Consider the following 576716-nt stretch of genomic DNA (forward strand, 5'->3'; position numbering starts at 1 on the left):
TTGTTGACATGAATTGAGTAAAAACCCAGCCTTCCCCCTTCACTTCCAACCCTGGATGGCCTCACTGACTTTAAGCTGGAGCATACAAGGGGAAGAAGTTACTAGAAGAAATGTCTTTACTTTTGTAAGACAGACTAGTTAAAGCATTTTTTTTCTTTTCCTTTTTTTTTTTTTTTTTAGCTGAAACAAATTTATTGTATTAACCTCTCTAACATTTTATGTATTTATAATCCTGATTAAAGTCCAGGTCATATGAATTTTACAACATATGCAGAAGATATTTTATTTAGAACCTGAAAAATAAAATAATGATCAGAAGAGGGTGCTCTCAGCTCATGCTGTTTTGCTATTGTTTTGAGCATTTTTTGGAAGTCTGCAGAATTTTTGTCTCTCTCTGTTGAGATTAATAAACTTTTTTTTTTTTCATAATATTTTTATGTGTTTTTTTACTAAAAATTTTGTCCTTTGTATTGTACCATGTGTAAAATATAGGTTCAAGTCTTCAATTCTAGAGTTTTTATATCTTTTGAATGTTTTCTGTAATATGAACTTGCTCCATTTGGGCCTAAGCTATTTTAAAGTTATGTTCATATTCTCATGCAGCCACTCTGGTGACCTTAATATTTTCAGGAACTGAATTTCTAACACCCACAACAGTGCTGTGGAAAACTTAAAATTGCAAGAGGAACAACTAATTACAATAACGCTTGCATTTTTCTCCAGGCATGAAAAAAGGAACAATAACATATAACCAAAGTGATCAGTTTCCAATTATTAAAATATCCAGAATATTGATGTATTCACAAACATGTGATTACTTAATCTATAAAGAAGAATTTAATGAAAATTAAGTGCTGCCAATAACGAGTTTTTAAATCCTGATTCAGTAAAGCTTTTAAGCACAGAGTTCTCTTCAGGGAATATGTTACATCAGAAAATACTGGGTATTTGATAAATTTTATTAAAAGTGTTGATAAAAATCACAGATAAAAATAAGCTTTATAAAAGTTCATTGATAAAAAGACTGCAGCCAGTCTTTTGAGGTAATGAAACTTTACTATACGTTCAACACTAGAACACAGGAGTAAGTCACAGCTCTAATACTCAACATTTGCAGACTCAGCTTGCTTGTAGCAGAGGGCCAGTTCAGGTAGGAGGAAGGCACCCTCTGTTAGCTGGTACAGTGGAGCACTTAGCCCTGGAGTAGTCTGCTTATAGAAGAGACCTCTCTCACTCTGATTCCTCACTATTTCTGTTTTTCTAACAATACTTGCACTTATAAAGTACTGTGTAGTCATTTTTTTTTACAGGCACATACAAAAACTGCCTGGAGGTGGAGGCTCACATTTCTTGTATTTAACAGCAGTGATTGAAGTGACTTGTAAAAGGACTCTTGCTCTGAGTCTGTGTGCATATGTATATCTATATATGTCTATACATATGTACAAATGTTTCCTGGAAAAGCATGTTTTTATGGCTTGGTTCCTTTTGCACTTAAGAGACTGTATTTCAATAATGAGCATCATCAACTGTCAGATCAAAAACCAAAATAAGCAATAAGCAGGGCTCCTGCAGGTCCACATGCAAAGAGGAGCTGCTCCCCAGAGCAGCCTTTTGGGAAAGAATTAAGAAAACAAGCAGAAGAGAAAATAGGCTCCCTGCTTCACTGAGTCTGTTTAAATTGGTGGGAAAATGGCTGATATTTGCCAGGACTCTGAATAAGGAAAACCTCTCTTCCACCATTTTAGATGTAGGTTTATGATGTTTGCTGTTTCTCAGAAAAAAAAAGGGAAGAAATGAAAGTGACACAGCAGCAAGCATAAAAACGAGCAGTTTTCTTATGAAATGTTTATCTGAAAACACCATATGACAAAAGAGGTAACCTGTCACTTCTCTTCTAATGATTTCTATTGAAGTGCCTGCTGTTCATGCACTCTTCAACATGACAGGTTAAAAATGAAGGAACCACATAGCTGGGCAGCACTGTCCCTGCTGCTGGGAGAGAAGATTATTTCTGCGCTCACATGGATTACTGTAAAATGGGATTCAAAGGCATGTCAGAGAAAAAAACACACATGAAATATTGGATATCCACCACATACTGAAGAAGGAAGACCAAAGACTGTAGGTCACTCCTGTAGCTACTTAGGATGAGAGAGTGTCTGGAGGGCCAGAGTAGAGGGTGCATTAGAAAGTCATAGGAAAAAGCAGAAACTGAGCCATCAGGTCAGCAGTAACTAGTACAAGAAGAAAGGCAGTACATACCCTCTAATCACACTGATTGTGAAGGAGACACTAGCATGAAGAGAGCAATTGCAGAGGGATGTTCACAAAATCATATCTGACCGCTCTGAGACTTGGACAGGGAGAACAGATATTAGCGATCTGCACTGCAGCTAAAACACTGCAATGCAGGCAGAAGAATTGTTTTACCCTTAAGATCCAGCAAGTATTACAAATACAAATGTGTGTATAGTGTGACCTGAGAGATGGTAACACACTGGTTCCATTGCTGCTTAAAAATTCAGATTTGTCTAGGGGACTATTCAGGTGTTAACATCAATCACTCAGTTTCTAAATGCCTGGAGGAAAACTATTAGAGGTGTGATGAGAGCCCCACAAGATGACACTTTGGAAAACATGAATCTATTTCACCAAATTCCAAGGCAACTTTCCACCCCAAATTGGATCACTGTAATAAAGAAGGAGAAGATCATCCCAGAACACTACCATTTCCCTCTCTGAATGCTTTTGCAGTTGATGAGATGTAAACTGAACAAAAGAAGAACCTGAAGTTTTGATTTTCATCAGATTTTACTTGACAAACCAGCATAAGGAGCCCTGTAGCCTAATAGATTGAGATTTTGGTTACTTCTGTGCTAGTCCTCCTGATAACTCTGTTAGTGTGCTTTAATTTTTAGCTGGAAGTTCTTCACCTTCCACGTGAAAGTCCTTTGTCTGATAATGCAAGCTGTTATCAGCAGCTATATGTTACTGTTTGAATAAGAGAATAGATTTGTCTAGTAGGACTTCAGAGACTCTAGTCTTCTGCATTTGGGAAAAGGATCTGGCCCCATCTTCAGGCCCCATTTCTTTGACTCTGTGGTGGTCTTTGTTATCAGGGCAAGTGAAGGCACAAAGAAATGTGTTTGTAAAAAGTTATATAGTGATGAAATATTTGCTTTTTATTAACACCATTATCTATTCAGAAATATTTCAAATCCAGAGAGACTCCGTGTATCATTACAAGCTCTGAATCACAGCTTTTTGGATGTGGAAGGCCAACAAATGTGAATATATTATGTAAAGCAATTAGCTGCAAACTGTTCTGTGTTAAAAAAACTTTCTTGTATTTAAAGCAAATTTAAATCAACTGTCTCAGATAAATCCACATAGTTTTTATAGTTCAGTGGAAAAAGATAATTGCTTTTCACAGGGAGTCATCCTAATATTTTTTCTGTTTGATACCTCAGTCTGCAAAGAACCAGCTGACTTATTCTATTTCTGAAAATATCTAAGGACAATGGGCTGTTTTTTATAGGTCACAACAAAGAATTTATATTCAATATTTCTGCTTTGGTTTGTCTCTACCTCCACCAGCACTTTCAGAGCCAGCAAATGAACTGTAAACAGCTGCTCCTCTGGCCCCAATATCTGAAGGAGCAGCAAGCTGTAAATTGTCATGGCTGCACGTATTCTTAGACATTCACATTTGTTGCTTGCATTGTTATTTGGCCTGCCCCTGAAAACCTGACCTGATTATATGTACAAGAGTAGATCTCTGTTTATTGCCTATTGCTATTCAGCTAATGATTTAACCACACATAATTTTTGTTTAGCTTTATTGTTCACTAATAAATATTTTATTGTTCATAAAAATCCATGGTCTGAAAGCTGTTACTAAGCCTGACTTACCTGCATTGATTAGCAATGATTTTACATAAAAATAAAAATAAAAATAAAAAAAAAAAAAGGAAGAAGAAAAGAAAAGATCACCAGTGTATTTGTTGCATGGATATTTAAGGATATTCTGATTATAGATACACAATTAATTGTAATTGTTACATAGCTGCTTAAATTGGTTATTCTGTCAGGCTACTATAAAGGTCTACGTTTACTTCTCAACTTTTAGATCAATCCTTAATCAGTCATTTTTGAGTGACCAGCCCTTTTCTGCAAGTGGGGTACCATAGAACAGCTAGAAAGTATCCTGCTCATTTGAATAGCCTGCATCAGTGCTTCTCAGGGGGAATCTGGAACTCTAATGAAAATATAAGCAAGAAAATTGGAGAAACCCTACAAAGACTTTGGAATATAATGCATTTAAAAAATCAGCATGGATTTCTGCAGCAAAACTAAACCCAAGAATATATGACTGATCCTGCACCTTTTACCCCTTGTTGCTGAAGTCGGGGGATTCATCTCAGATATTTTAAATAGAAAAAAAAGAAACTGTAAAAACAACAGCAATTTGGTTTTTGATTTAAAACAGGCATTTTTACATGCTGTTTTTCTTTTCTCCAACAACAACAACAACAACAAAATGAATATTTTATAGTTAAAATGCATTTATGTGTAAAGAACCACAAAGTTATTTCCTCATTGCAATGACTATAATTGTATTGCTTCAGATAACCCACAGACATCTCTATAGGACAGAGAACTATTCAGTACCATGTGAATTCAATCCTTTTCAGAATAATCACAGCTGGTGGATAGGGAATAAATGACTGAATGAAGGTTTGCAAAACCCTGCCCTATACTGACACAGCAATTTTAGCTATTCATGGGGTTAGTTCTGGGAGTCTCTTTATCAAGTAAGATATTTGATCTGGAAAGACTTTTCAACAATCTTGTTTTTAAGAGTGTAAGTGTACTTCTTGTTTCACTTTTGAGATATATTTAAAGTCTATGTCTTTAATGCTGACTTTATGAAGACCGAGTATCTGTATGTGATGAACTTCAGGATTGAAGGTTGATCCCTACAATTACACATTTTGCTCAAATAGGTGGATTTAAAATATACTTGCTGTTCACATGCAAGTAGTTCTCTAGAAATCTTCCCTGTGAGAGAACTGTATGTTTGAGTCTATTGCCATATGGGATGAGTAAAAAGGAAACTTGTTATTTTAGTTTATTAGTAAAAGCAGTATCTAATACTGATAATGCCTGTGTAGACTGGAGAATTAAAAGGACTAAAGTCAAGAGTTTTAGCTGTTCCCATTCCTCAGGTTCTACATAATGAATATGTCCTTACTTCTGCCCTGATATGTTATTTTTACATGAGTTGAATGCCTCTGAAAATGAGCCATCAAAATAAAACATAACATTTTGTATTTTATTTTATATTACCTTTAATTACTGGGAATGCTATACCTGGCTGTAATCAGGTGTGAAACAGGTCCTGAAACCTTATGGCTAATATCTAAGAAAAGGCCTATGGAAAAATATTGAAGGACAACTTGATTCCTCAGCAGCTATCATCTACAGGCATTGTATTTTGAACCCAACTCTGTGGGTGTGCCAAGAACAAATCAATTTCCAGAGCTCCAATGTGCTATCCTACCTATGGCTGAGCTGGATTTTCTGCTGTATCTCCCCCTCTGCTGCACTGGATGGGCTTTGGGAGGGAAATGGCGAAGGTGTGAACAACAGTGTTGTGCAACCGAGTGGTGGACCCAGCCATAAGTGTCTCCCAGAGGCTTTGTCTAGCTGCCTCTGTAGAAGAGGCAGAGGGAGAACATGGAAGGAGGGGAAAAAAAAAGTTAAGAAATGTTGAACCAAGGTATATGTGAACAATACTTTAGGAATAATGCTTAAAAAAGCAAAAATATACTGTAGATGCTATAAGTGTATTTCATTTATTTGTGTTGTAGCATTTTATGCTACTTCTCTGGCAGACATCCAGTAATTCTGTGAGTTTTAGAGAAAGGCTGACAAAAAGGTGATGCAGTGGGGATTTCAATCTTACTGATTTATAGTCTTGGTTATACTGCTTGGTTAGTGGATCATTATTTCTTACAAATGACAAGTTGCAGAAGCAGGTAATATTTTTGTCTGATTTTCAACCTTGATTTAGAATGCATGCTCACTTAGTATTTTGTGGCTGTTAATGTTTTAATTGTCAGTACTTTAAAAATAAACAATAACAACAATGGAGAAATAGAACAACAAAGCAAAAAAAAGAAAAGCAGGGGTCGTGTGTGATGGATCCCATTTAGTAGGTACTAGCCTGGGGAGACACCCAGACTGCAGCACTTGTCAGTCAGGGAAAGTGCTGCCCTTGCCACCTAGCCCAGACAGCAAGAACAAAGGCTCCCAACAATGTTGCCCCTCCTGGGCTAGAGTCCAGACTGCAAACAGCCCTAATACGCAAAAAGTGGTGTACTGTCATTAGTTATGCATAGACAGATGTGAATTTAGTTTAGGGGTTTCTTGCACTCAAAAGAGGAACTTAGATTTTGCTTTTCTCAGGAAATAAAGTAGTATTGTTTTGCAAGTAGACCCATAAACTGCTTTCTTAGCTTCCTTCTCTGGATATTTCTTGCTTCTGCAGTTGGCATTGTAGGCTTAGCTGTCCCTTTCAGCTGAGGTCAGGTTGGTGCTTCAGTGTGGGTAAGGGATGTTTGGACTGACACTTCTCGGTGGCAGCAAAGGAGCAGTGTAGCAGAGCTTTGTCGGACTAAATCTCAGATTTGCTTTCCTCTTCCTCATGTGCAAAATCAGGCACAGGACATGCTTCTTGCAATGCTTCATGAATGCAGTTTCCAAATGCCAATTAGTTACTACAGAGAAGAATTTAATGCTCTTTTGTTCAGTCACTGGGTGGAGGAATCATCTCTTTTTCAGATGGGGAGAAATGAGATGATATCCAGTAGGTTACACAGGGAGCCAAGGCTCTGAGAAGGGGTGGATTTGCAGGAAGGCCTGCCTAAGGAAGGGTTTGGACCATTGATACATGTCATTGTTCTTATTCACTTGTATAAACATATTTGATGCACACTGACTTAAAGACTTGGATTTCTCTTTGCAGCCTATCTTAGTGTTAATGAGAAAATAATTCTTACAGGGTGTTTACTGTATCCTATTTAAATAATCTTCTAATGCACATAACTCAGTGCATTTACTGAGCCAATACATATCATCCTCTTTATTGAAAACCACTGAGTTTAATAACATCACAAAAAATGCCAAGAATTTTGCTTATTACATCCCAAACTTTTCAAATATTATTTCTCATACCAGTCATTCAAAAGTTAGCCTTAGTCACAGGAAATGTGGTAAATAGTAATATAAGGAAAAATATGACTGATTATGTCTCGCTCCGTGTTATTTGCAGGCTAAGTGCCTGATTGAATTTCTAACAGAGCTAACGGAAATCTTTGTTTGACTTCAATTAAAGTTTCATCAAGCTCTCAAGCCACCAAGCAAATTAAAATATGTGGAAGGAGTATGTTAATGTGAATGGGCAATCCCTTGCTTAAACTTCTGAAGTTTAAAGCCTGAAAACAGACAGAGGTTATTAAATCATTCTGATAGACAGAAGCCAAAATAAGCTGTCAGAATTTATTGTTTTTCCAGATAACTAATAGTGATAAATATAAGATAAGTTTGAACTGGTCTTGGTAGAAAAAAAAAAATCTATAAAAATCTATCTCCTTATTTTTCAAATTACAAATTATGATAACCTGTTAGCATAAAAGCTCTATGTACATTATTGCAGTAATTCACAGAATATCTGCAGTCATAGAGTAAATTTCTTATCAAAACTGATATTAAGGATCTACTGTTTTTATAGCAAAATTGTCACTATGGGTCTTTTTGGTCTGAATATTCTGTGTATTTTTATATACATGTACATATTGCAATATATAAGCTATTATGAGATGGCTGGAAAAAAAAACACACATTATGAGCTTGAAACCATTTAGCCCTCAGAAAGTAAACACTATACTAACCTTTTCAATTAACATATTTTTTTTCTATCACAAACTGAATGTATCACTTCATTTTTAAGTAGAAGAGAATCTAAAGACTTTTCTCCAAATCTGAAACATAAAGGGGCAATACCAAGGACAAGACTCTTGATTGTGCACAACCTTATGGATTTATGAGAATACTTTTATGTATTTTTCAGTTAAAAACACGGGGAGGAAAAAGGCCTAGTCAGAATTTTTGTGCAAGTATTTGCAAAACTATATCTCCATCTGGCATTTTTGATCTGGATTTTTTTTTTTTTTTTATAACTTCTACATTTGGGAGAATAATTAATTTATTTTGACAGCAGAATATTCTCCCTAATCTACCAGATTTCCAAATTATACCAGACATATGGCTTCTGTGTCATCAGCTCTTGATGCTTGTTCTTGGTTACTTGAGCTGGAATGGGGTCTCAGCAAGCATCTTCTTCTAATCTTTCCAGAAGGTACAGCTTTGGGACCCATGCCAGTACCTGGCAGCACAGTGCTGATTAGATAAGATGAACTCTATACTGAAACTAACAAAACCAAGACACCAGTGAAGAGGATGAAGCAGTTAGTCACCTTCTGTAGTCCAGTTTCCACCTGCTCCTGCCTTGGCTTTTCTGTTCCAATTCCATAGAGATGAAGACTTACTGACAGCTGCAGAATGCTTACTTTCTATATTAGAAAAGATTTTGATAATAGCTATGTTTGTAAGACTGGACTAGGCAAGTGAGGAACACTAACTAATTCCCTCTGAAGACAAATGAGGAAGCTTTTGGCACAGTAAGATTTTTCTTCCATAGGTAGGCTTAGCACTCTTTTCACTTGTGCAGAGACAGAAATGAGGAGAGCCTTACTGTAAAGGATTCTGTGTGACCCAAAGACTTGCATGTATGGCTTAGTTTGAATTAATTTCCCAAATGCACTCTTCTTATCGCGAAGTGTTCTCAATGGAAACCTTCATAAGCCTTGTCTTAGCACTTCTTGATTCCTGTGTGCACAAATGCATTGACAAAATGAGTCAGTGCCATGTGTCTCACTTGTTCTGAAACTCTTCTCTTTTATCTGTCTTATACCCAATCATATTAATAGTGGTGGAGATGCTACTTAACGTGTTTATGTACTCAAATGCTATGTAACTTTTTGCCTCTGTACTAAAGTGAATAATTGGCCTTTTTTTTTTTTTTTTTTTTTTTAAATCCATGATGCCCAATAATATGTTCCATTGTTAAATGTCTGTGTTAGTCTCCAAAAGCTAATTAACCCACTAGTGAACTCTTTGAGGAAATTAAGGCTGCAAGGCATTTCTTCAACCTTGACAGAATGCTGAGAAGTAGCATTTGGGTAACCATTCATGTATAACTGATGCAAAAGTTATATACTTGAGTATCTAGAGGAGGCACATGTGCCTGCCTATTTCAGCTTGAAACACATGAAATGATTTCATTTCTTGGATCCGCTCAGGCTGGCAACATTTCACATTAACTCATTAAATTTAGTCTTTGGAATTTCCAAAGGATGAACAATAATGCAGTGACATTTACTGGAGGACTGGGAAATCCAGGTATCCTGCATCAAGAGGTGAAAAGATATTAAAGGAAAGTTAGACTTTCTTCAGAGTTCTACATGTTCATATGTTTAAGTCACCTTCTCTTTTGTAATTAAGTGTGAATGCCTAATTATAGCATGTTTCAGAGGTGTGTGACCTTCATGAAATAATTTAGAGACTCTCAATTTTTCAATAGTATCTTGTCATTTTCAGAAATAACAATTCATTAAAGTTCAATAGAATCATCTAATCTATCATTTTGCAAAATGATGACTATTTTGATAGTTTGGGCATTAATTGTGTTTGTGATGTCTTTTCATTTACCAGTAACAAGAAATTATCCCATTAGTCTGTGGGCTTTTCACATGGAGTCACCATGCAACTTCTACTAGAACAAGTGCACAATGGGTGCTCTGTGAACAATATGTGATTACTGTTTAGAGTGCTAGAAGGAATCTAGCTCAAAGATCAGTCTTCAAGCAATTAATTGTTGTGTGTATGCAAGAAGGACTTGAGGAGTTACGTCACTTTTTTCATCTGAAATAGTCTAACAGGAAAACAAGCTGCAGATTGAAAATTTTATTGACAATAGAAATCTGTTTAAATATTAGTTATGCAGGTACGTACAGCATCCAAGGGCATGTGAGGCTAGTTCACTGTGAAATGTGTGACTTCAGTTCATAATGTTCATGACTACTTAATTTCAGAATAACTGCAAATGTGTTGTGTTTCCTCTCTGCCTCCTCCAATTAATCAATCCTTAGCACGTTTGTTGTGGAACTTTATTGGGAAAATATCAGAATCTCCTCTAGGTTTTCCCACATTCAGAGAAGTCAGTGGTAGCATATCACGGGATGTCTTTGGGCTTCAGTGATTAAATTTAGAATTCTTGAAGTAATTGTTTTCATTTCTGCTTTAAAGGCCAGAGTAAAAATAAGCAATGAAATCTCTCTTCTATTTACATAAACAAAAAGATGATCAGGCATAGGAGTACTCTTGACAGTACAGCCCTAATGAATTTACAAAACCAGTGTTTTTGAAGTATTCCACTGAGTAATTTTAAAGATAAAGTAAACTTCAAGGATTTAGGTAAACTTGTTTTAATGCTGATCTGTGACCTTTTAAGATCTGGAACAAACTTACCCAGCGCTTGGTAATCATAGTTTTCAACAAATAATCTTACATAGGAACCTAGCAAATGTAGGTGAAAATAAGACCTCTCACGGCATGAAACCTATTCAGGAAGGTTAAACTATCTTAAATTGTCCTGTTTTTATTATTTTCTAGGGACGTATACCTGGGCAGTCATAGCAGAACTGCTGAAGTTTCTGTACCCTGAAGAACATGGAAAATGTACAATAAAGCTAAGAATAAAACAGTGTTTCTCTGTGTTCAGTCCACCCTCCTGTTGCGTTCACTGGATAGCTATTATTACAGACTGTTGTGGATAAACAGATGTTTTTCTTCTTGGATTCAGTTTCCTTAAGAGAAATAGAGAAATTAATAAACCTGATAAATCCCCTGCTTCCCTATCCGCCCCCCCCCCCCCCCCCAAAAAAAAAAAGGGGGGGGGGGTGGGAGTGAGGTGGGGACAGGACCCAGCAAACCAACCTAAACTCAAATAACACACACCCCTGTCCCTGTGTGTTAATGCTATTTAAGGGTTGGCTGTCCATATACCTAAAGTTCAAACCACAGATACTCAGTTCAATTTCTGGGAAACCACAGCAAACTTTGTACAGTGAATTTCTTGTATGGCATTAGGGCTTCATGCTATTTCTGTTATTTGGCAGGATTAGTTCTATGGGATTGCTGCTTCCTTCATATTGTATTTTCACATTCTTGCTGACTATACACATAGATGTCTGTTCTCTCTCTCTCATAAAAATAGAAAATGTCCTCCATGAGTTTTAAAATAAATAATACTTTAAAACAAGTTAGAGTTGTCAAAATATACGGAACTTGCTTCAGCTGACACAAACTGTGGTTTAACTTATAAACAGTGAGGCAACTGAGTTGCCATATCTTTATCTAATCTGAAATATGCTTATTAAGCATGGGAGAGGAGATAGTTGTTGCTGTGGGGTCAGAAGGTATTCAGGAGAGAAAGGGGCAGCAGAGCTGTCAGTGAAAAGAAGAATGGCTCCAGTCTTTTGTGTTTGGGTAAACTCTTTTCCATGATATATGTACTCTAGCAATGGAAACAAGGGTATCCAAATCTGCCCATTATGGTTAGCAAATGCATAGCTTGTTTGCGATTTTTTTAAAATCACTAGATGGAGGTATTATAAATGAAACAATTTGGTATAAATACTAGTTTCTTATTAAACTTACCTCCTCTTTCTGGTAGCAAAATATATTATAGTTACAATGAAAATGTAAGTTTCTACTATTTTTTAATTGATAAATTATATAGATTGTGTTACTGTATATGAAACCTTTACCTTCCATATGGATTTCATAGCCAATGACAATTAATACAATGGCACGTATATGAGAAGCTAATGTAATTCTGATGAAGTTTCTTAAAATTAAGAAAAATGTTAATTATATTTGTATTTAATTGTAACAGCCATGCAAATACCAAGTTCTGATATAACAGCAACCTAGCATTTTCGAGCAGTAGGAATTGTGTATAAAACATAATCAGAGGCATAAAGGTGACATATTATGTATTGGAACAGAATCTTTTTACTTGACACTGCTAGTTGGTTCAAATGGGTACACAAACCTCCAGGAAGGACACCACTGGTGATTCACTGCAGCAGTGGAGAATGGTGATCCCCTGCTGAGGGGTACCTGGCAGTTGAATTGCTTTAATAAGTGCAGTGTGTGTGTGGTGGTGGTGTTGCTGCTGTTTGTTTTATAAATCACAGCAAATCTCATGGAATTTTCTGTTTGTCTTGTGAAAATGGTGAACCCAGGTATCAATGAACTTTTTGGTCCTTGGCATCCTGCAATCAGTGCATATCACAGAAGCAATCCCTGTTGAGAAAATGACTAATGCTACTTAGTTTTGCCTCACACTTTAATATGTTTTAGTCACCCCTTCCAATTATTTTATTTATTTTTATATATATATATATTTTTTTTTTTCCTGAGAATTCTTTTTCACACTTTTATAGCCCAAAGGCATGCTAGTTGCCTTGCTTTACATGGAGAGAGGCAAGCAGTAAAATCCTATGGAGCAAAACTACCTTTATACTCAGCATAACTAGGAGTTTCATGCAAATTTCTATCTGTAAAGAGCATACATGTTAATTTTGGGCAGAGTGCAGCAACAGAGAAAGTTTCTGTAGGCAAAAACAAAGTTAAAAGATATCAGAGTGGTTTAATTTAGACATTTTTCATGTGCTGATATCCTTTACAAAAAATCTTGCAAAACAAATCTTTAGCAAATCTTCTCCCCCCTGATGAAGAAACAGATCTTGAGGGGACAGAGTAAAAGGGCAGAGGCCTGGCCCAGTTCCAGTTGTACTGCATAGATTGAAGGCTAGAGAGAAAAATAAGGCCCTTGCTGGATTACATTTCCAATGGCTAACATTTTTACATCTGGAGCCAGATTATCAAGTCAGATCTCAGTCCTGGGAGAGTTTTTGCCCACAAAGCCCACCCACTCACAAGAACGGCTTCGAATGTAAAAGCCAACTGAAATCTCAAGCTGTCAGTGGTATACAAAGCAACCTGTAGGTCTTCCCTTCATCTGCGATTCTAATCTGCAATGTAAAATTGACCCTTCAGCTACACTCATGCACTTAGAATGTTGTTTTATCTGACACTCTGTGCTATAGCATGAACAGAAGTTAAATAAACCTACGGGTTATTTTACTACTTTATCCATATAGAAATCGCAAACCATTACTTTTTTTTTACTGTTTACAGAAACAGTACCCTGGCTTTCTATTCATATTTGCAATAAAATCAGAAATACTTTTCTGTTAAACATTTGAAAAGATATTAATTTTAAGAGATTATAGGACAGCTCTGGTATTCTTCAAAAGGAGACAGAACAGTAAACAGACATAACTCCCCTTTCACAAATGCACTCACTGACTATCATTTTTAAACTCTGTTGATGGAGCAATTCCTATTCTATTTCCAGCATCCCAAAGAGCAATGACATACAGCACTCACTACAGTGCTCCTCACATCAGGAATAAAAGGAATAAGAGCAAATAAAATTGAGCATGGATAGACTTTCCATTACTCCCATTTTCTAAAGAAAATCATTTTTCTCTCTTATGATCTGCCCCTGCACACAGCTGATAGATGAATGCTTCCCCACACTTTAGCTGAACCATCTGTGTTAGCAAGGTTTGCAAGAGAGACCTGTTCAGCCTCTAAGTAATAGTGCTGGCCAAAAAAATACACTTGGCTTTCATGAACTATTTTTTATCTAACTTCTCTATTTCCATTACCTCTTGGAGTATCACATTTTGTACTCTGTAAGCTGTATAAACTGTTTCAGCTCTATCGGCTCTAGGAGTTATTGAAGATAAGTGGTCAAAGACCTGACTTTGAATAAGGAATTAGATTTTCAACATTTCTGAATTTTCTGTACTCTGCAGGATTTTAGAAGAATTACATAATTGTATTGTAAAACTCTAAACATTCCATTTTGGACAACACTTGAGTATTTTATGTTACGTGTTTTCAGTGTATCCAAATTATTTGCTATGTTTTTAATGCTATGTTGTTTTTTTCAAAAGAACTTAAAATTTGAACATTAAGCTGATAATTAGAATGTTCCTTTCAGAGCACTAAACACATTTTTGTCTGGCATGCTTTACAGTGAGTCCACTGTATATGACATTGTCTCAGTACAAGGCTCACCCTGTCTTGTCTTCCTGATTAATTAGAAACAGATTGTAGCCAGAGTTTTGACTGGTGGAAAGTGATTGTTACACAGCCAGGGACAAATGATTTTCCCACAGAGTCATTCCAGCATTCTAAAGCCAAGTTTAAAAATATCACAGCATTTTAATATTTACATTCATCATTGAAAAAAAATGAACACATGGAAGAGTCTGTAAGATATGGTATAACAACAGCCATTGTTCACTTTATGGCACTGTACAGAAGCTGATCTAATTCTTCAGTTGTTACAGCTGGCAAACAACCAGTCTCAGGGCCAAACTCTTGCAGCATCTGTGTATAACCATCCAGTACAAAATTGGCAGTGCAATGCAGTTATACAGGCAGGAAACTGTTTATGCCCTGTTATTTTCTATATGGTTTCCTATATAATGTTTGCGATCATAATTTTAGAAGCTCCTCTCAGAACCACACTGAGGGGGGAAAAAAAAAAAACACAACAGCCTCCCCACATCTGTCTTTTTGTTGTTTATACATTCAGTCCCTCCCCATGAGAAGAAAAAGTTGTAAGAGTGTTTCATTTTGGTATTACTTCCTCTTGTTTTTATTTCTCTGTTTGTGTTTATATTTATTTATACAGAGGCAGAAGAAATTTTCTTAGCTTTCTTCAGTGCTAGAAGAAATCTTTCCATCCTGAAAGCAGTTATCCTGCATCCAAGAGGAGCTTCACATCTACTTTTTCCTCCTAAAAGGAGACTGGCCTGATCTTTATGGTGAGTTGCGTGGAGACAGAGTAAAGGTTTTGATTAGATAATTCTTTTCTTCCTAGATTTGCAAGGAAAACTTCTAGATTTTCTGGCTATAGATCCAGAAGCCCTAGAGATAAAGAAAAAACTTGTATTAAACATCCCAGGTTACTTATGTGACCATCATCAGGTCTGTAGGCTTCATCTAAACTCCAGAGCAGATGTGCCCCATGAGTCCTGGTGCATTGGTTCCTGGGCTGCCTGTTAATGAGGGTACAGAACTGCATCTTAATCCCTTTCCTTGCCGTTTCTGGGAAGCCAGGGCATGCAGAGAACAAAGCTTGTTCTGGGGGTATAGTTAAAACCAAGAGATAAACCAACATCTGGAGACAGGTACTCTGGGATCTCACAGGTTACACACATCCATAGGAGCCCTTGTTTATTTTTCCTTCATAAGAGAAAAATACAAATTTCCCAGAAGTGTCTCAAAGTAAACTCAGATATATGTTCTGGCTGCTGGACACCAAGTGGACTAGGCCTGTAATATAAATGTTCAGCTGCAGGGAATATTTCTCCTTGGTTGTTTATACCAGATCAAATGACCTATATCACTAGGTACCATAATTGCTAGGGTATGTTTATTAAAAATGTAATTGATATGCCTATTATGAGTGGAATTCAGGATGCGAATAATCTCATAATCCGTTCCATTTTCACTGCAGCTTCTTATGTTAATTTTTTTTGACCATTGCTACATTTTCAGGACAAAAACTCATCACCAGGATTATATGTTTCATAAGAAATAATATAAATCTGAACAGTTCTATGAAAGGACAATTTATTAGATGATTTTATAATTTCCTCCTTCTTAACCCCATTGCCTAACATTTATTTAAAAGATAGTTGATGTTATTTTTAAAAAGCTTTGAAAAGAGCAGACACTTTCTTAGTTTGTGGCATCTGAAATTCATGGACATTTGCGTCTCAGTATGATAGCTATATATTGTAGTGGATCAGTCACAAATGGGGGTATATAATAAAAACAGAATGCTCACATGTTGTAGAACATAAAATAAAGACCTTTACTTCTGAAATTCCTCACACGTATCTAAAATATCAAGTGCGGTATTTCTGGGACTGCGTATCTTTGGTGTTTATTTGAACTAAAATTTTCCAGTGGAACTGAGAAATCTTTTACTGCATATAAAAATAATTAAAAATATATGTATGTGGCACTTAACAGAGGTGTATTTTGTTCTTTTTGTTTTAAAAACACTTTGTTTAAACATGTTACAGTACTTTGGAGTAGATGCTTGTCAGTTAAATTAAAAGCATTTTGTAGCTGGCACTTGTGTTATGCTGACAAGCATCTACAAAGAATAATACATTTGCACAGCAATAGCTGAAATTATTTGAGAAAGACTGCACCTTTCTCCATCAGGTAACAGAAATGTCAACTTCATTAAAAACAAAAACAAAAACACATCAAGAAAGGAAGTTTATAAAGATATGTTTCTATGTCTGATCCTTTCATCAGGTTATCAGGTTTTGGACCAAGTCCCTCAGCTGTACTCCTGGTGACAAAATTACATCCTGTTCTGTGACTTTCAAATCTCAAATGCAGATGTGCCATTCCTTAGAAACATCACAGGAGTTATTTGCTCAGAGAGAAGCAAATTTGTGTGAATTCATTAAGTCAAACAGGACCATAAGTATGCATGATGAACCATATGTTTGCCTAAAGAAGTGCTGAATCAAGTGAACGAATGTTTTCACAAGTAAATAAATGTGTACACAAATGACATATCATACACATCATTAACAGAGATATTACGAGTCCCTTCTAAAATCTAATCCCATTTTCTATCCATAAACTGGAGAACCAACTTAATTAAACTGTAGTAAGTTACTTACCACTGAAAATCAGTTATGAATACAACCTCCTGCCACAGCCACAAGTTTCAAAAAAATGAGCCCTGAACTGTCACATAAGCCTTCGATTAGGAAAAGTAAATACACATACACACTAAAACTAAAACCGACTTAGCTTTTTTTATAAGCTTTTATAGTCTCATCAAAAATACAGAAGCAACAGCTGGGAGTTTTAACATATGTCCTACTTACAGTGCACAGCTTCCATTCAACTGTAGAACAGATATAATTATGTTCATTAGGTTTTGTGAGATTTAATTAATATTTGTATAACTCTTTGATATACCTAGTTATAAATCAGGATTAAGGTCAGAAGTTTTAATTACTTCATCTTCTCTCATGGGTATCTTTCCATCTTATTAAGATACTTTCCTTCTATTCTGATGAGTATTTGAAATCTAAAAGATTAGGGGCTCCAGCACCTGTCTGCAGGATACCCTCTCTAGTTTCAGCTGATATCACAAATATCACACTCATTAAGCTAAAAATGTGCCCAGTTTTACTTCAAAAGAGCAGATGTTTTAGAATTGGGACTTTCCAAGCTCCATGTGGCATTAGCCCAACAGTAAATTCTTTATCTACAACTGTGAAAGCATCATGTTCCTGGGAGAAGTTAGAGGACAAGGGAAGTCTGTGGAATGAAGTCTGAGATGGAAAGATGTAAAAAATGATCATACATCTGTAAGTAAGTATATTTGCAAACTGGAAGGAAACACATGTATAACCACCACTTAGTCCCACAACTCATTTGTGTGTTAGCTTTTATCTGCTTCTAGGATTTGCTGTTGTATTTTATACAAGTATATGCATTTTGGAGACTGGTTGTGTTCACATTCAGGTTGTTGTTAAGTATAGGAAAATGACAGCAGCTGCATTAGGTAAAGTCAAAGATCCGTAGCATTTCGCACTGTCTCACACTGCCTAGAGAAAGCAGATGTCCAGAAAATAATGCAAGACAGGGCAAGCATATTGCATACTTCTCTCTGAGAGCCTCTAGCCACTTGCAATGCCGAGCCAGACATAATTTCTGTGTGTTTAGTAATCCTTGATGGACATTTTCTTCTTTACCTTCAATGTGTCTGGTCAATTTCAAACAATGCAAAATTTCCCCGAACATTGGAGGCTGCAAAGATTGAACTACTGTTCCACTCTAACAAGTGAGAATCCTGTTTTACTTCAGTGGTAGAAGTAGAGTGGTTTAGGCTTTAAATTACTCTAAGAAAGCAATTATCTGCTTCTATATCAAAGGCCATAAAATAATTATTTCTATTCAAAATTTACTGCACACAGAGAATCTCCAAATAGATTAACAGTATTTTTTTTCATACTTGGAATAGATATGTTATTTTGATTAGGAAGCATCTGCTATCTATATGGTATAGTGGATGCACTGTAACTTGATAATGTATTGCTGTAATAGCAATAGGTATCATCAGTGATGTATACATACTATATGAAGGAAGAAAATTGGCATGGCTCTAAAGGTTGATGCGTCAATTATGCGTCATCCCTGTGGATGGAAATTCTATTCCTATGTAATAAAATATAATAACAGTGCAATGTGACCAGGGTGGGGATGGTGACCAGGAACAGAACCACAGAATCACAGAATTTCTAGGTTGGAAGAGACCTCAAGATCATCGAGTCCAACCTCTGACCTAACACTAACAGTCCTCCACTAAACCATATCCCTAAGCTCTACATCTAAACGTCTTTTAAAGACTTCCAGGGATGGTGACTCCACCACTTCCCTGAGCAGCCTGTTCCAATGTCTAACAACCCTTTCAGTAAAGAAGTTCTTCCTAACATCCAACCTAAAACTCCCCTGGCGCAACTTTAGCCCATTCCCCCTTGTCCTGTCACCAGGCACGTGGGAGAACAGACCAACCCCCACCTCGCTACAGCCTCCTTTAAGGTATCTGTAGAGAGCAATAAGGTCGCCCCTGAGCCTCCTTTTCTCCAGGCTGAACAAGCCCAGCTTCCTCAGCCGCTCCTCGCAGAACTTGTTCTCCAGACCCCTCACCAGCTTCGTCGCCCTTCTCTGGACCCGCTCAAGCACCTCGATGTCCTTCTTGTAGCGAGGGGCCCAAAACTGAACACAGTACTCGAGGTGCGGCCTCACCAGAGCTGAGTACAGGGGGACAATCACTTCCCTAGCCCTGCTGGCCACACTGCTTCTTATACAAGCCAGGATGCTGTTGGCCTTCTTGGCCACCTGAGCACACTGCTGGCTCATATTCAGCCAACCATCAACCAATACTCCCAGGTCCTTCTCCGCCAGGCAGCTTTCCAACTGTTCCTCTCCCAGCCTGTAGCTCTGCTTGGGGTTATTGCGCCCCAGGTGCAGGACCCGGCACTTAGCCTTGTTTAACTTCATGCAGTTGACCTCAGCCCATTGGTTCAGCCTATCCAGATCCTCCTGCAGAGCATTCCTACCCTCAAGCAGATCGACACATGCACCTACCTTGGTGTCATCTGCGAACTTACTGAGGGTGCACTCAATGCGCTCGTCCAGATCATCGATGAAGATATTAAAGAGGTCCAGCCCCAGCACCGAGCCCTGGGGAACACCACTAGTGACTGGCCTCCAACTGGATTTGACTCCATTCACCGCGACTCTTTGGGCCCGGCTATCCAGCCAGTTTCTAACCCAATGAAGCCTGAGCCAGTCCAAGCCAAGAGCAGCCAGTTTCTTGAGGAGAATGCTGTGGGAAACGGTGTCAAAAGCCTTGATGAAGTCAAGGTGTGGTGGTTTTACTGTGCTGGGCAGCTAAACCCCACAACCGCTCTCTCACTCCCCCTCCTTTAGATGAGGAGGGGGAGAAGTAAAGCAAAGAACAACTCACGGGTTGAGATAAGGATAATTTAATTAAAGGGAAATAATTATAATAATTAAATAAAGACTACCATGAACTAAACAATTTAACTAAGGGGAAATAAAAAGGGAAAGGGGAAAAGGGAGGGGAAAAAGAAAAATAAAAAGAAGGGAGGAAAACAAACAAAATAAATGAAGGCTATATGGAAGTGCAGAGGAAAGAAATTACTCTCTACTTCCCACAAATGAGCGATGATTGACCACGTCCTTGAAGCAAGGCCTCAACGCACGCAGCCGGTGTTCGAGAGGAGGACCGACGTTTCCCAACAAGAGCCTACCCGTCCCCTCTTCTTCCTGTTTCCACCTTTTATTGCTGAGTGTGACATCACATGGTATGGAATATCCTTTTGATTGGTTTAGGTCAGCTGCCCTAGTGATGTTTCTCTCCTCACTTTTTGCCCACCCCCTAGGAGGGTTAGAGAAAGGCCCAATGCTGTGCCACTGCTGCTCAGTAGTAGACACAACACTGGTGTGGTAACACTGCTGTTCCAGCTACAAGTACAGAGTACGGCACTGTATGGGCTGCTGCCGGGAAAGTTAACATTCCAGCCAGACCCAGTACACAAGGTAGACCACATCCACAGCCTTTCCCTCATCCACCCAGCGCATCACTTTGTCATAGAAGGAGATCAGGTTTGTCAAGCAGGACCTGCCTTTCATAAACCCATGCTGACTGGGCCTGATCACCTGATTGCCCTGTAAGTGCTGCGTGATGACACTCAAAATAATCTGCTCCATGAGTTTCCCTGGCACTGAGGTCAAACTGACAGGCCTATAGTTCCCCGGGTCTGCCCTCCGGCCCTTCTTGTAGATGGGCATCACGTTTGCTAGCCGCCAGTCAACTGGGACCTCCCCCGATAGCCAGGACTGCTGATAAATGATGGATAGTGGCTTGGCCAGCTCCTCTGCCAGTTCTCTCAGTACCCTCGGGTGGATCCCATCCGGCCCCATCAACTTGCGCACATCCAAGTGCCGTAGCAGGTCACCAACCATTTCTTAGTGGATAGTGAGGGCGACAGTCTGCTCCCCATCCCCTTCTGCCAGCTCAGGGTACTGGGTATCCAGAGAACAACCGGTATTGCCGCTAAAGACTGAGGCAAAGAAGGCATTAAGCACCTTAAACAAGGCATTTAGCAACCTTAGAGGACAAAGTAGCATACATGTTGAAGGCCTGAAAAGTCAGGCCAGGATTGCAAGATGTAAAGAACATCAAGAAGGAGAACAGAAAAAAACACATGTGAAAGCAAAAGAGCCAAATGAATTAAATTAATCTTTTGCACTGGTGTCTATGAAAAAAGGAAAAATGAGCTTGAGGAAGGGGACCAGAAGGGGATAAATTTGAGGAGTTTTCAGCTTACAGTGTCTATAGAACTTATTTAAGAACAAAATAGCAAAAGGAGTAGTAATATATTCTGACAATTAGGGAGGCCAAATAAAGTTGTCTGGCATGAGGCCCAAAATAGACAAAAGGAACACTGTTTCTCAGAATATATAACGTAACTTTGGAACTCACTGTTGCCCCACTTAGTAAATGCAAAGTTATTAATGGGTTTACAAGGTAATTATTACAGCGATAAAAGATACCCACTGAAGGCTATTAAGCAAAGTTGTACTGATGTAATCTCAAACTCAAGAAGTGTCTAAACCATAAATAGATGAACGTTGGCAGTATGTACCACAAGAATCATCACTCTACACTTGCACCATTTCCTAATCATCTACTCACGACCATCACTGAAGACAAGATGGTGTGTGAGGTGTGTCACTGGTCTGATACAGTTCAGCTGCTCTTGTGTTCCAGGTACTCCAGCAAGAGGTAGATGGTGCCATCATTTTTGCAATTATATTCTTTGTAACAAATTTGGTTTATTATAAAGAAAAGAGGCCTTTTATATTTTTATCTCTAAGATTAATCTGTGCAAGAAACTTCACATAATTAATAATAGAAGATACAGATTTCCACTCTGATGGGCTCTGAGTGTCATCATTTCTTTTAAAAATAAAGAATGTATTGTACATAGAGGAAGAAGAAGGCAATTAAGAGAGTGATTACTTCTGTTTGTACAGTAGTTAAAAATTGCCATACAAATATTATTTGTGATCTTCATTCATACTGTGCTGGAAAGATACAGCTGTTACAACAAAGCAGATAAGTATGGAATGAAATAGGCAACAGATTTTCTGGGAAAAAAGTCAAAATCTATATTATGTAAACTGAATTCACTGATGAGACGAGCTTCTTCTTCCTCAGCCAGCCCTGTTCCATTTTACAGGTTTTTTTCAGTATCTGTAGTCAAACGATGACTTTTTGTTTTATGCAAACAGTATGTATTCTAGTATGCAAGATCCACAAATATTGGGCTGGTGTATATGAATATAGGAGACATTTGTGTGTTTTGTGTTAATGTGCAAAGTACTGAAATGTTTCTACTGAGACTTTGAAGACAGATTTCAATTGGCGGCAGAGGTTTTTCATCTGTAGTCTATTAAAGAAAACACTGAGTTGATTTCAACTCCTAAACAAACAAACAATTATGATTAAATTTTAAATTGACTTTTTGTTTGGCAACAGTAAACAAGTAATAGGACAGGAAGCTTGTGGTTTGCTAGATTCTCCTTCTTGCCCTTCTAGAGCATGAGAGTGGCATCTCTCTTTACCTAGTCACCAGGGATCTCCCTGACTGCCACAACCTGTCAAAGGTGATAGAAAGTCACTCTGTGATGGTGGCAGACAGTTCTCTCAGCATCCTTGGATGGATCCTATGCAGACTTGTAGATTTGTGTTTTGTTCAGTTTGCCTAAGGGATCTACAACTCAATTTTCACTTACTGTGGGTAGTAATTCATCCTCTGGACTTTGCCTCAGGCTTCTTAGAGCTGGAAGGTCTGAGGGAAAGCCTTGTCAATAAGGACTGAGACAATGAAGGTAATGAGCAATTCAGCCTTTCTGTAACCTTTTCATTAGGTCCCCTGCTCTGTTCAGTAGCCTTATTTTCCTTCACCTTCCTCTTGCTGCAGTACCACTGTAGCAGTTTTCCTTGCTGTCCTTCAAATTCCTCACCAATTTCACCATCCTCCCACAGAACTTTGGCACCTTCTGTGCCTCCCTATTTTAGTTCTAGCTTTGCATGCTCAGAGTACTCTTCTGTAGTCCTTCTGGGTATCTTGTCCCCAGCTTTTACCCTCTGCATGCTTCCTATTGCATTTAAATCCAGTCATGAGTCCCTTGTATCTCCTGTCAGCCTCCTGTGCATCAGGACAGTCTATTCTTCTGCTCTGACCAGGCTGTCTGTAAAGAATGACCAGATCTCCTGGGTCTCTCTGCTCTTCAGGGCAGCCTCCCCTGTTTGGTCAGTTCCCTGACCAAAGCAAAATCCTCTTTCCTGAAGTCCAGGGCCGCTTTGGAGCTATTTGCCTCCCCCCTTTTCCTCTGGATTTTGAATTCTACCATCTCATGGTCACCGCAGCAAGTCTGCTGTCATCTAAGATGCTGATGACTGATTCTTCTTTACTTGTGGTGTCCAGCAGAGCACCTCATCTGCTTGCATTGGCTGACATCTGTGTCAAAAATCCTCCTCAAGGCACTCCAGAAATCTGGACTGCATCCCAAGTCATTGCTCTTTCAGGAGAAGCTTGGGGCATTTACAGGCTCCCAGAAGAACCAAAATTATGCATGCAGTTATGAAGATCCATGAAATCTTCTTGGTTTGGCAATGTAAATGAGACATCTACTGTATCCCCTTTAATGGCCTCCCCTCTGATCCTGATCTGGAAGCTCTGAACAGAACCATCACTTTTTTTCACAGAAAGTTGCATGTACTTGAGCACAGTATTCATATAGCGAGTTATCACCCCACCTCCCCTGGTCTCACCAGACTGCCCTTCCTAAAGAGCTTGTGTCTTTTCATTACACAGCTGTATTCCTCTGATGCCAGTAGTAACAGTCCTTGAGACCGTGCACAGTCTTGTAACTCACATTTGTTTCCCATGCTGTGTATTGGCACTTGAAATTGGTCCCCAACCATGATTCCTTCTCAGTGGACGAATGACAGTTTCTCATATTAGGTTGTCCTCCAGGATACCTTTTCTTTTCCCCTGATTTTCTTTGGACTTGGGTCTCCATTCGCCCTCAGAAGTGGTTTAAGCCCTTCAGTTAGTTGGGAAAAAATGGTCTTGCACCTCTTGGTCAGATAGGTCACATCTAGCATACTTTCTAGCTTCAAGGTCAATAATTAAAACATGCAGAAAAACATCTGATCTTTACCTTCAACCTCTCCTTTGAACTCTTGCCCTCTCTGTTTTATTCTTGATCCCATGCATCTAGGCTCTCTATTAAAAATACTTTAACAAAATGACATCTGTATGCAAATCTGTTCTATATGTTTGCTCTTTCTTTTTCTGTATCTCTGTAGTTTTATTGGTCAAAGAGCAAGCAATATATATTTTCTTTAACTTTTAGATCTGTCTCCTACCTACACAGTCTCCACCTTATATGGCCTGCTTCAACCCATTTAATTTTCTGCATCTTTTCTTCTGTTTTTATTTTCATTTTAAAATATTAAATATCTTGTCTTAAATATTATAGTTTGATGTTCAAATTGTACCTCATTATTGATGATGGAAACTGGTTTTTATATTTCCTGTTGAGGAGCATATAACTATATGGTATTAGTACCATTCTAGTGCAGGGTTTGTAGTTAAAAATGTCTTCCTATTGTTCCTGATAGAATTTATTTTCATGACAGGTTGTATATTTAAATATGGATGAGGAAAAAAATCTCTCTCAAAATAACCATAACCTTTTTGTTTATTGTCAGAAACTGTCATTTACCATGAGGTTATCACTTTTTCCAAGCTCCTGGGCATACAGTATGGTACAAGTAAATTGCTGCAGCCCATTGATTCTAAACGGCTGAATTACTGGTGTCTAGCACAGTATTCAAATGGGTTTGCTTTCAGAGAAACTTTTTTTTTTTTTTTTCCTTGCTGAGCCCTCCGAAGTAAATGTAGATTAATAATTTACGTTTCAAACACTCCCAGCGTATTCAGTGGAAAAGCTCTCATTGCTTTAGGGACAGCAGGATCCTGCATCCTACCCAGGGTTTGGGGAGATTGTGGTGTGGGTATGGCTGAGTGAATTAAAAGTTTCCTTCAATATACCAATCCATGTGTGACAGCATTGTGAAGAAAGCACTCTTTTATTCACTAACTGACAGTAACCAGACTTATTCAGTTGAGAACATTTAACGAGAATGCAATTGGACAGATCTTTCGTCATTCTGACCAAGGCTAAATTTAAGCAGAAGCTCCAGAAAATATAGGTCACTGATTAATGCACTGAGATACTGCATTCTTGCTCTGGAATAATCACTTAATGACAAGTTACAGCAAATGCTTCAATGTGATAATTAATTCCAGTTACACATTATTAAGGTCAGAGGAACTAACAGGTTCACTAATGATTTCTATTTTAGAACATGGGGCATTTCAATCAAGAATATATAAAATAGTAAATATAAGGGAATTTATCAATATTGGCTTAGTACATGATTAAACAGAGACTCTTGCTCACCATATAGAGGTATTAAGTGCTACCATTCTATCAGGTGGGAGATCATATTATTCCTGAAATAAGCACTTCCAAAACTTTTATTCAGTTTAGTTATAGTTTAACAAAACCCAAACTGTACATAGTTAATATAGTAACAGACAAAATACTGTTTCCTGACTTCACTGATATTGGAATAACCTACCTATGTAAAGACAAAACTGTTGCTTCTCCAGACAAGATGCTAAAGCAGGGGAAAAAGTCTAACCTTTATAGTTTTCTGCCATCTGGTGCCTGCTGGAGCCTGGCAACACGTGAAGGTTCACTCACTTAGAAAAGCCCTCTTCTCAACTTCTCATGCATCCCAGAGCTGTTTGGCAATCTAAGTGGAAGGGACTATAATGTCAAGGTTACCTCAGGTAGCCACCATACAGGAAGGCGTCAGAGAAACCTGTATGCAGAGATCCAGACCACTGGGAACCAGCAAAGCTTCATGCATAAATAACTATTATTTCTTCCCAAGGATTTCTAGCAAACTTATTTTCTTCTTTCCTGCTCTTGCTCTTCTTCTTAAAACTTTGCAGATATCCTAGTGAAAGATTTTCATAGATTTAAGAGTAACAAGAGCATGCACTTGAACTTCTTGCACATTAACTGCTGGGATATCCCTTCCCCAAAGATTTAGGCACTCTCAATGAGTAGGAGAAATCATAGAATCATAGAATCATAGAATATCCTGAGTTGGAAGGGACCCTTAAGGATCATCAAGTCCAACTCTTTGACACCGCACAGGACTACCCAAAAGTTCAGACCATGTGACTAAGTGCACAGTCCAATCTCTTCTTAAATTCAGACAGGCTCGGTGCAGTGACCACTTCCCTGGGGAGCCTGTTCCAGTGTGCAACCACCCTCTCTGTGAAGAACCCCCTCCTGACGTCCAGCCTAAATTTCCCCTGCCTCAGCTTAACCCCATTCCCGCGGGTCCTGTCACTAGTGTTAATGGAGAAAAGGTCTCCTGCCTCTCGACAACCCCTTACGAGGAAGTAGTAGACTGTGATGAGGTCTCCCCTCAGCCTCCTCTTCTCCAGGCTGAACAGGCCCAGTGACCTCAGCCGTTCCTCGTACGTCTTCCCCTCCAGGCCTTTCACCATCTTCGTAGCCCTCCTCTGGACACTTTCCAACAGTTTCATGTCCTTTTTATACTGTGGTGCCCAGAACTGCACACAGTACTCGAGGTGAGGCCGCACCAGCGCAGAGTAGAGCGGGACAATCACCTCCCTTGACCTACTAGCGATGCCGTGCTTGATGCACCCCAGGACACGATTGGCCCTCCTGGCTGCCAGGGCACACTGCTGGCTCATATTCAACTTGCTGTCTACCACGACCCCCAGATCCCTCTCTTCTAGGCTGCTCTCCAGCGTCTCATCGCCCAGTCTGTACATGCAGCCAGGGTTTCCCCGTCCCAGGTGCAGGACCCAGCACTTGCTCTTATTGAACTTCATGCGGTTGGTGATCGCCCAGCTCTCCAACCTGTCCAGATCCCTCTGCAAGGCCTTTACGCCCTCATTTGAGTCCACAACTCCTCCAAGTTTGGTGTCATCAGCAAACTTGCTCAAAATACCCTCTATTCCTACATCCAGATCGTTTATAAAAATATTGAAAAGTACCGGCCCTAAAATGGAGCCTTGAGGGACCCCACTGGTGACCGCCCGCCAGCCTGACGCAGCTCCATTTACCATAACCCTTTGGGCCCTGCCCGTTAGCCAATTGCTCACCCATCGTATGATGTTTTTATTTAGCTGTATGGTGGACATTTTGTCCAGTAGGATCCTATGGGAAACCGTGTCAAAAGCCTTGCTGAAGTCCAAAAAAATCACATCAGCTGGTTTCCCTTGGTCCACCATACGGGTGATCTTATCATAAAAGGAAATCAGGTTAGTTAGGCAGGACCTACCCTTCACAAACCCATGCTGGCTGGGACCAATGACTGCTTTGTCCCCCAGGTGCGCCTCAATAAGTCCGAGAACCAACTTCTCCATGATTTTTCCAGGCACTGACGTGAGACTGACAGGCCTGTAATTGCTAGGGTCTTCTTTCTGACCCTTCTTGAAAATTGGCACAACATTTGCCAGCTTCCAGTCTACCGGGACCTCTCCAAATTCCCAGGATCATTGAAAAATAATTGATAGAGGTTCCACGATGACATCCGCCAGCTCTTTCAGCACCCGGGGATGAATCCCATCCGGACCCATGGACTTGTAGGGATCCAGGTGGAGTAGCAAATCCCGCACACGTTCAGGGTCAGTTGGGAGTTTGTCATCCCCACCGTCCCGGTCCTCCAGCTCAGGGCACCCTGGGTCCCGAAGCCCATCATCGGCATTGAAGACAGAGGCAAAGAAGGCGTTAAGCGTCTCTGCTTTGCCTACGTCATCGTCTGTGAGGAGACCTTCCCTATCAAGGAGCGGCCCTATGTATTCTTTAGCTCTCCTTTTTCCATTTACATATCTAAAAAAACCCTTTTTATTTTCTCTCACAGACACAGCCAGCTTCAACTCTAGCTGTGCTTTGGCCACTTGAACTTTCTCCCTACAAACACGAACAGCATCCCTGTATTCTTTCCATGACGCCTGGCCCTCCTTCCAGTAGCGAAACACTCTCTGTTTCCACCTAATCTCCATTAGAACATTCCTGGTCAGCCACGCCGGCCTCCTGCCCCGCCTGCCTGACTTGCGATATTTTGGAATTGCCTTAAAGGAAACTTTACAGTTTACAGGAGAAAGGAAACTTACATTTCTTGGTAGTCTGTTTCTTACTTGAAATATCCACTGAAATTACTGGAAGTTTTTCTAAACCAAAATCTCAGATGGCAATCCTGAAAAATCACCATTTACTATGAATGTGTTATTAACACTACTACTCCAGTAAGTTGTCTACCTAATTAATCATAACATGGACTGAAAACTAGCATCAGCCCCATCAACATTGGTCATATTTAGCTCTAAAAGGCAGTGTGAAATATTTATTAATCTCATTGAACTGCTTATTCTTCTCATTGACAACACTTCCAAATCACATGTGATTATTTATCCATCTGGTTCCAGTGAGCAGAGCTCTCTCAGTTTTAACATGCAAGCTGGAGATGAGAGTACTCCCATCTTACTGTTCCCTAGTAAACAGCTGCAGCACAAATTGATACTTATGGAGACAGGAGTCAAGGAAAGTGCTGAGAGCTAGAATACTTGCAGAGAAATTGTGGATATTGCAGATAGTGATTCCATAGCAAAAATGGGAAGGCAAGCTGGAATTGTTGGGAAGGTCAGGAAGTGCAAGACTGTGGGACAGAAGACCCTAAGGAAGATGGGTTTCATTAAGTCCACTGTTTACACAACAGCTTGGTAAGCTCAAGATACTTGTGTAGATGCACACAATCCTTTACCTCTTTCTTATTTCTTATTCGTTATTTAAATTTCTGGACTGTTTCCTGGTATTTGCATGTTATAAAGACCAAACTATTTATGCTACTCTTAGCTAAATGTTCAAAAGGACTTAAATCATTTAAGCAACATAATTCAGATAAATTAGGGTAGTTTGGACAATAGAAAACAGTCCAAAGTTTTTGTTACTGTCTGGCAGGAAAGTTCATTAAAGTTCTTCATACATAAGGTCTGTCTGTGGCTTTCATGATTTTATATTAGCCAAAAGTTTTAGTATCCTATAGTGTTACCCTATTCTCCATTTGCAGCATGGGTGGATTTGAATTAATAAAAACCTAAACAAATTGGCTGGTGTATCATTTATTTTGATGCTTAATCAGAAATTTAGTTCAGGCTTGTGTCATCAATTAACTTTAAATGGCAATAGAGAAAATTATTATTTAAAGAAATATTTGGAAGTGTCAGATGTAATAGCATAGTGATCTAGCCTTTGCAGGTATTTTAGAAATATCTGTTTTTTATTGTCAAATTCCACACAATATAAAGTTGAAGTAGAAGATTAAACCTCATGTTTTTCTACATCCTCCCTTCTGACATTTAGTAACAAAATTACTTGTACAATGACCTATGCACGGCCTGCTTTTAAAACTCAGAAAATATGTTAATGGGATCCCTTTTTTTCATAGCATATTTTTATTGGCATATATTTTTATTGCTACAGAATCTCCTTCATTATCACACCTCATGCAAAAATCTACTTTTCTTTGCATCTATGGCTTTTTCTCCATTCACCTTGTACTCTTTGTTATTTCTCTGATTCAAATTACCCATCTGTTTAAAAGGGTTACCACAGGTTGTAAGAAAAGAATTTAAATCATCCCTTCTGACTACAGAATAACTACAACTAATTAACCAGTGAAGAAGACACACAATGGGCAACCATACTCATAAATGCCAGATTTTTTGTTTTGTTTCTAGTGGTGTTGCAAAAACGAAATGAAATAAAATAAAATGTGCTCATACTATTAAAATCATCTTGTTATACAGACGTGTACATTCTATAGCAATTTTGGCTATATTTGGCTGCTGAAAGTTTTCCTTTGCATCATCATACAAAACATACTATCCTTTAAAAACATATTTACTAAATAGACCTGATAATAAAATTCAGTTTGACTGTACTTATGCTGCATTCACAGTGAGGGTTTTTTTCCTGAACAAGAGTTGATAGCCAAAATAATAAAGTTATCTCTAAATGAACATCTTAAATCTCTTAATGCAAACAAACATATATATTACACTTTAAAATGCATTCCGTACTCTTAATTTACAACATCTAGTCAAATGAGCATTTAGAAATGAAATGTTCATGCAATTCAACAGTGTCTGGAGAAAGTTGTAGGAGTGTGAAAGCTTTTCTCCTTAGCTCTGCTCTGCCTCTCCAAATCAATGTGTTTATAAAACAAAGCCATGGCTTTGACATCATTCAATTACTCTTGTGACCTATGATTCTTCTAATGTACTTGTGTTAAAAGATTTGTTTCTCCATGCATGTGTTCATGGACACGCAGAATAAGCCTAAACTGGTATTCCACTTACAATAAATGGACAGAAGGTTATTTGAACCTGTTTTCCCTCAGTTTGTTGCAACTCAATCTAGTCATAAATATTTACCGTCGGAGGCATTTGCTGTCTCATATAATAAACTTCAATCTCTGCCATTCTCATTTAATGATTCATAAAATACTGTAATTTCTTTTGAGTGCATTACTCACGCTGTCTTTTGCTGCTAAGACATTGAATTCAAAAGAAAAAAAAATCTGAGAAAAGGAGACATCAACTAAAGTCTCATTGGGGAAATGGTGGCATCTTGGATACACAGGCAGAAAACTGCATTTCTACCATAACCACAAAATTAACCTTGTAACTTATTGTTAGGTGAAAAAAGGAACTTCAAAGTTTCCCAGTGAGGGATAAGTGCGAGGGATAAGTGCTAGAGATAGCATCTTGCCTGACAATTTACTTTTTGTCAGTTCTTTCTTTGAGGAAGGGGCACTTTTGTATCACCATAGATGTCTTGTAGTTCCCATAAAAAATGAAAAGGGGGATGTTTAAGATGTAAAAGCAAGTTTCTTATATTACCCAGCAAGACCTTCAGAACAGAGTAGATATTCTCTGAGATTTATTACATCTTATTCCAGGGAAAAAAGTCAAATCTGTGTTGATTCATGTAAAAACTGTGTGTGTGTATATATGTGTGTATATATATATATATATATGTATATATATATACATATTATTTTTTTTCCCTAATGAAATTGAAGATTATGATAGGCAGAAAACCATTTCTTACAGCTCTGTATCAGCTCTTCTGCCTTTGATTCATTCAATCTTTTTGGATCTAAAATAATTGTAATAAGTCAAACTCATGAGTTTAAGGTTACGATACTGTGACATGTGTTTCAACATTTTGTCCTATGATCTCAGTAATTAACTCAGTCTTGTCTCAGTACTTTCAGAGTCCACAATTTCAAACTCCACTCTGGTCAGACCAGGACAAGGCATTGCTGTTCAAATGAGGACTGAGACTCACGTATTCACAGGACACCAGAGACCAAGCTCTCAAACAAAATTACATACAATGACACCACAGTTAAACCACAACTTGCAACTATTGCAATAAAAATCTTCATTGTATGTCTACCTCAGCTTTCTCCTATGTATAGGCCACTTTTTAGATCTATTTTCATGTGCAGAAGGGACATCCACATCCTCTGTCACTTGGAAGCCAGTTTCCTTAGTCAGTACAAAATGACTCTTTTGCTCTTTGTGACACGTAGCCATTTATAATGGCACTATGTAAGTACGGGACTGAAAGAGTCTTGATATTTTGCAAATCAGTGATGATGGCATTGTTCAACTGCTTTTTCCTTAGAATTTTATCCATTGGTTTATTTAATTGTGTTGTTGATTTATGAAGATTGATCTACAGGCTTGCCATGAAATATGATAAAAGCCAGTCAGAAATGAAAACTAAGGAATTCTTCTGGCATAGTTTATTTGTCTGCAAGGTGGTGATATAATTTTTCTCTTAAAAAGTGAGACAGTCATAAATAATTCAAGCAAGTTCCTGCATGGAAAAATTGCATAAAGAAGGAAACTTTACAATGTCCAAACACTAAAGTTAGTTATCAAGGATCTGGGTAAATAAGGAAAACTCAGATGAATCCAATTGGATCTCCAAGTTATCAGGGAAAAGGTAAGGTTTAAGGAACACTTTGCTTCCATGCTCAGTGCTGTCCTTGGACTTCCTGACAGTAAATAACACCCACATTCATTTTCTAGCAGGCACTTTGTTAATGAAAAAATAATAAAAAAAAGTGGATCAATTATTTTAGAAAACTAGTCGGTGAATTCTTCACTCTGTTAAGTGCTCTACCTATTTCTTTCTTGAGAACTTTTTTTTTTTCCCTTTCCCTTTCCCTTTCCCTTTCCCTTTCCCTTTCCCTTTCCCTTTCCCTTTCCCTTTCCCTTTCCCTTTCCCTTTCCCTTTCCCTTTCCCTTTCCCTTTCCCTTTCCCTTTCCCTTTCCCAGTAGACCAGTGTTAGCTCTCAAAATTTCTTCTCTCTGTTGTTACGTTTCACTGTAGACATTATTGCAGACATTTTTGGAATGATTCCAGGAGCTGGTTGCAGGTTGTTTATTGGGGTGAACCCCTGATGTGAAGGCCCTAAGTGGCCTAACCTAAAATTAAAAACCAAGGATTGCTTGCATCTCCCTCCCTCCCTCCCTCCCTCCCTCCCTTCCTTCCTTCCTCCCTCCCTTCCTTCCTTCCTCCCTTCCTTCCTTCCCATTCTTTGTAGTGTATTGCACATACATGTATATCATGCAAGAAGTCTATTAATCATATGCTGAAGCCTCTGTTTTGCGTTCAGCTCATACACAACCTATTGCTCAGTGTGGTGTGAGCCATGCACTCTCAAACAAAATTCCCTTTTCTGAACTTCAGTTTGAAAAGTACACATCTAAATGAAAAAGCGATTGACAAAAATCTTAGCTGAAATAAAATCTGTCAAGAAAAGGCATCTGTAAGAGAGCTATCCCAAAGATACATTTTTCAATGTCTAATTTAAAGGATAGCTTCTGGACTTAATGAATGTTTTCAGTCATAACTGACAACAGAATAGACCCAAAACATGTCAAAAATATCTAACAAGCTAAGGCTAAGAGGGGGAAAACAGTACTAAGTAAACATTTATAACGTTTTTGTGGACACCCCAGATACCTAAAACACAACCTTTTTATTAGTTGAATCAATCTGGTGAAATGCATGGAGAAATTTCAGACGAATAAACAGTAAAATCAGGAAAAATAGGTAATCATAAGAGACAGCTAGGTTTATCAACTTGAAAATCCACTCAGAGAGCTCTTGTAACACATGAGACTGGGGGATAAGCTGTCAACTCTGATGCCGTTTGGGTCATTGTGATTATGTGGAGTTGAGAGTTCACCATCAAAACATGCCTTTTGAATGCTGTAGTATCATAAATGTCAAACTAATGAAACCATTTAAGTCTGTGACTGATGTAGATAGCCACCTCGATTGCAGAAATGAACATTAACCAGCAAACAACACCAATGAATCATCTGAACTTTTCTTCAAAATATTCACTTCCACTGCGTGTAGGTTTTTCCCCGTATTCTTTTTCTTCTAGAGTCACAAGAAAAACTACTAGTTGCTTCAGTATAAATAAGCAATGGTTCTTGATTAGTGAAACATCTAAAGTAGACATTTACTGTCTGAGTTTCCTGTATTTGGGCATAAATACAGGATAGTCTTAAAACACACACACACACACAAATCCAAACCATAAGAACCGCCTGAATGCAAATAATTTAGTTTGATTTCAATATTTTCTCATAGTTAAATAAATAAATAAATAAATCTAATTAATAAATATACTGATGGAATAATTATAGATTTTAGTGAAAACCAAGTTTCAAGTGATTAGAAGGTAATAGATTGTCTCTGCACTGCTCTCCTGCTGGAAACTTTTTTTTTTTTTTTGTTAGATGGTACTGTTTTTCATATAATCAGAAAGAAACATTAAGCAGATCAAAAAGCTCAAAAAGTCAATTTATGTATCTGGATTTATTTTATTTTATTTTATTTATTTATTATTTTTTTTAAGAATTTCTTATAAAATAACTTTCTCTTGGTTAAGGTATATAGTGTGCTTCCTGAAATTCACTCTTATTCCTGGTGTATAGACTCCCAGAAATTTAGGAGCAAGTGCAAAACTTGGAAAGTTTTCTTCTATGGGAAAGACAGCATGCAAATAAACGGACTAAAAGATAAACATTACAGTTTGAAGGGCATGGGTAAATATTTATTCTTTAATTATTAAAGCATTCTACCAAGCTGAAAAGTTGACTCTCACTACTTCATAAATTTTTCAAGGTGGCTATAAAACTATTAGCTGTAATGAAGCATGAGTAAAATGATTGATTTTGCCAATCACTGGAAATGTACCAGACCTTGTGTTATGTAACATGCATCACAGGTCATCTGTAGATTTCATTAATCATATACAACCCATTCATTCACAGGGAAATATGATGAATTACTGTCTGTGGAAGCCTAACATTAACCTCACTAACCCCATGGAACTGCAGGATATGTTGTAAGCTTTATTTATTTATTTATTTATTTCCTTTTAAACATGTCAGAAACTGTAATCTGTAATCCTGCATGACACTTTAATCCATGTAAGCAGATATTTACACCCCATGGAGCCCCACTGATTTGAGTGGCGGATGCCTAACCTTGTCCAATTACAGTATAGTTTTCCTGCTGTTGATATGATGATACAATTCTGTATATATAAATAACTGAGTAGGGAATTCATTTCACCCAATTTCAGCCTACTAAATTTTGGGCCAGTAATCAAACCACAGAAGGTGCAGAGAATGCATTTCTGCTTGGGTTATTAAATATAGGTAACCGTCCTGCTATAGCAGTCATGTTATATAAAATGGATCAAAAGCAATGCTAAAAATAGCTAGTTTGGGCTTCAACTAATCTTCTTTTGGCGAGCTGTTCAGAATTTCTCTTCAATCGTGGCTAGAGACTGCCCATTGACACTGCAACTATTTATTCCTGTACTAATAGTGTCCGATACTGTAAAATCCTCCCCTCTTCTAGTGTTTACCCATGACTATTGTAGCATGATTATTGTTGTATTTATAGACAGCAATGTTATCTCTGCATTTTATTAGGCAAAACAGACAAAGAGCAAACCTTCTAATCCTTTCTCATGAAACAGGATCTTAGTTTCCTTGACTATCTTCAGGATAACCTTAAACACTGATTACAAGAACCTTTGACTTTTTCTAGAGGATGTCTCATGAGAGGCATATTGTGTCACTGTAGATGGCAAATCATTTACTGCTTGTCCTAAAAAAAAAAAAAAAAAAAAAAAAAAAAAAAGTTGTGCTGGTGATGTCCTTAAACCACTACTTTATAATGCTGTTTTGTCTTGTCATCCTTGCACTTTATGTCTTTCTGCTTTACTGCCTTTAACTTTTTTGTTTGTCTCTTTTCTTTTGTTTAAGACTTCTGCAATTTGGGTAAAGATTTTTTGTTTGTTTTTGCAAAGTCCTGAGTACAGTATAGGTATTCCCATTCAGCCCTAAGGTGATAGTTATGGTAATAATATCAGCAACCTGAACATATGCAATTTCATACTCTTAATATATCCCATAAAATTGTCAACTTTTTTTTTTTTTTTTTTTTTTTTTTTTTTTCCCCCTCCATCTAATGGCTCTGTGTAGTTACCACAAGCAATAGTTGTGAGTCATTACAATTACATGCCGTCTGAACCTCTCTAGTACTTAACTCACACTTTAATGGACATTTCATTTTCCACAGACTTTAGATAACTAATCCATTCCAATTTCTGTCTGCAGTCAGAATGTACTACAAAAAAGAAAAAAAAAATTCTACAGGTCTACAGTCTGAAAGATATGTACCTCCTTTTCTACTGTATTGATAAACAAAAGTGATTTCACTGGCATGTGTTGTAGGGCCATTTCTTAATGTGAACAAACCCAGTCTCATTGCAAGGACTGGAAAAGGACCTCCTTTGCACTCAGACTTGCTTTTCTGATATATCTGCATACTCTGAGACCATTTGTTTGCACATGTAAATAAAAGGAGGCTCCAGACCGACATGTGTAAGTATTAGTGTTATCTTATCACCACAACCATTTTTAGATTGTTGGTGAAAGACATTGCCTCCGGTAATCACTCATGCAGTAGAATGCACATTATATTGCCAACTGACATTTAACAGCATCTAATATGCATTCAGTCACTACTGGAAAAATTTTATGTAACACTTTTTAGATTTTGATTTAATGTACAGATTACAGAAGAGATATGCAGTGTACTGAACAGCAATCGCCACAGCAATTGCATTCACTTTAGGAAGAAAATGGTGATATTTGCTTACATTCTTGAGCAGAAGAAATGATTGCAACTAGGATAACAGCTGAACCTACAATGCTATCTTTTAACCTTGTCTATATGCAGATTTAGTAACCGTTGCAGAAAATCACAGTTCCTATTCAAACTCATTTCAGGTTTAATGTTATAGGAACTTTTGACTAATTCACTCACACAAACCCATCCACCCACTAGTACCACAACTAAAGTGAGAAGGAATCCCAGGTCAAGAAATTTGAGAAAGTATTTATTTGTAATAAGCCAAATATGCCATTCTTAAACAAGCAGACCAATGTAATTAATGGATTCACCTGAGATTATCTGAATCCAATCCAGCTTGCTTGGATTTTGAGCCGAGACTATTCAAAGCACTCCTGGGGCTTTACATGGATATTGGTTATTGAAATTAAATCCCTTGGACTACTTTGAAAACTCTCAGCTTTGAATTCCTGCAGCCCACATGGGAAGCAGACTGCTTTCAATTACAAGCAGGCATATGTGTCAGGCAATGCAGGTGACAGGAAGACTGCAGACACCAAATAATCATTTATGATACTAATGAGTTATGAGCTACTGGGCCAATGGACCGTATGATAAAATTGGACAATTAGAAAGTGAAGATGTAACTGGAAATATGATGTCTGATCCTCTTTTCAATGAAAAATCTCTCATGGGACTTATTAGTTATGTATATTTTGCTGCCTCCTTAAGGGATTTTCTTAAGAAATATCTTGAAATTCTGAAGTTTTATCTATTTAAATGTAATACATACTCTTTCTACTATTTTTCCCCATTGTGCTTAACAATATACAAGCCATAATTCTCTGTATTTACTTTATTTTTTTTTAATGGAATTATTGATTCAGAAATATTTCAGTATCAAAATGTACAAGGTCTAATGTGGTAATTTTAATTTTGTTTTCTTTTAAACTAACTAAAAATTAGTACCCCATTCAGTTAGATGCAGTTTGACTGTATAACTTTACAATTATTTTTTTTATAGCTTTGATAGGAAGTAGAGCCTTCTTATAGTTCTTTAAATGAAGGGCAGGTTTATCTTCAAAAAAAATGGAAACCTCTGCAGGTGGATAAGGAGCATACATGCATAAGGCTCCTATTAAAAAGTTCAAAACCACACGTGATCATAAGTTAACACACAACCATAATACTGCACCCTTGTAATAAAAATAAGTTTTTAAATAATTATCTCCCTATATTCTGCAAACCCAATATTTCTCTGCTGTTAACCATGATAGCTTGATTTAACCTCATTCATACATTATTGCATGAGCTTGCTACAGTTGTGTGCAGGACATGTCCTGTGCCATACAGGACAGCTTAAAGGAATTCATCATTTTAGGAAATTAATCTCAGGTGCATTAGGCTGAAGTCTGATTCGGGGGGCAGGGAAAGGAGCTTTTATTAGGAAAGCTAGAGGAAGCTCTTAGGACATTGATGTTATATTGTGTAATGGGGAGTTACACTACTGAAGTGGTGAGTTTGCTTCCTGTATTTCTGCTATTGTCAGTTTTATCCATTCCATTATCTGTGTTTATTTATTTATTTAATTTTATTAATTCCATTAGTAGCTGAAAAATGAATGACTTAAAAATCTTTCAATATACCTTTATGAGGGGTTGATGGAATAACATTTCTTAATAGTCTTTGAGGAAAACGGTTAAACAGCATACAGGAAATAGTGCCAAACTAAAATGTTTTCATGAGTAAAACACTTCCTCTGATGTTTTAGTATCATTTTGTTTCCTACTGTTTTAGCTAGGCATTATTAACTTTCTATTGTTCTTAATGCAGAATTTTATTCTAAACTTGAAAAAAATGCATAGAAGTAGAAATGTCATTTACTCCTGTACCTACAGTCTGAGAGTATAAACTCTGAGGCTTGAATGTCTGACACTTGTATTTTCTGGTGCAGGATATAAGTTGCATATAGATTTTAATATAATGGCAAATTAAACACTGTATTTGCTTCCTTGTTTATAGGAGAAAGTTTTAAAGAAATTTTGGGGGTAGGGGATGTCCTGTGTGAAGGAAATATTTTATAACTATCCATAAAATGGTAAATAAAATAATTCCTACTTTATTGGGTTTGGAAGTAGCTTATTTTGTTGTTGTTGTTGTTGTTGTTTTTTTTGTTTGTTTTTGTTTTTTTGTTTTTTGTTTTTTTCCTTCCATAATTAGGGAAATTTGGGCTCCTCTAGAAATCTTTTTCAGAAATATTTGAGTTAGAAATTTGGAGTAAAGGGGATGCAAAAACATCAAAGACAAAAACATAGGTTTGGAACTTAGATGATGAATGTGGTGATGCTCACTTAAACCCACTCCAAATTCAAACCTTGATGATTTTTTCCTCAATGAGGGAGCAGGGCCAGGAAAAGCAAACAAGAACTGCCCCTTACATTAACTGTGGCATTTCTGAAGCATTTTAGAAATGCTGTCATTATTATAAAGGTTTCTGAGGAGAGGTCTACAAAAAAGATGGTGAGAAGGGCTGATACAGAAAACTCAGATGCAGAGTAGTTAGGACCAGCCTTTCCTCAGAACTACAGTTTCAGAGATAAATTGGTATGGCTACCTTCCCTCCAGTGGCCTGTAGTTTAAGCAGTAGAAGAGGGTTGTATTGTTTTTCACTTACTAATTTACTTACTAGAATAAAACTCCAGTTCATATAACTAGTGACAATGACAATCATATTATGGCTTTTCTTTGACATCCTGTCAAAAGGCTGGTTTATTGGAAGATCATGACCAGCTGAGAAACAGGGAGAGGTATGTCTATTGCAGAGCCAACTCGGCAACCTAAATGATCATCAGTGGTGTTCCTCACTTCAATAAGACCTTCTTTCCCTCAGGGAAAGTGGGTTGCTTTCCCATCTGACTTTATCTTCCATCTTTTCCTTCTTCAAGTAATCTAACCAGATGTTTATATCACAAGTCTGACCTATTCTGTCCTGTTTTAATTCCTACAATGAAATGTGCAAAATCTCCCAGTACAGTGATGTATGTTACTACTGTGTGAGGGCCCAGAACCAGCTGAACCAACACAGAGCCTTGTCAAAGAGTAACAATTTTATCTCTGAAGTATTTATAAAAATGACAGACCCCATTTCTTTGTCCCTATTGCTTCTTGCAGACCTTTCTAGTTCTTTCCCTGGGGATTTCTCTGATTCCACTACAGACCTGTTGGGGTCTTACAGCTGAGATCCTTCCAGGAACAGAGAACAGGCTGACTGGGATTCTCAGATGCAGTAGTAGAAAGAGAGAAGCATTAGGTTGCTATAATCTACAGATTTTCTAGAAACTAATTGACTATTTCTTGACTAAATACTGATAAGACTAAAATCTGTCTTCTTGACTTCTTCCCTTTCCTCTCCAAAGAAAAAGTAACATTAAATATAGCTCAGTTAGGCATCCTCACTTTTATGACACACCAAATGCAAAAATCACTGGAATAGTTTTACATTGGCAATAGCACAAACTTTTGGTCTCCATCTTCAAACTGACTAGTTTATTTCATAATTTCTCATTCTCATTACCTTTGGGAGTCTATGCTTGCTTAGCCTATAGTTAAGTGAATTCATCTATTAGTATCTCTTGAGATATTAGTATTTCTTTATTCAGAATGAGTTAACTATCTTTGTGGCCTGCAGCTTGTCTGAATTTACTTCCTGTCTTTGGTATCTCATAAATGGTTTTAGAGTGATTGAGTAAAACCTTCAAAGTAAAAGAGTAAGTGGCTATTCACCATTTTTTTTCCTGAATAAAAGGTACTATGAACAAAAATAATATTGGTATTGCACACTGCAACTGCTCCAGTTCACATCAGCTGCTTCTCAGCTTAGTCTTGTTTTCAAAACTAAATCTGATTTCCTTCCTCTCCCCCACCCACCCATTCACATTCCTTTCTACTTCAGTTCTGGAATGTGTGGTCTGTGGCCAGCTGACAACTTTTTTTTTTTTTTTTTTTTTTTAAATAAATTTGAGGATATTTAAACAAGGCATTTTAAAGATATATGGGTCATGAGCAGGGAGATCTGGAACAGTCAGTAGCAGAATGTTTGAATGGTTTCTCTTCCCCACCCTGTATTTCCCATCTATGTTTTAGTAATGAAACTGGCTGTTGTTGACATTTCAAAGTGCTTTAACAACTTCAGCTAATCAGTGGTGCTAGAGATAAATACCAGAAGATATATATATACATATATATATATATATGGTGCATTGGAGCAGACAATTGGAGCTCTAATAATGTTTGCTTAATATTAGTCCAAGTATATTAGTTTTTCAGATATCTTACACCTGCATCTACAAGTTTTATTCTACTACTGCTTGACTTAATATCAGGTGAAATCATTTATAAATTTGCTTTATTTCTTGGAAAGCTGAAGTTTTTGTGACTGAGGGTCAAAAGGGACTAACTGCCATATGACAGAAGGAAACTGGTAGCTCCCAGGAAGACATCCTTTGCAAATGATCTAGAATATAATGTTGTGGTGGTTTTACTCAGGTGGGCAGTCGAGCTCCACCACAATCACTCTCTCATTCCCCCTCTCCTCAAAGAGAGCACACAACACAAATGCAAATACAGGATCAAAGTTATGTAATGACATTTTTTCCACTACAGGACAAGTAGTGGAAATGTGTCATGTCTTCCCCCCCCCCCTTCCCCCAAATTATTAACCTCAATCTTACAACTTGTATAGGAAGACCTGAAGACCTATTGACAAATAATAATCTGGAAATGGATAGCTCAGTGTCAAAAAAATCCTAAACTTCCAAAAATTGCTACCAGAAATCTTAATCCTACTTCTGCTGAGATCAAGGAGAAATTTTACACACAAACAGGAGGGATTAGTCTTAAAATCACTAGGTATGTAGTATGAATAATGACTCATTCATATCTTTTTGTGAGTAAATTGCAAAGCACTTCATAAAAACAGACATCTGTAGGTGAACTAAATCATAGATATGGAAGGCTATGTGGCAAGATTTCCTATTAAGCCAGGAACAGAGTCCTGCAGTGGTTCTGAAGTCCTGCAGTGGTTCTCAATGCATTCAACTGTAAAATATGTGAATGTGTTCCCCTTGAATTTTTTTTTGCAAAGAATTAACAAAGTAAAGCAATTCTCTTTCATCCTACATTTCTTCAACAGGTATTTTAACCTATTTGAAGAAAGGTTAATGCGGAAGTTCACATATCTAAATTGGCCAATTATTTCTAAAAAAAATTAAAGCAGAATATCACATGTTTGAAGCTATGGTGTTTACAGAGTATTATAGTTCCTATGCTTATTATATCTGATGTGTTAATGTGTTAGTGTTAATAGTCCAGTTTGGAACATTGACACTGGTCTGATACAACTTTATATGCATTTTGTAGGTGATACAGAAACTAGGGGAAAAGTTGGAGAAGTCATCCTATCCAGAACATTTCAGGTTTCTCCATTATTCTGCGTGTTCATTAACTGCAGATGATCAGCAGTCCTAAACTTCTTTTGGAATAGAATTTATTTATCTTACGCTAAGAGTTAAACAACTTTTGGGTGGAACGACAAAGCTTTTCCTCATGACCTCCAGCACAAATTCAAGGAAGCATAATGCTAGTAGATATAATAGGGAAGAGTAATGTGAACTGAAATTACAATGGTGAGATTTTGATCTTGCAACTGTTTGGCGGAATCTTGATTTGTGTTTCTCTAACAGGTTACTCTACTAAATATATATACACGCACATACTTGTGTACAAGAAAAAAATTAGATCTTCTAAAATAACTGTTCTGAATGTAGTTTACTGCTAAGATGATCTGTGTGTGACTAGGGGACCTGTTGGTGTACCTTTAATAAGAAGGTACTTACCAGTACAGTAAAAACAGAGGAAAGACATCTAAACGAGTGAGGGACATCAGGAATCTGGTTTATCTGACCTGACATAGTACTGATGAAGTCACTGTGGATGTCACTATGGGAGAAAACATGTCAGAGTTCCATCACCTTTGTGATTTTGATATTTAAGTCTTTAGTGAGACTGTTTTATTATCAACAGCTTGTGTATTATAAATATCTTATTTCTTCAGACAAATTTAGGTGTTCAGAAATCATTCATTTTGGTGAGAATGAGCAAGTGAGCAAAAAGGACTTCTTGCTCACTTCTAGACTCATTCCTTGTTGTAAATGGAGTGTTTATTTTAATTCTCATTGTGGGCTATGTGAGCACTCACTTCCATTTGCTTCTCTGTATGTCATGGCATGGGCTTTTTTCCTCTATTCCATCAAAGAAATTTCTGGCAACCAGCGGAATGCCAGGCTGCCTTGGGACATCAGACAGATAGAATCTTAATGTTGATGAGTAGATTTTAGAAACTCTGAGGCTGAGAGTTAACTCCTTGGTAATCTTGTACAGAAATTCCTAAAAATGAGCATCAGATGTCTTCAGCTTCCACAGCATGCCTGTAGAATTTTCATACTCAAAACCAAAGCTTCTATTATATTGATGATTTTTTGCAAGTATTTGTTACACATTTTTAATACAAGACCATTATTTTGAAATAACACAAAACCAAATTTTATTCAAATCATGTGAGACAAGATAAAAATTCATCATGTTATGCAGAACAAGGGGAAAAACTTTCATTTTTGTTTTTCCATGGATGTTTTGTTCTTGATTTTGTATCTTCTATGATCATTTAGAAGTAACCCTTATTCATCATCCTTGCTGTGTTTATTCTTGTTATTATAGTTGTACTTCAGGAGCACTCAAGAAATATGTGCAAGTTTTAAAATGTATACCTCTTATTTTATTTCACTGATGTCCAAGTTGAGTGCTGCAGTACTGTGCACTTTAATCCATTCCAAAGTGGCACAAGGAAACATACCCTTGACCTTCTATAAAACTGTGATAATTTTTGAGCTTCCTTTTGTAGACATAGAAAAAGTTCTTAGATGTGCTAGGTGTTTTGATTCATGATGGCAAACAGGCTGAAAAGGAGCCAAGAGGACAACTGTATGGTGCTGTTATACTGTCTGCATGCCAGTGCAACTCTGCTGAAGCACCAGGCATTCCACTATGGTTGAACTGCCTTTGCCAGCACAGACCTTTCCTTTCAACCTATCACTCCCTGAAGACATCTCCATGTTCTAGAATTCCATATCAGGCTCTTGGTATATCAGCAAAAGCACCGCTGTCTTGATGGTTAAATGAAAAAAAAGAAAAGTGGTTGGTTGAGAAAGGAAAGTAGCACTGTTGTGTTTTTTTTTTTTTTACTTTCAGAAAGGATTGATTGACTCATATGTCCCGCGGAAAGATGTGACAGACTTTTACGCACCTTTTGTAAAGATTTTAAGATTGTTCAATTGATGTTGTGTATTACCATGAAATGTCGGAGCATATTGCAGGAAGGATAGAGGGATGGATGAAACTGGTAATGATGGAACTATACAGACACAAGTTATAATCTGGGGGACAGAATTTTGATAAGACTTCCATTTCATTGCTAGAAATGCTCATTGTCCAAGAGGGAGAAATAATACTTCAAAGTTTTACCCTTCAAAAACAAGTCTACTCTTTTTCCAATATAAAAATAGTCAAGAAAACTGGCTTCAAAACACATTCCTAATGCTTAAACCATTCTCTATAATATGCAAGTACTTAGACTGATGGGGGAAAGTGGAGATTAGAGGAAGAGATAATTAATAAGCATTATTTTAAGTTCAGCTGTTATTTTAACACAGCTCAGCTGTACAGCAATCTAAAAGTTTTACAACCTATGACAATGTTTGAACATCTTCATGGTCAGTGTTCACAGCTGGCCATTAGTTCATCATAGGCATCCAATAGTTTTAAATGGCAAACAAATCTGTTCTTTATCTAGCATGGACCGATAAGAAAAGATTGTCTTTGTTCAAAGCAGCTTGGATCATTTGGCTTATTTTAGAGCACATTATTGCACCTTACTGAAAGCCAGGAGAAGCAACACTCTGAATGAACTAGTGATGGTAGCAGCATTCCTTCAAACACCTGTTTAAGATATGAAAGGTTGCACCTTCCCAGAGAAGGAGCTGAACACTGCAGCAAAGCTACAAGATTGCAGCTGACCCTCTCTACAGTGGCTCAAATTGAGATTGAGTTTATCTGATGCTTTTGCAGTGGCAGCGTCCTTGTCTTTAAAACTGAAAATACAAGAAAGCTGTCATGTGACTTTCATGCTTCTGTATAATGTCTTTTTCAAATCTTCTCTGAAGCATCAAGATTAGGTCTCAACTAAGCAGCTTTTTTTTTTTTTCTTCTTTTTTTTTTCTTTTTTTTTTTCTGGCACTTCCTACAGAAAAAGATATTTTTTTTTTTTTTGGAAAGCCACTTACTACAGGTTCACACAACTCATCATAAGACATCATCAGGCCTTGTATTTCTACCTTGTATTTGTTAAATGTACTTGTGCTCAGAGTTATTTATACCGTGGACCTTTTGGAATGACATCATGAAATGGTTTCTGAAAACCTTACTTCCAGGGCCTGAAGAAATAGCAACTGGATGATGCTGCTAATGAGCCTTAATAGAACTGAGCATTTTTAACAAAAGATAGCTAGGAGGTTTCTTTTCTATAATGAAAGAAAACATTGAACACTACTATTTTATTTAAAGTGAAATACAGGATTAAATCAATTTGGCAGCCATGCTAAGAATTTACTGTGTTGTGGTAACAACTTACAAAAAAATAAATTCAGGCTGTGAAATATCATTAAAATTGGGATTAATCAGGATTAACACACTTTGGGGGGTGGGGAATGCATTATTAATACTCCCTGTTGCCTTTGCAGATTTCAGGTCTGAGTTTCACATGAAAATAAATACCTCCTGAATTCCTGTAAATTTCAATAAATATATATACTTTATTGATCTGATATAGATATCCTCTTTACAACAGCAGTATTTAAAACAAGTTTGTTTACCAAATTAGTACATCCTTGTGTTATTTTGGGTTTGTTTTTAATTTGCTTGTCCCCTGACCCTCTTCCTTGTTTCCTCTGTCAATAGCTATTCCTAGCCCACAAACATGCTCTGAACACAGAGGAACTCTGCAGTTAGCCCTGATTTAAATCTATGTATCTATTATCTTAGATGTAAATCTAAGATAATAAGTCTCCTAAAGTTAAGAAAGACTAGAAGTTAAGCTTTTTTTTTTTTTTTTTTTTTTTTTTTTTTTTTTTTTTACTCTCCTGGTGGCCAGTAGTAATAGTGGTTTGATATAATATATACAAATAAGAGGAATATTTTTCTGGTATATATACTTTTTTGCTTTTCCTGTTTCCTTGTTACACAGTTGGAAGCAGGAAGCTCTTTCTGAGTTTTGAGCTGTGGTAGGCCAAAGGATATCCTTGTCTCTCTCCACCTCTATAAATAAAATTAGACAAGTTTTACCCTGCCTCTAAAAATCAGTTTGTGTGACTTCTAGGTAGTTTACAAGAAGACAGTGATGCTTGTAAGTATTTGATACATTTGCAACAAAATGGAATTGAAATATTTTCCAATCATATTTTGTGGGGTCTCAGACAAATATTAGACCCCCCCCCCGAAACACATGTGCATGCCCACACACACTGAGTCTGGATGTCTGATTATTTACTTCAGTTATATAACTTAACCTGCAAGGGAAATATAATAAAGATTTTGGTTAAAAAGTGTAAACTTGCTTTTATTTCATAGATGGACAATTCTAAGTCCTCTTTCTTTTCTCTTCCACTTGGAAAAATTTCCATTGCATATATCTTAATATAATCCATTATGTGTATGGGTAGGATGATCTGAAATAACATTTGCCTACCTCATTCAGTAAAGCACAGTGAAGTTCCTTTACAGTAGTCTAATTTTGGTTTAAGCTTCCTTTTTTTTTTTTTTTTTTTTTTTTTTTTTTTTTTAAATGGAATTTCTTTCTAGAACATCTGCTTAATCACTCAGACCAGTTTGCTACAAGTCTGCACCAAAGTGAGCGGAAATGTGTGGTTTCAAGGAGGAGTGGTATCAGCTCGGGTGTAACTGCTTGAACACCAGGTTCCCAATTCCTACAGGAAAATGTTGGAGTGGTCAGATAGGAGTCACAAGAATGGGGAGAGGATGTCAGGCTTGAATATAAGACTCAAGAGGTTCAAACCATTTACTCGTTTATGCATAGGTTGAAGGTACTTTTTTCAATCCCAAAGAAATAGTCTTGACAATGGATACCTCTCAATTGATTAATTACAAGTAGAATAAAATTTCATGTGCTGATTCTCTAGAAATTAAAATTAACTTTTACAATGACTTACATAATATGCTAGTAGGTTTTTCCATTACTGGATATGCAAAAATCAAAGTTGAACATATTTTTTTTCCAAAGTCATTTGTATTTTACTGCTATTTAAAACATAATTCAGGAAACTCCTATTGTTTTTCTTATGCAGGAGATCAGGCTGTCAGAGCATTAGTGGAATCCCTGATTACTAATAAACGTTATGCTATTTGAGCAAGATTTAGCGGGTGAAAGCCTGGCTATGCTGAGTTCAGTGGAAATACTGTCACTAATTTAAATTATATCACAATTTAGCAATATTTTATTTGTCTGGGTGATCTAAGTACCCAGCTGTAATTCTGGATTATGAATTAGGATTATGAGTTGATTTGAAATATTAGTGGAGTCATGAGATGAAAGCAAGTTTTTACTCCTCTGCAAACAGGGAAGCTGGAGGCTGTGTTCATCCATGCTGCTGGCCATGGTTCACAAGCTGCACCGTGATCCAGAACATCCATTTGGGGCTTTTGACACAGGAAGCATGAAAGGCAGCATCAGCAGATGGAGGTATCTGATTTTTGCAGCGTCTCTGGAAATTCAAAGCTTGTGTATTACCTCAACAGAGTAGTAGTTCCCAAGCACAATGGTACTGAGGGTGCCATGGGCTGGAAATTTCTGCAGTAAAATTTTCCAGCATTCTTCCTGTTAAAGAGTGATGTTACCTTTCCCGTCAGCATAGACAAGGCTGTGTGAATCAACACTGCAAAGTGTGGTCACCTGCTGGGATAAGATTGAAGAAGGAATCTCCAAATCAAAGATCACTAATTTAGGCCTTGGACTTTGACTTTCCTTCCTGCAGTAAAGGTTGATTTTGCTTATCTTCCCTGGTCAAGAAGTAGCTACAAAAGTAGAGATGAGTTCAGAAATTCCATTTGCAATCTCTTTTACAAAGTGGTAGACATGTTCATAGGGAAAAGGAGCAAGGAAAGGAAATGAATATATTCAGAAGAAATATGTGTTCACAGATGGGCTAGTAATCATTCAAACAAAACAGCTGTCCTTAACTCTTCACGCCCTCTATTTTCAACCTGCCACCCAGAAACGTCAGGAGGAATGCAAAAACTTCCATTGCCCCCTTATTTGGACAACCTCACTGTCCCAGGCAGATGCACTCACTCACTTGCTCTTAATTTTTATGAGAGTCTCAGAATATTCTCCCTTTTTGGGGAAAAAAGGGAGTAATAATTCCAGAGTGAAACAGCCTCAATCCTGTGATCATCCTTTTTCTATTAGATCTATACTGCTCCACCATCTGCAAGGCTCTCCCTAAATAGGGCATCAGTTTTTCCTTCACTTTTCTTCCCTTTACCAGGGAGATTTTACCTTGCCATGCAGTTACAAGGGAGGAGAAGGAAGAGCTGGGAAACCTTACCAGGATGAAGAATACACATAACCTGCATCCTTTGTTGTGTTGTGTTGTTGTCATCTTTCCCCATTCCACCCCCCAATCCCTATCTCCCCTGCAAACCCCACCCCCACCCCCCCCCAAAAAAAAAAAAAAAAAAAGGGGGATTTGTGGACCTTCACTGTCAGCTTCAGAGCATGTAAAGCGATTCTGCTCCAACATGGCTTTGGGGGGAAAAAGAATAAACTGCTACTGAAAGGCACCAGCTTTATTTGGTGTTCCTTGTGTCAGGCATCGTAAAAACACATTCTAAGAATGGTTTTCCCTAAAGAATTTTAAGGCAAACAGAAGAAAATTGGAAGAATGCAGAACTGAGACATGTGGTGCCATCCACCCTCATTCACATTGGGAAACTGATTTAGCTTAGTGGCTCTTCTACTTTTTGATTTTTTTTTTCTATTTTTTATATATTTTTCTGATAGGTGCACCAAGAATTTTAATCAACAACAGGTTATTGGGAGATTTAAGAGTACCTTTAATGTATTTCTATCCTGTTCACCAGCATATTGTCTAAAAGGTTTAAGCTCTACAATGCTGTTAGGGTGGCTAACTTCACACAGTAAAATCTGTAACACCTGTGAGGCATCTTAGCTCCCTGAGCATGACTGTGTACCCCAGAATCAGTTTTTTGTTGTTGTTTTTTTTTTTTTTTGAAAAAACTAATCTGCGTGATGAACCACAAAAGCCAGATGATCAGAAAAACTAGAAAATAAGATGTTTTAGCTTTTCTTTGGTGTTTTGTACCCATTTTGTCTAGGTTTGGTATCAGAATCTTATAGAGGAAAAAAGGGGGTTGTATATCTACAAATAAAAAATACAAACTGATAAATAGAGATGGAAAGGGATACGACAGAGTTGTGACATTTTCAGCATTTATTCTAGTAGTTAAAGCAACTCATTTTGGATGCAGAAGGCTTTTTCTCTGCCTGAGGAAACAAAAACCCACCTTACGCTGAATGGTTTGTTTATATAGGAAATGAAGACTGCCTCTCCTGTTAAGGTTGTGCTGCTGGGGCTAAAAAAAAAAAAAAAAAAAAAAAAAAAAAAAAAACTCACTTTGGCTGGGCTTAAAGGCAGAGGAACAGTGTGTTTTTCTGCCCTCTCAGCTGCAGATAGATCCTGGGAATGGGGAGACCTATATTAAAGGGGGCTGGGAGCTGGTAGTTGCTTTGTTTCCAGACTGTTGGATATGAAACTATTCTGATAATACGCATACAACTTCCTTCTTATTCCTCTTTCTTCTTGCAGCAGAAGTAGCTATATCCCAAGCAAAAACAATGTTTCATCCTGTCAGGCTTGGGTGGAAAGGGGAGGAGAGGATAAAACATGAAAACAATTAAAAATGTTTATTTTTAATAGTGTCTGGCAGTAGTCAGAGTTTTTAAAACTATAAATAAACAAAGGTCATAGTCAACGATGAGAAACATATGCCATACACATGTTTTTGAAAATGCAGATACGGAAAACAGATAAAAAATAGTATTATGTAGACAGCTCTTTCCACAAGACTCATCAAAACTTCCATTACAGTTTTCAGTAGCTCCAGAAAGCAGTTGTGTCCCTTGGCCCAGTGAAGAATGTAAAACTGAGGTGCCTGTGTCTTTTTCATTGCACTACCACTGTCCTGATGGCTTTCATCTCCTCTTCCTCTCTTTAACAGTCTGGGGACAGGGATCATTGTGTGTGGAGAAGGCATGCATGGCATGACAGGGCTCAGATATTTGTACCAGCCTGCAGCTGCTTCTGTGACAAGTGCAGCATCTATGAAGCCTACTCATGTGTGGAAAGCATAAAGTTACTAGCCAGTGCTAAAGGTCTGGCAGGGAGGACAGTAATTAACCTTCTGATGTTTGAGAGGAGGGCAAGTTAAAGACTACCAGCAGCCTAGAAGAGAAAGTTAATGTAAAGCATGGTCAGCAACCCCTCTCTCCATTGCTGTGGATGGTTGCAGGGATACGGCTCCAATTATCTGACCTATTTATGTGCACTTGCTTTTGGCAATCTTGCTTTGGAATGCTGTTTGTAAAAGGTTTCATACTTTTCTATTAAGCTTCTTGAAGGGCCATTATGCATTCACAAAAATCCATATCCATCTGGTAAAGAATGTTTCCTGACTCAGTTAACACTCCATGCATACCAATTGCTACCATTCTGGAGTGTGATTCATTATTCCCAATGCACTTGCATATTAAAAGAGCACGTTAGGAAACAGAGTGGGGAAACAGTACATTTTACAAGAAAATAAAGAGTTTAGTGATTGTCGGGAGTTAGAAGTCTTCATTTAAAAACCAGCCCTCACCAGGTTGTTTTGTAATAGGTGCAGTGTCTGATAGTAGTTAATATCTGTATGACAGACTTTCACAAAAACTGAATTATTTCGGTGATCTTTTCCAGTTGTTATATTTTCCTGAATATTATTCCTATTCCGTAGTATACTTACGGTGTTTTTTTTTTTTTTTTTTAATTCACAGATGATTAAACAGTTTAAAATTGTTTTTGCAGTGGGCTTTTTGGATATTAGATTCTCAGAATTGCAATGCAACAACTACATTCTCAGCATCCAGTCCTGATATCTTGTGATAATGAGATTCATGCATAGGCGGGATCCTTTAAAAGTGGTAATATTTTGCAAATCATCTACGCTACGCTTAACAACAATTAAGATTTGTAAATACATATGCTTTTTATTTTCCATGCCTGTAATTTTACTTAAGTGTTTTTTTCCCTTGCAGACATTTGCTGTTGTTTCTGTACATAGTACTGTAGTTACACAACACTTTGATTTAATGCCAAAGGTTTTCCTTTCTAAAAGTACCAAGATGAATGATATAAAAGAACATAATAGCCCTTAAACAGGGGAGTGAACTACTGTGGAGGTGATAGTTTATTCCCAGTGTTTTTGCAGGAGGAGAGCAAGGCAATACTCCAGTTCTCCAAGAATGAACAAAGTATAAAAACAAACTCAAGAATTACTGAGAAACCTAAAAGATATTACAAATAGAGGGAGGATGACATCCACCTGATAAAAGAGAAGGTAAGTTTCAAAACCACCTTTGCACTGAGGAAGAGAGCTGTTTTGAGGAGAATGTAAGCTCTCCAAAGGACTCAAATATGATGGTATGTAATAGCGACTGATGCAATTTCAAGTGGCATGAAGTGAGAAATAATATAAAAATGAGACTATGCAGACAGAAAATAATAGATATGGCTTTCTGCATGTAAAGCAACAGGGACATAAATTTATTTTGACAAAAGGAATTTAGAGAAAGATGGAAAAGTGTTAAACTTTAGTTAGACTGAGGGATTATTGATATTAGTACAATCTTCTGCAGCTGTTTGTGGTAATTGGATTTGTTGGCTTTTCGTGTTAGGGCTTCATCAATGGACTTTCAGTTTGGCCACAAAATATGAATCTATTTAAACTCTCTAAAAAATTAGTTCAAGACATGGTATAGCGTATTTCTTAAAACTGCTCGTGTGTAAAAGAATTCTCATTTAATCTGTCATTTTTTCCCTATATCTTCAGATTTTTGGCCATTTAGAAACAAATAAGTTGTTAGCAACAGTGGAAAATCTCTACAAAACTACTTTTGGAGTTCAGATGGGATACCATATAACTGAGTGACAAGGCATGTAACAGGCAACAGAATATTTGATTATCTATTTTAAACATTTATTGCATAATGAAATTCTAATTTTAACCATTGCATCTCAGTTTATAAATTATTATTTTCCTATGCATGCCCCTTTTCCGTTATGAGCAAATAAAACACCACACAGTGAAATAAATAAAGGTTATGCTAATAATGCAATTTCACTTCACTGGATGCATTATGGCAAGTAACTCAGAAATGTTCTGAATAGCCTTGCCATTAAGTTGATTAGGAAGGGAAGTAAGAGAGTAATAACTGCTTTTATTTTGCACCATTGACACATTGTTACAAGACGGTACAGTCATACAAGAAACACTTTAATTCATCTGAGGGTCAGTGAGATTGCTGGGGAGCTGTGGTGTCCACAGGGAATGGAAGAGAGCAGGAGGCTCTTGTTGCTGTCTTCAATTGTCTGATGGGTAAATAAAGAGAGCATGGCAGAAACTTTTTTTTTTTTTTTTTTTTCCTAGACATGCACAGCAAAAGAAAAAGAGGCAATTGATACAATCTGCAGCAAGGGGAATTATTTTAAGAGCTAAAGAAAAGAAAATATTTGTAGCATGGGTAGCCAGATACTGTGGTGGGGCCCAGAGGCTGTGAAATCCCCTTCTATGGAGCGATTCACAGTCTCACTGGACAAACCCTGAGCATCCAAACGTACTTTTGAAGCTGGCGCTCTTTTGCCTGGGGACTTGACCCAGATGATGTCCAGAGCTCCCTCTGATATAAATCACATCAAATACTATAAAGCATATTTAAAGTCCATTAATGAGGCTACACAGATAATCATTTCTTTAGTTATTTATGTATATGATTTTTGTTATCTTCCTGACCTCAGAATATTCATTTACCATTTTATGCCTCTACTGTAATGAAGGAACCACCTGAGTGGTTATCTCTAGGAGGACAAGGGAAAGGTATCAGGAGATCTTTGCAACTCAGGAAGGTGTAGAAAGAGCTCATTTGACTTTCTGTATGCAGGGAGATGACAGAGAAATCTCTGAAATTTCTCTGAGAAATCAGAGAATTTTTATTCTTCTGTTATACAGAAAAATAAAACTTGAGATAGATCTCTAGCTGGAAAAGACTGAGTTTTCAGTCTTATCTGTGTTTTTATTTATTTATTTATTTATTTTCCCCCTGTGATTTTTCTCTCCCTTTTCTCCTGATACAAAGTCTGCTGGTAAGTCAGCCAGAATTCTCCTGTGTGTTTAGGAATGAACAACCCTGCAAAGCACTAGCATGTGTACATCAACATCCAAAAATACACCCTGACAGCGCATCTTAAAACTGTGTGTGAGAGAAGGAGGATGGCTCTCCCAAAACCTTGTGTTCTGCAGGACCAAATGTGTGGGCCTGTGGCAGTGCTGCTCTGTCTAACTGCGCTGCTCTGTGCCTAACCCCATGCAAAGCCTCTGAAGGTACGATGTTAAAATCCCTATTCTCCTCTGGCTGACTGTGCATGAGTTGTTATATATATTTTTCTTATATGTTGTTTAGGTCAGAGGTTGGACTCAATGATCTTGAGGACTCTTCCAACCTAGACAATTCTGTGATTTTGTGATTCTGTTATTCTGCTATTGTGCAAATAAATAAAGTGGCATTAAGAGATGAAGGGTAGAATGCTCAAAAACATGTACCTTTAGTGTCATTTTGGAACAATTTCAGTCTGTTCTCTGTGGTGGCTGAGGGATTTGGTAACAGTTGGAGTTGCATTGGGTGATCACTAGAAATTTACACTGATATAAATTCCCATTCCAGATATGATTTCTATTTTTACTTTATATACATGTATATATATTGTTTGGCAATAATTCTGGAGTATTCCTTGCAAAATTCTTGTCTCAGCTTTGAGAAACAGCCTACACTGTAGGGTGGTGGTTTAATTTTCTTCCAAATAGTTATTTATTTCACTGTTAGTTTTGTGATAATTATTCCACTCTCCACAGGTAGTTCATCATTATTTGTGCATAACTACACAGCTACGTTCTCAGTTTCTAACAGAATTGTTCATTGGGCTCTACTCTGCTTCATAAAAACCATATATATTTATTATTATTTTTTTTTTTTTTCCAGGAAGTCTCTACACTACTTATTTCAACGAAAATTTTAATACATTTTTTTTTCTGAAAGCTGCCACCCTGCAAAGACTGAAGTTTTGGAAAACATTTTGCTTCCAGATATGATATAACTGGAATATTTATAACTAATATGATACAAAATATGAATGGAGGGAAAACAATGCAATTATACTTGAGGGTTTCTTATACTATCATTTCTTCATGTTAAATTAATAGAGAGGTGTTTCTGATTGTGTTAATGCAGAATAGCAGAGATGGAAATCCTGTTCTGTCAATTCTTTCTAATAGAACATTGTTCCCTATGGCACATTATTCACTGCTCTGATTACTGCAGCTCTGAATGACTCAGTTTCCGCATTTCCTTAAAAGATTATTCAATCTGTTAAATAGGTTCAGGACCGAGAGTCGGTTTCCTCACTCAGTTTTATCCAATTAATTCTAACGATTGGCAACAATTCTGGACAAATTTGCTTGTATTGTTTTATTATCTTTGTTTTGAGACTGCCAATGTCCTACGACAGAACCTCATGGAAAAAGACAATCCCACCTTTAACACTGACATTTTAATTCACCTTGTGTGAAGCAAAAAAAAAATAAAAAAATCATTGGGTTCTTCGATGTGAATGCTGTACTGTGTGCTTTTATTCATTAGGATTTTTTCCTCTATCACCTTTAAAATAATGTCTTTTCACAGAATTCCAAGTGTCCCAGTGGAAACATGCTCTGGATAATTTTTATCCCAGTTACTTTACCTATCCTTTTTCTAGGCCAAATCTCTTCCAGTGTTTTTTTTTGTTTGTTTGTTTGTTTGTTTGTTTGTTTTAAATAAATAATTTCATTGTAAAGGCTTACAGACTTAAAGGCTTACATGGTGCCATGTAGATGTGGTGTAGCATGAGATAGTTGTTCCTGGATTAATGGTGGTAGAATACTGGGGTGCAGGAGGAAATGGGGTGAGTGAGTCCTTGTTTCACTGCTGTCAATAAAGGGTTGATGTTCAAGGAATTAAACGGTTGATAGAGTGCCAACTTCTGGATAAGAAATAAAACAAAAGCCCTGACGGTTTGTGGCTATTAAAGTTTCCATGGCTCTCTTCCAACACTAACATACTATTTTGAAATCCTGACAAAATTCAAATTGACTTATTTACATTCTGCTTCCCCATATTTCCTATTATTGTATAACACATTCTTGTTACTTAATTGCTGTGTAATGTCCTGTGATGCTAAGCAGGTGCTGCTGCTGCTTTGTGCTTGAGAACATGATCTAAATGTAATGTAAACCTGAAGTTCAATGCATCTCCCATATCTCTAACCTCTGATTCCTTTTTATATCATTTATCTTAATTCAGGCTAATACCATTTTAGGATTATCTTCCTAAATTTATTTACATTCCTTCCAACATTTACACATTCAGCCATGGGATAAAATTCCTCTCTCAAGTACTGCTGCAAGGATGTAGTGTATGCACACAATAACACACCTACTGAAACTCCTCAATACTTTTGATGTGCGTGCACACACACACACACAAAAAAAAGTAATTTTCTTTCTTTCCCGGTCCAAGAAAATTTATCCTTCAGTTCCATTATGGAATCAAACAACAAAAGCAAGAGTTTAACTGTAAAGAAATTATTAAAATTATGAAATGCCATGTTTCAAGAAAATGTCCAGCCATGTTTTTGTCTTCCAGGAAGTTATCTGAGCAGGACTTGGCCTTCTTCTACTCCAACCATTTCACAAATTTTCTTGGTTGTGTGAGCAGAAGGAGACCAGCACATACCACATTCTGGTTGTACCCATGTGTGATAATCTTGGGATAGATCTAAAAATATTTCAGAGAAATTGAGAGGCACAAAGACAATTGCAATCTGCAGTTCTTATTTAACTGCAGATATTTAACTCAGTTCTTATTTAACTGCACAGACATCTGACTTCTTCAAGTGTCTTTGACTTTAATATACGTTATAAACTCAGAATTCTGATTTTGCACATACCAAAATCCATCTAAAGAGCTCACACAGTATGCTATCTACTGTGTGAGCCACCACAGGCACCCAAGCTGTAGGCAAAATCTATTTGTCTAAAATTTGCAGTTTTGGAACCCAAAAAGAGCAATGTTGGCTGCTTTTAAAACTGTGGTGCCACAGCCCTTTTTCTTCCCCTCTAACAAGGGAACTTGGGATTATCCTACTTTTCCAAGAAACTGAAAATTCAGTTGTTTGCATATCATGAGAGAGCTGAAATTTCATCTTCCAAAGTCTGACAGACTGGCTCAATGCTACCAACACTGAAAGTTCTGCTGTGCTGGCTGGTGCCAACTGAAGCAGTAGTGAGCTGTTTAGGTACCCAGGACTCTTTTTTTTCAACCAGACCTCTGTTTAAACTGTGAGGTCTCAGGGCAGGAACATAATCTGTGTTTGTAAATCATACAAAAGTTACTTTTTCATATTTAAAAACAACAATGAAGGAAGGGGTCGATAGCTGTTTCTTTATTTGTAGTAAATCAAGAAAGAAAGGAAATGTGAGATGAATGGGGAAGTGAAGAGTAAATTCTCCCTTAATTTTCATTTCTAATGTTGGGAATAATAGCTCCTTTTCCATTTTTGCTGTACGATTTGATAGATGGCTTCCACAACTCTTCTTGTGCTTTAATAAAACAATATTCTTTAAGAACTTTCAGGATCAGTGATCTAGAAAAAATGTTAAAACTCTGCTAGTATGTGTTTAGGACTGAGTTTGACTGCAAATTTCCACTCCTTAGTAAGGTTAACACCAAATGAAATTCATGCTATGTTTCCATAAATAGGTATTCTCCACTTGTGCTTTCACAAGTGGAGAGAATAGGTGAGAGAATATTTGAAAGCTGAAAAAAGTATTTGCAAATTGAAATGCTATATAGGTTTTCTTTATCATAAGGAAGAACAGCATGTAACTGTTACAATGCTGAGTGGTCTCACATAACACCATCCATTTTGCAGTCTGTCAGTAAGCCTTACACAACTTTGCTTTTAAAAATAAAAGAGCAGAAGTTGTAATATTAATGATTTTTTAAATCAACAACTGTACAGAAAAGAAGATTGTTCCTGAGAATGTTCCTGGAATTTCACAAGAGCACTAATCCTTCTATCACTTATTAATAAACTTAGCGCCTAAAGGCTCCAATTAGGTATTAAAACACAGCAATAAGAGGCATTGTAAATGGGCAAGACAAATCTCCCCTTAGGGACTATAGTATAATATTGTTTTAAAAACTAGTAACTTCTTAAAACAGCTTTACAGCCGTGGTGGACTTTGGCCTAGATCCTGCAATGAAAATGTGCATTGTGAGTCCCCCTTGAGCAAGACAAGGCAGGGAACATGCTCCTGCTGTAAAAGCCCATTAAAAATGGAAGTGCTTGCTACAAATTGGATTTTTTGTTCACTTTCAGAAACAAACAACCAAAAAACAGGGTAGCTACCAGTTGATAGTAAACATCCACACTAAGAATTACTGTCTGTATGATGTAAAATACCATCAGAATCTCCAAAGCCATGGAGTACCAGAAACCCACAAATCCAAGCAGAAAATCAAGCTGCTCATTGACCTGGATGGCAGATCAACTCTTGACCACCAATCACACTGCTGCTGTAGGTGGTGCCCACAGCGTTATCCGAGATGTTTGACCTGGGATAACTGCGTGGAGCCACCTCGATGGAGGTGGCTGGAGCCCTGTGATGCCTCTTGGTCTGTGCTGACCTTTGTCCACAGCCTGACATTCCTTTCCCACCAATATAGGTATGAGCCCCGCTTTGCGCACACGATGCTAAAGGGCCGTGCAGGCAAAACCGGGTATTTCCAACACCAGCATCCCAACCCCTCCCCGTAATTTCTTCACCTCCCGACGTCCCAACTGGTGCCTGCCCTGGGTGTAGCCCGCACCCGGAGCATCTGCCCCCTTCCTTGGGGTTCTTGCCGGTCACCCGCTGCGGGGCGCGGGGGCGGCTCCGGCCGCCGGGGGGGAGTCCGCGGGGTCCGCCCAGCGCCGCGGCTACACGGGCTGCGGCAGGAAAGGAACGGCGGCTCCTCGGAGGAGGAGGAAGGGGGGGTCCCTCGGAGCGGAGAGGCGCGGCGAGGCGGGGCGGGGTGGGCGCAGGAGGCGTGGAGGGGAGCGTGGCTGGAGCGCGGAGCGGCGCGGAGGGGAGCGTGCCATGCGCGGCGCGGCTGCTGGCGGTTCGCTCGCTGGCTCAGCATGCGGGGGCTCTGCCGCCGCCTCTGCCTCTGCCTGCTGGCCGCCGTGCTGGGGGGGCTCTGCGGGGGCAGCAGGAACTGCCCCGACCTCATCGTGGACCGCTGCCTCTGCGCTGCCGAGAGAGCCAAGGGGCCCGGCCGCCCGGCGCTCCGCATCAAAGTGGTCTGCAGCGGAGGCGACTTGGTGGAAACTTTGCAGCCCGCCGTGCTGCCCAACCGCACCGTGTCCCTGTGAGTACGGCCCCCAGTACCCCCCGCGGGAGCGCCCCGGAGGAAGGGGCGCGGGGCTCTGGGGAGCCGGCGCGCATCCTTGGGGATCGGGGGGGACCCCGTGGCGCGGCCGTGCCCAAGCGCTGCCGCAGGAGCCGGGAAAGCCGCTCCCAGCGGATTATAATATAACCCTGGGCCGGCTTTTAAAAAGTACGTGAGCTTTTTTTTTTTTTTCTTTTTTTTTTTTTTTCTTCTTCTTCCTCAGTTTGGAAACTCTTGCTGGCCTTTTGGTCGAGCTGGGAAAGCTGGGCTTACCCTGATGTAAATTGCATGCTGCTCTGTGTGGTGGTTTGGAAAAATTCAGTGCTAGCTGAACTGATGGAGCTCACTGGTGCACCTTTCTGCTGGCTACGGGATGGGCGCAAACTGAATGGTAGCAAACTGAATGGGGCAATGAATGGTAGCGATAATGACGAACTGCCTGCTGGAGTTGTGTGTCATTAACTGGTATTCCCCCTTCTCTCCTCTAAATAAAGTTTGGAATTTGACGTCTCCTTTTTTAATAAGAGTTTTTGTCCAACTATTTGAAAAGAATAAATCTCCAATACTGTTCTGACTTTGCTAAAAATGACTAGCGCTTTGGAGTTTGAATTCTCTCTTTTTTTTTTTTTTTCTTTTTCTTTTTTTTTTTTTTTTTTTTCTCTCCATGTGTTTTGGAAATAGGTTAAGATGTTTTGTTGCCTGTTGCACATAGGTAAACTTGAATAAATGATATATATGTTTAGTCAACTAGTAGAATTTGTATCACCAGTCATAGGTGAAAGTAATGTCCCTATAATGGACCCAAGCAGTAATAGCTCTGTGACATTTACCCTTTAGATCATGCACATATTCAACAGATCTTTTACTGCTGAATTTAGTTCTGTTGACAATTCCTGCTGTGAACATCTCTACTGTTCACTGCATTTTCTTTAAGTCAACACTTTTAGGAGACAACTGGTAAAGATAGTAATTTATAACATCTGTGGAGCTCGTGCTTGTAAATGTACAGATGTGCTGTGTATGCTTCAGTTCAGTTTCAGCTATAACAGTTGAGTGACTTGATGCTGATTAGCTGTATGCTGATTATTCATCTGGGAAGGTCTTACTTGTTAATATACAAGATATAATAACTACACTTCCTGATAAATTTTAATAGACTGTTTTAGAATGATTTTATTACATTAGTATAACTCTTAACCTAGGTGGTAAATTTGCTGGTACTTTTGTAATTTATATAACTGGCTATATAGTTTTTGCCTCCCAAAAGGGTATAAAATGTCAACTTCTTGGACAGACACAAACTATTTTTTTTTTTCCATTTGTTAAAGTTCTGTAGGAACTCTTAAACTCAGCATATCTTCAAAGGCTATTGTTCTTAAACATTGATTTACAGAGTTTTATTCAGATTTTTTTTTTTAAGAAACTTTTCCTTTGACTAGGTAAGTACTAGTAGATAAATTCTGCTGACCGTAAGATCAACAGAAGTATATATTCACTATGTTGAAAATAAATACAAATACAGTACCATGTATCACCTAAACTGATCCATTTTCTCTTACTGTGTTTTTTTGTTTGTTTGTTTGTTTGTTTTTTTCTTTCCTTCCTTCCCATAAGGTAAATTTATTGCTAAATCTTGAAGGTAAAAAGGAAAAATGTTAAAATCTGAGTTAGGGATGTAATAACTTTCAGTAGTTGGAACATACAGATGACAAGTTGATTGAATGTGTCAAAAATTTTCCAGGAGAAACTGTTTTTGATGAATTAAATTACACTTGTGAGATTTGGCCAGCTGCAGAAAATAATGATAAAAAGCTCAAACACTAGTGCTAGTACATTTGTTTTTGTAGCTGCATGAAGAATTAGACAAAAGTGAATATTGCAGTAGACACTGCCTGTTTTCATTCAGTTTTATGGGCCCACAGAGAGAAAGAGAGTTTTAACATACGGAGCATAACCTTTTGGCTTGCTTTAAAAATTAAGAAATATAGAGGTGAATAAAGGAACGCATGTTCAGATGCAGTTACAATTTGATGAAACAATGTAACGAACAGTTTTGGGGATTTTTTTTGTCAGATTAAATCATATTCATATTTCTCATGTAGGGATGCTGTTTCTCACGTGCAATTTCCTTTCAGAAGGAAAGATTGAAGCCCAACTTAATTGCTCTGCAAAGATGACAGAGGGGGTACCTTTGCATCTCTTGAGCCATTAAGAGATGAAGTTCTAGGTCTGTAACTTTTCATTTACTTGCTAGGTAATGTTGCTTACCAGCAAATTTTAAGAAGTTACAATTTGTTAGTTTAATGATTTTTTTTTTTTCCAACTAACTGACCATGGACCTTGGCTGAGTTTGACGATTCAGGCTCTATGGCACGTATGCACTAAAAGTATTGCTACTGAAAGTACTTCTGGAATTTGGTAGGCAATGATTTGACTTAACATAAGCTAGTGTGAAGTCACAGAAGAAATGCTTATTCTTGACAGGTTTGGACCAATTATTTCCAGTGTATGATGTTATAGTTTCTTTGAAGTCAGATGAATACTGCAGCCATTCAGTACTGTCCAAATGCTCCCAATACTATGTATGACACTAGAAATAAAATCAAAATATAAGCTGATATATGAACTCTTCCATCCCCTTTATTTTATATTAAAAGAAAGAAAAACAAACAAACAAAACAACAAAAAGCAACCACAACGTGAAGAACCTAGTTTTGTAGTTACTGTTTTACTGTCTTTATTCAGTATTTTACTTTGGAGATGGGATTCAAGTGTTCGATCTGGATCAAAAAAACAAACAAACAAAAAAGCAACAGTAGCTCCACAAAGTATTTGCATGTATTTTGTTGAAAGCAATTCTAGCCGTTATTGATTTGCAACATAAATTTCTGTGCCTTTTTTATCATGGTGGGGGAGAAGGAAGGGATTTTTTTTTTTTCCCATTGAGAGTACCGCTATTGAATCATGAAATTATGCAAGCAGCACTCCCCACATCACTCTCAGTAAGCATGGACATGTAGACATGACAAGGAAGAATCATACCCCTTCATGATAATACAGCTTTCTCAGTCTAAATTTTATGGCTGAATACATGGGAATTCTTATATTGAATCAATACTTTACAAATTATTATTTTAAATTGTGTGATTGGATTGTTGAAGTGTAACAACAGAGAAAAAAATAACTTGCAAGTTTTTTCTCTTCTGCATTAATGGAAATTTCAGTTGTTAAACTTTTGACTGACTTGCTGAAATTTGGGTTATACAGAATAAGACAGTAAAAATGGATTAGCCACTTTTTACAAAGAAGAAGTCCTACAATTTGAAATTTCAGGAATTAGTAATTAGGTTCTGTTCTGAATTATTCCACATAAACTGGACAGTATGTCTGTAGGTTAATTACTATCTGTACTTTTTTTAATATTTTTTTTTCTCTTAAGTGGTGTCAAGAAGTTTATCATTCCAGTTCTTAGAAATTCACAGATCATTACATCTCTGGACAGAATATACTTAGATATAAATGTTGTCAGATTATAATAGCAGCATTATTTTTTTGTCCTCCCTCTTAATTCTAAAGGAAGGTTAACATATGTGAAGGTGTTATTTTTACAAATTTTGCCTATGCATGCACCTGGGTAAGTTGTTTTAAACATCATTGTAGAAACGAAGAACACTTAAAGCAGTGTATGGTCATAGCAACTCATCATATATGAATTTTCCTATTTTTATGTCAATGCACTTATTTTGATTGTGAATCAAAAGTGGTCTCAAAGTCCTCAGATTATCAATTTGAGACTGAGGCTACATGACTCCAGTGGAAATCCATAGTCATAAAATGTACGTAGAGGTTTTCATCTTGAAAGCCCTTCACAAATATTACCCAGTCTTCTGAAAGCAGCATTCTCCCTGCTTTCCTCTGCCCCCAAATTACTTTTATGTCACATTCATTTATGTCATATCTACTGGCATTTATTCTAATTTATTATATTACTGTATATTTTTCATGTCCAGTCTTGCCTTTTACAGTTCAATATTAGTTCAGTTTAGCATATATCAATATGATTTATAAGCATATAATTTTATATTTTTTATATTTATATAAGCATGTAACTGTAAAAAATATGCCTTTTTTTTTTTTTTTTTTTTAATGTCCCAAAGAGTTTAGACAACGAGCTAGCCAAAACAAACAAAGCAAGAATTGAGGTAAGGATGAACAAAAAAATATTATTCAGTAGCTTTATCTCCACATCTTAAATCTCACTTTTTTTTTTTTTTTTTTTTCTTTATTAGTATGAGGTTTCATGTAGTGTTCCTGATTTCTAAGTATTTGGGTTCTTAAAAACTGTAGGATATTTCTCATTGTAAAGATTTTCACAGACATTTTCACCTTAGTTAGCTTCCTGTGTTCACTCAAAGTGGCAGGAAAAAAAAAAAAAAAGGAATAAAAACCAGGTTTCCTGCTCCATTATTGATGTATGTATACATATTTATACATGCTTTCTCCAAAAGCTCTTAAAAAAAATAAAAATAAAAATAAAAAAAGCAGTTTGCAGTTTGTGAAAGACATCCCTGTCATAAAGCAAACTGACACAGAAGACTTGGAAGAGCTGAGAGAAATGGTAGGGGAAGGCAAAACAAAGAGAAGTGAAAAACAGTAGAGAAAAGTTTTTAGACAGAAGTCTGAATTCCCTTGATATTTCAAGGTATTTGGCTAGGGTGGCCAGAAAATACCATAACCGAAGATATTTTTCTTCATGTTATTTCTGATAAGAGGGTGGGTACACCTGAATTCTCTTGTTTGTGTGTCAATACTGTGCAGTACTCTGACCAAATTATGATTTCCTGTTGATGAAACTGATCCATTGGCATTAATGGAAATTTTAACATGAGAGGAGCACGAAAAGATTCTTTTAATAAAACTTTACAAATAATCTCCAAAATACCATAAAAACTTATTTAACAGTTATTACATTAACTTTTTAAAGTTATATTAATCATGCTAAAGTTTCTTTCCCTATTTATTAATCTGCAAATGTCATAAATTAAAAAAAAAAAGCCATGTGTCCTTGTGTTTTTAAGTTCTCAAGGTAATTTTCTCTGATGAAAGCAGTTTGTGGAAGAGAGTGAGGTGAGAATTTTTGGAAACAGGTAAAGTTGTTTCACTGTATCAAATGTTTCATTAATTTCATAGAAACCAAGTCCTTCCTGCATACTAGGGAATTTGCAGTATCTTACACTGAGTTTAATTCCAGAGATAAAAGTAAACCAATGAGATAAACAGGAAGATAGTAATACACGTGGAAAGAAATTTTATCATATATGTATATCTGATACCTATTAAGAAGTCCTAAATGAAGTTGGGGTTTTATGATATCATAGAATTTGTCAGTTGGTTATCTACTGAGCTTGTTGAGCTTGTTTGCCATAAGCAGGAAGAGCTTTAGTATAAGATACTGCCTTTTTTTTTTTTTTTTTTTTTTTTTTAGGTAATCCTGATAGTCATTAAATAACTATTTAGTTTTAATGATTAGAAGATATACGTGCAACAGAAATTTGTTTCTGAACCATAGGTATTATCATCTTGCAGTGGCCAGGGAGAAGATGATATGAGTATGTGGAATTTCCCACTATACAAAGTTGTGCAAGCTGCTGCCCTTTGAGACCAAGGGTCAGCCCTTAAAATGGACTGTTCTTTAAATTTGAGAATGTAGCAATTTTTGTTATTTTTATTTTAAGGAAGACATACTGAAATATTTCCTTAAAATATATTTTTCTTTCCTTGTCCACTACCAAATACCCTGGCAGCATCATAAGAGGTTAGGTGAGGTGAAGCAAAGATGTGGGAGGGATGTGGTAGGGAGAGAGGTGAAGAAGGCGAAAAAGCTCTTAAAACAGCTCTTTATAGCCAGAAGGAAAGGGTCTGAAAAATGTTATTAAAATGAAGCTTACAATGTTTCATATTTATATACATTCTCCTTTTTCTGCATCTTTCAGAGGTTTAAAATCACTTTTTTTTTTTTTTTTTTTTTTTTTTTTTGACTGTTTGATGCTATACAACAAAAGGGTCTGGTTAACACACCTGTGACTCTAGAAGTCCATTTTTTTCTTTGCCTTCAATACAGACCCAGCAGCTTTCTGGGCAGAAGTAGCCAGAGTAACATAGGCCCCTTACTTGGGGCCTTCTGTCATAACAAATTTTGCAGCTGTTGTATTCAGCCATACTCCACGTAATCCACTCCTGCTTTCCTTGCTACTGTCTTTTGTCCTGTTTTTATAATAGAGAGCTGATATCATCTGGAAGTTAAAGAGCAGAGTGTCTTCAATGAGACAGGAATTTGGCTGTAATATCCAGTAGGAAACATATACCTGTGTCTATGTGTGCATGCATACACACACACATGAAGCTTACACACTTCCTTCATGTACATGAAAGTCAGAAGTTTCAGTCAGCTTGAATTTCTCTACTTTAATAACATCTGTGCGTGTTTTCAGAAATCTCTATTTGTGCTTTTCTGATTTTGAGGAAAAACTGCCTATTGATTTCTAAGCTTCCTCCTTTTCCATCTTCCTGATAGGATGTAGAAAACCATCACAGCTTCAAATGTGTACAAAAGGAGGAAAAGGTTGGGTGTGTGTTTCTCTAATCAGCGGTGATTAATGCTGATCAATCACAAATTTATTGTCTGATTCTAGACTTCCCAAATCTCAATTGGCAAAAAATATTACATTTAAAATAATATATTTTCCATTTACTTTGTAAATTGTGTAACACAGAAAAAGTTCAGGCTTGGTTTATTTTTGTGGCAACATGCCATTCTTCACCCTTCTTTTAAAATCATTTCCAACTGTGTTTTCATGTCTGGGACTGATTTGAGAGTACTCTGAAGGTATATTTAGTCATTACAAAAACTCTGCTTTTGCATTTTTTATTATAGTCTTACAGCCTTGTTGATAGTTTCTTTTCTGTTTTTAGTTGGATATAATCTTATCTCAACAGCACTATGTCAAATGTATAAACTGTTCTGCCAATAAAGTAAATACACAGTGGTTTATGGCTATTTACATTCATAGACCTATAAATCTGTGCAAAAAACTGAGATTTATTCCTAGATCATATAGAATTCAAATTTGCTGATAGCTATGCATAAGTAAGCAAATTCTTCTACACTTGTATTTTAAGGTTTAGGTCCTTTTGTAAATGGCTGTCTTTTGAAACGACTATTCATCAAAACTTATGAAGGTATAAAGGCACTGGCATACGTTTTCAGTGTGTATACTGTAGACTTTGTAGAACACAAAATTAAGGTTAAACAATTTTCTGTGTTATTAAGGTATCATTATGGTTTTGAGTAACCTGATCAGTCAAGGCCTTCAAATTCCAAATTATGTACAATTTTGATTTTCCTAGTTTATTGAAGAATTACTGTGATTTCTTCCTTCTAATAACAATCAAGATGATGTCTCCTCATAAAGTCCTTCTTTTTATGTTATGGCATAGATTATCCCAGAGAGTGCATTAGTGCATGTTTTATAGATAAAAGTATACACTGGGACAGTAAAGGTTTAAGTGTACTGTAATTTGAGAAAAGAAAGAACTAAATCTTAGAATGGAAAATAAAGTTAAAAGTAGTAGTAATCAGATCAGGCCCGGAAAATTTGGAGAAAAACATTAATTTAAGAAAAGAATTGAACACTTTACTTTGCAATATATTATTAGTTCCCTGGCAACTGTTACTTGGATATCTGCATTTCAAATTATCATGCGTGGTATCAATTTCTGTGAGAGTGGAGGGGTGGAAGAAAAGCATAATCTGTTTGTTCAGAACTTTCTCAGTACAGTGACTAACAGATATTTAAGAGGATGCATATTGAAATGTTAGGAAAGCTTCCTCTAAAGGAATGTGCTAACAACCTGGCACAACAGGAAACTTACTAACATTTAAACAAACAAACAAAAAAAAAAACAAACACAACAGACATTACCAATTTTGAGGAATCAAATTTACCAGCACTCCTAAGTATCAGTGTATTTCCTTGTTAACATGTATTCTATCAGGGTAGTATGGCATGCTAAGGAAAATGCTTAATTCTCTTTGTCTTCCATGGGTCATCCTCTGTGTGTGGAGCCATCTGCTACTAGTTTCAGAGCCTTGTAATTCTGCACTTTACTTTTATTATTACTGCTCTTATGTTGATATTTCTCCCCATTTTCTTTCTTACCTGTATCTTATTTTTGTTCAAGCCTCACGTGTACCACAAACTTTCTCTTGCTACAAATGCATCTCAAAAATTAAATGATAATAAAAAAAAAATCTGCCTCCTTCTTGGTCAGCTCTGGTCTTGGTCCTCTGACGTGCTTCGTTCTTACTTTCCCATGTGTATCCATTTCTCTGCCAGCTTCTGCACTTTCACTGGTGTGTGCTGCTGCTTCCAGCTCACAGTCTCAGACACTTCTCTAGTCTTTCATGACTTTCCAGTTTCTTCTAAACTCCTCCATTACATCTTCCCTCATCATCTTTGGCCCTCGACTCATTTTATTCTTTTCTTCTGAACTTGCTGAGTGAAACTGAAATGAGTGAGGATATTGGTCCTCAGAGGGATCTGACTTAAGTCCTGGAGTTCAGCAGTGCCTGGAATTGGTGCCAGGCAGATGGAGTTGATCCTATTACACAACTTTCAAAAAAGAAAAATGTTTAGTTCTGCCTCCTTAAAGAGTTTATCATCAGAACTGCAGCGAGCAGCATAGAGAAGTCTGAATGTTCTTGTGTCAAGCAGTGATTTTACACTGATCCACTACTGATGGTAGGAACGAAAAGTCATGATGGCCAGGTTTGTTTTACATCCCCAGGATTGTGTAATGTTCATGAGGGAAGAGGAAAAGTGTAATTTCTAGTTTTCTCTACCCTTTCTGACAACATTCAAACAATATTGCAACCATCCTTCCAAAACTGTGAAATGTATATAACACAAGTAATTGCAGTGATAAAGATGAATTTTTGACATGTGCTATTAGTCTTGTTGCAGTTCTTGAGCCAAAAAACTAAACTTTTCAATGTCTAGGCAAATCTAAGCTTAAGGGACAGCATTCCTTTCTCCTGTGATATGCCTAGTATTATTCACAATGTAAGTTTATTATATAGCTCCATCTTAAATTAGATCAAGTTAATGAACTGTTCTCAACAATAGCTGACAAATCTATACTAATTTTGCAAAAGCTGTGATTTCCCATCCACGTTACAAATGGGATGTGGGAAAGGTAACATGGTCAAAAAGAACAAGCTTTCATTGCTCAGTAACATGTGGTTGTTCCTGCAAGTTACATTGCTGGTCCTGGTCTCTGACTAGCATTGCTCTGTTAAGTAAGTCATACAAAAGAAACATGCTTTCCATTGCAATAAAACAGTACATGCTATTCTATCAGCAACGAGTGTCATCATTATAAGACTTATTTTCATGTTATGCACACATTTTGTGAATTGTATGTACCAACCTCTCATCATTAGATTTATTTATTACAAGAGACCCTGATGAGATATATTCCCTCATCTATAGCAAGGTAATTATATGTAGATGGGAAGGGGTAGAGTTTTGTCATATTATGCTTTGAGTAATTCTTCAAAATATGATACAGTGATTGCTAACAGAATTGGATTACATAGTGCTTAGAAAATAAAGTCAATCTGTGGGCGTTACAACACCACATATTCAGGTACCTGTTAAACTACTGGTGCATGCAAGAATAATTTCTGCAGTTTTCCCCTCTGTATTCTACATTTCTATATATTTATATATATTTCTCTGTATTCTGTATAACAATAAGCTCTTGGAAAGTTAATCTGCACTTTCCATTGGTTATATCATACAGGAATCTTCCAGAGGGAAGTTCCGTACATTTATTAATTTATTGATTTAATGGTGCGTTTAACTTTGGGTAAGAACCTAAGTCTATCCAGTGCAGCTTGTAAGCCATGTGTAAGGGTTATTTATCTATCTATTTATTTATTTATTCATTCATTCATTCATGTGGTCATGATTTACTTTGTTTTCTTCTGATTTCTTTAGTTACAGACGTTAATAGTGTCACATTAAGTTTTTAGGATTTGAGGACCTGTTTTGGTATATCTGAGGAAGAGTGGAGGACTACAACATTTCAGGTTGGAAATTAGGAGAATTTTTTTCTCAGAAAAAGTAGATAACATTGAAACAGGTTGCCCAGGGAAGTGTTGGAGTCACTGTTCCTGGCAGTGTTTAAGGAAAGGTTGGATGGGGTACTTAGGGACATGGTTTAGTGGGTGATATTGGTGGCAGGGAGACAGTTGGACCAGATGATCTTGGAGGTCTTTTCCAACCTTAATGATTCTATGATTTGAGATATAAATATCAGGAAATGGTGTGACCTTAGTCATAGATGTTTGGTATTTATTTTATTTATTAGTATGATTTAAAGTATGTATTAAATGAATGCCAATTGCTGCTTGTGTAAAATAAACACTTACATGCCACATTTATCCTTGCCAATCCTCATGAAGCTATAGCAGATATTCTAGAGATAATGCCTTTAGTTTAATCAGAAAAATAAAAAATGAGATTTGCAGAAAAGAGAAAAGGATGAATATTGGAATTTCTCACATTAAATTGTGAGGGGAAAAAAAAACACACAATCGTTTATTGTACAATTCAAAATTCTCTTCACTTTCTGCAATATTACTTGCTTTTGCATTTTATTTAACAATGTTAAGAGTCAACAATGTAAATTCTCAAACCAAAAAAATCTATAAAAGCTAAATTAATGTAATAAATTTCAATCTTCTGAATTTACAGCAAATCAAGTTACTGCTTCATGTTTATTGATTATAAATCTGTTTAACTATTAACTATTCTTCCTAAAACAATTCTTATTAATTAATTTGTTTTTAAATTTAATAAATAGCCTATTAGTGAATTAGTCCATAAGGTGATTTTCATAACAATTTTACACATTTAAAGATTAAATTGAAAAAAAAAAAATAAAGCATTTACTTTAGCTGATGTAGAACAGTTATTTTAAACAAATAAAATCCCTCAAGTAATCGTTTATTAAATAGCACTAGTTGTGTTTGTTTTTTCTTTTGTAAAACTGGCTGTCAAAATGGTGGTATTGAATTATATGTTGAGTATGTGGTTCCATATGAATAGGTAGTGTATAAGCCTTTTCAGCTGGTTGGTGTTTTGTTTTTGAAATTGGCATAGCTAATAAAGCTTCTTGTAGGCTGAAGAACTGGAGTAGTAGGGCTTTCCATCTTTTCTTACTAGCTGCTCTGCTGTTTTACCTAATTTTTCAGTTTTGGAATCTATAAAAACATCATATGTGAACATAAAAAATATTTATGATTCCAAGCTTTTAATTTACAGTCTGAATCTTTGATAAAAATAAGCAAGTGGCTGTCCTGGATGAGACCATACGGCCATGTAGACCAACAGCCTGTATCCAATAGCATTTAGAATCAGGAGTCTGTGGTAGAGTAGCAGATATTTCTCACAAGGATATTCCAGTCTCCAGCCCATCTAAGAGTTGTAGTTCCTGTGTATTTAATTTACCAAAGTGGATTGCTCTTCTACAGCCCTGTCCATCCCGCCCCAAAACCCTTTCCAGTTCTGCATCCTGTGGCGAGAGGTACTGCAGCCTAACTGTGTGTCGATAAGGAATAGTCTCCTTCTGTTTATGTCTGAGTTTCAAGAGTTCAAAACTCTTTCTTAGTAATTTGTTTCAGCCAGAGCTGATTCAAATTTCAAATTCAGGAAATTTCAAATTCAGGAAATTGGGCTGTATTTTGTGCTTAAGAGGAGAGTTCGTCTTGGTGTTTTTCTAGTTGTCCTTTTACCTTTCTCTTATTATCATTAATCACTGTTAGGCAAGGAAGCTGAAAGGCAAGAAGTGATGGAATTTCAAAAACTAAATTTTATGCTATTAATATTATTCTTTCATGTATGTAAATAGAATTTGTTTAACTTTGTGAAAAGAGAGCAATGATAAAACTTCTTAAAAATTATCTTATTTTATTTATTTATTTTCAAGCAAAGGCATTGCATTTAGTGCAATTCATGAGGAAGTACTTTGGTCTTCTAGAAAGAAAAAGGGAGCTCTCTCCCTACTTATTAATGAAAAATGAACAAAATCTTAAAGTTAGCTTTCTCATTGGCTGGCCTAGTTTTCTCTTGGCAGGTTGATAGATTTTCCTGCTTCCCTCTGTATTCCTGAATAATAAATGTATCTTCACTTTTACGTGTACATTAAGGCCAATATTTTGTGGTTTGTTTAGTTATTGGTGCTATGGAAAGGAAAGGGGGTAGAAAGTATGATTGAGAGAATAACTATTGCCATAACAGCATGCCTGTGGGGGGAAAAAAAAAGGCTTTGGATCAGGTAGATGACTTTAAAAGTCACAGAGCACTGTTTGATTGGTCTCTCTCTCTCTCTCTCTCGCTCTTTTTTATTTTTTTTAATCATTTTTCTCCTCTGCTAAAATCTTTTTTTTAATGCTATTGATGTTAGCAATTTTCTTGTGCAGAAAGGTTGCAGCATATTGGTTCTTGCTGGTTGCTACTTCGCTTGTGTTAAATCTTCATTTTCTTTTTCTATGTATGATTCAGATCACAGCTCTAAGCCATGATGATAATGATTTAGTAGATTTGTTACTTAGAGATTGAGTTATCAGTGTATGCATGGAAGGGAATGGTTAAAAGAAAACAGAAGTGGAAAAATTAAAAGTTTAGTGGCTCAGCTTTTGGACTAGGTGGGGTGGGGTAAGAAAACATGTAAAAATATTGATAATCTGATTTTAATAATAATTATTAATTATTATTAATAATAATTCTTAGCAGATCTAGATGAAGTATTTTTGGATGCCTGCTTTCTTGAGATAGTTTTTCTATTTATCTCTCTGTCTGGGGACATGCCTGAAACTAATACTCTCAACGGGAGCTGAAGTCGATGATCCTTGTGGGTCCCTGGACTGAATGATTCTTGTGTAGGTCCCTTCCAACTCAGGATATTTTATGATTCTATAGTCTGTTGTTTTGTGTAGGTTAGCCACTAAACCTGTTTTTCATCCATGTTTCTGGACCTAAAGCTATGCTTTGTCCTTTTAGTTGTTACTTCATTCTGCACCATTTTCCTGATTTCCTGCCATACGGAGGACTACTTCATTTATGTTTTTGTTGTTTGTTTAAACTTGTAAATTATGGGAAACATTTTTCAGGAACTGGCTGTCAGGGAATTCCTGTTCCTGGGCCTTGCTAGGAGAGTCTTTGCCTCTGTTGATCATTCAGAGGGCCTAGTGTTTGCCAGACTCCCCACAAAAGGGGAGATAATTAGACTAAGACAATAATATACCTATAATTCTTCAGCTGGATTGACGCTTCTTGTGGAAGAGTGAAATACATAAAAACTCTAATCACTTCTTCCCTGTATTGATCTGTGTGAATGGTTTGAAGATTTACAGGTCTCATGGAGAACATCCTGCCCAATCATCACAGATGGATCTGCTCCGCCCACCAATTTCTGCCTCTCTGGACAAAAGTGTGCATTGCTGACAGAGTTGAAGATGAGTCAGAGTTGAAGGCTATCCTGAAGTCACAGAGGATGCTATAGGACTTGCCCTCACTTCAAGGTTTCCCCAGCCCAAAGTGACTCACTTTGAGCCTGAAAATCTTCAATTATTATTATTATATTATTTTATTTTATTTTGGGGAGGCGAGGGGGTATTTTTGCACTGTAATAGAGATTTTTCTGCAGAAAAAGATGTATTGATCACTAAACAAATGATTTATTAAGGTTAGTTTGCCTGTACTTAACAGAGTAATAAATGAGGCTGGAGGGGAGGATGAGAATATGAATGGATGTCTGGAGCATGTGAATACTACATTAGCTATCTACTCTTTTTCTTCTATTCTTCAGTGAGTTTCTGTGATTGAGAAGATGCCTGATAAAATTGAGAAAAATGTCAGTATTAATAAATGCTAAGTAAAAAAGGGCACGTAGAACATTTTAACTTTACTCATGCATTGGTTGACTTTAAACTAGATGCTTGTTTTCTGACAGCTCAGCAGTAGTCAACACAAGTAACAAAACAAAACATCTTGTTCCCACTGTGTCAGTGCACGGTGATGCATCTGCATCTTGGATGCTGTGTACAGTTCTGGTTCTTCTATGTCAAAAAAGGTATAGCATTACAAGACAAGGTACAGAAAAGGGGCCATAAATGTGCAGAACCATGGAACAGCTTGTGTATGAGGAATGATGAATAGCTACGGGAGTTTTAGAGTTTTTTCCTGAAACACACTTAAAAGTGAATAGGGAAGGTTATTTTTTTTAGGTTTTACATGGTATAGGATTGAGGAGGCAACAAATTATTAGTTTGGAGTTTCGAAGAGGTAAAAAGTAATTCTTCATGCCTCACACACATTAACTGCAGGGCTTTTTGCTGTAGCTTTTATATCTACAAATCTTTTCTTGATTGCTATCAAAGACAGGACAGTGATATAAACAGACTTCTATCTGACCTGTTCCTGGTGACTTGATGCTGTTCAGTGTATTTATTCATGATCCAGATGGAAAATGTGAAGTTCTCAGAAGACAGGGTCTGGAGGAATGATTATAGCCTGGGGCAGTTCTGTGGAGTAATCAGGATCACTTGGCAAGCAGGACTTGATAGATCTACATTCATTTTAACATGGCCAAGAACATTGTCAGATATCCAGAACAAAGAAAGTATCTTGCACATGTACATTCCAGAAAGCAGTTCCAGCACTGTGTCACTGAAAAGCAGTTAATTATAATGGTGCATAATCGGTTAAACATCTGTTCTTGGTGTGATATTACTAAAAGTGCACTGATAATATCATCTTGGATCTAAAGCAGGGAATGAAAAGCAGAATCAAGGAGTTGGTATTACTTTTGTTTGCTGCTACTGGAAAAGGAGCCTACTAGAAAAATTTGGTATATTTTGACATTTCAAGGATGATTTAAAGACTAGAAAATGTATGCTGCATACTTAAGTCTTCTCATAAATCTCTTGTTTGAGATTAAAAGGTTATTTGATCATGTCCCATATTTGTTTACAAAGAAGATAGATGTTTGATATCAAAAATAATTTAATTTGGAAAAGAAATGATAGAGTCATTGAGAGCTCAAACCAAATGCATGCGGGTATAAGAATGAAAGCTGAAATTCAAGTGACAATGATAACTGTTTGGAAGACAAAAAAACTGTGGTGGATACTTCCTTCCTTAAATTAAGACTGGGTATTGTAAAAGCTCAACAAGAAATTGGGCTTGTATCGGGAGAGGTTCTTGATCTGATGTGCTCACATTGGTCTCTCCTGGGTGTTAATATAAATAAAATAGTGAAAATCTACTTCTAGATACCGACAGCTACTTACATGAATGCTACTAAAATGTGATGTAAGTGTTTTAGGGTAAGGGCATAGAGTTACCAAGACAATCTACTTTTTCTGCATGGGAGAAGCTCCCATTCTATTCGTATACTAGTAAATGTGTGACTCTTTTTGTTGTTTAATGCAGAAGTAGAATTGCTGTAGTATCAAAATAATTGTTTGTTGACTGTACAGTACTACACTGTGTATTTGGAAATACTCAGCACTGGAAATTTTCCAGGTGTCATTTGGCTTGACACTGGCAAACATGTTCACCAGGTGGACTTCATCTGTGAATACTACTTCTGCTTTGAATTCTGCCAAATACTCTGACTCTAATTTAACTCTTGAGATGTCAAACAGTGATTTTAATGGTGTTTGTTATCGTTATCCAATTATTCTATTTCCCCATCAATTTTAACCCTTGCCACTTTACCTACAATGTATTGAAAACAAAAAAGGTGTTCAATAAATATATTAGCTTAAGAAGCTGAAATTTAAAAATAATCATACCATGTCTTCATATTTCTGTAATGAACGCTATTTCTGTTTTCCCTGTCACTGCCAGTGGGATTTTTATTGGGTAGTGGGTGTTGGTAAAAGGGATGCTGCTAAAAACAGTACCACTCTAAGTCACTTCACAGCAGCTTTATTGCAGAGATGAAAGTCATGAAGAATTTTTTAATTTGAATATTACTATGCTTTGATCTTTAAGTTTCTCATTAAGTTTAATGATTCAGTAGTTCCCCAGTACCTTGCATTTTAAGTTTAAAGAAAAAAATTGAAAGAAAAAAGAAAATGTGATTTTGGTAACTTGGCACTGTTCCTTTTCCTGTGCTAGGAAATGTGTCATATTAAAGAATTTCCTCTGTTTTTCATAAGATTTTTTAGAATTTGTAAAACAACTACAGTAATATTTTTTATGCATATATATATATATAATTTTTTTTAAAGAGTAAACAAATTTGATCTCTGCTCTTTTCATATCACTTTCAATCAAGTTTACAGCAAGTTGGAAAACCTACAGCTATGGCTTGTCTGTGTAAAATTCATATGATTTAGTTACTGAATGAAATTATAGCTATTTGAAAGAACATATTAATCACCCTGAAGATGCACTGGTAAAGTCGTATGTAATCTAGGATTATTTATGTAATATTGATAGATAATCTCTTGTGTAACAGGTATAAGCATATAGATTATATTACACCAAAACTGTGACCCAAACGAGTAATCCAAGGTATTAGAGGAAAGGAGGAATATTCATGCTGACAATTCTTTAATCACAAATGCTTTCTAGACATTTAAGTTACTGTTTCGTCAATTTGTAAAGTAAAGATATTTGGAGGGGGGTTTATAACACAGCTTTCAACTTTCTGCTGTGTGGAACATCCCCACTCATTTGGGGATCATCCTCACTCCCCAGATCATTTGGAATTGAATGACAATACAATGCATAGCTTTTTGGGAGCAGGGTTTATGCTTTAAAAACAACAGCAACAACAAAAGATACTTAAATCATATAAAACCAGCAAGCTTTTTTTCTCTTCTTAAAACTGGCTGACTATAACCCTCTTTTCCTAGACAATGTGCAAACTATTATAAAAGTATTCAACACCAAACTCCTTTGCCAGAATTCAGTAGCAGGATCTTGAAGCATTTTTATGGCATTCATGCTGCAGGCATTAAGGGAAGTTGCTTGTTCAGGTCTCTTCACTTCATTTGAAGTGTCTCCTGAGTGAGATGGGATCTGGGAATGCTTGTTGCCCATTTCTGGACATAGGTAGTGTTTTCACAGAAAAAGCCTTTCTGGGTCACATTAGTTTAATGGCACTGTTAATGAAGTCTGTATGTGACAGTTTTATGATACCATGTGTATGATCAAAGATTGTTGGTCTTACTTAATCCAGTACATATTTATACAGGATTCTTATGAAGTATATTGCCAAATGCCACTGTCAATAAACCTTAACAGCAGCCAAACTGAGAAAATATAAACTGACCATAGCAGGCTTGTGTGCAAGTAGCAAAATTTTTACTTTGAGGATTTTTTTTTTTCCTGAATTGAATTATTTCCAGGACACAATGGTACAATATTTTATTTAGGTGTATAAGTTATGGGCCTGGTGCGAGTGATAGCTTCAGATTATCATGGGACTTATGACAAGAACACAGTGCAGAACATGTTCTGTGTCCTTTCAAGGTGAATAAAATCTCATTTTACTTTTATGAATATGGAAAGGGGAAACTTTTTCACATTACTCTGATAGAAATACTTCAATAGATCCTTTTGTGCAAGATGATAGTCTGGTACTAGGTTTATTTTAATCATGCAAGTGAGAGAGATGAATTCCTATTTTATATAGTGAGAAATCAGCGCTGTGTAATTGGTTGAGTATTCAAAATCAAAATCCATATATTTTTAATAATGTCCATTGCTTTACTCTTTTTTGAAAGTACTCAAAATACAAATCTTAAGTTACCTAGAAGGACATTTTGTATAGTCTGACAAAAATGCAATACTACAGTATTTGTTTTCTGATTAAAGTACCTTGGCTGACTTAATTTTAGTATTTACCAGAATTTATATTATTGGTTTAGAGCTAAATTTATGTCAACGTTATCTGTGGTATTTGTTGTTCTGGGTGTGTAGTCCAAAACAAGTGAAAATTTTGTATTCATAATAAAATGATTTTTGGAATAAGAGTCCATGTTTTATTTTGACAGCTTAATTTATCATCCTCATGATAAGACGCATGTTGAAGTTTTTCAGAAGTGACATTTACTATTTAGGAATATTAAAACAAACAAAGAAAACCTCCAAACACTCTAAGTCAAATATTACCTCTCTAAATTCTTTCATTTTGAAAAGTATGAATTTAGGTTGCAGCACTATTATTTTTGAGAGGACAAAGAAAAAAAGAAAGAAAAACGAGAAGGAGCAATGGTGATGCAGAGCCTGCAGGAAAGCTATATACTGCTAAACATCATACAGATTCTGATGAATATTGTCATTGTAGTGGAATATCATTCTTCAAGTAAGTAACGGATAGTTCTTTAGCTGCAGAGGGAAGGCTTAATGATTCATCTTTCAGTCCTATTGCATGGTCACATCTATCTACTACATTATTACCTTTTTTTTTTTTTTTCTTTTTTTTTTCATTACAATAGTACAAAGAAGAACCATTAGGCTGGATTTCCTGAATGTGTTGTAAAGGACATGGCAAAGAATTTATTGTCTTTATGCCTAAGAAGTCATAGATAACATGTTAAAATGGCAATGGTGCCTGATGTGCTTAATCTGTAGGGCTGGCAGCAGAGGTAGGAAAGAGAGGACTTTAAGGGTGGTCAGTTGCACAGTTTTTTGGTGTTTCCAAGAAGTTCTGTCAAGCACAGAAGCTGAGTAATATGCAAGTAGATTAACCGAGCATCTGCTGTGCGGATGCACAGCAAATGAAAGTCCCTGGACTTTCATTTGATATCCTCTGGAACACAGAAGGATGGGGGTGTTGGCATCCAAAATGAAGTAATTCCTTGCCCTCACCACTATGTAAAATATATAAGCTACTGTGATGAAGCTTGAGGGCAAGAAGGTACAGTGCAGTCAGTCTGTCTGGAAAGTCTGTCTGGAAAGTCTGTACTGTACCAAGAAGGTACAGTACAGGTCAGTCTGTCTGGAAATTTGGTATGAGGAAGAGAGAAAACTGTCTGCTTGGGATTACCAGATCCCAAACAGCCCAGCAGCAGGAGTGGCTGTGAGCAGGTGTGGGGCATTTTTGCAGGCCTCCTGTGCAGGCAGCACTGTGGCTGTGTGGAGTGAGATAGTTGGTGCTGAGGACTGGATATCTGTCCCATGGAGGTTTGGTTATCACTTTGGAGCAGTAAGTGCTGCTGTAGATCTCCTTTACATGTATTTTGGGTGCAAGTGGGAGTGTTTGTGTTTAATTTCAGACTAACGCTAGTCTGGTCATGCAGGCCAAATGCTCCTTGCCTTCTGAAAGGCATTAGGTGCATTCCTGGATCTAAGCCTGAACTTGATTTCATAAGCAAGAAATCCCATCAGTGTGCTCTCAGGCTGGTTTGTGCTGTAAACCAAAGCACAGAAGTGCTTTGAGCAGGAGGAAGAGGAGATTCCCTTCAAAGTGTGCTCATATCCTGAACTCAAACACCAGTGTGGGCAAACCAGGGGTGGAAAGAAAAGACTCCTGAAAGGCCAGAAGGGGTAGTGCAGATTTTGGTGCAAGTCAAACTCACTGAATTTCCAAAAACCCAATTCTCAAAAAGAAAACACGCACACAAAACAAAACAAAAACACACACACACAAAGCAAAAGAAAAACAAAACAAAACAAAAAAACCCACCACCAACAAAAGCGAACCTACACACCCAAATCCTCACTGACTGTGTGGAAAGAGTGACCAAATGGTCATTGACTTCTGGACCACCCAACGACCGTTAGATTTAACTCCCGTTTATTTCTGTTCTGTCATAGCTAGCAGACTGAGCTTTTCTGTTGAAAGACTAAGGAGATCTTCACAGCTCTGGGCAACTCACAGAACTGTTGCACATACTTGAAAATTACTTGCTGTAGTTTTATCTAATACTTCAGAAATTCAGATATTCCACTCTATTTCTGCACACAAAATTGCTCAGACTTCTTGACAGGCTGTGTAGTACTTTTGTGCATCTCTGGTCATGTCTGTTTTTTGACATGACTGAGCTTGTGAAGTGAAGTAACCATATGCCTTGCAAGTGCCTGGGATAAACTGATTTTGGATATTTGCTAGGATCAGTTCTGAAATGTTTACTGAAACCTTTAGAAAGCATAATATGAAGTAATGGCAGTGAGTGTTTAAAATCAGCTGATTTGTTTTTGTTTTTCATATGGACAGAGCATTTTTAAATGATCAAGTTATTTGAAAAGGGAAGGAACTAGCTCTATTTTCAAAATGCTTTCTTTCTTGTAATATTACTGTTTCCTGTTACTCTTCAGCTGATAACCAAGACACTTAATAAATTAAAATGTAAAGGCCAGAGTATGGAAGAGCAAGACAAGAAACTGGCTAAGCACAGCTTTTACGCAGGCCATCTGACTAATTCTGACTGAGAATTAGTGCATTCTCAGGACAGATTGATTTGTTTTACCTCGATTTAACACAGTGAGTTTTAATTGTAACGTCATGTTATATCAGATACAAGATATGTGGAGTATTTGAACAGACACATATAGGTTAAACATCCTTCTGTTGAAGAAATTATTGTAACCAGCATTATACCATCAGATAATTCAAGACTTGTGCTGCTGCAGGTCATAATTCAGGATTTTAGTATTGTCCTGGCACTTAGGGACATAGTTTAGTAGGGTGATATTGATAGTAGGGTAATGGTTGGACCAGATGATCTTGGAGGTCTCTTCCAACCTTAATGACTCTGATTCTATGTTTGAACCATTGGCAGTAACTCAGAGCTTTCAAAAGTCACTGCTGCCTCTCAGGTGTTGCCTGCAGGGCACCACTGAGGTAGGCCATTTTCCTTTAGGGCTGCATGTTCCAAATGGATAATCTTTAAATAAATACATTCATTCTCAAGTTGGTGTAAGATGCTTTTCTTGTGAAATTTCATTATCTGGGAAGGGGAGCTGATGTATTTCTGCTTCTAAAGGAATCTGAAATTCAGAGGAGATGGAAGGAAAGTACTTCCCCCCTCCTTCTCCTTTTCCACTGGAGTGCTTTCAGATGAAACTTTGTGCACTTCCAGATGGTCTTTAGCTATAGCTGGCACCAGCCCGTGTAAGCCTGGCTTACTTCCTACAACAGTCAGTCAAAGTGTTAAACTGCCTGCTACAGGTAACTAGACGTTACAATCTGTGTTGTTACCACTGTGCTGATTTTAATGTAAACTAGGCCTTTACAGATACATTAGAAACTAAACTGAGTTTCACATATGGAGAGTGGTTGTTATGTTCTGGTGGTGTTTGGATCGCAGGCCTTCCCTAAGTCTGTTTAAAAACTGTCCAGCACCGACAGCCCTGTTGCTGATAAACCTCCCAGCTGTCATGCCAAAGTTGCTCAGCTTAGTCAACAACCTGTTTTCCTTTCTCTTTTTTTCTGTTTCCTGAGGATTTTCTCAAGACCTAGCCTAAAAGTAGCAACTGTGGCAGTGTAATGGCTGCTGTGCCCTGAGAGTTTTTTCTCCCAGGAATGTCATATGCATGCTAGACAATCATTCTTATCTTATGCTCAGTCACTGAGGAAAAAAGGAGCTTTGGTAGAGCTTTGGGTCCTCCTTGGTTGGTTTGAGAAGTCCATTACTGACTGGATCCAAACTGGAATCCAAACTGGAAACAGCAGCCTTCTTCAGGGTGGCCACTCTCTGTATCCATGTTTTGATCTGGAGACAGAGGTTTTTGTGAGAAAATAAGAATGTGACAGCAATGTCTTTGGATGATCAGCTATGTATTAAAAATAACAGGTGTAGTCCTCAATGCGTTAAGACTAAGAATGTGATGGCTGTAAACAAATGCTGTACCAGTATGCTATGATGATTGGCCTGTTTCTGCATGAAAATCCCCTGCCATCATTTATTGGTAAAATACCCTGAAGATGTATTGGATTTCATAAATAATCTGAGAAGTAGGAGGGCTGGCTTTTGTGGGTAGGTGGGTTTATATTTGATGACTGCTGGATTGCCATATTGGCTCAACATGGCTCTGACATTGCCTGTTGGCCTGTCATTTTATCCCCTGAATGAGTTGCTTGGTACAGGGTATTTGGTAGACTTTGAAGGTAATGCAGGAGAATTAAGTCATCAAATACATGTGAATTGGTGTAATAACATTTTGCAAATCTGGAGACCAGAAAAAAATGATTCCCCAGAAGGAAGATGACAATTCCAATGTATTAACCCTCAAAGAAAAGTTTCAAGCTGAAGCGTAAAAGTATAAGAAACCTCATGGATGCTGGCATAATCAAAATTATCTTGAAATTTATTCCTATGCAGTTGTAATAAGAGGGATTTGGACTGTTTATGTTAGGAGCGAGGAGAATGAAATGAAGGATATGTTTTAAAATACTTTAGTGACAGGGCTGTTTCTTAACACATATGAGACATTATCATAAATCATATTATTTTTGATACTTTTATTATATGTTTGTCCATTGAACCCAGAAAAAGTGCTTAATTGCTTTTTTTTTTTTTTTCTTTTTTTCTTTTTTTTTTCCTCCTTAGGATAGGATAGGGACAAATACCAGTAGCTTACTGGGAGGGGAATATTATCCTTGGCAGGCATCAGGATTGCAGGATTTGGTCTACACTTGGTATTCTTAAACTCTGCTCACATTTTGCACAAATGACTGCTAATGAGAAATCACTACTGGCTGTTAGGCACTCTTGAATTTTAAAACAAACTGAAACAACATTTTATTATATGCAAATTTTGAAATATGACAATTTTTCTCTTTTTTAAAAAAATAACATCTCCATTAAAATATTTTTACTTAAGGAACTAGAAAATACAAGCTTCCATTTCTCTTTTTCTACGCTGCAGTAATGTTTTGGAGTTCTGAACAACAACAAAAAACATTGTAAAGGAAGTGAAATTAAGCAAGTAAAATTTAAGTATAGCACAAATATCACCTATGAAAGTAATATTATTTAGACAAAGTTTACCACTGCAATATATCTTAAAGAAAAACAACAACAACAACAACAGAACAATCTTAGACAAAGTTCTTTCATTAAAATAGAAATACCTAAATGAAGCAGAAGCAGTAAAGTTAGTTAATCTGAAAGACAATTTAAAAATTGCTAAAACCAACTAATACTAATATAATCTGTATTTGAATGCAGGGACAGAAATTGTCAATGAAAGTAATATAATGCTTTAAAAGGAAATTTGGAAAAGGAACTGTAGATTGAGAAAATCTGTTTACAATAATTCCTACCCTTTTTTTTTTTTTTTTTTTTTTTGGTGCTGTTTATTGCTGAAAGCAATCAGAAATGTGTTTTAAATGTGAGCAAAATGCAGGAAAACCTTCATGAATGCTGATAAAAATAGTTAGTTTAATCTGCTACAGTTGTTTTGATAATTTGATAAATGTTGACATATTAAACAAAGTTCATACCCTTTTCATTTATTGGTGCATGTCAGCTTCTGTTTTAATGTAGTGTAGGCTCAGGACAATATATGCAAGGTAATATTTATTTTTATTTTTGGCAGGTTCAGGTTGGCTGCATGTTTTGTTATTTTACTTTTTCCTTCCATCCACTTCCCTTAAGTCAGGAACCATAGCTTCCTGTAATGTGGTTTTCAGATATTCTCTAAGGAAATTGAATTTCTATATTCAAAAGCTGCCCATCTCAAGTTCAAGAGCTCTTCTTTCTTCTTGAAAACATATTTATGAAACTATATAGCTTAAGAAAATTTTAATCAGTCTTATGAAAGTTCTTTCTCTTTAAACATAGTAGGAAAGCTAAAGGAGTTTAAAGATAAAGGCACATTGTTGAAGGTTAGAAAACTGTCTTGAAGGTTCATAATAACACCATAGGATTTAGGAATTGAAATTCCTTTTATTATAGAATCAAAACCACCCCTAAGCATATAAAATACTTTGCCTTGTTTGCAGACTTAACATTCCAAAGCAGTATGGCCAAGAGCTCTGCTTTTATTTTGAGCTTATGGAACTATTAGGAGCTCAGTAGCCTTCTCTGGGGAGTAGAGTGAATGTTGTAAAGTACCAAATCCAGTTGGAAACCAAGCTTAGTGTACTTTTTAAAGTTATGCCGCATGTTAGAAAGTAAGATATTGGAATTTTCAGTTGTTTAGGTGATAATTCATTTGGGAATGAATGAGGCTAGTGGTGGTTTGCAGTTGATTTTTGCTGCTCATTCTCCTTGAAACTGTGCAGCTACAAAATAATGCAATATAAACTATTCAGCAAGAAATTGTACTAATCTTATGAGTGTTATATGCCTTGGGCTAATGCAGCTTATAAAATCTTGTAGCAAGCTTAAGGAAATATAAATGAAATAATAGTGCGTGCACTGGGCAAGCTTCTTGTTACAGACTCGGTCATTTAAGTCATATTCGAGCTAAATAAGAAATCTGTTAATCTTATTCTTGCATACCTCTCAAAGCCCACAATCGTTTTGTATATATTTTTAAAAAATTATGTAATAAATTACTACCTAAAATGTGTAACTGCTGACTAGTCAGTGGTTAGCTGATGATTTACAGATGGGAGTGAGATGATCCAGATTGTAGGCCAAGGAGCTTTTTATAGTTCTGGTATATCATTTATATAAAATTACAACCATGATGCTTTAGAAGAAGGGAGATCAAGTAGTTAAAGTGGGTTACCTCTTGTTAGGATACTTAGCCAAAATCTGTTCCTTATTCGAGTATGGTGAACACCGTGAAACTTGCTGGGGGATTCATTGCAACCTCTCTTTGTCAGACATTTCTGAAATCTAAAAAGCATGAGGGAGTGTAAAAAAATGAAATCACTTTTATAAATTCAATCTGATCCAGTTAAGTATTTGCCTCAGTCAGTTGCCTGTTGCACAAGGATGTTGTGCAGTTTGTTGCCTTTGTCTTGGATCTTCTCCTCGTTCCTTCTTCTGTCTCTCTCTGTAGACCAGGATCTCTTCCACACTGTACTTCAGGTGGTGATAGATTTTTTTCAGTTGCTGAAACAAGGGAAGGCAAGAGATTATTCTGATAACAGTTTCTAAGGCACATACATTGATACTTTGTATTGGTAAAACAGGTACTCTCTGAGAGTGGTCTAGGTCTTTACAAAGAGTTAATTTTGGTGAACACCTGCTTAGAAATGTGAAAAAGCCTTCTAGATTTCAGTGCGACTTTCATTGCTTCTCAGCTTCTTAAAACAGGTAAGAGTGATGGACTCAAGTATTCAATCAGTGTAATTCAACATGAATGGAAGTGGCAGGAAGTATGGATTCCTTTCTCTTGTAGATGTTAAACATCTATTAAAATTACTGTTTTGATTCTCTGAAAGTACAAAAGCAGAAATAATACCTAAAATAAAAGAGATATCTTTAAAGTGACAAATAGCAAAGTATGGACTATCCCTACCATTGTTGATTTATATTCGCAAGCAAGGAAAAGTGCAACTTAAGTTGTTTGCTATTTAATAATTTTACTAGCTTTATAAATATGCAATATAGAAATAACTTGAAGAAAAGAGTTCTTGCTCCAAGTTTGGCATTTTGAAAAGCACTAGTCCATTATAGAAGGGGAATAGGTGTTTGTGATGAAATCTATAAAGCCTTGAAGGTATGTGTATTGCTCTGTCAGGCAGTGTCAACAGCACTTTGAATGTTTTTTTTAATGTTTTGTTGACATTCTCCAAATGAGATTGATATTTGACTACTTTACTCATATCAACTCTAGAGTATTTCAGGAAGTTGTTATGCATTAATTTTGTGCTTTGATTTTTGGGGGAGGGGGATTGGGGGAAGTCTTACTGAAAGTTGAACTAGAACAGATGCTATGGTTTTCAAGGTATCTGATTTCAGGCTTAAGTGCTAGCACTAGGTCCTTAAAATTCTGAAATCATCTTTAGAAAATAGTCTTTGAAAGGTTTACAAGAGTAACCATCTTATTTTGGAGTACAAGCCATAACTGCAAATGTAATTTCATCTACATTTAAGATAAATATGCGGTCACACAAACCATAGTAATGGTGATTTATCACAGCTGTAAAAGGTCGGTACAAGCTCAAAGCCTTATCCAATGCTGAATGTTTTCATAAGACTTATTGCCAAGGTAGCTATAGAGAGGCTTTTTGTTTATAGTATCACAAATGATTTAGTTGATCAGAGTGAGAGCAAGGTGGCAATTTATAATTGACAAATTGAGCAACAGTTTTTCAATCAGACAGTATTAGGTGTGGATGAAAGGTCAATGAATGCCACCACAGTTTTTCATAGCTTTTGGTAGCCAAGCATCTACATTAAAGTTACTGTTAGGATTTCACCGAGATAAAACTTTTTTAACCCTTCCTGGGCCAATTCCAGATGCAACTACTACAGTGAGCTTTTGTGAGTGGTGAATGAAAGTACTTATCATTAGCTGGGGTCACTTGTCATCTTAATCTTCGGAATGGCTGTAAATTTTCTACCTTGCGCCCTTCAAATATGTGGAGAGATTATCTGTGAAGAGATGTTGACAGTCAAAATCTTCCTTTCAAACTAAAGTGCTTGAAGAATTCTGCAAAAATGCCACTGAGTCCAGCAATATTTTTTATTTATTTCCTACAATGAAAAGGGAGCTGAAAGTACAGCAGGCATCTGACACCTTGATGGAGTTCTTTAGCTGCATTCTCAGGCAGGATTTGTTTGCTGCTGCCTTTAAGTTTATGATGAACTGTGTGGATCAGCAAGCAGATCTTCTTGTACTGATTTTTAGGTCTTTGAGTACGTGGCATGTGCTAAGTGGAAGAGATTTCAGGCTTTACAGTTTGACTTTGCAAAGTCAATACTTGGGTTGTGTTCCAATTCTTTTTAATTTTGTCTGCTCAAATTATGCTAAGCTATCTCAGAATTTCTGTCAAATCATACTGGTTACAATTAGAGAATGCTGCTTTAAAGCTCAGTTAGATATTCCTTAGTGTTTGGCAGGATAGAGCAGATACTGGTTTTCCAAAGAGGCCTGAAAAACACTTGTTCTCTGACTTTAACAGCAATATGATCTGGCTTGATATCTATGAAGATAACTGCACTCAGTGTAACAGTTTTTAAGGCATTGATGTGGCCTGTATGTAACTTAATGCTGACAAAACTGGCAATGGCCATTACCCTCTCTAGGATTGCTGATGCTTGCTGAAATGATGTTCCCAGTTTTTATTGTGGCATATTCTCTGCAGTGTATTACCTAAGCATATCTCTAGGTTTATCTCTTACGAAGGTAGTTAATTTTTGTGTCAGATGGTGGAGTACTGACAGAATGAAATCAGTCTTCGCTCTGAGATTTTCTGTCTCCTAAGGATGCTGTTCAGAAGAGCCCTTTGCCATCCAGCACTGGGGCATCAGATCTCCCTGGAAGGAATCTCCACTCCCACTGCCTTTCTCTTTAGACATGGCATTGCTGACATAATGTTTCAGTTGCATTTCACACTAAAAAAAGAAAAACATCATGAAAGCTTTCACAGAGAGATTAGCCGGGTCTTCACTGAAACAGAACTGGTTTAATTGGAATTTGTAAAATGAACATGTGAATACATTTTGGTTTCTGTATGCAGTGATTTAATAAGAAGCTCAGTCTTAGGGGTGAAATTAGCTTTGCCCTAAACAAGTGCAGCTGAACTTGTCTTAAGCTTTCCTGTGTTGGCTCATACATCTCAACCAATTCTTGCTCACAATTTTGCTCTTGTGGTAATTCTCAGCTATATAATTCTCATTCAACCTAATGCTCAGGTTGAAATCAGTGAAGTGGGAAGGAGAGTCACTTGCTCTGAGCTCCAGTCTGAAACACCGGAAATTTGATTCTGTTGCCAACTCAGCCACAAGTCCAAAACCACACAAATAATTCTCTTTCTAGTAGTTTAATTCACTGTCTGTGAAATAATAATACTTACAGAAATGGCTGTTATTTTAAGGGCAAAGCATACTCAGATGAGCTTTAAAAGACAATGCACAATATATCCAGTGCTAGGATCTTGATGAAGACCATCTCTCTTTTTTTTTGCTTCTTTGACACCATTCTGGCTTTTGTCTTTGATCATAAAGACTGTGTGAATGTTTATATATTTTTGTTTCCATTATTCTTATAATTGCATTTTAACTGTGCTTGATGGCTGTTATTTTGCACTGGGAGCTTGAAATCTTGTGTTTATTCATGTCCTGTGTGCTTATCCAGATAGATTATTGCAAAATAAAAGCAGTATCAGTTCCATTCTGCTAGTGAGAGAAGGCTTAGCAATGAATAATGACCTTTGACGTTCAACATCTTTTACTTTGCCATTTTAAATATCTTAAAATCTATTTCCTTAAAGAATGCTAAGAAAATACTATTGGACAAGTAAAATACCTTCCAGAGTAAGTAATGATATGTTTATATATCCTCTAGTTTGCATTATAAAAGAGAACACAAGAAAGTACTGCCTTTCACTTTTCTGCAATTCCCCTTTGGCTCTGATGGTATGAAACCAGTTTAGTTTAGCACATACAAAGAACATTCTTCTACGTATAGTATGATAACTGTCTTCTGATGCACATATATATCACAACTGATAGCTGTTATGCTGTTCATTGCTGTAGATGCAAGAAACATCAAAAACAATTTTAAACTCCAGCAATCTTGGCTCTGCTGAATCCCCAAATAATGTCTGAACACCTCCACAGTAGTGTCTGAAATGTAAAACTTCCTCTCCCAGAGTGATTGGTCTGTCAAAGGAACGTTTCTGAGCTGAGTGTTTCCAGCATGTGTCAATGAAAAGAAGTAAATTTACAAATGGGGTCTTTGTAGTTAGAAGTTTCAACTGTAAAAATACCATCTAGGAAATCTATTTCCTATTTATGTAATATAGGCTTTTAAAGTTCTGGCTGTACAGAGTATCTGATCATACAGCCTTTAGTTAAGGTGTGCTTCAGAGTTAACACCCCAAATATTTTGCTGTGAGAATTGCCCTTTGGGCACTCAAAACTCAGTTGCTTGATGAGATCCTCAGATCCTTACTCTGATTCTGACTTCTGCTACCTTGAGAAAACTCCAAGTGAGTGTGAAAGTTCTGTTGGTGTGGACTCAGCCATCAGCAGCTCCTTGGTGCTTTTCCAATCCCGTATGCATGGGGGCTTTGTCCAGTTCACTTTCTGCTGCTTGCCTGCTCTCCCAGCCCTGACTTCCTTCCCTTTGCAAAGACTTTGCAAGATTTTTGGTGAGGTCCAGAGGAAATGAATGGAGGGGACTGCAGAGGTCACTGCCTGCTCCCTCCTGCAGCAGGGAGTTACGTACGTCCCTTGATATTTCAGGCAACTGTTTTTATTTCAAGGTTCCAAGGTCTTTTTTTTCAGTATGCATTTACAATGTTAGAGTTTGAAGGGCGAAGAAGACATTACTGCCAAATTTTTGTATTCCAGTCATGAATCAGGATTTAAAAAACAAAAATAACTACAAACCTTTTATTCTAAGGATTTTTCTATTTAACTAGCCAGTTATGAACTATGTGGTGCACTTAGGTCAGCTTTTTAAGCTTTTATTTTTGCATCTGCAATAGCTGGAAACTTTCTTATTTAAAGACTGCTAAAACAGACAATCAGAATTCTCAGATGGAGATGGAGATTAAAAAGTGCCAAGTTCCTCCAAAACTTCATTTCCAGAGTTGTCATCTTGAAATGTCATCTTGAAATGATGTAACTTCCATATCTTCTGCTACACCCTAAGTGTCTGTTACCCTAACAGTGTCTTGAACACAAAATGAATACCTGAGATATTTATTTGAGGAGTTATCTAAGGACCTTCTCATTTTTTGTCATTCTACTTGACTTCAAACAGGTCACACTGCTTTCCTAAAGTAGAAGAACTGCTTTTACTAAAGAAGTGTTCTTTATTAAAAAAAAAAAAAAAAAAAAAAAAAAAAAAGTGTTCTTTATTTAGAACAGTTCTGGAGCAGTTTAATAAATAGTGGATTAATTGTATGTGTGTAATTGTATGGTGTGGACCAGCCTTTTCTTTAGACATTTTTCTTTTTTAGTACTCATATATCTATATCTGCCCTACCTCTTCTATTTTATTTTCTGCTTTTTATTTTTTTTGTTCTTCCTGTGGACATTCTCTGTTTTTATGGAAATGAATAAATGCTACTGGTCTCACTCTTATATAAATATATAAGAGAGAGCAATTTCTCTTCATGTCATTTCAGGCACCCCTAAAAGGTGTAATTACTTTCATTATTTATTCAAGGTTCTAAAGACACTTCAAAAACATGTTTTTTTTGTTTTTTTTTGTTTTTTTTTTTTTTTAAGGGAAACTTAAAAAAAACAAAACTAAAATAAAAGAATAGGCAAACCATTAGCAATAATGGAGCTTCGTATAACAGCTGTGATAGCTTCAGGACACGATTCCCTACAAAGGCTTTGGAATTCCTTGTGGATATTGCTGCCAGACTTTATTATTGTAAAAGTGATGCAGTCAGCTACAGATACTGTAGAACTAAATGTATTGGGGCCATTTGTCAGAAATGTACTCTGGGAGGTAATGCTGAATACTTGCAATCAAGTATCAAAAAAAGGTGGTTGAATGAACTGAACTCTGACTAATATAAAGAAACAAAGCAAGGTAGGAAAAAGTTATTTTGTGATGGAAGTCAGATAAATTTTTAGGTTTTTGTTTGTTTGTTTGTTTGTATTATTTATACCAGTGTTTTGAACAGTTGTGTTGAAAGCTTTATTTCTAAGATTGCAGTTATAACTAAAATGGAAAGAACATCAAATATTGAATGACACAGCCTTGGGAAGAAAATTTTAAGTACCTGAGCTGATAGATAGCATTTGAGGCTAGGATTAAAAAAAAAAAAAAAAAAAAAAAAGAGAGAGAGAGAGAGACAGATCATAAGCAAGACTGTCACTGGCCATTTTAGCTTAGAAGCTGAGAGGTAGGGGCACTTGGAGATGATTGCTGTTGTGTTACATTTGTTACACTGGGTGAGAACTGCTTTCCAAAACTGCTTATGGGAATCTTAGGTTTTAGCCCATTTTCTTAAGATAACTACGTTGTTCTTCACCAGTGCAAAATCCACTTGCAGAGGTAAGAAACAAGAGCCTGGCACAGGCTCAAAATCAGTACTGCTAGTGAAGCAAACCGAGTCTTTTACCTGTAATAGTTCATTATTAATTCAGCGTACTTATTTGGCACACCTTAATAAGTTTTTCAATTTGGAAATTAAAAGCTGAAAGCCTAACGTGAAATATTTTTTTTTCTGAATATCTAGTCCATAATATATTAATATATTAATATGGAGACATTTTTAATCATTTTAAACATTTTTAACATTTTTAAAGTAATCTCTTAAAGTTAGTGCCAGAAACAATAGAAACTCTATAAAGATTAAGAGTAAGGAGGACTTAATAATTTAAATATACTTTCTTTTGGACTCATTACTGCTGAAATGGGCACTGAATATCATATTTTTTTCCCCTTTGTTAAGCCTAAAGCTGCAAGTGCTAGGTTCCCATCATAGGAAGACTGTGAACCTACTGGATAGCTGGGCACATCTCTCTCTCTGTGGAGATGCTCAAAACCCAAGTGGACACATCTGTGAACAGCATTATCTAACTGGACCTGCTTTGGGCAAGAGGTGGTCCCTCATTGGAGGTCAATCATTGGATGTCCCTTCCAATCGAGGTGATTCAGAGACAGCGAATTAGCTGTAATTAGACATGTAGCCCTGCATTTACTACCTCAACTGGATGCTCTTCTGAATCTCAAATTTTAAAATTGTTTTCAAGCCATTTTCAGTATCATTAAAAGAACTGTAAGCTGATCTGATAGCATGTATGTGTTATGGAGGGATTGCTGGTTCTCTGAATTAAATATGAATAATCACCAACTGTTTCACATCCCATTCTGCAAGTGCATATACCAGTAGCTGTCTGCAGTACTTTAGAAAAACTTCTTTGTCGCTCCCTTTTATACTTAAAATGTTGCTCCTATTTATACTTAAATCTCTGCTCCTGTCAGTCTTCTTTGAAACCAAATGAAGCACTAAGAAGAGTGTTTTGATGTGCAGTCCTACTGGTTGAGGCAATATAGAGCAAACAACTTACATTTAATAATCTAGCTCTTTAAAATGTCTCCTTACAAGAAAAGGGTTTCTCTTAAAATTCATCTAGGAATAATTTTCTGTTGTCAGATGTGCCTTTTTTTTTCAGGTTTTCAGTTTTCAGATATATTACCCAAAGGATACAGAATGAGTTTTGTATTTTTATTGAATTACCTGTTGATATATATCATCATTTAAGAAAATACTACTGCAGATATTGCTTTTGCAAAACACAACTACAGTCCCAGCAGAACCTATGAGCTAAGATATAACCGTTATAAAAATAAACCAGTTTTGGAGGAAATCAAAATAAGTTACTACAGTGAGAAAATTTTACTGATCTTTTGGATTTATATTCCACAGGTTTACTGTTTATCTGTTGCAGTAACTGAGACATACATCTTTTTGAGACAATTCTCATCATGTTTTACATAAACTATATCATCTATTTCATCATAATGTCATGTCAGAAATAATATGTAAAATCCAGAATGCAGTTTTAAAAAATACAAAAATAGCAAAACTAGGAAAAGCTGGTCAGGTGTTTCAGGCTTTAAAAGAAGGGAGCTGCCCTGAGTAAGAGTAACAATGTGGAAAGAAGCTAAAAGGATCTATGAGGGAAATAAGTAAAAGATAATAGAAAAAGTGTATTAAACAAGGAATGGTGACTCAGGAACTGTTAATCCTTTTTCAAAGTGACTTATAAAGGTGTAGTAAGATCCAAAACAGAAAAGATGAAGTATTTCTAATAAAAAATTAGACTAAAGAAATTACTGAAATTTAATTAAAATTTTTTTGAACTTAAACAAAGATTCAGAACTTATTCTGAAAATAAAAAGCTACTCCAATTCATTGTAGCCAATGTGAAGCAACAGGTTTTGCTTACCTGAAAGAGGTGCAAGGAAGATTGGGATACTGATGGTTATTTGAATAAGCTGTATGTTTAATCAGTTCTTACAATGAATCACCCTGGCTAATTACTTGTAGTAACCTTCACACCGTTTTGAAATGGGGATCCTAAATGATGTCCTTGGCCCACTGAAATGTGTAGAATTTCCTGTCCTAGAGGTAGGCTTCTTAGTCTCTTATTTATCTAGATGGTGCTGAGCATACTGAAATTCTCAAATCTGCACATTGTTCTTGTGTGTTGTTCACTCAGCTGTTCTGCTCCTCCTAACGTTGTTTTCACTCTAGTTATCAGTGAACTGTATAAAAATATGAATGACTAAAAAATAAGAATGTCTTTTCACCATAATGTAAACTGCGTTGAATGAAAAGCTAATTCTCCTATAAATAAAGACTACATAAAAATCATTTACATATTATACCAGCTTATTTAGTGAAGAACTTAGATTTATTTTCTATTAGTCTTATTTTTGCCATTAAAAATGCATTTTAAGTATTTATATACGTGTATGTTTGCATACACGTGTATATATAAATATATATATATTTATATATATTTTTATATATATGTGTATATATATCTATATATATTTATATAGATATAAATATATAGAGAGATATATAGAGAGAGATATAAAAGTCTCTGTGAGGGGTCAAAGGCAAACCATGGCATGCAGGCCCATGCTGTCATATCTACCTATGCTTTCAGAAATTGTGTTACTGAAAATTCAGATGTAATAATTCCCTTCTCACTGTAGAGATAGTTTTGAATAATTCCTCTCTTTCTCCAAAGAAAATGTTGAGAGTAGAATATTTGATCTTCAGAAACTAAGGCACGTAAATTTAATTCATATGAGCAATTCTGCTAGACTCAGTAGGACTCATCACTGAAAGTTAAACATACATAAGTATCTCTTGACTAAATATTGTGCATGTGATAAGTGTAACAGCATAGTCCAAAAGTTCACCATTTTTCAAAAGATATAATGGAAATGCTGTCTTATCAAAAGATCTTTTTTCTTTTTTGTTTTTTCAAATCACATTTGAAAGTTTTCTGCACTGAGATAAAAACTTAAAGCAAGATTTATATAGAGCATTTAATAATGTTATAATATGCTGTAGTAAAATAGTAATGATTCATAATGTTTTTTATATCCTCAGAAATTCAGTATTTCCATGATTTCAGTGAAATAGGACTGCACACTTTTATTCTGTGTACTGTTTATTTTGTCAAACCTGTTTCTACAGTTACCCACTAAAGAAATAAATTTTTATGTGTTGAATTCCTTGAATACAGTTAATTGAACTTTAACTGTAGAATAATTTCAGTTTTCACTGACCTATAGATATGATCTTTTCATATGAGTTTTTATGGAAAAAATGCTTTACTTAAGAGGATCATTTAGTTCAGAAATTGCCAGTGCTTGACAACAAACAAACAAACAAACAAAAACATAAAATAGACAATCCTACTTCTTGTCTGAAGTACTTACTGTCCTACTAGTAATGCTTTGATTCCCACCGCTTCTTTTCCCATTCAGTTAATGAATATCACCTTTTAGTGAAGGGAGCTTGTTTCAAAAGCTGGGAGCTCTTTAGCTCCCCCACTGTTACAAATCATATTAAGATTTCTCGTCAAGGATGACCTTCCTGCTTTCTTTTCCTTAATACATTAATCCCACTGAACCAGGGAGAGCATAAATTGTGTATCCTGTTAGTGATGATGATAATTTGTTTTACTGTTTGGATTATGATGTTTTTTACACAAAAATGCTCTTGAATATGTTTTTAGTCAATTAAATCAGTTACTCTGATGATTTATGCAAGAACTTTGGCTTTGTTATTTTGAGTGTGATCTGGCAACCTCTTATCTCACCCAAGAGGAGTATTGATGAAAAGCCACCAGTAAGAACAGAAGAAACAAAAACAAGTATTTCACCTCTTATTTTGTTTTAGTAAATGTGAGGATATTGAACAGTGATTTTCTGCAAAAGCAATATTCTGTTTCCATAATATAAGTGGTCATATTATGAGTGCTACAGCTTCTCTTACTGCATTCTATCAAATGTATGATGGACGATTAGTATTTCTTTGCACTTTGAACTTTCATTCACATAAATAATTACTGAGAAGTAAATTTCTCAGTGCTTATAGTTCTATCACTTCTTTTGATATCATCATATAGTGTCAGGATCTGGAAATATCTTTCAACTGACACTGTTCTAATTAGATGGATAATTAGTACATTGTTACTGCTTTGGCTATAGCTGTTCATTATTTATTTTTTTTTTTTTTCACCACTGATAGCACATTTCTTATCTACACTTGAAGGTCATTTTGAAAATTTTCTTATTTCTCCAGTGGTTGGGACTGGTTATGCTGCAAGTAAATTAAAGCTGATTGCTTGACAGCTGGAATACGCTGGAATAAAACCAACTGGAATTAGTGTGTTAAATGACTACTTTGTATTATGTGCTATAACATTTTTGTACGACCCCTTTTAGAAATGTTGAAAACAGATTTAGTTGGGGTTTTTTTGTTTGTTTGTTTGTTTTATTTTTGAAAATCAATATGATAGACCACAGTCACCTTAGGGATGAATACGTTTCTTGAGACTATTATACACATCTGTAGTATACTTATAACTTCTCTTGATGCTTCTTAAAATTTGGGTATTCTCAAATGCAGGCACTGTGGATTACTGTCTTAAGTTTTAAGTATACAGATAGTGACTGATAATGAATGGATAAATACCTTTCGCATTTTAGAAGTTTTTCCTCCTTTCTGTCATTAGAATGTGCAGGTGTCTGCCCAACCCCATTCATCTGGTAAGCAGTCAGCACTGTTCATCAGGCACTTTTCTCTCTTCAGATATTCAATCTGTTTTGTTATTATTCTACAACTTTCCTCCCAATATATCTTTATTATTATGAACTTACTGAAGTCTTTGGTAGTACCTTAGGTGTGGTCTTCAGTTTGGAGAAAAAAAAAGTGCAATTACTAATGGTATTTTATGATAACTCTGTACGTCTCTACATATGCGGTATAAAAAGACAAAAAGCATTTATTTATTTTTTAATTCTTACCATTTTTCTCTTCCCAATTTGTTTTTATGGTGCAACTCTCAATGAATTATGCATGCTGTTGGAATAAACAATATTCTGGTTTACCGAGGAGGATTTCAAAACCTTAAAAATAATTTATCATTTTACACTATGGTGTTTCAATATAAACAATTCCAGTCTTATTATGATACCACAAAGAAACGAAGTACATTCTCACATTTTTAGGGGATGTTTACACACACTCCTTTTGTATCTGATCATATAATGACTGTAAAGAGAAGAAACAGCTTAGACTGTTACATTTCAACTGTTATCAGTTTCATCTAAAGGAGTTATTATTAGTGCTTGTATATATTTATATAAAAGTTGTTCTATTCTGCTTGAACTGAAGATAGTACGTAAGAGAGGCTGTAAAATTTAAAAAACAATTTCTTCACGCAACCCCAACACAGAGGTCCCAGATGTACAGTCTTAATGGACTGAACTTTCTATCTTTTGTCAAATTATCTTGGATATCCATCTAGCACACCTTTTTATCTAAGAAGTTGGGGGGAGAAAAAAACACAACAGAAATGAAAAGGAAATGCACAGCAGGGGCAGGGGTGGTTGCTCTTTCCTGTGTTACTTTGGTGTACCTTCAGCTGGTGTTGGAATGGACCTTAAAGAAAGGAGTTCAGAGCAGGTCATGAGCTGAATACTGGTTGTTCAGCTCATCCATCAGCTAGAAGCAGAACTGGGTCAAGTCTGGTCTTCCTGTCTGAACTAGTTCCTGGGCTGCCCAGCAGAAAATCCAATGTAATTTACTTTTTTTTTTTTTTTTTTTTTTCCCCAAGTGAAATTTTTATTTATTTTTTTTTTATTCTCTGGGAAAATTATCAGAGGAAATGCATATTTTAAGTAACTCTTCCTTCTCTGTTCAGTATGCATTTGGGAACTGCAGGCTCCATCTAAATATTTTGTCTTTCTTGGGTCTGGTTATCAGAGATGTGCTTTTTCTGTGTGGGATTCACTACTGCATGAGTTCATGCTCTTTGGGATGTGGCATTGTCTCACTGAAAAGGCTTCAGCTGTGGAATTTGTTTATTATATTGAGTGAACCCAAGTCCATTGACTTCGGGGGCATGATATAAAGATTATTTCTCTTTGCTTGAGGGGTTGCATTTGAAGTTTGTTTGCATTATGACTGAGAACTTTTTGTTTGACAAATCTTGATGTACTACAGTAGATTACCTAATTGTAGGCGTGTTTTATACCTGAATAAAACTTTGTTGCTGAGGACTACATCTTTGCACTTTTCATAGTTTCATGAAAGCAAAAGTCATGGAAACCATTTAAGGAAACTGTGATATGATTTTTGTTTGATTAACTCTAAAGGAAGGACTAGAAAGGAGTTCGGAGAAATGGGTTGTAGCCCATTAGAACAATTAATCCTTTTAGGTATGTTGGCACTAATAAAGAATAACATAAAGTGGAAGCAATGACTCTTTGATTGTCTTTGCTTCTCAGTTGTTAACATGCTTTTTGGCATGATTTTGGTCCTTGTTAGGGAGCACTATCCTGGAAAATGTTCATGCCAATGTTCTACCCAAAAAGGGAAAGTTTGAGACTCTGTCCCACACAATTCTCCAGTCCTGTTCCAGCAGGCTTCCATTGGCAAATCATCTTCTGTTCTCAGGAAGCCACACACCTCCACACCAAAAATCATGCTTCAGAAACATTGTTCTGATTCTCTGTGGCATTCCCTCCATGCTCTTTCAGATACTGTGAACAAACTGATACTTATTTTAGGATGATCTGAACACCAGAAGGGGCCAAGAAGAGATCTAAGGCCAGGAGCCACGTAGTTGGTGCCACTTAGCCTCAGGGAATGATATCTGGCCCTTTTTACATAGTAATGCTCATGTAGTCATATAATGCACAAGCTGAAAATACCACAACTGTTCTGTGGCTGCTGCTGCAATAGTTTGGGGGTATTGGTCATGAGAGCAGGGCACCATTTGGTCTCTCTAGGCATTCAGAAAACATCGGACCAGCACCATTATCATAATAACCCTTATGATAACCCCACGTTTTTTTTTTTGTTGTTTTTTTTTTGTTTGTTTGTTTGTTTGTTTTTCCTGAGGGAGTTCTACTTGCGCTCTGTTGGTTGCTCTGTGATGTTGCCTAGCAAATTCCTAAAGGCAGCAAGTATATGCAGTTAGATATGTGCTTGCAAATACATTCATATTTGCCTTGAATATCAAGAACTTATATATTTGTTTCACCATAGTCATCCCCTCCAAAGAAGAGGGGAAAGAAAAAAAGCTGCCATTTAAATATGAACCTGCCTTGCAACCTTTATATAGGTGAAAAGGACAAATGGAAAATTGCCTAATATTCACACTTCTTTGGGCTAGTTATCTCATAGCAGATACTTGTGGTTTTGGATCTCTATCTCCACTGGCCCTCATGTCTCCCTGATAAGCAGCACTGCTGTGTATGTGAGGCTGGTTGTTTTCCAGTGTGGTATGAATGAAATAGCCCACAGCCTGTGTTGCAGCCCACCAGAGAAGTGTGTTTGTGTGATGTATGGATTACATGCTCTAGGGTATAGCCTGAGCTATATGTCATGAGAGTGTTTGAAGGCTTCAGAGCCTGTGGGAACAGCTCCACAGGGTGGGAAAGGACAAACCTGGTGTAGAGTTACTGTCTTCTGGATGTGGTCCCTGGGACAAACAGTCCCCCAGAGCATCTTGGGAGAAGGAGACCTAAGTTGCAAAGGGATTAATGAAGTGAGATGGGAATTCAGTAATGTGTCTGGTCAGGGGAGTGGTGCTCCCCAGTAGTATCTTAGATGGATTTCATGAGATCTAGGACTGAGTACCATCATCTGATTTATTTGGTTTGCATCTTAGGTCCGTTACTTGGGGTTTAGATCTTTATATATATTGCAAGGACAGTCTGAAAACTGAACTCTAAAATAAATACCTTCTCAAAAGGTTTCTCCAGGAATCAATTTATTTATTTATTTATTTATTAAAAAGAAAAGTAAAACATTGAATGGAATTTGGTTTAGGAAAATAACTTCACTGGAATAAAGAGTGTTCATTTTCTTAGTGTTTATTTCTTCATAATAAAACATTTAAAATGTGAAATTCTTAACACATGGCTGGAAACTGGTAATTATTTAAACCAGCTGCCTAGCTGCAATGTATAGCAATATTTATTTTATCACTATGATTCAATAGCACAGGAGAAAAAATAAGGCAATTGAAAATGCTGTGAATGAATAAAATGTGAGAAATACTTAATAATGTGTGCACAGCAGTGATTTGTTCTAAAAATCAAAATTATATTTAATCTTTTATTAAAATAAATGATTAATTTTCTGATGTGGTTAAAAGTACTTTTACATCTTGAAGTTGTAATTACAGTATAAGTTATCTAAAATCAAATGCATGACTAGCACCCTTTTCCACGTGTTTATCCAACAAACCTTTGTGCCTGTAAGTATGTGAAAAGGATGCTCTTCATGTCTTTTTTTTTTTTCCTTCAAGATTTCTGCAGGTCTCTAATTGCAAGCATCTTCCTGTATGCAGGTGACTAACTGTGTTTAAGGTAAAAGAGATGCCTAACTTGTTATGTTATAATTCATATTTTTCATTCAGTTTTTTTTTCTAAAGAAGTAATATACAAAATTATTCAGTGTAATTTCAGCATCAAGAGTAAGAGCTACAATTTGACCAGGTACTGATTACTTGAAAGGGTTTCTTTTCATCATCTGTAGTTAAGCATCATTTCTGTGTTTGTATACTGAACAGTGTAACAAATATTTTCCTTTATCTTCTAGCTCCTTCCCACAGCATGTTCTCAGAAGGGAAGAATGTTATGAATTGCATGAAAAGTTTGATTTAATTCATAACTGTAAAAAAGTAATGTTATTTAAGTTTTCCAGTGAAGTTGTTCATTGTATTCACAGAACTGTTTTTTAGTGCAAATCAAATCCATTCTGATAACAGCCCATTGCAAGGTTTTGGACTTCACTGCAGCTAATTAAAAGCAGGTGGATAATTCCCATGTAACAAACCATCTCAATGAAATGTAGATAACATATTAATTGTTAAAGAAGAATATATAATTTCTTCCCCACAGACCTTATAGGAATGCTAGGATTCTCTAAAGCCATGATCCTTTCATATTTTGAACAGAAAAACAATTGTATTTTAACTATGATGCTCATACTACTGTGTTTATTAAACCTGCATTTTAGTTGGCAGTGTAGAGAAGAGAAGGCCCTGAAGGAAACCTAAGTTTCGAAACCTGATCTCTGTGTGAAAGTCTCTGTGAAAGTATGGTATAAAGACCTGAAAGAATTAGTTCAGAAATGCAAATTTATGTAGTTAAATTCTATATTTTTTAATTTTGTGCTGTCTGTTATATTTTTCAAGAATTTCTTCTTCAGAGAAACAAAATTGTGACTAAATGAGATGGCAGTATTATAGAGCATGAGCTGTGTTTACTGACTGTTCTGTTTATAAACCAAGTGTTCTGTTTAATCTTGTAATTTATTTAGATAGTTCTCTGTAACTTCTAGGAGTTTGTTTTATGTGGATAAAAGATGCTGCTTTCAGTCTACTTACCGGGGCCACAGGGCAGGAGACCCAGAAGTGGAGTAGGAGACTAGTGTGCTGCTCAGTTGTGGGATTTTCATGGACTTGCCAGCCATGTTCAGACTGCCCTCTTTTTCTAGGCATAATGAACAGAAGACCCGAAAAACAAATTGGCACCGTGAACATCTTTCAAAGACAGAAATAGTTGTATTTAAGCCAGATGAGAGTTCTGAAGTGCACGTATCTTTGTGAATCAGGCTTTTCAGAACAGTCCAAATATAATATTTATATCTAATGTCATTGTAATAGGCCTCAGAGATGGTCTCTCTGTAACACAGTATATAACTAAATGACCCAGTATGAAGTGGAATTTGAGACGTTAGTCTTTCCAAGCCTAGCCAATTTAAATGTGGGGACTTTATTTTTTCTTGACTGATCCAAGTTCTGTGCAGTCTCAGAAGATTAGATCAAGAAAATAACAGAATAAAATAATAGAAAATTTAATGTAGTTACATTTTCCAGTTTAGATATTTATAATTTTAAAACAATTACCAAATTTAGTCACAGTATGGGTATCTAAAAAATTCAGAAAATCTGACAAATAAGACAAATTGAATCCATTTTTGATCTTTCATTATGTCATTGTTAAAATACATTGCTAAGACTTTCCTAAAGAGTTGATTAGAGAAATACTTAATGCTGTACATATGATATTTTTTTTAATCTGAAAAGTAGGAGGCAGATCTTACGAGATGTGGAGTTTCTTAGATCACGACAGTATACTGCGTGTATATTGGAGCATAGCCATTTTTATGTTGTAAACACAGGAATCTGCATGCTTTCAGATACCTGGGTTTAATTGTTCATGATTGATCCCAAATTGCCACGTGTATGTTATAGTGCCTGGTTCTGGGTAAGGAGTAATGTTGCTGCATAAGCTCATTCAGTCACACCAGGGTGTAATAACACACACATTAGCTCCTAGCTCAGAGCTGAATTGCTCTGTTCTTCATATCCTTTGGCAGTGGGCCATCAAAATACCTCAAATTATATGCATATGTTTATTGGTAAATTTTACAAATAACTTGAAAAAATCTCCAAATCTTACTAACATTACAATATTTTTCTACATCAATTATACTTTGTTTCAGTATCAGTATTAACGTGTTTTCATTTGCATCTAGACATAAGAAAATATGTGATATGCATATGCTTGGAAAAGTGCTTACTGTTTATTTGTAATAAGAAATACTAAGAGCCAGACAAGATAAGATAGTCTTGTGCGACACATAATTTTAAAACTTTAGAAAAAAAGCAAAATGTTGGTTCACAAGGTCTCAAGCTCGCTAGTTATGAGCATATGATTTCTTCTGACATTTGGTTTCTATCCTTATGGTAAGCAATGTCTCTTATTTTGAAATGGACTTTGAGCTCTTCTATAACTTATTCTAAATGTTACATGAAAATATTCCTTTTTTACAGCATACAACAAGTGGAATAAGATTTGTTAAGAGACAGAAATTTCTTCTGCACATTGAATAACCATTCTTTTAAAAAAAAAGAAAAAAGATTTCTTGAGCTTCCAAAACAAATTGCACTTCTTTTGTATATTGTATATTTTAATAGGTAACATCTTCAGAATGACTGCATATTTGTATTGTATTGCTTCTGAAATAGACAGGAAAATATTGCAGTGCAAAATCACTAAATTAGGGCCTCTTGTGACACCAACAGAGGAAAAATAGACAACTTCTTCAATAGCTTGTATGTAGGGTCAGTTTGCATGTATACTTGATGGTTGTGAATAGTACAAACTTTGCTGCATTACTGAATTTCTACTGTATAGAGGTTGAAAGAGGAAAACATTTTTGACTAAGCCTCTTTTTTGTGGTAAAAGTCTTTTTTTTTCTTTTTTCTTTTTTTTTTTTTTTTTTTTTTTTTTTCTTTTCCCCTCTTTTCTCTCTTCTATAGAAGGTGAAAAGGAAATATTTTCTGTTTTCTGTCTCAGTTTTTAACATTCCCCTAGCTTCATCAGCCTTTTTGTTGACTGGGAAGTCCAGCAAATATCTTTGCCAGTAGTAATTTTGAATCTACTAGTGTTGTGGGGACACATCGATATTATACTTTCCAAGTTGTAGCCAAAGTTCATTTGTTGACATATTTCTTGAATGTGCTTTTATTTAATAAATAAGAAACTGAAGGAAATGGTAATCTTTATGTACTGCTATGATGGGAAAATGCAAATGAGGCACAGAATTTTGTGATTAGTATTTTACAGAGCAGTCATTTACTATAATTACATGTTTTTAATCAGTGGAATTATCATGTTCTATTAACCAAATTCTTTTCTGACTTATTCTAGGATTCTGAGTAACAACAAGATCTTATGGTTGAAGAATGGCTCTTTCTTTGGACTGAGATCCCTGGAGAGACTGTGAGTAACTGATCAACCTCTTTCCACCTTCAATTAAAAAGTCTTCATATTTTAAGTGTAAAAACAAACCTCAAAAACAAAGTTAAAGTGTTCTGAACTGTGCTGCATAGTACGGTTTCTAAGCAGTTGTCAAGTTAAGAAACAGAATAGAAATGAGTGAATGGGGATGGACACTGAAAATACAGGAAGGCACTACCATCAATTTGGAACTAAAATAAACATCCAGTCAAAGACTTGTACTACGCTGTGTACACTATCATAGTGAAGACTGGTATATGTAATGGTAACACTAACGTACCTGACATATAGTTTGGATTGTTTAACTCACTGGTCTCCAATACTTCTATTTTTAATTATATTCTAGACAAAGAAATTGGACAGCATTTATCACTGGAGCAGACAGTGACATTGATGTAGCTCCATGTTTGTATGTTTGCAGTCAGCATTTAGAGGGGGTAGAGAATGAGGTTTCCATCTAATATGCTCAGAAACAACTGATGAAATAGGGAGGAAAACATTTGGAAACTTCAATGAAATAAATGCACTGTGCAACTCTGTTGTAGAAACACTGTTTTCTGTATATATAGGTCACTCGTTTGAAAATAATCACGTCAGCAAGTCTAAAAGTCTTTATAGTCTCTTTTTTCTTTTTTTTTTTTTTTAACTTCTCAACTTACTTTGCCAGTACATCTAAATGAGTAATTATATTATGCCTTATCTTAAAATATCTTCTGCAGCTTAAGCTAAATTATTTTTATGTTCATTCCTAAGAACACCTTCATTATATAGAGCTGTGGATATAAAGTAGTTGTTACATTTGTGTATTCATTAATATATTCATGTATTCTATGACAAGTGAAAGTTACCATATAGTAAAAAAAAAAAAAAAAATAGGAAAAAATGTATTTAATTCAACACTAACTAATATTTTACTATGTATGTGTGTGATGTGCCTGCTGTTTATGGCTGTGTATTAAGCCAGGTAATTAAGTATGTGATACTGAGATATATGACTAGTCTAAATGTAAGTTAAAAATAAACAATATATTTCAATGGAATAATCCCTTAAGCACCTTCAAGGATTAGGATTGACTAACTGTCTATGTAAGTGAATATTATTTTTTTTCTGCATACAGTTATAGATGTAACAAATTCTTCATTTAATATTAGCATATATTAAGGAGTGGAATATTAATGGAATGGAGTAGTTCTGATGTGTGTTATTTATTGACTAGCTAATTCTCAGTTGTAACAATGATGATTTGTAAAGATGTTTGCAAACATTTTAGAGAAAATGTAGAATAAAATATAGAATTACAAATTTATTGAAAGAAAATAAATCAGTAAATAAAATCCTAATGTATTACAAATAAAGCATTGTTGTTTAGAAATAGAGGAAACCATTTCCTCTTTTTTTTTATTTCCTTTTTTTTATGTTTAATTTGCATTTTTATACATCTGACAAGGAAACTTAAAACAAATATGCATATGGATTCATAATGAATTAGATTTGAATAAACTGGCAATTGCATTAAGGATGTACTTTTAAAAAACCTTGTTAGTTATCTAGTTAGAGAAATACTTTAACCTGAAGAGACATTGCAAATGGTATTGAAAACAGTCAGAAAACAACAACAACAAAATACCTTAGTTGTGTAGCCTCAACTGTCATCACCATCTAAACCTTATTAATTTTATAGTATTGATTTTCACAACATTACAGATGAAATGGGTGTCATCTCTGTGTATGGTAAGTGCTCTTTGGCCACACTGCTAATACAAAATCAATAAGTCATTCTTGCAGCAAAGGCTAGGAGTCAGGTGGTGACATTCTCATCAGATTCAAATGCCCTGCTGCTTGTTCTGTCCCTGCACACTTCTCATCAATATTTACAAAGATCCAGTTTCAGCAGGGAAGTTGGAAATGGCTTGGATAATCTACTTAAGAGGTGGAAGCAGTGGGTGTGGTCTGGATGAGTACTCTTAACCTTTAGACAAGGTTTCCCAACTATGCCTCACATTATACATAAACCACTTTAGAGTTACTACAGACACTTAAAATGGAGCACCAATCCAACTGAAGTAAGGTTCAGTTTACAAGATGATATGATTAGAATGTAAGCATGCTGAAGTTAAGGCTTACTCATTTAATTTAGCTTTGCACTCCTTGTGGTCTTAAAACGAACAAACAGTTAGTGAAGAGAATGCCACGGAGACAAGAATTGTGTGTCAGTAATTCTTTTGTGGTTATGGTGAACCACAAGAGCATTAGCTCATGTGGACTATAAAATCATTTAATGTCAAACTTGAAAAATTTAGAGGGGAAGTAAAATATCAGGTGGAACAGAGTGACTTGTATATTCCGGCTTTTTCCCAGAGTGCTCAAAACCACTTTTTGAGCAGAGAGTTGTTTCAAGCCATAGTACAGTAAACTAGAGACAACTTTCACCTTATTATTTTGCTTTCTAAGACATGTCACAACAGGAATTGGATTACAGAAGTGTTAGTCCTCCCAAGTCCTGGTGATTTCTCAACAGTGTATTACACAAGTGAGAGGTCTCACTGAGTTTTAAACCAGAACTCCCCATTTTATGCAACTTTAATCAAGTAAACTGAGAAACTTCAGACTGCTCATCAACAGTCCGTTCTACTAGTAAGGGAGTACCTATTTATTTAAATCTTAAGACTATGGAAGACTGTCTCACATAGTGCATGAAATGCATTACTTTTCATTGTTTTGTTCTAATCTTAGTTGGATCTGACTTTGTATTGTTTCTGCAGGCTTCTCAGAATTTTTCTTTTTCTTTTTCTTTTTTTCTTTTTTTTTTTTTTTTTCAAACATAGAATGAGTATTTTAACTTTTCTATTTTGAATTGTCTTAAACTGTCTTATTGCTGTAAAGGGAAATCTGATGTTAACTTTTCAGATGATGCAACCACCCGGAGGGGAAAAAAAAGAGGATACAGTTATTTCCTTTGTAGATAATAAAGAAAGAAAGACAATAAAGAAAGATAATAATCTTTACTAATAAGTATTAATATTGAATATACAATAAATGTTTGTATTAAAAACAAAACATTTAATAGTATCTGTATTAAAACATGTATAATTAATAATGATCAGAATATATTTAAGAAATGTTAACATTTTTACTCAACAGTTTATAAAAATGCTTTGAAAAAACACCATCCAACAAAAGGTGCCTTTTTTGTATTCTGTGTGTGTGAACTGTGAGTCACAAGAGTGCTCTGTAGAAGTGGCACACACTCTCAGTACTTAGCTTGAGTTTTCTGAAACCCTTGTGGTGTTTTGGAAAGGTTGACTCACAAATGTGTTTTAGCATCTGGATCATGATGCACCTCTGTGCCTCTGGGCTTACTTTGTAGTCTAACTAAAAAGAGGTATTAAGAAGTAAATAGTATTACTTAAAAAACCATGTGGGAATAGAACTTTTCTGTAAACTTAGGATTTGGACTGTCCTTAGTTATATAGACCTTGACTACTCCCTTTGTTTTGGATGCAAATCAGAAGTATGGGTAGAAAAATAAACGTATTTGAAACAACTGTGGTAAACAAACTGTTACGACCTTGAACCCATTTTTGTGGTACACACTGTGGAGATGGCTTTGTATTCAGGAAGGCTGAGAGTTCAGTATGGCTTTGAATCTTGTGGCAAAGACTTGACAGCTTGTAATTATTTGGGGTCCGGTGCCTACCCTGTTGGTATTTGGTGTCTTACATTCTAGTGAGATACATTGATCTGCATGAAGTAATCATAAAGTAAGTTTTTCATATGCTCTAGGGACCATATAAGAAAGACAAAGTGGGTTTTCCAAGCCATGAGACAGTGAGGTGGTCCTGTTGAGTAAGTCTCAGCTATCCAGAAGCTCTCATTTAGTTAGTGATTTGGAGGATGTGAATAACTGATAGAGTATGAACCTATGTAGTTTGGTGGTAAAAAATATTGCATAAATTGAAACAATACATTAAATAGAAAATCTGTTCTATTGTAGTTTGATTTTATATATATATATATATATATATATATGCATAAACTTATGAGCAGTAGGGATAATCATTGTTATCACTTGAGGCTAGTGCAGACTGCCAAGTTACTAGTGGGTGCTCTATCATGGCAGTAGATGGCATGTAGTCTCTGAGCTACAGTCTCTGAGCAGTGTGCCACAAATATTAGTAGCAGTAGTGGAAAATATCTTTTTTCTTGACAATACTCTACCTCTAGAAGTATCGCTTCTGGAGAGTACCCTACTCCACGTAATGCTTCTGAGTACAAGAACTGAGGCTGTTGGACCAGGTGCTCCAGCTGCGCTGGACCCAAAGTCCAGATCTCAACTAGGAAATTAGATGTTTTTCCCTCATCCTGATGTCAGCTGGCAAAAAACCAGTATGCATCTGAGCTATTAACAACACAAAATTTTCTTATGCTCCACAACAGCCACTGCATCAAAATTGTGTGGATAGCTCCCCAAGCACCTTCTACATGGGGCAATCTGTTGTGGCTTCTACTCCCCTGTGGGTTTCCTGGTACTCTAGTTGATCTAGTACTTGTGCATTTTCTGAAGTGGTTTTATGAAAGCTTTCTCTCTCTTTCATAACTGAATGTATGTTTTCATGAAATGTATAGAAGCATAATTACCTTTGAGGCTGCTGCTACTTTTTCCCCTGTGGCTGAAACTCTTTAACAGGTTCAGAAGTTATTTAGAGGGAAGCAACAAATAAAAATAAAGAAACATAATCAAACAGACCATCATTGCATAAGCAGTGTTTCCTTGGGAAATCAGGATGAAAGATCACTGTGCAATATTACACAGATTGTTTCACAGTTCACCAAGAACCAGGCATTAACAGTCACTTTAAAAGTGACTGTTTTACAGAAACTTGCTATTGCATTTCCTAGTGTTTCTAGACAATGAAAATACCACTGAAGTATCTTTAGGAATTTAGGGGTTAATTTACTTTTTGTTTTAGTTTTCTTCATTTTGTCTATTTATTTATTTGTTTTAACTATATGGACCGGACTTATTAGACTAGGTCTCACATTGTATATTACCTTTATTAAATGTTGTGTTATTGTAAGGTTACCAGCTATGCGGGCACATGTTGTCCTCATTAATTATTAGATAAGAATGCACAAAAACATGTTTTTGTTAGATTGCAGCATAATGACTTTCTGCAACAATATATTGTGCTGCGCAACTGAAATAATAACACATTAACTTGGAATGAAAGGGCAGGAAAGACAAGCACAACAAATAAGACTATAGAAAAAATTATGTTGTTAAACAGCTGGTATAAAAATATGGTATTTAGGTGGTCTTTGGCAAAGCTCAAGTGATGAAATGTTAAAATATAAAGGTTTTGCATTTTTATATACTGAAGTGTTTCTTATAACATACAATTTACATTGTTTAAATTACTGGCCACTTAACTTTTCCTGCCTATACATTTGAAATGTATGTGTACGCAAGCAGAAACAGAAATATACTTATTTGGCAGTGTGAAGGATTGGGAATATGCTTAAAGAAATGCTGAAACAATTTAAATTAATATATATATATATATATATATATAAAACATATTTAAAGTTAGAAAATTCATAAGTTAAATTTCAAAATATTTGTTCTTGTACAGACTTGTTTAAAACTATATAAATACTAGTTGTTATAAGATAAAGTTTTGTGATCCATCCAGGATTCAATTGCAGATTTTTTTTTTATTTTTATTTTGTAGATGCTACATTTAAGGCATTGCATTTGATTAATAAAAGCAGATTTTTAGCCACTGTGCCTTTTACTTAAGGTTAATTACACCTTCTTAGTCATAAGTTGTATTCACAGAGAATTTTATGCATTCTATAGCAAATACATAATAGGACATAGTACTTGTATATTGATGTAAAAGAATTCTTTGAAAGAAGAGAATAAATAAAAAAACATTTATTTGAGGCAAATGACTGAAAATCAAAGATGTATTTTTTGAGGGGGTTTTCCATAAATTGTCATTAAATCTTTGTCACATCTCTTTCTAACTTAATTTTTCATCCACAAAATAATATTGTTTGGTTAGTATCTCCAAATTTAGTAATACTGGAGATCTCAGAGTGAAAAGATTATATGAAAAACTATGATGATAATTACGTAATGCCAATTATTTTATGTGGCAACCTTATATAGATTGAATAATCTATTTTTTTATGATGCACTCCTTACAGCCTGGATGAGAAGCAGTCTGAAGCAGCATGAATACACAGGTGCAGAAAGGGTATTGATGTTTAGTTGATATATTTTGTGCAGTTCCATGCATCACCAAAATTAAGTTATTAGCTAAGTTTAGTAGTAGATTTAAACTTCAGTTTTTGGTAAGCAAAGAAAAGTCTGTTTTTGTAGCAGAAAATTGTCCCATACCAGAAAAATCTTTAGCTTGGAAGTAACTTTCTCTAAATCCCATGGAGACCATCTGAGTGTGGTCCTGGCTGAATTGCACAGTGCATGTACAGGTGTTGGACAGGGCTAGAGATGATCTTCAGTCTATAATCTCTTGTGACCCAGGATCTCTTAGTGACAAGACTAAGGTTAGTGCCAGCACATCTCTGTACCTGAGAGAACTATGACAAATGCTAGCAGGGTTACAGTGAAGTGTTGCTGTGGTCATCCTCTTGCTGCCTTCTTGACATGCTTTTCAGTGTCAGCATTAGTCCAGACATACACGTATATTACTGGAAGAATTTAATCCGGTGTAATCAAATATCACAGGGAAAAATTCAAACAAGATGGATCATATATAAAGCATTCATACTGCTATTAAAAATAGCTAGAATCCTGTTAGCAAGAAGGTCTTCATGTAAAGATTTGGACATATTCTGTTGCTTTTTATTTTTTTAATGAATAAAAATCACCTGTAGCTTTCCTATTGAATGTATTTCCCCCCCCCCTCCGTGGACAGTACATGAAATCAGAAATATGCCAAGTAAGAATAATGTAATGAAAAAAAAAGAAAAAAAAAAAAAGCCTACCAGCACTTACCCCAAGCTAGGCTTTTGAGTTTGCAGAATTGATACTCCCATTCTCTGTTAGTATTTACTGGGTTAAGTGTTCTAACCGCAAAATGAGAGAGATGCATGGATGCCCTTACTACTGTAGCTTGATGAAAATGCCTGCTTGCTTACATAAGCAGCAAAACCTAAAGATTCCTTAAAAAAATATCATGGAACAGAAAACTGGACTTGGAAAAAGCTCTGTTGGTCCTCATGTAGAAGTCAGGGAGTACAGGTAAAACGTATTTCAAAGTAAATGCTGTTTTTGTTGTAGGTAGTATTTTAAGGAATTCCACAGAAGAAGGGTGTATTAATTTTCAATTGTTGCATAGAAATTTTGAGAAAACAGAGAAGGAGAAACAGAGGCAAGATTAATGTCACAAATGAAACTGGTGTTAACTTAATTCTGTGGTCCTTTATGGATCTCTTAGTTAAATCTTGTGAATAACAATGAGTTACTCATTTAGTGTTTAGTAACACATAAGCTAAGTAGGAGCTTTTTTTTTTTTTTTTTTTGGAGGGGGGGAGGAGAAGAAAAGCAACAACAAAACCCAACAACAACAATAAGTTACGACCTCCAAATTTTCCAAACTCCAGATATTACTGTGCCTTAGTATCAAAGAGAAACTTAGCATTTTATCAGGAATTATTAATCTATTGTTATCTTTCGTATGACTGTCAGAAACAGAAGAGTTAGAAATAAAAAGGAAAATTACATTACCCTCTTTCTAATAGGCATAGGTACTGTAAGTCTTGCAAGCATGAAGTGACTGTCAAGGCACTTGTAATGTAATCTGACAGAAAGATAATGTATTTTTTTTTCTTCTAGGCAGTTGTTTTTATCCAGTACAAAATCACAATATTGGATATCACATACTTCACATTTTTGGGAATGAGGCAACAGGAAAATACCCTGTAAATATACTCGTGCAGAGCTTCTATATCATGACACTTTAAAAAAGCAATAATTCTCTAAAGAAAATATATTTCCTTTGGGGTATTACAGTGCCATTTAAAAGCAGCAGCAATTAACTCTGAAAGAACAGATTAGTGAAGTCAATCCCATAGTTTTAGTGCAAAGGATCCAGAACCAAGTGTGATTTTCAACTTTTCTTTCTACCTCAAGTCTGTTGTTTATCTTCTAAACATTCATTTCTCTGGGTCTCGTGTTATTTTTCCCTCTGATATTTTTACTCTCTGACAGAAACAACATGGACAAAAAGACCATGTCTGTGCTCTTAATTCTGTTCTTCATAATGAGACATAAGACTTGCCAGGGCTGCATTCACTTGCAGGCTACTGCTCATTGCCTGATGGGAATGTATGCTGAATATGCTGCTGGGATTACATTCCTCCAGTTCGGGCAAGAAGCTATGGTTTCAGCTTGGGCATGAAGTTGCCAGATGCTGGTATATATGTAGTAATAGTATTTAGAACATCAGTGGTTTGCCAGGCTCCATTTCTACACTTGTAGCCATTTGCCCCTCCCCCCCCCCCCCCCCCTTTTTTTTTTTTTTTACTTGACAAAACAGATTTCTGTTGGAAATGCTGCTGTGACAGAATAAAAATGTTTTCCGGGAATGCAGCACTTTAAAGAACACCATTGTCAAAGATGTCAGTATTTCGTTTCAAGTCTATACTGTTTTGTATTCATATAGCAGAACCTTCTGTCAGTGATCAAGCTGAACCATACTACTAAGTAGTGAAGCAATCTGTATACCTTTCCTATAAAGAAATGGCTTACTGGTTGGTGAAGAAGGGAAAAACAAGGTGTTTAAGGGCAGTTTGTATAAAGTCATACCAGCAACATGGTGGGAAGACAAGCTGATAAAAATTAGTGCTAGTTGATCAATAACTGAGCTAATCTAATGAATGAACTGCAAGATAAATTGCTAGCAGACTCCCTGTGTTCAGTATTCTGAGGTTGTGATTCCTCAGCTGTAAGCTATTTTTTATGCAGATGGAATAATATTTTCAAACTTCAAAAAGTATTATAATTATCCTTGAATTCATATGTGACGTGGTCTGTAGCATTTTTAATGTTAAAAAGGCCAAAGGTAGTTACCTCATCTTGTAGTACATGGGCATAAAACGCGAGGGACCTCAAGTCTTGAACAGGAACATCTCTCCCGCATAAGGGTGTGCCCAGTCCAAAGTCCATCCTTCCTTCCCAGAGCTTTCTAGGCTTTACTGGTCCTTTTCAGTTTAGCTTTTTCTTTCTCTCTCTTTCTCTCTCTCTCGCTCTTTCTCTTTCTCTCTCTCTCTCTCCTCTCTCTCTCTTTTTCCTCTTTCCCTCTCTCTTTCTCTGACTTGATTTCAATTGACAGACATTTCTCATTAGCTTATTTATAGAAAAAAAGTAGTATATAAAATTTATTCTATCCCAAAAGCTTAGGTCTACAGACCTGTGAGGTCTCTGATGAACACCTATTACTCACTCATGTAAAGGTAGTGCAGAAATGTGCCAATGGCAACCAGTGACCCTTGGAGCTTGTTGCCCTCAAAACTTATTGGAGTGCTTGCAGAAAGTATAGTTGATTTTCTGACTTTTGTACTTCACCAAAAATCTCTGAGAAGATTAAAAAAAAAAAAAAAAAAAAAAAAAAAGGAAAAGAAAAAGAAAAAAGAAAGAAAAATAAGAATGCACTTGAAATAGAAGTAAAGACTATGTTTTATGCCAATTTAATTTAAAAAAAAAATACAAACCCAAAATAAGTTGTCTGAAGTAGTTAGGAAAGCTGATGTAATATAACAGCTGTGGGCAGTTTTTCTCCCCACTTCTTAATATAGACAGAATTGATTAGTTGGGTGTAGTATAGTGCTGCGTGTGTCAAGTAGGTACAAAATGGTTGTTCTCACGAGAAAATTGCATGCAGACTTAGCACATGATAAGCTGTCTTGTGTTAACACAAATTGCCTCGTTCTTGAAATGGAAAGTGACTGGGAGAGCTATAGAGGATGTTTGTGTAGTCTGAGCTATGCACATATTCTGTGGAAAAAAAAAAAAAAAAAGAATTAAAAAAAAATCCTCTGTGGTCTACTCTAGAAAGTGTTTTGCTGAGGAGAATACAGAGAGAAATATTGTGCTGGAATAAAAATGTGTATTTTTATTAACTTGTGTACTTGAATGAATAAACTGAAATTATTATATGTAATGATAGTGAGCTTCATCTTATAGAAATAAGCAGTTTTAGTTAAAAATAAGCCACTTGAGTTAGCATAATGGGAAAAAAAAAAAACTTGTTGAAGCATAAATAAAATGTTTTTTCATGCTTTTATAAATCAAAAAACTGCCAAAAGGGCAGCTTGAAACTCTTCAAATCCATTCATTTCTATCTATGAAAAAATCTGAAAGATGTTAAATCAGGAAAAATGATTGTAGTTATAGGTATCTGAAAATATATATATATATTAAAAAGCATACCCTCTCAACCATAGCTGTAATACTTTTGCTATGATGTGGTAATTACTGGCCAATGAAAGAAACTTTTACAGTTAACGTACATTCCCCAGACACATGGTGCATATGTTATTTTCGGCAAGTGTTCTATTTTTCATTATATTTTATTTTTTGTGTTCAATATTCACATTTGTTTCAATGCAAAGTAAGTTAATACTTTTAAAAAAGACCTTAAAGACATGCCTTTCAGCTGAAACGGGAGTTTAAAGTACATTGTGTTCAGAACAAAGCAGTGTTTTCTGTAATGTGTCAGCAGCTAAGTTGAGCATTTGATAGCTTTTTTCCCCTTTGTACCATTAATTGCTTTTAGGTTTTTCTGGGAAGTGCTTGTGCCTCACAAGGGACAATTCTCCCAGTTGAGTGAAGTTTAAGTACTGTATTAGGCTTTTCTACTGTATAGTTATGTGAACTTACAAAAATATTTAGGAATGTGTGACCAGAATGGATTGCAGCCAGACTATTTCCAGGGATAAAAAGAAAATTTGTTCAATGCTCCCCCTCATCATATACACCATAAACCAGCCACAGCATTAATTGCTTTCCAGCACTCCATTAAGAACACTGAAACTTCAGTTCAAAATAATGTCCCTTAAAAATATAATGTGTGAGAGGAGATGAAATTGTAATGTGACACTTTTATTTTTTTTTTTAATTTAATTTTATTTTCATAATTTTCTTTTTATGTTTCTTTGACACTGGAACAAATAAATCCTTATCAGTTCAAATCTGATGGTTTCTTTAACCATGAGTGTGCTAGCAAGGTACACTAACACAGGCACCTGACATGTTTTCAGTGCCTAACCAGTTCAGGTTGTCAGCACATACTATGCTCCCTCTCTTGGTACTTTTTAGCATCTTAATTAAAAGGGAGGAGGAGCAGGGGTGGAACCTCCAGAAGCCGCATCCTGCATCAAACAAGAAGTAATAAATAAATAAATAAATGCTGGTCCTTGCATGACAGCCTTGAGAGGCTTCAGCTCTGGAGATGCAAAGATTCATGTCACAAACTGCAATTTTTAATTCTAGTAAATGCCATCCAGACATAAACCCCCTTCCATAGCAGTTTCAAACAGCATTTTGACCAAACAAAATGGTGAAGGCTGCTCCAAATCCTTTTTTTTTTTTTTTCTTTTGCAATAGCTAAACATCTTTGTATTCTTTTTACTTTTTCTAATATGTGGTCTAAATGTACTAATAACCTATTATTTATCCAGTATACTACTGTTATCCTTTAATTTAAATTAAACTATTTCTCATTAGTTCACCACTAATAAACAATGCTGTAATATTTACTTTTCTGGGCTCAGCAAGCCAAAAATAGGGTAATCTCAGTGACATCATGAAAATAACCTTTAAATGTTTATTTATGGGCACAAAATTTCAAATGTATCTAAAAGTAAGATCATTATCTGCAAAGATTTAGTCTGTATCCAATGACAATATATTCTTTTATTAATAGTCTAAAATATATTTGCATCCAGTTTATTGAATGTTCAGACAAGTAATTTTTCCGCCTAGATTAACATCCAAAAATTATGTTCATGCTGTAAACCTCTCATACAGGTCAATACACGGAAGACCCCTCTGGAGAACCTACATGCAGTAAATACCCTCTGGAAATTCACTAGGATGTTAGGGCTTAGGAGGTCTGCTTTATCTGGTCTTGTGTAATCAGCCAGTGCTGACCAAATTGTCATTTAAACACAGTGAAAATTGAAAGCTTCCTGCTGGTGACATTGAACTGATTCCTACTTTTCTCTTTATTTTTATTTCTATTCTCCCTATTTTCAGGTTGAATCATGATATTACTGAGTATGGGTGGGGAAAGTTTTTTTCTTTTTGCTGTCTCTAGAACTGACAACTCAGTAAATTAATCATCTGGGGTTTTTATTTATTTGTTTGTATTTGAACTGTCATCTGCGAAGAGAAAGAGGATAAAACACAAACCTTTTGCTAAAGGCCTTCTCTCCTGAGTTCCTTGTGTTCAGGTGTGTGGGCAGAGGTCTGTGGGCAGAGGTCTGTGATAATCACTTTGCAGATTGTGTAAATCAAATGAAATGCTTTTTCTTCAGAAGCAAACTAGACATCTCACTTATTTTTCTTCTTTGCTATAACTTTGTTATTTGACAGCAGCTTCTCCCTGGTTTCATACAACTATCTGCTCGTGTATTTTATCTTACTGTCAGATGAAAAAATTCATCGTAGCTAATAGCTCTGACATAATTTCTCCTTCATTCTGCCATTTCCTACTTCTCTATTTGCCTTGTCTTGATTTACGTTAAGCAGTGGCAATGAAAGGAAAAACATCTAGCAAAAGTAGAAAAATAATATGATAAAATTATAAATATTATTAGAAGAGTGGAGGATGCACATGGAATGTCAGAAGGCACCTGTCTGTTTGGAAGGAGTTAGCAACAGCATATCATTTATGCATGATCTTTATGCATGTTTTCTTCTTTCATTCATATTGACATAATGAAATTACTGGTCTTTCCACCTTTGTGTTAGGTCACTGTGCTAACAGATGTAAGTCATATGTTCTTGTGTTCTCATTTCAGGTTTCCCCCCTTTTGATTTTTTTTTTTTTAAGTGAAATAGTCATTTCCTAGACATGTGATTCCTATAGGCTTATATATATATATATATATATATATATATATATATATACATATATATTTATATATATATTTATATATGTATATATAAAAATATTTGTCACTGTATTTGTGTTCCCATATCATTCTGTCTACTTACATTGTGTGGAAATTACAAACCAAGACAGACACGTCCCTCTTGCATGAAGTATTAAATATCTGTATAATTAGTTAAACAGTTCAATAAGTGTGCATGAAGTCCTGTATTTTTATACCATTGTCTCGTTTTTCCAGACATCCATTAAAACATTTTAGTATGAAAATTCCTCAATTAAAAGAATAAAATTCTAATTCTCATGTAAGTGAGTTAAGCCAAGTTTCTTATCTACAGCCTGCCTAATGCCTCTCAGTAGCCCTTGTCTTTCCACACCTCCGTGCTATGGAGATGCAGTTCCTTCATGCTCCACCTCTTTCACAGGAACAGCCCATGTTGCTTCAGAAAACATAACTGGCATGCTGCAGAGCAGACATTTCATTAGCAAACATTTTTAGGAAGAAAGGTAGTTTCAGACAGAGAACTGAAACAGTGTCTCTGATTGAGGTCCACAAAGAATATGATTAGTAATTTACCAAGTAAGTATACTGGTAACATGTGAAGTTAAACACACACCAGCAATCAGAACATGAACTCTTCAGGACTCTGGCCAATGTATGCAAAAGCCTGTACAGGGATGTTATTGTTGTAGTTGTTACTTCAACTTGTGCAACTTGCTTGCACATGGTCTGACACGTTTTCTTTTGCCGAGCAAACCTAGCAAATACCTTTCTTCAAATATTTGGAGTGTCTTAGTAGGGCTAGGCTTCAACAGAATAAATCTCTAGTGTTTCTAATGAACTATAGAGAATTAGTTGTGTGTTTTAGCTATTTATTTATTTTAATTCTTGCATTCAGAGGCTGTAAATCTGTTGCTCTAGTGTATGCTAGTGAAGTTACTGGTGGTAGACTATGAAGTCCCAGTTTTTCTTTTAAGTTAATCTAAAAGCAGATGTGGATACTGTTTTCATTAACTGAATTTACAGGAAACTTAAAATGTATAAGATATCTGGGAAGGGTGAACAGAATGCATGCTTCCTTGTGGTCCACAGTCAGACTTTCATGAAGAAAATTTTCTGAAGCCAAAGCTTTTCTGATGACCTATTTAAGTCATTGTACAGTTACACAACATTTAAAAAATGATATATATGATATATGAAAAACAAAATCTAATGAGGTGTGGTGAGCCAGCCAAAAGCAGAAAGGATCAAGCAATGTATTTTCAGTCTTGCAGAATGAGTGAAAGAACCTTTTACACTGGCTTACAAATTTTGCTGTCATACTTTAGCAATGTGCTAATGTAAAAAGAGCAATCTATCTGCATGCTCAACTAAAACTTTAAATGGCCCCTTTTCTTGTTTCAATATTGAGGCAGTAGCATATCTGGCCACTTGTACTGATCTTAACTTTCAGAACAATCTTTTTAAATGCAATATTATTTTGGTAATATTACCTGTAACTTCATTGCTTGTAAGATGGTGTTCTGACATTAAGAATAGCACAAATTATCATGAATTTCTACCTTACAGCTACACGAGTGCACTGTTTGCATCACTTGCTCAGATAAATTCAGGTTAGCTAAGTAAGAGCTGATGGATCGCAATAATACTGCCAGTTTGGCAATATTTATTCTAGATACAATTACCTTTCATTTCCCATTGAAGTTTCAAGCTCCCTTGTGAGACAAAATGAATGTGGATTCAAAGAAAATAAAAAAGAGAATACATGTGCACATATGTATAATATCAGTGCCAATCTGCCAGCAGTGAGCCTGAAGGAAGTCAGCCTGCCTGCTCCACCACTCTCCCAGAAAGTTAGTAGAACAGTCACTCAGCCAATTACCCAGCAAGCTATCTACATCCCAGAATGCTAAAAGTCAAAGCATTTTTTTGTCGTTGTTCTTAACTGGCATTTCTCCATTTGCATGCCAGCTATTCTGGGAGTTTTCCATATGTTAGATTTGGGGATATGTCAGCTTTGTTTTCTGGCTTATTGACTTGAATTTTCCTAATCATATTTTATTTCATCTTATTTCATCATCATTGCTGAAATCAAGGGATTTCTAAGTGTTATTTTTACTAGCATATTTGCCTAGGCATTCCCATTTAATTTTATCCCACCTGACTCTGGAATTAAATCAAAGGTGGCTGTTTTACTGCTTGTTTGCATCATTCCTAGCAATGTCAAAGAAAAGACTTAAAGAAACAATTCAAGAAGGGGCTGTTAGAAACACAAAGTGCAGCATTGCCAGAGGTCGCTGTCCTCTGCCCCCTTTGTTGCTTCCTCCTCCTCTTCTCTCAGAGACCGAGGCAATGGAAGTGGTTAGAGCATACCACACCTTGCAGGGGAAGGTAGTATTTCAGGCAATGAAGATACATGTATTAATATGTATTAAGCCTTGATGGCTTGTCCTTCCTGTTTCTGGTTTCTTTGCCAATTATTGGTGGGTAAACTTTGTTAGAAGATGTTTTTAAAGATAATCAGTAATCGTCGTCATAAATTAATTGACTGTTACCAGAGCCAAAAAAAAAATAAAATTTATCTTAACATAATTAAGTCTATGTCTGAAGTGGTGCTGGAGATGAATCTGTTCTTGAAATAACGGTTTCCATCAGCAACAAGTACATCAGCCATCATTTGATCTGACTGTGTTTTGCTTAAAATATACTCAACAGTTTATATACATCTCACATACTTTTGGAATGTGTTGTGTTTGTTTTTTGTATACTAGGAACAGTCATAAGTTTGGATACCTATTCTTGGTTTGCTTGGTTGCATAATGAATATGGATTGTAAATTCCTTTTTCAGGGAAAACAAAACAAAACTAATTTACTGCACCAGAGAACTCTTTCTAAATATGTTTTTTGCACTGTTTTTATAGCTGTTTAATAGAATTGTATACTGTATTTTCCTGGAATATAATAGATACTCATTAAAACTAGTGTTGCCAACCTTTAGGCAAATGTAATTTTGAAATACGTGTTTTTATTTTGTTCTAGAACTTAAATTACATAGCATAGTCGTATAATACTTTCTTTAAAAACCTTCCAAAATGCAGACTTAGTTTTCCAATTAAATATTTAAAAAGTTAAAACTTTAATTTTGAGATCTTTCTTTTTCCCTATAAAAAACTCTATTCCAAAAGCTTAGTACAGATTTGTTCTAATTCTGTATTTTTAATCTCTAGTGCTAATAATTTCATCAGATCTTTGGTTGCTGTTTGATTTACTTTGGGATAAGCCAGGGGTTAACTTCTTACAGAGATTCATTAAAAAGAAACTGAGTTCTTTCAGAGGACAAATGGAAAAGAAGTTTTGGACAGGATTTAAAGAAATTATGCAAAATTGTGATTTTTATCCACTTGTCTCTCTTCTCTCAACATTTTATGCTCAGACTTGAAATATTCAGACTACAAATCTGGCAGAGATTTGTCCCTGAATTTCAGATGTGGTCATCCACAGTTCAGTAATATAATCTGTTTTCATTTGGCTGAGTTGCAAAGTTTTAAACAATATCCCTCACATTTGTGAAAGATTTATATTAAACAATGAAATCAATGATCTAACAACATTCACTTTGTACATTATATGTGTATGTATCATATATAAACACAGTGGAAATTCCCAGTAAAAGTCATTCTTGCAGTAACTTGCTGGATTTGAGTGCATAAAAAAATAAAATATGAGAAAAATGAGTTCAAAAATGCATACAGAGCTCTGGACAATAACTAACTATAGTGTATGTGATTGAAATGCATTGAATGGAAAAATTACAGCCTCATTAATTGGGGAATAGACTGAAAATTCTGATTGCCTAGTTGTGGTATATGATGGAATTATAATATCAGTGGTTTAGTATGCCTGTAAATGAATATCTACATGTTGTGCAATTAAACTAAATACAAAACATTCAATATGTATGTATATATATATAAATCACCTGAAAATTTAATGTAATTTGGTTACTTAAAATAAGAATTTTTGCAAATGCAGTATTCATTTTCTTTTTATTATTATTATTGTATTATAAGCAAGCTAGAATGGATGATGACAGGAGTGCCTGGATCTTAGAAGAATGAATTAAGAAATCATAAGCTTAGGAGTCTAGAAAATTAAAATTTAACCATCTATCTGTCTTTTTATCTTGATTTTACTTGTTAAAATATTTTTGACAAATAATGTTCTAAGGGTTGCTATGGTTCTAAGGCATGTCATCTTAAGGAACCTTGAAATTTTCCTCGTATCTATCAAATATCTGATATTGAAAAGTATCCAATATCTTTTTTTTTTTTTTTTTTTTTTTTTTCCTGTGAAATCTTTGTGAAGATTGTGAAGAGCCAAGATTGAATCCTGTGAATTGCTGTTTAGAGTATCCTTAGAGTATCCTTTGTTACAGTGGTCAACTTGATTGTCTTTGCCCATACTAGATGGAAGCATAAACATACAAATACATTTGTCATAATACTATGGAATCCCTGGTAGTACTATAATGACAAGAACACCTAGCAAACTAAGCTTATACTGCAATAACGTTTGAGAAGAAAAAACTTACACTGATCAAAATTACGTTTTGCCTGTCTTCATAGAAGTCTGTTGCTGCTACCAGCTAAGTTGTGTGCTTTTGTGACTAACATTTATTACAAGTATATAGTCTTAATCTAGCTGTGAGATAAACATGAGCATGGAAATTTGTAGGTAGAATGCTAGTACTCATTATTAATCACTAACTAAGCCTGACACAGTAGAGATGTGGTCATTCACTACAAAAATATTCTGACTTTGTGAAGCCAATAGTGAGACAATTATCTTGGGATATAAAGAATTTTATTGCTAAATAATTCTGGGGAATGAAAGTCAAACTGAAAGCACTAAACATTTTACTGATAGAGGGAAAACAGCATTGGACTTATCATAATGAGAAGCTATATGGAATTAGAAATCAGTGTGTAGGAAGGCTGCCTATTTTATCAGGCATTTACATGTTCTGTATGCAGTGCAGAGCAATATGCTTTGAGCTTCTTGTCCATGCTGGAGTGTCACAGCACCGAGCCAAACAGCACATTGACCAATATCAGGAAACCACGTGTTCAACTGAACAGGAGATGAAGGTGATCACTGTAGATGGTAATATTGTTATTAAGGCATAAAGCACTATGACAAAGGCCTCTGCTGTTAAAAAGGATACTGGAAAGGTTAAAAAGAAGATAAAATATGAAATAAGAAGATAAGAAGATAAAATATAAAATGGAGTATTAGATTAAATAATAATCAAGATGGAAAGAACAAAGATGTAGAACTTAGGCTGGTAGGATAGTAGAGGTAGTTTGGGAAGACATAAATACAGGACACGTGACTGAGTGACAGGATGCTGACGTGGAGAAGGGAGGGTACCAAAGAGCTGCTGAAAAAGGAAAAAAAAAAATAATAATAATAAAAAACATTTCTCTGAATCTGTTTAAACCACTTGCATAGTGTGTAGTGTGTCCACTTGAGTGGGTATTGCTTAAAAATAATATGCATCAGGTCTGCTTTGCAGGGCACTGAAGGGAGGATCTGGCAAAAAAAGTGGATGGTCTGCATTTGCACTGGAAAAAATGATTTATGAGTGTCCAAAAAAAAAAAAAAGTTAAAAGCACGAATCCTTCTGGTGGGTAATCCTTACACAGTTATTTGTTCCACTGCAAAACTTCCTTTGTAAAACTATGCCAGAGGTCTGCTGACATGAAACTAAATCCTCCTGAAGTCCCTGATACCATACTGGGTGTTTGTTGATGCCTGCCTGATTTCTGTCTAGTTGGTGATTTTCACCAAGTGCTGATAGCTTTCTGGGGAAAAAAAAAAAAAAAAAAGGAAAAAAAAGAAAAGGGGGGGGGGGGGGGGGGGGGGGAAGGGAGGCAGGGAGAAAAATAAAGGAATCCCTGAAAACTCAAACAAATAATTTGGACAACAGAAGAAAATGACAAGGATAAGAGGAGTAGAAGTATTTCACCTTTCCAGTAAAAATAAAGTAACAGGATGGAAGATTGGCAACACTACCAGAGCCTGTGAGGCACAAGTACTATGACTACTCAACAGACTGTAGGAGAAATGGAGTATAACCTGCATCAGAAAAAAAAAAAAAAAAAAAAATCTTAAAAAACCCTGCGTTCTTAAACAGCAGTAATTGTGGGCAGATTCTGCCCTAGGTTGACCTACAGAAATCCAGGGCTGACCTTTCTGTGCAAATTTTCAACTTGATGTGTGTGTGTATTCTTTCCCTTTTTCCTTCCGTAATCCTTTTCTGCTTGTGTACCTTATTATCTTTTGCTGCTTAGGAGCCATTCAAGGCACTCCTCACAGCCAGGTAGGTGATTGTAGAAAAGGGTTGTGACTGCAGGTCATGGTTTCATTCTTTGTTGGGACAAGAAAATGCAGAAATTCAGAGGCAGGAAATGGACAGTAGTTGTGAATAGGCATTACTACAGACACTGATTTATTTTTCGTCTGTTCAGGTCTTTCTTAAAATGACAGGCTTTTGCAGCAGTTGTGCTTTGGTGTGTAAAAAAGCAGGTTTCTATCCCTTCTGAAAAGGCAGTCAATTAAAAAAACAGCAAAGTATCTCCTCTCATCTCTTTTCCTTTTCTTTTTAAGAGTGCTGGCTATTGAACTGTAACACTGGCCACATGTGCATTAAAACTATAAAGTCCTTATGAATGTTTAATGAGGAAATGTTCATGTGCGTACAAAGTAGATGGTTTTAACAGAGGCACCTCAGTTACTTTTAATTTTGTTTCCCTCACCATCCCCCAAATACCTCAAGGGCTCCGTTCTGCATTCCTTGCACATTTTGCTTGCTTGGGAAAGACTCTCACTCAAGTTGATTGAAAGACATCATCCCCTTCCTCCCCAAAAGAGTCCCCACACAACAAAACCAAAACACCATTTAAAACTCATTTTGACTCAGAAAAGCATATAAAGAGTTTGTTTCTCAATTTTTTCTCTGAGCTTTTGATATGGGTTAAGTAACAGCTCAAAGAATGACTGTAACTGCAAAAAAGGTAACCTTTTAGAAGTGGTCAGGCTCTGTGTTGTGATGGAGTTTGTTAATAATGTTGTAAGGTTTCATTATTGTTGCTGCTGTAATTAGGGAGGGGAAGAACACAGACTCAATGTCAGAGTGGGCAAAAGCAGGGAGTCCAGCCCCATCTCAAACAGGTCAGTGAAATGCTGGAAACAGGCTTGCTTCCTCTTGGCTCTGCATGGAGCCACAGGTCTTGTTTAGGTTCAGTATTGGAACTAATAAATGTCGATACCTTTAAAAATAGCATGGGAGGAGAAAGCTAATCCTGCAGAAAAATCTCAGAACTTCTCAGAAATCTCTTATGCAAGTAAATGTAGCATAAAAGTGAGCTAGTATAATATTAATGAAAGGATTATTTTTCTTGTTTCAGAGCTGTGTGGTGAATGCAATCAATAACAATATGACTATATAAAATCCCATTATTTCATTAAGTTGCTTTGCTCAGGAAGGTTGTCCTTGCTTCATTGTCTGCATTTCAAAAAGTTATTCATCTTAAAATATAGAGCTTCTATTTTTAAGGAAAGGAAACTGGATAGTGAAGAGAAAAAAGTGTTACACTTGAAAATCCATGACATTTTTTGCATTTTATTTTTCTAAGTAAGGCTTTACAGTAATTAACACAATAGAGCTTGTGAAGATGCATATGCAATATAGTTAAATGCAAATTACAACAAACAAACAAACCACCCTAAACTCTTCTTTTGCCTTTGGAGAGTTGGTTTTGAGTTTATTTCTCAAATAACAAGTTGTTTGTCAAAATACCACTATGAAGTATTCTCAGTGTCTCAAAGCGAGCCATGACAATGGAATTGTTCTTTTACTGTTCTTAAAATCAGAGTCAGAAATCTGTTTGAAGTCATGGCTGTATGCAGTTTCAAACTCAGTTTGTTAGCAATAATATAATATTCAGAGCTATACACTGTATGAGCACATTGTTTTAAAGTTCTCCCATTTCTGCTGGAGCAGATATCTGTTAAATGATTAACAAGAGAGAAACAGACAGTGCTTGTTAGTGTCATCTGATTTTGTGGGGCTCAGATTGCAGTAATAAAGTGCAACCTGTCTCACTGAACCTTCCACAAAAAATAGAAAAAAGAGGCTTTCTCTCAGGCAAGTAAATCATGGATGGGCAGTAGTTACTGCTTCTGAAAAAAACACTTGCCTGAGAATTTTGTTTTTTGGTTTGGAAATTGGAACTGTTTAACAGTTGATAACCAAGGTGGTAAAGGACCTTCCCAGTAGGTATGGATAACAGCTGATCTGCTGGGAGAGCAGTGCAGTTACTGTGGCTGCAGAACAGTTAGTTTTTGTTAATGCCAAAGATGTCCATGTGCTTTAGCTCTTTCTCTGGCACCCTGCTGCTGTACATGCAGCCGTGCTTCAAGTGAGGTTGTCTGTCTCTGCATCTCCAGATGAGTGTTTTGAGCTGTGAGGCAGGCTGGTGATTTTCAGATATATTGGGCTTAGCATGCATATGAGCAGGTAACTCACTGTTTGTGACTGAGATGAGTACCTGCAGCCTGTGCCCTGTGCTGGTAACCACCTTCAGAAAACAGGACACCAGGTGTACCAGGTGCATATCACTTGTGCCTCTGGACAGTAAGTTGGGCAACTTTGTTTTAAAAGGGTGGATGTTAGCAAAATAACAACCTATGTTGCTTTACGAATAGATTTTTTTCTCATATTCTGCAAGCGCTTCTTTGAATCCCCTTTGGGATGGGATTATGCTTCTTTGTGGAATCAAGATTAGGTGCTGTCCAAAAATAGCTTGCAGGACTCTACCCTGAATTTGTACTAATCTTCCCCAGGCTGTTTCAGCCCTCACAGCAATCTGAAAGCCAGGCAATATAAAGATATGAAACTTTATTTGCCTCCAGCCTGAATTTAGCTGTGTCTTCAGACTATCTTCTTCCCAGTCTTGTCATCTATAGTACCACAGTGTTCAGAGATGAATTTCATTTGTTTAGAAGTATATTTTGATTAAATTTATATAAAACTAGAACCAATAAGGCTTGGATTGGCTATGACTTAAAGAAATCAGTGCTTTGCATGTAGCTTCAGGATTTAAGCTTTATCTATGAAAAGAGGATAAACACATGGAGCTCAGCATGTCACAACACTGACCATAGCTAAACAGCATGACACCACATAGTAATGTATTATGCCAGCTGGAACTGCTGGCAGACAACTTAATTCAGCCATCAGATTGTAACGGAGGTTAATAGTGGCAACAACACCAGGCCACGCAGCTGCTGCTGTCCATGGAAATTTGTCATATGTCAGCAGGTTGCCTTTTAAATGTTTTGAAACGGTAAGGAGTTTGGAGTGTGATAAACCCTCTCGGGGGTGTGTTGTGCCAGGTTGTATGCAGAGTGTTTTACAAGGTATGGAAATATAACCCAGATTTTCAGGGAAGGCTTAATATTCTTAGTCAAACACAAAGGAATGAGGTCTCTCTCTCTCTCTCTCTCTCTCTTTTTTTTTTTTTTTTTTTTTCCCCAAAACTTCTTCATTTTCCTTTGCCTAGTGCATTTTTGGCCACCCAGGAGATAAAGCAGATACCAATAGCAGTAGCCTCACTTATAGGTTTGAGGCTTTTTCAATGAAATATTTATTTTTGTTGCTATGCTAGATGGAAGGTTTTCACACAGACAGTGTGTTCTGTTTTTCTCACATCATCAAATGTTTAATGAACGAGTTGTCTGCAATAAGGACGTAAAGCTTGTGAAATCCTTCATTATAGTGTGCTACATTTGTAATTCTAAACATTTTCAGCTCAGTGGGTGGCTTTAAACCTGATTTAAATTTTTGTTAGTTATGAACCATGCAGCTATGGTAGTATTAATTCATTTGATATTGAGCACTTTTATTGTTGTATTTGCAAAATGGTGTTTGTACAGTTAGCTGACCTAAATAGTTTCCTATCTGTGTATATGCTTTTATTATAATGGATTTTTTTGAGGTGGAAATTTAAAATAAGATCCAGCCTTAAAAACTAGTTAGCTCTGGATTATTATTTTTTATTTTTTTTTTGGTATGTTTGTTTTTAAAGTGTAGCTGTAGTGCTCTGAATCCAATGGAATAAAATCAGGACTTTTTGAATTAAAATGCACATGCGAGCAGAAACTTGCATGTTTTTCTGTTCAAACAGCTGTTTAACTGTTCAAAGCATCATAAGCAAATATGTTTTTAAAGTTTATTACATAAATTCTGATTATACGAATGTTAAGAGCATCTGGGTAAAACTTTCAGTTACCCATACTACAATAATATATGTTATATATGATTAATGTAATGGTATATATTTTATATATATATATATTAATATAATAATGTCTGTAAATAACCTATTAGACCATGTTTGTCTACCTGTATACCAATTCTATTTCTCTGGTTTCCCAATAGAAACAAGATTTACATTGACAAAGACTACTTCATTTTTTTTATTTGTACTTTTCAATTTGCAAATAAAGTTTCTGAAATGCATACAGTCAAAATTTTATAACTGTAGAGCTAACTTTTATTTTCTTGTAAAGCATTTTATCACAAGGAAACTCACCAGATATAGAAGTGCACATGTGAAATAGAACTTCCTTTATTGCAAACATAAGCTAGTTTATAGTAGACACTAGGGAAGATGCTCACTTGTGAGCAAAACCAACCTCCTGTGAAATATTCTAAATGTCTGAAGCAGCTGTGCACCATTCGGGCAAGAATGCATTGTCTAAGTGAGGAATTTTAAATTAGTCGTAGCCAGCTCTATATGTAGACTTGCAAAAGAATGCAGTTGAGGAAGCACATGGGAACAGAGAGCATGGAGAAGCATGTGCGTATGTTCCTTGTGCTCCCAGCCACCCTCTTTGTTACCCCTTGCTATTGAACCCACCTTGTTATTGACGGCCCAGGAGAGAAGCACCCAATTATAGAAATGAAGGGTTTACTGCTGGAAAATGAGGAAAATCTTCTAGTATTACTTCACATGTTGTTAAAGTTAGCTATTTGGATAGATTTTGCACTTCAGGATCTTTCACCCAGTATTCTGTTATTTTACTACTCAAGTTCAATCTGAAAATAATGGGAAACAGAATCTTTCCTAAATCAGGAAAGGAAAAGAGGAAAAAAATCTCTAGACAGAGCTTCAGACCTGAACAAGTGTGTAGCTGTTTCTCTATAGTTACTTAACAGGCTGATTCGGTTTCAGTTAAAGTTACTGAAAGATTCTTCTATGCCAGCCATATTCAAACCACAGGAAAGCATTATTCACTGAAGCACTGCATATTGTCCGTTCTCCTCCTGATTATGTTCTCACTATAACCAATTTTTCTATAATCATGTATTCAAAACCAGCATTATAGTTGCCATATTGACAAAAGTAAATACATAAATTAAAAAAAAAAAAAAAAAAAAAAAAAATCCCTCACCTTTCTTCTGCAAGACCTTTAAAGAAAAATGGAACAACTCTTACTATTAATAAGGACTGCTGACATGCCAGCTTTTTTTGTAACCATTTTCTTTTATATTGCTGCTAAATATAGGTATTGTTTAATAATTCCCTTGGGGGTTATTCTTCTGTTGATGCACTAAAGAACATAGTGGAATTCCTATTAATTTTCATTGGTATTAATGATGTCAATCTCAAAGAATACTTCAAACATGTAATTGGAAAGTTTATTGAGATAGTTTTGGTTATACAAGTTAATATATCACTAATGGCATTTTATATGGGAAAACAGATTGAATTCTATGCTCATTTCCTCACTTACAAAATCTGTCATGTTACCTTGGTACTGGGAGGGGAAAAACCAACAACTTTCTGTTCCCTAAAGAAATAATTCCTTTCCTATTTTGATGTACTTCCATCCCCTGAGAAAACTGTCTCTACTTGGAAAAAGAAATCAGTTTAGAGTATTTAGAAGCCTACATAAGGGAAAACAAAAAAGGCACCAAGTATTGCTCTAAGATATGTTCCCCACCACTATAATGAAAACATGTAATAATGTAGCCATCAACCTGCTTACTGGACTGGGGTCTTGGGTATAATGGAAAGTGTTGCTTTTAACGTGAAAGATATATTCTGCTTTCTGGATTTTTGGAAAGTACTACTACAAATTAATACTATGAACATTGAAGTAGATGAAAAGGAGTTGTTTCTGTTTTTTAGCCTTCACAACTGTTTTCATGGAATTTTTGTCAATAAATCTCTCTCCTCCCCCCCCCCCCACCCCCCCCCCCTTTTTTTTATCCTTACTGGGGATGCCTGTAGAAAGTTTTGCTGATTTTTGAAAATGATCCCCTTAAATACGAACAGTTTTTGTTTACCCATGAGTAGATAATCTGAGTTCTAGTTTACTTCTGAAAGTTGTTTGTTCAGCCAGAGTCGTGTACATGTGTCTATTATATGTTTGATGACTCTGAGCTCAGTAGCAGTGTAACTTTTTTTTTTGTGGGGCAAAGCTTGAGCTCAAAATTTGTGCTGGATCTCTGCTGAAACTGGGAGCATTCAGAAGTGTGTTACAGAAGTAATAAATGTTCAGATGAGTGATAGCAAAGTAAATACACATAGGGATGAGTACAGTACTGCATGTAGGCTCTTCAGTCTTTATGAAAACCAGAGTCCAGGGAAGGACAATGCAAAGGCGTATGAGTAGATATGACTTATAACTCAATGGAATTGTGTTTCTCTATATTAGCATACGCTGTGTCTCACTTATTTTCCAGACTTTCATTTGACATAAATTCTGCAGCTCCCTTTTTCCTGGATTAGAGAGGCTATACCAAATTTGATGACATGTTTGTCAGATAGCTATTTACAGGACAGTAAATGAGATGCAGAAACCTGTTAAAACTAATCTTTTCTTAGAGATGGTGTTGCTTGATATCAAGTTTTTCATTTCTCATAAATGTTTGGCTAGGAAACCTCTGACTGAGACTAATCATCAAATTTTTATTTATTTATTTATACTTTACACATGGGATGGAATTTCTTATATTTTCAAAAAATTTCTATGCAGTTTTGCGGATTTTCCTGCCTGTGAGCTAACACAGAGTTCAAGACTGAAAGTTTTTTAAAAAAAACAGCTTCCTATATTTTTTCCTTAATTATTTCAGCTGATTAGTGCAAGGTCATTTTTAGTCTTGAATACTCATGTAGGTTTGACTATATTTTTTTCTCAGTTAACCGAAAGCTGAGAAGAGCAAGTAGGTTACTGATTAAGGAACAGGGTTGTGGGTGGTTTTCTATCTGTTGTGTTGCTAAACACAATGTGCATTGCTAAAAGAGTAGAGATGCGTAGTTAACTATCCCTTAAAAATCTTGGGCTGGCACATGCTATTGAGACTAGTTAGCAGAACTGGTTTAAAAAAAAAAAAATTAATTACGTTTATATAAAATTAGTCTTTTAAAACTGTAAAAGATGAAGTAGGAATGGTTCATTTATATATCCTATTTTATTGTCGTTATTGTTTTTACAAATTAAATCAATGTAAAAAAGAACCTCAGAAGTGATTTGTGCCTTTTTTTTTTTTTTTTCAACATTTGAAATTCAGTCAGTATTTTATTTTGATTTATAGTATACTTTTACTATATTTTGCATGGTTATTTTCATTGTTATGTCAAATACCATTACCACAGATGTCAGACTTGGGAGTTGGATAGCTGTATGGGAAGCTTTAGAACTGACAGAAGTCTCAGGGAGAATTGGAAAGATGCACTACTATAGCCATATTGCCTGGCTCTGTATTTTTTTCTGAAAAACCTCAGACAAAACTATGTTATGGATCCATGAACTGTAGCACATGCCCATCCAGGGAGCATGTGCTTTTGGTCTGGGTATATGAAATAAATCCAATGAGTCAAGTTTCTGGGCAGATGCTGACCTTGGCACAAGCCAAACACTGCTGGATTCAGTGTGTCCCTGAAGTGTCAGGTCTGCTATGTGCGGTCTCAGATATCAAGTACTTTGAAAAAAAGAATATTCTATATAGTGCCACTTTCAGGCTAAAACAACTGATGATGTTTTTCCTTTGGCTTCTGTTCTCCTCTTCTCTATATTTTTTTATGCGTATTTTAACAATGATTTCTGTATCCTGAGTCAGTGAGAAATGTATTTTATGGAAAAAGATCTCAGATGCTTGGAGGGCAGATATTGCACCTGTAACAGACTTCTATTATTTATTTATTTATTTCTCTGCAGCTCTACACTATTTACAATAACTTGAAGACTTTGAAGCACTTTTTGAGGTGTTGTTGATGCCACATACTCCATTATTGGGCAAAACTTTAGATTTTGGGGCAGAAAATTGTGTATACATAGAATGTTAAAGTAAAGAAGAAAAACTGTGTGGGAAATAATTCTTGGTGGTATGTAGTACAGAAAATATGACAAATGGGCTGCTAGACTGATTTGCGTTTCCTGATCTTTATCACCTGATGTCAACTTTGTATCCTAGTTCCCTGGTAGTGACAAATATAAATTCATGATGCTGTATGACAATATAGAACATTTCAGGCTATAGAATCATCATCTTCTGACTGTGGTTCAGACTTCTGTCATCTCACTGATTTAACTCATGAATAGCCGGCAACTGGATACCATCTGGGTAATGCTTATTTACCTTCTCCTTCAAAACCTTTTGCTACATTGAAAACTCATCCTTCACTTCCAGACAACTGCTGTTTTTGAAATTTGTCTCTCGTGCCTTTCAGTTTTCATAATGGTTTTACACCTACAAATTTTCAGATGAAATGAATGGCAGTGGCTCTTTTGCCTGTATGTAGCCTTCCAGATGAGATTGCTATGTTTGCTGCATCTTGACTTTGACTGTGAACATTCAGCACTTTTGGTTTCAGGTGATATGAAGATATAAACTCTTACGCAGTTTATGCATCATACTTTGTATTTAGTGCCTTTTAAAACTAAAATACTGAAAAACTAGAAAATTAAAAACTAGTTTTTCCACCACCATAGATTTTCATCCACACCACATGTATTAGAGTTGTGATTTAAAACTTGCCTGTAATTTTATAAACCAAATAATTAGTTGCATTTGAAATGTTTTCCTTCTGTTAATACAAAGGAGATAAAAAGGTCAAGATGAAGGGCCATGTTGTTTCCTGCACTGAATACCACAGATGTCTTAACTTTGTCTAAGTCATGTTCAGCTGCAGTTAAGAGGAGTTAATGCAGAAACCTTTACTAGTGTCTTATTTTGATTAATAGTTATAGTAGAATACTAAATATGTCAGTTAACTCTACACTGTGTCAGTATTAAGAGGACTGAGGAAATATTATTTTTCTAGTGTCTAAAAATGATACAGACAAAGAATTGCCTTATGTAATCATTCCACTGTTAGAATACACACAAATAGAGAAGATTTTTATGGCCATGTAAAAGCAAAGAAACAGCATGGAGTTATAAAGTAGTAACAATGTTTGTAAATTTCTGTAATAGGGTACAACAATTTTGTGTCACAATATCTGTAACAATACTAGACAATATATTAGATGTGTCACTATTGCCTATTGAAAGTTTTATACTGAACTTTGTGTTGATCTAAATGTATTCATAAAAATATTTAGCATCAGCACTTCATATTTTATTTCAGTAAAATATATATGATACATATGATTGGATTCTGAAAAAAAAAAAAAGAAAAGAAAAACCAAGTAACTGATGTCTGAGAGTAAAAGTAGTGTCTATAGGTAACAATTCATTTGAATCTCAGATAATGTGATTAAGGCATAAAAATACATTCTCTTAAATTATCTTTGATAAGGCAAAGAAAGAATGGCCTGATTAAATGGAAAGAAGTAAGAACATCTGTGAAAATTTCAGAGGTCTGCAGGGTGTAACCATCTCTTTTATGCAAGACTACAAAAATGCCTGGAACCACAATACTTTTAATACTTTGGGTACTTTTTGGTAGTTTAACTGTGAAAACATCTGCTAAGTATTCAATAGGCATTATAGGCGTATGTCAAACTGGCTACGTAATTTTTGAGTTTTAAGTTGTAGAATAGCTTGGTAAGTTCTTTACAATTGAGAAAATTAGTTCTTTAAAAATGACAAGTAGTATGCCATGAATAGCTGTGTTTATACAAAGCTCTTCTATTAATTCCATAGTGTAGACTTTTGTTTCAGGCAGTTGGTTCTTGGAAGTTCAGCTCAGGGTGTTCAGCTCGGTTTGGCTGTTACTCATATAAGATGACTCAGATATATTGCACTATCATGTAATATTCTAGAAAATAAGTCCAAGCCTTAAATTGTGCTTCCCTAGGCAGAGCCACTAAAGGGAGCAGCTGAGTAAACCACATTCTAGTCCTGATACATTCCATTCTGTCGCTTGCTAAGATTTCAGGCACAGTAGATTTACTGTTTAAAACTGACTGACTTAAGATTGCTGAGCTCATACAGCTGAGAAGTTGTCAATAAAAACATTCTGATGAATCTCTTGTCAATCAATATGTAACGTTTAGTTCTCCTAACAAGCTGAAGCTGGAAATCTGTTGTGATGTTATTGGTGTATTTGATCACTCTCATTATTTAGACCAAAGTTTGAGGTATATGAACAATTTTACTTATCTGCAAAATGCTGATGGTGGTGAGGTCGGAGTGAATGGTGCAGAGGAAAGGTATACAGTTCAACATGGTACTCTTTTTTGGTCTCCAGGTGAGTAAAACTGCAGAATGGTTCTTCAGAGAGCAGTGTCAGTGAAGGACTACAGTGGATGCCATTTAAAGAGCTTATTGATTAAAAGAGAAATAGATTGAGTCTGCTTTCCTTTCCTGCATGGCTGATTGGAAAGAAACAATGAAAGTTGCCTTTTGTGCCAGTAGGTTTATTTTAATAGGATTAATTTAATCAATGTGAAATTGGATTCAGTTAATGATGATGGTCTTTCACTCTCAGAAGAGAGCCCATAATTGACTATGAAAGACAGCCATACACAATTTTGAATGTTTCTAGTAGCTCTATGATGATAAAGCATGTGCAATTGATCATCTTTTCTATATAGCTGTATATAGTAGGATTATTAGCTGGAAAATAAAAGGTCATGTTGTCCCTTCATAGCTGTTTGATTTACTGGCCTCTAGCAGTTTGGTTCCTAGATGTTGCTGCTGCATGATGGAGGCACTGAAGCCTATTTCCAATAAAACATGTGAATTAAACAAAGTTCATTTACTGCCCTTTACTTCTCTTTCTAGGTCACAGCAGTAACCGTTACAGGGCTGCTATTTAAATATACCATATTTACACATTTTGAAATAGATACACAAGTCTCTGCAAAAATAATGAACAATGGGTTTGGGAAGAAACAGAAAAGTTATGTGTGAGTAAAATCCTGAAGAGAGTGTTGCTCTGGTCACCCCTGCTTGCTCATCATGCATTGTGTTAAGTAAGGATAAGTGGCCAGAGCATCAAAAAAAAAAAAAAAAAAAAAAGAAAAAAAAAAAGAAAAAGAAAAAAAAAAAGACATTAATTCAAAGAGATTTCTATTCTAACTTTTAGTCTGTCTTTTGCAAGTGAGATACAATAGCTTTTTGATTTTGTGAGATTCGTTTGAACAGATGAATCTGAACACTTTGAGACAAAACAAATGGGATCAAAAACCATATTTTAAGAGTTATATGGTTATATAGTTATAGTTATATATTGCCAGTGATCACCATTGCCAGAGAGCATCACTATTCCTGTCTTTCCTTTGAGAAAAGCTGCATGTTACAGGCTGTGAATGGAGAAAGTACCTTCCCCACAGTCTAGCGTGGGGGAAGTTTATGCAATGGAATGAGTGGTATCATTTCTGTTTAACCAAAGTATTTGCACTGTGTGGGAGCAGAGTTGGGAAGAATGTCACACAGACTGGGAGAGCCAGCTGTGAATTCTAGGTTTTCCTTGCCTTTCGCTATGATTGTAATCCACAAGTCGTCACCCAAATAGCTGTCAACACAACACCCGCTGTTTGACTTGTTAGCCAGGTCCAAACTCATGTCATTGGTTTTGGTAGCCCATATCATCAGATTGCAAAAAATGCCTTCTTCAAAATTAGCACCACCCCTCTTTTGTAGGAACCTGGTGCTCAAGAGCTCAAGGGAAGTTTTTTCCAGAGATTTTCTTTTTTTTTTTTTTTTTTTTTTTTAACATTAGGTCTGATGTGCTGGTGACCATTTCAGTGGGACAATGTTGCTCTCACCTACTGTGCTTGCTGTCATGCTTCAGACTCCCAGTAAGTGTGGGAAAAGTCATAGCAACCTCCCATTGCATCCACCTCTGCTTACTCTTCTTCATCATGTCAGCATGCTTTCTGTGTAATCTTGGTATCAGGGCATGCTGCTGTCACCTCTGGATGACTAACTGATGATGAAATAGATGTGGTGCATCCAGCTCAGAACTGGGAGAGTACACAAGGGAGGCATCCCTAGGTATCTGTTCCTTGTAAGCATGCACTATGTCCACTGCTGGCCACAATTGGATGCAGGACTAGGCTGGATGGACTTTTATTTTCATTCTGTCTAATAGTTCTTGTTGTACTCCAATTGCCCAGGAGCCCAAAGAGCTTCACTTGAGGCTCTGAGCACAGCCAGGCATTTAAAGCCTCAGCATTTGCCTTCGTAGATAAAACCCACAGAGTCCTGAAAAAGCAGCAAGACGCTCACTGACAAATCTAATAATATCTTTCAGAAAACGGTGGCCAATGTGCCAAGTGCTATAAATGCGCTGTAAATATGAGGTTCCAACTACTCTGTCCTCTTCTTTTGGTTTTGTAAATGTCACTGTTGCTCATGAAGAGAATGAAAATGAATGAAAATACAATGAAACAAATTGCAGTTCTAGAGGAGCACATTCATCTGGGACCAGCAGGATTGAATTTTCAAAATAGAAATACAAACAAATGATCTCTAATGAAAAACTAAATAAAAATATCATCATTTTAAACATCTTCTGTTTTCTGTGTAGGGATTTTTATTTTTTATTTTTTATTTTTTATTTTTTAATTAACACTGAAATAAGCAATTATCAGGTTTGATTCAGTGTTTTAAATATAGTTGACAGTTCATTCCTGGCCCAGTTCATAGAAAACTCATGCATCATTAATATGGGATTTTCATGGACTTGGAAGAATGCATTATACACTTTTCCAGCAGAAAGCTGCCTCTTTAGCATGTACAATATGTTCATTAAATACCTTTCCTTGTTTATACAAGTGCACACATCTCCATTATTCATTCAAGCAGAAACTAATACAAAATGTGGTACATCTGCTGTAGCACATAAAAGTAACTAGATGAGGGGAGGAGGGGAACACCAAACCTTAAGAGGAGGTCATTCTGCTCACTTAAGAGAGGAATTATGATGCTTTTTTTTTCCCCCCAATATTTGGATTGTCATCTAATTTTTGATTGATATCAGGTGACATTTGAGTCTATGTCTTTTCAAACCTCTGGGGGAAGGTATTTTCTCATCCAAAACTGACTTTTAAAATATATATATATATATATATTTATTTTTATCATTCATTATTTATATTTTTTATATAATTTAAATTTTATAATTTAAAATTTATTTATTTATTTATTATAATACATTGATGGCACTTGCAGTGGGAGGGACAAAGGTTTGAAAGGGAAGGGGTGGCTGGAATGGCAGGGGATTGCTGGGACTCCCTGCTGTAAGTGAGGTAAGATGATGGTTTCTGTTGAACCAGAAAGCATTTAGTTATACATACAAAGAAGAACAATTCTGACAATCAAAACCAACAAGGTATTTGTCTAAAATCAAAGCAAGTGCCAAACTCAAGTGTTTGCCCTGCATTGGAAGCAGTGGCCCTTTTCTGTCATAAGGGATGTCCTGCATGCTGGCCTCTTAGCTCTTCCCCTCTCCTGTTTTCTTAAAAAAAAAAAAAAAATATTAAAAAAATTGCAAGAGTGATTTTTCTAGTTTTGAATGAACTTAGCACTGCCCTGAAACCTTTCTCTTATACAGGATCTACCCAGGTATGCTTTTTGTTACAATAGCAACAACTGGTTTTGTGCTCCCAGAAACACTGAAACATATTTTTTCAGATATTCTTTCGAGATTTGAGGATTAGGGCATTAGTCTTTCTGCATGGTTGAGGAAGAGACATCATTGAGAATGTTTTTCCATCCTATTTTCAGGAGGTAGCGTTCTGGTCTCTGTATGAAGACTGTGTGCTGGAGAGAACTGAAATGACATGAGTGATTTGGAAATTGGCCCTGATAGAGGCGAGTGTTGTTGCTCTTAGGGAGCCAGTCTGGGAGAGTCTTGCATACCAACGGATGCAGGGATCATGGGCAGCTAGGTGTGCAGACAGCCTCTCACCAGAAGGCTCCTACTCTCCCTGTTAAAGCATACATTCTGCAAGTAGAAGGCGATGTAAAATTCTTCTCAATCTCTGAGATACAGTTCTGTGCAGTAACTCAGGCTACAGCAATTGCTATAGGCATTTAGATAAACCATTAAAGTCTTGCAATATCTTTGAGCACTGATTTATTTTTTTTTTCTTTTTAGGGGATATAATCAGGTAAATTGAGAAACTCATTTTGTAAATGCAGCTTTAGAATAACACTCCATTTCACCATGCCATTATGTATATCTGCTGTCAACAGTTTATTTTTTTTAATTTGAGTTTCTTAAGTTTGGAAGTTTTTTAAATCCTGATGCTTTAATGGAGGCTGTAGATGAAATATAATCCTCATCTATTCATAACCAGTCAAAAATAAACAATTTTTTTAAGCCATTAGAGCATACAAAGGAAAAGTTCATGAACCAATCATTCGGGACTTTTGGCAGACCATACGGAACTTTTCTAACAACTATTTATAAGGTCTTAATGTGTTTATTTTCACAATAAATCTGACTTATTGCTGGATGTGTTGGTTTCATAGTAAAATAAACATGGAAGATTACAAACATAACCTTTTCTAAAGTCTTCTGAAAGCCCAAGACCTAATTTAATAAATGTGATTTTCTCTATATTGCCTGGGAAATGCATTCCAACTCTGAGAAAAAAAAAAATAAAATAAACCCAGGCCCTTGGTTTAAATTACAAAATCAATTATCACCAACTTTACATTGTATCTGAGCCATTTGGCATGCTAACAAATATATTAAAAATTAATAGATCAATAATATAAACATTAATAAGGGATTAATGATAGAAGCGGTGTACCTTAGTGCTGATAGTGAAGGGCTAGGTGGGAAGAAATGCTGTATCTTAATAAATACACAAACAACTTCATGTAGAGATTACAGAAGTAGGCTAAGCAAATTTAAACAATTTACTAACAGAGTTACATATAGTTAAGCAGTTTTAAATTGCTCTGAATGCATTTACATTATGGCTTTTACTGGTTTAATTAGAAGAATTCAAGTCATCATGCCCTAAATCAGAATTTTAATGTAATTTTTCCAGTATTTTGTCCCTTGCCAATGCCAGGGATGAGCATCCTGTTTCACTAAAGTTGGTGGCTCCATTACCCATATTGTTGAGTCAGGATTTGGGCTCAGATGTATCCTAAAATTAATTTCCTTTCTGGAAGATTTGATAAAGAATAACTATTCCATAAAAGAAACTTCCTTGTTTTATACTGTGTCCTGAGAAAACCTGTCTGATGTGTATGTGAATGTCCTCATTAGGCATGTAATTCCTAATTCTTTTTTGTGAATCCTTCTAAGCTCTTGACCTCAATGATATGTTTCAGTAATGAGACTGTAGAGGTTAATTACATATTGTGTTAAAATACTTCCTTTGACAGCTTTAAATGCATTGCTTTTGAACTTCATTAGATACTCCCTTATTCTTGTAGTATTAAAATGTATCACTACCAACTATCAAATAGACTTTTATGTTGGATTCATTATTTTATTTGTCAATTACTAAACAGGCTTCATTTTTTTCTTCTTCATAGCCAAGTCTCTTCATAATTCCATCAAATGCTTTAGCTTTCACATAATGAAAAAGTTACTTTATGTAAATTTTATTGCATGTCTTGTATGTCCAAACATATGGGTGGGAAATGAACTTGGATATGATTTGCTGTAATGCTGAACATCCAATGTCAGATAGACTGCTTTATATAACATAGCATTGTTTCAATATATAATTTATTTTCAAAAGGACTTGAATCATGGCCATAGAATGTGCTTTATGTGCACGCTTTGTTCTCAGATAGAAGCCTGCAGGATCTCAAACAATTAAAAAGAAGTTGTCATTCCAGTTGCTGAAACGCTGGTGCTTTGGGGATAGTTTGGGAATGGTTCCAAGGGACATGCCTGGGAGGGTGGACCTGGACAGCAGATTGTTTTTAAGAAAACATCCTTCTTCTGAGTGATTTTATGTAAAAGAAGAAAGAGACCATTGAAATCCATTAAAAATGCTTTGTATTTTTGGAAATGGGTTTCAGAGTTTAGAAAAAATGGACCAGATGGACTAAGAATCTTAATACATTATACAGTAGATATCTGTTTTCTGGGTGACACTGCAGACATTTATAAATGCCAGAAATGTTGGTCTATGCCGGGGTGGTGTCGTCCCTGTTCCATCCCCCTTCCCCCTCCCCCCCCCCAAAAAAAAAAAAAAAAAAAAACAAAAAACGGGACAGGCTTCTGAAAATTTCTGATACTTCCTCCAATAATTACTGTCTTGTAGAGCTTTTATGAATATTTTGTCTTCCCAGTGAATCATTTAAGCCATGTTTGATTAGTTCAAAGGAAATAAGGTTATAACAATAAACATGATCATCACATTCCTCATTTTCTCTGAAAGTAATTAAGACTTTGCTGGCAAGAGTTCATGCTGTGATAGCCTATAAATCTTGTACAGATCCTTAAGTACTGGTGTCATAAATACATTACCTAAGAAAGTAGAAGCAGATTGGTTGGGAAGGAATTTTTTTTGTAGAGTCAGTATCATGAAGAGTCTGTGCCCAGTCAAATGCTCAGTGTTTACAGAATTAGCTTAAAATGAACACTCCTTCTTCAAGAGCAATCTGAGTAGTTTTTGATTATTTAAATCTTGTTCTATTTAAGTTTTCTTTCAGTTGCTACTTTGTATTTCTGGTGTATTTCAAGTAGTTATATGACAACAATTTCTTTGACTGCATTGTGGTCTCTCAGAGGTCAGTGAGCTGATCCTGCAAATGATTATATATGGGTGAGCTTATATCCAGTCACTTTTTATATATATCCTTATGTATATATGAGTGTACATACATATATGTTCAGAACAGAAAAAAAAAAAAAAAAGGTGTTTGCAAAGCACAAAAAATCTCCTGCCCTGACTGGGACCTTCTGGAAACTTCTGTGAGATAAATATAAAATATTTTTGTTGTTCTTGTACCTGGAAACTAGTCCTTGAGCCAAAAGAACACAAAGTACAAGAATACTTCCAGTTTAAATCTTATCAATACAAATGCTGAAGTTGTTCTGGATATCATCTTCTGTATTTTATTTATATGTAAAGGGACAGATTTATCAATATAATAGAATGTTTTCATTACTCATGTCTAGCCCTGTGATTTTGGATGGTTAACTTGTAAAAGACTAGTACTACCCCAACTGGTTAGCAAATCAAGAGTAACAACTTAATCTAAATGTTGACGAAATGTTCCAGTTCTAGATGAATTGCAGTATTCTTCTGAAAAGAACTCACACATTGAAGATGCAATTGAATCACAAAAGTGGAAAATAAATCAAAGATCAAAATAAATTGTTTTTAATATCTTGCCAAGAGACAGAGTTTAAATCCTCTACTGAAATTCACGCCCTGTTCAGAATCTACTGGTTTATGGAAATTATCTTTCTTGAATTACATAACTTTGCATGCTACATGTGTAGGTAATGCTACATGTCAGGGAATTGTTTTAAATGTATGGCTCCTATATGATGTTGTTTTGGATCAGTCACCCATACATTATACAGACTCAAAGTTAGTATGTTTATTTATATGTACTTTTACTCAAAATGAGAGTAAAACCTTCATTTAGAAAAACAGACAGAACAAACAATCCCACCTCACCTGTCAACATTTTTGACACTTTTTTTAATAGCAGCATTTTTTTTTATAAACAAGTGTGTTGTGAAAAAATACATATACAGTTGCAAGTAAAATATAAATTTGATGATGATGAGTGTTGCTGGATTTTAACTTTTAAATTTTGACAGGTATTTTTGAAGACTGTGTAAGAACATTGCCATTATAGCTTTTTTAAAAACAAAACAAAACTATTTTGCTTACTATGGTAGTTTCATTTCTCTTAAATTTAAAATGGTTGGAATAACGTCTGATGTTCATTTCAGTTTATATACTGCTTGTCAGGAAGGTCTTTCTTCACTTACTTTCATCAAATCAGGATCAACCTCTTAGTTTTCGGTCCTCATGGATATATGTGCTTAAAAAAAAAAAAAAAAAAGAGGAAAAGAATTGAAAAAAGTCAGGCCTGAATGATTGCCTACATACAGTTCTATTCAAATGAAGTGTCTGTTGAACAAACTCCACTACAATTTTGTTTTCTTTTTAGGACAGTTCTCCAGTTAATGAGTCTAACTTGCAAGCAATAACAAACTTTTCTTATATTTAATTGTGTTTATAATTCATTTTTTTAGGTAAACGTGTATTTACTAAAGTGTTGTCTTTGATTTGGACATAGTTCTTCATAATTGCATTTTAGAAGGAAATGATCCTTGTTTTCTTTATGTGAAAAATATATATTGATGGATGAGCATGTAATCTCTGTGAAAAATGTTTTGTTAAATCATTAACACTAGGTTGTTTGTCTCTTGAATCAACGACCTTTTGATGGTAACAGAGATTTCACTGTGACAGTTTTTAATATTCTTCTTTTCCCATTAGGACAAGGAGCAACAGTTTTAAAGCAGCCTCTGTTTCACTTTGATATGAATAGATAAATTGTCAAAGCTGCCAACAAGAAAGCTTCCGTATTATGCAGTATGTTGTAAGCAACACTGCATACAGTGTTCTTGCTGGTAAACACAAACTGTGCACATTTAGTTGTGCAGCTCAGTTCTCATCCTTCAGCTGAATTTAATGAGCTACAACACTGTGATGAGATTTTGGAGAATTGGGTTAGTGTGTGCTGAGTGGGAGACAGATAGAGGATGACATATTTTCTGAGTTGCCCTTTCCCACCACTCATCTGCAGAAGGGAAGGGATAAGGATGGAATATATGCATAGTGCTTATTGTTCCACAGGAAGACACTGTTCTCCAGAATTAATTCTTTTTAAAATACTTTAACTGGGAAAGAAAATACAAAATCATATTTAGCTTTATGCCACGTCTTTTTTGAAAGTTAGAAGAATGATTTGTTTTCAAAGTCTTGCCTGCAACATTTCTTAGGGATATTTCACTGTGCCATTATTTCCTAGACATTTGAGCTGCAGTCCCAAGCACATACCTTAGCTCTGTGAGCATGTGTCACATTAATTATGCTCTCAGCTCTGGTTTGCTACCACTGTCTTGTTTGGTTTTTGCTTACTGGTTTGAAGAGGAAGTTGGTTCTGGTCCTGGCCTATTTTGAAGCCATCTGAAAACAGTTAAAAACAAGCTAAATCACAGCCAAATGGGTAGTAAATAATACATACAACCCTTAAACAGGAAATTTAGCAGCTTGGTAGCTGAGGAAGTCACTAAGGCTCCCATCAGCAGCAAGATATAGTGGAGTTAACGGCTCTCAGCACTATCGTGCATAGAGCGCCAATATCTAGCTTTTGAAGTGTAATTCTCATCTATTCTTTGGAGACCTAAGCTCTTTGTGCAGCGAATGGGGAGAATTAGGTGTCTAAAAATGAGGATCCATCTTGCCATCATGCAAAGGGCCTAAAAAGGCACTCAGTAGCTTACAAAAATACTGAGGCCTGACATTATTTTTTTCCTGAGTAACCCTAATAACTCAGGCTTCTAGTGAAGCCTTTGTGGGACTGGGATTTGCAGCTGAATACTTCTGAAGTTGCTCCTTTTTATAAGCATAACTAACTCAATGTTTTCTTTTGAAACCTGGTCATAAGAGAAAGTAAAGGGCACTTGTGCTCTTTACCAGCCTGCTGGCTAGAGTAGCTGCTTGGGAAGAGAAAGCCTCATGTTCAGCTGAGAGCAGCATGCATTTGCTACCTCTGAGAGAAAGGCTTTAACTAGGATGTGGGTCTGTCTGCAGTGAAGTTGTGCCAATATGTAGTCGAGTGTTTAAAATTTATGGGACCAAGAAGAAGAGAACAGAAGCAGTCAAGTGCCAAGGGTATTTCATCAACAAGGAGAAAATGGGTTATGCTATAAACATTAATTTGATAATACACAGAAATACTGTTCTGGGGAACAGAGGCTTTTCTCTGCTTCTTCATCTCCTGTGCATCTTAAATGTAGCTATGCCTCCCTTTTGGGCAAGGACTGCACTGAAACAATGTCTTCCATTTCCCGAGCTCTAATCGCTAGGTTATTGTAGAAAAGACAGATAGCAACACTACCTCATCCTTTTGTAGTGCTCTGGGATGCTGTGCTGTGTTTTGTGTCTGTGGCCATGCTGACTACATCCCATTAACCTAGCTAGCCCTTAGGAGATCTTTAGTGTGGGCATATCCCAACTGCAAATCCTAAAAAAGCTTTTCTATGAGACCAACTCCATCTCTGCACATGGAGAAGTTGAAAAGTGAAGTCTAAGGTATCTGTAACAGCCATGCAGACACGTGGGAAGTGAAAAGGGGGTTGTGAGCTGCTCTCTGGGACTTAGTACCTATATTCCACTGCAGTTTGGCTTCAGATGGCCTAAGTGCTTTTTTGGAGCTGGGCCAGTACTTTTACCATCATGCTTTTGGTGGCCAGTGTACATTACTCTTTCTGAGTTTGATATGCTTTGAGTATTTTAAAGTGTTCAGCATGATTTCAGCCGTTCAAGACAATTGATGGAAGATAGAATTATCAGGTTCTGCTTCTTATTTTAGTAATGTTTGCACTGCAGTTTGTGAGTGTTTTACATGATTTGACTGGCTGTGTCCCTGAATTCTTTACTAATACTTCTGGTAAAAATGTAACAGATTTATGTCTCAGTATTGGCTAAGTGAAAATAACCTACAAAAGGAAGAATCAAGCCTCCAAAGAGTGATATGTGCAATATTTATTGAGTTCTCTGGCAGCTGTTGCTAATCTGTTGAGGTGAGTTATTTTAGGCCTTTATAAAGTTAGAGTTCTTAGGAAAAAAAAAGATGAATTGGAAATTTGGTATCAAACTTTGGGAACACAAATAATGATTTGTTAACAATTAATAGTTAATTATTACAAAAGTTATTATTACAATTATTATAAAAAGTTAAATATTAATAATAGTTAACAATTACATAAAATTACTTCATCATCATGAATGACAGAGTTGTTGGTAAGGTTCCAGCTGAGAAGATATGAGGTAGCTTGGAAAAATGGCAAGTTAAGAAAGGAAATGGTATGTTGAAACGGCATTGTTTTTCCTTTAATAAATTTTTCCTAAAGCAAGAAATATTGTAATGTTTTTCAACATGGAGAGAGACACAGCGGGGTCAGGTTTTGTTTTTTGATAAGAGAATTAGTCACTGAGGAGAGGTGCTTTTGCAGAAGTCCAGTACAGAAGTGCAAATTGTGTACTAAACTGTAAATATTTTTTCAATAAAGGATATAATTTTGTAATTAAAACAACATAAAATAATAATCGTCACAGTGCTTTCTAAGTTATCCACAGATTAATATTTTTCTGTTGGTTACACTATTTGTGACTTTGTAGTCCAAATTAGGAAAGCCTTATCTGTGAAAGCTTCTCTTCATGAAGAGATGCAGGAGATACTTTGAATATATGGTTTAAAATCAGTACTTAAATAATCATTGAAAATTGTATGTAGTATGTAATTGACATACTTGGCAGAGTTCACCATACCAATATAGTTTACTGGTGCAACTGTTATCTTCATGCTCCTTATGTCTCATATAAATGACTATATAAAGGCAAAAATGTCTTGTTTATATTACATTAATTATCCTTGTATCTAAACAGCTCATAGCAGGACTACAGAAAAGATCATGATTATTCTGTTTCTGTTTAATTAGAATGATATTTGCAAGTGATGTTCATAATCCACAATTCAATCATTTATTCTACTTCATAAAAATATTATGAAACTTTTTAAATTTTTGATTAAAAATCATTTAGGTCATAGTCTAGTCCTGTGATTTCTTTTGTGAATCAGTACTGGACCCAGTACTTTTTAAAAAGGCTAAACATATTTCCTAAAATAAATTTAAGAAAATCACCACTGATTAAAAGGGAGTGAATTGTTGAGGAAGGGTGAGCGTTGTGTTAGACAACCGTAGATATGAGAAAAAGGTCATCATTTTCACATAACTTCTGATGTCAAGAATGAAAAGAATCCTTCCCAGGTGGTAAGTCTGTGCTAGGCACCTATACAATTAAATACCATTCTAGTTCAGTTGTAACTCTATTAGACAATAATATTACAATAATATTGCTACTATTCTAGGCTAGCAATTATTTAGATATGTTTCTTAGATGGAACAGTTATTATTATGAAAAACTCTTTTTATGTACCTCTGAAAATGTGGGAGTATACAAACACCAGATTTTTGGGGGAGTTTTGCCTGGGCAATTGCTCTTATGTCATCATTTCAATACTGTGTAAATAATAATTTTTGCTTGTAGAGTCGAATAAACTATATTTGTATACAATTTTGTATTGTCTACTAAGGTGATATGTGCTACAGCACAGTTGTGAATAGATTTATAAGGGCATTGGACAACAGAAAAATTACATGACATGATCTATATAAAATTCAGTGTTGGTAGTCAGAAATGACAGGAATATAAAGTAAACCAACTTACTAAGTTAGTTCATAGAGCAGTTTAAATTATGGATCATATGTTCGCTGTGGTGTTTTTTATTTTTGTTTGGTTTTAGTTTATGTAACAACTAAAGTTTAGATGTATTTCAGGAGTTCACTTAATTGAATTTATGAGTATCTAGGCTCCTGTTTCCCATTAGGACCACAAATAGTCCAGTTAGCCTGATGTGCAGTCAGCCATCTCAGCTGTATGATATACTCATCTGATGTTTTATATAGTGTTGTCATTAAGTTAACACATGATTTGTGTCAGATGCTGTCATCCTTAAAGAAGATGTCTCAAGCACAGATTTATAGATACATGTGTTAAAATAGCCACCATAAAGCTCCTTTGCTGCCACCGAAGTTTCTTCCTGAAAACTTACAGCACTAGCAGCACTGAAACACATTAATTGTGTTTGTTTCTTTGTAGGGAAATAGTTGTAGGATTTATCACATAAAGGCATGATTCTGGGCTTTAAAGTGTCTGCTGTTGATTAAGAAACATGTTTCTGTTCTCAGTATAGTACATGTGCTATATTTTGAAATGCAATCCTTAATCCACTCCCACAACTAACTGAAAACAAAATAACCTGTTAGGAAACCAGCATGGCACAGTTGGCTAGGGAGGGAGCAGAGAAATCTGACTGTGGCTTCCCAGAGCACCTGTCAGGTTTTCTGCCCCCTTCATGCCTGGACTAGGTTTGAACAAATAAAATTAACTATTTGTGGGACAGAATAGTAGGGCCCCTGACCCGGTGCAGGAAGACTGTGGAAACAAAGCATTGTCTCTGAGGGGCTGGGAAAGAGGTGATGAGAAGCATGCAGAAGAGATGCCACGGAGGATTGTATGGAATAGCATGCTAGGAAAAGAAGTTTTATTATTGTATCCATTGAGAAGGATGGCAAAAAGGAATTGACATCTAGCTGAGCAAGCATATATCATTGTTCAACAGTAATTATCACCAACAATATTCTATTTATCCCTATTTATTTTTCTTGCTTCCTTTCCAGTGTCCTCCTTTTTTCTTCAGAGTAGTTGAACAGGATAATCATTAACCCTTATTTCTGTAGGAGAAGACATGCCTTCATGCCTTCTTAATGGAACACATAGTTGTTTTTTTACTTTAAATTTCTCTTAGTTTTTACCAAAGCTGCAGTTTATGGCTTTTATAACAACAGAGATTTCTGGAGAGGGATTCCTAGACTAGTCTTTCACCAAGATTTAATTCCTCAGAGCTAAACTGCTTGTAGAGAGTTCTCCTATATTACATATATGCCTTAAACTGTCTTATTTTACTATTGAACAGTTGTAAATTTTCAAGATTTCTGTGCAAGTCATGTTCCTTCTAACAATAGCTGAATTGGTCATTTTGTTTGAATGTTTTTCTTTGTTTGTCTGTTTGCTTGCCTTTTCTGGAAAAGGCTTCCTGACCTAGGTGGGATATGTCTGGGCATTGCCCCAATAGGGATTTCCCCAGTAAATAGGAATAAGTGTTTTGAGCACACTCATTCCTGAAGGTGCCCATTGCAGAGTTCTACCAGCTCCCCCAAGATTGTATACATAAACAGTGACTATGTTCTCTGTGATACTTTCATTTAAATTCTTATTCTACTAATGCAATACATTAATAGTAAACAGGCGGAAAGATGGCGTCTCTTCTTGACGTTTTATAATTGAATCACCTTATTTTCTGAAGTTTTCTATTTTTGTGTTATGAGGTCATTACAATAAAAAAGCATTGTAGGAAAGATGCTTTTTATTTTATTGATTTACATGAGTAGTGACCTACCTTATTTTTGGCTCAATACTACTCTAAGCTGATATACATGTCATCTGCAGGTACTTGTATTTCCTTTACTTATTTTAAGCCGTGGAAGAAAATATGTTTCTGAAGTTCAAATTGAAATTCAGTGAAGAATTGCTTATGTTCTTTCAAGTCTATATTGATTCAGGAACAGAAAGAGAGAATCAAACGTTTCCTTTAAAAACAAAACAAAACCAAAATTCCTCCATGATAAAATAGTTCGTATATTTTATTACTCCCTTAGCTTCCAAAACACATTTTCATTATACTAAATTATCAGAGTAAAAATGCACATCTTCCTATATATAACGAATTCAGATGCACTTCTGAAAATACTGAATAATTTCCCAATATTTAATTTTAAAAATACAATCGTGCTGTTAAGCAGTGAGTCCACAGTTTGGGAGAAATTGAGAAATTCAACACTTCTCAATTCTACATTGAGAAATACACATTGCCGGAAATTTACAAATAAATGCAGCCTTAGAATGTGAAATAAAAATTCCTCCACTGGAGTTTAAACCTGTCCCAGCAGAAAGTACTTTTTACCTTTTCATTTGCTTTCTCAGTATCTGTTTTACATTGCATTTGGTCTATGCAGTTCATATAAAAAAAGAAAAAAAGGAAAAACTGTTGAGAATACATTTCTTCCCCACTTACTCGCATTCTTAGCAAACACTTTTCTCTGCCAATAGTTACTTTTATTTTATTTATTTATTTATTTATTTATTTATTGGTAAGGGAGTGGAGCACATGTCAAGAAACCTAGCCGACACTGAACTGCCTTCTAGGCATGAACATGCAGAGGAGTCCCAGTGGGTGTGGAAATTAAGGAAGCCTCTGTCTCTTTTCAGCCACCAAAGGTTTCTGTGCTCTTCACATCTCCACAGAGCTGGCTGAGCCATGCAGCCTCCTGGGCTTCTCCTGCACTGACTCTGGCAAGCAGATATGGGAGGGGACAGTGTGGTGGAGAGCTGGAGAAGCCTGCTAAAAGCAGTGCTACACCAGATGCTGACAAAGCTTTTAAAAATTGTACCAGGGATGTAGCTATGAACAGGCACAAGCTTTGCTATCGTAATCAATGTCATGCCAAATCTCTCATTGCATGACAGGGTATAATTGTCAGTACTCACACAGGGATTTTCTGCTGGCCCCACAGAGCTGCCTGCAACACAGTGGAGACCAAACTCACTTTTTGTGCCTACTTCCCTTGGCATCTGTTGCCTCTGACCTTCCAGTCTGGCTTTAGTCCCATGGAACTGGTCCACAGTCCACATATCTCTGGTTCTTGTGGTGTTTTCCAGGAGAAGGAAAAATATATATGAACAGTTGTATGTGTTGGGAATTTGAATATTGAGCTGAATTTGCTCTGCTTGAAAACAGATGGGGGAAAAAAACTGGAAAAACTTAAATAATTTTTCTTTGTTAGAAACTGCATTTCATTTTGAATTATCAGTAACGAAATACTAAACTAAGGGTACTTGACAAAATTCTTTGCATCCTCATCCCATATTCTGATATATTTAGAATGAAACTAGGGATTTAAGAGGTAGTTTTCAAATATCTACATATAGAAAAATATATAAAAAAAAAATTTACACTGACAATCTATCCTGCTTTACTATACCTTTTACTTACTTTTCCATCTTTGACATACTGCTCCCTTGGTTTGTATGCTCTCAGCTTTATATTCTTGCTCTATGGTTATTAAAATGAAATACATAATAACATTCTGTGGGCCGCTTTGAGCAAGCAAACTGCTGTAGAGTTTATATCTCTGCTTTGTTTCAGCTGCCATTATTGACATTTTGTTTAACATTTTTAGGCTTGTTCCTAAATAAAGAGTAAATGCCAAATTACCACAGCACATTTGATGTGAATGAGTCATCATCCTTAAATTAAAAAAAAGAAAAGTGATGACTGTTCAGTTGCTTTATAGATCATTGTTGCCATCCCAAGTGACTGGTTTGAAATTTCCAGTAATTCACTAGTACCTTGAGCAGCCAGCAGTGGCTTTTTGTTTGTTTGTTTGTTTTGTTTATTTGTTTGTGGTGTTTTTGTTTTCTTTTGTTTTGTTTTTTTTTTTTTTTGTCCAGTCCTTAGGGAGTATTGTTTTAGGAAATCCAACCATTGTAGCCTCTGTGTCTGCAAAGGCACAACTATTCTTCATATTCCTGTGCATGTTTATTTTCATTATCTTGTAGAAATAATATTAAATATATATATATATATCATTATATCTTGAAACTTAGCTGCAACACAAGCATATTTTTTTCAGATTCTGGAAAGTAGATTAAAATCCACTGTCTTCATAAAAAAAAACTGTAAACAAAGCAAGAGCTCTGGACTTTTGTAGGAGCACTGTGTGCTTTAGTTTTTGATGGTGATACCTGCCTGTTTCTTGGTCTACAGTGTAATGCCAGCAATGCAGTTGCCAACAATGGAGATGAAAATAATTTTTGATGATATCCAGGCTGTCAGAGTGTCACTACTGTGACTGGAGGATATGTGCTAAATGCGGTCTTTCGTCATTGGCTGTGCCTCTTTCCCACCACCATGACGTTTTAAAAGAGAATCTCTTTTAACTGTCCCGAGTCTGCATTCACTTCTTGGGCAAAAGTATCATTTAGTTTAGCTGGAGTATTTAGCATGAGAAAGAAGTGGAAGATGTGACCTTATATTTTTTGCTGTTGTTGTTGTTTCATAGTAGTATGCAAAATGTGGAAAGTCAGTCATATTTCATTGGTATTTGGCATCTGCTCAACAACTGATTGCTCTTCTCAGAGCTTTTTTGGAAAGTTTGCAGCACCATAATGACAGCTTTCTAAACACAGATGTCCTCTTGGTACAACCTATAATTTTTTATGAAAGATGTATCGATGTCAGGAATTTGAACGAAGTACTGGAATTAGTCGAACATTCTTGTTATGAATATGTATTGAAAATATCTACAGTATATATATATTGTAAGTTGGGGGAAGAGCTTGCAGTGTCTGAAGGCATAGACTAAGATACAAAATAGCTAGGCTTTCAGGATTTGATATATGAAAAAAAAAAATGTTTCTTTTGTAAATGCACTGAATATGTTTTAATATTTTTCCCACTACCTTTTATGTTGTACAAGTGCGTACAACTTGATGGATCAAGAATCTCAAAGACACATTTAATCAGGGATTTGGCTACAGAAGATGTCTAATAGCTGAGAGGCCAGGAGTAGCTATGAAATGTTCTTGTAAAGCCCCATCAGTAGCCTCTTCCTCGTTTCATCTACATCTCAGCTAAGCCATCAGGAACTGAGTATTCAAACACAGATTTCCCCTCCTTAACTCAGTTGCTTTTGTTGAGGTAACTCCTCTTAAATGTAATTAGTAATTACAAGTCCATTCAAAGATTAATGTGTAAGATGATAAACTCACAGCAACTTGTGATAGTAGTAGTAAAAGACATTATATTTTTAGTAAAAGAATTCTCAGTACTTACCTGTGGGGGCATTATTTACATATACATACAAATTATCTACATACATGTAGACAAGGCCTAATGGTTAGTATAATACTTGTAAGTTCAGACTTGAAGAAAAAAGGAAACTCTCCTTTATTAACTTACTATAACCATTGAGATTTTTAATAATGATAACAAGGTCCATTCTGTGTTCTTTTTCTAGTCAAGCTTAGGTGATATCAGGGTACCATACAGCAAATACCTCTAGCAACTAAGAAAATTAGGGGGAATATACTTCAATATTGTAGTATTTTACTTTTTTTTTTTTTTTTTTTTTTCTGCAGCTGTGCAGCCTTGATATAAATATTGCAGTTGTTTTGACTATAGCTAACTTTATGTAGCTATCTGTAATTGTAAAAGGCTTTGATTTATTTTCAGGTCATGCCACTAGATTTTGGGTCATGCCACACCACTAATAGCACGTCATTCAGATTCAGAATAGATACTTTTAAGTTAGAATGCTCCATCAGAAATGATGCAAAACCATAACTGTTAGTTATAAATGCTTTCTTTTTAGGCTTTAACTGGGTCATACTATGATGATTCAATGTTATAATACTTTTTTTTTTTCTCTTTTCTTTTACTTTTGGTTGACAATAAAATCACTTGCATGGTATACATGCATGTGTGCCTGTGTGTGGCCCAAGCTGAGCTGCTGCTTGGCATGCCTTGGATCATGACCTTTTGCCAAACCTCAGCAGTAGCTCTTGGGGAAAAAATGTAAACATACAACCAAATTCACCCTGGTTGCTTTATTTAGCTTAGTGAAAGTTGATACTCATTGTTTCAATGCAACAAACTCTTTCCTAAATTAGAAAATAGGAGATGGTAATTATAATATTTCAATAAAATTAAATATGTAAAAAATACAAGTGGGAGGAAAGATAAAAGGTTCTTCTAATGTAGAAATAAATACAGCAAGTAACAGTTGTGATCGTTTTATTTATATATTTTAGTCACATTTTAGTCCTCCAAGGATGACAAGGAAGGAAACACCTATTTTGTTAGGCCAGAAGTATATGGAAACATTATAGAATAATGCTAATTACTAAGAAAGTGCCAAGATTGTGGGTACTACAATTGTAATCATCTACAATTTTCTGAGAATATCCTTAGAGATATCTTAGAATATCCTCTTTTTAGAACGACCTAGGTAATTTAAGTGTAATTTCCAAAATATGAAGGCCAGATGTCTTTGTTTGGGACAGTGCAACTGATGAACACTTTTCCTTGAAATAGTCTTGCTTCTACTAACATTAAATGAGACATTTTTATTCCTGTAGAAGATAGTTTAAGATTAGGCTGTTTTTTCCTATGTGGTTACAAGTTATGGAGAAACAGAGCAGAGTTTCCATAAACTGGAACATAGAACATTTCAGTAAATGGGAGACCTTTTGTCTACGTGGTTGTTTTGACTGGCATTAAAATTTACCTGCCAACAGTCTGCCACTCATTGATTTCTTTATGTTTGTTGTGTGTTGTTGACAGTGTTGGTTATAAGAGATCTAATTCACTCCATCTAATTACAACTTGCAGAGCATTTAGATGAGCTGGTGGTTAACAGACAATGTGTGTAATTGGTGTAAAGATTAAAATTGTCAGTTTCCCCTGCCTGAAATGTGGATATTTGCTCTGAACTATGCCTCTAAGTAATTTTTCAGATGGATCCCTGTGTGAAGCATGAAATAAAGTAGCACAAATCCAAAAGGTCTATGTTATCAGGCTGTTTGTTATTGTCATTTTTTTGTTTTGTTTTATTTTGGTTTGTTTGTCTTTTAAGTTCCAATAATACAGAAGTTCAGATAATGAGAACAGTGTCCTTTCCTTCTTTTCTATGTGACTTTTCTACAAACCAAAGAAATATCTTTGACTTCTCTGACCTCCTTTAGCATACTGCATAAGGGAAAGGGTCTGCATTTCATTCTTGAGGATATTGTCGGTAGCACTGCCTAGAGAAGCAAAAAAAAAAAAAAAAAAAAAAAAGGTTTTGAGAGGTTTTGGCTCATGTAGTGAATAATTTCCTAAACTATCAAAGGAAAACACACTGACATATACTCACATACACTCATATCAATAAACTCTTGTCTTTGCAAGCTTATTGGACTCTGGAGAAGAGACTGCAAAAGCTTTGTACAAGTCGTTTGTTTAGGAAAAGGTATGGAAAATTCTGAGTTAGATGTTTGAAGGAATGATCACAATTTGTAGACCATATAAAAGCAGAAGAAAGATAACCTAGTAGCTGCTGGTGGTACCAGGGAGCCAAGATGAAAATGAGCACAACATTAAAACAACAACAACAAAACCCAACGTTTCTTCAATGTCTATTGTTTTTGTGATATCATGAAACGATATCATCATATCATGATGATGAAATATCATCAACTGTATTTCACGTCTGATTAGATCAGCAACTGTCGCTTTCATCCAAATCCAGCAGGAGGAGACAAAGCAAGCAAGAAAACTGCTTTGCCTGGATTAGGGAGTAGGGCAGAGTACCCACAGGAGGATGGCTGTGGTCCCTCTTTCCTCGTTGTTGTCTGTGGAGTTGTTGTGTTCTTTGTCAGACTGTCCATAAGAATCAGTGCAAGCACTAGGTTTGTCATCTGTGCTGTTGCCTTTGTGGTACTTACTGATTTCCAGGAGAAAGAAAAGAGTTTGGACCTATGTGTAAAGTTGTCATAGAGTGTGCATCTCACCATCAAGGTCCTTCCCAAGCTTTTGCTCCTTTCTGGCACATTTATCTGGGCTCTGAACAGCTGCTTTCCTTTTACTTTCCCCTCTCAAGTGCCATCTTTTCTGTTGCTGCCTCTGGCTCATAGCGTTCTTTGCTTGCCACTCTGGGAAATTTTATGGGCTTTTTCCAAGACCCAGTAGTAACAGGGAAAAGGGAACACTTCTGGGTTTTATGCTTTCTACTGGCTTAGCATCCAGTGTTGTTATGGCTCATGTAAATAATGCTTACCTATGCAATGTAATGCATATATTTAAAATATGTATACATCTGTAGATATATATGTATATATGCACATGTTCATGCATCACTTTTTAAAAGTTACACCAGTACTTGAAAAGTGTGATATTGCATTTTTAATATTTTCTTAAAACATCCATTGTACTTGTGTTGTACTCAGATTAGCATATTTTATTGGGATTGCATAATTAATGAATAATGATTTATTAATAAAAACAGCAACAGAAATAAAAGGAACTTTGGAATATCAAACAAGCTAAGATAATCAAAACATCAAACAAGCTAAGGTAAAAACAGTAAGAAACAACCACTGTTTTTTTGGAGAGGCTATAAAGTTTTCTAAATTGTTTCATAGCTTTATGAATCCTTTTTACTTAATTTTAAGTACTTAATCACAAACACTGTAAACAAGTAAACATGTATGGTCTGCAGTAGTTACGTGTATGTTTTAGAAAGACTCAAAGCACAACTTATTGTTCCATTTAAGTTTTAAATATTTAGCTCCCTTCCTACCTTTCTCCTTTTTTTTTTTTTTTTTTTTTTTCAGTAATGTCACAAGATCAGGTGCAGCATATACTCGGTTTCTGTCAGCTGTGCTTTTGATAGCCCTGCATTTCTTATAGGCAAGACAGAACTTATACATAAGTAATCTGAATGTCTTTTCACCTTCTTAAGGGGTTTGAGTGTTACATGATTCAAGCTGAAAGCTGAACTTGACCTTTAATAATCTGAGATCTCTGCTAGGGACATATCACTCATCAGCATCACCACTAAAACAAAATGGATCTGATGCAGAAGTTTTTGAACTGTATTCAAAATTGCAAAAATGATAAACAAAATAAATATATATATATATATATTATTAGGAACTATTTGGACTTTCACATTAAAATTTATCTTAATGTAAGCTAAATATTTGTGATAAAATCTTGCCCTATTGAGTGTAATCACACCTAGTGGAACTAAAATTTCACCCAGTGTGCATTTTATTTGCAATAAAGTAAATAGTCATAAATAAGGTGACTCACACAGCTTCTGATACATCCATCCTTTGGCAGTCAAGCAGTTGCTGGTATGTGCTGTAATATGCTGGAAGTGGCCAGTCAGAGAAACAATACTGATATTATTGCACACCAGTCATTCCCTATGAATTGTAAATTGTCAGAAAATGAACACTGACTCTACAAGAATTTACAGCGTTCATCTCCTAGGCCTGCTTATCTAATTGCACTGAAGGCATTTCTTCAGAGTTCACATCATGAAGAGTCTTGAGACAATTCAGTAGTAAATCTCTGCGGGGACTGAATTGAGAGCAATGTCATGGCCCCAAGCACTGTGCCAAGAGCAGATGAGATTGCTAATGCCAGTGAAATATTCTTTATCTGCACAACAACTGATCCTCTGGATTGTCACCAAGTACAAAATGAAGCACCTATCTGCCAAATATGAAAATTTGCTTATATTTCAGGACAGAAACTTGACCTATCTGTTTATGTCTCATGTGCCAGCTGCTTTGCCTACATTAGGTGAAAATGAGAAATTTATTAAGTGTTAAGTGCATAGCACAATGAATAAGCAAACTAAAAGTCCCTTGTTTTGCCGACTATGTTATTCACTCATTGATTAAAACATTTTTTCCTTGGGCAAGAGTGGCTGGTAAGCTTGTTTTGAAAATTACAAATAGGAGAACAATTAAAAACATTTTGTTTAGCACCTAATCTTCACTTTCTTAGTTAGAAAAATATGTTTTCATAAACTGCAAATGATGTAATGCTTTTGGTATTATTATTTACAATTTATTTTTTTTTAATTTTTTTAAATGACAGACAACGGTTAGAACTGCATTACATTTCTCACTCGGTATGTACAGCAGTAATATGGTAGGTAAAGTGATAATTAATTGCACCTCCTATTTTGTCTTTCTAGAGATCTGAAGAATAATTTGATTAGCACAATTGAGCCAGGGGCCTTCAATGGACTTTCAGAGCTGAAGCGCCTGTAAGTATTAATTCCATTTGAATTATTCTGAAAATTGCATTTGTATCAACATTTCTATCCTTGGGCAACTCAAATATGCCAACAAGCATATTAATAACATAAGGACACTGGCTGTAGAATAGAAAATTACACCCTATACTTTTTACATTTACCATGATTTTTTTTCTTTCCCTTCTTCCCCCCCCCCCCTTTTTCTCCATTTAAATGTTTGCTCTTCAATAAATATCCTAAAGAGTACATCTACAAACAAACCTAATTAGAAGAATTAAAACAAACCTTGATTTAGCAGACAAGATGTCACTTTAGACATTCATTGGAACTAAAACTAAGTGGTGTAAGTAAGCATAAACATTGCTCTTTTTTTTTTTTTTTTTTTTTTTTTTTTTTTTTTTTCCAAAATGTAAGATTTACTTATTTTTATCACAGGCCAGTTCTGTAAAATCAGTTCCTAGAAAGGAAACTTTATATGTTTCAGAATCTGTCTACAATCTTCTTCTCTCTCACATTGACTTTGCTTGATTTTTTTTTTTATTAGTAGTATTTATTCATTTATTTATTCATTATTTTTTTAATTATTATTTTTAAGGAAAGAGACTAATGTAATTTATCTCCTGTCCATCATTCTTGCATTCCTCTCTCTGAAAATCTTATCAAAGTGCTTTCAGAAGTACTGCTTGATTACTAAGCAATATTTGTAAGAACTTATCAAAGTTACTACATGTCATTGAGGTGGGGCTTTTCCCTTTAAATTAACAAGGCCTAAAGACCCTCTGTAATTTTTCTCACCTTGAAGAAGAGGTGAGAAGAACCAAGAACCCTCTTTATAATTTTCCAAGTCACTGCATCCCAGTGGCCATGTACTTGCTAAGAAGACTGACAGAGGTCTGCCTAGCCATCATGTATGGTGTCTCATGTGTGAAGAGACCTGTGAGAAAACATTATTTTAGAGAAATGCTAAGATTTAAATGAGGAGTAATGCAAATCTACAGAAAAACAAATTTACAGATCATTCTGCTTTTTTGCTCTGAGGTTAAATTCTCTAATTGCATGCTGTAAATAAAAGATTTCCAGCTCTGATTGCACACCTAGCAGTGAGTTTTAGTGTTTGATCACAAAGACATGATACGTATGAAGTCAGAGCAGAATATGCTTTTTTTTTTTTTTTTTTTTTAAATGCCATCAAAAAAATGAAGTTGAAACTTTCTTGCTCACTCTGTATATATGGATAACAACAAAATGAAGTGATCAAAATGAGCTCTAATTATTGCTTTGGCCGTATAGTCTAATAACACAACCCTGACCTCTGGTGGGAAAATCATGAAACCTGTACAAGTCCTGGGTTGCACATTTGAAGACTGCACAGGTGAAGCCTTAGGTCAGCTACCAAAGTCCAAGAAGGTGAAGTCATTAGCCTTTGGAAAAAGTGAGATTAAATTTCTCTTCTGCAAACAAGGAAAGGCTATGTTGCAATGTCTCATGCTAAATCTAAAAAGAAAAAGCAAAACAACAACAACAACAAAACATATTTTTTTCTGGTATGAGCAAGTAACACTGGGAACAACTGAGAGACAATGAGTTGATTAATTACAAGATTTTCAAATTTCATACAAATCACTATAGTTTCATGGTAAAAAAAAAAAATCTGCACTCCGTTGTGCAGAGTAACAGACAATTGAGCAAAAGCAATAAATAGTGTAAACTCTTGTTGAATGCTGAATACAATCATTACTTTATGACTGTACTTTACACTCATATCCTCTTATTTCACATATAAAATATAAATGATTCCGTGAAAAGTAGAATTTGGTGTAAATGGGCAATTGCAGGAGATACAACTATGGCAAGTCAGGCAGATAAACTGCAGGCTGTCAACATCAAAATGTTCTCTGTGAATAATTCGGAGAACTCTTATAATTTGTATTTGAATGAAAAACTGAATTATTTCAAGTGTTTACGCAAAAAGGTACACACAAAATTGATGAAAATTGAAAATTTATGAAGCACTAGAATTACTGCACTTGGTTATTCAACAGGGGAGAGTCTTGGTTTCTCTAGCATCAATTTTACAAGTCAACATTATTAAACTGAATGTCTTTCTCCTGAAAAGGAACACCAGTTTTGTACATTATGAATTGAATTATACCTAATATAATATGCATTATTCTGGAAGAACACGCAAGAAGCCGTCTTTTCTTTTTGCTTTAAAAAGCAGGTTTTACAATATAGGGACTTCAGCCAAGTACATGTTACTGTGAAAATAACACTGAAAAAGGCTTTGAGAAGAGGATATGTACATAGCCTTTTGCTTTGTTAAAAATACTATTTTGCTGTGTCACGTGTTGAGAAATACATACTTATTTTGATTAGTGTAGGTGAAATTTACTCTTCCTACCCAAATTATGCTCCACACTGTGATGCATTTCTTCTGTATGTGTTCAAACTTTGCTTAGGCCAAAAGAAAGTCACCCAACTGAGAATTCTGGGTGGGTTCTTGTTTACTGTTTACCTGTTCTAAAAGAAAGATAAATATATGTGTTTGCCTTAAGTTTGCATGTTTAGGTCTTCTATGTAGCTTTTATTAGGAAAATTTAAAGAATGACTGCTAATATGCAATTAATGCATTATATTGTTATCCAGATTATTTTCTTCAGCTGTTGTCTACTTAATGTCCCTGATTAGCATTTAAGAAATATTTCCATTCTAATGCAATGTTTCATCGTTTAATTGCACAACAGTATATTCTTTGTCTGATGGTAGAAGCCTTAGTGAATTCTGAAGAAATTGCCTTATCATTCTAGCTGATTGGATATGTCTCCATGAAAGCACCAACTAGATTTATCTTTATTCTCTGTTTTGATTTTTGTGTTCTCATATAGCAATAGAAAAATAGGGAATCCGCACAGTGCAACAAATGACTTAGAAGACTACCTCTGGTTCTTTAACAAAAATAAATTCATAATGTTCAGATAAATTTTAACATTTTTAAAGATATATAATCATTTAAAATCCTTACATAACTGAAATTATATATATATATATATATAAAACTTGGTAAGAAGGAATACTATAGTCAAAGTTGAAAATCAAACATTTGAAAATTAAATGTTATTTCAGAATACTCCAAGGGCAGTATTTCCATTGTTATCATTGTTTATACCTATTTTTATCTCCTTTCTAGAAGGATTTTATGCATTTTGTTGTATGTATGAGTTGTACAGAAAACATTCACTCACCTTTCTGTAGACAGGAGGTACAGAACATAATGCTTTGTACCATTTGTAGTCTGAGACAGACACAGTATTTGTCTTAGAAGAGTTTGTCAAGTACTTAGCAAGACTGACCTTACTAGCTAAAACTTTAATTGCCCCCTGGCTTATGTGATTTCTTCAGCAAGAAATGATGTCTATGAGTTGAGGCATTAGTAAACAGTAAAAGTGTCAATCTTGGTTAAATGTTGCATACAATAAAATGCAGAACATAACATTTTTCATTGGTAAACAAACAGGTGCAAGTAAATTTGATATGGAAAATTATTTTAAAGATAATTTATTTATTTGTTACATAAAATTTATTTATTTATTTATTTGTTACATTAAAACACATTTTAATGCAATTAGTTTAAATTGGAGTGCATTATGTTTAATTGTGGAATATTGCTTAATAAAATTGTGAAAGCTGTTTAATTCAATTTAAAAATTCTAATTCCTCTAATTTCTTAGGCATTAAAATTAGAGACTCTATGTAGTTATGTGGATGTGTACACAAATAACACAGAACTAATGTTTCACCATTATTATTATTTTTTAATTTCAGGGACCTCTCAAATAACAGAATTGGTTGCCTAACACCAGAAATGTTTGTTGGACTTAACAGTCTTCACAAATTGTGAGTATAATACCATTCTTGTTTTAAACAGGAGAAATCCATACTGTTACATGGCCTACCTGAATATAGTTGGCAATAAACTTACATTACATCAAAATTAATTTAATATAGTCTTCCTATAAAAACAAAGAGTCTCTGCTGAGCCCACGATTGTAATTACTTGACATTTTGAGGTTTCTATTTCTATTTGTAAATGTAAAATCTATCAGAACTCCAAAGAATTAAATTGAACATATTTCATTTTCACATTGTAAAGAGACTGAATGTGACATTTGTGTTTGTATGTTTTGGAAACAAATAAAGGTCAAGCAAAAAAATGATGATTCACAAAGTTGAGACTTACACTGGTTAGAAAATGGATATATTGCTCCTTCTATCCATTAGAGATCAATTAGAATTTTATATATATTTTTTGTTCCTAAAAAGTATTACAGAAGAATGTAAGTAAACAGAAGAAAAAATATGTAAAGTATCAATTAATTCTGGAATATCAGGATAGTTCTGACTGCTTCAGAAATATCAAATTTAGACTGTCCATTTAAGGTATTGTATTGTGTGTATTTTTTGTCATGGTACTTTTCTAAGTCACATACAACTGCCCTAGAACATGCAATCAATTTGCATACCCATAAGCATGTCAGAGAGCATGTGTTATCAATAGATTTTCAGGTTATTATAGAAGGAGCCATCAGAAAAAAAATAAGATTATGATAGTATACCCAGGATGTTCAGTTTTAGAGAGAATCAGATGACTTGGAGGAAGGGATAAAATGTGCAATGGCCAAGTTTGCTAAGGATATAAAGATATAAGTTAATCAGAGCATTAGGTTGATTTTTGAATTAATCAGGGTAAAGGTTGATTTTGAGACACGACAGAAGTAATGGACAGGACTCCATGACTTCACAGTAAAAAGGGAGATGAAAAAGGGAGATGAAATTTAGGTAAACATTAAGTGATATGAGGGAGGAAAAAAGACCAACAGTATGTTCTGGACTAACCATTAAAACTCATGAAAGATGTTTAGAGATTATAGTGGACAATGCCATGTAAACATCTGCTCAGTATCTCTTAAAAAAAAAAATAATAATAATTAGGCCATATTATTAAAGGATGTGAGAACAAATAAGAGAACATGCATTCTACTACACAAAAGCCAAGAACCCACATTTTGAATAACGTGGGCAATTCCAGTCTGCTCAGCTCAAAAAGATGAATAAAACTAGAAAAGGTTCATGGGAAAGAAAAAAAAAAAAAAAAGGTGAATGCTGTGGCACAGTATAGGGAAGTACTAGGAATAAATAAGCTGGTTGCAAATTTCCTGGATGGGAAAGAGACAACTGAAAGGAAAGGAGGTATTATACAAGACTGTAAAATTATGAATAACATACAGAGACAAACAGCAACCAATTTTTTATCATCTCTCACAGTACAGAAAAAACTGTGAGGTAAATGCGGGGCAGCAGGGGGGATTTGTTTTGATTTTATTTTAACAAAAGACTAAGCTGTGGAACATGGAACATTTTGCCACAGGATGCTGTTAAAATTTTTACATGAAGTCAAGGGACTACGGATGTTATAAAATAAAAATCCCTGCAAGGTTACTGAATTTATAGAAGCCCTATCTTGTTCAGGAAAATAGTAGGTCTCAAGTATTTGGAGGCTGAAAAAATAAATGGAGGAAACAATATTTTGCTATACACTTGTCTCAACAGGATACATTGACAGGATCCTGGTTTAAAAAGCCAGACCCAGGAGGGCTTTGTATTTTTATCCACATCTACCTTCATTCAGGAATGGGACATCAGTCCTGTTCTGTGTCATAGTATGGTACAAATGTCATACTTTATTCTTCCTCCCCAGTCAGTTATGGCATTTCTTCAGAAAAACAGGGAAATCTCTTTCTAGAAAGATCTGCCACGAGGTCAAGATGACACTGTGTAAAAAGCCAAAATCTGGCACACCTTGCTGATCGCATTAATGAGAGTAACTATGCCAAATCTTCTCTGATGTAAACAAATGAGAACAGATTATAGGAAAAACTTTGATAGCAAAGTTGATGAATGGGTGGAGACCACCTCTCTTTTACTCAGACATGTTTCCAAAACTTGACAAGCCTGACTCACCCTTGTGGTTTGCTGGTTTTCCTTTTGTGGTGCACACTGAATGTGACTGTGACTATGAAATCAGACTATCATAGGAGATATGTTTAATTCAAACTGCTGAAGCCACCTTATTAAATGGAAGGTGCTTCTAGACACTAGGAGTAACCTCATTAGAAACTGTTCAAATCTCTACTGTCAAGAAAACATCTAAAAATTCTATTCAGTAATCTTCCAAACTGCATCTTAAAAAACAATTAGAAGTTAAATACAGACTTTTAATCTTGTGATGATAAGGAACAGAAAATGACTCACGGTGAGTGTACAGCATATGTTCTGTGACTGTGTTTGGCTGTATTATTACTTTCCTCTGAATATCAGGAATGAGTATGGCAGTCTATATCCATATCCTTTGCTTATAGTGGAGATGTCAGAAAAGGGCATGTATGCCCACTAAAAGCCTGGTAGATTCCAGGCTGAACAAACTTCAGCACATTGCAGTTTCCTTTTGTAAAGATTTATGTATCCCTGCTCATTCTAGTATCCTAACTCAGTCCCTGTCCCAGTGTTTGCAGATTTTTTTTGAGTGTGCAGATCCAGAGTTTCATTAGTTCCCTATATGTTATCACTAACACTGTGTTTTCTTGCATCTAGTCTTTTTGTGCATCCTAGGTAAATATTTATGTTCTCCTCAATATGAGGCTAGTTTTCATTTCCTAGCAGGTATAGGCTCAGGGCATTCTTTATTGTTTTCCTCTGTGGCTCTGGTTTATAGCTGAAATTTGAATTATACCCTTCTTAATTGTAATTCTCAGGTGGCATTCTTGTTACACATTTCACTTTGAATAATATTATTTAATGAAATTACTAGACTTCTCATCATCAAGAGCATTCACCTCTTGTACAAAATGACTTCTTGGACAGGAGGAAACAGTCAAGTTGTACCAGGGGAAGTTTATATAGGACATTAGGAAGAGTTTTTTCACAGAGGGGTTGATCAAGCATTGGAAAATGCTTGGAATCCCAGGGAGAAGGGATGGAGTCCCCATCCCTGAAGGTATTTAAAAGGTGCAGATGTGGCACTAAGGGATATAGATAGTTTAAGGATGGGACTTGGTGGGTCAGGTTGATGGTTGAACTTAATGATCTTGAAGGTCTTTGCCAACCGAGATGGTTCTATGATTCTGTAGTTCTCTTAATATTGACCAGTTCTTGGTTTTGTTATTACCAGATTTTATTTTCATATGCTTACATTTCTGAGCCAGGAGCACTAGTGAAAGCACTGAATAGTCACAGGATGATTACTGCAGAACACCAGTAACATCTCACTCCCCTCCCTTCTGTCCTTCCCATTATTCGCTTGCAGTGTCTTAGAATAAATGCAGTTAGCCTCAGGGTCTTCATTTCTTTCTGCATCCTTCTTTACGGATGTTATGTGCATATGTAAGTGGAAAAAATGATGATTCTGGTAGACCTGTTAGCCTTACCTCACTTGTTTTGACGCAGTTACTAAGTGAGTTTTAAAAGAAAGAAAAATAGAAAAAATGTTGGGAAATTGAAAATGGAGGAAAAAATCAAAATTGAAATTGAAGATTTATCATGTAAGCCTATAAAAAGATCATGGATTTTCTAGTCAAGGAAAATTATTTATTGATTTTAGTATACATCTAACATGATACTACATAAACAGGAAAAAAATAAATATACTATTTATTTATTTATTGACTGGGACTAGCCTAGAAGGTCTCTAACTGCCCAGCTATTTTATGGATTTTAACTACTTCTGCAGTTTACGAGCCATCCTGTAGGTGGTTTTAGGAAGAAAGATCATTTCTGGAAGCTAATGTATGCTTTTCCCATAAATGCATGTAATCCAAAAGACCACCAACAGATAGAAATAGTAGTAATGAGATATATTTAGGATATGTATGATCTACTTTCTTCACTACTTATTTGTAAAAAGAATTGTTTAATATACTAAAAACCCTTGTTTAGCAGAATTTGCAAAGAGTAAGTTAATTTTTGGTAATCATAATCCCTTTCTGGATTGTTGCTATCCTTTTCTGGTTATTATAGGATATCTTCTTTGCTCTTTATAAAAATTGAATTCTTATTCATGATTCAAGATTTGGCTATTTATTCACTTTACCTGTCTCTCAATTTTCTTATTTGGGTTTTAAATTGCCTTTATACAATTGATTATACTATTGAGGTTATCCCATATTCCAGTACATCTACTTTAATACTTCCTCTCCAGTTACTTTATTATTTTTTATTATTTTTTCAAAAGTCTGTCCTTTGGAAGTGAGAGGCCTAATCATAGATCAGTCTAAACTTCCCTTTCATCTCAGATAAATCAGTTTATGATTGCTGTATCAAAAGTTATGACTTTCTCTTTTATATGTACTGTCCTCCTTACCAAACCAGAGTCAAAAGTAGCATTACTCTTGTTGGGTCAGCGATTATATTGTGAAGAATTACAGCTATCATCTCAGTCAAGAGGAACTGATCCTTGCCATTCATAATGCTAGTTGCTCCTCACTCTCAGAAATCTGATTAATGACATAATGTTGATGATAATTATTTGAGTTGGTAATCTCAGTTTGTAATCTCTGATGTAAGAACTAGCGATTTTTTGGTGACTTCAGGTTGATGCCACCTTTCTAATGCTTTCTAGCTTTTTCCCCACCTTGGAATTTTGTACAAAAAAACATGAATCAAATTATTATAATGTGTAAAATAGAGTAAGTTACCTTTCTGTTGCTACTGATATCTCTGAATTATGTTTACTTATAATTTCAGGAGTATGCTCTCTGAAAATGGTATGGAGCAGCATTTACTTAATGTAACATCAGTGTATAGAATTATACTAAGGAAAAGAAGACAATTTCTTTAAGAAAAAGCTGGTTTCATAGCCACCAAGTATGGTTTAGATTACTAAAGGAGCACTATAAAGATATATACATATACACTAATTTATGCAGTTGTTGACTGTGGTAATTAGAGCTCTCCTGTGTTAATTTAGCAGAGATGAAGTACAGAAGGATCTTTGCAGGCTGTTATCAAAACCAGCAGGGAGAGCCGTGAGTCCACCGGAAAGAGCAAAGGATGTAAATCTTTATGCACCTTCTGTGAACTACAGAGATGAGGCTTTCTTGTACTCTTTACAAACACAAAATCAGGTGGAACAAAATGCAGTATGCTTGGCCTTGTGAAATCTAAGTCTGATTCAGCTGGAAAATAAAAAATAGTACAAGGTCAGCTCTAGGCCTGAACTGACACATTTTTAATCAAGTAATGTGATGAATATATTTAAACTCAGTAGGGTAAAGGTATGCTTAAACTCTTCACTAAAATGAAAGATGAAACTTGCCTGAACATTGGAGAATAATGTAAGGAGTTTTCAAAAGGCTTAGTGATTTTGTGCAGTGTATTTTGTTCAAGACAGCTGGCTTCTTAAATTTATGTTTTGTATAAAAAAAAATAAAAAAATAAAAACAAAAACAAAAACAGTATTGTTTTGAAAAGATGCACACATACAAAATCCAAAGAAAATCTAAGCTTCTTGATAATGTATGTAGAAAAAGTCTTTTAGTCAGATTGTATTCAGGATGTATATTTTAGTGAATAGGACTTGAATTTCAAGTTACTAATGAAATTTAAAATTTCACACAGCTCCGCTCCTGAAATTACTGCAGCCAGTGAGTTGTGATTATGTTCCCTGGGAGTGATCTAATTTTCACACCTTCTTGGATCTGATGATTTGTACTTGGAAAATGATTCCAAAATGCTTTCACATCATATGACAGTTGGATTTAACAGTGCATCAGACAGCATAAGGGAAGATTTGTTGTCTTCAAAGATATTAGCTTAACTTTCTTGGCTTATATATTACCATTTGGCTGTGTTTATGCTGTGATGAGGTGCACATACTCTAACTAGGAGTGACATAATTGAATGCAACAAATCTTCTAAATCTCCTTTGGCCCCTCAGTGGCCATGTTTCAGTGCTTTGTTCCAGAATGATGTATGCAAATATATTTCTGGTAGGTAACAGAACTGCCATCCTCATTAATTCTGTTTATACCTAATCTAAATATCAAGAGCTGCAGAGTACTGAGGTGGTGCCACTGTACCGATATACCAGATTTCATTTTATTAGTCAATCATGTTAGCCCTTCAGGTTCAGAAATGTTGCAGCCTGAAACCTATTTTGATAGCTACTACTGTATCTTTTGGAAGTTCAAAACAAGCCTTCCTCTTTACTTCCAATTGTTTGATTACAGCACATCTGATTTATTTGTCATCCTGTCTTTGAATCAGCAGCAGCAGCAAACTTTATGATATTATTACACCATAAATTCTCATGTGACTTTGTAGCGGTGATTAGAGCAAATAACCCCTTTGTATGGTGCCAGAGATAACGTACAAAACCAGTAACACGGTGAATTGTATGGACCCCATCTCAGTAACACAGTGAAAGCAAGCACGAGAACATTTCTATTTCTGCTGTAGATTTTTAGCCCTTGTATCCCAGTCTTTTTGCACAGAAAATGAATCTATCACCCTTGCATTGAGCCTCTGCTTTTTAATACTGCTCATAAAAGCAAAGCATGCTTCGTATTCATATATGCCTGCTTCCACCTGTATTTTGCCTGAAAACAGTCCTTCGAGATACATTTGACTGTTTTATGGTTATGTGTTATTTATATTAAAGCTTCTGGCAAAAGTGTTTTATTAATTTCTGTAAAAACACTAGAGGTTTTGGTATATGAAAAAATAACTGCAGGACCTTGTGCATAAAACTAAAATGGTTTACTTCTGATAGAGAGCACGTGTTTCTGTTAATGGAATAAGTTAATGGCATTGTAAGTGTTATCAGCTTTGGAGTGCATTAATTTGTTATGTTTGAAATGTTTGAAAACTAGGTGATAGAGATGTTTTTAGAAAAAATGTCCTTTTAAATCAAGCTAGAGTGGGGTTTTAATGTATCTGAAATAGTGGAATTTCACAGAACTGTGGATATGGAGATATTTTAATATAGAATATAAACAGCATGTGAACCAACAGAACTAAGAATCTGCAGCATGCTGCAGATATCTAGCTCAAAAGTGCTCAGTTATTGGGATGATTTAATACATCTGAAGATTTAGAGAAGAAGCTATTCCCACTGCTGGAGATCTAGTCTTCTGTATTGTAATTAGGTGTTTCTTGGGCATATTAGTGTATTTCTTTCTGACTTACACAGCACCGTAAAAGCACTGAAAATGCATCCTGATTTGCGAATTAGCAATAGTAATATGGAAACTTCAAACCAAGTCATTGGCAGAAGAATATGAAAGAATCTGAAAACTCGTTTGCTGGCTTTGTGCCAACTTTAACTCAATTATTCCAGCACTTGGTAAAAGCACTGAAGAAAAGGGTTACATATTTCTCTGTCATGATAAAAAGAAACAACAAATCTGTTAGTAGAACATACATTTTTAGGTTAACAAAAGTCAGTTCTGGCTAGGTATCTCTGTGTGTTTGGTAGGTCCTATGGAAAGTACATAGATTCAGTAGATGTAGGATGGGCATCATTGGCAGGTGCATAGCTACATCTGCTATATATACATATACATATACATCTGCTCAACCCTGATGGAAATGATCCCCAGTTTTATCTTGTTTTCTGAAATATTGACCAGACATAAAACTTCGGTCCAACGAGAATTACCAAATTTTGGAGTTGATGTTCTTTTTATTTTTCTATATGAAGTCCGGTGAGCTATTTAAGGGAAAAAAGGGGATTTGCATAAAATTGGAAGTGTTGTCATATTGTAGTGGGGTATGGGAGAAAGAAGAAACCCGTGTTTCTCCCACCTGACTGCCATCCATGCAAGGCTAGGCAGATTGCTTTCACTGTCCTTCAGTTCAACGTGATTGTCCTCTGCCAGTAACTGTATACTACTGTAACAGATTTCATATTAGTGGAGCTTCCTCTGATCTACTTCAACGTAAATGTTACCAGTTTCTGACTTAGCCGTTTTGAGGTCCTGGTTCACTGAGCTGCTTCAGCATATACCTAGTCAGGGCTTATGTCCAATAAGAATCAGTTTAATACGAAGTAAAGAGGCCACCCACACTTCAAGATATATTTGAAAGCCCTACCATTTCCAAGAGCTTTGCACCACAACTGTATTAAAGGTGCACGGTTAGATAAAATACTAGCAATGACCTCAATTATAGCAACAACTTATTGTCACTCAGTATAATGAGAAATAATTTAACTTAACTTATCTGAGCCAATTATTTTTTCTGCAATAGTAGAGTTTTGCTTTAGGCTACCATGACAATTTCAAGTGTTCAAAGTTCATTTTCATTTTCTTTCTTTCTTTCTTTTCTTTTTTTCCTTTTTCTTCTTTTTTGATTAAAAAAAAATGCATTTCAATAATTGTCTAGAATATGAAAATAGGATTAATTATTGTTTCAAGAAGGCTCCATAGCTTTATTGACATAATTTGCAACTTTGCAATGTATTCTCTTCTTTTGTTTATGAACTTATTTATTTGTGTATCTGTAAATGTTTCTGTAGAGAGCATGCTTCATATTTCTGTTTTTCTCTGCTTTATGAAGTTGGTTCACATCTTTTACCTCTTGTTGGAATATTTGTCCTGATCTGAGTTTGAATATTCAGTTTAATGTATGTTCTTTACATTATAGTCATAAGTGTAGTAAAATCAGTGATTATAAAAACAAAATTTTCAATGAAAAAGTAATGAATCAATTCTCTTTGGCAGAATAAATTATTTTCTATATGTAACAACAAGTCTCCAGTGAAGAAATATGGAATTTCACCAACAGTTGAAATTTTGTAGCCATCCTTGGATTCAGATATGTAGCTTCAGGCATTGGATAGAAAGGAACATATTATCAGTGTTTCAAAAAAAAGTAGTTCATGCTTTATGAAATGTTAAGCTTGTATTGCACTGATTTTTGGTTTACTGATATAGAAAAAGGCAGTTTTTTTACTTGATTAGCATTTATAGTTTTTGTTTGTTTGTTTTTATTGTTAGGACACTGGCACAACATATATAAATATAAATACTACTAAACTAGGCAATATTAAATTACATTTGTATGCAAGTATTCAGCTTAAACTATTCAAACATCAAGACCAAAAATATAATGAAATAGTAGTTAAGACGCAAATGTCCATAAGAATTTAAGGATGGGAAAATCTGTTTGTTTAAAATCCTTCACAATAAAACTGTTTAGTTACTTTGAAAACTCATTATTATTCCCATAAATTCGTTGAGGTCTTCTGTGTTATTAAATTAATATGTTTTTATTTCTTTACCTTGCAGTGGCATTCTACATGTACAGTAAAATTACAACATAGTTCTCCCTGACTAATCATTGTATGAATAATTCCATTTAAATTCTAGAATATATTACTTCTATTAAATATGTACTGGTATTCCTGTTTATTAGACAGAGTGAATTGTATGTACACCTGCTGTGAATATAAAAGGAGTAAAATTTCATGATTTGACTTGATTGTTGTTATTTATGAAAATAACAAATTTAAATATGCTTTTATTGTTGTCAAGAAAGCAGATTTTTAATTAGCATTTGGAAAATTATACTATATAACAATTTTGTTTTCTTGTACTTGTTGTAACTGACTGTAAATATCTTTTTTTCTAGGAATTTGTCAGGTAATATTTTTTCAAGCCTCATGAATGGACTTTTTTCTGAGCTGCTAGCTCTGAAAGCACTGTAAGTGTGATTCTCTACATTCTGAAATAGTCAGGAAAAACATTGCAATAAATATATCAATGTTGAATATGAATTCAAAGAGGATTGTTGCCATGAATGCATTAGAAATATAAAATATGTTTTGTTATCAGTGTCTATTGATATGTCAGCACATATAGACAATATGTCTATTGTCTATGTCAGCACTATCAGTTAGTGCTGACAACTTGACCCTGTTCCTGACAAGCCCAGATTGGCCATCCTGACTGGCATTCCTGTTTGTTTCTCTTTTCTTTTTTCTTTATCATTCCTTTCCATGTTTGCCTTCACTACATTGTCTAATAATTCTGAATGCAAAAAAAAAAACAAACACACTCATGTTAAATACTTTTCTAGAATTATAATGGTTCCCAGTTATTTATATTAAATGCACCTCTCTGAGATTTAAAATGTATATTGGGTGTTTCCATGGTTAAGTTTCTACTTAAAGGAGTTGTTTTTTTTAGTAAGGAAATGTATGTTAAAGTATGACCTTCCACCATCTCCTCAAATTTAATTCAGGAATCAGTAATACTGATTACTGTTCTCTAACCAAAACCATTTTTTTCCATAATGTCTTGGAAGCCATTAAAATGGGGACAATGTCTATTAATCAATCTGGATATCTTTGTAATTACTTATATGTCTATGTATATCTGTCTTTAGAGTTAGATAATTTTAATCTAACAAGTGTTTAAGCATGTTTCTGAGAAGTGTACGTACACCAGTTGATATGTTTCTTTGCCTTTCTAGGCATTTCAACACTGATTCACTCATTTGTGACTGTAATCTAAAATGGGTCTTACAATGGGCCAGAAATGCTTCAGTCCGAATCGCAGAGGAAACAGTTTGTGCTTACCCTAGTGCTTTACAAGGACTGTCATTTCGTAACCTGAAGGAAAACCAGCTGATATGTGGTGAGCTGTACTCTCACTTAGTATTACAAATTGAAATGGAATAGAGAAAAGTGTGTGGTTTTGTTGTTGTTGTTTTGTTTGTTTATTTGTTTGTTTTTTAGTGATGCAAAAAGTTAGTAACTCTGGTTTTCTTGTAGGGACAATAAATTCAGATATACTGCATAGGAAATGCAACTAATATTTAAAGAGAATGGAAAAATTACAGTTTTCTTATTTCATCCAGAACAATACATATATTTAGAGAAGACCTTTGTCCAGATTTAAGTCCTAAATTCACGTTGCTTAATATATAAACATGAATATATAATGGTAGCTCTAAGCTCAGGTTTATTGCATGAACCTGAGGATTCCTACAGGGATTTAGAGAATGTTCCTTTCAGTTCCTTTCAGTTATATCTCTGACATAAGTGTCAGATATCATTTTTGTATCTTTCATTTTTATAAACCTGTAGTATACACTTTATTCATCCCCAGGACATGGTATGATTTTTACAGTGAGCTTTAGTTAGGCAAATTCTTTATGCGAATCACTTTCTAAGAAAGGTTTTCCACCATAGCAAACACGACGGATACAGTATGAGGTAACAAACAAACAAGAAAATGTATGAATGAGTAAAGAAAATTAATCTGCCAAACACTGTAGAGCAAAGGACAGACCAAAAAAAAAAAAAAAAACCACAAAAAAAAAAAAAAAAAAAAAAACACCAGAGATTTTAAAAGTAACATATAGTTCAGAGAAAATATCCTTGCCTGAGATTATGCCGGTGGATTCCATGATCAGAAATATGATTTGATGAATAAATATTAATCACAGAATCTTGACTTTCTTGAATGACAGAAAATTGCTGGGAAATATATGACTTTGCTAATGCCATACAGAAACTAAAGGGATGACGCACTTTTATTCTGATAACCACAAAAGGAATTCTGTATGTTGCTAACACATTTCTAGCAGAAGGCAGATCAGGGTTGACTAGAGTCATAACAAAAAATTTGGTTTTAACAACAACCAATGCAGACCTTTACAAGTTGGGAGAGATGTTATAGGCTGTAGACCACAAATGGTCCAGCGGCTGAATTGTTAAGGAAGTGCAGATACCTGCCTGAATCTTAAGGAATGTGCTCTTGTGAGGGAAAGGGAGAAAAGTTTCCAGTAGTCTGCATTAATGAACATTTCAAAATCTGCAATCCCTCTCAAACTCTTTTGAGAGGTAAAGTGAGTGAGCTCTTACTTTACAGAGACCCAGCATGGGTATCTTAATAGAGATCCATTTCCCAGCAGGAAAAGTCCTCCTCCTGAAAATGGTGGAATGATCAGAAGAATCAATTAAGGACTGTTAATTGGTATTTCCAGGTTGCCAGTGAATGTGCCTTCAAATTTTACAGATGAAATGAAACTGAGAGCAGTTTCTCAGGATGTCATACCTGAAATCCAAATAGGACTCCCTTCCACACTTGATACAGAATTTGTAATACCCTTCTAGTTCTTACTGCTATTTATAATGTCCAGAACACTTGACAGGGTTTGTAATGACTGCCAATAACTTGACACTGCTTTTAATATCTGCAGAGAGCTTCCTGTTGATTATATACGCTGAGCATTCCACTTGCTCTCTAGGGCCTGCCACATACTTCATGGTGTTCATATCTGTTGGGCAAATCATGGTGCCTGCAACATTTAGCAATTTTATTTTCAGTAACTTAATTTGAACTTAGGTGTAATTGAAGGCTGTCTGGCACTGAAATAATAACAACTATTGAGAATGTTTTTAGAGTAGTATGCGCTGAAATATTGTCGTGGTTCCGCTTGAGTGGGCAGCCGAGCTCCACCACAGCCGCTCTCTCACTCCCCCTCCTCAAAGAGGAACGGGGAGAAAATATGTGAAAAGGGGCTCAAGGGTTGAGATAAGGACGAGAAAATCATGCAATAATTATTGTAACGGGCAAAACAGACTCGGCATAAGGAGATAGTAAGATTTATTGCCTATTACTAACAAGCGAGAGAAGTGAGAAAACAAAGGAAAAAGCAAACCAAAAGCACCTTCCCCCCCATCCACCCTCTTCCACCTCCTCCCCCCAAGCGGCGCAGGGGAACGGGGGAATGGGGGTTATGGTCAGTCTACAGCACTTCTTCTCTGCTGCTCCTTCTCCGTCACTCTCGTCCCCTGTGCTGTAGGGTCCCACCCACGGGATGCAGTTCTTGATGAACTGATCCGGCGTGGGCTTCCCACAGGCAGCAGCTCTTCCAGAACTGCTCCAGATATGGGTCCGTACCACAGGGTCCATCCCTCAGGAGAAAACTGCTCCAACCTGGATCCCCTACGAGCAGCAGCTCCTGCTGGGTCACCTGCTCCTGCGTGGGCTCCTCTCCACGGGCTACAGGTCCGGCCCGGAATCTGCTCCGGCAGGGGTCTTCCACAGGAGGCAGCCTCCGTCGGTGCAGGGCCACCTGCTCCACCGTGGTCTCCTCCACGGGCTGCAGCATGGAACCCTGCTCCACAGTGGTACTCCATGGGCTGCAGGGGGACATCCTGCTTTACCATGGTCCTCACCACAGGCCGCAGGGGACTTCTGCTCCAGCGCCTGGAGCACCTCTCCCCCTCCCTCTACACTGACCTTGGCACCTGCAAGGCTGTTCTCTCACTGCCGGCTGCTGTGTGGCGCAGCGTTTTTTCCCTGTCTTAAATATACTCTCACAGAGGCGCAAAACAACATCGCTTATTGGCTCAGATCTGGAAAACAATGGGGCCCTTCCCAAACATGGGGCAGCTTCTAGATCTTTCTCACAGAAACCACCCCTATGGCTCCCTGCTACCAAAACCTTGCCACGTAAACCCACTACAAATATGCATAGAGCTAATCAAATGAAGCATATCTTAAAGAAAATATTAAGAAGTAGTTTAAAAATTGAAGACTTCTGCCTGTGAACATCTTCCATACTGTCAGACATTTGTATTTAGAGTTACTGTTCTTCCTTCTACATGCTAGTTGAGGTCATGAGGTATCATTGTCACAAGATGAGAAAAGAATAGGAGAATGGAAGAGAGAAAAAAATAGAAGGGAAATGGCAAAGATCTTCACAGGGTAGATAGGGAATGAACCAAAAAGTCGAAGTATGTGAAAGGGAATGGAGAGGAACCTAAACAGTAAAAGAAATCCTTTTACCTACAATATAGCATGCAGCTTGCCATGAGCTTTTTACATGTATTTCACATTTTGATGGGACATGAAATCATCTTTCAAATTCCTTCCTGGCAAATCTTTCTCATGCATCTGATAACTTAAGGTAGCCAAAGAAGTGACCCATTCAGCAGTTAGAAAAGTGCTTTGGGATTTTTATAAAAGTTAATCTAAGTAATGGCATAGTTTGGAATTCATAAGACTCTGCTTCCATATTTCATTAACAGCTTATAAGAGCTATTTAAATCTTCTTTAACAAAAATCTCCAGCTCTTAGAAATGTGGTTATAAAGCAATTTTGACAGTGTTGGAAATAAGGCTGAAAAGTAGTTTGATGATAAAAGATAGTTTTGCATTCTTGTACTTAAATACGAGGGACTGCAGTGAATTCAAAACAGTATAGACAGAGTATCTTTCTAAAAAACGATCGTGAAATTGGCTTCATGCAGTGCCTTGTTACTGTTTCTCCATGACTCCAAATAAAACTTACTCAATTTACAGGAGGAAAATTACATTTTCCTGAATACCTGAACACAGTGCTGTAAATTCCACCTGAGGTCTGATATGTCTGCGATTTTCCCTTGTGGTCTTTATCACCAGAGGTTGATTCTGTAGGCTACATTCTTCACTGAGTGAAGACTTGTATGAGTTTTTGTCTTAATAGGATTACAAAAGATAGCTCTTAACAAGGGTTTTTAATTATTTACATCAATGAATGAAATACTAGAGTTTAGTTTCTCAGTCTCAGAGCTATATTGATGCTATTGAGCTTCAAGCAGTAAAAGTTCATTTGTTCTGCAAATTACAATTGGCAAGTAATTCTGATGCAGCCTTTTTCTGTTAGAAAACATTGACTCATCAGAACACAGATGTTTGGAAAAGTGCTGACTTCCTGTCTCCCCCAATTAGATTTTATGTAAAGTTTAGAAAATAGATGGCAAAATATTGGTAATCTTTAAATAAATGATTTGGCAGAAAATATTGTAAATATTTACTAAATTATACAAAAAAAATGGTGTGAAGGTCAAAGTATAAAACTCAGTGTTTTTCTGACATTTTTGTTGTGCTTTAAGACATTGGTATTATTTACTTTCCACCAAAATTTATATATATATTTTAATTCTCCACAGAGAAATAAATATTTCTCATGTGGGTCTCCCATAAAAAACAAAAGTTCCTCCCCAGCTTTTCTGTAGGCCCTCTGTAAGTACTTTAAAAACTATACGGTCTCCCTAGAGCCTTCTCTTTTCCAGGCTGAACAACCCCAATTCCCTCAACCTGTCTTCACAGGAGAGGTGCTTCAGCACTCTGATCATCTTCATGGCCCTCCTCTAGACTTACTCTAACAGGTCCACATCTTTAGTCTGGGGTCACATCAGGCCCCAGAGCTGAATGCGGCACTCCGGGTATGGTCTCACGGAGCGGAGATGAGGGATAGAATCATCCCCCTCAATCAGTGCATGTTCTTCATGTATCCTCCTCAGTCAAGACATTTCCAGAGTAAAGAAACAAATATAATTTCAATTGTTAAATAAATTCATTTTGCAATACACTCTCGGGGAAAAATATGGTGGAGACAGAACTTGCAAAGCACAGAGTAATGGCTAACATATTGCAGCTAAGTCATTTTCCTTTCTTTTATTAACGTGAGTGGGACAGTGTATTGGTTTTATGTGGCAAAGGTGGAGGGGAGTACAGGGTTGGCCTCTCTGAGCAGAGACCAGCCCCATGTCAGATCAGAGCCAGCTCCAGCTGGCTCCAAAAGGGACCTGCTGCTGGCCCAAACTGAGCCAGTGTGTTGGGTCTATGAGGTTGGGCCACAGAGGTTGGGCCTCTGCGAGAGCAGATTTAAGAAAAGATAAAAAAAAAAAAAAAAAAAAAAAAAAAAAAAAAAAACAACTCTGGTGCAACAGCAGCTGGGAGAGAAGAGTGAAAAACAGCCCTGCAGACACCAAAGTCAGTGAATAAGGACGGCTGGAGCTGCTCCAGGTGCGGGAGCAGCTCCTGTGGAGAGGCCTGTGGAGAGGCCGCTGGTGGAGCAGGCTGCCCCCCTGCAGCCCAGGGGTCCCACACGGAGCAGATCTCCACACTGCAGCTCATGGAGGAGCCTCTGGTGGAGCAGGTGGATGTGGCCTGGAGGAAGCTGCGGCCCATGGAGAGCCACCACAAGGGGCAGGACCCGGGCCAGAGCTGCAGCCCATGGAGAGGAGCCCACGCAGGAGCAGGGGATCTGAGGGGAGCTGCTGCCCATGGGGGGACCCATGTTGGAGCAGTTTGCCTCTGATAGATGGACCCCAAGGTCCATCATGCATATTAAAGCAATTCTCGAAGAGCTGCTGCCTGTGGGAAGCCCATGCAGGATCAGTTTGGGAAGGATGGCATCCCGTGGGAAGGACCCCACATTGGAGCAGGGGCAAAGAGTGACTGTGAAAGAGTGGCAGAGACTCTCTTCCAGAGACTTCAGGGACTTTAGGGACTGACCCATTCCCCATTCCCCTGCAACACTCAGGTGGAAAAGGTAAAAGAAAGTGTATGGCAAGGGGGTGGGGGAAGGTGTTTTAAGTTTACTTTTAGTTTTGCACTGTTCTAATCTGTTAGTGGTAGACAATAAATCTCCCTCTGGTGGGTCTGTATGCTGTTTTGCCCGTGATTATGATTGGTGAGTGATCTCCCTGTCCTTATCTCGACCCTTGAGCCCTTTCCACAGTATGTGCATATTAAAAAAAAGAAAGACAGAGAGACAGCACATATATATTCTTTATGTACTTTTTCTACTTGTGTTCTTGCAGATTTATTGCCTTTTTTAAGACTTGATTTCTTACAAAGAAATTTCAAGTATCTAATTTGTGTCTCTCACAATTAAATATCAGCAGATCATTAAGGTGTATTTGTCTCGGACCTTATGCAGCTCCCTAGTATATTTTCATAAGTATTTTTATTTGTTTGTTTTTGTTTGCAATCTTGTCTACAATATCACACAAAAAATCAGATTTGGGATATTTTAAATCAGTTGCAGCAATGCAATTGGGTGAAAAGAAACCCTTTAGATACTTATGCAGTAGTTTATACAGTACTTCCATTTTTGAAGTCTTTTTTTGTTTGTTTTCTTGATGTATTTTCATAAAATACAGTGTGGCTTTAACTGCTTTCTCAGCAGCAGTGAGAAACAGTGAAATACCAATGTCTTGTATCCTATGAATGTGGAAATGTCCTTAGAATTTTTTATCTGATGTGCTTGCACATCATTTCCACTTCTCTAGCAAAGTGTGCTTCCACTGTTTAATAGGAAGAACTTTGAAAGAGATGCGTATACTTTTAAAATGCCAAAAATAGAAACTGGGAAATTTTATCTTTGAATGAGTACTTTTTCAGCATTTGAATTTGAGCCTGAAATCAAGAGAATGCATTTAGCTACATTCTGCATCAGCTTTTAAGAACAGCATCTAATATTTTGCACCAGGGATATTGAGTGAAAAATGAGATTCAAAGTTGCCTTTTTCAGATGGTGGCAAAAAATGAATTATCTGTATTGCCACTGGAGTCTTAAACTAACTGTATGCTTCTGCATGTAGATTATTTTTAAGTTTTCTTTCCTATGTGAAACATATTGCAATAATAAATAATGGCTCAGAGTTAACGTGGTACATTTTTTCTTCATTTATTTCTCACAATGTTATCTGTTATTTACTTAAACTTAGGACTTTTAGGACTTTTAAACTTAGGATTTAGAACTTTTAAACTTAGGACTGTTATTTACTTAAACTTCAACCACTTCTTTCTTTGTTTACAAGTCATTCATAGTATATTAACATAATGTAAATATTGAACTGTGGTGGTTTTTTTTTTGGTTTTTTTTTTTTTTTTCCCAATATGTAGTAACTGACTCAATTCAAAATCTCAAGTACAATGAATGATGGATTAATTATCCAGATTTAGATTCCAATCCTGCAGTTTCTTGGCAGCCTACAGATAGCCTACTGCATTCGTGCAGAGCATTGTTGTTTTCAAGAATATGCAGGATGAAGACTTCAGCTCCAATTCTGCAGGGAGTGCCTAATCATATGAACGGGTCTAATGATATTTAAATAGAAGTATGTGTATTAGTAATTAGTTTTGCAAGATATAGATAGTGATACAGTTAGCTGTAGTTAAAGCCTCTTACAATTCTTTCTATTTTACAGGGTTAGCAATCCAGGATTTATTTAATCACAAAATATGGATAGTAACAGATTCTCTATATATCAAATAATATGACTAAGTTTTGGATCTTTCAAAGACTGATGTGGTAATTTTTCTGTCTGAACTAAGCAGACCATTTTAGATATCAAAGTTTTCAATGTATACCGTTTGGTAGCATGAAACCAATAATACTCTAACCTTTTGGATCCAAATTGTAGATTTTTCATCTAAATGTGATCATTCTCAAATTGGAAAAAAAAAAAAAAAAGAAAAGAAAAAAAAAAAAAGGAGCATAGTACTCTACATTTAATATCAAACATTATCTATTTTCTTTAGTGATAATTTATTACACTGCTGCAAGGTTGGGTGCACAAAATTAATAATATATTATTATTTAAAAATACTAAATGTGAAATAATAGGAGTATTGAAATAGTCATTTACATACATTTAAAGGATGAGATTTTACTACTACATGTTTTCTTGCATCTGGACTCACACATGAAGATGTAGTTGCATAGGATTCTCCACCCCTGAAATCTTACTGATTTAAATGCTGGAAGTGTACCAAATTTGTTTTTCTTCCCATAGCTTACTCTTAAAGTATTTCAGTGTTTTTTATTGTACAGTAGTGTCAGGTTTTCTACCTTTTCTTTGTCTGCTTTTTCCCAGACGCTTGCAAAAAGCTTTTTACTGAAAGGAAAATTTAGCTAACAGGTATTAAGTAAAATATTTGTGAAACAAAGCTTCACTAATCTTCAAAACTTATAGACGTAGAGACTTGACTGGCCATCTCCAAAACCTAGTTTCTCCTGAGCAAAGACAGACAGCTAGCCTTGGAGTACCCTAGAAGATATATTTATAATCTTAATGTTGCCACATTAAGATTATAAATATCTTAATGTGGCAACATTAAGATTATAAATATCTTTATAATTAATCCATCATTCGTTGTACTTGAGATTTTGAATTGAGTCATATTATAAATATCTTATTAATACATCTGTATTAAAAATATAGGTTTAAACTTTACACTAGTAATTGATAGATAAAAATATGTAAGCTTCTTTGCCAAACCTATGTTGATATTGTCAGCACTTATTACATTTTGTTGTAATTAATCTTATTTGTTCTCATGAGAAAGTTCTGTTAAAGCCTCCGTCCTTGTATCCTATTATATAATGATTTTTCACATTTTTATAGCACTTTTCAATAATCACTTTCTCTAATATATGTATAAAAATGCCTATAGAGAGCTGCAGTTACTGGCACTGTCAGCTGAGATGAGAGGGATTTGGAAAGGAAAACCTCTGTAGAGTGACTGGGGCAAATTCTTACTTCAAAAGAACTGTCACCTGTTCTGCATCTTTTATGTTTCTTATATTTCCATGTTTAACATTCTTGTAACACAGAGGGTTACTCATGCAGTCTAATGGACTCTGGGCAATTAGGGGCAAGCACTGCCAGTCTTGGGACTTTGTGTGTACTAATGATGAGAAAATAAAGAGAAAGTGGCTAGTGGTGCTTAAGGTTTGAAAAGATGAGTGCTACCCCTGCACTTCCCAGATAGATAATCAATATATTATGTAGAGCTAGGTGCTTTAGTGTTGCCACCACTCAGCCATTTTTTACTAACTGCAAGTTGTAACAAGTGTTCATAGCCATGAGCCTGCCAACTTGCCTGCCATAAGGACAATTTGAGTAATCAAAGTTAGCTTTCTAGTAATGGCTTCTGACTCTTGCCAGTGAAGGAATTTGTCTTGATGAATCTTCTAATACCATAGCTGTCAATATGTCATGGTCTTCAAGTTTTGGGATGTGGCAAACACTCAAATATTTCTGCTTCTCCCCAGCTACTTAAGTAGTCTTCTGGGACAAATTGAACAGAAGAAATTTAAAAGTGACAGCAGATGTATTTGATAAGGAAGACACTAGTTATGAAAATACTCTTTGCCCATTCTTTTAAAGCCTACTAGGTAGGACAATAGAAGATTTGGATTTCATTTTGCATGCATGCAGATATTTTTGATTAATTAGACTGTAAAATTGAATTTTCTATTGTGGAAAGTTTTCAAGTAGCTGTTGCCATTTTACAAATTAATGTTATATTAGGCATTTTTATTAAATGCTAATGGAACCTGCTACCAGACAAAAGACATGGACCTGTTGGAGTAAGTCCAGAGGAGGGCCATGAAGATGATCAGAGTGCTGAAGTACATCTCCTGTGAAGACAAGCTGAGGGAGTTGGTGTTGTTCAGCCTGGAGAAGAGAAGGCTGTAGTGGTCTTCCAGTACTTACAGGGAGCCTACAGGAAAGCTGGGGAGGGACTTTTTACAAGGGCATGTAGTGATAGGACAAGGGGTAATGGCTTTAAAATGAAATATAAAGATTTAGAATTGTAGATTTAAAGATTGTAGAATTGTAGATTTAGAATAAATATAAGGAAGAAATTCTTCACTATCTGGGTGGCAAGGTTACAGGTTTCCCAGAGGAGCTCTGGATGCCCCATCCCTGGTTGGGAGGCCAAGTTGGATGAGGCTTTGGGCAGCCTGGTCTAGTGGAAGTTTGTCCCTGCCTATGGCAGAGGGGCTTGGTACTGGATGATTTTAAAGGCCCCTTCCAACCCAAACTATTCTATGATAACTGCACTGATTTTTAATCTTCTGTTCTGCGGGTATGAAGTATATTTATGAGGTGAACCGACACAGATAATTGAAAGACCTGTACCAGTGGACTGTGACAGTCTGGAATCATTGTACATAACTGAGGATGAATCCAGGGACTGCTACTTCTGTTCAGCTCCATGCAGCAGCATCTACGTTTATATCAGTGCCCCAATCCACTGCCTCTGCTATGTGTGCTCAAGAGATATGCACCCTTTCTCTCTCTTTTTCTTTTTCTGTTTTTTTTTTTTTTTTTTTTTTTTTTCCAGTTGACAGGTCTTCACAGGAGTCAGAAATCTATAACTGAAAGTAAAGCAGTATAATGTGCCTGAAGTTTTTCTCTTATATTACTATCTACCTTTTTTTTCTTAATTATATTGTAACATTTCAGTGTAGCACTTAGCATTACAAATTAAACTTAAAGCTATGGTTTAATTATGAGATACTGAAAAAAAAACAAACACGTCTATTTATGCTCCTGCCTGAAAAACATGTGATGGTGGAAGGGACTGATAAAATGGTGTGAAACACAAATAGAAGATTATTTTTTTTTTCTGCAGTAAATGAATATGGTCCAAAACCTTCTTGTCCCAAGTCCAAAAGACTATCTCATATAGATGTGTTTAATACATCTTGGCATCTGTATTTTCTTAATATTATGTTAAAACTGGAGCCAGGCAAAGCTTTTATTAAAACTGAAGCTTGGCTCCAGTTTTCTATTTGTTCTTGACTTAGCGCATAGGATGGTCTATGACCTTCCACACCAAACCTTTTGTTATTCTCAGAAAATTCTGCAATACGGAAATTGGCATTGATGTATTGGCACCTCCCCTTCTTGGCAGAACTGTCCCTCACAGCAATTCAGATCACTCTGTTTTCTTCAGGTCTGTTCAATAAGTATCAACAGATGTAATTTGCTTCATCAGCAATTCAATTTTTTAACTAATATTTTTCAATTTATTTTTCCTCATTTTCATCTGTCCTTTTATTGGACCTGTTCCTTTACTTTGTCCTCACTTCTAGCTTCTCCCCACTGTGCTTTCCATGCACATTTCTTTCCCACTGAGATTGTATACAAATATTAGAGCTCTAACTCACACTTTTGTCAGCAGGATGTGCCGCACTCTGTAGGCACGCTCAATTCAAATACAAAGCCCATTGGCAATACAATAAATCAAGTGATTAACAAGAAGCAAAATGCCAACTTCTGTTATTTTTTGTTGTTATTACCGTTGTTTGTTTGTTTTTCTGTCTAAAGCTTGTGGTGCACTGTAGCAAACTGATTTTTTTACTGAGATGCACAGGAGTCAATGGTATATCCTTAGATGTTCACACTGTAATACTGCACAGATGCAGGGGCAACCTGGAGGGACCTGTGGATTTTCCTGTTTCTGAATGTATAAAAGCTGCCAGTATGGACAAAACTAGTTAATGAGGGTTAGAAGCTACTTAGCTATATGGAGCTGCCCATGCTACTGTATAAGCAGGAGAAAATGCAACAAACTAGGTAGGATGTGGCTTCATTTTCTGTGCTCATGTCTCCAGCATCTTGTATTTGTCATGCTGGACAATGACTAGCCAACTTTCTGCAGTGCTGATGGAAATTTGTTGCATAAGTCAGCTTTTCTGCATATTCATCCAGGAAACAGTAATGTCCATTCCTTATAAGTGCATACACTTTAAATGTAATCATATAGTATTTAAAATGTAACTAAAATATGGATTAGAGATGCATTGTACATCTTTAATGTATTTGTACAACATAGGTACAAACATTTATCTTCCATGTATCTTCAGATAGCAGTATTTCTTTCACATTCTTCTCTTTTCCATTTTTTAAAACAATGAATAGAAAAGGTCAACATTAGAATGAAAATCAAACCCTTTTTTAAAATATCAAGAAATGAAATGAATGGAAAAAAAGCAGAAAATCTGAAATACGCATCATAAATTGTTTTGTAAAGTTACTTAAGGCACAAACAGCAGAACATGTCCTCAAAGCTTCAGTGTACCTTGCTGTTAATCTGTTTTAGCTAATGGTTATTAAAAAAAAATCTATTTTATTTTTCAGCTTCATATACATATTGGGACACTGCATGCATTAAAATGTGCAGATACACTCTCTGTGAGAAATGATACTCTGATTCAGTGGTATTTGTGCAACCTGATTCCTCCTCCATATGCCCTCAGTATTCTAGTCTAGAACTAATCTGAAATGCAAGATTCAATAGCAAAAAAACCAGGACCTTCAGTCAATAAAACCCTTTTCTGCTGAGAAATGAGAGATAAAGAAAAAGATGTAATTACTGTAATGACAAGTTAGACCTTTAGATTCATGTTGCAATCAGTGATTCCTGTGGTGCTCTGCTGCAATCATGGTTCAGAGCTGACTAGAGAGAAGACAGGTAAGGACTGTAAAACCCTTCAGCAGCCCTTGATCTAAGTGCCTATAGGAGATTCACACCCCTTATTTGCAGATGGTGTTTTTTACTCCAGACCTGAGGGCAGCGATGTGGATTGTCTTGGAAGGAGAATCTTGGAAGGAAGGAAGAAAGGAAGACCCTTTAAGTTAGTCCCTTCCCTCCCAATAAAACCACAGTAATCTGTAAATTATTTTTAATTTTATGAGACAGTTGTATTTGCCTTCATTATATATATATATATATATATATATATATACATATATATATATATATATATGAGCCTCAGAGTTTATATGTATTTATTTGGTCTTCAGTAATCACCTAATCAAAGAGAAAATTTCTCTTGCACAGGGATATGCTTGCCAGAGCTGTTATATTTCACATGCTGTCAAATCAATGCCAAAATCATTCCAAATACTCTTAGAATCTCTGCCTTTCGTACTTCTTTACCCTCAAAGTCAAGCTTGAAAACTTATCTGCAGCATTGTTAAATACTTTGCATTGGTAAATACTTTTATTTTTATTATGAATCTGAAGGATTGTTGAATTATGGACTAAAATATATATTTTCAGTACCGATGCTGATGGAACTATACAATCTTTTCATTTGGGATAAAGGGTATTGGCCCTAATCCTGAAGCTCTTATTTATGCAATTAATCCTTGTCTCTGTGAACTGTCACGGAAGTTAACTGGAACTTTTGCATGAGTAATAGTTGCAGAATCAGCCCCAGTCATTTTTTTTATAGACATCACAGATTAAATGCAGATGTTTTGTAGATGTACTTAAATGCACCTTCCATGCTCTGCAAATTTCATAATCCATAGAAATTTTGGTAGTTTTATTTTAAAAATTAGTTTGCAGCATTATTTGTCAATTTAGCCAAACCAAATATGTGCATTCTGAAAGGATTCAGCTGGACAGAAGTATATTCAATCCAATTGGTAAGCCAAAAGTATGTTTCATTCACTTTGCATTTTTGTTGGCACTTGGACTTGCAAAGAAAAAGAAAATGAATAGGTTGTTAATATGATTGATGTCAATAAAAGGATAATTTTCTTCTTTCTGATATACTATATTAAAAAAAAAAAAAAAAAAGTTTCATTTATTTCTGTTCATTAAGTGTGAAAGTCTGCTCAGAACACTTCATTCATACTCCATTTTTGAGTTTGGTCTGATTCCCAAGGCCAAGCAATAGAAGCAATAACAGGAGAGCCTTGAAGATCAACTATAAAGGCAGAGATAAAGTCAAAGAGTTAGTGTTATACCTATAGCACCCACATGTCAGGCAAGTTATTTAGTTTGACTTAAAAAATATTGATACTATAGTTTGTGTTTTTACTACTACCTCATAACTACATGGTACACCGTGTCATTCACTGCCTGAGCAAAAACTTACATTTATCCTCAGTTAAAAATGAGAAATGTTTTCATGAGAAGTATTTTATTTCTGCAAGTTTTGTATATTGCTGTTATAGCTGTGACAGTGTGTTTAATTTTTTGGACTCTGTTTTCATTATCTTTGATTGGGGGATTTGAATGTAGCCAGAAAAACAGAACATTCAGTCAATTTACAGCTAAATTTCACAACATAACTTTTGCTTATACTCCATAATTGACTTCATGATGCAATATAAAGATTGCAGCCTTTTGGAGAAAGAGATTGACATCTCAGTCTTCAGGTAAAAACCTTTAATACAAATGACCAAGCCTGTAGCTATTATGAATGTGGTAGTAATCTGGTCTACCTTCTCTTTCCCTTAGAAGTCAAAGAAGGTATAAAAATACTTGGTATATTTCACAAAATTTTTATTAATGCATCCATGTCCACCAACAGGCACAATCAGAGGATAAACCACAGGATGTATATGCAAATAAGGAGTGATATCTGAAGCCTGACCTTTTTAGTAACAGCAGACTTGCAACATTTCAGTAGATAGCAGTTAGTCCCTTAATCCTCTGTATGCTAATGCCAGGTAGCAATATCACATATTCACTCATGCACAAATCCTGTGTATTATGCTGGCCAGCATTCTTACTCTATAAAAAAAGTAGAAGTGATCCCTCTCACTGTTTATTCAAAGTAGGTGATGAACATACTATTTAACATTTAAATTCCCCAATAGTATTGAGAGCCAAAAGCTAGATTTAGAAATGCAGTTTCTCACAGTTTAACTGATCCAAAGACAACATCTGAACAGTGTAAAGAGTGGTAGAGTGGGATACTGAGTAAGGGGAGCAACAAACACTATCAGTTATACACAAACATTAGCAGTTCTAAAACAGGTGATTATGGCTTGCAATCTGGTTAGGCATGGGTAAGGTCCTCTGTGCATATGTTATGGGAAATAGAGGATTTTGAAGAAAAAGTTTAAGATAAGATAAGATTGTAGGCAGTGAAATGGAAAAAAAAAAAAAAAAAGTTCAAGTACTTGTCAGGAAAATAGGTGGTTGAGATAGTCACTATTGGTGCAAATGTGGAAGAATGACCTTTCAACTGACAGCTCTGTTGGCTGGATAGATAATAATTATGACCAGTCTTTAAATTGAAGCAGAAGGAAAATAAGGGAGAAGACACAGCTTTATAAGTTCTTTTTTCTCACCAAGTTAGAAGGATTTCTAAGGTGCAGGGCAGTAGGTATTGTGTCTAAGATGAGATTGCAGTAATAAAGTTTAAAAGTGACCCAGGCTCAGTCAATTATTTTGGCATTGTATGCTGAAGTGAAAAGGTTGTATTTTAGGAATTATCATGCAGGATCACCATGGTAGTGTCTTCCTCAATCACATATGTGAGTCCTTAGTATTTTTATTGCCATTAGAATTTTTATGTGATGATAACAGTGTCAAAGGTAGTAATTTTCTTCTCCTACTTAAGGAGACTGTATCAGAAGAAAGAAAATAAGGTATTCCTTTATTCCTTATTATCCCATAAAAGACGACCTTCTATTCTTCTTTTAGATGCAGATCATCTGTTTCAATACCTTCCCTAGAATGCTTATTTTCAATCTTCTGCTATCGATTTAAAGAAATCACATTAATCTCACAATGTATAGAAAATATTTTACAGGAATTGCATTTAGGTTGTTTCAGGGTCTAGAAATAATAAAAAAGGAAGGAAAGAAATACCATGTAGAGATTCAGTCTTAAGGGATGCAAAATTCAATTACTGCCAAATCTGTGAAATTAATAGACTTTCAGCAGTCCCAAAAAGGCATATGCCTTCCAAAAGTACAATGCTATTTATTTTTTAATTGTCCTTACAAATTTGGGTATGTGCTGATAGCAGCTGGTTTTTTTGTAAGACTCTGCTTAGAACAAGAATATTCAATATTCTTCTTATTAGGGTATTTCTTGGGGAAAGACAAGAGAGAAAAAATTCATGAAGATAATGATATGTGCTGTGCTAGAAAAAGTAGGAAGAGATTCTTAGATAAATATTTAATCTTGAGTAAACATCTAGAGAGTGAAGATGACTTGTAGAAGATGCAAAAGGAAGCAGGGACAGTTAAATAAGAAATCATAATGGCAGTTGAACTTGAGGGGAAAGTTTAACTTTCATTATTAGTCATATCAGTATCTAAATCCCAGGCATGAGAGATAGTTTAGGATCTCTACAGTGATTAATTTTTTTCAGTGGGAATTTCAGCCTCTGACACTGATATGATCTTGTAAATGTTAATCGTATTTATACTAATATGTTGTGTTTTTTTTTTTTGTTTGTTTGTTTTTTCCCTTTAATTGGAAGAATGATTTTTGTCTGTATTAAAGCATCCTGCTTTTGATCAGAAAGCAGCATCAGGCACTCTCAAGAGATCCTTTTTAACCCCAGCCATGCTGTGAACTATTCTGTGAAATCCATCTTCTGTAGATATTCTAGTAATCTGATCTCACACTAATGAAAGAAATATGATCTCTATAACTAACATCATCAGACTCAAGTGGGTAGTTTGTGGGTATATATTTTATATTAGTGCTTTCCTATTAAGATCTATGAAGCTAGAATTGTATACTTTACAATATTCATATTGTACATCTTACAATATTCATTGGAGAGGAAATCATTGTGAGAGTTTTTTTCTATTTATTTTTGTTTGCTTTCCTTGCAGCTGGGCCTCTGGAACTTCCTCTTTTTGAGCTGATCCCATCACAAAGACAAGTTGTTTTTCATGGAGATCGCTTGCCATTTCAGTGTACTGCAACTTACGTTGACAATACTACCCAAGTACATTGGTACCATGCTGGTCGTCTTATTGAAACAGATGAAGAGAGTGGCATATTTGTGGAAGACAGCATCATTCATGACTGCTGCTTAATTACACGGTAAAGTATACACATCCCTTGTACTATTCAGACTTGTAGACAAGGTGAACAGATGCTGATGTGAAAAATGCAGAACAGGCTTCCGTAAAAAGAAGCAACAATTAATATAAATGATATTTGGTAATGAAAGTATTTTTCTAGTTTTGCATCAGTTTTCCCTTTAAAATCTGATTTAATACATTATTATAAATTCATTTATTTATCTTTATTTTTGGTTTTCATGATAGTCTAGGTTTGTATCTAAAAGCTGCTAAACTGTTGCACACATCCTTTTGTCCTCTGCCAATTTTCATCACTGATCAAAAAAAGTCTTATTCTGTGTAGAAGACGGAGTGAAAATAGCTATGCTAATTAGCTCTGGTTCATCATTAACTTCTTTTCACTCAATCACTTTCTATTAATATAATTGACCTGAAATGCTTCTTGAACCATCAAATGAAAATTATGAAGGGAGTCAAATTAATTCATCTCCACTGGGGTCTTTCAGTATTATTGATTTTAACTTAATCTGCTCACTGGTTATTTTGACCCCTTTTGGAGTCCTGTAGATCTAGAGGTGTGGATCTGGCCTAACAGCTGCTGGCTTTTTTATAATACCAATGTGTAGGGCTGTGGTGGATAATGAAAAAGACTAATTAGTATGGTAATGTCAAGTGCATAAGCTATTACATAACTGCCAGGTCACTTAAATTAAAGCATGTTCTTCTCATTTCCACAATATCAAAATTAAAAATCATGCTGTTAATCACCTGTTGTTTTTCTACTGAATTATATGTTGTAGTAGGTAAGCAATTCATAGCATAGTAATATACTGAAATAAATTCTCAAATTAAAATTATTTTTTTAATTGCTGTCCTCTTTAAAATGCTATAGTACAGAAGTATGTAGAAGTATAGAAGCTTGCCTGAATTTTCCTTTATACTGCTATATTTTTGTCAGACCTTGAAATAAAAAACCTTGTCCACCATAAGATTTTAATAAGAATTAAAGATCTGCTACCTACCTCATTTAGTGTGCTATTAAACCAGCAAAGTCGATGCTTACATTGTAGTACGCAACAGGACCAGGCATTCAGAAACAGTGTTCTCTAAATACCTTGCAGCATTTGCTATTATATAATGGAAAAAAAATTACTTGACCTGTCCAAACTGTGATACGCACTGACAAAATAAGAAAAAAAACCCTTCAGATTAAACTCAGAATCTCTAAACAATTACTTAAAAGCTTAAACCATTTTCACTGTCCTTTTATTTGAGCTGTATGTTTTACTTCACAATACAGGAGGGGCATCAATGCTTCATTTATTGTACAACATGGTTCTCGTCCAGAAAAAACTGACAGTACTTAAGCAAACATGGCTCTGCCTTTATCGAGGGGCTGATCAGAATTAACTCAATGAAGGCATGGGGGCCCTGTGCTTTTGAAAGTAGCAAAAAACATAATATTTTGAAATCAATGATTTTATTTATATACATTATAGATATGCATTGTATCTTCATATTGAAAATGAGAAAACATTTGTCAAGTTATGATTGTAAAAACTCCTGAGCATTTCTTAATTTTAATCTCATCTTCAAGACCATGCTACAACTCTGTTAATATCACATTTTTACACTTTAAAATAATAGTTTGCTTATCACATGTTAGAATAGTATACATTAATATGCTTGTTACATGCTATTATACACTGTTTAGTGGAACACTGTGAAACATCAGAAAGACTATGCCCTCCCGAGGTTATCATATGCTGTACATAAGATTTGGATTTAAAAAAAAGGTTATTTAAAATCAGTTCGTACAGTGTCATATTTTCCCTTCCTATACCTACTCTTTACAGCAATTGTCTGCTCTCTGGCTTTATGTGATTGCACTAAAAGATAGGTTTTGGTTTGTGCTGGTAAGCAATTTAAAGATTTCTGAAGCTAGTTTCAAACAAAGAGGTGTAGTGCAGTTCCAAAAGCTGCTTATTCAAACATTTTTAAGTGGTTATTTTATTGGGTAGTTCCAGATATTTCTGGACATGTATTTACAACACAAACGTCATACTAAACCCTTCTGTTTTATAAACTCTCACAGGAGAAGGATGAAATAACCGTGTGTATTATTTTTCTCCTATGATAAAGGAGAATAAACTAAAATAAATGTTTTTGTTACAATAATTAAGCTAAAGTTTTGAACTGTATTCTGGCCTGTGACATTTTTCTTGGCAAAGAATATTCACTTGCAGGAGATCTTGAGTAGGTGTTTTCAATTCTGCTGCTAGCTCACATTTACCATTTCTTGCCAATGATAATAATATTTGATTCTGTTCATGTTGAACTTCTGTCATTATTCCTGTGTATAAATGTCATAGACATACATGAAAATGTGAAAGTGATATGGAACTAATTTCCTATCATCTGAGAATGGGTCAAGCTGAAATTGTGACTTTTGTTTATATGAAGATGGCTTAATTTCTTAAGTCTGTAATATTAGATTAAGAACTTGATGAAATGAAGAACTAAGAAATTAAGAACTAAGAAATTAAGAACTAAGCTGAAATGAAACAGTCCATATCCCTGAAACCACATAGATAGAGGGATTATGTACGGTTCCAAGCAGCACAGCATCTTTCCCTACTTGCCACTGTTCCCTTTCTGCATCTGGGGCAGCTGGCAGGACAGTTATTAATATATTAAACTAAAGAAAAATATATTATATTTTAATTTTATGAACCAAGCAACTCCATAGTAGTGTGAGATTTTAATTTTCAGGAGTTGCTTATTTACCCCATACACCATAATGACTATTTTAGTGTCTTTTTAGTTCTATTCTATAAATACTTGTGCTGAGTGTTTAATAGCAGTTATGTCTGACAGCTGTAATGGCTGCTCTGGGAACATTACAGTTCACACTGGCTGTTTCTAAAAACATTAAACTGTACAGAAAGTTAAGAACCCATAGAAAATTATGTTACAACTGGAGAAACTAACATGCTTTTAACTAAACCTAGGACAGCAGGTATTAGTGTAAAATAAGTTCTTCACAAGTCATTTTTCATAGTGGTGTGTAGATTTGCCATTGGAAATTGAGACTTAGGTCTCAGTTGTGACACTCACCCTCCCTCCCCCCCCTCAAAAAAAAAAAAACACAACACATCCACCAACAACAAACACACACACACACACACACATATATATATTAATCAATACCTCTGTGCAAACTATTTCAGTCTTCTAAATATGGTTGCCAACTGCAGTCTTTTTAAAAATGATAATAATTAATAATAATGATGATGAAAAAGAACTAAGCTTGAATATATTTACTTATTTATTAAAGCATATAGTACTTCCTTACATTTTGACAGCAGTCAGCTGCCACTATGGGATGTTAAAAAGTATATAATGAAAGAAATAGAAATGTTCGGGAGGCAACAGTATGGAACTACAACCAATTACTTTAGGTGTAATATTGATAAGGACATCAATAATGTAATATTGATAAGGACATCAAAGTAGCTTTCTGAAATGTGTATACACATTTAAATATTTATTCATAAAATGTGTATACACATTTCAGAAAGCTACTTTGAGAAGTATATGGTTATTTGAAAATAGCCAAAACCTTCCCCTGCAAAAGAAATGTCTGATAGCAAAGAAGAGCACCAGATTACGATCCACTTGTAATAATGAAGAATCAGGGAGACAAATTAAAAGCAATACAATATTGTGGTTCAAAAACTATGATAATATTTTTTGTAATCTAAATGTTCTTCTAAATCAGAGTAAGGATTTGGAATTTGACTGAAACAGTTTCACTAAAAGAATAAGGGTAATTCAAGATGTGGTTAGTGAAAGAAATTGAATATGAACATGTCGGTGCCAAAGTATACAGGTAGTATCATGACAAGTTGGTGATGCACACAAGCAAACTGTATAAGAAAGAAGAAAACAGAGAAATTCAGGGAGAAAGGAAGAAATTCTTTGTCTATTTTTTGTGGAAAGAATCCAAATGACCCCTGGACTCTCTTAACAGTTTATGGCAAGAATACATCTGGAAGAGCTGCAAAGCAAGCAGAAATGGCTCAGACAAATATTAGGTTAACAAGCAGTCTGAAAATGGTATGTCAGTGATGAACACATTGGTTGCACAACTGAAAGTTCAGACATATTCCAAATCATGGCAAAATATTGCAGGTTCACTCCATGTGAGATTAAAAAAATAAGTGAGAGAACAGATCCAAGGAATCTGATTGTGGTCTGTGTTCTGTGTTCTGCTGTCATAAGCATTTGGAGATTGATGAGCAGCTGCAGGTCATACTGAGAGGCTAGGGGAGTGCAGCAGAAATTGTTTAGTACTGATATTTTGTTAGTGCACCTAATTGACTCTATTTGACCCTTAGCTGTCAAGCAGTTAGGAAAGAAATGAAGCAAAATAACCATTTAAATTGTAAATCAATGTTTCTATGTTGTTTTGTGATTACTTCAAATGCTGCAGTCAACAGTCTGTGGCTTACTTCAGGCACTGCTGGAAGTAAAGGACCAGTGACAGATGTACCTTTACCAGAAAAGTTCTTGTGCTTCAGACAGGAAGATAATATTGAAAATTATTATGAAAAGCATATGCTAAGGATTTGATTATCAGGGATTAAGAGAATCTTCATGCTAATTAATTAAGCTTAGGCTTTTTCTTTACCATGCTTTTAATTATCTGAATAAAACCGAATGAAAGCTTTACTACAAGTCAGTTTGGGGAATAATATAAAATATAACCTGTGGAAAAATTGGCCAATAACATGAAAAGCAAAACCAGCAACTCTCTGTGATTAAAGGAATGGACATCTGAGTATTATGCTGTGCCATAAAAAACATAGGCTTCTTTTGGGGAACTGTTTAGCAAAATATGGTTGAAAAACAGAATATTTTAACAGAAAAAAATATGAGTTAGAATTTCTGCCAGATACAATGAAATAAATAGAAAAGCAGTAAGTCAAAACTATAAAGTAAATAAATAACTAAAAACATCATAGAGTCTGTCTAGAATGCTTTAAAATTATTTTTTTTTTTTGAGACCATGCTAAGTTGCCTTGCACACTCTGTACAATAAATGCAGTGTTGATTTTGTCCTCTTATTTCCATTTCTGCCTATTTCCTAAAATTATGGGCCCATCCATCCGTATCACTGAAATGAACTTTTAAGGTCAGCTTAAAATGCAACTGTGTAACTGAGGAGATACTGCAGTACAGCAGTGCTTTGGACTGAACATTCCAGGACAGTATTTTTTGAAATTATTTTTCCTGTGAGCTCTGACATAAGGTGTAATTATACACTTTCTCTCAGTCCAGGCAGTAGTTTGTAAGCCTCTGAACCAGCTGTGATTATCAGAGCAATCCACCATACAAATAAAATAATGTAATTTTTAATTGTTTATGATATTTTGATTAGCTGACTCTTGGCCATCACAAAATAACATTTATGCTTCTGGAGTAAGAATAGAGATAGTTCCTGAAGTTCTTCTATAGGAATCTGCTCTGTCTTGCCTCTTTTATTTGTTCTTCCCAAATTTCTTACAGCTCGGCCAATAAAATAATCAGTATTATAGCCCCACTACTCAAGGGTTTAATCCATTAAGTAAGTATTCATTAAAAAAAAAAATCTGTATTTGTAACATCACCATTAACAGGTAATTGACAATGGAGGGTGGGAAGTTCTGGCAAAGTCGTGGTATTTTTTTATTACTTTTTATTTTTTGGGGGGCGGGAGGAGGAAATGGGGAGGGAGGAAAGGAAGGGGCACTTGCTCCCAGTGGCATGTAATCAAATAATCAAGACTTGTCATAAGTAGGTTAACACTTACAAATCATCTGCCAAATATTTTCCCTAAAAGGCTTTTTATGCAATTTTGACTATTGGACTGATTGTCATAGTGTTATTTTTGTCTAAGAACCTCTGCTACTGTACAGATCATAAGAGTTATGCTAATGAAATAAAGCTTTCTCTGGATATAATATTGCAGACTACTTAAGGGCAAATGAAATGCATACAGCAGGTGTAGCTGTATTTCCTGAGAAGGCTGCAGTTGTATGCATCCTGTAGTCAAGCAGTTTGCTGTTAGAATAAAATTAATAGCAATAAACATAAATTTTAGCATCCCAAACCTTTCACTGAGTGACGAGGCAGTTCAGTGATAGACATGTGATTCATGAAGTATTTAAATAAGCCCTGGTTCAGGAATACACTCTTCATGTAGCTGTATAGCACTGTGCCATAACAGACCTGCCAGTTGCCTGAAGGTTTCTTCAGCAAGAGAAAGCTTTGGGTGCTCTACAGCTTTTGATAACTTTTTTTTCCTTCTCTACTTTAAGTTCTCTGCTAGCTGGACTGGCATATATTGACTCTAGAGTTGTGGGAGTATGAAGATAAATGCACCTTCATGCACACTGAGCAATGCAGCAGACAGGTTGTCTCTACCTGGCAAGATAGAAAAGAATCATAAAACATACCAAGTCAATTGTATCTGTTAGAGCGATTTAGAACATAGCAGACTGTTTCTGAAAATGGTATGGTATAGTTACTGTAGTATTAGCATTAATTGTTTTCAGAATTTTAAGAGACAAATTGATGGCACATAAATGGGGGTCACAGGTTCATTGACATCCACTTACAGAAAATGCATCTTACCACTGGGCAAATGTTTATATAAAAAATCGATAATATTTTGAACATTTACATTTCAGTCGATGTAATTTGAGCAACACAAAGGAAAATACAGTAATTTGGTTTACTAACTAACACAAAGGTCTTTTCTTCCATTTTGAAAGTAGATATTTCTTTGTTTTTCCTGTCAATATTTTGTCAAGAAAATCAGCTCTTTTCCATTGGCACCTCTGAAGTGAAATCCAAGTAAAATACTAACATGAACATTTAAATTATGTTTAAAGTAAGTTATAGCATGCTAAGCTTATTGCATAGCTTCTGATGGCATTAAATGATAAGTTTTGCTTTGGTTTTGTATTAAATCAGAAGAAACAGAAAATTGTGTATTTCCTGTGTGTATGACAAATTGATTTGTTAAAGAGTACCAGTTTTAATCTTTAATCTATCTTTTTTACTGCTGTTGGCCAGATAGAAAGTTTTGTTAAAGGCCATCAGCTTTCTGAAGCTGTTTTTTCAGGGGTAAATAAGTAATTTTGTCAGAGAGATCAAACTAGCAATTGAGGTTCAGTTAAAGTGCCTAGATTTACACATTCTCCCTTAATTTTCTGTGTTTTAACCTTATATCCCTTGTGAAAGGCTGTATTCCAAGCAGCAGTGTACTCTGGAGACTCATTTTTAAAGTTTTGTGTTAGTATTAATAATTAAAGGTGGTATGTGTTGGATGCAGGTTATGCAGGCCTTCTGCCAGAACTATAGAAAAGCATTCTCTTACCTATCTGAAGAAGAGTGTTAACTGTGTTTTTGTATTTAATTTTTATTTTTTTCTCAAGAAGAGTGGTTGGTTAAGACTCATCCGGTCTTAAAGGAAATCAAGCCAGACTTTAAAACCTTTCCCATGGAAAGCCAATCAAAATGTGGTGTTGAAGTCTCATCTTTATTTGTTACTGTTTCCTAGCATGCAAATGAGTGCTGGGACCTACAGTAAATGTCACTAAGGTATTACTTTAGGACATGGTTGAGTAATTTTGCATAATGAGACCTACTTCTGATTGTCTAATTAGTTATGCATAGCTGTAGCAATGCAAAACTATGCCTCAAATAGAAATCTTTTGTCTTAGGTTACTTTATTACGTGTGTATTGCTTCTGTCTGTATTAAGGTTCCTCTCTTTGTCCAATGCCACAGGCTTCTATTGAATATTATAACTTTTTCATGCAGTTGTATCAGCTCTACGTATTAATTAATTTGTCAATATGTCAGTTATTACAATTGACAAAGGAACCCTAATATGCATGAAATTTCACAGTGCAAAGAAGAAATATGTATCTTCTCTTTCTTATTTTCAGTGTTCTTTGGTTTACTGAGAAGGCCACTATGATTTCCAAAGAAAACATAAGAAAGGCTTGCTAGCCATCCTTTTGTTCCCATCAGGCAGCAGTCTTCATGTTCAGTTTGCCTTGACTCCACCTCATGAATGTCTGACTTTGTTTGCCGGTTGCTACGTCATAAATTTCCACAAAAGTAGCAGCTATCACTCCTCTGAGAAGTACTCATGAGTCTGATTGCTAGCGTGGAGTGAGCAGAAACTCTTTCTGATGCATAATCCATCTGTAGGAAAGCTGCATAGTAAATGCAAAATCATTTCGTTTGTGGCCTGACAGTTATTAGTTTTTGTGAGATAGGATAATCAAGTAAACTACAGTCAATGGTGCTCTTCTTTCCTAATGCTAATATGCTCTTATCAAGCTCCTAGAACACAGAGTTTTAGGAGTCCTCCAATGTTCTCAAGTAACAGGAGGGTTCCTGCCTTTTGTCAAGACTTGTTGACCAAGAAAGATCAAGAATGCCTTTCTACTGGCAGTACGAAAAACACTGGAAATTCTGGGGATGCTAATGTAATAGTGTCAAAACTTAAAATATGTATCCAACCTAACAAGGATTTAATGAAGAGGTTTAAAATTCTATGCAGGCCCACCTTTTGGTCTGCCAGGACTGTGGAATTGCCAAAATTATAGGCAAAGAAAGTGTTAAATAGATTAAGTTGACCTCTTTTTAAGAATTAAAACACTTTTTTTTTTTTTTTTTTTTTTTTTATGTAGTCCCTTAAATTCTCCAGGGTAATAATCATTTGTTTCAATAACAATATTATAAAACAACTTGTTTCAATAACAGTTTCAATATTAGTCTTACTATCCAAATTGTTCTAGAGGAATATAAGTGCTTCATTTATAGTGGCCAGGTGGCTATTCAGGAAGTGATTCCATGTTTTGGTCATTACACAGCTTCTTCTATATTGTGTAAACTTATTTTGGTTTAACAAACATTCTAGTTCTGAAGAGCCACAGAAAATTAATTGTGACTTTGAGGATTTCCTTATCATTTTAGAGAGCTTGGACCAGAGTTCAAGTATTGTGTTTCTAGAAGAAGCAAAAATGATGTATCAGTAAATATTTGTCTGTGAAACTGGGAAACATCATCTAATTAATTGACAGGAAATCTGTCTAGTGACAGATAAATTTGCATCAGAACACACTTCAACAATTTAAATGAATAGAAAATGTACTCATTTTCTTCATATTTATTTATCTTCATATTGTTTACCTGTAAAACTGATATCTTCAAGTTTTCCTTTACTTTCTGTCTCCATCATTTACCTAAAATCACCATGGTTCCCAGTTTTATCAAATTTGCAGTACGATTACAGTTATTATAATATTATATTTTTATAATTATAATATTTGTATTTTTTAATAATTTATATATAATATTATATTATAATGATTACAGCTATTTTATGTGGAAATCAAAAGATGAGCACGTTTCTCATACATTCTATGGACTTGGGATGTCTCTGGGACTTGCTGCCAGAGGTGAATTTTTATGCTGCTTATTGTTCCAGTGAAAAAGGTGCTTTCATAGATAGTTGTTTTTGTAAGCTCTAGGAACATATTCTTTCTCAGCTGTCTATAAAGATGATGCAAGATGGTTGGAACGTATGAAACAGAAAACTTAATTTGAAAATTTTTATCAACTGGTTAATTTCACTGAACTTTTACAGCCTGAATGTGGAAAGATAGAGATAAGCTAGGAAGAGGTAGCTAGGAGGTTGCTGTTATTGGTCTTCCTCATCTGGTACTTCTTAAGAGATTAGTTGCTGCTGTTGATATGAAAGAAATCAGTTACTTTGAGCAGAGTTGGATAGTGAAGTTTTTTCTATTTTCTCTGCAATAAAAAACGTTAGAATTCATTGTAACAATGAAACTGGGGGATCCAGGCTACTTGGTGCTCAAATCCATGCTAAATAGGTGTTAGATTTTTAAAGGTAGTTTAATCATAAATTGGACAGAATTACCAGAGAATTACAGAAGAAATCTGGAGCAATTTAACTTAAAAGAAAAGCTATTTACCACAGGTTGGTTGTTTTCTGGAGAGCAAGATAACGGTCTTCTAGTAAGTATTTGAGAAAATCATCCTTCATTATATGCATCTTTCAAAGGGAAAATTATGTAAACAGCTGTCTAATTACTTCCTACCTTGATTGTGGTGTACTTATTTATATATAAGAAGAAGTTTATATAAAAGAATATTTGGTCCTTTCTTGTAGCAACATTGATAAAAGTGGATATATAATATACAAAGATTTGAACTGAAAAAAATGGCATTTTAGAGAAGTTTAAATGAGAAAAAAAAAAAACTATATATAATTTTTCTGTGTATATATTTCAAAATATCAGGCTCCTTATGAAAGTACCAAAGGCCACAAGAACAGTTTTTTAAGATTTTGTTTTATATACAGGTTTGAAATCAACTTAATAACTTTTGAATTCCGTGCTTCTGCTTTTTAAATGTATCTTCCTCTTTTGGACTGTACTCCATTTCTTCCCACAGAATTTCTAATTGTCTAAATCACAAAGAACATTCAGAAACCAGTCATTTGTGCAAAGCAAAATAAATACTTCAGATAACTACTACCTTTTCCTTCTTGCAGCTACTTTCAGAAGCTGTACTTTCTTTAAAACTACAGTAAAATTTATTTCTAAGCCAATGACAGATTTAAGATCTAATATATTACTTTCTTAAAATGTAGTAGTTAGCATTATTTTTGTCTGTGAGATCTATAGAATTACAGTAATTGGATAACATTCTTTCCCTGCTGAAGTTATTTGAAGAACTAAACTTTAACTGACTTCATTTGGGCCTGGGTTTCATCCATTAAAAGAATAAAATCTTCTAATTTATTTCAAAATATGCAGAAAATCCTAACAAAAATAGTTATAGGCAATTTTAAATGTTATTGAAATTATTTCCTCTGATTATGCATAGAATATTTAGCTTAGACAGCTAAACATTGGCACGGTGCAGTAATGTGCAATGTGCACATATTGTGCATATTTTAAGTGAAGCCACAAAGTGTCTCTATATTTAACATGTCTATCACTTTGATTATAAAGGGTTTATTCAAACTTAATTTATTGATATTAATAACTACATTTCACATTTGATGGGGGACAGTATGAAAGAAGTTCGTGAGTAGCACACTGCTAAAAGAAATATCAGCATCTGCCTCATCTCATTTTGCATTCATCAGGAAAATTATATATGGCTTCCAATGTCAGCGGCTATTCTAGAAAACTTGTCACGTGATGCCACAGGACAGCAGATTCTGGTTTTAAAATGCCATAGGAGCTCCAATCACAGCTGAAGGGAAACAGTCTCTGAGGACTGGTTGTGTTATCAACTCGAAATGTATTTCTGACTAGTGCTTGGTTATGCAACAAAAGCAGTATTTTATAATAATAGGGAAAGGGAGAATGGGGACTGATGCATAACTGTTCTTTTGTGATGACTTACAATCTCTGTTATAGCCTCTCATGACCTGAGATGTCAGTCCAAACTGGTGTTAAAATTTTAATACAAAACAATCACATACTGTCTGTCTATATAATAATAATATAAAGCAAAACCCATTTTTATGTTTTCACAGAAAACTTCTGAAGAGAAGTTAATGTCAGGAAACTACCAACAATCTTTACAAAACTAAGTATATTCAGTAATTAATCTTTTCTTTTTATAGTGAACTTATCCTATCTAGCATTGATATTGATGCAAGTGGAGATTGGGAGTGTCTAGTCAATAATTCCTATGGAAATAGCACTAAACAAGTAGAAATTGTGGTACTGGAAACGGCTGCACCTTACTGCCCTGCAGAAAGAGTTATTAACAACAAGGGAGATTTCAGGTATGAATTCCTGGTTTGGGAGTGATTTTCACATATGGACAATATCCATGTTTGCTGATACTACAGTGTCGAGTATGAATGTGTCACTTATTTTACTTGTCATTGTCAGGTAATAGAGTAAGAAGAAGGAGTACTGTGTGATTATTATGGGAAATAGCAGCTAGTGTTTCAAGAAAAGCAATGGTTTGTCTGAGGATCCTTCAAATTCCTCAGTGTGAGATTATGGAAAATTTAAAAAGGTATTGGCACTTCATAGCTAAATGCAAGAAGGTTAATAATTGTTCTTGGTCTTTTTGAAATTATGTAATATAATGACACTACAATAAAGCATTAGATGATTAAATCTTCAGTACTTGCCTAATCTATTCCAGTTCTGACTAGTTTTATTCAGCTGAGATTAAAAGTAACAAATACAAAACTGTTACTAAAATACTTTGCCGAAAAGAATCAAACTAGTGAGTAAAAGTATTTAGTAAAAGATCGTTTGAGGTATTATATAACATGATTAGAAAACACATCCATCTTTCTGTCTGAATCTTATAGTCTCTGCACAATATTGTTGATACGTAATTTTTGTTTCATCTTTACTTTTATTGCTATATGTCATTTTTTTGTTTGTTTGTTTTTAATTTTAAAACCCCTAAACTGAAAAAAAAAATAATAATCAAGGATTCTTTAAATTTGGCATTGTTTTAGATTGGCTCTAAAAACACTTCAATGATATGCATAAAGCTCTTAAAAATAAAATATCATTACCTGCTTGACAATAACACTGATGTATGATGGCATTCCCATTGAGAAATCAGGAAGGTAATTTGTTACCAGGCGAATTAGAATAAGAATTCAGCTTGAATAGTTAATTAAAAGGAAAGTAGCTGAGAGAGGAAGCTTTTCTTAAACACCAGAACTTTCTGTACATACTTTTGACTTTAAAACTTCTAATTGGGTCTTTTAAAGATATATACACCTTCATAGGATATATATCCTATGAAAGGTGTATATATCCTATATATATCCTTCATAGGATATATATCCTATGAAATAACAAATAATGTCATAAAAAAATCTTTTTGATAACAACTTAATGCACATGTGTGTTTTGTTTTGTTTTGTTTTCCATAAAATTACATCTTTTTATTAATAAATATATATATATAAATTCTACAGACCGTGCTAACACCAGGGGCATTTTTGTCATTTTATATAAACCAAAAGAACGAGAGTGTGCTTTTCTCTCCCTATTGATCACCTTTCCAGAAGTCTATATAAATTTATTTTTAAAATGTATATTAAAAGGATGCTGAGTCCATAGATTCCTTTAGCATTTCAAGGGAATGAATTTAGAATTATAGGGAATTTATCAGGGTCAAACTTAGCATTAACACTTGAAACTATTTCAAAGGTTTACCCTCAGAGATACAGATATCTCACCAGTAATTTTTCTTAGAAAGGTCTTTGAAGTTTTGATAATGCAGCAAGTAGAAAGGGTTCCAACACAAAAGCAAAGCTAGAAAGAACAGTTCTTTTATTGGGAAAAAAAAAAAAAAAGGAAAAAGAGAAAGGCATCGGCTGTTAGGTTCCTTTAGTTCATCAGCCTAGGTGGTATTTATAATTGTATAACTGCAGTAAGAATTAGGCACTCTGAGTCACAATGACCTGGCCTTATGTACCAAGAGTTTTTCTCTATGATGGCCATCTTTTGCTCATATTTTGTTTTTCAGCTCAGTAGAAGAACATTCTGAAATGCAAACAGTAATGTTGCATTGCCCTATTATTCCTAGTCAAAAAGGCCAGATTCTGCAATCTGTGCTACGACTTGATGTGCCTTACTTTTAGAATAGCCTGTTTTAGTTTTACTTTTGAGGTATGGTGTTACTCAGTGTGGCCCAATTGAATTAATACTATTTTTTTTACTGAAATAATATTTCATCTCAATTGAGTCAGAGTCAAAAGGAGAATATAATAATATTGTACATATTTCATTTTTGTGACAATCCTTTCATGTTTCATTTTGCATCAACTTTTCATATCACATGAATTATTCTAGTGACAGTTAGCTATGACATAAAAATACTTTTCTTCTTACCTTTCCTTTTTTGAAACTAGGAAAACATGTAAACTTAGCCCCAAACCTGTCTGTGTATTATGTAACAATGTCCAAATGGATTTGCCTCTTATAACTAACAGGGATTTATATGTATGTTTGAGCAAACCTTGACTGTCAAGGTGTGTGCCAGTGTGAGGCTGAATTTTATTTTATTTTTTCTGATTGGTTGCTTTCAGTCATTACATCAGTGCAATTAAAAACAAAACCACATCCTTTCCAGACATGCTGACTGGAAGATGATATTCTTCTGTTTTTGTTTGATTTCTTTTAATTACCTAATCCTGCTACGTCCATACTAGCCTGAAAATGGCAATGGATAATGGATTTTCTTTTTCTTTAGACAAACGATCCCAGATGTGCAGTTCAAGAGAATGCAGCAGATATAAAAATAGTAGTATTGCACAGTAGACACAAGAAATAAATAGAACAATTCTGGCTCCTCTTGAATTATTGTTTCTTTTCAAAGACTGTCTGTTTTGGCACCACAGTAGATAAATCATGTATACCTAATACTTAATTTTTGAGGGCTAACTCCTTCATAAGACATAATCTATACTCAAATTATGTTTATTGGTTTCTGATACATTCAGAATTTTTTGCTTCTCAGGGCTTTGCAGCAAAAAGGGCCTTGTGATATTGGGTCAAAATGCAAAGTAAGATTGTCATCTACATTTTGAGCCTTGACCTTTTTCAACATTTAGCAATAGTTGTTCTATGCTTAGTGGACTTTCTGCTCTGCTTTGTGCAATCTGCAAAGGTGAATGTAAGGAAAACACATCCTTTTCTTTTTCCTTTCCTTTCCTTTCCTTTCCTTTCCTTTCCTTTCCTTTCCTTTCCTTTCCTTTCCTTTCCTTTCCTTTCCTTTCCTTTCCTTTCCTTTCCTTTCCTTTCCTTTCCTTTCCTTTCCTTTCCTTTCCTTTCCTTTCCTTTCCTTCCCTTCCCTTCCCTTCCCTTCCCTTCCCTTCCCTTCCCTTCCCTTCCCTTCCCTTCCCTTCCCTTCCCTTCCCTTCCCTTCCCTTCCCTTCCCTTCCCTTCCCTTCCCTTCCCTTCCCTTCCCTTCCCTTCCCTTCCCTTCCCTTCCCTTCCCTTCCCTTCCCTTCCCTTCCCTTCCCTTCCCTTCCCCTTCCCCTTCCCCTTCCCCTTCCCCTTCCCCTTCCCCTTCCCCTTCCCCTTCCCCTTCCCCTTCCCCTTCCCCTTCCCCTTCCCCTTCCCCTTCCCCTTCCCCTTCCCCTTCCCCTTCCCCTTCCCCTTCCCCTTCCCCTTCCCCTTCCCCTTCCCCTTCCCCTTCCCCTTCCCCTTCCCCTTCCCCTTCCCCTTCCCCTTCCCCTTCCCCTTCCCCTTCCCCTTCCCCTTCCCCTTCCCCTTCCCCTTCCCCTTCCCCTTCCCCTTCCCCTTCCCCTTCCCCTTCCCCTTCCCCTTCCCCTTCCCCTTCCCCTTCCCCTTCCCCTTTTTTCCTGAACACCAAATACTTTCTTACAATTAATTCAGAATTAATGTGTGACCAGCCAGACTTCAGCCTGTATAAGTTTGACATTTTCCAAGGAAACAAAGGAATTCATTGTAGAACATAAGGAGGTGAAATTTAAAATAGCCTTTTTTTTTTTTCTTCCCTTAAATATTATGCATATTATTGCTCTATTGTAAAATGCCTTTGAAAAGAAGATTTACACTGTGGGTTTTTTGTTGTTGTTGTTGTTGTTGCTGTTGTTGTTTTTTAAATTATTATTATTATTTTTATTATCATAGATGGCCCAAAACTTTGGCTGGGATAACTGCTTACCATCCCTGTCTTCAGTATTCATTTAACTCCATTGCCTTTCACAACGGTGCAGAAGAGTCTAAGGCATGGCGTAAATGTAATCGAACTGGACACTGGGATGAAGAAAACTATTCTGAATGTCCTTATTCACAAGAAGTAACTCAAGTTCTTCATGCTTTCAGTCAGGTAATGTTATGAAATGCACAGTTTCCTTTCTGTAGTACTGGTTTTACTGAATAGCTCGCAATAGCTTGCAAGGAAATGTCTGTTCAGCCACAAGCTTGTGGTAGCTGGTAGCTGGCCTTTTTTTTTTTTTTTTGAATCACGATGCTTTTTGGTAACTGATGTTGCAGTAGGAACAAGTGCACAGCACACAGCATTTATTGCTTTTATTTTGATGTCTTTTTTTTTTTCTCTGTGTGCCTGGAGACTAGATGACCATTAGTAATGTTGGCAGGGTCATCAGTGTTTCATTTCAGTTCTTTATTTGTCTACCCTTCCTGCATTTTTACTAGAAATACATCAATTTCTCTTGAAGTCCTATATCAGAGTTCTGTTGACTGGAATTTTGTTTTCCCACTGCTGTTGTCCCATAATATATTTAAACGAGCTGTGGAAATGAAGGCTACTTCAGAATGCCATTTTGATATCGTCCAAGGGAAGAAAAAAAAAAAAAAAAACATGAAAAATAAGAGCAGTAGTGTGTGATGGTTAAGAGAGGATGAGGTAAAAATGCAAATTGATGAAAATGCATGAGGATAAAAGAGCACAACAGTGAATAGCATGGAGGATGGCATAGACCTATAACTTTTACCACTTCCAATTTCCTTTGTAGTTTTTTCCTAACTAGTAGTGCTAGATACCACAGGAAGTTTGTTTTCAAGTGTATTCCTATTTAAATAGGAATAATTACTGTATTAAGAGATCCCATAGAATTATAGGATAAGAAAACAATTCTGTTTGGTTTCTGCACTCCAGTAAATCCTCCTGCTCAAAGCAAGGTAAGCTATACGGTTAGGTCAGGTTTCTCAGGGCTTTAACTGCTTATATTTTCAAAACCTCTGACGATGGAGGCTGCACAACCTCCAGGGGAAACCTATTCTAATGCCTGACTATATCCTTACTGTAGAAAACATTTTCCTCATATCCAGTCTGAACTTATCTTCTTTTGGCGTAGTAAAAACTATGCACCACTATGCACCACTGAACCCTCACTGATACCACTGTTGTTGTCATTAATGATCTAATTATGTAGGCAAGGCAAGATTGTAGGCTGGTATAATACTTTGAGGCCAGTTTGTTCCAGTCCAGAGAAAGCAGACATGCAAAAATTTTCAATATTTGTTGACATGTGGTGGTGTCTGGAGATGACAACAATGAAATCTGAGATGTAATGCTGAAAATACAATATTTCACTGAAATTTATGTTTATGGTACTAGTGATGCATATAATTCCATGTGAATTTATAGAAAGCATTATACAAATGGATGGGATCTCCAGTTTTTAGAGAACAAAGGTAGCTGATTTATTACACCTAGCAATTCTCATGTATTTTCAGATGCACATCAATTTGACGACTGTGCTTGAATTTTCCCGCCAGCTGACAGCCTACACGAGAGGTGCTTCCCACTTTGCGGATAAAATGGATGTAATATATTTGGCTTATATAATGGAAAAGTTAATTGTCTTCGTGGATGAAGTTGAAGATGTAAGATATCTTCTGTACGCTGAAAAAAAATTAGAAGTGAAGTCTTCACAGATGGTCCTAATCTTAATGTATGCAGGCACACACTGGAGCTTCTAAAATTGCTTGCTGGTATTCTGGTTGCAAACATTCTGCATATACTGCTGTGTCTTTCTTTATGTGAGACAACTGAGCCATCTCATCTGATTGACAGAGGCGTTACTGCTAAGGAATAGAATTCAGTTTTCAATAAGCCATGGCTTTAGTTTTCTTTTTCGTTTTAATTTCCACCATGACTAACATATTAGAATGAACTCAAGGTGCTTTTCAAGCTGGCCACTTCTTTACCTTTATCTAGGAGTTACTCATGCTTCTCTTGTTTTCTTAACTGAGTTTTGAAAGCATGTAGAACTTCATGTAAAGAGAAGAAAATGTGTCTTGAAGTACAGATTTCCACAGACAATTTTAGCAAAATTTATGGCATTTTTACAGGGAAGTCTAATCAGAGTATGCAAACCCCTATGGGAAAAATAAGTTTTTATAGAGAACAGTAATATTCATCATAGTTTTTACTGTTAATTGTCAGAGTAACTGCTTGCATTAGATTTCATAACCTGTATTTTTTGTACATATGATAGCTATAGTTAAAGCATTTATTTTCTTTTGATTTGGCAATGTTCATTCCATTCTGGCTTTGGGGATTGTAATAGTTAACATTTTAGTGACAATTTGAAAAAGCCTCCAACTTAAATTTCATCATTAAAGAGACCTAAAATGTTTTACTAAGTGCTCTCCAAGAATTGTTTCAAAGCTACAACTCTATTTCAACCTCCTAGTTCAAAATCCTGATAAGATCTTACTGCTTTCTGAATAAAAATAAAAATAATTTCCCACCCAAAAAGAAATATTTGGATTTATCCATAGAGTCTCTTTATTTTTCACATACTAGCAGCTGGTGCATTCCATTATGCATTAAAACTGAGCATCATCTCTAATTTCTTAGTTGATTTTCAAATAGGATTCATTTTCTGGTTTTCTGTACTAAAACAGCTCTATCACCACCACTTACCTCTACATTTCTAATTTCATAATCCCGTATTGTTTTTGTAATTTAGAACATTCTCCTCATTTGTCTCTGTTGTCCTCTTCTATTTTGAACTTTATACCTGTCTCTCAAGTTCACTAAACAGGTTCTTTGTTCACTGAGCACTTTACTAACACTCATTTCTTAACTCTCAATCATAGGGTACAAACATACATGTAAAGTTCAAGTGTCAGTAACTTCACCCATGACATTTGAGTTATGGGATCAAAATTAATTTAATGTAGGGGAACATATGGACAAAGATAGGTTAATTTGGAACCAACAGCTCAATAAATGGGATCAAAATAGGATGAAAATGGGATCAAAATTAATTTAAAGTAGGGGAACATATGAACAAAGGTAGGTTAATTTGGAATGAACTAACAGCTCAAACAACAATTACCTAAATCATTAGAAATTAATGTAAATACATACAGGGAGGTTTTCTGTGATTTATCAAAATAGTTTTAAAACAAATTTAGATAAACTAGTACGGCTTTCTTATGTGTTTTCTGGGAAGTGCCATTCCTAGCCAGCCCTGGATTACACATTTTTAGAAGACCTAGCTGTACTTTGTCCCATCTGGTGGTTAACTTCTAAAGCAAGAAAGCTTCAACTGCTTTGGGGACATATTTGCAGTATACTGCAATTACCAGGAAGATATACATGTATTAGTCAAAAATTTTGTATTTTTTCATGTCATACCTTATACTCCAATAACACATTTAATTATAGTATAAATTACTTTCTCTTTATTTCTCATCTTTTGTATATTTATAGTCTATTGTTCTGCCCTCAGTTAATTATTGCTTAGCTGATTAGTCTATGCTTTAATCTTTTCTTATAAATCATTTCAGCCTCTTAATGTGTTTTATAATTATTCATTGTATCAATAACTCTATTTGTCACATTGTCAAATCCATCTAGAATTACCTGGTAATTACATTCTCAAAAATACATTAAATATTTCAGGAATAGTCACATAAAATTTCACACAGTCTCATTACTTCTCTTTTCTTTGAAATGCATGTGAAATGTATGTATTTTTTATTGCAAATGCAGAACTGACTTCATAAACTGTCATTCCTTAAACCTTTTTCATTATTGCTGAGTTTCTTTTTTTTTTTTTTCCTCACTGAATTATCTGTGCATTTGTCTTATTTTTATGTTTCTATTAGTTTGACTTTTTAACCTCTTGAGCTTTTTTTAAGCTGTATTTCTCTTGGTCGTTTTTTTTTCTGTTATATAACTTTGTATTCAGGTTTGTGTATCTTTGTGTATCTTTGGCATATCTTTGTTTCTTAAGTAACCATAAACCTTCAAAAATAATGGCAATGTTAATTTTGAAATCTTTCTCAAAATAACTTTTAAAATTTTAAAAAGTAAATATTTTAACTTCAGTGTGAAAACATCACCAAAAATATTCACAGTGGTATTTATTCTTTCTAAATGTGATATACTAACATTTTGAAACACAGGCATACTTATTGAAAACTGCAAGGTATGACCAGGCACAGACAAGGATTTATCCCTGCCTAAAAATAGTTAGTCACTTCTAAGAGGAGTTATTGCAAGAGTGAATCAAAACTCACAAAGCTACAAGCCCATACTTTCTGTTTAGCCAATTTCACACAGGTTCCTCGTTACCAGGAAGACATACATGTATTAGCCCGAAATTTTGTATTTTTTCATGTCATGCATTTATTCTCCTATAATACATTTAATTATAATATAAACTTCCTCTTCTTATTTTTCACCTTTTGTTTATTTATGTTATTCTGCTGTCAGTTAATTACAGATGTATCAGCACCTGAATTAAATCTCAAATATATCTACAAACTATATCTATATGTCTATAACATTTTTTTTTCCCAAATATATTCCCTTTCCCAGCCCCAAAGGTTCTTTTATTAACCATGAAACAATTCTTTAGAGAGGTTTGGCCAGTTTTGCTTAGTTTAAGAAAGAGGTTAATAATTCTGGGATTGCATTTTTCACCCAATGAGAGACATTGGTTTTTGTGGTGCATCTTGACGTTAAGCTTTAAAATTGTGAACCAAAAAGCTTTTCTTTGAAGGCAGTAACATTTTTCTTTCATTGCCATCAATTTTGCAGTCCATTTACTTTTCTTAACAGAATCAAAAGTATCTTTGAATGATGGCTACGAAGAATACTATGCCTACTTTTAGTTGTACTCCTGTGCACTTATATTCTATTTTTATGTCTTGCAGAAAATACTGTGTTTTGTTTTTTTCTTTGTTTGTTTTATCATTCAGATTGGGGATGCTCTCATTGAAATTGCTAGCAATATAATGTTGGTTGACGATCATGTGTTGTGGATGGCTCAAAAAGAAGACAAAGCCTGCACCAGAATTGTACGATGTGTGGAACATATTGCAAATCAAGTACTGACCAGCAACATTCAAGTTATATCAAAGGTATTTCATAAAATTACAAAGATTTTTTGTAAAAATATATTTTTAGATGTTATTTTTCTTCACAATTTTTACTACTGACTTGTATGCAGAGAAGGGGGGCAAGACTGTATATAAACTAGGTACACAGAATAGCCCATTTATGTAGATACACTTGGATTGTTTTTTTTTGTTTGTTTGTTGTTTTTTTTTTTTTTCTGAATATCACTAATTGTATTAAAAATTCTTTTTCCTGAATTTGATTTAATGCATCCATACAATGTTCACAACTTCATATTTCTAGTGTTCTTAGTATTCACTCAGTTTCTATTTTTCTTGTCACTGTAGTATCTGGGTTTATTTTGAAAGGGATAAATTGAGTGAAATTTTTTTAATAAGAGCAAAGACGACATGCTCCCTTGTCACCTAAAGTTTTTAATATGCCTTTCAGAGAGGAGTTTAGAGAACACATGCTTAAAGAATTGACAAAATGTTCAAAAAAAGGTGTTAATTATCATAAAGATAATTAATTTGCAGATATTTTTAGTTATTTAGAAGCAACCTGTAGCAGAATGAAGTAACTGTTTTTTTTTCCTTGGTCTTGACTTACATGATGAATTTGACATTTGGATACTGAAGGGTATATTTGATACTGAGAAACTGTCTGTTTCAATGTCTAAAGCTTAGAAATGCATCTAAATCAAAAGCTTGAAAGTTATCTTTATCAGAGTTTTAGTTAAATATTTCGAAGTGTTATTGCTCCATGGGTTCATTTGCCTGCTTCCTTGATTTTAAACAACCTTTATTATTTTCTCACTGTCCAACGCAGTTGAGAAATGCAGGTGAAGCTACTAGAGGTGAATTCAGTTTTAGTTTCAGATATGCAATAAAGTATATAAAAAAAAAAAAAACAAAAAAAAATGAACTTAACAGCATAATGGCCTTAGTCCCCTCTCTGTATAATTTTAGAAAATCAATCTTTCCACTTGCAGAATAAAGTCATAAAACACATTGGATAGGTTTTTTTTGTTTGCTTGTTTTGGTTTGGTTTGTTTTTTGTTTTGTTTTGTTTTTGTTTGTTTGTTTTGTTTTGTTTTAAGAATAATAAAATAATATGATTATTAAAATAATTTAAAAAGAAAATATCTACATAAAATAATCAAGTTTGCTACAAATATTTATATCAATGAATGATGCCTTTATGATTTGCCTTTTAGAAGTCTTTTGCAATGTTTTCTGCAATGTCTTTTGCAAATTTCCTAGGGGTTCTCTATTGCTTCATACAGAATGGTTGGGTGCAATTTGTAAATAAACAAGGCTATGAAGGTTTTTTTGGTGTTATCTCCTCAAATATCAAACACTTCTGTTCCTCCTGGAGATTAGCCAGCAAACTGCATGCAGACATTGCATCTGCTTTCTTTATTTTAGAAATCGTCATATAAAACCCCCAAATCTTAAGTAGCTACTACTTCATAATAAGGTTCCTGAAAAAATGGACCTCAATAAGCAATTATGATATACAATTGTATATCATATGGACGACTGTGTTCCCTGTATGTTGAAAAGCCACCTGGGAGTAACTTCTGCTGTTACTCCTTTATCATTTGTGAAAGACAAAAATGGTTTTCGAGTTCCATAAAGTTTTGGAATGACTAATTTCAAGGTCAGAAAAATGCCATGATTGACACCCTCATTTAGACCTTCTTAAATCTCATTTGATAGATACATTCTAGAGGTATATATTGTACATACATACTTAAAGCTACTAAAATTATACTTTATTATTACTAAATTATACTTTATTCTATTAAAATTATACTTTAATAATCATGTAACAGTTAAAAATAAAACAAAACAAAATATTATTTTTCAGTACGGTATTTAAAATTTTAAAGAAGTCCTGTGGAAAAGAAGTTTATGTCAGAGTGGCCTGAGGGCCTGGGTCTCCCCTGCGGGTGGCAGGGCTAGGCCTTGCCAGCCGGGGCCTTTTCCACTGCCCCCAGACAGGGAGCAGGGCAGGGCAGGGTTGCCCCAGCCCAGGCACATGTGTTCAGTGGTGGTGATGAGCCCAAGCAGGGAGCATAACGCTGCTAGTCCCTGTGAGGCCTGGTGATGGCAACTGGGTCAGGTCGCAGCCCTGCGATTGCCAGGCTGGGCTGTGGCAAGGCCCTGGTCAGTGGCAGGCCTGGGGCAACATGGCTGGCTGGTGGCCAGGCTGTGACACAGTCACCACACTGCTCAGGCAGGCATCAGTATTGTTCTGAGGTGCTTCTTCACTCCAGCATATATTTCTGTGTGTACCTGTCAGATGTGCAATATGAGAAGGAAGCCTTCCCATGGATGACAAAACTTAACTCTGTAGTCCTGTCAGGAGTGTGTAGCTGCCTTCAAACCAGCCTCTGAAGGGTTTTAATTTTACTCTCTGCCTGATGAAACTTTTAGAATATTGTAGGCTAATTGCAAAGTTTTTGACTGTTTGGTTGGTTGTTTTTGTGCTTTCACTTTGCTCTCTTCAGTGCTGTTCTCAGCTTACCCCTGTAAGGAAACCCTTTGGCCATTCTGCAGTGTGATGCTCTTATGTGAAACTTAGGAAATGGGCTCCACATTAGCATTTTTTATATCTGCAACACTTATATAAAATTAACTTGTGTTGTTTCCTAACACGTACCTTTCTGACTGTTGCTTGTTTCCATGGATATTTTTTCTCTGTGTTCATCTGTATCAATTTAAAGCTCGTTTTAGAGTGCTATGTAAGGAACACTGTTTTGCGTTCTGTTTTATGCATTTCTGTATGCTGAGAATGGTGTGTTCATAATATTTGAATGTTGTCAGGCCTTTATAGGATTATTTGTGGAGTGAAAAGATTTATGTTTAAAGAATTTCCTACTCTTTAAAAAAAACAAAAACAAAAACATGGATTTTATATGTGAAATCACCTGAATCCTCTATACAACATTATCTAGCTAACATTTGCTTATTAACCTTCATCTCACAAATGTGTAGTAGGAAACCAGTGCTATTTCCATTCTACAGCAGAAATTTGAATTTCTGAATACTTAAATGGCTATTGCCAAGGTTCAAGAACATGTGTTTCCACACAGAAGTTTTAACTGAGGCAAGTGGCTTGATTCTGGTGATGTGTATCACCAAGCTGAGTGGTGCAGTTGATACAACAGAAGGAAAGGATGCCATCCAAAGGGGCCTGGACAAGCTTGAGAAGTGGGCCCATGTGAACCTAGTGAGGTTCAACAAATCTAAGAGCAAGGTGCTGCACCTCCATCAGGGCAGTCCTGGCAATGAGTAGAGACTGTGAGAAGAACTCATTGAGAGCAGCCCTGCAGAGGAGGACTTTGGGGTTCTGGTGGATGAAAAGCTCAACATGAGTCAGCAGTGCATGCTTGCAGCCCATAATGCCAACTGCATCCTGGGCAGCATCTACAGAGGGGTGGCCAGCAGGAGAGGAAGGTGATTTTCCCCCTCTGCTCTGCCCATGTGAGTTCCCAGTTGGACTACTGTGTCCAGGTCTGGGGCCCCAAGTACAAGAAGGTTGTTGATCTGTTAGAACGGGTACAGGGGAGGGCCACAAAGATGACCAGAAGGCTGGAGCACCACTCCTATGAAGAAAGGATGAGAGAGCTGGGGCTGTTTGGCCTACAGGGTAGACTCCGGGGTGACCTTATTGCAGCCTATGAATACTTAAAGGGGGCTTATAAAAAAAGATAGGAAGTGACTTTTTGTTCAATCAGATGTGGTGGTTTTACCGTGCTGAGCAGCTAAACCCCACAACCGCTCTCTCACTCCCCCTCCTTTAGATGAGGAGGGGGAGAAGTAAAGCAAAGAACAACTCACGGGTTGAGATAAGGATAATTTAATTAAAGGGAAATAATTATAATAATTAAATAAAGACTACCATGAACTAAACAATTTAACTAAGGGGAAATAAAAGGGAAAGGGGAAAAAGGGAGGGGAAAAAGGGAAAAATAAAAAGAAGGGAGGAAAACAAACAAACAAAATAAATGAAAGCTATATGGAAGTGCAGAGGAAAGAAATTACTCTCTACTTCCCACAAATGAGCGATGATTGACCACGTCCTTGAAGCAAGGCCTCAACGCACGCAGCCGGTGTTTGAGAGGAGGACCGACGTCTTCTCAATGACAGCCCACCCCTCCCCTCTTCTTCCTGTTTCCACCTTTTATTGCTGAGTGTGACACCACATGGTATGGAATATCCCTTTGATTGGTTTAGGTCAGCTGCCCTAGTGATGTTTCTCTCCTCACTTTTTGCCCACCCCCTAGGAGGGTTAGAGAAAGGCCCAATGCTGTGCCACTGCTGCTTAGCAGTAGACACAACACTAGTGTGATAACACTGCTGTTCCAGCTACAAGTACAGAGTACGGCACTGTATGGGCTGCTGCTGGGAAAGTTAACATTCCAGCCAGACCCAGTACATCAGATAATGACAGGACAAGGGGGAATGGTTTTAAACTAAAAGAAGGGAGATTTAGATTAGAGGTTAGGAAGAAATTCTTCACATAAAGGGTGGTGAGGCACTGAAACAGGTTGTCCAGAGAGCTTGTGGATGGGGTGTTCAAGACCAGGTTGGATGAGTCCCTGACCAACCTGATCTAGTGGGTGGCATCCCTGCCCATGGTGGTGTGTGTGTGTGAAACTAGATGATCTTCTATGTCCCTTCCAACTCTAGCCATTCTATGATTCTATGTTAACAGTATTCTGCAAACATGATAATGGAACATGATCTGCAAAAATAAAAAAAAAATATATAAAAAAATCAGAAATCAATCAGTCCACACAACAAATAGCTAAGCATGTTTCTGTTTCACTTCTGAGGCAGACAGCACATCCTTGCCCGTTTTTTAAATAATTCCTACTACTGCAGTTACTAATTCACTTAATATGTATATGCTTTAAATTGGGATTCAGTCTGTTGAAGCTGATAATGATACAGTCGCAAAACTGATACAAATTGAGAGACAAATTAAGTCCTTTTGTATATTTACTTGCTATCCTGTCATCTGTTTTTACTTATCCCTAAGGAATTTTCAAGCAAACCCTCTGTACTGTTGTAGAATTCTAGATCTTTTTTTTATTTTTTAAATAAATTCAGTTTTCTTTCTTTCACATATGCATGTGTATGGAAAGCAATTGTACGTGTACATGTACATGCACAATCCTTTATAACATACGTATAGTAAATACAAAATGCATGTATAATGTAATAACGCTTAATGAGTTAGCAACATACCTGCATCTTTCTTGACAGGTATCTCATAATATTGCTCTGGAGGCCTTTATGATCAAGCCATCAAGTTTCATAGGAATGACCTGCACTGCTTTCCAGAAAATATCTGCAAATTCTGACAAGTTGGTGCATGATTTGGGAAGCTGGGAAGCAGATTCCCATTCTGATCAACATTTAAATTTCAAGTGCAACACTGGCAATCTGAATAGTTCCTTGGTGAATTCTTCTACCAGGGTAAGTCAGTACAGTTGTGAATATAACTTAAGTATTTTAATGTGTTTTGAGTAGAACCTTTAAGCAGAGTACTGATTTGGCAAATGTATTTTATGGGTTGTTGGTGTTGTAAACTGGTTTATAATTTCAACATTTAAGTATCCATAAACTAGGGTATTGGGTGCATAATATTTTGTTGTGCTAACAGATATCCACAAATATAATCAGGAAGAATGAAGGAATGCAGGATGTGAATAGAAGTGAGTAAATGTCTTGTGCATTCTGTGTCTGGGTCAGTTCTGCAAACAGTTCTGACCCAGAACAGTTCTGCAAACTTTTCAGTGTATAAGCAACATATTTGAAGTAATTCAGGAATATTTGTTTTAGTGAGGTGCTCTCTGGATTTCAGATTTCAGAAATTTGTTAGTCTAGGGAAATTATCTTTACTTCCGCTAAATAATATTATATTCTCTATTTTCTGAACTATATACAGAGGGAGAGTGTTACATAGCAGTTTTTGAGTAGTAGCCCAAGAAATAAAATAACAAATAAGCCTTTTAATAGAATGTACTGTTATTATCAAATAATGAAGTGGAACAATTAAATTCTGATCTAGCAGGAAATGGAATTTTACATTTGACTGAGCATGTTATTAAATTTAAGTATTGCAGAGTTTAATTTTTGTTATCCATCAGCTGAATCTCAGTTTAATAGGCTTATTTCTTTAAATACTTAGTATGACAAAATGATACTTTTCTGGATAATACTACCAGTGTATTGAACTTTGAAAGTATTTTGGTTAAAGTTATTTTCTCTCTGTTGCATTTTAATCTTATATAAAGATGAGGCAGTGATGTAGTAGTTTGTGCTTTCAGGGTCTTCTAGTAAAAAAGAGCCATTCTTAATAATGGAAGAATTTGTTAAAATTTGTTACCTGCAATGTAATTCATTTCCTCTGTGGACAGTGTTAACATCTCTGTCTATAAGATAACATAGACAGTTTTCTCTTAAAAGAGACATACAGAAGATGAAAACCAAGTATCAGAGATCTAAAAGAAGATTTCTGCAAGAAGCAACCCTGAAATGCTCTGCAATGTATGGGATATGTTTTGTCAGTACAGAAATATACGTGGAATTACGTAATTTGGAAAGTTTTCTTTATCATCTGTACCAATATTGTTCTTTCAGAAACTGAGTAACAGCATTTCTAGTAAATGCATTTCTTGAAAGTTTGATGTTCAAGCACTGGTGTCTCTCTCCTCTTAAAACGAATTGTATCATAAATACAAGTTTCCCATCTCTCATATCAGCATTCATATACCAAATACACAGAGCAAGGCAGAATACATGTTTGAAACCCTTTCTAAAGTGTTAGCAGAATGTTACCCTATAAACAGCTCAGTAAAATCTTTCCTAATGTATTTTGAACCTACCTGAGTTTATACAACGTACAGAAGGAAGACTACTATGTACCCAGAGGAAGAAGTTAGAATGTAGAAAGTAAACTTACTTCCATGCAAAGAAATTTTAAACTAATTTATATTTATTCTGGCAGAAGTCACGTTATTAGATAGATCACTTGTTATCACATGTGTGAATTTGTAAATTTTGTAACAGCGCATTACAGGAGATTCAACTAAATGTTAGTTTCATGGCTTTAGGTTTTAGCACTAAATGTGCTCAGGTTTTAAATGAAATATGTGAATAAATAAAATATATTCCTTTAACCAAATCCTGAAAAACAAGGGGTTTCTATTCATTTTTGTTCTCTGAAACTTTTTGGCTAAGAATTCCTTTAATTTATTCTCAAATGAGTTGCATTCCTTATGTTATTTTCTTCACTGTTTAATAGAACAATCTGTAGAAATGTATATGCTAACAGAAAATAGGATTCTTTATCATCATCCACAAGCAAAATTATTTCTGTATATTCTCACAGACAAACAGTAAACCTACCTGATTGTGCTATGCAAAATTCAGGAAAATAGAGAATTTGTGACGGAGGTGGGAGTTCCTAGTTTCCAATGTTTAGTCACTGTATTTTAAAGCACTCATTACTCTGACTATTTAGAATGTCATTTTAGATGATGAACTTATTCTTAGAATCTTCCTCTATTTAGCACAGGATTAATCATAAAGAAGAAAAAAAATCTAGTGAAAATCACCGAGTACAAATGGTGATTACAACTTTAATTTACTTCTAATAAAAGCATAAAAAGTTGTCCTTAAAAAAGCTTATTAAATGAGAATGTTTACATTGTTTTGTGGTAAAATTCATAGCCCTCTTCAAATGTACAATATTGTAAATCATCTGCTTACTAAGCATAAACAATTTTTTATGCCGTCTGTCTTTTGATAGCCAATTGTACTAATAAATTTTTAAAAGTTCATAAAGCAATTAGTGGACAGGTGATGGGAGAGAACTGAAACAGATGATCACAAACTCTCCTAATAACACAATCAATGCTTTTATAGTTTGCCCATAGTGATATTTTCAGGCACTTGTACAAATGGATATAAATTTAGTCAGTAGCTGTCTGTTCATTTTTTAGAGTTTAGACGCAGATCTAAAATCCCATTTCTGCCATCAGTAGTTGCAGCTTTCACTGCCCAACTGGACTCCTGGATGAAAAAAAAAAAAAAAAGGCTCAGTATCACAGAATCACAGAATTTCTAGGTTGGAAGAGACCTCAAGATAATATAGCTTCCTGTTTTATGATACAGTGGCTTGTATTTTGATACTGTGGTCATTTCCATCTCTGATTAAATTGGCTTAATGGCATCTTCCCAGCCCAAGACTCCAGTTTAAGATCATGTTACAAAGTGCTTCCAAAACACTGTCCCATGACCTGACTGTGCTGTATGGATATCACAACAATGGCACACAAATAGGTCTGCTGTAACATTTGAACTCAGACAATGTGAGAACAGTTTATGAAATTTTATTACCACTGAATATGATTCCATCGTCTGGTTTCCATCAGACCAGTAGTATGGACCTAATCCCTGTTCTAGTCTGATCCTGGAAATTATCTCCATTGTGTAAAGAGATCACTTATACAGTTAATCCTTCCTCTACCTCACTAAAATGTCAACATAAAGTGAATTTTTAAGCCTCCTGTCTATCACAGACAAACATGTAGTTTATAGGGGACTGTAGACTCAGTATTCACACTTGGACTTTGAGGAAATAATTTTATTAATGTAATTTACAGTTTCAGCTTCATTGCTTGTTTAAAAAAACTTGTTAAATAAAAAGTTTACTTGTTCATCTGACACAGGACTGAATTCAAAGGAGCAAACATAGCCTGTATGTATATAATCCCTAATTTCTGAAATTCAAGTTCCACATAATATGTTCCATGCATTCCGTTTAACTTTTCAATTCTGTTTACTTCTTTTATTTTTTCTGAGCCAGAGTGGCCTTTTGATTTGTCAGATTGCATTACAGGTGATGTCCATATGCTAAAATGTTAAAGGTTAAATTGGTACTATGTTTGGTAGTAGATATGCTAATCGTGAAGAAAAATTCTGAAGTTCTTTGGGAAAATCCTATGATCACTTGCTTATACCACTTTCAGACATTATACAATTTTAGAAATATTTTCGTTACTGAAAAATATACGATCAGTATGTAAATATATATATATATTATTGCATAAAATCAATATGAATGTCAGATCATACAGAAAATCTATAAAATTATAGTACGTTCATATGTAAAAGTTAATAGGATTGCCAAAAATAACTTAATGCAAGGATTTCCACTGCCAGCCACTACTTCGGGCTAGCACAGAAAGTCCCAAAGAGGAACTGTGAAGGGAAAAGTCTTAAGCTGTATAGGACCTATTTCCTAATAGGTTTTATAATGAAAGTGCCTTTCACTGCAATTCAGTGTATGTAAAATTCTCAGAATCTTTATAGATAATTAATTGTATCCATTTAGAAGCTGCCTAGTAGACTGTGCAATAATTAACTTTCTCATTAATGCAGAAACTAAGTCTTATATAAATAATAATTATGATTTATACTAGAAAAGTCAAAGCCAGACTGTTAGATGTGCAGTTAGGTCACTGGGCCTGTTCAGCCTGGAGAAGAGGAGGCTGAGGGGAGACCTCATCACAGTCTACAACTTCCTCGTAAGGGGGTGTCGAGAGGCAGGAGACCTTTTCTCCATTAACACCAGTGACAGGACCCGCGGAAATGGGGTTAAGCTGAGGCAGGGGAAATTTAGGCTTGACATCAGGAGGGGGTTCTTCACAGAGAGGGTGGTTGCACACTGGAACAGGCTCCCCAGGGAAGTGGTCACTGCACCGAGCCTGTCTGAATTTAAGAAGAGATTGGACTGTGCACTTAGTCACATGGTCTGAACTTTTGGGTAGACCTGTGCGGTGTCAAGAGTTGGACTTGATGATCCTTAAGGGTCCCTTCTAACTCAGGATATTCTATGATTCTATGATTCTATGATAATTTTGGTGATTACCAGTGGATTCCAAAATGATTTGAGGTCTCTTCCAACCTAGAAATTCTGTGATTCTGTGATTTCCTATGGTATTTCTACAAAAACAAGTAGTTTTGACTCTAAGATTTGAACAGTACCTGCAGTGACAGCATTTAAAAACTTATCTTCCAGATTGTTAGATTATATATTTTCATGAACAGACATGTATATATATTTTAATTACCTGTGAACCTGTTTAAGGAAAGTATTTTCATTCAAGCATATTCTTAGTGTTACTAACTTCATTGAGTTGCTTATACATTAAAGATACTTTTTTTTTTTTTCCATGCTGAGAATGCATGCGTACAGAATTTTTCAGGGCAATAAGATCAGCTAAGGAAATCTAACACTTTAAGTAATGTGTAGAATTTGTGAACTCAATTAAAATGTAAATGAAAATACTTTCAACAACTTTCACAGGAATTATCTGCTTTTAACTAGTTTTTCTGGTCCAGTCTGGACATGTTCTCCCAGTCTGGATATCTCTTCATTCACTTCTACACTAAAAAGATTACAAGAGACTGAAACACATTTGTGCAGAGAAGATTCACATAGCAATTTTGCATAACCACATACATCTTTTTTACAAAATACAACCTGAAATACCCAACAAAATACTGCTATACTACCTACAATATATCAGTTGGATCATGCTACACTATATCATTAGGATCATTCTGTACTTCTTCTTCTAGGGTGTCATACATGTAGCATGAATTATGTTATCAACATTTCCAACATGATTTTCTCTCATTTCCCAGCATACATCACTTTTTAGAGAGTATCATGGCACTTCTGTCATCAAATATGATGAACTTTGAGTATGTCTGTGTAAATCTTGTAACAGATTACTACAAGATTATCCTTTTTTTTTTTTTTTCTTTCTTAATCTCTACCTTTTATGACTGCAGAAATAAATAAAAAACTGCCTAGTGGAGCAGGACACCATGAAAAAAAAAAAAAAGCTATTTTCTCAGTTTACATGTATGGCATATTACCATGGCTTTGGCTCAATTCTGATGGACATCAGAATTTCATCATAGTTTATTTGGGTTTCAAAGTATCATTTCTCCAAGTATTGCAAAAAAAAACATGATTGTATATCCATACCAAGACACTTCATTTTACACACTAGAGTTTGTCCCGTTCATTTTGCTTTGGGAATTGTCTACTTTTGCCCATTTTCCTTTTTACCTGCCCTTTTCTTTGTGTGCTATGGCACACAAAGCATTTTGCTTTTCTTATATTGGATATTGATATTGGTTTGGGAATTTGCTCTGGGAACTTATTCCCATAAGTTTGCTTGGATGTAAATTCTTTATATTGATTTTAGAGATTCTAGGTCTGTTTCTTCTTACTCTGTGGATAGTTTGTTTGTAACGTCACAAAGGTATATCTTTATGTAATAATGAGATTTTAAAGTTTATTCTATTTAACCTGCTTCCATTCCTGAACATTTATTCTATATACTTTTTGTTTTGAAAAATTAGTTTTAAGTATTATCCTATAGTGACTTTTATTGTGACTTAGAATCTACCTTGACATATAGTGTCTATTTATTCAATATTCTGAATGACCATATTCATTATAATTACTTTTTAAAATACTGTTTTTAGATTATTCTTCAGTCTTATACATGAAATCTGGGAGATACAGAAAAGTCCAGAAAAGTCACTGCTGGTAGCTCTCTTATTAAAGCCATTGTTTCGTTGTTTTAAAATAAAATCTGTATCAACTGGAAACACTTAGTACTAAGAAAAGATCAGGGAAGAATTTCCACTTATTTTGAATTACAGCCATGTAACATAGGAACTAGTATTTTCTGTGCAGGTATGAATTTGCTTGAAGGTGAGCAGTGATTGTACACTGAGTACTAGCTATAGAAAAAAATAAAGCGTCTGTCATTCAATTGGTTGGGTGGGTTTAACTTCAAAATCAAACCCAAACAAGACAAACTGTCCCTATCTTTCTTCTTACAAAATCCTCAAATCAGACATTTGCATATCTGTACTTTTTACTACTGTTCCTTCTCAAAAAATGTCTTTATTTATGTCTTTCATGACATCTTCAGTATACATATAGTTTGATGTTCTGCATTCAGTATGCTTTCTTTACTCTGCACATACTGCCAATGTGTTTTATGATGTGAAAGGCTATGCTGCTATTTCTAAACATGCAGAAAATGAAATAGCTTCAAAATACTATCTATGCATGTGCAACAATGTCAAATATAGTACGCACACAGAAGGGTTTCTACAATTCTTACATTTGTTTAACATATACTAATGCAATGAATGCACATTAGGTTCTTTTAAAGTAGGAAAAATGTATCATTTTTTTTCCTGTTTTATATGTGGTTTCTGCATAAAACAAACTTTAAAATGTTTCATTACAAGTTCATGTCCATCTTCACTTATCATGCCCTGTCTTCAGCAGATGAAGACTTACTCTGCAAATCACATCAGTCACCTGGATGTGTTTTCTGTATTTCACTGTTTATGGTATTGATGTTTCTGATACATATATTATATTTAAAACTTATATATTTTAACTGATATTAAGTTCTCCATTAATGCTATGTACAGTTTAGATTTTTAATTTGTGTACCTATGAAGAAGAACAAAAGGACTTGGAAAGTTACCAATTTGTGATATAAAAAACTGTTATTTCAACTCACATTTGCTTTCCTATGAAACAATCTTCTGTTTCTGGACAGGCACTAGTCGTATTGATTTTATGTATGCATTCAATATATATCTAAGAAAGATGCTCTCACTTTCTCATCCACCAGTTTTTCTTCCGATTTTCTGCACCATCCTTGTTATGGAAAAGTTCTCTTTGGGACTTCTCAAAGGGCATTATAAGATTAGTTCCTTTGTTAGAAACAAAGGAAGCAAAATTACCAGACTTCCTCATATGCATTACACTGTTTAATAATAGTTTGTATACTAATTAAGATAAATCTTGTAACAGAAACACATTGACACTGTAACAAATAATGCAGTAAATTAATTGTTAGATTATATTTTAAGTTGATTTAGTGGCTTGAAGATAATAATAAGTATAATACTGAGAGTACTAGCAAAATTCCTGGTTGTGCATTCACTTTTGAGAAATTATACTTGAACTCTAATTTTGCTATTATACTAATAAACTGTTCTATTTTTATAGCTCTGTAAAATACAAAGTCCAATACTTTCAGCTACTGTTTTCTAAAATCTTTTTTTAAATGCTTACTTAACTTTCACTGAGAAATTCTGAAACCTTCGGAGAGAACATACCTCAGCATCCAATAAATAGTTATAATTCATTACTCAAAACATTTTTCACCACATGTTTAACTGAGCATTACCTGTTTTTGCTGTTAGAGAAGACATTTTCGGTTTCTAAACAGATAATTTTAGTAACTATAGAAATATATATAACTTTTTTTTTTTTTCTGGGTTGGTTTAATTCCTCTTGGCTTATTTTGTTGGTTATAGATTGATTATAGTTGATTATTTGTTGGTTATAGTTTGATTTAATAAAAAAAAATGATTACAATAAAGAGTTCAGTAAAATAGATTACTTTGAAAATTAGCAGGTGATATGGCAAGAAATGTTTTCTGAGTGTGGGTTTTCCTTCTAGAAATGTAATTGTTTCGTGACTTTCCAATGTCCAGCTGTATGTGATAACTGGGGGAAGGAGCCAATGGCACAAGTGTGAGAGATGTTTGTGTTGGAGGATTCAAACCCTGCATGTGATATTAAGGTGCTCACTGAGAAATAATTCAAAATTTCACTTTTTAATAGTGAAAGCAGTGGCTTGAACTTCAATTAACAATCTGGTGATTCATTAAAGGCAAGTAAAACAGTTTCTGAGGTCACATATCAAATATTTTCAGTTTGTTTCTTTTTTCCCTAATTTTGTGGTAGAGTCTATGAGTTGTTTTATATATATATTCTACATAGAAAAACAATCTTCTTTATGTTGTGGGGGATTTTCCAAAGATTTTATCACAGAATCACAGAATTGTAGGGGTTGGAACGGACCTCAAGAGATCGCTGGGTCCAACCCCCCTGCCAAAGTCAGTTTCCTAGAGCAGGTTGCCTAAGTAGGCATCCAGATGGGCCTTGGATATCTCCAGAGAAGGAGATTCCACAACCTCCCTGGGCAGCCTGTTCTGGTGCTCCATCTCTCTCACCATGAAGAATATATATATATATATAGAGAGAGAGAGAGAGAGAGAGAAAGAATATATATATATACACACACATTATATCTCTATAGGTATTTATATACATGTATATATATAGATAGAATGTATAGCAGAAGTCAGCAATGGAATGCATATTTCCAGTTTGGGTAGTGAGTATGTTATCTCTACTTTTTAAGCGGAATGTAGACCAAGGGTTATGATTTATGTAGAATACCTCTTTTGAAGTAACTTATGAAGAGACTATATAAATGAGTTGATTCATGAAATTACTGGTATGCTGTTGAGCTATCTTTAGCTTCAGAAGTGTATCCATGATATAGGAAGTGAAATTTGATTTAAAATATTACTGAAAATGTGACCTTATTATTTGTTGTCTATGAAGAAATTATTTAATTGGCAGAGTGTTGGTTGTGAGTGTTTTGGTCATCTTCAGTTTTGCTGGCTGAATGAATTTACCAAAAATATACTAGTGGAAATTTGTCAAGATTTTCTCTTTGGGGGGTGGGGGGTAGGGAGGTGGGTAAGGGTTTCAATATTTCCTTATTCCATTGACTGTTATTATTCTGTGGAACTTGAGAAATGTTTTGTTCTGTGGTGAATCCAGAAACACATAGCATGTTCTTATTCTTTTTGTTAGTTGATTTCAGTCTTAATATAAAAATAAAAAAAGAAAAAAAAAAAAGAAAAAGATACAAAATTCTGTGAAGTAAAACATTGTCTTGCAATAGTTGTTGATGCAATACAGTGGTAGTCACTAAAAACACCTATACAAAATAATGACGTGAGAATGTATTTTTCTCTTATTTTTTAAAATTGAAGTAAACTTCCACAGTTCTCTCCTGCACGAAATTTTTTCTATGTCCTGGAGCACACGTGCATGTACACCTACATGAAATTATATAGAAAAAATAAATTATGGATTTTTTTTCTAAGGAAGTCTCATGATTTTGGAGACTGGAGTTTTGGTCTCTCTGTGAATGGAGTTAGCAATGATTATTCTGGAAGGAATAGTGTAAACACTAGTGAACACACAAATGAGATATTATGTATTTATGGTGACTGTAAGCACTCCTATAGCTAGTTAACTCATCCATTATCTGAACTTTTGAAATCTTTTTTTTTTAATTGGGGAATGAAGTAGGAAAGAGTGAGAGAAGGAGAGTGGAAAACTAGCTAAACTGACAATCAGTTTGTTGAGATTACAGTTCTCACAAGATCATTCTCTGCTCTATTAAAATGTATGTTGTCAGAGGGTGTGGGAAGAGCAAGACATTTGGTGATGGGAGAGAAGGAGTTGTCTTTTCTGTTGTTTTCTTTAAAAAAAAAAAAAAAAACACTTTATGACAAGAAGACTTGTGATATCAGAAGTCTATTTTTTATTCTTGTCTGCCATATTAGACTGTCATGTGTTACTTACTGGGACAGTAGTCATGCACTCTTACATCATATTTTAAAAGTGTATCTCAAAGACAGGTTGTCTCTTGAGTCCATCTCAGTCAGAAATGGATTTTTAAGTAAACGAATGTTGATTCTTGTTCATACTGGGAAATCTTCCTCTGTATAGTTGGCCTATATTAAGAAGAGGTTGTACAGTAGTCAAACTGTTGTTCAACATATCTGTACTTTTCAGGTCTGCATTTATTATGATCATGGAATAACTACCTGACTGTAAGTTATAAAAATCACATCTTTAAAATTCTGTATTCCTACATAGAATTAACTCATTAGTCTAAATTATTTTTTTCTCCCAAACTGTCAATGAAAGAACTTGCAGGTGTTAATTGAGTTTCCAAATCATCATTGAAGGAATTTACTGGTTTTAATGCTGTATTAGTTTTTTTGTTTGTTTGTTTGTTTTTTGAAGCACTTATACTCTGTTTTAAAGAGAAAGGAATTCTAAATAGATATTCATTATATGCCTAGACACAGACAGTCATTCTAAGTAAAGTTAATTTGCTTCACTATCTCTTCTAAGGAATGAAACTCATCCTCAGCTTTGCTTTGATTCTGAGGGAACTTCATGACAGAATACAGACAATTAGATTTCTTTAATCAACTTGAAGTTAAATTCCCCCTCGAAGAGTTATATCAATTAATTAGATACGTATTTAGCACATTTTTGTTCTGTGCTGGTTCAAAATTTATTCCTTTGACATCTCAGAGTTAGTTAATTTGTAATTATTTGCAGCTTACAGATGGGATGACTCTGGTAGCTGATTTTGTAATTCGGTCATCTTGGTTTATCTTTAGCCAGCTTGGTCGTATGCGTGCCTGACAAGTGTACTAAATACAATTTAGAACATGGAATAAACTGATGATATTTAAGTTTTAGGCCATTGAAATGATACAGCTTTTAGTGGCATTTTCATTTCTCTATTCTGAATATTGAAATTAAAATGTCTTTGAGTACATGTGTTACCAGATCCACTGAAGCTCAACAATTTGTGTGTTTAAAGAAATTTTTCTTCTTTACTTTTGGAAAGTGAGTTAAATGTTTGGGCTTGAAGTATTCAATATTGATAAGACTAAAATATAACTATTTATTGAATACATCTGCTGCTGCATTGGTTTCATAATACATTATTTGGAAAGAGAGAATGTGTTGTTCTGATTGGTTGTGCTGACATAAAGCAAAATAGTAACCATATTTCTCAGCATTTTACTATCCCACTGAAAATTAATTCCCTCTTTTAAATACATATTCCAAATATTAAGGTAACCTAAAAATGTTCCTTTATAAAAGTATGCACATAGAGTTCAAATCTAGTTCTGACTAACACTCTGTTAGTATCTTGCCTTAGGGATCTATTTGCCATTGCTTTTTCTTTGGTTTACAGCCAAGGGAGCCACCATACAGCAACCATTTATTTCCCCCATGATCCTCTATTCAGCAGACTTCGTTCAACAGGACTCCCATTCTTTCTTCTCTCTTGCTACAGCCTGCTTGAAGAGAAAAGGAAAGAAAAGAATTCCTAGAAGAATGGGATTTCTTGTTCCTGTTGAGATTCAAAATAATGACTTGGGTTCAATTCCAAATTAAGAAGAACATAGTTTTAAAAAACTCTTAGTCCAGATTTTATATTACTTACTTCCATTGGTGTCACAAAGAGTTATTCAAAAGCAATTAAAAGAATAATAATCACAAGTTACTTGTGATAACCAAAACAATACAGTATTCCAGAAAGAAACTTGAAGGTAATGTTCTTTCAAATGTTAGCGTAAAGTGTTGAATTAAGGGTATAAGAGCCATAAAGGGTCAGGCAAAAGCCCAGTCTGGCCTGGTTTCCTGCCTCTAGTAGGAGTCTAGTGGCGTTGATGCTTAGGGGAAAAGACATAAAGCAGGGGAATCATATGGTTGTAGTTCTCTTTGTATATTTGCGATTGTATGGCTTATGGGCTTCCTAAAGAGACTGTATCCAGAAGATCATCAATAGAGGAAGCTGGTTCCTTCTTTGCAGAAAAAATGCTCTGAAGTTTTGAGACATCTTAATGGATTTGGTCTTACTGTACCACACGGTTTTGATGTATTCACTAAATTGTATTATTTGTGTTCTAAGATGTTGATACGGTAATCTTTCTTAGTGCAGAATAAAAGCTTTAGCACAGGAATGATGATGGTTGTTTAAAAAGCCAGCATCTGTTAACATTATCTTTTTGTGTGTGAAAATATATATTCATAGAGTGTCAAACTGCACTCCTAGAGGTTTTCTGTTATTAATCCTTGTATTGGATTTTTCATATATTCTGTGGTTTGTTTTTGTTTTTTAAGGAACAATTGTTTTAGATCAAAACAGGCTGGAGGCTATGAATTATGGATAGACAAGATAACACTGAATTGTATTCCTTTGCTAAATTTAGATTAAAGCCCCTCAGACCACAAATCTGATGAACCAGAATTGAAAAGCACAATGGCTAATTCAGTATTTACAGGTCATACAGTAGATGTAACAGCTGTGTAGTTTATGCTTCACTGACCAGCATATGCTCTAAAAGAAAAAGTGATCTTAGGACTTGACACTTTAAAAAACAAAACAAAACAAAATTTCTGTGACATTATATTACAGAAAACCTCCTGTATGTCATAAGCTCACTTTGATCAGTACTGTGTAAAGTGTCTTACCAGATTTGAAACTCTTGCTAAATATAGTCTATCAAAGTTGCATATGCAAAGTTGCATATAATTATCAGAATCATTGAAATGAAATTATTTACAGCTACATTGTATTTTTTCAGCCTTTATCATTGCACTTGATAGTCATCTACAGAAATGTCGTAGAACATCAATATTCTATTTGAGTGGTATTGATCACTTAAATGTGTATATTATTAATTTCCACATAAAATAGGGTTCCACATGCATTTCAGACTATTTTATTAACAGCTCCTGTTCCCTAGAACAATGGTTTTCAGTCTCTGTGGACTTTCAATGTACTTGATTGATTTGGCATCTATATCTTACGCCTTCCTGTTCAGAAATTTCATGTCTTTTTTAAGTCTTCATATCTGTAGTAAGTAAATGTGTAATGGGAGTATATGTCAGCATGTATGTACTTAATCTGAAATAAAGTGCATCTTACCCTTAGAGTTTAGCTTAATTCTATCAAATAACGAATCAAATCAAATGTCAGAGTCGATCTGCAGCATTAAGTTTTTCTCTACATTGCAATTCTTAGAGTTTCTGTAAGGGAGAAACTTTCAAACAAGATCAGAATCACTTAGTACCTTTTGCTATGGTGACTCTTGTGTTTTTTTTTGTTTTGCTGCTTGTGGTTTTTAGTTTATTTGTTTGTTTTGTTTTTAATATCTAGAATATTAGTGTGGACAGAAAACGAAATGGGAATGTTAAAAGCTTTTGGTATCTCCAGTAAATACTTAGAAAACCTACAACTTGGGCCTGATTTACCATTGTATAATCCTAATGGAATCACCACACCAAAAAAAAAAAAAAAAAAAAAAAAAAAAGAGTATGTATTAAGCTTGGTTAATGAGCTATGAATTTCTCAAAATACCTTATCCAGTGAGTTAGTATTAGAAATAAACTGATACTATTTTATTTCTTCATCTTTAAGTCTGAAAGATGATTTTCTTAGTATTAGGCTCAAGTTTCCTTTAGTTTATGTCAAACCCAAATCAACATTTTAAAATGAATGTAAGATACGCAGTAAGTATTGGGATGCTATAAGAATGAGCTGGCAACTGGTTGCTACTGACGATTATCTGGACATCCTTCATAGATGGTACTGTTTTTATTCAGGTTTATTTTTGGATTGCTCTGTGGTAGACATCCCCAACAATCCTCCTTCTCATAATACACCATTGCCACTAGGAAAAAGTAAGTTATCAATATGTGACGATTTGTTTTCCAATGTCTTCCAGTTTCAGGAATATGTATTCACTTGGTATACACTACCATATATTTGCTGACTTGTCAGTATCCCTGAACGTGGTAAAATAGGCTGCCCTCATAGTTCAGTCCAAATACTTAAATATTTTAGTGATTAATAGCAACTGAGAATAAACCTCCTCTGAAATGAAAGGCATCTTCTGCAAGAGGGCTATGAAAATCAAAAATGAAATATACCTTGTGTAGGCAAAATGTGCAAATGTGTCATGTGTTGTTATATAACCTGAAGAGTCAGGGAGAAGATGTTTATTCAGCTCACTGAACAACTATTGGAGTGAGGTTCACAACTTTAGGACAGTACATTAAACATCAGTGCAAGGAGGGAACAGACTACAGATTTCACATACAGCCATGATGATGAAAACGAAGAACAAGAAAACATTTCTAGCAGTGTAAGGTATCATTCTAAGAACTCTTTTTCTCATGTTGTTTAATTAATTTTGCTACTATGTTCTCCCATGAAAGCATAACGCACTGATTTGCAAAGAACTACTAGAGTTGAATTAGTGGGAGAAAACCTATGCCTATTTCTTCCTCCCTGAGTTTCAGTGCATGCATGTGTGTGTTTATATACACACATTTTAAATGCATTGAAAACGATGAAGTTCTGTGTTGCTGAATAGGATATTTCAGAAATAAGTTTGTAGAGGCACTTCACGCATCATTTCTGCATTTCCCATTGTGCTCAGTTTAAGGGTTTTGTCTCCATGCAGACACTGGGAAAAAATAATCTAAATGAATTTTGAAAGTGTTTAAGTGAAACTCTATGCAGGCACCCTTATCCACAATCAAAGTGGCTTTAATTCAGTTAAGTATAACTGAATTAATTTCAAAATTAATTCATCTAAATTGAACTAAGGCCACTTCATCTGAAAATGAAAGTAACAAATGGGTAAATAGAGTTTATTAATTCACTTGAAATTGAGACTTTTGCTCAAATTGTTCTAACTTTTCATGATATTCCCTTGCACACATTCTTAAAAAATGCACTCTCTCCATATTTTGCCACAGTTTTTCCTGTGTGGCATAAAAGGCACATCCTATACTAATTTTGCCACGGAGAATGACCTTGTCTTTGTTTAATCTTGAAACAGATATTTTTGTTCTATCTTTTTCTCTGTTTCATCTTTCTATTGCACTCTGGCTGGGTATTTATTTTTTCTTACACAATGCAGCAAGACTGACTGACTGACCTCTCATCCCAATAAGAAATAAAGTACATAATTTTATCTGTGGAACTGCATACTGAAAAATGCTGTACTCTTTTAATTACTTGTCATTAGTAAAGCTCCAAAAGCTATACTATAGCTGAAATGGATTTTTGCAAAATACAATATTCAGAAATCACTGGGAAGGTTTCAGGTCTAAAAACATGCTCAAGCTGATTTGCTTGATAACGTCTTTGAGATTTCTTTATCAAGTTTCATACTGTTATATAACAGTACATTTTTAATAATTATTTTACAATAATTAAACAAAAAAATAAAATGAACAAATAGAATTATTACTTTTTGTTTACAGTCTTTTTTTTAAGGTTTTAAAGTAAATAAGCAGCTAATGAAGGAAAAATGCAGAGCTGAATGAAGGAAAACTTATCTGTGAGTAGTTTTGGGTAATCAAATTTTCATAAAACTGTTAACAGCGTATATTAAGATACACAACTGCTTTACTCATATCTGTTTATATTTTCTGATAGCATTGGGTCATAAGTATTTCTTTAGTAGAACAAACACGTTATAAACCGTTAGCAACAAGATAGATGTTCAGAGCTGATATAGTTAGACTCCTGTTGGTTTGGATAAATCCTGCTCCCTCCTACTTATTCACAGAAGGCTTTGCTGGCCATGTTTTATAAAGAGGCATAAATCTCATACAGTTTAAGAAGTGTATACATTTTCAGGTTTATTATATCTAACTATATTCAGACAAATTTGTTTGGAATTTGTTACATTCCCACAGGTTTTGAGACTTGTAGAGTAGGAAGAGAGAGCAGTGAATCCACCAGACAGTCCTGGTAAGAGCTGAATTCTACACTATGAAAGTGGAAATGAATATTAAAAAAAAAAAAAAAAAAAAAAAAAAAAAAAAAAGTTGATTTACAACCATAAAAAGACAGACTGTGATCTGTTCAGATACTCTGGCGTTATGTAGTTCTGCCTTATGCAGAGAAGTAATTGAAAAGTCTGTGTTTTTTCCTAATTTTTTTTTTTTTTTTTTTTTTTTTTTGAAATACAAAAATGGAGTCTGGAAGGAGCTATATTTTTCGTAATAACAGCAAAAGATTGTTTTAACTGCCCAAGGTTGAAATTATTATGAATGTGGCATTTTTACTTAAAATGTGAAATATTCTAGTGAGAATTTTAGGCATTGAAAAATGTAAAAATTTTTGTTGATTTGTTTCAATAAATTTTGTTGATTTGAATATTATTATTTTTAGTCTGAGCAAAATAAAATGCAAATGTAATACTATATAAAATCGTAGGCAGACTGTATATCATCATGATACTTGGCAAATTAAAATGATGTCTGGACGGAAGAAAAAAAGCAGTTTGGCTTTTTTCTTTGTATTAGGTACTTGCTTAGCTTCAAAGAAAATAAAACACCATGCTGTCTGGTGCTTCTGATCTTGATTTTCAAAAAACAAACACAACCAAATAAACAAAAGGAAAAAAAAAAAAGGAATTCAGGAAGCCTACATAATACTTAGTATCAATACTGTTTTTTTCTTTGTTTTAATACAATATAAAACATAATTTATATTGTTATGAACAAAAAAATCTTGTCATAAGTTCCATTTCACAGGTTACCCAACTGACAAAGGTCAATATAAGATTACTGACAAAACTTTTAAAATGTTGACAATATATAAATTGGGTGTTACAAGGAGTGAAGTGTGAGAGGAAGAATCAAATTAGTTCTGAACGCAGCAATATCTTTATTAGCATTCTACTAAGCAATGTATGTCTGCTTTTAAAATTGTACACGCACTTGCTAATGCATGTAAGATATATGAAGGTGTAAGTTTTAACTGGTTTTGTCAAGAGCTTTGAAAGCAGATTGCTGAGATAAAAACTACTGCTACTTAGAGGACACAAGGGAAATTTCCTGCTTCAAGAGGATGAGTCCATTTTACCTCTGGTAAATATATGGTAAACTTGGAGTAATGGAGATACTACCTAATTTTTCTTGACAAGTAACATACATCATTTTTGGGGTGGGAGGAGGAGGATTTTATTAGTTGTCTATGTTATAAGATAATGCTTTGTCAAAAAATTAAGCATTGTTTTACAAGACTTCTGAAAATAGTTTCAGGTTAAAACCTGGCTTTTAATGAATAGCAAAGATTCCCGGTATTTTCAGGGGAATAGGATGTTTTTTCATCCTGTTTTTTCAAGCCCAGAGGATTAAATAATTCTTTGAGAAAAGCATATTATAATCTCCATCTAACAAAATAGTTGGAGGTTTTTACTGATACTGCTGCAGCAAATTTACATAAAGGGTGACCTGTGGTCTCAGTATTGAGACCACAGGTAGTATTATGAGTTAAAATATGAATTCATGGTTTTGTATACGATACAGCTAACCTGAATTTCACAGGAAGGACTCTACTAGGTAGAAAGCAAGCATCATGAATTTTGACAGACCTCAAAATTCTAACGATCAAAGAAAACTATTGTGAACTTTATCCTTAATATCTTTCGTCAGTTCTCATTTCGGGAAGCTCTATTCCTTCTTTCCATGATCTTTCAACAGCACTACCAAGAAAGTAATAACATAAGATTTTGACATGGCACAGCTATAGTAAATTCTTCAAATTTTATTGAAATCTTTGCAGCAAATTTGGAAAGACAGTCAAAATATTACCCTTACATATTAAAGGGTATATATATTTAAATATTAAAAAGCAGCCATCAATTCCCCAAACCTAGAATGATTTGGGTTGGAGAGGACCTCAAAGACCAGTTCCAACCTGTTCCAACACCTTCCACTAGACCAGCCTGCACAAAGCCCTGTCCAACCTGGCCCTATCACTTCTATGCACCCACAACTTCTCAAATTATTGGATTTGCTCTAGAATCTTTTTACTTAGTAAATTTTTATTTTTTTTTTAGAATTTAATCAAGTGCAATATAAAGCATGCAAAAATAGCTCAGCAAATATTCTATTAACTTTTCATAAATGCCCAAGTTACAAAAACTATTACTACTATTACTACTAAAATAATAGAAGATGGATGAAACTTTACTCATTATATATGTTTTTTAATAGCAACATACTTCAGTCTTAAATATTTAAATCAATCAAAATGAATGCATAATTTTAGTAAAGTGGGACAAAAATGCATTCATAGTGCATTTACTCTGCAATGAATTTACTAGAAAATTATTGTAGAAGCCCTCCAAACTTGCTAACAAGAATTGACCAATGTGTACAAGGATTCACAGTGTAGTTGTGGTAAATAATTTTAATCAGTATTTGCTTATCTTTCTGCTTTTCTGTGACAAAGGTTAGTTCATATCAGACTAATAACTTTCAATTGCCAGATGTTCATGTGAGTCAGACAAAGATAAATATTAAACCTTTTATTTTCCTGATTAGTGCTAATGTGCGGGGGAAAATGACTCACTACCAACACTGTAAATCACAAATCCTCTTCCTGGAAGGACTGAGATTAAGGAAGGTGTGCCCACTACTGCTTGCTATTGGTTTGTTTACATTGTTGACATTAGCATAGGGAGCAAACAATAACTCTATGCTGGTGCTTTCTGCTTCACTTATCACTGCAGGATGTAGAAAATAGAGCTCTGTTGCATCATTCATCTTTTTAGAACTACTGGCCTGACTTTTTCTTCTTTTTCTGAAACATTCAATAGACAAAATTTAGGTGAAGAAGCTAGAATAATTATTTACTTGGTGTGCTGGTGCATTTTGTGCTGACATTATCAGGATCAAAGAGATTTAATATCAGTAAGACCAAGTGATGGGCAAAATCATGTTACATAGTAAGATATAACCTCTCAAAGTCTTAATATTCTTAATTATTATCAGAAAAAAAAAAATCTAAGCCTTAGATATCCAGTTTTATAAGCAGTGTGAGATTTATCACTGCCTTTTGTTTCTAGAAGTATCTGCTTTCCTGTACTGAAAATCCATCGGACTCAGGTGTGAGCAGGCATTATTATGAAATCATATACATCTAAGATGGTTTCATCTTGACTAATGTCAGATAGCTGCTTTCAAGACTTACAAGAAAATTAGCCTGTACTAACAGAAAATAGGAGCAGAAAGTGTTAAAATATGCTTGTAGTTGTTAGCCTATAAATGATACATTAGAAGTGCTAGTTTCAAAAGTGGTGAATAATGGCTGTGCAAGTGAAATTGAAGTCTGTTCCCAGGGGGAGAAAAGAAAAGAAAAAAAAACCTATATTGATATAAATATCTCCCTTTCTGTTGCAGTTAGCATAGTTTTGATGAGAAATGTTTGCCCAAAAAAAATTATAGTAAGCCCTACCTACTTTGAGGGCGAGCAGCTTGCAGTCTCAGAGAACAGGAACTTTTACTGCTGCGCTTTCTTCCACAATTTAAGATTACATCCTTGTCTTTTGGAAAGCTCAAAACACACTTTACCTTTTTTAATGCTTCATGGTTTATCATACTAAATCAAAAAGTCATTAGAAACATACCTGGACAAGGAAAGGATGAACCAGCAATTACTTGCCTTATCTGCTTGAAGATATACAATTTTCAACTTCTGCCTTAAGAATCATTGGGAAAAAAATAAATAAGTAGTCTCTTTTATCAAAATACATTGGATGGACTGAAAGTACCATAAAGTGACATAACTTTGGGGGACTTTTTTTTTTTTTTTAATGTTTAAGTTCAGATGCAATTTTTTTCTTAGCATCTCATGGCAGAATCTATGTGCTTGTCAAAATGAGAGGTTTAGTCTCCGTCCACAAGAAACAGATTTGTAGATGTTACTAGTGAAAATGAGGGATGCATGGACTGAAAATGGCGTAAAGTCTGCCTACAGGTATATTGCAGGGGAAAGCAGTGAAAACAATCTACATTTGTAGTATGATTTAGATTTTTTATTACAGAACATATGTACATATATATGTGTGCAAAAGAGAGATTCTTGGAGAAAAGCCTATTCCTAAACCTTATTAGTTTTGTGCCCTGTGGTTCTAATACTGAACTCCAGTGACCTCACTAGTCACATTGCATTCCTTTTCAGTATAGAAGACCTTATTTTAGGAAGGAGCAAGAAGTGCTGAAGTACTCTAGATCTTCTGGATCATCTGCTTTTGGTCAATGGAATAAATTGTAGAATAAAAGTTTACCCTAATTTCATTTATCCGAACTTCATCAAAGCTTCATTCTAGTCTTTTAAAATATAATCAGCCTTTTTGACTGGGCCTAGGTTGTGGATGGTGGTTTGGTGTATTTTCTGTTGTTTGGTTAGTTTGTTTTGTCATGGACACTCTATCATCAGTTTCAGTCTGTTCTCTTCCTTTCATGGTTGAATTTCAGTATTATCTATCCTACTTGTTAACAGGTCAGATTTTTCACCAGTTTTGAAATAAACAATTGGATACTTTCATTTTGATGTTTAATGTCTTCCAGAACGGTGTAGATAATCTTTCTTGATGGTGAACCCATTTGGGCTCGTGTGCCACCTTTGTAACACTTCTAAGGCCATCACTGGGGTGAGTCTTCCAATGCTTTAATTTTGTTTTCTGACTGATTCTTCTTGCTGCTCTCAAAGCCACATTACAGAATAGCTTCCTTCAAAAGGCAACTTCTTTCCACACTTCTTTAGCTCTATAGAAGTAGCAGAGATTCTTACTCTTCCACTGTTTCTTGGTTTGTTTGTGGTGTTAGCCCAAAGTTTTATGGAGGGACTGATGAATCTCCTCTGACTCCCTCTTTCTTACCCTGCATTCCTCTGACCAGAAGTCATCTTCCTTGCTTATGAAATTTTGTGAATTTCAAGGTGTTGCACAGCATTTTGGGGAGGAGAGGGGAGGAGTAGAAGAGTCCAGACAATATGATTGTATATATAGCAGGTAGCAGAATTTGTTATCCTAATCTCTTCCTGGTAAAACTGAGTGACAGTCTTTAATAGTAACTGACTTTTCTTCCACCATTCTATTTCACAAACCAAAGTTTTAATATGCAGGTTGTTTGCTTGCCTTTCAGTAGAGAAATTTAAAGAGAATTTATTATTAGAAATTTAAAGAGAATTTATTTCAGTCTCTATCATTTAGAAGCAAAACTGGGTAAATGTTGTTGATTTTTATTAATGAAAATGATGTCATCAGAGTATTGCGATGAGTCTATATTTTCTAAAAAGGGCTGATTTTTGATGAGTCACTCATGCATTTTCTGTCATTAGTGACCTGTCAGAAACCTCTGAACTGAATTGCTCTCTACTTTTAATCATCAAACTGTAGTTGAATTTTTCCAGTCTCCCATAATTTCCTCAGGTTAGAATGATTTGAAAGGAATTCTGTTTGCCTGTAATTGTAGCCTGTGCTACTATTTGAAAGAAATTGAAGTTTTATGTTGTTACATTTCAACTGCAGAAATGTTTGTCACAAAGTAATAGAAATTGAAATCATTTGTATATGTAAAGAACAACTGACAGAGCCTATGGGCAAGCTCCTCGATATTATTCATTTCCCACCATTGTCACTAAAATTCTTGAATTCTGACCTAAAGACTGAAATGGTGTTTTATTTTTTTTTTCAAATCCTTTTAATCCTTGTTTTTTGTTTTTGTTTTCTGACAAGAATGGTGGTATGGTTGCCAGATCTAATTTGGGTAATGTTTTAGTTCTGTGTGGACAAATAAACAGTAAGAATTATATAAATACATGCAAGGAAAACATGTAAGTGATTTTATGTGGAACATAGGTTGAACAGGCTAGGTGATTAAGATGCTTGGTTTCTGCTACTATCTAGATTCAGTCTGATATTAAAAATATGAAAATTACTGAATTTTCTTGATGGTGCATTCTGGCAGACATTTCTGGCAGACAGAAAGAGACAAATTCTTTCCTGAACTTCTGCTCCCCTGTTAAGGCAGTGATTTGCAAGAATAGCTGCTTACACTCTGAAAGCCCCATTTTTAATTGTAGTTATGGTCTCTAGAAATAGTGTTTTAAAGGTCAAAGTGCACTGGTTTACAAAACTTAAATTAATGCCAAATTTATATATTTTCAGATTACCAGCTTTGATATTTTTATTTAATATCTGAAATTACTGTCAGCTACATTGAATTTTTTTTTTTCATATGACATAGCAGTGACTGTCTTTTTTTCCAAACAACTTATATTTTTGTTACATTAAGCTTGTTTCCATAATATTATACAACTTGAAGAATTTCAGTAGAATATAGCTCACTTTTGTGGTGAGAACATAACCACTAAGAAATAATCCTTCACACAGGCTTGCTTTTTATTAAAAATCTAACTGGCAGGTAAAACAGGAAGGTAATGTACAAATTCCTCTTATAAGGCTAAGCAGGCTAAGTATTAAGGCTAAATATTCCTGTGGTTGTCCTCCACTGTAGCTACTGAACTTAATGAAATAATATACTGCAATTAATTTAAGTCTTTAATGTTTGTCGTCTTACTTGATGCTCTGGTCATTAATTGTTTTGAATTATTTATCAAGAAAATCTGGCCAAAGAGGGAGAATACTTTCTTCTTTCTTTGGCACTTGTAAATCTTGATGCCTCTTATGAAAATAACTATCTTCGGGGATCTGATCTTGGTTACAGAGATAAAAATCTAAACCTTTTTAATGTATGTGATGAAAAAGCTCTTAGAAAAATACTATTCAGGAATGCTGTTTTTTGTTTGTATTTTTCTCTAGAGAAATGATCTTCTCAAGACTTTAATCAGAAATCAGACCTCTCAAAACACCAGAATTTCTTTTGTTTCTGACTTTTGACTCCTGTTTACCAATTTATTTGTCTGTAGTTAATTCCCTAGAGGTTGAGACCATCTGGTCTTTAAGTTTATTTAACTTTTTCTCAGTTTTTGTGAGCCTTCAATTAAAACTGTCAGGCTCAAAGTTTATAACCGTGATGATTTCTCAGACATCATTAATTTTAATGTTTCAAGAATCTGTCCCATTTTTGCTTTTACTCTTATCTCCCACAGGAGTAAGAGTTTGCTTTCTTGTAGAATGTGCTTTAAAAGTGAATTAAAATTAAATCAGATAATTGAGGGGAAAAGTCATTGAGTCACAATCTAAATCTTTATAATTTATTTTAAATTCTCATCTATCAAATAGCTGTTTATGCATTTTTCTTGCTTTCATTTAACCTTCCATTAAACATAGGAATCATTGAATTTTGCCAATGGGCAAACTGCCTGTAATGTTCATGGTGATTATACATAGTGAGTGAACATGCAATGGTACGTAAATTATTAAAACACTATGCAAGGGTTAACCAGATAGCCTCCCAAAGTTATTTAGAGACAAATGTGTTATTTATCACTCAATACCCCCCCTCCCCCTTTTTTTAATTTATTTCTTTAAATTGAGAAGATGAAGTCTGTTTGATCTGAAGAGGATGGACTTAAGAATTCAAGCGGTTCAAGTGTTTTGCAGTCAAGATTAAAGGAGATGATCAAGCAGAGAGAACATTATTCTTCCCTCCACCCCTCTGGTACTAAAGCTAAGACAAGGCTGTGTCGAGGCTGTGTTTTTTTTTTGTTTGTTTGTTTGTTTTTTGTTGTTGTTTTTTTTTGTTCGTTTGTTTTGTGTTTTGTTTTGTTTTGTTTGTTGTTTGTTTGGTTGTTTTTTTGTTTGTTTGTTTGTTTTGTTTTTTTTCCAGAACTCCTACTTCAGAAATTTGAAAGAATGATGAGAATGATCATATGTTTCCAAAAGACAGGAGATGTAATGTATAAGCATCTTAAAAGTAATTTATATAGTCATTATAGTCCTTACAAATCCCTTTCTCTGTGTACAGACACTGACTTAAGAACACTGATGTTTTCTTTCACCTCTTTCTATAGGATTTGAATTTTCAGTGTACATTCAATTAAACTTGCACATCTTTTGCTCTGCTGGCAGGACTAGTAAACGTTTACTTTTCTGGTGAGAGAGTGGAATCTTGAATATGGTTTTATGGATCATTTATGACATATACATAACTGCTGTTATTGGTTTAAAAAATAATAGTACTTTACTAAAAATAATACTTTGGAGATCATGGTCAGTGCATAAAAACTGAAGTTTGACATATACATTAATCTTTCATTACCATATCTGTATGGATCATGACTTCATAGTGATTATTTTAAATGCCCAGAACCAAGAACTAACATAGATGAAAATGAAGTGTGTAGGTATCTGTGGTGGTTTGCTTGTATTTTTGTTTTAGGATTGTATTTTTGTTTAAAGGAAGCTTTAAACAATATCCTTTTAGAACATGGTATTGTACCACATGCTAAGTTATTGAGACTACCACATAATGTGAACCTTGGCTCACGTCATCTATTCCTCAAGTCCTTTTGCTGTCATCCCCGCTCCTTTGATTTCCATTGCTGTGGCCTGTGTCACAAGTTATCCACAAAATGAACAAGATTCCAAATGAATAAGGGATCTTTATTAAAGATCTTTGTACTTTTTCATATGGTAGACTTGCAGTTCTGTCTGTAGGCTTTTCACTTCTGGGTGTCTCAGGAACCTTGAAGAAAGGTATATTGCTTTATTATTCTTATTTTAAAACTCAAAAACTCATCTGAAGTAGGAAAAGTATATTTTACTTTTAGAAATGGAACTACGTGCTGAAATATCAACTCAAAAGTATTTCACGTTACTATTAATGATTTTAGAAATGGAGGAGGGTATCAGACTCACAATTTCAAGTATGTTAATCTGTATATAGAATTATAAAAAGGAGTAGAATTCTAAAGAATATTCAGTTCTTCTTTTAAAACACTCTTTTTATGAGAAGTAGAAGTGGTGTCAGAAACTTAGTAATCCACATTATGGACCTATTGGTGCTGTTGTAATAGCCAGTCTTATTCCTTAAGAAATAAATCAAGGAGGTACTCCCCTTCTTTAGCTAAGATAAAGGTGATCTGCTCATTCAGAGGGTAGAAATGTATACCCATGGTGTCAGAGTTGGAGGGGACAGGGCTTGTCTTTTGCAAGAAAAGCAAATTCTTTGCCCTTTCTCTCTGTTTTTAGTTCTTGCTAAACAGGGAGAACTAATAAAGTAGAACCACAAAAAGCAGCTTTGTTTCTATTCCAAGTACTGCTCAGCTTTTATTACAAAGATGTAGTTATTTGTTCAGTATCAATGCTTAGATACCAAGATACATTTTTTATTTTAAATTTTTTTTTTTAACCTTACATCATTACCAATATGCGAATGCTGTTAATAGGATGTAAATTAGAAGTTGCTTTTTGGTTTTACAACAGTCTGGCTATTTTACTGTCCATGAAAATGACCAGAACAGGAAGGAGCTTAAAAGTAAGAAGAAGCCTGTCTTCAAACTGTGTTTGTATGACAGGTGGATAGTTACTGCATTTCTGTTGCTCAGACCAGAAGACTCTCTTGTCCTGCAGATTCTTATTTTTGCTTCTTTATTTTTATGCTCAGTACAGTCAATTTCTATTACAATTGGACTAGAAAAAGGAAACCTTCTAAAAGGGGACCAAGTCATTTAAGTCTGCTACCCTGTCTTTAGGAAAAGAAAATCAAAATTCTCTGCAACGGCCATGAGACTTAGAGCAAGAGTAATCTGTTACCATAAAGTGAAGCAGGTGAAAATAGGAAGGATTATCAAGTAATTCCAGTTGCATAATGTAGCCGTGTTAATATCTCTGGTGTCTCTTCTGCCTTATGATGAGGAGAGTCAATCCAAGCTATACAAAAACAGCCATATTCGTCAAGCCTGTTTTACGTTTTCTTAAAACCCATGGTCAGATAAGTTAATTCATCATTTTATCTTTGGCAGGAGATTTAGTAGCAAAGTAGGCCTCTTCTATTTCTGTCTGATGTATGCTGCTCATTGCTTTTGTATGTAGTATATTCAGATTGGAATAATTATAAACTGCTATTTATACATAGCATAAAGCTTTCTTCTGTGCATAAAATAAAATTGTAGTTAAAGCCATTTAAAGAAGACCAAGTTGCATCTTCTTTAATGAAATATTTTACTTCCTCAAGCTGAATCAGTTTGGTACATCTGTGCTTATATTTTTGTTTTTATTACTTCTTTTAATCTAAAAGCCCAAGATATTCTTGATGCTACTAGCTGAGTGTTTCTTGTTTAGCAACATTAACAGTTTTCAAGAAATCTATTTTTCTTCTGTCTGTATTGTTGGTTTGCTCTGTCATAACAATCACTTTTTAGTTCCTTATAAAGCCCTCTGTATGACCTTTCTACAAGCACCTGTTGACTTTGTTGTGCTGTCTAAGCATAATTAATGACACTGCTAGTGGCAAGGGCTGAGTGTTAATTTGTCATGGAAAGCCTGATAGAAGAGCTTTGCAATCCTTGTACTGTAACTTGAGTGCCACTGCAGCAGTACTTTTATGTTTAAAAAATTATTTCATGTTAAACGTCAGCTAAATAACATCCCTAATAATTAAGACAGCATGGAATCCTGCCTTGTCAATTAGAAGTTACTGAAGTAATAATATTTAACATTAATACTATTGCAGACACATAAAAAAAAAATAAAATATGAAAACCAAGTTCACTTGCCCTAGGGATTTTAAATTAAAACATTTTCTGTAATGAGATCGATAGAGTATGTAGAATTCCCTGTATAAGATCTTGTTTCATTGTAGATTTTGAGAATCTTTAACTAAAATTTTAGATCTTTATCTGATGTATATTTTCAGTGATGTTTATCAGTTTACACCTGTGGAAGTTCCATTTTTAAAGGCTGAAATGACAATCACTACGTTTATTCTGTATATTAAATTGTGTTTTATTCTGGGTTTGATTCCTAATTTAAACTGTTCACATTTCAATTTCAAAGAACTTTAGCCATAACCTACAACACAGTCTATACCAACTTTGAAACTTTGGGCAGGCATATATGTCAGAGACTAGTACTGTGGTCCAGCTCACCTCTAGTATGTATTTTAATCACATTTCAGTCTGCATCTAACTCTGTTAGTTGGCTCAGCTGTTTCTTGAGCTTTGGGGTAGGAAGAAAAAATAAATAAATGCAGGAATTCTCCCAGGCCTTCCCAGAAAGGAAGAAATTGTGTTCTGTACAATTCCAACTTCCAGATTCTGTGCTCCAGCCAGAGACCAGGAAGATGGAGGAGGACTACATAACCACATGCATGGGCAGGTGTATGATGAACGACCCTCAAAACAGGGTCACTGTTATAATGTTCCTTTAGTTAGGATTTTTCCTTACTTTTCTACCATGAACGTTTACCCTTGGGCAAAACTTAGATCTCAGGGTTTACTAGTATTCCTTTGCCACTTCATGCATTGTTGAATGATTGTTCTGGTGCTAAAATCAAAATCTCAGTAGAGTTTTAAATTAAGGATTAGAACATAGCTGTAAATTAACAGGAATGTAATTATCTACAGCTATACAAAGACAGAGAAAATTAACCCTGACTGCTAGGAATGACTATATAGATAGTTCCCTGTTTACTTACAGTTAGTAACTAGATGTTGCTTGGAGAGTATTTCGCTGGCTTTCTGTTTTACAGGTGATAAATTATTTGTAGAATTTTAAATAAGCATTAGCTTTTTCAGTACTAAAATATATTTATTGCAATGCCATTGAATGTAATTTAAGGATATTTTACCACAAAAAGAATGCAGTTTCTGGTCCCAGGAATTTGCCTTGTTATGATTAGAAAAAGGCAACTGAATGTGCATATACAAATCCTGGGCTGTTGGAGTATTTAGATGACAAAATGCATTACTACAAAAAAAGATTGACAGAGTTGACTTGATTCTCCCATGTAGCGCCTTATTAAGCACTGTATCTCAATATTACAGACTTAATTAGCTGGAATTGTAGTTACATCACCTTCAATGGTGGGGATAATTGATGTGAGCTGAAGTGAGCCTAATAGGCTTGACCTTCAGTCAGTTATGTGAACAGTTTAGAACTTAAATGCATACTATATTTACCATCTTACTGAAGGTTCAAACTGATCAAGCCTCCCAAAGAAAGAGCTGCAGAAGTCAGACAGAAAAAGTTAAGTACAGGCATATGCATGCTTGACATGTAGCTACTACAAATTGAACTTTCTCCTGAACTTTAAAAACCTATGTCAAATATTATTGACTGGGGCACGTTTCCCTATATCTTTAGAAGAAAAAAGTAGTAACAGGTTGTCAGTAAAGAGCTAAGTAAGACACATTTATCTTTACTGTCATATTTTGAATATACCACCATTAATTATCTTCACAAAATTAAAGCTACCTGTTAGTTACTTTGTGGTTTCTGCATATAGCTTCCATATCTGCATTTCCCTTGGAAATGACTTGATGGGTATAGTGCTTACATCTACATTCTTTCCTGAATACAGTCCACAACACTGTAAACTATAGACATGCCTGAGTGCAACAGCTGTGGTCTGGGCATGTTTTTCTGCACTGGAACTTGATGTGAATCTCTTTCACAACAGAATATTTTCTCCTGTTCCACTGCAGGTTTTTAGAAGTCATGAGCTATACACATACTATGGGAGGAGGTAGGTCTTCTATGTGGCCTTTGCTCATTTCCTCATGTAGGATACAACCCCTGAATTTCAAAGGCCCCTCTGTAAAGGTATGATATTTGGTTTGTATAAATATCATCCTTACCTAAACCAATTCTGAACGTAGGATACTTTGGTAAAGAATAAAGAACATGCAAATAGCCCATACTAAAGATTAATCAATTCTTTATTTAGTCTTTGGCAGTAGCTACCAGTAAATGCTTAGGGAAGAGTGTCAGAAGAGGACTAGACTGAAGAAATTGTGTCCCAGAACACTTTTCCAGATTCCGTCATTTTGCAACTCTGGGATTTCCTGTGCGATCTTGACTAGGGGAATATCTTATAATGAATTATTATTAGGGACTCTCTTATTGGAGAATGAGACAGAATTGTGACTTAGGATAAACTGTTTTAAACATCAGGTTAATCATGGGTTTGGTGTTTAACTGTCAGAAATGTTTTTATACTTTTTCGTACTGGTGACAACTCAGCTAGAAGACTGTAGAGCGCTGTACTTTGAGGGCATTCAAAGGCTAAATCTGTCTTCATGTTTGTGTTGTGGTAAATTACATATGAGGAACTTTTTCAGAATAGAAAATGAAGAGATTTCTGAAAGTCTTACTGTTACTAATGAAAATTACAGCACTTTCAGTATTGCATAGTGCATATTCTGCCAAAACGGTGTACTTAAGATCCCAGCAGGTATTCAGCATCTTGTGTGATCTGATGCACTTCGCTGAAAGACCTGTCTGTAAATAGTCATGACAGAACTGTGTCAAAGAAGCTTCCTCTTATGGTGTTACTTTTTCTTCTTTTAGGACTTAAAGAAAGCTTATAATGTTTCTGTATTGAGAAATTAATTTAATTATTAATAATATAAATGAAATATTAATTGGAAATAATTGTGCAATTCTAGTAGGCCACTGGAAATGATGACTTAATATGAGTAGCTAAAAATAGTGTTTAAAATACTGCAAAATAGCTGCAGTGGCTTTGAAGTTACTAAGCTTACGCTACACTTATAAAGGCAAGGTAAAATTTCAGTCATACTGTTTCCTGAGTCCTGCAAAAGTTGTCATGCTTTTGTGTAACTCTCATAGATAATTTTATCTTAAGGCTTAAATATATATATACATATTTATAAAAGTATGATATTAGCAAAAGTGTTAATGCTTAATTTTGACCTTTCACAAATAGGTGCTTTAGTAGCTTTTCACTGTAAGAAATACAGCTTTCATGATCTGTCATAGGTGAAAACTGTCATTTGCTCCATTGATATTTCATTTTGATTTGCTGACAGCTATGATGACTTACTCATTCTGATTATATGACTGTTTTTTTGGGGGTATCTTTTCAGAGAAACTATAAGATCATGCTAGAGCTCACTCTCAGTAGAACAGGAAATGGAAAATATAGGCCCAGATATCAACATGATTATCTGATCTCATGAGAAATTAATTCAGATGCTGTGTGGAAGCATCACATACACAATTCTATGTGATCCTTCAGGTTCAAGTACCCAACCAGTGATTTTCAATCCTTTTGGTTCCTGGAACATTAGTATATTTTCACTGATGCTATAGGCCATCTTAAAACTATGTGGTATTCAGTATCAATTAATTTATTTTTCTTAGCACTTTCTTTATAAACCTCTTAGAATTACTCCACAAATTCACAGATACCCATGTTTTGTGTTTTGAAATCTGTTGACTAAATAGTCATAATATAATTCATCAGCTAACTATGTAATGAAACTTAGATTATTGGCTTTTTGTCTGTGAAGAAGGCTCAGAAAAGAGGCAAAATTAGCTCTCTGTATTTTATTTCATTTGGACTAGCAGGTCCAATATCTTTTCTTTTTTTAACATGTCAGCAATTATATGCTCGCCATACTTTTAGGTAGAGTGCTTTTATTTCTCTAGCTTGCCTCTTAAAAAAGTGAAATATTTTGTATCTAATAGATGGTTGCTTCAACATATCATAAAACATGATTGCTTTTCTATAAAAATGGGAGAAACTCTTCTTTATATCTTTTGACAAATTCATTTTACAAGCAACTACAGACTACAGTGTTTCACTCTGGTAGGCCATAAGTTGTGTATATTAAGTCACAATGCCCTGACAGTGGTCTTCCATATCCAGGAAGAGAAAGTGTCCTAGCGACCAATATATAAAACTCTTCCCCACAGATTTTTACTAGAAATTGTACTTCTTGTAACAGTAGAGCCTCTTCAGCAGTAGAGTCTTCTCTGTCATCTTCTGTCATCTTCTGAATCTTCTAAAGAGTATTTAAAAGGGAAACAAAAACAAGAAAATACAAATAGTTCTCTAGAATATAAAGACTGCAAATCTTTACTGCAAATCCCTGGAAGTATTCGGGGACAGGTTAGATGAGGCTTTGAGGAATCTGATTTAGTGGGAGGTATCCCTGTTCATGGCAGGGGAGTTGGAACTAGATGATTTTTAAGGTCCTTTCCAACCCAAATAATTTTATGATTTATCAAAAAAATATAATTATTTACATAATTTATTATGTAAATTGCATTTATACATTAAAAAAGAGAAATGTTTCTCAGTGTTAGCCCCCCCATAAATAAATAAATAAATAAATAAATAAAGACTTCCCCCCTCTTGTGGCCTCCCATATTATTAGTGTTCATGCAACAACTTTGTTCCATTCAGTTTTTCCCACAGAATCAAATATTTCTTCTGGCACTGATACGATTATGCTATCACTGTTCTGTGATGACTTTTTTTTTTCCTGTATTGTTAAATCCACATTGTTGTTGTGTTGTTGTTGTTGTGCTTGTTTGTTTGTTTTCAATTCCAAGAGCTCTTATTGAGAGAGAATTTCATTTGTCCCACTGCGTCTTTGATTTGCTGCCTGGGGATGCAATGGTAAATACTGGAGTTTCATTCTTCCTGTGTGCCTCATATTTTCAGGGTAAGAACAGAGAGGAGAGAAGGCTGATGAACTCTGAGAAATTTTGGCATGTTTATAAATTGATTTAAGTTAATATGTATAATCTTTTCTAAGGCAGTTGCTTTGAAAGTTCTTTGACATCTGTTCGCACTGCTGATGAATTTCCAGCTATGAGATCCTTATGGTATGATGAGAATGTATTTTGAGTTGAAGAGTTGTTAAAATGTATCCTAACTGCCAAATCCTGTTGCTGTTGTAGTGTCTTCTCAATTATCGTTTGCTTGTGTGTTATCTCAAGTTAAGTAACTTACTTCTGTAATCCATTGCCTTTTTTGGTAGTATGTGAATTGCCATCTCTACAGTGGAATTCTCCTTAATCACAGACTTGCTTGTTAACTAACACAGAGTGATTATGTCTTAGTAATATCTAGGTTTTCTGCTGCATTATTCATTGTATCATTGTAGATACTTATCTACACCTTCAGAAGAATTTTGTGCTTCTCAATACATTTTTTCTTAAGTTTGCATATACATACACACGTGCACACAAACATGCAGTTTGGATTTACTGCCTCTCCATAAAGAAACATGGAATGAAATTTGCACTAAAGCTAATTATTATCTTACAAGAACCCAGAGGAAAAATACTGTTTTGTTTTGTTTTATTTTGTTTTGTTTTTGGTTTTGATGATGATGATGATTATGATGATGATGATTATTATTATTATTTGTTTGTTTTTCAGCTGAACTAAACAAACAAAATTCTGTAATTCCAGATAAGTATAGCATGGAGATACCTTAGGACAACTCAGAAGGCTTAAAAGATGACCCCTGTCTGGAACATTATCAAACCCACCCTTCTAATCAAAGAACCAGGCAACAGTTTTTAGAGGTTAAGGACTGAAAATGTAGATAGTGTACAGCTAATCCTGCCAAGATATTTCCAGGAATAAACAAAGATCTTTTCTCAGAGCACAGCATGTTAAAAATGCTCCTTACATGACTAATAATAATAATAAACTAATGGAATAAAAAGCCATCCTATAAAAAGCTAGTATTTTAGCTTTTAGTAAATGTGCTTTGCAATGAAGGAACTGTAAAGTTTCTAAAATAAAATGTATTTACTTGATGTGCAGAAGAAGCTGATTAGAGCATTTATAACATTGTAACAATAATAATATGGTTTAATTCCCTGTTATCTCTTCCTTGAGTAACATGTAGTCAGAAAGAGAGGTCTAAACTAATTTGTGTTAAGTGAGACACAGCTGCAAGACTGTAAAATGTAGCTAGGATATTTTACAGGTAAGACACAAAGCTGATACTAATAAAAGTGTCTTAATTAGAAATGTCTGAAGTTCTATTGAAAATGCTCAAGTTTTTGCAAAGAAGTAACTAAATGCAATAAATTATTTTCCCATGACCAGGCAAGAAAATGATATGGAACATGTCTCTTAAAAGATTAAGATACCCTAAAGAGCCATAAAAGATGTATTGAAGTATCAAAACAAAATCCATAAGATATAATCTTTTGCTTCTCATTGTTAGTTTTTCTGTCCTGGTACACAGGCATAGACATAATTGCAGGTGAGAAGGATTCCATTTGTTTTTGGACAGGATGGAGACTTTATGGAGAGAGTACCAGTAGTTTCACTGGTAAAGGAGACTGGTAAACCTTGTCATGGCACAGAGTTTATTCGAGCAGTAGAGGGATGGCTATAGAATGAAAAGCCTGATTTTGTTCCAAGTTGTAGTTTCTACTGTGTTTTATCATTTGGCTAACTTTCAGAAAGTAACTTAATGCTTTTCATGTAAATCTGAGTGCTTCAGATGAAAATGGGGAGAGCTCTTGAAATAATCATCATATTACCTAATACACCTAAATACAATCAAAGGTTTTTTAATGTCTGAACTTGACAGATTCCCTTTCACATTCTCTTAAAGGATATCTTCAACAAATTTTAACAAAATCTGGCAAATGAGTTGCATTTAAATTCCAGACATATGGTTTATTTAGGCTTTAAAGATGAAAACCATTGGGTTTTCTTTTTTTATTTTTATTTTTTATGAATCTTTGTCTTGACAAATTTGTCAATATAAATTCTCTAATCTCCACATTTCTACCGTTAAATACACAATCAATTAAGTCTCTTGTTTTTATTTGTTAATTTTTAATAAGTATGTTTAATTTGAATACATACTTATTAAATACAACACAAGGTGGGCTATTTTAATAGAGTTTTGTACTCCATCACCTAAGAATGCTTTAGATAGACAGCTGTAGACTGATCTGGCCAGTAGGTAAGTGGCAAGGTACTGTGTATCTCTCTGAAGTGGATTGTACCTTTTTATACTTCCAATTTGCAACAATACTCCAGTTTGGGGAGTTTCATGGCAATACAAAAGAGTGACTTGCTCAACCAGGCCTTTTTGAATGCAGGGGGAAATGTTTTCTGTTATAATCTCATGTCAAAACCTGCTTTTTGCAGTCCTTATTTCCAATCTGTGCATGCTTCTTTCAGCACTGGACAGTAGAGTATAGACTATATACTATATACTAGACATTGCTGAGTTAAGATACATCATGAATATTTATTTGTTTCTTATCCACTAGATTCATTACTCTGACCAAAAAAAAAAAAAGTTTGGTTTAATATGATTTGTTCTTGACTGTTTATTATCTTAGTATTCTCCTATTCTCACGTGCTTATAAATAGATTTTTGAATTATTTGTTCTAGAAAATTTTCAGATAGCCCAATTTAATCAACTAGTCTGTAAATTCCCAGATACTTTCTCCTGTTCCTTTATACGTAAGTATTGGTTTTGCTGCCCCTCTTCCATATGTTGTCAGTTTTAACAACTGAAGGTTCTTTTTCAATTGGTAATTTAAGAGAAGTGTCATCAGATTCCTGCTGAATTAGAAATCTACATATTTTACTCTTTCCTTTTTTTCTTGTCTTCTGTGCAGTCCCTTTTCTTAAAATTATGTCAACTGCTTGGTTACAACTAGTTGTTTACACAAGACAAAAATAAGTGTACAAACTGCTTTAGCTTTCTCTTTTATCAGGGAATTTATCTTTCTCTATTGATTGACAACTTCAATAATGAACAAAAAAAATGAGGAACTTTTTGCTTCCTTTACTTGTTATTTTAATAGTATCTTCTTGGTTTGTTTGTGTTTCATTTGGTTTTTCAATGCACCTTACATGTTTTTAGTTACCACCATAATCTACCACAGGCCACCAAGATAATTTTGCTATGCTTTTATATATACTATTATAGACACTGTTGGCATTATTTATTTATTTATTTTGCTTTTGAATATCAGTCATTCAAGAAATATTGATTTAGACTCTTAAGTCTCTTCTTGTACTTCCTTTTTATCTTCCTGTTTGGGATACAATGTTTTTCTGCTTCCAAAACTAGTTCTATCAATAGCTTCCTGTTCTGAACATAACAACCCACCACCACTACTATTGCCCACCCACCCCTACCCCAAAAAGACAATAATTCATAATTAAAAAACAAAAAAAAACAAAAAACAAAAAAAAACCCACTTTGAATGTCTGCCCAAGAGATTCTATCTTTTGTTTCCTTAGTTTGTTAAAGTGCTGTTTTGGAATGCCATTGTTCTTACTTTGCTGTGGCAATTCCTTCCTTCCTGAGTATTTGAGAATTCTTATTGTTTTCTGGTAACTTTCACTAGAATGGTTTCCTTATACTCTTTGCCAGATTCCCTATATAAATAAGAATTGAAACAGTAGTCTCTAGCTGCTTACTTGTCCGGCTTTCTGAATCTATTTACAGCAAATACTGAGAACTCGTTAGACAACTTGTATTTTCTAGCATTGCTTATGTATCAGAGTTAGGGTACTCAGCTATCCTGTTAATTGCTTTGGAGAAAGTCATTTGCCCTCCATCTAGATTTGATACATCTCTGACCCATATCATGAGACTGGTTGAGTCTTCCTTCCCTTTCATTCTCATCCAGTGGTCTTAGGCTTTTGAACAGCAGAGAAAGCATATTCATTACAGATATATGGTGCCTCACTGCTTTCTTTTTTTTTTTTTTTTCTTCTGCACGTCCTTTCTTAATGATTTATAGCTTTTGGAGACACTGTATCAGTACAGTAGTGATAGAATGCTAGTAAGTTTTATTTTTAAAAAAAATCTGAGTTCATAAACTGAAATCTGGTGAGTTCAGTGAACTGTACTAAATGACTGGGAAGTGTGTCATGATCAATGTATTGAGTACAGCATGTGTGACGGGGAATTAAAGAGAGACCTCTTTTAAAGAGAGAAGAGAACATCATTAGTCTTCTAAGGGCATGTCCAATATTGAGAAAAAGGTGGAAACTGGAAACACACCAAGATACTGCCTGCAAATTGCAAGATCAACTAGAGAGCTTCTGACAACTAGAGAGATTCTGAACGTGGGGCATTAAATTATTGGAGACTATTGTAATGAATAATTAAAAAACAGAATTGAAATCTGAATGAGAATTGCTTTGTTGACAGAAATGTTAAGTAGAATTGGGAATTAAATGCATGTGCAGATTAGCAATAAGTATTGGCTAATTATTCAATTTATTCAGCAGATTAGAGGGCACATTTCAAATAATATCCAGAATATAGTGAAAAATGTGTGTACACTTCAGAAACCAATTATGCATACAGAGAAAAATAAAGGAAAAATGAAGATGATGTAAAAGAAATACACTGTTTAGAAGACAAATTTCCACTGTGGCACATAACACAGATGGCACTATGTACGTAAAGTTTTGCTAAGGGGGAAAGCCATTCAAAGCATACAAGGACTTCTGCGTTCCTTGTTCACACCAGGAAAATCTGTCCCCCTGTCCTTGCCCTCCATCCCCCCCCATAACAGTGAGGAGGAGTTAATGAGTTGGGTGGAGGCTGGGGGGAAGAGAAGGAAAGATGACCATTAAGGCTGTGATTACACAAATCTACTGCCCCAAATGCTTGTTTAGGGTAATGTATAACAGCTGTGGCTGCTGCTGCCTATGGACTACAGTAACGACTACAGAACAGCTGCTTTAGTGCTGTGAACCCTATGGGAGGAATTTGCTCTCCTTAACTCTGCAGTATGTAGAGCTAATTTACTTGGATTGCAAGGCTATCTAGAGTTTGCTTCTACATACTAGCTTGAAAATAAAATTTCTCTTATGAACAGAAAATTATGTATATACTGTACTGGATCCAGCATATTATATATGTTACTATTAGACATCCAAAATTAATTACTTGATTATATCATCTTTTTTTCCACAAATATTCTTTGAAGTGTAAACATCTATTTTATAAGGTCATAAAAGGACTCTTTTATAATTTATATATGGTTTTATTTAAGCTCCCAAAAACTGATACAAATGTTATAACTATGGTGAAGAGACTGATTTTTTTATTACCTTCATTAACTTTTTTCTGAAGTGTTTTCTAGGAATTGTGGATCTCTTAACAATAAGAGTTAGGGGCTTAACATATACTGATATGTATACTAATTCATATTGTTACTCAGTCCATGAAAATCTCAGTACAGAAAACAGATATTAAAGAAAATCATATATGCTGCATCACATAATAAATATGTAGTGCACCTCATCAGATGAGAAGCCATCTAGATTTTTGTGTTACTGTTCTTTTTTGGATAGTAAAAAATAAGGGACATGCTTAGATACTTTTTTTTTTTTTCTTAAGACACTTTGAGAATCCTCACTGCTACCATTCTCCATTTCTTTGCCTTTTTTAAAAAATACATATTTACAGGAGTTTATTAAAAATATTTTTCAATTCTGGAGAATTCTACGTTATATCCTTTGCACTAAAGGCCATCTAGATTTGCATTATAAATTCAAACCACCCAGCGTCTTCAATTGGACTGTTCCTAGCTATTTCTGTATTTGCATAGATAATTTTTCAGTCAGAGCATAGAAACATGAAAATAGAAACATTACATAGAAACGTTCACGACTGGAGTCTCAGGTATATGTTGCTTTTATAAGTCACTTTTTGCTTTTTTACGTCACTAACGATACTGCAGCCTGCCTGTGTCCTATGAGCCACTCAGCGCTAGTAAGACTAGTTGGAGTGTGTGAGCCAATACGTCTTGGTTCTCCAATAAAAGGATGTGAACATACAGGGTTCAGCAAGGGCCCCAGAAGCAAATAGGAGACTGGAAAAGAAAAAGGTAGAAGCAGTACTGAAGATACCTATAAAATCTTTCTGAGTAGGTTTTTACTACAGTATCTGTTCAATTTAACACAAGGCCAAAGATAAATACAATTGTGGCCTTTTGTGTATGGTTCCAGACTACAGTGCTGAATATCTGGGTTGGATTTTTGCCTGCACCCCATTTTCTGGATGATCATGCTTAAATCACCTGTACTTTCTGAGACCCAATTATACAACCTGAGCAATTAAGGGATAATTACTATCTTGTAGAATTATGTAAAGTGTTAATGAATCACTTTCAAATGTTTGAACAGATTACGATAAAGGAACGAAAAGTGGTTCTCATTAGCAATAGATTTTTGTTTTCACAGAATCACAGAATTTTCTAGGTTGGAAGAGACCTCAAGGTCATCGAGTCCAACCTCCAACCTAACGCTAACAGCCCTCCACTAAACCATATCCCTAAGCTCTACATCTAAGCGTCTTTTGAAGACTTCCAAGGATGGTGACTCCACCACTTCCCTGGGCAGCCTGTTCCAATGCCTCACAACCCTTTCAGTGAAGAAGTTCTTCCTAACATCTAACCTAAAACTCCCCTGGCTCAACTTAAGCCCATTCCCCCTCGTCCTGTCACCAGGCACGTGGGAGAACAGGCCAACCCCCACCTCGCTACAGCCTCCCTTGAGGTACCTAAAAAGAGCGATAAGGTCGCCCCTGAGCCTCCTCTTCTCCAGGCTGAACAAGCCCAGCTCCCTCAGCCGCTCCTCGTAGGACTTGTTCTCCAGGCCCCTCACCAGCTTTGTTGCCCTTCTCTGCACCCGCTCAAGCACCTCGATGTCCTTCTTGTAGCGAGGGGCCCAAAACTGAACACAGTACTCGAGGTGCGGCCTCACCAGAGCTGAGTACAGGGGGACGATCACCTCCCTAGCCCTGCTGGTCACGCTGTTCCTGATACAAGCCAGGATGCCGTTGGCCTTCTTGGCCACCTGAGCACACTGCTGGCTCATATTCAGCTGACTATCCACCATCACTCCCAGGTCCTTCTCTGCCTGGCAGAAAGGAAGTTTTTTGAGGAAGTTTACCCCAATGTTCAGTTCTCTTTGCATTTGAATGTAAATTAATTTATCATGAATCTGGATAAATCAGTTCATGGTAGTTATTAAGTGTTTAAATAATGTGATTTACAAGGTCAGGCTTGCCAATCATGCAACTTTTTGTAACACTACTTAAATTGTTTTACTTCAGAATTTGGAATACAGTGTAAACTTTCTTATGTTTACTCTATGAATGTCTATGGTTATTCAAATAATGAGATAAAATTGTTTTAACTGGCAAGTGTAAGTTTTCAACAGAAATGATTAGTTATGTAAAAGTTCTATAATAGAAATTTTTCATTTCTATTCAAATGAATTCTTGTAAGTCGAGGAAAGCTTTTCTATCTATATTTGAACTATGCTTGTTTAAATTTAGTTAGTACTGGGCTGAATTTCACTCTCTTTTAATATGTGTGTTTGTTTGTTAGTTTTTCTGTTTCTTTTTTATAAACACTGTTTTTTGCAGTGAGGGTTATTTTCAGATAGCAAGATATAGGTGTGTGAATTACTTTAGTTAATTATGAGACCATGAGTTGTAAATTCTTTCCAATATGAAGTGTGAATTGAAGGAGAAAACAAACAAACAAACAAACAAACAAAAAACATTCAGCAGGATGCTATTATGGGTTTTAGTCTGAATCCTGGAATCCTGTGCAGAGCTTGTGGACTTCTTTAGGGTCATTTTCTTATTATTCTAAATCCGTGGTTTTGTGTCTTAAATAACAAGACATCATATTTGGGAGACATTACTTCTGCTTTGAAGGGTCAACGGATTTTCGGTATTAAGTGCAGATTTCTTTATATTGTGTTTTGTAAAAACAAGGTTATTCTAGCTATGTCTAGTATTGCACAATGTAGTATCTAGTATTGCACAATGCCAGAAACATTGTCTTTGTGACATCAGTCTCATGATATCAGCAAATAACAGATGAAATATGTTGAGGCTGGTAGACCAGACAAATGTAGCTTCATGGCTATGAAATCCAGCCAAAGGTGCCTTTTAAATTGCCTACCCAAATGCCCAGGAGTATGACTGAGTCTTCCTACAATGCTTGCTCCAAGCATTCTCTAATGAAAAAATGGTATAGAAAAAGTATGAATCCATTTTCAAAACTAGCCTTGTGGCTACTTTTGTGCAGCAGTGTAGGTCTGAAATCTTGAAGGCAAATTTAGGTTACCTTTACCATATTTCTTGTAAATGGCTCTGAAATTGTATTAAATTCTCCTAGAAAATAAAAGAATAAAATCTCATTCTCATATTAAAATGTGTTAATATATATGATACTAGTAGTTGTCCCCGCCCCCCCCCAAAAAAAAAAAAAAAAAACACTAAACCACTGTCATCTTTAGAACCAAATGTGTGTCTTTAATTGGCATTCTTTATAAATACAGTTTATTTTTCTTATTAAATATGGTTATGCTGTGAATTTTATGTGAATTCAGTGTGATTTGTCAACATTCTAATTTGTGCTAGCAAGTTCTACCTTGCAGCTGGATTTTGTTTTGCTATGTTTATTTTATTTTCATTGTTACTAAGAGATTAGTCCTTTTGCTCTGATTTTCCTGCCTCTGGAGAAGGTTGGTCACTTTGTTCTATTAGAGTCATGAAAACATTAGATACAGTAACCTGATGATGTAAACTCTAAAGTTTGGGTTCTGTCTTCTGTTTTCAGAATTGTTTGGGAGACTTCATCATGAAGTACTCCACATATTTCCTAAAGAGCTGCTCAGTGAGAACACAATTATGTATGATCAAAATTACTGTTATAAAGATCTATATCATGATTGGTTTTCTGGGTCTTCACAAATATATCATCTTCCATTTTGTATTTGAAATGTACATTTGTTTTCACCTGAGTGACAATTTCATCAGTGCTTTTTCTTCACCTTCTCTTGAATTTTTACCTTCTTCGTGCCATTCTTGTTTTTTTTTTTTTAGGCCAGGGTTCAGTTTCATTGATCCTTAAGGAAGGAAGAAAATATGACCCTCACAACAGAGAATTAAAAGAATTATAAAATACCCAAACTTTCCAGAAGTAACCTTCCAAGATTTAACTAACTTCCTATTAGTGAAGGAAGCACAGCAAAATTCCCAGCTTAAAATTTATGTTCTGATCTGTGATGTTCACTTTGTTAAAAGACAAAGTTAAGAATTTCTGGCTAAGCAAATCACTTAGTTTCACTTGTCATGCCTGTTCTCTATTCACATTTTTTTAAAGAGCATATTCCAACGATCATAGCATCTGTAGTATATGAATATAGCTGCTTCTAATAAGATGGATTTCTGTGCTTGTTCTTATTGCTACTCTGGGAGTAATTGGGTGTACCAGCCTAACCATTCAAAAATTCACCATTAAATGCAAACATGTTAGCAAAACCGTATTCTTTGCTGGAGATCAAGTGCGTACAGAACATACTGGTTTAACGTATTCCCAAAGTGTGCTGTTGTCCTTGCATCTTCAGGACTCCTTTTCCAAAAGTAGTCTGTGATTCTTGAAAGAGTCAAGAAGGAATTCCTCTTTCCATATCCCTGTATTTATAGAATTCTTTTTGCCTTTTACTGAGTTTTAGTGGATTACTAGGTTTCACTGCATTGCTGGGTAAAATCTGTTACAACTAATTTTAAATTGAGGTCATTTTCTTTCATATATGTCATGTATTGTTCAAAATTATATCATTCGTAAGTCTAAGTTGATAAATCTAAAGCCTTTTTCTCAATTCAAAGTATTGTTCAAGTCTAGAATACGTCCAAAAACACATCTAACGTGTTCTCAGTACATCTTACCTATATATATATATATGTACCTATAGATATATATTTTTACCTTGGCTACACATAGTGGTTCAAACTGGTTATATAGTTTATTTGTATTTTATTCTTGGTAGCATGCTTCAGTCAAATCTTTGGTGGTTGTGTTTTGTCTTGTTTTTTTTGTATGTCTTATGGCATCCCATACCAATGATATGGGATCCATTGGGAGCCATTATTCACAATGACGCTCAACAAAGTAATGCTTTCACCAAACAAAATCTGATAGAATACTTCTCACGTCATGAACAAATTCTGTAAAAATAATCATTAAAGTAAAGAAAAAAAAAGTAAGGCTTATTTTTAAGTAGCAGAAGAACATTTAGAATGTACATCATTTAGATTTTCTCATAAATAATGTATACAACTGCAGCTTTATCTAAAATTTCCCAGCTAAAATGTGAGAAATTGAGCATTTCCAAATACCCATTCTAAATGTACTTCAAGATAATTTAGAATTTTATATACCAAGTATTGGTTGGGTATGTGTAGTACAAAATATCTCTTTTCCGTAGCTTTCTACTTTTAACTTCATGCCATCCATTCTGATTTTTCTTAAGAAATGCCATATTTATTTTATGGGATAATCATCAGGATTAATGGAACATTTGAATACAATTTTTCATCCTGCACTGTTTTCATGATTTTGGATGTTGTGTTTATCACTAGTTTTATAACTGTTTTTTATTCTTTTTGAATTGGTAGAAAAAGAACACTGTAAACTGTTAATTTAGAAACAGAGTTGGACTTGATGATCCTTAAGGGTCCCTTCCAACTCAGGATATTCTATGATTCTATGATTCTATAATTTTCAGTTAGACAAGCATGATAATTTTCCCCAGGGCACAGTCAACATACCTAAAACCCATAGTTATTCTGTATAAAGTAGTGCAAGAGATTCAAACAGTGTTGTGGTGGAGATACCTGAGACTCTGAAGACAGGTAAATTTGAGCTAAGACAGAGAAATTCAGATATCTGTAGGGAAATTTGTTTAGTTTCACATACCAATGAATAATCTATCAATACCTTCATTGAACCCATGTTGGAAGAAAACAAACTATGTAATTATCAAACCTTGAAAAACAAATGAAAAACGAGCAAAATACTGGTCTCACTGAAGCTGAAATAAAAGTTGTGTGCTTCAGCATAGCCAAGATTTCTCCTCCTCTGCTTTTTTTAGTAAAAACTATTATAGAAAGTTGTTAGACCCTATACACACAAATACAATACAAGGAAGAGAAACAGTTGTAATGTTCTTTTTGCCACAATAGTATTACCCCTAAGCTACAGAATAATAATAATAATAATAATAATAATAATAATAATAATAATAATAATAATAATAATAATAATAATAATGTAGTTAAATTTTACAGTAAAGTTTAGTCCTCCTACATCTTGGATTTGAGATTTAAGATATTTATGCACACCGTAATCACCATCTTTGCTGTCAGGTATAAAATAAGTGTGTGGTGTATTAGTTATAGAACGTATTATTGGGTGCAGGAGACAGATGGAGGTGATAGGGGCACAAAAGAAAAAATAATTCAGTGAAGGAATCTAATTGAATATACTTTGTCTATTTCTAGCTCTCATTTTGTTGTTTAACTTGCTTAGTCCAGCTTCTGTCTTGTATGTGTCTTTTTTCATGTTCTGTTGTTTTCACTCATCCCTATTTTCAGATATGCTAGCTATTCTTTATAAAAGTGAGGATCAGTTAATGTGCTCTTGCAGCATTTTGAAGCTGTACCAAACTTTCTCTTCGCTCTAAACTAAGCCAGTTGTGAAGTAGCTTAAAGAATGAGTTTGTGTTTTTAAATCAGAAACTGTAATTTCTTAATAGAACAGTTTAGGCCATTATTGCTAATGCTGACTTAAATTATTTTTTTGTAGTTGCTACTGTACCAGTCTGGTGATGCACAAGGAAAAGCAGAAGCCAGTTTGCTCTGTCTCTTGCTGTGTTATATCTGGACTGATGACAATACAAAATCAGAAATAATGTCTTGGCACTGAAGTAAGAAATTACATCCTAAATAAACATCATTAGAGTCAAGCCGTTGATTAAAACAATGCCATTTTAGAATAGTCTTCTTTTTTATTATTATTTTTTATTTTTTTTTTAGTGGAATTTCATTTAAAATACTTGTTATTGTGATGTAAAGCTGAAGTTAGCTGGTCATTACTAAAACTGCACTAAATTCATAAAGTTTTCATCTGACAAAAATTATGCTATGACAGCTTACATCTTATTTTTGAAACATAGCATATAATGAAAGTGACATCAGGGAATTTATGTGCCATACAGCCAAAGAACAATTAAAAGTTTAATCACCTCTGTGGTGGTTATGGCTGGTAAAATTTCCTAGGCAATTTGTGTGAGACATTTTATAGTTCCATTTTGGTTCTGTAGGCGCTAGTTTCAAATCATTACGTTACTGAACTGCCTCGTAACATTTGGATAGCTCATTTTTGAGCTATCCATTAATGCTGAAGTAGACCATAGTGTTTCCATAGAGATGCTCTCTCTTTTATCTCATTGTAGAATCCTCCATGCAATTCATTAAATACTGTGCCAGAGCAGTGGGCAAATTCTTCTGACCTCCATCCCATGATTTTGAGCTCTGATATTGTGTATCTATATGTGAACAGTGATCCTTTGATCTATGTCTTTAGAAAATCAGAATATTGTGAAACAATATATGAACATGGTAGCAGTTTTCCCTTTTAACTGGCCCATTTTTAAATAGCTAGAAAACTGGTACTGGTTTGTTGTCACAAATTCTAGGAAAGGACTTTAAAATAGTGTGTTAGAACTTTTCATTTAAGTTAAGAGTTTATTTTTTTTTTTTTTGTTTTAGCATGTGGGAGCTGAAGGATGGGGACAGCTTAGGAAAGGGGCTGAACGTCTGTAACACTGGAGATATGTTGGTGTGATCTGCAATGAATTAATGGCATTAGTATTGAATAGTATAAAGGCTAGCAGAGCAAATATGTATAACAAATGTGATAGAAAATATCTACATAAAACCGGCAACCTTTTGATATTTGTGGAAAAACAATTTCAAATGCAAATTTATTTCAGTTCAGAGACATTTTGTTCAGAGACCCTGTTGCAGTATGAGACAAAGCCTGCGGTCCTGACATGTTTCAACTGCTCACGGTGTGACTCTGACACATGGTTACTATGAGGAGTAAGCAAACATCTGCAAAAAAAAAACGTGACTTTCTGGATGTCTGCCTCACCTTGCAGTGTATGTGAGGTTATTTACTTCAGAATAGAGACAAGAAAATCAATTGGTCATTTACCATATGAGCAAAGAGGAGATTCTTTTGGATTGAATTATACAATAAATCTGTTCTCGAGCCTGTTATAACCCATGCATCCATCCTCTTCATCACTGTTTTGCCAAAGTAAAGAGATTTGGTTTTCAGCAATAAGTGATTTTATGTTACAAAAACTTTGGCCTTCGTTCAGTGCTTCTGCCTGTCTTGATGCCAGTGAAGTTACTCATTGATTAAGCAGGAAAAGATCTTCACTGCTTGGATAAGCAGTCCTACTGGCTGCTGAAAATTACAGCGTGTGAAAATAGTCTTATTTTGAATCATGCTATATTTTTGCAATCTTCTATGTGTTTGATGAGAACAGAAAGGTGACTACAGCAAATGCTTAACTGCTGTAAATTAGCATAGCTGTGTAGATAACAGTGGCTGATGATCTGTCTCACTTCTGAACTGTCAATATATATTAGCTGCCATTTATCAGTATTTCCTAAATGAACACTATGTGTTCTCTATTTAAAACAATAGATAGATATTAATTTACATGTATTCTGTTCATTCTGTTAGATAATTTTGTTTCCATATGGTATATACAGGCAAGTGCACAGTGTGAAATTGCTAACACTCCTTTACATCCAGCAGAAAGGATGTGTGCTGTACAGCAAACTGCAAAATGAAAGTTCTTTGTGAATCAGACACTGCCAGAGTAACATCTAGCTGAAGCTTTTGCTTGGTGCAAATCCAGCTATATTATTTGACTAGAGCTTATGCTACATTTTCTGCAGAGTATCTAGTTTCTGGAAAATGTGTATTGCACTTGCCTTGTATATACAGGATTTTCCCCTGTATTTCTTCTTTAAAGTAAGCATATGTATGCTGTTTAGCTCTTCTAAAATTATTTTATGATAACAGATAGGATTCTTTTCACCTTTTCTGTTAACTTTCAATTTTATATTTAGTATGCCATTTTATACAAATGTTTGCTTGTATGCATTCTAAAGAAATGAATTAGAGCTATATCTGTAACATTTTATTCAAATTTCAGGTGAAAAAGTCTATTGTTAAATAAAGCTGTGTTAGCTTCATAACCAATTGTTTAATTCATTAAATTATTTCCAAGGAAGCAATACTGTCTGAAAGGAAATAGTAGTTATTATATTATTATATTAATATAGTATATTTAAATTATACCTATACACTTATCAAGTAGGATTATGGAAATTGATCTAAGTAAAAATATAATCATATTACTCACATATATTTAAGTGGAAAGATGAATATTTTTTCAAGAAAAATAAATAACAAGATATAATAATTACATTAATGAAAAACATTCTGATTTGTCAGTTCTTTAGGCCTGTATACAATGATACAGTCCTAAAAGTTTAGAATGTTAATTTGTCAGGTAGAAAGAAATTTGACATGAAAAGGGTCATTGCAAAAGTGCAGGGGTGGGTGTTTGCCAAATTGGTTAATCAGACCATAGAAGTTTTCACTGGTTTGAGTCTCTCTCTCTCTTTCTTTCATAAAAAGTAAAGGACTCCGTTAAAATTAAAACCTGAGTACACAGATAGTATTGCAGCTGTGGCTAACATTATTTCAGGAGAAAATATATTTGAAAAACATGAGTCTCAGTTTGCATATAAATAATTTTATACACATCCCAGGAAACTGTTATTTTGCCTACTTATTTGGGGAGAATGTAATCAAATTTATGCCTCTTGCTTTGAAGCTTTTTTTGACTTTTTTTTTTTTTCTTAATCCATGAGTACATTTAATTCCAGCTCAGAGAGTTGTCCTTGAATGAGACAATAGATGAGGTTGCCAGTTATTAGTCATAATGATGAGTCTACAGAAGTTCTAGTTGAACCTAAAGACTGAAATGATTGTAAGGATTGCAGAGCTATTCACAGTTTTAGAAAGAGGAAGAGGACAGGTTATGTTGTAGGGAAGAGCAGCAAGGACTCCATTTTAGCTGGCTTTAAGGCTTAGGAGAGGACAGACTTCATTTACTTCCAAAGGTCAGGGAAGAGAACCAGGAGAGACCAGAGACACAGAGGGGAAAAAGAAATTTGTTTAAAAAAAAAAAAAAAAAAAGGCATGATTTTAAAAATACCTTAGAAAGTAGTGCAGTGCAATATGTGCGAATCTGTGGAGCAAAACAGATGGTATTGAGAGTCTGTCATTAACCTCAAATGTATTTGAGGAATTTGCTCCAGTTTAGCTCTGCTCTGGTCCTGTGTAACTCACCAGTTATATTTTGTGATTGTTTTATCCAAATGGAATCCACATTGAGCATCATGAGACTACCGTGTCAAAGCATGGCAACAGACAGAGGAAAATTGTCTGAAAATTGGTGTTCAGATTTGAAAGCAATATGATGAAATTAATATCTGAAATCAGGCCAGTGTTCCTAATCTAAACTAAAATACTAATACTTACAAACCCAGAAGTCTACAGAACTAAAGGAACGTGGATTTGGCAAGCTTGTTCAAATATATTCTTTTAGAAAAATGCAGTGGTGAAATGCTCTATTTTTTTCCTTTGTTTAAATAGCTATGTGTTCAAAAAAAATAAATGGTGCTCTATCTTTTTGAAATGTAACAAGAAAACATCCATTAATTGTTAGCAATGCTACTTTAGCCCTACTAAGGCATCCTTGACACAAGGGTATAGACTCAGCCTCAGGGTAAAATGATACACATCCGCATAGATTGTAATCTTGATTTACTTTTAATTTTTATTTTATTTTATTTTATTTTATGGTATTGCATTGCAGCTCAATCTAGGAGTTAATGGATTGTTACAGATCTGTTAAATTCCAGTAACAATCATATTTGTTTTCCCACTGACACTTATTTTTGATTGTGTACAGTCTTTTTGCTGACAAAAAAAAAAAAAAAAAAAAAAAATGTTCCTGTCTGGGTTTGTGGATTTGATGCCTCAGGTTATATTTTACTCTGTTTCTTGTTTTCGGTCTCTTTTCTGCCTTGAATTCCTCTGTTTTTACATTTAAGCATTATGCACTCCCATTGTTGAAGATTGAAGTGCTATATAGAAATCCATTTCTTTTTCTTTCTTGTGTGTAGTGTTCCTGTCAGTTCAGTTTAGTGTAACCTTAAAGATGGGTTTGATTTCAATTTGTGCCTGATTTCACATTGCCTGTCACTGATAACAAATGTGTCCATGGTGATACAGGACTAAATGCATTTCTGTGCTACTTCCTTCCTCAATCTTTTAGATCACACTTATTTTTCTATCTGACCAGCACTCCCACATAAATTAAATCATTTCAAACTGAAAGCATTATTTTCAAACTCAAAATTTTCATTATTATGTATTGTCCTGAGAGCTAGGATTCAATGACTCTTAATCACAGATTAAAATTCTACTCATAAGAGGTCTCACATTCCTAATAGCCTCTGAATTTCTTAACTCTAAACACTTTGCACTGATTTGTCCTGTTTTCTTTTCTGACATGTTTTTAAGTTCTGTGATGCAACAAGTGTTATACCATGTACCAAATGGTAATCTACAGTAACACTTCATTTTGACACTTGCTTCCAGAAAAATGAGTGAGTTGAGGATGTATCATTAATACATATGAACTTCAGTATGTAACATTAGCAGTTTTTTTAGTAATTATGGACTCTGTTTAAGTTCTCTTTGATTTTTTTAATAGTTTCTTCCATGAAGGATAGCCTTATTACTTGTAGTTTGACCATACATTGCATTTTTAATAGTTTAACTACCCTTATTTCAGTGTTTACTTTTTCTTCTCTCCCCACACTTAACATACACATGCACAATTGTAATTGTATGTTTTCTGTGTTGTTCTGCAGGTTTGTATTTTCCTTCTCCTTGTAATACATCCTATTGTTCTGCCAGCAAAACTGGCCATCATTGCCATTACGTACTTGCAATGACTGTCAGACAGAAATCATGCTTGGAAGTCAAAAGAACCCAAAAAATGTTGCTTTGAACTTGTGAAGCAGCAGGTGGCTGTTTCATACAGATGACCAGACATGCAAATGTATGATATTTCATCGTTGTAAATATCGTTGTAAATACGATATACAAGTTTGATATACCCTCTCTTCTTTACAGCTTAGCTGTTTCAAGACTGACTGAGCCTTCTCTTTGCATGTAAACTGGTCTGGAAAACATACAAACAAAAAAAAGAAAGCCATTAAGTTTACAGGAAAGGGAACTTATTTTGGAATTCCCCAGCTCAGAAATTATATTTCATGTTTTAGATTATTTTTCCAAATGATAATGGAGAATTGTTGGCTGATACTTTTGGAGGAACAAGAATTACACCATATTTTCTAGTAAGAATCTCTACAGTAAGCATACGCTAATGATCTTAGTGATACTACACAAGGTAATCAACACCATCATTCAAATGTAAATTTAGAGAATGATTAAATAAATATTCTAATACATTTTCCACACAAGCTTTCCTACAAATGTTATGCCTCCACTTCTCCATCTGCAATGGGCAACACCTTACCAGCATAGTATAGAGAAGGCCTTAAAATCAAAATGAAAAACTAAAATCTGTCTAAATGAGTACAGGGCTTTTATTCCATCATATGCTACATTGAGTCAGTTTTACAAAGGTGATGGACTAGAAATTTTTTAATATTGCTTAATAAAACATGGTATTGAATATTACAGCTTGCATGTTTATTGGGTTAAGAATTTCAGTTGTTCCCAACTATATATTGACAAGAAGATTACCATTCACCATTAATTTCTGACAAAAGTCAGCTCTCCGAAGAACTCCTAAGTCATACTTGGTATTAATGTATCAAGCTAAGTAATATTATGAAACTGAAAGTATTTGTTTGTTCTTAAACCATATTTTTACCTTAGGGTAATACTGAATTTGTTGACTTAAATCATTGTTAGAAATGGTCTGCACAAATTCAAACTGATGCTGTATGTGGGAGACAGCTGGTTGTCATGGTAACTGTAGTGCAGTTTTTAATTCCACTTGGTGAATAATGCTAACACAATGATGCTGAATAGACCATGTCTTAGCAAGTACAAGTATCTGGCTTTCTCCATGTCAAGGTTACAATGCAAGAAAACGCTGCCGTTCAGACATGCAGACTGTATCATTTTTGATTTATTGCTTCTGAGTAGAGACATTAAAAGAAATGTAAAAAGCTAGAGGATATCAAAACTATCCAGAAAATATTTTTGGTAAGTTCCTCAGAGAGCCCCTACAAGGTGATAAAATGAAGAGATGGACTGAAAGATATTTATAACTAGTGAATACAGTTTTGTTTTCATATAAATGTATTGTTCACTGTATTTTTTTATGTAGATCTGCTGGAGAAATATGGAAATATGAGAACTTAGAATGGCAGATGAAAAGAAACTGGCCAATCAGTTTTTATTTTTTTGTTTGTCCGGAAGAAAGTAGGACATCAATTGAAGTTATTTCGTTTGTTAATGTTCAGACATTTACTTAATGGTGTTTTCAGAAGATTACGAAAGAAAGAAAACACAGTAAGTGTAGTTGGGGAAATAGGACCAAAATCTATTGTTTTATTTTCTAAGTTAGCCTTTTCTAGTTTTATCTATACCCAGTTTGTTAGTCAAATATTTCTTCCTTATGTTAGCCAATAGAGAAGAATGGGAATCCAGTTGCTAGTGGAGTCTGTGCCCTTGGCAGCAGTGTTTTCATGTTATTGTCAATGTGCAGAGCTGCCAGGACCCAGAATTCCTGATAAGAAAACTTAAGACTTTCCTGTTACTGAGATAGACAATCTGGGACTCTGCCAGATTTTCTCAGATACACTGTCTTTCAGCTAATAATGTTAGTTATTAATTTTGTACATGGTGTTAGACCTTCAGTTGGCATGAGAGACTCAATTTTTTTTCTGTATTGATTTTTCTCTCACTTTCTCTTCTTGAGCATGTTTCTTTCTGATCCTCGCTCTTAAATAATTAATTTATATGCTCAGGTACTCATATCAGCATCTGCTGTTAGAAGTAGTAAGAGTTCAGAAATGCATGTGCAGGATTCAACAAAGTACTCCCATCCTATTTAATGCAGAATGTAAAACTGCGGAGTTAGAAGAAAAAGATAGTGAAATGGTGAAAATATTAAGTTTTTATGTTAAAAAAATGAATATTGCTGATGTGTAAAGTAAAGGCATATCAGTTTAACAGGAGACTGGAAGTGATTCAGTGAGAATGATAACACACTTGGGGGGGGGGAGAGGGAGGGGAGAATCAGTCAAATTTGGCAGTGGAAGCCCTTGAGAAAGTTTGAATTATACACACCATTGATGTGTCTGACTGATAAAATGAAGCCCTTAAGAATACAGGTCCTTGGTACAAATCTGTGAACACATTAAATATACTGATACCAGAAGAACTGACCTTTACTGAAAGAGATCAGAAAATTCATATAGCAAGAAAGGAAGACCAAAATATTCAAACTATTGAAAATGATTACATATAACAATGTAAAACAATTCATTTTCTACTGATTAAATTGCAAATTTGCGACTTATATAACCAATTTACAGGATTTAAAAATGAACACTTCACGGCATAGAGGCTGCTGTTTTTAATGAACATGTTGCTGTTGCTTTTTCAGGATACAGGCCCTGAAGCACTAATACTTGGAAACTTATATTAATTCATAAGCCACAAGCAAGACACTGTGCTTTCCCATCCACTCCAGTCATATATTGCATGCTAAAAACAGTTTTTCATTTGGATCTAGGAAGGTTATTTTCATTCCCTTTTGTTTGATCTAAGAAATGAGGAGAGAAGACTGGTGCAGTTCTTAGTTCTCAGTCTTCGTTTATTACTATTCTATTCATCCTGTTTAACTTTAGCTAGGTTAGCATTAGCACCTAGCTGAGCATTTAAGGGAATCTATTACATTAGGAATCAATTATATTATGGTAGGTATCTTGATTCTCAGCTGTCAATGAAAGGGATTGAGGGGTGCTCCTCCAGTGGTTAGTTCATATCTCAGTTGGGTCCATGCAGGATACAAGAAGCCTCAAGTAACCTTCATTGGGACCTCAACTCAAAGGCACACCCTTGAGTAAGAGGAATACAGTGCATACTGCCTCAGAAATATAAAAGCATCTTCACCCAATATAAATTATGAGTTTTCATGTAGTGATTACTGATGACAAAAAAAATGATAATGTATGTTAATATTTTCAACTCTGAATCTGGAGAACATCATCACTGCTTTGTCATCAATTGCTACAAATCTTGATTTGAGTACAGGATTAAGATTTTAGTTCAGTCAGCTTTTAGAAATGAAGTATCTAACACTGACTATATCAAGTGACTATTTTTGCAGTAATAAAGCAAAATTCACATATGCCAAGGTGCTTTCTCAGCGTCCATGAAATTTTAATATATAAGAGTTAGGTTTCTTCCAGCCTTCTTCAAGTCATACCACCATATGAAATGATGGTTGGCGGAGATGTGATCTGAAAGAAGGACCAGACAGCCCTCACTTCCATCATGGTTATTATTGGATTTTGCTGTAGATAATGCAAGAAAATATTTTTGGTGTTTTCATAATTCTGTAACAAATCCCTTAGAAAAACTTACTAGGAAAAAAAAAAAAAAAAAAGAAAAGACTGTCCATAAGTGCTTGCTACAGCTGAGTTTTGGGCTAAGGAATCTGTCCTGGTCAACATTTACATTAAAGACAGTGAGTGTGTATGTGATTCAGATGAGGGTAAAAGTGTTCTGGTTGGCTCTGAATGCTTTCTGACAGAACCAAAGGAATGACACAACAGATTTTCACATGAAGTATACACACAATGTGCTTATGTATCCATCTCAAAGTTTTATTTTCAAAACTGCCTCATGACATCTGCCTCTAGTTTACATTGTTGGTGAAAATCTATCTTCAAATATATTACTTGCAAGAACAACTTACATTGTTTCTTTCTCTAAAAAGGGAGTAGGGGAATATATCATTCCTTAGATGGCATCAGTTTGCTCTATATAACCGCAAAATACAATGGCTTGGAAAAAGCTATTCCTCTTATGAATTGACACCTTTCTTGCTGGATGGACTCTACTCCTCCATTGCTTTTCTGTCCAGTTTTAAAGAAAAGCAGAAATAAGTCTCACATCATGCCTGTGGCATTGGAATCATTAGTGATGATAACTGGGTTGTGTAAATGTTGCCTTGGATAAATTCCTTTAATATCTACGGTATTTCATTTTATGCTCAAACATATGCAGTGAATCTCTTTGGTTTTGCTCTCTCTAGGTTTTCAGCAGGGCACTTGGCCAGAACTGATCTTTAAAGGTGAAATTCTGACATGACTATGCCATTGTCATACTGAGCTCAATATCTTATCTTTTGTGTTCACACAGTGCATCTGAATCCCAAAGATCCATGTGAGACTTAAGACACAGGGTTTGTATGAGAGTTTTGGAGAGCAGCGACTACTAACAAGTACTGGCATTAGCAAGTGTGGAGTATCTGCCCTTCATATTTAACAACTATAATTGTCTAAAATGTCATTGATGTTCATCCACTTTACCACCATGCAACTCAATGGTCTGGAGGCCTTGGGTACTTTCATCCAAATGTGAAGTCACTTTTGTGACTCAGAACCTTTCTCTTAGCAGTGTGACTATACTCACCGTTTTGCACTTCTGTATTGTGGAAGGTAGTAAATCATCTCAGTGGCTGAAATCAAGGAGACAGATTACTGTTGTGGCAAACTGGAGACTATAATATATAGATTTTTTAAAGTGGAAAGCTGAGTAGGGGTAGGGAAGAAATTATATTTGCTCCTCTTGAGGAGGCATATTTTCTTGACAGTTGTGAGGATAGCAAAATTGTATTTTGTAATAGACTGAAGGAAAGTGTGAGTGTGCATAGGCTAAAGCAAAGACAACTTTACCTCTTTTTCACTGCTTAGTGGTCTCTATACAGCAAAGCAAGGGAGTGTAGGGGACCGACATTATTCTCTAGAAACATGTCTTACCTATATTATAGTTTGCAGGAGCTTTGCTAGGTCTTCGCTGTTTAATGGCTATAGCCAATAGAGATCATTCCTGAGGATAATACCTAAACCATTCAAAAATCTGCAGAATACTGAATTGTTGCATGGTTATGGAACTTTTAAATTCACTTATTCCTTGAAGTCTCTAATTGCTAAAACTGCTAAAATTTTCAGCAGTTTCAGATTTCCTCTGTTATCAGAGTCAATGTTTCAGTAGTCATCAAGCTACAGTGTCAGCATCTTATTGCAGTCACCTTTATAAAAAGTCAGCACCAGAAGAACACTTAATACTTGGACTTCTGCAAATTACATGCAATATAGCAACTCACTTTGCCTCAGGAAAATTAAATCAAAATAGTGTTTTGAAAAATTCAGAATTAATGTTTTTTATTACATTCCAAGTTATTTTACCAAGTGAACCTTATATTTATCTGGCTTAACTAAGTGTGAATACTATATCAGTGAAATTAGAAATCCTATCATGTAGTATACTTAAGTAGTTGCAATATCCGGTCATTTTGAACTACCCTATTACCTACTAGCTGCATCTGTGTGTACTCATATTCAATGAATGGATATATCCAAATTATCTAAGACTTTGGAAAAATCATAAAATCCATAATTGTATGCATTGCACTGTACTAAAATGTATATGAATTTTGTTTACTACAGTGTCTTTTGATGCATATAATATCCACCTAATATCTCTTCTTATTTTAATCTAATCATGTTTCTCAAACTTCAGAAAAATCTTTATGAATACTTTGGGTGCTGGGAAATATTAAGTTATCTATTCCCATTTCTAATAGTTTCTTTAGTATGCTAATCACTAAGCTATGGACCACACAGAAAGTAAAACTGTTACAAGGCCTACATTAACATAATTCACCTAGTTCAAAAGAGAAATTAAAAATGGGCATGTGGGAAAAAAAAAAAAAAAAAAAAAAAAAAAAAAAAAAAAACACATGCTGGTATACTGAAGCTAGAATTCATTTTTCTTCAAAAACAGTAATATCTACTGGCTTTTAAACTCAGTAGTCAGTAAACTGCAAAAGGTATTTGGTTAGTTAGGTATTCTGTATGATTATGATGTACTTTCTAAGATCCAAGGTGATAAGTTTGTCATTATGCAGCTGAATGTTCCATTTAGCTCACCAGATTTATTTTTACTTCATATTTTAAAATTTTAACAATTTACATATGCCCATCCCCTCTGAAGGCACCTGTAACAATCAGAGTCACTCATTAGTATAATTTAAAAAACAAAACAAAACAAACAAACCAACAACCTAATATGCTAATCTAATCTCTCTAGAAAGATCTCACATATTTTATGCCTGAAGATGAACTGAGCCCCTAAATAAAAAGGAAAAATACTCATTCATCTCAGGCAGCTTGGAGGAAAATGTAGTATTTCTAGGAGCACATACATGCCTGAAGGGCCCAGTGAGCCAAATTCCTAAGAGGGCAAATCTTCCTGTAGAATGCACTGCCAGAAGCCATCCTTTATAAAAATGTAGCTGCAGCAAGCCTCTGTAGGTTCATAGGAAAACAATGAGAAGATACAGCATGAATTCTGGGATATGCCTGAAATCAATACTTCAAGGATCTGCATCTCCACCTTCCTCACCTCTCATCTCCTCCCAAAAAACTTTACATTCCAGCTGAAAACTCATAAACCACCCTTAAGAATTCATATTCCCAAGAAGACCAATTTTATGCATCCCCTAGCATAGCTTTCTGCATTATGGCAAACCTAACGCAGATTCGGCTTGACTTGAAATAAGGAACCCTGAACTGAAGCAATCCTATAACACTGTTTGAAAATCTAAATAGTTTCTTAAAATTGCCTTTAAATAATAACAATGATAATGATGATAATGATGATGATGATGATGATAATAATAATAATAATAGTAATAATAGAAATTATAACAAAATTGTGATGTATTTGTTATATAAAATCCAATTTATATAATGTTGACAAATTTTGTGCTTTACAGTGTTTTGTATTTTCTGTTGTTTTTTTTTTTTTTTTTTTTTTTTTATTGTCACATATGGAGAAAAGTATATTTCTAGAAAAGGTGAAAATAAGTAAAACTTGGAAATTTTAAAATAAAATTGTTGACATGGAATTTTGGAATACACAAAAATATACTAAATTATCAGTAGTAAATAACTGAAAAATGTGGATTTTAATACTGATTCTTACATTGTATCTACTGGAGCTATATGTCTGGGGCTTTCTGCAGATTTGTTGTGGTTTTGCGCCTCTTGTAGAATCATCTGTTTTAATTTACACTCAGGTTGCTTTGAAGGCTTTCTTTGCAGTCACCACAATATTATAGTCAAAGATGTTTCTATCTATAGGTGTATGGGAGATTGCTAGCAGATCCAACAATGTAAACAAAGGATTTTGACTTTTATTCAAAGCCACAAGGTTAACCGATAATGGTACCACTGCAGCTAGCAGAAATTAGGGATATATTCAACATCTCAGGTAGAGTAAATCTGGAATTTTTATTAAAGAATAATAGTGCAGTGATTAGGGTGATACCATTTTTAGGTAATTGTATACTAGGAATGTTCATCTGAGCATGTGTCAGTAGTTAGCTGTCATCTGTGTCAGATATTGCTGCTGGACCATCAAACAGTATAGGACACTGAGCTCTTGTTACTTAAATGCTAAAGATCTCATCAATTTTAAGGACAATTTGTAGGAAGATAAGTAATAGAAAAATGTATAGGCCTTCATTTCTTTAATGTTCCAAGTCAGATCTGTATTTAATTGTTCTATTTTTACATGTTTATATTAAGATTTCTAAAATAGCTGTCTGCATTAAATGTGGCTTAATTTTCAAGTTTGCCAACTGTCTGCAGCTGTTGTGTGTGCAGAATTTTTCCTTTTTTTTTTTTTTCAATGATATCACTTCCATGTTCAATGTTCTTTTATTGCAGATGTAAGTCACTTGACACTGCCATGACTGAATAGTTTTACAAAATCTTTCTTTTTCCTGAGAACTGTATTGTGTAATTCTATCATAAAATATTCAAACGCTCTGTCAAAAGTAGGTGAATTTTTGTGTGTGCATGTCCATTCTCCTTGGAGACCATCATGTCCTTTCTGTAATAAAGGCTAGGAAGTATTTTCATACTTCACATCAGAATTTTTGCTCTTGACCAACGTCCTGCTTGTCCTTGTGTTCATGCTCACATGACTCTTCTTCCTCTCTAGATGCTATTCCTCTGGTGTTTCTAAAGGCAGCAGACACAGCCTTTTCTCCTTTCATTCTGCTAGGCTGACAATGCAGAACTCTCTTCCTCTGCACTTGTAAAACAAATTATTCTTGAAAATCACAGTATTTCCCTGTCTAATGGAAATGCTTCGTTTGAAGTGTTCCAGACTGTATTTGTATTTTTTTTATTGTTAAATTGCAGTGGCTCAGATTCATCCATGTGATAAAACAGTGCATTCAAGTCCTTGTCTGTTTTTCAAAGTGGTTTGTTTCACCAGTTTATAACAGAAATTCTCATTATAAATATGTAAAGCATATGATTTTGAGCCTTGTCTTAGGTGATGTTCCTCTTCTTTGTTTAAAGGTCATCAGATGAAAACTGTAAGTCCTCAAACTAATTTTCATAAAATCTTCTGGTACATTCACTCCAGCCTGTTTCCTTTCAAATTCATTTTATTATGAATTTTAGCTAGATTCTTATTCACCTGACCCTATTTCTAGTGACTTAGACACTAATTCTCAGTGTCTCAATTCAGCTTTCCATATAGTATCCAGTATTTTATTGAGGGCAAAAGAAATTAGGTGACCTGTGTGTCCTTGTCTAGAAAAGTTATCAAGGACTATTACATGAGTCTGGCGTTATTTATCTGTGGTAAACCTATCCTGTCTCCCTTAGTGTTTTTCCTTTGATTTTTTTTTTTTTTTTTTAACCCTTTCTCTTTTCCCCTCATAATATCAGATTACAAAGTCAGCTTTTGCTTGAATTCTACACATCTTACCTTCCTCAGGAGAAAAAAAAAAAAAAAAAAAAAATTATGTATTCTGAGTGTATTTTTACAGATGCATTAATAATGAAGTCTTAGATGCAATGAGCTGACCTATGTTTTGGAGGAATTATGCATGAATGCATAAGCAACTTCAGTGCATCACACTGGAAGTTACAAGCAATGACACAGCCGTCCATATAGGCATACCTTAAGGACACCACATTTTTATGCAATTTACCAAACAACTCTTTCAGACTTGTAAAAGCAGCCTGTCTCTTGACATGGAAGCGGACAAATATGGGGATGTGGCAGCAGCAGCTGTAAATGATGCAAACTGTGCAATAAAGTCAATCATGCATAGGTCTATACTGTTTTAATTACATGCCACACTTTATTCACATTAACTGTAGATCGTTTTAGAGAGAAGTCATCAGTGCTCTATGACTGACTTGGTATAATCCTTTAAAAAAAAAAAAAAAAAAAACATAGTTGTCCTCTGATTTCATGTGTCAGTTGCATCAAAGATTTGCATGACATTATTCAGCCCATGTTGAATTTTATTTTAACATTTGTGGTAATTCTTATATTATTTTTCTTATAACGTTTTTCTTATTGATCCTAACTGTCTCCATGCAAACATCAACACCTTCAATGATTTTTTTCTAGTTTGTTTTATCTCTACCTGTTTCTCTCTACATAGCAACTCTATTTCTTTCCTTGTCCATTTTTTAAATATAGGTCTGAAGAACTTAGTACTGTATGTAAATGTTTTGGCAGTTATCCCTGTATTTATCCATTTCTTGACACTTAAAACTACTTTTTTGTTGATCGATGGGTTTGGGTTTTTTATTTTTCTTTTCATAGTCTTTCTGATTATATTCAATATCTCTTTTGAGTTGCTTTTCCATGCTGGATCTTGTTAATCCAGGTAACTTTTATTAACAAATTTTCAGAGTTTGCAAAGTTTTAAAATTTGAAATACAAAATCCTAAATTGGAGACTGCTTTTATTTTTTACATATATTAGAAGAGGGATTAGTGATTATCAGGCTTTCAAAGATTATTTTATATTACCTGCTTTTCTAAAATGTCCATGTTGCTTGCTGAAACTAACATTTATGTAGCATGAATTCTAGAAAGCCATTCTTATTAGATATACCTTTAAATACACTTTAAGATGGTTTTGTACCTTTACGTATAATTGCCTATATTTATTGTTACGTTTTCACTATGCATTAAAACGACATTTATGTCTGGCTACAACAAAGGTATTTTGGTGTATATACTTTGGTTTCCAGCTATTAAGATGGATGTGGGCTTCAGCATTACAATATAACGACTTTATTACATAATAATCCTAACATGAATAGCAATTTCATCCCTATAGCCAGGTGATTTAATGTCGTGTTTTTGGAGATATCTTTTCATTTCTGTCTGGGAATCTGTATCAGTTTTTCTTTTTTCTTGCTAGTCATTCCTGAGCCTTTCCAGACTTTTGTTATTCAGCAGCCTCATGGACTACAAGTAAACTAATAAATCTGGAACAATGTATACAAACTAATATTTCTGGGAATCTCCTTACACTCTCCTTGTTTTGTGGCCTCCTATTTAAAAAACAAACATCAATCCTATCTTTTTTTGTCAGGACCTGTCAAATTGCTTTGCCATTGAGTCTTATATAACCATATTTCTTCAAAGTGCCACTGTTTCCCTTCCTTTTACAGAACACTTATTTGACGTTCTCCCAGACATTCTAAATTTTTGTTTTGTTTTCTTGATGCTTTCCATGCAAGAGAGAAGTACATACATACAGCTTGACAGTGCTGGGACAAATGCCTCTCTGTATCTCTTATCTCACGTGCTGAAATAATTCCAAAGGAGTATGATTTAAATAGCAGGAGAGACAGATGAAAAAGCATTTTCACACTATTTTATTACGTTAGCCACTAAACCTTTAACATAAATTCTAAATCGATCTCTTCATTTGCTTCTGAGGAGCTACTGTCTTGTTTGAGGGCCTAACTAGCATCTATTGTATTTATATACACAATGTATTCACTTGATTTTATGATGACGACCACACTGTTAACTCAGTCAATACTTATTTAGTAATATAGGTTATTACCAGTAGAGCTTAGTTGCTACATTTTTACTGCTAATGTAATTTTATATAGGTTGTGCACACTTTAGCAACACCCTTGGATCATTAATAATCTATGACATCTTGTATTTGAATCTGTAAAACACATAATCAGTTTCTTTAAAATCTGGAGACAGTGAAGTTGCTTTTTCTAGTTGTCTGCTTGGTGTTCAGGTGATTTCATTTACTCTTTGTCCCCTTCCCCACATTTTTTTCTGATTTCTTGTAAAAGTACAGTTTTTAAAGTCGAGGATAGTGACAACTAGAAAAAAATACACCTTTCAGCTGTTCTGAGCAATCAAAATTAAATGCTTTCCTATGAAATATATTTTATCTCAAACATAAATACCATGCTCGAACTCAAAATCATTCTAGTATCAAGGCAGGAAGAACTGAAAATAATTTGATTTATACCATTCCACAGTGTTACCAAGTATCCCCCTTGTTAAGAACTGTCTGATAACAGGTATGTTCTCTCAAATCATGCTAAATTTTAGCCAAGTTGAACAAGATAATCAGGAAGCAATATAGCAAATGGGAGCAGCTCTTTTTAAAGGATCATGAAACTAGCAGGGCCAATGTATTGCAAAGGTACCTAAGGTGAGATGGGCTGTCTTTCCTAAATGCTTAAAAACTCCTTGTAAATGCTAGCATTGATTATAAGGAATGAACTGCAGACCAGAATAAAATTGCCTGGGGAAAATCTTCACTTTAAATCTTTAATTTTTCCTTTAAAATGTTTTTAATAAGGGTCACGCATGCATGGGCTGCAAGAAATGTCAGAAGTCTGTAGCTCTCAATATTCTGGGAACCATTTTCTCTTTGGACTGAGGTTTTCCATTCAAATTTTAAACTTTCGGGATCTGTGTTTCTGTTCTTCTGCTAGTTTGAAAAAATCTACAAATAAACAAACTTAGCATGGAAATGGAAACAAGAAATGAAACTTCAGAAATTTTTACTAATTTACTTTCCAATTATGAATTGTAGTGTTCAAAAGAACCTTTTCTTTAGCTTTTAGGAAATTTTCCCAGGTTACAAGTTTTCAGAGCTGGCAGCCTCCTGGAAAACACATTTTACTGCTTTACTGGTTTACTGCTTTGCCCTTGTTCCCTGGTGCAGATCACACAGCAGATTTGGGAATATCTGGACAGATATTACATGGGAGGTTTTGAAATTTGAATAATTTCTAACATATTTTTGTAGAAATGGATGGATCTCCGTGGCTAGCTTTCATTTTAAAACACTGTCATTTTCCAGCAGAAGAATGTTCCTTAGAAAAATCTATAGTGCTCAGAATTTGCTTTTTAATGATTGCCAGTCCAATCCAGTTAATAGGACTAAAAGTGAAATGGAGTCATGAGGGGATTATTGACATTCAGTTTTGAAAATGATCACAGAATGTCTAAATCCTAACTGGTAAATTGCTGACACATACTGTAAGCTTTTCCAGGGAAAATATAAGTTGCCAGTGCTGACCTGTGTCATTGCAAAGCTGCAGATCCCATGCAGTACATTTGGTGGTGGTTCTTTCTCTAGATCTGTTTCTCCCTTAGAGGTAGAGTGGCTTCTCAAGACACTGCCTCTAGTGCACCATTGAATGTCAATTCTTGTGTGATGTGGCAATATGGTGTCCAAATAAAATTTTAAAACAGGAGATTATTTATATGGAGTTTGAAACATCTAAAGCACAGTCATTCACTCAAAATGTAATGTTACTGTTGGTATTAGTAATAATATGTTCACATATTGTGTTTCATCTCTAGGTTTTGGAGGAAAAGAAATAGTATTATTTTTATTTCACCACATGAGGGGGAAATTGAGGCAAGAGTGGTGAACTGATTTTTCATCACAACACATAGAATTGAAGACTGAGCCTCCAGTCAAGCGCCATCCATTCTCATCTGCAATAATAGGGTTTGCTTGAGTGCTCATATTCTTTTCCTGTGAATATGACTAATGCTATTAAAATAAAGATTCTCAAATATCTTACATGTAAAAATTGTTCACAAATATTCATATTTTTAAACAGCATTGCAAATGTGTGGGCGTTCTCAGTGTGTGCATTTTTCATGAATATCCTAGCACAGGAGTTTGTTGGCAGACATGTTGCTGTAGGAAACAGTTTGATTTTAATGTTTAATTTTAAGGAACTTCTACATAAATTAAATATTTGGTATGCACTGAGTTTTGACTTTACCTATACATTGTCACAATTTGTTCCTTTGCTCTGCCTGCACTCAAAATAAATTGGTTGAAATATCAGGTATACACAGGGGTATACACAGGGTAGTATACACAGGGTAGTGTTCAAAATTACACCATATCCCAGAAATTGCCTGTAGGCATTATTTTCCAAAGATTATTAAATAGTTAATGTTATAGATATTCATGGTTTTTGTACCTTCTGTTTGGAGAAATAGGGAAAAACCCTCTTCTGAATCCTGAAGAGGAAATAATTTTCTGTAAATGTGTCTTTTTTGCCACATGGTTAGTTAAATATTGCATTGCTGCACGTGTGACATTTGCTCCATCAGTCCAAGGACTGCATACAGTCTGTGCTGAATCCATGTGTTGGCAGTGCACAGCTCTTCTTCACTGCATTAGTCTTTGCCCCTTGGATTTAAAGCTAGTCTATGGGTCTCTGTGATCAGGTTCCTTTACACTGTGTAGTTAAGGGACTCTCTAGGGGCAGAGACTGGGAAGTAAAGGAGGTGAGGAGGTAGCCATCACCTTGATCATTCGCAACTGTGCAACTGGCCAGTTGCTGCAAACAAGCCAGCTCTCTGTGCTTTGGATGTGTGCAGCCGCTGCTCTCCCCTCCCCGGTCTCAAAGTCAAGCTCTGTTTACCACACTGTATCACTGCTTTTCTCATCGGTATCAGTAAGTCAAAATAGAGAAGAAATTTGAGAGCCTCAATGAATTACACAATTTTGCCTCAGCAAAAGTGCTATAAACCAGTTGTGTTCCTCTGCCTTCTGTAGGACAGCTTTTGTCAAGTCATGGCACATTGTTGCTTATCCCAATGCCTTTAGCTGTTGGTTTCATTATCATAAGCTTATTCAGATGCTTCTAGCTTTCTCTTTTTGTGCATAATAAGTAATTAGTGTAATTTAATATGTCATTGTTGTTGCTTTTTCCAGCATAGAATAATAATGAAAATCCTATATAAATTTAATCACACTACAATTTCTCTTACGCTTTTGTAGATCTCCAGGTAAGTCAGGAGAGATTTGGGTTTTGACAAATGACACTACTAAAAATTTCTGTATGTACTTATTAATAACAAATTTATGGCTAAAATGGAATCATCAGAGATTCAGCTTACAGTGATACTTTGGGATATCATAGAGTGAAATATGTCTTTTTCAGAAGCATGAGACAAAGCCAATTATGACAGCTTTAGAATCAGTGAATTAGGCAGTGGAAACAATCTAAGGATAAGTACTTGATGTTTAGTTCAGTTAATTCCAATTAAAGTCTTCACAGTTATTTTAAAATCTAATGTAAAAATGCGCTGTTGCTATTTTCTGTATTTTTCCTGAATATTTTTAACATAATTAATTTTATGAATATATTTGTGACATCATCTAAATTAAATATTTTTTTTAAAAAGCATTTTTTTGAGTTTTTGTTGTTAGAATCACAAAACTTTTCCGAAATATGCTTGGTGATTAAAAAAAAAAAATAAAAATGATACAAGCCTTTTATCTGTTTACATAAGCATCTCAGTGACATCACAGACTACTCATGATTTCCCCCCCTATTTACCGTGAGGTCACTATGTGCTTCTAATGTTTTAGTTTGCTGATCTCTGTTGTGCCTTTTATCTCTCATGTGTATTTCTCCTAGCATATGGACATATATTAACATCGTTTGTTTACATGGTTGTGAAGATTATTGTTTTTACTTCTGAAAGAGGTAGTGCACATGTACTATGAGTAAACTGTGTGATAATCTATGTAAATTATGTGCACAGAAGCTATACTTTGCCCTTGGGGGAAATGCAAATTAGAACATTTTGTAGTTTGTTTGTTTTTAAATACATACACTTTTCACTTCAAGGCTCAGGACAGACTCCCTGTTTATTTTCCCATTGCTCATCATTTGTTTTTTCTTGTAAATATCTCAGCCTTTAATGATTAGCTTTCTATTTGGTCAGAGGAAAAAAAATGCTTGATGGGTGAAGTCCTCTGAACATAATGTTTGGTGTGCTTTATAAATATGCTGTAAGCGAATTATCTGCTTGTAAAAGGGTGTATAACACAATCACAACGCAAAGCCATTATAGTGATCTGACAGTCTTCATTCATTTTCTCTTAGTGCTATCTTGTTTTCTGTTATGTTAGTGCTTGTAATATTTTTATCCTGGATTGCTAAAAACGTGGAGTTAACTGATTTTCCATATATGAAGCAAGAAAAATATATTTATAAAAAGTGTTATATAGCACATTTGCAGTTCTTTACTGTCTTATTTAATAATATTTTTATTTATAAAATTATTTTAATACTCTTCAAATACCCTTTCAGAGAAATGTTTCAATGTTAGTTGTCTGATTCTGTTTTAAGTGAAGGAGAAAACCTGGTAGAGGTTGTCTCTTTAAATCAGATCTGCAGTGTTGATGGACCCTCTAGCAGGCACGGTAAGAACCATTCTCACCTCTGCAGCAGGGAGCTTGACCATATAGACTCACACATTCAATCAAAACGTTTTCCCTTTTAATATGCACTGTACCAATCCTATTCCCATGGTTACAGCTCGTGCTTCTTTGGTTGCTTCCAGTCTGTTGGAAAAGGAAAGCAGCATACATTTCTTGTACAGGAGTTTAAAACATCATGAAAGCAACCCTGTTGTGATTTGCATTTTAAATGTTTCTTTTTTTTTCTCGTTGTACAGAATGCTGTAGCAGTAGCTTCAGTTCATTTGCCACAGTCTGTCTTCTCTCAGTCTTCAGCCTGGCAATCTGTTGATAACTCCACTTGCAAGCTACAGTTTATTGTCTTTCGGAATGGAAAACTCTTTCCCAGCACAGGAAACTCATCAAATCTTGCAGATGATGGGAAACGTAGGACGGTTGCCACACCAGCTGTTTTTGCTAAAATAGGTGAGGAGTTGTTATGCATTATTTCCTTTAATCTGAAAGCTAAGGTATACTTGATTATGTAGAGAATAGAGTATACCGTATGCTGAGAGGCTGGGAATGGTCTGTTTCTTTAGCAGCAATGTTTGAATTTATTCCTATTTGCATCATTTTATTCTAACTCTTCTGCAAATAAAGAAATGCAACTGCTGTATGACTAGAATGCAGATTTGTGGTTACTATGTTTTTTGACTGTGTTGTTACGGAGGTTTGTTTCTTAAAACAAAGAGCTATAGGAAAAAACCTTGTTTTACTCTTTTCTTTACAATGAAAATTGCAATGCTAACACCGTAGACATTGAGAAAAATAAGACTGTCAGGGAGGGAGCAGTGCCCTGTTGCATGTATCACTACTCTCCAGTATACTTTCTGATATAATGGACATAAAACAGGTGTTAAATGTTTTTGTCTAAATGTGACATATCTTATATGCTACTGAATCATTATTTTGATTAATTATTCACCCAGGCAATTTTAATAATTTTATTTGATTCTGAGCAGTGCTCTCGTTTTATTAACATTTTTGAAATGCTTAAATGTGACTTTCAAAGTGCAGAATTTTCTCAGCTATTAATCATATGATGAAACTGCCATTTTTGCAGTTACATGGGCAATAGTGTAACACTGGCTGTAACTGAAGAATCTTAGACCAAAAAAAAACAGCTTTGTGAAGGTTGATTAGAACATTTGGACACATTATGAGACAGAAATGTTCATTCAGATTTATTTAAACTATTGCAAACTTTTCTGAATGTGAACATTACCCTTGATTTTGACTATTAAGAGTATATGTCTATTGCATTTATTTTATTTTTTTCCATAGTTTAGTGTATCTGATCTCTTTACACAACATTCATCAATAAAGGGTTTTCCACTCCATCTCTCTGATTCAGTTTGTTGCTTTTGCAGATGGGTGCAGTTTTGGAAACCTCACCAGCCCTCTTACTATAGGGTTGAGGCACTTTGCACGGGGTATAGACCCCATTGCAGCCTTCTGGGATTTTGACCTTCTAGATGGACATGGAGGCTGGTGGGGAGAAGGGTGCCACATAATTAGTTCTGCAGGCAATATTACCACCATTCAGAGTACACACTTCAATAACTTTGCAGTGCTAATGGTAAGTATATGACTTAGCAAATATACTTATTGCTCTCTCTTTCACCGTACTTATATGTTCTTTTTACATGCGCTTGTATCATTCTTACTTGTCAGTAACTGACCTTCTGTTTTCTATAATGTTTAGTATAAGACAGCCTTAAAGAAAGTAAGTTACTGCTAGTAAGTGAATAAACCTGCTGGTCAATTTTAATATCCAGAGACAGGCCTAATCAGAAATGACATTTAATTCAGTCTTACAAATGAAAGTTCCATCAAGGAATGATTAGTATGTTATGGTTATAAATTATGAGACAGGGTTTAAAAATGTATACTCCTGTGTGCTTTTACATCAGCACATCTCAGAGGCTGGACTGCTTTTGTTCCTGCCCTGCACTGTGTTGATCATACTAATTAGTTGCAGGCATACCGCAATGTTGAATCATTTAATAAATGGAAAGGAATAACATCTTCTGCTCTTTTAAGTAAGGGGACTGGTGTCTGTGTTGATCTTGGAGGAGTTTTAGTTTGTATACTGATTCTGATAGCCTTCTTGGTAAATTGCTGCTCGTGAAGAAAAATATTTCTGTGCAGTGCTAAGACATCAGCCTGCTTGAGTCTGTTCTCAGTCACACTCACAGTTCCCATTGCAGTTATTTAACTATCCTGTTTAACAGAAAGTTACCATAATGAAAGCAAAAAAAAATTATGCATGTAATAATGGCTTGTGGGAATAAAGGGAAATAAGGAAAGCAAATACAAAAATGATAAGGTTTCTAACATATAGAGGTGAAAAAATATTTGCACCATGAAATATTTTATTATAAATCAGTTGTAAGAAAAGATTAAACAGATATGTATTATTAATACCAAATTGATCCTAAATGCTGGTGCATAACTGTGCTGTGGATGCTGCTTGTGTACATTACAGAAATGTTTATAGTTGAGTAAATACTGTATTGTGTATATGTGTAAGGGACAGCAAACAGGCGACAGGAATTGCGAGGACGTGTGCAGAGAATACCAATCTGCTGCTGTCAGATGGAGCCCAGATGGCAGCCAATCATAGCACAAGGCTGTGGCACCCACAAGTTAAATGCAGATATTATCGTCCACTTCATAAGAACCGATTACTCTCAGAGTTACTTGAACATTTTTTCACCCATTCCAGAATTGTTCAGAATTTAAGAGCTATTCCTAAGATTTCATGACATTAAATATCCCTCATTTTCTACAGCTCTTGTGAGTTCCCTTTTTTCCCCAAGCCACTTGTTACCCTGAAAGTGAAACATAATTCTTCTTTCAGGATGCTTTTATAAATTTATTAAAGAAAGCACCTGTTGACTTTGCAGGTGCCACACCCAAAATGGCTTCCTCCTCCTTCAATGGTTGGGTTTAGCCTCTTCTTCTTAAACTTTGAGTAGTTATTAAATGCCTACTAATTGCCTGCAACCAATTCCATGTTTTTGCTGTGTTTGTGTAACTATACGGACATAAGGGTCACAATTTTCAGTTTATAAAGCCGAATGCAAATTTATATCAGATAAAAAGTAGCAGTTTGGGTTTTCCGCAACCGCAAAGACAGCTGAGGTACCTTTTAATGCTGATTTTGTACCTGGTATGTAATTCTGTTTTAGGTCTTCTGACTTTTGTTATTTTGTTACGGTAATTCAAGTTTGCTTTTCTTCCTGTGTGCATCTTTCATTTTTATCTGTGCAAGACAAGTAAATAAAATGTGAGGCTCAGTCTTTCTTTGCAATTGATAACGGTAGCGAATAATTTGTTCCCTATCTTGTATTTCACAGTCACTTTTAAGAAAAAAGATGTCTGATTTTAAATCATTTATATATTTGTATATATAATATATATATATATATATATATATATACACAAGTATGTGTTCCATCAGCTTTCTGAACAGCTATTAGAACACTTCTGTAACTTCATTTTGTTCAACCATTTTCATTCAAGTATTTTAATCTATATTTTGTGGCATAAAGTCAAAGTTTGTTCTCTTTAATATAGATTACACTTTTCTGGGCAGTTGAGTTCTCATACCAGAAAACGTATTTCATTGTTCTGCTTAGCTATGATTTTATAACATGAACAATATAAAGTGTCTATATGTTTCTTCTGAATTCACACCCACCTGTCTAATACATTTTAAAATACTAACAAATGGACAGCAAGTTCAAAATAGGTAGTATACAGTATGTAGCTGACGAAGTTTGCTAGAATAACATGATACTTTTTTTTATTCTTAATTCTCAGATCTATTAAGCTATAAAAATTCATAATTGATTATTATGTTTTGGGGTAATATCAGCAAACTAAAGAGCAGCAATATGTGTAAATTGAAGAGAAGCAATAAAGTAATAGTGAACTTGAAGGTTTACAGTGCTATCAGAATAATGTATCCTTCTGTGGAACAAGATGAAATAGAAGACTCATTTAATCTAGCTGTCCATTTTATGGCTAGTACATAACATATTCTGATTCATCATTTTTGGTCCTCATCATTTTAAATAGAAAGACAAAGTTCACTGAACTGTTATAAAAGTTGCTTCTGCTTAGATACCATAAAAGGGTTAAAATAAAGGTTTTGTAGAGTCCTTTTTTAGAAAGATGGTAATCAAGGATTTATCAACTATGATTGATAATTAATAAGCATGAGCATGCTTCAAGTGAGAGGATTCATGTAGAGCTATTTCATTTCTCTGTATGACAGTTGTTCAAGTGATGTCAATGAGAGAGAGTACAGTTTGGCATTTGAGTTGGAAAGAAGGATATATCATAGAATCATAGAATCATAGAATCATAGAATATCCTGAGTTGGAAGGGACCCTTAAGGATCATCAAGTCCAACTCTTGACACCGCACAGGTCTACCCAAAAGGTCTACCCAAAAGTTCAGACCATGTGCCTAAGTTCACAGTCCAATCTCTTCTTAAATTCAGACAGGCTCGGTGCAGTGACCACTTCCCTGGGGAGCCTGTTCCAGTGAATATATATGAGCTCCTTCCTCACATTGCTTTCACACTTTCACAGTGCTCTGAGTTGGGCCAGTGGATGGAAATGAAACACTAGTTCCAGACGTAATACAGCACTATCTTTTTTTGTGATCAGCTTTTGAATGGTATGACCTAGTGGTGAGAGTAAATACTGTGAAATAAAACTCCTGGGTTTATTCCTGCCTTTCCCTTCATATACTGTGTGTTTAGGCTAGTCCCCTACTTTGTCTTTTCTTCTGGTATCTGCAGGTTGGAAGAGAGACCGTCTCACTCTAGTTTCTTTTGGGAGGTGGCCAAAACGTTCTGAGGTATCAAACTATAAACCTCTGCAATTTGATTTTCTGATTTAGAGTAACATTATGAATTGATATGTTCTGAAGCTTAGAAATATAATTTACTAAATATTGAAGATTTAATATATCTAATTATAAATATTTGTTGCATAAATACTATGTATTTGTGCTCTTTTGTGATCAGAGCTGTATATCAATATTTTAATTTTTCAAGATAATTTATGTATGTTATAATCAATCTAGTGCCCTGTAGCCGAAGTACATGTGAGTAAAAACTCTTCAGAAGATAACAAAAATGTCCAACAGTAACATTGAACTTCAAAATTTGCTAAATATGTTTTGACATACTTTGTCCTTTGTTCTTCCCTTCATTTTTCTTAGAACAGAATGGCAATTCAATAGTGATGGATATTACTGTAATTGTGTACAGCATATCCTTTTCCCCTGACAAGACTGCTTTGTCAATAGTAATTTTCTCAAATCTGACAAATAATCACTAGCAAAATTCTTAAGTCTATGTATGTTTCTTCTCAATTAAGATAAAATGGATTAATAAATATTGTTAGCATTTTTTATTTTAATCTTGGAGATAGGTTGAACAAACATAAAATTGAAAAATCACAGAATCACAGAATTTTCTAGGTTGGAAGAGACCTCAAGATCATCGAGTCCAACCTCTGACCTAACGCTAACAGTCCCCACTAAACCATTTCCCTAAGCTCTACATCTAAATGTCTTTTGAAGACTTCCAGGGATGGTGACTCCACCACCTCCCTGGGCAGCCTGTTCCAGTGCCTCACAACCCTTTCAGTGAAGAAGTTCTTCCTAACATCTAACCTAAAACCTCCCCTGGCGCAACTTAAGCCCATTCCCCCTCGTCCTGTCACCAGGCACGTGGGAGAACAGGCCAACCCCCACCTCACTACAGCCTCCCTTGAGGTACCCATAGAGAGCGATAAGGTCGCCCCTGAGCCTCCTCTTCTCCAGGCTGAACAAGCCCAGCTCCCTCAGCCGCTCCTCGTAGGACTTGTTCTCCAGGCCCCTCACCAGCTTTGTCGCCCTTCTCTGCACCCGCTCAAGCACCTCGATGTCCTTCTTGTAGCGAGGGGCCCAAAACTGAACACAGTACTCGAGGTGCGGCCTCACCAAAGCTGAGTACAGGGGGATGATCACCTCCCTAGCCCTGCTGGCCACACTGTTCCTGATACAAGCCAGGATGCCGTTGGCCTTCTTGGCCACCTGAGCACACTGCTGGCTCATATTCAGCCGACTATCCACCATCACTCCCAGGTCCTTCTCTGCCTGGCAGCTCTCCAACCATTCCTCTCCCAGCCTGTAGCTCTGCTTGGGGTTATTGCGCCCCAGGTGCAGGACCCGGCACTTGGCCTTGTTGAACTTCATGCAGTTGACCTCAGCCCATCGGTGCAGCCTATCCAGATCCTCCTGCAGAGCTTTCCTACCCTCAAGCAGATCGACACACGCACCTAACTTGGTGTCATCTGCAACTGAAACAACTCCTTTCCTTTATTGTCATCATATATCTACTACTTCCAAATAACATAGGTGTGTTTCTTTTTTGTTTGTTCTTTTGTTGTTTGTTGAGTTGTTTTTTATTGCAACTGAAAGGAGTCATTCACTGGAAAAGTGGATGGCTATTGGCGATAATTACGGCTGAGGAGACGAAGCTGACAAAAATGGAGCAAATTTTGAAACCACTCTGGAAGCAAACCTTGTGTGAAGGTTTTCCTTGTGGAAAAATTGTGTGAAGGAGAAATTGTGGAGAGGCAATGTACTAGTAAGGGATCATGCCAAAGGAGTTAAAGGATTTTTCCCTTGTTTTATGAGCATTTCCTGAAAGACTGAAGCCTTTCCAAGCTGGGAGGATCACAGCACCACAAATACTACCTTTTCAGTATTTTCAATGTGACTGGAGAAAATTGCAGGATTTCTTTTACCTATTCATGAAGTCCACTCCTGAAAATAGTCTTCTAAATGTCCATGTTTCAGGGTTTCTCCAAGTTAAACAGCCTGTTAAACCGTTCAAGAAATTAATTCATGAGTCAGGGAAGTATTACAGAGATGTTATTTAGAAGCTTGATATAATTATGGTATTTGACATTTTCCCTATAGGAAACACAGGGTTTTCCCATAACAGACTGTTGAAAAGCCATTCAATCCTTTGATAAATCAGGCTGCTTTTAAAGAGGGAGTTTTAAGAATAAGCTTTTTGTAATTTTTGTTGATAAGCAACTATAGATGCTTCCTGTAGTGTAGAGCTAAGTTTCCAAGCTCTGTTGTCAGTCAGTGGCCTAGCAAAGATCTGCACACTCTTCACCTGAGTTTTGAGCTGGGATGTACTGTTCACATAGCAAACAGTGCTTAGGCCTAGTGCACTGTATTGAAATCAACTTCCCAGAAGGTTTCTGTTTTTTTTCCAGAATATTTTGAACGTTCTAATCTTTTGTACAAGCCTTAAAGTGAGTATAATCATAAGAGCAAGATCTCTTTAATTCTTTTCTCCTTGGATTTTATCTACTTTTCATTAAATTATACTGCATAGTATGTATTTTTTTGTGTGCTGTAAAATGCATAAGGTAGCTTGGCACTGGGAACAAAAATACAGGTTCATGTCCTTCAAAATGCCCTAACTTTATAACAAAGCAGGCCTCTGGCTCAAGCTCTTTATATCTATTTGCTCTTGCTTTCTGTTGCTTTAAGGGATCTTCCATTCTCAGTGGTACAGCTTCCACAACGGTGTAAAGGGATCCAGACTGTAAAGGAGCTCAGTAAAATGGCCCAACTCTTGGGTGATAGAGATGTAAGTTTAAGCCCTAGGATCTAGGTCTTCAGCCACCTTATTGTTTTGGTTGCTTCTAATGGACTTCCATTTTTTCAACATCTTCATTGTGCTGAAGCATTCCAAAGCAGACACGCTACTTGAGATTTGGTCTCGAAATGCTGAATAGAAGAGAATAATCACTTCCTTCAACCTGCTGTCTGTGGTTTTCTAATACAGCCCAATGGGTGGCTAATGGTACATGACACAGGGGCTCACCACAGATTTGCTTATTGTCTTATTGTCCAGCAATACCCCTTGATCCTTTTCTGTAAAGCTGGCTTCCAGTCACTTGTCTTGCAAACTGTACGGCTGTCAGGGTTCCTCTATCCCAGAGATGGAAAACTTTTATTTCTCCTTAATGAACTTCATGAGGTTCCCGTCAGCCCATGCCTCCAGCCTCTTGAGATTCCACCAAACGGCTACTCTGCCTTCTAGCATATCAGCTGCTCCACTCAGTGTGCATTGCAGTGTTTTCAGCTCCTTGTAGTGACCCAGTTCTTCACTTAATTTCCTTATTGTGGTGCTGCTAAGCATCTTAACAGACTTTGGCACCTAAGTGATTTTTGGTTTGCTTAAGTATGAGGAATCTAACTCTCACTGTAACTGATTGTTCAAATGCACTTCTCTTTTTAAGTCTCTGGGGCATGTGGATATGAATTCCTTGGGGAAAACAATTTCAAGTATCGTGCTTTAAACACAAAAAACAATTAGATTATACTTTCTTAGTTATATTGTTATAAGAAATATATCAAAAATAAACATATAATCTAATATCAGTATATGGATTTTTAAAAAGTTACAACACAAACTAGATTTCTAGTTTTTTAACATATATGATTTCGTGGAAGTACCAGGTATTTAATACTAGCTCACCATATCTTCCCTTCACCTTTCTCAGCATCTGTTGTTAGATATCTCAGGGATGCCCGTGGCATGTAATTCGTCTGTACCTTTTTATGCTTCCATATTTAATTTTAAGTGATCAGGAGAGATGTGTCTATTTTAGTTGATTTTTGCATTTGAAGACTCAAGTGAAACAGTCCCACTTGCACTCTGATATTTTTGTAATTCCCATCGATGGACAAAATAGCTGATAAAATATCTTTTGTCATTAATTTCCATCACTAATTTCTATCATGCCTTGTGAGCTACCGTGGTATTTACACCACATAATGTTATGAGGGTGAATGAATGATGATGTCTCATTAGACAGTATTTTACTGGTCTTGGAGTTGTACATAGCATTTCCTTTGTAAAGGTAACAGTTTTGTGTGTATTCATTTTCCTGTAGATAATTCCCATTTTTTTTCAGTACTGTCACCATTTCGGTCACTTCCAGAAAATAAACTAAACCTGCCTTATTTAAATCTAACATGCAATTATGCTGCTTTGCATACAGCATCAAAACAAAACAAAATAAAACTGTGTTTTCTGCATGCTCTCTTCCTCGGAGGATTACTCAGGGGAAGCTGACAAATCAATAAGATTTATTTGTCATTAAAAAGCAGACAAGATGAATCTATTGCATATCTGTAATGAAATCAGTACAAAAATCTTTAAAAATATATTCTACATTGGTAATACATGTAACACATTATAATACTCAAAAGTTTTACCACTTAATTGCTGTACAAGATTAGAAAAGAGATAAAAATGAAGATTTAAAAATGGAATTAGATTTAAGTTGCCAGTTGTTCTTGGTTCTTCTGCATGCAAAACGTCTGTATTCCTGTAAAACATATGGCATTTTCTTTTATATAAGTATTAAAACATAGTGATTGGCTGATACTTGCATTTAAACTATATAAAAGATAATTCTTTAGTACACTGACTGATGCCACATGATGCAAAGTAATTTTCATTTGTTGCTAGATAAATGTGTACCTTCAGTGTGTTTCATTCTTCATGATTTTCGTAATTTTTCAGACTCTTCCAGAAGTGTCCAAGATATATATTGACTTAAATAACTTCACTATTGCAATGGTGTTATAGTGTGGTTTCTTAATACAGAGTGAAGCAAGTATATATCTAAAATTTCAACAAACTATGCTATTAGTATACCAAAACACGATTATATTAGTATACCAAAACATGATTATATTAGTAAGAGTAAACACTTTCAGCAGAGTATTTCTTGTTAAATTGTCCAATATAACAATTGTTAATTGTTAATTAATGGTTAATTAATTGTCAAAAAAAAATGTGGTGAAGAGTTGCAAAAATATTAGGAGACAGTATAAGATTACCTCTGTGACAAGTGACTCTATCACTGACTTTGAGTCCTGGCATACTCAGCAGGGCTCGGAGAGTACTTGTGTATGGGACAAATGACTGAACAAATTTAACTGAGTTCAAACTGAGGGACACACACTAGCTGAGGAAATACTTGAAGAGTACTGTGGTACTCTGTGATAGAAGGCTGTGATGATGATTTGCTATCTAGTTCATGCTATTTGTTCATTTTGATATTCTTGTTTATATATGTTATAAGCTGCTCTGGTTATGTCTGAAATTAATACACATCTGGTGAAACTGCTACAATCACTCTTTGGAAGTTTAAAGCTGTTACAAAGAAAAATAATGACTACTACAGCATATATTACTTGGGAGGTAAACCAAACTGTGCCTTGTTCCCTAATTTAATAATTGCATGTACTCATGAATGTTAGCTGCTTGTACATGGACAAATTCATATACACAAACGGTGCTGGAAAGCAGCTCTCTGCATGCAAATGTAATTGAAGAGAAAAAAAAAAAAAAAAAAAAAAAAGAAAAGTACTAGCATTAATGTCCCAGTATCCAAGAAGAAATTTCACCTCAAGAAAATTATATTTTCTTCCAAGTGTGATGGTTTTGCCCTACTGGGCAGCTAAACTCTACCACAACCTAAAATTGAAATTTCAATTTTGAATTTTTTTTTTCAAAAAAATTAAAATTAAAAAAAAATCAAATTCAATAAGATTAAAAACCAAACAAATAAATAAAACAGTTTGTCATTATTTTCAGTGTTAGTATTTCCTGGATTGTATTTTAGTAGCTTTTTTGAATATTGCATTTTTCTGTGCTAGGATGTGTGTGTGTTCCTGTGTGCACAGTTCACAGTTAATGGTGTTGCCCATGGAAATTGGCATACAGATAATACTTTGTTTGCACTTGTGTGATAAGTTATGTATATATATATATTTTTTTTTCCAGAAATGTAGTGCCACAAACAGATGTGGCTTAGTGTATTACAGTGGAAATCTAATGTTTTGTTTAATTCAGACAGTGTGAAGACACTGTTTTCTGTAACAGTCTCCTGCTTTCCATCCATTTCACCTGCAGACATAGCTCTCTTATTATTTCTTCATTGTGAGATCCAGTACTTTAGAATGGGAAATTAATATGGTTAATTTTACAAAGATATTAATGTTTTTCTTGATTTTTTTTATGAAGAATTTTGTTAGTAGACACTAGCAGGTCCAAAAGAAATACGCAGATCTTTACTTTTCTGTTAATATAGCTGTCAAACTACTTTTGAATTTGTATAGGTAGTAGAGTATTTGCTTCTAAGCATGAAGGTCACTGGGTCAGAAGGGGTGCATCAACTGGGGATGGTATTTGAATATAGGAGCTGCTAAGTCAATATTTTGGATGTAATCTTAGGGCTTTCATTCCTTTGAGTGGTTCTTCTGAAGTTGTCTGTATGCCATTTAGAGACCTTTATGGTAATTTGATATTTTGTATTTAATATCCTGGTAAAATACATGCATAAAGTTCATGTTATCTGAAGGAACAGATATTACTAAAGCCTGCAAGATATAATATTCTGTATACTTTTTCAGTTTTTTTTTTTTGTTTGTTTGTTTGTTTGTTTTTGTTTTTTTTTTTTTTTTAATTAGGATATGTCTGCTTATACAAAAAGGCTAATTTCTCTTGCAAAGTGTATGCAGATGAGGAAGGAGCAGTCTGATGTCAATGTAAATTCATGAACTGTATCTACATAAAAAGTTCATCATCTTATTTTCCTGCTCTAGAGAGGAAACAGCTAGAAATGACAGGTCATATTGAAATGAAGTCTGAGTTTCACACATGCCTAACAGTGTTAAATCATTTTGCTTTCTCCATAGGATTTTAAGACAGTGCTGTCTTTCCCCCAGTACCCAGGGGAGTTTCTGCACCCTGTGGTATATGCATGTACTGCAGTTATGTTGTTGTGCCTGTTTGCTTCCATTATCACCTACATTGTCCATCACAGGTAAGAATCCAGTTTTAAAGGACTTATGTTAGAGTGATCGGAGTTACATTGAGATACTGCAATTTTTCTAACCCTTACTGAGAAGATAAATGTTGTGAATTGCTGCTGGATGGCAACATTGTCAACATGATTTAGACCAGAGAAGACACCCCCCCATCCCTACCTCCCCCCACCCCCCCCCAAAAAAAAAAAAAAAAGTTATATTAACCTTTACCAAACTTTATCTTTCCTGAGATGTATTTCTAAATGGTCTGTGTATAGTTCTTAAGACTTCTAACTTGACAATTTAATATAAAACCACAGGCACTATCAAAGTTTTGTCTGGCAAATTCTGTTGAAATAGCAAAACAGCAGCACCTAGGACAGCTACACGGGTATTGGTTTGGTTGAAAGATTTGGCTACTGTCATTGGGTAAAAGAAACTTTCTTCAACTTTTAAGTCTTCTTGGTTTTAGAAAACTTGTGTTTTCTTTTATATAAAAGATTTATATAAATGTCATTTTAACTGCATACTTCTGTTAAAGACCATTAGCAATTTAAAAGAGTATTGTACTGTAGAAGCTGCTAAATATTAATTAAGTGAACTTAATGCAATGACTTCTGATCTTCAGCTTCCATTTAATTCTTTAGAGATGTCTTGTTAAACCTGCATATCTGAAGTTATGCAATAAGCCTTTTGCTTTTCTCACTCTTCTTTAGATGTTTGATTTGATGGAGGAACTTTAAATTAGTAGACCCTTTTTACGTCCCCTATTTTTGACTTCAGTGCTGTATAAATTAGACTGTGTTCTATAAGCATATTGCTGTGTAGGTATTCAGGAATCAGTGAATTTAATGATATCATGTTAAGCATTTTTCCAAAGTATAATTTGCATAGTCGGTATGCTTTTTTTCATTTTTAAATGTTTTTTTTTTCAACAGTACAATCCGAATAAGCAGAAAAGGATGGCACATGCTTCTCAACTTTTGTTTCCATACTGCTCTTACCTTTGCTGTTTTTGCTGGTGGAATCAATCGCATTAAATACCCAATTATATGTCAAGCTGTAAGTATGTGCCTTAATATACTTAATATAATAAGTAATTCTTATTAGATAATTAAAACTTGAAATTGTATCTTTTAACATAATATTGTTAGTTCTTTTTCTTTTCATACTTTGTCTGTGGATTTTAAGTTCTTTAGAATAAGTCTTTTCTAACCTTAATGATAAGTCATTATTATGCCATTTATCTGAGGATGGTGCTGGCATCCCTAAGTGTCTGCTTGGGTAGACTAATATTTATAGCATGATTATGTCTTTTAATTACAGCTCACAGTAAGGAGACGAAGCACAGTACACTTAAGATTTATGGACTATTTCATATCTTTCATAGTTCCATTCTTTCCAGGGGTATAGCATAAAGAGATGCACAGAGCAGGTATGGCTTGTGCTACTGTAAGCATAGGGGCCATTTGGTTTGTTAAACTAAAACAAGTTATTTCTTGGCTCGCAACAATGTCCACACTTTGAATTAAAAAAAAAAAAAAAAAAAAAAAACTTTGTAAAATTTCTATTATTAGAAAAAATCATAGCACTACTCATCTAAGCACTCCTGCTAATTCTCAGCAAGCATACTGAAAACAGTAGCACATAATTAATTGACTTTCTGTATTTGTGTGTAAAAAATCATCTTACAATTTTTACCTGAACACTTTCTGAGATATACAGTTCAAACTGAATAGTTACAAGGAATAATAAACAGCAAGCTACATATCTTACTCAGAATAATTCCTGTCTAAGAAAAACAAGAAAATAACATAACTAGGAAACTTTTCAGTATAAATTGTTGTGTTATATATTTATGAAATTATAAAGCAATGAATGGTTGTTTCACTATTATTGCTTGATGCAAATATAGACAATACACCTATACTTGTTGCAGTGTAATCTTCAGGCTTTTGTGAAATCATAAATATGATTTATTTTAAAAGTCGATAGAATATTTTGAATCTTCATAATAAGTGAATGAAGAATTTTAAGGCTATTTGTGAAATAATATTTTGTACTTGTGTTATCCTGTCATTTTAAAATTTTAGAAGGTTTTAGATAAATTTGCTTCAGAATGCTGGTCTGAGTTATTACTACAATACTTACTGCATAAGAAGGTAACCTATTTATATGGGGAAGTTAGAGGAAAATGAGATACAAAAGACTAAAGGAAGGAAGTATATTGACTCCAACTTCTGTGCACTATGAAACATAAAATTAATTTTTAAAAATAGATTATATGTTCCCGTGAGTTCCCGTGATAGGCAGCATACAACTTTCAGTTTAAGAGTTATTACTCTAGTTTTCAGTGAGATGCTCTGGAAAGTTTTTGTGTATACTTGTGCATGACCATCTGTAAACAGCACCAGTAGATCTGTAAGCACTTATAATGTTCTGTTTATAAAGTCTACATATGTACATTACATCATTTTTCATTTAACTGACACAGCTGTCCATGAAATTATTCTGAGATACTTATCTCACAATATCTAGTGAATTGCATTGTAATTAATCTGGGAGTTCTATCAAATTGAAATATCATTTACCATTGTCTTTATCCGCAGTTTGCAAGTGAGGGTAGAAGATGAGTTTGTAGGGCAGCCATGGCCATGTAATTACACGATCACAAATGACCATCTGTTGTTAGAATCATTGTCTGGTTATTTACTTTGCAGATTGCATGGTAACAATGCAGTGTTAGCAGTAATAATGAAAAATTGATTAAGATAAATGAGTTATTAATAATGTGTTGAGTAATACATAAACTACAGGAGTATCTTCATAAAATGCATTATCAGTGACAACTGTATAGTGCTATGGTACAGGGGCAGCCCTGAGATGCTGAGAAACGTGCATACTTAGGGAAACTGAATGGATCCACATATGCTTTCTAATCAGTTTCATTAAGTTATTTATTGATGTGACATCATGCCACTTAGACATTGTCAGAAGATAAGGTACAGCAAAGATACAGGACACACAAGACACACACCATTCTCTGGTTCCTGGTAGAAATTGATGGAATACGGTAGGGCTGACTGATGCAACAGTCCAAGTAATCTAAGACAAGACTCCTGTAGCTGGCAACACAGGCTGAACAAATGTTTACTACCAGAACATTGTACCCCACCATGGACCTTTTCTTGCCTAATGACATTGACTGTCTTCAAACTTCTGTGAGTACCAGTGCCTGTTTCATCCTGTGGTAACCCTGAGAGGATTACCCTGTGGTTTATCCTTCAGGGTGCCAAAGCTAAGAGAGATCAGATTTCCTAATGGTTTCCTGAGAAACTCACATATTTGAATGCTTCCCATAGTTTGCCTAAGCAGGGGTGGGATGCAAAGTGCTCCTTTTCTTCTGCCCATTGAATATAGAATTTTTTTGAATCACTCAGACCAATGAAAGGTACATCTGTGCAGCTGCTATGAGGTCATGTGTCAGGTCTGAGTTTGTGGAAAAAAGCTGGTATTAGAGTTTAAGAATATATTTATAAAAATATTATTGTTTCAAGCAGCACTAAAATGTTAGTTATATCATGCATGTGACCTCATCAGTGTTGCTCTAGTACAGGTATCTTTCCACCTGTTTAAATTCAAAACACAGCTTCTCCTTGCAGTAATGTAATTTGCACTTTAGGTTTCCTGAGTGCATAAGGGAATCTTCCAAGTGCAAGCATTTTCTGACATAACAGCTGACATGTGGTGCCAAAGCCACTGAACCTCTACCTTTCTAATTGTAATTATTGCTAAAATTTTCACAAAAATTTCACTGCAACATTTTTACCCAAGTGAAGTAGTAGACTGGGTTATTTTTTTTCTTCATAATTAACCAAAAAGGATGGTTTTAAAATTACTTCATTTGGATCACCTTCTCCCTCTATATGATGTGGCCCAGGCTAATTTTAAGTGGCAGGAATTAATACTATAGAAATGGACCAATTTTCTCTGATAGATAGCTGGAAGAATCTTCATATCTCCTTGAAGGCAAAGTAATTGAATTAAAAAATGTATTTTCAGAGATAGTAAGATATTTATCTTTATCTGGAATCTAAAAATCTAAAAACTTACTTTTAAATCTGCATACCAATTTCAGAGAGGATTTTGTATAGACAGTCTCACTCACATATTTGCTATGCAGTCTTTACTTGTGATTTATAAAGAAAACTGATGTTAGAATGCTGGTCTGGAAGAGCTAATTGCTTCACAGATTTCCTGTGTGAATTAGGTTATATCTACAGACTGAGATTACCCACAAATCTGACTCTGAGTGTCACTGAATGCTGGCTGTTCACGTAGAATCCAGAGCTTTGAGTTTATGCCAAAATCATTCATTTGCAAGGCAAAGATTGTGTTAGGAACAGCATAATGAGATGATTCAGAGACACTACACTAGACAGAAAGGTGCTTGAGCCAACTGGTGGAGAATGCAGCCAATCCCTTCTATCTCCCTTGCTTAGGCCCTCAGATTACTATCCTTCAAAGGGCAGGGAAGAAGGCTTATTCCTTTCCTGTAAGGAATGAGATGGAGGCAGACACAACTGTAGCTGGATCACTCTCCACAGTGTGGGAGGCATTGGTTCTGTACCCTCAGTCTGAAAGAGTGAGGGCACCCCCTATTTTCCTGTAAAGCATCATAGCCCTGAGGCTATGGCCATGAGGGGATGAAATGGTTAGTCCCACTACACATGTTGAAGCATGAAGAATAAGTAGGGTTAGGGGCACAAGACTCAGGAGACAGAAAGGTTATTTTAAGGGACAGAATTTTTGATTTTTTTTAATCCTAGTAGACTAGGTAGCATGATCACTTCGTGGCCTACTGATTTAAGAAGTTAAGAGCCACAACTTCGATGGGAGCTCTGGATACATGGATAAAAAAAATATTATAGAAAGAGGAGAAAAGAGTATTTCTGAGTATGCCATTTAGGGCATCTCAAGAGATATAGAAGTATACTCTATATACAGGATTTTGAGAGGTCTTTAATGCTGCACTGCTTAGCTCTCCCAAAAGAGGAACAGAGCTAATCATATGTTCTAGCAAGAGTATCAGTGGCTAGAAACTTTGCTTGCAGCGACCAGTGACACTGAAAGAGTTTTCATGTTGTGGAGTTAGATGTGCATGATGAAGATTGTACTTCCTGGTCCCTTCCTGGTGAGACCCATCTCATTTTTGGGTCTCAACTTCTTGCTATCAATTTTCTAACCATGAAGTGAGAACGGGTTTGTTCTAAGGCTAAATGCTTTAAGATCACGACATATTTCCACTGGTGTTAGAAACCACAAGGAATTTTTGAAATCCTTCCATTTCACTGAAAAGATTTTATTTTCTTTCTGTGAAGGATTAATTGTTTAATCAGAATGTTAGTGAATATCCATGCCTTCCCTTAAATAGAACTGGCTGAGACAGCCTTGTTTATCTGAAATATTAAAAATAAAATAAAATAAAATAAAATAAAAAATAAGGGGAAAAAATTATGTGTAGGTTAGAGCTGCGTAAGGCAGTGTTTTTGTTTGTTTTTGTTTTGTGCCAGGATGTTTTGCATAAATTTGTATTCTGGTCATTCCCATGGCAATTGCATCGTGTGGAACTTCTAACCTCTGGGGTGCTGAAATTTGCTGAAGGAGCACATAAAGACAGCATCTTCTTACTGCAGAAAACTGCAAACTTTTATTCAGTAGGCTGGTGCTTATCCCCAGTTCTAGGAATACAGTCCAGGGAAATGAGAAAATTTTCCCCATAATAACTGCTGTTATTAAGCAGATTTAGGTGCAATGCTGGCTTCAATGCATATGTCTTGATAGTTCTTTCTGTATCATTTGGCTTGTGAGTGGAAAGCCTTCTTACAAATAAGCATCATACCTTTAACATATTCAGTCATAACCCCTGTTCTGTAAGCAAAACATAGCCCTTCCCACACAATTTTAGTGAAACTTACATTGCAGTGAAGGTAAGCCCCGCTTATAGCAAAGGTAGGATCATAGAATCATGAGATGGAATGGACCCACACGTCCAGCTCCTGGTTCCATGCAGCACCACCCAAAAAATGAAACCATGTCTAAGAAGCATTGTCTAAACGCTTCTCAAACTCCTCCAGGTTCAGTGCTGTGACCACTTCCCTGGGGAACCTGTGCCAGTGCCTGACCAACCTCTCAGCGAAGAACCTTTCCCTAACACCCAGCCTGTACCAGCTCCATATTGTTCCCTCAGGTCCTGTCGCTGTCCCCAGACAGCAGAGCTCAGCGCTTGCCCCTCCACTCCCCTCGTGAGGAAGCTGCAGCCATCGTGAGGCCTCCCCTAGGCCTCCTCTGCTCTGGGCTGAACAAAACAAGTGCCCTCAGCCGCTCCTCATATGTCTCACCCTCTAGACCATTCACCATATTTGTTGCCCTCTTTGGATGCAAACAGTTTTATGTCCTTATATTGTGGCACCCAAAACCAAACACAGTGCTCAAGGTGATGCCACACCAGAGCAGAGCAGGACAATCACTTTCCTCAGCTGGCTAGCAATGCTGTGCCTGATCCACCTGATCCATAATATGGCTGGCCCATTTAGCTGCCAGGGCACACTCCTGACTCTCATTCAATTTTCATTGACCAGAACCTCCACTTCCCTTTTACAGTTTTAAGTTTATCGTTAGATAGTTTTAAGTGAACATTTTGATATTTCATTTGTATCAATTTGTTGGCCTCCTAAGCTTTACAGAGAGAGGCACAAATCCAGTAACAAGTTATACACGGATAAACTCATACCCTGGATCTTTAGTGCAATAAACCTAAGTTTTATGTTTGCTAATGGATCTAAGTGAGAATTTACTGAACAGAAATAACTTTGTCCTGTTCCTTTTCTGTTAACCTTGTTTTGGATGTCATGAACTGTTACCTCGTATTCATAGCATAGGGCTCAGATGTCTACCTAGCTTAAGACAGCTAGAAAGAGGTGGTCCCACTGAGGGGGGCAAGAGAGCATAAAGCCACAACCTGTAAGTGCAACAGTGCGGGAAATACATCTCCATGTCATGAATGCTGTCAGTGTGGAAATAGGGGGAAAGAAGAGTCAGAGGGCTGAGCCCACCACTTTGAAACCGAATTACTGAATTTTCAAGATGATGTGAGACAAGCATTCCTTTTCTAATGATTATTAGTTAATGAGTAAGAACAAAAATTCTAGTCCAGAAAAAATTATTTCCACAAGGAGAAAAGAGTACCCTTTCCTTTGGATTTTAGTATAAAAGCTTGGTGCACACTTCCAAATTCCACGTTTTGTTAAGTGTCCTATATGTTTTATCTCCATATTGTCACTATTGTCCTTCATATTCATCAGTCATCAGGAGGTCCTGTAACATCAGGATATATCCTCTTTTGCCTTAAGCAAAAAATGCAAGTGGAGAACTTTATTTTGAAAGAAAAAGAGACATACTGCTGAAAAGATATTACAGAAGCTGAACACATTTCTATTTTTTTGTGTTTGCTTGAGTTGTCTATCAGAAGCAACTAAGTTGCTGAATATTTCATAGTGTGGAGAAAGGTAGTGTGACTAAGGTGTGGCATAGCAATATTGTCCATTCAGTTCAGTTGTCTCCTGCAAAGTTCAATAAAATTATTTGATTATGCTATTTTAGGAATTTAATTCTCTCAAGAGGCTCACGTTTTCTGAATATATGGCTATATACACTGAATTTCACATGTTGGTGTCTGCTCACACAGAATTCATCCTTGCTGTTCATCTTATCAAGCCTTTGGCATACTTGTATGGAATAATTACAGAATTTATAATAACAGTGCTGTGCTGAAATGAGGAAGAGGTGATGAACCAATTATCTTTTTTTTTTTTTTCTAGTTTCTTTCTTCTGGTTTCTGCCACCTTCTTTTCACTTTCTCCTCCCCCTTTTCTCCTTCCTGTCTTACTCCTTTGCTCCCCTCAGTTCATAGGGAATATATATTCACTGTGTCCCTACAGAAATGCTGCAAGCTGCACATGAACTAAGTCCAGACAGCACTAGCCACTGAACTGGCAATGTCTGCCAGCTGATGGTACAAAGTTGTCTCGTTCTCTTATTTCCGCTTCTTTTACCTCAAGCGACAACAGCTATGAAGGCTTTATGCTCTCTTGTCTAATGTGGCAGACAAGTCCCAGAGAAAATTACAAAGGGTATTCTGTTGATGATATTTGCTGCAGTGTTCAAGTTTTGTGATATGTTACTAAATATAAACAAAAGTCATGGATTTCTTTTTTCCTTTATCCGTCAGTTATTCTAAGTTGAGCAAAAATGAACACTGGTTCAAATAAATCATTATAATAGATTTGTGTTAGCTTTATTTAGCCAATTCTCTGTATTCCTTAACATTTATGTGGTCTCCAATTATACCAATATTTTACTTGTCACTGCAAAATGTCAGGTTATTGCTTCAAAGGTAACCTCATTTTATATAATCAGATGGAGACTTAGCTGATGTAATAAAGCACTGTAGATTGGATAAAATTCCAATTACTGTTTCCATAGTAATGAATAACAATTACTAACATAACAAAGATGGTAGTATTTTAAAGGTGTCTGTATTTTATTTTACTTTCAATGATAAACACACCAGTTTCTTGGAGACATCGTGATAATAACACTATTGAGAGTTTGCATTTCCTTTTGAGGGATGACACCAAGATCTCTGATTTAGTTTTAAAAATTGTCTGGCCAAGTTTATAAGTTCCTCAAAATATGCCTGCAAGTAATCTGCTTTTTAGGCAACTATCACTGATCCCAGACAAATAATTAGTCAATACAAGAAGTCAACCTTGGCTGTGACACACATAGCTGAGACAGAACTACAACAAGATATCACAATGTATATTGATGAAAAAATTAAAGAAAATATTATAATAGCAAGCAAAAATGCTGTCATTATTTTTTAAATTGCATTGTCACAATAAGCTAACAAAGTTTGCAAAACAAACCACATTTTGCATCACTTTAAATCCAGGTATAAAAAATTGTAATTAATCATGTTCTTTATAAATGTCTTTACAGTCTTGATTTCATAACATACCATTTGGTTTTACAGATATCTATCTATGATAGATTAATTAACAGTTTCTGCCTGCTTTTTTTTAAAGTGTTTTCCTTCTCTGGTTAGAAATACTTATTAACTTGCTTAACTATCTGCTCTTGTTTTAGGTTGGCATAGTACTGCATTATTCTACTCTATCTACTATGCTATGGATTGGAGTAACTGCAAGGAATATTTATAAGCAAGTCACAAAGAAACCTCAGTCATGCCAAAACAGTGACCAACCTTCTTATCCAAAGCAACCACTACTCAGGTATAGAATATTACATATAATATTTTTCTAAGTAGTCCTTAAGCATGTAAATTTTTAACACTTTTATTTCTGTATACTCTATTTTTATAGACTATAAATATAATCCATAAAGAACTGAGTCGTTTAGAGTACATAAAAATCTGAATATTTATCGTGTGCTAGTAGTTAACTATACCCAGGAGATATGCAGAACTGGTATTGGCTATGTTTAGATACCTCTGTCTCAACAGGAACAATTCAAGTGTTCTTGTTTAGTTTCCTATGGATAGGGGAAAAAATAATAATAAAAGGCTTGCGTCTGGGTTAAGGCATTATTTAATCATCAAAACTACTCTATAACAATGTTCTCTTTACCCTTATCCTTTGTTATAAATCTTGCCCACACTTGTATTGATTGCCTAGTAACCTGATAGCAACCTTCCTCATTCCACACCAGAGATCTAATGCTATTACTGGAGAGACTGGAAGTCTGGACTCCTTGTCAGCCTTCTAGATAGAACACACTAAGATGTCTCTGACAGTGTAGCAATTGTAACGCAGCATCTTGAATGTAAGACTAACTGCTCCCATCATGCAGCAAGAATGTTAACTGGGTGCCTAGCTTCAAGCCAAAATTGTACAGGGGGGGCGCGGCGGAACACTAAGATTTTCTACCACAGGTGTGAGAAGAGGGATTTGCCTTTTTTGACTTCAGCTATCAAAAAGTCAGGTGTTGTGTTGGTAAAAGTTATATATAGTGTCCCTGTATAGATTTTAGAGGGAGACTAAGAGGAACTTCCAGAGAGCAATTCCTTGCAACTGTCTTGTATGTTTGTGCGAAGACAGGATGAGTTATCATACAGAAGTATCTCTCTTTCCCCTTAGGTCACGGAAAAAACAGACAATTTAGTCTAAAGACATCATTTTTATATACTGACAAACAAGAAGTATTCATTCTACTCTTTATGGCTTTGCTGAAAAATCCAGATTAGTGTATTCTTTTAAACACAGTCTAGCTATTTTATTTTGAACACAAAATTTTTATTAAGCAGTCCTTATAATGGCTGTGTGAAGTTGTCACAACTTGTTAAAAGGCTATGGGAATATGAATGAGCTTTTCTGTTCAGACTCTACTGAGTGAAATCTGTATTAATACGATTAGTTCCCTGATTTTTAAATATATTCTTTCAGGGAGAAGAAATTACATAAAGTTCACATTTTTTTTTTATAGTCAAGAGAAGAGCTATATTGAATATTAGATATGTTAGGTACAAGCTAAAGGAAATACTTTCACAGAGAGTGCCCGACTTTGCTAATCCATGATTTACTATGCCATTCTTCACAGATGAGAACTTCACTCTTCCAGCCCATGGTAAAATGAATAATTGCCAATTTTCAAATGCTGCCATGTGGCTATTAAGGTAGAAAATTGTTTCAGGTTACATATATACAACATAGTGTATGTTCTTCAAATTCAAATCTTGTTCAAGCTGGAAAACAACAGGCATTCAAGTTCCAGAAAATATTATTCTAATTAGAATCCTTATATCAGTCATGTTGAGGTTCTCAGCCAGTGAAAATAAATAATAGATATTTTTAGTTTAGTAACAGAAGTGATAAACCTACTTTTAGCTGTAGAAGAACATGAATATAATTGTTTAATAACTAAGTAAAATGATTCCAGAGTTATTTTCACACTCTGGGCACCATATGTCCTAGAGACACAGCCACTGGAATGTATAATATGATTTTTTAATGGTTAGTACTAGCTTCAAAGTAGTGAGGATCAATTTTATTTCATGTAGAAAATGGGCATTGTATATGGAAAATTATAAATTGCTTTAAGCAAGAAAATGCCAAACTAAATAATTAGTAATTATTGTTCTTTTAGACCTATAATGATTATTTTTTATGGCCATTTCAACTTTACTGGTTTTAATAAAATTTAAATCAGAATTATTCTGTATCATAATATTTCCATAAAATCCATTTAAGATACTTACATTTCAGTGTAGTCATTTATAGGAAATATTTTAACCAGACTGTTCTTGTATCTATAAGCTGATGCCAGCTTTCTACCTATTGTGTCTTGGGTACATAAGAGATAACATCACAGTTTGTCTGGGTATGGGGTGTGTGTGGTAATTTCTGTCTCCATCATCACCAGTAAATAGCTAAGCAATATCAAGTTTATTCAAATGAAGAATGAGTTAGGCTCTTTTGCGTATCAGGACCTGCTAGAAAGAATATAATGCAGTCTGCAAGTAACTTTAAAGGAAGAGGTGGTTTGTCAGTAATCTGTGTCTACAGAACTAGTTTGGCTTGTATTCAGTTTTTGTTGAACATTTAAAAAAAAGTGTTCAGCAGGTTTTGCTGAACACATATGAATGTGTTTGGCAAGAACTGCGCACTTTGCTGTTCTCCTTCAGTCCCTTCTGGTAATGAATATATATGATAGACGGGGTTTCCAGTTCATGTATGATTATTTTTTTTTATTCTTTGTGTATGCACTTGCTATATGAAACATAAGGATATTTTTTTGTGAGTCAGTAAATTGAAACTACTGCCAAAAATCAACACATAAATCTATGATATGGAATTTACCAAGAAATCGTAAAAATGCTCACACCACATTTTTTTCAAGGAGCTTGATCCACTCTAAAATGTAGCTGAAATACTGAAAATAAATACCAAAATATCTAAAGCGGATATTTGTACCTTTTAGTAGAAAACAATTTGCTTGTAGCAATTGATTCTGTTTCCCTGCCATGTTATTATTATATTATATATATTGTTATATATATGTTATATATTATATTAATTTACTGAAGTATGATAAATGATGTAGACTTGATCTTTTCCAGCTAGTTTTTCTTGAAAAGAAAATATGTATCCTGTTATGTAAAATACTGGTTCCCTATTATTTTTCTCTGTTTTGAGATCCAGTAATTAAACTGGAAGTCCTTTTACAGCATAGTTTTACTGAAACTTGTTATCCATGACAATATAATTTTGAATATTGCCTCTTTTTATACATTAATCATATAATATATGATATATCATATATGTTACACATCATACATTATATATCATGTCATGTATAATATATAAAAATATATATTATATATTAATTATAGAGATAAAACTGTCAGGACATACCACTTTGACTGAAAACAACTGTAACAATTCTGACATTTTTCACTAAATGTGTCTGGACGCTAATGAGATGGATCAAATTAATGCATCATTGAATTTTGTGTATTTAAATACTGAACCCTGGCACTTCAGCAGATAATGAAATCACTTCTTGTAAAATATACTCTTCAGTATTCTTAATAGAAATAAGTAATTCTGTCTGTTCATCCTCTGTGGACGTTTGTGAAACCTGGCGTTGTTTCGGCTTCTGACTAATCTGAAGTCATATTTTGCTAGCAAAGGGGCATGCAAGATTCAGCTTTTTGTATACCTGTGGTGTACAAAACTACTTGTCAACCCAAGCTGAGGTACAGGTAGCATTATTTTTTATACCTGATATTCATTCATTTTTCATGTGATAACTTAAGTGCATACAGCTTAGAATTACAGACCAGGTAGAAAATGTTTCTTTAAGGTATTCTATTAAAATCATTCCTTTCCAGAAAGAGAACAAAATTAGACTACTATCATTGTAAATACTGAGCACAATTGCACTATAAACATTTAAGAAGCTGCAGATGGGCCAGATATTGGTGTTAAGGAGACAGATAATTAAGTTACCTTTAATTTCATATTTGTGTATAAATATATCTCCTAATTTCCTCCATCTTCTTTTATTCAGTGAACATCCTGCAAGGTTACTAATAGAGCAAACCTCAGATTATAGAGAATCCTATATCTGTCATGAAAAGAAAACCATCCAATATACATAAATAAGTCTACTGAATCGTAAAATGGATAACAAGTTATGTTACTGTCTCTGCTGAACTTCATCTTGTTTATTGTGTAATGTATCTTGATACACTTTTTGAAAGGTTTTTACTATCGCTGTTGGGCTTAGGGGGAAAATATCTTTTTCAGGGCCTTAGAAAAATTGTATATATACCATTAGTAACAATTTATGAATGGATTGTGTGTTCTTCCTTTTGTATTCAGATTTGCTAGTCCTAGTACTATGGCTCTTAAAAAATAACATAAAGAATTTTTAGGATATCATAACTCAAGCAATTTACATCAGTTTTCACAAGCACACTCAGAGCACCTACAGTCAGTATCACTGGCTTCAATTTGATTTTCTTCATTGATTTTAACTATATTTTTTTAAGTTAAGAATAATTTTTTAGAATAATAATTAAAAAAGCTGTTTGCGTATTTCATATCTTTTGAAATGTCTTAATGGTATTATAGAAACTGTCTTTTAACTTGCACAAACAGTAGACCTAGTCTACAATGTCACCTAGAAGGTAACAACTGAAATGGTCAGCTGAACTCATATCTGCTAACGGATGCATATGTACATACATGTGTATGTTTCTGGTGTTCTTTATGAGCTTGTGTATGTACAATTACTGAGTGATGTCTTGGAAGAAGCAACAGGGGTCTTCCTTGTGGGTTATGTGTAGCAATGACAAACAGCGTACGACCTGATCACATGCATGTGCAAGCGTGATAATGCTCTATTTACATCCTCCTCCTCTCTCCTACAAATGTAGCAACAGCTCTTCAGAGTCATTCCCTGGTTCGTTATCTCAGCTACCCAAGCATTTATCAGTAGTATCCAGCTAAACAGTAGCTAAGTATATTTGTCTGTGACATTGACTTCTGTTAAATTCTTTCACAGCAAAAAGTGGAAAACATTCTGAACTTTCACATCCAGAAAAAATTATCTCCTTTGATTTCTGTTAACAAATCCAGTGATGAGCCTCTTGTCTCTGGCAGTGGGAAGGTTTTACAGACTTTTGCATGGCACCACAATGGTTATGGCATCTGCTGAGTGTTTTTCTTATAACAACCCTGCTTGTCTTAGGATGAACACTTAGGTGCTTGGTCTGGATTCTGACAAGGTAGAAACCAACTCATGGGCCTACTAAATGGATCTACTAGAGCTTGGCTGGAAGTGGTGTGACTTTCATCACAATTTGATGATATGGCAATTTTTACTGAATAAGTTACCAATAGAGTAGGCTTTTTCCTGAACTTGAGTTGCATACTACAATACTAATTACGTCACTGAAAATTGGTGTGTGGTGTTTTGGCACTGTAACAGAGGTACTAACAGTACTCCAGTAATGAAGACCAAAGACATATTCACTCTTTTAAGAGTGATTATATCCTTTACCAAATAAAACCCCTATGATAAAAATAAGTGATGATTTCTAATATTCCCAAGGTTACAAGTGTCTTCAACAGGTAATACTCTCTGAGGGTCTAGGAAATTTCCCTTATCAGTTATAACCAGTTGGCTATAATTTATTGCAGCATAATCACATCAGTGTAACAGGGAATCAAAATTTGACCATGATAACAAATTCTCTGTTGAATGTCAAGTTTTCCAAATATATCATGTCATCTTCTTGGCCATGTTCTTTTCTAGATCTTGAGTGTGAATCATAAGTGACTAAATTTACATTCTGACAGACACAGACATTACTTGTACCCTTGACACCAATAGCTCTGAAATGCAGTTAAGTTCTAGTGCATTTTTCATTAGCACTGGCTCTCGTGAATTCATGTCTTCTGGTGTCAAATAATGATTGAGGATGAGAGAGAGGGGTCAGATGAAAAGCATCCACTACAATCTATTGTGTTCTTCTATATGTTGTGCCCTTAAATATTAGTTCCTCTACTCTTCATCCATGGATGTTGATTCTTCCTTCCTGCAGTGAACATACCAAGCCTCCTCCATAAAGTTTAAACTTAAGCTTGATTATCCCAATGATTATGAGCCTTTTTCTTAACAACTCTCTGTAGTTTGTAAATGCTGAAACAAATGGAAGATGACAGAGGACAGAATTCTCAGAGCCCGAGATCTCTGTACTATTTGCTGTTAAAATAGCCACAGTTCTGTCATTGAAGGGTATGTGAAAGTGATGCCCCTCACTCACACACACACACCGTGAATAGAGTTTTCACTGTTTGGGTGAATCATTGTACAGCAAGCTAGCAGTCACTAAAATATCTGCTGTGCCATGCTCATGGAAATTGGCTGTACTTTAAATACCTTATTGAATTCCTTGCTTAGAGGAAAGAATATTTTGTGGGCTGAGTCAGTCATTAGGAAGTGTAACATCTCTGATGTTATCATCAGTGCCTTTTATTTTAATTATTGGAAGTTAATACTAGAAAGTTGATTTTTTTTCCAATGTATATTTTTAGGTCACTCTCAAATTGTGCTGTAATTAGTTTGATTCATTCCTGAACAATGGAAGTTTTTTCTATCCTCATGAGTTTGGAAGGCTGCTTATAGCCTCAACACCACAAGCTCTTAAAAATAACAAATCTGTGGTCCTTTCTTTCTTGTTTCAGTATTTATCATATTTTGCAGGACAGAGAAAGGTCATACTGCTGAAATACTTTTTTTTTATTTTTTTTTTCACTTGATGAAAATGGCCACTTGCCGAGGTGATCAGCTCCGGGGCAGAAGCGTTCTGCAGCAGAGCAGGGGAAAGGACAGACAGGGCTAATTTTTCCAGCACTGAGCCCACTTGAGGGAGCCGCCAGGACCCAGCAGCCCTCGCGAGGGAGGTGAACGAGGCGAGAACGAGGTGGAGGTGGAGGCAGCAGCTCGGCAGAACGGCCTCCTCGGCCGTTCAAAAGCTGCCCCTAGGGAGTGTGAGTGACCAGGATGGGCAAACAGGGCATGGCACGTCAGAAGGGAGTGGTGCGGCAGTTAGCGCAGGCAGGGCAGAGCATTCCCCCCTGCCCATACGAACACCTCCTCTAATGGAGGTCTACCACTATCTCAGCTGCAGTGGTGTACACCAGGCACAGCACACTCTCCAGGAAGTCTGTACACACCCAGACCAACTGCCTGCTCTAAACTGCAGCAGTTCAGGTCTCCAGATGCAGGGAGTGCCTGAGCCTGTTACTACCACCTGCGGGGGACAAAGAGACTGTGTGCGTGATGTGCAAGCAGGTGGATGACCTGGTCCACCTCGTGGCAGAACTCAAGGAGGAGGTCGAGAGGTTGAGGGATGTCAGGGAGTGTGAGCGGGAGATAGACTTGTGGAACAACTCCCTGCACGGCCTGAAGGGTAGGTATGGGGGTGAGACCCCCCAAATGGGGGTGGACCCCCTGCGCTGTTGCTGTTGGGCAGAGGCAGGGGACCTAGGAGTTGAGGAGGAATGGAAACAGGTCCCTGCTTGACATCACAGGTGATGCCCCCCCCACAGGCCCCACCTTCCCAGGTGACCTTACGCAACAGGTTTGAGGCCCTGGAGCTTGAGAGACTGGTAGCTGAGGATGAGGTAGTAAGTCTACCCAGGAGGATGCCTAGGGCAAGGAAGTCGACTCCACGCCTCAGGACTGCTTCCACCAGGACAGAAGGAAGGGTGATTGTTGTGGGTGACTCCCTTCTCAGGGGAACAGAGGGCCCTATTTGTCGGCCTGACCCTACCCGTAGGGAAGTCTGCTGCCTCCCTGGGGCCAGGGTCAGGGACATTGCCAGAAAGCTTCCCAACCTGGTTCGCCCCTCTGACTATTATCCTCTTTTAATAGTCCAGGCTGGCAGTGATGACACTGAAGAGAGAAGCCTGAAGACCATCAAACGAGACTTTAGGGGACTGGGACAGTTAGTGGATGGAGCGGTAGTAGAGGTGGTGTTTTCTTCCATCCCTACGGTGGCAGGGAGGGGTACAGAGAGGACACGGAGAGCCCACCTGATAAACACGTGGCTCAGAGGCTGGTGCCAACATAGAAATTTTGGTTTTTTTGACCATGGGGCACTTTACTCGGCACCCAGCCTGATGGCCGCAGACGGGTCCCTATCTCTAAGGGGAAAATGGATCTTGGGCCAGGAGCTAGTGGGGCTTATTGAGAGGGCTTTAAACTAGAGAGGGCTTTAAACTAGGTGAGAAGGGGGACAGGGCTGAAACAAGGCTTGTTAGAGCTGTGCCAGGGGTAACAATGGCAAGGCTGGGAGAGAAGGCAATGGCCCAGCTGAAGTGCATCTACACTAATGCACGCAGCATGGGTAACAAACAGGAGGAGCTGGAAGCCATCGTGCGGCAGGCAGGCTATGACTTGGTTGCCATCATGGAAGCGTGGTGGGACCACTCATGACTGGAATGCTGCAATGTCTGTCTATAGGCTCTTCAGAAGGGACAGGCAGCATGGAAGGGGTGGTGGTGTGGCTCTCTGTATCAGAGAGAGTTTTGATGTCGTGGAACTTGAGGCTGGGAATGATAAGGTTGAGTTCCTATGGGTTAGGATCAGCGGGAAGGCCAACAAGGCAAGCATCCTGGTGGGGGTCTGTTATAGACCACTGAACCAGGATGAGGAGACTGATGAGGAGTTCTACAGGCAGCTGACAAAAGTTGTGAAATCGTCAGCACTTGTTCTCATGGGGGACTTCAACTTCCCAGGTATATCCTGGAGGCACAACATAGCCCAGAGAAAGCAGTCTAGGAAGTTTCTGGAGAGCGTGGAAGATAGCTTCCTGACGCAGCTGGTTAGTGAGCATACCAGGGGAGGTGCCCTGCTAGACCTTCTCTTCACACACAGAGAAGGACTGGTGGAAGATGTGGTGGTTGGAAACTGTCTTGGGCAGAATGAGTCTGCCCAAGTGGTAGAGTTCTCCATTCTCGGAGAAGCCAGAATGGGGACCAGTAAAACCACTGTATTGGACTTCCAGAGGGCCGACTTTGAACTGTTCAGGACAGAAGAAGACCGGCCTGGCTGAACAGAGAATTGTGGCTTGAGCTTAGGAGGATAAAGAGGGTTTACAATCTTTGGAAAAGAGGGCGGGCCACTCGGCATGATTATAAGGATGTTGTGAGGCAGCGCAGGGACAAAATTAGAAAGGCCGAAGCTCATCTGGAGCTCAATCTGTCAACTGCCATCAAAGACAACAAAAAGTGTTTTTACAAATACATTAACGCAAAACGGAAGACTACGGAGAATCTCCAGCTTTTACTGGATGCAGGGGGGAACTTAGTTACAAAAGATGAGGAAAAGGCAGAGGTGCTTAATGCCTTCTTTGCCTCAGTCTTTAGCGGCAAAACCAGTTGCTTTCTGGATACCCAGTACACTGAGCTGGTGGAAGGGGATGGGGAGCAGAATGTGGCTGTCACTATCCATGAGGAAATGATTGGTGGCCTGCTATGGCACTTGGATATATGCAAGTCGATGGGGACAGATGGGATCCACCCAAGGATACTGAGAGAACTGGCGGAGGAGCTGGCCAAGCTGCTTTCCATCATTTATCAACAGTCCTGGCTACTGGGGGAGGTCCCAGTTGACTGGCGGCTAGCAAACATGATGCCCATCTACAAGAAGGGCTGGAGGGCAAACCCAGGAAACTATAGGCCTGTCAGTTTGACCTCAGTGCCAGGGAAACTCATGGAGCAGATTATTTTGAGTGTCATCACGCAGCACTTACAGGGCAACCAGGTGATCAGGCCCAGTCAGCATGGGTTTATGAAAGGCGGGTCCTGCTTGACGAACCTGATTTCCTTCTATGACAAAGTGATGCGCTTGGTGGATGAGGGAAAGGCTGTGGATGTGGTCTACCTTGACTTCAGCAAGGCTTTTGACACCGTCTCCCACAGCATTCTCCTCAAGAAACTGTCTACTCGTGGCTTGGACTGGCGTACGCTTTGTTGGGTTAAAAACTGGCTAGATAGCTGGGCCCAAAGAGTCGTGGTGAATGGAGCCAAATCCCGTTGGAGGCCAGTCACTAGTGGCGTCCCCCAGGGCTCGGTACTGGGGCCGGTCCTCTTTAATATCTTTATTGATGATCTGGATGAGGGGATCGAGTGCACCCTCAGTAAGTTCACAGATGACACCAAGTTAGGTGCGTGCATCGATCTGCTCGAGGGTAGGAATGCTCTGCAGGAGGATCTGGATAGGCTGAACCAATGGGCTGAGGTCAACTGCATGAAGTTCAACAAGGCCAAGTGCCGGGTCCTGCACCTGGGGCACAATAACGCCAAGCAGAGCTACAGGCTGGGAGAGGAGTGGTTGGAAAGGTGCCAGGCAGAGAAAGGCCTGCTGGCTGAATATGAGCCAGCAGTGTTCTCAGGTGGCCAAGAAGGCCAACGGCATCCTGGCTTGCATAAGAAGCAGTGTGGCCAGCAGGTCTAGGGAAGTGATTGTTCCCCTGTACTCAGCTCTGGTGAGGCCGCACCTTGAGTACCATGTCCAGTTTTGGGCCCCTCGCTACAAGAAGGACATCGAGGTACTCAAAAGAGTCCAGAGAAGGGCAACGAAGCTAGTGAAGGGTCTGGAGAACAAGTCCTACGAGGAGCAGCTGAGGGAGCTGGGTTTGTTCATCCTGGAGAAAAGGAGGCTAAGGGGTGACCTTATCGTTCTTTATAAGTACATTGAAGGAGGCTGTAGAGAGATGGGGGTTGGTCTATTCTGCCACGTGCCTAGTGACAGGATGAGGGGGAACAGGCTAAAGTTGTGCCAGGGGTGTTTTAGGTTGGATATTAGGGAGAACTTTACTGAGAGTGTTGTGAGGCATTGGAATGGGCTGCCCAGGATAGTGGTGGAGTCACCATCCCTGGAGGTCTTTAAAAGACGTTTAGATGTTGAACTTAGCGATATGGTTTAGTGGAGGACTTGTTGGTGTTAGGTCAGAGGTTGGACTCGATGATCTTGAGGTCTCTTCCAACCTAGACAATTCTGTGATTTTGTGAAATCGAATGTAAGAGAAGCCATATTTTCCTTCAAGCTATTGGTTTAATTTTATTCATCAAAATATTCCTTATATTCAAAGTCAAAATAATTTAGTGTATTAGTATATTGGATATTGAAATAATCTAAGGAGCCATTTCAGTTTTGATTAGGTTTAATTATAAAGCTAATCTTTTGAACAATGTTATTTTTCTGAAGACAATTTTAGTGACTGACATTAAAATATGATACAGCTAGTGATAGAATGGTACAACCAAAAATGCTGTTCTGTAAAACTGTAGTGTGAGGAGAAAAAAAAGAAAAACAATGCTGGTACCCTAGCCAGAATGAACAGAAAGATTCTGCCACCTGAGGAATAAAACCTAGAAAGAGCAAAAAAGCAAAACCTAAGAATACAAAACAGACTTTGGAAGTCTGTTCGTCATGAACGAGGTGGAGAGTATTCTAGAACCTAAAGGTGCTTTGAAGCTGGTTTGATACATTAGGGACATGTTGGTATTACATGTTCACTCTTGAAAGGCTGATACATAGTCAAATGGAGTCATGGATTATAGCCAGAGCCATTTTATTGCTAGGCAGCAATGAAAATGAAATATCTGTATTGGAAAAGAGTATAAAATTGTGACAAAGGAAACATTTTCCTGAATTCTTCATGTTCAATTTCAGCTTGAAGCTAAATGCATTTCCGTCGAATGGAGAAAAATTACCTTAGGTCAGAGAAAATATTTAATTCAGCTTTGAACTAATTGTTTCATGCTAGCCCACTTTCATTAGAAGCAAAGTACTAAAATATGAAGCAGTTTCACAGTAGCAATATATTGTTAGTGGTACCCTAAGAAAGATGTTGCGCTTTGCATAGGACATGTAAATACTTGTTTAGACAGCATTGAATTGCCAGTAGAGGAGGCATTTTCCTGCCTGAGTCAAATGAGAAGTGATTAGAACTTTTCTTCACCTTCAAGTTGACTGAACACATCTTAAGTGAATGATGCTTGGAAAAGAGTTTCCTCATTGATTGATAACCTTATTTCAAGAGTTTGTTACAGTCCAAGTAGAAAAAGGATTTTGTTACTGCCATAAGTAAGATGCAGGTGGCATACACATGATGTTGATGCATTCCAGAGTATAAATTTAATAAAACCAAATCTTTATGAGATGTTGATGTAGAGGGCAAAATTTTTCCTCTTTGTTTAAAGAACAGTGTCTGAATTATTCCCCATAGATAAAAAGGAATAGTGTTTATTGCAAATGAAAAATATATTAACTTATTACTTATTGAACTTGCAAGTCATATATCAAGATCAAGACCCCTTGACCTGGAAGTGTCCCTGGTTCTAGTTATTCACAAATGTATCCCGCCGCCCCCCAAAAAAGGCATCTTAACAACATAATCGATGGTGTTTTAATGGTGTTTTAATGACCTGGCCATTTAATGAGGGAATGATGACTTAAAAATTAACAATATGAGTTATGGCATTTGTAAACTTACGAAGAAATGAGCTTCAGAAAGAATCGTAATGATATATGTGATATTTTCAGGTTTGAAATGCTGTAATTACAAAATACTGATCTTCAGAACTGTATTAGGTTGAATTTTCAGCTGCTTTTATCATGAGTTCACATCTAGGTGTTCTCTGTAAATCCAGAATTCTTGTCACACTACTCCTTGTCTCAACACTTTCTAGAATTCAAGCTAGTCATATACATAATTGTACAGGACAAGTTAGAGGGTAGGGTAAGCTTGATAAAATGTTCCATGCTTTGATATGCTGCTCCAGGCAAAATGTAAAACCGTGATTGGAAATTTTGCAAATTCTAAAAATCCTTGAAGATAATATATTCAAACTCCAACGGGGGCTTTGTAGAAAACTTTATCAGATTTGGAAGAGCTAAATATTTTCTTATATAATTCTCTAATGTCCTGTAGATTAAACTTGATTATGCAAAAAATCTGTAAAGAGAAATGCATAAGATAATTTCAACTCTGTCTATTGCCGTGGTATGGACAAAGAACTAAGTATTTCCATCTAGATAAAATAATATTCACAACAGTTACAGAAAACACTTTCTAGCTTTTAATTGTGGATTATTTAAGTTACTGAAAAATTTAAAAGTGAATCATTTTTTTCATTTAAATAAAGTTGGACTCCTGTAAGACACAAGTCCTTCTTATGAAAATTACATTAGAAAGATGCAACTAAAAGTTTGGCACAGTTCACCTTTGCTTTAAGTAACTATACATACACATCCAGCTTAACTGTAATGAGAACAGTGATGTTGCAAGAAAAAAATAAGATGTGAAGAATTGTGATGTTCTACAGACTTATGAACTGCAATGTCACAGAAACCTAGAACACTGCAGGCAACCAACTAGTATATTTTAGAATTGTTCAATATTCTATAGTAACTGCAGTACAGTACGAGCACTATGCATTTAAATATTAGTGTGGCATAGATCTTTTATGTTATTGAATTTGCCAATACATTGACACTATTCCATTAACTAATTTTGGCTTAAAGATATTATAAGATACCAAGAGCAACTGTTAAACAATAAATAGTATATGGATTTTCTTAAAATAAATTAGGAACAGAAAACAAATATTTAAACAATGTTTTTATGCAATTATGGTTTTAAATGTATGATTTTAACATTTCAGTTTTTTTGTTTATTAAGGGTTGGAAAAGTTCATGGGAAGAAAAATATATTCCTTGGACAAATATGACTGGTGAAATCTACAGATACACAAATTAAATTTAGTATACTGCAGCATATTTTACTCTAAGTACCATAAATGCAGCTTCAGACCTGACTCATTCTATGCATATGTCCTGCCAAATGCATTTGATAATCTCTGTTTGGTTTATGCATGTTTGGAAGGAGGGTTTAGAAGTCTCAGGAGGAAAAGTTGCATTAGAATAATTCACTTGTTTTTGAGTTTGGCTACCACAGTAAAGTACGCATATACACAGCTGATCACCTTGAGCTTTTGTATCCTAAATAATTGAAACCCATTAGTGGAAACACAGATGTTTCTTTTCTTTTCATCTTGGTCTTAAAAACTCCAAATGAGAAGAATTTAATGAGAAAATCAGTTTTAAAGCAAAAATGTTTAAAGTTAGCATCCTCCTGCGAAATGGAGTATTTGTTTTTCAAAATACTTTAAAGGTAGAGTATTTTAGAACTTTGTGCAGGCTTCAGATCAATTTTAGTTGTCCTTCAGCTGCTAGGGCTGTAAGGACTGAAATAATCTTCAAGAGCAAGGTGTAGGTAGAAGGGCAGCTCACTGTTCAAAGCTACATTTCATACATCAATGCCTCAGAGTTTTGCCATTTACTTTTATCAGCACTTTTCCTTTTAGCATAAACAGGAAAATGAATCAGAGATGTTGAGGTTACTGCAGAGTGGGAAATGAAAGTGCTTCTATGTAACATAATTTTAGTATTCTGAATAAAGTGTGTACTAAAAAGTACACAGAGCGAATGAAGCCCTCATGGTAGGTTATATTCACTAATGATGAATAGGTTATGTTGACTGTAGGTGTTAAAGAGGAACATTTTTTGGATTAATTCAAAATTGCCTGCTGGGAGCTTCCTTACAGTAGTTCATATGTCTTAGGGGAAAGGCAGGTCTTATCTGTAGGTCTAGTAGGTCTGCAGTTCTTGTATATATGTAATATTTTCTCTGCTGTTTTAACTGAACATTTTAAACTACATATTTTTACATTTAACATTTTTACATTTTACATTAAAAAAAATAAATTTCAAGTACAGCTGCAACATATTCAAAATGGGCATTCTGTTTCCTGTGTATTGATCTGATTTTTCAACGTCTGTCTTGCATTAGTTCAGTATGCTATTATAAATTGCTGTGAGTATATGTTGTGTTTACAGAGGCAGTTGGACAATTGCCTGTGCAGAACAGCATGCATTGTAAATGAAACTCAGTGAAATAGTTGAAAGTACAGAAAATGGGAGATAAAGGCATTGAAGAGAGGCATCAGAAAAGGAAATTTTGACCTACCTGTTAGTGAGACACATCTCTTGAGAGGTTCTACATTTGAAAGGGCAGGAAAGGAAAAAGAGAATATCTGTGAGTACGATTAGAAAACTCACAATATTTCATGTTGTGCTTAGAGTTTGATTTCTGGAGTCATGTGATTTTGTTTGAACCCCTCAGCCTGGATTTGTAAAGCAAGTTTCTAACTCCTTATTTGCAATGACAGCTGTAAAATTGAAAGAAGGAATACGTGAACTGAAATTACTTAAAAATTGTGAACTCTCATGGCTATTTATGTGTTAATAACAATGTTAGGACGATGTCTAGAATATATTAATGACAAAATTCTCTGAAAGTACTGAAGACTAAATAATAAGCTTAATTTGCAGTAGGGGGTAAATAGTTTGATATTAGGAAAATACTTTAAACTACAAGAATAGTTGTAAATTAAAACACTTCACTTGGGAAGCTGTGGAAATACTGTCATTAGCAATTTGTTAACATAGATTAGATAAACCTAAGCCGTTCTTGATCAGTGTTTAATGTGACCCTGCCTCAGAATTTTTAAGTGGTCTAGATGACCTCTTGAGGTTCATTCCTGTCCTACAATTTGATTATTCTTAAAACAAGCATTTTTCTTAAGTGTTCTAATTTTTCAGACCTTTATTTACTGCTGAATTCCTACAGTCTTGTGGAGCTCTAGAAGAATCTCTAGTGTTTTATTATGCAAGCAAATTTTGACAGAAGAGACTTTGAAACTAATGTGTTCCAAATATGCCTTTAGTGCTTGGAAATGTTATGAGTCTACTAGAAACTGGCTGCAGATCCTCCAGGTATTTTTGTTCAGGTACCACATTACTGTATAAAACATAACAAAAAATTAGGCCAACTTCTGCTCTGAGACATCCACACCCACAAAGTGTTTTCAGTGAATCAGAGGGATTTAAACACACATAACCACAGAAAAAAAAAATAAAAAATGTTCTTAGATGAAAATTATTGCTTATTGCTAGTTAAAATTATGTAAATTTCCTGCAATTTTAAAGATAGGGATTAAAATAGTTTAAATGTATAATAGTTTAAATGTATAATATTTAACATACCTTAGCAGAACAGAATGTCCAGATGAAACTTTATGCCTATATTAATTGAGTACTCAATAAATAATAAAGGGCTAGTGCCATTATTATTGGACCACACTTGGTCCGTAGGGAATCATTCAAGATTTTATCAGTTTATCTGAAAGTGAAAGCTAGCCTAAATTATTTGTGAAAGAAAATCTGACCTTCAGAGAAAACTATTATTTATCTATTGATTATGAGAAATACCTCATTACTACTTTAGCTATTAATTAAGAGATAATAGAACTATGGTTACTGAAGATAATTAGCATTTGGCTTTCAATATTTATGAGCAGTGGATACGTTAGTAATGTTGTGGAGATTTATCTTCAAATATTCTATATGATTTTTGTGGAAAATACATGAAATGTAAGATGTTTCCTATTCTAAAATGCTTTGACTGGTAGCTATGCTTATTACAAATAATCACTTCAGTAGAAATAGATAATTCACTAAGAACGTAATCCACAAACTTATGCCTGTAAATATCTAAGTAGATGACAGTTTCTTCAGATATATCTATTACTTTTTTTCTTTTTACTTTTGCAATCCTTGATTTTATAACTTCAATGTGGAGTGTCTTAATCTGTGGTATTTGTTATCTATATGAATGGTCAGTCATAGGATCCTGCTTTTCAAATAAATAAACAAAAACCTATATATACATATAAATATAGTCAGGGTTCATTTCACATAAATATTTATGTATACCACTTTGGAATTTGATTTCTGGGGTTATTGATGTCAGTCTCATGAGTCAAAGAGATAAGGAGCAGGAATCATGGGCAAAGAACTACTACCACTGTTATTTTCAGAATAGCCACCCCCCTGATGTCTATAATTCATACATAAGGCATTTTGGACTATTTAACATCATGTCATACTCTTGTTATTTTCTCATATAACAAGGATATTAAAATTTTGTGCTTATGCAGAATCTTAGTCTTCCATTAGTAATATCGAAGAAGCAACCAGTAAGCTATACTCCCTCCTCATGCATTTGAGTGTTTTCCAACTAGAGAGAACATTTTACTTCTTTCTGATGTTCTGACATTGCCAAATCCTATAGCAATTATTATAACTAGCAAAACTAGGCAGACTTTGACCTGGAAAGTTGAGCAATGAGATGCTCGTTGCTAATGAAATTTAGAGTTTTGTGATGCTAGCAGTGACTGCTGTTCACTGATTTTCAGATCTCTATTCTCTGCATTGTTAATGCAGTAACATAACATTCTGGAAATGGTTTGTCATTTCTAGCTTTTAATTACTATTTCTCTATTATTATTTATTTATAAAGATAAATCTCTTCCTCTGCTTGCCCTTTTCTTTCGAAGTTTCATGATCTTTTCTGGCTGAGTGTCCCAAGAAACCCTGTAAATTTTTTAAATCTTACCCTTTGACCTTTTAATATGATGGAAAAGCTTTGTTTTTGCTCCTGGTTAAAATCTGGGATAGGAATTGCCAAAATTTGATTACTGTGTATGTCAGTTTTTAAACAGAAAAAAGCAAACATTTGTACAATCATCATATATATAGTATTTACTATAGCTCAACTTAGACTAAAACCGACAACAGAAAAAAAATTCAATGTTAAAACTAAAAATTGGGGTTGACACTCATGAACTCATGCCAATTTACCTTTGTTTCTTACTTTTCAATAGGGTGAATTAAGGACTAGATGTCAACCTAAATTTTTACCATTAACTTTAAATCTCCGTGCTTTTGTGGATTCAAGTTATTACTAGAACACAGCTTGTCTGTGATTTAATACTGGTTAATTCATAATCATTCATTCATGTATGGTACTAAAAGAGAATGCTTTTTGCTGCTTCTAGTTTAACTGGTTAAATTATGTAATATGGAATAGGAAGGAGAAAGTGTTCCAGTACGAAGCCAGAAGTCCAAAATCATGAGGGGAAGTTATTGCCATTATGTTTTAACTCTTCACTGCTATTTGTTATAACCAGTAACACCTGCTTGGTAACATTTTAAGTTAGCTACTTGGATATCTGTCAAGGTAAATTGTGAGTTTTAGAAGTAGATCACGCTGTAAAAATCCTAGTATAATTTTTCGCCATGGGAGAAAAAGAAAAACTAAGCTTCTTCTTTTGCAAACTGTAGGAATGAAACTTTGCTAAGATTCTTTAATGGCAGATTAGTTTCTGTAGAAGAATGCAGTTGTGTAGTACAAAATCATGCAAGTTTGTATCTCACTCATATGGGACTTTACCAAAGTTAATAGGAACACTTACCTAAGCAATGAATGCACAACTGATCTGATACAATAATAGAGAGGTTTTATATATATCATATATATTTTTCTTTTGATGCAACTGTTCTACATTCCAGTCTCAGCTGTAGACATTGTTGGTGGAATGTTAAGTGGGGTCTCTTTCTGACCTCAGTCCTCTCCTCAATTACATCTTAATAATGCACTGTGCTCTGCTAAGGAATTCTCTCTGGCTAATACATAGTCTTCTAACTGTATGAATTTTCAAACTATGCTCACTCACCTCTGAGTCAGTCTTCTGTAGGTAGTACATATATTTCAATTAACAGAGTGATTTAAACTAGAAGTAAGTCTAAAGAGCCCTTCTCTCAGCATTGACAACTGAAGAGATGGGTGGACCCTCACAAGATTTAAAAGATAATCAATAATAAGTTAATCATTGAAACATAAAAATAATGTTTGGAAGGAATATCTCTAAGTCATCTAGTTTAACTCTTCCATTTTGAAAATCTCCAAGGACCTAATTTCTTCCTCTCATCTTCATCTTGTTTCCTTTTACCTTTCATCTTAAATGGACCACAAACATGAAATGAACAGGCTGTAAACTAGTAAGAATTAAAGCACACAAAAATTCACTCTCAATCCCATAAACTAACTCCAATGAATTTAACAGAACATCATTAAAATTCATAGTTCATATTATATAAAGATAAAATTCATAGCTGCATAATGTAAAATATATATTATGTCTATGAACACAAGAAATTACCATAAAATTACACATAGTATATCTAAGCTATTGCTGAGAGAATATAAGGTAGCAAAAGAAACTCATCATGTGGTATCCACCTCATTCTGCTTCAGCCTTTGAGGACTCTGCTTGTTATCTCCCTGGTCTTTCAGCCTTTCCAGAAGTTTAACAAACTTCTAAAAAACTGCAGGAAAAAATAAATAGGAGGAATGATTTTTCGCCCTCACAAATTGAAAATATCCCCGCCTTGTAAGGAAATTAGCACCACTTGTGAATTCAAAACATCTTTTGAAAAAAGAAAAGGGGTGAAAATTTCGATATCTACTGTTGTCAGCATTCATACGTGATATGACTGACCATTATTTTTTTTTTATTTTAAGCTGAGACTGGGTCTTCCCCATCACAGAAGAGTCCAGGCATCTGACTATTGCACAAGTGGTTATCAGTGAGAGGAGCAGGTTCACTTTGTATAATAATTCACTGTACCAAATAAACATTCATAGCAATCTTCCTCTATTATTTACTCCCCAGCTATGAGATCTTCCCAAAAAAATAATTAATCAAAGACTGCATTTCTCTAAATTCTTCCCAAACAAACAGAAATGGAGAAAACATTTTCTGAAAATAATACATTTGTACATCAAGAAGTTGGGTGTTGTCAAAAATGTTTTTCAAATAAGTTAACTGACAAATAGCAGTATGCTTTAAATTGTTTCCTGCCTCAGGACATGTTATGCATAATAGCTCTTTGCTCACCTTGGTCAGTGTACTCTGACCAGCCTGTCTGTGTAAGAACGAGGGGAACTTGGTTATGCCATAACAAAAATGTGATGTATTCATTTATGTGAAGGAATGATATGTGGTTCAGGCTATTGTTATTATTTTAGAAAAATATTAAATACATTAATCATTGTTACATGGGTTGAAAATGACTTGGTCCAGCTAATAAATAAGTCCTGAAAAGAAGGAAATTTAACTTAATATACTTAGTATACCACAATATTGAAATACATGGAAGTGAAGCTGTCATTACTAAGCATTCCTAAGTGACAAATAAGAGGAAGTAATAAAATGTGTCTTCAAAAATTTGGAATCCCATCCAATTAACAAGACAAGGGGAGCAGTTATACACAGTTAATCAAATTAATAGGTTTCGGATTTCTAATGCTTTCTTTCTATGTAAGTCCTTTGAGGTTATAAGTAGTAGTATATATATATGCACTCCAAATGTGGGCAGTTGTAAAACTGATCTGTTATTCATAAGAAATTTCAACATTTTTATATGTTTTCTTATTCTGAAAAGAACATTAAAGTAAATAATTAGAAGTGATTGTGTAATAGATATTCAGAAGAATTTCTAGTTGAAAAAAATTGAGATGTTTCACCTTGATTGTTTTTTCTGAGCTACATTTGCAGGTTCCTATTTAAAATTTCTAGTGCATAAATTTTCAATAACTCCAGTCTTTGTGGACTGCAAGTTAATTCTTAAGGCAGGTACATTATTCTGTTCAATTGCTCCATATAAGTACTCAGATTTATTTATTTATTTCACCAAGAGAGCAAGGAAAAGCTAAGGGTAAAAATACAAAGAAAGAAAAAGCCCTATGTTTAACTCATACAGACACATTGCACACAATAGTTTTTTATTATTGTTAATTTTTTTATTATTATTATTATTTTCCATTGTACAATCTTGGTAAACAAATTAAAAAATACTGCACTGCCTTAAGAATTGATATGCAAAATCATCTTGGATGACATATCTTAGGATGTTAACATCTGTCTGTATGGTTTTCTGTGTGATTGAAAGCAGTATTTTGTATCATTGAAAATCAAGTCTTTGATGATTTGATGATTTAAGTACTGTTTTGTTGTGGTTTGGTTGGTTGGTTTTGGTTTTAGCTTTTAGGAATTTTTCCTCTGTTTAACTCATGACCTTTGGCAAACCCTAAAAATATTAGAATAATTCGAAGAAATTAAGAGGGGTTTTGTTTTGTTTTTAATGGGAACCAAAACAAAGTACAGAGTCTCTTCCTTTACTGAATATGGACATTAGAGGAATTCAAGACCAGGTTGTATGCTTTTCACATCAGAAAAAAATCTTTTCAGGAAACCATTTCATGTGTTCTCTAAAAATGTGTTTCTGATATATTGGTGACAAAAGCTTGGTAGCTTAAAAGAATCAGCAGAAATAGTTCTGTGGTTTCCATGGATCTTCTGTGTAAATGCATCTCTATTTAAATAGCCCTCTGGGTTTGTGAGTGAATACTTCTTGTAGACCAAGAAGATTTAATAATCAAAATGATATTATTTTTATTTAGTGTGTGGTTGCTTCATGTCTTAAACAAGACTGTTTGTTCTCTCACTTTGCCTGAGGATACATCTTGCTCTAGCTGTGTGATTAGATTTTAGATACATGCAGTTGAAAATAAACCCAATTACCTAAATAGATGGAAGGTAGAAGTAAATTGTGATTAGCACATAATTGTAAACCCAGAAATGCAGAAGCCTGAAACACGAACTCTGTTTAATTTTGATGATGCAGCACCTAATACTTAACAGTATTTTAAAGATGTGGCTTTTATTACCTTATCAGTAATAACCTCAGACACAGTAAGAATTCTGTAATAATTTGGAGTTTTAATATTTAAAAGCCAGTAAAGCTACCTCCATATATATCTATACATAGACAGTAAAAATATCTTGAACATTGTGGGTGGATGTTTTAAAATATGCATAGGATACACTGAAGAAATCTAGATAAAGAGATGTAATTTACCATTTTTCTGAACACTTCACAAGAAAGCAATTTATATGGAGATACTGATATATGGTACTAAATATTAAAACTATGCATGTTACACAGTGGGCAGGACATCTATAATTTTAAAGTATTTCTGAGAGTACACTGTATAATAGTAACCACCCAATCACTTTTATGCTACAAAAACCAGCTGATGCATTCAGCAGTTTTACATGCACTTATCTGTGAAGCTGTAATTTTCATTTTCATTAAAGAAAGCCCATTTTTTATGGCAGAAATAGCAGATTTCATGGGACAACGTTAAATTTCCTAAACACATTATTTTAATGACCTGTATCAATCAAATGGGCTTTATAAGATGCTTGAAATGTTTCAGGGCCAGCAGAGAAGATAAAAATGCTTTTCAGCTTGTGGTAGCTGTGCTTTCTTGCTACCATTTCCTCTCTGTAAGTACTACAGCCAACATTCACTGTTCAAGAGTAAAGAAAACCAGAGTAAAAATGGTATTAGTGTAAAAAAGACAAAATCTTTTGAAAACAGTGAATTTAAAGATTCCTATTTCTATGCTAGTTTTTGAGCCTTTGAAGTTCACATTTTTCACATGTTGTTTATAATTGTAATGGAAATTTACTTTCACTTATATCATGGTCTCTTTAAAGACTTCCTTAAAGGTTTATTAGATCATGCAATTTGTTTATATATGTGACTGTCTTTGAGACCTTCCCACTCTATTAACTGGCTAGGTAATCTAAGATGGATAGAAGTCATTAAGTTCCTGTAAGTTTCACATGGCTAGAGGGGCAGGTGAGTGTCAAAGATAAATATCTCAGAATAAGGGAAGACTGAAATGACAGAGAGAGACTAAGTGTCGTAACTATGGGAAAGATCTCAAGAGGATCTTGCACATTTTTAGACATCAAAGGAAATCATAAGACAAAATTTGTTGGAAATCACAGTTCAGTTGTTTCCATGCCCACCTAAAAGTTCAGTAGAGAAAGCTGAAATTCTTTATCACCTGCCCTCTGGAACAGGATTTAATATTACACAATATGATAGAAGACTTGCAAGAAATTGTGCAAATAACTATGTACTTTTTGTGGATATTCATATTTCTGAAGCATTTCTTGTATTTTTCCCTTTCTGATGAACAATTTTAATCACTCTGGAACTGTGGATAAAGGTCTTGCCCTTCATATAATATCATTTATTTATATATGAAAAAAAAAAGGAGAAGTCTATGTGAATTTAGGAGCAGAGAACTAATATGTCCTCCTTGGAGATATTTCCAAGGAGTTCTTGTGTTCTCTTTTCATAGTCTGTTTCCACACATCTGTCTTGAATGTTCAGCTGTTATTAGCAAAGCTAATAACAAGCCACCTGGGTCTACCAATAAAGTCCCTATCTTCATGACATCGATTGCTGGGTCGTGAATATCTTCTGAATCATTCTGTGCATGTACAGCAAAAAAAGTTAACAGAAAATATAACTAAGACCATTGTTCTCTAGAAAATGGACAGTTTCACATATTACTCGTGAAACTCATGCAGGCAAAACGATTCAACTCTAATGATGTAATTTAGCTTGTAATAAAAAATAAGATCTCAGAGTATCTCTTTTAATGCAACAAATAGATTTTGGTGCTGTTTTCTGATTCCTAAGACCAAATTTATGCCAAGCAGTGAATAAAGAACCCATAAATGTTCTCACCAAAGTTTTTGCTCCTCTGAAAGTAGAGAACAGTAGATTTTCAGATAATATATAAATTAGAAATCAAGGAGTTGACTACAGAACAAGTAAGTGTCAAACTCTACATCACATGAAACTCAGGAAGTTGTATTAATGAATTCCATAATTAAATATCAGATTGATATAAATCCCTTTTAAAAAATGTGATTTCAAAATTGAGTCATAGGGGATCAAAGATCAGAAACCCTTTAAGTGGCTTTCATAGCTGATCCAAATTTAAATATATTTCCTCTTGCTAGTGGTGTCATTTGGTCCCTTTTGCAGGCTTAATGAAATATGGCATCAAGTAAAAGCAAAGAAATCCATATTATCTATTTAAAATTCAAGGTGATTCTACTGACATGCATAAAATAGTGTTAATATAAAACAAATCAGATATTAAATAGATAGCAATATAAGGGTATAGCACTTACTGTCTTTGCATGTTTTACTTTTCATTTCACTTTCATATTATATAAAATGTCATTGTCATATATAGGCTGTTATCAGAATTTCTTGCCTTGATGAGGGTTGATAGGTTAATGGTTCTTTTATCCCCTTTGAAAAGCAGAAGGACATCTTGATGGTAATTGACTTTCTAAAGGTGTACGGCAATGCTCAGTGAAGCAGTTGCATTTGATTCAGTAGGCTGGAACTGCAAAATAATTTCAGCTAACAGCTCTACACCAGAGTAGTCAAATGGCTGGAAAAATAAGGTAGCAATGTATTGCTCAGAACAAGAGTATCAGCCATTTCTCTTCTATAAATTAACTGTGGAAACAATTGAAAAACCTGTTGTGCTTCCTAGGGATAAAGTGATTGTGCAAATAGAAAATACTCAAAGCATGAATTATTGGAAGGGTGAGGCTTTCTGCTATTATTTTTATCCAAGTATTGCCATAGAGTTTTCTCTGTGATCCCTATTCTCTTTTTAAACGTTTTAAAAAATATACATAGATAGATACATATTCTTCAAGAAATAGTGATACATTTATATTCTTTCTCATCAACACATTATATAATATTTTACTTACTACTTCAGAATTAAATTCAGCATGAGTACCTCCATATCTTGACTGAAGTTATTTATTCGTTAAGCCTGAGCAGTAGAAATCAACAGAGCTAAATTGAAGTAGGAGTCAGTTCTTTCTGATTTCCAACAATCTCCAAAGCATTCTCCAGAAAGATAAAGAACTAGATAAGAAAATAGCAAGGTCTCCCTTGCTTGTTAAATGAAATAACTTTTCAGGTTGGTGTAGCTACACAAGAGTCAATAGTTATCTTTTCTTCTGAATTTTCTCTTTCTTTTTTCCAAGTTTTTGGTGGTATTTTTTCTTTTGTTTGTTTTGCTGGTTGTTTTTGGTATATGCATTTTTGTTTTTCTTTTCTCTCTTCTGACTCAGGCTGGCCTACAGGGTAACCCTTTACCCTTTCTGCCAGGCAGAAAAAGAAGCTCACTCTATCTACTGCAGTGGGCTAACATGAAAGAGGCAAGTGTTTCTGAAGATGTTTGATAGATGAGGCTTCATGTTTTCTATGACTAACATTCTCCCTCTTTATTACCTAGATTTCCATATTAAGGCCAGATCCAACAAAGTATTTAAATTCCAGTGTCACAGCCAATTTTACTTAAAATTAGAGCCCAGTTTTGTTGAATGAGGGTCTAGACGTCTTAAGTTGAGCAACAAATCTGCAGAGAATTTTCTTAATGGCTTTGTCATTCATCTCTCTGCACTTTAGTTTCTGCCTCTAAACGGAAAAGATTATACATATTCTCACAGGGACATTCTGAAGATTAATTAATGTTTGTGAAGCTCTTAATTTGCAATTAGATCTAGAAAGAAGGGATACATATATATTTATTTATATATATGCAAATAAAATAATATCTACCTATACAGTGAGCTTTGCCCCATCAGTGCTGAATGAGTGAAAGTTCTTGTGGAAAATAAAAAGGAATGTAAACAGGTAGTTAAAATGAATAATAATATTTACACATTTAGGTGCTAGATGCAGTTTCCACACAATTCTTTGTTTTGTATTATCTACCTTCAAGAGTTTGACTTTGCTAATAACACTAAAATAAACTTTAATATTGCATACTGTGATCTGTTCTCTCTCCCCCCTCCCCTTTTTTTTGGTGTCACCTCCGTGTTTATATTACACTTGCAGACAGGGAGGCAACACAAGCAATAAATATGAACCTCTGGGGGGCAGGGGAATAAGCAATAAGGTTTTGTGGGTTACACCCAAAAAGCCAAGGTCTCATCCTTTTTGGAGCACAGGAAGAATTCCAGTCAAGGGTCTTAATCTGGAATCAAGTTAGGGCTAGAGAAAAGCCAGACACTCAAGCAAGAAATTCATCACTGGGTAGAACTCTCCTTTCACTCAGTGACTTACTGAGTAATATTTATGGAAATAAACTTAGAAGAATATACTGTATGTTAAGTTAGCAGAATTGATGCTGCCTGCAGGCTATTGCAGTCATTCTTGCTGACATTATCCTGTTTCTATCAGATTGGCTATGTAGCTCCCAGTATTTTGTTGTAGAATTCGCTTTACAAGAGGAGTTTTTGCTGAAAGGAAGCTGGAATATAGTAAGATGTGATGTCAACACAGGGACATCACCTCAAGCAGTGTCTGCTTCTGTGCTGGGGATTTTTTGTGTTTATGTTGCTGCTTGTAATAAAATATATGGTACTCACTGGTCTCAGGCAGCTGCAGCAGGAACTTAGGGGTGCCCTCTCATGTTCAATGAGTATGATTCCTCACCTCACAAATTACTGCACATCATTTGAGTGCATCTGCATAGTCTGACTTTCAGGCCTCAGGTGGTGCCTGCACTGCAGCTAGAAGGTGCAAATGCAGTGTGCAGAAGCCTACCATGCTAGCTTTAATCTAATTAGATTGGGTAACAACATTATTGAAGATGTGATAGAATGAGCTTCACTAAATAAATGTATGCTGATGTGAGAGCCTGCTAGGAATCCTCAGGATATCCCTGCGTGGCCTAAAACAACAATATACAAATCTTAAATCTCTTCGCAAAGGCTATTGAAGCAACAGGTTGGCAGTTGCTTCAAAGTCCAAAATCACCCCACAGGTTTTATGCTCTTCCCTGTAAAACAATTTAAAAATATTATATAAATTAACTATTTGTCAAGATCAATTTTTAGATGAAAAAAGCTTTAATTTTCTCCCTGTGGTTTCCCAGTCTTTAAAGATCCGTGTGCATGGCTATGTCAACTACAAGTCCTCTGTGTTAGCTGGCTCCTTCAAAAGAGTCAGATCTGTCAAAGCAGGGATCTCCAAATAGCCCATCTTCTTTCTGCTTCCTACAGCATTTCATTACTGGTAACCTGAGTATCACCCTTCACTTCCTTGAATGGTAGAAGTGTAACACAAGTTGATGAAATTGGCTCTGAGACCTGAGTTACTGCTTGTTTTTTTCGTAGAGAAGAGGAGACAACCCACTGGTATAGTGAGAAAACAATCTCCTAAATCCCACAGTTCCAGTCTCACTAAGTCATTGGTGTAGAGCCAGGGCTTGTATATATTTCATACGAAATATCTTTTATCATGTTTACAAAAATCAGAGAAAGTAATTGAAAGATGAAAGCTGGTTACTAAGCCAAAGGCTGTAGACCTTTCAAGCTTTAAAACCAAGACCGTCATGAGAGGAAGTAGTAAATGTAAGCTAGGCAAACAGTGTCAGAGAAATATATATACATATATATATATATATAATTTTTTTTTAATTTTTTTTTTTTTTGAGGGGAAAAAGAGAAGGTGGAGAAGTATCTCTCCAGTTACAGCCCTTAACTCAGACCACTTGAACAGATCTGGAAGCTCCATGTATGTGCTCAGCAACCCTGTATGAAATACCAGTAGATGTTAGTGCTAGTGTTGCACAGGGAATAATCATAGAATCATAAAATATCCCGAGTTGGAAGGTACTCATAAGGATCATCAGGTCCAACTCCTGGCACTACACAGGTCTACCCAAAAGTTTAGACCATGTGACTAAGTCCAATCACTTCATAAATTCAGACAGGCTTGTTGCAGTGACTATTTCACTGGGGAGCCTGTTCCAGTGTGCGACCACCCTCTCGGTGAAGAACGTCTTCCTGATGTCCAGCCTAAACTTCCCCTGCCTCAGCTTAACACTGTTCCTATGGATCCTATCATTGGTGTAATAATAAAATAATGCACAAAAGGCTCGTCCTCCACGAGCCAAGCTTTGTAGGGAGTAACAGGGAAGCACCCTACCCAGGGAATCCATCAGCAAGGAGCTTTCTTCTTGCTCCTGCTTGAACCCCTGGAGAGGCAAACCCTGTTTCTTGGGCTTGGAGACATATACCTAGATAGTATGATATGCCCAGGCTCTTCATTTAGAGTACTAGGTGCTGTGTGTTTAAACATATGATAGGATTTAAGGAGTCTCATTCTGAAACAGGTTTTCTGCATAACCTTGAACACCTAATCTCTTCTTGTTTGTTTTCTCATCTATACAGCAGGGAAAATAGTGTTTGTTGGTCACACAGGGGGTTGCAAGGCTAAATTAATTCTTGTTATAAAGCACTTTAATTCTCTTAGATAAAAGGTTCTCTACAAGTACAAATCCTAGCTATTTAGTATCAATGTTTTCTTCACATTTTCATTCATTCATTTCATCCATTTAATTTAATTTTTTTTTTTTTTACACTAATCATCTCATCTGAGTGTTAAAGAAGAAATTGATAAAAACTTTTTTTTTTTTTTTTCCATTTAGATTGTATTTATACTGGTCTAAATTATTTATTTATTAAGTGTAAAATTAACTTCCTCACAACTAACATCTATGTGGATTTTCATGAACAATACTTCTCCTTTTGGTGATGTATCCAGGAGCTCACACAAATGAGACAGGACAGGAATTTGGCTAGATTTTGCCATGCTTCTGAAGCACCGAATAGCTAAGTGCTTGCAGAACATCTGATGCTACCGTTGTCTTGTACAGCAGCTTGCTGAAAGTGTGAGATATGATGTAGGTTATCTAACACCCAAATACAGGCTTGTATGAGACTTTAAATAATGATATGATTTAAATGTATGTATCTGATTTGTAAAAAGTGGCTGCTCTGCAAAAAATGAAATTATAGATTGCATTGTAGGTAAATTCTATGGTGTAATCACTTCAGATGAATTTGAAGTGCAGTTTCCTATACTTCCTTCTATACTGTTTTTCTGCTTTTTACTATTTCTTAGACAAATTGGGATTAAATTTTCTATGCCTCATTGCTTACCCTAGTCATTTCCTGAAGTTTCAAAAAATGTCATTGAACATCTTTGTTAAAAATAATAATAAGCTATTAAGCTAGCTTATTCAATATGCTCAAGTCAAAAGATACTCACAATCATTAAAATGCAGTGAATGAGTGGATTTTGTAAGGATGCAGCTTGTTCATTGGAATTTGTTGAGCTTTACAGAATAAGCCAAGTTTGAAGAAAATGTATATATTCAATGACTTTGAAGTTATAAAAGCTGAAAGGGTTTTTGATGAATGTCGAGGATGATTTTCTCTGCTCTGTTTACAGCTTAGATCATTAGGACAAAGACTGACTGTAAATGTTAACGTGAAATTTTCTGAGGCCTGGCTTCTAATTCTGCTTCCCAAGGACATGGGGGAAACAAGTGAAGAAATTTTTAACACTAATTCAGGGTTGGACTTAAATGGTCAAAGTTACTATGTCTCTGTTTCTGTAAAAATCCTGCCTTGCAATGGCTGAAAAAAAAATTCTAATTTATGTATCATGTTTTAGAAAACTAGTGGCCTGATTCTGCACAGAATGTGTTCTTTATATTATCAGGCTCTTCTTAGTCCTTTTGGACGATGTAATATCAATGATTGGAAAGTGTTTGCATCCCTGCCTAATGTTTCCCACGGCAAAGGAATGTGTTGTAAATAAACTTTTTTTTTTTTCTACTGAGAGAAGAGCACAGGTTGAAATAGAAAATCAGTTGGGATGTTCAGAGAACTAGCTGAGCTTCTAAGTTCAGTGAAACATTTGCTCTGTTGTCGCTAAGCAGCGTTCCTGCCAGCTGTAGCCTTTCATGTGCCAGGCACTGGTGCTCTCCACCTCAGAGGCCACAGCAGTTGAAGTGCTGTGCTCCACGTGTAATTTCGTGCTTTGCTTATGTAAATGGAAATGTGAGGACAAAATATTTTGCTGCATTTGGACATAGGAATGCAGGATGCCAACTTCAGTGAGGCATCCCCTAGGACTTTAATTTAAGCCTAATGATGATACATTGGGATGACTGCTGTTTCCAAGTAGCTCAGTGGCATTTAACCAGTTAAAGGGGTAAGAAACTTTGTGCTTTCTGTCTTCAAATACAAGTCTCTAAAGAAAGATTAACATGGAGATTAACACTCTTCTTAGATATTTATGAGATCTTGCTGAAGTTTTAGAGGCCCTCACATTTTAATGCATTTGCAAGGCTGGATATTTAAAGGTATTTAATGAACAAAAGTATGGTACATGCAAAGTGATATTTAATACTCCTGATTGCTCCAGATTACTCCTCTGTTCAGAAAAAAAATATATATATATATATATATTTATTTTGAAAAGTTGGTTGCTTCTTCCTTCTTTGCCTAACTCAACTCCATTTCATCTGTCATCCAGGAACTAGGAAACAGTTTCTGTGAATTTACTGAATTTCACTGAGAAAATTTTCAGGTTAAAATGAAAACAGTTGTCTGTTGTCTGTATTATATAGTTTTAATAGATATTTTTAATATATAATACACATTTAATAATTACTAAATACAAATACATAGGTAAGTGAAACGAGTATTTTTATTTGAAATGTAGGTTCTTTCATTAGAAAAGGTTTTGTTCTCCATATGACTGCAATAGTAACTACATTTACTAAGATTACTGATAGTAACTATTACTAAGGATTTAGTAGTAACTCTAGAGTAACTCTTCAAGACACTGAAAAGAGGATCCATTTAAATATCAAATATTAAGCTCTGTTTGCTTTATAAACTGCAGTGTTTATTGTGATAATACTTTGGTTTTGCTTTCTGATTTTTAAGGACATTTTTAATGTTTTGGGCAATATTGTATAGTCAAGAAACTTCATGAAATAACAACAGTTTACAAAGAACTATTCAGCTACAAGTCAGGCAAATTAAAATATCAGTTGTTATCTCTCAACAGATTTTATCTGATTAGTGGTGGAGTTCCTTTTATTATATGTGGGATTACAGCAGCAACCAATATCAATAATTATGGGATTGAAGGCAATGCACCATAGTAAGTATTACAATAAATACTGTTACAATAGAAATTTTAAGAAAACATTTTTATTATTATGCTTATAAATATAAATGACTTTGTAAAGGGTACAGACATGCTATTTGGGATGCCATTTAATATGAAATTTTATGAATTGATAGGTATGAAAGAGTGATTTGTTAATCTGAGGCCTGCTGCTTCACATCTGCCAGTTTGACTCCATTATGGTCAATAGAGACACTTCTCATTTATAAAATCACCTCTCATTTACACCTGAGTAACTGAAAGAATATTATAAAATGGAAGGCATGTTTAATGGGACCTTTAAGTAAATACTTTTAATTCATTAAGTTATCTGCCTTGAATTGATATTCTCCAGGATAACTTATTTAAAGTAAGTTACAAATCATTAAGTGAAGAAAAGGACAAGAAAAAATCCCCATTCCTCCTACCCCCCAAAAAAGATAAAATTTTGGATTTTCACCATATGGAAATTTTTCAGTCAACATGTCTTGCAGTCATGACATAACTCTCTTGTGTACTAGCATATTAGTCTTCAGTGTATCTCTGCAAGGTGTCCAGGCATCATAATGTTGTTAATTCTTGGCTCGAAACATGAGAGATCAACAAAGAACAGTAAGCCTCTCCATAAAAGCATGGCAGAAAGTGAATTAGACTGTAAAGTTAAATAGATTCTATGTAAATGACCAATATGGTAATGACTGACACACTAATGGATAAATGAATCTATTAGTGCTCTGCCAGCACCTTGTTGCTTGTACTTTGGAGGATGTTACTCTTAGTTACTGCTTTGAGCATCTATTATAATGCATTTGAAGCTAGCTATGTTCTGTGTAAGAAGAGTGGAAATTGAAGCAGAATGGTTTGTAAGTGAACATTTGGCTCCTTAAAAGCATTTTTATAGGTAATTGAAATTTAAATTCTGGTAATAAATTAGTGCATACAGTGGCTAACTGTTTGCTTTGCCTAGGGCCCAACTCATATTCATATATTTATTCAAACTTATCCAATTAGACAATCACTTATAATCAACAGTATATTAAAAGGCTCAATTATTTATGTTCATAAATGTGTGAGACATTTTAGGTTTTGGCACATTTACAGAGGTTATACTTCTTTAATGATGTTAATCATAGCCAATCAGTACATGGTATCACAATCTCTATTGAAAACAAGGCACAGGTGAGGGATGGTTTTAAAAATGAATAAAAATCATCTAATTCAACAACAGCATAGTGGGTTATATGCCTTATTCATTTTTAATAGTATTAGCACAGAAAAATGTAGATGCACAAACTTGAACTTTTTTTTACGGAACTGATTTTTGAAGTGATCCACAATGAGATTCCACTTGAAATAAGAGCATCCCAAGAGACTGTTCCACTGGGGAACATTCCATTTTCCACTTTGCATCAAATATGCAGCATTCAAATTCAAATGTACTTCAAGTATTTATGTAGCTTAGTGCTGCATGTTTATCCAATTAAATATAGGTAGTAACTTACCTATCTTTTCACAGATATTTTTCATGGAATCTTTTCATGTGCATGTCTGACAGCAAAATATATACCCCTTGGATGATTTCTAAGTTCATTAATAAATGGAATGGGTGTATGTTTTTGTTTAAGGTTCAGATTTAAAAAAAAAAAAAAAAAAGGTATTTATGCTGCAGTTTGTCATGTTGAATACCCAGTGGGACCTCATCGTTTTCAGCTGAGACGTTCTCAGCTTGGAAGATAAATTTGTTCTGTCCTTTTTATAGTAAGTGGTGGATGATTCCTGGCTTGACAAGAATGGGATATCAGAAGGTTCCTCACTGTAATGGAGGGACTGCGACCAATCACGTATGCCTAAATGGGTACAAAGTGTCACACAGGGTTGCTTTTAGAGCTGGAACAGATCATGACAGATCGCCTCGTCTGTCCTTCTGACCCAGTGGGAAATTAGCTATATTCAAACTATTGCTGACAGTTATTTATCTGAGGTGTTTTAAATGCTCAAATAATGGATACACCACGCTTTATTCCAATGACTTATTACCATAATTAACCTAACAGCTAGAAAACTTTTTGAAAATTTAATTTAAACCTTTTTTTCTTTTTTTTTTTTCTGAAGTTTGAGATACTTACTTTTTGTTACAGTCCAACAAACAAGGAAATTAACTTCTCTTTCCAGTAATCCATGCAACATTTAGAAATAAAGAACCTAATAACAGCTGTGCTAGCTTAGACCACCAGCTCAGTATCCTGTCTGTAACAATGGGTAAAAGTAGATTGTAAAGAAGAGTAAAAACTGGGCAAATATTAATTCTTGCCCCACCCCCAACCCAAATTCTCCTAAAGTCCATCTAGGATTTCAATAGCCTGAAGTGTTTTCTTCTCTGATGTTTATCGGCTCATTCATCCTCAGGACAGTCCTGTTAGACTGCTGCTAAATTATGCAGCTGACTGAGGTTTATTCATCTCATACTGGCCAAGAACTATTTTAAGCTTCTTTGAAATAGTCATAGTTACAGTATTTAAAGCTCAGCAAATAATAATGCTACAGTAATATTATGCTACCAGTGTATTACAAAGAGGCTGTCAATTACCTTAGTTTTTCTGATAGCATTCAATAACTATATAAATAATTCATATAAATTAACTGCCAGGACTTTCAGAAAGTGTTGAGAACCCAGAAATGCCATGTAACTTTTGGGTCTGCTCACTGTGGAAATTGGTGACACTGTTCAACTGAAACACATTTTTCAGTCTCCTCTTATTACTCAGCCAGTTCTCCCCTTTGGCAAAAAGAATATTGCCTGAGAACAATCTTCAAACTTAAGAAGATGTCCCATTGAAATCTGTACATTTCTATTGCTCACACATATTGTATAAGCTATGCCTCATTTGCTTTTTTATCAATGTATTAGAGCTGACATTTTTAATACTGGAGGTTGACATAAATAGACTTCAGTGGAATTCTAAACTGACCTAGATTTCTTTGAAATTTTCATCCCTAATATGCTCTAAATTATACTAGACATTCTATTCTGATTAAAAAAAAAAAAAAAAAAAAGGAAAGCAGTATTGCAGCTTCGTTGATGTTAAAGACACAGTCCTGTTCTCACAATAAACCTATCCAAGCTTCTGAGAAACTGTTGGGACATACAAATTAGTAAGAAAGCCCAGTTTCACTTCAGTCTGTCATGCATCACATCTAAAGTGACCTATAATATGTTCCTGACTCTCTCTTTTTGTTGTTTCCAGTTGCTGGATGGCATGGGAGCCTAGTCTTGGTGCTTTTTATGGGCCAGTAGCTTTCATCGTGCTAGTTACCTGTGTTTACTTTCTCTGCACATATGTTCAACTGAAGCGCCATCCTGAACGCAAGTATGAGTTAAAGGAAAGGACAGAAGATCCGCAGAGAATACCAAGTACTGAGGTGGGCCATGGTCATATTACAGACTCTGTGTCTGTTCCCCAGGCAGCCTGCTCCATGCTTTCTTCTTCCTTATTGGAAAATGAGCATTCATTTAAGGCTCAGCTTCGAGCTGCAGCATTCACTTTGTTCCTGTTTACTGCCACGTGGACCTTTGGAGCACTTGCAGTATCTCAAGGTCATTTCTTGGATATGATATTTAGCTGTCTTTATGGAGCCTTCTGTGTGACCTTGGGGCTTTTCATCCTGATCCATCACTGTGCAAAGCGAGATGATGTGTGGCATTGTTGGTGGTCCTGTTGCCCATCTAGAAGAAATACCTATTCCGTCCAAGTTAACGTGCGCCCAAAGGTTAACATCAATGGGGACACTCAAATTCATGCACCTTGTCTTCAGGAATCACCATGTCCCAGCAAGTCAGCTGTGTTTAATCATCCAGCTGCTAGCCACTGCAAACTCACTAACCTACAAGCAGTTCAAAATCACGTTAACTGCCTTTCTCCTGTGACACCATGTTGTGCAAAAATGCATTGTGATCAGCTGCTTGATGATGAAGCTCATATTCATGTCCATAATGAGGGAAGCTTCAGACCTAATATGCACATTCATAGATGTCTGAAAAGCAGAACTAAGCCACGTTATTTCAGCCGGCATAGATCTGCAGGTGAGAGAGAATATGCCTATCACATTCCTTCAAGTATTGATGGCAGCATCCACAGTTCACATACAGACAGTCCCCACAGTACACATGATAGCCAGTCAGGTCACAGACGGGCCTGCTGCTCAAAAAGTGATCCATATCCCACTGTCAACCAGCCCGAAAGTAGCGACGCAAGTACTGTAATATATAGTTGTGCTAAAATGCCAGAAAGTGACTCTGTGCACCATCCAGCTCATTTTGAAATGCACCCACGGACACAGTCACTGCCGTTTAATACGACAAATCACAATGGAATTCTCAAGGGAAATGTGCATGAAGCCATGATATACAGCTCAGATAGTACAGGAAATATCAAAACTGGCCCTTGGAAAAATGAAACTACTGTGTAGTTCATGGGCCATCATAATGTCCTTTTTCCACCTAAACCATCGTTATCTTTGCTTTTATTCTAAACTAAATAAGATGGCTTATTTGTGTCGTTCATCAGCAAATTGTACAGCTTTTCCATCTTTATTTCCATTTTCTTAATAAGAGTCTAAAAGAAAGAGATAGTGAGTTTTAAAAGTAATTTTTAAAAGTTATAAAATTATTCTGAAAGGTAATTAGAAAATGAAGTCTAGACAACTGAATACGAGAGGCAATATCCTTTTGTTACACAGCACATTTATTTAGAAATACATCACTTGCATTCATTATTTTCATTTCTGTTCTGTAGTAACTTCAGACACTTTTTATAAGCATATCAGCATCTTAAACTTTTACTTATTTATTTTTGTAGCAAAATATTATTACTGTGCCATGGATTTTAATCAGAAGTGACTACAGTAGAAATGATAAACAGGATTTTATAAAATTACAGCTTTTTAGATCTACAAAAGTGATACTGCCTCTAAAGAACTTCTGTAGCATATGGCCTGTAAAGTCGTGTAATGTACAGTCTCTGCTATGTCCTCTTTCTTGTTGGAAAAAAGTGCTAGGTAATGTCTCTGTTACATCTATGGTGCTGTATTGGTTGTATTTTGCATGACATATGTCAGGATATACCATTTGCTGTTTTATAGTGTTACATGTGTTTAAAAAAAAAAATAGAAGAAAAAAAAAGGTGTTGTACAAGGCTGTGAAAAACCCTATTGATATTAATCTAGAGCATTATAAATCTACAGAAAAAAAAAAACACTCTGCACTAGTTTAAGTGGCACAATCCTTTGTATAAGGTTATATGATAGCTTTGATAAGGGTCCACTCTAATGTCTTTACAGAGCATGCACTACTCATTGTATGTGACACTGTACAGTGTAATAACAATCGTCTCAACAAGTTTTACACTTCTTTGTAAAGTATGCCTTTTGAACAAATCTTTAAGCTATTTCACAATTACCTTTCCACATCTGTTAAAGTAGAGCGGTTTTATCATTAACTCTTTGAGGACTACAGTTATTTTCTTAAAAATAGCTTACTCTAGTTCAGAGATGCTGTATATACGATTCTGTCTATTTAGTTACATGATCAATGTAGTCCAGAGTTGTCAGGAAAGAGAAAGCTCAGTCATTTTCCAAAAACATACCTTCTTAGAGCCTATTTCTTAATTTCACCTCTTGCTTTCTGAAAATCCATTTCCTCTCCCAGCAAATTTCACAGTCTTCATTCTTTAATGCAAATTTGACCTTCAGAGAAATTCTTTATGTTCATGATTTCTGCTGAATTGTAGGGCATCCCAGGGTCAGTAACATTCTCTATTAACAAGGCTTAACAAGACTTGCTATGGCAAGAAATTTTTTCATGTTTCCATGAACATCTGGACACAAAGCATCAACTCACAGTACAGAACTGCATCACAATTATCCTTACATGAAATAAAGCCCCTTTTTTTTCAGACAGCAATGGTGCAGAATAATAATGGATTGCATTCAAGCAAATAGGAGCATAGAGCTGAGAGAGAAATGTCTACAGTGAAAAGTGAACAGAGCATCCATAAATAAGAGAAAAAGCACAATTCTGTATGGCCACATGAGAAAGTTTGCTGTCATGTCCTAACATGGACTTACATAATTGTTACTTTGCTGCAGAAAGGAAATAGAAAAACCCCTAGAGAAATCATCAGTCTGTGATTCTGTGTATATTTTGCAGAAATCTTCACATACTTCAACCCATTATTTTTATATTAGTACTTTATTAGTCTCTACCTTTTTTTTTTTAATATGTAGGAATGCATTTCCTAATAGTGTACATAAAGATGACAATTATAATTGTTAGAATGTTATAAAAACATGCAAGTCAGATGAATGTGTTCTGCAGTGTTGCAGGTGGGAATTAGTACTCAAAGGGTTAATGCTCAGTATCTGAGTGCAAGAAATCTTGTTTTTCTGTATTTTTGTAAATTTGAAATATATATTGTAAACTCCAGCAGTGCAATGTATCCATCTCAGATTGTGTATTTTTAAAAGGTTAGCAAGAAGAATGCACTAGGTGGTTGTCGAGTTTTAAGCCAACATACAAGTTTCATGACTGCTTCTTTAGCAAAGAAAGAAAGAAAGAAAGACAAATGTCTGAGCTTTATTATGTATATGCTGTATATGCTTGAACTCTCTAAACTAAAATACAGTATTTTTCTTTGTTTGCATAATGGAATATTTTCTGTTTAATAATTATTTTCTTTTCATATTATTTTTACTCATTCCACGTAGACAGTGAGCCCTAAATAAGCATAGACATAATGTGAAATACCACTTCTCTGTGTCTCAGCACTATGTATATGTATTTTCTGTACTAGCAAAATCCTAGGAGGTCTGTAGACCATTATGCAAAATGTTCCACATACACAGCCAAGTGAAATACTCACTCTGTAAGAACCCACTCAGCGAGCTTCTTTATTCAGCTTGTGTTTTAATCACCGCTGTTATTTCGTCTAAAAGGCTTGTTCGATCTTCATAATGGCTTACAAAGAAGTAAATAGGTGCTGCTTTCCACAGAATATCTTACGTGATAAAACTCTCTGGAATTTAAACGTAAAATATTAGAACACTTTTCTTATGTGTTAAAATAATAATTTAGTGAATATTTCTGGGCTAATTTGGAAGAAATGTGTTATGCAATAATCTGTTTGCATATTATTTTTTCAGAAAATAAGTATAACTACAGAGTAGAAGAACATGATATTAAATAAATATAAAAATGTTTTGTAACATCAAATTTGACCAAAATGCTTTTTGTGCTTTTGACTTTTTTTTTTTTCCTTATGATAAATGAAATAATTTCAGTGGTTTGGAAGTCTGGCTTTGTTTTATTGTGGGTTTTTGGTCAATTATAGTCAGTGAACCATTACTACTCTTTCTTTCTTTGAAAATAAAGTCAATGAAATAACTGGAGTTTAAGAGATACATTGTCCTAGTAAATTCCTTATGGATAAATACATTTAACGTGATTCAATGTCAGTACTAGTTTTGGTGATTCATTGATGATATAAAAATGATTGAACAAATTTTTACTGTTCCTTTCTGTTTGAGATCAAGCAAGAGAAATTTCATCCAAAAAAAAGATAATTTTTGGAGAGCAATGCAATCAACAGAAATCTGAAGGGTCGTTATTACTGTACTGCCAGGATAAAAATATGCTCTGATGCTTTATGCAGTGTTCTTCTCTGCATATAGGAATTCCAGCTCTCATGACCAAATTTCAGATCATCCAGGTGACTCCATTTTAAGTCTGTTTACAGGAAGAATTTGTACCCAGCCCCATATAGAGAATTTTGGTGTAAAAATAAAGCATACATTTTTTCACATTATGCTGATCATATGTGTCATTCCCAAGAAGTCTGTTGGTTGTCTGCAATAATAGGTCTGAGCGGTCTCTGACAGTGATCACAAATACAATAAAATCCAGAAAAAAATTAGTCAGCGTACCTAAAAAGCTCAGTTAATTGAAATAAGAGTAAAACAACACAATAGATTTTATGATCAGAAAAGCCTGAGTTGAAGGAAACATTTTTGGATGCTTTGTATACTTTAGGTTCATCATGTGTGGGGACATGAGCCAAACCATCCTGGATGCCCCAGAGATCTGAATTTGCTCTTGGACAGACATTATTAAGGCTTACAAAGCTGACTAGATTCTGGAAAAGATTTTATTTATTTATTTATTTACTTAATTTAATACAATGAAGAGACTGCCTAACATGGGAGGCTTGTCCACTTGACTAATTTGAAAGCTAAACTGTCATCAGGAGGATCAGGCCAGTAACCTTTTTAACATAGAATCTTCTTTACATGGAAATACAAGGAAGGAAGGTGGACATGGTCCTCCCTGCAAAGGATACCACCTGTAATCTTCCTGAGCCTTTGCTGCGTGTAACTAGAAAGGTCAGGCCTATGAAGGCATGAGCAGCTCAGCAGCTTCCTTCCCAGACAATAACCTCAAGTTTCTGTACAAGTGTCCTCCAGTTCACAGAGAAGCTGTAGAAGGCAGCTGGATCAATCAGGATTCATCAGTTGAGTTTAAAGGCTGACTGGCTTCAGCCAAGCAATTTCAGTGGTAATCTGGTGCTCTAGATAAGCTCTTGGTTAAATCTACAGAGAAGGGAGCTTTTGGTCTGGTTTTACTTTTGCTTTGCTGAAAGTTTGAAGCCCAGCTGGCTATTTTTCAATTAGCATTTGAATTGCTAAGAAGAAAACCTATTCTACAGATCACCATGACTATATAAATTGTGCCTTTTTATTCCCTGTTACTAAGTTTGCCAAGGTGCAAATGAATCCCTATTTACTCATCCTACCAGTATATTATCTGGGTTTTCAGGAGCCAAACAAGCATTAGTGAAGTCAGGATAGTATTACAGGGTTCACTTCTCAGCAAGGAGTGTTGAAATGTGGTTTGCAACCTCTAGAGCTGTTCAACCTCAGACAAATATCTTGCCTTAGGGTTGTGCAGCTGGTCAAGCCTGAGAGGTATGGTTTATTTGTAAACATGGTGTCTATATACCCCATAGGTACTTCTGTCTCTTTGCATTTTGATCTGTTTAAGCTCTGTGATGCCTTGCAGTCTGAACCACAAAATGACTGACTGTTCCCATCAGCCTGTCACTTGGCTCCAGCTGTTCCCTTAAGCTGCAATGCACTGTTAAGTGAAATTGTCCGGCATGGTCAGTGTTTTCATTTATTCCTTTATTCATTTCCCAGGTACTCAGCAATACCTGAGGAAGGCAACAAGGGAAGTTTATTTTGGGGTTAGAGGGAAATTTTGGGAGAGGAAGTGGTAGGATGTTATTGGGTTTACCCGTTACTCATATTCTTGTCATAGGAATCCCTTTTGTTAGCCCATTTGTTACTGAGTTCTATGCAGTTACAATCATTTATTCCCTGATTCTTTCCATTGTAAGACTTTGTTCTCTACTAATTAGAACATAACTGGAAGTTAACCATGTAGCTTGATATATACTCTCAGCAGTTATACTGCCCTCAGAGTATTTGAAGGAGTTCAGCCAAAATAGCTGCAGTGTTTTCAACAAAGAACTTTGAGGAAAATACGTTTGTCCACAGTAACACCTTTGGGTGACTTTTGAACAGTTTTGTCTGCAGGGCCCAGTATTTCAAAACTTCATGAAGGACTACTATCATAAGGAGTGATAAGGGCTCTTTTTTGCTCTTTCTAGAAAGTAAGCACTTCAGTGTAGATAATTTTAGCTGCTAAAAATATCTAAATATACTACTGTGAATAGTATCCCCTCTTCTTAGGATGCATATGCCTTTACTGTGACTACACTCACTGATCACATACTGCTACAAGCTAAAGGAACTCTGAAGGACACACCCTATGAAATGATAGACTTCAGGTGCACTCAGACAGGCTTAGGATGAAAAGCAGGAGCTTTGATTCTTTTTCTCTGCCAAATTCTCCAACTTGCCTCCCCCTCATAGACACCAAGATAGAGGTCTTGGAGGAGGGAAGGCTAGAGGGAACTGAAAAGAAGAGAGTGAGTTTCTAGGTTTCTAGCAGTGGATAAAGTTGGATGGAACAAGCTTACCAGGACAAGAAGGAGGAAGGCTAGCATGAGCAGGAAGCTGCAGCAAGATGGCTTGGGACCTGTTTCAAAGCTGGAAGGGAAAAAAGGCTCACAACATTGAAAAGAGAAACTGAGAGGTAAGGTAGAAACTGTGATGAAATTGGTAATGGGAAAGGGGGAGTGGGATGTAAAAATGATGTCCCTCAGTGTTTCAACTGGGTATGTAAATCAAGCTTTGTTATTCCTCTGCTGGCAGCAAACATCTGAAAACCCACTAGCAAATTACCTATTCCCTTACAACGTTAGTCCTCGTAGAAAATGACAGCATATTAGTGCTGTCAGCTATTCCATTAACATAAGTGTCAGAAATCTGTGTAATGGATCACAGATGCTCAAAGCTGTTGACTAACCAGATAGCTGTTTGCGTGCCACATGATAGAATTTCTGTATTTTAATGTGCTCTTTCAAAATCCAGGAACTATCACCAAAAAAAAAAAAAAAGACAACTGATTTCAAATAGTACTAGTGAAGCTCAAAGTCAAACACACTAAATCAAGGAAATGTTAGAATTAAGGCTGTCTTTATAACAACCATTCGTAGCTTTGTTCTGTCTTTTGATGTTGTTTTAACTATTTGAGTGCATGCTATGCATGCACACCTTGGCTTTGATGCTGCACATTTGGTATTCTTTAAATGTGTTTTGTGTACATCTAGAATTAAGACAGTCGTTTTACTATAAGCCTTTTTTGTCTTTTTTTTCACACTTTTTTTTTCCACCTTTCCTGGAACATCTGAAGAAATCCCTCTCAGAAGTTTTGAGGCTGAAACCCTAAAAGCTTCTAATAACACAGACCCTACTTTTCCACCATTCCCTGGGCTAAATGCTAGAAAACAAGTAGTTTATATGACTTTTCTTTGAGTTCATCCTGTTTTGGGGCTCTTTTCAAAAGCATTTGAGTAGTTGTAGGTCTGCAATACATGTAATACTGCTGTAAATCCCATCTTCCCCTGCAGTTGAAACTTTTCTGCAAAACCTCTTACAGGGGAAGGTACCGGGGGCTGCTGAGAAGGGCACCACATACCCAGTCCTTCCATACTGCAAGCTGTGTCAGCTTTGGCTAATGAGGGATGGACATGCTTTGCACAGTGGTCTCCTGAAGCCAGCAGCTGGCTAATTTCACCCGCAGGGAAGGAGTTTAGGTACAAAAAGTGGGCTTTATTCCCTGTTTATTAAACAAAGGTCATTCTGCAATCAGCTCCAGGAAGGTCCCCTCCCTTCAAACACTGTGACTTCATTGCTAACCCTGAGGCCACTGCCCAAGCCAGAGGCTGGTAGGCCCAAGGTGCCTTGACAGGATAGCATGAGGATGCCTTGTCAGCATGAAGGACTTGTTCCTCTGTGTATCTTAAGCGAAACCTATTGAAGCTTTCCCTACGCTTATATGTGGGGAAGAAAAAAAGCAGGAAGGATAGAGTTAAATGACCAGATATTTCTTCTGGGATAGAAAGGGGAATGTTTTAAGTGCTGCAAGAACTAAACAAACCCCCAGCCATTCTCAGTACAGAAGCCTTAATTCTAGCATTATAACAATGTTGTATTCCACCTGACAGCACAGTGCAAGCAACGTGACATATAGTCAAGGACTATAGTACATTGAAAGTAACTATGCTTCCCCCACAATGCTTTTCCCCTCGGTAAAAATAAGCTTGTACTTTGGAAAGTTGTACTGTGGAAATATTTTCTGCATCCTCTGGTACACTAGCAAACTGTTTTAGACTACTGATCCATTTAGTGTGGAAATGCAATTAAAAGATTTTTGTAGTATTCAAGAGAAACTTTTTTTTTTTTTTTCCCTGTGGCATGAAAAGCTGATCAGCAGTATTACACTGAGATGTTATTTCTCTTCAGCATGTGGTTAATACAGAGCCAGATAACTGTGTAAGAGAGCACTGCAACAACAGCAAAAAGTAACCATGGAAAATGGAAAAAATCCTCTTGCTGTCTGTGGTTCAGAGCTTTACCTGCAAGGGAGCAATTCCAGATTGTGCAATCTGCTTCATTAGCCCATTCAGCTTCTCAGTGTGTTATTAAGGTTCAACTTGCTTAATAAAACTGGGGAGATCAGAATATTCCATTCTAATGGAGAATGGCTTGAACAGTCTCTGGTATAAGTGGCTTACGTAGTTCATTGTAGATTGATGCAGGGAAACTGCTGATAGAGACAAAACATACAGGATATTATTTCAAAGGCCCTGGAGCTGTAGGATGAGAATTCTTTAGCAAAGTCCTTTTACTTAGACAAAGTAAAAATAAAATATCTTATGTATAATATAAGGAGGCTTGAATTTAAATCAGTGAAATGATGAAAGAGACCAGCAAAGCAGCATTTTGAACAGCTCAGCACAGGCTTTCGTTCCTTGTGCAACCACTAGATCCTAGGGAATGTTTAATTTATGCAGTCTTTAGTCAAACTGTTTTCACTTTAGAGTAGTTATCTGTAGACTTGAAATCACAGGCAGGAACCTTTCCATCAGTTTCCATGGTCCCTACATTGAATGCACAGTGAACAGAAAGGCACACCACGTTGTTCAAAACCTAATTTGAAAACTGACAATCTGTAAAGCTCATTAAATGCAGGCTCTCTGTTGTAGCATGGGGTCACATGTCCTGGCACAAATCCACGCTGGCAAGAACATGGAGGAAAAGTGGGTGGGAGTGAAGGAGAAATCGGGCACAAAAGGGAGGAGGGTGTTGTGTTGAAATAAGCACAAGTGCCAGCTGAAATGATGTGACCACAAGCCCTGGATGTGTACAGCCGTGCCTTGAGCTGGATTAAGAGGGCTAGGAATCATAGAATCATTTAGGTTGGAAAAGATCTCTAAGATTATCTAGTCCAGCCTGGAAAGGTAAGCCTGTTCTTATTACAATGATCATCCAGAAAGAATGCCAAAGATTGAACTAGGTTTGGATGGTAGCTTTGAGGGTGAGCTGAAAACTAGAAACATGTCAAACTAAAGGCATGTAATATGTTCAAGTTATGGTAAGAAAAAGTTAAGTGATTTGATCGTTGTCCATGGGTACCTATATGGGCAGAAACTACCAGATAGAAGATTATTTAATGGAGCAGCAAAACAGTAATAAAAAGATCCAGTGATAAGAAGCTACAGACTGAAAGTAGGACTTGCATTTAATCTGTAAAAGTAATTAACTCTTCAAGGTACCGTGTAAATAGGGAATTGTTACAATTTTTAATGTGAGAGGGTATCTTTCAGAAATATGCTTCAGTTCAACCACAAGTTTTTGACCTTTTTGCTGTAAGAACTGCAGAGTAAAGTTTTCTGGCTAGTATACTTTATATTTAATGTTCAGAAGACTTAGTCTCAGAAAAATCCTACTTTCAGATAGGTATTGTAGAGATGATGTAGAATAGTAAGAACAATGCCTATGTAGACCCTAGGAATCTGTGTCTCACTCAAACTCCCTCGACTTTGGCCTTCATAGTACTGTTCAGTCTAACTGCCATTCTAATGTTTATGATCCCAGATTGTTTGTAAACTACATATTATAGAATATAAAGTTTCTCCTTCAAATATAAGAAAGTTCTTCATTGCTGCTTTAAATGAAAAACTCAAATAACCTCTGTCCAGAAACACAATGGTGCTTGCTTAATGAAGATTTTATCAGTATGCCCTGTAAGTCCATGTTAAATCAAATTCCTTCTCATTTCCTCCTTATGAGTACCTAATGGCCAAACTTTGAACTGCATTAAGAATTTCATGTTTCTAATTGAATCTCTTCCTTGCTAACTTCCCAGGGTATCGTCTATACTGGAGCTATCCCCTATTTTTCTGTCTTTCTGGCAAAATACAAAATAATTCCTTAATTCACATTTCCAATAGTAGAAAAATTGAGGCTCTAAAGTTCCCCAAAACTGAATTCCAGCTTCTGAGTCTAGATTTTCATCTTCCTTGCTTGGTATGTTTACTTCATCTTGATGTAAAATGACTGGACCATTAGTCTTTTAGGAATAAAGGTAACACAAGGATATGTTAGGACACTAACATACTGCACAGACATAAAGTACTATTTTCTGGGTAGAGGTAGCCCTGATTTTGCACCTACTGTTTGTATATTGCCCCAGCACTAGTAACCATGTACCTGTATACACCTCAAACAGCAATAAATAGGACGAAACTGTTCCTGGGATGTGTTGGGAGGTCTTTCTGTTTTTCTCTCCAACCTCATGCCCAGTGTTTCTCATATCCTCCTATTTTTCACTATCTGACTTTGGTTTGTGCACTCAGTCACATTGCTGTTATTCTACTTTTTTGTGTCCTTCTGGAAAGGCAGCACAGGTTCAGTACTGACCTTAGCTTACCTGACAGCCCCAGGTCTTTTGCTCTCAGCGTGGTGTCACAGCTGTGATCTGAAATGTTCTTTGTTGTCTTTTTCTCTTTTCTCCTAGATGTGGATTTATCTAAGGAGATAATTAAGCTGAAGGCCCCACACCTTCTGCATTTCTCCTGCCTGATGTAGCATGCTGGGTGCTGTGATATGATTACCACTGTCCTTCCCCAGGCATGTTGTGTAACTCCAGTTCTAGGCACCCATCCACAGCATCCTCTTTGTTATTCTTCCTTTCTGACAGTGCTTCTGCTGCACAGCATGTAGCTCTCCTTGGTTTTATACACAATTTGCTGTGAAACATCCATATATGGGAAGGGTTGTTCTGAACACAGACCTGTGGCAAAGTGATTGGAATGATTTCTGCTCTTTCTCACAATAATTATCTTATTTTTCTAGTAACTGATTGTTTATGAGTACTGAAACATGAGCACCACAACTGACTTAAGAATGTCCTCTGCTGACATTCCCCAAAACACCAGTGGTGTGCAAATCAACCAGAAAGTGTTATATTTTATATATGTATTTTTTTATTTATTTTTTTTACTGGCCTGAATTTTCCTTTTCCACTTCTGTGTTGCCCCTAAAGCTTCTTGCTATTTCTTGGTTTTTATTTTCTCTCTCACGCTTTCTTCTGTGCAGCTCTGAGACAGCATCCAGATGGTCTGCTCCTGAAGTGAGTCCTTTCTGGAAAGAGCCTCGCTCTTGTCACTCACAGGAGGGTGAAGCTGGCCTGAAAAACGGCTGCAAAGCAGAGAGGTTTTTCCTTTCACTGGCACTTAGGGCTTGTATAGATCTAAACTCTCTCTCTCTGTGCACATATAAGTATATAGATACATAATTTGTGTTTGTGTAGAGATACATACAAACATACAAATGAACTGTGGAGAGTATTAGAGATCAACTTAGTGTTTATAGCTTCCCCTCTGTTTTGAGCAAGTAGCCTATGTTTTCAGAATACATCTTTTAATCTGAAGCATTACTGGTCTTTGCAGTATTTCCTATTGTTTTTAAATGGAACCTACAACTTTCTGATTGTGACAGATATTCAAACTCTGCATCAAAAGGAACGAGCCAAGTATAACTGCCTCAGAAACTTTTTCAGTGGCTAGGCAGGTGGCTCTAATTGTTCTTTCACTTACACCATAAGTACCTTCCCAGAGGTGTGGGAAGTTGCCCCTCATAAAGTTTGTCTGAGAGAAGCACAAGATTCCTAATGGTCATATTTCAACCCCAATTTTGCACAGGCTGGACAAGATTAGACCTAGTTTTTAATATACTGCTGATATGCATTAGGGATTTTAAATTCCTTTTAGCAAATTTATTTTCCATGGAGATTTCTCGGTTTATAAGCAAAAGCTATTACTATGCAATATTTCTGAGAATTGAAACCATATGGTTCAAATTTAAATTATTTCAGATGCATGTAGTCTACAAATGGAAATTTCCTCGTACAACATAAGATGCTGATGAGTTTCTCTAGTGAAGAGTTAAATAAGTCAGACCACAGTCTATCTAGTCATAACAATTAGAGGCAGAAATCATTAATACTTTAATTTAATTATAACCTCTCTTTTGACTGTGACTGGTGTAGAAAATTGCAAATATGAAATGCTCACATAATTATTATTCTGAAGATCATTCAGGACAAATAAGACTAAAAAAGATGTTAAATCTCTTAAAGGACTTAATTATTTTAAAGTCATACATTAATTAAGGTGTTTATTTATTAATCCTTGGAAATTGAATTCTGTACTCAGAATAAGTGCTGTAATTTTCTTGAGTAAGTGCAGTGTTTCTCATACATGAGAGAGGTTGAATTGCTCAAACTTAACTTTAGAATCGTCTATAATAACTTGAGGGATGCTGACAATTAACTCACTCGACAACTTCTCTGTGCCTCCAGCAAGTATTGTGGCTCTAACATCTCCCTGTTTAAAAATCTTGTTGTTGGCCTAGTTTATTTGGGTCATTTACCAGTCATTGTCTGCTGCTTCATTTCTTGCTGACCCTGATTTATCCATCTGGAATTAAAGCAGGATGAAGACAGAATTGTTTCTGTGGCTGTGGGTACGTGCCAGCTATCACAACAATTTGAAGTTGAAGCACTTTGGTATGTGTCATGTGGCTCCTCTGCAAGATCCCCTGCTCACATAAATAAGGGGTTGTAGGGCCTGCTACTCCTACAGCTTTCTGTCCCTCCTCATACTGGCCCTCTGAGTGTAGGAGGTAAACTTCACAGATGTTCTTATACAATCATAGCTCTCCCTGGTATATCTTTGTGAGTCAGGGTTTTGGCTACCATCCTAGTTATATGCTTATTATTAAATACATATATAAAGCATAAAAATCAGGCTGAAGGTTTGTGATTTTGTTATTTACCTCCTGTGTACATCATACTCCCTTTCTTCATATTCTGCTTTCTTGAGACACCCATACAAAACAGTGTGAACACTTCATCCTCAAGCAGAGAATAAGCCCTAGTGGTTATTTAAAAAGAAGTGATTTGGGTCAAAGTTGTGTGTGTTTGTGTGTGTGTGTGTGTGTGTGTGTAAAACAGAGTTAACTGCACTGTAAGGTTTTGATGTATATGGAGCACTATAAACAGATTAGAAAAGAAGTGAAATAAATTGTCTTTTAGATTAAGACAACGTATAGTGCAGGAGAAACCCCAGGCTTTTCAATCCTTGCAGATCCCTTCCAGCCAAAAACTGTACCTTACCTTCTGTGCTGCAGTGCCCAGGGAAAAATGAGAATCCTGCCTCTTCAGCAAAAATGCTGCAAATCTTACTGCAGATGACAAAATACAAAGCCACAGTACTGCAACAGCAAGCTACAGAGCTTCCTGGAAGGGCACAATCTCAGGAAATCAAGAGGTGCCTTCCACATTTAGTTATAAGTTTGTTTTGCTTTGCTTTCCTGCCTTCCCCCACCCCCCTTCTCAGTGGCCACACAGACTGTGAGAACTGTTACTGCACCAGATGGAGCAGATTTAAATTTCATATGAGAAGTAAAATATTGGGTAAGAGAATGTGAATCATCTTAATGTTGTATAAGGGTTATCATTTGCGCTCTGTCACCCTGTTCTGTGTTACAGATGAGACCCTCCACTGTAGTTGTAACTAATGAACAGTATCAGCAAATGAAGCCATTCTAAATGACGGCCCCTAAATGGCTGGTACCTTCTCCCACACCATGCTATCTATGGGTTATCTGAAGGTTCTCCACAGAGTGCTTTAACAGTTCAGTAGGATGTCTCTGGCCCCAATATGTTGCCTGTTTTCTGAAGGCAGGTGTCCTTGGGGTTACAAATGCAACAGCAGAGACTGATGGGTGTTCCCCAGCTGCTGCAAAAACTGGTGGATGGGCCCAATGTAGCCACCAATGTGCTGGTGGCACATAAGGTCTGGGTAGAAGTTAGCTGTGAAAAATAGTTGCCTCCATTTAATTGACTTTCCCTTAAGGGAGGGGGGGAAAAAAAAAAAAAAAGACATAAGCACTGAAGTCTGTTGAAGCCATTGGAAATTTCCTAAACATATAGGTGTCATTGATTTAAAGTTAGCAGATCCATTGTCTATAGCACCTTCTCAGACTGCTTCTCAGAAGGAGAAATCCTGTATTTGTGAAATTCAGGTGCCAAACAAAAGATCGAAGTTTCAGTCTTGATTGGGGCTGTTAGAGCCCCTCCCAAATGCAGTAAGTCATTGGCCTAAAGTAATTTACCTTTTCTGATGGCTGGAAGTAAGGTACATAAAATTCTTATGAATGCCCATCTGAAATAGCTCTTTTTAGCTACCAAGTGCGTTTGTTGCACCTGCAATTATTGGAGTAATTGACAAGGTCTATTTTTCCCACATTAGACTAAAAATGAAACATTTATTTTGACACATTGGGCTACTGCCATCTGTGCCCTAGCATCAAAACATTTTTTTAATGTTCTATTTCAGCTGCTCCAGTTGGCCTCCAAAGAGCTTAAAATCTGGCAAAAATAGCACCAATGTTTAACTGTGCACAGAAGGTATTATTTATATGTCAGTAGCACATTGTTGGCTTTCTAGGTCTTTAACAGCTGTATATAATGACATGATCCCTTACACATGTTAGTTTTCATGGAACATGTCACATGGCTATTAAGTACAAAGCTGAGGGTCAGCAAATCATTTTGTATTTTTCTCATGTATAAAGATGATACACAGTCATTGCATGGAATCTCACTGTAAGACAGATGCTATATTATTTCATCAAATGTAATGATGCACTTTGCTTGCATTTGCAGGAAAAAAATATTTCTGTTAATCTGAGTCTATTCTTCAAATATCAGGTTAAGAGTTCCATTTAAATCTTCTTGTATAGAAATATATGGTATGTAGTACCAACAAAAACATCCCCACAGGCAAGAACTAGGGCTTGGCTCTCAGATGACCCAATTTTGAGAGAGACAATAAGATTACTAGATTGAGGTGCAGCTGATATTGGTGCCCAAGGCCACCTCTAAACTTCATCACAGTCTGTGATGCAAGGTCACCTTACTTCATTGACTGTAAGCTGTAAAACAAACAGAAGATTCAGCTGTGTAAATTCATAGAATTTACAGAAACCTATATTTTCAGTAGAGGCCTGTTCTGTAGTTCCAAGTTCTTCTGGCTACCTTAAGTCTAATCTTTAATATAAAAGAATACTGGCAACAAGACTTTAAAAATTCTAAAGTTAATTATAACAGTAAGTAAATATAAACATGATTATTTTGGTTAACCATTAGAGGAATCACCTGAGAAGTAATAACAAAATGAAAATAACCTTTTTTTTTTTTTTTTTTTTTCCTCAAACACTGCTAAACTCTTCCAGTTCCTAAGCAGTACTTTCCAGATGCTGCTTGATATGACTTTTGTCATAAAACTAAGGATGCACATCAATCTGTAGACACGTGGCCTGGGAGTTACAGGAGAAAAAAATGTCTTCAGGCAGATTTTTAGGCAAAATGCATGCATCACTCTCTCAGACAAATTGTGAAAGTTTACCCTCTGTTGTTGATGCTGAAATGGAAAACATTACAAAAATAAATGTCTTTTGATTCAACCACGTCTTGTTCACTTGGGACAGGAGCTTGGGGGAGGGAGGGAGGGGAGAGGGGCTGGTTCAGCAGTTTGGATTGCCGAGGTGTTGTATTATTCCATAAACTACTACTCTACATAAGTTAGTAACTGCTCAGTATCCCTTTCTTCTCACTGTTCAATGCTCCAGCATCTAATTTCAGTTAAAAGAAAATTGTAGGTTTCATAAAATAAATTTAACAAAAAGGAAAATATTCTCCATTTTTGAATGTATGTGAAGCAGTCTATGTGAGAAATGTTACATGAGAAAATGTTACAAAATTGAATTCATGTGATTCAGTGGTGAGTTTGGGGTTAAAATAACAGCACTTAGAATTAAGCAAGGGTGTACAGTTTAGCCAGAAGCTGAAAGCCATAACTGGGTTTGTCAAAAACAGACTTAGAAGCCCCTGGCTTGTCAATACAGGCTGAAGTTAAACCTTATTACCCTCTCTATTCTTCTGTTTTGTAACAGTTGCAACACACATGTACATCCCTGTAGTTGCATAGCACGTATTATGACACTTTTTTTTTTTTTTCCCCACATCTCAGTATCATTCAGGCATCTTGGGGTTAACAGGAGTAAAGAAGTCTATTTTTGAGATTGTCTGAGAGTTCATTTTGATTATTCATAGATGAATCAGCATGTCGTCATCTCTGTAGGTCTAGACGTAAGAAAGGTATAATATCCAACCCCATACAAGTCACGACTGCAATGAAAGCCCTTTATCTGAGCAGCATGAAAGCACATCCACTCAGGAATCAGATACAGGCTCAGAAGCAGTCAAGCAAGAGCAGCTCAGCTAAAGCTCTGGGGAAGAAAAGAAAATGCTGGCCTGAAATACTGTGAAATATAAATAACAAGACCAATTTGGGTTGCATAAGCATATGCTGAATGACATGTGGAAAAAATAATAACCTATAAAACCAGGAGTCACTGTTTCCCCAAAGGTAAAGCCATTCATGGCAGTTTAAGCCCTTTCTTGTTCAACTCTGCTATACCTGCAAAAGCCATCTTTGCTGACAAAATATTCATCGCATCAGTGTCATCACAAGAAAGGTTCATGGGCATCTGGCTGTATTTATTTAGTCAGCAGCTTCAATATTTCCCTTTTTCAGTAAACCTCACATGACATTACAAATGCAAAAGCTGAAAGCTCACTAGGGATTATATGGCAATGTGAATTTTACAGATGAGGTTAAATGTTATCTAAAACTTCATAGAATGGTTTGGGTTGGAATGACCTTAAAGGTCATTTAATTCCAAACCCCCTTACTTGTTAACTTTTTTTTTTTTTAATTCCTGCAGGACAGTTGCTGCACAATAAAAGAGATTTTCACATAAATCTGTAGACTTTACAAGCCCATCCCTCACTATTTTTCAGTGGAAAACTGTGTTTTAGCTGCTCCAACTCTAATGGGATTCCCTGCAGTGCTACATAACCTGCTACCTTTGGTCAGATTAATATCTCAAGGGCAGAATTTTCTTCAGTGAAAACAAGTGTTTCAACAGCATGGATAAAATACAAGATACTGGGATAATACTTGGAGGAAAAGCTTATGTTATTTTAAAATAAAATCAGTTTCACAAGTAAGAGACCCAAGTATTGCTCCTAACTTGATAAGATAGTTATGGTAAGTGTTAGAAAATGTGGAAATCTGGGGAAGATTGTAACAGACTATAGAGAGTAAATCCAACAATCTGATTTGCTCATCAAAGACTTATATTGCAGTATAGTCCCCATTCTTACCCTGTGAAAACTCCTCAGGTGCCTTATATGAGGTCTCTCTCAAATCATTTACATTTAGTATATTAAGCCATATATCCAACTAATGATTTTTTTATATATATATTTTTTTTGTATTTAAACTAACAGTTCATTGCATCTATGAGTACTACCAAGTCTGTGATCATAATATGTTAATACAGTTGGTGACCCAACAAAGCAATGTTGGCAGATGCAACTTGCCCATCTAGAGAAGATACTACTCTGGACCACATCAGTATAGGATACCTGATATATAGGACACAAGAGAGAGAGAGACTGGCAAGTAAATGATAGTTAGCATGGGTATTTTTTATGTTTCCATTAAATATACAGAGATGAGAGCATATCTGGAGAGGGACCAATTACAAGTAACCCCGCACAAACAAGCATAATTAACCAGATTCAAGAAGCAGTAATGATCATTCTTTTAACACAGCGTAAGTCTGCCTAAAGAGGTGAACACATCAAAAAAATGCAGCATGAAATTTTAAAAAATCTTTGACTAGTTTGGCTTTGGGGAGCTTGTCGGATTATTAACTTTACTTTAACCTAATTTTAATTTTGTTTAATGTGATTTCTTTTTCCATGAAGCTCTTTGAAGGAATGTTGTTTATGCAAATAAACTACATGGAAAATTGGTTTTATAACTAAATGACAGTTGACAGACTAGACTGTAATAGCCAGCTGGGAACTTCTAAAGCATGATTTGTTTACTCAGTAGTACAAATTGCATAGCTCTGATTATTAAGGACAGTAAATATCTTAATAGTGGCTATTTTAATTAACAGAGTCCTACGGCTGGATTTCAGTCCCTGCTAAGACAGTTTTGTACTGTTCCAGTGGCAGCAAAAATAGCCTCAATCCTTATTTCAGTACTTGCCCTATTTAATAGTTCAGAGGAGCTGGAATAATGAAGGTCAGATTTATCCCATTCATTTCCTACCAAAACAATGCTTCTTGCTTGACTGTTTGTTCAAATAATAAATCCTTCCATTTTTATCCTGTCAGCTATAACTTCTTTTTTGCCTTCATCTGACTCCATAGTTCTTTTGTTCCGGTAGGGATGCAAGTCCTTTAAGAAATCCCTCTTCTCCCAAATCTTAAATTATACCTCGCTGTCAGACCTTTGAAATTGTTTTAGAATTTCTTGCATCATTTGAATTTCAAGGTATGTTTTGTCATAGACTTCTACAGAATTAAAACCAAAATGAAACTGTACAGCTGCTACATCTGTAAGTAATATGACAACCTTCTCACATCTTCACATGTAGAAATATGGATTCTAGGTAGAGAGAAAGCTATTGCATGTTGCCATTTTCCTACCGGTGCAAGATTTTGCCTTCTGACAACAATTTAAAATAACACATTAAGAAATTTTGCAGCATGGACCCTGCAGTAGTTCTTGGCATTACTGCTTAGCTCCACTTCTATCCTGTACCATGATCCTATAATTCTTTGAACTGATTAAACTGGGATGCAGGTAGCTAAAGACAAATATACCACATATTGTAGGTGGCTTGCTCTAACCCTCTTAAATGAATATTCCAGTTATTTTCCAAGAGGATCTACTGTGAGAATTGTAGTGTTCTCCCTAAGCTGAGGAAAAACTGTAATTAATACATGTATAAACATCAGTTTAATTTTTGGAAGCTCAGTATTCCCCAAATATACCTTTATTAAGTCATCTATGATTGATTGTTGCTTTAAGGAAATTTGTAGAAACACACAGCTCTTTGGTCCTTCCTGACATCAAAGCCAGTGCTCTAACTTACAATAACACAAAAACACAGCCCCTATGCAGCAGGAGATGGAGAGACTGATTCCAGAGACCTCGGAAAGCCTTAGCAGTCAAATTAATGGGGACAGAGAGCAGGTGGCCACAAGCTTCCTAACAAGTTATTTTATGAGCAAGTGAAGCCCTTTAGAAATGACCAACCTTGGATTTCAAAATATATTCTTCTTGTCCTCTTTCCCATCTGTAGGCATCTCAAAACTCTTTGGGAAAGGATATTTGTTGGATGTTTACATTATGGTCTGTTTTATTCCATCTCTGTCCACTCTATATGCCATGGTGACACAGGTCAGTGAAAACACTGCAAGGAAAGAGCCATCTGAGAAATCTGGAGCAGACAGAAAGCTGGCGACAACTGTCAAACTGTCAGGTGAGCAATGCCATGAATAAAATATCCCTAACCTAGCTATGAAATCATATGGGGCTGCTGTGAAGCAATCGCAATGTTAGTGTAGGAATGAAAATCATCTGGACAATAAAAGAGGAAGCTGAGTTATGGTGCAGGATGTCAAGTCAGCTATAATTAGGGTAATCCAGTTGAGGTAGAATAATAATGATAGGGTGCAACATAAATAGGAAGAGTACACATTGTTCAGGAAAGCTACAGGCAAAAGGCGGGGTAGTGAAAGAGTATTATAAATTCATAATGTGCTAAGCTAAAAAAAAAAAAAAAAGAAGAAGATAACATGATAAAATGGATAAGTTTGATTCAAAAACAATTTAAGAAAGGATCATAAAAAGGTTTGGATAATGCTGGATGTCTGCTTTAGCCCCCTAGAGTTTAATTTGTGCTGGATAAAGATCTCCATAACATTATTAGAAAGAGAAATATTAGCACTAGGAGAGATTTACTGTCTTTATGGGAGATTTTGACCTTCTAGAAACAGGCTTTAAAATAAATATTGCTAATAATGGCAGAAAGTAAGAATATCTGGCTATGGTAAGTAAAAGATTTTTTCACTGAACAAAGGAGTTATAACAAAGCCATACATCTGGGAAGGGAAACAATAGTTATGTATTTGGAGTTAAACATTTGAAAACTTGACATCCTTGGGATGTCTGAGAGTCACTAGTGTAATAGGGAAGAAACAAAAAGTGTTCAGACATGTCAGGCAGCTAAAAAAATATCAGGCAGTAGTTCAAATGTATCTACAACACAATCCACTGTTCTTCTTAACTTTTTTAAGAAAAAGATATTTTGATAACCAGTTTGAGGATAGAGCTTTTTTCTTATTTGACCTGAAGAGTACAGATGGACAATATGTAAAACCACTTGAAGGCAGAAGAAAGTGTGATTAAAAAAATTATCTTGGCTTGTTTAGACAAAATAAATCAAGGCTGGAAGGAGTAGTAACACACGGAAAAGAAAAGAATTATTGTACCATAAATGATAACGCTGGCATAAAACCAACTGGACTTAGACCAGTACAAGTAAAGGATAAAAGATCCTTAATCACTAGAAGATTTAATTTCTCAGCAACATTCTGTATACAGACACACCAGAGCAAAGGCAAAGAACATAGTGAATACGTAAAACTGTGATTTGATAATTAAGATGGTCACTTCAGGTGACCTTTGCATCCAAGAGAAATGAGGTGATTTGGAGTTATGGCACTGACTAACAATGATATTTTTCATTCTTTACAGAAAAAGGTGATTTCCACTTTCTCTGTGAAGTATCCATTTTTGTGTTCCTTGATCATGCATACCTTGTCAGTAATTTGGTTTCTGACTGCACTGTGCCACAATGTATGCACTTAGAATACATAAGTCTCGGTACAATGTTTTTTGAAATATTTTTGAATGCATTTAGAAGAAAAATGTAAAATGATGAAGAATTATTTGATTAAAAATAGAGTTTCCCAGATGAAATGGTCATTTATGTATAGAATGTTACTATGGAGACACAATATGTTATTGAGACAAAAAAAAAATGTAGTTAGATGGATGCATACTCCTGCAGTCATATAATAAAAGGGACTTAAAATGGTTATGCTTATTGCTGTAATGTTAATTGATTTTATTTCCCTCTGAAGTTTGATAAATGGGAGATGAACAGAAGAGATTCTCACTGTTTTTAAAGCTAGTGTTTCAGTCTGCATATTCAAGTGGACATCTCTGAATCACTTAGTGTTACTGAGATATTTTTTGCCCTCAGAAGTAGATGTCAGTATTTTTCAGTGAAAGCTGAGTTACTCTGGCATCTAGCAATCTGCAAAAGCTGAAAACAAAATGACCAAGTGCATGACTGTATAACGGTATTTCAAACATCAAGAGTATGAGTTATCAGACCTTGAAGTTTCATGAAGCATGCTGGCACTTCTTACATAAGCAATGCTATACAAAAAGTAACTTCCACTATGATAAGATCTATAAACCCATTGTCTTTCTTAGATTACACTAAACCTTAATGACCTGTCTGTTGGAGACCTACTCGCAGAACTTTTTATTTTGCAAATATATATTGTGATGGAATGAAATATCTCTGCTATTCAAGATGCTTAAGCTGATGCTAGAGATAGGAAAAGACAACCTGAGTGATAGAAAAACCAGCCAGGTCTTCACAGCACTCATCTGGCTGTGTTTAATCCAAATGTAAGTTTTTGGTTATAAAGGGCAATCTAACTTACTCTGTCTTCACTAAAAACAATCCCATGCTGCTAGTGCTAGGTGTCCCCCATGCAGTGCTCAGGATTGATGACTGCAGCATGCTGTGGCCGAGCACTACAGAAATTCCTCAATACTTTTATTCCAGCCATCACCTTACTGCTGAAACTCAAGGCTAAATGCATCAGCTATAGCTGTCTGGGCTCTCTCGGCATCACCTTGCAGAAGGGAAGCACTTAACCACATTAGGAAAGCTTCTAAAATAAGTTAGTGAGTTGATGGCCAGATAGAAGCTATGCCCCATTGAGAGCAACCTGCAAATTGTCAATTAAAACTGCCAACTCACAGCTGAAACTATTTTACTGCATACTTCTGTTAATGCACTAAGTGGAGTCAGAATGGGTGACCTTAAGGTTGTACCTTGACAGCTTATAAGAGCCTGGCTATGCATTGCATTGACTGGCTATAGTGCAGAAGAAATAATTTTGCAACTTGGGGAAATGAAGTTCTTACTCTGTCATTCACTAAGAATTTATTTGCTGAAAAGAAATTCAATCCAGGCTTTTCTGATAGCAAACAAAAAGATGTGTCTCAGTTAAGTTGCCCCCAGATGAATCATAAAATATAACTTAATATGCACATGCATCTGTTTCATGGAAACTACAGACAGGAGGAAAATTATGTGAGTGTTTTAAAGGTTCTTTAGTAACGATGAGCTCAATTGTATTTTGTTAATGCAAACTTGAAGTTATAAAGAGGAAGAACAATAATGGATGGAATGACTTTCTCTCTTTCTGTCCTTTCCATTCCCCTTCCTTTCTTATTTTATATCTAGTTTAATAAGCTGATATTATGAGAGATACTTTTTTTTTTTTTTTCCTTTGTTGGCCCTGAGATGCAGATTCGTTTGTGTTTATTTGTCTCCTGGAGCTGAATTCAGAATTACGGAAGCAGTTCTGGTAGAATCTCTTCTTAAGGTTGCTTTAAAACTACTGTGACTGCTATAATAATTCTGCAGTTTACAGGAATGATACAAAGAGACAATTGACCTTTATTTTCATTGTCCTGTTCCAGGATTACAAAAGACCATGGTCCCATTGCATGACAGAGGTCAGAATTTACTGACGCTGGCTGTACTTGCTACGGATAACAAAGTACTAAGGTATGCAATGTGATGAGTGGAAAATGGAAAAATATCATATATATCTGTTTTCTGGTAGTGGAGGCTGAATATTGGCTTGTTTTGTGCCTCATGTTACCCAGCCAAGATTCCTTCAGTCTGTCACCAACACAGCATCTTGTCGACTGTGCTGTCTGTCTTGCAGGCATGGAAATGCCACTTCTGCTTTCACCTGTTTTTCCTGGCAAAACTTCTGCTTTCACCCATTTCTCCCCTCACCATAATGGTGAGGGGAAAAAGGTTGTTAATATTAAAGGGAAAAGTGCTGTAACACTTAATGAGGATGAAACTGGGGATGTTGACCATATAAAGGCTAATGCAGCTGCACAGTAATGTACAGGCATAGTTAAACCTACAGATTTTGGCACATTAGTCCGCTGAAGGCCAACTAGTCTGTTGTGAGACAGTGAGAGGTCACACTGATGGCAATGAATGGAAGCATGAAGTCTGAGCAAGAGGTTCCAGCACACTGGCTTTTTGGAGTTTGCTGACAGAGACAGGTGTACTAACCAGGAGGCTGTGTTATTTAAGTTACTTGAATTTCATAAATGGCAAACTGCAAGAAACTACTTAGCATACAGGAAAAATCTCATTTCTAAATGTTATCGTTGTTTTTCTTTTGTTTGTTTTTTTCACTTAATCTTCATAGATTCCAGCACAAAGGTGGACTGAACAAATTTGATTTGGATGATAGAATGGCTGCAGTTGTGAAAATTGCGCTTCTTGCCCACTAGATTTTGTTTAAGAAAATTTCTAACAATAGCAAAGAGCTCTTTGTATCTTTCCCGTTGACTTTCTCCAGCACACATTTATAGTCCTGAGAGTTGTCAGCATACCTGTTGTCAGTGCTTAGAGGCTAGAGGGAGAACAGAGAAATGTGTTTATTTCACCAAAAATAAAAGCTTGCGATGATCATAACTTCAATCCCTCTGAACTGTAAGTCATTCCCCTTAGAACATCAGACAATATAAACTGAACAGGGAGACAAACAACTTGGTCATTATTCAGGACAAACAAAGGATATTTCTCCTTTAAAAGAAAAAAAATGACAAAAATAAGCTTCAAACATTATTATAAACAGATCTCAAACTACTTCCCAGTATAAAATTTCCTTTTCAATATAAAATTTTGAAGAAAATATACATTTTTCCAATAAATAACATGGGCAATTGAAATCTGAAAAACATTCCATTTTAATTGTTAGAAATCGATGGGGAAAAATCACCTTAAAGTGAGAAGCAGATTTTCATTTTAAGTTTTTCAAGGACAAAAAAATAACATCTTACAGCTGTAGGTCGAAAGCCATAACAATAAAATTAGCTTTTGGGAATATAAAGGTTCTGTTGCATTATGAGGAAGTTAATACATAATTAAGCCTCAGGTATACTGATGGCTTCACATTTTCAAAGGTCTTAGGAGACCAAATTTGACATGATATATGGCTATATATAATGTTTACAGTTGTATATCAAAAACAATTTTAATAAGAGCTGTTGTACCAAATACCTCTGAAAATCCAGCCCTGGCTACCTTGTAAGAAAAGGGCCTGTCCTACTGGCTTATGTTTATCTGAAGAGGGAATTATTTCCTTCAGGATGTCAAGTATTGTGGGAAATTCTAATTATATTTTATAGACAAAGCATTATTTTTCTTCTTATCCATAAATTATGCATAATCTGCACATTGCTTTGAGAAAGCAAAGAAAACATAAATTAAGGATAGAGGTTATCTGCACAAATATGGCAAAGAGAAAGCACAGCCATTTATTCTCCTTGCTGTTCATGGAGCCTCAGAGACCTGGTTGTTTTTAGCAGCAAGTGTAACATTGGTATTACTAAATTATCCATTCCTAAGAACAGGTGCTTATATAACTCATGTTTACATCGAGTTTGAATGCACAAGTGACTACCTACACTGACTGATATGTCAGAGCCCAACAATTGTTTTTGTTTAAAGTAAATCATTCAAAAAGCAATTCACCACTTCTTGTTTCACTAATGTTTCAGTCATTAATGTTAAATCTATACTGTCTTTGCAATGTGAATTTTTTGTTTTCAGTTTCCAGTGAGTATTTTGATCCCTACTGAGATCATTCTTAGCGTGTAGGAGATTCCCTTTCTAGAGATAAATATATTTAATATCAATCCAACTTTTCATTTACTTTTGGGTAAGCTAAGCAAATCTATTTTGCTATGTTGTTTGCTCTTTCCCCCAGCTCTATCATCATTATTGTGATTCTGGTTTTGCCAGTTTCTTAGCTTTTCTTTTTTATTTATTTATTTATTTATTTATTTATTTATTTATTTATTTATTTTTATTCCAGGTTCTGAGACTGTAGAAGTAATTTATATGACTTTCATATAGTTGAATCTGGATCAAAAACACACTTGTACTTCTACTCACTAATTAACATGTATTTCTAGTGTCAGTGTTGGTTTTCAAGGCAATACTCACGGGAACAGCACAGACCTTTTTTTTTTTTTTTTTTTTTTTTTTTTTTTTTTTTTATGAAAGCTGTTTAAGTTGAGTAACAATTCTGAAATGAGAAATTACATGGTCATGCATGTGTCCAGTCTGGTAGTGCATTGCACAGTCTGTTACCTCAGGCAAACTAAATTGCCGGCTTGTCTAGAGAGATTTCATCTGCCTCCCACTGGTTTGGCAGAGCAACCTAACGTCTGCCTGTAGCTGAGCATGTAGATGTGTGTTAAATGTGTCCTGGGACCCCTGCAGAATTATGATCCCTCGTTTGTGATATTAATATAGCTATTAGAAGCCAGAAGAACACTGTCAGTATCGTGTCCAAACAGAAATATGAGACTCTGTGCCTGTTTCACACATGCAAGTGTAAAATATGTTACAAATGAATGTAAGCAAATCTCAGCAGTCACTTGCTGGTAAACTTGGCATTGTATGTGCAAACATGTGCCAGAGCCTGTATTGTTTTAAAATCTGCTTAGATTATAGGTTAGTAATCATTGCTTTTGAATTGAAATATTACCTGAATGGTATTTGGTGGGATTATATTTTTATTACTAATTTTATAATATTCACACAGGCAGGCACACACACACACTTTTCTTCCCAAATTATAATCCCAAATTTGGGATTTGACTTGGTCTTTGTTATATCCTATCAATGCAATCCCTTCAACATTTTTTATTTTTTTTTTTCTCACAGAAGAAAACAGACATGGATAAATCACATCATAATCTATCTTTAATGTCCTCAAGAAAATGCTATGATCTATCATTTGGTCTTGTATCTGAGACATTATATTTTGAGTTCAGGAACTTTTCTATAAAAAATTCAGTGTTTCAGTCCATTAGTTACTCACTTTAGTTTGACCCAGCTTTAACTAGATAGAGCATTGTGCAAATGAAATAGATGGGAAATGGCCTTCAGTAGAATGAATGATTTGATGATCTCCACTAATTTGCTATAGGACAATGACCACATTAAGGAGATTTTTTAAATTTTTTTTTTTTCTGGTTTAGAGAAGACTTCAGGCTATGTACTAACAACAAAAAATGTGGAACTGACTACTATGCCTATTTGATACCCCTTGCCCAAATACATTTCTAACATATATAAAGGGAGCTTTTACACATGCAAAATTACTTAATGTACTGACTTACATTACATATGTCTTGCATCTTTCTCTTATTTCTCCAATCTGTTGTTCTCATTATAGCAGAACCCGCAGTTTAAATTTCAATTCAAAGTACTGCTTGTTGAAATCAGCTTCAAATCTACCCTCTAATCATCTGAAGAGTCTTATATCTCTGGCTTCACAGTATTCAATAGGAAGAGAACTGCCATGATAGAAGGACAGATTGTTTTTATTATAAGTTTTTAGACTAGATTGAAATGTCTCTGATTAAACAGTAGTTCCCCATCAGAAATTAAGTTGTACCACTAACAAAAGTATCTAGCTAGCAATAAGAGAAAAAATCGGTGTGGACAGTGTTCATCTATAACAAAATAATTGCTGACAGGTTTCAAAGACAGCTTTCTCAAAGCAGATGTACAGCAGTGCTCCCCCATGCAGTGAAGGCTTTCAGCAAATGCCTTTCCAGGAGTTTTCACCAGCAAGTGAAGCACAGGACACCTCCAGAGAGAAGACTTTGTTGGTCAGGAGGGAAGAATAAGAAAGGGTGTGACATGTTGATCTTGAATTTATGTCCAGTACATTTAAAGATGTCACTTAAGAGTGCTGAAAGACTATCCAGTGTGGTAACATACAAGATTGCTGGTGGGACTCATTAACAGCCCAGGACGTTATATTTGATGAAAGCTGGCTTGGTGTTGGAAGGAGCAGAAGATGCTGTGAAGAGGGTATTTTAAAATGTCTACTGTTAACTAGTCTCTATTTGATCATAAATTTAATCATTTTAAATTAAAATTTTCTATGTATGAATCATAAATGGCTTTTAGGTCAAGCTAATCAGAACAGTTAAAATCACCTTCTTGCTGTCCTACAGGGTCTCATTAACCCACAAAGAAGAGGAAACCTTCCACTTCTTAGCATTCCATTTAATTTCTGCTCAAGTAACCAGCCTATTTCCATTTGTCTAGGTTGTCACTAGGGGAAAGAAAAAAAAATCCATTTATAAATATTCAAAAGCTGATTTATTTATTTATTTATTTAAATATGTAAGTTGGGACTTCCTGGTGACTCAGCTTTACCTCCAGGAGTGACCAATATAGGAGGAGTCAGAATATCATTATTTTCCAACATTCTGAACCTCAACATCCCTTCATACATAAGCTGGGACTTCCAATGGGCAGACAGCATGCAATGTTGACCTTCACTTCAGCATGAGCTTCATCCCTGTAGTATGTACTTTCACTGAAAAAAGGGCCTTTGGAAGAGATGAGTGCTTTTTTTTATGTGAAACTTAGTAGAGATTAATCCTTTAAATGCTCTAATTATAGCCATTTAAGTATAAGGTATCCAAACTAAGCTTATCACCTTCAGAGAGACAACAGCTGACCTTATGGGCAAAAGATGAGCATTTGCAATTAGCAAGTGATCACTTCCTGAGATGGGCAGGTCTAATTACCTTTTCTGGGAACCTTGTTCTCTCCACTCATTATAAAAAGATAGCCTAAACAGTTTGGTCATATCACATCCTTAACTTTCAGAAGGCTAAAGTAGATGAGTTAAATCCTACCTTTATCCAAGGAGTGTCTAACTTGGGGTTAATGCCTGCTAGCAATTGCTGCTCATCACCAGGATGCTTAGCCTGTACAGGCTTAGCCTCTGCAGAAGACCAGTGAAGAAGACCAGAAGATTTAAAGACTGCATAACCCAGGAAACCAAAAACATCAAAGAAAGCAAAAGGTAGTTTCAGCTTAAGTAGTTGTTACTGTCAGCTAAGAAAGAGAAAAATGTTTCCTATCCCCCCTTAGGTAGTTTGTACATATGAGATTAATTAGGGTATTAAATGATAATAGTAACAGTAAAACAATTGTTAAAACAGGAGCCTTTTCAAGGATATAAAAAGTCTTGATTAGATACTCAAAGTATTGTCTTTTCAAACGACATTTTCCCATCTCTTCACTGTTTTACAGGCTACTGAATTTCAGAGTCATAACTGGACCCATCAAAAATGGGTATTTGGGACCTCATTTTCTCTTCTTGTCTCCTCTCATTTCAATATTAAATAAGATGTTCTTTCTCAGCCTGTGTTCAGACGCCAAAAGCTCATCTGCGAATTTGACTAGGGCTGAATGGATTATTCAAAGCATGCATGTTTGCTGCTTTGAAGGGGACTGTTTTGATTCCATTCATTAGAACAATAGTGAGAATAGTGTCCAAATGTACTCACTGTGACTGCCTGTAATGCTCTTATGTATATGCATGGCTACAGTCTTGTATTGTCATATGGACCCTTTGTGTCGGGTCTGAGTCATTTTGCTCTTGCTACAGAAGTTACTGTAGGAGCGCTTTCTCATCTATTTTTTCTGTTATCAATTTAAATCTTTAAAGGCAAGCAAATAAATTCTCTGCTGTCATCTAAATATATACTAATATTTAAGCAGCAGCATGTTTGAAGTCTGTAAACATCCATATTCATTCAGTATTTTTGCCAAAGTAAATGAAGCTACTGACCATTTGGAACCAAATGAGCTGTCTCTGGTGGCTACTTTCAGTTTTACAGTTTCTCATTAGTTTTGCTCAAGTCATGTTTTATTTTAAAAAAATCCTAGAAGTCCTGCCACCCCCCATCATAGATTAGTATATTCCTGTAGGTAAAACTAATTATTTTTAAAAATATAGTGCCCCCAAATTAAAATTCTCCTCCCTAATGGTCCTATATAAGTTTCCACAACTGTGATATGAAAGACAGGTATGATGGAAATACTGGAAGCATGTGATTCTTCTCCACAGTCTTGTGCCAGTTTCTAATTAGCACAGAAAGGTAAATGGTGCAAGGCAGTTTGCAGAGGTCTCCAGAGCCCCCTCTTTGTCTGCAAGACAGCTTTGCTGTTTGTCTTTGATTTATGGTTAGGGGGTCCCTGGATTAGGAACATCCAAAGGCAGTTGTGCCACCACAAGTATAGTTGTAAGCTTTCTTCTCTTCTGAAAGCTGTGAGAAATTTAGAGGTAGCCAGGGCGAGTGCTGGCACTCTCAGCAGCATCTTTAGTAAAAAAAAAAAAAAAAAAAAATACTGTGGGCTGATGTGCATGCTTGGACCAAGGCCCAGCCTCAGATGGCAGTTCAGTATAAATTATTTTAACCTTGATAACGCAGCAGCAGTTAGATCAATGAAAGACTTGTGAGGTCGTCTAGTTCCTTCTTCCCGCTGAAGTACAGCTGTTCTCCATGAGGTGTCATTCAGACACACATTCAGTGTCTGGCTGAACAGAAAACCCCAGGGAATGCTTACACAGACTCTGAATGTTGAACTTTGTCAGAGGAGTCTCTTTCAAAGTAGGTGAAAATTAATGGAGATTAAAATGCCATAACGGATTGGGAATGCTCCCTGGCTTTGTCACAGGGAGGCCAGAACAGGTTTGTCCATTCCTGTGTGCTTAAGAAGATGGGTAACAGTTTAAGAGGCAAGGGTGACCTCTAGTACAGATGGAAAAAGGTGTGTATTAAATATTCCCATAGCCTGTCCAGTAAAATATCTTGTACTTGAGACCACTTTAAAGTGAACTGAAAACAAGCTGGTTAATAAAAAATAATGTTATTTTTATGAAGTACATTTCTGCAATGAATACGATCCCTTTTATTGGTTTGTTTGTGTCTTCTAGTTTAAAAAAAAAAAAAAACTTAACTGGGCAAGAGAGAAGGTGGCTGTCTCTTTGCTTCATCCTGACTTCTGCCCTCTGGGTTTGGGGAACCTCCTGTAGCCTGGAGCCAGAGGTACTGTGACCCTTATAGAAGTCACTGGGCTCACAGATTTCCATATTTTGTTATGATAGGATTTGGATAATTGTAAATATTGTTGTTTGGAAAAAAAAAATGTTTTTTACAAGTATGCTTTACATGGCTATATGATAGAAAAAGATCTGGGCCTCTGGAAAGAGAGTAGGTTGAAAATGACAGGTGTCTTCATGTGTCAGACCTTCATGCTCCTTTAACTGAAAACAGGTAAAGTCTAATACTTCAGAGTTAAAGAAACTGAGTTTGCCCTTCTGCAAAGGCTAGCTAAAGGTTCATGCATAATTTAAGTCATACTTACACTCTATTTTAAGGTTTTAGGTGAGACTTAAATGACTTATCCGTCTTAAGCTGAATTTTCCCCCTAGAGAAGCAATCTATATGCAAAGAGTAAATCAGAGATACATTAATTTCTTCACTACATAACTTCAGTAAGAAACAAGGTGTTTTTTTGTGTGTGTTTTATGACTCGAACCACCTAGAAGGCAATGAAAAAAAAATCCCTGTGCATGACTGAGGTGCCATCTTTCCTACTAAGAATGAAGGTAATGCTCTGTGACACTAATGTAGCCTTGCACCATCTGCTTTTTCAGTCAATAACACTCAAAGCTGTTCCTTTCAGAATTCATTCATTTTAAATGTTTAATTTTTTGGGTGGAAATTATATAGATTATATCATTCTTTTCATATGTGGTTTTGTTTATAATGGATTTATATATTTTAAAGTCAAAGAGACTAAAACTGAAAATTAACAAGATAGAACTTAGTTGTGCAAAGTTCTCAAAGTAGACATTTCTACATTATAAGCTATTACTGATATAGATATACAAGGGGAGGGGAGGGGATTTACATTATTCGTTAAGGTGTTGTGGTTTTTTTTTTTTGTAACTTTTTAAAAGAGATCAGAAAAAGGAAAATCAAGTGTTTGATGTTTCTTTTCCAGTAAATTTCGTAGTGAAATAAAAACTCAGGATGGGCTGACAAACATAATCAAGTGTTTCATGCTTTTTAGGTATGGGAAGCTGACATGTAAACTGTAACCTTGCACTGAATAGAGCTATTCAAACACACAACTGTGGGTGTCAGCTCCAATCACATCCAGTGGTGTCAGGGGAAAGAGGAGGGGCGCTAAAGAGTTATTCAAGGCAATGTTAACTTCTCATTTGCAAAACTTGAACTCTGATACCAAACATTACCTGCCAATAATCCTTTGAAACCAAAACATGTGCCAAGTCCTTATCCATATAGTACTATCCATCTACATGTATGCCCCGTAGTACGAGGGACCATGTGCAGTAGTGGTTTCTTCCTCTGCCTAACCTGAGAAGAGGTACGGTCCTTTCTCACAAATTTGGATCTAATTCCTTATTAAAGGCTTTGTCACTATCAGTTTGTGTTAGTGTAAATTCCTCCATTTGCCAATGCAAACACTGAAACCAGTGAAGCTACAGAATTTGGAAGTTCTGCACAAAGGAAATTTTATGTTGGCAGTCTATTAAGATGTACATTGTGAAAATTAATTTTTATAGATGATCGTACTATTTGGGGATGGCATTGTATTTTTTAACCTATAATATTAAATTATTTATGCATAAAGGTAAGTGTGCCAAAGCAACAGTGAGCCTGAGGAAGTCTCCTGTGCACAAATTTGAATGTATCACAGGGAATGCGTTTGTATGGAAAAAATTGAAAGAGACACCAGAGGAGCTACTGTGTAATATGAACAGACAAAGCAAAAGGGCTACATGACAATCCAGGGAAAGAAAGAGAACTGTCAGATGGAATATAAAGGTGGAGCAATCACAGCTCCTTGGGCTGTGTTTAACTCCATTGGTGCCATGCCAGGGGGAGTGCCAAGATTAATTATTCATCAGTCTGTATATAGCAAACTTCTATGGTCTAGATACTTGTTACTAAAAATAGACCTCCCCACGAGACTTTCCTATCAACATATGCAATATACTCATATACAAGCAAAGGATTAGAGCAAAGAAAGGGCAGGAAAAATTTGAAGATACGTACTTTGCCTTTATATCAGCCAGTTTTTCCAGGAGACACATTAAGTGTTCATTGGAATGTTGTAATTTGGTGTTGCTCTGTTTCTGCACTGGCCAGTACTCACAAGCTATATTCAAAGGTCTTACTAAGATACACCCATGCAGAGAACAAATTAATATATATAGATGCCAGGTTTCTTGTTCTCATGAGTAGCTGATATCCTGGCAGATCTTTCTCAAGCTGTGATGTGAACTGGCAAGTGGGCTGCCAAGAATGAGATAAAAGAGCATGACAGAGACTCCAGAGTATGGTAATAGTATTCTCATCCCAGCCACACTTACACTGTTATTTTATTTATTATTTGTTACATGCCTGGGGTATGGCTGACACATTGCAAGAGAAAAGAAAAGATACTACTCTTGTGTCCTTAATGTATTTTGCTGTGAAACACATAGCTGTGCCTTCTGCGAAAGAAGACAGGCAAGCTTCCTTATTTCTGTGAGGCATAAGCTTTTCAGAAGCAAAAAATAACATCACAAATTCTAGTAACTCAAAAATAGTACCTGCAAGTTTTGTTACTTAAAAAAATGAACAAATTATTTCCACGGTTGTGAGGGTTTTTTTTTTTTGTTTGATTGATTTTTGTGTGTGTGTGCGTGCATGTGTGTTTTGTTTGTTTTGTTTCACCCCATGGCAAGTTGTTTCTTACTTAGATATTTTGTTTTTCAAAGAGACAACTTCAGATTTTCACATAAGGACCGTTAATGAGTGCTCCTCTCATGCCTCTGGAAGCCTGTATCTCATTTCTGGTCTACAGAGCTATAATTAATGTCTCAGTATACTCAGTGTATAACACATTTCCCTCTGACATGCCCTAACCATAACAGAACCTGTGAAATCCTGATTTTCAGGTCTTATCAAGACCTTCCTTGAAGTAAATTGGGAGTTATTTTAAGTACAATTTTGATTAGTTATCAAAGATGGCCAAGATAGCTCAGATTCTAAAAGGCAGCCATTTTATGACTCTAATGCTACTAATGGTACCTAGGAAGGGACGTGACTCTAGGAACAACATGCCTTATATATGGGCACTTTCTAGTCCTCTGCTTTATCTCTTCTCTGGAAAAGATACCATTATGCCTCGAAAGCTGTAATATTCCATGTATCTGCTGACAGACCTTTGAGCTAATGTAAAAACAGGCCTCTGGTAAAAACATACCTATCCCAAGGGATTATGGCACTTGAATCTTCCCTAAGGGCTGCAAGAGCCATGCTTGCGACACATACTTTCTATTAGATCAGAAATTGATAAACCAGGTGGTCTAAATTTTTTTTAATTGAACTGAACTGAGGGGTGGCATGCACGACCTAGTCCATTTTAATCCGTTTATTATCAATATACATATTAATAACTTTGTGCTTGTGTATGAATGGATGACTTATATCTTTTTATTCCTAGCAGTTGGGTAGTTGTACACATGTAGGTGGACAACCACCGCATACATAATATGAAACATTTGAACTTAAGGTAAATGGTGTTGAGGGATGTATTCTAATAGAACCATTTTGTTCTTTTCACTCTCTTTGAGTTGAACAAAGAAAAAATGTTTATCATGTGGGGAAGTAATTTAATCATGTTGTAATTACACTGGAATCTATGCAACTAGACAACCTTCTTGTCAAGAAGGTGCATTTTTACTGTTACTTGAACAACAGAACATTGATTTATACTTGTGGTTTCTACATAAAACAGGAGTACAAGCAATACCATGGTATTTTAGGGCATGTTTTGCTGAGTGATACCCATGAATGTGAGGCCTGTTTACTGTTTTGTCTGAGCAGTCTTTGTGAATAGACACTGCCAAATATGAAAAGAAGCAAAGAGGAAGCACGGAAGAGTCCAAGATAGACCAGAAAATACCCATAGAGTGTTACTTTAAAGAAGGTTGAGGAGAGAGAACAGAAAGCAACTTGTAATGGGAAGGGAGAAGGATAGAATCCAAAACTTTGGCTTTTACTCACTGTCTTGTTCCAGAAAACAGGAGTTTCCAGCTGTTCTTAATAAATAAGCATGACAGAACTAAAGATATAAAATGATCAAATATATCAGTTTGATTAATCAAACTGGTATGAAGGCTTCACATAATGACTGACTGGTTGAAAAGTGCGTCATGAGTAAAACTTGTTAAAAAATCTTAATATCTAGTTCTCTCAGAACTTTTATACCTTTCTGATTTTTTGCAATGGCAATTATAAACTTACTCCTGAACTTCTTACTTGGAGGCAGGCAGAGCAACACTATGTGGTTATATTAAAGCCTCATCTGAGAATATAGTTATATTTCCCAATCCTGTTATAACATGCTAATAGTCAGGATCTTTCAAAATAAACTTAATTAAATAGTTCCCTTGATGTGCTAAGTTAAGCATTGAAACAACTAGCATGGCATAAATCATCTAACAACTTTATAAATGCATTTTTCCTTAGATTTCATGCATCAGTGTCTCCTTGTACTCAGAATCATCTGATTCAGTTTCAGGAAATTCAGAGCACAACATTTTATGTTCAGAACATAGAGATGGCTGAACTTAGAGATTTGATGAGCAGTGACTGGCAGTTCATTTTTTATCCCAGGTTTCAACTGAAGTGGGGAGGTAAATGCTGGCAGGAAGAACAGGAAAGAAGTTTTAGAATGCTCATGCACAGTGCAGATCTTATCAAGCAACCTGCTCACCATTAACACACAAATTCTGTTCAATCCTTTTACTATTGCATTGGCTGATGTTACTTAATTATTTATTGATAATATTTTGTCTTTGTCATGCATGGCCTTTCACCCATATTTTAATGTAACCTTTATTCTGTAATAGGAGAACAGGCAGGGCTTCATGAAAGAACGGGCTGTGTTACCGCAACACGTTGGCCGGGAAGGTGATGCTGTGTAAAATAGTGTCCTCTACTGCATGAATCGAGCTAATACACTTGCAATATGCTACCCCGGGAGGAAGGCAGAGTGAAGTGGAAAAGCTCCTTCCCTTGAAATTAAGATATTAAGCTGCAGCTTTTCTGCTCGGGTATGATTACTGGATGCTATCCAGGATTTCTACTTAATCAGAACTGAAATGTTAATTTTCTTTCTTTTGGAGGGGATTTTACCATGAAAGGGTTTTCTTGCAAATCCTGTTGCTTACCTGCAGTTCCTTACTTGTGATATTCTCAACAACAGTGAAGACTTACCTATAGGTTACATTTTCCCTGTTAATGGGAATATGATTTATCTTGAGAAGTAAACCAGCTGACAAAAACTTGTCTTGAAGGGAGGTTTGGTTCATTGCAAAAGCCCATTACTATTATTGATACTGTTGCTGGGTTTTGTCTCTTTCATATGGATGAAGAAGACAGGTAATACGTGGTACACAGTATTCTTTGATGAAAATGCTACTACGTTCATTTCACACTTAAAAAACCTGAACAGTACGAAGAAGTTCAATCCTGACTTCCAGTACTCCATCAGGTGTCTAAGGAGGCTGGCAGTCCAGATTTCAGGGTGAATAACTCAGCTTTCACTGTTCTCAGTATAGTTACACAACCCATGACAGCAGAAGATATGAACCAGTTCAATGAACTTAGATGTTAGTGAAAGCAATATTTTAAATACTGTTAGCTATTGCCGTGGTATGGAGAAGCTTAATACGTTGTATAGTACTTCATAACATAACTCCTGTCCTATATTGTTGTTCCCTTCCACAGATACACAGACCTGTGCAGATTAACAGTGACATGATGGTTCAGGGATGCACAATAAAACATGAGTTACTTTTCAAACTTTATTCAAAATAGTTGTAATATTTATTTGGCCTCTCGGAGTGCTATAGGAATGATGAGCGGCCATTCTCAATCCTTTTCCACAAACTGGAAAAAAGAGGGATAGGTGTCATAAATTAGAAAAGTGTCCTCTTCGTCAAACTCTCTCCACATTGACTAGGTCTATCCCTACTCTTCCTATTCTGGATAAATTCATAGGTTTGGGAAGATAGGTTTTAGAATTAATAGAGGCTTTTGTGTTTTTTTTGTTTGTTTGTTTGTTTTGTTTTGTTTTTTAGTTTTTGTTTTGTTGTTTGTTTCTTTGTTTTAAAGAATATTACTGAGATATTTAAAGAATATTACTGAGAGTCCATTATTATTATTGACTTCACCATGAAACAGATGACAACCAATCAGAGCTTATATACTTAGCAGAGAATGTCATGTCTTCTTGTTATGTCTTTCTAGATTTTTATCCAGTTCTGATGATGCTATGTTAGAGCATTCTCCTGCTTTGTCTTCATTCTTTTGTTTTTTGGTTGGTTTTTGGTTTTGTTTGTTTATTTTTTACTTTCAGAGTTTGAGAGTCTTATATGAAAATAATTTGGCTGCTATGATAGAATTTCTTTTCTGAATTTGATTATTCATGGTCTGGACCACTTTCTTGACAGCAGTAAGAATGGCACATCCTTCTCTTTAATTTGTCTGCTGTTATTTCTCTCTCATAAAGCAAATTATAATTAAATTATGCTTACAGGAATGGATTTGTAGCTGGAATTCCCTAGTGCCTAATAAATAGCAGAAGTAATGAGTCCATTGATCTGGGAAAGAATATTCCAGGAAGTATATGTTATGAATGAGTTTGCAGTGCAATATGACAACCCAGTGATTTACTGTGGATGGAGGCAGATCACGTAATACAAATGATTGTGGTCACAGTCACAGTCGCACAGACAGCTATTTAATAGCTGTCATGCTGCCCTTAAAAGACTGGGGCAAAGAGCGAATGTCTTCTCCAGTTCTTTTCAGAGATTTTGATACAACAAAATTAAGTGGAATGCATCATTCCTGCACTCAAAAAGTAAACTTGTTATTTTAGAAAACAGCAATTTTAGAAAAATATTTTTGGGGAAATAATAATAATAAAATAATAATAATAATAACAAACTGTTCTAGTTAGCTTTTCTACACACACAAGCCCATCTGATGAGAATATTGCCTTGTACATTAACGCTCAGGTTTTAATAAGAAGCAATTTTGTTGATGCTGACAAAGTAGTATTTTGAAAAATGTGGCAAGAGAATTTTAAAAATCAAATTTTGACCACTGATTTTTACATATTCTGAGCAAAAGTGAATGTAATGAATGATATATATATTGACCATAACACTCTAAAGAACATGTCCCATATATGAAGGGTTATGTGACAATTTTTCACTAATAAATTATAGTTCTGTAAAGAGGAAAATACTATATTTTTTGCAACCTGGAAGATGCTTGGAGGTTTTTAGAGAAAAACTTATGTTAACTAACAACTAATGCAGAAGAGGACAGCCTATCAAATGAAGCAAGAAAGAATTCCGTTATGTCAGACATCTAAAATCTCTACTATATCTGACATAGTGAAGAATGTGATTGGGTTTTTTGATATTTTCTGATTGACCTTTTTATTCGATAAAGTTGTAAGACTTCTTTTAATATGAAAGGAATATTTGATGAAATTCATGGAAAGCAGCCAACCTATTAGTTAATATTCCACATGACTGAACAATGTTATTGATGGATAATGTGCAATTTGGTGGAATATAGCAAGAAAACTCATGCATGTTTTTCCGCTTATATGTACAATCTACTAAATAAATGTATTCTTTATTTTTCTTATTATCCTATTAGAAGAATAAATAGAAATTAAGTGACAGAAGATTAAATATAGTTTTTCTGCTGAATTAATTTCTATTTTATAGTTTTTGAAAACTGGTGATTGATGTAAAACTGGTGTAAAAGTATGATGTCAGACTGCTTTAGACAAGACAGCATACTGATGGATTCAGAATTATACCTTCAACATAAGAACATGATAAATGTCTCCAAAACATAACCATAGAATACCATAGAGAATTCTGAATCTATTTGCAAATAAAGAAAAGCTCGTCCATCTTATCACTTCATTAAGAAGAAAGAATATGTAGTATACTCCCATTAGATGCTGTAGAGAATTTTGGGTGTAACAGATTTTAGAAAAATCTTTGTTTCAAATCAATATAAAAATACCTTTCTTGTCTCTGTTTTGTGGCTACAAGATTATGTTAATATTAATTTTCATTAAACATTTGTTTGATAGGTGTTCATGCTGTTGTCCTCTGCAACTATTTTGCTCTTTAGCACTTTTGCTATTTTTATGAAAACAGAAACAAAAGTGATGTTAATACAACCACGTAATTGTAACTTTTCCTTGCTGTTTCTATTCTGTCCAATGTTTCCTGGATCATACATTTTCAACCTCATTTGTCTATTTGGTTTTCAAGATGTGAAAGCATCTCTAAGGTATGTCACATTTTTCCCATATTGGTGGTAGCTGTTTTTATGGCTATTGTGTCATAAGCTATGCTGTACCGATGCAGAGCTATATCCTTACAGACTTGCAAAGACTGATGAATATTTTCATACCAGCTTGGTAATTGAGTCACAATCTTTGTCAGTTGCCTGAGGGCACAAAGCAATTCAAAGAAGTCATTTGGAGAACTCATCTTTTCAGACTCTTGTTCTCCATTTGCTAGACAACAAGGGTCTTTTTGTTTTCACAGTAAACCTCTGATTTTGTCAAGTGGAGAAGGATCATTCTTTACATGCTGTGTTCTTATATTCTTACTTAAACATGTTATTGGCCAGAAGCAGTTTGAGGATACTAAACTTAACTGGATCTCTGGTTTGACCCAGTACATCGATTCTGGTATTTATGCAAGAAAGTCTATATTCTTTCTCAGGTAGCTAGAGGTAAAAATAGTATTTGATTGATATGCACTCATTGGATATATGGAGGTCCTGTTCTTCACCCAGTTCTGAAGAGGACTGGCAAGACCTTGTTGAGCTTGCCTGAACAACCTTGTTGAACAACCACCTAAGACATACATAGCAAATATGTTTGTGAAAAGTAGAGCAAGAAAGTAAGAGGTAAAAGAAGGTCAGTTTGAAACTTCCAAGAGCAAGTTCTGAGAGCTCTCTCAATTTCAGTCCTTTATCACTTCCATCATCCTTTGGAGTTACACAAGTTTAATTTAGATTAAACTGGAAATGTGGAAACAATTCAGTCAGTGATGCATGAGGAACAGAAAACAGTTCTTCCCCTTCTGATCTTCTTTCAAGACAGAGGATAAAAAGCATATGATCTGTTCTTCCATTATTAAGATATATTTCCTAATACTTGAAGTAATCCTTGGAATAAGAAGATGCTGTTAAGACATACATACTTAGCAGGGTGGCACAAAGTCTTCTGTAAGCCTAATAGAAATGTAACATGACAAAGGTTTTGTTGAAAACCAGGGAAGTTTTAATGCAGGCTTTTTTTCATCTGTTCTTATCAAACAGTGCCTGTTGCAACTGTATGCTGCAATAGCAAAAAATTGCTGTCATTAATAGTATAGATCTATTTTACATGCAGAAATAGACTCAGCAGGATGGATCATTATGAAATTGTAGAAAACACTAACATAAACTCTGGGGATTCAGGTGGCTAATCTGGATAAAGGGTTTTTAAACCATGAGGCAAGGTTAAAGATAATGTGACATTGGAGAGTAGAGTGGATAAAATTAGATTAGACTTGGGAGAAGAAAGTGAATTCTGTCCTTTAGTTATCTTAAAAAAAAAAAAAAGGAAAAACAAACAAACAAAAACATATAACAGCTGAGACCAGAAAGTATCAAAATGATATGCCAATTATTAAGGCTGCTTTCCCTGTTTCTTCATATTGTGTGAGGCACAAATGAATATTTTTGTCGTATCCCAGCCCAGTTTTACTATTACTCTCAGGGTTAGATCTGACTTTCCCAATCCAAACTTAATGGGAATTCCTCTCTTTCAGTATGACTGCCCATTTTTATTTTATGGTTACACAAAAAGCGAGATCAAGGCCAAGGCAGAAGGAGTGTAAGGAAAAAAGAGACTAAAGACCGGTCCCATTAGGAAAGGCATGTTTGTTGAGTGAACTTTTGTTTCGCACCAGTCTTGTAGAGGCTGACCAGGAACAGCAGTGCACCCTCTTTCTCAGGGCAGTGGGTACCCATTGCCCTAACTGCAGTGTGAGGATTGATTCCCAAGGAGCTTTGCCTAGGATGACAACAAGGGCAAGTATTACAAATTCTGTCAGTTTACTTCTACTGGTTTTTCAGATAATAAAAAAAGGGGGGGGGAGGGGGAATCTTCACAGATATCTCTTGTCCATATCCTCACCTTCTCCCCTCCTTCAAGTACAGAAGCAAGGTTCATTTTTCCTTAATGCATTTTATAGTGGGTTTTGAAATCTGCAGGTAGAAGGCACAGTGCTGTTATTATTACTTGTAAGAGACAACATGGGGAATGCCATCAGTGAATCTGTCTCTCAGAGTTAGGTTTGAAATTTGCAGTCCTCAGCTATCTGGCTAGATTTACGGAATAACTTCTGTTGTTTGTAATATATGAAGCAATAAATGGCTACTGAAAATGATTAATAGCCAAAGTGAAGCTCAGACATTTCTTTGATCTCAAAAGCCATTTATTGCAAGTATATGAAAGCAACAGATATTATTGCTATTATACAACAAATCATAAAATCAGAAAGGAGAAAAATGCATCTTTTTCTTCTTGTGGATGCTGAGAATGTGTCCCGCACTTTTCCTCTGAGCTGGATTTTCCATTGAAACACATGCTAGAGGCACAAGTGGGATCAATAACATCACAGACACAGCTTTAAATACTGATTAAATGATCAAGGACAGATACTGTTTGAGGATAAGCTGAAAAATTGTTCACAAAAGCAGCTGGTGCAGAAGAGAAGTGACCTGACTGGACAATGAGGGTTTTGTGTGCAGATCCGTTTGATTTGTTCTTGCTGAAATTCTGTGCTTGTTATATAACCTTTCTTGATTAATTGAGCCTCAGTGCCAGGTTGTCAGCTGCAGCACAACCTGGCTTGGCCAACCGAAACTGGCACACCAGACTGCTGCTAGGCTTTACTTTGTTCTGCCCTAAACCTAGGGCAGAATTCTGTGCTTGTCTGGTTCTCCAGAATGAGATTTCAGACTGGCCTGACTATTTTAGGTGCTTCTAAATCCAAGGAGTAACTACTACAGCCAGTGTGACTGGGACACAGTATTGCCTCTGTCATAGTCTGTTTGCCATATGAATATTTGATGAGTTAGATGTTCCTGTTGTGGTTCTGTACCTACCACGTGAAGTTTCTTCTTCACATTGGGGAAAAAAAAAAAAAAAGTCTAGTAATTTCCTTCCAACTTCACACTGGTCATAGTAGTCTGAAGGAGACTCTGGCTTTGGGAGGATATTTCTGGAAGCCAAGTCCTCTGGTCAGGCCCAAACAGCCTTTTGCACAAGGTAGGAAAAGAAGAAGCCATTCCACTGGTCCTGTGTCACCCAGAGAAGTCTGGTGAACCCAGAAGGCACCAAGTGCAATGGAACCACTAGAGGCATTCAGTGTAAATTTAATGAGAGTGAATCTGATATTGTATTTTTAGGCCCTAAGTGGAAGAGGCTTTAAAGGAGTATTCAGAGAGAAGTTATGAAGTTTCACCCTTATTCCATACAGTAGTAAGGAATGCTAGGGAAGGGCCAGGATTAGGAAAATCAAATTAGGGGAGAAGCTTGCATGTAGGTACTTTTTATTTTAACCTTTTTTTTTTTTTTCTGGCTATGATTGTATGAAGTAATATTGTTTCATTTCAAGAAGATTAATTGAAATAATTTACCTATCCTTGTGAGACAGAATAAAATTGGGATGTGCTGTCTCTAAGATGTGAGTAGCTGATTCTTCCCTGACTCTTTAAAGGGTGCCCATGGAGAAACCAAGACAGAGACCAAAACTTCCGTATCAGGGGAATCCTACAACACACTGGATGGAGGCATTAGCACAACCTTGTAGTTTCTTCTGCTTCTCCTTGTATGCTATGAGAGTTTCTTTATAGGACATTCAGGTACTGCACACTTTTTTCTTAATATAAATAATCTGTCTTTACTAAGAATGAAAGTTTGATAACATTACAGATCCAGATGAACCAGTATTTCTAACAGCTTGAAAGAGAGTATTGCCCAGTTTATTTGTTTGGATTTTCAAATTCTGGTGACATGTACGGCAGTTTATGGATTTTATGATGTCCAGGATAGCATTGGCTTCATCCAGGAGGTAAGTGACGATGTCTAATTAATGATAAATGTTTCAAACACATACTCACTGTAGTTACTATAGACTTCAAGTTGAACTCAGCAATTTATCTTTCTTCCTGGCTCATTAAACACTGTTTTGAGCTCCACTATCATACAGCTAATGATCATGTCTTTAGTAGTCTTTGCAAATCAGTCACCTCTGTCTTCAAATTAGTTCTGAAAAAGACAGGGAAGTCTAAAATAATCTGCAGTCCTGCAGTCAGACTGCAGCTGTTTTTCAGACTCTATTTAATTGAAATGCTGAGGTTTTCTCCCAGGGGTTGATGAGCTTTCTCAATAAAAGTTTCTCTCCTCTTGCTGGTCTGCATGTGCAGGGTCCAAGATTTAGTCTCAACTATGTTGTCTGCTTTTATTTATAATTTTTATGGCTGGATTATCGGTATTGACTGCTTCTCCTCAAAGGAGGATTTCCCATCATAGAGGAGTCCCTGGTGGCACTGTATATAGATATTACTAATGCATCCATCAGCAAATTATCTAGGCACCAATTACAAAATGGAGTCTCAGGTAGTGTGAATAATTGATTTTTTTCAGTGTAATAGCTGAATTAAGAAGTTGGAGAAGAGTCTTGTTATATATGGAGTGGTAATTCGTGTCGAAAAAATGGTTGATATTAATAAAGAAGGGGGAGATTTGGGAGTGTGGCCATGGGGGTTGGAAAGCCCCGTGGTTGATGATAAGATTAGACTCTTAACGATGAGGCCATCAGGAATGTAAAAGAGTTTAGAGGGAACAAAGAAGAGTGATTCAGGAGACTCTATGCAGTCTCGGGTTGCTTGTTCTCCAGCCATTAAGGCATGGGTGTTTGCCGTTGCTGTTATTTGCAAAGTTGTTTGACCAATAAAAAGTTTTTTTGAAAAGAACTGCTGTGAGGAGAAGGGTGTAAGAGGGGAGCCTGTCCTCAAGATAAAATTAAAAAAAAAAAAAAAAAAAAAAAAAAGGCAACATGATATAATGAAGTTATGTCATCAATAAAGAAACAAAAAGAAGGAATGAAAAGGAACAGGCTAGCAGAACAGAGACCAGGACGGGAACATGCACATTGATTGCCTCATGAAGATAGGTTCAGCCAGACTCAGCAGACTGCTCAAAGAAGCTTGTAGAGAAAGTCGCTGGAAATAGGTGCACCGGAGCTGGGAAGAAGCTCAAGCTGAGAGAAGCGGACCTGCACACACAACTGCCCCTCGCTGGTAAGCAGTTGCGCATTATGGGGAATCATACGTCCTTAGGAACAAAGACTGCCCCGGTAGGCTTACAGCTTATTCTCCTTATTAACAATTGGACAGTTTATGATCCTGAAATATAGGACCAAATTGAGGTCAAGGTGTGGGACTCTGCAACTAAAAGCGACAAGGTTGCGGTGGGATTGCTCAGCACCTGGCGAGCAATCTCTGAGGCCTTAAAGAGCCATGTGGGGCCACAATCAGAAATGTGGTTTGCCAGACAGCGAGGGAACTGCGGGCTCCTTTACTGATCCGACTGCTACGCCATGGGCCCCTCTGCTACTGCCATCGAATGCTTTTGCTGTTACGCCCCCTGGTGACTTGGATGTGCCTTTTGACCCAGGCCTTATTGGCCTTGAAATGGAGATGGGTATGTTTTTCTTCGATCTGGGAAGAACGGAATACATAAAGCCCGAAGGCTGAGTTGCTTGACAACTTAAAGCAAGATGTATTGTTCAAAAGGAATGGAAAATGGAGACTTGTTTGTAATCAAGAAAAGGAATGGAAAATGGAGACTGTTAAGTCATGGAACTTAAAGGATTGTTTGTTACCTTTTCTGATTGTATGTATGTATAGGCATACTCGGGTTTAGCATGTAAAAGCAATGTTCTATATATATTTAGAAAGTTTAATGTTCGTGTGTGCGTGTTGGTGTAGCGTAGACTCCCCTCACACCCAGCGCTGTTTATTTGCCTTTTGTTCCTTTTATAAATATTACTAAATTCAGATTGAGTTGAGACTTCATTTATAAGTCTTAATTTAAGGTCATTAGAAGTAACAGTGTGTTTTGTTCTCAGACAGAATGCAAAAAGAACACTCACCTATGTGTGGCACTGTAGTTCAAACTCAAAGCCTGCTTGAGTAGTAGGAATGCTTCTTCCATCTGCCAGGAGAGAACTCTATTTACAGCATTTTCAAGCTATCATAGCAGAGGTCAACCTTACCAATTGCAATTTTCTGTATGGTTGTGACTCTCATGTGAAAAATAAAAATCTCTCTGGAACTATTTTGGAAATTAGATCTACATTTTTAATAGCTTTAGTATGGCTCCTGCTGTGTCTTTCGGCAAACATTTGCTGAGACTCTGTATGAGATTTGCCTTACTTTGCATTTAAAAAACACTTCTCTTCACTTCTTGGGAGGTCAAGTGTCTGTATTGGATGATCTATACCTTTGAAAGTTCTTTCAGTTTTCTTTATTACTGATTGAATGGCTTGACAAAAAGTTCGAGTTCAGCATTGTGATCTGAAATTGATTGTGAACAGACGCATTCTAATCAAACTTGGGCACAAAGTAAGATAATATAGGGCTCTTTGCCAAGAACAGTCTGATCTCAGCTCCTGAGATCTTCATACTGGAGCACAGCAGCCAGCAGCCCTTAGCTGTCCACAGAGAACAGTTGTTTTGCTAAGGTAAGAATGGAGAAAAGTTTGTTGTTGGTGGTTTGTTTGTGGTGGACCTGTATGGGGTAGGCTTCCAGGAGGTTTGGGTTGCCTTGTCCTGCACAGGTGGAATTAGTGAATGCCTTCCCACTTTACTATCATTAAGAAAGAAAGGCAATAACACAAACACAGAACACAGGAGCTAAATCATCATTGGAAATAAATAGTCACAGTAAATCAAGCGGATTAATTTTGAAATTTGTATATTTGTATATGTTGTTTATACTGTTGCAAGTAATTGTGTCACTTATGTTCCAGTCTGTCTTTATGTTTTATTGAGAAAGATTCCCAGAATAACGGACATGTCTCTGGGGAAAGGAATAGAACACTCATGGATTTCATATCAGGTGTCGAGGACACCAGATGATTGTTTGGGAAGCATTAAGTCTTTGGGGTGGACTCTTCCTGATGATTCATTAACTTCAAGAAGTATTTAAACAATGCAGTTTGATTCACTGTCCCATGGATGGGAGACTTTATCTCATCAGTGTTCATTATGAGCAGGTCATAATGATCTCATAAATCTGTAGAGGAAAGCTTATGGATATAGTCAAAAGTCAAAATAATAAGCAATCCCAGGTTTAGAACTCTGCCTACACATTGTTAATTATTATGAGGTGTTTCTCATAAGGATGGCTAGTACAACCTTGCCGTTTATTTTCCAGTGTGAAGTTGCCACAGGCATTATATTAGATTTTATTATGCACATTATCTTTTTAAATGATCTTGTGCATAACTTTTACTATTGTTTTCAAATGAGCACTACCAAAATGAATTAAAAGAGCAAGGGACCAATAGGTACTATAAAGACAGTGTTGGTTTATGAAAACAATGTTATAATGTCAAAACTAAAGCAATGCAGAATCAATTGCAGGATGTGTTGCAATTATAGGGCAAATTTGGCTCTCCTGGTTAATGGCTGAAGTTTCCAGTTGACATAAGTCTCCTGAGTAATGTTGGAAGTGATTTATTTTCATGATAACTCACTTTACGTTATAAAACAAGCAAAGCAGACTACACCTTGCCATTCAAACGTACTGTGGGAATACCTGGGATGTACTAAGACCCAGAGGCAAAGGAAGTCACTTAACACTCCAGACTGATAACAAAAGAAAGAATCACAGTTTCAGTCTCTCCATATGAATACATGTGTGAATACACACACACACACACACACACATTTCTGGATAGATATTGCAAATGACAAATCTAGTAATCTAATTTAATTACTGAGACAAGGAGACAAATTCCCAAATACCGGACTTAGCACTGCATAGATTTTGGACTCAACAGGCCCTCTAGTTTTAGTTTTCCAGTGAAAAAAAACTGTGTTTGCTCAGTGGACCACTACTGGGTTATATTCTCATCTGCATACAAGTAAAAACAATTTCAGTGTTTGACCCTGCATCTCAATGCTATCTTTTCAAATAAAATTATGCCATGACAATTTTGCTACTGACTTCAGCGGGGGCCAAATTACATCTTTGCTTCTGCTGTCTTTCCCTGTGTTCCAGCTGGTATGGGAAATTAATATCTAACTGCAACATCTAAGGGCATTTAAAGTGTGACATAGAAAGTGTTAATACTAGATGGTTAAATGCAAAGTGCATTAACTATGCCAGCCATCTATGCCTGGTAGTGCCATCTAGTAGAGTTCATAGGAAGAAGAATGCAGGAATAAGACATGCAGTTGCAGTTTGTATTAGGTGAACATACTAGGTGACTGAAAGATGTCCTGTGGAGAAGAGAGGAGAATCCTTTGATAGTCTTCCAAATGAGGGCAAATGAAACTGCTATTCAGAGAAGACATAATTAAATCAAAGTCTTTAGGCAGTGAACATGTTAGAAAATTATGAAGATGAAAAAATTGAACAAGTCTCCTTAAGGAAATACACTAACATACAACATATACTAAATACCCCCTTGTTTATGTTAGTGTATATGGAAGATGATTCCGCTGAAAAGATCAGATATCCTGACCTGAGGAAATAATGAAATTAAGTTTATCGGTATTATAAGGACTACAAAAGTATAGTGCAGTAGGAAAGCAATCATGATTAGAACACAGGTTTACAAAAATGCACTATTAGAAAAAAAGGAAAACAAAGTCAAAGGCAATAGAATAGATGTATATGTAATGTAATCTGGAAAGAAATAGGAACTGAGATTAAAAGCTAAAAGGTGGTTTTGGAGTAAAGACAAATTAGTATTAATGGAGGCTGGAAATCAGGAGATTCTTAACAAGTAAGAGCAATGTAGTTTGAAGTATTTGAAAATAATAATGTGACAGATGCTTATAATGACCAAAGACTACACTTAATTCTTTTGAAGCTTACATTTCCATTCAACCCCATGAAAAGGGAATGCCTCCATAGGGTTTTTCCCATACAGTATGCAGCCTATGCGTATAATTTTCCAATCCTCTTCAGATATATTGGAAGATTTGTATTCAGAAATGCAAAATAACACATCCCTATTGCCCTTCTAAGATTCTGAAGTACTTGGAATACAAACTAACTTGCCACTTCAAGAAGCAGATTTACACCCATATAGAATTAGTAGCAGCAATGGGGCTGGTTTAAAAATTGCAATGTCTTCGCCTCTGAATTCTTTCAGGTTTTTCAGTAGCAGCAACACATAATTTCCTTTTTATTATAATGCTTTCTCACTGCTGCGATAAAGACGGGCAGCTGGCAACTGGCAGAAAACTTTTCCCTGCATTGAAATATATATAACTGCTAAAGGAAGAACAGTAGTTTCATAGACTAAAAGTATGAAAGCCCATGGCAATAAAGCAATCTCTGATTAACAAAAACCAAACAAATGAAAAGAATATGTCATACACACAGAAGAACCAATTCTTTATACTGCAATCCTTCAGTTCCCACAGTTTCACCCAAACTAAATTAAAATGAGAGCCTTCAGGCAAACTGCCATTAAACAAAAACTCTTAAAAGGAGAATGCACAATCTAATTATAGTGTAACAAATGTGTACCTTTCATCTACAAGGCTGGTACTCCAAAATTTTAATAGTCAATTATGATTATATAATCCAGAAAGAAGAATAACCAAAGTGCTATAATGAAAAGGAAAAGCCTAAAAAGGAACATGAAAGACATCAACAGTAGCACAAAGTGGCATAACAGTAGTACCCTATACAATTTCTTTCCTCCTGTAACTTGTATTTAGATTAAGTTACAGAGACGGATGAGAGATGTTGGTAGTCACCCTCTGAGTTTCCATGACTGTATTCTCAGTGACTAGTGTCCACGTAATTATTTTTGGTCAATATCATGAATCCAGATACGTGGAAATAAAAGACAGAGGATTAAACATTAATTCATGTTTAAGAGATATATTTCCTTTAGGTTCGCAAGTTGTTAATTAATTATTTAAAAACAAACAAAAAAAAAACAACTATCAAGTCATTCTTTCTTTCATTTAGTTACCAATTCTTTCTTTGATTGATTCATTCACTCATTCATTTGTTCGTTCATTTATTCATTCAGGTTTCAACCTTCTCTTCCAAAATTTTTTATTACATAAGGACACAATTATAAAAAGTACTGTGAAGTGCATGATCAAAGTCATGGAATAATTTCTATTCTGTCAACGAGCAACAAGAACAGGACCTTTCAACCTGAAAAGATATAACATGGGAGATAAGACAGCTGTGTCGCATCATGAATGATAAAGAGATGATAAATAGGGAACCTATCCACCATGGCCTTTTCCAACACAAGTAATCGGGGGCCTCAAATGAAACAAAGACTTTACTTCATGCATTGTGCAGAGGAATTTTGCAGTAGGACATGGTGAATAGTAAAACTATTCAAACTCGAAAAGTGAATGAACAAATTCATTAAAGAAAAATATTCTAGGCTTCTTAAACCAATAGACATTACCACTGGCTTAGGGGATATCTAAAATGTGACTCTTTGGAGGCTGACTTTGCTGGAAGAGCGTAAGTATACGGCTACTTGTTCATACACTTTTTTCTAGACATCTGCTATTGAATGCTGCCAGAGACAGAAATCAAGTCAGCCATTCTGCTGCAAACCTTGCTTATGTGGAAAGTACAAACTGCCATAACTCTAACGCATTTACTACAAATTAGATACAGGGAGCATGTGAGAAGACTGAAATCAGACACGTTTTATTCAGTCCCTCTGTATTGTCTTTTATTATACGTCAAATCTAAGACACAAAACTTCATGTTGATTCAATGACTTTTTCATCAAGTGGTTTCTCATGTATAATAGCACAGCTTAACCTTCATTTAATAGTTTTTCATCTCTAATCTATTATTAAGAAGTCAAAATCTCTAATAATTGTGATCCCTGATCCCTATTATTAAAGAGATCCCAGTTCATATACAAAATCTGATCAAAGGGCAATAAAACCTCTCTGGTTCCTTTAATCTATGCTGACATTCTTATTTCTTTTCAGACTATATTATTACTGAAAATAAAGTTTTTATTTCTGCCTTTTGAGAACCCTCACCTTTGAGAACCTGACTGATATGCTATAGATTTCCCTTTTTAATGTGATATTCAATTGCACATTCAGCTAACCTTAAACTCAGAAGATTATTTCCACAGATACTATTCATCAGAAGTATCCATCAAAACATCATTCAAAAAATGCCTACTGCTAATGTATAAAAGACTCTTAGGAACTTTAAGTTCTTAAGTAATACTGTGGGAAGAAAAGAAATAAAAATATAACTGCAGACAAACCAACAGCTTCATCTACGTGTTTGTTTGTTTGTTTGTTTGTTTTCTCATGTTGAACTGTGTAGTGTTGCATGTCCTCCAACAATTCCTATGGGTCATGATTAATTGCAGAGGTTAATAAGAAAAAATATCCTAGTATGAGAACATGGTTAGATGAATGTATCAAACAAGTTACACTGACTTTTCTGACTGCTACCTCAACCATGAGACCAAGGAGGAAAACAAAATAGAACTACTGATGAGAGTCGAAAATTATCGTAGCAACTTTTCTAGAAAAATCTACCACACTGTATTAGTTCCAGTAACTGTCCTGAACTGCCTGTCAAGGCGCTTGTGATAAGGCTGAGTTCTCTACAGCTTTTGTTTCACAGAGGAATAGTGTATATTTTATCACCTGGAGTACAGTGTCTTTCGCTCCCTCTATGCTTATTTTATTTTGCTTTCCACTTTGTACATATTCCACTTGGTATAAATAGTCTTCGTTAAGGCAAGAAAGTTAACCAGGGCAACCAGAAGAGAAGACAAGTCATGAGCATCTCAAATCACTTGGATACAGTTGGTCACTTATGCTGGCAAGAACTACTCAAGCCTGTATTAAAGCCCCAAGTCCAAATAACACGGGACAGGTGTCTGAACATGAGTCTGGTAACCTTACAGGGCAATGCCCTACCACTCAATTAATGATTGCTTTTAGCAGGTGATTTTCTCTTTCTTTACTAAAACAAAAACTGATCCTAAAAAAAAAAAAAAAAAAAAAAAAAAAGTATGTGAATTTTGCCCATTTGACTTAAAGTATCATTTTACAGAAATGTTTATGAATGCTCAAGTGGTGATTGCAATGGAGTGCTGATGTAAGAGGTATTTATGGCTGAGTGTGGATCATAGACCCAATTTACACAATGAAGAGAGTTCTTTAATCTTGTGGTTTTCTTTACAGTGCAGTTAAGACCCCAGCCCACAAGGGTCCGGAATCTGGGATTCTTCTCGGGTAGATCACACTGCCCAAAGAAAACATATGAACAAATACGCTGCTGAAATATGTTTTAAGAAACATTTTTTTAAGTAAAATAATGCTGTTCCTGGGATCAGATTGGGATTTATTTTCAGAAGCAACAGGCACTTCCTATTTCCCATGCTCTAATATTTGTTCACAATTAAAAGCCCAAGTTATTAAATTATAAATATATATATAGATTACAGACTTCTGTAATCATAAGGAACGTTTTGTCCACATCAATTTATTTCAACATGTTAGAAGAAGACAGTATATATATAGAAGATTCCAATCTACTTGGGTTTGTTGTGTTTTTTGGTTTTGTTGTTTTGTGTTTTTTTTTTGTTTGTTTTTTTCTAAGTAGCATGCTGTAACCATGGAATGTATCCAATTAATATTTAATTGGGTGAAATCTTACAACTGCTGCAGGATGACTTTTATGGCGCAGTTAACCAAAGTATTTTTGTTAGTGTTTGTTACACTAACAAAATTAACAAAATTAACAAACAGTGTTTGTTAACGTATAGTTTAATAGGGTATTAATCTTTTCAAGAGTATTACATACAAGATTGAATACAAAACCCTTGCTTTGTTTGATACACTGTGCACAGATTAATCCATTAACATACTCTATTTTGACATAAAATTATAGGAATACAGGAAACAAGAATAATGAAAATGGTACTGTTATTTTCCACATACCCGTAATTGTGAAACTTAATTACAGAAGAAAACAGCCCCTTCTGTCTGCCTTGCTGGTCACAATGGAGAAACGAGATCATGATGTGGCCAAGGCTAAATCAGGGTTCTGCTGCTCACAGGTTGATGGAGTGTATGCAGACCTGTTTTACAGACTGCTGGATTCCTCTTCCCACACAGAAACGGGACCAGCTGTGTGCTGTTTACGTGATACCATTTGTGGTTTATAATAGGGGTTACTTGAAACAAAAACATGCACTTTGTGGTACTTTGGAGGGAAATCTTGATCATGAAGCTTCAATTTCAAAGGGAGCATTCATAAAGTTATTTTAGATGCTCTAAGTCCTGTGGATAGCAAATAAATGTCAGGTCTAATGAAAATAAAGTCGATAATCGGTTTGAAAAATCCCATTTATTTAGCCTCCGGTGAGGGGGGGACGCGAGGCACGGGGGGCACGCAGGGCCTTCAGCACGCCCGTGAGGCGAGGAACCCGCTCGGCCGAGGCAGCTCCAGGGCCACACCGGCTGTAAACACCCCGGCCGCCAGGCAACGCGGTCGCCCCGGCCCCTCGCCCTCCGCCCGGGGACCGGCCCCGGCACCCGCTCGCCCCGGGCGGCCGCAGCGGGCACTGCGGCGGGCGCGCCCCTCAGGGCCCACCGCAACGCCGCCGCTCTGTCTCCGAGAGCTCGCCGCAACCGCGGAGCACGGTGCTCCGGAGGACTCGCCGGCATCGGTGGCCGGTGCCCGGTGTCGTCCCGGGTCGCGGCGGGGCGGAGGGCGAGGCGGGCGCCGCCGCAGGAGGGGCGGGAGTCGCCGCAGTGAGGCGGCGGCGGGCCGCGTTGCCATGGCAGCACTGCCCCAGCCGAGGGCTTAGGCGGGCGGCGGCAGCGGGCCGAAGGGAGAGGCAGGGGGCGCCCCGCGGCCGGGCCCCGCCGGGACGAGAAGGGGTTAAAGCGGGCGGGCGAGCGCGGCGCCGCGGGGGTCGCCGCCGGGGGCAGCCCGCAGGCGGGCGTGGGGATGTGCCACGGTGGGGGCCGTGCTCTGGGTGCGCGGCGGGGCTGAGAAGGCGAAGCCTCTGCTCCCTCCCCGGGCGGAATGGAGGCCGTGGGCGCTGCGGAGGATGGGTTTTATGAGGAGGAGGAGGAGGAGGTGACCTGCTACGACTTCGAGCCTCTGCCGACGCTGCTGGAGGACGAGGTGAGTGTGGCAGGGTGGGGGCAGCCCCACGGCGGGGCCGGGGGCACCGCAGACACGGCTGTAAGTGCTGCTGTGCCCATCGCGGCTCCCTCCTGCCCGGTGAGCCCAGCTGGGCTTGGTCCATCCCCATCCACCTTGTGCACACAACGGCAAAGTCATGGTCCTCCAGGATGGGGTGCCTCGTAATCCCTGTTGCGGCTGTGGGGTAGCTCTGCAGTTGTGAAGTGTTTCCTTATAGTACCTAATAAATAGCAATTTATTAAATGGGCAAAAGTATTTCCAGTGGCCACCAGCTTGATATTCATACAGTCATTTCTTATTGCCCTTTGTAAAAAGGCCTTTGTCAGGAGAAAAAAAAAAAAAATCTTTTGAATCTTTATTGTGCCAAATAACCTGTAGCTAAGTCTGGTTCTGTAATCAAATTTATCTGGACGTGTTTTGTTTTGCGCTTGCTTTTTTTTTTTTTTTTTTTTTTTTTTGCGCTCCTGCTTGCTTCCACAATGACATGTTCCTTACCCCTCAGTGAATGTTTGGATGAAATGGTAAGTTGTGTAAACTCTGAAGTCAAAGTTTGGAGAACCGTATGTGAGTTGCTTCCTCCCCAGACCAGCCCTTGTAGTCTTGCTTATTTGGTGTTTCAAGAACCCCAGGAATGTGTGTTTGAAAATGAGAAGTCCCTTCCAACCTCCATAAGCCATCTAATGGCTCAGTAGTTTCACCCTTCTGGTATTAACTGACTTTTCTAGTCTTAATCCAGAGTTCACTCTTATAAGTCAAATGTGTACTCTTCCTTCATCATCTGTAGTACTCAGTGTAGTAGGCCCTTTCAGACTGGCACATGCAAAATACAGAAGGCAGGTGGCAGTGGCCTCCCCTTTACACATAAGCTTAAATACTTCAATACAAATACTGAGTATTTACTCAGGATGGGAGAAGGCTGAGGGTCAAATCTTCCTTCTGTAGGAGGAAGACCTGAGCCCATTTCTCTCAGCTGCTTAACATATACTTTGATTGTAGATTCCCACCAGCCCCTTCTGTTTAATTACTCCAAGTACAGGAATATTTTCAATATTCTTGTTGAGAAAACAAACATGACCTTCTTCAAATCTGATGAATGTACTGAATGACGTTTGCTGTATTATCCGTGACTCTAGAATAGATTGTTTTGAAATTTGTATAAACTATGTTGACAAAAAGGTGCCAGAAAGCTGTGAATGCTGAGGTGCCTACTTAGATGCTTAGTCACTGACTAGAGCCTGTGCTTCTCGTTGCTTTACGTGGTGAGGCCGGTGTCTGATGTATGTGGTTTATAGAAGCCAACATGTGAAGCTGGATGCTGCCTGAGCAAATGAATAGGAAATAGGGGGAATGATGTATTTAAAATATATTTATTTACCAAGACTCTCTTGGTCTAAAACTCCTTGATTTATTTTTTTTAAGAAGCTGTCTGTGGCCAATTATTTTTTCTCTTCCACTTTTCTCTGCTTTATTACATATACTACTAAACTGTGTTTTATATTTTTTGAAGAAAATACAAGGGAAAACTGAAATCTAAAGGGAGTAATTAAAATATTATATTAAAATATGTCTGAACAGCTAATTTATCCTAGTTATCATACGGTAAATAGCTTTTTCAGGTATCTTCTGCTGATCATGAGGCAAGTGAGGAAGGCTTCTGTCTCTACGTAACAAAGACTCTAGTTTTCCTGTAAATCTTCAGTGGACCAAAATGTTGCAGTCATGGCTTTCCAGAAGCTCCAGCTTGCCAAAAAGTGCTTTGTTATGGTCTTAAAACAAATACACGTCTCAGTATTTTCAATCCCTCATTCTCTAACAGGTGCTGCTTTGCTGCAGTAGATCAAGATAGTGCAGCCATTTGAGAAATACAGTTTCCATAAAATAAATAACTTCATGTCCTGAAACCTTCCTTCTTGGAAGGACAAAGGTTTCTTGAATGGTTGTTTGCCATTTAATTGTTGTTGTTTTGCTTTGTTTTTGGTTTGTTTTTGTTTTCTAATCTTCACCCATACATCCATTGCTGATGAAAGCCACTGAACGTGAGCTCAGCTTTCTTTATTGCTTTGTTTTGTTTTACCTAACTTTCTCTTTACCTGGAAGGAAGATAAATTTGTTTGACATGAGTTCGTCATCCTTCATTTAGTCCCCAAAACAAAGATGGTTTTGTATGTTTAAACTACATGTATCATTGCTGATGATCAGTATCATCTCTAGAGCTCAACCTGAAAGCTTGACTCAAAAGGAAGTCAAGTCCTGATCATGACTGCACCTTGACATTGTGGCTGTCTTAAAGTTTGCAGTTGTTAGGTGTTTATTATAGTATCTCTAAAATAAGCCATTCTTGTCCATATGCACAGCTGAGACTCCTGTTTTTGCATCTTGATTAATGAAACATTCATTGCAGTTTTGGCAAATGTAGTCATGTCACCTAGGTATCCAGCTTGGATGATCCTAGAAACATTAAAAATTAAAAATAATTACTGGTTCATTGCTTTGATCACAGATTTTTTTTTTTCCATGAAGTTATGATAAGCAGTTTGTCATCCTGTCCCAAGCCTGTCCGCATCCTTTCAGCTTGATCAGCTTCAAAGCCTTATGACTTGTGGTCCAGCTCCTTGTCATGTGCGTATGTTTTCACATATAAGAACCTCTGTGCTGCCTTCATGCTTGACAGAAGTTTCTCATAAAGATGTGCAAAGTTTCCTCATCCATCCTCAAAATCTGATGGCAGTGTTGCACGTAAGGTTCTGAGCACAGCGCAGAGAAAAAGAGATCTGTTTTTTTCACGTACCTGAGTTGTGTGGGTTTTTGGCTCTTCCTTATTATATAGGACTGAACTCTGAGGGTTGAGGGTCTGTGATTAGTGCTTGAAAGCATTATGATAATAACAGCCATTAGTGAACCAATCCCCCTGTAAAATTTGGCAAAAATTACAGTATTTAATCTAGAAGTTAAGGTTCACAAAGCATGATTTATTTCATGGTTTTTTTTTTTTTTTTTTTTCTTATAAATATTAAGTATTATACTTTAGACTGAAAACCGAAATTTTGGACTAAGGATTGGCTTTTTTTTTTTCTTTTTTTTTTTAAAAGAATGTGGTGAATGTAGTACTTTATTCTCCAAAAGACACGCTAACAAACTGTTACCCCATCTGTAAATGGTAATCCAGATCTTATTGACATTGTCCAGTAATGAGGTACATAAATTAAGTTATAACTGTATTTTTCAAGTTTGTCTCCAGGATTAAAACTTTAAACCACTGCAACTCAGTTTCCATTTCAGAACTCTAGAATATCTCATGCTATTTTGCTGACCAAGGGAGAGTTTATTTTCTGTGTTCTAAGTAATGAGCGTTTGTCTTCAATTCAAGGTATACTTATCATTCAGAAGTATAGTCTTTAATCTTAATTACTATTTATAATTTAATGACAAATAACATAGTTAATAATGGTATAGCTTTGCTACTAAGTAGCTTCTGTAGATATTTCCATTTTTCTGTTTGCTTATTTTTTTTTTACTGATGGAATTGGCGTTTTGATTGTTTTTATGCTTTTGTCATGCCTTTAAATTCATGGAAACTTTACTTCTGTAGCTACAGGTAACGTATTAGTATTCTAAAAACAGACAAAAAATGCTCAGCTGCTTGCATTATTTCTGAATGTCTTTACCAGAAAAGCTACATTTGAGCTGCATTTTTATTTATTTATTTTTTTTAAACAAACTTTTTATAGCCTTGCTGTAATGAAATGGTCAAATGAAGCTGAGATACAGTTTCAGGTAGTAATTTAGAAACAAGTCTGTATGCTGTTTTGATCACAAGAGCATTGGGAATAATGGAGAAGTCTATGACAACTAAAATGTTTCTATTTTAAGTCAAAGAACACTTTTCCTGCAGGAATTTTGACTTTTGAGGCTTTATTAAATGGTCTAGACCACTAAACTTCACAACAGCATCATTTTTAAGACATGCCAGTTTAGAGGGTACTTGTTCACTGTTAGGGAAAACTGCTGTGAAGAGAATTTAAAAGTAGTTTATCCAGGGGCACCTGGGAGAATTTAAGAGAGACATGGATTAAACAAAATATTTTGATTTAGTCTCACTGCTTTTACCTCTGAATGGTGTGTTTCCCTAACTTTGATGCGGTGTTTACGTAACTCCCTAGTAAGTCTCTTTTTGGTGTTAACATACTGTGATACCTTTGTTCAGGTTAAGTATGCCTCTTTGAGACAAACTGTAAGAGCAACATCATTCTCTTTGTGTTCTCAGGGTGTTAATTGCTGTCCTAGAAAGTCTGAGAAGTTGCTGGAAACATTAGTTGTAGCCAATTGTGTCAAATGTAATCTATGATACTCAAAGTAATGTCATGAAATGCGAAGTAATTTATGAATTCGTGTCTTGGCAGGAGAATGTGTCCCTTGCTGATATTTTGTCACTGCGGGATAGCTGTCTTACTGAGCAAGATATTTGGGCAATCTGCCTGGAGTGTTGCCATTCTCTGAAGAGCATTGCCCATTCTGCAATCTTCCAGACACTCTGCATCACTCCTGACACACTGGCTTTTAACACCAATGGCAATGTATGCTTCATGGAACAACTCAGTGGTAAGTATTTGTGTTTCCAGGCAATTTGTTTTAAAACTGTGGAAACTCATTCTGAGAGGCTGTAGGAAAGCATTATATTTTATTCTTCAGACTTGTAATTAAAGAAAAAAAAAAACTTTAAATGGGTTAATATAGTATGAAATTATATGCTTAGTTTTGTGATTGATAGGCTTTTATGAGCTTGATTAGAAGACTCTTCCCAGTTATTTTAAAATATTTATCCAGTATTTCCATTTTGAACACTGGTTATGTGTTGCTGTATCTAGGTACCTATGTCTTTACTTTTGCAAAGCACATTCTTGGTTTTGCCTCTTCTGGTTCTTTTCATTTTATGGTTGTGTTGTATTTCTGGAAAAATCTGACACTGTGTATCTTGATGGTTGTGGCCATAGAGGATGGGGAATTTTAGTGATGTTTGCTGCTAGAAAGGAAAATTCTCTTGAATATTTTTGAGTTGTGATTTTAAATTCAACAAGGTTAGTGAATGACTGGAGAATGATTTTAAAGTGTTAAATACCATTATGCAGTAGCATGTAAGATCTTCAGGTATGGTAAGAGATTAATTAAGGGGGGGGAGAAAGGCTTAACTTCAAATATGGCTTCTGATATCAGTGTAGACAAAAAAAAAAGCCCATATTGTTTTTCACATTTCACATGACGCATCTCAAACATCTTTGTCTTGAGCCTGCTAGGAATGTTGTGAAACAAACAAAAAAAGCTCTTATTTTGTAGTCTTTTTTAAATTATGCCATCTTGCATGTAGAAGAACTGTTTTTAGACCATACATACTCCATTCAGGTATTTATTATGTTTTCTTTAATCTAACTTATTTTTAAATCTAAGTGTTTATTCGTTTAGTTTAAAAAAAAAAAAAAATAGATCACATTAGAAAAAAGATAACTTTGCAACATGAATATTAGTTACGTTCTGTAGAGTTAAATATTGTATTTCAAGTAAGCATGTAACAAAATACTGTTCATAAATATAACATTTTTTCTCATTATTATTGTGGTATTTGTGTTGCAGTTAGATTACTCAAATATATTTGAACTTTTAGTTCTACGTTAAAAGGGTAGCATGGAATTAATTTCCTTTGGTTTAAAGAGCTCATAACTTGAAATTTGGTGGAAGGGTAGGCTTTGTATTCATAAGGACATTAAAAAAAAAAAAACTTGTTGAAGGGGGTAAATCTAATGGGTGAAAAACACCCTAATCTAAGATTTTTTTGTTTGCAGCTTAGAAAGGAGGAAAAAAATTACTTCCTTCATAATGTTTTAGTTCAATTTAATAGCTGGCAAACAATTGATCCAGGAATTCGCCCTATTCAAGTATTTAAAGTATGTGAGAATATAATAATGAGAATAATGAGAATTCCTATGCAAAGCAAATGACATACAAAAATTTTGTTCTCTGAAGTCATGTTAGTCTCTAATGACTTTTCATTAGTTCTGTTTAAATAAAGTTGTGTTTTTCCTAGAAATGCAAAAACTTGTGTATATTCTATTTTCATCCTCCCCTGTACCCTTGGGTTTTTCTCTTCCCCTTTCCCTCAAATATTGTTACGATTACAGTTTGCTAGATAGGCCCTTCTGGAAGTTGTCTTTTTTTGCTTCCTCATGGTTGCTGCTTATGCATTTCATTTTCCAGAAGAAAATGATAACCTCTGGACTTGCTTGCCAGCACAAAAAAATGAGCAGCCTGTCACCTCTGCTTTTGCAGAGTTCTGCTTCCTGCAGGTTCTGTGGCGCTAAGGAAAGTGACAAACGTCCAATAGCTCTGATATCTTCTTGTCTATTCAAATCAAGCAAATCTCTGTTTTAAACTTTATAATAAAAGAATATGGTGAGCTTTACTGGTGATTAAAAACTATACAGTTGTACAGCCTTTAAACTGTTCTCTGGAAAGAAGGGGTAGAAGGTAGCTGTAATATATAAATATGTAGAACAAGTCTTCTACCATATTTCTGAGCTTACTGTCTTCACAACGTGAGTTTTGCATTTTACTTCTAAAATACAGACACAAAGTTGTTTTCAGTCAGACACTTTTTTAATCCCTTAGTGTTTTTGACTGGGTTCATGTGATGTCCACATAGTGTGTGGACATTGCTGCTGCATCCAAGCATGCATGTAACATCAGTTTCTCTTAGGAAGTTTCTTCCATCTGTCTCTTCAGTCAGTAGTGACTGCTGCAGTAGCTCAGTTCTCTGCTAGGCAGCACACAAATGGGGGATGTATTTCCTCCAACTGTTAATGTAATTAACACACACACGCCACAGCTGAGCCACACAAGCTGGTAACTTGGTCCAAGCATAAAGGTTTGAAGACATGTAAGAAGTAGTTAGGTTTGGTAAATGTATTGCTTTGGGAAATAGTGTCTTCTGACGGACAGTTTGAAAATGGCATTTTAGTTTACTTATGGTACTAGAAACATGAATGACAAGTTCTTTGTAGATCAGATATGAGTGAACCAAAATACTGCTAAATACAGTTTTTCATATCAGATAAGAATGTGCCTTATACACTAATAATGCAAGTTTGTTTTTTTTTTTTTTAATACAACTATTAATTTCTAATCTAATACATTTCCTTTTCCTTTCAAAGATGATCCAGAGGGTGCCTTTGTTCCACCAGAATTTGATATCACCGGTAACACTTTTGAGGCAAGTTCATAAATTTCTGTAAATAGTGGGGTTCAATCATCTTTAATATTTCCATAGTACCAAGTGCTCAGCATTCTCAATGTACAATCCTAGCACATTTAAAGATTATGAATTTTGCTGTTTTAGGAACATGGTGTGTGTTTTATAGAAATAAAAAATAAACTTAAGTGTTTTTACAGAAAATTAATATTTTGTTCACTGACTGTTAAAGTCTGAGAAGCTATTTTGACTGTATAACATGTCTTAAACCACAGCTGGTTTATATTACGTTCACTGGTATCCTTCACTGGTTATATTTGCTTGTTTGGGGACTAGCCATGAACTTTTATGATTAAATATAAAATTTATTTCCTATCCTCTTCAGTAAAATAATTCATGGAAGGGTAATCAGCAGTATTATCTTTGATTTAATGAAGAAACAAATGACTATCTGTTGCTTCGCAATGCACAAATGCTCTACATTGTTAAATTAAATTAGATTTAAATTGTTTATACTAATTCATTAGCCTCCCAAGTCAACCATCTCATTGCATACTGCAAGAGTGCTTACTTGCTTAGTATCTGTGCTTTTTTAATACATTATTTTTTGTGGCATGTATTTTTAGATAGAACATGTTGCTAATTAAAGCATTTGAATTATTGTCCTTCACAGTATAGAAGAATTTAGTCTGCGTCTTCATTGTTCAACACAAAAACCTTCTACTTTTCATAATTTTCTTCTTCATAGTCACTTTTATAATCCTCTGTGTTGCCTAAGGGGAAAAAGGGTAAGTGAACCTTGGAATTGTGTAGTACTGCAAGTATGATGAGAATGATAAGGCGGAGGAGAGGAGAAATAAAATCAGAATATGAAGTAGCAAAGTCTTTGAAGTTCAGGGATGTGACATTTTTCCTGTTGCTGTTAATGTAGTTATATAGGTCATCTATCGAATTTTGAATTTGATTTTTTTTTCACTCAATTTCCTGTCCCATTCCCAAGCTGGTGTGTTTTGTTTTGTTTTGTTTTTTCTTGGGGCTAGGGAGTTGGTCAGGGAGGGTTTTTAGGAGGGAACTGGCATTTTATGTAAACATAAAAAACGCAGTAGTCTTTACATGCAGATGTGATTGAGAAAAGCAAGTTCTAAAGTGACCCAAAGGTGACTATTTCTTTGTTTCTTTGCTTTTGTTATACGTCTGAAGCTGCAGTTAAAAACTTCTGGGGAAAATATGTTCTCCCTGCTTTGTCCCTCAACAAGTCTCTAAGACTCAAGACAAAGACACTTAAAAGATTTGTGGAGTTATTTACTCCTCTGGAAAACTTGCATTTTTTCCCCCCTTTCTCTGCATCTAGGAGTTGCTGAACCCCTGATATTGTATGTAGCAAATAGATGTACTGAAATAGATTTTAAGACTAAGGACAAAGTGAAATGGGAATTTGGGAAGACTGTAGGAATACAAAATCACATGAAACTTTAGTTCTGTCTGATATACAAGGCCATTGTATTCCTCTTGGGCAAAACTCATCTGCATACAGGTTCATTTTTTATTTTTAAAATTTTCTCTTATGGCAGTTCGTACAAGCCTGTGAAGCCTCGTTGAATCCTAATACCAAGCACAGTACAAACAACAATTACACAGTCAAGGAAGGCAGTTTTGAGTCAGGAGTGGCTCTGAACATTGACTCTTGCTTTCTTTGCAAAGGTTGATGAAAGTACCTGAAGGTATATATTTAAATGGAAGAGGAGCAGTGACAACCTGTTCTTGTGTGTTGTGAAATGAGATAAGGGCTGGGTATGCTGATTTCTGTCCACTTCCCGTATTTCTTCAGCAAGTTGAGGAGCCTTGCAAAGCAGAAGACCAGTGCTACAGGACTGTCCTGTTGCCTCAGTTGTTTTCCATTGACCAAGCTAGTGCAATGCGCAAGACTGAAAAGCCAGTGCTTTTCCCTTTGAGGCAGGAGGTGTGTTGTTTTGCTCTGGAATTTGTGTGCCTCTTGTCAGACAGCTGGGGGATTCTGGGCATTCATGGAAGTTTCAAAGCTTTACTTCCTGCTGCTTGTAGATTTTGGTTCACTTATATAAGTGCTTGATCAGATTTTGCCAGGGATCCACACTGACCTCAACTTGCTTTTGCAGCTTCTAAGACCTGCAGTAGGTTAATCCTTATGTCACTAGTTCTACAATATTGTAAAATATCGTAGTCTTTCCAAGTTATTTTTTTCTTGCTGCTAAAACTTCAAGTTCTTCTGTTTTTCAAAGGTATTTATACTTTTGCCTGTCCCCTCACCTTCTATTATGCAGTAGTGGAATACGACTGTCTAAATGCACCTCTGTGAGGAAACTCTAGGCACTTGTGCTTTCATGGTATTATAAGATTCTTTGTACTATACCAATAAGCTGGACTTCTTATAGAGGCACGAAATCTTGTGTTACTGCTTGCTCCTTCCTTGGTAATGACCTTGCTTAGTTGTACTTTGTTGGAGGATCGTTTCTGCAGCTTTGCATGTATGCTTTGTTGAGATCATTGGAAAGTAGTGTTTATATTGAAACTATTCAATTTCAATATAAAGAGAAGAAATGAGTATTGGAACTACTAATTATTTTCATTGTGGTCTGTGACAGCTGTTACTCTGGTGTCAAAAGCTCAGCAGATTTAAAATACTTGTCAGCCAGAGGTTTTACTTGATTTGAGCATGACCTATTTTGTGGGTTAAAAAATGGAAGTGTACAGTGAGGTTTGTATAGCTACTGGATGACTTCTTCCTCTTCAAACTCTTAAAATCTTTTAAATAAAGCTACAGTTTTTTCAACAAGAGATGTTTTGTTTCCTCCTTTGTGAATTACTGATCCAGACCTCTAATGGAATTGTGACTCCAGTCTAATTAGTTACTAAACTTAGCTGGTACTCATAAGCACACACAGGAAACGAAATGCATTGCTGTCCTAGTGCCTGAAACAACACAATTAAAAATTTCAGTTTCTTGTGAGAATTTTGAATAACAAGAGATCTAAAGCTTGGTCCACAGGCCAATGCACAGGACTGAAAAGTGATTAATTTCACATGGTTTGTTTTAGACTTGCACTTTTTTTCTTGACCTGCTTTGTGTTTGTCAAGGGAGGATAATAACACCAACTTCAGTTACCATTAATAGTAGGAAAGTAAAAAAAAAAAAAAAAAAAAAAAACACCTAGCTTTTCAAGGACTTGTCTATTCTATACCTGACACCAAAAACGACTGTTTAGAGAGAATGATGTTAAGTTCATTTTAATTATTTTCCTCTAACTGTGCTATAACCTTACATACTGTTGCTATTACAGTTGTGCCCCAGTAACTGTGCTGTTAAGGGTTGGTGATGCAAAGAGGGAGGGAAGTAGGAGGACAAATGAGATAAATGTTTCTTCATTTCCTAGGAGATAAACTTTAGAGTTACAGTTCATACTGTAACTCGAAGAGGTAGATTTCTCTACAGTACGTTTTAGTATATTTTTCATTTTTATTACTAATGCATATGCAGGTATGCGATGTGGTTGGGTTTGGTAAAAATCTTCTGGTGACTGAAGCTATTATCTGACTGCACAGATGGAAAGATCTGTTTTCTGCTTCTCCTCTAATTTGCTATAGCAAATACTGACTGTTTTTTTTGTTTTCACTGAACCTTGAGCTAAGTCAGCTAGAAATAAACATCTGAGTATAAAGGGCTAGCCTCACATTACGTAATGCTCTACTAGTGTGTTGTTGTAGAGAGCAGTATAAAGTGAGCTTTTTTTTTTCTTTTAGAAAAGCACAGAGACTGAGATGCAAAAATACATATTTGAGGTTTCTTTTGAAATTGGCAATATTCTTTGCTTAGCAAATGATTCAGCTTCAGTATAAACTAATACCGAGTCTTGATTCCTAAATAGAAAAGCCTTTTCTTTAATCGAACTTTTTGTAATGAAAATGGTTTTTTTTTTTTTTTTTTGCCCTGGGCAGTACAGTGTTAGACTTGTGAAGTTTGACCAATGGGAGGCACAACAGGAATAGTTAAATATTGGTGAGTTCATTAATAGCCTTAGTTCCATCACTATCACTACAATAGAAGTTTGCCTCAGGTTAAAAACATTGGCTGTCTCAAACCAGTTTCAAATAGCTATTTGTCTGTATCACAAAACTGCCATTGAGTCTGACACAGAGGTTCATTGATGCAGAACCCCACATTTCTAAGACATGAGTTTTCAGTGAGATGAAGGACTAATGTCTGCCATGTGTGAACTTGCATTTATAATCTTTTTAATAATATGGCTATTCAATTTTGCTTGTTCTAGGGAACGTCTATCAGAAGTCAGTGAATTTTCAGTCATCTGTCTTTTTTATATCTAAAGCAGACTGGATAATGCTCCTGTTTAATGACTTCTTCCATTATTTAGAGGTGATAAAATACAGTAGTTCTGAAAACTCAGTGCGCAGCAGGATTAAAGTTTTTCAGGGATGAAAGAACTGACAAAATGATATGGAGTTGAATACTGCCTTGAAGGGGGAATGGGGAAATATGGGATAGAGAATGGGAAGAAAGTGAAGTTCACAGTTGTTTTCTCATCTAGAACTTCTTGCTTTCTGCTATCATAGCAGAAGTGGGGCATGCTGATCTCTCAGCTGGGAGAGAATCAGAACTAGAAAAGGCTGAACACTGCCAGGCTCTGCTAGAATCTGACAGCTGTTGACTTGCAGTTCTCAGTGGATTATAGGTGATTTAGTCAAAAAAAAGAAAAGCCTTTGAGTATTTCAACAACCTTAAAACTAAACAAAAGCCAATTCTATGCAAACCGGTACAACTAATTCAAATAAGAAAAATAAACTAAGTATTTTGATTTGGTTTTGAAAAGTAAATAGTTAAGATTAATGTGTCTTATTCCTATGAAATGTGGAAAGGCAGTTGGATTGTTATATACTGTATAAATATTCTTATAAGCATATAAACACATGGTTCAAATGTCTAATGAAACCTACTGGTCTAGGGACTAGATAAAATAAGGTTCAGGGTATATGTCAGTCCTACTAAAGAAAACTGAGCTGACAGTTTGGTACTGTAGTATTTCTCAATAGCTGATCATTACTGCTCAGGTCTCAGCTGTTGGTCCTTCTCTAAATTATAAAGCATTCTTTCCAACAAATCAGAACAGCAGAAGGTATAAAGGAAGTCTTGCTTTTGCCACTTCCCTGGCCTTTTAAAGCAGTGGCTTTGAATGCTATGAGATTATCGCTATGTTCTGTTCTTTCTTTAGCTCTGGGAGGGGAGGGGAAAAAAAAAGACTTTTTACCTATTCTTCTGGAGGGTTTTTTGGTTTTGTTTTTATCTGATGGGGAAATAAGTCTTTTGAAACAGCTTGTGCACTTTTTATTGCGTTCTACTTCCTTTAATCTCATGTAGTCTCCTTTAGAGACTAATTCTTCGTAACAGCAGAAAGGCTTCTCATCAGCAAATGGTAACTTTTCTCTTCCTGTAGTCTAAACCATTCTCTTTTCTGAATGTTATTTAAAACTGTCTTTTCCTTCAGTGACAAAAATAAATTACTTTTATTTGGTTATCTGGGCTTCTGCTGTGCTATAGAAGAGGAAATGAAATCTTCCTGCTCTTGCTTTTGCATCATTGGCCCAATTGAGGAAAAGTCAGGAACTTTATGATGAACAAATATTACCCTTTAGTTGCTTTACACAAAGAGCTAACCAAAAGAAGGAATGTGAGACCAACAGGATTTATTTTTTTTACAGCTGTCTTTTTTTTGTTAGTGTTATATATAGAATCCCTTAAAATGTATAACTTGATTACCCTCAAAAAACATACAGCTAGTTGGTTAGTTTTGAAGTTGAGCTTGCAAAATTGTCATATCGGTCTTCTCTAACAGGTTTTTTGAGCCTATTGTCTCTAAATCTGAAATGCAACTTTTTAGACTTCTATTTTCATCAGTAGAAGTCTGTCTCATAGGCAGAGAAATGCCCTCAGAAGAAAAATAATGGAGTGTATAGATGCCCTGCTCAATGAAAATGAGCAGTACTTTGTTTCTTCTTTATTAGGTTCTTATAAGTGGGCATTATTAAAGCTAATCTATCTGTAAGAGAAGACTCAGGGGAGACCTCATTATAATGTCCTTACTATCAGCAATAACTTAACTTTCTATTGCACTTACCACTTATTTCCATAATTTACTCTTTAACAGACTTTTATAATCATTTTGAAGTATAAGCCTGAGTCCTTAAAGACAACAAGACCTACGAAAATATTCCCCGTCATTACTTGATGTCAAAATATGTCTCACATGAATTCTATGTCAGTTTTACATGGTTATTTGGGTCATAAACAAAGATCCATGATAACTGCTAGTGTCTGGAGACTAAATATTTGTTATTGTTCCAGGGAATATAATTTTTTTAACCATTTATATATGTGTCACTTCACCAGGGTATGAGAACATTTGTAAATACCTTCTTCCTGAAAAGTTCAGAAACTGGTTGATCTAGAATTAGATGGCAGAAGAGAGAGTCTCAAAATTTCATCTGAAGATTATGAAACAATTTCAGTCTTCACTATGAGTTGAATGGTCATAGTTAGGCTGCTTTAGATTTAGTTAACAGAGCCTTCAGGATTATGACAAAAGGTTTCCACCTACGCATCATTTTCCTTAATTACAGCATTTCAAAGAGCAACTGAGAATGAACATACATTTAAAGTTAAGGATCTTGTCTCCTGGGAAGACCATTGTGAGTGGCTTAGACTTTCTCAGGTGACCACTGGAGCAGGTTTTGTTTAAACCTGTTGGTATATATTTGCTTCAGGATTCTTGAACATCCGAGCCCTTTCACCAAGTTACTAAAGTCAGGTGCTCCTTTCTCTCAATATGTTGTCATTAGGCAACAGGTGTTGCCACTTCATTTAGGGATGCTGATTTAATCAATTTGTCATTTTGGAAGAAGCCTGTGAGTGTAGTGTATGTGTTACACTTCCAGTGTAAATTTCTTTGTGTGCAGGCTGTACAGTTCAAGTCATATCATATTATACATCAGTTCTATACATCTTGTCTAATAGACAAGAAAGAGCAAGGTTTAATTCTGCAGAAAACATTCCCTTATGAAACTTCAAAAAAAAAAAAAAAAAGCCTCCCTGTTTATCCTCCTCTGTTTACTTTCCTGACATACTATGAGTGCTACCTACTCATTGGCCATTTCTGTCACCTACAACTGTTGTGTGAAAATCCATGTTTTAAGGGAATAAACAAGGTCTGAGATCAGAGGCAGTGATGCTCTTTGAATGTTGTCTCCCAAGATACTATGTGGTATGGTAAGTTCAGAAGTGTTTGTCCAGTTCTTTGTATCTGCAGTTCATTAAAGATCTTTATTCCTCCTAGAAAATTAGAAAGAATCTATTCAGATTATTACTTAAAAGAGCAACAAACTGGTTACTGCACGGTGACAGTACTTTGTGCCAGAATCCTGGTGTTGGTTCATGGCGTGATAGGGGAACTGGGGGATTGTTCAAGTTTATTGGCTTATAGTGAGGTATCCTCCTTCAGTTATTTAGTTCCAAAATGTGAAATAAGCATACCATAATAGGGCGTTATGTGAATGGATCACTCATCTTGCTGACAGATTTTACCAGTAAGCATTTTCTCTTAAGTTTAAGAAAAAAATAATATTGTTTAAACAAAACTTCAATAACTACAAATGACATTGCCATACAATGAAAATAAATCTTGTATTTTTGCAGTTGAGAGAAGATGGAAGTAGTCTGCTCAGCATGCATATAACAATTTCCCAGGTTTTCTTGTTTCTGTGCCTACAGGGAATAAATTGTGTTAGTTTAGTAAAATGACAAATGAATTACCTATGGCAGGTAACTTAAAAGTAAAGAGGTTAATGGCTGATAAATCATAAGGAGAACTGTGATATGTGAAACTCAGGATTTCAAAAGGAGTTTCTTAAACAATGAGATTTCTTAAGCTTTAAAGATAAATGTTTATAGCTTTTGCTTTTGTTATATAACCTCTCGGGTCTCCAAAGCTTTACTGTAATGCTTTCTCTTGCCTGTTATTATTACACTTCCACAGTCCTGCAGGAAAGTAGCCAATTGAAGTGCTATTCATCAGGGTTAGGGTGCTGGTCTTTGTGATTAAAGGAGGCTGAAGCTGGGATGGAAGCATAAGAAACATGTTCTTAATTTGCATCATCACCCTGCAAATGCAAGAGAAATTTCATGAATGTAGCCTGGTTTAAGATTTGTCAGCTACTGTCTTTGTTCATCTATCTTAGGGTGACTTCTTAAAGTGAAATGGATGTTTATAACAGTCACTGACAGTAGCTCAAGATATATCTGTCTTCACTACAGTAGGTAGAGTAGCAGCCTCTTGAAACTTTGAGGTCCAGTTGAAAAGTTTATATTTTCTCTGAGTGTAGTTCTGGACTGACAGTATTATTTTTCAAACCCATCACTGCTATAGATACTGGAAGCTTGGTCTGTGAACAACAGTCACCTGTTTTATATAGTCATATAGAAAACCAAAACAGCTGTTAAAATAACATGCTTGCAGATAACGTGGAGACTACTGTAAGCTTATAGTATTATGCTTTTAAAAAATAAAAAATAAAAATACCTCCTATCAAAGAAGACCTCAAGAGACCTGAAAAGTGACTTGTATATGGCAACCTAAGGAGATGATTAGAAGCAAGTCAAAAGCTATGCTTTAAAAATCCTTAATCAAAGTCCTAAAAAAATAAATTAGCAAGAACTGTAAACTCTGGTAAGTTAAAGGAGAAGAAAATAGAACGAGATGGGCCAAAAAATAAAATTGAACAGAAGTCTTAAAAAAAAAAAACAAAAAAAAAACTATTAAACACAAGAATGCTGCATAGAGTCTGTAAGTCAGCAGATGGACAAAGGTGTAAAAGAATGATTCAAAGAAAGGTTCCAACTGCAATTTTTCTTCATAGCGAACTATCAAAACTTTTGCTTAAATCAGAGTTTCAATTGAATAGACTACTGACCATATTGATGAAACTAGCAGTAAAATAAATTTCCAAGACCAGATGGTAAAACAGCATTCATAAAAGAAGTAATTACTTACGGTAATATTCTTAAGCCTGGAAGAGAATTCCCTGAGGGAGAGTTTTATGCTAGAAATCTGTGAAATCTTCCACCGCAGCAGACATGGATTATTTGCCAGCCCTCATTGTTGCCTCTCACTTCTTCATTTATGAGATGAACATAGGTAGATTTAAAAATAAACATGAGGAATTACTTCTTTGTATTTTCAAAAATTTTCACAGTTAAACCAGATTGCAAAATTATTGTGTGTGGATAAAGCTTAGACAAATTTATGGAGGAAATGTCTTTTCCTGAACTGTAACAGAAAAGAAGCCCTCAACTACAAAACAGTGAGATTAGGGTGATGTACTAAATAAGGTTTCCTCAATTCAAAATGAATGGCATAACTAGAGGTAACAAGAAGTAAAAGCATAGTAAAATGTAATAATAAAAAAAAAAAAACTAATAAATTCAGTCATAGTATGTGATAAGTGCATTTAGATTTTGATTGGATCATTTCTCCTCAAGCTGTAGCATTGCTTTTTAGATGATTGCATCAGCGAAGTCTTGTGTTTTTGCAGCATAAACTGATTACCTGACATTTACTTAATAACATATTAAAACATGAAAGTGTTTAGTTAGTTGTTAGGTCAATAAAAAGGCAATTTGAGACATGGAATAAATGCTAATCTCAGTTTTGTTTATTTGAGAAGAATCTGGCCTGTAATTGCATTTTGTTGTCCAGTTTTCTGAAATCTTTTGGAGAATAACTTTTTCAGGTAAGACTAGGTAGGAACTAAGTTAAAAGGGATAAATTGCAAGTATAGCATCGGTTTAAAATATTATTTTTCCAGTATTTGCTGCCAATTCAAGATTAAGTATATGTTTTGTGAGTAGTATACCGGTCTAGCACTTCTAGGACATTCTGCAGACTAATTATCTGCACATCCAAAGTGCTAAATGAACAAAATGCTAATATTAAATACTGCACTTTCCAGTAATTACAGTTTATGCAGAAAAGAGTTTTGTAATGAAGAGAAGTATTAAAAAGATAATAGGCCCATTTCCCTTTCATTTTGTTGCTGAGGAATATTACAGTCTGACTTGCTTTTGCATAAAAGATGTTTTAGAGTGAGTTGGCATATTGAAAAAGACATAAGTAAATATGAGATGCTTTCTCCTAGTAGTAATTTTGTTAAACATTAGCTTGAATTTGTTTGTAAGACTTTGAGATTTATAACAACACTGAAGCTTTCACTTATGGAACCCTTAAATGATTTGAACTGTGACAGCAATCTCAATAAAAGAGAAAAAATAAAAAATAAAAATGGTGCAAGGTAAAGTAAGGGTCATATATCAATGTCAAAACCAAGAATTGTTTTATTATTTTCCCGTAGCTTATCATTTAGTCAAAAATATTTTACAGCAAGCATCAATTCTGTTATGGTCTTTCCTTCTCTGTTGATGACCTAAATTTTTGAATTCAGTGAAATTTCAATACAAAATGTGAATGGACATTATTCATAATTACAATATCCTAAATGCTCATGTAGTTGCTATTCAAAAGCTCTTTTGTCAGCTTTTTTTCTGCATTGTTTGTCTGCAAGTCTGAGTTCCTATAGAAGCTTAGCTCTTGAGTTCTGCCAAGCAGTAATACAACAGGCTTCTGTCACACTCTGTGTGTAGGCTTGGAGCTTTTGCTTCCTCTCATGATCTTTTGATTTGCAGATTTTTAAAATGAGAATGGATCATTATTATTCTGAGTTCACTTCCTGTAGTGGACATAAAATAGCATGTAGCAAGCTAAATATCTTTTGATTGGAATTGACAGAAGTCTTTTTGAATATAGTTCACTCATAATATAAAATTTTAACATGGTGCCAGATGTCCTCACCTTTAGCCTAAAGATTTTATTTACATATGTAACATCTTTACCTTTTTGATTTTTTATTGTTTTTTTTGTTTGTTTGTTTGTTTGTTGTTGTTGTTTTATTACTTTTGAGTCTTGCTACACCTTTGTCTCAGAAAACACTCTGGTATTAGAATACACCTACTACTCAAACTATATGAAGCCACATGTATGATTATCACCGTCAAATCTTTTCTAACATGAGCTCCCTTAGCCTGTTGCTGAGAAGATTTTTCAGGACTTCAGATCATATCTGTGACTCTTCTTTCTGTTGCCATTTTGCTTTACATGTAAATTATTTCCACAGTGACTTTCCCATTAAAGTGTACGGTGATGACTTTATATATGATTTTTGTTACTTGGAGCTAAGTGTACACACTACAACTAGATCTGGAGAACTGATTTTCTAATATAACTTCTTCCCTTTCTTCACACTCTTTTTCAAGTTGATATAGAGTAGTGCAGTCTTGCCAGTATGGCCCAGGTATTTTCTGATACAAGTCAGATACAGTTTTTAGCTTGAAAGTCTCTTTAGGAATTGTGAAGAGAGGTGTGTGTTTGGTGTTTTGTTATTGTTTGTCTGTCTTCCTTTTGGATTCTTCTTGAAATGCATTTTAGTTATCAGCTTCTGGAAACGTAGTGTTCTTACCCCATAACGTAAGTTTCTATAATTCATAAACAATTCCCCTTAGCAGGGCTGAAGACTTCTCCTCTGCTCCCCCACCCCCTCAATGAAGGAAGAAACCTTCACTTGGCACGCACCACGCACTTGGCAGTGTTAAGTGGCATGACACCACTCTTGAATAATTAAAATTCATCACTTCTAATATAGTGCTTACTTTTGTTGTCTTCCAGGAGAAGGGAAGTTGTTTGCTGCCCATTCGTATTCATTTTCAATGTTTCTTAACACTAAAAATATTTAGACTGTGAGATTATTTTTTTCGCTGAGAAAAGTCACTCCTGTTGATCATTATATATTTTGTACTTGTATTTGCTTTATTTATTGCATTTATCATCTTGCACTCCTTTCTCAGAAAGCAAAATTTTCTTAAGCAGTGTGGTAAGTGGAAGCAGCAGATTTGATGCATAAACTTGTGGAACACCCCACCTAGTGGATGATCACAAACTCGTTTTCTCATTGTTTCACTTTAGATACCAGGCTTAACTTTTAAGTTGGAAAACTTCTTTAGCTCATGAATTACTTAATAAAAGTAAAACAGGATTCTGTTTTTATGTGAATAATGCCATATGTTGAAACAACATATCTGTTCCTCTTTGTTCTTTTTATAACACGTCTGATATATGAATTTCTGGACACAGGTCTGGAAGACAAGGTGGTAGAGAACAGCTCAGCAGAAAGGGATCTGGGGGTGCTGGTTAACAGCAGGCTCAACATGAGTCAGCAGTGTGCCCTGGCAGCCAAGAAGACAAATGGCATTTTAGGATGCATTAAACACAACGTAGCCAGCTGGTCAAACAAGGTGATTCTGCTGCTATATTTAGTGTTGGTACAACCTCACCTAGATTATTGTGTGCACTATTGTACGCAATATAAAAAAAGTATGTTCAGGTACTTGAAGGTATCCAGAGGAAGGCAACAAATCTGGAAGAAGGGCTGGAAGGCATGTCCTACAAGGACAGGCTAAGGACACCTGGGTTGTCTAGTCTGGAGAAAAGAAGGCTCTGAGGCGACTTCACTGCTTCCTGAGGAGGGGAAGCGCAGAGGGAGGTGCTGGTCTCTGCTATCTGGGAACTGATGATAGAAGACATGGGAATGGCACAAAGCTGCACCAGGGAAGATTCAGACTGGACATCAAGATTTTATTTATTTATTTATTTTTTACTGTGAGGATGATCAAATGCTGGAACAGGCTTCCTCGTGAGGTAGTTGATCTCCCATGCCTGTCTGTTCATGAGAGATTTGGACAACTCCCTAATTAATCTGCTTTAACTTTTGGCTAACCCTGAAAATGTCAGTGTATTTCTTAAAATTTGTTAAATAGCATGCTGTGTTATTTCTGCTTGCTTTCTTTATGCTTCATGGCGCTTTTAAAATAGTTATATATGAAGTTTTTTGTCAAACATTTTTCCTGTTAACAGAAATGCCACTTCAGTCTCCCAGAATGATTCAAACTTAAATACTACTTACAGACACAGGCACACACAGAGGTCGATTTTATATTTAAATGTAGCTGCTGAACAATTTTAATACTGGTTCCTAGTGAGGAAGAATAAAGGTTCTAGCTGGACCACAATACTATTTCTTTATGTTGGTAATGAGCATATTCTCCAAAGTAGTACTGAAACCCTGTTTTGTTCCTCTTGATCCTTTAAACTAAACTACCTTATCAGTAAGCTGTTACCCGGTAAGCTAAAAATGAAAGCAATGTAAGCTGTACCCCTTGTGTTCTCAGAGCTCTTTTGGAGAGATAATTGGTAACATATTCGATGTCTTTTTTTAAACTTAATACAGGCACACATCTATTCTCTGGGTACAACACTGAAAGCAGCAATTGAATATATAGTAGAACCTGAGACGGAATCTGAATTTGGGCAAGATCTGCATACTCTACTGGAACAAATGCAAGAAGAGAATCCTGAAAATAGGCCAGATATTGAGGTAAAACAGCCTTCCATAGCTTTCAATCTTAAAAAAAAAAAAAAAAAAAAAAAAAAAAAAAAAGCTTGTACATATGTAGTTGTTGATAGACACATTATTTGTATATAATATGTTCTGATTTTACAGCAAAGCTGAAATTTTCCCATACTCAGCAGAATCTTTTTTCTCTTGCTAATCTAGTGGAAATACAACTTCCATATCAGATGTAAATGGATTATGGTGATTTCATTTTTAAGAAGACTATGTGCAGCACTTGTGGATCTAAATTTTTTCATTATCTGTTTCTTCCCACTTAATTTTTAATTAACAGAGTATAACTATTGTTCAAGTGTCACTTTTCTTGGCTTCAGTTTTTCTACCTCAGAATAGTATTATATACACTACCATCTCAGAAGGAAAAGAATATTTTAAATGGTATAGCATCCCTAATGAATACTTCGCAAGAAGGAATGCTGCAATAGGACAAAAAAGTTCAGTTCTGTAAAGCAAATAATACCTCACTCCCTGGTTGAGGGCTGCCCAGACAGAAGACCATTCCTAACATGTAGCCTGCTGTATTTCTGTTTGTGTACTTTTTTTTTTTTTTTTATCATAGTCAGGAAAGCTATGATTGTGTAGCAATTGGTCTGTAATCCCTGAAAGCTATTGCTGACTACTCACACTAACCAAAACTGGAGTGGATCAAGGCCGGCCTAGGGTACATATAAAGGTTGCTTTGCAGTTATCTGTACTTTTTACCTTCCTTTTCCACTGGACTCTTTCTTGGGCAGATGGAGTGGTGGGAGCTATTTTAAGGGCTGACCCATAGAGTTTTCTAGGCATGTCACTAGGCTTGAGCATGGCTGGATACCTGTCTCACTTTTTCCTGTCCTTCCTCAGTCAAACAACCAGCAGTTGTTTTTCTCCTTCCATTTAACAGCAGAAGAGCAGTGAAGCAGGTTAAGGGGCCTTATAGCTGTATAAGGTCTCATCATTAGATCTCTTTAGAGCTGTATAAGGTCTCATCATTGGTTATAGCTGATGAGGAAGAAGTATGATGCATTTAGAAAGAGTTCTCTTCTACTTCCTGCCCATAGTGACAAGCTGTTAAATGTACGTGAATGTCTGTAGACTGTGACTGATACCAGTGTTTGTTATTAAATGATGCCAAGGTACAGATTAGAGATACTAATGTAATGCCGTTTCTTCTTGTGATCTGATAATGACTGCTTTTGCTAACAGAGTAATGCTTTCTAGATATTTGTTTCTCAGTAATTTTTAACAAATTCAGACCTTACTTTTAATGTATTTTTGGTGATTAGAAATATTTATCATACTGCTCGACTCAAGTGAACCATTAGCCGCTTAAAAAATAATCCATACTAGTTTATGTTTGCAATATATTATTCGTGAAATGTGACATTTAAGATGATTAATTTTTATCAGTTGTTCTCAGTGTGTTCTAACTGTAGGCTAGAACTTGAACTGTATTAAATAATTTCATGATAGCCCATGGTTAAAATGATAAATGAATTCAACTGCATAATAGAAATGTGCAGTATAATGAACTGTGCAAGAAAGACTTCCAGTGTAGCATCTTATAATTTCAGATGTACTGTGCGAGTTAACATGATTCACTTTACTCAAAATTCACATATCTATTCATTATTAAATAAGTATTTAACACTAATTTTCTCTAGAGTATTTTGTCATTATGCGAAGAAAAACTGAAGATTGCTTCATCAAGTAATATTTGTCGAAGTCTGTCTGCTGTTGGAAGAAGGGTTCTTTCAATTGAATCATTTAGTGCTTCTCAAGGTAAACTTAAAATGTAGTTAGTCTAGAATTTTAGACTGTGATATCTGAAAATACTATGTATACCTTTCCTGTTACAGGTTCCTTTCTGGATATTAAAAAGTTGTTAAATATTTATGGATTGGGGCCGGGGGCAGGAAATGCACAACTCTTAATGAACATAATGTGTTTTGAATAAATATATTTTACTTCATTTTGACTCTCTGTATAGAATGTTCTTTAGTAATGTGTCCAGAAATAATGATTTTTTTAGAATAAATGTAATTTTTTTAACTGAATATACTTAACAGTAGTAGCTGAAAAACCAATACATGTACTAGGAAAGATTAGAAGGTTTAAATACACATTTAATATAAGCATCTGTTTTTGCATCTAGATGCCTGTGATAACATGTGGAAGGGAAGAGTGTGTCAGAGAAGTTTGGGATCTAAATTATACTCAAATGAGAAAAACAATATAGGTGATTCCTCTGCAGTCGAAGATGTGACAGCTACCTGTCATAAGGACTCTTCTGTAGTTACTATGGTGACTGGCAGAGACAGTGGTTTAAAGGAAGTGCAAATTGATCTGGATAATCAGAAAACTCAACATTCTCAACTTGCAACTCAAGTTAAAAAGAGCAAAGAAGAGGACAAACATGCAGTATATACTGACAGCTTTGCTAGTGTTGCTTTGGATATAAAATCATGTGTTATTGACCTGGAGAGAGATGGCATTTTTAAGAAAGGTTCTTTGAGAAAAATGAAAACCTTTCCAAAGCTACCACTTGAACCTACAGAAACAAATCATTTTTTTACATCTGTAGCCAACAATGGAACTCTAGCTAGGAAAAATCACTTGCTTACACGTGAGTCACTACCTCTAGACAATAACAATGAAATTGCTTTTTCAAAGGGAAATCTTAATTCACTTAGTAGTCCGCACATAATAGAACCAAAGAATCACCAGGTTACTGATCTTCATTTAGAAGCTCCTTGTGTGTGTACACAGGTGTCTGGCATGAATCTTGAAGAACACGTGTCGCTTATTAAAGGTAAAAAGATAGGTTTTATTTCATCTGATCACAAAGAAGACTGTTCTGATACTACCTCTGAAATGCCCATTACATCTGGCATGCTAAAAAGTCCAAATCAATCAATTGCTGGAGCAAAAACGCTAGACAATTACGTGGCATTGGAAGACTGTACTGAAACTTTTCAAGGGTCAAATGAGAATTCGTTATCACACTTCAACAAGATGACTTCAGTGTTGACAACAAAACCCAGTGGGAACAGATATGGATCAAACCTAATTAGGTCTCCAGAATTAAGCAGCGGTACAATGAGCGCAAACAATAATGAAGATAATCTTTATCAAGGCAGAGGGTCAGAAATCAAAAGTAATGAGCAGGTAGTAAAAATAAAGTCTTCATTGTATAGTTGCTGTAGTCATTTATGTGGAGATGAAATGACTTAAATACTGTGTGTTCACTTTCTGCTCCCCCTTCCCTCTTCAGCATCCTGGAAAGTCAAATTTTGCTGGTCTACACACTTTAAAAGTTAACGTTGTAAACATGATGATGCTTTTTTTCCTCTTTAGAAGTAAAATGCTACAGTGAAATTTATGCTATTGAAAAATCAAACTGCAGTTTAATTTTTTTTATGCAAATGGTACTGGAACATGCTTGCTAGTGTGTCAGAGTAGCATAATTAATACCTAATTACGTATGTCAGAAAACATTACCAAAGCATATGTAGATTTTTAATCCTTTTATGTTACTGTCAATGCATAAAGTTCACTATCGTGCAGTAGGCATCCCAGGTGCTTACAAAAATTGCAGAGTTCCTGGCTGTAAACCTGACCTCACTGTAATCAATGGCAATATCTCATCTGCTTCAGGAGGGGAAGATTCCACTTTTTTAATCTACGTGTGCATTTAGGCTTTTGAAAAATGTACATAGATTGTATCTATTCTGTGTTCTTAAATGACTGCCTTTGTGTGTTATGTATATTTCATGACAGAATTCAAATATGTGCACAATATGATGGATATGTTGTCTCAAGTATTTCATCCCTATTTATGTAGCCAAATAAGAAGAGGGAAAGCTGATACTTGTTGACTAGACTTTGGTGATAGTGTAGCATGGTCTCTTTATTCAAATTACAGATTCTCAGGGTGGACAAGTTTGATCTCTGACTTGATGGTTTTCTCTTGTGCCACACTTAAAGAGATGTAAACGACACCTGTGACAGAGTTGTTGAAATGGCAAGGATGGCTGATGCTTCTCCAGCCATGCTGTGACTTGGAAGAAATAAGCAGCACAAATTTCACCCATTTAATTTCCAGAAATTATACTTAAGAATATTTTTTTCTTCTGTTTTCTACTGACAACTCAGCCCTGTTCTTCATGCCTAATAGGCAGCCTTCCAGCCATCCCATGCATCCGGCATCTAGGGTTGATTTCAATCCATATCAATCCCTCTTTTCATTGGAACACCTCAACTGAATCAGTAACATAGGACTGAACATCCACCTGTGTAAACAGCCCTTAGTTCATCATAGCCTTAAAACGCAGCAGACAAAAAAAAAAAAAAAGTAACACTGAAGACTGTTCTGCCTTTTTTCTTTCATCTGTTTATCCCTTCAGTAACTGTATACTTATTAAATTATCAGTGCAGGAAGATAGTGAATATAGATAAGTACCACATGGCATGGTTTTGCTCTATGAGGGACTTACTCATTGTATACATGTGAGTCGTTTATTAGTTATTAAATCCTGCAGGTTTTTCTTCAGACTCTAGGAAAAAGTCCATTTATTACAGATGCATCTTTCTTTTTTTTTTTCCCTTCCAGGTCTGGACTCTGTCCCTTCATCCATTCAGAAGGGATAATCAGATCTATAATCAGATAATAATCAGATATATAATCACTCCAAATTCTTCTGCTTTTGCTATGTCATTTGTTTCTCTGGCTTTACATGAACCTGCTTTATTTTGCAGATGTTCTTGTATTTCTAACAAGGGTCATAGCATTTTCAGTCAGTGGCTTCTTGTGAGGAAACCTATTAGTATATAGAAATGTAGTTGTCTTGGTATTCAAGTAACAGAAACAACTGTTTGCATTCTTTCATCTTATGTGCAAGTCTCCTTTTCTGAAAGGGTTTTTTTATATTTTTATGGTGAACTGTGTTACAAATTAGTGTGTTATTTGTCACGGAGAGGATTGTTCAGATAATTCTGGTTATCAGACCAGTGCTCCAGGCTCTTGCCATGAGGTGGTAGTAGTCTTACTTCAGCCTTTGTTAAATAGAAAGATATGATGCATAAGCTGCAGTCTCTTAAGAACGTAAAGTGACTGCACTGATAAAGGTCTTTTTTTTTTTTTTTTTTTTTTTTTTTGGGGGGGGGGGGTAGGGAGAGGGAGGAATCTGTTGAAAAAAGGTGCATATTCTGTCCTGAGCGGATTACCAAAACAATTTAAGTCTAGGTACATGAAGATTCTTTCAAGAAAATAGTCTTCCTCAAAATTAAAGTTTCCCAACAAACTTCTTGCAGAATTTAAAAGCTGTAACAAATATCCTATTTGCTTTTCCTGCAGAAGGAGTTCAGATTGGTACACAGCAAAATTAGCCAAAACATGTTTTCAGGATAGTCTGCCCATTCTCTGAAATTCAAACATTTTGTCTTTAGTTTAAAATATTTTCTTTCAGCCTTAACAGAGCTTCATTCTTCCAAATATGTAGGCCCTTAGTAGAAGTGAGGTTATCCAGCTCCCACCAAACTCATGGGACAATCACAATAAATTAGAAAAGGTAATCGTTATTCATTTACCAAATAAGCAGCGTATTAACATACAATCAAAAATGAAGACAGAGAGGCAGTTGTCAAAGAAACTAGAGATTTATTAGCTGTGTTTTCAGTAGAAGAAAGGGTTTATAGACTTGTGCTTTTCTTTTTTTTTTTTTTTTTTTTTTTTTTTTTTTTTTTTTTTTTTAATCAATTCTAGCAGATGTTCAGGTTCTACCACTCATTATCATTTGTTGAAGCCCTGTGCTGGTCTTAAGTAATCAAAGAGGTTTTTCTTTAACTGCTGTAGGAAGAAAAACGCTGTTTAGATGGCATCAACATTTGTGAGCAATACCTAGATTTCTTACCAAACAAAATGATCACGAAATTGCTGTCTGTTCCCTGAAAACCTGAGCTTCTAGCCTAGCAATCTTTGTTTTCTGAAGGAGATGTGGAGGGAGGGTCATTTATTTTCAGTAGCTATTGAACTTTATGGAGGATTCTATTATAAGTTCTCATAGGCTCTGGGTTATTTTGCTTTGGTTGGTTCTGTGTTTTTTGGTTTGCTTGTTTGTTTTTAATGTTTTTGGTTTTTTGTCTTTTGGAAGACAGATTTTTTTCCTCGGGCTTCTGAAACTTCAGCCTCTATATTTCCTCCTAACAACTGCAAAAATAAAACATGCTGTGCTATTCCTTATATGAAGCAGTTGCACCTGATTTTTCTTTATACTTTGAAGTTCTCTTTCATTTCTGATTGTCAGAATGTACTGAATACCTTAAAAAAATTTTTTGAACTTTCTAAAAAACTAAAACTTGAATCTGAGGATTTGTCCACTTACTGCAAAGGCACAAAAAATGTGAAAACCTGATAATGTAATTTTGATCTCCTCTGGCCTAAATGGATAAGATACTATTGAAAAGATCTACAGAGCTGCTCTTTCACTAGTTTCCTGTAACAGATAAGTATGATTATGGTAAACAGAAATTTTAGAACAGTATTTCTAGCATCTCTTTAAATATTTCTTGTTCTTGAAAATGCAACATCAGTCCCATCCGGTTGAAGATCAACCTTGTCTACTCTGGAGAACAGAGTTTTTTTTCTTATCTGTCAATAACACTTCTCCGGAGGACAATATTTTTCTAATATCCCAACACTGCTTCTTAATGTTGTGTGCTTTACTGCTAGTAGGCATTACTAAAAATACTTGCTTGCTTTTGTCTGGCTTCTGCAATGTATCTTGTGAGGGTTTTCTCAGAGGTTTTTATAGTTTTGCATGCCATAAATAAATATTTTTCACTTCAAGTATGAGTGGGGATCTCTTTTTTCTCTAACCAATTTCATTCCAATCAGGTGTGTATCATCTCTAATGCTTCTAAATGTTTCTCTGCAATTCAAATGCTATGGCCTTCATATGGGAAGGGTTAACAGGAACCTGGCATATATACATTTGTTTTCTGTTGGTCATTCATGCCCTGTCAAGCATGAGAGAAGTCAAAATCCATGTAGGTAGAGAATGACACTTGAACACTGGGGAAATAACACTTGAAAGAAAGAAAACCTGTCTATTCCTACATAGTACTTATTAAGTAAAGAATAAAACTTAATTTGCTTTAACTGCTTAAAATATGTTGGCATTATGTTCATGAAACATAGTATGTTGGAATAGTTTGAATACTTTACTAAGAGTTTGTGCAGTTTTGGTGCCAACAATGACAGTAGACCTAAAAAACAATCCTTACAAAACAGGAAAAAAAATCATCACTTTCACAATAAGTGATGTTTAAATTTCAGTCTTTTTGGCATAAATGTCATCAATATGTAATTATAGGCAATAATAAATCATGTAACTTTTTCATACCTACTATCAAAAATTCTGTGCTGTGAAAAACTTTTCCTTACTTTAAAAATGGGTATATAGTTTTTGTTATGAAAAGGTACATTATAATTCATTGCCTCATCCTGAATTTTTTCACATTTTATAATGTTAGTGGGAAGTGTCCCTGCCCGTGCCAGGGGGGTTGAAACTTGATGATCTTTAAGGTCTCTTCCAATCCAAACCAGTCTATGATTCTATTGTTCCTTGTTTGCTCTTTGGTTCAATATTAACAGTGATAATATAGAACAGAGCTTTAATCAGCATTAAAGCAGTGTTAATGCTTTAAGTAAAGTGTACTTGAGGTCTTACAGATGCTGAACAATTGTCTTGAGCTTGCTTTGCTATAAAGTCTGGCTAGATAATTGAGAAACAGAGTATGCTGCATGCTCTCTAACTAAAAAATAATAATTACAAAAAAAAGACATATTTTCTAGCACTTCAAATTTTTTCTTGGGGCTTTTTTGAGTTGTAGGAAACGGTAATAGCCATGAACTAATCACTTGCATTAAAAACAAAACCAAGACATGCCTAAGTAAGGGAGATTTCCAATTAAATGTTTACCAAAGCATAGATGTGCTCAGCAGAACTTGAATGTGCATTAAGTTACATAACATGCTTAAATAAAATTGTCTCAACTGTAGGCTGAGCTTCCTGCTGGTTTTCGTTAGGAAAATATTTTAATAACTGCATGTGTTTTTCATCACAAACGTGTGTGATGAAACGTGTGTGATGAAACATTATCATGTGCGTTGACTATATATGGATGACTTCCACAAGATGGTAGAAGGAAAAGTCCTCAGCAGGTCCCTTCAGATGAAGTCCTCCAAGGTTCTTTCTTTCCAATATAAAAATGAGCATTTGGAATAATTAGGGACACAAGAAAAATGACCTTTTTAAGTATCTTTTTCAGGAATAAAAATAACCTTTCAATGTTGTCACAGGTGTGAGAAGAACATGAATTACAGTAAGAGGCTGTAGCAATGCAGTCAGTCAGAATCTCTCTAAAAGTATAGGATAACAATTAGCACATTACTAGCTAGCAATATTAATACTTGAAGTTTAATCTTACTTTAGGGTGCTTGTCAGAGAGAAATAATGAGGGGGGTGTACATTTAAATTACATTTACTAATCTGTAATCAGACTACAACTTTTTTTTCCCTCTGACTCGAGTTAATTCAGCTGTCTTGTGAATGGCAGCAATTCTCACTTCTGCTAAGATTTGCTGTTCCTGCATCATTTTTTCTTCAGAAATAGAGTTTCAGTTTCTGGTGCCTTTTCATCCCCTGTGTTACCTATCTTTGATACTTTCCTCTTTCTTATCCTAAACTTCTGCTGCTGCTCTAAGAGTTTATTACTTCTTTCCTGCTGTGCTTAAAGCTCTTTCTGTCATTTATTTCTTCCTCTAGAGAGCTTGAATATCCCAAAGCTGATGAGAAATACCTTTCAGCTTCCTGCTGTACAACTAACTTCAATCTTCAGTTTAGCGAGAGTTTCTTCTTCCTCTTGCTAGCCATTCATCACCTCCTTCTGAAGTGAGAGGTGATTTGTATGTAGAATGGAGGGAGTCCATCTGTCAGCTGTAGCTTTTAGAGCCTCTAGGGACATAAATTTAAAAAGAAGTTATTCTCTTAGAGGGGAAAAAAAAAAAACAATGGTGGTGTATACTTACCACAAAAATAACCCCGAATCCCAAAATGTTCTTCTTAATATTATAGTCAGTGTGTGGAATTTCTCTTCTTTTCCCTCTGCTTCTGTCCAGGGTCAATTTGAAGATTTGTCTCCTTTTTTCATTGTAAATTATCTGCGAGAAACTACATTTCTGAGGTATTTGAGAGCCAGTATGCTTGAGAGGAACACAGCACTGCTTGAGGACAGTAATCAGTTAACAACAAGAAGATCTATTTCAAGGTGTTTCTAGACTAATTTATTCTTTTCACTATCTAACTTCCCTGCTGCTTCACAACTGATGTCTCTTTATTAGACAGTTATTTCTAGATAAAATGAAGTGAAAGAATTTTTCATTCTGGGATGCTGGTTTACAGTCAAAATTTGAGTGTAAAGCTTAATATGATTACCTGGCTTCAAATCTGTCTATACCAAAGTTAGTAATCTTTGTGACGTGTCCCAATGGAGTATGGGCTAATAAAAGCACTAAAATCATTTTTGTTTGTTAAAGGTAGACAGAAAATAAAACATCTTGAGTAAATAAAAAGGTGTGTTTGATGGCACATCTTGTTAAATATTAATAGCTAATATGGCTCACCTTTAAGGAATATTTAAAGAGTATAAGGCCAAAGTATTGCATCTTCTGGTTAATATTGGATTATCAACAAAGCTTAAGCTACAGAAATTAACATGGTTCTTTTTTCTCTTCCCCATAAATTGCAGGGGAATTATTTGTGTTTGTTGATTAAAGGTGATTTAGTAGTCTGTTCATTACGTGTTTTATGATAAAATTTGAATAGTGTCTAATGAAAGGTCTTTCATGTCCATGAAAAAATGACAAGCAAATTACGATGCAGAGGATGATTTCATCAAAAATAATGATGTACTACTATTGCGTGTGACATTTCCTTAGTCTATTTGGATTTTGTGAACACAAAATGTGTTAGCTTTTTGTGATGGGGGATATATGTGTTCATAAAACAACACCAGAACAGATCAGAGGTTTTAATTTGTGTTTGTCTCCTATGCTCCATTTATTTGTGTGTGTGTGTGTGTGTGTGTGTCTCCTATGCTCCATTTGTGTGTGTGTCCCGAGTCAATCCCGAATTGATGTCAGTAGTTGTTTTCTGCCACATGGCCTGAAGTTGATATTTAGAGATAGTTTCCTATCTTTGAGTGCTGTGCTTTTTTTTAAATAGTGTGTGGATCTGCCCTAATCCAGAGTTTTTTGCCTTTAGAGTTATTCATTACTGTTCCTTTGATAGAAAAAAAAAAATCATAACGTCTGTCTTGTGTTAAATAAAGAGAGACTGACAGTAAGAATATCTTCTATTAGCACAGCTTGATCTGGAAGGTCTCTGTGTAGTACTATCATGTCAAGTTCTTCTATTAAAAATTCATAAAAATAAGAAAATAATAAAATGTAAAATATGGATTCTCTGAAGAACAGCCAGTTTCTATGAAGCAGTATCTTTGTCACGTTTGTCAGGTATCTTTGTACTTTGTCAGCAATCAAAAGCTAAAGTGATAAGGAGGAAAAAAATACTGTTATTGCTCGCAGAAGAACAAGAAATGTTGATGAAATGTTTAAGGTAAGGCTTCTAATGTAACCATTAGGGTAAATCAGGATTTGAATGTGGCTGTGTCTTGTCAGTGGCTATCATTCAGATTTTTATGTTTTTAAGCATAGGTGACATCCCTGTAATTGTGTCATCGTTGATGTTCTAATTGAATCTTTCCTTAGTATAAGAAAGAGCTTCCAAACAGCTCAATCTTCTTGAAACACTTCTATTCTTGCTGAAATCTCACTTGAATTAAACTTTGTTATGCAATTATGAAACTTTGGATTCATCTATACAGTTAACTGTGTAATGCTATTTCATTAAAAAGTATTATTAGTTTACTACCATCACATAAAATAAATACATTTTCTTAATGCTTTTTAGGTGTGTACATTGTATTTTAAGACTTTTTTTCACTGCATCATGAATTGTTTTTGTTTTGCAATAATTTTGAGTAACTCTCTACATCTTGTTTTCAGTGGATCTCCCTAAAACTCCTGTTGTCCTCACATGGTAAACCTCTGAAAGACTATGAACTCTGGGCATTGTGTCATGAATGTTTATGTACTCTGCACGCTTGCACAGATTATCCAGGTAGAGTCAAATATTATTTGAAAATATTTGCTTAGTTGATTATGTTCACTGTAGTAATGTTTTGTTTATTCTGTTGATGCAAAATATCTCATGACTATTTCATTTTGTATATTGAAAAAAATAACAGCCAATATTTCTAATATTTCCATTTTAAGTTTTGACTTTGAACTTTACTCCATTTAATGGAAATTATCCTTAAAGAGAGACTTCTGTACACTTTAAGCACTATTTCCTTTAAAAATAAATATTTGATATACTTTGCAGCAGAAAGATTATCTCAGCCTCGTAATATATTTCCAATGTTTGTGAAAGCTTCAAATAACTGCACAGTGGCTTAGATTCTAATTGAATATGTGTAGTCAGCCTCTGCAACCATATTTACATGCACCCAGAATGCATAAGTGTTTAAAACACTAAAAACTGAATTGTTATCAGAGCCTTACATACCCTGTAAAAGTAAACATAATGATACAAGATAATAATTGTGAGGCACCTTGCATAAAATTCCATATTTGATGAATAAAACTGCCCTGAAGTTGAATATTGTTTTCAGATTTAGAATATTTTTGCCAGAGGAATTTCTGTTTGTTCTGAGTGTAATTGTGATGATGCTGTATAAACTGCATGTTAAAATATCTTTTGTCTTAATGCTGGTAGAGTCATGCTTAAGTATACAAAATGTGGAATGAAATGGATTTATTATTATTTACTTAGACAGCCCTTTCCTCTAAATCATTCATTGAGTGCACTTTTTTCCCATTATCCTAAACAGGAATTATATGGGTAGGGAAATATACTCCAAAGTTAGCCTCTTCGTGTATTTTGAATTCAGTCCTTCTACAAAAGTCTCCACTGAGACTTTATCTCCTCTCCTCTTACCAGAGGATATTCCTTACATGTTGCTTACAAGTGTTTTAGAGGAACCAGGTGTGAATTGTTGTACTGAATTTGGCTGAGATCTAGTTTGCATGAACTGTATTGCAGATTCAGGCCAGAGGCTTTAACTGTTGAGAAGTAATGACAGTGAGCAAGAATAATTCTCTAGGGAGCTGCCTCTGCAGAAATAACTACTAAAAGTTCCAGCTGAGGAAAGTTTTGCTTTTCAAGACAAATAGTTCAGGTCCAGCTTAAATACTGTAGAAGGTAGTAGGCAAGCTTTTATTTACATTAAGCATAATGAACGTTTTAATGGCTTTAGATGTGTTTTTGTACTATAAAAGCAAAGGGACGATGTTTTACTTTTCTCTCTTACACCTCTTCAACTTGTTCAATAATTTGTTCAATAACAAATATTCATTTTATTAATAATAATTATTAATTAATAATAACAATTAATATGAATTAAGTTTAATTATTAATATAAAGTAATAATATACTGTCCTAGTACTCTTTTTTTAAAAAAAAAAAAAAAAAAAAAAAAAAGCTTATTTGACGATATCCTTCAGGTTGCTTACAGTGGTGGTGGTGGTGGTATTGTTAGTTAAGTGTACCAAAACTAAAATCTTAGTTGAGCATTTTTTACATTTCAACTTCATTGTTTCAGTATTTGTTGTTTTTTGTTGTGGAGAAAGGGGTGAATGAAGAAGGAAGAGAGGAGAGTTCAAATGCTTATTATAAGTTTCTTTTATTGGTACCTTGTGAGAAGCCCAGAGTACATCTAGCTGTAGTATTACTTTTTTATTATTATTATTTTACTTTTGTTCTACTTGTGTACTTCATTTTCAATGCTAGATACAAACAGAATAAATTTCCACTATATAAAATGCATCTGCTCTCTGTTGGTTGGTTTCTGCAAGCAAATGTTTAGCAGCATTACTGCTAGCGCATGTTTTGTCATAGCTTAGGGTAATCACTGACATTGCAAATTATTTTAAAAATTATTTGTTTTATTAGTGTTAAATAACAACAAGAACAAATATGTATTATGTCCTGTACTTTGGTGGCTTGTTTTGCAGTGATCTTATGTTTGGACTCTGTACTGATTGACTGCCATGGAAATATCCTCTTTGCTGCTCCAAAAGCTGAAGGTAAACTAATATGTTGAGTGCTCTGCTTTTATTCTATTTGAGGGGGAGAGTAGAATAAAGCAAATATCTTACCTTTTGTTTCTGGTTTCTTTTCTCTTTTAGAATCTTGTGATATGTTTTATTTAGCTCCTGAAATTGAAGAAGAAGATGTAGATACTGAGAAGGTAATGTGGCAGGTTATGTAGGTTGCTGTTCATTTTATCAAAGGATAGTAGTATCCCTCTGCCCCTTAAAGAAGAAAGCAAAACTCTGAAAAGCAAGAGATCAAGATTCAGCAAGAAAGCAAGATTCTGATATTTTTCTCAGTATTTCTCAGATTTTTGTGGCTTGTTATATATTGGTCTACCATAAAACTTAGTTGCTTCTAAAAACTCATTTTGCCTTCCAAAATTACTTGAGTAACTGCCAAAATCTGTTCTTCAATAGTTTTCCATAAGGCTTACTTAATTTCAATTTGTTAATACTAAGACTTTGAATTCATGTTTTCATGTTCTGGAGGTCATGCTAAGATCAATATTTTAGACTGTCTAGGCTAAAGCCCAAATTAATCTGCTTTGAAATATTGGAAAATATTGCTAGCAGCATATTTTTATTTTGGGAACATGAATTATGGCAATGTCTCTTACCCGTATAGTTCTCCTAGAGCTTTTTGCTAGAGATATAAGCCCTAAGTTGCTCTCAGACTAGAGATGATTAAAATGTTAATAAATAACAAGGTAACCTTTTGAGAGTTATGGAAACAGATTTTACTGTATCTTTCTATTATATGAGAATAAAAGAGCTAGCTAATATGTACCTTGTGTCCTATAAGTCGTTTAACATTAGAAATAGTAATCATGAAAAAAATGCATTAAAAATCTACTAAAGACTTTCTGTAAATTTATCTGTAACTAGAAAATGCTCATATATCTTCTTTAAAGTTTCTCTTTCTTCTTAAACTGCTTTGATCCAGCATGCAGTTTTTTTAATAGCTTCAGAAGCTTAAACTAACCCTCAAATACAATATAGCAGTTTCACCAGAGAGTACAAATTAATACTCTGAGTCCTTATGCTTTATTCTTTTTCTTAAGAAAATCTAAAGTAATATTTTGTTCTTGTTTTCTCTGCAACATTATATATAGAATAAGCTGAGTTCATAATTTGTTTTTTTCCTGTTATTTGTATAACATTTTCAATTTTATGAAAATTTAGTTAGGATTATACATAGGAATAAACACTCTGTAGTGCCAGTCACAGTAACTACGTCAGTAAAGGAAACTTTTTTAAGGATGTGCTGGATTGGATGGCAAGTTTTTCCTAAATAAATAAATTTAGGTTGAAATTGTGATCTTGGAATTCTGAACCTACAGGGAAGAAAATCATTTGGATATGACAAAGCTGCTTTCTCATATTTCAAACATTCTATACCTATTAGTAGCTTTTATTCAACAGCTCAAAAGATTCATAGGCTGCTTTCTTTCTTGTGAACTTCCTTGTTACATGGTTGGTGTCATTCACTTGGCTCTAAAGGGTGTTAGAAAACATTTTGTTGGACCACAGTATCACACTTAGGTTTCTGTCTGCTGAGCCTTTTTAATGCCTTTCATAAGGTACATGAAGAAGTACGGTGCTTTCACTTTGTCAAAATTATATTTTTGAAGTGTGCTTCATGTAAATCAAGCATTAAATAGTCTGACTCTGTCTCTGTCTGAAGACTGTAATTCTTCAAATAAAATAAGAAATCTTGTGAAGACCAGGTACTTTTCAAGGTCCCCCATCAAGGCAGTTTCAATTGGTCTAGATGCAGGTAGCACAATAATTCCTAAAATAAATATACAGTACCCAGTTTTTCTGATAGGTATAATCATCTCTGTAAAATATGACTTGTACTGGCAATCTTGTAATTACTTTGTGCCATTTTCTTTCTGAATTATCATGACCTTTTTAAGTAAATTACTGCTGGCCAGGCTTTATTGTAGAACTCTAAGGCTTGCAGCAATAGGTCTTTATATAAGAAAGGAGCTCTTCAAAATGTTTCTAAACCCCCTTTTTTTCCTGAATAATTTTCATAGATAAAGAATAAGGCAAATTTTGTCTGTTGCTCCAATAGTAGAAAATTAGCTACTATTATTGGCCCTGCATGCATAACAACTGTTTTTTGAAATATGCTGGGATTTTCATAAGCATCTTCAAAAGCCAAATGTAATCTGTACTTTGGAAGTGCTAGTTTCTCAGGGGGTGCCTTTTGGATAATTTGCTGGATTTGGTTTTGAGGAACAGCTATTTTTTGCTTTTTTGTTTTGTTTTGTTTTCTGTTGTTGTTTGGTTTTGGTTTTTGTTTGTTTGTTTGTTTACATCTTACCTCTCTCCTGTGTTACATGATTAGGTCTGCATTTATGGTGTTGCTGCAGTTCTGTGGATGGCAGCAAAATACGGCTTTCCACCTAATCACAAGCTAGCGTTGCCAAGAAAATTAAAAAACCTTCTTCTGGATATGGCAAAAAAAAATCCTGAAGAAAGACCTTCTGTAGCTGATGCAATTAAGGTTACTGGATTTAAGCAATTTTATTAGAAATTTAGTTCTGTTTGAAGTCTAATTTTAGTGATTTTAATATCAAAATAGTAATATCTTTTTTCTGTAGTAGCTTGATACCTAACTGATAACCAGTCACTTTTGATATGAACATCAAATCACTTGGATGATGTTTTTAAAGTTACATCCCTAAGGATGTGTTCTTAATGTATATTGACATTATTAATAAAGTACTTGTAATAAGTTTCTAAAACATTCTAACCTTGGATTGCTTTTAACTATTTACCTTGACTTTATCCTTGTCCAAGAATATCTCACATGATAAAAAACTTATTTATTGTCTGAAAACTATGATTTTATTTTTTTTTTTTTAGACATGCAGTTATTATTTACTTGAACAAGGAGTAAACAGCAAAAATATTTTGGCATTGTTGAATAAATCTGTCTTTAAGGTACGAGTGCCGCCTTTTTTAATTCTGTACATTTTTTCAATTAGTTCTGTTAAATGTGTTCCAGTCATATTTTTCTCCACTGCAAATATAGTTAGATTTGTTCAGATTGAGGGGGAGGGGGAAGCATTTTCTTGTAGTAATGCGCTGAGTAGAATTTTAAAAAGAAAACGCTAATAAATTCAGTTTGGACTTCAATTTTTATTGTTAGGCTGTTGAGGAAGACGTAATCTCTTCTCAGAATCATGGTGCTTTTGAAATTAAAAATGAAAGACTTGAAATGAGTCCTTCAGAGTCAAGCCTAGGTAAGCAGACTCTTATGTATTTCAGGTGTTTTAATTTTCTCTAGAACAGTTCACTGTATGAGATTTTCTCTGTCAAGTGCATAGGTCTTTTTTTGTCTAAATTGATTATTATTTACATTGCATTTATATTTTACATGTTTTTCATCTTTCATCTAATTGTGTTTTTTGCTTTCAGGATTTGTGCCTATTACCAGTGAAAGTAAACTTATAGCAGTTAAAGGACCAGTACCATGCCAGATTTCCCTAAACAATGAGAAACCTACATTACCTGCAGCATTCACCTCTCCTGCAACTCACTTTAAGCCTATCATTCTGCAACAAGATGCAAACGTAACAAAGTTAGTATATCCTGAAGCAAAATAAGTTAAAGCTGCACTCTTATACCTACTGGATGTGTCCTGTAAAAATTCTTTTTTCCTTTTCAGAGAGGTTCACATGCCAGCTACTGAGGAATTCAAGAAAGAGATGAGAAAAGAAAGACACATGGACCACAACAAATCAGGATATGTAGAAGACTCTGAAAGCTATGGTATCAAGGACAGAGTTGTTGTTGAAACTGCACCTGAAATACCTGAGTGTCATTTACAAGTTCCAGGCCACTCATTCAAAATATCTTCAGAAGAGCAAAAGTCAGGCAGTGTGCTTACTTCTGCAGTTACATTACCACCACCATCTGATTCCTCACATGTTCTACAAGGAAAAAGCATTTTATCTGATGTTCCTTCAAACTCCTTAGCTTGTCCTACATCTCCTAATTCTCTTCATATAAATAACATCATTCTCAAAAATGACTCAGAGAAAAGAGTTTTAACATTTGTACCAGTACACTTAGCTGTGTCTGAGCAACTACCAAATAAGCCTCTTCGTTCAAGAATTGCTTCTGATTGCTATCATAGTTTGCCAGTGTTACTTTCAAGTACTATTGCAAGTTATCAACTGAGCATGCAAACAGAAAATGAGTCCTCCCTGTGCAAAGTGCAAAACTGTGAGACTACTAATACACAGAATGCATTTGACAAAAGTAACAAAGTTGTTCAAACCAACTGCCAAGAAATTGAGTGTGCTATAACTGTAGACAGTATTTTCACGGACCAAGGACAAACACCATGTACCTCACTGGATGAAAGTACTTCTTGTGTCTTTGATGTGGAAGTCCTGTCTCATCAGAACAGAACAAATGACACTTTGCTACAGAAAGTGGTTTATCTTATACAAGAAGAGTTTGCATTTGATGGCTATCTAGAGAATGGAGTTGAAGTTTTTGATATGGGTATGTATAATTTCTTCTGTATGTTATATCACTGATATTTAAGAATGCTATTAGTAATATCTTTTTTTCTCTATTTTTCTTATGTTTTATTTTTTATTTAAAAAAAAAAAAAGGTAACTTCATTTTAACATTAAAGGAAATTAAGTTTGGTGTGTTCTCTGATACAATCTGTGAGAAGTTTTGTGACCTCTACTGGGATGAAAAATTACTGGAGAATCTCTATCAAGTAGTAAATGGAGAAAGAGCTTCACATTTATGGTAACTATTTTTCAGTGTTTTCCTTCTTACAGTTCAATTTAATGCTCTCTACTTCGCAGAAACGGGAAAGGATATGCAGCTCCTCTTCGGGTATCTTTATTTCTTTTCTGTCAACTGATAATTTCCCAGTCTATCAGATACTTCAAGGCCTTCTCCATAGCAAATAGTGCTTAATGACTTAAAAGAAGATATTACCTATTAAGTTTGTCTGTAACTCCATCCTAGGATAGCTGAATAATGGAGCTGAAATATTGTTTTCAACCATTGTTGGAGAACTTCGAAGTTGTGATAAAGGCTGTTTAAAGTGAAATAAATTGTCCCTACTGTTCAGTTTAATTATTCTATTTGAGTTCAGTTATTTATGCATTATTCCAAGCTCTCATTAAGTTAACAATAAATTACCTTGGTACATCTTTTTGTTCTAATCACACTTAAGAACAAATAAATTAATTTAGCTTTACTATAAATATTTTACTTAAACTTAGTTTGATTCAGTATGCCTTCTGGCAATCTTTTGTAGGTAGTCCATTAAGTGAGAAAACACCAGCTTAATTAATTTCTTATTTTTACTACTTCATCTTCAGTGACTTATCTGCCAGAAAAATAATAAAAATAATTCCCATTTTATTGCAGCATCCAAATGTAGTCTACTTCATCAAAAAAACAAAAACAAACAAACAAACAAAAAAAACCTGAAGGCTATCATAAACAGTAATGTTTATATGTGGAAGTTATGTATGTTTTCTTTGTTATGATCTGGAATTACAAACTGGAAGTTTTGACTGGAAGCTTGGTGAATATGGTATAAAAAAGAAATCAATGTTAAAAGATACATTTTTTTTATAGCAAGTTTCAGGGATAATAGACTACATCCAAATATCAGGTACCAATTTGCTGGCTCCCTTTCCGTTTGGTTGAGATTTCTAAAAAGCCATAAAAACTGGTGGGAGGTTAGGTTCTTAATTCCCAGAGTTGAATGTTATGGCATAAGAAACTTGAGCTGTTGTAAACGAGATATATGAAGAAGTCATCCTCAATAAGAACTGCTATTGAAAAGCAAAGTCTTTGAGAGCAGGAGTGGAAAGGAAATAATGTATTATTCACTATAAGAATAGAGGTCTAGCTTTTAGCTCACACTCAAGAACGACCTTTTGAAACTGATATCAGATGTCTTGGAGACACTGCTTACTTAGTATTCTTCAGACACTGCTAAAGAATATAACTGTTTTTAATAATTACCTTCTTTGACTTAAAATTATCATTATTCTTATTAGGGATGACTTACAGTCACAGTGTTATCTAGAGGGTTAATCGTGAGTGATAAACCTTTTACAGTAATTTGTGGTATGTTATGTATAGAGTTATGCCTTTTGTCTGTATGTATTCTGATATTTCTGTTGTAATTTTGCCAATTGCTGTAAAGGAAAATCTCTGCAACTTACTTGGTATGCTTTAATGTCCATTTGAAATTTTTATCTTGTCAAATAATGCCTGAAGCTGAACATGCAAACTTCAGGAGGTAGTTAAATGCAGTAAAGTTCTTCACATATGTGGTGACAAAGGACATTTGTAAAATGTAAATATATAAGGATATTAAATGTTATTTTTCCCAATCCTCATGTATTTTCAGCATAGCTGAAGCAGATGACTCGAAGCGTGGCAGTGTATTCCAAGATCTGAAGAAATCTGACAGCTTTTTGGCAAGCAGTGATCAGACAGAGGGTGAGAAGGGAATTTGTGTTTCTAGATCTTTGTGTGTGCTGGGAATCTATCAGTGACTCAGCTTTGGAGAGATTGCCACTTTCAGTGGGTTTTCAGGAAAATATTCAGCTTAGCACTTACAAAATTTATCAGTGAATCTGAGCATTATCAGTGCCTTGGAACTGTTGTATTTTATATGAAACTTACGTATGACCAATTGTCATTGGGTATGGGGATGCCTTTTTAGTTTACTAAAGCAAGATGTCACTGTTGAAAAAATCCTGAATCCTAACTGCTATGTGTTATTTTCATGTGTTCATCCAGTAGATGTTTTTACCTCCTTCCTGGTAATTCTTCAATGACTTATTTCCCTATTCTTCTATTCACTGAAGTAATTTTTTTTAAAGATGGCAAAAGGAACTATGGGTCAATTGATTTGTTTATCAATATATCATGTGATGCAAAATTTTTGCTTTCTGAACACAAACTTGTTTACAAGACACCATTCCATGGCAGTTGTTGAGCTTATATTAGTGGATTGTTTATTTGAACTACTTTGGAGTGGGCTTTGCATTTTTTCCAGCATACTTTGTAATTGAATGTTTACAAAATGTTTCATCTTTCAGTTACTGAATTAGAGTCTGGCCTGGGACTGGTAAATCCCATTTTTATGAAAAACATTGTCCTCGCTAGGCTTAGTATATTCAAGGACAGGTTATATTTGATTGTGATTGTATGAGTTGTTGTGTGTTTTTTTTTAATAACATTTCACAGAGATGGAAGAAAAACGGTTGAGAAATTCTTAGGACAAAAACAACAGCATATTTAAAGATCTGCTCTTAGTCTTTGTTTTGCGAAACTGGAATGTCACTACTTTTTATGACAATATCAGAATGGATTTTCATTTTCCTTGTTAACCTTAGCAGCACTTCTGTGTGCTTCTTTTTAAGAAAGATTAGCTCAAACTGAGAGAGGGGGCTGTATGCAGTACTCTATGTGAGGTTCTCAGTGGTTTACAACATTATTGATCTTTGCTGGACATCTTTAGCTTTATACAATATATTGTATTAAATAGCAATACAGCTCAGTTACATATTTAAAGTACAGAGAGAAGTGAAGGTATTATGTGTATATATGCAACTACACATAGTAATAAACTGCAGTGTTAGGAACAATAAGAAGCTAATGTCTGTTGCTGGCAAGGGAATACCATTGAAAAGCTATGCTTCTGGAACCTTAATAGAAACTACTGCACCTTTCTGGGTATCTCAACAGCTGCCACAAACTCAGTTGTGCAATTTGTTTCTGTAAATTTACATTATGAAACCTTGCCTATTTCAGGAGTCCCAAATCTCCTTTCCAGCATGTTTCCATTAATTCGTACATAAAGTGCATATTATTCCGTCTATTTTTAAACTGGATTACTTCTCTGTTTTGAGCAAAGTTAGATAATTTACGGAACAGCTTATCCCCCTACTGTCACTTAACTTTTATGGCGTAACTTCAATTTGTAAGTTTGCACTTGGCTGGTGTTACACTCTGTTACAATTTTCCATTTTGGCTCAGAATGAGTGCAAATGTAGAGCCAGACTTTCCCATGGGAGATATGTGACTTCTTTGCACCAGTAATTCAGGTCCATTTGAGCTCCAAGTCTGGCATATCCAAGCCCTGGAGGATTTCTCAAGTGAAAAGAGTGACTTGTGGCAGGCATAAAAGCACCTGTCAGAATCATACCAACTTTTCTTTGACTGTCACCTCAATCCTTTTCATTTGGTAGTAGCTATTATAACTGCATAGAAGTCCCATCATAACCCAAATGAATGAGTAGGGAGTTTAACATGTCCCCTTTGGCTGTGTCAAATGCCATCTATGTATAGAATAAAAGCTTCAAGACCTATAGATGAAAAGGACTTCAAGAGCCAAGCTTTTGCTGATGCGTACACAGGTCTGATATTTTTGTTTAGAAGTTTCTGTACTATGCTTTTATTAAATGCTCGTTCTACGTATGCAGAATGTATTTTCTAATTTTCAGAAATTTACTGACCAAAACTTAATCATTCTGAAATGTCTTTAACACTTTACAACATGCAGTTGAGAAGAAAACACAGAGCCAAAATAAATATGTAACACTGTTAGAGGGCATAGGTAGTCTCATGACTGTAGTGTTTAAATTTAAAAAGCATGCATTACAGAGTGACCATTATTTCTCCCCCCACCTCTACACTCCTCTAGGAGAAGGGGAAGCAACCTTTGACATGAAGGATGAGCTTATGATAAATACATCATTAGCTGAGATGAGTTTTGATGGGATGCCTTCAGATAATTTCAAAAAAGAATCAAGGCTGCAGAATACTACCCCTACAGAAAAAGAAGGGCAATGTTTACAAAGCAATGGCTGTCATATTGGTCTAGACTTTGCAGAGGACAATGTAGAGCCGCAGGAAGAAACCATAATAAAGACAGCTGGAAACAACTACCTTGTGCCTCCAAATCTACCTGACTTTCATGGCTGTAGTCCGGGTTGGAGCAGTGCATTTTATGGAGCTGAATGTTTTGATTCAGAAGTTCATAGTTACATGAAAAATCTTGGAAAGCAGAAATCAAGTGAGTCACAAAATATAGATGCTAAAAAAGTGGTGAGTATATTGATTTAAAATCACTAAGATCCCTCTTTACTTGCTGGTTAAAAGTATGATTAAATTTGTTGCATTATACTGATTTCAACCCCACTTTCTTCTTTTAAATATTGACTCTTTTGTATTGTTTATATAAAAAAGTCTTGGTACAGTAGAATATCTTTAAGACTATATAGCTGAATAATTTTATAATATTGTATTAAATGTTCTTTTGCATAATATTTTATTAAAATGCTTTTTAAAGGTCTTGTTACTACAAATTCAAGAGGATAATTTAAGTTGTCAGCTACTTCTTGTTCTCAACAAATATTTTTTTCTTTTACTACCACAGTATCAATAATAAATTTATTGATCTTTCTGCTGGCATTACTACAACACTGACTTTCTGTGAAACACAGTGTATTTAAAATAAAAACATGGAATCATAATGCTCCAATTGCACAAAGTGTTAAATCCTGAGCATTTAACCTGAGCAAAGAAAAGCTTCATAAAATTCGGCTATTTTTTAAAACTCTATCAGACATGGATGTTACAAGTTTTGACTAGTCTATATATAAAATAGTGAAAGAAATATGAAACTGAGATTAATGGGTTTTCTTTTCTGCTATTGCAGCAGACAGGAGACCGTGATTCTTAGCTGTAAGCCAATCAGTTATGAATATGTGAGTGAAGTGCAGCTTTACCCAGGTTCTTTCTGCTATCTTTTTGCTGCCTGATTGATCAAACCAACCACTACAAATCAACTGTGAAAATATATGGCATGACTTTAATTTCCATAACAATAGCTGACAAAGGCGTCAGTTCATACTTCATTTTGAACAATATAGATGTTGCTGGTGTGGTTGATAGGGGTAGTATTTAGCATTTATGAGTCTTTGTGTATTGTACTTCCAATGTAGCTAACAGATGTATTTGTACAGCTAAGTGTTTTCAGCTAGTTTTATTTGATAATATGAGTATTTATACATATTATACTTGGAGCACAAGTTATTTAGAAAATAAATGTGGTCATTAATACTTAATAAATGTTAACGGTTAACTCTGTGTGTAAACATCGAATAAGTGCTGTGCAAATGTCAAGCAGAATGATGTAATATCTAAATCAAAATTCTGAGAATTAGACTCAATGTGAAAATTAACATGGGGAGCTCAAAAAAAACAATTATTTTAATATTTAGTAGATGATTCTCTACTGTAAAATCTAACAGACATGTCTAGCAACAGAAGGACTACAAAGGTGAAAGGAAGGCTGGTAAGTGATTCATTTGAGCAGGAAGGTGGTTTGAGGTGCTGGAGAAAGTTTCTGCCTGCCTTGTAAGGTAGAGCTTTTTGTCTCTTTTTGACTGCTTCCACCAGGACAGAAGGAAGGGTGATTGTTGTGGGTGACTCCCTTCTCAGGGGAACAGAGGGACCTATTTGTCGGCGTGACCCTACCCGTAGGGAAGTCTGCTGCCTCCCTGGGGCCAGGGTCAGGGACATTGCCAGAAAGCTTCCCAACCTGGTTTGCCCCTCTGACTATTATCCACTTTTAATAGTCCAGGCTAGCAGTGATGACACTGAAGAGAGAAGCCTGAAGACCATCAAACGAGACTTTAGGGGACTGGGATGGTTAGTGGATGGAGCGGGAGTACAGGTGGTGTTTTCTTCCATCCCTACGGTGGCAGGGAGGGGTACAGAGAGGACACAGAAAGCCCACCTGATAAACACGTGGCTCAGAGACTGGTGCCAACATAGAAATTTTTTTTTTTTTGACCATGGGGCACTTTACTCGGCACCCAGCCTGATGGCCGCAGACAGGTCCCTATCTCTAAGGGGAAAATGGATCTTGGGCCAGGAGCTAGTGGGGCTTATTGAGAGGGCTTTAAACTAGAGAGGGCTTTAAACTAGGTGAGAAGGGGGACAGGGCTGAAACAAGGCTTGTTAGAGCTGTGCCAGGGGTAACAATGGCAAGGCTGGGAGAGAAGGCAATGGCCCAGCTGAAGTGCATCTACACTAATGCACGCAGCATGGGTAACAAACAGGAGGAGCTGGAAGCCATCGTGAGGCAGGCAGGCTATGACTTGGTTGCCATCATGGGACCACTCTCATGACTGGAATGCTGCAATGTCTGTCTATAGGCTCTTCAGAAGGGACAGGCAGCATGGAAGGGGTGGTGGTGTGGCTCTCTGTATCAGAGAGAGTTTTGATGTCGTGGAACTTGAGGCTGGGAATGATAAGGTTGAGTTCCTATGGGTTAGAATCAGCGGGAAGGCCAACAAGGCAAGCATCCTGGTGGGGGTCTGTTATAGACCGCCGAACCAGGATGAGGAGACTGATGAGGAGTTCTACAGGCAGCTGACAAAAGTTGTGAAATCGTCAGCGCTTGTTCTCATGGGGGACTTCAACTTCCCAGGTATATCCTGGAGGCACAACATAGCCCAGAGAAAGCAGTCTAGGAAGACTCTGGAGAGCGTGGAAGATAGCTTCCTGACGCAGCTGGTTAGTGAGCCTACCAGGGGAGGTGCCTTGCTAGACCTTCTCTTCACAAACAGAGAAAGACTGGTGGAAGATGTGGTGGTTGGAAACTGTCTTGGGCAGAGTGACCATTAAATGGTAGAATTCTCCATTCTCGGAGAAGCCAGGATGGGGACAAGTAAAACTGCTGTATTGGACTTTCAGAGGGCCGACTTTGAACTGTTCAGGACACTGGTTGGTAGAGTCCCTTGGGAGGTGGTTCTGAAAGGCAGAGGAGTCCAGGGAGGCTGGGCGCTCTTCAAAACGGAAATCTTAATGGCACAGGAGCGGTCTGTCCCCACGTGCCCAAAGATGAGCCGGCAGGGAAGAAGACCGGCCTGGCTGAACAGAGAATTGTGGCTTGAGCTTAGGAGGATAAAGAGGGTTTACAATCTTTGGAAAAGAGGGCGGGCCACTCGGCATGATTATAAGGATGTTGTGAGGCAGTGCAGGGACAAAATTAGAAAGGCCGAAGCTCATCTGGAGCTCAATCTGGCAACTGCCATCAAAGACAACAAAAAGTGTTTTTACAAATACATTAATGCAAAACGGAGGACTACGGAGAATCTCCAGCCTTTACTGGATGCAGGGGGGAACTTAGTTACAAAAGATGAGGAAAGGTGGAGGTGCTTAATGCCTTCTTTGCCTCAGTCTTTAGTGGCAAAACCAGTTGCTTTCTGGATACCCAGTACCCTGAGCTGGTGGAAGTCACTATCCATGAGGAAATGGTTGGTGGCCTGCTATGGCACTTGGATGTATGCAAGTCGATTGGGCCAGATGGGATCCAACCAAGAATACTGAGAGAACTGGCAGAGGAGCTGGCCAAGCCGCTTTCCATCATTTATCAACAGTCCTGGCTATCAGGAGAGGTCCCAGTCAACTGGCGGCTAGCAAATGTGACGCCCATCTACAAGAAGGGCTGGAGGGCAGACCCGGGAAACTGTAGGCCTGTCAGTTTGACCTCAGTGCCAGGGAAACTCATGGAGCAGATTATCTTGAGTGTCCTCACGCAGCACTTGCAGGGCAACCAGGTGATCAGGCCCAGTCAGCATGGGTTTATGAAAGGCGGGTCCTGCTTGACGAACCTGATTTCCTTCTATGACAAAGTGATGCGCTGGGTGGATGAGGGAAAGGCTGTGGATGTGGTCTACCTTGACTTCAGCAAGGCTTTTGACACCGTTTCCCACAGCATTCTCCTCAAGAAACTGTCTGCTCGTGGCTTGGACTGACGTACGCTTTGTTGGGATAAAAACTGGACAGATAGATAAAAACTGCCCAAAGAGTCGTGGTGAATGGAGCCAAATCCCATTGGAGGCAGGTCACTAGTGGCGTCCCCCAGGGCTCGGTACTGGGGCCGGTCCTCTTTAATATCTTCATCAATGATCTGGATGAGGGGATTGAGTGCACCCTCAGTAAGTTTGCAGGTGACACCAAGTTAGGTGCGTGTGTCCATCTGCTCAAGGGTAGGAATGCTCTGCAGGAGGATCTGGATAGGCTGGACCGATGGGCTGAGGTCAACTGTATGAAGTTCAACAAGGCCAAGTGCCGGGTCCTGCACCTGGGGCACAATAACCCCAAGCAGAGCTACAGGCTGGGAGAGGAACAGTTGGAAAGCTGCCAGGCAGAGAAAGACCTGGGAGTATTGGTGGATAGTTGGCTGAATATGAGCCAGCAGTGTGCTCAGGTGGCCAAGAAGGCCAACGGCATCCTGGCTTGCATAAGAAGCAGTGTGGCCAGCAGGTCTAGGGAAGTGATTGTCCCCCTGTACTCAGCTCTGGTGAGGCCGCACCTCGAGTATCGTGTCCAGTTTTGTGCCCCTCGCTACAAGAAGGACATCGAGGTGCTTGAAGGAGTCCAGAGAAGGATGACAAAGCTGGTGAGGGGTCTGGAGAACAAGTCCTACGAGGAGCGGCTGAGGGAGCTGGGCTTGTTCAGCCTGGAGAAGAGGAGGCTCAGGGGCAACCTTATCGCTCTTTATAAGTACATTAAAGGAGGCTGTAGAGAGATGGGGGTTGGTCTATTTTCCCACGTGCCTAGTGACAGGACGAGGGGGAACGGGCTAAAGTTGTGCCAGGGGTGTTTTAGGCTGGATATTAGGAAGAACTTTACTGAGAGTGTTGTGAGGCATTGGAATGGGCTGCCCAGGATAGTGGTGGAGTCACCATCCCTGGAGGTCTTTAAAAGACGTTTAGATGTTGAACTTAGCGATATGGTTTAGTGGAGGACTTGCTGGTGTTCGGTCAGAGGTTGAACTCAATGATCTTGAGGTCTCTTCCAACCTAGACAATTCTGTGATTCTGTGATATCAAACTGATTTTTGTCCCAGGTTGCTGACAGTCTTGCTCCCTTGCTGTGTTTTTAAAAGGTCAACAATAAAGTTGATCTGATTCTACAACTCTGTGGCAAAGTGTGCTAAATCAGTGTTTAGGGGTTTCTATTTCAAAGAGTGAATTTATTATTAGTCATTTGGGCATAACTACAGTTGTCCTGACTTAGTGGCACTATCCTGTGATAAGGATAGGTTTATTTATTCAGTTCATTTGTTCTTGTCTGCAACAGTAATTGAATACTTAATGAGAGTTTAACCATTCAAGAAAATTCAGTTTTGGAAACATATATATCTCATTAATGGTCTTATCTCTCCAATAGATATTGAATCATTTGAATGTGTTGGTTTTTTTGTTTGTTTGTTTGTTTGTTTTATTCACCCTTTAAAACTAAATGCAATTAAATTTATTTATTTATTTAAATTTGGATACCTGTAAGTAGGTTTGATGAAATCGGGTTGAGAGAAACGCTAATTGCCAGAACATATTATTTGGTATAATTTAATTTATGACAGAATCAAATGCCATAAAAATAATTAACATTTCTATTATTCTTCTCAAACCTGTTAAATACTGCCTGCACCTTAGATAGGTTATGATTTAATTAAATATAAAAAGTAGAACACATTGGTTATATGAACAATATTAACAATGGGATTCATCAGCTAATATGATTCCAAAAAGTGGTAATACATACCCTTCTGTTTAGAACAAATGTGAAGTAACTAGCACAAAAAGTAAAATATCTATGGATCAAAGGTGACACTTTTGCTGTCATAATGATTATTAATGTTTTACTGTGTAGGCGTTTATCAGATAGTATCTTGCAGTTCTAAGGTTCAGCAAAGGTTCACCTTAATTTAGAAAAGTTAGTTTAATTTTTATTCAAATTAAATTAAAAAGCTTTGGGCTTACTTAGTTCTCTTAGAAGTTTGCAAACTGTTGTCACTCTCCTTATGCATCCTCCCCCGCATCTGTATTGCTCCTTACACAAGCTTGTCCCCTGCCTCCCATCACCTCTGGTCCAGGAGCTGCTGATTTTGCTCCTTGGCACAGGACACATCCAGGCAAACCAGTTCAAGTCCTTGCACTAGAGCAAGAACGGGAGGTGACTGCCAGGGCTGCCATTTCTCTAGAGGGAAGTCCAACTCAGCCCTCACAATAAGTGTTGTTTTTTTTTCTGTACTCTGATAAGCTTGCTTGCAGTTCTCTTGCAGTCCCAAGCCTTCACCCTTATCCTGTTTGCCCACACTGAGTTTCAGTTCTCTCTCTAGATCTCATAAGCTACTTCTCAGTCTCTGCCAGACTTCTGTGCATCCAGCCAATGACTACAAGGTTTCTAGCAAAAGCTTTACATATTCTGTCCACAGTTTTCCCTTTACCATTCTTTTTACTCTTTTCCTTTCTGTTCTGCCAATATTCTGTATCCTTTGGTGAAGCCACTCCTCAGCATATAAAAAGTCCTGTTTTGTCATGGATAGTTTGAATCTGCAAATTTCCCAGTGGAAAAAAATAAATCATTACTTCATAGACTTAGCGATGTTCTGTAGAAAAGCGTCCTGACAAGTTAAATGCTCTTCAGAGGATGTAGAATTTCATCAAATAACAACTGAATATGTGAGTTCATCAAAAATGTTTATATGCTAGACCTAAAATGGAAGACATTCTAGAATGGACTGGGAATTAATGTGCCTTGCTTCTGACTTCATTGCTAGTCATCTAAAGTTATTTAAGGGACAAGCCACTTCCTAAAATACCTATTAGATTCCAAACATCAGAAAATAGCCACTCTTTCTGAGTCTTTTTTTGTGATTATATTCTTTTAATCAACTTGTTTTCACTTTAACTGATGAAATGAAAACAAACCTTTAAGTAAATCAAGCTGTCTTTGATTCAGAATCTAGATAATAGTTTTTCTGTGCTTTCACTGTTCTCTACATGGTGACTGTGTAATGGTAATTCTTTTAAAAATCCACAGGGATTTTGTGACTTGCTACTAATGAACTATGTTGTTAAGCCTTTTGAGCTTTTGTGAAAAACAGTGACAGATTTTTCTCAAACTCAAATTAATTTCCAGTAAGTCCATCCCATTAAAGCTAACCTATTTACCAATCTGTTGTTTGATATGTTAGCTCTGAGCTATGTGTTTTTGATCACTCTGCTTGTGGGAGTTCTGTCTGCTGCATTTAGTCAACTTACTCCATTTGAAATGCTGTTTCATGTAATTGGGTCATTGGTAGTTAACTTAGGACACAAGTGCAAAAGCCACCACTTTCAAAAATGACAACACATACTGTTACTTGTTTCATAACAGATCTGAAGCTTTCAATATGGATGCCCATTTTCATTGGCTAGAAAAAAAAATAAACTTTTGATATGCAAACAAATATAAATGTTTACACTAACTGGATAAATTGTGATGAGTAGGATCTACTTTCATTTCTATTCCTTGCTTAAGTTATATAATTTAAGAGAAAAATCATTCTTATTTATTATATAAAACACATAACTATAAAATATTTATATATTGATATATTTATCAATTTTTTTATTTATCAATTTTATATTGAATTGAACTTCAAAATTGAGGTGTCCTTTGTAAAGCAGCTCTCCTGGCTGCCTTCTGACTCAGATGCATAATATAACGTAACCATACTGGTTTGGAAACTATTGCTTCAATAAAACATTCAGTTCTTGCTACAAATATAGGCCAGCTGCTTAACAGAGCATTTCTGGGGTGTAACTGAAAAAAAAAAAAAGAGTTCTGGATGCCTGCTTAGTGTCAATTAAAAAAAAAAAAAAAAAAAAGTTCTTGAAAACAAACAGATAAGTGCAATTGTAACTCAAAGCATATTGATATAAATGGATTCAGACAAACTTCAATGTTGTGTCATCATACATACACTAGCTCCAGTTCATAACATGTAGAACTGTCGTATAACTATTATTTTCCTGGGGAAGGTGATGTTTTCTGTAATTTGTCTCTAAGTGCAGGTGTGAAAGGCAATTCTGCTTGGCTAATAGCCTATTCTTGTCTGTTTGGATGTTCACTTTTTTGTACAAAAATAACTACACTAAAACTTTCCTATCAGAACTTTGTATTTACCATTATGATCAGAATCATTTTTCTCTTTAAATAGGAACTAGAACAATTGCTAATGATGGAGACAAAAAATTACAGAAAGACCATACAGTTTTACCAGAAACTATTGCAGAAAGAAAGAAGAAGCAAAAGTAAGATTACAACAAATTGTCAGTAATGAAACGGGTGCATATTTATATCATTCAAGAATTTTTCCCTGTATATCAGAATAATTGACGTTTGTATGCTTTGTGTGTTTTCAATCTAAAGGTCCTGAAACTAGATCTATGTTGACCAAATTGAGAGGACAGCTACAGGAGATGAAATCAAAGGTGCAGTTTCTTGAACTGGTGAAGAAATACATGCAGGCAAGTCAGACTTTATTTTGCTTTGGTTTTATTGGTAATTTCTATACTGTATTAGTGTCATTGTCCACTTAAGTCAATGTATGAGCTGTGAAGTGGTTGTTGTCAAAGTGCCAAATTAAGGAAGGTTTGAAAGAATGATTAAAGGCAGTGTTTAAAAAGAAAAATTGTATAAAATGTGGTTTGGCTTTAGATTGAGTAAAGCACACCTTGCACGGATTTTCCTGATCATTTTCCTACATTTTAATTTTGCATGGGTTTGCCTCTCTGAGCAGATCATGTATGCAGAACAATGGGGTGTGGAATCCTGTGTGCTTCCTACAGTCATTCACAACAGGAGAACTGACACCATGGATGTGGCACCTACGGATGAGTCATCATTGCTTATTTACTATAATACAGAGAAACATAAATGCAATAATCAAAATGGAATAAGAGTTCTGCAGGCTGGGACACCACTTGGTTTAATGGCTTATTTATATTCTAGGTATAGTGCATTCTGTACATCATTAATTGGGAGTGCGATGAGTCATATTTATTAATTTTTAAAAAGATATAGTGTCTGGGATAAATCTTGGTTACACAGCATTGCATAAATTTTCCTTTCTGCTTTCAAGTTTAATGTTATTTCTGTGCACACTTATTTGCAGAAATGGGCATGGAAATGGTGTAAAAAAAAAAAAAAAAAAAAAAAAAAAGACTGATAAGAAATAAGCCAAATTACTAAGTTTGGATTTGATTAAAACTCAAGCAATTGATAATAAATCAAAAACTAATCACTTTACAATTCTTTTATCCTTTACTTATTTGAAGTTTGTTTCTGATAGTTGCCATGGAATCGTGGCTTACCACTAGTTTAATAATTCTTCGGAACATACAATTCAATCGTTCTTACTAATAGAGTTTGGATATGAATATCTATAGATTTTTGCTTTATAGATTTCTGACCCAGACTTTGGGAATTATCAAGATACAAGCTTATCTCAGGGCTTAGGTGAGGACAAAGTTGTCCTTTAACCCTCAGCTGGGTTAAATTATTGTTTTATGGTACCTCAGGTAAGGAGGACAGAAACTGCTTGAGAGACTCCATCAGTCTTGTGCTACTGTAAGATTCTAAAAGCAAAAGACACCAGGTAACCTGTAATTCATATTTTCACCCATTTTGAGCAGTCAGAAAGATGCAAGATTGCAGCATTATTTCTGAAAGCTGGAAATAAAATACAGCATTTTAAATTGTAGAGGAAGTTTAGAGGCAAGTAAGAGTAAGCAAAGTGCACTACTCCCAGCTTGTCCTGACTCTTAGAGCCAGTTACTGCTGTTTCTGGTAGTTAATATTTTGCACAAAGTGAACAAATTGTTTTGGAATCAAAGTTTCCACGTTCAGCAAACTCAAACTCTCATAGTTTGCAGTAGGCCATCAGATAGACATAGAAATTGACTTGTCTTAAGGTATCTGTGAATATGTACGTACATATTATGTATTTATACATATATATATATATGTATATATACACACACATATATAATACTATCATTTCTAATGGGTATATAATAAGCATGTTCAATTTGTACTTTTCCTGTTGACAAACACAATATTCATGTGTAAAAATAAAAAGAAATCAAAATTTTCCGTAGAGCTTCAGTTTGAAATCCTTGCTAGTTCTTGATGTTTTGACAATTTTTGCTGTTGCTCTACTCTGATGCGAGAAGAAATTGCATTCTTGCTTGTCTGAAGCTTTTCTTGTGCTTCACAGAAATGCATTTTTAGAAGGCTATGTACAGCAGTTTCTCTACACATTTCGCTATTTCTGCACACAAGAAGAATTTTTGCAGTTTCTTATTGATAGAATCAGCAGCACTTTATCCAGGTACGGTAACTTCCCATGAAAAATATTATCAAAACACAACTATTTTTCCCCCCAAGTAACAAGCAGATGTTTCTGGAAAGACCTACTTAATTAAATTCATTTTTTGATGTTTGTTTTTATAAGATTGGCATGTGAGAGTGAAATTAGAGCAAGTGCTATATTTGGCAATATGCTGTCATCTTTTATTTTCTGAATTCTGAGTCTTGTTTTTCCCAGTTGTTCAGTTGGTTAGTAAGCACAATGACAGCTTTGTTTGCACAGAGTCATGGATTCTAGAAATATGAAACAAGAATTTAAGATAGTACACTCAATACCAAATAATATTTGCAGTTTTTCCAGCATTTATTTTTAAATTGGAATTGGATATAAATTCTGGTGCAATAAGTGTCTTTTTCTTCTCACCAGTGCAAGCCTGGATCCTTCCACATCACTTACCAAAATATGTAACCGCAGTTTCTACATCCTGCAGGCTTGGATTGAAGACTGTTACAGTGTAGACTTTGCAACAAATGCAGACCTTTTATGTACCCTAAAAGAATTTATTTCTTCCAAGGTAAACAAGAATTTTAGTGCAATCTTTAAGGAGTAAATAAATAAAATAAAATAAAATAAAATAAAATAAAATAAAATAAAATAAAACTAAAAAAAAACGTCCTAATTACAACTATAGTAAAGTACAAAAAAGACCAGTGCTATTTTTGATAACCATAGTCAATACATCTGGTTTTGGACAAACCAGACAAACCAAAAAAAATACTTGTGTTTTCTTTCTTGCTTATAATTTACAAGAAATTGAGTTCAATTTTCTGTTAACCTGTTTTGTGTTTACAGGTAGCTCCATTAAATGGCTATGGTGAACACTTGTTGTCATTGCTTGAGGATGCTTCTGCCAGGAAAAATGACAGTGCTCAGCTGTGCTCCAGCATGGACAAATGCGAAGAAGGGGAGGAGGACAGAAGAACATTGCACTCCATGTATAAAAAACTCTCAGAAGATGTTTCCAGAAAGGTGTGTCCTATGGACTGTACTATGTGGAGCACATTTCCACATACTGTTTTTTGACAGTAAAAATCCAGCTTAAGGTCTAGATCCCGATTTAGTAATGTTTATATACCTGTATTTTAAATCTTTTGAAATTATTGAAAGCCTATAAAGTTGTATAAATTAGGATTCTGTCTTAATTGTGCCCTGTCAATTGTTTCAGTAATAATAGCTTTAGATAATCCAAATTCTGAGAGGAATTTTTACTCTTCATTGTTGATATTAGCGTGTGACTCACGTATAAAATTTCAGAATATATATCATTGTATGGCAGTAAGTTTGAAAACACAGAAATTTGGCTTAAATACCAATTGTTGATTGAGATCTGGTAGCTCAGATTCATTACCCATGTGTATTATATTTGCTTAAAATAGCAATGTGTATAAACCAAATAGTGTCCATTGTAACCCTGAAGATTAACTGAAGAGTTTTGCAGCCAAAAAGATCTTTCTCTAACAAAATGTTCCAGAAACTTACATCAAGGAACTTACACAATGTTAGCTTTAGAGAAGTTGTAGCTTTACATATTTTTTTCTACAGAACTTTAACTGGAAACTTTCCAAAGGTATGGGACCAATAGCACAGTATCAGAGGGAGCGACTTTACACTATTTCATCGGTTTTGCCAAAGCCATGCTATAGCAGTTTTACAGAAGAATTTCCAGTCTCCTTTGCTAAAGCTGATGAACTCGGACCGTATATTTTAACAGAATACAGTGCACAACAGCTTTGTTGCCAGCTGACATTACTGCAACAGGTACAAAGGATTAGGTTTACTTGGAAATACAAATGACATCTGTCTTCCTGTTATATACTCTATCTCCTTTCTCTACCATTTTCCACCCCATTTCAAGCTTAGTAGGCTTCCAATATTTCACTACACTTTGAAATAAAATACTCCATTTTTGTCTTGAAATCTCTGTGGTAAAACATAGAATGGCTAATTCCATTCTTAGACAGTGATCCATCTGATCAATTTGCTGAAGAAAGAACAACGAATAAAAAAGAAATCAGCCATTTTTATCCCCTAGCATTTTAAAAGAACTGCTAGATCTAACAGATACATCTTGTTCTTTTTGTTTAGGAATTATTTCATAAATGTCATCCAGTACATTTTCTAAATTCAAGAGCACTTGGTGTTAAAGACAAATGTGTTCCTGTCCAAAAGTAAGTTTCTTATTTTAACTGTCCCTCTATTACAGTCATGCATAATAAGTTATTATCACTTAGATATATATAATGCATAATAACTTATTATAACTTATATATGTAATATATCTGGTATATTATAACATATATATAATATATCTGGGAAGAGAGAAACATTTTTAAATACTTTTTTGGGGTGGGGGGCTAGGTAGATATGTAGATATTCTGATTACATATATTTTTGAATTTCAGGAGACATTATTTATATATATATATATATATATATACCTATGCATGCATACGTATGTGATTTGTCACGTATGCAAGGTGATTTCTTTGAAATCTATAGTGGGCCAGGCCTAAATATTGTGGAAGATTTGTGTTGTTGGTGTTGCTTCAGAGATCTTTATTTTTGGAGGGAAAAAGAAGTACAATGGCTTCTGAAACAGGTTACTTGATAATGTGCATGCATGTGTGGCGCATGCATGCATAGAAATGACAACTATAGAACCATGGGGTGGGAAAAGACTTCCCAGGATCACATACTGCATTATGTCCAGCCCTGCCTTAAGCAAGGCCAGCTGGTGCAGGTTGCCTGGGATTTGTGTGCTCTTTTGTGGGTTCTGAATGTGGATAGGGACCCCACAACCTCCCAGTGCAATGTTCATTTTGCACTGCTAGGTAAATAAAGTATCAGTCTTCATAGATACAAAAGTAGTTTCCTAGAGTTGTTAGAATGTAGAATGGTTACCAACCTATTTAAATTTATTTGCTAAATGATAATTAATGTTTTCATCTGGCCACATGGACTCAATTATATTTTATTTATGCTCTAGTACTTATATACTCAGTGGATTCAGCTAGCTTCTAATTAGTACTTATTAATTACATTACTTGTAGTAGACTTTTCTAAGGATCATCTGTTACAGATTGTTGAAAGGCAGAGGTTAAATCACCTGATTTATACTGATTTGAGGTTCAGACATGGAAAAAAAATTGGCACCACTATATAACTGGCTCAATTTCTTTAATAGCAGCAGTTTTTAATGAGCTTACTGGCTGTGATTTTATTAGGGTGTTTTTTACTGCTTTAACAATTTTATTTGGTAATAAGCGGGTGAAGGTGCCTTTATATACAGAAGTATCTACTGTATATGTTTATTGTGTAATCACATATACATGTGATTACACGTATGATTATCTTTCTTCTATAAAAAGTAACATAGCTCCTTAAGTACATTGTAAAAAGTTACAAAGTCAGAACTGCAAGCACTGCAAAATTATTTTAAATGGTTAGAAATTGGCACCTTACCTTCAAAAAAAAAGTCAACATGACTTATTTTTCTTTTCTTCCACCCTTTCCGTAGAGCTGTTTCTGCTGAGGAAGTTTCATTTAAAGTCTGTAATCTGTTTCTGTCGAAGTGCATACAGGACCAGTACCTTCTACAATTACTGAGAAATGCAGACAGTACCAGTACCTGGGTTGCTGCTGAAATTGTAACATGTCACACATCTAAGGTTAATCATTGTTTTATTGTATTATTAATTATGAAGCATTTATTTGTTAATGTATATGCGTATGTTAATATATAATGCTATATATAAAACCTGAAAAAGTGTTCTAAAATACACCTGTGAAGTTAACAGCTTAGTTTATTGTAATTAAGAGGGTCTGTTTGATGTTTTAGATGTTTTTTAGTAGCAGGTGTTAATAGAACATAAGAAATGGGTTGCTGAGGAAAAAGAGTTGTCTGACTTTCGTAAGAGACCTTTGAGACAGAAAAAAGAAAAACTTGTGATGAAGGGATGTTAATACAGTCAATAATTCTGATAAAATATGAAAGAAGATACCTCTCTCTTTTCTTCTTTTCATTTAATTTAAATTTCAGTCACTTTGTAGATTTATGTAATAGTACATTTCAGAGGTAACTTGATTCTATTAAATTTTCATGTCTATGCAGATCTCACTTTTTTCAAAACCAACAGCTGTTGAATCTTGTGATTAACTGAAATTTCAGAACTGTGCATGTTGCTTATATACCTCTTTAAAGAGTGACTTTCTGTCAAACTATCAACTTGATTAGTACTTTGAATTCTGAACTGAATCCTGGAAAAATATCTTAGCAAATATGTGTCTATTAGTATTGGGGAGCTACCAGTTGATTCCTTTCTAACCACTGAAAAACATGAGTCTGCATCTGCTCACAATTATTTTATTTTATTTTTAGCTCTGGGAGTTTGGAGGCCAAACATCTCAGTTCCCTTATCACTCTTTCTGTTTCATTATTTATTAGGTTTTAATCGAGCTTCCCTGTTTATCACATTTCTCAAAATATATGTGAGGTGGACAATTTAAACAAATGTCCTAAACAAATCCTGGCGGAATATATTCACAATATATTTTTCTAACAGGCAGTATAGTTTGGTTGGTCATATAGTTTTGGTTAAAGTCTGCATGTTTTGACAACTTTTAAACATAAGTGACCAGTTAGCTGACAGTATGTAAATGTATTTCAATGAGCAGTGTTGCTAGTCCTTTACTTTCCCTCTGCTGTTTTCTTCTAGTGCCTCTTTTCAGCCTTGTAAGAGCAATAAAATCAAGAAATTAACAACAGTAAACCCTGGGCATGGCTTAGCATCATCCAATATTTGCAAGGGTACTTCATTTCTATGAAATCATTAAGCCTAATTTCTCATTCCAAACTGAGGCAATATACTGATGAAGCATTTTGCTAGCAATTGACTTAATTTGATAGTTTCCAAATTCACATGAACTAAAAAAAAAAAAAGTTTATCTTTTTTCTTATTTTTTTTCCAGCTGCAGGTGAGCTTGTTATCAAAATTTCTTCTTATAGCAAAATCCTGCTATGAACAAAGAAATTTTGCTACTGCGATGCAAATCCTAGCAGGCTTGGAAAATCTTATTGTACGACAGTTACCAGTAAGTTTGGGGCTCTCTATTGTAACTATTTTGCTTAACATAATCTCATTCCAATATAGACATTAATGCAAAAAACAATGTATTTTGTTTTATTGTAAGGCCTGGAAAATCCTACCTGCAAAAGTAGCTGAAATAATGGAAGAACTCAAAGCTGTTGAGGTATAGTATAAAGTCTTTAACATACAATATTTCTTTGGCGTTGAAGAATATTCAATATCTGACTAAATGGGTGCTTCTGGAGGATGAAATACAAAATTATTTTTTTGCATTATGAAGGAGATTTTAACTTGTTCTGGGACTGTTGGCTCTTGGTCTAAGTTTACATTTTCACTTCATTTTTTCTCAGAAAAGATTCTTAATCACACGGGATACAAGAAAGTTGTTTCAAAGCAAACTAAGGAACTACATTTTCTGAGGATTTGAGCAGGATTTTTATAATCTGTTTTGAAAAATATTAAGTGTTTATTTTATCACAGGCATTATATTATTGATTTATCTGATTCAAAATCAGGTAGAAATTCTAAAACACAGTTTTGGCTGTGAATCAAAACACTTAAACATTGTATACATAATGGTTTTTGATTAAAGTTCCTTCTTTGTTTCTGTATTTCAAAATGTTTGCCAACAGATTAGTTCAAAGTGTTGTCTTCAATACCAATAGTTAAAAATTTATTAAAAATGAAATGTTGTGGTAAGCAGATGAAGTAGAGATCTTATAAAGCCTACCCTGATACTTATCAAAACATTTATCTGTGTACGCTTTTACACCAGGTGTTTTTAAAAAGTGACAGCTTGTGTTTGATGGAAGGAGAAAGATACAAAACACTTCCAACAATTCCATCAGCCCATGTTTTGGCTATGCATGTCCAACAACTTGAAACTGGAGGATTCACAATGACAAACGGAGCTCACAAATGGACTAAACTTAGGTAATTGTTTTAACTATACATTTACGTCACCTAACTTTGTAAAATAGAATGGTGTCTAATGAGATAATGAGAGCTAACACAAGATTTTCCATCTAGCAATTTAAATGTCAGTCATTTTGACATCTAAGTGGACAGATACTGTATAAGTAAATGCTCAATGCTTTTGAATTTCCTTCAAACTTTTTTCTTCTGTCAGAAGCAAAACAAACTAATATTTTTTACCATATTTTCTTTCAAGAAATATCGCAAAAGTTGTGAGCCAAGTTCATGCATTTCAAGAGAATCCATATACTTTTACACCAGATTTCAAGCTCCAGTCTTACCTCAGACAAAGAATAACTCATTTTAAAGATGCAGACATTTCTGCCTTGGCAGCTGACAACTGTGCCAACTTCCATCAGATACCAGCAGAAAAACATTCTCGAAAAATTCAGGACACACTGCGCAGAATGAAGGCAACATTTCAGTAATTATTTACATTTTAGCTGTTCTATTCCTAGTCTGTAAAACAGGATTAAGTTGACTTTATCTCTTGAACCAATTCCCAAGCATAAACTTAAAAGTGATTTAAAATATTAGCTCAATTTGAAATGGATATATTTCTTAATGTGGAATACTAAAATGCTGACTAATGAGATTTGATTCCCTGGCAACTGGATGAAAGATCAAAGCCTGAAAGTAAAGAGACAAATTTTGTCACTGTTCTTTAGCATAAAAAATAATTACCCCACAGACAAATATCTGAAAAGTACTGTGGAAACAAGTTATACTTCTGTCTCCTGTTGGCCTAGGAGAGTTTAGAGTATGCTTCATTGAATGTTGAATATATTTTTATATAAGCATAATACATTTGTATCCTGACACAGTGTGCATATAATTCAGGGACACAGATCCTCTATTATCTGTTGACTATTGGTGGGACTTGCTTTTATGTTGTGTATTATAAAACTATACTTAGCTTAAATAACTGGCTATCTTTTCCTTCAGGCGTTTTAAGGAAGGAGAGGAATGCCGTGCTGTAACGTTTTTTGTTTGTTTGTTTAATTTTACTGTCATTAAACTAACCTGTTTCCATATGAAAGTAAGATCTGAATCTACATCTTACCACTTTGTTGCTTTGCTTCTTCCTTCATGGTCTTGTGAAAAGAGCAAATGTGAAATTGCTTTTTTTTCTGTATTTGATACAAGAATCACTTTGCTAATTGTGTGTGTATGTATGTGGGCATATTGATTATGGCTTTTTCTCCTGAGGTTGCTCTTGTAGATTGCAGTGCTCCAGCAGCATTACATACAAGATAACTGTAAGAAAATTGGATCTGCATCTTGTAAAATTTTGGTGCTAACCTGTTTATAGAGCTTGTGCTTACAAGACCTTCTAAATGGCAATGAAAGGTGATGCTATAGCTAGAAAGTTTGTTGAGCTACCCAGATTTATGCAAGGTCAAGACTTTAAGCCTACAAATTAATTAAAAGTACAAGTATTTCTACCAGAGGAAATAATGGTAGTATTGAATGAGAAGTAGGAAAGGGTGAGAAACAGAAAATAAGCTCTGTCCTGAAAGTGATTTGCTAGAACTGTATTTTAAAAAATAAGGAAAAATATATTTTGGGAAGAGCAGATAAGATCTAACTGTCTTGTCATGTTTTGGTGATGGAGAAAGAAATACATAGAAAATGGAAATGTGCGCATCTGTAGTATTTTACAAAATGTACTATTGTATTTGACAGAAATGCATGTGCACATGTGAAATTGTAGCTTTTTCAATGTTTAAGAGAGAAGCTTCCCCTTTTCTCTTATCAATAATGGCAATATATACCATCACAGGCCTTCTGCTTCTCATCTTTCTCAGTCAAACACAAGGTATGCCTGTACTTTCCATTAAATACCTCAGTTATTTTTTCCTACTAATACGTTAACACCAAACTAACTTTTTTGCTCTTATTGGTTTAAACACAGGATAACTCAGTCTTCAACAGGATTTTCTTGCATTTGTTATACTTTTAAGATGATTTATTTTGTTATTTGCCATATGTAGGTTTAGCATGTCATTAATTGTAGTATTTCTACTTACCCTTAAGGAAGTAAAATGTGTTGCTATTTCAATAAACTTAAATAATATTTCTCTAAAAATTTCCAAATGTGAAAACATTTAATCATTACCTCCTATCTTTATATGATGCAGTGATTTAATAATGTAATGGGTTATCTTCAAAAATAAGTTCACATATTTGATCTATATGCCTTTATTTTAATGATTTGGATTTTTAGTTATTTGCTTTTTCTTGATCAAAAATGCATCATTTACTTAAAGCCACGCCTTGCCTTTGAAAGACAGTAAAATCTGAAGTAGCATAAGCTTTACTAATGCAAAGAACTCCACAAAACTTGATAACATGATCTTAATAAATGCATTTTATATAGTTACCAATCAAGCTGTTGAAATTGCTTTTATGGATTTACTTAGCATTTATATTTTGCACACATGTTAATTCATATATTTCTAATAGTTTTATCAGGATTTAAAGCATCTACTACACCTAGAAAATATTATTTTTATTCTATGATGATAACTGGTGCTATACAAGAATTTAAAAGTAATTTCATATCTCCTGCGTAATGCTTCAGTGTATAAGACTGTCATTATGAATGCATAGTATTGAGTTATGGTACTACTTTGGGGTGTTTTCATCAAACAAATATTTAAGATTTTGTATTGAGACACCACCCTTCAGCAACATCAAATGTAAATAGCTATTGGGGGGAAAAAAAAAACACTTTTACTAGGAAACTGGTCTGCTTTTGTCCATGAACACTGATGTATGCACATCTTATGTGAAACAGATTTCTCAATAAAGTTATGTCTAGCATCTAAATGTACTGCTTATTTATGACTAGCATGCAGTAAGGGTTGGGGTAAACTTTTCTGTCTTTGTGGGGAATGTCCTTCTAAAACAAAACACAGAACAAACCATGTGAAAACAGCACGTTCAGTCGTATCTATATGGCCCCGTGTTCCTGTTCCAATGCCAAATTAGAATGTTTGGAAAAATGAAGTTTGTTCCATCAGCCGGAATTTCCACCAGCTGTCCTAGTTCTTATTTTTTTTCTTATTTTTTTTTTTTTTTTTTTTTTTTTATTTCTACACATCCCTCACTAGTCTTGATTTTGTCATTTATTTTTCAGACAATGACCTGTGGAGTTTCTGAAATGAAGTGTGCTCCTCGGGAGCCTTTCCAACTCCTCTGTGCATTAGTGTTCTTTTTGTGTCCCTTTGCAGGTGTCTGTCCCCAGGATCTCTGGGGTTTTCAGTACTCCTGTGAGAGTATTGGGAACTGTGTCCTAGTTACTTGCTGCATTGGAAAGCATGTTTTAAGGATCACAACTTCAACACCCCCAGAAGTTTGCCAGGAAATATGTATGAATTCTGATGATTCCTATGAATAATTGCATAGAAGCCCAGACCAAGAAACTAGAAAATATTTCATGAATCAACATTGGCTCATGATTCTGACAAATTTATCTCCTTGTGAACTTTTCAACCAGTTCTAAATTTTGCTTTTAAGGTTTTCTGCATTATTTCTTTTATATATCAGATTGCTTTCACAAGCATTTTTGAGACTCATATCTTTGTGAATACTGTATATGATTTGCAAAGGATTAAAATTTTAGGAAATCTGTTTCTAAACAACAAATGTAAACGACAGTTCAAAAGGAGGTAAGTTAACAATTTTTCAGTGATAAATATATGGTTGTTTCAATCCTTGATATTACAGTGAGAGAAAATGTGTAGATAAATTATTTTTGTCTCTCATACTTGCTTAAATGCAATCCGGCACATACACATGTTGCATCCTGTTTAGAGTTTTTCTTTTTTTTTTTTTTTTAATATTCTTTCTCAAAACAAATTTTATAAATAGTTATTTTAAAATACATGTTGACCTTTAGGAGTCTTAAAGCTCTGGGAATGCCAGGTTGAACAGTGTTTGAAAACTCACATCCCATAAATCAAGCTTAATTGGCAGAGTGATCATCTTTAGGATATGATTTACTAATAGGTATTCTTCATCTTCTGATGTTGGCTTCACACAGATGAAATAGATGCTAGTTTTAGACAGGTACTGAAATAGATACTGTGTTTTATACTGGTAGAACTCATTTGCCATTATGAAATTAAGAGCTTGGTATACTGGACAATTTGAGATTCCATTATCAAAGAGACATAATTTGGAAAGCTTGACTGGGCACAGTTGAGCCTGAGCTCAACTCAGACTCAAAATTAAAATCTCTGCAAATATATGCTCATTTGTGTTCATATCTCATACGTAGGAACATATCTCATAAAGCTCAGAAACAGTAGTAAATTATTCACTTATGTAACAGATACTGTGTGTTGTTTTTTTTTTTCAAACAAGCTAGGAAAATGGGTCTAGAAAAAAACTGCTAAATGCGGCAAATCCACCAGTGTTTGTATAACCACAGAGTGGTTGACAGTGTCTTGTTATGAAAATGAAAGGTTATGTCCAGTAGGACTACCTGCATTTGGTATTATTACTTGGTGCCATCATTAACATGCTCTGGTTTTTGAAGATGACGTAAATCTGTTGGATCTGCAGGCATGCTAATGACCAAGATTAAAATTGAAAATGATCTTGACAACTTGGAAAAATGAGCCAGAATAAAATAAGTTATGTTACACAAACAAATCTAAGGTTCTGAGTGATAGGCAAGAACAATCAACTGCACATAGACTAGAGTTGCTTTTTTTTTTGGGGGGGGTGGGGGTGGGGAGATAAAGAATAGTTATGTATGTTGAGGAGGATGTCCCTTCAATGTCTCTCCTAATTCTATATTTCCTGATGCAGGGAACTGAAAGGACTTGAAGATAAAAAGCTAAAAAGAGCAGGTGGGTAGGTGGCTCCTGAGAGGAGGATATAGATCCACAGACATTAGCAAAGTAACTGCTCTCCATGAAAGTAAACTGCAAGACACAGATGGGATATAACACAAAGATCATTGTTGAGAATACAAAATCCTCAAAATTAGTTTATTTAAATAAAAGATAATACGAGAGACTGAAACCTGCATAAGGACAATGTAGGGAATTGCTATATGTCATCAAACACATGAGGAGAGAGAGCTAATATTACTGAACATCTTAGGCTGCATGTAAAATTGCAAGGATGATGTATTTTGAAATGTCAACAATAGTCCACCATTGTTTGTTTGGGTTTGTTTGTTTGTTTTTATCCAGAACAAGGGACATATTGCAATATGCTGTACTTCACATTCCTATTCATATACCTGCTTATCCCTCTGATGATAACTGGGACATGTTTTGATCTGAGTCTGGGATGGGGACAGTTCATATGTAGCTTTGGGAGTCAAAGCTAGTGCTGAAAGCATGGGGAAAAATCTAGACCTGTAGTACACAAAATGATATTGAAAAAAATTGGAGGGAACAAGGACACACAGAATGGACAAGGGGAAAGAATAGTAGAATACTAAATAGTAAAATATATGTCAATATTGCATATAATTGTTCTAGAATCTGAAGACCTGTATAGCTTTTTCAGTGTGTAAATTAAATTGGTGAAGTGCCATGGTGGTCTAAAACAGATCATCGACCAAGAAGAGCATGTGGGGACTTCATTTGTACGTACAGGCTACTATTTCAGATTTTAGTGTAATTAGTAGAGAGAAACAAGTTGAAAATCTGAAGATGGCAGTTAGTCAGAATTAAAGTTACAGTGAAACAACAGAGTTCATGACTGAAAGAAAGGGATGAAAGAGGCAGAATAACAGCGGGCTTCAAAAAAGCAAACTTAAATAAACCCAAGGAGTTGGTACATAAGTTCATAGGGAAGGGATTCTACGGCAAAGAAAAGTTCAGGTGAGTTGGAAGTTTATAAAAAGGTTTCTAAAACAGTCCATCCTCATGCAAAGAAAAGAATTCTCAGAGAGCAGTGTGTGGCTGCATGTACTCATCAATGAGTACATGCCCCAAATCAATAAAGATTACTGAAAAAAAAAATAAAAGTAGGAACAAGAAGGGTGCATTAGCAAGAACAAATATAAAGGGATAGCACAGCAGGTTGAGAATAAAACCTGACAGACAATATGCTATTGCCAGCAACAGAAAAACAAAGCAGTAAAGTTGAGTTCTTAAATAATTTTCTATTACACACAGTTCTTTGCTTACCAGATGATGTGAATAACAATCAAGATGGTGCAAAAGCCTGAAGTGTTTGCTATTTCACTCCTTAACCTCTAAACAATACATACCATGATCAAAGTTAATCAGAAGCTGCAGATCAGAATGTAATATTATCACGCTGACTAGATGTATTAGTTGTAACCTGGGTAAATCTAGTCTACAGCAAACAAGGAAAAAAATGAAATCTTGGAATTATTATAGTTTTGATTTAGGAAGAATGAGGGGGCTCCTGGAGAGCAGGGAAGGGAAGGGAAGGGAAGGAAAGGAAAGGAAAGGAAAGGAAAGGAAAGGAAAGGAAAGGAAAGGAAAGGAAAGGAAAGGAAAGGAAAGGAAAGGAAAGGAAAGGAAAGGAAAGGAAAGGAAAGGAAAGGAAAGGAAAGGAAAGGAAAGGAAAGGAAAGGAAAGGAAAGACTATTTATCAAAAGTGGGAAAAGGGGCAAGAATAAGTGGAGAAGCAATTTAAAGAGAACGACTTGCGGAATTGCGACATCAGCCAGATGAACTCAGGTACCAGAAGAGATACTGAAAAAGCTATCTAAAAAATCTGCAAACATAAAGAGCAATTTAAAAGGCTAATGTGTTTGTCTGTAATGTAATTTTAAGTAACCTCATGGTCTCATTTGTCAGGATAACTGTCCCAATTGATTGACATACAGCATACTGTTTAGTTTTTAATTCAATAAACCTCCTGACAACAGATCTATACGACCTGATTATATATCAGGTTGTTAAGATCCAGATGATTGTGCTATTAGGTGGGTGCACAGCTGCTTAATCATCAAAGAGTAATTACTACTATGATAAATTGTGCAGAGTGGGATGTAGTAGTGGTAGGACTACCCATAATAGTGCACAGTGTGGATCCAGTTGTATCCAAGGTTTTTACTAATGATATGAGGATGGAACAGGAAGCATGCTTACACAATATTAGAACTCAGAATAATCATGATAATAGTTTAAAATTAAGCTTTTAAGTCCTGTATTTCTGAAGGAAAAATACAAAATGAAGAACAATTGCAGAATTTAAGAAAAAAAACAAAACTCTGGGGAACACAATGGATCATTAACTGATTATGAATCCATGTGTACAGCTTTCAAAAAAAGGAAGAAAAGAAAAAGGGGGGAGAAATGGGGGGGGGGGAGACCTGAGATGTACTGTAAGAGAGCCGTATATGACAGAAGGTAATTATTTTGCTCTATTTGGCACTAGATCATCATCAGGAATAGTTTACCATTTAGACACTGTACTTAAGACATACAGGCAAAATGAAAGAGTCTAGAAGACAGTAATAAAAATACATTTAGAAAATATAATCAGAGAGACCAAAAAAAATGGCTTGAGCCATTGAGGATTGTGTGTGTGAAATGCTGCTGTAAAAAGTTTTTGCAGCTACAAACAATTAGTTTTCTCCATGTTCTGTGGAGGTTATGGCAAGAGGTATTCATTTTGAAGCAATAGTGATTCTGTTTCTGGTTTTGCATTGCAGAGATTCTTGTAGAGCACTGGAATAGGTTATTCACCCATAACAGACCTGTAGGATCACCTTCTCCATAGATTTGTGAGAACGGATGAGATCAAATTGTCATAAGAGCCCGGATACTCTAGGCTTCTGTCCCTGAGAAGGCAGGGGGATTCAGCAGTGATATTGAGTCCCTTCTGTGTTCTTTATAAAGTGGATTGGACCCAAATTCAAATACTTATTTGCAATATGAAAATGCTATTCATTCATTTATTAATCATATGCCAGTAATTTTCAAGGTTTTATTTATGCTTTTCCACTGATACATACTAATAGAATAGGTGTGGCCAAGATGTACATTACTTGAATTTATGTAGATGTTATAGGGTAATATCAGATTTCTGTTATATGCATACGCTCATGCAGTGGGAAAGTGACTTAATTCTAAAAGCAGAAGAGAGGTAAAAACCCAATGCACATCTTCTAGTGGGGGGAAGGTGGAAAGCAAGTTTTGCCAGTCATCTTCCACTGCCAGGAAAATCACTGCTCAACTTCTGCAACTTTTTCCCTTTGTGTAGCAGACTCCTGGATGTGAAGACTTAGTAAAACCAGGAGATGGCACAAGAGACCCTTGCAACCTCTTTTTTTTTTTTTTTCTTTTCTTTTCTTTTTTTTTGTGTGTGTGTGTGTATGTGCTGCACTATGAGCAAGGGTACTGTGAAAAATGATTGGCCTTCCAGATGTCTGTGTAAAAACTGCCCATTAGAAACATGCAAATATGAAACAGCAGAAGTGCATATGTGCAATATATATGTGCAATATATTTCAGCTGTTCCCTTTAATCTTATAGAAAAATACATACACACACAATTTCATAATTTTAAATCTTAAAAGTTACATTCCTTTGATTTCCAATGCACTCATTTGTGTGAAACCTATCAAAGAAAGTACACTGCTTTGCTTGGAGGAAACACAGACACTGAATCACATATTACAGGTGTAGTGCTGAGCATCCTTTCTAACTACATTCCTGCTATCACTCAGCATATCCTAGCTTATCTGATTAATAAGTTGAGAGAGAAGGTCAGGACATGTCTGTGCTCATCTGTTTTGGGGTGCAGTGAAGGCAGATGGATGGGGTCAATTGTTCTGCTGCTACAGTTAATTCCTGTCTACTCTGGGAAACAAATTTCTAAGGCCCTTTTTCATGCTGTTTCCTTTAAAATAATAATTTAAAAATTCTAATTGCTAGTCTAGACAGAATTAAACCAACTCCATACTTAGGAGTAATTTTATTTGACAAGTGCCCATAAAGATGTCTCTCAATTACGGTATGACAGCAGTGACTACTAAAGACGGATTTGCATGCCTGCAACTTGACTGTTTTTCCACTGTAATAGTTCGTATAATAAGAATTAAAAAATAAAATACAATCTGCTGCTTGTAACCCTGCCATCTCTAACAACAGGAGTATGAGTTTTAAATATAGTCCCAATTCATATCTACTTTGAATTCTTTTTTTTAATATGGTTAATTTGGGGTAAGAAATTGTTAAGAATAACCCGTATAAGCGTGTTCTTTCTGCAGAATATATGTGTTAAAACATTTCACTGACTCTTAGCTGCTGGTAACAGCCTTATGTAAGGGTCCTTGGGAGCTCCTGGCATTTTGAGTGCTGTGTTGATTTAGATCAGTTTCAAGCATGATCAGTCATTTGATTTTCATCTAGCATTGTCACTCTGTTTATTCCAGGCCCTCCTGGTTTTTCTGCACATATGGTCTTTTCCTTCATCATGGAAAAATAGCTCTTATTCTGTCAGGGAGAAAAGTTTATAATAATCAATGATAAAGAGGTTGGTTAGACACCATTTGTAATGCTTTTAAGTCCTAAAGACTGATTTCTCAGAAATTGCAATGGTTGGATAACCATGCCAGGACAAAGACCGCATAAATGGTACAGCAGATGCCAGCAGCCCTTGCTTCATTGGGCATCTCTTTGTAGGAATTCTGCTTGTCCACAGACAAACACACAGCTGAATCTCACATGTCCTTAGCTGCCTTAAAAAAAAAAAAAAAAAAAAAAAAAAAAAAAAAAAGTTAATTGCATCACCACCCAGCTACTCCCAAGGGCTCACTCTACTTAAGTGCCACAGGACTCTGCTTTGTTACAAGAAAGGGTCACCTGCTGTTACGAAACTGTCCCTTTGGTCTTCTGTACCTTCCCTGCAGCAAGGCAAACTACTGGCAGTTTTCCCTTTACCTGTGACGAACCAAAGGAACTTGGAAGCCCTCAGTTATTTTCTCTTCAGTTCCTTCAGAGCTCCAATGGAAACGGATGTCTCAGAGCACAATCCTGCAGGTTTCTGAGCTGGCTCACTCTAGGGCAGAGTTGGCCTTTGGACTGGAAGATATGGAGCAGTAATTAGTTCTTGAAGGCTGGGCTGCTGTCCCAAAATATCTGTTATCAACTCCCTAGTAGGCATCCAGGCAGGACTAGCAGAACCTGCAGAACCTCCTCAGCCTGTGACCAATGTTGTACGAACACAGTTCTGCAGAGCTGGCTTTCATAAATACTGTTATCTTGATCCCAGCCAAAAAACTATAAAGTCACTTTTGGGTTCTTTTACTGCAGCTTCTACTCACAAGTATAGGGACTTGTGTCAAGTGACAAATTTCTACTCCTTTTAATTCCCCTGAATGCTAAAATGCTCCCTTCTACATCATCAGGTTACAGATTATCCTTAGATTTTTTATTGCCTTGAGGAGGCTGCTAGTCCTTATTTTCATGGTGAAGGTGATGACTCCCCAAAGAGAGCAACTGTGTAGTGTACAAACATCTGTATAACTTATTGTTTTTGGCAAAAGGATCTTAAGAGTTCTGCTAGTGGGAGCCATGTTGGTGTGTCTGAACTCTTTGTCTCTAACTTCTTGTAGCAGCAGAGCAGAATAGGAAGGTCCTATCCCTTCCTGCTTCACTCCCTGCAAAAGCCCAGGGACTTTAGTATGAGAAGGTTTTTGTCCCATTGGCAATGTCACTTTATTTTAAAGATGGTATTTCTGTATCAAAGTTTAGCAGGTGGTTTTTCAAACAACCACCAAATGAATAATACATAGAAATAGAAAGAGGCATCTTAAGAAATGTAGATAAAATTAAGCTAGTAGCTGATAAATATTGCAGCAGTCATTACATCCAGAAGTCATCTGCCATCTATCCAGGATACTTATACATTCTATGTGTAATGGAAATGACATTTGATTTAACCTTGCCATAACATGATGAGTTTGTGTCTCAGCAAGCTCAGCATTTGACACCATCTTTTGGCTGTGACATTTGCCTCAATAAAATGCAATTAATGAACCAGCAGTGTGTAAAGATGTAATTTGTAGCTCAGATGGTGAAAATGTCTTAAAATCTGTAACGAAACTGTGTAACAGATGTATCAGTGGATGCTAAAACCTGAGATCTATTTTCTAGAACACTGTCATGTGTCGTGTATTCTTTTTTCGCATTTAACAGCTTGCTGGTGCATTCATTCATTGATAGAATATAAAGCTGGTAAAAATAAAGCCATACAGGTAGACTATTTTATACTTATATATTTTTATACTTGTATATAAACATAAATATGTTTGTACTATATATATAAAGTATATAAGTATGATGCTTATATTTATACTTATGTATATATAATATTATGTAGGGACTAGGGATGGAAATATCCTGGGCACAAGGGATATATTTATCTCCTTGGGATGGGATTTCATCCCATCTGTGACACAGAAAGCTGTTAAAGTAGTCAGAGTTAAAATAAGAAAGCTTGTAGAAAAATAGCACTTTCTTTTTCTAACATCCTGAAGAAAGGCATTTTACCTTTGGTTGCAAGGGAGGCTTGGCAGGTTTCTTTGGGCAGGCAATGGCACTATTATTGCCAGATGTGACTGGAGAGGCTGCTTCCAGGTTACATGTTAAATGCAGCTAACTCAAGGGACTTGTCACTTGATTAACAGAGCAGATTCCTGTATGATTCCTCTCCATCTGTCTCCTTCCTGCCTGGTCAGATCTATGAAATATGTTGGCATCACAACTGGATAATAAGAAAAATCCCAGCCATTTTGATTTTAAAATATTTCCTCAAGTTTATGGTGGGGGATAGTCTTCATGTTTATCTACTACAAAGGATAGTTAAGAACCTCTACTTAGAATGTTGGAGAGAGGGAGAGGAGGTTGTATAAAATAGTGGAAAGTTATAATCAATCTTGTACAGTTTGGTCAAGTAAATTTCTAATTTTTCCAGTGTTAATGGGAAAATACTTGGGAAACATCATTGGATGAGTTTTCTAGTCAGATATCTATCAAAGCCTTTCATGCAATTGGGGAAAAAAGAAAAAGAAAAAAAAAAAACACTTCTGCAGGGCCTTGTCCATGCTAGAGACTTTTGTGTGTGTGTGTGTGTGTGTGTGTGTGTGTGTTTTTTTTTAGGTATGTAACAGATGTACAGGAGGTGCTAATGCTTGAACTTTTGTTAGACATTCTAACACCAGTTCCCCTAGTTTCCTCCAGGAAGCTTGTTCAGTGGGGTCAGACTAACATTGTAGTGTAAGCTGTAATGTTCCTATCTACATAGAGCCCTATCTACATAGGCCAGACACAGGGGCTCCACAGGGACTGTGATATGTCTGGTTGTGGTAGCACCCACAAGTTCTAGATTGGTTATTAGCCACTTTTAAATAAAGACGACTATTAGCATTTTTGTTGGTCAGAGAGAGAGTTAAATTCTTGAACAGTGGCATCACTGGTGGACTAGAGGAGGACTCAGAATACTCCATGAGAACGAACAAGCAAGAGGAGAGAGAGAGCTTAGAAAAGGCTCACAGGTCAGACTTGAAAATTGTTCAAGAAAGCAATTTGCTAGTAAGCAGAAAATGGTAGGATTTTCTGATGCTTGATTATACCAACTATATTTTGAGTGAACAGGAGGTTGAAATGTAGGTTTTAGGAAACAAAACCTACACCCATTTTCAGATGGAGGGGGTTTACGTAAAATTTGTATTGTATTGATACAAAGATCAGACATACAGTCATGACTTCTGGAGGTGGAATGATGTCAGGCAAGGGTGCAATAGAAGTTATCAATGGTGCAGTTGTGCTGACTTAAGTTGTGCATGCACTCGGTACTTGCCCAGGAGGGGAGGATGGAAAGGGAAGGCAATTTGCTGTCAGTAAAGCACCACAACCCTTTTGTCAGTATACCACAGAAGCACTCCTGCAGCAGCCAAGTATTCCCGATATAAATCCAAAGATAGATGGGAACACTTTTGAGAGGCGTACATAAGGTGATAAGAGGAAAGACATGGAGAATAAGATAGCAGAGAAACCTGTGTGGCCTGTACAGCTGCAAAGATCTGGGAAGGAAGATATTGATGTGAATTCTGTAACCTCAGCAGAAAGTTAATTCTAATATAGTAATTGTCTTTTCCTGACTCTTTAGTCCAGCAAACACACTTTTGGTACAACCCAACGGCCTTGGCGTTTACTTTTTTTTTTTTTTTTTCTGGTTCACTACTTTCTCCTCCTGCCCCCTGGCTCTCCCTGTGCCTGGTGCTTGTAAGAGAGAATTGCCAGGAGAATGCAGCGCCTGCCTCAGGCTGTTCCGGGAGTGCAGGGCTCAGTCCAGAGAGGAGCAGGCTCACTTTAGCCCGTGGATGCTGCTTGAAAAGGAATTAAAAGAGTCAGCTCTCGAGGAAGGGGGTCGGGAGAAGCAGCACTCCCCTCTGCCCTCAGCGGCCGGGGGGGCCGGTCCCTGCGCGCTCCCCCGGGGGTGCATTCCCCAGCGCCGTTTAAGGCCGCTCAGCGCCATAAATGCCATTTGCATCGGGATAGGATGTAACAAGAGCTGTAAATCACTGACGGCGGAGGGAGCTCCTCCGGGGGCAGACACAGCGGAGCCGAGCCTCCTCGAGCCGTGGCAACGTGTGAACGGTATCTTCTGTCGGGGGGCAGGACCGATGGCAATTAGATGATACTTATCTGGCTCTTTGATGTGTGTTTACACAAACAACGTTTTCCTGGGGGGCTTGCGGTATAAAGCAGTCGTGCTCTCCGGCAGCCTCCTTCCCGGCAGCCCCGAAACAAGGCAGGATGACCAAGGCCCCGTTCTCCGTGGAGTGGCTGTCCCAGAGCAGCCAGGCCCCCAAGAGCCCCACACAGGGCACCCCACGGCGAGCACCCTCCTTGGCCGCGGGCCGCCAGTCCTTCTCGGGCTCCAGCCCCGGCCTGAGCGAGGGGAGCAAGGAGAAAAGCTCCGGGAAAGGCGGCAGGAGCAGGGAGCGCTTGGCAGCACCCCCGGCTGCAGGTAACCGCTGCCGTCGGGGCTTCTGGGTGGGGAGGAACGGCCCCCCCCCTCGGGTCCTGGGCCTGGCTGACCCCTTTCTCCCTCTCCCCCGTCTCCAGGAGCAGGCGAGAGGCCGCGGACAGCGGGGCGGCCCCAGCTGGAGGGGGGCCCCGAGAGTCCCGAAGGGGCGGCGGGCAGGGGGGGCCGGCGGCTGCGGACGGCGTTCAGCGCCGAGCAGATCGGCACCCTGGAGAGCTCCTTCCAGCGGCACCGCTACCTGGGCGCCGCCGAGCGCCGCAAGCTGGCGGGCAGGATGCGGCTCTCCGAGGTGCAGGTAAGCACGGCAGGGGCGATGCCGCGGGCTGAGGGCAGCGGCTCTCGGGGTGGGTGGGTGCCGCCGAGACCTCACCTCTCTACTTCACCCTTTCCCCTTGCCCTCAGATCAAGACCTGGTTTCAGAACCGCCGGATGAAGCTCAAGAGGCAGCTGCAGGAGCTGAGGCCGGAGGCTTTCTGCGGCGCCCCCCTGCCCTACGGACCCCAGAGCGGCGTGGTGTCCTTGCCGCTCACCTGCACGGCCCCGCCGCCAGCTCTGCCCCGGCAAGAGGCTGCCTCAGGGGGCTTCGCTTTAGCAGCGCTGCCGGCACCCACCCTGGACCTCAGCAGCGCCTGCAGAGCACAGCCCGTCTGCTTCTGGGCAGCGCCCTGCTTTGTAGATTATAGGGATCCCAGAGCTTTCTTGCTGGGTGTCTGACCTGCCGGTACGGACTGTGACTAAGGAGGATTTGCACTAACGATAGCTCTCTGGGCTGCCGCTGCCTGTAACTGCCTGCTGGACTTACGATGCAGCTCTGAGCCAGGTATAGAGACATGCTGGACAATCTGGATCATCGACTTCAGACCCACCGAATACAAACATAATGGGCAAATACTAGTATAAATGTAATCTCTTCACAAACATAAACACTTTGCAGCTTTCTTCTGAATCCATCACATGGATTGCAGAACTCTTTTATCCTGCCCTAAAAGAGAGCTCCTCCCCATTAAGGAAGTACAGACTCCTTATTCTCTAGATCTGTTTCAGCCCTGGTGGGGAATCAGAATTATCTTGCATGGGCTCAAGCTTACAATTAACTGAGGGTAAATGCAAAAAGTGCGAATTTCCCTCTGTCCCCTAAAGCAGGTATCCAGTCTCTCTGCTGCTTCCCATGTGGCACTTTCTGTGATGGGGCTGTGATTTTAACCAGATATGTGGATGCATCTGGAACTAGCTACTAGTGGTTAATACTGGGCCTTTTATGAAATTGTGTTGGAGTTCTTTAAATAACAAAAAATATGATTATTAAGATGTAAAAAGTTACTTTTAAGTAAATGTGAAAATATTTTATCACTCTTACATGGATGGCCTCAGTAGATTAAGTAGATTGAGAGCCTCTTGCCTAAATAGATCTTGGAAAGGATCCGGACTTGCAACTTCTTATCTGTTGTAGGGTCCTAGCAAAAGAGTAATTTCAGCATCTCTTGTGCTCCTAATGGGGTTTGAGGATGGTTATCAAAAGAAATGCAATATTCCAAAGCTATTTTTCCCTAAGTGGCAGTGAAGTTTGTTACTCTAGTGCTATGCACTTTTTATTTGAGTAATGCTCTAGAAAACATGATCAAAATGGCTGGATTTCAGGCTGGAGAAAGGGCTCTGTTGAATGATCTTTGGTTGATGTAAGTTGTCATAAATCTTTCAAAGTCAATTGTGAACTAACATGAAAAGAGCAATAAAAATTTCCATCACTTTAGAGTTGATCTCTGGGGTTATTAGAAGATTTCCGGGGTACTTGTAATCGGGGCTCGTATAATGAATGGTCTGAAGGTTCTGTCAGTCATCCTTAAACACACCTGTTTTCTTTTTTTTTATACAGGGGCCACTCAATCACTTGAGTACACTTGCCTGGTAAAAAGCAACATTATGTGCCTCTGAAGGCTGTTGCCTTTGATTTTTCTGAATAGCTCCCACATTTGGAAAACTCCTTAATTATTATTTAATCCATGCTGCAATTGTCTACACTTTTGAGATTACTATTTGCTTACAATTGCACTATTAATGTGGCTTTAATGCAAGACTTCCAGAAAACTAAAAAGTTTTCAGAAACTAGTAAGTTTCAAGTGCCATAAATCTTCCTGAGACTCTTTTTCAGGAAGATATTGGAGTTAGGGATTAAGGAAATTATTACTAAACAGTTATACTAATTCAAAGAAGGAAAGAAAAAAAAAAAAAAAGATCCGAAATTCTCTTTCTATCTCTCATGTCATTAAGTAATTGGAATGCCTCCAAAAAGCTGTGCACTGCTGAATATTTTCTCTGCTCTAAAGCGGTGACGTTTTAAGGAGAGCAAAACAATAAATACACAAGTTACCTTGAAAAAAATACCTAAGACTTTTGAAGTGGGCAGTGGTATAGGGGTTAAGAGGGATGCTCCTCTAATTTTGTACAGCACAGCAGGACCGCACCCCTCCTCCAGATGCCCACCCCTTTCAAAGCAGTTTTAACAGCTCTGCGAGGCCAGACCGGGGGAGGGGCACAACGAGCCGAGAGGCCGGCCGGACCCCGGGCCGAAATGGGGGGAGGAGACGCGGGGGGACACAACCGCAGCTGTGCCTGGGGAAGCGAGCGGGATATGAAAGGTCTCGGGGCGAGCAACGCCGAGCAGCTGGGCCGGGCTGGGAGATGGGATGGGATCACAGACCCAGCTCTGCACCTGCCTGCAGCCGAGAATGGCTCTCGCGGTCACTTTCACCTCCGTGCAAAAGCTAGGGGCTGTCTCCTTGCTAGGGGCTCGGACTGGTCAGCGGTGCTGGCTTGGGTGTATGAGCTGCTCAGCCACCGGCGAGGGAAACGCCGGGCTCTGTTTGAAAAGGTGCTAATGATCACTTAACGTAATGACTCCTTCGCCATATGTACACTTAGCAAGCACGCGAAACGTCTGGCCACTGATTTTGGCAGCCCCAGCTTACAAATATTGTCCCCGTTCCCCGACAGCTGCTCGAGTAAATGCGAGACGTGATGCTCATTTGAGTCCCTAAAGTTAGCAGATTCATCCGTGATAATACCTCTATCATCCGCAAAAATAGGCTTTCTCTAGAAGTTACCAACTACATTCCAGTGGTCTAAAATACTATGTTATGAAATAATTTCATTTTGACTAAAGCGGCACAATTCTACTAAAACACGGTTTCAAGGTTTTCCTTTGATCTGGCAGAAAAAAAAAAATAAATGAAAAGAAGGTATCCTTTCAGGTTTTATTCGGGCACGTCTGAATTTCCCAATCGCTGTGTTTTACCCCCGGCAGCAAGGGACGTGTGCCAGAGCCAGAGCAGGACCCCCGCACAGGCTGCGCCCCCCGGGGCTGGCTTCGGTTCCCGGGTCCCGCACATAAACTGGGCTTCTCCTTCATCATTTCTAACATCCCCATTCTTGTCGTTAATCGCATCGCAGCCACCATCAGAGGAGGAATGCTCCCCGGCAGGACAAAGTGCTGTCTGCAAGACAAACGGACCAGCCGAGCCGATTAGCTAGGGAGGAGCAGCCTAATGCTTGCCACCGGCCTAATGCTTGCCACCGGCTCTCGAGGAAGGGGCTGTAAAACCTGGAAACTGGGCTCCCTGGGGAGGAAAAGGGGGCGGGAGGGGAAAAAGTCCGGAGCACCGACTTCAAAGCCGCCCTCCCCTGCAGCGTGTGCGCACAGGGGGTGAGCCGTGATTGAATTAGCACCGCGGTAATGTCAGGGAGCCGTCTGCAGCCCGTGCTCGTTAACGCCTGCCAAGCTTTGGGGGGAGCACCCAACAGGGGACTGGGAACAGGGCCGGGGGGTTCTGCCTGAAGCTCCCAGACACGGTGGAGCCACTCCAGGCACCTGTTTGCAAACCAGGTGAAGTTATTCGGCGTTGGGTGCTAATCGGGAGAGATCTCGCACTGCCAGGCCATTACATCTAATTGCGGCCCATTATCTCTTTCTTTGATACGCAATTAGATGCCAATTAACTTGATAAATCCCACTGAAGCGGATGGGGAAGAGAGAAAGAGAAGGATTGTTTTGGTCCCATTTTATCCCTTGTGCAGACTTCACTTCTTTTCCTTGATAGGTATCCCTTAAATTCCTAACCTCGACTTAATGTTATCTTGTAATGGTATTTATTGGGAACTAACCCTGGTAGCGCTTTGGTATTCAGGTAGGTGAAGTGCTTTAATTCTTGTTTCAACTCTTAGTTACTATTCATGGGCAATTCTGAATAACTGCAGAGGTGTCACAAGTCCTCAGGCAATGCGAAGATGGTGTGCATGGGAATTCAAGCACTACTCCGGTTTCATCTAACTTGCATTTACCTTATCTAGGCGCTTTGTCCATTAGTTGCGCAAAGAACTGAATGAGATTTCCTTGGTAAATCGCTTTTATTGCAAAGCGTGTGTTTGCTCCCCCAGTGGCTGAATAAGAATATCTGGGCGTGCAGCGTGTGAGCCAGGCGCAGCACGGCCGGGTGAGTCAGTAGCGTTTGCTATTTTGCTATTTATTGGGTGTCAGCCCGCATTGTTCCCGTGGGCAAAGGAGCGACTGGGTGATGGCCCTGTTAGTGTTCACGGGTACTTCAAACAGAACGCATCCATTCCGAAACAATCGATCTCGCTGAGGCCTAATTGACTATCTAATAGCACCTATCAGAACATCAAAAGACGCGCTGAATAACCTAGTTAGCATTTCCAAAGGGGAGCAGTGAAGGCTACAAACACCGATCAATTGTCTCACCGGGCAGGGCAGAACCCCCCGCACCGCCAGGGTTGTCCTGTGGCCCCAGCTGAAGCACAGTATCTGGTCTTCCCGTGTTTCCAGCCGTATCACCCTCCTTCCTTTCAGTAAACGGCCTTACTTGCCTCTAAAGAGCGAACACGCTGCCCCTGACTCTCCTAGAAAATTGCTGCCTATTTATGCAGCTAAATGCTAGTAGAAGGAAAGCTTGGAAGCCGAGAACTTGCCCGATTATGCTACAAAACATCTTGTTTGAAAGGGATTGCTTTTATATCTTCCAGTTTCTGGCCATTTTTTTCTTATGCTTTTACACAAAATCAGGTGGGACAGTATGTTGATGGACTTAGTATGCCAGCACCTTTCTTAGAGAATACAAATAAATACTTCTGCTTCTAATAAGGTGTGAGCTTCTAGTAACTGGTGCAGGAAAAGTGCCAGTGATATATTTTTGATCATGGATATAACTTCAGCATATCAAGTGACACAAAAGGATTGGGTGAAAGAAAATGTCGCCTATAAGCACCATATTTTGGGGAGGGGATGGTGGTGGTGTTAACTGGTTGCAGAGGCTCTACCCTCCTAGGACCATCAAAGTTTTTGAGTTTCTCAAGTTGCCACCTCTTCTGATGGGAGCTGCAACACCTCCACCACTTTCCCATCTGTTCAGAGGTTTGTGCTCCGCAGATGTATCTGTGGGAGAAAGGAGGGGGATGCTGGAGATTTAAACATCTCATTTAATAGGAAATTCAGTTTAAAAACAAAAGTTGCAATTCTCACTGACTTTCAGCAAACAGTGGAAAAAGTCAGCTACTTCCCTGCATTCACAGTCAAATGACAAGAGAAACTGCAGCAGCCACAGTTTCTGTAAGATGCATAATGTGTAAATGCAAAGGCCAGCACTGGTCTCTGGGTATAGCATTGAATAGCTGTCTCATTCGTGGTTTAGTTTTGGCATCAGGGATGAAGCGTTCCTCCCTAGATAATATGTCCTTGGACATTACTGTGTGCCCTAGTGGGGGTGATGTTGGGCACAGGAGTCCCAGGACTGCCCAGCCTGGCAGAGACCTCATCCTGCTGGTGGGGAGCACCACTTGAGGGGAGCATGCTGCTGGCTGGGCAGGGGTGTGCTCAGCTCAGGAGCTGCTGCATCCCCATGGCTTCCAGGTACTGCTTCCAGACTTGGCTTGCATGAGGCAGTCAAGCTCTGCAGCTACACATGATGTGTTACTAGCAACAACGTTTAGTGGGTGGATATGTATATAGTGGAGCCTGAGCTTCTCTGCTGTGGTTTGTCCATGTGCAGGCCGATTCAGAAATGGCTGCTCTGAAAAAAGACTGAGATAATGAGGTCAATGTTTCATTTGTTTGTAAAAAGAAACACGCATATGGACTTGTTCAGGAATAGTTTCTAAACCTGGAAATTATTAAAATTAAGGTACAGATGCTGAACTCTTTTGGGGAGCTTTGGACCAGTGAAGCAGAGACTCACCTGTCTAACTGATGTGTCTAGGAGGTGCAGTGGGGTTTAAACACCCCCTGGAACAGCAATGTTGGATCAGTGGCACTTGGAGGTATGTGTTTCTGTGCCAGGGACAGAGCCTGATCTACGACTCAGTGTTCAACTGCTTTTGCACTGGCTTAAGCAAGTCAGTCAAAATGTGTCTCTGTGCCAAAGGTAACTCAACATTCATGGGTGGCTGACCCCAGAGGAAAAAAAAGCAATCTTGCTGCCAGGGCTGTGCTGCAACAAGTAGAACCTCCCCCAGCCCTGCCCTTAGGGGCTGATGTTGTAAGGGAAGCACAGGGGCAATCCAGATCCTGGGCCCTGTGGGCTTGGTAAGGTGCCTGAATTGCTCCAGTGCCTGGGGTTTATCACTCCCCTGGGGCCAGAGCCAAGCGAGGTGGCAGGGGCTAGAGAAGTCAATAATGTGCTGCTCATTCTGATGGCCATCCAGTTACGAGAATGCCTGAAAGGATGAAAAGGGGCAGCACAAACATGATTTTCTCCTTTCCACTGTAAAATGGGGAGTTCTGGGGGAAGCTGGTTTGGTTAGGGTGTGTGATTTATTTATGGACTTATTTTTATATAGAGAACTGACATCTGCTCTTACGTCTGGGAGCTGAGTGTTGCTCTGGTTGTAGAAAGACCCAGGGTCCTGCTCCATTCCACCCCTGGTGCTCACTGCTTTCAGCTGTGCATCCCACTGGGAACCCCAAAGAGCTCAGAGGAAACTGAGGTCCTGCCAGTGCTTTTGCCCAGGTACACAGGTGGTGACCACTTCCCCTGGTCTGATTCCAGTATCTCTGCTGCCAGTCGGGTCATGGTCAGTGTGGTCTTTTTGAGCAACATGGGTGAAAACTGGACATGGGACGGGACTGGCTGAGCTGTGGGGACACTGCTTTCCCCAGCTGGACCTTTCATTTCACTGAGGGGAAAGCTTGGATGGGGATGGGGGGACTTCGCGCTGTCCCTGTGTTACAAAGGCATTACCCTCCTTGGCTAGCAACGTGTGGATTGGGGACAGCTCGAGGCTGATGAGGTGCAAGCTTCACTGTTCACTGGGTGCTTTGATCGAGAAAGCCCATGGGAGATCTGGGACATTTTCTGGCTAGACGGGTGGCGCCAAGTTCAAGCTGAGAAGGCCCGCGGCCCTGCTGATCCTATAACCCAGGTGAGGATTCAGCCCTGGGGATAGGGACTTCTGGTCAGCGGCTCCCCACAGCTTTTCACAGGGTGCCCGGCCTCCACGGCTCCCCCAGGGTGACTTTCCTGACGGTGGGGCTGCTGGCCCATGGGGAGTTGCGGTAGCCCCCGGCTCACCAGCGCTGGGCTAGCCCCGGGCCCCGACGGTGCGGGCCGGGCTATCCTGTGACTGGCTTCGGGTACCTCCGCGCCATGCAGGACCCCGCGGCTGGAAAAGGGCTAAAACCCGCTGTTACCGACACCTTCAGTATCTTTAAACGCCCCTTCGCGGGGCTGGGCCTGCCCGTGCCCTGCCCTCCGGGGGAGAGGGGCAGGTTTGCACTTCAAGGGGGTCTCCCCGGCCCCCCCAGACACGCTGGAGCCAGGGGTTTGCAGACATTTGCCAGACGTGTGAACTTTCCTCCTCGCTGGCAGGCAGCTGTTATCTCTACTCGATTCCCACTTTGATGTGGGTTCACACTTGCAAACGAGCCCGCCCGGGACCGGAACGCCCATATAAGAGCAGGCCGAGCCCGGCGGCCCCCCAGCCCCTCTCCACCATGAGCCAGACCGAGCTTCCTTTGGCAGAGACCAAGCCCCACGGGGTCAGGCCCCACATTTGCTGCGCGCCCCCTCCCTGCGCCCCGACCTCTCTGGGCAGCAGCCCCCTCCTGGCCCGAGCCGAGCCCCGACGGGAGGGACCGCGGCCGAGCCAGGCCGCAGACAGCGAGCCCTGCGCGGCGGAGCGGGGCGCAGCCAGCCCCCGGGAGCCCAACGACCCCTGCCCATCGGAGGCAGGTGGGTGAGGGAGGTCAGAAACCGGGAGCAGGGGGGGCATGGGTGGATTGTGGGGACGGGACCTCAGCTCCCATCGCTGCCACGGCTCGGCAAGGCGGGGGACTGCGGTGTGGGGACAGAAGCCTCACCGCCGCCTTCTTTCTCCCTCCCTGGCAGCCCCCGACGGCGGCTGGCTGAGCGCCGACGAGTCCTCGGGCTACGAGAGTGAGAGCGCGGGTGCGGAGCGCAGCAGCGGGGCAGCGGCACCGGGCGCGACCCGCGGACGGCAGCGGCGGGCGAGGACGGCCTTCACCGCGGATCAGGTCTGCCGGCTGGAGAAGACTTTCCAGCGCCAGAAGTACCTGGGGGCCTCGGAGCGGAGAAAGCTGGCGGCTGCCCTGCAGCTCTCAGAGATCCAGGTGGGTGCCGGGTCCTCCCCCGCCCCATCGGGCAGCGCTCGCAGCAGATCCACCTAGGGATCTTCAGCTGGGTGTGGCCGTGTGGGGCTTCTCGGCAAGGTAAACAGCCCGGTCTCAGAGCACAGCCATCGGGGTGTTATGTACGTTCTTAAAGCCCCGAAGTGATTCACCTGAAACTGCTCGACACGGTCGTGCCCCCATCCAGTGCTGTGCCCTCAGTTAACAAGGACATGAGTCCAATCCCATCAATTAACGCAAAGCAAATATTGCAAAGGCCCACGAGCTACAGTTGTTTGTAGTTTTTTGTTTGTTTTTTTAAGCAAGGTTACTGATCTGTCTCTTGCACCCCGTGCCTCTTTCCTTATGTTACTTAGATCAAGACCTGGTTTCAGAACCGGAGGATGAAACTGAAGAGGCAAATCCAGGACCAGCAGCACAGCCTGGTGTCTCCTGCTCCACTCTACAGCTACCCACTGGGAACCCCACCAGCCCTCCTTCATGATGAGGGCTTTCCACTGTCTTTCCACTATCCCTTTGCTTCACAGCACCAGAGACTCCTGCCCCTTACCCCGGTGCCTGCTGTGCAGCTCAGCTTATCCTTTCCCAGATACGATGCATTGCAAAGCACCTACCGCTTTATAGCAAATGAGCTGCCGTACTACCATCAGCACTGGCTTCCTCCTCATCCTTCTTTCCACCCAGTTATTCAGAATAAAATGGACAAGAAATGCCATCCTGTATATGCATTATAGTGAGAACAAAATGGGGCAGGCAAAGGGGAAAATTAATGTATGCTGTAATTATGTTCTGCTCAGAATTTCTTGTCTAACTTGGAATCATATGTTTATTATTTTCTAAGTTAAATGTGAAGAGTAATAATTTTATATTTGTACTGAATTTTATTAAAATTTATTGGATTTGGTCCCACTCGGTCATTTTTGATTTGATATCCTACCTTTGCAAAAACCATATTTTTTAAATGCAGGTAGTCTACCATCTTTTGATTTCTAGATATGCTGAAGGGTTAAGCACTGTTGAAATGAATAATTATGCCATAGCCATGATGTACTTGCAGTTTCATTATGCTATAGCCATGATGCACTTGCAGTTTCTGTGCCTACAGCTTTTTTTTTTTTTTTTTTTTTTTTGTGCCTGCAGCTGCTGAAAGGGAACGGGAGGGAGAAAAAAACAAAAACCATGGCAAAAAACTCAAAAACTCGCAATTGTCAAATTTCTCACAGTGTAGGATAAACTTATTAAGTTTAGTCTGCAATTGAATGTTAAGAAACTGGTTATGATTGAACATCCCCAGTTCTCATATATATAAAACCTAGTGTTACATGTGCGAACTGTTTAAAGGTTGCATTTGTACACTGCACTTTCATGTAATGGGGAAAAATTCAGATATTTTATGTATATCACCTGACTTTCCTACACTGATGCTGAGAGGTATATTCTGAGTATTGTGTATTTGGGAGCTTGGACCTTGCCAGTTGTATTGTACTGTGCATTTGGTTAAGTGCACCCTTTGAAGCACACCACAGGAGGAAGATGTAGGTGAGTTTCTCTTCTGAATATTAATTTATTGCTTTGCACTTCGACTCCAATTTCCACATGAGAACTTCAATTGTGTTAATCACAAATGGTAATTAAGCCTATGTGTCTTTAAACAGTGATTAAATAGTTCAAATCTTCACTCCAGAGTTTTAAAGTGTTAGAATTACCAAACCAAGTATCTTGTAAAAGATTTAAGAGCAAATCAGTGCTCTGTTAACAGCCATATTATCTCAATGAGATTTTAATCTGCAAATTTGGCCTTCGATTCACCACTAAATGTTCATTGTAATTGCATATTGAACTTAAAAAAAATAATAATAATTTTTACTTAACAACAAAAAAAAGTAAATTAATCCTTTTAGGACAAGCAGCATTTAAAGGAAACATCTTTGTTTTTTACTCTTAACAATCCTTAAACTTTTTTTTCCTCCCACGAGGAAAAAGGGGGTAGTTCTCAGGATCGCAGTTTTCACTTCTCTTCCCAAAGGGGTTAGCACTCGATCTTTAGACTTTAATTACGTTTCTTTAATTCATTAAACGTTCTTTTAAATGCATTAACTAAGTTGATTGCTGCACTGTAGTCTAAATTTTCCCTTTTCAATTTCTAATCCAGTGAGCCTTGAGAGTTTCGATTTAATAGCCTAGGGGCTTCTCACCTGTGAAAGGATGATTTAGAAAGAGAAAAGTTTTCTCAAATTAAACTGCTCTAAACCATATACTGGTTTACAGCAGTTAAGTCTAAACTTACACTGGTTAGACCAGTATAAGACCTGCAAATTTAACTCCAACGGGAACCAGGTTGGAGGCAAACTTCTTGGACATCGGGGAAGTGGTGTCTGGAATTACAAGGTGACAGTGCAGGAATTGTCAGGCTATTTTCTCTGGTATATACAGTCTGCATGCAAAGAGACTGAGAAGTTAACACTTTGTCCCTTCAGCAACCTGTATCTCAGAGCAGAGTTTTGGTGTGGCAGGGAGAAGTGTGGGTGTGTTGGGAGGGGGAATTCCTTTGAGTGTCCGCTGCCACCCCCTTGCCTCATGGTTAAGGTGTGGTTTCTTGACAGCAGGTAGAGAGATAACCCAGCTATGGAATGCTTGGAGATTAGTTTTTACATCAGAGGTTATAAGCAGAACAGGAGCTGTAAAACAAAAGGTAGGAATATAGATGTAATTCCTTGTGGTCTCTTATACCACACTAAACCTTGTTGCTACCAAAAATTTGGAATTCAACTTCACTTCCCTCACTCCCAAAACTGAAAAGGGGGGGAGGGGGAGGATTATCAAGATATTGCACAAGGTGTTTGTAGGCCATGTTTGTCAACTTTGCACAATCTCTACCTGAAGTTTTTTTTTTGTGTTTGTTTGTTTTTTTTTAATAAGTGCAAAGTAATTTATTTTTCTCCTGACAAGCAGCTAAGGATGGTCAGGGCAAGGAAGGAGATGTAATCACACCTGCTACACTCTAGCTTTAGGTTGATGCAAGGTCTGATTCTCATTATTCTCTATATGCATGTTTTGCATGTTTTTCACTCTCTATAAAGCTTGCCATAGGATTTTTAGGAACAGTCCTGACAGCAAGCAAACAGAAACCTGCAGCTTAAACTTAGTGAGGCTGCCACATTACAGCTGAAGCTGTAGAAGCAACAACTGAAACAGTTTTCTGTGAGCATTCTCAGAGACCTGAATTTGTGTACAAGAGTTTTTGTCAGACTGAAGTTAAGTTGTTTGGCACTGATATGAAAAAAAAAATAAATTGCCAGTTATTACCTTTACATATCCTTTAAATGCATAAATGGAATATTCACAGCCACATAAAGGGTGGACCATTTTAAGGAAGGTGCAAAATATACACATAAAAGACAGTATTGGACAACTTGTTCAGCTTTGTTTATAGGGCCAACACTTTTTGTATCATTTTCATTTTAATGCATTTGCTGCAGTTTACAAGTCTTTCCTTAAAAAACTCACAGTTCATTAGAACAGTCACTTTCTCAAATTATTATTACATTATTTAATTACTGTGTAAACTTCAGTGTAATCAATGCTTCCAATTTTTCCTTGGAGAGCCCCAGCTGATTACAGGTTGTTTTCTGAAACAAACTTTTGGATAGGAAAAGTTTCAATACAGTAGAGCAAAGACTGTAGGAATAAGGAAAGTTCCAATTCCTTCACTTCCACTCTCAGTATTACTCCTCTAACATAGATTGTTTTCTCCTTGCAACATTAGAAAAAAAAATCTGTCATCCATATATTTAGTATAACTAACTAAATAAGTATTCTTTAGATATTTGGCAGTTGTTAATGCAGATAGTCTTGATATTTTTTAAAAGGAAGGAAGATATGGCTGGAACCTCGGTCTTTTATGGTCGTTGGTTAAAGTCATTGCTGGCACTGTGGTAGAATAAGAAGAGAGTCCTGGGCTGGGAGGCAACAGTAAGGCTGGGCTTGGCAGAACTGGTTGAGCAGACTGAGCCGAAACCGTGGGTACCAGCAAGGCAGGGCTCGGCACCGCCGGGTGAAGGGAGACACCACGGGCAGCAGAGACACTGGCGTCCATCCCATGAGAAGGGCTGGGTGTGACATCTGGGTAACAGTAACAGGGCAGAAACAAACCCGAGACCAGAGCTTCCACCCTGGCATCTTGCGTCTCGCGTTTAAACTTCATCCGGCGATTCTGAAACCAGGTTTTTATCTAGGGATAAGAAAGAAAGAGTCAAGAACAAATTCGGTTGTCTCGTTTTCCTTTGGGTGATGCGCTCCGAGGCCGTCCCCAGCGGCCGCTTAACGGGACGCCCGGTCCCGGTCCCCGCGGTGCGGCGCTCACCTGGCTCTGGGAGAGGTTGAGCAGGGCGGCCAGGCGCCGCTTCTCGCTGGCGCCGATGTAGCGCTGCTCGCGGAAACTCCGCTCCAGCTCCTGCAGCTGCGCCGCCGAGAACTTGGTGCGGGGCCTCCCAGGCACGGCAGCACCGCCTCCTCCCTCCTCCGCTTCGAGGCTGCTCCGCTCCGAGCCTCCGGGGCCTGCGGGACGGGAGCGGGAGCGGCCCGTCAGGGGGGCGGGCACGCAGGCAGCGGCCGCACGTGCAGCTGCGCTTCCCCGACGGCCTCGCGCGCGGCGGCCGTTACCCCAGCGGCCGTTAGCCCCAACGGTCGTTACCTCAGCGGCCGCTACCCCGGCAGTCCCAGCCCGTCGGGGCGGCCGGCACTCACCGAGGTCCCTTGGGCGGCTGTCCTGGGCGTCGCGGAGGTGGCGGTGAACGGTCCGGGCCCCGCCGCAGCTGCTCTGTGCCAGCCACTCCACCGAGAAGCGGCCCTTGTCCATGGGCGCCTCTGCCACCGCCCGCTCGCAGCCCGTGTTTGGGGGGGGGGGGGGGGGGGTTCGACTCTGGGGGCAAATATTTAAAGCACCTTCCGCGGCGCGGTTTGAAAAGGCCGCGAAGCATCAAATGAGGCCGAGAACAAAGGAACCCCCGGAGAGGCGCTTTAATCTGCCCTTTCAGGTGATTGTTACATCCGCCTAATCTCGGAGCGCGGCGGTTAGCGGAGCTCAAGGCTGCCTGACCTGGCGCCAAGTTCAGCGCTGAGTCACCCGCCGGCCACGTAGCCGCGGGTAATCGCATCACGGCCTGCGCTCTTTATTCTGCCCCGGCCGGCCTCTCCTCTCTCGGCCAGCCGTGATTTTCTACCTTTATCTCCCCGGTATGAAGGACAAGGATGCAGAAAGGGCTGGTAACAAAAGAGGACATAGAGAGGCCTCTTTTGGGAGAGCAAAACCCAGCTTTGGAGTTCTGGAGTGCTTGGTCCAAGATCTGAAAGAATCCAATTGCCTTTCTACCTGCAAAGGAAAGTGACTCGAGGAAGGAATAAGTATTCCTCGAGCTTAGAAATAAGTGAAAATTACGGACAACCACCGGTACCAATACCTTCCTATAAACACCATACTGTCCTTTGTGAGGACACGGTGCATAGACGTTGTTTGAACTAAGAGTATTTCACTACTGTCCGTGAGGCTGAGTGCTGCGATTAGGACATTCTTCTGCCTCTGAAGTGTGTGGTACAACTACTGGTGATATCCCTTGATGTAGTATTGCCTTCTTAAAGAACTTTCCGTGGAGAGAGGGTTGGAAACTAGATTACAGGGGCATTAGCACGGCAATTTGTTAGGTCATTTGTTAGAAAGCAGGGTAGGAAGTTCGGAATTACCTAATAGGCAGTAGTAAGAGTCAATTCTTATTAATTCATTTAGGACTGAGCAACGAAGTTATGCTTCATTGCTTCATTCAGGATGTTGGACAGGATGAGAAACACTGAGAAAATGACCAGTTGGCTTGAAATAGATCTGTTCTTGTCATAAAACATCTTCTCGTTTCCCCACACCCCAAGAAAGAAATGTGTGCATTTCAAAGTAAACAATTCTGATGTTTTTATAAAGTAGATCAAAGAAGAGGAGTGTAAACTCTGCTCAGAGGCAGCCTGTTCAAGGATGATTCAGATAAGAGTGAGAAAAGAACCACGTTTAGGGTCTGAAGTGGGCCTGGGATGGCACAGTCCTTATCCTCTACAAACACAGGCTAACACATTTACAGGTAGTTTCAGTAAACAGTCGCCACTGCTTGAGTTTATACAGCCAGAGATAATGAACTAGCTTTCACGCAGAGCTGAACATGTTTGAGACATCATGTTAATTCTTAGACTTCAAAGAAAACCATGTCGTGGTGGTGTATTTGCAGTGAGACGGCAAAAGTCAAATAATGCTGTCCTTCCAGCTTGTTTTCCTCAGAGGTTGTCTATATTTTCTGAGCCAATAATGTTTTTTCTTTGTTTTTTCCTCTCATAAAATGTAATAGGATTTACCTGCTCTTTTGTTCAGAGTGCTGAAGCCTGACACGCCATGTTAGATGCTGCCTTGAGTATGCTTTATACGTAGTCTGCGGTTATGAAATCTTTTCTCCTTGTAACAAATTATCCTGAATGTCCAACTGAGTGGATTGTTTTTCTTTTTCTAAATCAACATCAAACTTTTGAGAGGTTCCTATGTATTCTGAAGAAATCACTTTTCACAGATGACACATTTTACTGAAAATCCTACCTGAATAGAGTAACAGGGATGGTATATGCATTGTATTCATAGATTTCAATTCCACCAACAACAACGTACAACTTTTAAAAACTACTAAGATGCAACTTACAAGTCACATCTGTCCTTAATGAAGAAAAAAAACACGCAAAGCAAAAAACTTTGATAAATCTGAACACCCCTTTTTTACATTTACTAGCTAAAATCAATCTTAATAAAGGAAAATAAAGAGCAAAACAGGGGAGAGACTGTTGCTTTGATGACAATTAGAGTTGTAATTCAATATTCAGAGTGATTTTTCTGTAATGAACCATTACATGTATTTTCATTTAGCTTGGTTCCTAGTCCTACAAACAATTCCATAATTGTAAGCATGGAATAACTCAATTCCCTGAATTAATCATAAGTAAACTTACGTGGTTGAATCAATTGCTCAGAGAGCTTACTGTCCTTCTTAGAATTCTACACATTAACCCAGAAAAAAATAAACTTTGGAAAAAGGATAAAAATATAGGCAACTTCTTAGGTGAATGGTTACAACGTACTTAGTGTTACAGATAACATCTAATCAGAAGGACCAGTAAAGCATCATTCCTTTATTATGTTATTGTTTCTACACGTTAATTATTATTGAGCTTATTTTAGTAGAAGAACAGCAAAGGGAGTGCCACTATGATGAGAGTTTTTAAATTTGCATTTTAGTGTCAATATGGGGTTTAGTGTTTTCTTTTTGCTGTTGTTGTTTTGATCCTTCAGTCATTGATCTTCTTATCACCTAACTAGATTGGAACAATTGGTTTTATAGCTTTCAGGAGAAAAGCTTTAGTTTCAAAACTCACAGTAAATCAACACAATATTTTTTGTAGTAGAGTGATGTTTCAGATTCATGCGATGGTAAGGCTTCTGCTGATTCCTCACATCTCTTTTCCGTGGCACTGAACCACTTAAGAAAACCTTTCTATAATTTCTCTTTAGGTCCTCTGATGTTGTTTATGTAGTTTGCCTTAGTACTTAAGAGGTTAGGAATAGGTGTTTTGACATTGCCCAGCTCTTAATGAACATATTTTTGGAAGGGGTGGGGGAAATCTCATGTGTTTAATCAATAAAGACTTTCATTTAAGTCAGAATTACTCCTGTATTTTTTTCCTGCTGATGATATTTTTGCATTTAATGCAATTTCTTTTAAAACAATACTAATATTTTTATTTTATGATTGTAAACAGGACAGCATAGACATACCATGTTGCTTCTTGGATGCAATAAAATGAATTGGCAACAATATTTTTGTGTTGATATAACCGTTAGCAGAAAGCCATGTGCTGACATAAAATTAAAGTGGCTATTGTGGCTTGCCTATGTTTTAAATGCTGACATATTTATTGTAAACAGAAGTAGATGTCATAATGAGCCACCTTTCCTGTATTGTCATCTAACTGCACTATAAAAATTGCATAGTGTTCTCCTATTTATAATTTAATGTTTAAAAAAATATTTTCTGTGACATGATTGTCTGTAAGACATTTCTGCTGTATTTCCTTCAGCTGTTATTATAGCTTTATTTATTTATTTATTTATTTATTTATTTTTGTAACTGTTGTTGTTGTTGTTGTTGTTTTGTTTTGGCAGACCACTCACCTCTGCAGTATTAGAACAAAACACTGAACAGGGACTTCAACAAATGTAGAAGACAGCATATCTGTGGTAAACCCAAGAAAACGTATGTCTAAAATAATTACATTTTTAAAGGTTAATGTTCATGTATTGAGTGTTGTTATGATGGTTTAACTTAGCTACAGAACCTAACTTGAGGCAAACAAAGGATTTATTCCTTCTATGCTTTTTCCCACGTGTTTCCCCTATCCATCGAGGAGACCATTTAGGTTTCCAAACTAGAAGGAAACAAAGAGAAGAGCAAAATAAAAATCAAATGGCTTTTTAACAACCATGAGAGCTAGAGCCACTCACTAAAAATCTGGATGAGCTCCATGACTTGAACAGAGAAAGAAATGGGATAATTCCCATTAATTCCCGTTCTTTTAGTAGTGAGTACTGTTGTTACTTTTTATAGATAAATGCTAGTGTCTTTAGAGTCGGACCTATTATTATCATTTTTTTTTTTTTCCAGATGGAGACAGTTAGGTAAGAAGCATAGATACTTTAGGTCATTAATGGTGATACTCAGAGTTGGATTACAGTAGAAATTCAAGTAAGTAGTTGTTTTAAAAAGTTGATACCTGTTAAATATCTATGTTCATGTTTCTGTAGAAGGATTTTATGATACTATGTGATAAAACTGTAGATGTAATTCAATATTAATGACTATAAAGCGCTTCTTAGATAGAGGAAAACAAAAACAACTATTTAGACACCCACCCAATAATTAGCTGTTAGCATTCAGTTTTTCAATCAAGTTAAATGTATCTAGTTGCCACTGATCAGTGAAAGATGATCATTTCCATCTCAATCCAGCTGCCTCCTATGCTCTGAATTTTGTTCATTTTGCACTGTTTTGCTATTTCAGGAAATAAAGCTGGCAAAAAATGATACTTTAGGGAATACAAATATATTTGTATTTGGGAAAGGGAAGGGAATTTTTCCCCTTTTGCCAGTGGATAACCATCATATCAACTAATGTCTGTCACAGCACCTGTTAAATATTTTGTGAATCAACAGGAAAGCTCTCTGAAACATCAGCTCCATATTTCGGTATGTTCAAAAAAGCAAATAAAAATATTACAGATTATTTATGAGAAGAGAACTTGTATATATGGTATTTTTGTGTATTGCAGAAACGTGTTTTCAATCTGTGCTTGTTAAAAGAATGTTTTAAAAGCAATGTTTATACTTCTCAACTATTTCAAAGTAAAAGCCTGTCTGTTGCAATGGTATAAATATAGAATATTTTTCTTTAGCAAAGCTCTAGGAAGAGGAAATAACGATACTTTATGGCTTGATATCATAATTTCCAGAGTGACTATTTTGTAGGAGTGATGTGGAGATGCATGTGTAACTCACTGGTAAATAAGTCACAATTTTTGAAGGTTATTTTCACTTTTATGGCTTCCTCTTTGCCAGCTCTTTTGGATATGTTCTGATTAGGTTATTTTGGCCCTGCAATATATCACCTACTCTTTGCTCTTGTACTTTATCTAAATGAAGGTCACTTGTTTGCACTGTGCAAGACCTTTTATGATGGTGCTGAATTATGTCACTTTGTTGCATTTCACAGTACTCAAAGTAGAATATGCTAACAGATTAAAAGCATGCACTTCCATTTGTTATGTACTCTCTATATATCTGTGATTTAGCAATAGTTAAGTAACAGTTAAGTAACAGCTTAGTTTTAATAGTGTATTTTGCTCCTGAAAGGGGATAGTTGATTATCAAGATTCCTGTCATAGTGGGTAATGGTTTTCTTGTGTAAATGGATAACGGGAAAAGGACTTCTAATGGAAAAACACTACTTATTTAGAATTAAAATTCAAATAGTGCATAATCTGAATAATCCCCCCCCTCTCCAAATTACTGGGGAAACACACACACAAAAGGACAAAAGTGCAAGGATATTTGTTTTAAAACTGACCCATCAGAAAATCTGAGCCTGACAGAATAAATAAATTGTTTGACATGTAATTAAAATTTCTTTTTCTCTTTCTGCTTTCCCTTCACTTGGTGTATAGTTCTTCATATCCACTCTGGTAAAGCTTGATCCTACAGAAAGGAGGAGGAATCCTATGGGGGATTTCTCCCCAAATAATTCATAGTACTATGAAGGTTAAATTCAGACTGTATTGTAGCGTATGTGTCTTATGAGATGGAATTAAGATTTAACGTTTTTAAAACAAACAAACAAAAAAACACACAACGATGCATATGTGTATCAAAGTTCACTACATTTTGCTAATAGGAGTAATTATTGTCATTCCAAGTTCTGAGGAGGGTTATATTACAGAAACAGGAGAAGATAGAAGCGACTAAATGGCCTAACAGTTTTCCCTCCCAGCAGCAGCTCTTGTCTTTCCATATGCTTCATAAAAACCCAGCTTTTTTTTTTTTTTTTTTTTTTTTTACTCCATTTCTGCTTTTGCAAGCCAAGTCGCTTCTGGTTCGCCATGCTGTTTCTGATGGTATTCTCTGTCTGCATTTCTTAATACATCTATTTCATCTGTCAGCAGGGGGAGCGCTAAGAACGCGGGAGAAACTTGTACTGGTCTGGGGAGCAGTGGTGGGAAAAATACTGCCCAGCCCGTGCAGTTTCCAGCTGTAGCATACCGTAGCAAGGGAAAGTCTTTGGAGAAAGCTGAATTCTCAACAGGTTGTCTCTGGACTCTGTGTGAAGTCTGATTATTTTGACCTGGCTTTCTATGGGAGTACACTTGGGACTTTTGAAAGTGTAAACAATTTTCAAGAGGAACAGGGCAGATATAAACCTAATATTTCTATGCAGCCACATGCTTTTATGCTGCATGTCAACACCAGCCGTTGAAAGCTGTAACAGCTCATTAATTAAATTATTACATCATTTGTTTGATACAGTAAAAAAACAGATTAGTCCAAAAATTGAGATTTTTTTTTTTAGGTAGGGTGTAGGGGTAATCTTGTTTCCCTGTGCGAACACACACACACACACACACACACACACAATATTCTTATTTAACCGCACTTTGGTGAAAAAGATAAATTAACAGAGAAAAAATGTTTGAAGATTTTTAAATTTTTTTTAAACCAAGAATTTTCATCTTTCTGTTTGATTTTGGTAAGAGTTCACTAAGTGTCAGAAAACTGTCCTGAATTGGTGCAAGGTAAGCAGGAAGAGGGAGAGGAAAGAGGGGGAAGGGCTATGGGACTTCATTTTCACCAGTGATCTGCTCAGTTCTTCATATAGAACCTTTCTTGTTTACAGGTAGTAATGATTTCTTGGTACCTTGAACCAACAAAGGAAAAAAGTTTTATGTGGATGCTAGAATGTGAATTTGAGGACTTAGCTTTGGTTTCAGTTAAAAATGAAACTAAAAGTTCATGGCACAGTATGTTGTTAGTGGTTTTTTTTTTTTTTTTTTTTTTTTTTTTTCTTAATAGCAAATTACAATATTCAGAAATACAGAGCATGATTCCTTATTGCTTTCCCACTGTCACGCCAGAACTGACAGCTAGTCTGTCTCACAACCTGTAATCACTACCTTTATCACTGTAGGTAAATTAGATCTATACATGCCAGTGAGTTTTTGAAAACAGCTAAGATAAACATATTTCCCTCTTGCTAAGTCTTGGCACTTTTCTCTAGGGCAAATCTTTCATGGGCAATAGTGTGTTAGAGAAATTGAGTACAGAGAAAATGCAAGTACTTTTTTTCCTCCCTCAAATTACAATGTTTCCAATGGTAGCGGCTTCTGCTTCTCTTCCTCAATTATATTGATGCAGCTGGTTTAGCAGGTACGAAACAAATCAGATCAGTTAATTGATTTGCTTGAAAAAAAAAAAAATTGGTCTCTTTTTTTTTTTTTTCTGTGCAGGTTGGTTCTCTGATCTAGTTTAAAGGACAGATAAGGTAAAGCAAAGGCAGGAATAGGGAATCATGGGAATTGCAGAACAATGGTCACATAATGCTCATTTTTACCAAATATGACAGAATGATTTCTGAAAAAGACATTGATTCCTGTATCTTGTAAGACTGTTGCATACAGTGATAATGAAAATTTTTGTAATGAGTTTAATTTAGACTGACCTCTGAAAGGGCTTTTGTTAGATTGTTTTTTATATTAAAATACTTCAAATATAAATAAGCCACAAAATATTAATCAGTGTCTCTCAATCCAGTTATACATAAGGTAAAGAAAGGATGATTTAAAAACAAAAGTTAATTGTAAGTGGCAAAATGTACTAAAGAGCTAAAGATTAGCTTTTTTTCTACTACCTGAAAACTGAACAGGATTAATTGAGAAGTCATACGCTGTCAGATCCCAGAGACTTGTTTTGAAGTGGTATTATCACCACCATTGTATTTCTCTAGCAACATTCCTTCTTCAGAAAATCTGGTTTCTGCTTCCAGTTGATTTGTCTGAAGTATTTGTGCTCCTTGCTTACAGAACAGTTCCACAACAGTAAACAACCTTACCTAATTACTTATAGTGCTTCTGCACTTCACTTTTCATCTTCTGGTTGCACATTCCTGCTCTTCAACTTTTGCTAGGACTGGACTCCTCTGTTGGAGGAGGTCTGAATCATGCTTAACGCACCAAAATAAGGGAAAGCAGTCCAGGAAAAACAAAACAAAACAAACAAACAAAAACCTTCTGCATTGCTAGGCTAAAGTCACCCATGGAAGTGTTTCAAAACTGCTATAGGCAGTGCAAATTCAGGAAGAGGCTATAGGGGCAGGAAAAGGGGGACTGAGAAGTTCCCCTTTTATCCTTTTCACAGCTTTTAAGCTGTGAGTGGTTGAAGAGTGTAACATCATAACAAATAGAAAATTTTAGTTGGCCATGAATTATTAAAAGTATAGACATTGTAACTTAGATTAAATTCTTTATTTGGAGACAGTGGAATAGTTTCATAATACTTATACTTACTGTACTAATATACAATAGGTTTAAAAAATATTTTTAAGCACTTTTTTAAGTGAGAGTATTTGTTCCTGGGGGTGTCAGCATTTAGAAAACAGTCTGAAATACTCAGAAACTACTAAAGGTTGCTGTTATTTTATTATTAAAGATGTGGTTTTTACCAGGTATTCCTACAGGTACCGTGCTATATAGTTACTTTAACTACAATATTAGTTTTATTACTATTAAAGACTTAATACTGCTGAAACATTCTGTTTGTGAAAACAAAAATAAAGCTGTTTGGTATAATGAATTATTATTATTATTATTTTTTTTTCCAAATTGAAAATTTATTCTAAAGAAGCTTGGAATGAAGTTATTATTCTGTGTTCATGATTTGACTTTTGTTTGTGCGTGTGTGCACACTGTATTTGGTGTCATGCAATCTATGTCATTGCCAGAAATGATGACTAGCACATACTCTTGCACATAGAGCAGTACATCTGTCCTTACTGTAATTTCTCTTGATATCAAGGGTGTGTATACATTGACATTGTTTATTGAACTGATAATTTTGGTAATTTATTTTTATAATTTTATTGCTATTTATAAATAATTTCCATATTCAAACTCTTTGCTTCTGTAAAGTCCTTTGCTTGTACATCTGATTTTAGAGTTGGGATCTCCAGTATTTTAAATTAGCTTCAAGTATCAAATGTACGTACAAACTGATGCTATCAATTTGTATATACAGTATATATTATTTATCTAGTTCAAAATCACAACACAGAATCTTGAAAGAAATCTTGGTTCAGATGAGTTAAAATGAAAAAAAAAAAAATCCATTGCCTCTTACAGAATACAGAGGAGCATTTGTACATCATGTTAAAGTGAAGCCCGGCATGGTTACACTCTAGTCATTGTATGAAAAATGTTGTCTTTATTGTAATGCAACCGAAGCCTTTTATTTTTAGTGATTTCTTTAATATAGAATTATAATATTCTTATGTTTCTGCTGATAACCCATCTCTGGGGAAAAAATTGAATACAAAGTTACTTCAAAACCATAAGCTGGTGAATTTTATTAGTTTGCTTTTTTATTGGAGGTACATTTGAAATTATCTGGAATAATAAATAATCAAAAGGCTGGGAGTCTTTGGGGATTTAGTGCTTCACTCTTCATATAACTGGTATAGTGTCAGTGCTTATCAGTGTCTTGATTCATACCTGACTTTATTTTAGTAGTATAGGTCTTTTATTCTTATCTGCAGGTGGAAGTAGTGTGTACCTTCCCCCTTCCCCCCCCTCCCCACCCCCCCTTTCCCATGTCGTCCCCACTTCCCCAATGTCCTGTTCTCCCCATTTCCCAAAACTTACGTGAGAAAAGAAAAACAGAATAAAGTATATTTGTTCAAAGGAGTTTTGTTAAAGCAAAAATCCCTTTACCCCAACCCCCTTTACCACAAACCTTGATATGGAGTCATTGAATAAAAATACAGTTGTGTATGCTCTTTTTATTGTCTTTTAGTTTAAGCAAGAAAAAGTGACATGTAAATAGAATTGTACTCTGATAGTAGTGTTAGACAAAGTAAACGGTAGCTTGTTAAAATGGCAATTTAAGCTGGAATAGTAAGTAATAATAATAACAACTGAGAAAAACGGCTTGTAATGTATTGTTTTTTTCTAAGCATTTAATTTTATAAACTTTGTTAGAATTTGGGATGTAGTATAACACAAACTTTTGATCTGTGTCTGAAATGTTAGATTTTTATTTGATAAGTGGTACGTACAGTTACATTGTTTCATAACAATACTTTTCTCAGAGCTGATATGATTAATTTCTATTTATGCTAAACAAAAGTAGTTGGACAGAAATATTAAGAAATGTTTAATGTTAATGGGGGGTCATGGGGAGTAAATAACTTCTACAGTTCCTCTTCAAAGACACCTGTGGATAAAAGAAAGAGAAGAAAAAAATTAGCATGTTTATTATTTGATTTACTGTTAACTAAATGTCTGCTTTTACAAGATAAGAATTTGTAATTCAACACAAGCTAACAATCATGAAGAGGTACTTAGAATCTTATAAGATCAGGTCCTAAGAATAACTAGTACATTGCAGACACCTCCTTGGGGTAACATTTGCATGACTGGGCCTTGCATGTCTGAGTCGGCACTGAGTTCAGTGAAGACTGGCTCCCAGCAACTGAGATATAGGTTCAGAGCTGCACTTTTGTAATCTCTGTGACTACTTTCCCTGCACTTTCAATTGGAGGTTTATAGGGATAAGGATTACAGAAGTAGCTTCCCAGCAATGCATATACTTTAGATGGAACTTTTCACCAGGCAGTACATTAAATATTATAGTTGAATAGATGATTAAAATAATTTTCCCATAAAAAATTAAATCACAATGAAGTAAGAAAAATTCAAACATTACTGTACAAACAGAGTAAATAACACCAGTATCTTTTGTTCAGTTTTTGATGGTTAAGTGAGAGTTTCATAAATTAACCTTTCAGTTCTTCGTATGTCTGTTCTCTGTAGTCGTCTTGACAATGCTGTTTGGAATGAATGGTGAAGTACCTCAGTCGCCCCATTTTCCCATGCCTTATGCTTCTTTAGATCCAATTCTCAAAGAAGTATATGCATAGGAAAAAGGAACAACGAGCTGAATCAAGATCAATTCTGCTTGTGTCAAGAGTATAAAGAGTAAACCTGCAATATAAATGTATAGATTAAAAAGTAATATATATATACATAGCACAATGCTTTTTCTTGCAACTCAATATTATAAGCCTGTTAAAAACTAGTTCAGTCTAGAACAGAAGTTAAAGCATGAAAAAACCAACATGAATGCCTATGATTAAGCAGGGACTTAAACTATTTAGCATGGTAAAAATTCATCAGTGTAATTTCCTATTTTGAAATATATATAAAAATCATAGAGCTCTCAGAAAGAAAAAATCAAGTCATCTCTGTATAAGTGATGTGAAGATGAATTACAAGTCAGCAACAATACAGTGTATTTGCTTTAAGAAATCAGAATTACAGCACAATCCTTAAGTGTCTGTGATTTAAAAGTTGCAGAAATACCTATTAGAATTGCCCAAAAATGCAAGAGAGAAAAAATGTTAATAAATTGCAAAATATTTTAAAATCATTTCTGTAAGCAAGAGTAAGACTTACCTGGTTAGCTGTCTGATGCTTGAACTGCAATAACTTCATTTTCATGCGAATTTATTCTTTGCTCAAGACCTTGAAGTATGAACAATACGGTGTAACTGTTTTCACAAGTGATAATCAGTTTGCCCCTTGCCAAGGTCTTTGCTGCACCTGCAGACTGGGTGCACAAAAAGCACTGTTTTGTAAAACTGCTGAAAACTTGGAAAGTATCATTCATAAGTTGGGGGAGGTAAAAATGGGAGTGCAGTGAACTACAGGACTGATAGTAATAATTGAAGTGTTGGCTTTAAATGTACGCTGAGAATGAAAATTTATCATCTGTTTTCTTTCACATACGTCAATGGTTTGGAAAATGTAAATCTGGGAGAGGACTTCTTGTCCTGAAAGGCTGTGCTGTGTTTTCTGTCTACCTCCCCTAACCTCCCCCCCTAGTCTTCCCCAGCACACTTTTTTGAGAATCTCTATCAATGTCCTTCACTACAAATATGACTTTACTGGAGAGATATCAAGGTCTGTGTACAAGGCTTTTCTCTGCTTATCCAGGCACCAGTGAGGCTCCCTGCTGGATGCCAAGGCTGGGAAATAACTTTTACCATATTTAATCCTATTTTCTAACAAATTCTTGAACCATTTGCTTTCAAGTTACAGTTTTTCTATTAGGATCTCTATTATGATACAACACTTGATCACCTATGTAAAAAGTTGTAGTTTTGAATGAATGAAGTTTTCACCTTCCATTTTACATATCAGAAGTCTGGAGAGGTCGATTTAAATTGATCAGTGTCACTAGTGTCACAGTGTCACTAGTACCCACCATGTTAATTTTTACATGCTGGTGATTATACATAACTTTGGGTACGCCTGAGGTTCATTAAGAATACTCTTTCAGAGTTAGAAGATTGGTCAAATTTTCCTTAGATTCTTATTTTTCATCTTCTAATCTCAGGTTCTTTTTGTTTCTTTTAATCACAACAAATAGTCAATCCATTCTAATTCATGTACAGTGCCTTGAAATAGATATTATTTTTAGTTTGGGGTGAACCTTTCTTTGGATTTTTACGAAAGGTACAACTGATTCTTTCAGTTTTTCTTCAAAGAGGTTCTGTGCTTCTGTACAGAAACCATCCTAGTTGTGTCCCAAAGCTAGTGTCGTGTGCTTTGTGATTTTTAATACACAATGCTTACTTCAGCTTTGCTAGGCTTTCTATTTTCAGTCAGTCACTTACATCACCAGTAAAGAAAACCTATTCTGCACAAAAAAGAAAAAAAAAAAAAAAAAAAGAAAAAAGAGAGACTGTTCAGAGCAGTGCTGAACAGCTTCTCTTAGAACAGACATGCTAGAGGAATTCTCAGTTTTGGTATCTGTACTTCTGGTAATTGTGTATCTGTAAAGAAAGGGATTTAATTTTCTCAGGAGACTGGCGGTTAAATTGATGGTTAGCAGTTGGGATATAGGAAGTATTTATGCTTTAGTCATGAGTCCTAGGCCATCTAATACACAGCGAAAACATCACAAAACTTGGAAATGTTACGTTTTGGTATAAGCTGATGTATGAAATTTTGTTTAAGGGCTGTATCCACAGAAGACCATAACAACATCTGGAGTGAGGTCTGACAGTTCCTACTTTATGAATAGGAGAGGTTGTTCACATGTGTTCTCTCTGAGTGTAGTAAGTTTCCTTACTTACTGTAAGGAGACTTCACACACTTACTGTGTGTGAAGGAGCATTCTCATGACTTTTCTAATTTTTAATTAGTATTATTTATTTGTTGATTACCCTTTTTAGCTAGCTGATATGTATTTTATCTGTCTCTCAAAAAGAGACTTGGATTGCAGAATTAAACCTCTGTTAAGTGATATATTTTGTTCAGACAGATAAATAGAGCAGGCAACTTTGAATTTTAGAAAAAAATTATGACATGAACACACTTGTCAATCTTTTGCCTTTGATGTTGAATACAAAAGGTGATCTGATCCCTTTTAGCCTTGAGGTATGATTTCTGAAATGTAATCCATTAAGGCTTTCCTCTGAAAGCCACATGAAGTCTGTAGTTATTGTAAGATAGACTAGTCTGAAATGTTAATGTGTACAAGGATTGTTTTTTGCAATATTTTATCAACTTTATGCATAATTTGGTATAATAAATATATATATTTAAAAACTGTTCCAATAAAAAACCCATGCAAGTTTCACTTCAGTAGAACTGTGGATCATGTCTGTAAGATTTTATTTATTTATTTATTTTAATTTTATATTAATGGCAGGCAAATAGATTAATGAATTATGTAGCACTGCTGTATCTCAGAGGATATTTATTGTTTCAACTAATTCTGAGTTGACTCAATATACCAACAATCTTTTAATATATTTTCAAAACAGCAGATTATAATGCTTGTGAAGCTCTGGGACACTTTATTTCCACCAGCTTACACCAGAGTTTTCTCTTAGCTGGTGTCTTAAACAGCATGAAAGGAACTTTCTATTTCATTTAGAGGTATCAATCGTTTTGCAAAGGTGCCTCAATATGCTTTTGTTGTTGTTTGTTTTGTTTTGGAAATGTTTTATTTGTATTGTGACACACAGAGCTTTTTATAGAACCTTTATTTTTAATGTTTTGGACTTTGTGGGAGTGAGGATAAAGTATGTTGGAAAAAAAGCCTCATTTAGGGAAGGGGAGTTTTGGTTACAAACTTTTGTATTGCTGAATCAACCTTTTTTCAGTCACATACATGTATTATGCTGATTAAGACTGCCTGCAGGGGTGTAGGGCTATTTGGCTTTGAGTTGCTGCTTATAGACCCCTAAAAATATGGAAGTATTGTATTATTATAATTGCCATTTTAAACTTCTAATGTGAATATCTGGATGTACAATGCCTTGCTGAAGCTGAAAGTTGGCACAAGTTTCAGTTTGCAACATAAGATTCCAGTGGAATATGCAAGTGAAGGCTGAAAAAAGTTTCTGTGCTGAGTGTCTTTCATGTTAATTTTAAATAAAAGGTTAAGATACATGATACCTCAAGTAGGCAGGCAACATCATGCAGAATTTTGTCTTTACACTGAGAGACTAATAGAGCAAGAACATATCCAGGACAGTGGATTACAAGAACATATGACTTGTATGTTCTCTGTATGTGAATTCTGACCTTCCAATATCCAGCTTCCCTACAAGCCGCATATATTTGACTGGGAAGGATAAATCAAGGTCACATCAATTTAAGTGCTTCTCTTCAAAAATAAAAATAAAATAAAGATGAATCAGGTCTCCACTTACTCAATAAATAAGAGGTGATTCCATAACTCACTCTCCCGAAAGAAACAGTTAAAAAATACATTTTTATTGATTTACATATTATTATTATTTATTATTTATATTATATAAAATTATTATATTATTTACTATTATTTATTATATACATTTTTATTATTTATTATTAAAAATAATGATAGCATTGCTTTTGAATAGTCTAATGCCATAATTTGTGAATATATGGCAGTTATACCTTGGTACGTAAACCCTCCCTTTTCATGTTTGTATGGCAACGGACTGTTGCATTTATAATGAATCTGGATGGCATTACATATGGCAAAATAGTGCCTATTTTAAATGCCTGAGAACTTAATTTGTGTATTCTTATGCAACTCAAAAGATGGGTGATCACAGGATTGGGAGTACTGTTATTAAAGTCAATGATCACATTCCCCTTAACTTTAGCATGAGCATGTTCAGCAAACATGTCCAAATTGATAACCACACTGACAGGACAACAATCTTGATAAATCTGTGCATCTTTTCCATTCAAACCTCAGCAATGCTATAAGGTGCATTTTTTTATTTTTAAGAGGAATTAGCAATTATTTTTTGTCACTAAAAGTGGTGTTTGAAAAGAATATTTGGAGTTCTCTTGGTGATGTAATAGAAAGATGGGATAATATGCTGGAGCTGGAATGGATTTGTCAAGGCTAATGAATCTGACAGAAGCCATCTTAGTGTTTTCGGTGTTATTAATTGCCTTGGGGAAGAGGGAGAGTTTAACATTTTTAAACTGATGAAAACCTAATGGCCTATGTAAAGAATATTCTTAATTTTACATGGCTGCCAGTCTTTGAGCACTCTGTCTGAACAGGCCCTTTCTAATGCTAAAAACTATTCTAGATTGCTCATCTAAAACAAACACTTGGAACCTGTTCCTCCATGGATGATTGTTAAACAGTAGTTGCAGCCAGAAGAGAAAGCTAACTGGGCTGGAACAGAGAGATGAGAGAAAGCGCTAGATTTATCTTCTGTCAGCCACAAATAAAGCTTGAATTGTAGCTTTGGAACAAAGCAGATCAGAGTGAAATTCAATGGGACTGTAGAGAAAGTTGGAAAAGTATGATTGGGCTGGGGGAATAGAAGTTGAAGATATATTGAAAGTTTGAGTGGTTAGCTCAAGATATTAAGGGTAATATATTAAAAACAAAAACAAAAACAAAAACAAAAAACTTTGGATATGACAGGGATGGTTCTTTTCTAATAAATATTTTACAGATTTTAAAAATAGAAATATTTAATAGACCTTTTGTCACAGAACCTGAATTAAAACGGATTTGATTTAAAAGATGGAATGTTCATAATTGCACATTCTGTGTAACGTCCAAGAAAAAAAGGATCAGAAATAAACCCCTGGGTTTTATGTGAGTCACTCATTATATTCCAAACATGTACTGAAGATAAATGTTAGCTGGAATGGGATCTGCCCACCTGTGGTGCTGGCTTTCACGGTTACACACACACGTATGTATAGATTCTTCTTCCTTTTATCTTTACTTCCATATTTTTATATTTTTTTAAGTTAATTTTATTGGACTATTTTGACCTTAATTGTACTAGTTCTGATCATACCTATGATGATTTTGTTACTAATTTCAGACAGATGACATGTAAGGATGTTGAGTATCTACAATAAATTTGACTTTCTTGATGAACATGTGGTTGGTGTGTGCATATTTGTATACATATGCATGTGTGGTTACAGTTACTTTGTTTCCTCTGTTCAGCAGCTATGAATGAGTATAATAAAAATGCACATTTTGAAGACACTTTAAAAATCATTCTGAAGGAAGTATTGTTGCTATATTCTAAAAATACTTTGGACTGAAGTGGCCTAAACTGGGAGTTTTTTTAGGACTAATGTTTTAAGACTAACGCACTTTGTGATGTTAGCATGTGATGACTTACTTTTCTGACCTTAATAAATATGTTTATTTCTTTCTTTCTATTTTCACTTTTTCTGTGAGCTCCTAAGACAGCAACACTCTTTTCATGTATATTATTTTAATGTTTCTTAATATGTTGTCTTTATGGAGGTTAAGATATCTGACATCATGTATAGCAACAATTTTTGGAAGAGTTGCTCAAGGTCTTTCATACATAATTGGCACCTATATTAGTCTCCTTTCTTCCACTTCTGAGAAGTTGATTTGTGCCTCTGATTAACCGAGGATGACAACGTTCATTGTTTCTTTTTCAAACAAGAATCTTTGGCTTTTTACTGTAAGACAGGGATTTACTTGCACATTTATAAAACTTTTTGATAGGCTTTCTAGAAATGTGTTAAAATTCACTGTTTGTCATGTTGTATACAAGAACTTTCTTGACAAGTTTCTTTGGGGATGATCATATTTCTCCTTGTGCTGAATAATTTCTCAGCACAAATTTGTGACACTACTTGTCTCATTGTTTTCACCCACTCCCTGTGTTCTGTTTTTACTTAACTGTATGGAGCAAGAAATATATTTTGTTTTGTTTTGTTCTCTAATGTGCTTATCAGAATACAGTCATTATTATGGCTGTAATAATGATGACAATATTCTTTCAGTGAAACAACAGCTGTGCATTTCCCTGTGTATTTCACATGCACACACACACAAATAGTAATAAAAAATACATAGACACACTCTTCACAGATGTTTGGGGGGAGCTGAAGTATTGTCTTCACAGACAAAAGTACTGAATTTAAATTATGGCCCAGTAGAGTTATAAATTCTTAATTTATTCTGTAATATGATACAATAGCCTAGACAAATAAATGTAATTTAATTACTGTTATTAGCATTATTTGAGGTAAACATAATGGAAAGCATAAATCAAGGATATCATTGAGGTATGTGTTATTTATATCTGAGGTTAAACTTATTTGCAAGTTTCATATAATAACATTATTTTCATGTTGAGATTTTTAATGAATGCAAAATATTTCATTATTCAGTGCCTAAAGTCTTAGGTACTTTGCTAAAAGTAGGACATATGTGAGTTCATTTCAGGAAAAATTTACTGAAAGCATAAAAGCGGATGGTGAGTTACTCTGCAAAAAAATGATAATTCACTTAAACTCTGATTGTATAAGCATTATATAAGCAAGAGAGAATGAGCATTCTTGATTGCAAATATCAAGTACTAATTGTGTAACTAGATGCATTGTTGTTTTCTATTTTTTTTATTAATTTTTCTTAAAATGAAGGTCCATGAACTGTGCTCAGATAGTTGAAGCATAAATAAAAAAAAATAATATTACTGACATGAATGGTGATGGTCAAAGATGTTGGAAAGAAAGCTTGCATATTTTGTGTCTGAAAGAATGATGTTGGCAAGCATCTTTACTAAAAGAATGCAAGATACAGTAGTTGGCCTTCAAACCTGGGCCAAATAGGGTGAACAAAGTTGATTGTATGCAAACTGCAGGAAAGAGTTTATGAAACTAAACTGAAATAAACTCATATTCAGAGATCTGATTCAGTATTCCCTGAAGTCAGTAAAATATTTGCAGTGAAAGCATTGGGCTTTAGAGGACCCTTGCTCTTGAATAATATTTCTTTCCATTTTGTCTCAGTAGTATAAGAAATGCTAGAATTTTTCAAATCAAAGCTGAAACCTACCCTAACTGTATAGATTAAGTAGAAACTTAGCACAACTAACACAATTACTGTTTCATAGTTAAGGTTTTCCATTTGAGTATTTACAAGTATTACTCAATGGTTATTAACAAATTCAAGCATTTTTTTTTTTGAAACTGCGCAGTTTTTCTGCCTCCCAAGTGCTGCCTGCTGTTGTTTTTGAGGAGAAAAGTGTCCCATTCTTTTAAATACTTTTTTTTGGTATCTCCTCTCCCTTCCCTCCACCCCCACACCCATGTGGCTTTTACATGTTTTTCCTAAATATTGTTAACCCATGCTTAGCTATATGCTTGCATTGGTGGTCTGTAGTTAGAGCTTGAGCATACACAGTTATACTTTTACTTACATGAAGCAGAACTGTTTTGCAGAAAACAAAAATATTTGGTTACACTTTTGCACATTATGGCAAACTGAATTTGAACTGTAATTGTTTGAACTGTAAATATTGTTGCTGGCTGCTACTTCCTTCACAGGTGCTGTCTCTGAATGGAAATGTGGTGGACATTTCCATTCATGTATAAATTGAATTAATCTATCAGATACTGAAGCTTGCAAGATGCTTTTGCAGGCAGGTGTCTTCTCCAGAGTATCAGTGAGGAACAGGCTAAATACTTCAGTATCTGACAATACCCTGCATCCTGATTAGGACTAACAACTTGTTCCACAGTTCCCTGGAAAAGATTGCTGAGCATATTTTAATATTCTGATTGGGGAAATAAGCTACCCTAAGCCTTCTACAAAGCATATACAATCAAATGATCTGCAAGATGCAGAGAATTATTAGCTTCTTTTATCTGAACCAGGCGTCCCTGCGTGAGCTGGCAAAATCACTCAAAAATAATTCAGCAATGAAGATATACCCTTACATAACTTTCCAGTCCCTGCAGCCTTGTTGCCCTGAATGGAGAAAAAAAAAATCACGTTTAAGGCTGAGTATTGGTAGAACTATTTGAAACATTGGCATCTTTTATTTCATTAGGAAGGAGCACATGTGAGCAGTTTATAGAATTCTTCTCATTTGGTCTTTGCAGATGACTTCACTGTCTTCATTAATTGTGCTTCATTAGTGCACTAGTTAAATTCTTATGAACTCAGTATAATAGTGGGGAATCTAGCATGTTCAATGCTAAACCTCACTTCATGTTAGTGGAAGAATAGAGGAAGATATCCATGTAAGAAAATCTTTAATTGGGTCGGTTATAAATCTGCCTAAATATTTAGTCTCTTAACATCAGCTGAGACAATCTAATACTTCACTACTGCTTCTTTGCTTTCTCTCTGAATCTGAGCCATGTGATTCTGTTCTGTCTCTGGCTTTCACTGGCTCCATGAACCAGATCAATTCACTAGCTAGTTTTCAATAAAACTTTAATTCAATGACAACAGCAATAACAAAAAAATGAAATTTTAGCCAGATTAGGAAACAGTAAAGAAAAAGAAAGGGAAGTAAGGCCTCCCCATTTCAGTTAAAGTAGGATTGTCTAGCTTGACTGCAGAACCATACCTTCAAAATATAAATAGCTGAAATAATATAATGATTTTTTTTTCTATGTTCTGTCCTATGATGTAACTGGTAACTGTGTGCAATCCCCACAGACTAGGTTTTGTCTCTGTTCTAACTGGAGAGGGAGTGGGTAATGCTTTATGCTCGAGGACATGGTGAAATTAGCAGCTTTATTATTATTTTATTTCCCTATTGTTGTTGTAGCTTAACACCAGTCAATCAGCTGTAGGCCTTTTGTTCACATCAGCAAGTATGGATTAGCTTCACAGTCATATGTCTGTCTGTGCTCTTGTTATAAGTAGTGGTATAGTTCCACAAAGATTATACATTGTTAATTGTATTTGGACAAAATTATTTTAAAAGAATGCTTTTCAAATGTGTGTGAAAAAAACACCTACGTTTTAAGAAAATGTGAGGATTTCTTTCATCTTTAAGTATGTGGACTGTCTCATGAGATTTCTAGTATTTGAAGCATTCTAAATTTGTTTCATTCTGTCCCCCAGTATTTTTAATTTTTTTATTTTTTTTTCCCCCAAAAAATGTTAATTCTGTATTTGAGAGAAATAATCATTTTGTTTATACAGAATACACTTCATTATTATTATTTTTTAGAAAACCATATTACTTTTATAATTTAATTTGTTACTTATTATTTGGGAAACCCCTGAGCTTCAGGAATTATTCATTTGACTGTTTTCCTAAGAAGGATTAGGAAATGGTAGCAGCACATTTAAGTGATCTATTAGCCTCAATTTCAAAGTAATACATTAAATTGCAAAGTAATGCAAAGACCAGATTTTCAGCTGCTGTAAATGAGTAAAGAGCTGAAATAATGTTGATTCACAGCAGCAGGCCAGTTTGTGCTGTACACATGCTGCACATTGAACTGAAGTTCATTTTTACTGTTTGTGAACTTGTTCAGACTAGAAAAGTTGTCATTAATAAAAGGGATTTCTGAACATACAGTACTGTTGTTACATCTAGTCCTTGGCTTAAGTCTGAATCCATTTATTTTGTCAACAGCTATACTGCCTGTTTCTAAAAAGCAACACACCCCACTCCCCTCCCTGCTCCCCTTCAAAAAGATTACAAATTTAAACTTTTTAGTGGGTATGATCTGAGAAAAAAATCAAAAACAGAACTTCAAGGCTTATACACTTTACATTTTAATGTTTTGATACTGATTAACATAATATTCTTCAATCTGTTATACAGACACGATGGCAAATATTTTTACCAGGTTCAAGCAAATCCTCTTCAAATTTAATTACTCAGAAACTGAAAGATACATCTGCTTGCCCTACAATGTTGTCATGGAAGGAATACAGCATTCTCAGCAATCTCACTAACAAGAAATATCCTGTTTTCTACATCCTTTGAAGTATTAGTATTACCTTTTGAATTTGTCTATCTGTTATATTTCTAACAGCGGCCTTGACAAAAGACAAAAACTTTGTTTAGTATGGGTACAAGTTACTGATATCAAATAAGCTGGAAACGAAATTTGTGAGGAGACAGAATTATCTTCTTACTCTGCCAGAGGGAGTAATAGCAAAATTAACCTTGAGAACTGTTTAGAGAGCATTCTTGTGAAAACAGAATGACATGATGTTAAAGTTATGGATATGAAGAGGTCAATGGTTCTGGACTGATTACAGACTGTTATATCTTATTTACTGTGCTTTTAAAGCAACTTTGCAGCAGATCTATTTGTGCTATGATTTCTGAGTGCAAATACAGTTTCTTCTCATTTTCTGTAGCCTGATCGAAGTGTTTGTTAAAAATTCTTGTGGCGTTCACCATTCTTGAAAGAGAGGTTTCATTCAGGTATCTTATTTATACATGTCAGAAATATGGCACTTAAATTGTGTCATCATGACAGACTTAAATTCTTGTTCCTGCTTTAGGTTCAGTTTGAGATTAACCTGCAAGTTTAAATAATTGAGTGCAGTAAGAATAATATTCAAAGTTGTTTGATATATGCGAGGAGCTTTTTTTTTCTACTTGTAGTAGCATGTTGGAAAGCTATCAGCTGTGCATTCTGTATGTTCTAAGTGGAATTTTTATTTCAGGACACAAGATTTTATTGATATATTTAGGTCAGTAGGGCATACTAACTTGAATATATTTGCTGTAGTCTGCTTGCTAATACAATTTGGTTGTGATAAAACTAGTCTTCTAGTCTCTTTAAAAAAATTCTTTATATTTATTATATTTATGTATTTAAATTCCTCTCCCTTAAAAAATAGTGTCTTATGGTAAACTTTTGGTGCCTTCATTGCATATTTTAAGATCTTAGTTTAAATATGGATAACTGATATATAGGATTGTGTGTTATAATGATCCTATATACCAAGATATGCTAAAAACAAATCTAAAATGAGTCATAAAGCACTGCATTTGTGCTCTCATAGTAAAGAATTTTAACAAATACTAGTTAAATTTAACTAAGCTTGACTGTTTAAAGTCTTACTAAGAAAAATATTTTTATCCTATGTTGGTTAACTAGCACATAATACCCTTATATAGATGTGTTAGTTTCCCTAAAAGTTGCTGGTTTCAGTTAGATTATTGAGGTAAATACTAGAGTGAAGCCAATCTCCTGCTGATTTAGTGAACTGAAGATGAAGTCCCACTTTTAACACACATACTTCTGTGTATTTCTGCTCCTTGCCCTGTGCTAGTGCTCATTAGTCACATGATTCAAATCACTAAATAAGCAGAAGTATGTGGCTCTCTGTTGAGTTGGTGGGTTAAATCATATCTGTGAAGGATATGATATATGCAAAAGTTAGCAGATAAGAGGGGTGGAGCTATTCTGACAGGAAAAAAAACAACAGCCATACAACAACAAAACAAAACCAAAAAAAACCACACACGTTCGTTAAAACAATTCTTGCAACTCAGCCTGTGTTGCAACTCAGACTATGTTCTTAGAGGAGGGAAAACAATTATTGTACAAGAATGATTCTGTATTTCATTCCTATGAAGACTATATAATCTCCCCTTCTTCCCCACAGAATGTAGGTCTCAAATGAGTTTTGAGTTATACAGAAATCATAAATGTAGAGCCCTCCTGGTACAGCCAGACAGCTTGTCTAGTACCAGAAACAGCTTTTCTCTACTTATCTCTGTGTTGTCAGCAATGAGGACAATGGTAAAACAGGGAAGAGACCTGTATGCTTGTTTGCTTCTCCAAAGATTTGTAGTCAGAACTGAAGCCTGATGTTAAGTTTCCAAACATGCAAAAATTAGAGTATTGTTAGGTGCATATTTTTAATTAAAAAGTACTGGTCATAATAAAAATAGATATATTTAATACATGCAATCAGAAGTGCTCATTAAGAAAAGTTTGGATTCCCTAAAATGTGCTAATATTTTGCTTATGGAAAACTTTTAAAATACGGATAAAGAAATATATAGTTGTTTTACTGACATTATTTTAAAATGAAATTTGATTAAAGGACCCCAATATGGTGTAAATCTTGAAACAAGTCAAAACACTTAAATTATTATTAGCAAAATTAAAAATATTTTTGAATTTAACTTTCATAAATTCCTTAAATCAACAAGTTGCTCTATAACACATTTCAGTGAGACTGCTTTTTCTAATCAGTAAACATTTCTAGTAACTTTTTAATATTATTTATTTATTTTGACCAGCTGTAGCTTCTAAAATAAGAAGTGCTGGCTTTGTGAATTTAAGTGATTTCTTTATGTGCAAACAAGAACAGGATGGATACGTGCATCTATAGTGTCAGGGGGACATAAAGAGGATAGTTCAAATCCCAGAACTACTGTTTCAGACTTTCATTGCCTGAATAACAATCTCACCGAATTGGAAAATACAGTGTATATAGAGATAAGAGTTAAACAGTTATTGAAATAAGAGGACAGGGCTAAACTTCTGTTGCCCCAGGATTGTTTTTGGTTCTTTGTAACAGTGTAAATATTTCTCTGGGTTTTGAAGCCCACCAAAAATGTTCTGCTGAAGGACAGTTGGCATGTGGTAGGGGAGTGAGATCCATAGAGACTTTGTCTTTACCTGTAAAATAATCTACATCCTTTTCTGGCACCAAAATAATTGATTTCTCTCTAATAGCTTCATAAAGCATTTCTCCCTTATTCTAGTGTGATCATTTAAGCTAGCTATCAGTTCCATAGAGGAGCACGAAATTTAGCATATATGTAGACAAGGCACTTGTCTAACTTAATAACACTCTTAATAACTTCTGAGAATCTTAACCCAGAAGCTCACTTATACAAGAAAGTGTCCTGTTCAACTCTGTAGGAGCTACTTTGGCCATGTAGCAGACAGTCAGACAAATGGCTAAGGGCCATGTTTCATGTGATTAATATTTATAGTGTGAACGTTTCAGAGCTGTTTAAACTTTGTGTTCAGCTTGTCAGCATATACTGTGTTTAGAAAAACTTCAACTATATCTTATTCTATTTTGGAACAATACTATTCTTAAAAGCCAACTGTTTTGTCTAAATTAAAATTATTAAAATATTAAGTGTTTATATCTTTGCAGAAATCACATAGAGAAACTGCTTACCTTATTGCACTATAAATATGCTCACAAGTTGCTCAAAGTTGGTTTGTTTTGTTTGGAGAGCCTTAAGAGGAAATAACACTTAGTGAATTGCAGTGTGAACATTTCTCTCCTGTGTGGGAGATGGAACCAGCTTTGAAGATTTAAGTCTGAAAACTCCTATCTAGTAATTTGATGGTGGATAGTTTTGCCATTCTGATGAAAAATAAATTTATCCAGGTACATTCCAGCACTTACTGAAACAGTGATGACAATAAAGCAAGCAAGAAAAGAGAAAAGGCCAACGTAAGGGACAAGTGAAAATGCCTGGATCTTGTATTTAGCCAGGGGAATATTAGATTAGATAGATGTTACTTCAGTCACTTAAGTGAAATGAAATGACAGTAAAGAAAGAGGATTATTATGAATGACTGCATGAGGGATTTGTAGGGATTTTAACTTTCCCAAAACTTAGAGAAATATTCTATCTTTTTGCATCATTTTGATGACATATAGTCTGAAATTTACTTAAGTTTTCAAGATTTAATCTTGGTTTGTTGAAGAATTAGAGACAATGAAGTTCCATGTAAATTTTTTCATAAACTTTTAATGTATCTGCCCTTTTAACAAGACAGAAAGCTGGTTTTATACATAAATTTAATCATCTTACACAGGCTATGTGGAAAAATAATCATTATAAGGACAGATAGAAATTGAAGAACATATGGAAAAAGTTATTTTTTGCTACAGATTTAGATCTGTAACAAAAAAACCTCTATCTTACAGATAGAGTTTGCTACAGATGCCCATATTGATTTGTTCGGGTATATTATTATTGTCTTTCGTATTCTTAAACCCAACTCTTCTGTAATTATGCAGACTTCTTTTTTTTTTTTTTTTTTTTTTTTTTTTTCTGTTCTTCTGTTTTGAGGGATTCTTATAAGCAATGCTAGGTAATGGTTCATCTGTCCCAAAAGATTCATCCAGTGTAGGATTGCAAAAGGGTCTGTTCTATACTTAGTTGAATTGTGACAGGCTTATTCCCCTTCAAAGCAGAGAAATTCCCTCTACTAAAACAGAGAAATAAAAACAAGCAAACTATTTCAGCCTGTGAACAAATGTAATCTATGTCTGGCAGTATCTATAGCTGAGAATATCACAAAGCAGACTCTGTACCATTTGTATCAACTTTTTTTTTTTTTTTCTTCAGAGACTGATAAACAGCAAAAAGAAAATATTTTCCTATTGTTCAGTGAGCATTCATTCCTTAAAAGTTGTTTCAGATCTTAAGTTCTGGAATAAGTTGAGTGACCCGTGTGTGTTACAAACATGTCAGAATAAATATGTCAGTATTATAATAACACTATTTTGAATTTTGGCAAGGTGAATATTAAAAATGGCTTTCTGACTGGAAGTGGTGGTTTTTTTTTTTTTTTTTTTTTTTTTTTTTTTTTTTTCCTTAAGTTAGTTTCACTCCACGGGGTTTAAAAGATCTTTTAGTATTCTGTATTTTCCCTATTTTTTCCCCCTCTAAGTCTTCACTGAATTTATTTTGAAAAAGTTTGTTCACAGAAAATGGAATCCCTTTTTTAGTACATACAGATCTGTAAAAAATACTTTTGTTAAAAATAAGGATTTGAAGTTTGTCAAAATGTATGCAAACTAGAGCTTTGACTGACATTTTTGTGCAGAAAAGTTTTCTTTTTTCTTTTTTTTTTTTTTTTCAAGAAAGCCCATTCTATAATTCTATGATTTAGATGGAAAACATTTTAATAAGAAATACATTAATAGTCTCAAAAGTAATTTATGTAATGCCCTTGCTCCTAAAATACTGTAAATCACTTCTCAAGTGGGACTCAGGAAAACACAGGTAAAATGTTGGACTACAAAATAAAATCCACAGCATTTCTGCCAACAAATTATTGTTTTGAATGGGATTATTAACATTTTTATTTTCTGATTTATAGCCTCCTCAACCCCCACCCCCCTCCAAAAAAAAAAAAAAAAAAAAAAAAAGCATCATATCTGTCAATGTATTGTTAAGATTCATATCTTGTTACAATAAACTCCATCAGTAGATGTACTGATGAGGATCTTCACAGGGAGTTCATTGTTACAAGAAGATGTGAAGGCATAGAGAAGAAAAACTGCTGGGATTACTCTGCTTTTCACTCTGAGTTAAGATCTGACTTTCTGTTTTGATTTGAATTCTGTTTTGATTCCATCTTCCCTTTTATAGTTAGCCTAGAAAGTGCTAAGTACGATTTTTGTGTTGATGCAATATGTTGCAAATTATCTGGAATTCATACAACTGAACACAAGATACCCAAGAAGGTTTAATGAGATGGTTACCTAACAGGCTGTTAAGTTTTACCCATTCACCTCTGCTGTTCAGCCTAGTAACTTTGTTTTACCATAGTATGTCTTTCAAAAGATTACCTATTTTTGACTGAAATATCAAGAAATAGGAGCCTTGTTATTTTTCTTCCTATTTTTTCCCCATGATTAATCACATTGTTAAAATCCTGTTTTGTATTTCTTCTGTTTTAGCTTTGAGTTATTAGTTCTTGTTAGTCTGCTCCTAAGGAGTTAGATAATTCTGCTATCTAATATTTCTGCACCAAAAGATATTTTATATCACTATGTGATGACTGAAGCCCAAACAACTCCTCTGCAGCTGAGTGAGAACAAACATAAGTCATGCATTCCAGCTGATCGCTGATTGTTACAGTTAGAAATGCAAACTAGACTCAATACTGAGTTTCAAACAAAGTATAAAATGTTGTTTCTCCTTTCACAGCTTTACATTAGAAACACAACAATTTCAGTATTTAAATCTATTTAAATAATTTTTCCATTTTATATTTCTGCCAGTTGCTGTTTGTAATGTATTTTCTAGTAAAAATGAAATAATGAAGTCACAAAAGATTAGGGAACTAATTCTGAATATTAATTTTTTTAAACTATTACCCAAGAGAGTGAAATGGAAAATTATGTGAAATGATAATATATCATCATGATATCCATTTTTTAAACAGTTATTTATATAGGAAATTAGTTAAATATAGATTGAGTATTCTCTCTGAGTACCTTGGTCTTTATTTTTATTTTGGCCTTAACTCTGTCTCCAGTATTGAGAAGGAGTGTTTGTGTGTAGATAAATAAAATGTAGGTAGTTCATCATACAGTAGAATGCTCCAAGATCAAAACAGTTTTGATCCTACCAGTTCATTTTATCACTTTTTTCAGATGTAGTTTGCCACATTATTTTGCTGAATTAAATAATTGAGATCCACTGTTTTCACCTTCGTTTTATTTAGATGTACAGCCACTTGAATTTTAAGAGAAAGCTGCTTTATAGATGTTACTTGAACTAGCAGCTGTCCAGAATTGCTCAGTTCACTTCTTATCAAGAAGTAGCAGGTCAGGTAAGAAAAATAAAAAGAGAAAAAAATAGCTTTTGGGTGATCTGGCTCTGAGGAATAAAGGTAAAGAAATGATAAGTATTTCAAAGAATATTTACAAAGGCATGCTTTGTCTTGTGTCCCTGTAACTGTCCCTGTCCCTGCCTGGTCTCATGGCCACTGTAAAAGAGGAAGAGGCTGAAAAGAGGAATTAGGCTCTGCTGCCTAATTTATTTAATTTTTGCTTTTGCCAGAAATCAGACTTTAGGATCTTTTCTACACAGAAATTCAGCACAATCCTTCAGTGTTGTTACTGTTCAGTAGTGTCTGACAGGGAAGGAAATTGTTTAGTGGTCCTGTTTAGGATGGATTTGTATTAGCATTGGAGCAGGCTGCCCAGAGGTGTTGGGCAGTCTCAGGCTTTTGGAGGTTTTCAAGACTAAATGGATAAAACTGTGAGTAAGCAGATCTGATCTCAGAGCTAACTCTGCTTTGAACAGAAAATAAGATTAGAGACCTCTTTACATCTATTCCATCTGTAAATTGATCCATATAGGAATGGTGTTCAATTGATCTGTTTTATGTGATGGGGCTGTAACACTGAGCTGTATCTGTAGGAGAAAAGGGGTGCAATTTGAGAATGTTTTCACTCACCACAGATGAGGTCACAGTGATTACACCTGAGATAGCCTAATTCAGATAGGTCAATGCACTGATTGACAGACAAGTGAGAATTTAAGGTTTGAAGGAGTGTGAATTGTTTTTCATTTTTAGAGGTAGTCACTGCAGACCTGATGTTTTTGGTGTGCTAGTTCAGTAGCAGATTGCCTGTTCTGAACTTGCTCTGTAGCTGAACAGTCAAATTGCATTTCTAATATTACCTGCTCAGAACTTTTTGTGAATGTTACATGTAGCAAAAAGAAAAAAGTAATGGTGACTTGCCTAGTCTTTTATTTCTGAGCACGTTACTTTGCAAACAGGAACAAAAGTTTCAACTTTTAATCCTTTCTCCTTTTGGAATTGCTATGTACAGGTTTATTTAAATATTCAGATTTATAATAAATAAATATTTCCATATACTTTTTGCTGGTAGTTTTTTGCAATAAAGGAAGGTAAATGATCACCTGTGAAAAGCTAAAATTACACTGATATTGTTTTTATTTATTTATTTTCAGAAGTTATAAAGACTGTGGTTTGTGTATGTTATTGCAGGATTCTGTAATATAGGTGGTTATTGTATTATTTTTGTTATCTTTTCAATTATTATATTATTTCATTTAAAATATTATATTATTTATTATTTTTGTTATATTTTTTGTCATATTTTCTTCACAGGTTCTTAGTTACCATAGATTTGTCCTCATTACAGCAAATAATGTATCAGTAAAAAAGATTATACTATTTTTGAAACTTGACAGTCTTTTTTTTTTTTTTTTTGAATAATCATAATATAATAAACTTTTTCAGCTGAGTTTCTTCAAGTATCATTACAATGAAATAATTTAACGTGCTGCTGAAGAAATGCTTTAACGTGCTTTTGAGAAATTTAAACTGCAGACTTCAGATAATTTCCTAATTGCGGTAAAGATTAGGAGTAGGGTGGGCTAAATGCTCTGCTTAGCTTCTAATGATCTTTCTTCCAAATGATGCTCATTTTATCTACCCGTGGCTCTGTTATTATGAACAACTTTTTTATTATAAACAACTAATTCAAGAAAAGATTGATGTAGTCCAAAACTCACAAAAGGGAAATAGGCTTACTTGGGCGGGGGTAGGGGGAAGAGCAGGGAGAGAACATTTTCTAAGTTTCAGGGAGACTGCAATTTTGTGGTCACTTCCACTTTTAATCATGATAGTGCTCTCGATGGAAAAACTCCAGAACTGGGGCGCAGGAGGTAGCAGGGTGACTTGGAGGTAGAGCTAGATCTCAGTTATAAACACAACTTGGAGCCACAGCTTGAAGATGAAGTTACACCTCATGGCTGATGTAATCTAACAGCATGCTGATGCAATAATAGGTAAATTATTCATCAGCTGTTCCTAGCTGCATGATACCACCTCTTCCCTCACAATAGCTCTAGCACTTAACTGATTATGTAATAAATTAAAATGTCTTAAACCATAAGGCAAGTTATTCCATCTTTTCTTTGTCAGGTTAGTTTTCTTCTGGTTCAACAAGGTGAATTGTTTCAATGCAGGTGGTGATGTGTGGGAGAGACAGAACGAAGGGGAATGTGAGAGAGGTGAAAGGATGATGTATACATGTATAGGCAGATGCAGGAGGAACAAGATCCCCCCCTTTCGGTAGTGACAATCTGGTAGAAAAGTGTGAGACCTAATATCTAGTTTCATCCCTTGCTGTTATTTTTCAGACTAGTACTACAGTTGTTTTCATAAACAAAGAAATTCTTAAACATTTAATATTCCTTTGTGCCTGGACCAGTTCTGGGAATCACGTTGGTCTGGGAGCACTGGTCTGATCCCTTTAACTAGTTCTAGCTACAAGTTACAAAATCTGACAATAAAAATTTCAGCATAATTTCCACTTTCTGTCCTTGATTTCTAACGCTAGCAAATGGTTTCTTAAAAAGACAATTCAAAATACATGTTTTTCTATCACTTGAAGTCATGTCCTTGTTTAGATATAATATTTAACCTTTGTCTGACTATAATGTGGTAGAAATTGCATGTTTGTTAATAATATCTTAAATCTGAAGAGATTTAATGAAGAATGGAAATCATCTATATAGAATAAAATGTCTGACTTACAGTTCCTTCTTTCTGATACGCATAGTCAGAGGCGTATTTGCCTGATTGCATTTTTTGTTTGTTTGTTTTTCCTGTTGCATTGTAGAAAGTTTTTCTGTGACAGAGCAGATACCAAGAAAAGCCAAAAAAAAAAAAAAAAGTATAAAAAATGACTTAGAAACATATAAATCAGTCTGTGAAGAAATAGTTAATGAAGCTCACTGACTGAACCCACAGTGTTTGATCTGTGATGCAGGCACCTGTGATAAGATAGAGTAAAAGCCTGAACTGTCCCATAGTTAATTGTGTAGGAAGGCTTCTCATGTGCATTTTAATTAACAATTGAAACCAAATTTTAATATATTGGTTTTGCTTTATTGGATTTATATTTCTTAGCTCTCTAATGCATATATTTGATTTAAACTCATCAGTTGGATGACCATGCAAAGAAATGAGATTACCTGTCTCAGCCTTTTTTTTTTTTTTTTTTAATTAAATCAGGTTATTTGTCACTGAGTCTTGATAACACATTACTTTGGATGGGGTAGTTCTTATTTATATAGCCTGATGTTTAGGCTATGCTTTATATGTTTTATACTTATTTAAAAGCTTTGTATGCACATAATTACAGAAAATTGCTGTAGTTTGTTCATAGTTTGATGTAGTTTTACTTAGGAACTAAACCAGATGACTGTAACAACCCATCTCTATCTGAATTAAATAATCAATCTGAGCTCTAATGAGTCCTTTAGAAAGGTTCACTTTTATTTAAATACATGAATTACAGACAAATATATCGTAATATGTTTCTAGTAGACAATTACCTTCATTGTTAGGATTACATGCCTTTATTTTCATTTGAACTTCAGCCTCCAGTAATATCCTAGGAGTCAGTTTTCACTTCATGTGCTTTCCCACATCTTGGTCTCATATTAGGTAGAAAGAAGGTTTGGAAAGAGATTACTTTTCAAACCAAGATGGCACACTTTCAGTTAACTGAAGAAAGGAAGTGACTAGCTCCCTTTACGTGACCATAATTATTTTAAATATTTATATTAATTATAAATCATTTTCTAAAGACAGCTACAGTTGTCTTTATATAGTCTGTTCAAGGGAAACTTTCCAGGAGAGCAGGAGCCAAGTACATTATAAACTACTACTATGGCTGTATTCAGTTTTCTTCTTTGGTAAGCATATAGATCTTCAAGTGCAAGCTTATAAGGAAAAAAGAAAGACTATTAACTGTATACAAGCATGGGTATATATTATTGCATACATTAGCAAGTAAATCAACCCCAGACTTTATAATGTCCTGCACCTTTCCAAATACACTTGATGAAACAACTTCTAGATGGAAAGCACTGAAGACTGTAAATTATATCACTAGATGGCAGTAACAGCCAAGTGAAATGAAATAGATATCTAGAGACTCACAAGGTTTTATTTTGAAATTAATCTCTGAATATCAAATGTAGAAATAAACATTACACATGACAGTCTGCTCTGCCCAAACACAGATCATATATAAATTATGATTATTTTTAGGTCTTAACAGGTTATAAGATATTACAAAAGGCTATTTATAATTCTTTCTAGATCAGTGCATTTTTTTTAAATCAATAACTGTGTTTTGTCATCACTGTAAAGGGTAACTTCACCCCCAGATATGTCATAGTGCCACTGGAAAAGGAAAGTAATTCATCACAAATATGCTTTGTAGGTCCTTTATGACACTGGAAAAGGATAAAAATTCTCCACAACTTTTTAGCAGGTTACATGTAGGTGCGGGGGCATAGCCAATAGGTTATAGGAAGTGATTAACCCTGTCAAGTCAGTACACTGCATCTAGGATATTGTGCCCAGTGCTTGACACCTACTACATCAAGTAATAAAGTGGAACAAGCTAAGTGTAGGCCACTAAGATGGTCAGAAATGGGCTGGAGCCCATTCCCTGTGAAGTAAGGTCCAACTGCATAAAGCTGAGTAACCTGATCTAGCTGACCTTGCTTTGAACAGGTTGTTGGACTAAAGAACACCTAAGGTCCTATCCAACTTAAATTGTCCTATAATCCTGTGTTAACTAGCCAGACACAGTCTTAGGACCATGATCTCTTTCTTTTCCCACCAGACTTTGGAAGCAGAATGAAACCAGGTGAGAGAAAGCACATTGTCGCTCTATGGCAATAAGCTGAATAGCAGATGACATCCTAGATATCTAACCTCTATATCCTAAACTTACTAAAGGTTGCAAAATATCTTGAACTTGAGAGGATGACTCTTGCTGCCTCCAATGGCTGTACCAGAAGCAGATAATTAAGCAGCTGTTACAACAGCCAATCAGCGCATCGAGATTAACTCCCAAGTAATCCTAGAACAGAACTAAGGTAAACTAGAATCCTAGAATAAACTAAGGTAAAACAAACAAACAAAGAAACCAAAACAAACCAAAACAAAACAAAAAAAAACAAACAAAAAACGCTTTCCTCTGAGTTTTCTGTGGCACATTGAACAACATGCAGAGAAGTAAGAGACCTACTGATTTTTATTTATTTATTTATTTTTAAGGTCAGAAGTACACTAAGTAGTTTTGTTAGAAGATACCCTACTGACATTAAACTAAACACCAGATTGTTCTATTCTTGTTCTTTGCTTGAATAAATTTTTTCAGATGAGGCAAAACAATTTGTTTTAAGCCTCATGATTATTACCTTATAAAAAGAATCCAGATTTGTACCAAGAGTTTTCTCTCTTCTCCAAGGGCAGCTTATAGAGGAGCAGAAGCTAAAATAATGTGTGTATTTTCTGCAATGATTCCACTATGATATGGGGGTGGTCTCTCAAGGGGTCACACTCCAAATAATTTGTTCTTGTTGATAACGGTTCTTCAACTCCGTTTCTTAGGAATTTCCGCTAATCTTTGATGGGACCTAGAGACACTCTTTCTTTCCACCACTAATACCTTTTGTGAGTATAGATGCAAGCACTGTTTATAATTGCATTTATCAGTTTAGTAGTTGTGAAAGTACTTTGAAGAATTAAACTAGATGACTAGAAAACTACTTGTTGTGATAGTAGTTTTGAGAATTAAACTAGATATGTCTTCCGTGTTTTCTGTTCATATTTAAAGATCATTTTAGACATGAAAGTTAAAGAACATATGCTTCCTGGCAGTGTTAAAGTTCTTCGTATAGGTGAATTCTATTTATTGGATCATCTGAGTAGATGTCTTAAAGATATTGAATTATTTGTGACTCAAATGACAGTTTAATTGGATTTTGCTCCTCAAATCTGCATTACATTAATGTCAGAGAATACAAAGTTTTTCTGTTCACTTTAGTGTCTTCAGAAAATGAAGTTCATATATATATATATATATATAAAATTATTAATATATATATATATATAAATACTTTTATTGTGAGAAACTGCTTTACAAATCCTAAGATCCTGGATCCAAACTGAACTTCTTGGGAAAAAGCAGAACTCAGCCAGTGAGTCTGCTTTCACATGAGCATAATGACCTTAACAAATATGAAAGTGCAGCAAATAAAGCTTCTGAGAGGACTTTTAATAGCAGGAAGGCATTCTGCCAAGTTTAGATAAGAATGCTCTACACAGATATTCCTCCCCTCCGCCTATAAAAGCCAGTATGTAATTACTAGAACTGAACCTAGCAGCAGGAAGTAACATTTCAGAGTTTCAAAATGCAACTTGATTAGCCTTTCAATGTTAAAATTAAAGATGTGAGAGCTCAGAAAGGTCTGCCAGATCAGAAGACTCCCAGGTTTGCATTTTAAAAGAAAGAAAGAAAGAAAAATATATGTTTTGCTATTTTGTTTGCTATCATTAGTTTAAAAAAAAAAAAAAAAAAGGAAAAATAGAAAAAAAAAATGTTAGGATAGCTTAGGCCTTGTAAGTTGGAACAGTGAGAGATTAGCGAGAATGAAAGACAGACAAGGAGAGGTTCATTTGTGTTTGCTATTAAACACGTATGAACAAAGTTCTTTGTATACAGAAAGCTGGGTGTCAGAGGCACAAAACCTGTGCTGTTATTCTGATTTGCATTTACACTGCAATTGACTTTGAGAAAGAGATAATTTTGTTTTGTTTATTATTTATTTATTTATATATTATAAAGTATCCCTATATTTAAATATGATAAACTTACCATCTGTCTCCACAAGGTCTTTGGTTTTATTTGCTCTTTACCATAATCTTTTTAAATTTTAAGGTTCACACTAGTGGCCTGTTTCATAAGTCTACTCACTTTGAGTAATATGTTACACTTTATTTTTTTTTTGTTTCCCTTAATAGTGTTTATAAAGAGCTCTGCACTATATATTCAGCCACTGAATTCCATGCTGTCACAGGTCTGATACTGCAAATAGTAATTCTGAAGACATATCCAGTCTGGATTACCATTTATGTAGAAATTATCACCATAGATGCATGTTAATACCAGAGGAGCTGTAGAAAATATTATGGTGTGACAATACTGCATTTTAACCGTCCAAACAGCATGAGCAGTTATAGTCCATGACCTACTCCCACAATGAATTTTTATTTGCTTGTGATGGATAGTGCATGTATGGTCTGTGTATGTGGTGTATGCTGTCCAGAAAGAGAAGTACAGTATCTTTTTAGTATCTTTTACTGTCTTCATGCTAGAGGTTACTTGTATACTGATGTAAGTATTCTTTTACTATAAACACTGACTCTTTTACGTTATGTAAACGTCAAAGAAAGATGTTCCAATAAGTGCGTTTTCTTTTTCCCACTACCTGAGTCAGTCATTAGCATTTTGTGTTAATTAGCAATAAATTATGTTAAAAAAAATCTCTACAAAAAATCAAAAATAAAAATAAAAAAATAAAAAAAAATCAAAACATTTTTGCCTGTAATAATATTTAATTTCTTCAAATCTGGAGACAAAGCCCACAAAGAAGTTTAGGCTCATAAACTCTGCTGTACGTTGGTTCTGCTGCCAAGTTTCCCGAGGACATCCATGTGGTAGAGTTGGAGACAGCTGGGAATAGCTATTTCCAAACATTTATCTGGAGATACCTCCAATCAAGTTCCCATCCCTAGGTTAGGCCAAATCTTTGTCCTCTGAAGAACTAAGTTTGCACACATCTTCATGTGTACTTACTTGTACTCTTAGGAACTGCTTCTAAAGAACTTTCATTCTATGACAACTGTATTATGAGATTACGAGACTTAATATTCTGGAAATTTAATTCTCCACTGGTTTGCACCTTGTGTATTCATTTACACATGTGCAAGGTGAAATTAAGTGTTAAATGAAAACCATCTAGTTTGGCAAAAAAAAAAAAAAAAAATTGCATACTATTTGAACTGGTGCAAATTATTATGATTTAATAAATCATAAAAGGAGTAGAGAATTTAACACTGGCAAAATGAAGTGGTTTTGTCTGCTTGCTTTCCCATGATATGGAAAATATATCTTTTTCTCTGTCCTTATAACTATTAAAACCTCTATGTGCAATATTAGATGATACCAGCCAGTAATCAACATATGAGTTCTGGTATTATCATCTTTCTCTTTCTTAAGATATTGAAAATCAGCACAGTAATGGTTCTTCAAATAAAATATTTTCATTTAAATGCTGACAGTTCAGTATAAGTACCAAAATTTTTGTCAAAATAATTTTGTGAGATAATGACCCACTAAACAGAAGTGGTCTCTTGTGGCTTCCAAAACTGATATTCACTGTATTCTGATTAGTAAATTGCACACTTTCCCCCCCTATGTATTGCTTTAATGTAACAATATCAGTTTAGAAATTACACTTAGTGAAAGTAGGAATCACAGAATTTTTGAAGAGACATTTGGGGGTCATCTAGTTCAAGCTCTTAATACGTATTACAAAAAAAAAAAAGAGAGAGAGAGAAAACGACAGAGGGCATATATGTCATATATGTAAAGGAAATAAAAATAAGAGTCAAAGATGCAATAAAAGCACTGCTTGGAGTGTGAGATCGCTAAGGTCAAGTCCAGCTGAAGTTAAAACTAGTTAGGGACATAACATGTAGCTATGGTGGTAGCGAGTGGTGCTGAAAGGAAAATGTCAATGAAAAGCTTGAATCTGGTATTACTCTATTCCCAAAGATTTTCATTTGTCTGCAGTTGAGTAGGCAACAGCTTAAGCATTCTTGATTGCTACATTCTAAAAGCAAGGATTATTTTAATGAATCTAATACAACCACATATTATATTTAGTTGTTTTTCCATCTTCTTTTAATTTTAATATCATGTTCCATGTATGTCAGCAGGACCAGAAATGGATTTAAATACTTTTTAGTTTTCCTTATTCCACCTTTGTTGTTTATTATACCTGAAGTTATAATAGCACTGTACATCAGAGAGTTATAGAGTTGTTTGTTATCATCATGGCATACCCTGCAGTTATGTAAGTAGCATGTTTCCTGCTGATTCTAGTCTATAGCTCACGATACTTGATTTGGTTACAGCTAAATCAGTGAAACTGTGTGAATTTCCTTCAGGTAAGGATCTGACCCTCAAAAGATAAACAAACCCTGAACAAACTTTGGGTTGCTAGGTGATAACACATTAGCAGATTTTTATTTAATAAAATAAACAAAGTCATTCTCATATTTACAAAGTAATTCTTTCTATAAATTTTGATAAATACATACCTCAGTGAGATACTATTAATAAGGACAAAGGGTCTTTTATCCAATAACTAGTTCTAAACTGGTTTTAACATTTTTATAGACTTAATACTTTATAGACTTATCAGAAGCCACAGCTGTATGTTTGTCAATAATATTAAACCATGAAACCTTTCAGCAATAAATATTCTGCCTTATATATAGGCAGATCTGCCTTATTATATAGAAGGTATTACATTAATTTCTCTCCTCCCAGCAAAAATGTTACCAGCAAAGACTGATTATTCCAGTATATACAGTTTAATAAGCCAGTTAAATATATAAAATAATAAAAAATTGTGATTTCCTAAATATTAGATGAAAAAGTTATTTTGAGAGTTGGTAGGTGTCTATGTTTATGATTTCTGGAGAGAAGCTTGAGGAGGCAAGCTTGAGGAGACAAGCGTTGCAAGGCTTGACATTAAGACTTTACACAAAAATCAAATTTAAAATAGAGTCAGTTGCTGGTAATGTAATTATTTTTAAATAGTCAGAATAGCTCATTAAGGAGATACCATAAAGACTTTTTTCAGCAAGCACAGAGCAACTGACTTGAGTGACCACTTGATGTCATCCTGATGCCACAAAATTTGTCTAAAAGGTATATAAACTCTGATTCTATGAGAATGATTAACTTTCAGTGAACTTGTCTCATCTATGTTCCTATTTTTTTTCAGTCATCTGCAAACCTTTGATTATTTATTTACTTATTTTCTCCCTGAGGTCATGCATAATCTTCTTTAAGAAGCTTTTTCAAGAAACGCTTAGTCTCCTTTTTCCTTGAAATAGCTGCAAAGTTCACAAGAAAATGTCTCTCACATTTATTCCTCACACAACTATGTTACTATGTTGATATAAACAGTTTTGTTAGTTTGGCCCAAATGTTCTATTAATGTTATATGAAAACATGGGGGGAAATTCTTTCAAGAGTTTGAGCAATGGTTGTACTTTCAAGATCATTTAGCTGTTATGCCAAATCTGTACTCTCTTTACAAAAAAAAAATAAAAAAATAAAGAGAGCGAGAGAGACAGAGGGACAGAGAGGGACAGACAGACAGAGAACTGGATTCCCTTTGCCTAGTTTTCAAAATAGGTTGTAAGATTTAAAGCAATAGATTGTAAGATTTAAAGCAAAGACTTGTGACAGCTGAAAGATACTTGTATGTTTTCATCTTGTGGAGATCTTTGTTCACTTATTATGAGCTCCGTTTAAGGGAAACAGGAAGATTTTCAGTCTTGAAAAAAGACTGGAACTAGATATGTCTGTAGCATAATTTGTGTTATTTTAAACAGATGTCTAAAATAGGTCAGATGAACTGTGTTCCAGAATTGGATATTTCTTACCATGCTGTATATTACTTCTTATCGAACATATCTAGATAGTAAACTCACATGCAGGTTGCTACAACATAAGCATCTAAAGTTAGGTGAGATGAATCTCATCTTGGTCATTGATCACAGTTGCTCACAGCTGTCTTTTATTCTTTTACAGTTGCAGTCTTGTGAAATGAGACTGCTCCTATCTGGCATCTTTGTTCTGTAAATTGTTCTACATTCACTCCAGCAATAGTTCTATTACAGAGCCATAAGGCTTTTATTACCCTCAGTGATGGGTTTCATTAGATATTTATGCAATCAGTAGTCTGCCCTATGTTATGAAGTTTTACAATGGGACTATTTTGGAATGAATCTGCTAAAACCATTGTGCAGAAGAGTATGTTGGTGGTGGTGGTGGTTGTTTGGTTTGGATTGGTTTATTTTTTTAAATTCAGACAGCATTACATTTAACCAATGTAAAATCTTAGTGACTTTCCAGTCTGTGCTAATCCACATGGAGTTGTCATCTATCTAATGACAGTCTGCTTACTGTATGCTTACAGTAGCTGAATTATGTAAAATACTTCCCTGTTCCTGCAGACAATATTAGCTGCCTTAAGACTGAATTTTGTTTAAGTAGTAGCTCTTTTGCATCATCCTAACTCAGAAAGAAAGCTCAGAAAAAGTGTAGGTGTAATTCTTACTATGGATTTTGCCTGAATATAGATGCAGATGAGAAACTGGAGGGAACTAATGAAGGCAGATAACCAGCTACCAATAGCATTTTTAATACCATATTGGTTATATCTATTTAGACATGCACGGTTACTTATCTGTCTACTTTTAATTTTATGTGTGGCTGATTGCCTTATAATTATGAACAATTCATCCTCACTACCTTTCCATGAAACAGGAACATTGCATTTTCTAAGAAGGGGGCAAAGTGTAGTTGTTCCAGACTATGTATATCTTATGCTTACTGGAATGCGAGTCTTTCCTTAGGGCACAATTCCATTCTTCTGATCAAAGCTCAGGGATTCATGGGGGTTTAAGTGACTTGTTCAAGACTGCACACAAAACAGAAGTCTTCCTATGTCGACATCGTTAACTATGTTAGAGCTATAAGGTTCCTAACTGCATAAACTGTTGAGCTGTTATGGCAAGATTTTGCTAGCATTGATGAATCTTACATTTAACCCTTTTAATACTTCAGTGATTTAAAGTACTATTCATCTATTAAGCAAAAAAAAAAACAAACAAAAAAAAAACTGGGCATATGTAAATTTAGCTAATTAAAGCTTTTAGATGACTTCAAATAATTAAACTTTACATGCACTGAATTAATAGAAATTTGAAATGAGATAAGATTTTCTTAGTTCATAGAAAGAACAAAAGCAGAGGAATGATAAACTGGTGTATGAGAAGCAATATATGAGATGAAACTGATAAATTATCTTCTGATATGTTAATTAATTCCAGATAGAGAAGTTTGCAATAAGATGTTTATTGAGATTTTTAATAAAGTGAATTAAAAATTGAAAGGTAATCTGAGCGAAAGAATCCCCAGGAATCTTTTGAAAAAATAATGAGGAGTTTGAACATTTAAAGATTTTTTTTTTTCCTAGGCATAGATCCTGACATTCAAATATACACATATTTGCATTTTAAATAGATACATCTGAAAAATCTACAGAGCCTACAGCCAGTACCATTTTTCCTTATACTTAAGTAGAAATAACAATTTTAAAAATACTTATTTGGAAATAAGTGCTCTTGCATTCACTAAAACATTCATATTTAATTCTATATTCTTTTCTGCCACCCAGAAAATCCTGTATTCCTGTTTGACACTGACAAGTAAAGGTAATACACTGACACAAAATTACTTGAATAAATCAGGTATTTTTGATTAAAAGAGCGTTAGTCAAAGAGACACAGTTAGCTAGCACTTCTTCAGATAAAAATAATGTTGATGCAATTTTTTTTTCTTTTGCTTTCCCACAGCAAGCATATGCAAGTACCTGCTGAGGGAAAAAAAAAACAAAAAACAAAAAACAACAACAAACAAACAAAACCTATTGCTGTGGCAGAAATAAATGTAATTGTAGCAGTCAGCTCAGACTGCTAGTCATTCTAATTAAATGGGTGACACTTAGCTAAAATGTATCTTTAAAATACAATAACATTGACTATGGATTCACTATGGATTTAGGTTGTCCAAAAAATTATTTTATCAGCTTAACATCTGATTCAACATGCTTCGTTGTTAATGTTCATATTGTTATTTCTTATCATTAGAACCACATTGTATGAAGTAAGTGTAATTGAGAGATAATCCTTACAATGCAGAATATTTCTAAACCCAGGAGTATTCTGTTTGCCTAGCAGGGTATATTCAAATAGTGCACAGATTAATTTTGAGAGGGAAAAAAAAAATCCAATACATTTAAAAATAACAGAGTAATGGATGCGATTCAATACATTTAAGTAATATATTTAAATAAAGTACATAAGAAACAGTACTGTGCTTAATTTTGTCTAATGTTCTCACACAATAGGTCAATTTTTTCTTTAATGTTTAATTCACCTTTTCTTTTCTCATTTAAAATGAAGTACTATTTAACATTTGTCCATTTTTCCTTAGCATCTAAGTAAATCTGTATCTTAGTGCAATAAATTTTAACTCTTTCTAGATGAAATATGAATTTCATGAAAACTATAAAAGTATAGTTTTTATATAAACTATACATGACAGGAATACTTATAATGTTGAATTTTAATGTGTGGTTTGAAATTTTACTTAGTCCAGTTGAATGCTTGCATTGGGATCGTCTTCTTTCTTTCTCCCTTCTCAGACTTTCCCAGTATTTTTATTTTTGTCATTATAGAGAGACATTGTAGAGAGATCCGAGTTTATTTAAGAAATTTGGAAGAGAATCCATCTTCTGTTCCATTTTTCTCTATAAAGGATTATCAGACCTGGGTATACCACTACAGAGAACAGAATACCTATCCCCTGTAGAAGCTTTGCCTATAGCTTTGCCCTGTCTACACATTTCAGGGAACAGCCTAGGGAATAATACAATCTTTGTGATTATGTATGGGTAGGTGCTGCATTACGTATGTAAAGGATACTAAAAGTATCAGCACTGCTAACAGGAACAGCATTACATATGTAAAGGATATACATCAATAGAGGCATTGTGTGTGAAGGGAGTGGTGTTTTTTGTTTGTTTTTAAATTTTGTAGCATCACATAAAAAACTTGTCCCAATATTGCTTGCCTTTCCCTTTTGCTGTAATGATGGCAATATTTTCCTTGGTTAAACATGCATTCAATATAACTGCTGCTGAAGGAAGTCACAGTAAATTAACAGCTGGCTTGTAAGCCTGGAGTTTTGAAGAGAAAAATGCTCCTTCCTTTTTTAAAAAGCTTTGAAAATTTAGTTTCTCTTCAGTGATTTGATAACAGTGATTGAGATAGGATAAACTGAAATAGATATGAGTTGGATGGAGGAGAGGATAACGTCTGCCAGCATACACTGCTGATTTCTGAAGAAAAGAAGAACATTTCACATTGCAATTCATTTACAAAGTGCCAGAGTACAGGTATTTGGTTGAGGATAAACTAAAATGTTATGAAATTGCTGCTTCCTTCCACTAAAAACAAATTAACAACAACATCCATTTGTTAATGAGTGCTAATAAGTACAAATTTGGTGTCATTTCCATCTATAAATGATTTACAAATATGTAAATATAATTCATCAAGAAAACACACCTGCATTGACTATCAAGTCAGACTTTTATTAAATGAAGTAACTTATGCTTCATTCTAATAGGTAGCATGCCTGGAAGTATTGAAATGCGAATTTAGTTCTAACATAATTTAACTCATTTCTTGCACAAATACCTAGAAAAGCTTTATGGCTAAGTAATATCAGAATACACACAAAATATGAATAATCTGTGTCCAATGTGGCAGAGATTGAGATTGAAATATAGAGTTTCTGTTTAAAAAACATTGTACAAATCTTTTTAAATAGCATTTTTTATTATAAGGGAAGAAAAAAGAATAAAGAATAAAATGAATATGTCCCTAATTATTATTTAATAATATTTCCTAGATTAAAATGAAAAAGTAGGTATACAACATTATAAGTGACTACCACAAGACAAATTCAAATTAGCAGAGGAATCTGACTTTGAATTATCCCACTTATAAAATTGAATGAGAACCTGTTGAGTAGAGGTCGGCCCCTGTGTTGCATCATTTTTCTCTGATACTCATGAAGATCCAGATAGTTTTTCAAGTAATCAGCTAGAAAGAGGAAGAGCTCTCTCCAGCTTTGCCAGTTCCCACGTTTGAAGTGTAAGTCTCAGAGTAATTGCTCTTTTTCCCCCAAAGTTTCAGCTACTGGCAACTTGTGAATATATAAGTAAAGTATGTTGGCTTATTATTTTTTAATTAAAGAATATGCATTCCTGGTTGTAGAGAAAAGCCTGGATATATGACCCTAGAACACCGTGAAGACTTAAAAATGGAAGGTAAATTCAAACCAAATAGTTTAAAGAAACATATGATTTTTCTTTCAATCTTACTGTTCTTTGGGAATGGCTTATTTTTTTCTAAGACACCTGGGGCAGCAGATGGTGCCAGCATACTGTTGAACTTAGTTATTTTCTTGCCTGTTTTTGCATAGTGTTGTGTCTCATGAGAGCCTGCTTTCATTCCTATGTCTAAGTGTAAAGCGCATTCTGACTTATCAAGAGTCTGAGAACAAGATGGCCTGGGCCATCATCTGGGCCATACATCTGGTGTATGTCTATATCCAGTTGCAAGTAAAGAAGATGTGATTGTTTTCCATTTATATGACTGAAATACATGATAAAAAGACATGAGATTAACTAAGAAAGTATTCTCGCATTAATAGTTTACCATGTTTGGTTCAGTCAGAAGGCCTGAAGAAAGTGTTATTACTCTATGCCTGTGAATTGTGATGAGGCACTTTTCATGCAGGCCAGGCAGGCTATGCAGAGCATGTGCTAGTATTGACCATTGGCTGTAATTCAAGGACCTGAGGCCAGTGTTGATGAAAATGAGAGTAATCACAATGCAAATCTTTGTGAAATGGCAGGCAGATTAAAGAAGTACATGCCATACATCAGGCAAAAAGCATAAATGATCTGTTGCCTGCAGCTGGATATCGTTGCAAGGGTTGATTAGCAGAAGGGAGTGTGACTGTTCACAATATTTTGGTATCCATCTCAGCTGCCTGTTAGTCTGTTGAAGATTTTTCAAGTTAATATTTAAAGGCGCGAGATGATTGCATCCTAAGTGCATGTTTGAGCTTCTGATGCCCTCTATTCCATTTCAGTCTTGATGGTCAGGAGAGAGAGATTTGGGGGCTGATGTCTTTTTGGAACAGGATAAGCTAAGACTGTGTGGTATCTTGTCTGGAGTGCTGGGTGTGTGGAATGTTTGCCTTCCAGAGTTACACGTATACTTCCAGAGTATATTTAAAATTTACTTTCTATGTGTAGCCAGAAAGCCTTATGCAGAAACATTCTAGCTGTAATTATTTCATTGTTAGTAGCTGTGATTTAAAGTAATGGACTGAGGAAGAAAGACCACTGTAATGTTGTAATTCTTACTAAAGAGTCATGAACCTTAAAAAAATTAAGTTGGCTTTTCAGCTTTCAGTGTTTTTGAGAATATTTAAGAGGCAAATATGCTTGCTTATTGCTTATTTTAAATAAGATATTAAATATGTCAGACAAGTAAGATTTTCATGCTCCTCACTTGTGAAATGTACAGAGGGCAAGCTATTAAACATGGAAAGACTTTTTTCCTAAAATTATCTGTATTACTATATTTGCATTTCATCTAGCTGTCTTAACAAGATTAGTAAGTCTGAATTCATCCTCACATCCAGTGAAATTCTGACAGGTTTACTTACCTTGAGAAGGATATGAGAACATATCTGAGGTCCCACAGAAGACACAGGTAATGTGAATAAAATATCAAAATCAAGCACGTTCAAACTTATGGTCCAGATCTCCAACTCAGTTCAAGCATGTCTGTTAGTGAGAGTTTTATCTGGTCAAAGGCTACAGTATCAGTCCTGCTTGTTTTCTTTATTTTCATCTTCCTATTAATAAGGTAATTTAGAAGTTTATTCAAATTTTTCTGTTGTAGACTGTAATATGTGCAAATTGGTTATATATAACCTTATTAAACTTTTCAAACAGTATTATGCTTAAGTCAACTATGTAAAGTTAGGCACTTGCTAATCCATTACAGTTTAAAAAATACTGCTCCGCTGGCATTTCTTGGTATTCAGAAAACAAACAAACAAACAACAACAACAAAAAAAACACTATTACATGTAAATGATTATCAATAAACAAAAAAAGAAATGGTCAGCAAACACAACTTTGAATCTGTAGCAATAAAAAAAACCTCAAACAAACAACCTTTCAGTAGTTCAGATAAAAAACTTTCTAAATTAATTAAAATATTTTTTTTGTGTTACAGTTAGTGCTGAAAATGTTACATATTTATTTTATGAACTGGTGGCTTAATCAGCACTGGAGCCATGTTGGAAAGTGTTAGAATATATTCTGTCATTTGGAACAGCTTTAGGCAATTATAGGCATAAACATAATTACTGTGGTATTCCTTTTTAAAAATATCGGGATCAAGTTTGTGATGAATGAAAATGCAATGTGTTTTCCTGATGCCTTTTTGAATTGAATTAATCCAATATTAATTTATATTAGATGTGCCAGAAGCATCATCCTATTACTAATAAGTTGAAATAGACAGCAGGAAATGCAGGTACCTTCCTAGCATTGCCAGAATGCATCTCTGTGTGTATCCAGCAATCTGGGTGATATGTTGACAGAATGAGGCCAGTGATGCAAATAAAGGAATTTTTCCTCCTTCTCTCCTTGCAGTAAATACACTCATTTATATATGAAGTAAGAGAATGCAGTTTATTGCTTGCCATTTACTAACTCACTGAGCAGTATTTCTATAGAAAAATCAAACTGAGAAACAGTTTCTATATTAGCATTGCTATCAAATGCTTAATTTCCACATTAGGTGATAAGAAAATGCATGTGTTAAGTGATAAGAGTATTTATGTTTCAGAACGTAAGGTTATTTCATCTGGCTTATCAGCAACCCAAGACTGAAGTAGCATTCTCTGCACATACACATAGGGGGCTAGATCCTCAGCTACAAATTAGAGTAGTTTTATAGTAGTCCTTATACCTGACTTAAATCAGAGCCACTTCACATTAGAGGAGCACATGAATCAATGCATCTGATAAATATCAAGTAAATATTTTTTCTAAAATGGAAGGTGAATATTTTTTCCTATCCTCCAAAAAATATTCTTAATCATTATGCTTGTTATTTATGTTAGGATTAGCTATTTTTTCTTAATTCCTTGCAAGTTTCTAGTCTGATTCTCTGACATCCTAACATGTGAGAGACAAAACATTAGTTTTTGAAAGCCATGGAATATGTTTCGGCTTTTGCTTTTCTCAAATAAAGAAGAATCAATTTAGGATTGAAACTATGTATTCCACGAATGAGAAAAGCCAGAATTCTTTCATAAATGGAAACTAAATCAAACCAAAAAACAACCAACACATATAGGCTGTATAGAAAAAGAAGAAAGTCAAAGATAGTAGGTGACTGATAATGAAGATGTGCTTGTGTAAAATAAACATACCTGGGCTTTAATATTGATGTAAAGTAACATAATTCTGTTCCCCTTCATCATAACACACAGGTAATCAGGATAGGGAGTCATACAAGTATTTAACTGTATGCAATACTAGATGGATAAAAAGCAGTCAAGCACAAAGTAGTCTAGGAAGATAATGTACTTCTGTATTTTATAGTTTATTATATCTAGCATCTACAGAAAACTTAATTAGTATATTTCATTCATGCTTTTCTGAGTAGCTGTATCTGTTACTGTCTAGAATAATTCCCAGCTGTGACAACTGCATTTTTGGAAAAAAATAATAGACAACTAAGCACCTAGAAAATGAAATGAAATGGGGTTTCCAAAGTTAGTGAAATTTTGCAAAGATCTGTCCTGCAGGTGTGTGTGTGTGGGGGGGAGGGGGGGGTGTAGGAGGGTGGAAGCATCTAACTGCTTTCCACACGTACACTGGAAAAAGACTATCGGATGTCTGTTTGCTGGATGAAGGAATCACTCTTTCCTGCCTATAGTTCAGCTTGCCTTCAGCAGGATCACTTGAGTGCATAGTTGTAGATTCTGCATGTTTTTGTTTTAGACAGTGTATTTTGCAAGCTGTGTATGATGCATGTGTATGGTTAACTATAGCATATGTTGTTTATGAGCTTTTAATCTTTCTTCACTCAAGGCAGCAATGCACCCCCTGCAGTTTAAAGTGTTCCTTCTGTGTCACTTGTCTTTCAGTTGTGGATTTGTGTCTTGGCAGAATATAGAAGAGGTATCTTCAATCTTCTTATGATAGTTGAACAGCATTTCAGGCTGACAATGCTTCTCGAATTAACAACACAACCTGTGCATCTACTAATCTACTAATTTTCAAGAAAGGATAACAAAACCAAACCAAACAAAAAAAAATGCATTAACATTAAACTGTTATCAGTTATACAAAATACAAAATTGTTTGCTGGTGAGGAACGTGACAAGTAGAAATAGTATTTTTGATTCTAGTATGATAACTCTGCACTTTTAATGCAGTGCAGAAAACTGTTCTCATCCAATTTGCCTTAGGTTCCAAAGTTTCCAATTGCTGCAGCATTTGACCCAAGGCTAGCTATAATATGTTGAACCTGTCCCACAATATTGTGGTATTCTACAGTAAGATGAAATACAGTGTTTTGAAAATGTATATTCACATACACCCTTAATACCATAATGATTGAAAATTAATTCAGGGATATACAATAACTACACAAATGCCTGGGGTAGCCTGTTACTTAGTCTTCTGTGTATCATTATCAGCTCAGTCATAATTTTCATTTAGAACTGTGCCATATTATGCAAACAAATATTTAGCAGAAGAGGACCTTCATTGTATGTTTTATTACTTTGTATTTGTCACTGTCTTATTTTTTCATGTTGAATGTTTGGATGGTACATTCCAATATGTGTATATATATATAAATATTTTTATATAGAAAATGTACAATGGATCAAAATGTTCACATCTGAAGAGTTAAACAATAATAAAAAAAAATATAATAAAGAAATCATAGCCAGTCCAAGTGGCAAAAGGATTCTTAGTTATCCATGCTTATATTACTTATATTACTGCCCTTTTATTTAATCAAATTTGCCCTTTGATCAGTGCTTTAGATTAACAATGTAAGAGTTTAAATTAACATTCTTCAGAATAAGAAAAATGATAACACGGTTGTATTATCTAATGAGGAAAGAGAAAGAGAAAATATAAAAAGATTATTTGTACCAGTTATACAAAATACAAAATTGTTTGACATTAGGAAATGTAACAAATAGAAATAGTATTGTTGCTTCTGGTATGATAACTCTGCTCTTTTTATTGCAGTATGACTCAAACCACCTTTTTATCTCGGAGGAAACAATATAAAAGCAAAGAAATATCCCTTGACAGAAAAGCTCTGTACCACTGGTAAAATGTTTACATTAAGATGTTTCTTATTAAATAGTTATAGTTTTTGTTTGTTTGTTTCTTTTTGTAATGGAAATAAAAGAACATATAATATAAAAGTGTAAGACCATTTTGCATCAAAAAATAGACTTCATAGTATTAATTACATGTGTTAGCACAAAAGACATATTACATGTATTATATAACATCTAATTTACTGGGAAAGTATGATTTATTTCAGCCTATTTTTAATCTGTTGTATTTTCCCTAACTTGCAGCTTCAACTTCAACATATGTTCATGCTTTGCAGTTCCACTCGTATCTTGGCTTCCAAAATGCTTTCAGGTATTGTGGTAAGCTCATGTCCCTGTTAATTGACCTTAAAAAAGGACAGTTCCTTTATGATCACAGAATGGTACTACAAAGTCTTTATTCACCATTGATTTTAACTTTTAATTTTGTTTTATAAAGTAGCAAAACAATTTAGTTAGTCACATTAAAGCAGGAAACAACTGAAGTGGGAACTGTTTTTTCAGTAACTAAATATTAGTTGCTAACCGTTGCTAATGATTAATGTGATAGGCAAATTATTATTGATTTAAATTCCAATTTGTTGTCTATTTGTTTCTATGATAATATTCAAACTCTTTACAGAACTGAAGGATCAAATCCACAAGTATAAAAAATAACAGTCTATAGGAGCATAATCCTTAATTAAATAATTTAATTTTCTCTACAAGGAAATGTCATTTTAACTCTTACTGTAAATTATGCTGGGGCTTGCTCTCTTTTTTTTAACCATGTTTCTATAAAAAATAAATAATAACTTTTGGTTTTGACCACATAAACAAGAAATAATAAAGATTATGATGATATTCAAATTTTGTACAACTGACAAAAGCAATAAGCAATTAAGCTTGCTGCAAGCAACTAAACTTTTACATTTCTTTTTGATGTTCTTTGAAACATGTGAAGACTGAAAACTCTGTATCCAGATGTGCTTCCCTACAGTATTCAATCTAATCTTTCTTTAATACATTTTATAAGATTATCTATTGACTTTTTAACAAAGGGATGTTGAAAGTGTTGATTTTGTGTAGCAGTGTTCAGTGATTTGTACTATAAAGAGTCTACGTTCTCTCTAAAGTTCTTAAAAATACTGCCTATGGATATTTTAAAAATGTCTCTGCTTTCGGAGGCAAGAAATTCCTTAAGAAGAATTCTAAATGTGCTATGCAGTGAAAGTGAAGACTTTCTACACAGAGCCTTAATAAAATAAATAAATAAAATAAATAAATAAAATGAATAGATATAGATAAATAAATATAAATATAAATTTTATATGCAAATATAATAAAATAAATAGATATAGATATAATATAATAGATAAATAGATATAGATAAAATAAATAAATAAATAAAAACGGTAGTCCTCTTTCTAGTAAAATGTTGCCGGGGGAGTGATTTCTTTCTGATTTCTTTCAATAAGTAATACTATTTTTTTTTTTTTTTGAGGGGAAAAAAACCTCTTAAGTTTCTCACCTTTTTTGTTTAGAGTACGCAGGAGTTAAAACAACAACAAAAAAACAATTAAGGTTAGCCTAATCTAGGAATTTACAACAGGTTGTGTGCTTTGCAATGTGACAAGGGCTTAACTAACCCTGCATAGTTAACTAACTCTAATGGCTGCAGTTGCTTGATAGTTGCTAGTTTCAGTTATAGTAGATTAAAGCTACCCTAATTATGGCATTTAAGCTAAAAGAGGAAAAGAATGGTATTTAACATTAAGGCTTAATATTTGTGGAATGCAAAACAATGTCAAAGAGCCACTCAATTCATCCTAATCTCTGCAGTGGTTTTACATATACGACTATCTATCTTGTTTCAGATGCTCTCAAGAACCTTTGAAGCAACTGCATGGTCTCTTTAAGCAACCTTCCCACATGAAACTTATTTCTCCAATAGCCTTCCAAGCATGAGATGTAAGTCCTTTGATGACTGTTTTGTTGAAGAAGAGTTTATGGTTTACTACTAATTGTGGAAACTCTTAAGATATGTTTGTCACTTTTTAAATTGAGAACTATCTAGTTAATAATTCATTCAAAGTTACAGTGAGCATGCAGTTCTTCACAAAATTTAACCAGCTTTTAATTCCATACACCAAAAATTGAGTAATTTTATGTAGAAAATAATTTCAGCATTTTATTTTTAAATATAGCTCAGTGGATATTCTATTAAGAGGATTTGATCCCTGTCCTGAGAGGATGAGAGAAGGAAGGTTATCTTTCAAAAATAAGAATAGAGGCCAGGCCTGCATGAGATTTGTTCTTCAGATCACAAAATGGATAATTTTGATTGGAGCAGTTTTTAATGCTAAATAATAGTCTACTATATTCACTGAATTCTGTTATGCAGGTTAAGTTGCATCTGTGTAGATCATTTATCAAAAACTTCAGACAAGAATCTTGATTTATGAAAAACAAAACAAAATAGCCAACCCCCCACCAAAATTATATTATGTGTAATACATGTCTTCTGGTATTAGTAAACTTTAAAGTGATCATCGAATTCATTCCACCAGCTGTGTCCTTCCCAACAATGCTGAGCAGAACTGAAGAGTGCTAATAAATCAAGTAGATATATGCATCATTAATCCATACAAATCAGCACTCCTTGAAATGTAAATTCCAGAAAGAGACCTGCATTTTCAAAGATGTATACAGCTTCTGCCAACTGGTGTTTCTGTATTCAACTCGCTTAAAGATTAGCTGTAAACTTCAGAGAAGAGAAAGACTTGATGCCTGCAAGTATAAATATAGAAAGACATTAGTCTATGAAAGTGAATGCGATATACAGATATGTGAAGTCTTCAGTTACTAGCAACTACCTGAAATCTTTGTTAAAGTACACATTGATTGGAAATTAGATTTAAAAAAAAAAAAAAAAAAAAAAAAAAAAAAGGACAAAACCCAACCTTATTCAATACTATTAAAAGGAATAGTCATTGTAAAGAAGCAAAACATGAAAAATATAGCAAGTGTTGGAACATGTAAGAAACAGACAGAGATGCTGAAAGAAAAACTACAATCTATGATATAAACTACTGGTATGCTGCTACCCTCTGTCGTGTATTTCTGTATTAATTTCAGTGGACTGGATTTTTTTCCAATACTGAGATTGATCTGGAGAAAGGGAATCTGGATTTTATTATCAGTTAAAAATATTGTGTCCACAAAACACAAAGTGCTGGTCCAATATAAAATCACACTGCTGATTCAGAATTGTCCAGATTTTTTTTTCTGGGTTAAGCTTTAATTTGACAAATGACAAATAAGGGATTATGCAACTGTAATTATTACAGTTCACCTATCCCCTGCCCTTGTAGAAGTGGTATAAGGCCAGTGTGAACATCCTGGTCCTTGGCTAATTTGAAAGAAATGAATTCAGATTTCCACACCTGATTCCGATCAACTGCATACTTCTGAGTAGTGCCCAGACCTGATCAATATTAGTGATTAAGAAGCCACAACCTCAGAAAAAGTGGAAGAAATCAATAACATTTTTTTTTATCTGTGGAAACCATAAATTTGCTTAATAATCATATTTCAGAAAGATAATTTCAAAGGTTAATTATATTGTAATGAAAAATTAACAAAAATTTATGTCAAATATACAAGTAGCAGAAGAATAAAATTCGCTGTACTATTTTTTAACATTTTACGGTTCTTGAAGAAATATTTGATGAAAGCTCTTTCCATGTAATCTGGCTTGGTTTGATTCTGTCCAGCTTCAGTGGAAGGAGACTTCTACCATCTAAGTAACCCCCTAATAAAATGATCAGAAACCTAAAAATTAGTGGTGCTAGTTCCATAGTGGGGATAGATCCATACCTTTTAGCCCATGAAGTGGAAGACTGAATCCAACATTGGGAACATATCCTGTGGGCTGCACAGTGGCTTAAATAGAAGAACAAAGAGATTCTGGATCTTCAACAGGATTATGTGGAATCTGATGCTGAGATACTTAGAGTGGGCCCACACTACAGCTCACCAGTCCTGAGAAGCTTAAAGAGTAATGTACCTGAAGAATGCTTCTTCAATGGGGTGCACCAGGATTTCTGGATTGCAAGGTACAATTTCAAACAAGGATATCTGCTTGTATTTCTATATAGTTCTATTTGGCACTCCATTTAACATTTCAAGTTGATTTTCTTCTTTGGTATTGATCTATAATAAAATGGTTAACATGAAGAAGGAGAGCAGACTAGCACAATATTGTCAAACAAAGGTAATAAAAAGAAAAATTCCTAATGCAGGAGTATATATGGATGTCATTTTTATAAAGAAACTGAGTATGTCATCCTTAGCAAATGAACACAGTTTGAGATATACAAATATAAAAAGATGTTACTTTTAACTAAGCACATCCCATGACCTGCATTAGAAATGACAAAGAATACACCATGATTCGAAGAGCAGGCAAATCAATTTCATTTCCTTTTTAACGAGGTTCACTATGCAAATGGAGATATGTAAACCAAAGGTAGGTGAGAAACAGAGTAACTAGTCACAGAATACAAATGTGATTAATATCGTAGCATTGATGAAGAGCTGTCTTTTCCATTCAAGACATAACTTATCTAATCAAACATTTGTACAGCTGCTGTTATTTAATTTTTTGCATTCAAAAATTTATTTTTTTTTTTAGTATACAGCGTAACAGTGTAAACTGAGGTTGCCTGGGTTAATTTCTTTACATTCAGATCTCTCACTTCTTAAAGCTTCTTCAAACAGTTCATATTCTTCCTTTGTTTGGAGATTTTTATTTTTACCAACTCAAGATACTAAGACTGTGGATTAATACAAACGATATACTGATGGGGAGCTTCTAGTTCACCTATTCAAAATCAAGGATGAAATAGATTCCTTTTATTATTAGTAGATTAAGAACTTTGACATATTAACAGAGGATGAATTATTTACTAGAGCCAATATGTATGCCCCTGTTGTAACATACAATTTAACTTGTATGAAAAATTCTAGAACTCAGTGCCACTAGCCTCATACCTGATATAAAAAAATACTAAGAACTAAAAATATGGAACAGTTAGAATTATACCATTTCAAATATATACATTTTTTACACTGTTAGAAGCAGTCATTTTTCCAAAACATCACAAATCTTGTAACAGATATATCTGAAGTAAGTCCACTCAAGTTAACATATTTGCATGATGGGAAAATGATCAAAATATGATTCTGCAATATGACCCAGAGTAATTATACAAATATGTGAAACTTATTTTTCCCAAAACAAAGGCTACCACTTTATGAGTTAATGGATATCTTATTCCAATGAAGCAAACAGTTCTCTCTGCCTTTGTATAACCAGTATGTTAAATTCTCATAATATGAATCTCTAGTTTGTTTCAGGCCCTTTTTAAGAAACATTGATTCCAAAATGCATTAATGCCAGTCAAAAGAGTGATTAACCATTCTGTAAAATTTTGCATTGTGCTCTCTGAAGTAAGAATAAAGTTGCTCTAAAACAGTGTTGTTAACAAGAGGATGGGGCCGCCCTTTGGATTCGTGTAAACATCTCTCTCTTCCATCACTTCGAATGCAATAGAATCCTTTAGTTTGGTTAAAATAAAAATTAGAAGACATAATTCGGGAAGGAAGATTTAGAAATCTTTCAACTTTTTGTAATTCAGGAAGAGGGTCCTTGATTAAAGTATTGCCATCCACTATGTGAATCTGATTCAAATTGAAATGTTTAAGCCACTTTTCCATATGAACATCATATAGACTTCTCTGAATAGCCTTGTATTTGGTATTAAGTGCTCCATTCTTAATAACAATATCTTCAAAAAGCTGAACAGGCTTGTGGCTCTCTACTCTGTTGTAATATACTTGGGTATAGTCAGATATAACTCTCTCAGTGGGATCTCTTAGAATGAGCAGCAGCTTAATGGAGCTATTCATGTCATGAATTCTTTCTGGAGCCTGTGGAGATGTAAAATAGCCTGGTGTTTTCTCAATTGTAATTTGATTTCCGTAAGAAAATGGCATCAGACTCCTATACCAGTCTAATCCTTTCACATAATTTTCATCCCAGTCAAAAAAGTGGACTTCTGTAGCTGCCACTACAATATTAGGATGAATATCCAACATTTCCAGTAAAGCCCTGGTCCCTCCTTTACGAACTCCTATGATAATGGTCTGAGGTATTCGTCGGCTTGTGCCAGGAGGTCTCACCTGTGCTGAATAGTGTTCGCTTTTATTGCTGAATAATCCTACCTGTGACTTCAGTGTTTCCAACAGTGGCCCATTTTCAACAGGAGCACCCTGAGTATGAGTCAGCAGAAGATAAGCTGACACCAGTAGGAAGGCCATATGGAGAGGAATAATTAGTTCAAGATAACGTTATGCTTGATTAATGAGAAAATAGGCAGGTAGCTTCTTGAGTTGTTTGGCAGAACCAGTGGTAAAGAGACAGCAACTTTCTGAAGCATCTGAAAAATAAAGTAAGACAAATCAGTATTTCTAAACCCATCACAAATTGTAAATGTAATTTACCATTCAATACACAAATCCAATCTGCAATTACAACAGAAAATTTATTTCAAAGTTATATGTTATCTGTTTTCCCAGACTTTATTTCAGAGAAGAAGGAGGAGGAGGAACAGGAAGAGAAGAAAAAATGGGAAGAGAAGAAGGAAAAGAAGGAGGAGGAGAACAACCACCACCACATTTTTCTCCTTGACCACGGGTGACCAATGAAGGACACTAAGCTTACAGCAACTTTTATTTCCTTGGGGAAGTACTGAGCCTAAGCAGAATTTTTTACCCAATTTTAAAGTCTTGACCAATTTGTGCTTGCTTTGATTTTGTTGGTTCTCTTCCTGCCATTTATATCATACCCAATATGACATTAATAATCATTCCAAAGCATTTTTGAAACAAAACACAGGTTAAGGCAAAATTTTGGAATCTGAGCCCTTCAGAGCAGAGGACTAATAGTATTATAAAGCAATAGTGCAGTGCCTTTGTTGGATTGATGCAAAAAAAATCATCACAACGGCATATTTGCAGCTATCAAAGTGCTGTGAAGTGTAGTCGCTTAAGTGTTGGGAAAATCTTGGCAAAACCAAATATTTAGGTACAATTCTGCATTTTCTCCAAAGCCACATGCAAGAAATACCTAGATACTTTCTGGTTACCTAAAAATGTTTGCAGGGAAGCAAGGCTGGTTGGAACTGGAAACATTTTTCTTAATCCATTTAGTATTCAATCACGTTAAGGAAGTGATGAATGTTAAACATCCTAAAATTTGAAACAAACAAGCAAAAAGTTCTAGGCTTTTTTTTTTTTTTGTCTCCATCCCTGAAAAATCTTACAGAACAAATCCTCATTAAGAAGATTCTTGTCCTATTTCTGAGCAAATATAACATTTTAAAGATTGCAGGTTAAATCCATTTCCTTAACTTTTTTTCAGTGTGCTTTCACACAGTGAAGCAGCAGCCAATAAAAATAGCTGGTTTTTGATTCTATTTGAATTATGGCTCATATTGTAAAGTAGTCTCAGAAATAATACAACTTTAGCTCCTTCTTTGGTTCCACTGTCAATCTCTTTCTTTTCCTGAATATATTGGTCAGTTTTGGCCTCTTAGAAATAACCTTAAAGAGCACAGTCAATTCCCATTTGTCATGGCTCTGAGGAGCTCTTAGTGTTTCTATTCAAAAATTGTTTACCTTCAGTCTTAATTTACAGACTTAAAAATGTAATATAAAAACATTTTTGATAATAACAATTTAGGCAAGATTCATTGAATCTATGTTCTAAATCTTATTACAACCTGCTCCATTGTCCTTTATAACTAGGGAATAACTCTTTTTGTAGGCCTGATTGAACTCTAAACTCATGCATAGATAGCAAGCATTAACCCTTTAATTTTAAGACTGCTATTTTAAAAATAATCATTTATTAAATATTGGAATATATATAGTTGGATTTTTAATCAGAAACTAAAATAAATAAATAAATAACAACAACAACAAACTCCTTTACCTACATGAAAGAAAATTTGATTTTAAAAGTCATAGCCTTTTTACTAAGAACTTCACATAGACATTCTACTTAGGGTTCTCAAGAGCAGAGAATGAAGGAATGCAAGCATTTCTATGGAAATTACAGAATGGAAGAACAGCTACATTTATACAAAAAACATTTGTAGTTATTTTTTCAGAACAACTGATCTTTTGGATGGTGAATTTGAGAACCAATAAATGTGCTATTTAGAGCTGCTGAGGAATCAAAATGCATTTTGCTATAAGTGACAGCTAATATCTGTTGGTTTTGAAAAGCTCTCATAGTCTATACAACACTGAACATGCAATTTGAGGCATCAAAACCCAGTTGATGCCAAAAATATTGGCCTTCAAATTTCATGCAAGTTTGCAAGCAGTGACTCTGTTACATAAATTCTGGTCATTTGGTGAATTCACAATTTGTTGATTCACAAGGTTCCTTAACTGTCTATCTAGAGTAAGGATAGGGCTATGCATAAGATGTTGGAACCAATTTCTCTCTTATCTGATGTAGGAGTCTATGGCAATATTGCCACTTTCCTGGCCTATGATCCTAATAGGCTGGGATTTGGGATCATGGCACAAGGGACGAGGGAACGGTTAATCTTTCTTTTAACCTGTTTCAAAACTTAAGTATTAAGTAACATTCTATTAATCTTAATTTTTACATTAAAATTCTTTCAGGAAGATTGAGTAATTGTTTTTGTAAATCCCTTACAAGTGTTTTCAATTTATCTTTCCTGTGCTTATCTACATGCATACATAAGATTACAAGTGCTTTGAAATAAAGGCAAGACCAGCCTGAATGTCAGACAACCAAGCATTTTGTCTTGCATATACCAAGGAGTAGACATATAGTTCATTATCCAGTTTAAATTCCAGAGCTATCCCATATTGAAAGAGCTCCATAAACTGATTTTTAACACATATATTAGACATTTGTGATAAACCAGAAAAAAAAAAAGAGTTATTGAAATATTTATATGAACATATATGTAATATATGAAATATGTCCAAATTAATTGATTTTGTTTTTATTTAAAAATATAAATCACAAATACCGTTTATTCCTAGAACTGATGGTTATCTGGTTTCATTCACCAAAGAATCAGGCACAAATACTCTTTCAGAGAAAACTGGAAGCTGAATAAGAAATTTGTACTTGAAACTAAGGAAAGTTTGGTTTTCCAAAATATTTTGAGCTTTGCACATAATATAATTGAGTGTCTGTTTAATTTACTATCTGAAATCAGTAGTTTTGTATAACATGCATAACTTAGAAACCAAGTAACAGAAGAGATCCTACATTTTCTGATCACCAAAGTATTAGTAATATTTTTGAAAACAATTATGTCAGTTTAACCTATTTACAATTAATTAGTTGTTTTATATAGTGGAAATTTCTTAGACTCATTGCTAGAACAAAACCTTACCCAGGAAATATTACCAGAAATAATTGAATTCAGAATGTGCTGCAAAGCTGGTGCCTAAATAGAACAAAATTGCCTTTGGGAGCAATTCCATCAGAACAACGTTCCAGCTTTGGCCTAAGAGATTTGATTGATTTTGATGAAGCTCTAAGATGTTAGATCCTGTGGTTAGGTTATAATTGCTACACAAATGTAAAAAGGATTTAAACATGATTTATCAAATATAATTGGAAGGTAATTTGAATAATTTTTGTGTTGTTTTTCTGTCTTTATGCAATTAAATGCACATTTTTAGAAGATATGAACTGCTTTATGTAATGAAAACAATATATATTACATTGAAGCGCTGTGTACTCTGAATCCCAAAATATTCCTATTAGCTATATTGAACATAACTGAAAAATTAACCTCATGATACATGATCAGAATTATAGTGCCTTACTGCTCCCCCCCATTTTTATTTGGTAGTTTCATGTTGCTTAGTAGCATAAGGAACATCAACAGATACGATACTTAAGAAGATATGAAGCTCAAAAAGAAATTCACGCTGCAAAGAGAACTATTTAAATACATAATAACTTGGGCTTTTGTTGTTTCATTTTTTTAAAGCCTTAGACTAGACTAAAGAAGCCAATATGCTGGCTGAAAAATCATTTTAATATTGCAGAAATGTTCTAAAGACCCTTAACTTCTGCACTCTATTATACAAAAATCTAAGCAGCTTATGATTTACCTTGCTTCAGGGTAAAGTGCAACATCACAGGGTAAATGTAACTATATTATTATTACTCACTTATAATATTATTAATTTCTAATACTACTTCCCACTGCCTGTAATACTTTCACTTGGAGAATTTCACAGCACTTTATATTAATTAATTGTCTGTACCTTATTAAGGCACCATTCTCATCTTACAGGAAATTGCAACTGAGCAACATACAGTCAGTTCAGGAGCACAAATGCTTTGGAAAGTCACGGTTAATGTGATCTGCTTAAGGTCATACAAAAGTATGTCTAACCAAGAAAAAGCCTGGAAACCCAGGGCTTCCAATTCCCCTTCCAGTTCCAACTTTGTACTATTTCATGGCAGTTGCTCACATCTCTTACAGTACCTTATACTTGGGAAACATGCAGAACTGAAAACCACTGATTCCTCAGTGCTTCAGCATAATATTGGAGCACGAACTCAGGATTTTATTGTTTCAGGATATATTTATGCAAAAATAGTGTTTATTACTGAAAGCTCGAACAAACGGAGGCAGTCAGAAAAAATATAACAAAACACCAGTTTCTGTCTTGAATTTAAAAATATTTGGGGATTTAAAAAATATACTGCTTTTACTGTTTATTCCTGTTAGATATCATCTCATCCCAACAAAGAGATCAACTACTGAGAAGAGTGTAGGTCAGTCATTTTAAGACTTGCTGGCACACAAAAATTTGTAACAGCTATATTATACTTATAAAAAAAAAGCTATAGCAGCCTAACTAATCACAACTAGAGGCCATGTAAGGTGAACTGCTTTGGCAATTAAAAAAAAATAAATCATACTGTGATGACAGTTATGGCACTGTAAAGCATCTATGTACAGACTGGCTTTATGTAATAAATAACTCTAAATTAACAATAACTACCTACCACTACAACAAGAACATACTTAAGATCTCAAATTTCTTAAACTGGATTTTTTTTTGTTTGGTAAAAGTAGTAGCTAGTTACATAGCAAAATAGATGCAAATCTGCTCTCAGCATAGTTTAAACATATTTTTAAAAAACTGGTGAAGAAATAATCCTGTGCATATGGGATGCATTGCTTAATATAATCCAGTACTATTTATTCCAATCCAATAAAGGAATGACTAATTCTATTATTACTTCTAATATTTCATTGCTAAGACAGTCAATGAAAAATCCTAATTAATACCTAAATTCTACTTTATAGAATCATTTGAGAAATGATGTATTAAAAAAACACTGGGCACATGGTTGAAATGAAAGTATCCTCTTTAATATGAGGTGAAACCGAAAAAATTCAGCCATTTCTACCCCCACAGGTCAGATATGTCTAGGCTGAGTTCAGAAGACAATGAGGGCATAGAAATGTATTCTGTGTGAAGTGTAAAGAATATTTAAAATTTTGAAAAATTTTCCTACATAGAAACAATTATGAATAGATTATTTAATAGATGCAGTGCAATTACCTTAGGTTTGTGTTAGAATGAAATTAGCAATAGCTACAGCTTAGTATGTGCAGAACTGTGTCCTGAAAGTCTCACTGTGATCTGATTTAGAAGAATCCCAGATAAAGAAATACATTTTTGTACATATGAAACTTGAAGTAGAAGCTTTCATAGGGCTTGGTGTTACAAAACCACATGCAATTCTAGCATTGTCACATTTCTGCAAGAATGCAGAATTCTTTTCCAGAGTTGTTTAAAATGGAATGCAAGTTTATGACCTTTCAAAAAGAACGAAATCTCATTTTTAGTTTTGCAATCAAATCCCAATCAAAGTGAACTTTATATAGGCTCATGCTTCTATGGTGGAATTTTGTCTCAGCTCTCACTAAAAATATATTAGTGTAATCTGGTTAAGCTTGGATGACTACCAAGGGTATTGAATAGCAAAGTACATTTTCATTCCACACAATTTCAGTCTTAAAGCTCACATAATATTAAAATTAGAGTGTATAAGTGAAAAGAGTACTTTACAAACATTGTTTTCTTTAAATGTGCTTAAATATGTCTTTCAAGGTATTAAAAAGAAATCCAAAACATACTGAAAATAATTACAAGAACAACTGTTTTTATGATATGTGGCTATTTAGGCTGGGGACATACTTTTGGGTTAGAGGTGTTACCATCTAAAGACATGATTATACTATTATTATGCTCTTATTATGTTTATCATTGACCAATAGCTGGATTTACTGTTCTTCATCTCTGCTGCAAAGAATTGTTCAAGTGCTCCATTGCTTCCTCTCCTAGCAGGAAAGGCTATCTCTTTGGACAGTATTGGTAACCCATGTAAAATCTGCTGTTTCTGCAGCAGATTGGACTGAGTTAGGAGAAATTGCAAATGAGCTGGATTATTTTAATGGTTTAAATAGCACCACTAATTTAACTTCTTTTACTGAACATAGCCAGAAAGCAAATATGCAAGTAGATGAGTTGTCTAATACAGGAGAAGAGGCACATCTGGTGGAAGAAACAGCACCTCTATTTGTAAAGAAAACTTCTGCCCAAGATCTAAAGTGAAAAATACCATTTCCAAAACCATTTCAGTCAACAAATTGAATTTGAACTCCACGTACAGCTCTATACGGGAATGAATCAGTCAAATAATTTACAAAAGTCAGTATGAGGCATGGCACTTCACCCCAAAAAACATTTGCTCAGCTATCCTTACATTTTAAGAGGAGTTGCCTATGCAAATTAAAGTAGTTAAGAACAGCTTCATTAGTAGGCTTGCCTAAAGATAGGTCCTGAAGGAAAAGGTAAAGCTGCAAAAAAATGTATTTGAATTCTAATTCTTGTACAATAAATGCTACAGAACAGATAGAGATTTGACAATAGATGGGCCAGTAAAATAAATGAATGGAAAAAAAAAAAAGTACATTGGCATTAGAGAGAGGCATTTGAAAGCACTACATAGGTGAACCTGAATTCAATATCGCATCATTACAGGTAAAAGTGTAAGTTATAATCACACAGAATCACAGAATTTTCTAGGTTGGAAGAGACCTCAAGATCATCGAGTCCAACCTCTGACTTAACGCTAACAGTCCCCACTAAACCATTTCCCTAAGCTCTACATCTAAATGTCTTTTGAAGACCTCCAGGGATGGTGACTCCACCACTTCCCTGGGCAGCCTGTTCCAGTGCCTCACAACCCTTTCAGTGAAGAAGTTCTTCCTAACATCTAACCTAAAACTCCCCTGGCTCAACTTAAGCCCATTCCCCCTTGTCTTGTCACCAGGCACGTGGGAGAACAGGCCAACCCCCACCTCGCTACAGCCTCCCTTGAGGTACCTATAAAGAGCGATAAGGTCGCCCTTGAGCCTCCTCTTCTCCAGGCTGAACAAGCCCAGCTCCCTCAGCCGCTCCTCGTAGGACTTGTTCTCCAGGCCCCTCACCAGCTTCGTTGCCCTTCTCTGCACCCGCTCAAGCACCTCCGTGTCCTTCTTGTAGCGAGGTGCGGCCTCACCAGAGCTGAGTACAGGGGGACGATCACCTCCCTAGCCCTGCTGGTCACACTGTTCCTGATACAAGCCAGGATGCCGTTGGCCTTCTTGGCCACCTGAGCACACTGCTGGCTCATATTCAGCCGACTATCCACCATCACTCCCAGGTCCTTCTCTGCCTGGCAGCTCTCCAACCATTCCTCTCCCAGCCTGTAGCTCTGCTACATATTATATATTTTGAGGTAAAATAATATATATTTTACCTCAAGCATTCCATGAAACTTACGAAGTGTGAAAGGAGATTTATCAGCACGTGATAACCATTTATCTTCAGAAAGAGCATGAAACTATTCTGCTACATGTTTACTCTATATTCCACTGCCAGATTAATGGTAATAATAAAATCATGTTCCCATTGTCATTACTGGGCTTTATCAAATATCTGTCAGGGAATGTTAGTCAGTTTCCATGGATATACACAGCTTTGACATGAAAAGTACCTTCCACATCTGTCATGGAAAATATCTGATGCAAACTGTAGAAAGCAAGACAGGCTGAGTAAAATAACACCTAACACCTTGCAGCTTTGCAACAGAGTTTCAACTTGAGTTCCACTGGGCTCTGGTTATGCCAAGAGTAAGAGACTAAGAAAGGCAAAAAGGACCACGGATCCCAGAAACAAATAAACATTGCAGTAATTCGTATTACTGATAAAGAATGCTAATGTTTTTGTATGGACTTATGTATTTTGATCACTTTCATTTTACTTAAAGTATAGATGTATTTTTAGAAAGGCGATGCATTAAGACACCTTTCCCAAAAGGGGTGCTTCCTAAAAAACTTGATGCCACAGTCTGTCACAGAATGCTGTCTTGTTGTTGTAACTCTTCCAGAAATGAAAGAGTCTAACTGTGTCTCTATAAGCTTCAACACAAAAACCTAAACTATCCCAAAAAAAGACAAAGAAATTAACATTTTCAAGTCCTAATATCAGCAATGAATTTATTTGGATGAAGCTTTTACAAACGAAATTGCAGTTTTGTAACAGCCGACAGTTACTATATTTCGGAGTGAAAATAAGAATAAAAAAGAAAATAGGTATTTGGTGGCTAAAGACAGGAGCTGCAAAATAACATCAACTGGCTGCAGGCTTCACTTCTACCAGGTACACAGACTATAATGGACTTAAAGAAAAGCTAAGAAAGGTTAGCATAAACTATAAACACATTAAATCATTGGCAGGTGATATTAGCAGATACAAGTTTTGAAAAAATTTGCTTCCCTAAGGCTAGCATAATGCTTTCTAATTCCTATTTCTGATAACTCAAGATAGAAAATAGCCTGATGATAATATGACTGCAAATTTATAGCAGTATATACAGTAATATATACAGTAAAAATAATCTTTTTTTTTTTGTGCTAAATAAACTTCCTACAGATGTAGCCTACAAAATTATATTTTATGATATCTTTTAAAATATCATAATCAACCACCCACATAATAAAACCATCCACATAAAGGTTACTGAATTATAATTTCATAAAGACCCCTCTGTAAAACTGGGCACAGTCTAAGCATGCCGCTAAACAGAGAAAATAAATTCTGTTCCTATTAAGATATAAAATACAGATAGCAGTCAGATTAATACTGATGACAAGGCCAATTGTATGTGTGTAGTCACTCTACATATCACATTGGCATATTTCAAATGGAACCGCATTATCAATTTATTGAATTAAACTTACACTTGTAATTGTTAATTATACATCAGGACCAATACAAACAGAAGTGACAAAGATCCCATGCCAGGCCTTCACCCAAATAAGCAGTAACTGCGTAATTATAAAATGATAAAATAGCTGATAACTAGCTTCTGTGTTCATTTCTACAGATCTTACTAAGACAAAACTTCAATTTTTCTACCTCTCTTCTAAATCTTAGAATATTATTCATTTATCCACTTCCATTGTCACAAAGAAAACCTTGATACTCACTGATGTTTAGGAATTCAAATTAGAATGAATTTGCTGCAGATTTATGAGACTTGTCTTTCAAAGGAAAAGATTCCTCAGAAGGTAAGAGATGACAGCAGAAGCATTCACTAGGGAAACGAAGCTCTATGTTGTATGAAACAGCAAATTCCTACAGAACATCTATGTTCTCACAGTAGTGAGAGTGTAACAGAGATGCTAGTGAGTGCTTCCAGAGTGAGTGCTTCCTGGCACTACAAAAACGACAATAAACACTTGTTAATCTGAACTGGTAGGGATTCTGAAGCACTACAACTTCAGAGACTATGAAAAGGGAAAACTCTGTCTTACAGGAGAGTTTTTTCTCTGCAGAACTTGTCAATATTATTCCTTGAGTTCTTAGCACAGCTCCAATGCAGGGTGAGAACACTCCAGACAGTGCTTAACAGATGGTGGCAGCTGAACTAGGAGCTACCCAGGGCAGCCAGGAATGATGTGGCAAGTTAGCCAGGGAGAGAAGCCACAAAGCAGGAGGCTCATGGGCCAGGAGGCTCCTTTGTTCCCACCTTGAACTCTCTCCCAAAGTTAAACACTTCAACCAAGTACGCCCCTTTGTAGCTTACCTACTCCTATATATACTTAGATCTATTACCTACTCTTACCTACCCTCTAGTATCTTACCTACTCTTTTTAGTAACTTCTCAGGAGAGTTTACCAAGGCCCTGGTATTACCCTTGTAAATGTTGACTGAACAATGTTTAAGAAATGCTTCATAAGTGCATGAAATCAAAGAACGTATTTATTTCTCTGACTATAGCTAGTTCTTAAGTCCTTGGTATTTTAGAAAGATTTTAGTTAACTCAGGATCATGAAAAATGTCACACATCCCATAGGAGTAGTTTATTTATTTATTTATTTTTTTAATGAATGACTATAAAACAGACATTGAAACAGAGAAAATATAAAGAAGCTGAAAACATAAGTCATTAAGATAACTGATTTAAAGATGAAAAGCTAATTTTGAAATGTTGGTTACTGGCTTAGGTCCTGATAAGAGGCAAGATCAAGACAATTGTAAGGGACAAAAGGCCTGAGTATTAAAGCCTGATGAAATAATAATGACCTGTCAAACTAAGAAAGACACAAAATCCACACTGAATTTAGGTATGCTTAGAGACTTTGAGCATCAGAAAATCAAAGATTATATGAAAAAATATCCACAGTCTACCTTTCCTCAAAGTAAACATACAGAACTTGAAGTCAGAGACTACATAAAGCCTAACAATTCATTCTTAAAACTGATTACTACAGAAGGTAGTGAAGAGGAAAAACTCTGTCATACTGGTAAGCAAATCCCTGATAACAAAGGAGAAGTTAAATGCAATACCATTATAGAGAGAAGATACAGAACAGGCAAACACATTGGAAAACATAATACTCTTCTTGAATAAAAAAATTTATTACTGCCTTCAACACAGATACTCATTATCAAGTTACATGCATGTCCAACCCAGCAGGCTGCTGTAGAGACATAGGAATGAAGGCAATTGAAGGCTCATTTGAAAATGCCTAATAACCAGAACACAACACAGAGAATAGACCAGTTGTGCCAAACTCAAGCTTCTTTGGCACTGCTCCTCATACTAAAGCAGAGGGTGAAAGATGACAGTCATTGAGTTTTTGGCCTAAAAACACAGATTAAGTACAAAACAGATTATTTTCTGGATAACGAAGACAAGCAGAAATCCTTTGCTTTTTAACAGACCTGTTCCCACTGTTGAAGTAATATATTAAAATACAGTAAAAGAATACTTACCACTGACAGTCTGAGAGCAGATAGCTAATATCAAACATTTCCTAGGTTTATCACCAGGATTTCTGAGATTTAGTAGGGGCTCCATCTGACTGCATTTTGCACTTCTCAGTTCAGAAAGACAGAACTTAAAAAAGCTTCTCTGCCATCCTAGTCTTATAAACTCTAATGTGCAGGATGAACCCGTAGGCATGTCAATAACTCAACTGAAGTCAAAGTATTAAAGGTATCCAAATGTATGACAAAAACTCTTAAGCTTCAGTGGGAAAAAAAAAGCAAATCCTTCTCTTTCCTCTCAGTCCAGCCAGTTATTATGACAACTTCTCTGTGCAAAAAGAATCTCTGCATTTTAAGCTTAGGGCAGCTTAAAGTATGCCCACAAAAACATTTTATTTGGTTGTGCTCTAAACCTGAAAAGCCAGGGGAAAAATAGCTGCAGTACCACTGCATCAAATAGCATGGTTAATTCAAGCAGAACATGTTCCCTGCCATACAGCATCACTTCTCCCCTATAGCCAAGTGCTACTTTGCACCCAAATAAGCTGTCCACACTCTTCATTTAATGCTGCTTCACTTCATATCAGTTAAAACTTCTCAGAAAGGCTCTTTGATGGCTGACAGTGCCTACAGGCACTAAAGGCTCTTTGAAGCCTTTAAGCTCTGTCTGTCAATTTCCACCTAGGTCTTTAAGGTAAAAATCATACTTAGGAGCCATCACAAACATTCGAGATCTGAACTTTAAGACTTCAAATTTGTGAGACTTGTGACAAATGGTAAGAGTTTGTCACATTAGAAACTCTAAGTAGAAGGAGCCATAATAGATTTGGTCAAAGACTGAATCAGAGCATATTAAGATTCCCTCCCAGATTCAACCATTGTGTTTGCTGACTAATGATAAAGTTAATAATTAGTACTTTTCTATCTGAAATAGCAGCATTAAACATCTGCTGTACCTAGACATATTATAATGTCCTTTTAACAGTTTCTCCTTAAGTTTCAAATTTGTTGTCAGTATTCTGGTAGTTGGCAAGGTGTTTGAAACAGTAATAGAGAAAAAGGCAGAGGTAGGAAGGGTCTCTGACACATTTCCCATAATTAACTGTATATTAATTAGAGCAATAAATGGTCAGAATGTTAAAAGTCATTCTGTTACCAGTGGGTAGATTGTACAACACATGTACTTTACATCATTGTAAAACCTTTACTTTTCAGCTATTCAAAAAGATACTGCATAACAGCAGAATGGTATTATATTGCCACAACACCGGGACAATTCATCAAGGATCAATACCTTAATACGTCATCAAGACAAAAAGTACTTTCATTATCTTTCATTCTCAATCTCCCTCTCAGACTCTCTCCCTCCTAATGAAGTCAGGAATGGCATTCCACAGAAATAAACTAACAAAAGCATAGTTTTTTGTTATTTCAGTTCCAGACTGACAAAAGATCTTCGCTTTCTGTAGGAGGAGGTAATCAATGTTGTGATCTATCATTGCTCTTTTATAGCCACAATTAAAATGGCATTCCATTTTAATGTATGGTCATACTGTATGGTTTATGACCCACGCTTTCCATACTGTTCTAGTCCATTTATTTTTTTCCTCAAGTTAAAAACAAGTTGAGTATCAGTACTCATTTCTCTTTTACTTATTCTCCATTACCACCAAGGCATTATTATATAAAACAAGATTGTGGGTGTTTGTATGTGATGGTATTAAACATAAAATACACAACTTGCATATCCAGTTCCTAGTTTCTTCTGCCCCATAAACACACTTGTCAGCCCCTATGAATGGTGCAATTAAAAATAAAATAAAATAAAAATCCCACTCTATTTTAACTCTAAGTACTTTTTTTTTCCCTCCTTTTCAATGCATACTAATTTTTTTTCTGGAGGGCTTACAGATATATTTTCAGTAGGCTTTCTGAGGCATCCTTTGTCAATAGCTTAGCAGTTACTTTAAACTTTTTGAAAGCTAAAACCAGGACAAGAACAAATAATATCTGAATAACAGTTAATTTGCGGGTCCAGCGTGATTCATAGAAAACAAAGAAACAGAAAGTGAAGCACCAAACCAACACTTTCAAATCAGATTGCCTAAAAGAACATAAAATCTGAAACAGTTTCTGTTGCCTTTACTCATGGAGAATAAAGTACTATTCTATTGCATTAATAAAATGAAGTTGGATACTGTTGAATGTAAGACAAGAGAATCTTAATTCCCTACATAAAGGGTGATGTAAACTTCAAAGCTATTGAGCGTTTGTAGTTTTTGTGTCTCAAGGGTGGCTGAGAATTCAACTGAAGCTCAGCTGTTTTAAGACACGGACACATCCATTTTCAAGCTCAGCAAGAAATAAGAAACATACCAGAGTATGTGTAATTATTCTCTGGCAAACATTTGCAGACTACCTATTTGCAGCTGTTGATACATGTCGAAGCCTTGCACTGTTTCAGAAGAATTTAAAAAACAAACAAACAACAAAAACAACAACCAAACCAACCAACCAAAACAAACAAAAAAAACATGCAGTATTTTGTAAAGATTAGTATGAAATTTATTTAGGGTAAGAGGATATTTGCTGAAATACCAGAATACCAGCATTACTTATCATACCTTATCTGTCCTCGTGCTCTCAGCTTTTAGTATCCCACTGCTTGGTCAATTATACATAAAGTCGTTTGGACAACACATTCATAATACTATTTCCTCCCAGTCCTTCTATTTATTATGCTTCTATTTAAAGCAACATCATGTTTAATTTTGTGGCAGTAAAGGGCTTTTTTTTTTTTTTTTTTTTTAATATACATTCTGCTTATAAATGTTCCATCCTCCTACCTTAAAAATGTCTCCACAGGGGAAAATAAATCTGGATTTAAAATTTAATTTGGAACTATAAAATACAGAATAGTTATTTCTGTTTATAGCATGCTAAAAAAAGGTAATGCAAGTAATACAAGTGTAAGCTACCAGTTCTTGATGCCAGCTCTGTTTTAAAACAATGGTAATAGCTTTTCCTTTCAGGAGAAGACAGTATTTCTTCTGTAAACTATAAATTGTATATATTATTTTACATTTTTTAATGCTGAGTTTTAATCTTAGACATATAGTTTGATATTTCTTAGTTGAAATATTTTCCCACTCGTGTTCCACTTCCTTTTTACAGCATCTATCAATACAAATACATTTCAAGCTAAACTAGCATTAATATTAAAAACAGGTTAAATTTCTTCCAGAACCTTTCTGTCCAGGGGGAAAGTCTGACAAGGATGCACTCAGAAAGCTGTCACACCTATTGATGCCTTAAAGGGAATTCTAACCAAAATAAAAAGTCAGTTACTCTGAGCTTATAGACAATGATTACACTTCAGAGAAAATTTTTGAGATCAGAATTAAGTTGTTAGAATTAAAGAACATTGAAGTACATGCATGAGAAAGAAAGGATTCAGTTATTAAATGTGCAAGAATCAATTCCTATGCTATGAAGCTTACCAACATTATACAAGAAATTAGAGAGTAGCATGTCAAAAACATTCATAAAATGCAACTATATTTCCCTGACATTAAAAAACTGACTGATATAATTGTGGGTCACAGTCTGAGAATATTTCAGAAATCAGATTTCAGTGAAATTGAAAAGTAGCAGGAGAAATAAATCATGAAGTCCAACCCATTCCATAAATCTGTTTTATAGATCTTCTGTGCTCTTAAGTATGTAAGAGAAATTAGATGTGAAGTATTTTAGATTATAACATGTAACCAAGCACTGCTAAAATGATAGTGAAAGAGGAAAGTAGTAATGCAATAAACATTACAAAAGCAAAAAATTATGCATCCATAGACAAAAAACATACTATTAATAAAAAACCATACTATTAATAATTGTAGTGACCAAAGTTAGATTCTATATTTATGCAATATGTTCAGAAAGGTAGGAAGAGAAAAGGTTTCACAGTTTTGCTTGATGTGGAGACTGAATGAATCTGAGTTCAATCTCTATGCTTTCCTGTGGGGGGTGAAGCAAACATACCTTAGACAGTGATGCCATGTCAAAGCAAGATAGAATTTGAACTTACAGTTGATAACATACTCTGCAAGTACAACCATCCTCACACTAAGACTTTTTGCATGGGGAATCAGAGCTCAACAGCTGATGTGTTTTAAAATATACACCTGAGCCTCCTTACAGTAATTTCTCCTTGAAGACAAGCCTTAAGGGTGAACTTTTCCAGAAGCATTTACACCAGTCCTTAATAGATTAGTCCACTAGATGTCTGTCATACAATAACTAGTAGCAAATTTACGACAATCTAAAGTTTTTGAAATATTCCCCTCTTACACACCTTGTGGTCTTCAGAATTACACTTCTCACCTTGCAGTGGCATTGCAAAAGCAAAAACACATACCTTGAAGGCCCAGGTGATGGAAAGGTGAAGATGTATCATAAAATGGATTCCTTAAGATTGAGGTGTATTTCTACAGTTGAACAGTAAGAAAATGTTAAATCACCAAACGTGTAGAAATATGTTCTTTTTTTTTTTTTTTTTTTTTTTGGGGGGGGTGGGGGAATGGTGAAATTATGGAGTTGACAAACTATCAGCCCCCTTGCTGAAAGATAAAAATGGTAAGGTTTTGAATACTAAAAAAAGTCATGGTTGCTGGAGAAACTGGGAGAAAATACACTGAAAAAAAAATATGTCAGGAAACCCTTATATACAAAAATATATTATTTAGGTGACCTCCACCACCACACAATCCAACACATATCCCTTTTTCTTGAGTGAAATTTTTACAAGGCTCTTAGATTCCACTGATTATACAAGCAAAATAGTAGGAGGAAAAGAACAAGTAAAAAAAAAAAAAACAAAAACAAAAAAACAAACAAACAAGAAAAACCCACAATGGTTTACTTGACCTTTTGACAAAGTATTTCACTATTAGTTTAGGGGCAAAAAGTAAAAGTGGATAAAAACTAGGTCAGAAACCAAAAGTGTAGGAATTCACAAGAAATTTTCATCATCCAGTTAATTCAGAACCTTGCACCACACAGTTCTTCAGAAAAAGACACAGGCTGAGAGTTTCAAAGGAGCCTAAGGGAACTTCAGTTACTTATGCCTTTGAAATTTGAATTTCAAATTACAGATGGACACCTAGATCCTTCAAAGTTCTTGGAAAGTCCTACCCCTAGGATTCTTTATGAAACACTCAAAATCTCAATGAAAACTTCTGATGCATAGTATTGGACAAAGGCAAGCACACTATTAGTATGCAAAAGTTGAGAGAGAGAATGTCAGGATAATTTTAATGCATTAATTTAATGGTTCAAAGACTAGGAATAGTGCATTTCATTCTGCCTAATCTCTATTAAAAAAAAAGGTGTAGTAGAAAGAAGGACTTCAGAGGTGGCTAACAACAGAAGATTGCAGAATAAGTTGTTACTATAAGGAGACAAAAATACACATCTTTTGATTTTCTCAGGAGTTTGGACTTCAATTGCTACGTTACACAAATGAACTGGCATTTGACTTGCAAGTGCAGGAAAAAATGCTCTACAGTGACATAAGAAGGCAACAAAATTGAAACTGACAAAATGGAATTTTCTTTCAGTCTGGGAGTGTCACTGCCACTGAATATTAGTGAAGACTTACTAATGCAAACAAGGAGGGAGGGAGGGAGAGGGGGAGGAACACAGCCAACAAAGAAACAAAACATTTTAAATTATATTTCATTGTGCACTACTTACTGCCTTAAACAATCTATTATGAAAGAGTTCAAGAGCTCAAAGGATAACAATTCAATTTGAGAAATCTGCATTTCTGGGATCAGAATAACTAGTAGGTAGCTCACAGAAGACTGGTCTTCTGGGATAACTAGAGGGTAGCTCATATAAAATGAATAACAATTTACTAATAATATATTTTCCAAATAAATTTCACACAAATAAAGAATAGATCATTTTAATAGGTTAGTATGCTTTTGTTCAGTTTATTGCATTCTATAGAAAGAAGAACACTGGCTAATCTCCATTTTTGAATAAGTGATTTCTACTGTCAGAGCTTTTTGATTTTCACTAACTAGTAAAGATCAGGAACTGTACAATTAGAGCATATGGTCTTAAATTGATATTGAAAATACAAACAAAGTTGGCTCACTTACAGAAAACATAAAAAGGAAACCAGCATGAGAGACTGGCATCACATGACAGAGGAGAAAAGGCTGTTAAAAAAAAAAAAAAAAAAAAAAAAAAAAAAGCAAGCTAGCAGAGAAAGTCAGGAACCCAGATTCATCTATGTATTATAAATGCAAGTGCATGAAATAACATGATTAAGTAACAGCCTTTAATGACTTTGAAGATGTTACACTGTACAAAGATAAACTTAAGAGGTTCTATGATAATAAAGTTCATTTAATTTTGGCTTGTCAGTCACATTTCTAGACTTCTTACGACTCTTACTGATATCAAGACTCTGTTGCTAAAACAAGACTCTATCCAGCTCAAACACAACACCAAAGCCTCTCCCCTGTTCTTTGCTTTACTTCTCCCCCTCCTCATCTAAAAGAGGGGGAGTGAGAGAGCGGTTGTGGGGCTTAGCTGCCCAGCACGGTAAAACCACCACATCAGGTTGCACTGTTGAGAACAATTAAATACCCACTTAAATAATCCTTACATTTTTCCAGCTCTTCTGCTTGGATAGCATTAATTCTTGGGCAATTTGTAATCCATCAAATCACATGAAATTCTTCTGTGCAGGTGTATTGGATAGTCAGTGACTCCAGACCTGCAATTTGTACAGTTAATTATTTTTGTATGTTTCTACTTGTACTTGTCCTATCAAATTGTAGCTTATTTTACTCAAACAATTTCTTGAATATACCAACAACATTTTAGCACCCAGTCCTGCCCTCCAGTATGCTTGCACCCTTCCTCATTTAGTGTTACCTATGTATTATCTCCTCCATCATCAGGGCCATTAGTAAAAGATATTTCATAGTGTTTTTCTAATGCTTAAAAATTATGTAATCTAAAGTAACTTTCTGCCAATAAACACTGAACTGAACAGCACAAGTCTCATTCAAGATGTATTAACAAGAAAGTGTAGGACTTAAGTACAAGACAGTCAATACGTGCCTAAATGCAGACAAAAAAAGACATCAATACATGCAGTGAATAAATTAAAATATAATTAGATGTGAAAGTAGACAATAACAATGAAGACCTTGAAAGACTAACCCATTTATCTCAATGTAGATGTTAATTTTAGATTAAGTAAAACTAAAACAAACCCACTAAAGATCAAATCCAGGGCTCCATCCCTGAAGTTACAAGCCAACCTACTAGTTTAATTTAATGCCCAATGTCATTGCAGTAGAAAAGCCAGTGAGTTGATAAACTTGTCATATCCTCCTTCAATTTTCTTCTTCCAAGACTGAAAACTCCTAGTTCTACTTCCTCCTTGTTTGAAATACGTAATCATCCTTCACTTGAGGTGAAGCGCATCACTGTGATACTCCTTTGAACCATGACGTTTGCTACTTTGTTCTCTTCCTTTCTAAAAATTCCTAATATTCTTTTTTTTTTTTTTTTGACTGCTACTGAGACTGTTCTCATAGGTCAGAGTGAATATATATCTCTATGAATATACAATTTCACAGTGAAGTTCTTGAACTGTAATTGTCAGTTTGAAGTCCATTCTTTGGGGGAAAAATTGTTTTGGTTTTGTTTATTATTATTTGTCCTGTTCTTTTTTTATTAATTTAATATCATTTGCAAACTTTTCTGTGTAAAGACAGGCTTCCTGTTCCTGATCCTGATGCATTTGAAATAATGCTAGTTTTATGTGTTTAACGAACTGTTTTGTTAGGGTTTTTTTTTTTTTTTTTTACTCTACCTTCTTGTTATTTTCTTTTCTATTATCTTTAACTAATGGAATATTGGATGTCTTCATTCGTTACATACCAATTGGTTGGTGCATCTTTGTGAGGAGGTTTAACCAAAATATATATACTTAGCACTTGAAGTCCAAGACCAAAACAAGCAGATGGTTCAAAATACCAATACATTGCCTGGGAGGTGCTAACTCGATCAAAGGGTGGCACACACCTACATTTAAATGTGTGCCTGTGTTTCAATACTGGGAGATACATATACCTTCAAAATACATATTAATAGTATACAATAATAGTATAATACTAACAAAATACTGGCTTTATCTACCTATACAATATGCTGCACAAGCAATACATTTCATACTGTATGAATTTAGGACATAAATATGAACAATTATTTGTTGTTAATATCCTGTGTAGCAGGAGCAGTTCTGATCTGTTTAGCTGGAAGCTACTTTAAAGACATGATACTTCCAAAAAAAGTCCTTAAACTGTCTCTTTAGGATCTCATCCCACAGAACCCTTCTAATTTTCTTGCAGTTGTTATTTATCCACCACAGAGATGGCAATGTAAAAGACAGCCAAAAACATTAAGTTAAATATCAAGCAAATTGTAGATTATGTAAGTCAATCAATCAATCAAAATTTCTTTCACAGAAAGAGGTTCAGGAAGGAATTTAACTGAAGGCAGATGAAGAAGGAACAGACCACAAGTTTGTGTATATGAAAGAAAACAAAACAAAGGGGTGTTCTAGATGAACAGGATAGGATATAATCTGTGCATTCTTTCCTAGCAGAATAAGGAAAGGGGTATTTTGGAGACTGAACGGGAAAATCTAATTCATATGTTGCTGAGGCCAAATTTTTTTATTATTATTATCAGCATGTGCCAACCATTATATTCTCTATTGCTTCTATGTGCAATTCAAAAAATACTGTCTAGTGCTTTAGAGTCATTGCTTGATGGATTTACAAAGCCTTAAACTGAAACTGACTACTAGCATAAAAATGAAGAAATTAGACTTTGAAACTTTATATATAGTGAACATAAGTAAAGGACAAAGTCTACATGAAAAATTCAGAAATGTAACTTTCTTTGGGCTTCCAAAGTACGTTGTACTTTTTGCTCTGTAAACTATGCAAGTGTAAAGCAAGTTTGTCCTAATTTGTGGCTGGGTTTACCTAGTTCTAAAGAAGAAAATTGATAAAATATTCTGTCACAAAACATCTTCTGGAAAACTATATAAAAATCCCCACAGGGATATTTCTATTTCTCTCTCTCTTTTTTTTTTTTTTTTTTCCCAGTTCTGGAGAAAGAAGACATTTTCTCTGGTTTTGAATATTTTTAAACCTTTTTAATTTTACTGCTATTTCTACCTTTAAATGGAAACTTCTAACAATTTATTTACTTTCCTGTTACAACAAAAACTGCCCAAATATTTTTGTAAATTTATTCTCATTTATATTGCAAAGAAAATCACACCTGCAATGATTTTTTTCTCCCCTACATCCATGAAGCTTACTTGCTATAACAAAAACTTCACTGTTTCTTTAATAATGCCCTTATTTTTTCGTATGTAATGCATTTATTTGCTAAATGGTTTGCATTCCTACTTTGGTCCACTAGAAAACTTCGTAGAATGTTCCAAATAAAAGATGTGAACTGCAACAATTGGAATTAGTGAAATAACCTGTTTAATATAGTAATCACAGTTAAAGTTTGTTTAAAATGGTCATGTACCAAACTTAAGTAGGCTAATGCATAGAGATTTCAGATTCTTGAGAAAGTAAGGAGTACTGACTTTGTTTCTCCCCTCCTAAAATGGAAGAAAATGGTTTATAAACTGCTCTTACAATATTAGCAGTTTATGCCTTTTTCAAGAGAGCTGTGCAGTGTTTTAAAAAACATGAACATAATACTGACTCCAAAAATAGGAAAAGTGCTTATTTGTTGGCATGTGACATTTTACATGTGTACAGTGGTAACCATTTTCAGCATGAGAAGAGTAACCTTAAAAAAAATCTCTATTGTAATGGACATTTGAAGCACAATCCACGAAAGACCATTTGGTAATTCACAACATACTTCTTGAAGATCAGTTGTCAATATCTCAACTAACATTTACAACTACGTTTTCACATATTCTAGCTACTCAAAAAAGGACTGGAGAGAGAAATCCAGTAAAGCTCTTTACCATGTTCTTCTATTTAATAACACATTTCAACACACAAAAAAAACATACTTAGGTCCTAAAGTGTTTCCCTACAGGATCTTGTTAATGTAGGTTTCATCCCTAACAAAGACAACAACACAAAATACATACCCTAATTATTTCCACATCATGCTGCATTTTCAGCAACAGATCTCCTAAATCAATAATATTTTAACTAGATTGTTGTATCCTGCACTTGGACTTCATCAAATATAAACATTCAGTCTAATGCTAGTAGCTCTTTTTCAGATTCTATGGTAATTGCTCACTTGCTTAGATACTTACTTAACTGTGACAAATGAACACTCAGAACCAAAAAAAGGCTCAAACTAGTCATGTTGTATAAAGACTGCAGATTCAGAAATACACTTGTAACATTTCAAGACTTCATAGAGTTGGAAATGTCAGACAACATTTTCAGAAACTTCCAAAACATTTTAATGTTTCCTTTTTAAGTAACCAACTTCTAATATCAAGAAGTCCAAGTCTTCAGAAATGTAAGACATCTGCAAATTCAGTTAATGTTAATACAAGCAGCCAGGAACACATCACCTAAAAATAACTATGCCAAACATCTAAGAACAGAGTGCATAAAATTAATAAGTACTTTTGATAATGTATGTTAAATATTTTTCAATGTAACAAAATATTCTCTCTCATATTATTTCATTTGAAAGTGAATATTTACTTATGTGTTTACCATCATCAGTACTTGTATTATTTTAATATGTCTACTCAGAATAGGAAAGCTAGTAGTACAGGTAGATATCTGAGGTAACAAACAGCTTAAGTTACCTGCATATTAAGGGTTTTCAATGTTACTGATGTTTCAATGTTACTGATGGAAAATGGTATGTAGTATGACACATAAAAAGAATCACTTTAGTCCCATGCTGCAAGGACTCTCATTGACCTTTTAACTATTCCTATCCTAAATTTCTTAATTTTTAATGAGTGTTCTATAAATGGAGTAATTTGTATTCTGAATCTGCAAGTGTTGCAAAAATTACTAAAAATGGGTCAGTTACAAAAACCTAAAAACTTTCAGTCCATTATTATTTGGTATTATTTAAACAGAATCCTCAAAAACTAATGTTTAATAAGAGACATGTATTTCAATAACAGAAATATTAGGCAGTGAAATTAAATAATATGTATTAAATAATAATAATAATAAATGAATTAGGTAATATTTGTGGGGATCCCATCAGCCAAAAGATGTGTATTTTCAGTTGACTAAAAAATTACAAAAACTGGCATGAATATGAACATACCACAATAATCAATATATGACAATTCTCTTCTGCCTGATAAACCCTTTCAAAAGAGATTTAATTTCAGCCAGTTTTAGCAAGCTTAGCCTGGCTTGTATGAAAGAAGCCACACTGTGTTTCTCATGCAGAAACTACATTATTAATTGCAGCTGTAGTCTGTGCTAAAGATCACTACTTCAAAACCATATAAATTTCAGTTTTCAGGTTGAATTTCCTTCCATTAAACCCAAATGGAAACATTCAAATGTTTCCATTATGTTAACAAATGTTTCCATTATGTTATTCAAATGTTTCATTATGTTAACGTAAATGTTATTTCATTAACATGTGTTTGATGAGCTTCAGTTAGGACACTAATCCAGGCTTTGGGAGAAAAGTCAAGTACCTGATTCAAACCTGGAACTGGTTTTCCATTTTTAGATCATTCCCACTTCAGAAATAATTCTTATCTTTTATCCCACAGGCATTCCATCCTCCTCTCAAAAGGAAGGCATCTTACAAAACAGTATAATTTTTAACTCCAATTTAATTACTCCCTCCCCTGGGCTTTTGTTTCCTGAGCTTGGAGAATATTTTGAGTTGGTAATAAATTGTGGGCATAGCTGCACATATGCCAATATGTGTTGTTGCTGCCATCTGCCGCCATCTATAGCTTTGAAGAGTAAAGGTAACTGTGCAGTCTCATTCCATCAACAGAACAAGGCATAGAACAGGAAACTGCAGACATACTTTTTATGAATTTCACAGAACAGTCTGAACAATCATGTCTGTGTGATTCTGATTAGTATCACCAATTAATATAGGCTAACAATTCTGCCAAACATACCATTGTTGCCAACAAGAAATTAAAGCAATGTTCTTCAGTATATGTTATTTCTTTGCAACATTATGATCTTTTGAAGTCTAGCTCTTCCACCCAAAGTTATAAATGCATGAAAGGAAAATCTCTGGGACAAGACAATCCATCCTGCAATGCAGCATTCATCATTGTAGCTCTTTTACATTTCCTAAGATTGTTTTGTACTTAGTAACTAAGTTATGAATCCTCGGTGCCCTGCTTGGATGGGACTTCACACTAAGTCACCCCTGCCTTGTCAGGTCTAACATTCAAGTCTCCAAAAGTCTGTCAGGCAGTGATAGTCTTTGTTCCTCATAAGCTTGTCAGAGGAATTCTTTCTCCTGTCTTTATGGATGCATTCAATTTAAAGCATATTTCAAAAAAAAAAAAAAAAAAAGAAAAAGAAAAAAAAAAGGTTGATATAGCAGACTTTCAAGTTTTGATCTATACTGATTTTCTTTTCTCTTCCATTCAGTCTGTTCTTTATCACTCTCAAAGCAGATGTTAAAATATAACATCCGATTAAATAATATTTCAAGTTTCCATAATTAATTAGGGACTACTCTCCTTCCAACTCATACACATGGATCTCCTGAGCCTAAGAAAGAGTAGCGGGATGAAACAGTGCAAATAAGCTTTTATATCTGTGTAACTTTTATATACTTATCTATAATATGTGTCATCACAATGCCACAGAATCACAGAAAACAGGCTGGAGGGAACCTCAAGAGGTCACTTAGTCTGTCTGTCTACCCCAAGGCAGGATCAACTATATTGAAACCATTCTTGACAGATGTTTGTATAGCCTGATATTCAAAAAATTTATAGTGACGGATATTCCACAGCTTTCTTAGGCAATCTACAAAATTACTGTTACAAATTGCACCTGTTCATAATTAAATATACCAAAAAGGTTTTATTGTCATTGGTCCATAGGATTCTTTGTCAGCTTTAATGCACAATATAGTACTCTTGAATTCATACAGATAAAGACACACAGATATATCTCTGTGACTAGGCATACAAAATGTATATTGGTTTTCAATTGTATAAAGAGAAATTCTGCATAATTGATCACAAGTACTCTTGGGTTAGTAATTTACAGAGGACTTCATAATTAATCAAGGCACAAATATACTGCATTCTCCAAAAGCGTAATTTGTGTGCTAAATACCTTTATGAATCTGACTTTTATAAGATTTTTATATGTACACATGTACACAGGTAGGCTATTATTTAATACAAATTTATCATGAAAAGTATTCCCATGGGGAGCAGGTCTATTGATGTCAAATGATCTAATGATAAACAAATTAGCACACACACAAATTAGGATTCTGTGGTCAAGACAGCCATCTCTGAAGCTTGTCTACACCCTGATTTGCACTGACAGGTCAATGTAAAAGTTCATTTGCAAACATGATCTGGGAATTTGCTTGTGCCTTCAATTAGGATATAGAATTAATTCTGTATGAAGAACATAGCTAGCTGAAGAATTTTATTTGCAAACACATCCATTCTTTCCAGAATTTAATACATATTAAATAAGGCTTCTAACATCTTTTCTGTGTGTGTGTTCTGCTTATAAGAATTATTTTACTAGACCAATTAAAATTTCCATGGTGTTAGAGAGAAGAACCTGCTGTTTGGGGAAAAGGACTGCTTTAAGGCTATAGTCCTGATGGAAAAAAAAGGTACAAAACAAATAGATCAAAAAGTCTTCTGAACGGTGGAAAAGTGAATGTCGTTTTTTTTGTTTCTCTATCCCCTAGAAAAAAAAAAAATGAACCCGCAGAGTTAAATATTGACAACACTACCAATAAGTGTCCCTTTTTTTTTTTTTTTTTTTCCCTTCAAACAGCTGGAACATTATCTATAGATTTTTGCAGGTTCACGAGCCCTGTGTTCACATTTCCAGTAAAAGCTGCTGTGTAATATACAAAGATAAATACCCCAGGGACATTGAAGTGAACATATTTTTCTGCTGTTTGAAGCACACCAGCAGTCATTTGTAAAGTTTACATGGCTTTCTTGTCAATACCTGCTGGTCACAGTTGGTGAAGAAGCAGTTTCTCCTATGATCTGGTTGCTAATTAAGCATGGCAGTAGCCATTCAGAGTGAAAATTTCAACAACCTTAAATACAAAAGGAAAGAAAGAATCAGATGTATTCTCAGAAGGCTTCAATCTTTAAATGTAACATTCAGATTCTGTATTACTGCAACTTAAAGATAACAGAAAATACTATACCAGATTAGCATGCAACTTTTCTGATAAACTATAAAATACTATTTGTAAGATGGATACTTTAACCTAATATTCCACCACATAATTCCCTAACAGAAGGAAAGTTAAAAGAATATGAAGCTATCACAAAATAGGCCAAAAATCTGCATCATCTTGTAGTCCTAATTTTTTTCAGTGCTTTATAACCTACCCTTGCCTGTTGCCATCTTTTATTTATCACCATACAACTGTACCTTGTTTCTGTTGCCTGTTCCTTTACTTAGAAGAGGAAAGGAAAATCTTACTACTAAATAAGAACAGGCTGTATCATCTGAGTAGGTAAAGACATGGAATACCTTATGAAAATGAATCCTTTTTGAGAGAAATCTTCAGATGGTAAAGGCATTATTAGAACTACCAGAGGTGATTGAAAGGCCAATTTCCAACTCAGAGCAAAAAGTCACTTTACAAGTAACAAAAGCCAAGCAAGCTTTTGATCATCTATAAGCCATGCCCAAATTCTTTAAATAAAATAAACATTTATTCATAATGGTCATTGGAATGGTCAATGGTCGTTGGTCATTGCAATTTTCAGTTCTTATCAACCTATACCTGATATTCATCTTCTCCTCTGAAAATGGAAATTTTGACATAATTGTAAAAACTCTTACCTTTTGCAATTTCAAAATATCCTAAGAACAAGAATACAATAGAAGATGCAGCTTATAAATGCAACTGGCATTAAAAGGCTCAGTCTAGTGCTATAAAAGTCTGAACAGTAAAGGAACTTCCCACACATCTGATAAATGAGACTAGACTGGACACAGTAAGCTTCTACTAGCTACCAAATTGCCTTATCTACCCAAGTAAGGCAATAAAGGGACCCACAGATACTATTTGCAACACAGTCATATCCAAAAATGAAAGTTGTACTGAGTAACAAATCAAAGAACATACAAAAGACCTGATCCACCACAGTAGACTGATTTTATGTTACATGGTGTACCCCTTCCAATAAACAGTCTTGGTTTTAGTTTGGATATTGCAGGTGGTGAGGTAGCTCTCCTGTCCAGACACCATCTAACAATTTCTTTGAATCAGTTGTAACACACCTCCCAGTATATCCTCATCAAAGTGTAGTACTTATATTTGTATTTTTAATGAGCATTTGTGCTAAATAGTCAAGTTCAACTAACAACTGCACTACAAGAGTTTCTAGTCTAATGTGATTTCTGTTCAATTATAAAGCTGGTACTTATAGGACACATAGAAAATGTAGTTGGCTAATTAGTTTCTTGAGTAAAGCATGATTAATCAAGAACAGACAACATGAAAAATTAAAACTATGCCATTTGCTCTCCGAGAATTTTTTAGCTAATTTTACGCCACATGTTTTGGCTTCCACTATTTCTTAAATTAGCAAATGTTATTGATTGTAACAGTTGTTCTCTGTGGAATGTATGTAAAAACAAACATAAAATGACATAAAAATAAAACACAGAAATTGCTAATTTCCATAAATGAAAGTATTCTGGCTGCATCATGCTGAAATGTCTACAAATCCAGCTAAACTACAATCCAAAGAAAGATAGTAAGTATAACTGTGAGCAGTGCTATCAAATAGTAGTCTCTCATATGAAATCCAGTATCAGAGAACAAAGAATAAAGACCCTCTGAGCTCCTTACAACATCATCTACTACTTATTTAGTATCAGTATATTGGTAATCATATTACAAAAAAATAAAATCTGCAATAAAAATAGGTCACTAGAAAGGCAGTAGTTAAATTCTACATTATTTCTTTACTGTTAAAGATTTTGGTGCAAAGGAATTTTATTTCTGTGCAAAAGCCAATACCTTTTTATGAGAATATAAGCCTCACACAGTGTTTTGCAGAAAAGATAGTTTCACCCTGAATAAGAACTTTCTGGCATAAAACTAAATTAAAAAGAACAGATGGCTGCAAGAAAAAAAAATAAAATTAAATATTAAAAAACCAACCAACAAAAAACAGCAAACAAACATATCAAAGCATCACATTCTCTTTCCTTGCTTAAAATATTCCCTGAAACAAATAATAACATAAAAGTAGTACAGGAAACTTTAAGCTGTTCAGATAATTTATTTCCCACAAGACTCAATCTAGTAACTAATATACTAAACACTTTATAATTATAAAGAAGTGCCAGATGCTCAACATGAGCTAACTTGGATACTACTAAATGGTCAGTAGAGGTGTTCTCAAATGTTCAGGAACTGAATATAATTACATTGAATAAGTCTTCACTGGAAGTTATTATTTAACACACAATTCATCATCAAACACAGTTTGGTTCTAAGCCTTACCTTGTTCCCTACCTGCCCTGAAGACACAGAATTGCTAATATTTGTTTACCTATGGAACATTTTTAGAACATTTCCAAAAACAAACAAACAAAAAATACTGTTAGATAAAAATCAAGAGGCATAAAATATGCAGAAAAACAAATGCATTTTTAAGAATGCATTCTTAATCTCAACTTCTTCACTTGCAGTTATTCAAGGGTATTTTTTGTATAACTCTCTAACATTGTTATTTTTGGAGAGAAGATGGGATTACACTTTCAGTCTGTTTCTGGGCTTGTTGAAAACTGCCAGCTACTATAAGCACTAGTGTAAAGCTTAGTATAAAAACAAAACAGCCCCCTAAGAGCTAACATAAGAGCTACAATCATAGCAACATTAGCAGATACACATGAAATGACTATGTGTACTCACACCAACTAACAGCTTCAATGTGTCCTGTATTAGATATACTACACGTGTGTACACCTTAGTGCACACACAGTAAGTCTTCTTCCTACAGGCTGCAAACTCTATTTTTGTCTGTATAATCTATGTAAAAGCTTAATGACTTACATGGTCTAAAATGTAGTTTGGCTATCTGCTGTTCATGGATACTGTGAATATTTCCGATCAAAACTGATGTGTTTGAGTATAGAATAGAAAAGCTATCAGATATAAAGACACATGAGCAAGCAAACAGACAAATTCACTTCAGGAAAGAAGCTATAAATTCACATCTGAAGTTAAGTCTGCCTTAGAAACGTACATTTATTTATTCATTTATTTTTTAATAATGAGTTTTTCATACACATAGCTTCATAATAAAGGTTATATTCACTAATCTCCAATAAATCAATATTTTAATTAAGTTATAAGGACATATATATGTTTTGATACTCATAGAAACAATTATAAAGCAGCAAGAATTTCAGAAAACATCTGTTAGTATTATTTAATTTTAATGAGATCAAAGTTATGGGAAATAGTGCAAGCATCGCAAGTCTCTCAGAACAGATGAAAAACCTCTACATCTAATTACTATAGTCATTTATAGTCAATTACAATTATTATAATACTGCATGCTATACTTCATATCTGTACAGTAATATGTAATTCCAACAATGTACAATATTGATAACTCCATCAATAATGACTATAACATACAACCTATCTTGTAGGAAATTTAAGGCTTCAAAATTACCAACAAGAGTTACAGGTGTGAGCTGGGATGTTATTCAAAATACATGTTCCATTACAGAATCTATTACAACTACCTTAAGCTTTGCTGGGACACAGCAGTATTTGTAGAGGTCAGTGGTACCCAGTGACAGAATAAGAGACAATGGGCATAAACTGAAACATGAAATTCAACCTTAACATAAGTAAACACTTTTTAGTGTGGTGACTGGAGTGATGTTTGTTTGCTTGTTTTCTTGAAGAGTATGGTTTCATCTTCTTTGGACTCTCTCACTAGATATTTATAAACATTGTTAAGAGCTCCCCACCTCTTCTCTTCAAGCACCCACATCTCTGACAGGGAAGATAAGACAGGGCAAGTTGCCTCCAATACTGTTTTGGCAGCAGAATCACGAAAAAGGAAGCCAACCTTCACTTAAAAAACTGTAATGCAACCTTCTTCTATAATCCTACCAAGAACAACAAAGAAGCTTGTCTGCAAGGAAGTCACCGTGACAACAGAGCCAGGCTCTTCATAATGTTGCATGGTGGGTGGACAAAAGAAAACAGATGTAAACTGATACAGGAGAGATATGAGGAAAAACATATGAGGAAAAGCCTTCTTACTATGAGGAGTGTCAGACATTGGAACAGGGTGTCCATAGTTGTGGTACAGCCTCCATACTTGAACATTTTTCAGGGTAGATTGGGAAAGCCCTGAGTAGCATGGTCTTACTTCAATGCTGACTCTGTTTTGAGCAGAAGGTTGGACAAAGATGACCTTCTGAGGTCTCTTCCAACCTGAACTTTTTTCAGGATCCTATAATCTGGCAGAAGTGTTCACACTTCATTTTAAAGGAACTGAGTAAGATCCAAGTTAGCAGTATCACTGTTAAATAATAAAAATAAATAAATAATAAAAATATCTGTGTTCTGGGAATATACACAATATGAACACAAGGAACAAACTCTTATAAGGATTGTATGGGAAGTCCATATTACACACAGCTTCAAAGTTATCTCGGTTTATAAAAGAACTTATTAAGCAACATCCCATAAATCTCTTCCCAGTTTCAACATGACCAAGTTGTTTTTGTTTTCTATTATAGTTCTTGTTATTGAGTAGTTCTATAACAGGTCAGATGTAACAGGAATGTGCAGCTCTTTCCTCACCCAATACTTAGGCTCGGCTCTCCCACATTTCGGTGGAAGCTGATGGAAGTCTTTCAAAAGTTTGTTAGAGTTTGCGAAGCAGATTTAATAAATGCTTCTCCAACAAACATTGCAACAAAATATTGCTTTAAAAATAAACAAGAAAACTGAAGTTTTCCAAAGATCCCATAGGGACAGTTACTCATATCAGAGATGGAATGCTGCAGAGCATGATGAAGTTGCTTTTTGCATCTTTAACTCAATTATTTTAGCAGGAAAAGAGTTGATACTTGTTAAAGGTGGGAACAGCTTCACTACAGTTGACCTAAACAGCTACATAAAATTACAGTGTTCAAGGTTTCTTCTGATTAAGAAATAGATTATGGAACTCAATGTCTGATGCAACCTTGTTTATTTATAGAGTCTTTAAATTTCATTTTCCTAGCACGATGGAACATACGCAGGCAATAGTTTCCTGTTCTGAGTTTACTACTCATCTTCACCTACTTTTCCACCTAAAGAGCTCTCATAAAGCAGGGTTTGAATTCACACAAGATCACAAATATTTTGGCTCATTCTCACCTTTGTGACATTTCCTCATTTCTCCTAAGAATTATTCAGCAAAACCCCTTAGCTGCATGTACTGTTATTTTACAGAGTGGTGTATCTTTATTTTGGTGCTTCTTAAATGAAAGGTAGTGTTTCAACAGTTTCAGTTATCATTGTTACAAATAGAACTGAAATTATGCCATCATCCTATTTAAGTACAAAAAATAGTAAGCCTATGTTTCTTCAAGGAAGAATTCAAATACCCATGAATGCTAAAGTGCTTTCACTGTTCTCATGTCTGTCCACTTTTCATCACCATGATTACATTACCCAAGAAGCCCACTAAATGACTGGATCAGTTTGCTTTTTACTCTGAAGGTACAAGCAATGAAAACAATGACCACTTGTTTGCAACACTTCAGTTGTATGGAATTGTTCCTTGGTTAGCCTTCCAAAGAGATATTTTTTTCCTTCAGTGAGATCCTATTCTTACTGTCATCAAATTCAAACAAAACGTACAATAAAGGAATAATGGTCATTTGTAGAAAGACAAGAACAAACTAGCAAAAGCTTGTGTTGTGCTATGCTAATAATCTCTCACAATAATGCTTCTGAGAAATAGGGGAGAAAGACAACATATACACTAAGATGATACATAAAACCCTACAAATAAAGGTTTCAATTTAAAAATTATAATGGCAGAGTGATATTTAGGGTATGCAGGCTGTCTTCCACAAGGAAAAGCAAACCAAAACAAAACAAAAAAACAAACAAACAAACAAAAATTCACCACGCTTGAAAAAAAAATCAGAAATAAATCAGAAAGAAAGATAAAAGGGAATAAGCTACTTTCTTTAAAAGTGAAGAGCAAGAATTTCAGATTTTAGCAGATGTTATTTCTTTACAATAGCCTTGCAACTAAACCCAGAATTTATTTAAGATGGACACAAATGAAAAAGAGAGAAAGATAAGCTTATGCCACTTCGAAAAACAAAATCAAACACTTTCTTGTGCTCAAGAACTAAGTATGGCAACCTATTGGCACATGATGGATTTCAGATACCAACTACAGGATGTTATAGTGTTTATATGATAAAACACTTTCCACAAGGGTTTGCAGTTGAGCCCTTACGCCCACAGCTGCTGACAGCTTCACAGCAGAAAGCCCAGCCAGTCTGACAGCCAGTCTGAGCCCTGTTTCTGATCCATCAATAAAGTCCAGTAGATTCAAAACATATTCTCAGTTCTTGCATTTTCTGTATCAAATGCAGAAACTGATGAAGGGTAGAGAAGAACATACTTAGAAATGGAGTGCAATGTACCCTTACTTTTCATTCTTCAAGAGAGGCTGGCAAGAAAATGGATGGTTCTGCAAACAAAGACAGTCTGCTCTTACACTGGTTTCATCTGGAGAAACTGGATTCCCACACAAATTCAATGAGGAGAGACTCTATGAGAGCAGGATGATACCTACTTTATCTGTCGGTAAATGTTGCTCTTACCTAGACTCCATTAAAACAGACTTCCATCTTTCCACCATACTGTTCATTCTGTTTCATATTTGCTCCACCCAGAAAGAAGAGTAAATCAAATCTTGTTATTATAGTTTATTTATTCTTCACTACCCTCCTCAAAAGAACGGTTTCGCATGCAGCAGTTAAGTCTGCTATTTGGCAAGAAGTTGCAATAGTATTTTTACCTGTCTGCAATTTCACTGGTAGATAATGTGGTTCTGTGATTTGGGCACATGAAGCAACAATTTTTAGACAGAAGCACATACTACACCTTAATTCATCAAATAAAATGTGAGGTCCTAGCAGTATAAGAAAATTCAGCAATATTAAAACAAATTAAATTTAAAATATATCAATCCATGCGTATATCTTAAGAAATAAAATGGCCAGTGAAATACAATGAATGGAGAAAAGGAAGAAGGGTTATACATCTATTGCTTGAATGCAATTTAAATAAAGATGTTTATCTCAGTTCAACTTTGAATGCTACCACATATTTGTGACAACAATTATCCAAGATTTCAACATACTTCAACATACAACTTCACACACTTTTCTTTTTACACAGCTACAGTACAACTGCACTGAAACAGTGCTTTATTCACTAGATATTCTTCTAACCAGTTCCTCTATCTCTCTACTGGTCAGCATGCTCCAAGATTTTTCCCTTCAGTAGATACCCTCCACCTTAATTTTGCCCCAGGGTAAAATTACTTATCTGTATTTAAGTACATCTGACAGTTGTTAGCCTGAATACTTAGTTAATTTCTTTTGTATAAAATGTGACTATATTGTTTAACCCAACTGAGCATAAATTGCAAAGGTAGAAGCCTTCCTTTCAATACTACAATGTTCTAAACATCGTTAGAAAGTAATGAAAAGCTTTACCTATGTCAGCTCTGTAAAACAATCTTAAACTGAAAAAATAGATTTTGATATGCTTCTGCTAATGTCCTTTCAAAATTTGATATACCATGGCCTTTAAAAAATAAGTTTTTCTGACTACTACTAGAATATATGGAATTGATTTCAACATTTAACAAACATCCCTCTCAAAAGTACTCAATGCAAGCTCAATTTAAGCAACAGTAAGTCCAACCACATACAGCCCTGTAGATTCCAGCAGAGTTAATGTCATATTTGCAAGTAGTTGTGTTAAGGTGAAATCTGACATTAAAAAATTAAATAATTAATTACTTAATTAAACTTTCAATTACTATTGTAAAGAAAGTATACATGTATTACCTGCCTTCACTGAAAGACAAGAGGAAAACAACATCACAGTAAAGCCATATATTCTGTTTACTTGTTAGAAATCCTAAAAATGAGCATTGTAAACATGTATTAAATTATATGAATATATAAGATTGATACTTTAAGTATGAAGCCAGAATTGGAAAAAATGACTGTCTATTTAAACTCAGCTTAACTTTCAGAAACAGTAAATTAAATAAAATGCTTTTTTTTTTTTTTTTTTTAAATATACCATCCAGTAAAGCAAAATTTAGAGTATCCAAAGTCACTAGCTTGTTCTGAGACCATAAGTTGCTTGGAAAATTTTTCTCCTGTGCTGGTAGCAGTACTGTTGGACATTCAAACTTCTACCTCTTTACTTTCCTTGGCACTTCCTCAAATATACTCGACTAAATGGAAATCTTTACTTCCATCTAAATACTTCTCAGGTCTTTTCCTAGGGCAGCATATCATAGCAAATCAGGTGATTCCCAGCTCTTCCGCTGCAAGCCCATTTGTCCAAATGAGTTCACAGGAACTTGACATAACACAGTCTTCCCTCTCCGATGTTTTTTGGCATGTATTAGCACACAATTCTGTGGAGGAATGGTTAAGTGAAATAGGACATGTGGATGTTGGGCAGTTAGGAGGCAATGGGCTAGTGAAGTACCGTACTCAACTCACATGAGTCTGGGCACGTACGCAGCTGGCTGAGAGCCAATCAGGTTCAAGGACACGATGCCCTTGAGCCATCAGGAAAGTCCCTAAGGCAGGACGGTAGCTAAAAGAAGGAGGAACTAACTGAAAAGAGCGGGAAGTGTTAGCCAATCCTGAGCTTAGTTTTTGCAATATGTATGAGTTGATTATGTTCGAACTAGATAAAAGGCGACTGAACTATCCATTAAAGTTGAAGTTCATTGTTCACTCATATTGAGCGACTGTGTCTTCCTTCCGTCGACAACACAATTCTTCTTGCTTTTTGGGCAATATCAATGTCACCATTCTTCTCCAACTGTCAGAGACTGACATTCAGGAGACAAGAAACTACGAACAATTTTACCTTTGCCTGGAGGGATCATAATATAAAGTTTCCACTACACTTACCCATGCAATTTCATATGCCGTAGAAAACGATGAAAACAAGGTTCATAGCTTATTCATTTTGTGAAACTATTTCATTTTGCAGGTACTAATTAACTAAACCTAGATCAAAATTAAAATTGTCTCTAGGGCAACTGCACTTAAAGACAGCAAGATCTGAAGTGCATTCCACTTCTGCCATGGTGGAATATGGACACTACTGCTGCATTTTCAGTCTCATTAATATTTAAAAAAATAAGAGTATCAATTTCAGTGTAAACATCCAAATCCAACACACTACTAAAAAATATTCTATGAAGTAACAATGTGGACACTCTCCAGAGAGGGAGAGGATGTGAATTCAAGAGTATGTAAGAGACAACTCCAGTGTCAAATCCTGACTGAATCCTCTGCTCGCATAAGCTGCACTACTAAATGATACACTCACTGTCATAGCCAGTAGCTATTACAAAAAGTTGAATGGTAATATACTGAAGAACTCTTCAGAAAAAAATGAAATGCAGGCATATCTGTATCTTTTGGTACTCAGTTACTTTCAAAACTCTTTACCTGAAGATGTGACAAAAATGTCCCAAATACAAAGTTTATTTACATCTACATCTGGTCAGCCAAAAATTTGTTCACAAAAGAGGTGCTATTCTAAATGGATGGTTTATTCTGAATCATAATAAAGACAAGTTTCTCAGCAATAAGTGAAATATGTATATATACTTACCCAGTGCAATGTATAACCAAAATGTGGCAAGATGAATTCCTGAATCTACCCAATTTACTGCAATACAAATACCATATGAGCATCCTATGCACTGAATTGTTGATTTTGTCAAAATGCAGGTGAACAGGTAGAGTTTTGAAAGACTGATATTATCTACTAAAAACATTTCAGAACAAAATTCCATGCCAAGCAGTACTAATCAAAACCTGCAGCTCAACAGGGTTTGAGGTTTCATTTTAGAACTCATAAAACCAGATCTTGGAGACTGGAATATGGTGAAGAATGACAAGTGGAGAGCAAAAGCAGAACTGGAAAGCAATCATGGGGAAAATAAAATAAAAAGAAAACTGAAAAAGAACAGAGAAGCCCCTTCCTCCCTCCAGAGTGTAAATATGTGTCAAGGGAACCATAGATATAAAAGAAAAAAAAAATCTGAAAAAAACAATACAGAAAACAAAGCCTGCAACTGTGTGTAAACTGTTGAATATACTGAACAATAGACAAGAAAGTCAAATGAACAAGAAATTAGAATGTTTAAGAAATGTAGAAACTGTAACTTGAAAATAAAACTGCTAAATTACGCTGAATGTTCCTTCCCCCTCAACACAGAATAAAATGTCTTCTAAAAAAAAAACAAACCACAAACCTGCATTATAAGTATTGTACCAAGTAAGGAAAAAAAGCCTTATCATCAAGAAAGAGTAGGTAGGACCTTCTTCTCTGGTATCTGAGTAACACTGAATGGGCCCTAGAAAGAATTATCTAGCTATTTCAGGAGAAAACAACTTACAGCCGTTCCCATGTCACTGAGCCTTCCTGAATTCATTCCCTTGACATTAAATAAAAAGGGGCCAATTTATAAAACTTCAAGTAGGCAAAATTTTCCTTATGATTTTACACACTGGACTGCAAAATTCAATATTCACTTTTCAGAGCCATCCCAAGTGATACACACATTAAACAGGAATGCATTAAAGCTAAGTAGGTATTTACTCAACATCAAAATTAGAATGTTAGACATTAAGAGGTCAGGATGAAGATATTTTATGCTTGGATACTTAGCTAAATGGAATACAAATTCTTGTTTTGAAGAATCCTGAAGATTCAGTAGTACAAGAAATGATTCCACTTAGTTTTCCCCAAGCTCTCTGTTAAAGCAAAATGCAAAAGCATGACAGGAAAATTGCGATAGCTCTGCCTTACTGTGGGGATTCCTGGGAGCTGCCTCTGTAACCTTAAAGTTGGTTAGGAGTACAAAAGACAGTATCTCTGTTACACAGAATTGACATTTTCTCATGAAATAAAATAAATCTCCAGTATAGAGAAGGAGTTCAAGCATTGGAACAGGCTGCCCAGGAAATTGGTGGAGGTATTTAAGAGACATGTGGGTGTGGCACTAAGGAACATAGTTTAGTGATAAACTCAGTAGGCCAGGTTAACAGCTGGACTCAATGAAGATCTTTTCCAACCTAAATGATGATTCTGTGATTCTATGAAACATTAAGCAGTGCTTCAGCTTAGCGCTATGCAATAGTTTCTGACCAGCTCTACACTGATACCTAAAATTTCTTCATTCCTCATGCAAGCACATTTTAAAGCAGTAAAACAAAACTCACATCAGTTACACACTGCAGTAATTTAAACTGTACATGAGGCATACCTATTCAGTGAAGACTCGTATTGAACATCTCATTCAATAGCTACGATACCAAAAAATTCTGAGCCTTATCCAAAGTTTCCTATATAACAATTTACCATGTACATGGTTTCTCCATCTGTTTAAAAATAAGATTATAAAAATAAATATTATTATAGTCTTATTCTTCTCATTAAGATCTAAAATGAAATGATAAAGAAGTATTTGTTGTTATTATTAACTAAAAATAATGAACACTTTTCACAGGAACAAAATCAACAGAACATGACTGCACAGCCAGAGATCCAGAGATTGTGTCAATATACCAATGCACATACATAATAAGCTATATGAACAGATAATTAGTGTCTTTAGATTTATGATTTGCACAGATTATTCTGCAATCTTAACATTCTTTTTTTTTTTTTTTATTGAGGAATATTTTATAGATAAATGCAAAATCATGTCCACCAAAACAGCTAAGTGCAATTTAAGAATGAGGCAGTTATTTCCTTCCTCACATATGTAAACACAGCAAACATTGTTATTTCCTTTTCAGAAATTAGACTATTTTACAGTCACAAAATATCAATTAGCAACAGCATAAAGAGACCATATTTCTTTATCTACAATGTAAAGTAATATGATCATTTTGTACAGAAATAACACGTTAACATATGCACTTTTTACTTTAGATTGGCTGAGCAGCATTCTAGATTGGCATTATTCAGTATATATGATATTATCTGATTTTCTTCAATTGAAATTAGAGTTTTTACAGAAAAACAAACAACACACTTTAACAGCATTTCCTTTTAGTGCAAGCTAGCACAAATTCAAGTATCTCCCAGTGGGCAACACAGAGCTGTGTTAGATGCTTGCATATTCCTGTTGGCTTCCATTTGATTAAAGGAAGCTGCTATATTATAGAAGCAAAGTAGAACAACTCCTTTGAGTATTAAAGCACCATATTCTGTGCATAGGACCGCACAAGGATTCAGATAAAGAGATACCCTACTCTTCCTTGAATATCTGGTTACCTGACTTTGAGGAATAACTCTTTAGTTAGTTTTAATCAACTCTTTACATAGTTTTGGTTTCTAAAATGTCATTCCTAATTATCATAACAGTCCTCTTCTCAAGATACATTTTTGAAATTACAAGATTAAATTTCAAGATTTATTTATTTTTTTTATTTCTCTTTTCTATCATTGACACTTTATGCTATCAGGGTACAGGAGATAAAGAATGAACAAAAAAGCTTGGCAGCAAATATTTAAATAAATGTATTGAAATGCCACAATTTTGTTGAAGGGAGGGTAAAGAAAGGGTAAAACAAACAAACAAACAAACAAACAAACAAAACACAGAAGCTTTCAGCTCTCTAACCTGTTAAAGAGGCCTAATCTTTTGGGATTTTTTGAAGTGCACAAGAATTGATCTTACTGTAGGATCCAGAATCTTGGAGCTAACATAAGATTCAGTAGAGTATAAAAATAATATGCCCTTTCTTTTTCTTAATTCTCCAGTGCAAGTCAGATTTTGAACTTAGAAACCCCTAGACCCACAAAAGAATCTATGTGTTGTGATTTTACTAATCTACTATACGAGGGGACAGAAAAATATCATAGCCAGAATGTCAGTGATGAACAGCTACTGCTATGAAAGACTCAGCATTTAAAAAATACAGAACAAAATCAAAGCCATAAAATAGAATCTGTAAATTGAGTGAACAGATAAAGAAAATAATAATAAAAAAAATAAAAATAAAAAAGACACCTTCCAACTAAATTGAGCTATTTATTTATAGAATAAACTAAAGGTAGTATGTTGTACAAAGGAAGTAGAGTCAGATCTTTCTGGGACTGACAGAACCTAATATTTGGGGATAAGGTCTAAAAGATGCCTAATTTGCGACCTATAAATAAACAAATAAATAAATAAAAATCTGAATTGCTTATTCTCATATTTTATCTTAGGAATCTATCACTAGAAAGTCTCAAAGCTGACAATTGCAAATGATTTTCCTTCTTCAACCTGACAGTGCCTTCCTTTATAAATGGTACAATGGGAAACATGGAGATGATGGAATTAATGTGAGGCAAGTCTGGAAGATTCTTGATAATATGGTTATAACATACAAATGCTTTTTATACTGAGAATTGCCTATGTTTTCTATATATGAGAAGATCACAAGCTAAAATTATAATATCTGTGTAAGGCTTATTTTAAAGAATTGTATCATCTAGAAACAAACCATCAGCTAATTCTGAAGTTGCAGTCAAAATTTATTTTGTTTTATTTTATGTTACGAACCATTGTTTGCAAGGGTTGACTGCCTTTCAGTTAATGAGGTCTGACTACTGTATAAAATGTTCCATAATATGGCATTTTTATGGCTATGATTTTAACTAGTCAAGCCAGGGAAACAGATGACAGCTAGTTTTAATCTTACTGTTGAAGTAGAGCCGTAGACCTTTTCCTTCCAGAAATAATCCTCAAGCTGATCACTGTCAACTGATTGCTGGAGGGAAAGTTTGTCAGCTGAGGAGTGTGAATGCATGAGAGTCAAACCTCCTCTTTCCATGTGTGACCACTCTTCCACAGAAATGGGAGCTAAATCAGGCACACTGTTTGTAACTTAAAGATCTATTCTGTAGGAACCTTTAAAATTTCTTCTGTATACTAGTGAACAGACTAATATGGGGAAAACTATATCCGACTAGATTTCATTATCAAAGAGACAAGATCTTATTCAAGTGCTCAGAATGAAATTCTTGTATATTTGTTCCTTTATAATGAAAGCATATGTTGTAAGGCTTGAATTTGGATTCTGAGAAATATAGCTTTCCCTGTGAACACTTCAAACAAATTTATATCACAATTGAAACTGCTATCAGATTTCTAGGTCTAAAATATATTGGCCTAATACTGGTCATTTGTAGAAATAACCCGTCAACCTGCTGCAAAGGATGTAATGAAGATCATTAATGTCTATAGACTTTTATACCTAGTAAGCACTATATAAATGCTAAATTATGACAAGGGCAGAACTAGCCCAGTTTTGCACATCCAGAAACCAAAAATTTATGCTCAGTATTTGGATTCCTTTGGATTCAATTACCTATGAAAAACAGTATCTGTACCAACTTCTATTTTGTCATTTATCAAGATGATCTACCTTCTAATTATTTTGCTTTTGCACTTACAAATGTTTCAGGTGTCTAGTAATATCCCACTGTAAATAAATGCATTCTTACAACACATTTTTTATGGTTGGTTTTTGAAGAAAAAAAAAAGATGAAAAGGTAAGACTTTATTTCCAGTGACTTAGATGTAATATACAAAATTGTTTAACACTCTAAAGAGCAGTAGTAGGGGGAAAATATGAAAAAAAAAATCTCTGTAGTTCTGTAGGTAATATGCAATATTTTAGCGAGTAACTATAACTTCACCCTTTATAGCACCAGGGAAAAAGGACTTCTCTGCCTTTCCAAATAAAACAGATGTTCAGAGTTAACAGAAATTTTTCAAAATCAAATAAGCAACAACTAACAAAGGGAAGTATTTTTCTGAAATTCAGATAATGCATATACATTTTATTGATTTTGGAAATCAAGGTAAAGGCAAGAGTTGCAAACCTGCACAGGTGCCCATCACCAATTTTTTCATCTCTAACTATCCACTTCAACTTAGAAGCCAAAAGCGATTTCTCTCCAAATTCTAGAGGCATCCTGAGATGCCTTATTATCACACACAGAAGTTAAATTCTTCCATTTTTCAAATGGAGTTCCCACAGGAAGTGAATTAAGAATGAAACTGAGAAAACTAGATTGCTTCTTGATATCAATGTTACGGTATTTAAGCTGAAAGCATAGTTAGCTGTGTAAAATTGTGTCCCTAGAACACAGTATATAAATTCCGGAGGGGAGGGGGGGGAGGGGAAAGCAGTTTCAATATTTTAAGTATTACCTTTTACAATATTCTGTAAATGGAAAGTCTTTACTTCATGAAAAGCTTTCTCTACCTCACTCTTCTATGAATATACACGCAAAGAAAATACAGCTTTTTAGCTAGATGTGGATGCACTAGTGACTTCATAAGCCAACAGAAAATGTTCTCTATTCAAGCAACATTGAATTAGTTTTCCTGAGGAATATTCAAGCAACATTGAATTAGTTTTCCTGAGGAACAGCTTGACTGCAGACCAAGCTTAAACAGCACGTTGAATATCACCCTAGAAACCTTAAAGTTCGCTTATAATGAGGGTAGTCCAGTGTCTCTTCTGCTGGTAAAGCAGATGAGTGTGTCACAGCAAGAGAAAATGTAGAATACAGGTACAATTTTTATCAAGGTTTTGCCATCACCTGCAGCAAGCCGACTTTAAAAAACCCTTGCTTCAGAAAGATAAGAAATTCCATCTGAACACTATGAAAAACAAACAAACAAACAAACAAACAAAATTAATATGAAGGTGGTTAAACACTGGTCGCCTAATGAAGCTGTTTGTCCATCCTTGGAGATATTCAAAGTGCAACTGGACATAGCCCTGTGTATCATGCTGTAGGTGAGCCTGCTTTGAGGAGCAGGGGTATCCTCCAGAGGTCCTCACCACCACCATGAAGTAAGAGTAATACTACACCATTGCATTTCCACTGAGATCTTGTTACACTTTGGGAATTAAGTAAAATCAACACTACTGAAGGTTTTTTTTTTTTTTTTTTAAGTTGTGATACCAAAACAAAGTAAAATTAATATTGATGCAAATCACTATTTATATTTGAAACAAAACAAACAAAAAACACTCAAATATTTAGACAATACAGCTGTTTTAAAAACCACACTTTAACTTAATTAATGCAATGTACCTATAGTCTTGTTCCAGCTCGTTATTCAAGCCATTGCAGAACATTTCATTTTAGTAGCTTTTTCACTTACTTCACATATCAGTTAGAAACATCTCTTTCCTAAGTATGAAGGGCTTATCTTCATTCTGTAGGCTTAAAAACTTCCTAATCTATATGTTAGTTTTAGCCAAGGGGGGCTAACTGCAAAGGAGGGCTGGGGGTCGCTATATAAATTGGTCAATATTTGGAAACTAGATTCTTACATTAATGATTAGAAAACCTAAACTTCTAAACATGCATGAAATGGTAATGGTTTTTCAAGGCTACAGATGAACATGTAGCAACATTCTACTCAATTCCACAATTTCCATTTAAAACTTAGCTGGCAGCACTGATAAGGTTCTGATACTGTCACTTGTTTTACTGATACCAGGAGAAAAGGACTGGACTGAAAATAGGAACCAGCTTTTAACAGGCAAGAAAGTTCTACAAAAATAAGACAGACACCTCAGCAAAAACATAGAATTCAAGAGAATGGAGAGATTCTTCACTTCTGAAGTCTAGGAAACCTGGATGAGAAAAGGGCTTCAAAGCCCTTCCAGCAGAAAGTCATAATATTCTTTATGTCGAGCCATATGAACTACCTGTCTTCATAAAATTGTATCCAGAGAATTACAATATCTTTGTATAATTTCAACAGATTTACCCATTGTAGACATGTTAGTCTGTTATTTAAAATTATAGAACCTAAGTCGGTTTAAATTAAGCTTTAAATTATTACTTTCCAATTCTGTAGCAAATTTCCACAGGCAATTAAATGATTCCATGGCCAAGGGTTGCCCAAGTTATCACAAGAATCCCAAGATATTTCTCCCCTATCTTTTTGACTGTTAAGTCTCAGGGGAACATCCACCTGAGTGGCAGAACAAAATGGACAGTAATTGTAATTGGGGAACAGGGAAAGAAAGAAGCAATAGGGACACAAAGATGACCTAGCAAATTAAACAAGGTACTAAAAAAAAAGTGTTTCATTCAGGTTCCTGTTCTTACCAACTAAGAATACAGTGGCTTTTGAGCTATTAGATTAAGCTTCCTTGATGGATTATTAATGGACAGGCACAAGGTAGGAAATTTACAAAGGACCTAGCATCATCACCAGAAATCTGTAGGATTCTACACTTTATAAACAGTGAGTTTCAAGAAGAATCTATATCAGAGTGGAGAGTAGACTCAAGAGTATAAAATGTCCTGCTTAAGATAAGAGGAGGAAGTGGCCTAGGCAACTGTTATTCTGATTTCAATGTATAAGAAGTGTAATAGTTTAATAGTTTTTTTTTTTTTCCCAACTATATCAACTATAAAGAGGATCATTAAAAAAAAAAAAAAAAAAAAAGCAGGATATTTTCAACATAATTTATAAAGATACATCAAGCCGGAGCAAACAAGTTTACCTTAAAAGAAAATATTAAGGTAAAGGAAATCTCTTCAAATTTCAGCAAATAATTTGACATGGCATCACCCATTAATTATTTATTCATTTGAAAAGGGTGTAACACAAAAAAATAAAGTAGATATAAAACTAACTACAGGTGACATAATGAATGGATTTATTTAAAAATCACTCTTCAGATGGATTTTGTCATGTGCTATTTTGTGAGCTTGGAAAAAAGTAGAGGTGTTTTGATAAAAACAGGAAGTATTCTTGATACAAGACTCTCACTATTCTACAGTGGACGTTGGAGGACTTTTGGAGTTAGTTTTTCCCATTTCTATTAGAAATGGGAAAACATTTAGCAAGTCTTCAAAGCCACATGAGTGCAAATAGTAGAATTTCTGATTACATGGTATCTTATAATTTCAGAACTACAGGGAAAAAGAATTCACATCTTTCCTGCAAAACTAATCCAATTAGGTATACCTGTAGAACAAACTTAATCTTCACCAGTATCTGGTATGGTATTTTTAGTAGACCAAGTAGAGCATTAGAACTGTTATTTAAGACATAGAGGAGACACTTCAGGGACACAGCATTGGATGCAGGTGGGATATGTTCAGAATTCAGGAGAATCAAGTTTCTAGGCTCTGTATGTATCTTGTTTAACTTGACAGACTTGCTCTGGCTTCTTTGATCTTAGCACATGAAAGGCACATGATCAATGTTTATAATTTACTGAGGAATACACACAAAAGAAGGAATTGTCTTTAAGTAATAAAACTGAGACACTACAAATTAGGAATCAAAGAATATATTTAGGTTGGAAGTTAGAAGAAAGTTCTACATATTATAAGAGAGGTTTCAAAACTTTTAACCAGAAAGAGCAACAGGGCAAAGTATTTAACTAGCTTTAAGGTAGACCGTAGTCAGCTTATGTCTGAGATTAGATAATGCTATTGCCTAACCCTGAAAAGGCCTCTTCTTCAGCCCTGAATTAGTATGGCAAAGAACTGCTCTCTGTTCTGCTCCCCTCCCTTCCCAGGTTTTTTCTTCCAACTATTCCCACTGAAGTTCAATTGGGGTTATAAGAGGACTAAAACAAACTTTTCATCTTTAAGAGAAAACAGTCTTAAGACTTTAACCTCTACCTTATGCTTTTCTAGAATATTGCATCAAAGTAGATGACTGGAAGATCGAAAGATCAAGATTCCTTGAGATCGAAAGATTTAATCAGCAACTAAATAGAACAGTGCATTGTAAACATACTGAAATGATACAGCTTCTTTCAGTCTTCATTAAATATTTGTCATCCTTGCTAGTTTAATAGATTTCTGCTTACTATATAAATAGCCAGAATAGGAATTTGATTGTACTCTATGCATATATCTGAAGTCCTGGCACTATCCTTTCTGTAATGATGTTGCTGTCTGAAAACCTCACATAAGATTCTAAGACATACATTTAATCATCCTCCATGTAGCCTACTGCTTTGATGTTAATCACTGACCATTCAAAAGTTTTCTTATGTCAAGCACCAAAGAGTGAATCAAAAATAGCTACAGAAAATAGAGTATATTCATATGACTACAGATATGGGCCAAGTAGTTATTTTTATAGCACTAAGAGAACATCAAGCAGCGGTGCAGTCAGCTAACTCTGATCCATTCAGCAACTTTTGAAGCCATGTCTATTGAGAAACATTCAGCATTGTGGTCTCATCACAGAAAAACATACTCAACCCATTGCAAATATTGAGAAAGTAGGCGGGTCCATCATTCGCTGAAGTCACCATGCCTGCAATCCATTGTATCAAACACAATCATGTTATTATTGTATGCACAGTGAAGTGCTGTGGCTGTAAACACATTTCCCAATGTCCTTCTGGTTGACCAATGATTTTTTTTTTTTTTATTTTAGATTAGAAAAGAAGCAAATGCTTTTCTGATGTAACTTGAACCACACTTTGGCAGCCAAACATAAATTTCACTTCAGAATCTACACACGATGGGAACTTTAGCTATGACAGAAGTTGGTCAAACCCCTATTTTTTTTCAGAATTTCCTTGTTATTCACATGTAATCTACATAGTTAAAGCACTGAGGCCTGAACAATGCTGTTTAAAAAGAAAAAAAGTATTCCTATTGCAGTGCTATCTTAGACCAGTAAATGGCTACTGCTTAGTATGCTTTGGCCACTTCAGGGACCACTGCTCGCCATAGTATTTTCAATTAGAAGAATCAGAGAAGAAAATAAATTGCTCTCCTGTTTCAAATTCAAAGATAAAACCACCTTTACTGACTGCCATTTGACCTCTATCACCTCTTTTTCTGTGCTATATTAAATTCAGAAAAACAGAATCTTATTTAATTGGTAGACTAAACAGAGGATTCCACCTTAAATGACATAAACTGCTACATATGTGAATATGACTTAGTTCAGCAATGACATGAAGTACTGGAAAAAATGAATTTGACAGACTGTCAAAATTTCAAAATGTTTCCCCTCACCTCTCTAGCCTTCTTTACATTTTTTTTTTGTCTTTTTTTTTTTTTTTTTTTTCCTTTCCTTTCAGCCTATGCTTATTTTTGGTTCCCTTATTCTGTAGCTGTAGAACAGTGATAGGACAACCACTGCAAACATCCTGGTCTTCAAAGTAAGCATATTCAGTGGTTAGCCTAGCTCATATGTTCTATCTTACCTCTTGGGTTTCTCTATTAGTTTTAGTATATTTTATTAGTTTAGCCCTCTGCTGCCACTTGTATCCATATACTTTTACAATAAGCCTACAACTGATGAAACTTTCAAATCACATGTGCCACCACTGTTGAAGAACACAACCTCCTTCATTCCTTCACTCTGATGACATGATTTAATGCAATGTACAGTCTCCAACTACAACACATGCAATGTTTTTAACTAGAAATTAGTACTTTTACATAATTAAAACAATAATATTTATCATTTACAGTATTATCAGTATTATATGTTGGGATATTAAAGTATTAAAGTAATTAACTCTAATATATTTTAGTTCTGAAATGACAAAACCTCAAACTAGTTTTGTCAGCAACAAAACTAGTCATATATTGCAAAATTCACTTGTGCAATAAAACTAAACTAGAAATTAAAAATCAAAGAATTTTTATAATATGAAAACATGACCTCACCAGTCTGAAAACAAACAAATAAACAAACAACAACAACAACAAAAAACACAACACAACAACAACAACCACACATTTTCTAATATATCAAGAAATATCTGACATGGGAATAAATATCCCTAAAAACAAGAATCCTACTGAACAGTAGTTCTCCCCAGTTCAGCTCATTTAACAGACAAGTGTCAAGAACTATTGTAGTATTGCCTTAGAGGCAGCAAGTAGAATTCGTGGAAGCAGCTTATCACATTTTTAATGGTTTTCTCAAAGGATGGAAATAATCAAAGCAGACATCACACAGATTTCAGTTGGTAGAGAAAATCAGCCTTTTCAATGGAAGTTGTGGTCTCCCTAGTCCAAGTTCTCTCCCTTCTGTATATCAGAAAATATGGTTTTGTACATACCAAAAACTAAGTAAAATTTAAAAGCCTGGTTATTCTCAGTCTTTCCATGTGTAGCAAAAATAAGAGGGCATATGTGAAACTAAAGCATCATCCTTACACTGCCAACCACTTCCAAGTCTGCAAGAAATTTCAGGCTATAACATGTAAATCATTATTACGTGCTCTGATAGTACTTTCTATTTAATCAGGAGAAAAGAAAAAATCCCCTTTAGAATTACAACAAATAAGTACAGTTTAGTTTTAAATGAAATGATGTAGTTTATATCTGACCTGAGTTTCAGTCTTTTCCTAGTGGGAATTGTAAATTCAGCATTTGGATACATAATCCTACAGCTCTCAGGAGCCGATTTCACCGCGAACACTTTACATGATTTACAGCTCTCCTCCAGATTCAGATGACAAGTCTCGACGGAGCAGGTGCAACGGGGTATTTTTCCTTCCTTCAGAGATAATTTCCTCGTGTGTAAATTAATTAGCAACTCTTCATCACTCTCGCGTAAGTGGGGAAGATGAAGCTAATGGATTACCGGCGGTTAATTTCTCACGCGGAGCGGGTGACCCGGCAGGCTGGCGGAGGGAGGGGGCTCGGCGTTGTTACCGCCGAAGCCACGACGTTTTTGACAGCGTCAGCGGCGGTGAAAGTAAGCCCGGCTCCCGCACAGTGATGCCAAGAGAGCAATTTTTAAACCACGGGCAGGACTTGTGGCGGAGGGGGGGAACCTCAGGGACGCGAGGCGAAGCCTCTCCCGCGGTAAGATCCTGCCCCCCCCTCCCCCCGCCCGGCAAGTTGAAGCCGCCCGGCCAGCGCCGCCAACCCCGCACACCATCGGCCCTGCCCCTTCCCTCACGGCCGGGGGGACGGGGAGCGCGACGGGTGTCTCCCGTTACCTCCTCCGGAGCCATGGAGAGCGCTGCGGATGCGGCCGCGGCCTCGACTCCGCGCGTCTGGCGGCGGCGGCGGCTCCTCGGCTCCGGAGCTCTCCTCACGCCCTCAGCCCGCCGCGCTCCGCCGCGAGCCGGTGGCACAGCCCGCTCGGCGTGAACGCATTAACAGCGGCCGCATCATGATTAATGCATCGACTCCGCCGGCCGGAGGAGGAGGCGGCAGGCGGGGGGCTGCGGGAGGCAGGGCAGGGCGCACGGCAGCCTCCCTTCTCACGGGGTTCATCCCCAATTCCGCCGCCCGAACGGGGCTGGGCAGGGGGCCGGGGGGCGCCCCTCGCGTGGGCAGCCGCTGGGGTTTAACGGCCGCGGCTCGCGCCCCCTCAGCCCGCGCGCCGGTCGCTGTGGCCGAGGTCCGCAGGCAGCGCGGTGCCAGTCGCGTGAGGGCTCGCTGCGGGCCAGCGGCGCCACCAGCTTGTCGCCCAAGCCGGCGCCGATCCGGGCACGGGGCTTTCTCACTGTACTGCTGCTCTGAGAGGCGCCCTGGATTCCTTCACATCCCGGTTGTTTAAACTTGGGGTGCACTGGACTTGGAGTTGTTTCCAATGGAGGGTTAAGCAAGCAACAGCTCGGCTTTTAAGGCGGACAGCCAGCTGCTACGCGAACTGCCACGAGAAACGTACCGCTCTAGGCAGGAACCCACTTGCGTGTCTCTGACTTTATTTTTCCATTCCACAAAAAGGTGGAAGTCCTGCAAGTCCAGCAGTCCTCTGATGCTCACTACCAGATGTACTAAGTCTACAACAGCAAGGAGACACTTGCTCTTCCAGCCTCATCTCTTCGTAGGCAGCTCCCTAATCAAGCAATGAAATTTGTGTAGAACATGATTTAGCACTGATTTACTACTTCCTCACCTCATCTATAAACCTGGTCTGCCTACCTGGTAGCATCTTCCTTCTTCAAGGAATTGTACTTCAATAGGAGATTACCAATTCTTTATTGATCATGTGCCAAGAGCAAAATTTTCTTCTGTCACCTCTTGTGGAAGCAAACTATTTTTGACCTGACACAGCTATATATAGAGATAACCAAGTATCAAACAGAATTCATAAGCTGTACGTAGAGAGATCCCCCAAACTGTCACAAGTCCTTAGTTAGATAATCATAGACAATGAGGATTAAAGCTGTGTAAGGAGAAAGGAACAGAATATATGATGGAAAGGTGGAGCCATTCTGTGGGAAATTTTCATTTCCATAACATGTTATTGTTATTTTTCCTTTCCCATTATGCTGTAGATTTTGTGTTACTTGCATGCAAAAGAGTAATTACTTGCTACTCCACAGCTGAGGTTGCATTGTAATTTGCACTTATAGCAGGACTAAAATCTCTGTGTTTCATACTTGAGTGATTGCAGTTAGACTACACATTTGGCACAATAACACTTGAGAATTACAGCTCAATTTTCTTTTCTTTTCTTTTTTTTTTTTTTTTTTTTTTTTTCATAATATTTGTTTGCCTCTTGTAAAGTAAAGAACTTAATTGCCCTCTTTTTCAAACGTTTCACATTTTCTTCACATTTCTGAACTCTTATAGAAGTAATTCTGAGGGTTCCCCTGTATTGCAAGTCATTCTTCCTTTAGAATAAGGACCCAGGTAAAGCCAATTCTGAAGTGTGTCTTTAGAGGTTTGTAAAGCTTGTGTCCTGGATTAATATTTTGATGATTTTTTTTTTTTTTTTTTAATCTGATGTCTGTTTATCGTGTTATTTTCATTTTCCTTATTGTTTTCTGATGGCTTCTAGCTATAGTCACTGTAT

At 35.7% G+C, this 576716-nt stretch overlaps 5 protein-coding genes and 1 long non-coding RNA gene across 10 annotated transcripts; 5 read left to right on the forward strand and 1 right to left on the reverse strand.

Annotated features, from left to right (window-relative positions):
- The first annotated feature begins 58027 nt into the window (after positions 1 to 58027).
- On the forward strand, positions 58028 to 336127 carry ADGRA1 (adhesion G protein-coupled receptor A1). 5 transcript variants are annotated; one of them, XM_082765151.1, is made up of 19 exons: positions 58028 to 58309; positions 101446 to 101517; positions 153875 to 153946; positions 157760 to 157831; positions 167621 to 167692; positions 168464 to 168627; positions 185177 to 185390; positions 197099 to 197263; positions 201117 to 201315; positions 202689 to 202838; positions 206175 to 206336; positions 211593 to 211805; positions 276960 to 277167; positions 278112 to 278320; positions 288550 to 288677; positions 289599 to 289722; positions 297871 to 298016; positions 328630 to 328725; positions 331977 to 336127. In XM_082765151.1, exons 1-19 carry the CDS (start codon positions 58080 to 58082, stop codon positions 333196 to 333198), a joined length of 3918 nt encoding a protein of 1305 aa, XP_082621277.1. In that variant the 5' UTR covers positions 58028 to 58079; the 3' UTR covers positions 333199 to 336127. The 5 variants fall into 5 exon arrangements, with proteins under 5 accessions (XP_082621277.1, XP_082621278.1, XP_082621279.1 ...); XM_082765153.1 differs by lacking the exon at positions 58028 to 58309 and adding an exon at positions 58339 to 58498; XM_082765152.1 differs by lacking the exon at positions 197099 to 197263.
- Positions 336128 to 341616: 5489 nt separating this feature from the next.
- LOC309880005 lies at positions 341617 to 353607 on the forward strand. The gene is made up of 3 exons (XR_014317881.1): positions 341617 to 341708; positions 352048 to 352227; positions 353505 to 353607. It is a non-coding gene; the product is annotated as an uncharacterized lncRNA (long non-coding RNA).
- A 31857-nt stretch (positions 353608 to 385464) lies between these two features.
- Positions 385465 to 445486, forward strand: KNDC1 (kinase non-catalytic C-lobe domain containing 1; the record flags this gene model as incomplete). The annotated part of the gene is made up of 30 exons (XM_082764376.1): positions 385465 to 385566; positions 389988 to 390186; positions 392787 to 392845; positions 406259 to 406405; positions 408085 to 408202; positions 408576 to 409588; positions 417549 to 417663; positions 419619 to 419690; positions 419793 to 419854; positions 422056 to 422214; positions 422577 to 422654; positions 422863 to 422956; positions 423132 to 423294; positions 423382 to 424226; positions 424340 to 424484; positions 426115 to 426206; positions 428419 to 428822; positions 436783 to 436876; positions 436995 to 437092; positions 437365 to 437576; positions 438844 to 438957; positions 439363 to 439510; positions 439789 to 439965; positions 440539 to 440754; positions 441082 to 441164; positions 442514 to 442664; positions 443965 to 444087; positions 444187 to 444246; positions 444859 to 445016; positions 445255 to 445486. The coding sequence occupies 30 exons, from the start codon at positions 385465 to 385467 to the stop codon at positions 445484 to 445486; spliced, it is 5733 nt and encodes a 1910-aa protein (XP_082620502.1).
- A 13244-nt stretch (positions 445487 to 458730) lies between these two features.
- LOC309880120 (homeobox protein HMX2-like) lies at positions 458731 to 459776 on the forward strand (the record flags this gene model as incomplete). Its single annotated transcript, XM_082764649.1, is given in 4 exon segments — positions 458731 to 458910; positions 459045 to 459116; positions 459118 to 459357; positions 459465 to 459776. Coding segments are annotated over 4 exon segments (804 nt in total).
- A 7282-nt stretch (positions 459777 to 467058) lies between these two features.
- LOC309880121 (homeobox protein vent1-like) lies at positions 467059 to 468446 on the forward strand (the record flags this gene model as incomplete). Its single annotated transcript, XM_082764650.1, has 3 exons — positions 467059 to 467296; positions 467453 to 467694; positions 468069 to 468446. 3 exons carry the CDS (start codon positions 467059 to 467061, stop codon positions 468444 to 468446), a joined length of 858 nt encoding a protein of 285 aa, XP_082620776.1.
- A 57857-nt stretch (positions 468447 to 526303) lies between these two features.
- LOC309880014 (heparan sulfate glucosamine 3-O-sulfotransferase 1-like) lies at positions 526304 to 527233 on the reverse strand (the record flags this gene model as incomplete). The annotated part of the gene is made up of 1 exon (XM_082764397.1): positions 526304 to 527233. One exon carries the CDS (start codon positions 527231 to 527233, stop codon positions 526304 to 526306), a length of 930 nt encoding a protein of 309 aa, XP_082620523.1.
- Positions 527234 to 576716: the final 49483 nt, after the last annotated feature.

This window comes from Aythya marila (assembly GCF_965140915.1).
Source record: "Aythya marila genome assembly, chromosome: 7".
In the NCBI taxonomy this organism is placed as follows: domain Eukaryota; kingdom Metazoa; phylum Chordata; class Aves; order Anseriformes; family Anatidae; genus Aythya; species Aythya marila.

What these genes read in the sequence shown, in the direction of transcription:
- ADGRA1 (XM_082765151.1), top strand. Translation starts at nt 58,080, where the DNA reads ATGCGGGGGCTCTGCCGCCGCCTCTGCCTCTGCCTGCTGGCCGCCGTG. An exon ending in CCCAACCGCACCGTGTCCCT is followed by an intron (nt 58,310 to 101,445) that starts GTGAGTACGGCC and finishes GACTTATTCTAG; the next exon opens with GATTCTGAGTAACAACAAGA. An exon ending in CCAAAGCAACCACTACTCAG is followed by an intron (nt 298,017 to 328,629) that starts GTATAGAATATT and finishes ATCTCTCAACAG; the next exon opens with ATTTTATCTGATTAGTGGTG.